At 42.3% G+C, this 447,628-nt stretch overlaps 119 protein-coding genes and 2 non-coding genes across 121 annotated transcripts; 65 read left to right on the top strand and 56 right to left on the bottom strand.

Annotated features, from left to right (window-relative positions):
• The first annotated feature begins 6,858 nt into the window (after window positions 1–6,858).
• Window positions 6,859–9,019, top strand: BDB00DRAFT_807570 (uncharacterized protein). Its single transcript, XM_053122342.1, has 4 exons — window positions 6,859–7,286; window positions 7,371–7,421; window positions 7,500–7,558; window positions 7,653–9,019. The coding sequence occupies exons 1-4, from the start codon at window positions 7,031–7,033 to the stop codon at window positions 8,778–8,780; spliced, it is 1,494 nt and encodes a 497-aa protein (XP_052983127.1). The 5' UTR covers window positions 6,859–7,030; the 3' UTR covers window positions 8,781–9,019.
• On the bottom strand, window positions 9,020–12,824 carry BDB00DRAFT_807567 (LMBR1-like membrane protein-domain-containing protein). Its single transcript, XM_053122341.1, has 13 exons — window positions 12,446–12,824; window positions 12,213–12,325; window positions 11,926–12,090; window positions 11,658–11,868; window positions 11,370–11,584; window positions 11,147–11,218; window positions 10,952–11,019; window positions 10,711–10,886; window positions 10,474–10,625; window positions 10,313–10,385; window positions 9,951–10,179; window positions 9,808–9,890; window positions 9,020–9,723 (listed from the first exon to the last, which is right to left on the bottom strand). The coding sequence occupies exons 1-13, from the start codon at window positions 12,707–12,709 to the stop codon at window positions 9,115–9,117; spliced, it is 2,430 nt and encodes an 809-aa protein (XP_052983126.1). The 5' UTR covers window positions 12,710–12,824; the 3' UTR covers window positions 9,020–9,114.
• A 2,754-nt stretch (window positions 12,825–15,578) lies between these two features.
• On the top strand, window positions 15,579–17,109 carry BDB00DRAFT_807555 (uncharacterized protein). Its single transcript, XM_053122340.1, has 4 exons — window positions 15,579–16,005; window positions 16,091–16,107; window positions 16,187–16,271; window positions 16,356–17,109. Exons 1-4 carry the CDS (start codon window positions 15,681–15,683, stop codon window positions 16,985–16,987), a joined length of 1,059 nt encoding a protein of 352 aa, XP_052983125.1. The 5' UTR covers window positions 15,579–15,680; the 3' UTR covers window positions 16,988–17,109.
• Window positions 17,110–23,790: 6,681 nt separating this feature from the next.
• BDB00DRAFT_869089 (uncharacterized protein) lies at window positions 23,791–25,584 on the bottom strand (the record flags this gene model as incomplete). Its single annotated transcript, XM_053126557.1, has 5 exons — window positions 23,791–24,174; window positions 24,581–24,698; window positions 24,902–24,951; window positions 25,152–25,380; window positions 25,445–25,584. 5 exons carry the CDS (start codon window positions 25,582–25,584, stop codon window positions 23,791–23,793), a joined length of 921 nt encoding a protein of 306 aa, XP_052983124.1.
• On the bottom strand, window positions 25,538–26,686 carry BDB00DRAFT_785286 (uncharacterized protein; the record flags this gene model as incomplete). Its single annotated transcript, XM_053120530.1, has 4 exons — window positions 25,538–25,598; window positions 25,703–25,767; window positions 25,838–25,840; window positions 25,880–26,686. 4 exons carry the CDS (start codon window positions 26,684–26,686, stop codon window positions 25,538–25,540), a joined length of 936 nt encoding a protein of 311 aa, XP_052983123.1.
• Window positions 26,687–30,133: 3,447 nt separating this feature from the next.
• Window positions 30,134–32,182, bottom strand: BDB00DRAFT_869087 (acetyl-CoA hydrolase; the record flags this gene model as incomplete). The annotated part of the gene is made up of 6 exons (XM_053126556.1): window positions 30,134–30,592; window positions 30,696–30,776; window positions 30,857–31,240; window positions 31,323–31,738; window positions 31,824–31,954; window positions 32,076–32,182. 6 exons carry the CDS (start codon window positions 32,180–32,182, stop codon window positions 30,134–30,136), a joined length of 1,578 nt encoding a protein of 525 aa, XP_052983122.1.
• A 213-nt stretch (window positions 32,183–32,395) lies between these two features.
• BDB00DRAFT_807537 (kinase-like domain-containing protein) lies at window positions 32,396–34,585 on the bottom strand. Its single transcript, XM_053122339.1, has 7 exons — window positions 34,324–34,585; window positions 34,046–34,056; window positions 33,824–33,983; window positions 33,553–33,702; window positions 33,435–33,442; window positions 33,187–33,359; window positions 32,396–33,105 (listed from the first exon to the last, which is right to left on the bottom strand). Exons 1-7 carry the CDS (start codon window positions 34,409–34,411, stop codon window positions 32,616–32,618), a joined length of 1,080 nt encoding a protein of 359 aa, XP_052983121.1. The 5' UTR covers window positions 34,412–34,585; the 3' UTR covers window positions 32,396–32,615.
• Window positions 34,586–36,415: 1,830 nt separating this feature from the next.
• Window positions 36,416–37,864, bottom strand: BDB00DRAFT_807532 (uncharacterized protein). Its single transcript, XM_053122338.1, has 2 exons — window positions 37,209–37,864; window positions 36,416–37,114 (listed from the first exon to the last, which is right to left on the bottom strand). Exons 1-2 carry the CDS (start codon window positions 37,814–37,816, stop codon window positions 36,631–36,633), a joined length of 1,092 nt encoding a protein of 363 aa, XP_052983120.1. The 5' UTR covers window positions 37,817–37,864; the 3' UTR covers window positions 36,416–36,630.
• A 3,785-nt stretch (window positions 37,865–41,649) lies between these two features.
• BDB00DRAFT_757742 (uncharacterized protein) lies at window positions 41,650–41,997 on the top strand (the record flags this gene model as incomplete). Its single annotated transcript, XM_053119006.1, has 1 exon — window positions 41,650–41,997. The coding sequence occupies one exon, from the start codon at window positions 41,650–41,652 to the stop codon at window positions 41,995–41,997; it is 348 nt and encodes a 115-aa protein (XP_052983119.1).
• Window positions 41,998–43,177: 1,180 nt separating this feature from the next.
• On the top strand, window positions 43,178–44,550 carry BDB00DRAFT_807527 (uncharacterized protein). Its single transcript, XM_053122337.1, has one exon. The coding sequence runs from the start codon at window positions 43,424–43,426 to the stop codon at window positions 44,489–44,491; it is 1,068 nt and encodes a 355-aa protein (XP_052983118.1). The 5' UTR covers window positions 43,178–43,423; the 3' UTR covers window positions 44,492–44,550.
• Window positions 44,551–47,095: 2,545 nt separating this feature from the next.
• On the bottom strand, window positions 47,096–48,092 carry BDB00DRAFT_807526 (uncharacterized protein). Its single transcript, XM_053122336.1, has one exon. The coding sequence runs from the start codon at window positions 47,844–47,846 to the stop codon at window positions 47,304–47,306; it is 543 nt and encodes a 180-aa protein (XP_052983117.1). The 5' UTR covers window positions 47,847–48,092; the 3' UTR covers window positions 47,096–47,303.
• A 1,359-nt stretch (window positions 48,093–49,451) lies between these two features.
• Window positions 49,452–49,622, bottom strand: BDB00DRAFT_744720 (uncharacterized protein; the record flags this gene model as incomplete). Its single annotated transcript, XM_053118517.1, has 1 exon — window positions 49,452–49,622. A coding segment is annotated over one exon (171 nt), but the record flags the coding sequence as incomplete, so codon positions are not given.
• A 184-nt stretch (window positions 49,623–49,806) lies between these two features.
• BDB00DRAFT_807520 (uncharacterized protein) lies at window positions 49,807–52,227 on the top strand. The gene is made up of 10 exons (XM_053122335.1): window positions 49,807–49,964; window positions 50,044–50,106; window positions 50,198–50,270; window positions 50,385–50,464; window positions 50,571–50,820; window positions 50,890–51,171; window positions 51,240–51,538; window positions 51,667–51,699; window positions 51,770–51,836; window positions 51,922–52,227. Exons 1-10 carry the CDS (start codon window positions 49,953–49,955, stop codon window positions 51,969–51,971), a joined length of 1,209 nt encoding a protein of 402 aa, XP_052983115.1. The 5' UTR covers window positions 49,807–49,952; the 3' UTR covers window positions 51,972–52,227.
• A 422-nt stretch (window positions 52,228–52,649) lies between these two features.
• BDB00DRAFT_757610 (uncharacterized protein) lies at window positions 52,650–54,253 on the top strand (the record flags this gene model as incomplete). Its single annotated transcript, XM_053119001.1, has 4 exons — window positions 52,650–52,795; window positions 52,989–53,680; window positions 53,784–53,936; window positions 54,033–54,253. Coding segments are annotated over 4 exons (1,212 nt in total), but the record flags the coding sequence as incomplete, so codon positions are not given.
• Window positions 54,254–54,489: 236 nt separating this feature from the next.
• BDB00DRAFT_807515 (uncharacterized protein) lies at window positions 54,490–57,775 on the bottom strand. The gene is made up of 3 exons (XM_053122334.1): window positions 57,152–57,775; window positions 56,982–57,017; window positions 54,490–56,876 (listed from the first exon to the last, which is right to left on the bottom strand). The coding sequence occupies exons 1-3, from the start codon at window positions 57,654–57,656 to the stop codon at window positions 54,973–54,975; spliced, it is 2,445 nt and encodes an 814-aa protein (XP_052983113.1). The 5' UTR covers window positions 57,657–57,775; the 3' UTR covers window positions 54,490–54,972.
• A 2,069-nt stretch (window positions 57,776–59,844) lies between these two features.
• On the bottom strand, window positions 59,845–60,911 carry BDB00DRAFT_869077 (uncharacterized protein; the record flags this gene model as incomplete). The annotated part of the gene is made up of 2 exons (XM_053126555.1): window positions 59,845–60,651; window positions 60,783–60,911. 2 exons carry the CDS (start codon window positions 60,909–60,911, stop codon window positions 59,845–59,847), a joined length of 936 nt encoding a protein of 311 aa, XP_052983112.1.
• Window positions 60,912–63,510: 2,599 nt separating this feature from the next.
• On the bottom strand, window positions 63,511–65,535 carry BDB00DRAFT_881899 (alkaline-phosphatase-like protein; the record flags this gene model as incomplete). Its single annotated transcript, XM_053128110.1, has 7 exons — window positions 63,511–63,628; window positions 63,702–63,859; window positions 63,923–64,328; window positions 64,463–64,589; window positions 64,792–65,094; window positions 65,217–65,328; window positions 65,431–65,535. 7 exons carry the CDS (start codon window positions 65,533–65,535, stop codon window positions 63,511–63,513), a joined length of 1,329 nt encoding a protein of 442 aa, XP_052983111.1.
• Window positions 65,536–70,781: 5,246 nt separating this feature from the next.
• BDB00DRAFT_869075 (uncharacterized protein) lies at window positions 70,782–71,192 on the bottom strand (the record flags this gene model as incomplete). The annotated part of the gene is made up of 1 exon (XM_053126554.1): window positions 70,782–71,192. One exon carries the CDS (start codon window positions 71,190–71,192, stop codon window positions 70,782–70,784), a length of 411 nt encoding a protein of 136 aa, XP_052983110.1.
• A 1,829-nt stretch (window positions 71,193–73,021) lies between these two features.
• BDB00DRAFT_735266 (uncharacterized protein) lies at window positions 73,022–73,723 on the top strand (the record flags this gene model as incomplete). The annotated part of the gene is made up of 1 exon (XM_053118376.1): window positions 73,022–73,723. A coding segment is annotated over one exon (702 nt), but the record flags the coding sequence as incomplete, so codon positions are not given.
• A 782-nt stretch (window positions 73,724–74,505) lies between these two features.
• Window positions 74,506–75,340, top strand: BDB00DRAFT_889729 (uncharacterized protein). Its single transcript, XM_053128463.1, has one exon. The coding sequence runs from the start codon at window positions 74,757–74,759 to the stop codon at window positions 75,279–75,281; it is 525 nt and encodes a 174-aa protein (XP_052983108.1). The 5' UTR covers window positions 74,506–74,756; the 3' UTR covers window positions 75,282–75,340.
• A 1,528-nt stretch (window positions 75,341–76,868) lies between these two features.
• On the bottom strand, window positions 76,869–77,216 carry BDB00DRAFT_869072 (uncharacterized protein; the record flags this gene model as incomplete). The annotated part of the gene is made up of 1 exon (XM_053126553.1): window positions 76,869–77,216. One exon carries the CDS (start codon window positions 77,214–77,216, stop codon window positions 76,869–76,871), a length of 348 nt encoding a protein of 115 aa, XP_052983107.1.
• A 9,194-nt stretch (window positions 77,217–86,410) lies between these two features.
• Window positions 86,411–87,291, top strand: BDB00DRAFT_869069 (uncharacterized protein; the record flags this gene model as incomplete). Its single annotated transcript, XM_053126552.1, has 2 exons — window positions 86,411–86,667; window positions 86,874–87,291. 2 exons carry the CDS (start codon window positions 86,411–86,413, stop codon window positions 87,289–87,291), a joined length of 675 nt encoding a protein of 224 aa, XP_052983106.1.
• Window positions 87,292–88,487: 1,196 nt separating this feature from the next.
• BDB00DRAFT_807484 (uncharacterized protein) lies at window positions 88,488–89,330 on the bottom strand. The gene is made up of 2 exons (XM_053122333.1): window positions 88,805–89,330; window positions 88,488–88,672 (listed from the first exon to the last, which is right to left on the bottom strand). Exon 1 carries the CDS (start codon window positions 89,123–89,125, stop codon window positions 88,838–88,840), a length of 288 nt encoding a protein of 95 aa, XP_052983105.1. The 5' UTR covers window positions 89,126–89,330; the 3' UTR covers window positions 88,488–88,672; window positions 88,805–88,837.
• On the top strand, window positions 89,164–90,988 carry BDB00DRAFT_807481 (uncharacterized protein). The gene is made up of 4 exons (XM_053122332.1): window positions 89,164–90,061; window positions 90,161–90,300; window positions 90,377–90,691; window positions 90,778–90,988. Exons 1-4 carry the CDS (start codon window positions 89,300–89,302, stop codon window positions 90,962–90,964), a joined length of 1,404 nt encoding a protein of 467 aa, XP_052983104.1. The 5' UTR covers window positions 89,164–89,299; the 3' UTR covers window positions 90,965–90,988.
• Window positions 90,989–91,227: 239 nt separating this feature from the next.
• Window positions 91,228–93,812, bottom strand: BDB00DRAFT_785275 (acyltransferase ChoActase/COT/CPT; the record flags this gene model as incomplete). The annotated part of the gene is made up of 6 exons (XM_053120529.1): window positions 91,228–91,968; window positions 92,079–92,431; window positions 92,531–92,579; window positions 92,673–93,354; window positions 93,468–93,592; window positions 93,678–93,812. The coding sequence occupies 6 exons, from the start codon at window positions 93,810–93,812 to the stop codon at window positions 91,228–91,230; spliced, it is 2,085 nt and encodes a 694-aa protein (XP_052983103.1).
• A 728-nt stretch (window positions 93,813–94,540) lies between these two features.
• BDB00DRAFT_881897 (Septin-domain-containing protein) lies at window positions 94,541–96,725 on the bottom strand (the record flags this gene model as incomplete). The annotated part of the gene is made up of 10 exons (XM_053128109.1): window positions 94,541–94,666; window positions 94,753–94,834; window positions 94,935–95,085; window positions 95,182–95,380; window positions 95,444–95,699; window positions 95,795–95,854; window positions 96,166–96,187; window positions 96,285–96,416; window positions 96,545–96,605; window positions 96,717–96,725. 10 exons carry the CDS (start codon window positions 96,723–96,725, stop codon window positions 94,541–94,543), a joined length of 1,098 nt encoding a protein of 365 aa, XP_052983102.1.
• A 2,214-nt stretch (window positions 96,726–98,939) lies between these two features.
• On the top strand, window positions 98,940–102,085 carry BDB00DRAFT_757829 (Golgi vesicle transport-related protein; the record flags this gene model as incomplete). The annotated part of the gene is made up of 12 exons (XM_053119012.1): window positions 98,940–99,096; window positions 99,196–99,252; window positions 99,333–99,454; window positions 99,551–99,709; window positions 99,795–99,883; window positions 99,993–100,102; window positions 100,217–100,382; window positions 100,465–100,609; window positions 100,709–100,792; window positions 100,862–101,513; window positions 101,648–101,748; window positions 101,825–102,085. The coding sequence occupies 12 exons, from the start codon at window positions 98,940–98,942 to the stop codon at window positions 102,083–102,085; spliced, it is 2,103 nt and encodes a 700-aa protein (XP_052983101.1).
• Window positions 102,086–103,492: 1,407 nt separating this feature from the next.
• Window positions 103,493–103,784, bottom strand: BDB00DRAFT_807460 (uncharacterized protein; the record flags this gene model as incomplete). Its single annotated transcript, XM_053122331.1, has 1 exon — window positions 103,493–103,784. A coding segment is annotated over one exon (268 nt), but the record flags the coding sequence as incomplete, so codon positions are not given.
• BDB00DRAFT_869064 (uncharacterized protein) lies at window positions 103,782–105,763 on the top strand (the record flags this gene model as incomplete). The annotated part of the gene is made up of 6 exons (XM_053126551.1): window positions 103,782–103,825; window positions 103,932–104,076; window positions 104,165–104,227; window positions 104,313–104,610; window positions 104,744–105,287; window positions 105,409–105,763. The coding sequence occupies 6 exons, from the start codon at window positions 103,782–103,784 to the stop codon at window positions 105,761–105,763; spliced, it is 1,449 nt and encodes a 482-aa protein (XP_052983099.1).
• Window positions 105,764–106,069: 306 nt separating this feature from the next.
• Window positions 106,070–106,672, top strand: BDB00DRAFT_807455 (uncharacterized protein). The gene is made up of 2 exons (XM_053122330.1): window positions 106,070–106,322; window positions 106,410–106,672. The coding sequence occupies exons 1-2, from the start codon at window positions 106,146–106,148 to the stop codon at window positions 106,587–106,589; spliced, it is 357 nt and encodes a 118-aa protein (XP_052983098.1). The 5' UTR covers window positions 106,070–106,145; the 3' UTR covers window positions 106,590–106,672.
• Window positions 106,673–107,071: 399 nt separating this feature from the next.
• Window positions 107,072–108,166, top strand: BDB00DRAFT_807453 (uncharacterized protein). The gene is made up of 2 exons (XM_053122329.1): window positions 107,072–107,866; window positions 107,943–108,166. The coding sequence occupies exons 1-2, from the start codon at window positions 107,421–107,423 to the stop codon at window positions 108,001–108,003; spliced, it is 507 nt and encodes a 168-aa protein (XP_052983097.1). The 5' UTR covers window positions 107,072–107,420; the 3' UTR covers window positions 108,004–108,166.
• A 1,543-nt stretch (window positions 108,167–109,709) lies between these two features.
• Window positions 109,710–111,549, top strand: BDB00DRAFT_785271 (uncharacterized protein; the record flags this gene model as incomplete). The annotated part of the gene is made up of 4 exons (XM_053120528.1): window positions 109,710–109,881; window positions 109,950–110,350; window positions 110,454–110,727; window positions 110,771–111,549. The coding sequence occupies 4 exons, from the start codon at window positions 109,710–109,712 to the stop codon at window positions 111,547–111,549; spliced, it is 1,626 nt and encodes a 541-aa protein (XP_052983096.1).
• Window positions 111,550–114,549: 3,000 nt separating this feature from the next.
• Window positions 114,550–116,047, top strand: BDB00DRAFT_807444 (uncharacterized protein). Its single transcript, XM_053122328.1, has 2 exons — window positions 114,550–115,269; window positions 115,525–116,047. Exons 1-2 carry the CDS (start codon window positions 114,593–114,595, stop codon window positions 115,562–115,564), a joined length of 717 nt encoding a protein of 238 aa, XP_052983095.1. The 5' UTR covers window positions 114,550–114,592; the 3' UTR covers window positions 115,565–116,047.
• A 491-nt stretch (window positions 116,048–116,538) lies between these two features.
• On the top strand, window positions 116,539–120,532 carry BDB00DRAFT_807438 (alpha glucosidase). Its single transcript, XM_053122327.1, has 14 exons — window positions 116,539–116,746; window positions 116,834–117,006; window positions 117,161–117,454; window positions 117,529–117,566; window positions 117,669–117,904; window positions 117,979–118,077; window positions 118,142–118,165; window positions 118,246–118,440; window positions 118,539–119,008; window positions 119,072–119,133; window positions 119,198–119,226; window positions 119,310–119,492; window positions 119,565–120,269; window positions 120,349–120,532. The coding sequence occupies exons 1-14, from the start codon at window positions 116,581–116,583 to the stop codon at window positions 120,408–120,410; spliced, it is 2,736 nt and encodes a 911-aa protein (XP_052983094.1). The 5' UTR covers window positions 116,539–116,580; the 3' UTR covers window positions 120,411–120,532.
• A 970-nt stretch (window positions 120,533–121,502) lies between these two features.
• BDB00DRAFT_869058 (uncharacterized protein) lies at window positions 121,503–127,776 on the top strand (the record flags this gene model as incomplete). Its single annotated transcript, XM_053126550.1, has 32 exons — window positions 121,503–121,533; window positions 121,640–121,789; window positions 121,897–121,971; window positions 122,099–122,164; window positions 122,264–122,314; window positions 122,411–122,460; window positions 122,560–122,682; window positions 122,795–122,849; window positions 123,430–123,533; window positions 123,655–123,763; window positions 123,871–123,928; window positions 124,003–124,041; window positions 124,115–124,368; window positions 124,458–124,513; window positions 124,642–124,674; window positions 124,791–124,819; window positions 125,009–125,232; window positions 125,346–125,428; window positions 125,514–125,647; window positions 125,736–125,798; window positions 125,878–125,927; window positions 125,998–126,084; window positions 126,160–126,236; window positions 126,308–126,409; window positions 126,498–126,653; window positions 126,739–126,780; window positions 126,845–126,880; window positions 126,975–127,007; window positions 127,097–127,312; window positions 127,391–127,458; window positions 127,541–127,640; window positions 127,720–127,776. The coding sequence occupies 32 exons, from the start codon at window positions 121,503–121,505 to the stop codon at window positions 127,774–127,776; spliced, it is 2,811 nt and encodes a 936-aa protein (XP_052983093.1).
• Window positions 127,777–128,865: 1,089 nt separating this feature from the next.
• BDB00DRAFT_757669 (kinase-like domain-containing protein) lies at window positions 128,866–130,832 on the top strand (the record flags this gene model as incomplete). The annotated part of the gene is made up of 5 exons (XM_053119002.1): window positions 128,866–128,982; window positions 129,072–129,316; window positions 129,444–129,880; window positions 129,944–130,095; window positions 130,167–130,832. 5 exons carry the CDS (start codon window positions 128,866–128,868, stop codon window positions 130,830–130,832), a joined length of 1,617 nt encoding a protein of 538 aa, XP_052983092.1.
• On the top strand, window positions 130,807–131,844 carry BDB00DRAFT_926399 (uncharacterized protein; the record flags this gene model as incomplete). Its single annotated transcript, XM_053128843.1, has 1 exon — window positions 130,807–131,844. Exon 1 carries the CDS (start codon window positions 131,206–131,208, stop codon window positions 131,842–131,844), a length of 639 nt encoding a protein of 212 aa, XP_052983091.1. The 5' UTR covers window positions 130,807–131,205.
• A 46-nt stretch (window positions 131,845–131,890) lies between these two features.
• Window positions 131,891–132,863, bottom strand: BDB00DRAFT_869055 (inhibitor of apoptosis-promoting Bax1-domain-containing protein; the record flags this gene model as incomplete). The annotated part of the gene is made up of 3 exons (XM_053126549.1): window positions 131,891–132,144; window positions 132,224–132,518; window positions 132,615–132,863. 3 exons carry the CDS (start codon window positions 132,861–132,863, stop codon window positions 131,891–131,893), a joined length of 798 nt encoding a protein of 265 aa, XP_052983090.1.
• Window positions 132,864–133,019: 156 nt separating this feature from the next.
• BDB00DRAFT_869054 (uncharacterized protein) lies at window positions 133,020–134,333 on the bottom strand (the record flags this gene model as incomplete). Its single annotated transcript, XM_053126548.1, has 1 exon — window positions 133,020–134,333. One exon carries the CDS (start codon window positions 134,331–134,333, stop codon window positions 133,020–133,022), a length of 1,314 nt encoding a protein of 437 aa, XP_052983089.1.
• Window positions 134,334–146,229: 11,896 nt separating this feature from the next.
• BDB00DRAFT_74529 (uncharacterized protein) lies at window positions 146,230–146,849 on the top strand. Its single transcript, XM_053118525.1, has 3 exons — window positions 146,230–146,343; window positions 146,404–146,512; window positions 146,586–146,849. Exons 1-3 carry the CDS (start codon window positions 146,318–146,320, stop codon window positions 146,763–146,765), a joined length of 315 nt encoding a protein of 104 aa, XP_052983088.1. The 5' UTR covers window positions 146,230–146,317; the 3' UTR covers window positions 146,766–146,849.
• Window positions 146,850–148,875: 2,026 nt separating this feature from the next.
• Window positions 148,876–149,151, bottom strand: BDB00DRAFT_757759 (uncharacterized protein; the record flags this gene model as incomplete). The annotated part of the gene is made up of 1 exon (XM_053119007.1): window positions 148,876–149,151. A coding segment is annotated over one exon (276 nt), but the record flags the coding sequence as incomplete, so codon positions are not given.
• A 3,768-nt stretch (window positions 149,152–152,919) lies between these two features.
• On the bottom strand, window positions 152,920–154,808 carry BDB00DRAFT_807335 (uncharacterized protein). Its single transcript, XM_053122326.1, has 4 exons — window positions 154,167–154,808; window positions 153,853–153,931; window positions 153,551–153,811; window positions 152,920–153,472 (listed from the first exon to the last, which is right to left on the bottom strand). The coding sequence occupies exons 1-4, from the start codon at window positions 154,715–154,717 to the stop codon at window positions 153,155–153,157; spliced, it is 1,209 nt and encodes a 402-aa protein (XP_052983086.1). The 5' UTR covers window positions 154,718–154,808; the 3' UTR covers window positions 152,920–153,154.
• Window positions 154,809–163,304: 8,496 nt separating this feature from the next.
• Window positions 163,305–165,184, bottom strand: BDB00DRAFT_926393 (uncharacterized protein; the record flags this gene model as incomplete). The annotated part of the gene is made up of 2 exons (XM_053128842.1): window positions 165,088–165,184; window positions 163,305–164,999 (listed from the first exon to the last, which is right to left on the bottom strand). The coding sequence occupies exon 2, from the start codon at window positions 164,982–164,984 to the stop codon at window positions 163,305–163,307; it is 1,680 nt and encodes a 559-aa protein (XP_052983085.1). The 5' UTR covers window positions 164,985–164,999; window positions 165,088–165,184.
• Window positions 165,185–169,365: 4,181 nt separating this feature from the next.
• Window positions 169,366–170,233, top strand: BDB00DRAFT_926392 (uncharacterized protein; the record flags this gene model as incomplete). Its single annotated transcript, XM_053128841.1, has 1 exon — window positions 169,366–170,233. The coding sequence occupies exon 1, from the start codon at window positions 169,415–169,417 to the stop codon at window positions 170,231–170,233; it is 819 nt and encodes a 272-aa protein (XP_052983084.1). The 5' UTR covers window positions 169,366–169,414.
• Window positions 170,234–170,562: 329 nt separating this feature from the next.
• BDB00DRAFT_807325 (uncharacterized protein) lies at window positions 170,563–173,084 on the top strand. The gene is made up of 2 exons (XM_053122325.1): window positions 170,563–171,315; window positions 171,408–173,084. Exons 1-2 carry the CDS (start codon window positions 170,604–170,606, stop codon window positions 172,667–172,669), a joined length of 1,974 nt encoding a protein of 657 aa, XP_052983083.1. The 5' UTR covers window positions 170,563–170,603; the 3' UTR covers window positions 172,670–173,084.
• Window positions 173,085–174,372: 1,288 nt separating this feature from the next.
• On the top strand, window positions 174,373–176,666 carry BDB00DRAFT_889666 (major facilitator superfamily domain-containing protein; the record flags this gene model as incomplete). The annotated part of the gene is made up of 10 exons (XM_053128462.1): window positions 174,373–174,461; window positions 174,553–174,766; window positions 174,860–174,922; window positions 174,993–175,132; window positions 175,233–175,309; window positions 175,346–175,483; window positions 175,570–175,663; window positions 175,741–175,901; window positions 176,005–176,087; window positions 176,155–176,666. 10 exons carry the CDS (start codon window positions 174,373–174,375, stop codon window positions 176,311–176,313), a joined length of 1,218 nt encoding a protein of 405 aa, XP_052983082.1. The 3' UTR covers window positions 176,314–176,666.
• A 1,514-nt stretch (window positions 176,667–178,180) lies between these two features.
• On the top strand, window positions 178,181–179,016 carry BDB00DRAFT_785259 (uncharacterized protein; the record flags this gene model as incomplete). The annotated part of the gene is made up of 5 exons (XM_053120527.1): window positions 178,181–178,207; window positions 178,321–178,421; window positions 178,569–178,671; window positions 178,741–178,803; window positions 178,900–179,016. 5 exons carry the CDS (start codon window positions 178,181–178,183, stop codon window positions 179,014–179,016), a joined length of 411 nt encoding a protein of 136 aa, XP_052983081.1.
• A 2,684-nt stretch (window positions 179,017–181,700) lies between these two features.
• BDB00DRAFT_74287 (major facilitator superfamily domain-containing protein) lies at window positions 181,701–184,025 on the top strand. Its single transcript, XM_053118483.1, has 9 exons — window positions 181,701–181,978; window positions 182,079–182,208; window positions 182,283–182,497; window positions 182,592–182,654; window positions 182,746–182,885; window positions 182,982–183,232; window positions 183,314–183,407; window positions 183,478–183,638; window positions 183,745–184,025. Exons 2-9 carry the CDS (start codon window positions 182,106–182,108, stop codon window positions 183,984–183,986), a joined length of 1,269 nt encoding a protein of 422 aa, XP_052983080.1. The 5' UTR covers window positions 181,701–181,978; window positions 182,079–182,105; the 3' UTR covers window positions 183,987–184,025.
• A 558-nt stretch (window positions 184,026–184,583) lies between these two features.
• Window positions 184,584–186,903, bottom strand: BDB00DRAFT_807289 (HAD-like domain-containing protein). Its single transcript, XM_053122324.1, has 8 exons — window positions 186,486–186,903; window positions 186,357–186,388; window positions 186,210–186,278; window positions 186,002–186,118; window positions 185,793–185,897; window positions 185,443–185,698; window positions 184,964–185,346; window positions 184,584–184,847 (listed from the first exon to the last, which is right to left on the bottom strand). Exons 1-8 carry the CDS (start codon window positions 186,757–186,759, stop codon window positions 184,785–184,787), a joined length of 1,299 nt encoding a protein of 432 aa, XP_052983079.1. The 5' UTR covers window positions 186,760–186,903; the 3' UTR covers window positions 184,584–184,784.
• Window positions 186,904–192,544: 5,641 nt separating this feature from the next.
• BDB00DRAFT_807287 (general substrate transporter) lies at window positions 192,545–195,001 on the top strand. Its single transcript, XM_053122323.1, has 5 exons — window positions 192,545–192,712; window positions 192,792–192,832; window positions 192,953–193,032; window positions 193,141–193,354; window positions 193,459–195,001. Exons 1-5 carry the CDS (start codon window positions 192,636–192,638, stop codon window positions 194,661–194,663), a joined length of 1,617 nt encoding a protein of 538 aa, XP_052983078.1. The 5' UTR covers window positions 192,545–192,635; the 3' UTR covers window positions 194,664–195,001.
• A 3,352-nt stretch (window positions 195,002–198,353) lies between these two features.
• Window positions 198,354–198,824, top strand: BDB00DRAFT_757786 (uncharacterized protein; the record flags this gene model as incomplete). Its single annotated transcript, XM_053119009.1, has 1 exon — window positions 198,354–198,824. A coding segment is annotated over one exon (471 nt), but the record flags the coding sequence as incomplete, so codon positions are not given.
• A 760-nt stretch (window positions 198,825–199,584) lies between these two features.
• On the bottom strand, window positions 199,585–200,493 carry BDB00DRAFT_970980 (40S ribosomal protein S20). Its single transcript, XM_053129847.1, has 5 exons — window positions 200,471–200,493; window positions 200,319–200,368; window positions 200,129–200,184; window positions 199,816–200,045; window positions 199,585–199,729 (listed from the first exon to the last, which is right to left on the bottom strand). The coding sequence occupies exons 1-5, from the start codon at window positions 200,480–200,482 to the stop codon at window positions 199,709–199,711; spliced, it is 369 nt and encodes a 122-aa protein (XP_052983076.1). The 5' UTR covers window positions 200,483–200,493; the 3' UTR covers window positions 199,585–199,708.
• Window positions 200,494–200,569: 76 nt separating this feature from the next.
• Window positions 200,570–202,558, top strand: BDB00DRAFT_807246 (ribosomal protein S5 domain 2-type protein). The gene is made up of 6 exons (XM_053122321.1): window positions 200,570–200,780; window positions 200,862–201,012; window positions 201,120–201,506; window positions 201,671–201,918; window positions 202,011–202,164; window positions 202,271–202,558. The coding sequence occupies exons 1-6, from the start codon at window positions 200,697–200,699 to the stop codon at window positions 202,444–202,446; spliced, it is 1,200 nt and encodes a 399-aa protein (XP_052983075.1). The 5' UTR covers window positions 200,570–200,696; the 3' UTR covers window positions 202,447–202,558.
• Window positions 202,559–202,621: 63 nt separating this feature from the next.
• Window positions 202,622–207,267, bottom strand: BDB00DRAFT_807244 (uncharacterized protein). The gene is made up of 14 exons (XM_053122320.1): window positions 206,940–207,267; window positions 206,409–206,825; window positions 205,720–206,314; window positions 205,503–205,640; window positions 205,349–205,436; window positions 205,165–205,266; window positions 204,704–205,083; window positions 204,366–204,614; window positions 204,159–204,285; window positions 203,953–204,067; window positions 203,499–203,851; window positions 203,285–203,409; window positions 203,115–203,202; window positions 202,622–203,025 (listed from the first exon to the last, which is right to left on the bottom strand). Exons 1-14 carry the CDS (start codon window positions 207,233–207,235, stop codon window positions 202,757–202,759), a joined length of 3,342 nt encoding a protein of 1,113 aa, XP_052983074.1. The 5' UTR covers window positions 207,236–207,267; the 3' UTR covers window positions 202,622–202,756.
• A 1,149-nt stretch (window positions 207,268–208,416) lies between these two features.
• BDB00DRAFT_869033 (uncharacterized protein) lies at window positions 208,417–214,071 on the top strand (the record flags this gene model as incomplete). The annotated part of the gene is made up of 14 exons (XM_053126547.1): window positions 208,417–208,465; window positions 208,584–209,566; window positions 209,659–209,721; window positions 209,859–210,734; window positions 210,818–210,874; window positions 210,943–211,104; window positions 211,176–211,256; window positions 211,356–211,424; window positions 211,498–212,651; window positions 212,749–212,877; window positions 212,971–213,097; window positions 213,178–213,597; window positions 213,722–213,912; window positions 214,035–214,071. 14 exons carry the CDS (start codon window positions 208,417–208,419, stop codon window positions 214,069–214,071), a joined length of 4,398 nt encoding a protein of 1,465 aa, XP_052983073.1.
• A 252-nt stretch (window positions 214,072–214,323) lies between these two features.
• BDB00DRAFT_869032 (uncharacterized protein) lies at window positions 214,324–216,654 on the top strand (the record flags this gene model as incomplete). The annotated part of the gene is made up of 2 exons (XM_053126546.1): window positions 214,324–215,128; window positions 215,306–216,654. The coding sequence occupies 2 exons, from the start codon at window positions 214,324–214,326 to the stop codon at window positions 216,652–216,654; spliced, it is 2,154 nt and encodes a 717-aa protein (XP_052983072.1).
• Window positions 216,655–217,440: 786 nt separating this feature from the next.
• Window positions 217,441–218,768, top strand: BDB00DRAFT_869031 (nucleoside diphosphate kinase; the record flags this gene model as incomplete). Its single annotated transcript, XM_053126545.1, has 8 exons — window positions 217,441–217,468; window positions 217,540–217,566; window positions 217,687–217,800; window positions 217,922–217,970; window positions 218,042–218,258; window positions 218,351–218,384; window positions 218,472–218,522; window positions 218,596–218,768. The coding sequence occupies 8 exons, from the start codon at window positions 217,441–217,443 to the stop codon at window positions 218,766–218,768; spliced, it is 693 nt and encodes a 230-aa protein (XP_052983071.1).
• A 2,228-nt stretch (window positions 218,769–220,996) lies between these two features.
• BDB00DRAFT_869030 (cytochrome P450) lies at window positions 220,997–223,290 on the bottom strand (the record flags this gene model as incomplete). The annotated part of the gene is made up of 9 exons (XM_053126544.1): window positions 220,997–221,115; window positions 221,197–221,614; window positions 221,716–221,774; window positions 221,841–221,868; window positions 221,955–222,283; window positions 222,369–222,528; window positions 222,603–222,724; window positions 222,849–222,921; window positions 223,036–223,290. The coding sequence occupies 9 exons, from the start codon at window positions 223,288–223,290 to the stop codon at window positions 220,997–220,999; spliced, it is 1,563 nt and encodes a 520-aa protein (XP_052983070.1).
• A 547-nt stretch (window positions 223,291–223,837) lies between these two features.
• On the bottom strand, window positions 223,838–226,367 carry BDB00DRAFT_952380 (cytochrome P450). Its single transcript, XM_053129601.1, has 9 exons — window positions 226,069–226,367; window positions 225,881–225,953; window positions 225,652–225,773; window positions 225,361–225,544; window positions 224,946–225,274; window positions 224,805–224,832; window positions 224,654–224,712; window positions 224,156–224,573; window positions 223,838–224,066 (listed from the first exon to the last, which is right to left on the bottom strand). Exons 1-9 carry the CDS (start codon window positions 226,315–226,317, stop codon window positions 223,948–223,950), a joined length of 1,581 nt encoding a protein of 526 aa, XP_052983069.1. The 5' UTR covers window positions 226,318–226,367; the 3' UTR covers window positions 223,838–223,947.
• Window positions 226,368–232,680: 6,313 nt separating this feature from the next.
• On the bottom strand, window positions 232,681–233,834 carry BDB00DRAFT_807206 (uncharacterized protein). Its single transcript, XM_053122319.1, has 3 exons — window positions 233,558–233,834; window positions 233,179–233,493; window positions 232,681–233,068 (listed from the first exon to the last, which is right to left on the bottom strand). Exons 1-3 carry the CDS (start codon window positions 233,670–233,672, stop codon window positions 233,025–233,027), a joined length of 474 nt encoding a protein of 157 aa, XP_052983068.1. The 5' UTR covers window positions 233,673–233,834; the 3' UTR covers window positions 232,681–233,024.
• Window positions 233,835–234,342: 508 nt separating this feature from the next.
• Window positions 234,343–237,100, bottom strand: BDB00DRAFT_869025 (uncharacterized protein; the record flags this gene model as incomplete). Its single annotated transcript, XM_053126543.1, has 5 exons — window positions 234,343–234,381; window positions 234,462–234,667; window positions 234,738–236,619; window positions 236,785–236,910; window positions 237,035–237,100. 5 exons carry the CDS (start codon window positions 237,098–237,100, stop codon window positions 234,343–234,345), a joined length of 2,319 nt encoding a protein of 772 aa, XP_052983067.1.
• Window positions 237,101–244,007: 6,907 nt separating this feature from the next.
• On the bottom strand, window positions 244,008–244,277 carry BDB00DRAFT_807186 (uncharacterized protein; the record flags this gene model as incomplete). The annotated part of the gene is given in 2 exon segments (XM_053122318.1): window positions 244,008–244,063; window positions 244,075–244,277. A coding segment is annotated over 1 exon segment (151 nt), but the record flags the coding sequence as incomplete, so codon positions are not given.
• A 540-nt stretch (window positions 244,278–244,817) lies between these two features.
• Window positions 244,818–245,543, top strand: BDB00DRAFT_757833 (uncharacterized protein; the record flags this gene model as incomplete). Its single annotated transcript, XM_053119013.1, has 3 exons — window positions 244,818–244,927; window positions 244,993–245,101; window positions 245,175–245,543. Coding segments are annotated over 3 exons (588 nt in total), but the record flags the coding sequence as incomplete, so codon positions are not given.
• A 1,018-nt stretch (window positions 245,544–246,561) lies between these two features.
• Window positions 246,562–249,141, bottom strand: BDB00DRAFT_785244 (ribonuclease H-like domain-containing protein; the record flags this gene model as incomplete). Its single annotated transcript, XM_053120526.1, has 5 exons — window positions 246,562–247,672; window positions 247,746–247,836; window positions 247,921–248,020; window positions 248,111–248,728; window positions 248,830–249,141. The coding sequence occupies 5 exons, from the start codon at window positions 249,139–249,141 to the stop codon at window positions 246,562–246,564; spliced, it is 2,232 nt and encodes a 743-aa protein (XP_052983064.1).
• A 407-nt stretch (window positions 249,142–249,548) lies between these two features.
• BDB00DRAFT_807168 (uncharacterized protein) lies at window positions 249,549–250,634 on the top strand. Its single transcript, XM_053122317.1, has 5 exons — window positions 249,549–249,752; window positions 249,834–249,874; window positions 249,989–250,066; window positions 250,180–250,374; window positions 250,506–250,634. Exons 1-5 carry the CDS (start codon window positions 249,726–249,728, stop codon window positions 250,528–250,530), a joined length of 366 nt encoding a protein of 121 aa, XP_052983063.1. The 5' UTR covers window positions 249,549–249,725; the 3' UTR covers window positions 250,531–250,634.
• On the top strand, window positions 250,635–251,775 carry BDB00DRAFT_807162 (uncharacterized protein). The gene is made up of 2 exons (XM_053122316.1): window positions 250,635–250,850; window positions 250,991–251,775. The coding sequence occupies exons 1-2, from the start codon at window positions 250,690–250,692 to the stop codon at window positions 251,289–251,291; spliced, it is 462 nt and encodes a 153-aa protein (XP_052983062.1). The 5' UTR covers window positions 250,635–250,689; the 3' UTR covers window positions 251,292–251,775.
• A 76-nt stretch (window positions 251,776–251,851) lies between these two features.
• BDB00DRAFT_757561 (aspartic peptidase domain-containing protein) lies at window positions 251,852–253,337 on the top strand (the record flags this gene model as incomplete). The annotated part of the gene is made up of 3 exons (XM_053118998.1): window positions 251,852–252,029; window positions 252,144–253,075; window positions 253,290–253,337. 3 exons carry the CDS (start codon window positions 251,852–251,854, stop codon window positions 253,335–253,337), a joined length of 1,158 nt encoding a protein of 385 aa, XP_052983061.1.
• Window positions 253,240–254,687, bottom strand: BDB00DRAFT_73253 (uncharacterized protein). The gene is made up of 4 exons (XM_053118340.1): window positions 254,182–254,687; window positions 253,898–254,104; window positions 253,719–253,790; window positions 253,240–253,541 (listed from the first exon to the last, which is right to left on the bottom strand). Exons 1-4 carry the CDS (start codon window positions 254,422–254,424, stop codon window positions 253,365–253,367), a joined length of 699 nt encoding a protein of 232 aa, XP_052983060.1. The 5' UTR covers window positions 254,425–254,687; the 3' UTR covers window positions 253,240–253,364.
• A 1,926-nt stretch (window positions 254,688–256,613) lies between these two features.
• Window positions 256,614–257,986, top strand: BDB00DRAFT_757720 (major facilitator superfamily domain-containing protein; the record flags this gene model as incomplete). The annotated part of the gene is made up of 3 exons (XM_053119005.1): window positions 256,614–256,777; window positions 256,877–257,036; window positions 257,150–257,986. 3 exons carry the CDS (start codon window positions 256,614–256,616, stop codon window positions 257,984–257,986), a joined length of 1,161 nt encoding a protein of 386 aa, XP_052983059.1.
• A 2,259-nt stretch (window positions 257,987–260,245) lies between these two features.
• Window positions 260,246–261,393, bottom strand: BDB00DRAFT_807151 (uncharacterized protein). Its single transcript, XM_053122315.1, has 3 exons — window positions 261,371–261,393; window positions 260,840–261,313; window positions 260,246–260,737 (listed from the first exon to the last, which is right to left on the bottom strand). The coding sequence occupies exons 2-3, from the start codon at window positions 260,951–260,953 to the stop codon at window positions 260,630–260,632; spliced, it is 222 nt and encodes a 73-aa protein (XP_052983058.1). The 5' UTR covers window positions 260,954–261,313; window positions 261,371–261,393; the 3' UTR covers window positions 260,246–260,629.
• On the bottom strand, window positions 261,320–263,307 carry BDB00DRAFT_757796 (P-loop containing nucleoside triphosphate hydrolase protein; the record flags this gene model as incomplete). The annotated part of the gene is made up of 2 exons (XM_053119011.1): window positions 261,320–262,265; window positions 262,388–263,307. 2 exons carry the CDS (start codon window positions 263,305–263,307, stop codon window positions 261,320–261,322), a joined length of 1,866 nt encoding a protein of 621 aa, XP_052983057.1.
• A 2,503-nt stretch (window positions 263,308–265,810) lies between these two features.
• Window positions 265,811–267,865, top strand: BDB00DRAFT_73127 (peptidase M24, structural domain-containing protein). Its single transcript, XM_053118319.1, has 4 exons — window positions 265,811–266,056; window positions 266,191–267,309; window positions 267,398–267,418; window positions 267,511–267,865. The coding sequence occupies exons 1-4, from the start codon at window positions 265,961–265,963 to the stop codon at window positions 267,694–267,696; spliced, it is 1,422 nt and encodes a 473-aa protein (XP_052983056.1). The 5' UTR covers window positions 265,811–265,960; the 3' UTR covers window positions 267,697–267,865.
• Window positions 267,866–268,083: 218 nt separating this feature from the next.
• On the top strand, window positions 268,084–268,614 carry BDB00DRAFT_757603 (uncharacterized protein; the record flags this gene model as incomplete). The annotated part of the gene is made up of 1 exon (XM_053119000.1): window positions 268,084–268,614. One exon carries the CDS (start codon window positions 268,084–268,086, stop codon window positions 268,612–268,614), a length of 531 nt encoding a protein of 176 aa, XP_052983055.1.
• Window positions 268,615–268,736: 122 nt separating this feature from the next.
• On the top strand, window positions 268,737–269,286 carry BDB00DRAFT_73129 (uncharacterized protein). Its single transcript, XM_053118320.1, has one exon. It carries the CDS (start codon window positions 268,859–268,861, stop codon window positions 269,249–269,251), a length of 393 nt encoding a protein of 130 aa, XP_052983054.1. The 5' UTR covers window positions 268,737–268,858; the 3' UTR covers window positions 269,252–269,286.
• A 5,629-nt stretch (window positions 269,287–274,915) lies between these two features.
• Window positions 274,916–276,022, top strand: BDB00DRAFT_869014 (uncharacterized protein; the record flags this gene model as incomplete). The annotated part of the gene is made up of 4 exons (XM_053126542.1): window positions 274,916–274,999; window positions 275,142–275,260; window positions 275,591–275,853; window positions 275,952–276,022. The coding sequence occupies 4 exons, from the start codon at window positions 274,916–274,918 to the stop codon at window positions 276,020–276,022; spliced, it is 537 nt and encodes a 178-aa protein (XP_052983053.1).
• Window positions 276,023–279,286: 3,264 nt separating this feature from the next.
• BDB00DRAFT_869013 (uncharacterized protein) lies at window positions 279,287–280,954 on the top strand (the record flags this gene model as incomplete). The annotated part of the gene is made up of 1 exon (XM_053126541.1): window positions 279,287–280,954. The coding sequence occupies one exon, from the start codon at window positions 279,287–279,289 to the stop codon at window positions 280,952–280,954; it is 1,668 nt and encodes a 555-aa protein (XP_052983052.1).
• Window positions 280,955–283,993: 3,039 nt separating this feature from the next.
• Window positions 283,994–287,281, top strand: BDB00DRAFT_952354 (uncharacterized protein; the record flags this gene model as incomplete). The annotated part of the gene is made up of 9 exons (XM_053129600.1): window positions 283,994–284,104; window positions 284,239–284,277; window positions 284,419–284,532; window positions 284,678–284,803; window positions 284,895–285,260; window positions 285,365–285,461; window positions 285,540–285,774; window positions 285,862–285,925; window positions 286,067–287,281. The coding sequence occupies 9 exons, from the start codon at window positions 283,994–283,996 to the stop codon at window positions 287,048–287,050; spliced, it is 2,136 nt and encodes a 711-aa protein (XP_052983051.1). The 3' UTR covers window positions 287,051–287,281.
• Window positions 287,282–289,229: 1,948 nt separating this feature from the next.
• On the top strand, window positions 289,230–289,625 carry BDB00DRAFT_869011 (uncharacterized protein; the record flags this gene model as incomplete). The annotated part of the gene is made up of 3 exons (XM_053126540.1): window positions 289,230–289,241; window positions 289,353–289,427; window positions 289,527–289,625. The coding sequence occupies 3 exons, from the start codon at window positions 289,230–289,232 to the stop codon at window positions 289,623–289,625; spliced, it is 186 nt and encodes a 61-aa protein (XP_052983050.1).
• Window positions 289,626–292,800: 3,175 nt separating this feature from the next.
• Window positions 292,801–294,546, top strand: BDB00DRAFT_889615 (uncharacterized protein; the record flags this gene model as incomplete). The annotated part of the gene is made up of 8 exons (XM_053128461.1): window positions 292,801–292,839; window positions 292,932–293,045; window positions 293,146–293,271; window positions 293,376–293,741; window positions 293,816–293,912; window positions 293,986–294,220; window positions 294,344–294,407; window positions 294,484–294,546. Coding segments are annotated over 8 exons (1,104 nt in total), but the record flags the coding sequence as incomplete, so codon positions are not given.
• Window positions 294,547–295,894: 1,348 nt separating this feature from the next.
• On the top strand, window positions 295,895–296,887 carry BDB00DRAFT_807140 (Plectin/S10 domain-containing protein). Its single transcript, XM_053122314.1, has 5 exons — window positions 295,895–295,950; window positions 296,108–296,290; window positions 296,382–296,456; window positions 296,551–296,658; window positions 296,745–296,887. Exons 1-5 carry the CDS (start codon window positions 295,899–295,901, stop codon window positions 296,762–296,764), a joined length of 438 nt encoding a protein of 145 aa, XP_052983048.1. The 5' UTR covers window positions 295,895–295,898; the 3' UTR covers window positions 296,765–296,887.
• A 1,010-nt stretch (window positions 296,888–297,897) lies between these two features.
• BDB00DRAFT_807135 (60S ribosomal protein L10-A) lies at window positions 297,898–299,212 on the top strand. Its single transcript, XM_053122313.1, has 5 exons — window positions 297,898–297,947; window positions 298,064–298,159; window positions 298,281–298,538; window positions 298,654–298,694; window positions 298,799–299,212. The coding sequence occupies exons 2-5, from the start codon at window positions 298,089–298,091 to the stop codon at window positions 299,077–299,079; spliced, it is 651 nt and encodes a 216-aa protein (XP_052983047.1). The 5' UTR covers window positions 297,898–297,947; window positions 298,064–298,088; the 3' UTR covers window positions 299,080–299,212.
• BDB00DRAFT_807131 (XPA protein C-terminus-domain-containing protein) lies at window positions 299,213–300,760 on the top strand. Its single transcript, XM_053122312.1, has 6 exons — window positions 299,213–299,567; window positions 299,641–299,801; window positions 299,905–299,923; window positions 300,005–300,099; window positions 300,194–300,311; window positions 300,443–300,760. Exons 1-6 carry the CDS (start codon window positions 299,249–299,251, stop codon window positions 300,598–300,600), a joined length of 870 nt encoding a protein of 289 aa, XP_052983046.1. The 5' UTR covers window positions 299,213–299,248; the 3' UTR covers window positions 300,601–300,760.
• Window positions 300,761–302,109: 1,349 nt separating this feature from the next.
• BDB00DRAFT_869006 (uncharacterized protein) lies at window positions 302,110–303,249 on the top strand (the record flags this gene model as incomplete). The annotated part of the gene is made up of 1 exon (XM_053126539.1): window positions 302,110–303,249. One exon carries the CDS (start codon window positions 302,110–302,112, stop codon window positions 303,247–303,249), a length of 1,140 nt encoding a protein of 379 aa, XP_052983045.1.
• Window positions 303,250–304,804: 1,555 nt separating this feature from the next.
• Window positions 304,805–305,143, bottom strand: BDB00DRAFT_869005 (uncharacterized protein; the record flags this gene model as incomplete). The annotated part of the gene is made up of 1 exon (XM_053126538.1): window positions 304,805–305,143. The coding sequence occupies one exon, from the start codon at window positions 305,141–305,143 to the stop codon at window positions 304,805–304,807; it is 339 nt and encodes a 112-aa protein (XP_052983044.1).
• Window positions 305,144–310,097: 4,954 nt separating this feature from the next.
• On the top strand, window positions 310,098–312,122 carry BDB00DRAFT_72776 (WD40-repeat-containing domain protein). The gene is made up of 3 exons (XM_053118268.1): window positions 310,098–311,512; window positions 311,612–311,827; window positions 311,924–312,122. Exons 1-3 carry the CDS (start codon window positions 310,153–310,155, stop codon window positions 311,935–311,937), a joined length of 1,590 nt encoding a protein of 529 aa, XP_052983043.1. The 5' UTR covers window positions 310,098–310,152; the 3' UTR covers window positions 311,938–312,122.
• BDB00DRAFT_807116 (Endonuclease/exonuclease/phosphatase) lies at window positions 311,951–313,216 on the top strand. The gene has a single exon (XM_053122311.1). It carries the CDS (start codon window positions 312,017–312,019, stop codon window positions 313,025–313,027), a length of 1,011 nt encoding a protein of 336 aa, XP_052983042.1. The 5' UTR covers window positions 311,951–312,016; the 3' UTR covers window positions 313,028–313,216.
• Window positions 313,175–314,911, top strand: BDB00DRAFT_72786 (NADP-dependent oxidoreductase domain-containing protein). Its single transcript, XM_053118269.1, has 6 exons — window positions 313,175–313,346; window positions 313,428–313,551; window positions 313,633–313,823; window positions 314,008–314,237; window positions 314,312–314,523; window positions 314,624–314,911. The coding sequence occupies exons 1-6, from the start codon at window positions 313,321–313,323 to the stop codon at window positions 314,759–314,761; spliced, it is 921 nt and encodes a 306-aa protein (XP_052983041.1). The 5' UTR covers window positions 313,175–313,320; the 3' UTR covers window positions 314,762–314,911.
• Window position 314,912: 1 nt separating this feature from the next.
• On the top strand, window positions 314,913–316,787 carry BDB00DRAFT_72626 (uncharacterized protein). Its single transcript, XM_053118246.1, has one exon. The coding sequence runs from the start codon at window positions 315,259–315,261 to the stop codon at window positions 316,420–316,422; it is 1,164 nt and encodes a 387-aa protein (XP_052983040.1). The 5' UTR covers window positions 314,913–315,258; the 3' UTR covers window positions 316,423–316,787.
• BDB00DRAFT_72814 (uncharacterized protein) lies at window positions 316,788–318,520 on the bottom strand. Its single transcript, XM_053118274.1, has one exon. It carries the CDS (start codon window positions 318,113–318,115, stop codon window positions 317,153–317,155), a length of 963 nt encoding a protein of 320 aa, XP_052983039.1. The 5' UTR covers window positions 318,116–318,520; the 3' UTR covers window positions 316,788–317,152.
• BDB00DRAFT_757696 (uncharacterized protein) lies at window positions 318,402–319,141 on the bottom strand (the record flags this gene model as incomplete). Its single annotated transcript, XM_053119004.1, has 3 exons — window positions 318,402–318,674; window positions 318,834–318,915; window positions 318,993–319,141. The coding sequence occupies 3 exons, from the start codon at window positions 319,139–319,141 to the stop codon at window positions 318,402–318,404; spliced, it is 504 nt and encodes a 167-aa protein (XP_052983038.1).
• A 2,382-nt stretch (window positions 319,142–321,523) lies between these two features.
• On the bottom strand, window positions 321,524–321,793 carry BDB00DRAFT_736758 (uncharacterized protein; the record flags this gene model as incomplete). Its single annotated transcript, XM_053118400.1, has 1 exon — window positions 321,524–321,793. A coding segment is annotated over one exon (270 nt), but the record flags the coding sequence as incomplete, so codon positions are not given.
• Window positions 321,794–325,037: 3,244 nt separating this feature from the next.
• BDB00DRAFT_807098 (uncharacterized protein) lies at window positions 325,038–327,856 on the top strand. Its single transcript, XM_053122310.1, has 5 exons — window positions 325,038–325,454; window positions 325,664–326,304; window positions 326,385–326,527; window positions 326,627–327,304; window positions 327,368–327,856. Exons 1-5 carry the CDS (start codon window positions 325,342–325,344, stop codon window positions 327,485–327,487), a joined length of 1,695 nt encoding a protein of 564 aa, XP_052983036.1. The 5' UTR covers window positions 325,038–325,341; the 3' UTR covers window positions 327,488–327,856.
• Window positions 327,857–331,771: 3,915 nt separating this feature from the next.
• BDB00DRAFT_72356 (uncharacterized protein) lies at window positions 331,772–332,868 on the bottom strand. The gene is made up of 3 exons (XM_053118214.1): window positions 332,633–332,868; window positions 332,450–332,547; window positions 331,772–332,191 (listed from the first exon to the last, which is right to left on the bottom strand). The coding sequence occupies exons 1-3, from the start codon at window positions 332,820–332,822 to the stop codon at window positions 332,030–332,032; spliced, it is 450 nt and encodes a 149-aa protein (XP_052983035.1). The 5' UTR covers window positions 332,823–332,868; the 3' UTR covers window positions 331,772–332,029.
• Window positions 332,869–333,085: 217 nt separating this feature from the next.
• On the top strand, window positions 333,086–333,842 carry BDB00DRAFT_72322 (uncharacterized protein). The gene has a single exon (XM_053118209.1). It carries the CDS (start codon window positions 333,397–333,399, stop codon window positions 333,643–333,645), a length of 249 nt encoding a protein of 82 aa, XP_052983034.1. The 5' UTR covers window positions 333,086–333,396; the 3' UTR covers window positions 333,646–333,842.
• A 1,068-nt stretch (window positions 333,843–334,910) lies between these two features.
• BDB00DRAFT_807065 (3-isopropylmalate dehydratase) lies at window positions 334,911–337,765 on the top strand. Its single transcript, XM_053122309.1, has one exon. The coding sequence runs from the start codon at window positions 335,315–335,317 to the stop codon at window positions 337,577–337,579; it is 2,265 nt and encodes a 754-aa protein (XP_052983033.1). The 5' UTR covers window positions 334,911–335,314; the 3' UTR covers window positions 337,580–337,765.
• Window positions 337,766–337,914: 149 nt separating this feature from the next.
• Window positions 337,915–339,080, bottom strand: BDB00DRAFT_807064 (C2 domain-containing protein). The gene has a single exon (XM_053122308.1). The coding sequence runs from the start codon at window positions 339,017–339,019 to the stop codon at window positions 338,051–338,053; it is 969 nt and encodes a 322-aa protein (XP_052983032.1). The 5' UTR covers window positions 339,020–339,080; the 3' UTR covers window positions 337,915–338,050.
• A 5,117-nt stretch (window positions 339,081–344,197) lies between these two features.
• Window positions 344,198–346,172, bottom strand: BDB00DRAFT_807055 (S-adenosyl-L-methionine-dependent methyltransferase). The gene is made up of 6 exons (XM_053122307.1): window positions 346,137–346,172; window positions 345,634–345,848; window positions 345,407–345,523; window positions 344,971–345,303; window positions 344,723–344,870; window positions 344,198–344,580 (listed from the first exon to the last, which is right to left on the bottom strand). The coding sequence occupies exons 1-6, from the start codon at window positions 346,157–346,159 to the stop codon at window positions 344,397–344,399; spliced, it is 1,020 nt and encodes a 339-aa protein (XP_052983031.1). The 5' UTR covers window positions 346,160–346,172; the 3' UTR covers window positions 344,198–344,396.
• A 1,852-nt stretch (window positions 346,173–348,024) lies between these two features.
• Window positions 348,025–348,636, bottom strand: BDB00DRAFT_868995 (uncharacterized protein; the record flags this gene model as incomplete). Its single annotated transcript, XM_053126537.1, has 3 exons — window positions 348,025–348,071; window positions 348,229–348,363; window positions 348,459–348,636. The coding sequence occupies 3 exons, from the start codon at window positions 348,634–348,636 to the stop codon at window positions 348,025–348,027; spliced, it is 360 nt and encodes a 119-aa protein (XP_052983030.1).
• A 973-nt stretch (window positions 348,637–349,609) lies between these two features.
• BDB00DRAFT_807037 (proteasome complex subunit Rpn13 ubiquitin receptor-domain-containing protein) lies at window positions 349,610–351,791 on the bottom strand. Its single transcript, XM_053122306.1, has 8 exons — window positions 351,572–351,791; window positions 351,419–351,437; window positions 351,279–351,341; window positions 350,822–351,128; window positions 350,654–350,714; window positions 350,359–350,546; window positions 350,024–350,281; window positions 349,610–349,903 (listed from the first exon to the last, which is right to left on the bottom strand). Exons 1-8 carry the CDS (start codon window positions 351,673–351,675, stop codon window positions 349,818–349,820), a joined length of 1,086 nt encoding a protein of 361 aa, XP_052983029.1. The 5' UTR covers window positions 351,676–351,791; the 3' UTR covers window positions 349,610–349,817.
• A 31-nt stretch (window positions 351,792–351,822) lies between these two features.
• On the top strand, window positions 351,823–354,013 carry BDB00DRAFT_807036 (soluble NSF attachment protein). Its single transcript, XM_053122305.1, has 7 exons — window positions 351,823–352,328; window positions 352,487–352,612; window positions 352,706–352,886; window positions 352,950–353,124; window positions 353,190–353,276; window positions 353,374–353,545; window positions 353,626–354,013. The coding sequence occupies exons 1-6, from the start codon at window positions 352,184–352,186 to the stop codon at window positions 353,521–353,523; spliced, it is 864 nt and encodes a 287-aa protein (XP_052983028.1). The 5' UTR covers window positions 351,823–352,183; the 3' UTR covers window positions 353,524–353,545; window positions 353,626–354,013.
• A 1,335-nt stretch (window positions 354,014–355,348) lies between these two features.
• Window positions 355,349–356,468, top strand: BDB00DRAFT_72140 (uncharacterized protein). Its single transcript, XM_053118180.1, has 5 exons — window positions 355,349–355,436; window positions 355,523–355,685; window positions 355,787–355,819; window positions 355,921–356,275; window positions 356,361–356,468. Exons 3-4 carry the CDS (start codon window positions 355,811–355,813, stop codon window positions 356,224–356,226), a joined length of 315 nt encoding a protein of 104 aa, XP_052983027.1. The 5' UTR covers window positions 355,349–355,436; window positions 355,523–355,685; window positions 355,787–355,810; the 3' UTR covers window positions 356,227–356,275; window positions 356,361–356,468.
• A 988-nt stretch (window positions 356,469–357,456) lies between these two features.
• Window positions 357,457–358,923, bottom strand: BDB00DRAFT_71978 (ubiquitin-conjugating enzyme/RWD-like protein). Its single transcript, XM_053118178.1, has 7 exons — window positions 358,727–358,923; window positions 358,577–358,624; window positions 358,451–358,482; window positions 358,318–358,392; window positions 358,094–358,207; window positions 357,881–357,989; window positions 357,457–357,793 (listed from the first exon to the last, which is right to left on the bottom strand). The coding sequence occupies exons 1-7, from the start codon at window positions 358,806–358,808 to the stop codon at window positions 357,771–357,773; spliced, it is 483 nt and encodes a 160-aa protein (XP_052983026.1). The 5' UTR covers window positions 358,809–358,923; the 3' UTR covers window positions 357,457–357,770.
• BDB00DRAFT_757548 (P-loop containing nucleoside triphosphate hydrolase protein) lies at window positions 358,866–360,508 on the bottom strand (the record flags this gene model as incomplete). The annotated part of the gene is made up of 5 exons (XM_053118996.1): window positions 358,866–359,005; window positions 359,093–359,265; window positions 359,337–360,023; window positions 360,120–360,243; window positions 360,319–360,508. The coding sequence occupies 5 exons, from the start codon at window positions 360,506–360,508 to the stop codon at window positions 358,866–358,868; spliced, it is 1,314 nt and encodes a 437-aa protein (XP_052983025.1).
• A 1,489-nt stretch (window positions 360,509–361,997) lies between these two features.
• Window positions 361,998–363,630, top strand: BDB00DRAFT_868990 (thioesterase-like superfamily-domain-containing protein; the record flags this gene model as incomplete). The annotated part of the gene is made up of 7 exons (XM_053126536.1): window positions 361,998–362,114; window positions 362,236–362,262; window positions 362,414–362,744; window positions 362,857–363,054; window positions 363,148–363,214; window positions 363,290–363,451; window positions 363,564–363,630. 7 exons carry the CDS (start codon window positions 361,998–362,000, stop codon window positions 363,628–363,630), a joined length of 969 nt encoding a protein of 322 aa, XP_052983024.1.
• A 531-nt stretch (window positions 363,631–364,161) lies between these two features.
• Window positions 364,162–367,019, bottom strand: BDB00DRAFT_881869 (uncharacterized protein; the record flags this gene model as incomplete). The annotated part of the gene is made up of 6 exons (XM_053128108.1): window positions 364,162–364,223; window positions 364,245–364,697; window positions 364,817–365,396; window positions 365,827–366,547; window positions 366,725–366,803; window positions 366,962–367,019. The coding sequence occupies 6 exons, from the start codon at window positions 367,017–367,019 to the stop codon at window positions 364,162–364,164; spliced, it is 1,953 nt and encodes a 650-aa protein (XP_052983023.1).
• Window positions 367,020–367,193: 174 nt separating this feature from the next.
• On the top strand, window positions 367,194–369,830 carry BDB00DRAFT_71816 (mitochondrial small ribosomal subunit Rsm22-domain-containing protein). The gene is made up of 10 exons (XM_053118177.1): window positions 367,194–367,404; window positions 367,476–367,624; window positions 367,718–368,051; window positions 368,123–368,211; window positions 368,299–368,360; window positions 368,424–368,534; window positions 368,673–368,774; window positions 368,895–368,996; window positions 369,088–369,280; window positions 369,448–369,830. Exons 1-10 carry the CDS (start codon window positions 367,289–367,291, stop codon window positions 369,630–369,632), a joined length of 1,443 nt encoding a protein of 480 aa, XP_052983022.1. The 5' UTR covers window positions 367,194–367,288; the 3' UTR covers window positions 369,633–369,830.
• Window positions 369,738–370,348, bottom strand: BDB00DRAFT_757791 (ubiquitin-conjugating enzyme/RWD-like protein; the record flags this gene model as incomplete). The annotated part of the gene is made up of 2 exons (XM_053119010.1): window positions 369,738–369,915; window positions 370,032–370,348. 2 exons carry the CDS (start codon window positions 370,346–370,348, stop codon window positions 369,738–369,740), a joined length of 495 nt encoding a protein of 164 aa, XP_052983021.1.
• Window positions 370,349–373,005: 2,657 nt separating this feature from the next.
• Window positions 373,006–374,775, bottom strand: BDB00DRAFT_807011 (kinase-like domain-containing protein). Its single transcript, XM_053122304.1, has 2 exons — window positions 374,509–374,775; window positions 373,006–374,431 (listed from the first exon to the last, which is right to left on the bottom strand). The coding sequence occupies exons 1-2, from the start codon at window positions 374,548–374,550 to the stop codon at window positions 373,265–373,267; spliced, it is 1,209 nt and encodes a 402-aa protein (XP_052983020.1). The 5' UTR covers window positions 374,551–374,775; the 3' UTR covers window positions 373,006–373,264.
• A 2,595-nt stretch (window positions 374,776–377,370) lies between these two features.
• BDB00DRAFT_757688 (alpha subunit of riboflavin synthase) lies at window positions 377,371–378,233 on the top strand (the record flags this gene model as incomplete). The annotated part of the gene is made up of 3 exons (XM_053119003.1): window positions 377,371–377,524; window positions 377,641–377,724; window positions 377,803–378,233. The coding sequence occupies 3 exons, from the start codon at window positions 377,371–377,373 to the stop codon at window positions 378,231–378,233; spliced, it is 669 nt and encodes a 222-aa protein (XP_052983019.1).
• A 445-nt stretch (window positions 378,234–378,678) lies between these two features.
• BDB00DRAFT_785212 (uncharacterized protein) lies at window positions 378,679–379,197 on the bottom strand (the record flags this gene model as incomplete). Its single annotated transcript, XM_053120525.1, has 1 exon — window positions 378,679–379,197. One exon carries the CDS (start codon window positions 379,195–379,197, stop codon window positions 378,679–378,681), a length of 519 nt encoding a protein of 172 aa, XP_052983018.1.
• A 623-nt stretch (window positions 379,198–379,820) lies between these two features.
• On the bottom strand, window positions 379,821–380,555 carry BDB00DRAFT_807004 (uncharacterized protein). Its single transcript, XM_053122303.1, has one exon. It carries the CDS (start codon window positions 380,166–380,168, stop codon window positions 379,902–379,904), a length of 267 nt encoding a protein of 88 aa, XP_052983017.1. The 5' UTR covers window positions 380,169–380,555; the 3' UTR covers window positions 379,821–379,901.
• Window positions 380,556–382,733: 2,178 nt separating this feature from the next.
• On the bottom strand, window positions 382,734–383,936 carry BDB00DRAFT_807001 (uncharacterized protein). The gene is made up of 6 exons (XM_053122302.1): window positions 383,826–383,936; window positions 383,630–383,740; window positions 383,433–383,557; window positions 383,269–383,296; window positions 383,102–383,165; window positions 382,734–382,983 (listed from the first exon to the last, which is right to left on the bottom strand). The coding sequence occupies exons 1-6, from the start codon at window positions 383,886–383,888 to the stop codon at window positions 382,907–382,909; spliced, it is 468 nt and encodes a 155-aa protein (XP_052983016.1). The 5' UTR covers window positions 383,889–383,936; the 3' UTR covers window positions 382,734–382,906.
• Window positions 383,937–384,168: 232 nt separating this feature from the next.
• BDB00DRAFT_71655 (uncharacterized protein) lies at window positions 384,169–388,521 on the bottom strand. Its single transcript, XM_053118176.1, has 2 exons — window positions 388,450–388,521; window positions 384,169–388,366 (listed from the first exon to the last, which is right to left on the bottom strand). The coding sequence occupies exons 1-2, from the start codon at window positions 388,454–388,456 to the stop codon at window positions 384,267–384,269; spliced, it is 4,107 nt and encodes a 1,368-aa protein (XP_052983187.1). The 5' UTR covers window positions 388,457–388,521; the 3' UTR covers window positions 384,169–384,266.
• A 1,282-nt stretch (window positions 388,522–389,803) lies between these two features.
• On the top strand, window positions 389,804–394,085 carry BDB00DRAFT_806991 (glycosyltransferase family 20-domain-containing protein). Its single transcript, XM_053122301.1, has 15 exons — window positions 389,804–390,633; window positions 390,761–390,902; window positions 391,028–391,153; window positions 391,253–391,454; window positions 391,559–391,721; window positions 391,805–392,080; window positions 392,177–392,236; window positions 392,314–392,410; window positions 392,486–392,526; window positions 392,613–392,707; window positions 392,792–393,068; window positions 393,126–393,194; window positions 393,284–393,324; window positions 393,405–393,498; window positions 393,600–394,085. Exons 1-15 carry the CDS (start codon window positions 389,914–389,916, stop codon window positions 393,852–393,854), a joined length of 2,658 nt encoding a protein of 885 aa, XP_052983015.1. The 5' UTR covers window positions 389,804–389,913; the 3' UTR covers window positions 393,855–394,085.
• Window positions 394,086–397,982: 3,897 nt separating this feature from the next.
• Window positions 397,983–399,307, top strand: BDB00DRAFT_868979 (uncharacterized protein; the record flags this gene model as incomplete). Its single annotated transcript, XM_053126535.1, has 3 exons — window positions 397,983–398,021; window positions 398,109–398,661; window positions 398,754–399,307. 3 exons carry the CDS (start codon window positions 397,983–397,985, stop codon window positions 399,305–399,307), a joined length of 1,146 nt encoding a protein of 381 aa, XP_052983014.1.
• A 202-nt stretch (window positions 399,308–399,509) lies between these two features.
• On the top strand, window positions 399,510–399,770 carry BDB00DRAFT_732740 (uncharacterized protein; the record flags this gene model as incomplete). The annotated part of the gene is made up of 1 exon (XM_053118343.1): window positions 399,510–399,770. A coding segment is annotated over one exon (261 nt), but the record flags the coding sequence as incomplete, so codon positions are not given.
• Window positions 399,771–402,265: 2,495 nt separating this feature from the next.
• Window positions 402,266–402,445, bottom strand: BDB00DRAFT_740956 (uncharacterized protein; the record flags this gene model as incomplete). Its single annotated transcript, XM_053118459.1, has 1 exon — window positions 402,266–402,445. A coding segment is annotated over one exon (180 nt), but the record flags the coding sequence as incomplete, so codon positions are not given.
• Window positions 402,446–410,179: 7,734 nt separating this feature from the next.
• BDB00DRAFT_t18 lies at window positions 410,180–410,253 on the bottom strand. The gene has a single exon. It is a non-coding gene; the product is annotated as a tRNA-Ile (tRNA).
• Window positions 410,254–413,001: 2,748 nt separating this feature from the next.
• BDB00DRAFT_757860 (uncharacterized protein) lies at window positions 413,002–414,368 on the bottom strand (the record flags this gene model as incomplete). Its single annotated transcript, XM_053119016.1, has 2 exons — window positions 413,002–413,480; window positions 413,765–414,368. Coding segments are annotated over 2 exons (1,083 nt in total), but the record flags the coding sequence as incomplete, so codon positions are not given.
• Window positions 414,369–429,872: 15,504 nt separating this feature from the next.
• Window positions 429,873–429,944, top strand: BDB00DRAFT_t19. The gene has a single exon. It is a non-coding gene; the product is annotated as a tRNA-Glu (tRNA).
• Window positions 429,945–446,770: 16,826 nt separating this feature from the next.
• On the bottom strand, window positions 446,771–447,076 carry BDB00DRAFT_868962 (uncharacterized protein; the record flags this gene model as incomplete). The annotated part of the gene is made up of 2 exons (XM_053126534.1): window positions 446,771–446,999; window positions 447,057–447,076. 2 exons carry the CDS (start codon window positions 447,074–447,076, stop codon window positions 446,771–446,773), a joined length of 249 nt encoding a protein of 82 aa, XP_052983010.1.
• Between the last annotated feature and the right edge of the window lie 552 nt (window positions 447,077–447,628).

The raw sequence follows: 447,628 nt of genomic DNA, 5'->3' as shown, positions 1-447,628 counted from the left end.
TTCATGCATGCTTTGAGCGTTTATGCATATTTCTTGCGGGCTTCGTAGAAGGCGATATGCATAGTTCATGGGAGCATCGCAAATCACGCGTTTCTTATACATGTTTTTCTCAAGGTACGTCCCAAATTCAATGACATTGTGTAATAAGAATACTGCCACCAAGAAGAACGAATGTAGGCGTTTTTGAAGTGTAAGAGCGCACTTTTATATGTAAAACTAAATATTGCGCATTAACTACTTCATGTACACAAAACGGCTTCAACAAAACCCTTATAGCTTAAACGAAAAAAACCATTAACACTCCATAAAAGCGTGATTATGTGCCTTACCGGCATTTTCGCTTTACTTTTTTGTTTACTGCATAAACATCACGTTAAAGGAACATATGGCATATACAGTAACAGAATACTTGGACATGCAGCTTCATTATGAGGTATACACATAGAAGAGCTACTAATTAAAAGTATGGTTTAAGCGAACAGCGAGTGCGGAAGCTTCGGGGTTCTCTATATGTAAAAAAGTTTTTGCTGCCTGTTACTGAATCTCAAGCTAAAGAAACTGGACGAAATATTAATAACCTGAAAGAGAAGACACCATAATTTTAATTAATGAAGTCGTGTCTGTAGAACACAATTTATACAACACTTCCGTGTAAAACACGCTTACTTCTACGGGTAAACAATATAGTATATAGTATGACTACTAAAGCTTAGTTTCATCAAAGGCTTTTTTTTATTTGATGCTTGCTGTACACTCTCAAGCAAATGGCTATCTTTACTCATATGCGCGCGATGTGCAGTATCGTTTTGGTATTGAGAAAAAGCCATACTGCATCTTTGGTATTAAGGACAGCTGCTAGAAGTATACTGAACGATGACCAAATTACTACAGTGCGTATTCTCATAATTCGTGTATGTACAGTAGAATAAGACTTTTTATAGCTTAGAATAACTATCATTTGTAACATAATCAACACGACGATCCATTCATGTTAAAATATGGTGTGTGCTACATATGCGCTGCACAACAAGCGCACTGTTCCAATATTTGTCAGTGCAAATTGCCGCCTATGCAAGGTGTCAATATGCACACCAGATATACATTAGAAGAGGTCCTTGACATCATGCACTATTGCACAGCAACGCTTTGGCGCTAATATTCAAAACATATTGTAAATTGTAAATTACGGAATAAATGAGGTGCTACCATTATTGTATATGCTATTCGAAGATGAAAAAAAAAATTAAAATACACACCCTCCTTGATTTATTCATGCCTGCTTCCCGAGAATTATGTCGATGGATGATGATGTAAAAACGCATGACTGATTTGACTCTGATGTTTCCGACGGCAAATCATTTTCTGCTACATATGTGAAAGGGGACGCGCGAAAAGAAATTTGGCACGAGGCTTTTAATCGAACAAAGCCTGTATAACATAATCCGGACTCGTGAAATAATATGTCCGACAAAGGAAAAGCAAGTCGAACCAGGTAGCTCACCTGAATTTTATTTGGAAAAGGGGGACCCTGAAGATTGATCTATTGTAACCACCAGTAACTTCATTAAATCTATGCTATCATAGCGATACGCAGATACACATTAGAACAGGCTCTTTCTAAAACCATCGACTTCTCGATACGAAGGAAAAGGCTTCAATCAATACTCGGGTTTATTGTTTGCGAGCTGCAAAAGTCATATATAAGTAACGAATCGCTTGGCCTGGAAAACACAGCATCCCTGTGTGTGTGGATGCGTGCATGTTTCGGTAGAGCAAATATATCATATCTTCAACAGGTCCCCCTGATATCTTTGGTGAGCGATCATCACTTTCAAATAGGTAACGCATACCTTGAAAATATGTAACGAAGTAAAGTTAAATAAGAAAAGGAAGAGAGAAGTGAAGGTGTAAGGGGAGGGAAAGAGCTGTTACAAGAATCACGCTTTAAAAGCAGGCACATCGGAAAGATCAGTGCAAGCTTTTCGATCCAGGTGAAACCCAAAATGATAAGAAAATTGTGTTGTGATAAGCTACGTGCAGGAAGAGTGAGAGAGACGAACAGCTGAAAAAAAAACATTCCAATTTTTTACAGATCTGACAATTATACAGGTCTGCTGGCGTATGCTCTGGCGTTGCCTCTTATAAAATAACCGACCATATCCTCGATAACAATTTTTTTCTTGACAATTGCTTTGGCAATTTAGGCGAACACAGAAAGTGAAAAAGAGTGCCAAAGCATTGTGATCGTGTTACTTTCGGCTACGATACAGAGCCACTGTCACTGTTCCCCGCTTTGTTTAGCACGGAGCTGTGAATGGATGGAGGGGGGAGTAATTAGCTTTTTGTTCGCGAAAAAAGAAAAAGGAACTTGTCGTGCACATAAAAAAAAGGCGAGGCAAAAGCGGTAAAACGTTTATGCGGAAAGTGCGAAAAAGAAAAATATATTTTTATTTTGTTTATCATTTTCTTATTTGTGTGTAATAAATAATAAAAAAAAAGTTCGTTTTAATTATCCCAACATATACCGTTGGCATCACATGCACCCGAAGGTTCACGATCGGCTGCCGGAGTATATGACCACATTCCCACTGGTATATATTGCAAATTTTCTTCAGGGCGCGGACCACTGAATCTGCCGATCATCAGAAGAATTATGACAATAGCCAGCACAAGCAATGACCCGATCATGGCACAGAGCAGTGCATCTGTACTACAGACCAAAGCTGTACCAAAACGAACTGAAGAGAAGAGAAAAAAGAAAGGCGAAATTGCTCGCTTTATATAGACATTTTTCTCGTTCGGGACTTCAAATCCCCGTGAATTCTCATTGGCCCAGATAACGGGTTGCGTATCAACTTGTGGGTTGCCTACTATGGCATAACAAAAGATACAGCACCAAAGGAAATGAAAGGAGGAGTGGTACCTGATGGTCAAGTAGACAAGCGTGCTTCGGCGGTAGTGGTACGTGTCTCTCACCATGGGCTGCTGTACCTCCGATGCTGTCGCCGCTTGGTTGTGAGGGGGTCCGTGCACGGCACCGTGTCAAGCGAAAACAAAGACACGAATGTGAATGAGCATGTAGATTCACGGAAGAAATGCTTTTCTGTGAGCAATCAAATGGCAATACAGGAGTGATTGACAAGGCAGACAACCTAAAAGGCTCTCCGGCATCAGTTGTTTAGTAAATATCAAGGACACGATCCTCCCAGCAGCCAGTTTCCATTTCACCCAACAAGATAAACAGTATAAAGCTTAGTCCACAGACGATTCCATTTTGCTAGTATCTTTTGACTGCATGTGCGGTGTGCGGGAATAGATACAACACACACTTGACTCCAACGCTGCAGTGTATCAAAGATCGTTATCTTTTATTGTGAAGCGTGCTTGTCTACTGTTGCTTTATAATTTTCGCCATCCGCCAACAGTTCTCTGAACTACGCCGTGTAACCTCCCTCCATCCATTCCGAATTCATACTCTATCCAAGTATGTATGTGCTGCCGCAGATAAGCTGTCCGCTCATGGTAAGTATACGCTGCCGCTAGTGAAACTGACTCACCCTTCATTGATTTTCATTGCTGCTGATAAAGTTAATCGGTTCGTTTGTTTTTGTGCGGGTTCTACCTTTTTTTTAGCAGCTTTCAAGATCCATTGGGACGATCAGAAGAATAACACCATAAACGATGACTTCCTACTGTACATCTTTTGACCCTTTTGCGCGTAACTCGTTGCTCCATTGATCACCTTGTTCGCTCGCCATCCCTTTGTGCATTTTGAGTACCAAGTAAATTGGCGCTTTCACTCTACGAAGTTTTCGTTTCAAGGGAACGTTCGAGGTTTGACAGACGCACCACTTTGTCACTATCCAAAGAAGAAAGATCTGTGTTGCGCTCTTCCTGAGCTCCTCGTTCCTAGACTACCTTTGCTTCCTGCTGACTCACGTCAGTAAATGCTTGTCACAAGTGTGGGTTGATTCAGTCATGGTTGCCTTTTGCATATTACTTTTCAATAATTCGTTTGCATCTCTTTTTTTCTTTCTTTGAGAGTAAGGAAGACTGAACTAGCTTTTGCTCTCTATGTTGCTATCATAAATGTACATACATCGTTGATATATATGTAAATTGACAAGGAGTAAAAGTATGTACTACAGTTGTACCCCGGTTTTTGCAACCGAGGGTTTCCGATTTTTTTTTTTTTTGCAAAAAGTGAGGATTTGCAAGTAACGGGGTAAACAATTCTGCTTCAAATAGATGCTAGATAAGTCATCCTATAAACACTAGCCCATTGTTTATCTGTTAGAGATGATGTACGATACGTTCTGTGGGGATTTCACACAGCTCCAAATGTTACTATTTGCATATATATGCAAGTTGCAAATTTGCAAAACTACTAAGTTTTTTTGGATTTTTCAAAAAAAAAAGTTGCCCCAGGGGTTGCAAAAACCGGGGTTCAACTGTATAATGAAGAACGAATTCACCTTTATCAACCTTGATTGCTTTCCTAGTTATTTTTACGCTCATATCATGCCCCCTTACCAGTGATGGTGCCACTTTACTTTTACACAATGACGGCAGGTTTCAATTTGATGGTAGTATCACGAGAGTCGCACAGATAGTAGTCATTGCTTACATTTTAGCATAAACCCCTACAGTACTATATAGTTTCTCTAGAACGTGCTCATTCCATATTGCATATCCTCTTCTTCATTTAGTTCGACTCGATGGCGGTGTAGCAAAAGAATGCGATGATTAATTCGACACCACTGAAGCAGTATATGCACCATCATTGAATATATATGATGCGATGTTCAGCCAAGCAGAGAAAAAAAGATGTATATTGTCCTTAAGCAGCATAGGTACGGTCATCAAGAACAGTTGGTGCATGGTTGATTATACATGTCTTGATGGCTACGTTGTAACATTATATACGAGTTCAATCAAAGCATTTGGCAACATCAGAATGGTTAATCGATATTTGTACGGTCGTGTGGGCGCTGCTTACAATTATTGCTAATGCTATCAACTCGTCTTCCAGCGGCTGATGGCATAATTAATAATTATCGTGCACCGATATAGTATGTATAGCCAACGTTTCGTAGTGAATATCACCTTTGTTTATTGGTACATTTAAGTGCCTTTTAACCGTTTGTAATTCATGATCACGAGTATTATATCTGCACATGAATTTATTGACTACTGCCTTTCATATCTCGAGACGAGTTTCCAATCTTTAATCTTCGGCTGGCACTGATTCAGAATGTGTTACCATTTCGTTCCTCATTGTTTGAAAGTCCAAAGAAATAAAATATGTATAATATATATGTTATAGCTGTATCATTTGGAAGTGACTGGGGATCAACTACAAACAAAAGTGAGTGGAGGGACGGACAATGTGAGTCAGTGCTTACGCCTCGGCTATGAGGTCTAGTATTTCAATAGCGTAGTTTAGTCACTCTATTGTGCTAACAATATCAAGAAAACAAAATCAATCCATATTATGCTGCGTGACATGATAGTAAGCAGTGGGCGGATATTTGATTCTTTTGCACTTTGCATTGCATCAATTTCCATGAAATAAGTAGAGTGTTTTTGCTCCTTTTTAACTGAAAGAAATCCTAGCTATTATCTACAAGGTATGTATGGCTGTTGGTGCCGGTGTGACATGGACATCTTATCTCAATAAAAAGGCACAAAAAGATTGAATAATGTTGTGAAGCGAATGCGTCGTCGATGTTAATAGAAGAACCACAGTATGCTTGTGAATTTGATAGAGGTGGCAGGCGATATGCTGTAGCAAATGAATCTCCTTTGTGTACAGTCGAGGAAGAGTGCCTTTTAACTGCAGCAGAAGTATCTTTCCTGTTAACTCGATCTTTGGTGAAAAACGAACGAAGTTGTTTAGGAAACGGAAATAACTAAGAAGTAAAGTATAAAAAAGGCGTTGTATACGTAGTACGGCTGGAGCAAATTTTCATTCGATATGTTTCTGCAGCCAACAGTAATAGCTACGAATCAGCCACTTCAGCAGCAAGAGGAGCAGCAGATGTAACAGACAAAAAGACCAAGGAACATTACTTCTGCTGTTTAACAGACAGAACTGAGTAGTGGAGCACATTACTGTACATATTTTCGTTCTCAACAATATAATAGTTGATCTGCCTGGATGTGACGCTCATTTCTTCCTCTTTCTTTCGTACTATTTTAAAAGCACGGCGAGTTACACGCCGAGGCTGATGACACTGCGATATATAGTGAGCTTGATTATGAGTCATAATACACGCCTAATGTACATGTATACCCATTCCGTCACGATTATCTACATATTACTGACTGCTTTACTGTTTCTGCTGCTTAGCCATTGGATATGACAGCTCATCAGACGACAAGAAAGCAATCAAGGGTGGTGTTTAAGAGGAGAAAGGGGGTAGGGGAAGATACGAAAACGTTGCAGCAAGCATACGTAATCGTTTTACCAATTTTGGACGCCCTAGTTACTATTGTGAAAAATATACAGCGTATTGTAAGACCAGTATATCTCAAAAAGCAGTTATACATGCGCGCACAGCAGCAGGATTTGTATATATAGCTATCATGGACTTTGCACATACTACATAGCATCCCAGCACATTACACCAAATGATAATGATTTGTGCCGGAACCAATTAACTTGTAGTGGCTGGGATGTACAGATTGTCTATGCAAATCAAGTTGATACACAACAATACCCACGCGAACACATTTTGTTGGTGGGGTTCTTCCTCTTTTCTACATGATACACAACAAACAGTAGAACCACTAAGCTTTTTGCACCGCATAAGAAGCGGACTTTTTCGGGACTTGCGCTTTTAACGTCCGTCTCGATTTTCCTTCGTATTTTTACTTTTCTGTTCCATTTCGCTGGGTCCCACGTTTACCCTTTTCTTTTTCCCTTCGTGCTTTTTCTCAAATCTTCTGCTTATAGTTCTAGTGTCTTGTTTTTTATTATTTTGTGTATATATAAAATATAAATCTGCATACATAACAGCAAACAATCATGGTCTCGACCATTCCAGGATCATTCGAACAGCAATTGGCAGCGGCAAACGATTTCCCACAAACCACCAGCGACAGTTCACCTGATTGGAGCATTGATGACAATGCTCAAGAGCTTTTGAATGAAGCCATTGCCAGCAACTATCGTTCCCAGGATCCCAGTTCCGATGCTTCAGCAGTAGACCAACAGAAGCGAATTGGTTCAAAACGCAAGTCTGCTGCTGCTACTGCTGCTGCTAGCAAATTGTCAGACGACAGTAAGCCGCTTGTTGCTTTTTTTTTTGTTCTGTTGATAAGAAATGCAGTTTCACACAGTTTAATAATTTCTGTGAAATGTAAAGGTTCGACTACTTCCTCTTCTTCAGCCGATAACAAAAGAACAAATAATAAAGGTCAGCGAAACAACCTCATTGAGACACATATCTTTCCAACTTTCCGTAGTAGTAACCTTAAATGTTAACATCATGTAGCCAGTGCAACAGGTCCCAAGCGAGCTGGTCGTAGGCCTTTAGAAAAGACCGTACTATCGGTAAAGTTGATTACCCGACTTACCAGCCCTCCCTATTATTTTCTCATATAATACATGCACTAAATCCTTGTAATACTGTTATATACAATAACAGGACGCACCATTGGATCCAAAGCAAAAACGGAAAGAACAAAACCGAGCAGCACAACGTGCGTTCCGTGAACGTAAAGAGCGTCATGTGTCTGAGCTGCAAGATCGGATTCGGGAACTCGAAGAAGAAAATGCATCGCACAGCCACTTGGCCAAAGAAAATGCTCGTTTGAAAGAGCAGCTCCGGAAGCTGCAGGAGGAAAACTACTCGCTCAAGGGGACGCCATTTACATTTGAGTTCCCACCAAAGGCAGCAATCATTCATGAGGACGAGTACCAGTATCGGAGTAGCAACAGTACCAGCAGCAGCAGCTGCGGCAGCTTGAGCATCACAGGCGACAAAACATCATCGTCATCACCTGGTTCGAGCAATAATAGCGAACGGTCCAGTAGCGGCGAGTCTCCTTCGATGACGCTCGATCATCTTTCGAGTTTGGAAGAGGATGATGAGCAGCAGCAAGGAAACGATCTGCAGCATCAACAGCAGCATCAGCCAGCTGACATTACTATTACTACTACTACAACTACCGCCACAAATGATGACCAACAACAGCAGCAGCAGAGTGCATTGTTTGGAGAACAACCGTTTTCAACCTTCCAGAACTCTCAGGAGTTGTCGATCGATGATCTGCTTGCACCCTTTGCCAGCAACACAGGCCACCTCTTTGACACACCGACCAACAAGGATCACAATCAATTTGCATTCACTGATTATCGGGTGCCCCAGTCCGCGGACAGTTTCCTATTTCAGGCAGATTTACCGCCTCTTTTTGGTGGCGATGTGGATTTGTTTGGTTTATCTGCACCAGCGCCAAACAACGACAATATCGATCCTACTGCTCTGAACAACAACAACAACAACAACAACTACTATGCACAGCCAGATTCATCACAACAGGATACAAAGTGTCAAGTCTTGATGAAATCATTACGAGACAACAAGACAACGAACCCAAGTGCCTATGAGATTGATCGTCAGCTCAAAGACTATTGTCCTGACTTTGATTTAGACCATCTCTGTTGGGAGCTCAAGGATAAGGCCAAGTGCTCCGAAGAAAGGTTTAACGAAAAAGACATGGGAATCATCATTGACTATCTCGAAAAAAAGGATGACAAGAAATGCTCTGCATAAGCATTGCTTGTCTCTCTCTCTCTCATCATCGTCATCATTAACCACTCGCTTTGCAACTTGTCTCCTCTTCCTTGTCGAAACATCATATGCCCTCCTCTCTCTCCTCGTCGCTGTCTTTTTCTTCCTTCACAACTCAGTATATCTTTTTCTTTTCCCTCCCTCAAATTGTCATGTCATAGTTCTCTTTTCTTTTCTTTTTTTGTGTACAGAAAAATAAATAAATAAATATATATATAAGTAATATAGGGGATGGTGGTGGTATTTACTATATTATTATAGTTTGCTATTATGATAATGCTATGTGCTGTATACTATCCGCTCTTTTCCTCTAAGCTTAAATGCCATTAAACATGTTATTATTGTTGCTGTTACTCTCGTAGCGAGTGAAAGGCTTGGTGTTGCTATTTCTGTCCGCAGAGGAGACCGCAGCCAGCGAAAATCGAGTGGTATCTGGTGTCGGTGAGGGGGACCGTGATCGAGCATACTCAGGTGATGTGGGTCGTCCAAGTACCCTGCCGGCTCTGGTGCTGCTACCACCACCACCATTGCCTGGATGATGCTGATGCTGAGTCTGAGGCTGTGGATCCAATAAGGGTTGTGCATCCTGTTGCCCTTTTTTTGTTGTAAACAGTGTGTTTAGCTTTGACTTTAACGTTTCACCAAATGCTTGGAGACCCGATTCCTCATCTGAAGATGTCTCTCTGCTGCTCGTACTATCTTGTCCACTGCTGTTGTTGTTATGTACATATCGGTTGCCACTACTTGTACTGGCAATCGAGTTTGGTGTTGTCCGACCAGATAAAATCTCGTCGATCCGTCGATCTCTTTCTTGTCGGATATTGGAAGAGAGTGGCGAACGGTGGTTGGCAAAGGTGTTCAAGGATCTAGAACTATGTGTGCTGTGGACAGAGGATGCGCGATTATTATACTTGGATGTGTATGCCTACATATATTCCAGGGCCAACAGAGGGTTATGTAAGCAAAATACTTCTGTTATACAAACATATATACCACTATAGATATGTACCTCCAAAGCGTTTCGTGCCCGATTTAGAATACCCCGTTGATTAGATAAATCTGGGTTTATGTTCCGTTCCATGATCATGCGTTCTATCATTGTCAAGGTTCTGGTTAGCATAATGCATAGTAATGAGAAGAATCATCTCATACCTTCATCGATGAGCGCTTTGCCATCCGCAATATCTGCACTCAGAGCGACAGGACCCTCTGAATCCGGATTTTCTTCGTCATTCTCATAAGGATCCTTGACGCCACAAATACTCAAACATCGACCACCCACATTGAAATAGGCCGAAACAGCAGGGATGAGGATGACCACGGGGAACCAGTCGATGAACGTAGTTCCCAGAAAAGGTATCAGATCAGCGTGACCCATAAACTAGCACCCAATCCAACAAATACCAAAAAAGATATACAAAGCCTGTTAGGTTTATGGAATCGAGAAGTCATATGGGACGACCAAAGATGTGATGTATAACACAAAGAGCGAGTCCATGTGTGTTTCTTCTTACCTGATTAAACACTGATTTTTCTGCACCACTTGAGTTTCCTGCCAAGTTTATATAGTTGTAGCATAAGGGGGCCCTAGATCAATCAGGCAAAAGTAATCATTTGATATCAGCCCACTGCACTCCTCTATCGTATTAGCATTCCCCAATAAAAAAATACTAACATCATTTTACATAGATATCCAGTGAACCACAGTAAACTGTTTTCATCCGTATGATGGTTCGGGATGAGTAGATATAGGTTAAAGAAGCGAACTTTAAACAATGAAGTATATACGCAAAGGCACATGAACGTCAAGGTGAAGAATGCCATGAGCTAGAGCAAGAAAAAATGAGTCTTACTTGTATGCGCGCAACATCTGTTCACCTCTCTTTATACAGAATCATTATGTAGTTTTTACCTCTACAGCAGCATAGTTAAATCCACATCCTTTCAATCCGAGTGCTACCAAAGAAATGACAGGGTTCTTGATATTAAACACGAGCTCTGACCAGAGGATGCAGATGCTGACAAGTGCACACAAAATGGCTACGCCACGATGGAATACTGGCTCAAGTCGTAAAACCCACCACCATTCTATCATACATTTTGAAAATTAAAACATTTTCTTTACGGCACTAAATACGAGCCTGACCATTTACCTAAGCATGCCTTAAAGTCATTCCACTTGGTGTTCTCTGAAAGCGGTCTTAGTGTCGAGTGAAAGCGGCTACGATTGGATAAATATTTATATGTTTACTGTGATAAGTATCTGCTTCCTTCTTTTAATCGAGCCAATTCCTTTCCAAATCACCCGAAACAAAACTCTTCAATTTCAGAAATATGTATGTGCTTACTGGTCAGTGTTGCTTCTATTGGAGATGACATCTTGGAGATAAAACGCCTCGTGTAGCAAGTTTCTCCATAATCTAATATAAAGCAGGGTATCAATAACTACTTTCAATCCGTTTCGGCTTGTATCCATCCAGTATCCTCTATTCCCGTCCCTACATCTCCTTCCTTCCCTGCTCCCGCCCATATACTCTGGGTTGAGGATGTTCTCCAATAATCGATACTTACGCTAGTTTTCTATCACGCATTCTCGAAGCAATAATCATATCCTTGCATAATTTGACCAGATACTCTTCGGTAATTGTTCGCGGCAGACGAATTGAGTTTTCTCGGTCACTATAGTCATTGTCAAGTACAAATGGAAATCGACGGATCATTTGATCCACGCGGTTACGGACAAAGGGATCGCTTGGAGTGATTCTTTGTGCAATAGCGTGCATAGTCTAGTATATACACAGATACACATGAGTTCTTGAAATTTATGCATAGTTAGAGACGCTTTATGGGATAGAGTACCTTTGCCAGTTCGATAAACTCCAACTCACTATCCATGGATTCCTCCTTTCCCTTGGATGCATTTGCATAAAGTTGACGGAGATGCCGCTTTGTGTTTCCGGTGATCCACAACCTTCTAGGAACCGCCACCAGACCATATCCTAAAAAGACAATGACTAGGAACAAGCCCCAGCTATTGGCCATTGCCATTACGAAACCTTGAATCTTTTCCCTAATAACATACATCCGTTAGTATCAACGAAATACTCCGATATTATGAACTCATTACTTTGTTGTATATCCACTGCCAAAAATGAGATACAATAATCCAAAAAATCCAACAACGACATAGATGGAGTAAAAGCGGAGGTTGACTTGCACGGCCGCCTTGACTCTTTGGGTAAAGCCAAAGTCGCCGGTATTGACATATGCCTGCATCATTGGTATCATCACCCTGGAATATCCGAATAAAAAATAACCATGGTTTGAATATCTACATATCTCATCTTTCTTTTTTTCTTTTTTCGGTATAAAACAGACAAGGGTTCCTCAACCCCTCTTTTCTTGTTCTTTTACCAGGTCAAACAAAAAGATGTCCAATAGAGTGTCCGCCAAGCTACATATAGGAATGATTGTGACACGTGCGCAAATGGTGTCTGGCACTCGCCTTCACAGTTATCGTACATTGTCTAAATAACAATTGAAAGGATTGTCGTTCCCCAACCCCGCCATTAATTGTTAATAAAATAGTGTCGATATATTAATTTGGGGGTGCGGGTATAGTAAAAAATAGTAATTGGATTTATTACCGAAGCAATGTCGAGTGGCAACAAGAGAACAATCCAGAACGGAAAACACCAGCCAATGATGCAGACAACGGAAACGTACCAGGGCTGCTCTTTTACATTGCCATAGCGTGAAACGGTAGCTACTGCGATCATGAAAAGTGCAATAGTGCCGAGAATGAGAGGAGCGTAGTTGTTGGCAGGGTCATTATTATCGTCGATGGGTGGGAGTGACGGGGACGGTGACGGTAATGGCGAGGTGTCTGTAGGTGGTGGATCGTCGTCCATTTTATATTTTTTTTCCAAGCTGCGTATGTGGTACTACAACCGAAGACAAAATAAAAGAGAGAGAGAAAGAGAGTGGGATGGGATGATGCCAAGTTCAGAGCGTATTTCAGAAAAGGCAGGTGTGTGGCAACAGCCTGCATAAGCCGATCTGAGTTTTTTTACTTGCACCCACCATTCTTGGCGGCAGCAGTGGCGCTACCTTTGACACGGGGTAAAGATCACAGTTAGAGCATTTGCACCTGTAGCTGTAGTGGTTGAAGAAAACCCGTAATTGAAGCATTCTATCGCTCCGGTAAACTATAAGCATGTCTTATGCATTTTCACACGCGCACATATACATAGTACAGTATTCATCGCAAGAGAGAGAGAGAAATCATTATTTAAAAGATGCATTCCCAACGGTTATTTTACGCCGACCTAATATCAGCGCACTCCGATCATAGAGTTTATGTAACTAGCTTTGAATTAGCTTTATTGATAACAAATGGTGTTGTGTTGCGCGTGGTCAGCGAGCACCCCTTCCAACAATGACTGACGCAACGAGCTATCTTGGAATTTTTTGATCGACGAAGAAGAATACAAAGAGCAGCACCGCCGTATTCAATACAAGCGTCGATTGCAACAGGTCAACGGAGGGGATGATGGACATATCAGTAAAGAGCGGTCGGCTCCTGGCTGGACAGGACTACCATCGATTGTCGTCGCATCGCTGGACATGATCGACTTTCCAATGATTATTTTGCTCGTATCTCGACATACAATACAAAGATATTCACTCGTCGCTTCTGCAAGCATTGTTGAAAAACGTTACACAACATGATTCAATAGTACCTTCGCGCTCTTAACATAAATGACATCGACGAATGACCACGTACCATTTGATGAGAAACGTGGGTTTCCTGGAATGCTCGGCTCTTTGGACTGTACGCATTGGCAGTGGGAAAAAAATTGTCCAACTGCATGGTACGGAATGTCGGCAAGGAGAAGGATTAGTGCTCGAAGCGGCCGAATTCTATGACATATTTTTCGGGTTACCCTGGTAGTTTGACCGACATCAACGTGCCCGACCAATCGTAGTTGTTTTTGAAAATGTCACTTCAGGACAAGCACCATCAGCTGATTGCAGCATCAACGGCCATCAGTACAGAGATGAGTTATTATCTGGCTGACGCACGGCATTTATATTCCCCAAGTGGGCAACCTTGATGCAGTCTATTCTCCTGCTCCAAAGTCACCAAAGAAAGAAGGTATATGGGCCAGTCAGAGAATTGAGATTGTCGCTGCATCACAAATATCTTGATTCTTTGCTGGCTCTGTAGTTGTTTGCCAAAGTTGAAAGAGGACAGCGCGCAAGGGTCTTGTGGTGTCTAATGAGGGACATTTTTTTTTTTCATCATCATTCGCCAACCTGCAAGATACTAGAAGATCCACGATGTGAACAAGGTCATTAGGACATGTATTATTATAGACATAGAAACATCGGTGATCGCTCTACTTAATATCAGATAAAGGTGATCTTATTGAATATTTGTGGTCTCGTCACGGCGATAATAAACAATAATGAACTTGTAATTCATACCCTTCTCTTCTATTAAGTAGAGTTCTAGAGTGCATCTATGACATCTCTATTATATATTGCCATTTTCATTATGGTCCAAAATGTTAATCTTTACTAATACTTGTACTACTATATCTCCATTTTCTTCTTCAAGTTTTTACAGAATTTGTATTTTTCGGGCTATGTACCACGCACGATAAAGGTCATCCATCATGAATATATCTTTCGACATGAAGGTTTCTTCTGCCATTAATTCTAGTGCTGTTTGTCGCTTGCAAGCGATCGCTAGCTGCTCGTGTCCAAACTGTTCGAAGACTTGATGGCCAGTACGCTACTTCTCTTTCTTCCTTCCTTCTGAATGTTCCTCGCGTTCTCCTCCTCCTTCTTCTCCAGCAGATTGAATTGTCGTCGACTCACTTTTCCTTCCCCTTGGCAACCCCGTTGCTTCTCTTCTTTTTTTCCCTTCTGTCTTCCACTTTGATACGCTCTAGCGAGTCTTTCAACATTGCTCAAAGCTAAAGCTATGGCCATGGAGCGCCTCGTACATCTCAGTTACAGTACTTCGTCAAACTATGAATGGACAATACACATGTGCTTAAGCAATTGATGCTTACCAGCAGCAACTACTGTAACGATGTTACCGAAATATTATAATGCTACCAGTTACTAAATTCGAATAGCTCCCAGGTTTTCGTCTGCCTTGTTGCCACTATGAATCAACCCCTCAATCTTTGCGAAAACCCCACAAAACTTCGACACCTTTGGGTGGATCTGCTCCCGACGTCCGGCCAATGCCCTAACCCAGCGATCCAGCACCTCAACACGCTTGGCTGTTATTTTTATCGGAAAGTTCGTCCAATTTATGGGGCATCTCGTCCATGTAACGAGAACGGATCCGTTTCCAAAGAGTAGCGGCCCTCTGATCTGCACCTGCTACAGCATCCATGCAAGTTTCCAACTATGACATACATATTTAATCATCCTCAACAGTGATAAAGTTAGGGCTACAACCCCTTCCCTCGCTAGATGGCGGTGCATCCGAGAAGGTGCCAGCGGGAGACAAAGTGTTGCGCGACAAAGGCATTTAAATCAAGGGACTTTACGGCGCCCGAAACTCATCTTTATCTTTAGCTAACGTTGTCTCAAATTTTAAGATAGTGTCGCCCCTGGGGTAGAACATCTCTCCTAAATCTAGCGAATCGGTAGGTTTACAGTCGCCCCTGGGAATGCTCGTAGTACAGTTGAAATAATATATCTTAATTCGCTTTGATATATAAGCGGCAGCTACGCGTCACTATTGCTTGTTTCGTATCCGCTCCGACCCAAATTCAAGATATATAAACGACAGCTGTGCTTTTGTAACACGACCATAACCTTTTGTTTTTTCTACCACCAACAATAAAAAAGTCCGAAATGACAGATTCAAAACACATTCCCGAGACAATGCACGCATTGCAAACTGTCAAGACTGGCTCTGCCGAAGAGTCGCTCAAATATGTCCAAGTCGAGACACCGAAAGTGACCCGTCCCACTGATATCTTGATACAGGTCAAGGCCGCAGGCGTCAATCCTGTGGAAGCCAAAGCCCGACAAGGCAACGTTATTCCTTTTATGTCAACTCCTCGTATCTTAGGTGGCGATTATGCCGGCATCGTGGTTGACAAGGGTAATCAAGTGACGGAATTCGAGATTGGCGATGCTGTGTATGGAACGCTCAGTATGCCTGTCGGTCCAAATGGTAAATAGTCTTTCTTTTCTTCTCCCAGCGATTTATGATATTTGCAAGTTATTAATTTATCAAGTCGTGTGATAAAAAAAAATAGGATCTTATGCAGAATTTGTAACGTGTTTATTGATAAACCCTCCCACACTCTGAGAAACAAGGAGCTAACTTCACTTTGATAAATACATATTTTTAGGTTCTCGCATCAAAAGGTTCCGGCTGCATCGTGAAGAAGCCTGACAACATATCATTTGAAGAAGCTGCTGGCTGTGGGGTCGCTTGTAAGGCTCTTGCTTAATATTCTGCATCTTTTTAATGTGATTCACGTGAAATTATAAACTCACGTTACGCAAACTCTTATCCAGTAATGACCGCATACCAAGCGATCACACGCCTAGGCAACTTGCCCAAGGAAGGCCCCAAAAAGGTGCTGGTGATCGGTGCTTCTGGCGGTGTAGGCACCTACGCAGTTCAATACGCAAAGGCACTCCCTGAGACCCAAGTTGTTGGCATCTGCAGTAGCAAAAATATCGAGTTAGTACGCGGTCTAGGTGCTGATCGAGTCATTGACTATACGTCCAAGGAAGCCATGGATGCGTTAGTAAAAGATGAATTCGAGACGTATGATCTGATCGTGGACTGTGTGGGCGGTGACGACTACTACAACCAACTCGTCAATCTGTTAAAAAAGAAAGGCACGTTTTCCACAGCCGTGGGTCCAGCCATCCATGTTGGATCAGAAAAAGTGGGTCTCTTTGGTGGTGCCAAGATAGTCGCAACCGTTTTGGGTCGCAAATTGTTTGGCTCTCGCTCTTACCAGGTGGTTACCTACCTTCCATGGAGCCATCTGGCTACTGATGTTGCTCCGCTTCTTGCTGATGGCAAGATCAAGACGGTGTTAAAGGACGACCAGGTGTTTGATTTAAAGGATGGCGCTCAGGCCCACAAAATGATTGAGTCGCATCGTACCGTTGGTAAAATTGTCCTCCGTGTCTAAGCCGACCAATGTTTCTGCTTTCGCATCATTGTTTTTTGCTGCTATATACTATATCACATCATTGCTACTGTCTATCTTCTTTGTTTGCTGCTAATTCATAATATATCTCCACTTGTATCCAATTTGGATTGCATAATTTGTTTTGTAAAACTACTTTTTTCGACTCTTTTACGCTCTTGATGTTTTCATCAAAACTTAAAGGAGGGCTTTTGATATGTACGAAATAATATCACAATCGTACACGCTTCTAGTAGAACAAAATATATCGGCCCTTACCTACTTACAGTATACCCAGCTCATCGTACGGAAACATCAAACTGCACAAATAGGGCTGTTCATACGATGATTTCATACCGTAGACAATACGATATGGTTCATACACTCCAGCAAAACATAATACACGATACATCATCCCTATCCGTGCTATGTCATAGACGATAGGATCCTCCTTCTACTAGAGTTTTGGGGATGAAGTTTAAATTGAGAGCACAAGAGCACAATCAAACATTATTAACGACATCGTACCACAACATCGCTTTTCCGCGAAAAGAATCAACAACTGGCACATCAGCAGGCTTCGGGAACTGGATTGAATAAAAATTGTGTCAACCGTTTTTGTTCCTTCTTCCTCTTTCTTACTTTTCCGTTGCTACCCCACCATGACCTTGCACTCCGAGATAGTCACCAAGCCATTGATGCCGCGCAAAACGACAATGCGTCGTACTTTGCCGCAATTTTGGCGATTGACTGCTCACAGCTTTCACAACAGGACGTATGCAGTGCCATGGTGACATACCAGTAAGGAACAGCAGCACTTTTACCATCGATCCTTGCTCATGATCGAATGTTCAAAAGCATGACCTTGTCTTGGCAACCAATGGATGGCACAAGTAGCATCAGAGGAAATCCCATCTTCTATCCTGCTGCAATTATCTACCAGATATCTTATGATGTTGCATACGCATTACGCTTCTGACACGACTACAGTTCGCGTAGGTGATACGCCTTAAGGAAATCGATAAATATGGCACGACATGTGGAGTCACGTAGTGTCTAGTCTGATTTCTCATGGCGCTTTGGCGAATTATTGCAGATCATTACGACTGAAAGCAACATAGAAGTGATTCTTGGTGCTAGCGATAATGAAAAAGTTAGGGAGCTTCTATTGATCGCTCAGCTGCTGTGCTGACTGTTTTTAAATAAACAGAGGTGTATTCAAAGTGTGTCACTAGGTAAAATAAGGTTTCTTTTATCCTGCTTTTTTCAACTGTTGTGTCTTTCTTGCACATGCCATGACAATTGGCGGCTACGAAGGCGACAGATTACTTGTGCAAAACATCCTGCGTCGCAAAAGCAAAAACTCTAAAACGACTCGTCTGGTACACCATTTACAGGTCGTGTCAACCGCATTTCTCTCAAATAATAGCTTTTGCAGCACGCACATGCTTGAACTTGCAGTCTCCTGAACATTATAGCGAATTCTTCATGCATCACACCAGAAGTTTTAAAAGTATTGTCATCATCCAACCTGCACCTCTCAGCACTCAGAGCTGCATTTACAATTACCAACGAGGCCTCAAGCCAGATTTTACAAGCATCACCAACGTAATTGACATTGCTCACGATCCAATCGTAGTCTGTATACAAATTATAGTGCTAACCTAATGAAGCACTCCGCGGAAGATCTTCCAGCACTTAAAGAATTCCAGTTTGCGCCGGTACAAGGAGACTACAAGTTCGATAACGATATTAACAAGGTCATCAAATATGATATCGACAACACCAAAAACTTGTGCTTCGAACGATCAACCTTTCAAACCATGTTATTGATCGAAACCTTTGCTCTATTTTTCGCAAGTATCACTACATTATCGAAATTCTAGTGATTGACGTTGATACACCAGTTATTCACATCGCCAGCAGAAGTAACAGTATCTACGATTCACTGAATACTCTGCCTCGATTGGGTGCAACCCGCGTGGATACTCTCGCTTTCTTTTCCAAGAGACTTGGAAAGTGTCATCTCTGCCACCGTTTCGAACCTATTTACGGTTTGTCTATCCCTCCATTATGTGCACATTAAAGGATCTGAGCTTCGGAACAAACAAGTCTATGATGCACTCGCGAACTTGACCCAGAAAAGAACTAGTAATTTCGTATTGAGCTTATCTAATAAAAGACGACGACGAGCATGACAGAGCCGACGAGATGCCGAACTAGAATTTTGACGAATCTTATCGTCAGCGAAAACTACGTAAACCTGACGATCAAAGAATAATGGCAAAAGCAATAGCAGCGACAGTAGCCGAGTTAGCGATGACGACAGATGAATCTATTGGTTCTGGATCGTTTTAGCTAGATAACAGATCAAATACTGCACCATAATTATTATTCAAACGACCTGCTGCACAACTGGCTGTACGATGGAAAGCGCCTTCTTGTTGACTTTGCGCAATTAATCTCTCGAGACCCAAATATCCGTATACTGGATCTCTACGATGTTTTTATTTCCAACCATATCTTGGTAGATGTCTTGAAGCTTTTAAACAGATTACCCAACCTGCGATGATTAGCTATTGCTGTATATATGATAGTGGGACGATAAGTGCAAATTTTACGATGAGTCTCTTTCACGATACCTTGGCTGCCATCACCACCTTGGCAAGTTTCTCGATCAGACGTTTTAACAAGCACACTACAAATAGAATGTCATCTCCTGCCAATTATAAGATCATAACTAGAATTAACAGTTTGATCAAAAGATGGCACAGTGATCCTTTTATCTCCATCCGTTCTTGCGAGACACCAGCTGTAACTTTGTATAAATAATGGGCTCTGACTACTCTTCAATCCTTGATATTCTTACAGTATATAGAATTTGCGTTTACCACCAAGTTGATCACACTACATAGTATTTGTAAATATGGCTTGATTGTGTCGTACTTTAGCCCGTTGATATGGATACACTAAGCTTAGAGTATGAGAATCATCGTCGAATATTGTTTAACGAAGCCAAGAAGTAGGTTGTAATTATAATAGATGTTTGATCCAAGCTTCACGATTTCCACTACTAGTTGATTATTGCAAAATCTTCAAATGCGTTCCTTAATGACTGACATGCTTTGTCCCACCTTGTTCCCTTACTACTATACCACACCATGAACATTATGTTAAGTCTCTTCAAAAATGTCCTGTAGCATGAGAAGTTGCCTCGCTACCTTTTTTCGTAATGATAGATGAGTTATATACAGCGACACACATACCCGAGTCTTCGTCTTCGACTTCAGTGTACCTGTTCCTGTTACTTTAACCATTATATATTCGATTGAAAAAAAAACTTGCACCTGCAGTGATGACAGACCACCTTTTTTTTAAATTGGCAACGTATCCCAAACGTATCGGATACTCAAGCATCCACTTGGAATGAGCTGCTGTGCGCCTTCCTGCTCCGGCCGGCTACACGCTTGCTATAAAAAATTGAGTCAGGTACAGTATAGGCACCTTTGAGGTCAATTTTTATCGTAAAATTCTCACGTCATAACAAACCTTTTAAGGTGGGTGCTATTTTCCAGTATAATGTACGAACAGTACACAAAGTTTAAGCTTTCTGGACAATCCAGAAGAGTGCAATTTACTTGTGTGTACGGTGATCGTTCTGTCATTCCCTCCTTCAGAGAGATAATTTGACTGCCTGATTTAGTTAGTTCTTTGTCATCCTTTCATGTTGCTTTATTCTTTTTATCTTCAAAGAGCGCGGACTTGGCTAGACATCAAAGCTGAGAGTCATCTCGTAACACCGTCCAACTAAGCCCAAGTGTTTTCTCTTTATTACTCACTACCCTACAGTGAAGTTGAGAGTCATCTCGTATCACCGCCCAACTAAGCCCAAGTGCTCCCCGCTGTACAAATGACATCCTGGTAGTATCTGTTCCTCTAGATCAGGTCATTTTCTGCTGACGATGACTGTCCTAAGGCACAGTCATTGGTCAAAAGTCACTTTATGGGATATGTAACCAGGGATGATAGCCCATTAGCTCCACAGGATTACAAAATAGTATAACATGGTGTGAGTATCTCTCTCACATAGTTTTATAAGTCATCTGATCTGGTCTTTCACTCAATAGTTAAAAGCAAAGGACCCGCCCAGCAATTCGCTTTCTTTCACAGCTTTCTTTCAGTAACTGAAAGGTAAGTAATCTCAAATCTTTGCGCGGAAGCCTTGTACCTAATTTTTTTTTTATATCTTTAGAACATTTTTATCGTGACAAATTATTTGAAACAATGAAGGCAGACAAAACAGGAGAATACGCATGCCAGGATTGCACCTTGACTTTCAGTGGTTCTACAGCCGCCAATCAGCATGCAAAGTCAGCAAGTCACAGAGTTTATCCCACCGGAAACTAAATCCAATGTATACTGTATTATGAATTATGATGCAGCATGTGTATGAGACCTTTGACACTTATGCTATGTGTAATAATCCAATAAATATATTGTGCAGAAACCTGAGATCGCTGTTATTGAATTGGTGAATTTGTTGCTAGAAATATATTTGCTGTTGTTATTGTTGTTGCTTTGCGTTGCGTTGTTGCCGAATTATCTGTCCAGTCGTTAATGTATAGCTTGAAAGTATAAAAGAGGAATAAGATAGATCAACGCAAGATTATTGTCGACCTTAGAATAAAAGTATGGTAGCATAACAATAACAATTTCTTGTTGGACACTAATAGAAAATGTATGGATTCAACAGTAAAAAGATGTTTCCGCATTATGTATGTACAACGTTGTGTTGATGATGTAGAAATAAGGATGGTACGTAAAGAGCTAACAGCAGCAATTACGGAATCTTTCCAGTTTCTGTCAAACCGAGTTTGTTTGCTGTCATGAGTCGCTACAACTACGCTTTGATATGATGATTATATACAAATCTTTTGCTAAAATAAAATAAGACTTGACCGTATTTTATACTTATTAAAGCAGACTTTCCAGTATAAAGATCTGGCAGTTATACATGTCTGTTGGCGTATGCGAATGATGTTGCCTCTCATAAAACAACCCCTTTTCACAAGGAGGGTCGCACCATATCCGCGGTAACAAGCACTTTATGCGAACACAGAAAGTGAAAACGCGTGTCAAAGTGTGATAAAGCGCGTTGTGATCGTGTTACCGTCGTCTGTCATTGTTCCCCGCTTTGTTTAGCACGGAGCTGTGGGTGGGCAAAAAAAAATAAGGAACTTGTCAAGCACATGAAAAAAAAGGCAAAGCAAAAAATAAAATAAAGCGGCAAAACGTTTATGAGAAGAGTGCGAAAAGAAAAAGATTGTTTTATTTTGTTTATCATTTTTTTTATTTGTGTTTAATAAATAATAAAAAGTTCGTTTTAATTATCCCACCACATACCCGAAGGTACGTGTCCACATTCCCACTGGTACATTGCAAAAGATTTCCTCCGAGCGGACCACTGATTCCAGCCAATCCTCAGAATCCTCTTGACAATCGCCAGCACAAGCATATGACCCGATCATGGCACAGAGCAGTGCATCTGTACTACAGACCAAAGCTGTACCAAAACGAACTAAAGAGAAGAAGAAAAAAAAGAAAGGCGAAATTGCTCGCTTTATATAGACGTTTTTTGACTGTCACGCTCGGGACTTCAAAAAGTTCCACCAGGCTCCATGGATTTTCATTGGCTTTTGCTTAATAGTATGGCTTTCAGCATATGGCTCAAAGGGACTATCACAAAAGGAAAGGAAAGGGGGTGTGCTTGGTGGTCATCTAAACAAATGTGCTGCGGCGGTAGTGGTACGTGTCTCTCACCATGCGGAGCTGTACCCTCCGATGATATCGGCGCTTGTTTGTGAGTGGGGCCGTGCACGGCACCGTGTCAAGCGAAAACAAAGACACGAATGCGAATGAGCATGTACATTCACGGAAGAAATGCTTTTCTATGAGCAGTCAATGATGGGAATAGGAGTGACTGACATAGTAGACAATTCACCACCAGTGAATGTTGAAAACACCATCCACCAAGCAGCCAGTTTACATTCCTTCACCCAACAAGACAAACAGCGTGTGTATATAGCGTAGTTCACAGACAAATTATTGTGACATAACAGCCTTTGTATATAGCTATAACAAAGCAACACAAACCCGCTAATTATCGCATCACATTGCATAAAATAAACCACATACAAAAATTAACTGAAAGCAAGGATTCTGTTTATGAAAGTGCGTATTGCAAAAGTATCCCGTCCGTTTACCCTATCTGTGTGCCCCTAAGCGTCCTGATGCCAGCTTAAACATAGAGGGACATGTATAAATGCGTCCTTTCTTTAAGGCAAGCAGCGCAATCCTCAACGATGCATGCAAATGATGCTTGACTGTCGCAACGGACAATCTGTAGGATGATATATGTCTACATAAGAGTCAGGGACATGTGGTTTTTGTCTGTAGAGTATTATAAAGCTTTGGGGCAGTATACGCGAGTTCGGCTTTTGTGCTCGCATTCAATGTCTCTATCTCGGTGTCGCATAAGCCGCTGATAATTGGAAGTAAAACCGTGCATCCCGCTCCCCGCATTATTCGTTTCTGTCCTAGTATCGATTTTATCTTTTTCTTACTACTCTTCTACTTTTATCTGCATCATGTTTTTAGATATCGGCGCAAAGGCATTTGAGAGCTTTATTTAATCACCAAGCAATGGAAAAACTAGAGAGAATGTGATGGTTTCTAAATCTGACAATGACAGTCCATGGGCTGAACTTCTTGCTCTTCTTGGAAGCACTTAAGGTCAAACAACTGCCTCAGTATTTGATGTAACTCGTGAAAGTTTCAAATGTGAGCAACATTGCGTTCCTTGAGTGCTGCCAAAGAGCCTCTTCAAAGCAGGTAATCGTTCCAACATAATCTTGATTTCGTACGCGGCTGAAAAATGGGACAGAAATGTAGCACGAAAGTTGGTACGCAGGGTACCATAGTGATTGATGATGATGATGCAGTAGTTCGTCGGTCTTGTTTGGCAGGAGTAGTGGTCGAGACAAACTAACTTTCAGCTCTACTGTGTCGATGATAGGGCAGCGGTTGAGCATGTCGACACTTGCGGAAGTCTTGTCGCTGCTGGTGTGGTTAGTGGTGGTGTTGATGGTACATGCTCGTCTTACTTTGATCCGTGTGCATCGTATCCGAGCCTGTTTTATATAAGTCAATCGATTACTCCCTTATTCCCTTTTCATTAAGCTTATCATGCAAGCTTTAAAGTTCAATGGCGAGCTGGCCGTGAACAGGAATGGTGAAGAACAAAAATAAAAGTAGATATCGTCAGTTTACACCAAATTATAACAGTTGGGGACAAAATAGGATTAATCCATAAGTACCTATGTTTTCCGGTATGGTTTTCGATTCGGACGATGCTTGAGGACTTTGCGGCTTGCTGTTGTTGCAGTACGAGCATTCAGGATGATTCCTGACTCAGTGATCTAGTTTCAGTGCTGCTCCATTCCATTGTTCAACCAGTCCCGACACTAGTATAAATGCCCAGGCGCAGTGATGTTCCACTAATTGATAAGCAATACTTTTCTGAAGAGGTCTTTTCACTTGTTGCATCGTATCATCACTATTCGCTGTTGTTGTTGTTGTTGTGCTGCTGCTGCTTGCATGCTTGGATCGTACTCGAGGACACGGGATGATAATGCCACCACTGCTAGGAAGTGCTCTGTGACGGAAGACCCGCTAGGTTTTTGTCAGTATTGCCGTAAATAGTCTGCTCTTCGCTGCTCGTCCTACTGCTTCTGCTGGGCCCAAACTGATATTTTTTTTTTGCGAAAAGGGGATACGGGTGGAGTACAATTGCGTTGGATCATTAGTGATTGTTGGACTTTCTTCGCGTATTATGGATGTACTACACTCAACCTTTACGGGAGAGACGAAGGTAGTGGCGTTGCTGCGGCCGAGCTGCCAGATTGAATCTAGTAAACCATAATCATCCCATTAAGTAAAATGTTCATATAGAGAAAGATATCAATAATCTATGTAATACCTAGAATGGGTCGACGTGCGGTTGTATCGCATGTAGTATGTTTCCTAGCAGGAGAGGCTGTAACCATAGGATTCTTCTCAGAGGCGATACAGCACTTGTGTTCTTTGCATATCATAATGTGATCTATACGAATCTTGCAGTATGAACAGATTCATCAATGATAGATCTGTTGCTCTCATCCGCCTTTGTAGGTATCATCGCCGTCAAACCACGAGCCCCGACTAGCTTGACGACGCAGTTTTTTCCTTGTTGTTGAGCTTGTTGCGTATTGTCCATCCGGTTGATCTTCCTCCAAACATTGCTGGCGTTGCGGACTTGACTACTTCTGCTGCTGCTGCTACTGCTGCTGGTGCCGTCGCTTTGTTGTTGTTATAATCATATTTGTAAAAGATTCTGCTCGATTATGCGTTTGACAGTGTTACTATTTGCGCCGAGGTGGCCTTTGTTGTTGTTGATGATGATTCTGTGCGAAAGGAGACAATGTGAGGGAGTCTGGAAAGAGCGGGGGCGGTTCTTCAGTTGATATCGTTGATGGTGGCAGTGGCGCGACCGGTTGTAACATAATCTTGTAGCGCTCTGCAGAAAAGAAATTTATAGACGTAAACGCGTTATTGCTAATGTTCGTTCCTCTTTACTGTTTGACAGCATTTTCTTTCAGTTTAAAACCATAAAGGACTTACTTTAAATATTTCTGATGTGATTTCTGACGTGCTTTTTGGTATCTTTGTGTTTTTCTTCTTAATGTCTAAAAAGTATAAAAGAATCATTTCGTTATAATTTTCCCTTTAGCTATATAAATGACAATAGATACTTACTTTCTATGAAAAGAAACGCTTATATAAGTTGTAGACAAGAACTTCGCGACGGAGGCACTCGCGACGTTCCGTGCAGAATCTTTCAATGTGTGAGTTTGTCGCGGCCAAGACTTGTGCGTGGTCGTCCGCCACGTCGAGATTACCGAACAAATCAGCGAGTTCTTCGACAGCATCTTTCTTTATGGTAACTGAAGGCGAATCAGCAAAGGCAAGTGGAGACAGATCAGCAAAGGTAGGCGGAGACAGATCGGCAATGGTAGGCGGAGACAAATCGGCAATGGTAGGCGGAGACAGATCAGCAATGGTAGGAGACCAATCGGCAATGATAGGCGGAAACAGATCGGCAATGGCAGGCGGAGACAGATCAGCAGTGGTAGGCGGAAACAGATCGACAATGGCAGGAGACAAATCGGCATTGCTATGAGGAGGCAAATCAGCAATGGCAGTAGACAAATCGGCAATGCTATGAGGAGACAAATCGGCAGTGGCATGAGGAGACAAATCGGCAGTGGTATGAGGATACAAATCAGGAACGACGGGAGAAGACAAATCAGCAACGGCGGGAGGAGACAAACCAGCAACGGCGGGAGAAGACAAACCAGCTACGGTACGAGGTGATGAAATGTTTTGAGAGTAAGATGATCTGGGGGTAGGCGGATCGATAGGATCGCACAATGGTGGAAAATATGGGGCAAGAGGAGAAATAATCAAAGCATAATAAAATGGGCTTGATAACAATGCAATAATGACGGTTGCAATGATGAGCTCCAAACATATAGTAATATTTTGTGCCATGAAACGTATGGCAGCAAGCAAGGTGAATAACGCAAAGATGATTTCAAAGAACATGTTTGAAAGTTGCAGGGTGTAAAAAAAAGTAGCAAAGTTGCTGCGGCCACGCGTTAAATTTATGTACGCGCACACAGCACAAGAAACTCCGGCTGTTTGTTGCTCACGTTAGCTAGTTGTTAACAGTAACAAATTATTCTCCCATAAGATTATTCTCCCATTTGATTTTCATGAAAGCTATTTGTCTAATTCTGCGTCATACTGACACGCTATACATATCGCAATTTCTGTCTCTTTTTTTTTCAGGTACGTCTAAAGTTATTCAGTCGCACCTGGACTGTACCGGATAAAAAGAGAAGGACCCTTGAAGATTATGTAAGCTGATGCAACCAGAGAACATACCCGCCGACGATGAGATCAAGACCCAGTCTTTTCCACACGTAACAGCAGATCGTCATGTGAGATCTTTAGAAGCATTGTGCCTAACAATGTTGGATGATGTGAATGAGACGATAATGAGATTGAGTGAGCGCTAATTTTTGCGTTAATTTTACTTCAGGTATATATGACAACATTGCAGAGCTTAAGTGAAATGAACTTTTTCAGTACTTGATAGAAATATTACCAGAGCAGCACTAAATAGACATCTGCAAGGATCTCGCACTATTAAAATTCAATCTAGTCTTTTTCTTTTAGCTAAACAAGCCCAAGTGGAACTGTGACGGAGTATAGTACGAAATTCATCTATCAACTTATATAATATAGTTGCTGTGCTTTCTACCCACTGATGACACTATACGCACAGACCCTAGGCCTATACAACAAAAAGGCGGAGAGGACAGATTCACAAATACTTGACCTAGCTCAATGGATCGCTAAGCACAATTACGCGCTGCTGCAGCTGAACGACATCGTCACCTGCGTGTTAAGGAACGGCGGAACAATGAGCGGCTTCCAGTTCGTGCGGATCCCGTGTATCGAGAGCAAGAAAAAGTTCATGATTTACTTGCGAATGCCATTACTATTATTTCCTACTCAATATGATTTCATATATCCTCATTGCACTATCTCAAGCAAGAGATACTGCGGCTGTACGCCGTCTAATGCGTCAAGATCCGGAGTACCTTAAACTTGAGCAGATAAATCTATCATTTTCGCTCTACTGCAACAATAATTTAAATGTGGTGGTTGCCGGATATTTAATTCGCAGGCACGTAAAAGACAGCTGCACGTCGCGCAGCTCGACAGAATCCAAGCTACCATGAACGCGAGAAAGGTACACTCATTCTCTGCTGTTCAACGGCAAACAACATATGACATGGTTTGCTGATAAATGTCTTACCGTTTTCAGGCACGAAATACGGAGATCCACAATATCGTGAAATCACACAGGTACATTTTTATTGCTTTCCTTTAAAGTATATACTATGATATTCATAGGACCTTGTTGACATTGCGTAAACGAGACTCACTAGAAACTTTTGGTGTCTACTTTCCCGCCTAACACAACACTACGCACTACAACTCGTGCGAATACATGCATTGATGGTTTTTTACTAGCTTTTTCCACCACTGTTAGCACTGCTAGCATATATACCACAACTTCCACTTCGCGCCACTCTCATTTATTATAGCACGATATATACTTTATTTTATCGCTAATCGTATGTAATGAACATTGCTAGAGATATACTGAATTTGGCTCATGCCCCAATACAAAGTGATATAGAACCCCTTTTAAAGCACGCTGCAGACCCAATTATTCATTGGAGCTTATCCTATGATAGAACAAGTCCCTACCTCACCCTTCCTTCTTTTTTGTTTGCTGGCTGCATAAATACTCTACATGATTTGGGTTGTGTGCCATTAGACCCGTGCCCGCAACTTTTTCTTACTCAAGCAATTGTTGGATGGATGGTCTTGTCTAAGCAAATGCGACACATGTATTAACCCGCCAAAACAAAAAGCAGAAGGGGCGGCAGTCATGTCTAAATCGTCGCTATTGAGTAGGCGATGTATATATGCTATGCACTATTGCCAATTAGAATGTGAAACTAACTGTTTTGCTAAAGGATGTACTTTTTGAGCCTCAAGGCATGAAGTAGGAGCGAGATGCTAGGGGCAACAACAGCTGGTGGGTTGAACTTATCAAAAGGCCCATGGTGGAAAAAATAGATAGGCAGGATAATTCCGCTCGGACATAGTAGTAATATGTCGGACGACAAGGAAGGGAAAGACAATAAAAAAACGTAACGTAGCAGTAGATTTTGTCATCTGAAAGACGCAAATAGTACTTTAACTGCAAACGAAAGAGATAGGGAAAGAGGCGTCATGGTCTTTTCTTTGCTCGGACGATAGCTAAGATAAGTAATGATTCCATAATCCAGAAACGACTTTAAGCAAATATAGATCATTTAAACGGTAGCTTATTATTATACGGATCTGATGCAGTCGTCTGGGTGGAACAACTAGTGCCGTTAAACTGATCGATTGAAAGGACAAACAATAGGTGCCTGTAGACGTACTTGCAGAGGGGCATACAATAAATTATCATACACAAGATATCTCTGCTTTGCAAAATACCCGGTTTCAAGATGGATGCACTCGTCGACGCGTCAAAATTAAGAATGGCTATTTGTTCTCCCTGCTAGTGGTGCCGGACCCGTTCGTTGTTGATAGCATGTGTAAAGAGATCAAAGTAGTCATACCTTCCGAGAAATGTCATGAAAGAGAGGGTTGTTGAGGAACGGGGATAAACGATTACCACTTTTTTTGTTCCAGCTTCAAATGCGAGTGATGACAAAATGCGTAAAGACATTTACCTCAAGGATGTCTGGTGAGAAAAAGAAAGGAAGATTATTCCTCCGGTGACTGGCATTTGCAGACCACACATTGGGAACAATTGGGACCAAAGATACGTCTTGTATGCTGGCACGGTTTACCTGATTATCGGATGGGTTTTTTACAAATAGGGTTTTCTGATCTAGTTCTTTTTTCTCACACGACCGATGGGATCTACGATCAAAATGCTGTGTGTGTTACATCAGCCAACGAGAAATTATACCAGAAAACGAGAATCTATGTATCCGACATGACAGCTTCCCCCCATTTTTTATACGTAATCAATCTTCCGAAGATTTTAGCCATAGCCCGAGTGAGCGTATTACACGAGCCCGCATAAACAACGTGTCAATATTTTCCCGCGCGTCTTACACATTTACCCAGCACCCAACAACTGTGTGTAAGATATACCTCGGCGCAGAAGAACAGATAGCGGACTCAGCCTCCTTATACATGTAGCATCAGAGGTATCTAAACAGCCCAACTAGATCAATGATGGCATCAAGATTTGCTGTGTCATGAAGATGATGATCTTGTAGAAAAGCGAAACACAGGTGTTTTATTATAAAGGGGGGGGGTGGGAAGATGAAAGCAAAAGAATATGGTACATGGAAGAATAGATTGGAAAAAAGGAGCAAGGGTTGTTTTGGGTCTATGAATGCCGTTCTACCAAGAGTCAATCTTCATGGTACCGTTTTCGATCAAGTTAGTGTGCATCTTGAACACCTTGTCCAGCATATGGGGCTCATGACCACGACCGGCCGCCAGACACTTTTTCAAGGCGAGATCATAATAGTCCTTGAGCAGTGGCTTATAATCAGGATGAGCACACTTGTCAATCACGACGAGCGCGCGATCGCGTGGACACAGACCGCGCAAGTCGGCCAAGCCTTGTTCAGTGACAATCACATCCAGATCGTGTTCTGTCTGATCAACGTGCGTGACAAAGGGGACAACGCACGAAATACCGGTTGGATCACTCTTGGTGGGGCGTGAAGAGGGTGTGTGCATGATACTCAATTTGCCGTTGCGCAAAAAGTCGGCAGAACCGCCAAGACCATTAAGCATACCGGAACCGCAGACCATGGTCGAGTTGGCGTGTGCGTACATGTCGACTTCGACAGGCTGTGTAATAAAAAAGAGTGGCTCGGCATAAGTTGCATGGCTCATTCTTAACAAGTGACGATTTGCAAGCAATCATTGGTTTTTTTTTTCTGTGGCACTTTACCGTGTTCATGGCGATACAGCCCAGACGACGAATGACTTCGGGCGAATTACTGACTTGTTGTGCTCTCAACACGAGCATTGTCTATCAAAAGGAAATCTCGGAGTATTTAGATCTACATAAAAAAAAAAAGGGACTGTCTGCGGGATGTCATCTAAACGTACCCGATAATACTCCCAGTTATCATAGAACCGCTTAAAGCCTTCGGGAGAGAAACGAATTGAGGTAGCACTGGCATATTTGAGTTTTTCAGACTCAAAGAAATCCAAAAAGGTGTCCTGAAGCACCTCGGTAAACACCGACACGTCCTCGAACGGACCGTTTGCCAGACCACCAACGACGGCATTGGCAATGTTGCCGATACCTGACTGGATAGGCAACAAGTTCTTTGGCAAGCGGCCATGGCTGACTTCATGCGATAAGAATTCGATCAAATGGTTTGCAATAGCTTCAGATGTGGCATCGGCTGGTGCGTTGGGTCCAGTGTTGTCTGGTTTGTCGCTCTCGACAATGGCAATGACCTTTTCAGGGTCGATGGGCACTGCAGACTTGTTTTTTGATAGAAATCAACCACACATTTAGCCTCGAAGCTCTTTGTTTTGGGACAAGAACTCAACTTTTTTTACTTACCGTGCCAATGCGATCTTCAGGACCAAGAAGCAAGTAAGGCAATCGGCTGGGAGGTTGTCTACACATGGTGATATCGTGCAAGCCTTCAAAGGATGGAATGCTCGTGTTGACCTCAATGATGATCTTGTCAGCCATCTGCAAGAGTTCTGGTGAAGCACCGACCGAGGCGCCCAAGACAATGCTGCCGTCTTCTTGGATGGCCGTGGCCTCGACAACCACGACATCGAGGTTCTTGCTTCCTTCCTTGTCCTTGGTGTAATAGCCATACACCAAGTCTTGGGGGAACATGGACAAGTGCTTATCGGCGAAGCGGATCCGACCGGCATTGATGCCTTTTTTGATATTCTTGCCGACTTGATGGGGATAGCGGCGGTCAATCATGTCCAAACTAGCCCAGCGATCTTCGGTCTCAGCACCTTATTGGAAAAAAAAAAAGAGCGGTTTTAATTGTCATACCTAATTTCTACACAAAAAAAAAAAAGAAAGAGTATTACTACTGACCAGTGGATGCGCCAACAAAGAGGTTGAACTTCATTTTGCCTTGGAGATTGTTGGATTCGACGTGATCTGCCAAGGCAGTAGGGATCATTTTGGGATAGCCAACGCCTGTGAAACCGGACCAGCCCATATACCTAATTTTTTATCGACGAGAGATGGTTTATTTGTTTGTTTGTTTGTTCTGATCTTGACAGACACGCCATCCATTTTTATGTTTTTGCGCTATCAACAAACACTGCCAATAAGAAAACATACTGGCCAGGTTTGAAGAAATGAAGCGTGTCTTCCGCCTTCATGACTTTGTCCAAGAATTGCGGACGACGGACGCGTGATTTCAAGGCTGCACTGACGGTAGATGCCATATGGAGTGTTGTAAAGTGGAAAGGAAGCCGGTTTTCCTTTTGACAGAATATGCTCTCGTGTGCCAAAAAGGACAGAAAGGGATGGGTTTTTATATGTAGTTTCCACCCCCCCCGACTTTTCCCAACAAAAAAAAAAAAAAAGATGAGCAGGGGAATTCTGTGGTAATTTTCTGATCTCTCTCACATTTCGTGAAAAAGTACAACCGAATCGCTTTGGCTTGTCCCGGGGCGGGGCGTTCCGAACCATCCAATAAGAAAAACCTCTTTTTTTTTGAGCTGCATTTCCTCTCCCACACACGCGGCACGAGAGGAAAACATTATATACACACACACACACACACGCGCCGGGGAGAGATTTTTCTTTATATGGATACATAGGCAAGATACAAAGTAGTAGTATTTATAGGTTGAGTTGGTTAGGTTGGTTTATTGACTATTCGTCATCGTGCTTGAGAACTTGGTCAATGCCCTCATTGACTGGCTTGACGTCGTCTTCGTCCGGGGTCTTGTCCGAGCCACTGCTACCACCACCACCCATGGATGCCGAGTGCTTGTGGCCCAGATGATACGACAGACGCACCATATCGACTGCACGCTTGAATGTACGGCGCGCATTAAAGTTGCCGCGCACAGAAGGCAGCAGATCCTGCTGGTCGTCCACGGGCGATGTGGGCTGCGTGCGCTCAGAGGTGAGCCATGGATGTTCCAACGCCTCGTGTGCGGTGATGCGCTTGGCTGGATCGATCGTCAGACAGCGACGCACAAAGTCCTTGGCTTCTTCGCTGATGCCAGACCAGAACTGTTCGTCAAAGCTGTAGTCGGCATGCATGATCGCGTTCATTTCGTCAATGTTGTTTTCGCGTTCAAAGGGCGTGTAGCCGCACAACAAAAAGAAGGTGATCACACCAATGGCCCACATGTCACTAGTACGTTTTTGTTGTTGTTGTGAGCCCAGATGTGTCTTCGTACACACACACACGCACGTGTCTCTCCAAAATGCTTACACTGGCTTGCCATGGCCTGTCTTTTTGAATATCTCGGGGGCCATGTATCCAGGAGTACCGCAGGTGGTGGTGAGCACATGAAACTTGTCAGTGTCAATAATGCGGGAGAGACCAAAATCGGCAATCAGCAAATCAGAGTCTTCGTCAGGTGTTCGGAACAACAAGTTTTCGGGCTGTGCATTTCCACCAGCATTTTTCAGTATAACGTGTTACACTACTGTACTACTTGAATCGTTAAGTCCCCTTACCTTGAGATCTAACAGTAACAAACGATTGTGGTTGGCAAGAAGCAACAGGATGCGTCAATGACAGGCTTAATGAAATATTGAGAGGTTGTTCCCCTTCTTTTTTTTTTGTCCTTTTTACCTCGGTGGACAATGCCATTGTCGTGGAGATAGGCCACGGCATCACAGACCGTTCGAACGATATGTGCTGCATCGCGTTCGAAATAGCTGCCCTTTTGCCATATTCGATCAAACAGTTCGCCACCCATGGCGAGATCCGTTACGAGGTATACTATACACATATATATATACACGGTCCACGAAGAACATGTAATTTTAACATTCCCCCCTCTTTTTTTTTTTTTTCTTTGACCATCACCAACCCGACCCTCTCGATCCCAAATCATGCATACAGTTGTTGAGCGTTTCAAAGTAGTCGACCAAACTCAGGATATTCGTGTGGCCCTGTGATATCTTGCGAAGGATGTTGATTTCGTTACGGATCATATGCTCGCGTCCTTCCATCAGCTTCTTGTTGATGATTTTGCACGCGTAGAACTTGTTGGTTTCAATCTATTGAACTTGGTGTGTTAATATCTTTCATATATACATATAATTCATTTGTGTATACATACGTGAAGGGCCTCTGTTGTTGGGGAGGGGGGTTTTGAGCGTAATTGTGAAAAGCATTCCCAACCATGAGTTGTCTTACATTCACCTCTGTTTTTCTTTTCTCTCTCTCTCTCTCTCTCTCTCTCTTAACTCTCGGGCCCGTTCCCTCATTTTTCCCGTGTCCGAGCTTTTTCTTGGCAATTCCCAGCAGCGAGCGGACGAGTGAAGCCAAGCCCTTAGCCCAGCAAAGGAACAAAAAAAAAACTAGGGAACCCAAACTGGGCTCCAAGGACAAACATACCTTTGACAGTCGCATAAGTACCGTTACCAAGCACTTTGCCGGTCTTGTATTTGCAAGGAACAGTGACTGGAGTACGTTGTGCACACATGCTGTGTTAATTGGGAGGGGGGTGTGGAGAAGAAGGGAAAAAAAAAGGTAGTAAGTGTGGATTTAAAAAAAAAAAACGTAGTATAGAAGAAACAGAAAGAAAAAAAAAGAAAAAGCGTAGTCAGTCAGGTTCAGGCGCCAGATCATCATCATCATCGTCGTCGTCGTCGTCGTCGTCCCTAAGCAAAAAGCGGGGTTTTTTGCCAATGTCGTACACAACTGCACACAACAACACATTGCACTGAGCAAACAATTCCCGGGTGTGGGTGTGCGTATAACAACAAATGCTCTACATGAATGTTCTTATTCCTCCACATCCCAAGCCCCAAGGTTCTTTCCAATTCGGATGCAGCTCGTATGTAGAACAGCAGTGGATGAAAGAAATAAGGTATAGCTTTTTCTTTTCCATCTACAATGCGCTATCTCTCTCTCTTTTTTCGCGCACTGCTGCTTCTGCTGCTGCATTTTATGAACCCCACTCTTGGCAATGATGTAAAAGGCGGTCGGGTATTCGGACAAAAAGTGCAGAAAGTTTTTCATAGATTCTAAAAAGAACACCGGATGAGCTGTTCTTCGCTTTTAGAAGCACGCTTTTTTGTGACATGTATGTGCTTTTACCGGTTAACGACAATGATAAAAACAGCTGCGTACTATTTCCCGGACATCTTTGAAAAGGTGTGTTGGGTCCAAAACAACCCGGGATCGGGCAGCAGTGAAGAACAAAAAAGGTGGGAGGTCAAAGCTTTGTTCTGGATCTTTAAGTGCTTTCCGGTGCCTTCACTCAAGGGCCCATCCAGTGAGCATTCGACGTGTTACAGCCATCACTATGGGTTATGCACGATGCTTGCATAGCTGTCTACTAAGTAGAGTAACGTCGCTGTACTTTTTGCTTGTAGACAATGCTTTACCAACTAATTAGAGTTGCGAGCATTTGACTACTTGGAAAGATAAAACATACTCAATCGTATTAAGCCCTTTCGATAGGGTCCGACTTTTTTTGTGCATTTTATCGCGACCATAGCCAAGAGAACGCCGCTTACCACCCTTTTGCCTTCTGGGTTGGAGACACCAGTCCCTAGTGGGACTATGAGTATAGACGTTGCCTATAAATGACACGACTACAATGAGTTTACCGATACTTTGTAATCGGAAAAAGGATTCAAAGACCTTGGAAAAGTGGGGACTAGATACCGACGACCCAATTCTCAAACTCGACTTTTTGACGTGACTCTTTCAGCAAATGTAAGAAGGTTGAATTGCATGTTGCATGCTCTACCTCCCCCAAAAGCAGCTCTGCTGAGCTACATAGAAAGATGCATTCACTTGCACCACAGTTGTGGCATGTATAGCTTCTGCCTCGTATGCAGCTGCAAAACGGGGAACTGAGGATGTCCCTCGGGGCGACCCCATTTAAAAAAAGAGTCCGCTTGCATATACCATGCCATAAGTATGATCTGATCGGATTTAGTTAATGGTAACCATTTTCCAAAGGACTAGTTAAACAAGACATATTGACAATACAACATGGCAGAACTATATTACATAGAGTTAACCTATGTGGTGATTTTCAGCTGTTCGTTGCCATCCTCAAGTTCTTTTATTGTCTTGAAGAGGTGAGAATTGACGCTGCCATTAATCAATATAAAGCAGCTACTACTGTAGTATATCATGATCTTTTTATCTTTAAAGAGTTATAATGATAGATATATCTACCAGTGCCCTATTTTTATACTGGTGGTATGTACTAGTCAGAGATTCATGAAAGCTTCATGGACACGATAGTAGTGATTCTCTGAGTTTGCTTATTTATCATTATAATAATGGATAAATCAACTCCAAGAAAAGACGATTTGAGTTCATTTGCTTAAGCGTCTCCCGTATACGTTGCAAGTAATTTTTTACAAAGGCCCACTATTGCAAATTCCCAAGGGGCGATGCTCTGTAAAGGAGCGTTACATAATGTGGGCAATTCATGTGCCTGCTTCAAATCCAAAAGGGTGATTTGCGAGATCATTCTTTTTCTTTCCTAACTGCAAGTACAATGATGTACAGTGACGATACTAAGGCTTTTTTTTTTCAAACAAGTGATAAAAGAGGCTGAGCAATGTTTCTCTCTCTTTAAAAGATAAAATGGCGCAATTCGATATATAAGCAGCCAAGGTTTTTACACTATAACGATTCATACACTAGATACACACTCTATCACTAGGCGAGGAGGATCTACATCGACAGTTCCAGATATTCCATCACAAAGCCACGAAACAAGGTTGCCAAATTACGCACGACTGCTGGATCGATGCAGTCTTGATTGTCCGCCTGATTATGCCAGACGGATGGGAAGGGCGAAGGAATGATGTGCAAAATGTTGACCCCGCGACGCAAAAAGGGAACATGGTCGTCACCCATCATGCGTCCTTGGAACGTCATGGCTGACTGTGGGTTGAAGATGGACCTGAGTGCTTGGCCCTCATCTTTGAGCGAGTGCGTTTCCAAAAGACCTTGCTTGGCAAGTCGTTCTTCGAGTCGCACGAGGTTATAGTACATTGAGTTCGTTTCACGATAGTAGTTTGGAATTGTCGGATTGGGAGTGCCTAGAAGATCGAGTAGGACCAGCACGTCGATCCGGCTGAGTTCGTTTTCGCTTTTGATCGTATGCATCGGTGGATCGACGACATAGGTCGTTTCCCATTTCTCTGCCAGGTGTCTACAACCCATGATGATGATTATTATAACCCATCAACCATCCCCTCTCTTTTTTTGTGTTTTTTTTTTTTTTCAAAGAAGTTTAAGCATTTTACCTTGCACCATAGATCGAATCCGTATCGGTCCACCTGACAAACGCCTCTTCACCATCAAAAAACACCATCTGCAGAGTGACATTATTATCATCTGCTGCTGCTGCTGCTGAAAAGATCGGGTTCAATGTTTCTGCAATATCCATCAGCACCGCACATGGCACAGCCGAGTCGGTTGCTCCGATAAATTCAAATTCCTCGTAATACTTTGAATCAAAATGCGCCGCCAGGACCAGCCGTCGTTTCGCATCAGGGTTAAATGTGGCAATTACATTGGTAAACGATGTGGTGCCAAGCGGTGTTTCGTCATTGAATGGATCCAGCTCGACATGCCAGCCCAATGTTTGGAAATGGTCGACAATGGACTGTCGCACTCGTGCGTTTTCGGGTGTCCCTGCTACACGTGGCACGAGTAAAGGCTTTAGGCGTTCGCCATTGGGTTGGAACTCGTCCACGGATGCACTGAGGCCAGCCATGTGTGTGAGGGCGTCGTCGGAGAGTTGTTTGTACGCATGGGTGGTTGTGAAGGCAGCAGCAAGTGTAAGGAGGAGGAGGAAAAGAAGCGGAAAACACCGTGTTGCTGCTGCTGCTGCTGCTGCTGCTGGGTTCATTATGTGACAAAAAGGAATTCAGTAATAAAAAAAATGCGGGATATTTCTCTTTTTTTTAAAAATAATTTCCACTCAGCTCCTTCTTCAATAATGCAGCCCTTTATCGTGTAGTTTGCCAACCCTTGGTTGTTGTTGTATATATATATATATATATATACCCTTGGGTGTGGTGGTGGCGAAAGTGATAAATCATGGAACACCCTTACGCCGGTTGTTGCTTGTAGTTCCATGGCAGCACTTTTGACATGGGAAGAAATGAAACACTTTTTTTTTGGTTTCCCCCCGCCCTTAGATTCTTTCGTTCATTTAGTAGTACTGCACACACTTTGCAGGAATGTAGTTTCTTTTTAATGAGACAGGGTAGAATGCTTTTCATCAATGAGAATTAGAGGGTTATTTACAACAAAAACTGCATGGGGGGGGTAACAAGGGAGGTGTATTAATAGAATGATGACTTGTACTGCTAATATGCCATGAAGACAAAGATAGAGAGATGATGTTCATGATGATGATGATAATGATGATGAAGTGATGGATGCTGCTGCTGATGATGACAAGGACGACTATGGATGATTTAATGTCGGTATAATTGATGATGGTTCATGAGGTTTCCTTGGGAGTGAAATCGTCGTTTACACGTTGCGCATCGGATTCCGCTTGGCTTTGCGATCGGCATGTCCAATGAACTTGACGACGATGAAGACGATGAGGAGGAAGGTGTTGGCGATGGTTTCTCCTTATTTGACGACGATGATGATGATGATGATAGCAAGGACGATGAGGAGGACGAGTGGTTCAGGAACCATTCTTCAGCCGTTGGATTCATTGGCCAGGCTTTTTGTTCTTTGTTTCGTGGTACTGACCATGGTAGTGCCAAAGATGATAAGGATGGGGAAATTTGTTCGTCGCAAGGCTGATGATAGTACATGGCGAAAGATAAAGGGTGGGTTGAGGAGGAGTAGTAGTAGTAATAGTAGTAAAAAAAAGAAAGGGAGATAAAGGCGCCTTTTATATTTTATTTTTTTGTTGTAAAAAGGCGGGGCGACCGGTTTAACCCGAACCTTCTTTCCCTCCCTTCTCCACACTTTCCTTTTTCCTTGCAGGGTGCCTCAAAAAAGGGCTTGTGGTTGTACACATACTGTACATGACCCACCACCGCCCGCTCGCATATCAGTCTTTGCCCAAAATAGCAGGGAGACCACCCTCACTCACTCACTCACTCACTCACTTACTCACTCACTCACTTACTCGTACACACTTGTTTTCCTTTTACTTCATACAGGCTGTTGGATGATGATCACAGTCCAACGGTTACCATCCTACTACTAGCAGGTCCTTTTGCCGTGATCTCATCTGGGCTCGGTTACTCTGAGACTCTCTGTCTGTGCGGGCTCTATGTCGATCAAGGCCCATATCGAAACACACAAAAGTGTTGTTGTTGTTGTTGTCGGCTGCTTAACCACCCATGTAAATATTTTCTGTTGTTTTGCGTTTCGGCCAAGTGTCAAAAATGTAATAGTTTTCCCATGAGCCCACGGTTTATCTTTTATGAGTGCCCACTTTCTTTCCACACTCTCTATCGTGTATTGATCATTCGCTATCTGCTAATACATATGAGTGGCAGCGAATGACGATTACAGATCAATATGAGGTGGTTTACATGTTTTATTAGGATCGCCGCTTAAGGCAAAGTAGTTATGTAGAAGAAAGAATGGAATATGTGGCTGCTGGTGAGTTTCCATTTGGAGCACTCGTTGACGGATTTCTCGCTGGGTCGTGGACTTCATCCCCTTTCTGGTGTGGGAACCTGAAAAGCTTTTGCAGTTGCTGCAGCAGCAGCAGCAGCAGCAGCAGTTGCCGCTAATCAGCGTGTGTGTGTGTGTGTGTGTTATAGAGAAAGAGTCACTTGATGTTGGTGCGTGTTTGTGTGTTTCACTCCTCGTTGTTTTGCCAACTGACAACGGTAACACCACCACCCTCCTCCTGAGTGGCGGCTAGGCTGGGAGCATGGGCCATGACCTTCAATCTCCCAAAGAGAAGATTTCGCCCATGAACAACCTTTCATGCATATCTCTTATGCAAGCCTGGAAGCATAATGCCCGCCTATTTCGGCTATCTTCTCTTCTTTTGCTCTTCTCGATCTCCGTGAACATACTACATGCATATCATACCACTTCTCCACACACAACACACACACACACACACATTATCCTTGTCAGTTTTTCCGAATCATTTAGAACCCCAAATGAGAGAACACGTGTGCATCGTTTTTGGGGTTAATTGATTTCTAACACGGCACCGCCCTACACGGGTCAAAGAACCATGACTTTGCTTTTTACTGGCACGCCATAGGATGCGTTCTTTTCAGGTCAGACTTTCTTTCCATAGAAAAACCCCTTTGTTATTTGTCAAAATGAAGAAAACGTCCCCGTTCCCCCATGGCACATAACCGAACTTGGAACAATTTGTAATATTTGACAATGATATTGTATGCTTTGGGCAAACACAATGGATGTGTGCATGTGTAACCAGTACAACGTATATAGCAGCAAACGTTTTTTGTTTCTGCTGAGCCGTTTTTTTCATTGTTTTTTTTCTTCAACACATGATTCTGCGAGCGAGCAAACAAGATTTATTGTGACATGCATCTACTACTTGCACCAGGCTATTGGCGGGTTTTTCTTTTTCTTCTATCTGCGTATAAGAAACTGTTGTCACTGCCATTGTCTCGCAATTCACCGACCCTTCTCATCATCTGGCTATTGCTGCGGGAGGGGGGGGGTAATCATCACTCACTCCCATCGTGTTCACATTTATGAATGACAACAAGCTGGGTGCAGTGGTAAATAAGAACTAAAAGTATTAATGTGATGGAAAGGAAGGAGGAGGGGGGGGGAATGACCTTCTTCTCGTCATGCGGTCCATTCGTCAAAAGAAAAAGAATGCTGCTTGGTATAATGCTGATCTAATAATCATGGTGTAACACTTTTTTTTGTCAACGAAAACGAATTCCAACCCGGTGACAACAGGGACAAAATATCAGGGGGGGGGGAGGGGTGGAAAAGAGAGCCACAATCATAACAATATTCCTATCCTCTCTCTTATCAAAGAAAGCAATGTTGCCGATGCATTTGGCGGCTTGATTTTTAATGATACGATCACGCCTTTTGTCTAAATGATGCTGGTCGCCATGGTTCTAATATTGTTCTTGACTGTGTAGTATGCACCCTACAATTATTTTCATGCCTATAAAGCTCCCCACTCGAAGCAAGCTTCACAAGTAATGGGGAATGTAGAGAAGCTTTTTCTTGGCAAACAACTCCAACATCTCATCAAATCGCATCATACCTTTGAATATTTCTTATTAGGCTGGACCACCTTCTTCTTCTTCTCACGATATTACGTTTTTGACCATGTTCGCCACCCGCCATATGCTTTAAAACGCCCAGTGGCGTTGTTGAATTAAATTGTCACCGGTTTCGTAGCTACCAGGATGTAGTTTAGTGGTGGCGGTGACTCGTGGTAGTCATGGCGACGCTCCTCACTACAGTACTAATGCTTGCCAATCTGCCTTAAATACTTACTTTGCCACTACTAGTACTGTATGATACTATTACTGCTATAATGATTAGAATTACACTTTTTTTCAAAACAATTTGGACACTCCCCCCAAAATGAGCTGTACACAATGCGGTATTTGAATTAGAACAAATCCGCAAATTAAGTTCGGACGGATTTTCAAAACCAAATTGGACACTTTCTCAAAACCATTTGGCTCTCTTTCTCAAAATAAATTGGAACATTTTACCTTAACTGTTTTTTTGCATAACTTCATGGAGTTTGTTTATGAGGACGGGCATGGAAACGCCATAGACGAGGCAGGTCATCATGTTTTAGAGATGGAAGTTGACGAAAACGAGTATCCTTTGGACAACATAACGGATTTCGACGTGTACATGACCCAAAAGCCGCCTGAGCGACAGAAAAAAAAGGGGCAGAATGAGGCAGCACGCAGCGCGACAACGACCAGCAGTTCCAACACAAATAAGAGGACATATAACTCGTACTCAGATAAGCAGAAGGAGCAGTTCTTTTTTTTTTTTACCATGAAAAGCAGCTCTCGGCTGGCAAAGCTGGTGCCAAGCTTGGCATACCGCGCTCAACAGCTTATAGTTGGCTAAAAAAGGATGAAAACGACCCAAGCGACGAGATCCAGCCGCGCAAAGCGCCAGAGGCAGGTGGCGGCAGACCAAGACTGTTGAATGAAACGCATCGGCAACACTTGACGGCTTTCATTGACGACAACGCGTCCGTCACCTTGGATCAAATGATGACAAGCCTCACGGAACAATTTGATGGTCTCAAGGTCTCTGAGTCCACCCTGTACAGATTTGTACACAATCACTGCAACATCACGTTCAAGAAGGCACATTTGCACTCTAAAGAAAGAAATAGTCTCGAAAAAATACAAGGACGATACGACTGGGCAGCTGAAATGAGACAAACCGACATGAATTTTACGAGCAACTGTGTCTTTATTGACGAATCTGCTTTTCATATCAACCTCAAGCGAACCGGAGCCTGGTCAAAGAAAGGAACACGTGCTGAAGTGACCGTGCCGCAGACAAGGTAAGAAAAGGTACGCGAAAAAGCAAGAAGAGATGCGTGAAGTAAATAACGCGTCTGGTTAATGGTTACTTTTAGGGCAAAGACGACGACTATCCTTGGCGCTATATCTGCTTTTGGTGTGATCAACGTCAAGGTGCGACGGCCCTATCAACCGTCAAAGAAGCGCAAGGCAGTTGGATCAACAACCACGAAACGACCTGGCACCGTAACGGGTCATTATTTCAATTTTATCGCCCACACGTTAGACGTCCTCGATCGCCATCCACAGATGAAAGGCAGCTACATCATCATGGACAACGCCCCGATACATACGGCAATGGATATTCACAAGGCAATTGAGAATCGTGGCTATAAATGCGTGTATCTCCCGTCGTATTCTCCCGAGCTAAACCCCATCGAACAATTCTGGATGGTTTGCAAGAGCAAGCTTAAGCGTGAAAGGTTCCTTGATGAGGAAACTCTGTCGTCGCGTATTGCAGATGCTTGCAATCAAGTGTTCATTGCGGATATTCAGGGATTTTGTCGCTACTCTGCTGCTAAAATTGAAGATTGCCTGAACAAGATACCTCTTTAAAAAAGTGTCCCAAATAAAAATGTACCAAGGTGATTGGTCAAAATGAAGGTAGCTGGAGGTAGCAAACAGTTCAACAAAGATTGAGGAGCGGTGGTAAGAGGTGGTTAGCCCCAAAAAGGCAAAGCAGTCCTCTAACCACCTCAGGTAGTTAGAGGTGGTTAGAGGTAGTTAGAGGTAGTAAGACTTTTCTTTTTGCCTTGCCCCTTTTTTTTTATGAAACCAGGACAACAACAGAACCAACAATAGAGCAGCCTACATCAGCAGAGGTCACAACAACAGAACCCAAACTTGCCATTTTGAAGTTTAGTTGTTATGTTTGTCGAAAAACATTGACCCGGAGACAGCATTTACGATCGCACCTGTTATCGCACCAAATCAGTTTGAAGGCACCACCGCAAGGAAGAATGCGCTTTGACGATGACCAGTATACTTTTGTGACACAAATGAACAACACTTCACACCATTCAATCCTGGCACGTTATGCCTGTCCGTCTTGCCCTGGACACTTTTCAAGCCTGACTGAATTGAAGATCCACATTGAAAATGCAGAACACTCACAGCCGTCCCAACCAAACAGTAGTGCCGACACCCAAGAAAACGAACAAGCACGACCAGAGAAACGACAGCGTGCTTCAACATCAGCAAGTGTACAGATAGCAACAAGCAACAAAGGGATTATCACGTTTTCAGCAACATCGTACTCGTATGAAGCAAACTTGCCAAAGTTTCCACAACAAGTCCTTGATATGCTTGAGCCCATCGTATCCATCAATACATCCGTTACTCAACAATCGACTTTGGAGGTGCTCAAAACACTACCACCCGTGCACAAACTCCTCCTCGATGCCCTCGATCAGAACTTGGAAGGTCTACCCCGGTGGCTCTGGATGCAGTCTAGAGATGAGAGAATGACAACGCAAGAGACTAAGCTTTGGAATACGGCTAGGTTTGTCTTGACAAACTTTGCAAGCGACTGCACACCGACTATCGCAACACCATCTTCGAAGGATTACGAACGCTCATGGTGGGTACGGCGCGTGGTACCAATTTTTCAAGCATTCGGGAACCAAACCAATCTTTTAGCATTTGACTGGTGCGAATGCGAAACCCGACACTCTGCACTATCAGAAATGGATCCAGCACTTTGGCAGAAAGGCCGACCCCGTTACGCTGACGGATTGGGTTACGACTGGAGTGGCGAAGAGCGACTGATTATGGAAGCATCGAGTGGACAACACAAGGAACGCATACCAAAGACGATGGATGACAGTGTGAAACAGATCAGTAGCATGATGGCAATGCTCCGAGGAATTGCCAACGCTTACCCCAATGCCAGCTTCAACACCTTGCAGCAGACAAAAATCTTCGCCATTCAGTCAATTCGAACATGCCTCGTCCTGTCAGAAATTCAATTTGACAATCGCAAAAAATTCGCGTACAGACAAGTTCAAACCGCCCACATAGAGAATTAATCCTTATCCTAGGAATTAATAACAAAATTATGAAACCTGCAACATTTAATGATTTAAACATAAATATTAGAAACATTATAATAATAATTTTATATAAATTTAGTTGATTTAATACTTAATATTTTTATTTTTAAAATAATCTTTTAATAATTGTTTTTCATTAAAATCTTTCTCATTAACCTAAGAATTATCTTTTTCATCATAATCTTTCCATTTAACAAGAAATTCATATTCATTATTTTTATTTAATTTATGTTCTATAATTGTTTCAATTTCATAAAAATTATTATTTTTATTAATTTCTCTAATTAAGTTTAAATTGATTTTTCTTTCACTTTTACCTTTTTTCCTTTTTTTTCTATTTATATTTTTATATTCAGGAAAATCTACATCTTCATTATTTTCAATTATATTATTATTATCACATTCTTCATTATTATTATCATCAATAATCATATTATCACTTTCTAATAGTAAATCTGAAAAATCTTTTTGTAATTCAGTCATTATTTTAATTTTATCCATTTGCTTTATTTCATTATTTAATACTATATCTATTAATTTTTCATCTGTAGGAAATTCAAAATTTTTTTCAGCCCAAAGTTTATGATGTTCTTGTGTAATGATATTAAATGTATCTGTAAATAATTGTATATTTTTTAATAAGAATGCTACTTTTATTTGCAAGTTAACATATTTATAATCATCTGTTTTTAATGTAGAATTGTTATTAGAAAATCGTTTAAATTTATTTCCTAATTCACAAAATTGATTTTCTATAGCTGACCTAAAGCTACCAAATATATCATTAAAGTGTCTTTCTTGTTTATTTAATTCTTCCTTAGGGTCTTTTCTAATAGGATAAAAGAAATTATTATCATTTAATGGTATACCTTTCTTTTGACATAAATTTTCAAACTGTTTAACAAATAATGTATATCCTCCATCAATAGCTAAAACATCTCTTTTATCTATTTTAGTATATAATTTCATGTTTAAAAACATACCACCATCTGAACTTTTACCACATAACTCACTATCAGAAATTGCAATTACAAAATTATTAATATCTGTTAATACTTGTGTTCTTAAACCTGATGTTTTTAATTTATATGACCATCTTTTTTGTAATGAAATATCTGGTTTATCATATTCTATAGTACTATCATGTCCATCAAGCATTAAAGTAATATTTTTAAAATTATTAGGGTTTTTTATTAATGCAGAATAAACTCTTATTTTAATATTAGAAAATATATTCTTTAGACATAAATCTACATATTTATTCAAACTATCATAATTTGTAATCCAAAATTCTTTATAAAACTTATAAAATGATGTATATGGTATATTCCGTTTCATATCTTTACTAGTAATACCTGATACAAGATGATATATTAAGTATAAACCTTTTTCAATTTCAAAATAAGGTGTAGGATAATCTTTATGTGTATATAATTTAGTTAAAAAGAAAAATACTGAAGTATATCCTAATTTATTTAATAATTCTTTTTTAATTTCATCTATTTCTTTAATATACTTTAATTCTGTTCGATGTTTATAATTATTTTGTTTTTTTTTCCAATTTTCATTTATAAATCCCCATTCATTTATAATCAATTTATCTATCTCTTCCTGTAATAATGTCTTATATTTTAAAATATCATCTTTATTTAGTGAGCTATTATATTCATCAAATACCATTTTGAAATTTGTAAAAAACCGTTCTTTTAACTTATTTATTAAGCAATCAGGGAAAACTTATAACCTTAGGTAAATACCAAAATTAAATATCTATAATTATTATTTATCCTATATTTTGATATTTAATTCATATATTAAATCAAAATTCAATTTTTAAAAAAAAAGTATGTAAGTTTAAAATTAAATAAATAGGTTCTATAGTGATTTATTAAAACATCATTTCTATAAAAATTAAGTAAAAATATAATAGTAAAATCCTAACGATAATTTTTTTTAATTTTCTCCCTACCAACAAGGAAAATTACTATATAAAGTAATAAAAATAAAGATTCCACAATTATATTTGCTTTTGCAAATTATATTATGGATAATCTTAATTTTTAAAAAAATAATGTTTATTACCTTTTTTAGAATTTTTTTTATTTTTTTTTTTGTTGCTAGGTAATAAATATAATAATTTAGTATATAAAAATATATATTATTATTAAAAAAAACACATTTATATAAAATTATTTTTGAACCATTAATCAATATTAAACTATTAAATATGTTATGTTTAATAATTGTAGGTTTAAACCCCATACCCACAAATTTCGCTCAACGGAACAATTGGCTGCAAATCTTCGAACTTTTGGCCTTGCTTTTGAAGTCTTTGGAATAACAAGTTGCCAATTTAGAGTCATTGAATGATGAAGAGACCAGCAAAGTAGAAGTGCTTGGCCCCGACATGATTCGCAACTGCCTCTGATAGTCTCGAATTTACTCCGTTTGCCACTGATGAGGCGGATGTACTAAATCTTCTATTAGTCCAATATTTATTTTGGAAGATTGAAATTTTTTTCGGATAAAGTTATATTGATTAAAATCAAAAAATTATAAATAAAATGTTGATTCTTCATACAAAAATAAAATGTTGCTTTCTTTATTTAAAGTTTCTCTTTTATATTCAAAATTATCTATTCAATTTCAATATAAACTTATGCTCATATTTTAAATTTAAAAGTTTCGATCATCCGCCTGACCTCTCTTGCTTTACTCTATTTTCTCTGATATACTCTCCAATTACCTTTCTTCATTCATTTCCCTTTGTGTTGTTATTAGCCTCCCTTTACCCTTGTGTTGTTGTTGAACTCCGTTCCCCGCCAAAATGAGTTACAAATAAAAAAAAGAATGCAGCATCTCCTTTATCTTCCAAGTTCTGATCGAGGGCATCGAGGAGGAGTTTGTGCACGGGTGGTAGTGTTTTGAGCACCTCCAAAGTCGATTGTTGAGTAACGGATGTATTGATGGATACGATGGGCTCAAGCATATCAAGGACTTGTTGTGGAAACTTTGGCAAGTTTGCTTCATACGAGTACGATGTTGCTGAAAACGTAATAATCCCTTTGTTGCTTGTTGCTATCTGTACACTTGCTGATGTTGAAGCACGCTGTCGTTTCTCTGGTCGTGCTTGTTCGTTTTCTTGGGTGTCGGCACTACTGTTTGGTTGGGACGGCTGTGAGTGTTCTGCATTTTCAATGTGGATCTTCAATTCAGTCAGGCTTGAAAAGTGTCCAGGGCAAGACGGACAGGCATAACGTGCCAGGATTGAATGGTGTGAAGTGTTGTTCATTTGTGTCACAAAAGTATACTGGTCATCGTCAAAGCGCATTCTTCCTTGCGGTGGTGCCTTCAAACTGATTTGGTGCGATAACAGGTGCGATCGTAAATGCTGTCTCCGGGTCAATGTTTTTCGACAAACATAACAACTAAACTTCAAAATGGCAAGTTTGGGTTCTGTTGTTGTGACCTCTGCTGATGTAGGCTGCTCTATTGTTGGTTCTGTTGTTGTCCTGGTTTCATAAAAAAAAAGGGGCAAGGCAAAAAGAAAAGTCTTACTACCTCTAACTACCTCTAACCACCTCTAACTACCTGAGGTGGTTAGAGGACTGCTTTGCCTTTTTGGGGCTAACCACCTCTTACCACCGCTCCTCAATCTTTGTTGAACTGTTTGCTACCTCCAGCTACCTTCATTTTGACCAATCACCTTGGTACATTTTTATTTGGGACACTTTTTTAAAGAGGTATCTTGTTCAGGCAATCTTCAATTTTAGCAGCAGAGTAGCGACAAAATCCCTGAATATCCGCAATGAACACTTGATTGCAAGCATCTGCAATACGCGACGACAGAGTTTCCTCATCAAGGAACCTTTCACGCTTAAGCTTGCTCTTGCAAACCATCCAGAATTGTTCGATGGGGTTTAGCTCGGGAGAATACGACGGGAGATACACGCATTTATAGCCACGATTCTCAATTGCCTTGTGAATATCCATTGTCGTATGTATCGGGGCGTTGTCCATGATGACGTAGCTGCCTTTCATCTGTGGATGGCGATCGAGGACGTCTAACGTGTGGGCGATAAAATTGAAATAATGACCCGTTACGGTGCCAGGTCGTTTCGTGGTTGTTGATCCAACTGCCTTGCGCTTCTTTGACGGTTGATAGGGCCGTCGCACCTTGACGTTGATCACACCAAAAGCAGATATAGCGCCAAGGATAGTCGTCGTCTTTGCCCTAAAAGTAACCATTAACCAGACGCGTTATTTACTTCACGCATCTCTTCTTGCTTTTTCGCGTACCTTTTCTTACCTTGTCTGCGGCACGGTCACTTCAGCACGTGTTCCTTTCTTTGACCAGGCTCCGGTTCGCTTGAGGTTGATATGAAAAGCAGATTCGTCAATAAAGACACAGTTGCTCGTAAAATTCATGTCGGTTTGTCTCATTTCAGCTGCCCAGTCGTATCGTCCTTGTATTTTTTCAAGACTATTTCTTTCTTTAGAGTGCAAATGTGCCTTCTTGAACGTGATGTTGCAGTGATTGTGTACAAATCTGTACAGGGTGGACTCAGAGACCTTGAGACCATCAAATTGTTCCGTGAGGCTTGTCATCATTTGATCCAAGGTGACGGACGCGTTGTCGTCAATGAAAGCCGTCAAGTGTTGCCGATGCGTTTCATTCAACAGTCTTGGTCTGCCGCCACCTGCCTCTGGCGCTTTGCGCGGCTGGATCTCGTCGCTTGGGTCGTTTTCATCCTTTTTTAGCCAACTATAAGCTGTTGAGCGCGGTATGCCAAGCTTGGCACCAGCTTTGCCAGCCGAGAGCTGCTTTTCATGGTAAAAAAAAAAAAAAGAACTGCTCCTTCTGCTTATCTGAGTACGAGTTATATGTCCTCTTATTTGTGTTGGAACTGCTGGTCGTTGTCGCGCTGCGTGCTGCCTCATTCTGCCCCTTTTTTTTCTGTCGCTCAGGCGGCTTTTGGGTCATGTACACGTCGAAATCCGTTATGTTGTCCAAAGGATACTCGTTTTCGTCAACTTCCATCTCTAAAACATGATGACCTGCCTCGTCTATGGCGTTTCCATGCCCGTCCTCATAAACAAACTCCATGAAGTTATGCAAAAAAACAGTTAAGGTAAAATGTTCCAATTTATTTTGAGAAAGAGAGCCAAATGGTTTTGAGAAAGTGTCCGAAAATCCGTCCGAACTTAATTCGCGGTGTACAGTTCATTTTGGGGGGAGTGTCCAAATTGTTTTGAAAAAAAGTGTAGTTGCGACGCGTTGCTGTCGGTACTTGAAAACTCTCTGACGTAATTTTTCTTGATGAATAACGAAACTGCGGTGTAATGCGTCGCCCTTTTTTCCCTCTCACCTGTTCGGACCGTGGCTTTTCTATATATTCTTACCACACACACACGCACACACACACACACGTAGACCATGGTAGCCATGGTAAGACAACTTCTCAAATCAACGAAAAAAAAAAGGAGCAAGTTTGCTAAAAAAAAACCGCACTATGATTATGGAATAGCAATTGAACATCAAGACGCTTCAACAGAAGCAATTCAAGTTGGACGTCGAAAGCAGCGATACGGTAACGTGTTCTTAACTATAGTCCTTTACGCAACCCCCCATAAAAAAGCACTTTGCTCATTTTCGTTTGTCTGCCAACGGAAACATTTTAGATTCTTTCAGTAAAACAAAAAATTCAGGAATCGGAAGGTCATGACGTTGCTCAACAGAAACTCATTTACTCTGGTAAAGTTTACAATTTCACACACTTTCCTCTCAAAGAGAGAAAAAGAAACGATAAAAATATAGAGAGAGAACTGAATGTGGGGGAGGAATTATGGGTTTTTTTTGTATGAATAGGCAAGATCTTGACCGACGATAAAAAGGTTGAAGACTGCGGTATCAACGAGAAGGGTTTCTTGGTATTGATGGTTTCCAAGGTACGGTACCTGGTTGTTTTTTATTGATTAAGAGAAAACGAAGGGAAAGGTTCTTTCATTTTTGTTAATGAGGATGTGTTTATATTACGTGTATCAATTTGGGTAGCCTAAGGCTGGATCCGCATCGTCATCGTCTGCTGCTACTGCTGCTGCGACACCCAAGAAAGAAGCCGTGCTCGAAGCAATGACGGCCCCCACACCAGCTGCACCTGCTGCCGCACCTGCTACGGCAACTCCAGCCACTTCTACGACCCGTACTACAACTGCTGCACCTGCTGCAAACACAACAGACAGCACAGCGACCGCTGCTGCCGCTGCTGGTGGTGATGGGGAACGCAATACGGTTAACCAGCTTGGTAAAGTGATTTAAACTGTGGATAACATACACCATGCACTAAGAACGTACGCGTTTTATCTCCATACAGTGACAGGAGATCAATACGAAAGTGCGATCCAAAACATGATGGAAATGGGATTTGAGAGAGAACAGATCAAACGCGCTTTAAGAGCGAGTTTCAACAACCCGGATAGAGCTGTGGAATATCTGTTTAATGGTATTCCTGACCATTTGCTTGCTGAAGAGCAACAGCAAGATACGCCATCTGGCCAACAACAAGAACAACAACAAGAACAACAGTCATCACCACAGCAGTCTCAGCAACGCGAACAAAGTGCAACGCCTGCTTCACCTAGTGCAGGTGCTACTGGTAAGTTGGAAATGGTATTTAAAAGAGTCTTGGGCATGATCAGTTATTAAATATTCGATGGAATATAGGCCAACCTCAAAACCTTTTCGCAGCTGCTCAACAAGCTCAGCAGCAAGCCCAACAACAACCCGCGAGTGGTGGCGTGGACTTTTCACAGTTGCGCAATACGCCTCACTTTCAGCAACTGAGACAACTGGTGCAAAGCAATCCGGCCATGTTACAGCCGTTGCTTCAACAGTTGGGAGCTGCCAACCCCGAGCTGCTCCGACAGATTAATGCCGACCCACAGAGCTTTTTCCAAATGTTGATGGAAGGTGTTGATGATGCAGAAGGTGGCGGTGTTCCACAAGGATCGCAAGTTATTCAGGTACTCTTTGTTTGCATTAAAGCAGTGCTACTATCAAAGCAGGAGCAGTTTTTTTAGAAAAGGGGAAAAGAAACAAAAAAGTCAGAAGAAATGGATACTGAGAAAGAAGACATATCACAAATTGATAGGTGACTCAAGAGGAAAAGGAAGCCATTGACCGAGTAAGTTGTTGAGATATTAAGTGGGTAAAGTTGGGACTTGACTCTCTGACACACAGACGAAATGAAATAGCTGGAAGGTCTGGGCTTTGATCGGGCGCAAGCTATCGAAGCATACTTTGCATGCGATAAGAATGAAGGTAAAAAAAGCAAAGGGTGTTTTTTTTTAATTGGCTCGGGATATACAAAATAAGCATAACTTATACGAAATGTTACTTTGTAAAGAATTGGCCGCGAACTATCTGTTTGATCATGGAACCGACGACTTTGAGTAGCGTGTTTTGAATTTTCTTGGGGATAGTTTATCGTGTCCCCCAATATTTGGCCCGCAAAATACAATATGCCAATCTCAATCAGACACACACACACACACACACACACACACGAAAAAAGAGAGATCAAGGGCGTTAAGAAGGAAAAAAAACCCTAGCATCCCACATTATCTCGCTCTTTTCTATCAACCTCCCTGAAGGAAAAAGAAAAAGAACAGTAATAATAATAATAATAACAATAACAACAACAACTTTCTTCTCCAAGTTTCTGTTTTTTTTTGACCTTTTGACTTACTACTTGCGTGAGGGTATATCAATTTTTTTTTTTTATAATCCCACCAAAGAAATCTAACGGTTGGGGAACATGTAGTCACGAAAAAAAAAATTCGGTGCCCGCCCAGCCAGCCAACACTCTCGCTCGCTCGCTCGCACTCTCTCTCGCGCTTGGCACGCTCTTCCAACTTTCCTCTCTCTCTCAGCCCCAAGCGACTCTGTTAAATTTTTTTTTTCTTTGGTCGCTTATCCCCGTCTTTTTTTTTCTCCTCTTCCTCTTCTTATGGATCAGCAATCAGGTAATGATTTATAAAATCAGTATCACAAACTCAATTTCAACTGGGATTCCACTCACTCAATTCTTTTGCAAAACCTCAACCTTTTTTTTTATATCGAGTAGCTTCCAACGTTGATATAAAGAACTCTAAATCGGAGCAATCCACAGCACCCACACCTCAGAACACACCCATCAACCCAGCACCTATTACTTCCACTTATCGCCCCAACATTTCTAGCATTTCCGAAGACATGGAGACTATCACTACACCTGGTAAGTTGGGGCACTTTTTTTATTTTGTATACGTTTTCTTTGATAGTGTAATCTGGGCACGGGACTCGTTTTTAGTAAATAGTTTCCTTTTGTTTGCTCTATACCCCAAATAAATATATGGAAAAAAAATATTGATGGATATACTGTTCATTAGGCGCCTCTGGCAAGTCGAACGCTTTGGCTGGTGCATTCACCAGCAACCCGGCCCTGATCAGCATGTTGCAAGGCAAGCTTGGCTCGCTCGTCGGCCAATCGTCCGGATACATTGAATCACTTCCCGAACCCGTCAAGCGCCGCATCAACGGCTTGAAATACTTGCAGTCGCAGCACGCCGAGCTTGAGGGCAAGTTCCAAGAAGAAGTGTTGGCTTTGGAAAAGAAATACTTGGAGCTGTACAAGCCATTGTATGCCAAGCGTGCCGAGGTTGTCTCTGGCAAGTACGAGCCTACGGAGGCAGAGGTTGAGGCTGGCAAGAAGGTTGATGAGGAGGAGCAAGCCGATGAAGAACAACAGGCACAACAACAACAACCAGCAGCAGCAAAGGAAGACGATGATGAAAAGGATGTGACCGGTATTCCCGAATTCTGGTTGACTGCCTTGAAAAACCATCCTCAAATTGGCGAGTCCATCACCGATACGGATGAGGATGCTTTGAAGCATTTGGTCGATGTCCGCATGTCTTACATGGAAAAGCCCGGCTTCAAGCTCGAGTTTGAGTTTAGTGAAAACGAATACTTTACCGACAAGACCCTCACCAAGACTTACTACTACCAAGAACATGCCCAGGGTGGTGACTTTGTCTATGACCACGCAGAAGGTGCCAAGATCACCTGGAAGGAGGGAAAGGACTTGACTGTCACTGTCGAGACCAAGAAGCAACGTCACAAGGGTAAGTCGTTTGTTTGTGTCTCTGAGTTTTTTTTTGCAGTGGGTGTCGAAAAGCCCTTTATCCGTTCTAACATGGATGCTTCCATCATTTTCTTAAAATAAAGGTACCAACAAGACCCGTGTTGTCAAGCGCACCGTTCCAGCAGATACCTTCTTCACTTTCTTCAGCCCACCTGTCTTCCCTGGTGAGAACGAAGAACTTGATGAAGAAGAGGCAGAAGGTTTGGATGCCAAGTTAGAGGCTGATTACGAGATGGGTAAGTTTTTTTGTTCATTCTTTGTTTTTGCATGAAAAAATACAGCAGGAGTGGACATAAGAAGGGCTAATTTCTCACTTTTCGCGAAAACAATAGGTGAGGAATTCAAGGACAAGATCATCCCTCATGCCGTTGACTACTTTACTGGCAAGGCTCTGGAATACGAAGACTTTGAAGGTGACGATGACTTTGAAGATGATTTCTATGATGAGGAGGACTCTGAAGAAGATGACGATGATGAGGACGAGAGCGACGATGACGATGACACTGCTCCCGCCGCCAAGGGTGAAAATGCTCCCGAGTGCAAGCAGTCTTAAAAGAAAAAAGATTGCATATACACACTCTCACACATATATTAAAAAGCTCTTTATCTCATAATATCTTTTATATACTTACAACTTCTTTTTTCCCCATCTTTTTCCTCTTTTTGCATATTCTGTAAAACGCCCCCACATTCTCCTTCTCCTTCTCTTTCTCTCTCTCTCTCTCTCTCTCTCTCTTCCAATTTACTCTCTTTTCCAAATCGGATTGTATCATGTTGTTTGCTACAAACAAGAAAAAAAAAAAGATAACGCAACCTTTTGCTGTAGAGAACAGTTTCCTCCCATTTAGCTCTTTGTATTTTCTTTTTTTTTTTCCAACAAATGTCGGATATGCACTCCACACATACACATACAACACCTCCATCATTTTTTTTTCTCTTGTCTTCATATAAAAATTTGGGCTTATCTTTTTTATAAACCACACCCTTCAAATTTGCAAACGAACTCTTTCACTTTTTAATGTATGTAGGTACCGTAACAACGCCTCGGTGCTATGGCTGTGTTTTGTTACTATGTCAACGGGGGTTGTCACCATCACAGCGGTTGCTTGGCATATTTTTCTAGGTGGTTTGGCTGATGATGAAGCAAAGTGTCTAGGTATCACAGAGTATTGTTCCGAATCGAAGCGAATGGATTCTTTTTGTATGCAGGTCATGTATGTACACAATGATGCACAATTCTAGCGTTCTGTGGTACCTTCTTTCTTCTCTCTCTTACCTAAATTCAACCCTTGTGCTGAAGGGAGATAATCCAGCGAGTGCTAAAAGCTCTTCACATTGGAGGCTGAGCTGGGAGGATGTGGCATAATGGGCCGGCAGTGCTGACCGTGACCGGATATCCATCGATGGACCCCCGCGGCCAATGTCGGTGATGGTTCTCGCCATAGTATGCCGAAATGGCGGATTGGATTTGAAAAAGGCGTTGCCCCTTTTCAGCCCAGAATTATTGTTGGATAGCGATGACTTGTTGTTGTTGTTGATGGATGGTTTTGCATCACTTTTAGGACTGCGATTGCCTTTGTCATTATTGCTTTTTGCCACTGGTGACGATGATGTTTGGCTGAAGCTGCTCGATATGAGACGCGACGAAGATGCTAACGACGACGACGACGACGACGACGACGATGCCACAGCGGCACTATTGGTACTGAAAGGGTTCAGAGTCGACACCTCATACCGATGCTTCCGGAACTGTGCGATTATGTAAAGCTTGGAATGGCTGGATGGTTGATGTAAGTCTGCACCAAGACCTCCACCCATACAGACAACCATTTCGTACAACTCCTCCTCTCCAGACCGCTTTTTGACATGCAGAGTATCCGAAAAGGTGCTTGATCCAGAAGCAACCGCCGTTAGTTGGTCTTGATCCATTTTGTGGAACAATTCGGAAGTAGTACGCTCAGTCTGCGGCGGCGGTTCGGTGCTTTTGGCCACATCAACAACATTGTCCAGCAATAGCCGATGCAACCTGGCTAATCTGTCGGTATCGTTGGGAGAGATAAAGTCGTACAGTGACCGATGCGCAAATTCCTGCGGGTAGTAGCCCCACATCCCGGTGACTTCTTCGGACACGCGCGCACAGCATACCTCCATTGACAAGATGACTGTCACCGCACTGTTATCGCCCCCCTCTTTATCTTTGCTGTTGCTGCTGGCGCTGTTACTCAACCGGCAATCCGGGACAGACTGGGGTTCTTCTGGCTTGACCGTGTTGCTTTCTTTTGTCCGTTGTTGGTCCGCCTGTCTTTCAGTATGTTCGATTTGAACGACATCGTTTTGCTTTTTAGTCGGTTGTTGGTTGTGAACCTGATACTGTTGTGGCTGCTGCTGCTGCTGCTGTTGTTGTTGCTGAGGTTGATGATGTTGAACTTGTTGGTGCTGGTGAGAAGGAAAAACTGTTGGAGGAGCAGGAGGAGGAGGCGTTGCTAGCGGTAAACTAGTCGGTCTTTGCGCAAATGCATTGCCCATCTTCATCTGGAGACTCATGGTCTCAGGAGCATGCTGCTGTTGTTCAGGCTGGCTGAAATTCTGATGCTGCAAAGGCATTGTCATGTACGGCGGAACCATGTATTGCTGCATCATGGTGTTGCTGTCGCGGAGTAGCTCGTCAAAGGGGATATGGGAAATCAACTGCACCGGCTGTTGTAAGAAGCTTCCATCACTGTGGGGTGGACTTGGAGTTTCTTGCTGTTGCTGTTGCTGAACAACAGGAGAGTGGTGCGGTTCGTGAGAAAGTTGCTGAAAAGATTCTATAGGTTCATGAATGAATGAGATCGTACTGGTTTGTTGCCGCTGCTGCTGTTGCTGTTGTTGTTGTTGTTGTTGTTGGACGTCCTGTGCGGTTCTAAGAGGAACAACAGGGCGTGGCTGCTGTGGTGCAGGCTGTTGATGCGTAAAAGTTGTCGAAGATGATGCTGGTGTGGGCGGCCGCTGTGGTTGGGCAGTAAAGCTCGGCGTCTGAATAGTCCCGTACATCACCTCGTATCCACTGTCATTCCCCCGTCCATCGCCCGACGCTTGCTTATCCCGTAATCGTGGCCTTCCTCGCTTTTTGTGTTTAATGTCTTGACATGTGTCGGTCTTGCCAAGCGCAACACAACGTTTGCACGGTCGTGACACTGTAGCGTAGAGAAATAATTAAAGTCCAATTGGAACGGGTTTATGTGTACCACCCATATGCCCCATCATCAAAACAGTAATTAAAGAGAACCCTTGATACTTACCATCACAAGCCAAGTGTGCCTTTTTACAGTTGATGCCTGGTGTTTTTTTTATACAGGGTAAATGAGAAGATCAGCTCAGGCCCGAATCAGGGGGTGTTGTGTGCGCGAGTGGCTTTTAAAGGCATAGCTCCATGCAAGCTTAATTATAAACGAAAAAAAAGAAAACTTACATGCACTAGGTACATGCGACTTGTAGCCTCGCTTTGCAGGTACCATCATCGAAGGAGGAGGAGGAGGAGGAAGAGGGCGGGCAGCAGCAGCAGCAGCAGCAGCAGCAGTAACAGCGGCAGCATCCTCTTCTTTCCGGGGGGACTCTCTTGGTGTCAGGACCGGCGTTACCTTGGGTGGCGGAACAACATTTTCAAGAGACATTTGAAATGACGGAGAAAAGGGTAAGGGCGAAGACGGTGTGGTTGGAAAAATAGACGCAGCAATGTCAATGTCCATGGCATTCGGGTTCGAATCAGCAAATAAAGTTGACAGAGGTGAAGGTGCAGGTGCCAGTGACGCCAGAAAGTTATTTGCTGCTACTGCCGCTGCTGCTGCCGCTGCTGCTGCCGCTGTTGTCGTTGTGGTTGTGGTGGTAGCAGAAGAAGCAGCAGCAGCAGCAGTGGCGGTGACAGTGTTTGTAGTTGGAATGGGCGGTGAAGACGACGGTACGGTTGATCCCTCCATCGCCTTCGTAACGTTTTAGTTTTTACAGCGGTGTGGAGGAGAGGAAGGAAGAGGAAAAAGGCCTAAAAACGGAGACAGAAAAAAAAAGTCAAAAAAGAAATATAAGGAATCAAATGCGGGGGAGGACCAAACACCAAAAAAAACATTTACTCCACACAAAAAATGCTATTCAGAATTAAAAAAGACACGTTACAAAAATGCTTATTATAGCAACATTGCAGGACGACACTTTTGTGACCCATATCCTGCGAAACGATGCTCTGCGCGATGGGTGACAGTCTCTTTCGCTTGCTCATGCACTGTGCATGTATAAACACTAATAGGAATGACGGTGCTGGAGATGAGGATGTTCCACCGATCAGCCTATTTCCTCTCTTTGTTGCGGGGTGCATATCTCCATTTGCACGACCTCGGGACACATCGTAAAAAAAGTGGTGGGCCTGGTGTCACCAACCTATTTTGCTTCGTCCTCATTTTTCCGATTGGCTGGATGCTGGGGGGGGGAAGAGAAAGCCAGCAAGAGTGTTCCTCTTTCTCGGCCTTGTGACAATAACATAGGTCCTTCCTTCTTGATGGGATGGTGTATGTACGGAAAATATTCGCTCGGCCAATATCTCATAGTGGCGTGAAACTGTTTTTGTAGTGTGAGTGGGAAAGTTTTTTTTGGGCTATTCATCCCAGAACACACGTAACGTTGAGCAACATCGGGGCCATGGGAAAGTGCCCACAGCTTTGGTCGAGTCGATCACAAAACTTGCAATCTTATTGGAGCGCCGATTTGCCATTCTTAAACCTGCGGTTATACCCTTAGCCCGAGCGCACCGAGCGTTTTGATCGAATATACAGATCATAATCAATCACTGCAGCTTACATGGGAAGCAATATGAAAGGTTACTGGCATTTCATACTGAATGTAGTACTTGGCTTTTGCTATTCAATGAAATGTTCTTGAATGGTCATATGAGGTTGGGTGTACCTGGTGTTTTAATAACGTGGGAGTCTGAATGCCCATGTAGAAACTCAGCGACTTCTGGGAGCATCCGGAGACCGGAGATACAATGTACTTCTTGTCTTGGTTACCTTCATTGTGCTCCTATTACAACGACTATCATAGATGAGTATATAGTCAGGTTCTGTCCTAACTTTTAAGATTCTTCTCGAACGTGTAAGCGTGCGCCGCTGATACATCATCTGCAATAATGCAGCAAACGGCTCCATCGTATGGTTTGTCAGCCCCGGAAACTACCTCTAACGTTTACTAAAGCAACTCAATCACTTTATTATGTTAGACCCACATCTATATGGTTTACGCGCTAAAGTTAACAGCCTATATACTAAAAGCAACACACCCCATTTATACGAGCAGATCTCCTCCTGTTCCTCGTAAAGAGATGTCAAAAACTTTGTAGTCGACGGTATAAGTATGGAAACATTTGTAGAACGAATTTCCGACGACCACATGTTCGCTCGTAGTAGCTGTCAAATTACAATATAAAAATTACGACAATAGAATGGATAAACAGCTGTAATCAGATTCTGTAAGTTATATGACCCATGACACTTCTACTGAGGACTCCGTTAAATCCTAAGCCTTTGATATCACTTTGACAAATCTTCGATATCATAATTAGCCAAACCTTGTTAATTTCTTCTAGTTTTCTCTTCTTTCTTTCGGGCAAGTGTAATGTGTATAACCATAATGTCTTATGTCATCAGCAGGTGAACCAGCTTCACCGCCGCTAGGACATAACCAGTTAGTACTCAAACTGCAAGAAGCCAAATGCAATATAAATGGTAGTTACTGGTACTACTCTGCTTCCTCTTGGTTAGTGTATTAGCAGCTTCATATTGTACAAAGATATCCAGCCATGCAACTCAATTTCACGCGCATGCACAGATAATAGCCGCTGTATGCAATGCAAAAACAAACATGCATGTAGTAACAGGTCAATGTTCGCACTATACTGCTTTACTTGATTGCCAGATTCAGAAACATAGTTATTAACGCTTTATTTTTAATACATTTTACGGAGGGACAAATAATGTTATAAGCAATGGTGTTGTGATGAGCAGCTAGTATATAGAACGCTGGTAGTCTCCAAGGTGGTCTTATTGTACTGTAGTAGGAGGAAAACATTGTGGGGATTGAGGATATACAAAGCACGGGATGAGAAGAGGAGGGGTAAATTTAGCAAAGGTGAAATCTTTCCTTGTACAAAAGAAACGTGGGTGACGTTTCACCGTCATCTTTGCGCTTTTGGAAAATGGCCGGTGCGGACAAACTTCTTCCACGGTCGATGATTTCTCCTTCTTCTTGCTCCTCTTTACTAGGATCAACGCAGTTCGATGGTAAATGCGGAGGTGGTGTGGGAAACAGCATCAGTTCATCTGTCGAAGAGGAGGCGGTTGATGAAGACGTAAAAGACGAAAGCGCATGTACGAAAAAGTCGCTATCGGTGTCGTTTTTGTTGTTGGTATTGCTAAACGGTGATGATTCAATCACGAGTGGTGCGAGATAGATGCCTCGACGCCGGGAAAGTGATGGAGGAGGCTGTTTACGTATACGTGGTAGAACAGTGATGTTGTGCGATGAAGTGATGGCGTGGTAAAACTCTTTGTTCTGTTGGCCTTGTTGGGTCGTTTCGTTACTGTCGTCGGTGGGGCCATCATGGCTATGCAAAGACGAGGAAGATGGTTGGCTGAACCAAGAGTTGGTCGGACGTTTCTTTTTCTGGCTTTTATGATTTCCCACAGATACTTCTTGCTCAGCAGGCGATGAAGGACAAGAAGATCTTGTCAGTCGCTTTTGTAACGCCCTGATCCACGTCTCAAGATCTACCTGAGACGAGCATGCTAGAGTCCAAGGCTTGGTTTTTGTCGTTACAGTGGGCGAGCAGGGCTGTAGCCTTATACAGAAAGAGTGGTTTGGCAAAGCTATCTGGACGACATCCCGGACGTGTCGCAAATTGAGGACGTGAGTTGCCGAATCGGCGTGCTATAAGTTGCCACACACACACACACATAAGGACGCGTTAGAAGAAAGTTGGTTTATATATATATATATATATACACGCCAGCAAACAATGAGCGTGTAAAAGAAACAGAGATATGTGGATGTATGCATACCTCATCTTTGTAGAAACGAAGCTCCGAGTCCAGCAGGACAAAGAAACGGTGTTGCCATCGAGTCCGGCCCAACGGTAACGTCGTCAGCTTGGCTAGCCAGCCTGCCAAGGGGGCGTTTGTCACGGTCATTGTGCTGTTGGTATAGTTGTTCATCATATCAAACGACGAAAAGGAAGAATTAAGATGTAAGAAAAAAAAGAAGTAAGAAAAGGAAAGTGCAAGCGTAGGAGAAGTATGTACAGCAAAAAGGAAAGTGAGAGTGAATAAAGAATTCTAGAGCAACCCAAATGGCCGTGCCTTTATATATAAAATATATAAGGTGGTCAGTTTCCTTTCCCCCTCCCCCCTGGCTGCTGTCCTTCATCCTTCGAGCGCGCCCTGTATCCAACAACAACAGAAGCCCCCTTGGAAAGAAGAAATCAAGGGATAATCGCACCTCTATAAAAAGAAAGAGCAACACTTTAATATCATTACTGCGTATACATGCCAGTAATAACCGTGACAATATAACTGCTTTGACACTTATTTACGCCAAACATCATCTCGTACAACCAAAGCAGCAGATCCACACAACTCACACATTCATGCTGGACTCACTGCAGCAAACTCTGTACTGATCATTACTGTATTTGAACAATCAGTCAGACAGTTCATTAGTATGCTCTTGTTGTTGTCCCCATCTCCGGTACTTATATCCTGTAAACATGCCGCTTGGGCTGCGAGGATGTTTGAATGCAGTATTATCACGTTTGATATTCTATGCAGACACGCACCAACAGCTACGAAAATTCGTTCGCCACAGCAGATCCGGAAAAAGCAATTCCTGCTAATAAGCGCATACATGCAGCACCATCCATCCTTTCCTGCTATTTTTTTTTTCTTAAAAAGAATTTATAAGCGAAGTGTCGCAGTAATGTATGCTCTATTGAGAATGTTTTCTCTATTTCTTTTTTCTATCGTGACCAAATGGACCGATTTTGGTTCAAGGCCCGTGCACCCCATAAAAGTTACGGTAATGTACAGGAACACCCCGCCCCTGACGCCCAGGTATCCCTTGGTGCTAGCGTGCGATCGATTTCTTTATTTATTTGCTATCACTTGACAACATCAAGAGCAACAACTGAATTAAACTGTTGTCGCTCATCATCGACCTTTTTCTTTTTTTTTTACCATCACCGAAAACATAACGTCGATCGATCCGTGTGTATGTTTTTGTTTTCTTTAAAAAGTGTATAAAGAATGTTTATCAGTACGATGATTGGTTACACCAGAGCATCTTTATGCGGAAATGATGAGCAAGTTGCCAAAAATATAGGAGTAGCGAAAGAGCAGTAGTAGGCAGTGCTTTTAACTATTCACGTTGTAGTGGTCTATTAGTGGATAAACCCGGTTCCTTCAGAATGATTTGGGCGTTTTCTTTCTTTTCGGGTCAAGGACAAGAACAAACTACAAATTGATTAACATGCAGGTACATGGAGAACGTTTCACCAATCGCATCTTAACAATGCAGCAGTCATAATAGTACATAAAGTGGATGGAGTGCTTATTTCTATCTGTTACAACCGAACTATATCAACACTGTCATTTAACATGAATGACATCCTATCAGCTTAGTCGTCGCATAGAATTAATTTAAAAAACGTGGCCCTTCTTCTTTGAGCTCACAGATAATAGATATTGGAAGCAGATGTATAATAAGGAGAAATTGGGCGCTCTTTTTTTTTTTTTTTTTGTCTCTTGCATGAGCTCGTTTATCGTTTATGCTTGTGCTGTGGATGCGTAATGTCGTCAGTGGTGATATATGAGCACTGATGGACGGGCGTCTTCTCCTTTTTGCAAGAGCAGGTGTTGCATTACATGTGAGCTGTGTGCGTGCGACCATGCAGTGTACGAATCAGCAGGTGGTGTTTGAATAACAGTGAGCAACTCTTCATGGCCGCGGTGATAATGTTGATGAGGTACCATTAGCAGCTTTAATCTAATTGGCTGTGCAGCTTCCTCGATAGGCAAATCGATCATCTATCATCCATCAAGAAGAGGAACGTCTGCTGTAATCATTCTAAATGAAATAAAAGATTGTGTTCAACTATGTTGGAAAAAGTAATTCTAGTACTAGTTTCGTATGATTTTTTATCTAGTGAGTAGTAGGTGAGTTATACGATAGCTATCAAAGACAGAAGGTTTCTGGGCTGAAGTAAATAACGTATGTAGCACTAATATCCACGTCAAATTGTTAATGAGCTGCTGCATAAGATGATGCGCGCGCGCCTTCTGAAAGCACAGTCTAAATAAGATGCTGCAGGTAATACATGATTATAGTTGGGGATGGGGGGCGCGTTGATATAATATATGTTGCTGTTATACGCACTAGCAGTGGAGCGATAGTGGTAGGCATAATAAAGCTTCCTCACCCACCCACTACAATCTATTACATTCATTGCATACAATGCGTAATGGGATAATATGTTTTACTTGTACGGTTGCTGTGTGAGGAGGGGAAAGAGAAGGGGGTCGAGGGGCTGGTTCTTTACATAATAGCCGAGCAAAGACCCTTTCAGGTCATTCCGAGACGAGATGGAAACTTGTTCGCCGTAAGTGTTTTTTTAACGCGGATGGAGTAGAGTAGCAGATATGTGTTGAAAACGTTATAGAATTTACAGGAAGGAGCAAAATGTACAAAAAGATATGAAGGATTGCATTGGAATTGAAAAATAAAACAGAAGAGCTCTTAATCATAGGATAGGTGATGAAGAAGACCAGGATTTGAATGATACCGATCTAAATGGTTTGTATATTCAATTTTGTCGTCATCCGACAAAGCTACCACATGGAATCCGTCGTTGTTTCTGCAAAAAGAATTACACCCGACGATTAGATAGATGCGCTTACAACGAATCCGCTAGTATATGAAAAACTCACTTGTTCAGATTTTGCGTTGTCTCAGTAAGATTCAAGTCCAGCATCCTCGAGATAAAATCACCAATAAACACGTTTTCATGGCTACCACGCAACTCGTCGGCATGGGGACCGTAAGCATACAGATTGACATCCACGGCGCTATGCCCATGTGTTGCCCACTACATGGACATGTTTGGAATTATTAATTGCGTCTCAATATCTATACGGGTTCAGCTACTTACGCCCAGCTGTGCCCGGATAGAAAGCATATCGGCCAGATACTTGTCCAACTGCTTAATCGATGGTGTCGTCTTCAGACATTGCAGTTCTTTTGATGTAGTATCCGTTATTCCTAGTCCTTTCTGGAGGATCGTCTCTATGATATAGCGATCCTCCACGGGTCGCGGCTGGTCGTGTAACATGTCGGCGAGGAACACTGTGGAGTGAGAAGCGTTCGCAACAACGTCCGGATACCATAGATATTCAGGATAGGCTGTGCTGACTTGGCGAGCGAGTGACAAACCGCCGGTTTCGTGGTCGCTCGTGGAGATCATGACCGTGTCTGGATTCTGATCGACAAAATCTTTGACAAGTGCAATGGTGTTTTGATATTCCAAAATATCATGCAAATGGCCTGCAGGGTCGTTCCTAAAATTAACCCACAGGGACGATCAGGTTTATCTCTCACTCAATCACTCACTCACTGTGTACAAGTTATAAATAAGCTCATACGCCACAAATTTGTATAGGTGAAACCAAAACACAAACAGTTGGATACTTACGAGTGGGCGGCCATATCAATCCGACTTCCTTCAATCATCAAAAAGAAGCCTTCATCGGATCCAGACAAAAGTTGAAGCGCCTTGCCGGCCATTTCGGTTAGACTGGGTTGGGTAGTTGGATCGCGATCTATTTCATAATTCATGTGCTAAGTAGTAGTTGTATTTAAGAAAAAAGCAGGTAATTCAATCAGTTCATGCAAGTTGCTTTAGCTTAAAAAGGGCACCTGTTTACTTTAGGCTTACATCGTCAGCAAACAAGGCAATGGCTGGTAATTCAATCTTTTCTGTATCAAATTTGGTGCGATTGTTGTAGAATACGGACCGCCAACCATGCTTATCCCGAGCTTCTTGAAACAAGTCGCGATCATCCTTCCGACAACTTTGTTCTGTGCCGTTGGGCAAGAAATGACAAAATCCACCACCAAACATCAAGTCAAGTGTCCGACCCAATGGAGTGTTGCCAATTTGTTGCACTGCGATCTGGTTTTCACGATCGCGGTCGCCGATGTGTGCTGAGAACGAGGCAGGCGTTGCATGGGTGATGCGCGAAGTCGCGACCAGGCCTGTCCGCATACCACGTTGTAGTTTGGCTGCTTCTAGTACTGTACCACAGGGGTCACCCATGGGGTCCACTATTTCAAACACATGCTAAACGATTAAGGCTACATATCCCTGACACCCCCTCTTCACGCGCATCTGTTTTTCGTGACTCTAAATGGGTTCCCGAAACGGTGACAAGATGATGTTTACATACCTCCAACGGCACCATTATAGGTTTTTAACCCACAGCTAAATGCAGTTGCACCTGCAGCACTGTCTGTTACCAGTGTGGATGAGCTGCGAGTTCGGGATTGACCGACGTGTATCTGCAACAGCAGTAATTTCAGGGTTGAATCAAAGAGTCAGTTTTATCCCTATTAGATGGAGTGGAGCTCGCAAGCCGTTGTGAAAGAAAATAGATACTGTACAGTGTCGAGAGGCATTTCATGATCGTATGGAAGCTTGTTGAGGTGCTGAAAGTATGATCGAGCATATGAAACGGATGCAGGGCCAAGGCCGTCGCTAACCATCATAACAACATTACGTGGTTTCGGTTGAAGCCGTTGCTGCTCATGTTGCTGATGTGCTATTGGCTCGTTTCCTTGGATGAGTACAAAAAGACAGTAAAGCACAGGCGAGAAAGACTAAGAAGAAATGCGCTAGGCTTCAAACAGTTAAATTCACCTGTTTCAGTCGTCGCTGTTGCTTCTGTTCTGCTACTGCCGCTGCTCGAAGAAAGAATGGACGGGGTGGCCCATGCCCCTATGATCATGCCAAGAATAACCAAAAGACACACAAGACAGAATATTGCACAGGTTCTGCAAATGCTCTGCTGCAAAACGATGGGTCACAAAAGATTATTACGGTACGATGTTGGTGAGTTTAAAATGGTTATCTCTTCGGCGAAAGGCTGGCGTTACTGTTGTGTGCACTCTTGCATATATCTTACAGCAGGTGTTTTCGTCGTCATCGATCGTCGTCCGTGTTCGGTAGAAATATCAGTGTCGATCCATAGTCGATCCTCGGCTTGGATAAGCTCCACACGATCTTCCTCGGAGCTTTTATTGTTGCCCAGCATGGGTATTTTTTGGTGAGTGTAGTTGAATGTGAGCAGCAGGAAGAAGAAGAAGTAGTTTGAAGAAAGCACTGAGCGAGGAGAAAGACGGCGACGGGAGGAAAAGAGGAAGAGAGTGAGGGAAGAGGGAAGAGAAAGCGGGAGTGGAGTATTCCATTTGTGTTATTTTGCACTCTTTTAGGAAACTGGCAATGGGAGTTGGGGGGGGGGGTTGGGCGTAGTGGGAAAGGCAGTCTAGAGCTTAAATGGGCCCTTCTCACGTAGATCATTTTTCTTTTGCGCCACATGAAAGTACCTGAGACTTCTTTTCCAACCAATCAATTCGACATGCTGTACCGTACTATATCCCAAAGATCTGGACTTGCCAATTGACCTGTCCCCGCAAAGTATACCGCCATTTACCATGAAATGTAGCCACGCATAAAACATTAGAATATTCTGCACTGTGCGTGTGTGTGTCTCCTTTCTGACCATTTATCTTGAAAAGGCACATGTAAAAAAATGGCATACACTGACTCTATAGCTTCTCTTTTTATGTTACTTGTTCCGATGCTAATGCTTTCGTTTCTTTAATCTTGTGATGACTATTGCTTCAATTCGATCTGTGATTGAGGAATGTGGATGAAGTGGTGTGCACGAAATGGCTCGGTGGAGTTGGGGGGGGGGGAAGCGAAATAAAAGTCCGGGGCCGGGCAGAGACTGGGTGCAAACAGATCTGCGCAAAAAAAAAAGAAACTCGTCGCGACATTATGATACTTTGCTGACTGTTCTGAGGACATCTAGCACGATAGTTTGCTACTACATTCGGATGATTTGCACGTTTTACAACGCCATTTGGCACACCTTGGCGGGAAGACCATCAAGGATGCTTCTTGGTGGGTGCTTCTGATGGTGCCGGTTCTGTTTCTGGCTCCTGCAGCTGTGATCTATCTGTATTGATGATTGTTTGTTGCTGCCATTGGATTAGATAACACTGGCAAAGTCAAACGTGGCTGTTCGAAGAAGCATAGGGTCGTTGCTAGGATGTTTTGCTGATGCTGGTGATGGATGTTGGAAGCCATTTGCAAGCGAGGAACTATTAGCAGAGAGGGTGTTTGGGCATCTGGTATGTGTTGCTTTCTGTCCGCCGATCAGTATGGCGTTTTTAAGGACTGGAGTAAGGTTTCTGTAGCTGCTCTTTGTGCTTTATTGTTTTCGTATTCTTTCCATGCATTGTAGTAGCATTTGGGGTATTCAAGTGTTTTATAGAAACTAGTGATACCGTTGACTAGCACATTTCATTAACCCATATTTCGTGACATGGCCCGTGAAACGATCTTTGAAATATCAAAATACCATTTAAGCCTTCGAAGGTCGTTTTAGGTGTCCGAAAGGCTACAAACGACAACAAACAGTAATTTTTGGACGTTTGGGATTCCAACCCGGATATGGCACAATGCATAATTCTAATGGCATAGCCTACAATGGTTAATATCTTGGTGGACTTTTAAGTGAATTAAAGTGGTGACAACGAGATTATGATTTTTACGTTATCTTTTTGGTATGTGGTGGCTCGTGCGTGAAGAAGCGCACAAAATGTGGGCTCGATAAACGGTAGTTGCTGCAACGGCGACCATTACTAGAAGTAGTACTACAGTGGTTCCCCGTTTAATTTCAACCTTGAAGGGGGTTTATAAAGTGCTGTAAATTACTGAGGGTTGACACAAAACGAGCGTAATTCAAGCAGTGTTCTATGCTTAAAGCGGGTATAGAAAAACTCTTATTGAGAAAGTGAAATTAAACGGGGAACCACTGTACGTATGCTCATTTTACCTGTGAACTGTACTACGAAAACAGATGATATTATATAAATCGTTATTATGGGTAATTCTCGAGCTTCTCCTAGATACATACATATTATTGCTATATATACAAACGTTAGTAGTAGTACTAGTAGCGAAAACGAACAACTGAAGCAGATAATAGCAAGGCACGCACTCTCTTCGACTGAAAAAAAAAAAAACAGTTTCACAAATACCTCAAGGCAGGCTCACAGCAAGAGGCGCGCACAAGGAGACAGCCGACCACAAAGGTAAGGGACCATCAAGGAATGTTAAAGATGAGTATCTGCGTCGTGTTAATCCAACATGGCTTCGCTTAATAAGGCTTAATAAGGCTTAATAAGGCAGGACAAAGAGCCGGAGCATTTGCACAGGTAAAGTATCAACGTGAGTAAGAAGTTCCAATTTAGGTCAGAATTTTGCGCAAACGAACCCCCTCGTGGTGCTTTCCGGGCAACGTTTAGCCAATACAATCGGCTGACGCGTTTGTAGTTCCTTTACTCTTTGCACTTTTCTTGATAAAATCAAAACAGTACTTGGTCTAATTGATATTTCAAGTTATCATGGGCGGGTCTACTTTATCAGTAGTAGCATAAAAATGGTGGATGATGGTACTTTACTAGCAGCCAGCATCAACTCATCATGAGCGGGTCTGCATTAGCAGTAACAGTATACACTCAGGATGGAGGATTCTACTTTACCAGCAGCAACGCAAACTCATCATGGGCTGGTCCACTCTAGAAGCAACATCAACATACACTTGGGATGAGCTGGTTTGTAATGATAAGGTAAGCCGTCAGAGTCTCTTCTGTGTCGGGAGAAATCTGTAAATAAGAGCTTCTTTTTCTATTGATGTCGATGTAAAAAGAACGGCGACTCGTTTCAACATGACGGATCCTCAGAGAAAGGTCGACTTGATGCTTGATTGTATGGGTCTTGGTCAGATGGATAGGAGAAAACTGGAGAGAAAGCTTTTTCTATAACTCAGTCATATACAAACGAGCAATCATCCACTGCACACGGTGCAGTTCGGAGAACTGTTAACGGATAGCGAAAATGGTAAAGCAACAGTTGACGAGCACGGTTCAAAATAAAAGATGCGATGGGATTAAGTGTATTTTAACGATGCCCGTACACGCACAACGTTATGCACCACACATACAGTCAAAAGGTACTAATAGACTGAAATTGTCTGTAAACTACGCTATATATCTTGTCAGTCATTCCTATTTCCGCCATTTTATTGCTCACAGAAGAGCTTTTCTTCCGTGAATCTACATGCTCATTCGCATCGTGTCTTTGTTCTTTGCCTGACACGGTGCCGTGCACGGCCCACTCACAAACAAGCGGCGACAGCATCGGAGGGTACAGCTCCGCATGGTGAGAGACACGTACCACTACCGCCGCAGCACGCTTGTCTACTTGACCACCAAGCACACCCCCTTTCCTTTCCTTTTGTGATAGTCCCTTTGAGCCATATGCTAAAATTCATACCATTAAGCAAAAGCCAATGAAAATCCATGGAACTTGGTGGAACTTTTTGAAGTCCCGAGCGTGACAGTCAAAAAAACGTCTATATAAAGCGAGCAGTTTCGCTTTTCTTTTACTTCTTTTTTTTTCTTCACTTTAGTTCGTTTTGGAAAGGCGTTGGGCTGTATGCGCGGGAGTCACTGTCCGTGCTATGATCAGTTCCGTGCCAGTGCTGGCGATTGTTCAGAGTTTTCTGATGATTGGATGGGCTCAGTGGTCCGCCATGAAGAGACGACTGCAATGTACCAGTGCGGGTCAGTGGAGGGTGAGGAACGAACAGATTATTATTACTATTATTTATTACACACATTATTACACACAAATAAGAAAATGATAAACACTATAAACAAATCTTTATTCTTTCTCGCACTCTTCTCATAAACGCTTTACCGTTTTTTGCTTTTTTTGCTTTGCCCTTTTTATGTGCTTGACAAGTTCAGAGCTCTTTTTTTATTTTTTTTTATTTTTTTTCGCGACCATCCTTGTTTTTCTCATGTATCATACATCACCCGCACATACGCCGAAGGAATAACACAACGTCCGATTGGCTTTGTGTTGTTGTTACTGCTGAGGGAGGTGGTTAATAAATTGAGCAAGCCAAACAACAAGGTCAACTTCAAGAAGCAGCTTGTATAATTTAATAGTAGTTCTAGGATGACGCGCTTACTATGTTAAAAACAGCCATGCTGCTCTAGAGTTTGCTTCTTGGCAAGCTGGCCACATCCATCATTGCGGGCTTGGGGGTGGTGGTGGATCGGCAATCGATGATTGCCGTGGCTATATACTTGTATAAGGGAGCTTTCTTTATATCTTTGTTACACAATCCACCACATCACACCACAGTCGATGCAACAACGGCCGAGACTTTCTACAATATCTCACTGGTTTCATGAATATCGACGCAGTACAACTTCCAAACAAACATCTTTTTCAATATGAGCAACATTGACCTGAACCCTGTAGAGAGACCCTTTGATCATCGGCTTGAGCTTTGCATTAACCGAATCTTATACACTCCTAGTCATCCTGGTAATAAGCTATTGATTATGCTGTTCTTCTTCCACTACTGCTTCGAGCACTTCTATAACACTATCCGCCATCATCCCCCGACCCCTCGTTTTTACCTGCCTCTGCCAGGTACTTTTCTTTTTGGATTTGAATTTACCACTATAACTTGTGACAAGACATCCATTCTTAAGTGCATCATCAGCCGCCTTTGTAAATATTCGTATAAGAGATCAAGAGATCGCAAACGAAATCATATCGCGTAAGCCCATATCGGGCTACTGCTTACATAAACTGGATCATACGAGTGTATTGTTGTCGTGCTTTACATAATTCGGATGGATTGCTTCTATGCTATCATTAAAGTATCGATGCAAAGCGGGCTGTGTTGACTCGTACACAAGAGAAAGATATTAGAAAAGGCCAACAGCTCGTGCACAGATGGATCGATAAAGAGCAATTGGCTGGTTGTGATTGTGGCGATGGCTTGCTTGAAACTTGTAAATCGTTCAGTCACGTTTGTGCCTCGATACATCCATGGCTGCAATGGATTTGGGTTTCGCATATCATCCAATATGGTTTCTGGAGTAGAGACGAAAATATCCTGATCGTGATCTGTTGGTGTAGTATCGGTAGTGGCAATTAGGGCGTGTAATGTGGGTGTCGTGCGGTGCAGGATGCTGTTGCGGCTTGCTGTAGCATCATCTGTGAGAAACAAATCAGACGTATCTGGTGCTGCTGATACTTTCCGGGGTTGCATATTGAGCAAGTCTGCTTCTTGATCAACGACATCTTGGATAAATACGCATCATGAACGTCTAGATTGATTTGTTTGCGTGTGCATTCCAACCAAAAGCGCTTAAAGTCCTGCGTTTGCTTGTAGATGTTCAGCTCTTTATCTAAGCGCGTCTTGTCCAAGGCGAGCAGTGGTGAATTGATGATACAGGATTTTGCATTTGATACCGGCCACGAACCGCCAGGTTTTCCGCTTACGAAGAATAACTCTGTTCGCTTATGAAGCACAAACTTCTCCGCTTATGAAGGGCAAGACTGTTCGCTTGTGAAATATCAATTGTCCGCTTGCAAAGCGTAAGGTTGTTCGTATACAAATTGTAAGATTGTTCGCTTGTGAATCGTAACTTTGTCCGCATCTGAAGAAGAGATTTGTTCATTTTATGAAGGCAAAAATGTTCGCATGTAAAGGCTATTAAATTTCGCATTAGAAGGGGAGCCATTTTCGTAAGCAAAGGGTAATAATTTTCTCAACTGAAGGATTAGGTTGTTCCCAAGTGAAGGTTGCTGTTGTTCACTTCTGACGAAGAAGAAATCCGCGTTCGAAAAGCACGGTTCTACACAAGCGAAGGTGAGGTTTTTTACATCTGGAGTTGGAATATCGCAACCATTACACCTATTCTTACACAACCAAGTAAGTCTTTTTTTCATCACTGAAGACACTTTGTTCACCAGTGGGAAAACATGTTATTCGCATATAAGCCATCTGAATATTCGCTTCCAACTTGTAAGGCGTCTCATTCGCGAAATGATTGTTTCCCTTGTCTTTGTTTCTGTTAGTTTTTACTGCAAAGTAGTGTCATACATTTCACAGACTTTCAGACGAAAAGCTTCCAATTTACATATAATCATCCTCAGCGGCAAGCGAGTTCTCTAAACTTTTTCTCTTACTTCTGCTTCGCGAAAATGCGAGAACACGAAAAGCGCAACCGCTCCCCGTCCCCACCTAACGACTATGTGCAAAAGCGCCAACGCTACGCCGATTAGACACACTCGGCTGAAGGTGTCGGTGCTACTGGTGCTCTTTTGCGTATGTCTGGTACGCCAAACTCAGCTGCCGAGTCGAACGTTCCCCAAGTGCTTTGAGCATTGAAGGCCAAGGCAATGTTGGTGAAGGTAATTTGATGTTGATGGCAGAAAAAGAGCAGACGTTTTGGCAACGTTGGAATCAAAAACGTCAGAGAATTTGAACGAAACGATGCAATGTCAATTGTTGCAAAAATTGCTAGGATCCGACCGCACTAGCCACCGACGCCATGGCCCTCAATTGGTCACAGTTTCGCCAGGTCTATCTGTGCCCCCTTGGAACCTGATTCCGGCAGTTCTCCGCAAACTTCAACAGGAGCCGGTCAATGCGACACTGATCACACCGTGGTAGCCGACAGCGATTTGGTTCCCGACCCTCAAGCAAGTAGCACGACCACGCCCCTGGCGCATACCCCGCAAAGCAGTTCTCCCGGCTCCGGGGCAAGAAGAAAGCGTGCTATCCAAGAACCCCCATTGGTCTCTCACAGCCTAGCAAATAAGATGCGCCGATTGGAAGAAGCTGGAGCCACTGAGGCCGTCGCAGCAGTGATTCTACACCCTGACCACCAACATGCCAGTCAGCAATACCAGCATATTCAGCAACACTTTTTATCTTGGTGTCAATCTCGTCGCCTCGAGGCCCTGGATCCAACGGGAGACCATTTGGTCAACTTCCAAGGATATGGCAAAGACAAACTACACTGGTCAACAAATACGATTAAGGTCTATCGTTCGGCCCTCCTAAATTTATTCGACGATCGAGACAAGATTCTCTCTTCATGGCTTTATACCTCTTTCATGAAGGCATTAGACGGTACTACCTTGCGACGGGCTCCTCCTGCAAACTTAGATATTACACCGGTTCTACATCACTTTCGCCGCCTTGGCCCCAATGTTCATCTTTCACCAGCTCAATTAACTGCCAAGATTTGTTGGCTGTTGGCCGTTTGTGGTTTCATGCGCCCTTCGGACATCGAACGCACGGATTTGGACGGTTGTCTCATCGACGAAGCTTCCGGTAAACTCACGCTCACCGTTGTGTGTCCCAAAGAACGTCGCCAAGGCCAGCGCATCACCAAAACCATCAGCATCGATTCGCACGAGGAGCCTCTTTTCTGCCTAGTGGCCGCTTTTGCAGTATACAAGACACGCTTTGCGTCACAGCCATGTCATGCTCCCCATCCTGTCTTATCCGCACACAACATCAACTTCTTTATCCGTGATCTGCGCAATACTTCTCAACACATCGGTTCACAACGAATTGGCAAGCACATCAATTTCATTATGGCTCTTATCCCAGTCCCCCCTGGCGGACGGCGTACACGGGCTCGGGTCCTTGGCTCTACACGAGCCGCACGGGCGGGCGCTGCAGTAGACGATATAGTCGCCCATAGTTCTTGGTCGTCACATCAGATGTTCGATTTGATTTACTGGGTTTCACGCGAGACGCGTTCCAATTTCTCGTCCTTGGCCCCTGGTTCCTCGGCCCCTGGTTCCTCGGCCCCGGTCTGGAATACTCTGGAGTCACAATCACTGGATCCACCACTCGAAGAATAATGTATCTTTCAGCCGAGGCTATAGGCCGAAGGCTTTATCTCATTATTCGAGTATGGTGGATCCTATGATTGTCCACACCCCCCACCCCTTTTTCTCTGTCGCTTGTTCTCTCTTTCCCGATGATACTGTTCATTTGTAGCACTCCACTTGTATTTATTTATTTCTCTCGAATAAAAACGGAAAAGATGGTAACACAATCACAGGATCCACCATACTCGAATAATGAGATAAAGCCTTCGGCCTATAGCCTCGGCTGAAAGATACAATGTTATATCACATAAAACCACAAGGTGATATAACACCACAATGTTATATCGCATAAAACCACAAGGTGATATAACAACACAATGTTATATCGCATAAAACCATAATGTGATATAACACCACATTGTTATATCGCATAAAACCTTAAGGTGATATAACACCACAATGTTATATCACACAGAACCATAATGTGATATAACACCACATTATCTATCGCTATAGCTCCAGATAATTGAGGGAGTCCATCGGACTTCCCGAGCCTGAACTGCAGAGTGCAGAGTGCTGTGATCATCTTTTCCGCTTTATTGGTCGAATATATCAGAGAAACATTACACATGAAATTTGAGTAAAAGAAAAAATTTTGTCTATAAAGTGCCAAGAGTGTCAACTATCGAATCCTTAACCATTTTTCCTTCGCTTCGCCGGGCAATACCGCTTGCCCCTTCATTTTGATCATGGAAGATTCTACTACTCCCAATTCGCAACCACTGACGCCATTGACGCAGCAGCTTATGGAACAGCTTGCGCAGCAACAGTAATTAATTGAGGAGCTCTTTCGCTTACGCACGGACGCTGCTTCATCGGCTCCCGGGCAACCATCGCAATCCTCCTCTCCTTTTCCCCCCATGACTTGCCTGTATGGCCGTCTTTTGATTGGCAACCGGATGCCACGCTTACGACCTTGATGCTGACTTTGGATCAGGCCATCTTCACCAGTACGCTTGCCGACGAGGAGCGAAAAACAATTATTGAACGCTATCCGCCTATCCGCACACTGAAATACTCACCACCTGCTGCGGTGCCGCAGGCTGACCGCCTATTCAAGCCTGGCCAAAAAGCCGAAGACGCTATGCTACGCCAGCTGCAATACACGCTTTCTGCGGTTCTGCGACCTCTTGATGTGTTAGGTCATACTCTTTTACCGATTCTCCCAAACGAACACATAAACCGCGTTTTTGCCACCATAAACGACGTCCACACTTTGGTTCTTCATACCGCTAGCACTATAAACAATCAACGTAATCAGCTTGCTCTTCGCGCTATTCATCCATCCTTAAAAGCACCATCACAAGACAAGCAATACACTATGTCCGCCGATACGTTCAAAGACACTGTTACTGAATTCACAGCAATGCAAAAATCGATTCGAGATGCTCGTCGTGGGGGTAATTGTTTTAAACCATCGTCGTCTAATTCGTCATTTTTTTGATCGGGCCCGTCAAAGGATAGCGGGCATCCTGGTTTCACTTTTCAGCAGCAGCAGCACCAACGATCTAACAATCCGTTCCACAGCTCCTACAACAAAAACAATACCAATCAGTCTCACAGCAACAACCCCAACAACAACAGCAACGGTCACATCAGCACAGCAACAGCTGCTCCCGCCAGTAGGGCTAGGGGGGCGTCTCCAGCAGTTCCTACAGGCCTGGGAACGTTTGACCGACAGTCAGTGGGTCCATGGGATAGTCTAGGAAGGGTTCAAGCTCCATTTCGCTCGTCATCTGCCACTGTCTCGTCACAGTCATCTGGTCCAGGTTCAATCGCCACAGCAAAAGGCGTTGCTGAGGCAGGAAATTGCAGAGCTCTTGTGGAAACGTGCCATCGAGCCGGCACCACCCACAGCTGGCTTCCACAGTCCAATGTTTGTGATTCCCAAGCACAACGGTGGTTATCGTCCCATCTTCAACCTTGACATTTGAACAAAGCTTACCTTCAACCACCGCCAAGATTCAAGATGGAAATGTTACAACAAATCGTGCAGATGGTTCGCAAGAACGACTACGTCTGCTCGATCGCATTACCGACACTTTCCTACATATTCTGTTACATCAGCACTCCCGTCGTTATCATCGTTTCCGTTGGGAAAACAACACCTTTCAGTTCTAGACAATGGCGTTCGGTCTAGCCTCGGTCCCATTTGTTCTTACAAAACTCTGCCATCCGATCTTGACTTAGGCACGGAGGACTAATCGAATTAGCACTATCTAAGTTACTAACAGAACTTTTTTAAAGATCACCAGAATTTTAATTATCAGAAAAATAAAAAAAATAACATTCTGTGTACAAATTAAAAAAAACCTGATAGATTTATACCAGGAAACAAAAATATTTTTTGATTTTTTTAATATACTATTTACAAAAGCTACTATTGGTTCAAATAATGATATTGTTATTATAGTATACTTTTATTATTTATCTCGGAATAAATAGCTGCCACTATATTCGTTTCATGTAAAGCATACCATACTCTACAAGTGATAGTCTACCTAGTTGATTGCGCAATCATTTTAAGAGTTGTTTCAAATTAAGCTCCTAATTCCATAGGCGGTAAAGTAAACAAGCATAACATTAGGAATTCCTTTATATATGCACTGTAATAACTACTATATGATAGTAAGGACATCATTCAATGAATGGGCATTTCGAAATTTTACGTAATGTTGAATTAATGTAATTAACAATTTTCTGCCTTATTTGGTCTAACGATATAATAATTATCACTATAAATTTATCCTAAATATACAATATATTGAAACTTATTCATATAGTTTTACAATATACCATATATATAAAATAAAAATTCAATTTTTATTTTTGATTCATACATGAATTAAATTAAAAAGTTTAATTTTTATTTCTAACAAAATAGATTTTCATTTTTGTAATATTTTTTAAAATCAACAAAATTTATTATATTTGAAATAGTAGATATAATAATTACAAATAATGTTATATATCTGTATTTACAATGTAATATATCAAAAATTCTATTTATTTTATAAATACCTCTTCCATTTCAAACAAAATAATGTGAATGTTTTACAATGTTAAGGTCGAAATTGACATAGCAATCAAGAGTAGTGTTGGTTGTTAATGGCAAGAAAAGGTGCGATTGTGCGGTATAGATAACGATTGGCGTTCCAAACGTGTCAGTGGCATGTCGACTGCATTCAGGCGAGACAAACCATTCACTTGAATAAGGATTGAATACTTTTAGTAAAGGACCCTTGCCATAGCATGGGTAAAACATACTGATGTTGGAGAGGTACTGAACGAGCATCTTGATCTTGACATCGACGTATCGCTCCTTCGTGTTATACAGCTCAACAGCAAAGGCCCGAAAGCCACAGTTACCGTCTGGCATAGGATTGTGCACCATTTCAACAGCTGATGATGGAATTCATTTGCAAACAAGGTTGAGGTTAGGTACAAAGCGAATTTTTGGAGGAGGAGGGATGGTAAGTGTCATGTTGTTTGAGGATGTGATAGTTGGTATTGTGTTGCTTGCTTCATGCTTCATTTGCTGTTGTTGGCTCCATCTTTCCGTTCATATAAATATTAATTAAATAAAGAGGTGGCTACACATCTTAGTGCATTAAACTTTACCATATTGCTGCAGCATCACAGCCAATGCCGGTGTTTGCTTCCTTTCGGCTCTGAGAGTCTTGATGCTTTAAAGCGATCAGCTCAGGCTTGTTGCTGCTGCTTGGCGTTTTTTGGGTGCTTTTGGGGGTTGATTTGGGTTGCTTAAGCTGCTCAACGTCGATGAACTTATCATCATTGATAGACTGTATGTGCGCGAGGATAGTCGCACTTTTTTGATTATTTGGAACGCGGTGTAAAAGACTGTTGAGGCGTGTGAGCTCTGCTTCGATTTGCGATTCCAGGCTTCTTGGAGCTGTAAATGGACCAGTCATCGCCCAAACGTTGGTTCTCCTGATAACCACAAGAATCAGCTATGTTACAAATATAAGCAGCTTTTACATAACAGCGCATGACTACCTTGAGGTGTGATGTGGGTAGACTTTAAATATCACAAGCTATTGGCTAAAGTTTATTATTGTCAGCAAGGTGATAAATGGACTACTATGAGAGATATAGAGCAGAGAGAAAGAAAGATGGGGAAATTGGAACAGAATACATGTATAGTGAAGGCTCGGGTTTAGCAATAAGTGAGACTAGCTATTTTTCAAAAGTCAGGTACCGTTTTCTCAGGATAAAGGTGCCAACATCTGGGGAAATAAACCTCCCCAAAAGATGGCGTGTCCCCTTAAGGTTTTTATTGAAGAGTGGATATCGAATACGCTCATCATTACTGGACCCTTGTTCGATCTGCTTCTATTAAGATATTTGCGGATTAGCTGATGATGATAACCAATAAACATATTTGTCATAAGAGAGAGGACGATACACACTATCAACAAATCTCTAGGCCATATATCCATGTGCATAAACTAAACGCAGCCAAAGCACACACATGTGCAAGCTAGCAATTGGGTTTCTCATGGTAGAACGAAGATAACATGCGCTACTACAGAAAAAAAGAAATAAAAAAAACAGTGAGTATCTGGAATGGTTTTACCATGTAGTATTGTGAAGTCGGCAAGAGAACCCTTGCCATGAACAAGACAGACGAAGCGTCAAGCTGCAATGGAAAAGTATCTTGGACGGTCATCCTAAAAGAACTACAGGTCTCAAGCATCTTGATTATTGACTTGGGTTAGGAAAGACATAAGGGCAAGTCCAGCAGACTTGCTAGCGATATTTGGTGATTTAGCGAATCCCAGCTGGACTTGATTTTCATTGGATGCATGTCCAGCCACATTTTTTCTAGGCCTTATAAGAGGCAGGGTAAAAAGGCGGGGCTTCTATCTTCAGCTTCCAACACCTGTCATGTCTTCAGCAAGTAAAAAGCAACAGTCACCACAAGGATGTGGTGATCAAAGGGAGACGATCATAAAACGCCAGCGCCAACCACCTTCTGATGCATTATGGTGTTTGGGAAATCTGGCCACCCTGAATTTTAAATCTTTTGCTCTGTACCTTGGCTTGACAGACAAAGTCAAGACATTGACAATATACTGAAATATACTGAACAAATGGGTCAATGATGACGTTGTCAAAAACAATTTACTTGATGATTTGAATAGATGGACAGGTACCATCGACTTTATCGCTTTTTGGCAAGAGCGAGCTAGAATGGCAACTGTAGTACAATCGCGTGCAGCCTGCTCTTCTTTTGTCGATAACTTGATCATGGAAGTGACACCCAAAAGTCAGGTAGCTTATGGTGAGGTTTTTCCAGACAATGTTGATCAAAACATAAATGTCGTGGAATAAGAAAATGATGGTGAAGCATTGGAATCAAGCAGCAGCGCAACAATGGGCTAATGAGCAATATAGGTACCCCCCCTCTGATTATAGCAGTGTTGACATTTCCGATGGCCCCTTTTTCCGACAGTGTCGGAAATGGGTCGTAAATGATTTCCGACGTTGGTAATGTCGGAAATTCATAAGGGTGATTTTCGAACTATGAATAAAGAGTAATTTTATATTTTAGGACACACATTGACGTTAAATAGGTAATGTTATTTGTATGATATCTGTATAGAAATCGTTAAAAACAGTCAGCAATTCATGCATAGTGTATCTTGGCTGCAGCCTATATTGACCACAGCATGAAGTCCATATACCATATCGATAATCTCTCAAACATGGATCACAATCGAGAATAACTCAGGACCAACCATTGTCAGTACTTCGTTTCAGTCCAATATCGATAATCTCTCAAACACGGATCACAATTGAGTCAGCTTCGTTTCAATCTAGTTTATCTGAGTTGAGCGCATTGTACCTGTCAAAGAGCGGATACCAATCCCAGCACTGACAAAGGTGAGACTTCGCCAAACAAGGAACACACTGATCAAGGCATAATGACTCTTTACAATCAGAAGGCAACGTCCATTATCTTGACCGCCAAACTCAACCTTCCCATCCTTCTTCATCTTCGCAACATCCGAAATCCTGCATGTCCGCGATCCATTCATCAGTTCATCCCAACGGAAGTCTAGACAGCATCTTCAACAGTATATAAAGGGTTGTGAATTCATTCAATAAAAATCATCTCATATTTGACTCTCACTGTATTTCATATTGTCTTTTATTTTTACCTCTTTTCTTTTATTATCTATCCACAACCCACGTTTATCACAACAATTCATCATCAACTACGTACACCACATTTCCATCTTTAACTTCATATTTTTACAAGAACCTACTACATTCCGACATGTCCAACAACGCCGAACGTACTGGCTTTAACTCTTCATCGCAAACTGCTTCTCGAGCTCCATTGGCCGGCCGTAGGGCTAATACCCTTACATCAAGATTTTTTGATACCTTTGATCAATTCAAGAATGGAAAGCGGATGTCGGACAAAAGTGCAAAATGCAAGGCTTGTCTTGAACGTAATCCACAAGGAGCAAAAGAATTTAGCAACACAAAAAAGAAGACGTTGGAAAAGCATCTAAGGGTATGTTTTATTTTGTTGTCCAATAATCAAGTGCTGCTTTAAAAACGACAATCAGTGGGCACTAGAAGGTTGTTATTGTACAAATATATACATGTAGGAATGCCCTTATCTTTCGGATAAAGACAAGGCGGATCTTTGTCAAATGGAAGATATCGATCTAGGCGATGATGTTTTTCCAGATGATTCGATAAGTCAAGCATCAAGTTACTCAGAGACATCGGTTCAAAGAAGAAGACTCAACCAAACCTCCATTGCCAAGTACGGTTCCTTTGAGAACCCAGATTGGTTGGCATTGTTCCATAGGAAACTTTTACTTGCCACCGTTTCTGCCAATTTGCCCTTCCGTTGGATTGAGAATCCCAGAGTTCGTGATGTGTTTGTTCATTTGAATAGTCGTATCCAGGTAATGCTTTAACTTTTTATACTCACTGAACGACTAAGCTTGAAAAAATTTTAACCTAACAGGAGTTTTTTTATCATCTTGATTCAAACCTAATGGATTGCCATCTCGTAAATATCTCGGAAACGAAATCTTGAGCGCCGTTGCCATAGAAGCAAATGCATCCATCATCGAGGAAGCCCAAATGTCTCAAGGTGTGACCCTTACTTGCGATGGTTGGAAAAACGTATCCAAGGAGTCAATCCTAGGTGTGGTGCTTAACACGGCTAAGGGAAGCAGCGTGGTCTGGGATGCCAAGGATATATCTGGTGAGATCTCAGGAACTTTAGAGGTCAAGAGTAAGCTTGAAAGCTTGCTGTTTGATGCCGCCGAAAAGATCCCTGAAAACAATATCCAGGTGATCGCAGTCGTTACAGATTCGGCAAGTGCATATACTGCTGCTCGTTCACAATTGCGCCGCGTCCACCAACATATCGTTTGGCTTCCGTGTTTTACCCATCAAATGAATCTTTGTATCGCAGACATGTTCAAGGCCTTTACTTCGCTGAAGGACTACGTAGCCCAAGCCGTCAAAGTTATTGAAGCGTTCAACCGTTCCCCATATTTGACGCGAAAACTTAAAGATCATCAGACCGGTGCACCGCAACGACGTAGGGTTACCTTGCGACAACCTGCAAGTACCCGATGGAACAGCCATTTTGACGCTTTCAGAAGCTTGTGTAATACGCAGGTTGCATTGAAGGTACCCATTTTAATTCGTAGTAATCCACGGTCAACTCGAACTTAATGCAACAAGTTACTAATTCATAAATATCTTTAAACAGCATACCGTCTTGTCCTTGGAAGAAACGATGGATACTCGTTTGCCACCTGAAGTAGCAAACATTATCAAGGATGAAACTTTCTGGGTACATGTACAAGGATTGCAATCAATGGTCCAGCCTTTTGCCACCAGCCTCGATTGTTTGCAAAGCGACTAAGCAAGGCTGTATCATATTGTTCATCAGTTTGCAAATATCATCCCACACATCGTTGCAAACGACTTTGTTAAGACGTTACCGCAAGAACAGTTGGGTGCCTTTATCAGTCAATTGGAACGACGCTGGTATCAGTGGGAGCAGCCACTTTTGCTTCTGGCATTGTACCTAAACCCGAATTATCGTCTCAACAATATTAACACTTTCCTGGATCCTTTTCACGGAGACACCGAAAACCGAGGCGTATCTGTTCTCGAGCTTGGCTTGTGGGCTGCGCGATACTTTTCCATGTGGACCGGACAAGAATCTCAGAGTATGATGGCGCAAATACAAAGGTACCATGAGCAAGATTACCCATTCAGTGCAAATATGGCCAAGCAATTCCCGTCAATGGAGCGATATTGGGCTATGATGGAGCAAGCCAACGATGAGTGCAAGGATCTGGTGTTCGTGGCTCGCCGCGTGCATTCAATTGGCGTTAACTCAGCTTCCTGTGAACGCCTGTTTAGCGATATGGGATTCATCCACAGCAATCGACGAAACAGACTTGGGTGGGAGAAGGTGCTGAAAATTGCACAAGTCCGAGCCATGCTATGAAAAGAAGATGCGCACATGCGACGGATGCGCACTGAAACACCCACGCCCACTGCTCGACCCATGTTACAGCGGATGGAAAGTAGTCAAAGTTTGTATATGGAGGGCAGCATGGACAACATGGACGAACAGGAGCCTGACGACGAAGACATGCATGAAGAAACCATGAGTGGACATGTCGACGAGGAAAGTGCCGCTGTTTTGGCGTCCAGATAGAACGTTTTGGTGAACGAATGGTTCGAAATGTTGGATGGAGAGGGTTAAGATTCTTGCCAAGACCAAGCGAGTGATGAAGTTCATCCAGCCGGAAATAAGAGATACAAGTGGAAGCTGGAATCGCTGTTTCTGCCTGGTTTGCCTCCACTAGAAAGCTTCGAATAATGTTTTGTTATAGTTCTTTTGATAAATATATATTCTTTATACCGTATTTCCGACATTTCCGATATTTGCGATTTCCGATCTCCGACATTTACGACGGTTGGAAACTACGCTGTCGATTACCGACGTCGGAAACCCAACGCTGGATTATAGATAGAGTCACGCATCGGACCGCAAATTTTACCTATATATAGTTCAGTATCTGAATTTCTATATCTCCAATTTTCTAAGCCACAGCGCAGAAACTGCAAGAGAACCAGCCATTTGAAGCTAAGAGGTCACATTCTTAAAATTTTGAAGTTTTATATAACTAGGTATAATAGCTACAGAAACATACTACTAAAAGCTATATTGTAGCGAGATGTGTTGAGTTCAGAGAAATACTAGAAGATAAGTAATCGTTACTATGATATCTAAGGGATAAGGGTATATTTGATCGAAATTTCAATTAGAGAAAGATATAAAGCTCAAGAGTTATAAGTAGTAAGTACATTAAAAGTAATTAATAATGATTGCATTTTATAAAAGAACCTTGTTACATGGGAAAAAGAAACCTTGTTATATGGGAAAACGGATGACATATACGGGAATGTAGATGACAAATATAAATCTGTGTGAGAAGAATGACATAATACTGATTACTAAATAATTTTGCTGTGGGAATAAAAAGAACACTCCTAGAATATAAAAAGGGCTAAGTATAATTTTTCCAACCAGTATCTCATCTTCCTCAACTTTATCCATTTTTATTTTACTATGTCTTTTACCCACCCTAATAACCAATTCCCTTCTACAAGGAGATTTGCCGAGTTGATTGCAAAGCCTAGTGATGCTATCTCATAAGGGTTTCACTTTATTTTTATTTATAAGTAATATACGATAAATAGTTTTACTTATTATGAAAATTTACTTGAGATAGTTTTCTGATCGAAAATGGTGCCTTCAATGAAACAATGTACTGTGATAATGGCTCTGAGATGCATATTACCTGGCCTCCAAGTCAAAAACGTCCTAGATGGCGCTGCACAAAAAGCTGTTGTAATAGGACTACAAAATCTGTTAGCAAGGGGTCATATTTCTATAGTAGGAAGGCAGACTTACGTGATATCCTATGGGCCCTACATGGTTTTATTGCTGGTAATTCGGTAAAGGCTTTGACAAAGATGATGGAACTTGACCGCCATACAGTTGCACAGATCATCTTTGATGTTTACCAGATCATGGATAATGATATTACAGATGATGATATTACTTTGGGTAAGTTTATATTTTTCTTTTCTTCCTTAATTTAAAAGAAACTAAAAGTTTTTATTAGGTGGACCTGGTGTAACCGAGGTACAGATTGATGAGAGCAAGTTTGGCAAGAACAAGTACCATCGTGGCCATCCAGTTCTAGGTGTTTGGGTCTTTGGGATGGTAGAAAACCGGTCTGGTCAAGCAGGAAAGGCCTTTCTTTGTATTGTTCCAGATAGATAGAACAGCTGATGCATTGATTCCATTAATCCAATAATATGTCGGGCCTGGTACAAGAATCATTTCAGACTGCCATCGTCCTTATATGAGGTTGCGCCAGTTAGGATATGATCATGTAGCAGTAAATCATGATGTTGGTTTTGCCACAGTAAACTACAGCAGAGGGAATACAGATGGTGATCAGCTTTTCAACTCCAATATGATTGAAGGTATACTATTCACTTTATTGATTTTTGCTTTCTTATCTTCTTAGACTTATTTTTTCTGTAATAGGATTTTGGACAGCTGTAAAACGTACTGTTGATGCTTATCCTTGGAAACTCTTAGAGTTCTTATGGCGCCGTAAGCATCAGAACCAGTGGCAATCCCTCTTACAAGGCTTGAGTGATATTTAGTTTGAAGAGGGTAGTACTTCTACTACTTCTGTTAACTATGAGGATATTGCTACTGATTTGCCTACAAGAGCGCCTGGTGATAACTCAAGATATCATCGTTCTAACTCAGAGGAAAACAGTGGTCAAGATAGCATGAGTTTTGTTGATCTTGCTGATTACAGAGATCATGGGTTACTTGATCATATTGATTATGACTCTGATTACTCTGAATCTGATATTAGGTAATTTTTCTACTTCATTTCTACTATTATATATAGTACTAACAACTACTTACATTAGCGAGCATCTACCGCCCCATTCAAGAAGACTTATCCAGCTGTGATAATGATTTCCGTTTTCTATTTATTATCTTTTCCCTTTCTCTTACTAGTATTTTATCCTCTTTTATTTATCCTTACTATCTTAATCATTTTCTTATATTATCAGTGATTAAACTACTATACTTATATCTATACAGCTTCTTTCTGTTATTTTTATGCAATGATATTAGTTAATAACCAATATATGATGATAGCTTTAGCTAAATAGCATTTTTGAGGTTTACTTTTTTTTTCAGATTTCAAAGACATAAAAAGGTTGCGAGTCCCTGTTTTGAGATGCTGATTTCTCATTGGTTATGCATCATTGAGCTACACAATTTGGACTACCATAACTTCGGATGCTGCATTTTTATTGGTTAACATTAGAACTCCGTACGATTACGTGGACACAAGATAAAGGGGGGGTACCTATATTGTACAAGATCCCAACAATGACTCCTTTCATTGACAACAATGCCTCATCTCCAACCCTTGACACTGTACTATGGACAATAAAATACCAACTACGCCCTGGATCATAGGAAGTACAGATTCATAATTAAATATATAGCATAAATTAATTTTCTAAGTTCTTTTTCAGGAATAAGATAACTTATAAGGATAAACTTAAAAGATAAATGAATAAGATAGAAAAAGAGAAGAATATTTATTGTTTGTAAAATAGAAAATAAAAATAGATTTGTAAGAATAAAAAATATAACATAAAATATATTTATTAATAATAGAAATAACCGTCAAAATAATTCAGATTTCATTAAAAATTTGTTTTTGACATTATTTCTAAAATATTTTAGAAAAACTATATATATAAAATGAATTAATTTTTTTAAAAGATCTTAATCTGTCTTTTTTTATATATTCTATCTTATTATATATTATCTTATTTGTTAAAAACAATTATTGTAATAATCTACTTTGAACTTAATTGTAAAAATAGAAAAATAACTATTAGTGATGGAAACAATTGTCAAAATAATTAATACTAATATTTATCTGTTGAAGAAAAGTTTTTGTATTACTCAAGAAGCTTAAGAAACGCTAATTTAAGTACTTCTATATATTTTTATCTGTTTCTATTATAATATAAGTTTTTTTATTTTATTTCATTATTTTATATTTATTTAGATTATATTTCATTTTTTATAAATATATATTTCATTTTTCATTTATAGTTTTGTAACAGAAGTAATATATCTTTCTCTATGTTTTAAGAAGTCTATTTCAAAATATATAACCAATTAAACATCATGAGATGGATATTTATATATTTATAAATTATTTTTATGTTTATTTTTTTATTTATATAAAAATTCAATTTTAATTTTAAAGTTTAATATGTCGCACATTTTATAATCTACCTAGAAATGCTAACATCAATGGCTTGTTTCAACAATACTATCCACATGTTAATACTCTTGTCCCCCCCTTTCATCTTGAAACATTGTTGAAGGAATCGCTGGCTGTTACCGACATCCTTTTTCATGCACCAATGGATCACAGCCCCACTATGATGAAGATAATATTTGGTCAATGTGCCTTGAACAATGTGTGCAATCAAGTGCTGGGTGAATTGATGGCTGCGAACACTGCCAAGATCAGTGATAGCAATTTTATCAAGGTGATCAATACAATTAACGCTATGGATAGTAAGAAGATAAGTGTGCGCGAGGGCAAGCGTGATCTGTTGACCTTGGCTGCGACAATGAACAATACAATGGGCAATGTCATTGAAGGACTAGCAAACTTGTAGGGTCATTTTTTCTTCATCTTTGATGAATTAATTTTTTTGGCCAACTCATATACCCTTTTATTAATCTAGGTTAACGAAATTGCCATGCCTGCCCATCATAGATATGTCCAAAATTAGTGAAGTGGAACTGCAATCCACATATTTTGACGTGCTCTTATCTGAGATAATTGTGGACCAAGATCAATAAGTGGCCCTACGATAGGCAAACAAATCTGTGCACCAAGAACTTACTGACATTCGGCCAGACGCCATCAGTTCAACGCTCGTGCAGCATGACTTTGGGTGTCCTCTTGGATTCGGTGAAGCCAAGGCTGGCAACGTATCCACCACAAAAACAAGCAGTCAATTTGGACATTTTCCGACTTGGTATCACTTGCAAGCGCGCCATCGAACGGCATGATCTACTGGTTTGTTTGGCCTTTATCATCAAAGGATATTCCATTTCCTTTTTTATTGTATCCAAACGCCACGACTGTCTTTACACTATGATGGAAATTGCCTCGTTGGACTTTGCTTCTTCCTTATCCAATTTACACACTTTTGCAATTCGCAAAATTTTGGATCTCCTTGCTGCGGTAAGCTATTGTTTCTGGTCGACCTGTGTCCCGGATCTACCATAAGCTTCCACCGTTACCACTCTTTAAGATGGACTTGATGACCTTGTCCCAATATCAGATTATATGTCACTCATGGCTAAATTATGCAATGAAACCCTTGGTCACTGTCGTATCGATATTGATTTTCATTCTCTTCATATCCTTTCTGGCATTGTTGAAGCTACTATTATACCTTAAATTCATAAATTCTCTATCCCGCGTCTCTCTGTTTATAACCCCCACTTTCGGTACATCTTAGGTTTGAATAAAAAAAGATCCATGTAAATGACATAAAAACATAGTATCTTATAGAACGTTTGGTAGGATTAAAGAAAGTTCTAAGGAATACGGTATGTGTGATCTTGGTACGGCGATGTAAATGATTGACAAAGCATCGTATGAAGACGCATTTGGCTTGTACTCAACTACTACAGTTAATGAATTCAACATGATATCCACAACTCAGGCGAAGCGTGTAGTTCTTTACAGAACGGATAAGGACTTTCTTAAATCAGTTCCAATCAAGAACACGGTAGCAGGCGCGCTGAAAATGGTAATACAATTGGAAAGAAAATTGCAGTGCTGTCAAATCATTATGATTGTCCCTTGATTGATGTTATACTGTAATAAAGACTTTGTCGTCTGTAAAGTCTTTTCTGCACGTAGTATGTTTTCCCTCATACTGTACATATAAAACCGTCTTTCTATTTGCTATATAATAAACTATACAACCCTACAATATCGCATTCTCGCATAGCATATATATAAGGAATAAATATAACGTATTGTTTTGAATGAAAGTGCAATACGGACCAGAAGAATGGATCATGTAGCACCATTATTGATCCAACTACAAGTATGATTTTTCTGTGTTACCATAAACATGTTGCATGACAGGCGTCGGCTCTTTTTCTCCGTCGTCCACCCGAAAACACAGCCTTTATACGAGCAAGTGTGTACCGTTGCAAATGAATTAACAAAACACACATGTGGATCCAATACGGTCGGTCCCCTGAACACGCTTACTTGATTAGTAGGTAGGGTCCAGAGCTATGTAGTAGCATAAAACAGTAGTACCAAATGGAGACAAAAGAATAACAACAATTGTTATCCAAACATGGTAAACGGTGTCCAAAACAATCAAAACAATTTTTTTACTTGCACAACTTCCTTTCAACCATTTATGTTGTCTCTCTCTCCCTTCCTTTTGTCTTCTTCCTTTGGTATACGAGCCTTTTATTGAACATGACCGAGTACATGCCTCAGATGTATTATGTCCATCAGCAGCAACAGCAGCAGCAGCAACGACGAGCAAAGCCGTTGCCACAAATTCCTGCATCGTTCGACCCTGTGTTTCCTCCGACAGCAGCACCCTATTGTGGATCCATCTCAGGCTTTCCACCACCTTCAACCATAGTGCCAATACAAGTACCGGGATCAAAAGGTATAGTAAAGTAAACAAATGCATCGATTTAGAGGAAATGCAAACTCAGTAAAATGGGTTTATGTACTTGAAAAAGGACCCTCGTCTCCTTACTCGAGTCTCATCATGGTTCCTGCTGCTGTCCAATCAAGGCGACACAGCTTTTGCGAAACGGGCAACGAGGGGATGTACATGGCAACGACGCACGATTCTAGTAACCAAGACAACCACACGATGAAACGCCCTTTTTCGGTAGACTGCGGTCGTCACGGTGAAAGTACCAAAATCGAACAAATAGAAGAAGACCAACAAGGAGAAAAAGAAACCAACCAAGAGCCAGAATCCAAGATGGTGATGATGCAAAAGCCATTTGATCCATCCTATGAGCCCTGCAATCATAGCACCACCAGTACTACTACAAATACAAACAATCATAATAATGTTTACCAAACACCCAATACCCCCGACGATCTCGTCGTTTCAACAACTCCTTCAAACAGCTGCCTGTCACCGTCGACTGCATCGCCAGCAACACCCACATGTCAGCAGCAGCAGCAGCAGCAGCAGCAGCAACCGACACCTTCCAAGATTCCGTCACCCTGGGGATCCATGGTCTCGCTTTGTCTCCGGGACAGTGACGAAGAACAGGCACTGCCGTCACCATCGTCACCCGTAGCATCACATCAGACAGCAATGTCAGAGAAGCCCATTGTAATGGAGGAACAACAACAACAACAACAACAGCCGGCACCTCAATCGGAATTGCCATCACCCGTTGAAATGGCAGCCGCCATGATTGAAAAGATCGGTTCGCCGCCTCCTATACCAGCAGCAACAGCAACACACAAAGGGCGAACAACCTTATCCAGCGGGAATCATTTAAGAACAACGCCAGAGCAACAGGAACCAAAAATAGAAGGAAAAGGACGCAGCAGCAGCAAAGCACGGTTCACATGCATTGTCGCAAGCTACAGCTTGACACACCAAAAGGACGCCATCAAGACATACCGTCGCATGGCTATCAAAACCAAGAACAGACACGTCCAAATGGCCTATGCAAAGTATTTATTGGACGTGGCGCGGCTGTATGATGAAAACGCGAGCACGCGTCAACGGCTGTTGGACGAAGGCAGGTACTGGATCAGTCGGCTGGCCAAAAAGAAAATGTGGGAGGCTGTGTTTCTGCAGGGCCAGCATTATCTTGAATCGCACCAGCCAGCCAAGGCCACGCGATGTTTTGAAAAGGCTGCCAAGCATGGTTACTTGGCTGCGTATTTGGCGTTGGCGGATCAGGCTGAAGAGCAAGGCGATTGGACCAAGGCGTTGGCGTGTTATCGATCCGCGGCTGATGGTCATCCAGAAGCGAATTATGTACGTTTGTTGTGATACTGTGTGTGTAATTTACGAGGGAGACATGTACTACTACAAATGTGAGTATTTCTAATTGACGGACTGACACGTGAAAATTAGAAAATGGCGATGGTCCTGCTACGACAAAATATGAGTGCTATCCAGGTACTCGAAAAGGCGGCCAAAAGTGGTAAAGCAGCAGAGAGTGGCAAGGCAGCCTTGGTTTTAAGCAAGATCTATGCGCACACTTTGCAAACACGGTAATATATATATATATATTTTGGAGGAAAAAAAAAGGTGGCGAGTCTTTTTACTTACACGACTTTTACTTTAAAGTGAACAAGTCGAAAAGAATGAGTCAAGGGCATTCCGATACCTCAAACAAGCGTTTCAACTCGATTTGGTCGAAGCCGTTTACCAGATGGGTCAAGTCCATACGTATGGTCTACTAGGACAGCCAGGTGATGCTTGGCAAGGGTACCAGTGTTTTATGAAAGCGGCTGAGGAAGGATATGACTTGGCGATGCTCGAGCTGGCAAAAGTGTATGCGATCGGAATACAAGGGTTCCTTGCACAACAGCCGGATGCGGCATTTCGATGGTGTCAACGTGCTGCTGAGCGAGGACTAAAAGAGGCAGAATACACATTAGGGTAAATTATTGAAGTTTTTTTTTTTTTTTTAATTGAGAGCATGAAAAAAAAGAAAACATCAGCTAACCAATCCATCTGATATGTAGGACCTATTATGAACTAGGCGTGGGAATAAGTGTGGATTATCCACGCGCTTTGGAATATTTTGGGAAGGCGGCATCCAAAGGTCATGTCGAAGCGGCTGAAAAGCTTAATCGTCCAGTCGTCGTGCCAACACCGCCTGCGGTCAAAGCACAAGATTCATCACCACGGCAACGTTGTCATATCATGTAGAAAAGTAATGGTAATAAAGAAGGGATTGTTTATTTTTGTTATATAACAATTTGTTTATCTTTTTAGTTTATATATATATAAATGTATATGTGATAAGTGTATACAGAAGTTTATGAAGGTGATATGACATAAATACACAAAAGAGTACTCTTTTCCTTTATATAGTGTGCGTGGGAGAAAAGGGTCTTTTTCAAGAAATGGAAGGATGGAAATATGAGAACCGTATGGAAGTACCGGGAGGGATAGGAATGAGATGTGAGAAATTAGTGGGATTCACGAAGCACAAGACGTTTGCCGACTTTGCGAGTAATCGAAGCGCTCGAGTTGCTTCCTTGCGAAGAAGTGTCCGAAGCATGTTCGCCATTATCAAAGTAGCTGTAACCGTTGGTCATCTCGTGCGCTTCTTCCATGGCCAGCAATCGTTGGCGCTGAGACAATCCACCGGGGTACTTTTCCTTTGTCAGCATGACTTGGACATCCAATAAATAGGATTCCAATGTAGCCAACAGACGTTCGGTCTGACGATGCTTGGAGGAAGCGACAAAGGCGATGCCATCTTCCTTGATAATGTAGCCAATGCCAAAACCGTCCGAGACAACAGGACCAAAGCCAAATAGACGGAGTGCCGGGTTGCCACAGTTGGATGTGCTGATGACAGTGTGGTTCATGGTCTTGTAGCCAGGGTCGGTGAAAAGCAATGGCTTCTTTTCATCCTTGTGTGTACGGTCCCAGAGACACTCCATCGCGTACAGATGACGGTCGTGGCCTTGGCCCTTGGCACAGTCGCGCGTCAGTGCAGTGTGGGCCTTGAGTGCCTTACGTAAGGTATCAAGCTTGTCGTTGTCAGAAGCATCGGAATAGTAGGTCTCGACAAAGTTCAATGAGGCGTCAGTGACACTGCGGATGGCTTCAGTACGGCCATGCAAGAAAGTCTTGGTCATGGCAGGCTCGTAGGTGCTTTCGCACTTGCCATAGAGACCGTAGTAAGCAGCTTGGAATGCCATCTATTGAAATAATGTGGGGGTTAAAAGCCATGTGTTCCACGTTGATTAGGTAATCAAAACAAACAAACAACAGCAGCAATAAAAAATGATATAGCTTGAGTCTGTCTTACCTGAACAAAGGCATCGGGACTCATCTTCATGTCGGTGATAAAGTATTTGCCGTAGTTGTTGAACTCGAGCACCTTGACCTCGTTCTGCAAGATAAGATCAGAGAGACGCGTCTCGGCAAAGCGGACGCCCAAGGTCAACTTCTGGGTCATCTTCCATTCGAGACGGCGTGGGTTGCTGTCGAAGCCTTGAGACGTTGCCGAGGCAGCACTGCCACGACGCATGGCAGCGTTGTCCTGTGCAGCCTGCGAGTGGAAGATGGATTTTGTCTGGCTGTTGATAGTCTTTGCGAAGCGCAAAATGGTGTCCGTGTAAATGTCCGAGACGTAGCGTAGTACGGTGTGACCATCGACGCCTATTTATTAACCCAAAAGGAAATTGATGAGTTTTACCAAAGCAGAAGGGGCGGGGGGGTGGGGGACCATGTCGCACGAGGCCCTTGATAATAATTCACCTGTGTGCTCGAAATTGATGCCCGCACTACCGTTTTTGCAGACGATAATCTAAAAGAGAGAGAGGAAACAAAGTTTTTTGTGTCATTTTCCCACCCCACACCTTTTTTTTTTATAATGCGCTAGAAGGTCGAGTGAATTTACCTGAAGCTTATCGTACCATCGGTTCGTGCATGTCCCGACCTGCAGGCCATGATCCAATTTGTACGTGCCACAGAGCATGTTGGTGGAAAGATCCGCAATGGTGGACGGCGTGACATGATCCAGACACACCACGAACAAGGCCGTATCAACGACCTGCAACGCATCCTTGTTCACAGGATCGTTCTGAAGTTCCGTTCTGAGACGAGCCCAATTGCGTCTGTTTTCAGTCGTCAGGACACCAATCGCATTTTTGGCAATTTCGGTCACTGGGATCTGGGCAGCGTCGCGGATGATGGCTCGCAAGTTGGAGGCGATTTCTTTTTCAGTCAGTGCGACCTCGCCATGCTCGTCAAAGACCTCGAAATGGTAGCATTGCGAGTGGACCATGACGACAATATGGCGTGATTCCTCAGCAGGTGCAATGTAGCAACCGTTGTCTGTGGGCACACGTGAGGTGGCAAAGAGGCGGGTGAACTGAGACATGCACAAGGGCGTGCCGCGAAACACATCGGGTTCCAATGTTTTAGCGCGCAGGGCTTCGATGAAGGTCAAGGTGGAGCAGATCAGCGAGGCGGCACGGACGACTTGGTCGTTGCGTTGTGGCGTAGGATCATCTTCGAGTAAGAAGAATGGGTTCAGGTTCAGTACCACAGGGTCCGTGGTCTGCAGGTACGAATCATACCTAATCAATTCGTATCAATTTTTTTTTTTTCAAAAAAGAAAAAAAGAAGCTCGTGTCAGCACTTGTATCTGTGACCCCGTGGGAAAAAAAGGATCGATGGTTCCAAGACGTACCAGAACTCTTCGATATACGACATCTTATCAGCAGCGTATTTCTTGAGTTCTTCATTCAGTTCAAGTCCCTCGTCGTTCAGGAACAAGTCGGCGGCAGCCTTGGTCTTTTCAAACTCTTGAGGGGTCTAAAAACGAAAGAGTGGATATGAGTTGTTGCTATGCTCCCCTCATTTACTTGGGGTAACGTTTAGAGAGCCAAGGTTACTCTACCTGGAGCGGTTTTACGGAAGCGAGATAGCGTTTGATAGTGCCTTGAAGGTCGGGAATAGGCAGCTTGGATAGCTTGGATTGGTACTGGAAGGTCTTGCCTCCACTCGCGTTGACATTGTTTGCTGCTTCAATCATGGGATAACAGTGTGCGTGTCGTTATGAAAAAAAAAACGAGAGAAAAAAAGAGAGAGAGGGAGAAAAAAAAAAGATAATCTGTCTCACCTTTTTTATATGGGGAGACGAGGAAAAGGGGAGCCCTTTTTTACCCCGCATGTATGTTTCTAATATAGACCCGCATAAATGTAAAAACGTCATGGTGGGGGACCAGATTGAGTAAGCTGATTGGTCCCACACTAGGATTTCCGATTGTTCTCGGTTCAGGTCAGACCGATACGTTTAACCGGCTCTGCTTACATTATCAGAGCGAATCGCTGTGTGTCCTTTTTCCAAAGAGCTTATTAGGTCGGAGGAGGGGAACAACGTTGAGGCGTTATGGCCATGCAAGGCAGCCACGGAATATTGATTAGGCCCCCTTGGGAAGGACTCGAGAAAGCATCATGTGAAGATATCATGGTGCAGGCAGTATATATATATATATATACAACACGCGACATGATGATAGTGGCAGGCGTGGTCAAGAGATCGTATAAGAAAATGGGAAATTTATATAAGAAGATTATATCAAAACATTAGACTGTTCCAATGGTATAACATTTTTAAGGAAAAAAAGAAAGAATAAAGTATGGGCTGTCTGTGTAGAGTTGGAGAGAGAGAGAAAGAGAGGGTTACTGACGTTGGGAAATGAGGTGCGAAGATGGCTGGAGAAAGTGTAAAGGGGAGGGGGGGAGGGAGTAATCGATATCCTAAGCATCGGAAATCTGTGCCTGTGCCAATCTCGCCTCCAGGTTGCGCAGCGCTTCTTCTTTGCTCAAGAGCTCGGCTCTCTTTTCCTGGATCTCGCGCTGGACCTTGAGTTCAATCTCGCGGAGCTATGATTATAAATTAAAAAGGGTTGTCGAGGCAAAAAAAAAAAAAAAAAAGACGTCTTTGTTCTTCTTCTTTTCACTCTGCTTACCTTTTCCTCTTCCTTCTTCAGCTGTTCTTCCTTTAGTCGCACACTCTGACTTGCCATATCCTCAGCATTGAGCGAGGCATCCCTGTTTTTGTTATCGAAGAATTAGGTTTCTCTCTCTCTCTCTCTCTTGACTCCAAGTTCCCTCCCACTGTCGCAACATACAAGACAAAAAAGTTACTTACTCGGCATCACCACCATTGACTGTGCGGCTAAGCTTCTCGGTACGATAGTTCTCGTACAAAAAGTCGTGAGTGATTTCCTTGAGGTCCTGCAAGTGGGAGCTCAACAAGGCCGATCTCAGTCGTGCAAAATCAGAGTGCTGTGGATTATCCACTGCAATAAAAACCAAGAAACGGATCGGTCAGCTTTTTTTTTTTTTTTTGGGATACGACAGCACGCAAAATGCTTCAATGTTGCACGTTTTTTTACCTTCTACAGCACCCCATGGGTAATGACGACCACGAACAGTACGGCCATTCACGACAATCTCTTCGTCACTGCCAATGATGGCGAAAGGCAAGAGTGCTCGCAACTCGCTGTTTTCTTCAATGGTGTCTTCGTCGTCTTCCTCAACGTCGTAAGGGAAGTTGTAGATGGGGATGTTGTAGTGCTCGATATCCTCCATGATCTAGTGTAGGGGGGTTAGCTGCTTTTATTTTCATTGATGCGGATTTTTACAAAGACAGCTTACTCTTCTCTTAAAGTCCTTCATTTCCTGAGGCGTGAGCGAGTCAGCTCGACCGACGACGGGGATGACGTTGACACGAGGGCTCAGACGGCGCATCAGCTCAATGTCGATTTCACGAAGAGCGTGGCCGGTAGGCGAGATAAAGTACAAAAGAGCGTGGACACGATTGTCACGGAAGCGTGGGTTACGTTTGATTCGCGACTCTTCTGCAAGAATGTCGTCGTACTGTCTTTCCAAATAACCGACGATCTCTTGGAAGCTAAAGCGAATAAAGTGAGATTTGTGCTACACATCACACACACACACACACAAAGACAGACAAACAAACGCAGCTGTAAAGTTTATTTCACTTACCATCGCTCATTGTCAATGTTGTCACCGAAGCCAGGCGTGTCGACGATGGTCAATGAAATTCTTTAGTAGGACAATACAAGCAGATCACCCAAACATTCAGTCAGTCAGTCAGTCAGTCAGTCAGTCACTTATTCATTCATGTAAGGAGCTTGCTGCATTAATCCAGCCCTCTCTCTCTCTTTAAACTCTCCACACTAACCCCCTTGTTTTTGTCGTGCAGCAGCACCCCCTTACATCTCACATCCAGGCCCTCCCTCACCATACTATATATGTATACACACACACACACTCTCTCTCTCTCTCTCTCTCTTTCTCTCTTCACTGCGCCGTTGCTTCTTATGATGACGATAATAATGGTAAAAATACGCTACCTGACACCGTCTTCGTCCAATTCTATAGTGTGATTGTGTGGAGCAAGGCGGGATCAGCATTTGAATTACCAGGGGGGAGGGGGAGAGAAACGAGATCAAATTCAAGAAAATTCTCTTACCAACAGAGACAGGCTTGATTGTGATACCCTCTTCATTATGGGCCTCCTCAGGGTTGTCACAGACCTTCTTTGCCAGAACGCTGGAGCTGCAAAGAGTGTTGACAAAAGTGGTGCGGCCCGTACCAGAAGCACCTACAACGAAACAGCATATATATATATTTCAGCCTTTTTTCTTTTTTTTCCTTTCTTTTTTTTTCCTTTCTTTTCTTTGTGCTGCCGCTGATGAACTTTTTATACACAAGAATGAAATAAATGCATACCGACAACCATCAAGGTGAATTGGAATCCTTTCTTCACGTTCTTTCTACGTCCGCCAAGTCTCTACAAATTGCCCATCAGAGTTTAGATGATTTATTAGTTTTCCTAGAGTACTTCATCTAGAAAAAAAAGAAATTCGGAATTTGGGCTGATGGTGAATATAGAGTGCCTTACATGTGCCATTGTAATATGTGTTCAAAAAGAGAGAGAGAGAAAGAGAAAGAATAAAGAAGGAGGGAGAGTAGATTGCCTGAGTGTGTTGCTGTAAGGAAAGATGGAAAAAGTAAAATGAAAAAAGGAAGTGGAAGGGGGGGGGAGAGAGTATATGAACTGCTTTGTTCTTTAAAAAAAAAAGAGCAAAAGGGAGAGCAAAAACGCGAGAGCGGAAAACCTAGACACACACACACTTATCAAGCACAAGCCAATGCCTGGACAGTTTCGGTTGCACAAACACGCGATTTGGAAATGAGGCATTCAACTCGGTAACCTCTTGTATATATTTTTTAGTACGTTAATTTATTCGACACTCTATACACAACCATGGCTGCTAGGGAGTACTCGTTTCTATCACAACAGCACGAATCTCTCTCTCTATCCCCACATTGCCTCTCTCAAACACATAGCATCTGTCTTTTTTAAAGGTTGCCTAACGATCGCCTCAGTATGAATCGAAAGGTACCGTCCCAAATAACTTTGGAATGAGCAAATAAAAAATAAAATAAATTCAGGTACCGCGCTTTGCTTGAATTAAGCACCACCATCCTACTAATCAATATCCGAAAAGACCATCCATTTAGCAAGCTATGTGAACAGTGCTCTGCTTTGTTATCAATGACGCGTAAGCAGACGGCGGGCAGTGTAAAAAAAAAAGACTTATTCTTCCTTCGTCTATTATTTTGATGGCCTTGTCGGTGTTTTACAATGGGTCTCCTCCCGGACTGTACATACTGGTTGGTATCATCAGTACCCCCACGAGCTTAAACAATGGATGACACTCTTGTGTATAAACAAACATCTCGAAAGCATAACAAGGATGTTTATTTCTCAGAGGACAGCGGACGGACGCTTAAAGACAAGTGCGTCAATGTAAAAATGTACTTGAGCAAGAAAAACTTAGTACTGAAAGTCTTTGATAGTGATGGAATGCACAGACATCATACTAAAAGCCAGCATGAACAATCACATATAAATGGGTAACTCAGCGCACTTCTTCTCCTCTTTGCCCCCTCCTTTTCATTTCTTCTTTCAACGAATGGCAGGTTTGGCCGTCCAGCAGTTCGTCGGGTACCATAAACAGTTTCTCGGCGTCGACATTTTCCAGAAACAATACGATAAGCGTTTGAGGTACTACCAACAAACACAAAGCGAGCTTGGTGTTGTTTCTAGCAAGCAAGCAATAACAACGCACTTTTTTTTTTTTAATTTGATACTGCCGTGTTCAATTCTAAACTGAATTGCGTACATTGTTCAACATGGACGACTCTCTCTCTCTCTATCGTCGGTACCTTTCAGTCATCAGTAACCCGCCGTGGGTGAGCATAAAGCCCTGACAACAGTAACTATCATAGCAAAATGTAATGATAATTTAAAAGTCAAATATGACAAGTGTAGGATCTTTTTCTCCTTGTGTACGACGATAATACACTGACGACGACCCCCGCTCCGACAGTAGCAACGGCTATAGTATTTTGTGACAAAGTAGCCTGCTAATGATAATGGTATCTCCTCTCTGCTGCGGAAAAAAACATTATTATGGCACTACGGCTAGGACTGGGTATGGACAAAAGGTTTGCCAGTCGTCGCTGTAACTCACCTAATTTCATTGTTTGTTGGATATATTAGCATTGGACATATTAGTAATGATCTTATGAAAATAAGCTCGACTTACAACATACTTGTAGAGCATGACTAGCTGTGTCATATAGCAAGCGGTTCGGTTGTTTTTACATGTCATGCTCAAACAGACAGGAACCTGGAACTTCGTGTCTAGTGCTTCTTTGGCTATGTTTTTCGCCGATATCTTGAGAAAATCGAGAGTACGAGTGACGAGACTATTTCTTTGGGTTGTAATAGAAAAGCTTATATATGATCAAGTGTTTCATGTCTTTTTATCTACTCTTATAGCACTGATTACGCACTGTTAGAGATCTCGAAGAGCATGGTTAATAATAAGAGTGTTTCGCAAAATTCAAAAAGACTTTTAATGCAGGACAAGCATGTGCCTGGTCCAAAACAGGGAAGACATTGCGGCATCCGAAAATACCAAAGTGCACCACTTGGCACTTGAACTATTCTTTTCAAAGCACTCTTTACACTGCCATCACTATCAAAACTACACCACGTAAAAGCATATTCAACAAACGAGTGAGCAACAAACACAACGCATCATTTTAATAAATGGAGGAGCAAAGCAATTTCTCAAGCGCCATTGAATTCTGGCGTGGAGTTGGTTTGCCCACACTCCAACGTCAGTTGGACCAACAAGGTCTCGCCATTGTCGAAAACCAAAAAGATGGTTTAATGTCACGTAAAAAGCTAGCTGAACAAACAAGAGGTATGCCTCTTTTCGAATGAGCAAGACATGTCCTTTTTCCCAAAAATGATATCGTTGAAAGTTTTTATCCACAACGTATCAAGTTTAAACTTTACGCAGAATTCAAAAAGATGCCTGATGAAGACAAGCTTCAACAGTTCAAATCATTACTGAAAGGTAAAGTTATACACAAAGCTTTTATGCGTAGAAACCACAACAAAAAAACAACGTACGGTACTAAAGTAAGTTGCTTATAGGTTATCAGGCAGAAATTGATAATATTACACGACGCACGAAATATTCAGAAAGCTCGTTCTTGGCACTTTATAAGGTGCTTGCTGACGCACCTGATCCGGCCCCATTATTTGAAGCTGCTGTCGTAAGTGTCACATCATTGCTTGTATGACGGGGGGGTTCCAAGGGAAGAGGGGAATAAGAAAAAAAAAAGAGATATGTAACTCTGGCGATTGCATAGGATCAAAGCGTCAACAATGTGGAACTTGAAACCGCAAAAAGTGAAAATGCAAAGCTACGATCCGAACTTGAAGAAGCGCAACGTCAGGCACAGCACGTGCAATCACTCGAGAAAGCCAACCAAGAACTACAACAAAAGTTGAGCAAATTGGAATCTTTGGTAAGTCGGCTCGCTATAAGATAATCCTGGGTTTCGAGTCATCAAGTTTTATCTCTGAGCGTACTTTTTTTTTTTATATCTGTAGGCCGATGAGAAACGGGTTGAGGAGCTTGGACAGCGAGAAGAACAAATGAAGCAGCAATACAATGAAAAGATCCGATCGTATAAAGAACGGTGCGCTTTAAGGAGGGGGATTTACTTTCGAATGTATTAAGAAAAAAGACCTTGGCTAAAAAATGGATTTACTGATATCGACGGACTGTCTTGTTTAACACACACACAGGGAGCATGATTTACAACGACAATTGAATCAGGCACTCGACCAGCTTACACAGCTTCGCCATACGCATGACGATACACAAGCGCAGCTTTTAAATCACAATCAAAAATACGGTATGCCTATATACTCGATCAAACATATAGTTTTCGCAAGGTAAAACCTATATTATCCCGGATTATAAGAACTGATGTGGACATACCATTTCTGCACGAAAACAAAAATAATAGATGAAGAGGTGGTAGGCAAACTTGCCGAGCTGGATATCGTCATGATGGATCTCGAGCGTGCCAATGCCAAAATTGTTGAACTGGAACGAAAAAATGATGATTTACGAGAAGAGGTTGAGGCCACTCGTTCAGAATCAAAAGAAAAGTATGTGATTCGGGATGAAGGGTGTAGGTGTCTGTGACTAGGCCCAGGAAAAGACTGGGCGGAAAATAGTATGTCTCGTATTGACTGTTCACTTTCAACTTAGGCCTGATACTGCCGAGAGTCAACAACAAGATGCTGCTATTTCCAAACTTTTTAAAGACATTGATACTTACAAGGAATTATTGCAAAGTACCGAAACTCGATTAAGCAAGCGCATTAAAGAACTTTCTAACGAAGTTAAATCATTGGTGAGAGAGAGAGAGAGAGAGAGAGAGAGAGAGACATGTCTGTGTATAGCAAGTATCTAATAGCACGCTCAACTTATTTAACTGGGAAATAATATGTAGACTGAAGAAAAGGAGAAATTAAGCAAGAAATTACAAGGTTTTGACGACTATGATGAAATTAAACGGGAGCTGGAGATCATGAAGGTAAAGTGGTAGTTTTTTGGGGACAAGATGGATATGGACAAGTCATTAAATATCGAGTAAAACTTTTAGTACGTTGAATTTTCGACCGGTGACGACGAGGACCGTTTCGATGCTCAAAATGTATTGAAGAAGGATGAAGGAGTTCGCCAGAGTCTAGAAGTCAGCTTGATCGAGAAGAACAAGCGTTTGGAGAACGAGTTTACGCAACTAAAGGTGTCCTATGCCAATATTGAAAAAGAGCTTGCGACAAAGGAAAGCACCTACAAAGAGCTCAAGGCAAAGAATACAACGTTGGCCAATCTTGTACAGCGACTGGAAGAGGATTTGCTGCGACTGGGCCAAAAGCCATCGTCAAGCGACTCATTAATGGACGAGTTGACGCGCACGCCCTCAAACACCAATATAGCACAGCAGCAACAACAACAACAATCTTCAGGTCCACGCACGCCTGATTATGGATCACCACGCGTTAGTTATGACGCCAACAGTGTTCCTGGTAAAGACGGCGGTAACGACAAGAGTATATTGCCTATTGTCATTGGTCAGCGTGATCGGTTCCGGCAACGTAACACCGAGCTTGAGTCACAGACGAGAAGCTTGGAGTTGAAGCTGCAAGATGTACAAGGAGAAGTGGAGACCTTGAAAGCGGATAACCTTAAGCTATATGAACGGTTACGATTTGTGCACGTCTGGAAGGAAGAAAACAAAAGCGCAGCAGTAAGTTACCACACTTTTTTTTTTTTGTGTGGTATTTACTAACGTGCAATGGGGAGTTTAATATTCAACTTGTTCTTTCTGTTTCCGAATAGAATCGCTCAACGGCTGTGCATATGGGTGGTGGCAGCGATTATAGAGATGTGAGAAGAGGGTCTGTCAAAACAAAAGATGATCCAACAGACAAATATGGTCAGCTTTATGAAGAAAGTATGAACCCGTTTGTCCAGTTCCATCGCAAGGTAAAAATAATCATTCTGACGGTATCGCCCGTAAAAATAGCCAACAAAGAATTCTAATATACAACCTTTTTGTTAGGAGGAAACGCGTCGGTACAATGCCTTAAATCCAGCGGAAAAATTAACTTTCAACCTCACACGCATGTTGTTTTCGCACAAGTGGTCTCGATACTTTCTTGTCATCTATTCGTTACTGTTGCACTTGTTAGTTGTGGTAACGCTGTACCAATTAAGTTTATGGGAGTGTCGTCACGATCATGAAGCCATCAATCTTCCTACTTTGAATGATGATCCGGCAGCAGTCGCAGCAGCAGCAGGCATGGGTCAAGGCCCTTTGTAAAATATTAATAAAAAATACGCGCTTTTTTTTCTTTATTACTTCTTACTAGTACCACACACTGTGTGTGGGTGCGTGCATGTTAGGGTAGAGCAAATTTATCATATCTTTTAACAGATCCTCCTGATATCTTTGGTGAGCGATCATCACTTTCAAATAGGTGACGCCTACCTTAAAAATATGTAATGAAGTAAAGCTAAATAAGAAAAGGAAGAGAGAGAAGTGAAGGTGTAGGTGGGGGGAGAGGGAAAAAAGAGCTGTCTATAGAACGCTATGAGTGTAGTGAGAGATGTGGGGATGAGTACTTGGGTGGTAGTCAGTGTTCGAGTGGCTTAACTTGTCGATTTCACGCAGCACGCAAAGTAATGCCGGCTAGGTCGATTTCCACTTACCGCGAGACGATCCTATATCGCAACGTGGTAGTTTGTTCCTGATAGGGTCGATGTGGTATGTAGCTCGTTGTCTTGATCTGCTGGTGTAGTGCCGAAGGCCGTGTACAACTGCTGGAGTAGTGGTGTCAGGGATGGGCAGCTGCCGTAGTGCTCCCATTTCGCGCGTGGTGCTCCGCAACGACACTCCTTGAGTGGACAGGTGTCAATGTTATTGCGCAAGCTTTATCGCCTTCTTGTCGCCTCTTGAAAGTGACGTTAGGTCCAAGAATCACGCTTTGAAAGCAGGCGCAGCACAAATGGTCAGTGCAGGGTTTTCGATCCAGGTGATAAGAAAATCGTGTTGTGATAAGCTATGTGCAGGAAGAGTGTGAGAGACGCACAGCTGAAAAAAAAAAAACATTCCCAATTTACAGATCTGGGCAATTATACATGTCTGCTGGCGTATGCTCTGGCGTTGTCTCTTATAAAATAACCTCTTTCTAAAGGAGGATCCTAGGTAACAATTTATTTTTCTTGACAATTGCTTTGGCAATTTAGGCGAACACAGAAGGTGAAAAAGAGTGCCAAAGCGTGATAAAGCGCGTTGTGATCGTGTTACTGAGCCACTGTCATTGTTCCCCGCTTTGGTTTAGCACGGAGCTGTGAATGGATGGAGAGGGGAGTAATTAGCTTTTTGTTCGCGAAAAAAGAAAAAGGAACTTGTCGTGCACATAAAAAAAAGGCGAGGCAAAAGCGGTAAAACGTTTATGCGGAAAGTGCGAAAAAGAAAAATATATTTTTTATTTTGTTTATCATTTTCTTATTTGTGTGTAATAAATAATAAAAGAAAAGTTCGTTTTAATTATCCCAACATATACCGTTGGCATCACATGCACCCGAAGGTTCACGATCGGCTGCCGGAGTATATGACCACATTCCCACTGGTATATATTGCAAATTTTCTTCAGGGCGCGGACCACTGAATCTGCCGATCATCAGAAGAATTATGACAATAGCCAGCACAAGCAATGACCCGATCATGGCACAGAGCAGTGCATCTGTACTACAGACCAAAGCTGTACCAAAACGAACTGAAGAGAAGAGAAAAAAGAAAGGCGAAATTGCTCGCTTTATATAGACATTTTTTCTCGTTCGGGACTTCAAATCCCCGTGAATTCTCATTGGCCCGGATAACGGATTGCGAGTCAACTTGTGGGTTGCCTACTATGGCATAGCAAACGATGCAGCACCAAAGGAAATGAAAGGAGTGGTACTTGATGGTCAAGTAGACAAGCGTGCTTCGGCGGTACTGGTACGTGTCTCTCACTATGGCAGCTGTACCTCCGATGCTGTCGCCGCTTGGTTGTGAGGGGTCCGTGCACGGCACCGTGTCAAGCGAAAACAAAGACACGAATGCGAATGAGCACGTAGATTCACGGAAAAAGCGCTTCTCTGCGAGCAATAAAATGGCAATATAGGAGCCAAAATTGTGGAGCCGCAGCAGAACGTCAGCGTCGTTTACGAGCACAAAGAAATGAGCGAGAGCGCCAGGCTGCACTAGAAGCAGATCGACTTCGACATCGTCGGAGCCGTGAAGATCTTGAGTACCGGCGCAATGAACAAGTAGAATGAACGGGGATCAACGATCGCACTTATAGGAGATGATTGTTCTTTTCTTTTGACATTACCTTGCTTCCAATACCGTTTAAAGACCAGGAACACAGAAGCTAGGCGCGAGGCACGCCAAGATCCTGAATACCGTGCTAATGAGCAGGTTTGTATAGTATTGTAATAGTTACTGCTTTCCAAATTGTTACCGTTATTCTGAAACATTAACGGACTAGCTATTTTAAATATAGGCACGGGGCACGGCTACAAGAAGAACGAACAGAAACTCATGGCAATCCATTTCCACGACATATAACAGACGTATCCAAAATGGTTCAACGCATGTATGCAACTGTTGTGCAGGTTTATGGTTCGCTACTTCTGTTCAAACAGTATCAAGACAGCAGTTTATCGACGCGGGCATCAATGATGAAGCTGTCAACGCTGTTTTCGCCATTAATCCTGATGCGACGTCTGGTCCCTTTTGTTCGACGTGTCAACGGCACATTATGAGCAAAAAGACTAGGCCAACGCTTTGTCTGGAAAATGGTCTGCGTTTTCCCATCGTCCCAGAGTCAGTCCTCGGGCTAACACGCCTTGAGGAGCGCCTCGTGTGCCCCCGCCACGTATTTCAAACAATTTGACCTGTGTTGGGGGTAAAATGGTCTGTACCGAACGAAAGGATCGATTGTCAATATACCAATATCGGTACAATCCACTGTTACTGCGTTGCCACGAACCTACGACAATACCAATATATCTCATGTCGAACATATCCGCGTCCAGCTTGCCAGAAGACTAATCTATCGCCACAATTATACCGACGGTAATGTCCGGCCACAATCATTTTGGCAAGCTCTAAACGATTTGATACCGTCTCCATTATATCAAGAACTTGGTATCACAGTCGTGAACGATTGGCGCGATAATCCTGGGGGAACAGCCGCTGAACAGGTCACAGGGGCGCAGGATGAATTACAAGACGAAGACAATTCCCATGCAGCACTTGACATAGAACAGCATGATGTTCAAGAGGGAGACGATGACAACTCCCATGCAACACTTGGCGCAGACCTGCAAAACGAAGAAAGTGATGATACAACGGAATCACTCATTTTGGGACAAGGACATGAAGACGATATCAATGATGAAGAACCGGCCAATGTTGGTGAGGCGGAAACAGTGCTGAATGGTGATGAAGGGCTTCGTTTTGGCTCCTGGCGAAGGTCAGCATCCGCTACCGCTTTTTCTTGATAGAGACAGTGAGTTTCTCGCTTTTCCTCGATTTTTTGCTGGCACACGAATGCGTCCCGGAAGCACTGAAACTCACCGCCCGCTAACGTGCAGCCAAATATGCAAATCCTTTGCACGACGCAATGATCGTCGAGCAGTAACGAGATCAGATTATCTTCTCTACATGGACCGAAAGCGTCAACTCAGTCAGCTTGCAAGCAATGTTCAAGTTTGTTTGAGAAATCGATCCGGGACGCACACGACTGGTGGTCGGCACTTCACTGTCGCAGACACTTTGAACGGAGAGCTGATTGAATCTATGGTGAACCGTGATGCAGCATATATAAAGTGTTCAGTGGCATCAGAAGCTCACCAGAGCATTGGCCTCAACAAAAAATCAAAGTGCTATGATATCAATGATCCGGCAATTCGGTTTGCCAACGTTGTTTGTGACACTTTTAGCAGCTGAAACTCAATGGGTCGAACTATTGAAGATACTGGGATCTGTAGTAGATGGTACTGATTACACCGACGAAGATATATCTGAAATGGATTATGCAACAAAAGCCCGATTGATACAAGCTGATGCTGTATCTTGCGCCCGGTATTTCGATATGAGGCTGAAAGAGCTCATGAAAACGTGGAAGGGACCTGAAGGGCCATTTGGGGATCGCGAAATAATTCATCGTTATCACCGTATCGACTTCCAACAGCGGGGCTCGCCTCACGCACACATGCTGCTATGATTATCGGATAGCCCAAGATACAATGTCGACGACTATGATACTGTCACGGAATTTATTAATTCAGTCATTACAAGCGATACATCACAGCACCAAAACGATCCTGTAATGGTATCGACCTTGGCTCGCCAAAATCACTGCCACACAAAGATCTGTAAAAAAAGAAACAGACCTCACATCAAATGCCGATTCGGAATCCCTTTCATGCCTATGGAGCGAACCCGCATATTGCGCACTATTGAACCTGATGAGTTTTCTGCCGACGAGATCAGAAGATTTAAAGTGGTATTTTACACTTTGATAATTGTCGTTTCTTGGTTCGCAGTGTTTATGTTGCTTACACTAAAGTACTTTTTGTTGCTATTGTTATAGCTGTATCTACGTATCCGAAGACATTTTGAAGGCTTTAACGCTAATACTGCACCGGATATGACGTTTGACCAATTTTGGAAGTTAACGACACCGACCTTGACGATTACATCATTGCCATTGGAACATCTTCGGATAAGGAGAAAGTCCATCTTCGACGAAGGGTTCGCGACGTTTTGGTAAACCCGTACAACGAAAAATATTTCGCTTACATCAGGCTAATATGGATATTCAATATGTCCTGGATCCATACGCGTGTTGTACATACAGTACATAATAGATTATATCAACAAAAGTGACCGAGGGCTAAGTGATACAATCGAACAAATTTATCAACAGCATCTTTCGAACAACGCGTCTCTGTCGCAGATGTCACGCTCACTTTCAAACGCGTATTAAAACACCCGTGAGGTGTCTGCTCAAGAGGCAGCTTATACAACATCCTCCAGCTGCCTATGTCAGTATGCAGCGACGCTGTGACGTTTATACCGACATCGCCACCTGAAGAACGTCGCCGTATCTAACGACCTGAAAGAGAGTTGCGTGCTGTTGATCAGGAATCGACAGAGTGCTTTGAACGTAATGTTTTGGATCATTATGCTGCACGGCCTCCCATTTTGAATGGTTATCTGCTTAGCTACATTCTGTGCCTGGTACGCGTACAGCAAAAGGAATCCGATCCGTGCCAATCGAAAAGAAGGCAATGAAGACGACAATGACGAGATCAACAGCGTCACTAGCGAAGAGTTTGCTGAATATGATGCGGTCAGTGATGAGGAGAATGATGTTGACAATGCTACTGCTGCCACTGCTGCTAGCATCAATGGTGATGACGATGATAGTGGGAGCAACGCTGACGGTAGCGACGATGACCCAGAGGATGACCTTCCTGGTGGTGTGCTCGAACTTCAGGACAATGACGGTTACATCCGCAAAAGACGATCGCCAAGAGTCATCCGCTATCGTGGCTACCGAGTTGTACAGGATCCAGCAAATTATTATCGAGAGTTGCTCATGCTTTATTTACCTTGGCGTGATGAAGAATTCGACAATTTGCTAGTCAATCGCGAGGAGGAGTTTCGTCTACATCAAGAGCAGATACTGCGAAACAGCAGAAAATATTGTTCATTTGATGATGCGCAGCTTATGGCAGCACTAGACCATGTAGCGGCAAGATCCGAAGATAATGAAGAAGAAGAGGATCCACAGCGAAGAATCGCTAACCCTCTTGACGAATTCGAATTGGAAGGAGAGCAACATGTTGACGTGATGGCGCAGACAGGAGCATATGAGCGAGTACCATATCAGGAAACATTTGCCCAACCAGATCGTTTGCCAAATGATCAATATGAGAACATGATTGCAGCGTTGAATACTGAACAAAGATTTCGCTCATCATGTAAAGCATCACGTCCAGAGCAACGATCAACCATTATATTACTTTTTGACTGGTGGAGCAGGTATGATGTGTTAGGACTTGGTAATTAGCGGCCATAGTCTCAAAAACTGACAAATGACTGACAAATATATTTCTAGACACTGGGAAAAGCACGGTAATAAAAGCTTTGTATCAGACTCTTATCCGAGTCATCGATGAAAACGTACAAGACCGCGACCGAGACAAACCCTCTTTCAAATTATGTGCGCCGACCGGTATGGCCGCTTTTCATATCACGGGCAAGACGATACAATAGTTACTTCGTTGGCGGTTCTGCCAAGTTTGATTGCCGATGTGTTGGCAACAGTCCGGAAAAGGAATGGTTAGTATAGTAGAGAGTATGACATTATGTGTACTGACTGGTTTGATGAAAATTAACAACAAACAGATGGGGGAGGCCATGTGTATCACCGTTTATTTTGATTATTGGCGCCTTCCGACCTACTCAAGTGAGCGAGATACTCGATGACTTTCTGAATAGGGGTAAAACATCTGAAAGGTATACAGCATCACGATGAATGATATAACTGACCTTGCTAATGATAGGAAAATGCGTAAAGTCATGTTTCTCGAATAAGCCGGCCGAAGATCTCAAATTAATGGAGCCTAACTCCATGTGGGGTCATCGCGTCCAGTTTTTGCATGGTTCCGTTTTTAAATGACAAAACGCTGTTGAGAGCGGTATGAACATAATTTTTCTAGGTCTTTCAAACATTGCGACAGAAAAGAAACTTACGGTATTATATGTTTATCGATGTAGAGAGCGCGTCATCCAACGATATCAAAATTCACGTACATATGTGCAGTGTTGCCTGATTTGACGTTAGTTTGCCCCCCTGCTGCCAAATTCGTAAATATACCACTGTGATGGAGAAATTGAAGCATCAACAGGATTCTGATCATGTCAACATTTCGTACTATGGATTGGAGGCAACACATGTTTTTATCTTTACGCTTCGATAAGAAGAAGAGAAACAACGGTTTTGCACTGTAACAATACGTTATCATTCCTAACGGTATGTAGTTGGCAAATGTTTAACCTCTTCCCTGGGGTTACATACAGTCTCGACAATCATCAGCATATTGCAATGCCTGTAGTTGCAAAGGAAAAAGGATGACCACTTGAGTCGATGAGTGCATGTTATTATACCAACGAAGCCAGGTCATCTCTAGATACACGCTTCTGAACGACCAGAAGATGCCAAAACCTCTCGATCCCCGTGTCTGTCGAGAACCCTTGTCATAATATCGGGATCTCCTTCCTGTTTTTTTTTTTTGAAAAAAAGGGTAAAAAAAAACTTCTTCATCCACTGAGAGCAAATATATTATTTTTTATACGCTAGCATAAATTTTAGATCCATCTCTACCGTCTAAATGATTCCACCAATAGCCTCAAAAACGCTACCTTCTCCCTTGCTGACAAATAGACAAATTTACAGCTACTGTACGTGGATTAGCTTAAAAGATGACATACGAGCATAGCATTATATTATCATTGACACTTTGCTTACAGTAGCTTGAGCCTACACTGTACATACATATAGCAGTGAGGTTTTCTGATACACACCGACCGCCAACCAAATACTCTTTTCAATTTCCTCAGTCACTTGCTGCTACGCTCTTCTTTATCACGTAAGAACATTTTGGGTATCGTAGTTACCGACGTTTTAATCCTCCATTGTGGATGACGCACGTGTAAAATTGTGATACCGCCAAAAAAGGCAAGCCCCAGAATTTTCACATGAAAAAAATTATATTAGCAACCTTGCTTTGTGTTCAAACCAAAAGAGCGTATATTTTCATTATTTTCTATTTTTCCCTTTTTTCTTTCTTTTTTCTCCACACTTTTTTTTTTTTTGTACATAATGGATTTCCAACAGAAGCGATTGAGCGACCTCAACGCACTATACATAGAACACGCAGGACATATTGACAGTGTTCAAGCTGGTTTGCGCAGAGAACTCCCTTTGCTCGTCCAAGAGTTTGAACTGTCCTTGGACCAAACAGCAGCACAAGACGCATATATAGAGGATCGAGGTAATAAAGTTACGAAAAGGAGTGGCAAAAAAAAAAAAAAAGAAGGCTGCTGATACTCAAAGTGATAGTCACGATTTTCCGATTCCTACGCAAAAACAACTACTCGTTGCCACACACGTTGTCGTTACTCGTGGATACCATCAAATGGCGAATACGCGAATCGGTGGACAGCTTAACGTTATCCAACATCGACTCACTCTTTTTCGACGAACCGTTTTGTTTCTTTCGGGGCCACGACCGATGCGGCCGTCCCATCCTTGTCGTTCAACTCAGCCATCTTCCCGCCACCTTGAATAACGAAAACGACAAGATTGCATTTTTGTTTCCTTTCACAACGTTTGTCCTGGAAACAGTGCGAAAAATCACATGGGAGACTACGCTAGAGCGTATGAAAGAAGGCATGGAGAATCCTGTCTTGACCGACATTATTGTGCTTGTTGATTTCAAGAACGCACGGTCATTGCCTCGGGTAATTTTTTTTTATATTCACAAGACGACGGAGAAGAAGAAAGCCCTTTTATTCGGATCTGTTTCGGTTATGCTAAAAACTTTTAAAAAAATTGGCGGAATAGGATGCCAAGTTGATGCAAGCGTTTATCCAATTGTTGAGACGCTACCCACTGTCTGCAGGGACAGTGTGCCTGCTCAACTTTGGCTGGATGTACCAGGGGCTGTGGCAAATGGTGAAGCTGCTGTTGACAGAGGAAGCCAAGAACCGTGTATGCTTTCCCAGAGTCAAGGAGCTCTGTGAATGGATCGACCAAGAAGAACTACTGTCAGGTAATGATGCAGCATACCTAAAATGGGATTTCAAAGAGCTGGGTGTTTTGCTTATCGATGACGACAGTAAGCGCTAATGCAGGAACTATTTTTTTGTTTTCTTTCTCAGAACTCGAATCCAAAAAGCCAGTGTCATGGGATCTCAGCCAAGACACAGTGTACAACTGCCACACAACGACACCAATGCCACCATTATCTCCTGCCATCCTCAGCCGACGCAACTCCACCTCCACCATCTACTACGACACACATGACTCGCTTTCACGCTCAGCTTCAAGCACCCATCTCGCCCATCGTTTCCCATACCAACGACGACTTTCAACTGCCAGCAGCTGCTACGCCACGCCTGTGGGTGGCATGACGCCTATACCCAGCCATAGCAACCTGGTTGCCCTGGCTACAAAACCACCTCGGATGCGTTCTGCATTCAAGTCCTTGTTGGATCCCAACGACGGTGTATCCTCTTGGCTTCTGAGCGAAAAGTTAACTGCGCTACAAGAACAGCAAAACGAGGGACAGTCATCGCTGACACCCAGTGAACGTCGCAACAGTAGCAGTAGTAGTAGTGGGCGTCTTCATGACCGTCAACGGCGGCGGGACGTGGCTGTGGAAGTTGTGCTCAGTGTGTTGGTCAGGGCAGAGCGTCTGGTGAGGATGATGGTAATACGCATGCTGAAAAAGGCAGTGCGGTACCGCAACACAGTCTACTGGATTGCAGCGTGCGTATTGTTACGAGACGGTGTACAGGAATTTATGCAGCAATTCTTGTCATTGATGGGTGAGCTCCTCGTGGATCGACTCTCGCTCGGAATCTCGGATGCAAGTACAGCTGGCATCCGTAGTATTTTCAGCCTGACAACAGGTCATCGCGGCCAGTTGACACTCTAGTATAACTGGTGGGTAGTGTGGTGGTGTGTATGCGCGTATGTATGTTTTGGTTGAAACTGAAATTATGCTAAAATCAGCAGGGTCATCATCACCTTCACGTCGTCATAGCATCATCGGCTCGGATTGGACCAATTTCCCCCCATATGTCATATGAAAAAAACACACACCAAATGTAATGGAAAAAAAAAAATACCTTTCTCTCCTCATACCATCTCATTTACACATCCATGTAACCATAATTTCCCGAGCCCATTCGTTTTTCTATATGTTCCGGACCATCCTCCCTCCTGTACATTATACACTCACAGTATATCGCACGCACACTCCCCTCAGATATACATAGTCTATATATGCCAAAAAACAAAAAAACAATGTAGTTATTAAAAATAATCTAATGTTATTGGATCTTGTTCCATCCTTGCAACCAGGATGTCTCTATCTGACAGTGAAGCCAGTAACATGTTTGGGTAAAGGGTGAGGGGCTCGTTGAAATGGGAATCTTTCAGAACGATTGAGATGCAATTGTGTTTGAATTGTAAAAGGTCGTATGCTGAAGGGTCCTCTTCTTCCGGGTCAATGGGTTCGATCGCCGCCAGCGGTAGTTTGCGTTTGGCTTTTACGGGTTCTTGTTTGAAATGATGTGCTAGTGCTTCGTGATGTCTATAGGCGAATTCGAGTCGCTTTTGGTTGATGGTATCGAAAGGCACCCATGCATCGGTAAAGTGTTGGTTCTCAAACATCCATATGATGGCCATGCTATTTTGCCTTCTGTCTATGTTTTCACGTAGTATACTAATAGATGTGTCGATGTGTCGTCGATTGGGTAATGAAGTACGAAAAGAGGCAGGAGAGAAGGGGGGGGGTATATATCAACAATTAGAGACTGGGAAGCACACCAAGTAGCAATATATATATATATATGTAGTAGATGTTGTACTATGTATTTATGACAAAGTGAAAAAGAGGAAAAAAAGAAAAATGTACGCTGCTGATGTTTGGTTTGAATAAATAAGAAGAGCAGAAAAAAAAAAAAGAAGGGGAGAAGGGGGAAGCACTATAAGTTCACCACGCTGCCGTTCTTTGCTTTCTGTGTACGGCCCCCTTCTCTCCCTTGTCATATTATTTGTTGAAAAAAAAAAGCCTTTTGATATACCTCATGTGATCCCATCATACACCGGCTCCTAAAGCGGATGGATCAGAAAATATGAAAAGCGCACTAGTAGCACATTCGTCATTGTTTTTTTTTATTTTCTCGGGCGATGGGCTGTGTGTGTGTATACCGTCTTGTCATAAGCTGTCAATAGCCACATGTCAACTTTTCTTTTATTTGTCACGATGGCCTATTAATTTAATAATTTACGGTTGTAATAACTTTTGCGTATCCGTACACGTTAGGTGCTGGGCAGTACATGCGTACCTTTACAATGTACGTCGTTGCTGGCGTTGTCGTTGTCGTTGTCGTTGTTGTACGACGGGTGCATTATTACAGCCACATTACGTATGCATGCATAAAATACCTTTCTTTTTGAAAGTCGGCTCCGTTTCCTTTTATTTTTCTACCAAGTCTCTATTGAAAGAAAATACTTTGATTCGTTCTGATATCAGTGCACGCAACCACGTTTGACTTTTTTTTTTTTTTCATTTTGATCACCTGGGTTATGTAGCTCTGTCCCTAATGTCGTTTGGGTCTTGTGAAATGGAAGCAGAGGGGGAGATTTTATATACGCCAACCTGACCTACTTTGTGCACATCAGCAGTATACTGGATACAGCATTGTGCATATCTTTTGGATGGCAAAAAGAAAAAGGCAAGCATGAGTGTTCCTTGCTTACATAAGGCCATATTAGGCAAAAGATTAGCTTAATTGAAAATAAACGGTTTTACATGGCTGATGGGTGGTGATGCTGAGGGTGCCGCCTCCTACGTGGTATGTTGTACAAAATCATATTTCTACAGTGAGCGAGAGTATCTACCTAGTTAATTTACGTGGCATATTATTGAGCTAAGAATGGCAGTTACTAGTACCTTATTTACGATGATTGATGATAGTCAGTATCCAATCAATGCTGAAAGGGATGATTATATCAGATCCAAGGCCGTTGTCGCACTACAATGCTCTTGCTGTGTCCGCAAACATATCGGTGAAGAAGTTACAAAAGCAACCCTCCTCAAATGGCTAGCAAATAACTACTGCATTTTGCAACTGTCCCTGAGGAGGAAACTGGTCTTTTAACGACATCTAACGGTAAGATTCGCATCGCTCCTTTATATTATTGCGTTTATATAGAGACTCGTATCATACCTTCATCCACTACTATAAACACACGAGATTTGCCTGTTCCCCTCTAAATGCGTATAAACTTCTCAGCCATCATAGAACGAGAACCGTGCAGGATTGCCATTGTGAAAACTAGTAGGACGGCCCGACGCTGTGGAATGATACCACGCGCGATAAATATTATGAATCACAAATCAGACAAACAATCTGTGAGCCTGTCAGCTGGTGGTATGCACAAAGCTTAAATAACGATACTTTTCTTAAATAAACAACCGTGGTATTTCCACTTTCTCGTCCAGAGTATAACGCCCTCTCTTTAGTCATCGCATATGATGTACTGTGCTATTATTGACTCTTTCCACCCAGTGCGCCTCTCAACTGCTGTATAATTGCTGACAACAAGCCAAAAGCCATCTGGATGCAGGAAAGAAAGAAAAAGAGAGCTACACCAGTATTTTCAGACTAAGGGAACTCACACTTTATTCTTTAGAATCTTTCAACTGAGTTAGTGGGTCTCAAACGAGTACAAGAGCGATCCTGAGCATTCTGGTTACGCAGTCAAGTCGACTCAGCCTGTTACTCTCAGCAAGCTTAAAAATGTATGTGCGTCAATGCAAGCCGAAAAAGGAAATTCGCTCTTTTTCGCAAGGCTACGTACACGTTCCAATAAAACCCCGCGCTTCACCTCCCGTTGGCAGTGGTCTTACACAGCCTTTCTCGCAACAACAACAACAACAACAACAACACCTCCCCCAATTCGATACAATGGACAATAACCCATTTCGTTCACAAAACACAAACATGTACTCTAGCCCAACGTCAGGGCAATCGCAATATCCACAAACCAATGCAATGCCACAATCCACAATGGGTGGATTCAATCCCACTTACACGACGCAACCTCAACAACAGCCGTACCAGCAGCAACCTTCTTATAGCACGCCTGGCTTCTCGAACCCATCGTATCCGCAACAGCAACAGCCAAACAGCAACCTTCAATCCTCGTTTCCACAGCAGCAATCTTCTTTCTATGGCCAACAACAGCAACCATCGCTTCAATTGTATCCACAGCAACAGCAACAACAACAACAGCCATACCAACAACAGTCGTTTCAACAGCAACCCTACCAGCAACAACAACAACAACAGCCATTTCAGCAGCCAGCGCAGCCATTCTACTGGCAAGCACCCCAACAGCAGCAGCCACAATCGTATGATCCTTCCAATACGTTCATTCCACCCGATTTTGGCTTATCATCCACGCATCAACCACAGCAACAGCAACAGTTTCCACGGCAGCCTCAACATGCTCCAGTTGATGCAAGTGCCTACTTGAAAGGAAACTCAGTGCGTAAGATGGAATGTCCGGTCTGTCATAAAACCATCGAAGGAGACAACATGGCGCTGAACCACCATGTGAATGAGCATTTGGAATATGACATGTAAATAATTAAACACACACACATGGTTTCTTTCTTGGTGCCAAGAAAAGCCCTTTTTTCTTCTAATTCTCCCACATGACCACCTCGATTTTAATACTTTATGGAATAAACTTCCTCCCCCCCTATTATGCTGTGTTCGGGGTGCGCACACGCGCTTTGGGTGTAGACATCTATCATGTATTCTCTCCATGAATGCAGGCATTTGATGCTGTTTCCAGTTTTTTTAGAGACTCATTGTCTTTTTGTCTGATTTAGGCATAGTAAATGGGAGGGGCCATTGGCCACGAAACCATAATCAGTCATCGTTTACTACCAAGCAACAAGCACTGGCACCGCAAAGTACAGGGACCAGTAGGTCAAACATTTAGAGATCCATCTCATGATGTAACATTGATACACATACCAATCGTTTATCCTTTCCCCAAACATGAGCTTCTTGTTTTGTAGGTAAGGTGCATGGGTTCTAAGAAGGTTACGTTTTTTAATTCATAGGATGATAAGCAGGTGTCAAGTAGTAGTAATGATGTAAGGACAGAGAGAAGGTTTCTGACGAATATCGCTCGAAGCAGCCTTTGTTTATTGTCTTCCATCGTTTTTCATCAAAAAAAAAAGTGGGACTACAGGGTGCTCCCTCGATTAAAACCAATGCCAGTTGCCATACTTCCAAATATTATGTACCACTCAACTTTTGTGCTGCATTCTTCCAACGCTTGTGCGCCCAGGTCGATTTGTTTTTTTTTGCTAGGCATATCATATTGAACCCTATGATGGCATAAATATATATATATTGAAGACATTTATCACAAAGATTTACTGTTTTGCCATCCTGCATAAAGGAATAGAAGAGCGAAAGCGGGTCCCTGTGTAACCCTTCTCGCGTCTCTACAGCGTGGGAGTTCATGAGGGGAAGAAGAAAAGTTTCCAGGTGAACTATCGCTGCCTTATAAAGATAGCTGTTTCAAGGTAAACATGCTCATCATGGCACAACGCACTAAACAGCAGCGATGATAAATGGGAAAATTGATAAGTTTGAGACGGTATAGCGCGTTTCGTTGTTGTTGTTGTTGTTGTTGCTGTCATGAGATGCAGCCGTACAATGCTATAGGGTTCATGGGCGTTCCGAGGTCTGTGTGTGGCTACCTTCTCGAGCAAGAACCTATTGTTTACATGTACACGTAGACGGAAAAATGCGGGAACGGAATTGCAGGCGTGGGCTGCATAATATAAATAACGAGACCCACCCGAGAAAAAAATATCCCTTTTTTCTGCTCTCTGGCATTGAAAAGTAAAGACAAGCAGCAAGTCGAGAATATGACACGGCTACTGCTTTTACTTTTAACGACCACGCTTGTGGGACTTTGTCAGTTCTCTCCTCGCATCTCAGTCGTATATGGTCAGCAACAACCACAACACGAAAAATATGACGTATTTCACATGGTGCCAGCAAATCACTCTTCACAAGTGAGACCCGATTATGGTACTATCCCGAGGGGGGTAGAGCGACAAGAAAAAAGAAAGTGTTCATGGCGCATGATTGTAATTGTGTGAGTACCGCAAAAATTAGACGTGTCGTACACAGCACCTGGTTACAACGTTGCTGGAGAAGCTGTGAGCACGACATCCGGGTTTCAAATTCCTTTGACTGCAAGACCCGGCCCGACTGACTTTTACGGCAAAACCATCAAAGAGCTGGTAGTCCAAGTAGACTACGAAACTGAGGATCGACTCCATGTCACAGTAAGTTCTGGTTTACATATACCAGGTTGACCCCACCGGGTGCGCCTTTCTGATGTGGGGCGGGGGGGGGGGGAGAAGCTTGTGGATCCTATTATGAAATAGCTGACATTACTTATGCATATATACTGTTTCTGATATGACCTATCATACATAGATCAGCGATAAGGGTCAAAACCAAATACCAGTACCCGATTCACCACTTGGTTTACCACGACCCAAACTGAACACACCTTTTGAAAATCCCAATTATCGTTTTAAATACACACGCGAGCCTTTCACTTTCCAGGTCATCCGAACAAGCGACAATGCTGTGGTATTTGACACGACGGATTATCCGCTGGTGTTTGAGGACCAGTACCTCGAGCTGACAACAAAAGTACCTAAAGATGCCAATCTTTATGGATTTGGCGAGACACCGTTACCATCGTTTCGAAGGAATAACCAGCTGGTACATTATCACTATCACAGCCTTTGAGCAATAAAGGAGGGGTTGTTAAAGAAATATGCTAACACATCGATTAGAACGCCACAACCGTTTTTGCTCGCGATGCCGCTTGCCCGTAAGTATCACTTACAGTGTCCATACTGTATACACCCAAGAAAGCAAGAAATATGGAAATCCTTTTTTTCAACCCATGTTGTTTTTCTTGTCGTAAAAATAGTTTTTATGAAAATATTTATGGCTCGCATCCAATGGCAATGGAAATCCGCAATGGCAAGGCACACGGCATGTTTTTATTGACCGCGCATGGCATGGACGTGCTCACTGTGGAAGGCCGTATCACTTTCAAGATCATCGGCGGTGTGCTCGAGTTTTATTTTTTCACGCCAACAGATAATAAGCCAAATTCAGTTGTGCGCTCATACACGGATTTGGTGGGCAAGCCAATGATGATATGTAAGGGTGCCACTGAACTTTCTCTTTTCTCAGGGCAGTTGTATGTATGTATATTTACCATGCTACTCTCATAGCTCACTGGTTCCTTGGCTTCCAGCATTGTCGGTGGGGATATCATGATATTGATGAGGTTGAAGAGGTTGTCCGGAAATACAGAGAACATGAAATTCCATGTACGTACGCTTGTCTTTACATGACAGTAGAATACGTGTACTCAACGCTATATAATTTGATCAGTGGAAGTCAACTGGGTGGATATTGGTATGAACAAGAACGCTATCACCCTACAGATACCGACGGGAACTCACGATGTAACCAAAACATAATTTTTCTTTGGACAGATTATATGGATACTTACAAGGACTTTACTTTCGATCCCGTTCATTTTCCCGAAGAGCGGATGAAAAGAATGAGTGACAATCTCCATGCCAACAAGCAACGATTCGTTCTCATGGTGGATGCAGGCAAAGCATACCGAAGCGACTATGGGCCGTTCATTCGCGGACAAGAGCTCGATGTGTTTATGAAAAATCCAGGTACAACAACAACAACACCCTGCCTTATTTTTTAATGTTACTCTCTAAAACACATACGCCGCATGAATTTATGTTGCACACACACACACACATAATAGATGGATCATACTATGTTGGCGAGGTTTGGCCGGGATACACCGTCTTTCCAGACTGGTTCCACAAAAACGCAGCGCAATACTGGGACTATGAAATAGCTTCGTTTATGAGCCGCATGGATTTGGATGGATTATGGATCGACATGGATGAACCCTCGTCGTTTTGTCTAGGATCGTGTGGATCGGGTAAAATGGATGTACTGCCGCCTAGTTTTGAGCCATGGACATTGCCTCAGGAACAACAAGACATGATGCACATATCCGAGGAACAGGCGTTGTTGGAGCTGGCCAAGACAGTCGATCTAGAAAAAGAAACACGCAATCTGCTGTATCCAAACTATGCAATCCATAATATGGCAGGCAACTTGTCCGAGAAAACGGCGCCCATGATTGCCTATCATGCAGACGGTACCATTCCGCATTATGATTTGCATAATCTGTATGGTCATGCAGAGTGCAGTACAACACGAAATGTAAGAATCATGTCCATTACCCACAACACTGTACATTATACTAATGATATTTTCCTAATACAGGCTATCTTGAAATACAAACCTAATGAGCGTCCGTTCATCATTAGTCGATCCACATTTTCAGGGTAAAGAACGAGAGATTTTGTAATTTTTGGAAAAGAAAAGACGCACTCATGCGGAATATATTAGGTCAGGTCATTATGCTGGTCATTGGATGGGTAAGGAAAACTAGTGAAATGCTGATGCAGTCCGGGTGGCAAAAATAATTCACTCTCGCTCTTTCTTTGTTGTTTCTCCTTAGGTGACAATTGGGCTACCTGGGAGTACCTGAAAGCTTCCATTGTTGAAGTATTCAACGTCCAAATGTTTGGCATATCTTACAGCGGATCCGACATTTGTGGATTTAACGGCAACACCACAGAAGAATTATGCACGCGCTGGATGCAACTTGGCGCTTTTTATCCGTTTGCACGGAATCACAATGGTAAACAACAAACATTGGATTGTATCAATTCAGGTATCATGTACTTAAATAAAGCATGTCTGGTTGTTACAGTGATAAACGGCATAGCACAGGAACCCTACCAGTGGGAGTCGACAGCAGAGGCCAGTCGAAAAGCGCTCAGCATCCGTTACTCTTTGCTACCCTACTTGTACACGCTTCATGAAGAATCACATCGTCTAGGCACTGGGGTGTGGCGACCCCTTGTTTTTGAATATCCCGAGATCGAAGCCTATCTCACCAACGATGAACAGGTCCTGATTGGTACCGATATACTCTTGACACCTGTGGTGACTGAAAATGCCCTCTCAGTCAAGGGACAATTTCCACTTGGTACCTGGTACGACTGGTATACATACGAACCTGTCATCTCAGAGACCGCTGACAGATGGGTTACTCTCGATGCCCCATTGACGCATATGCCGATCCATGTTCGTGGTGGTGCCATTGTGCCACTCAAAGAGCCCAAGCGTGTGGTGGAGGACGCGTATGCGACGCCATATACCTTGCTCATTGCTCTGGATCACCAAGGTAGTGCTGAGGGTCGCTTGTATATAGATGACGGCCATTCGGTGGAGCAACCGGAAACATCGGATATTGTTTTCAAAATGGAGGATCAGGTGCTTCATATACAAGGCTCGTTTGGTTATTCGCAAGCAGAAAAACTGGAAACCATCAAGATCATTTCTGCACCACCGGCATCATCCCTTGTCTGGACTCTGGCTAGATATGACAATGGAGAGGAGCATAGCCTTGTTTCTGTCAATAATAACAGTGGTGCTACATTAGTTGTCGTGCTGGAAAATTCTGGCATTGATCTAACTACAGGGCCACTTACCATCAGGTTTATGTAAACGAAACAAAACCAGGAAGCTTTTCGATTCTGCTGATGTACTTTAACTTTTTGTATGATTCGTTGAATACACAATAAAATGTTAGTATAATGTAGACGAACAAGTCTTTAGTACATAGTGAAGTTGACACTTCACTATCCCGCCACCCCTCTCTTAAAAGACTCCTCATCCCGCATTTTTTGTGTCTGTGTTCAGAAGCTGTGTGTCTATTCAAACGCACCTCAAAATAGCGATTTAGTTCTCACAGTAGTTACCTGTGTGAATTCTCTGTTGCGATTAACTTTATTGTTTGCGATATGTTTGGATAGCAGCATCATGTTGCGTTTATTAGAAAAAGAATGATTATGCGCTGTAGAATATTAGGAGGTTAATTATACAGTAAATGGGTGAATGTAGCCTTGGATGCATAAATAGGATTATTGTGCTTAGCGTTACTTTAAAGCCAAGTGATGATTTCTAAAGCTAAATATTCTTACAACTTGAGCTCTCTAATTCATACATCGTTGATACAGGATACTAAAATTTCTAGCCACCATAGATATTTTTTTCTTGAATGTTCTCTTGGCTATTGAGTTACAGATTTCCATAAAGTTGAAAGCGCCGATGATGATGATTGATGCTGCTAATACTGCTGCTTGCCGGGTGCTTTTACAGATACTATTTTTATAGTCTTGTTTGTAAACCTTGTTCAATACTTTGATGTCTTTGATACCAGCTTTTGAGTTTTTGGCGATATCCAGCATCATTCTCTGGAATTGATGATATCTTTTCAATCCTTTGCGCTGTTGCTCGACCAGGTTTGCCATTTTGGGTAGGGGTGTTTCCAATTGGAAAAAGAAGAAGATAACAATCATTTCGATATGATGATGATGATGCCGATCAGGTTCTTATGTTCTATTAGGGGAGAGATATGGGGCTTTCCTTGTACAATGTTGCCAGCGTATTTACATAGGCAGCTGCATATGCTCCGGCTTAATGCTCTACCATAGCATTGTTGTTGGATTAGTTTAGCGGATGCATCGATTTGGCTCCCACTATCAGGTTTCCAAAAAGATAAGGGCGGAGAGCTTCAATTTCCCCCGACGACGTCTTTCTTCTTTTTCTTTTCCATTTCTCACTTTTTTAGCGTATGATAAAGATGCTGACATTACCATTAAACGAGCTTTGGAGTATGTTCCATTTACTTTTCTATATTGAATATCTATACTCGTTTTGGTGATCGACGATTGCTTACCTTTTTTTACTTCTGTTCCGATGACATCAAAAACTACACAGCCCTTGGGAAGGAAGCGGCTGCGCTTGTTGATGCCCAAGAACAGCCATCACACATTCTACCCATGCTTAAACGAATATTGACAAAGGCAGATGCGATTCGTGATTTTCTCGAGATTTCAGCCACGGATATTGATATGCTGGAACAGTGTGGTATGTGTATTGTTCGTTTTGCTTTATATAATATAGTCTTTTTATTGTCGTCTCCCATCATCAATGAACTCAACCATGTGATACGAACTATGCATCATCAAATTTAGGTACCGATCTGTGGAACAAAGCAGTCAACACACATTTCACGCCATCGGCTGCAGCCTATGAAGTGATCGCCACTTGTGAGTTAGTTTTGTCTCTACTGGCAGTATAGAGACGATAGTGGGCTTGAGCAGAAAAGTGGGAGGAGGAACGAAGGTTGGATTAGAAGCCCCATTTACCCACTGCTCATTGAACTGATGTACATAGTGCGTGAAATTGGTTATCGTATGACGCGACCGGCTGTGGAGACCTTTACTTCTGCATCAAGCGAATGTAAATGCAACCCTCTCTCTCATTCCTTTTTATCTGTGAGAGTTCATTGTATTACTATTTCTCCCTCTTACTAAACGAACGGCAAATGTGTAAACTTAGTCTGGACTTGTCAACTAGAAATGGCTAGTGCCCTTGGAAAAGCGTGGACGGGTAATTCCTTTTTTTTTTTACCAATGATAGAACTTACCTTTTTTTCCCTTCGCCAACAATAACTTATCTAATTGTTTTTGGCTTTTCTTAAAACAGATTGCGGAAACCATGAACGCGCTGATGTAGCCTTTCAAGATGCTGAGAATGTTCGTATATAACTTTATAGTGGTTAAAAGATATAGGGAAGAACAAAAAGAAACCTACAACCTTTGCTATTATTGTTTTTTGTCTATGGGTGTATATAGTACGACAATCAACTCGAATCAACCATCTCATCCAATACCAAGCCCCCAGGCGAGAGTGATCTGGAAAAAGTAATGTATCAAGCAAGCTGTCGTTTGAAACTCTATATGTTTCGAGCAGAATGGGTATGTACTTTCTATATCTTTCTTTTTGTATTACAGTCGTTTGATGCTACTACTAACGCTGTACCGATTTTTCGTCGGCTTGCTCTGTCATATAAACATGCTTGCACTTTAGGAAATTGTGCGTAATGAATGGCTACAAGCAAAAGAGCGACTTTCAAAAGCTGTGGGTGAGTTTTTCCTATGCGTCACAAAGAAAGATGGAAAAGCTGTCAAAACTACTACTTCTTACAGCAACTAACCCCCCCCCCACACTTTCAATTTCCCACTTGAGACTACTGTGTCAGCAGCCGACAAATCATTGATGATGACAATCACATCAAGGTAGACCCAGTCATTATAAAAAAAGAAACGATGAGTAGCTCCTGATCTTCTTAACCCTATATAAACTATTCATCTAAACAGAACGAGTTTCTTTGTCGAATCACAATGTCACTGAGTCAAAAAGTGTTGAAGGATGCAAAATACAAAGCTTGTCTGGAATTGATCGCTCACGTCCTTCCAAAGCTGCAATATGTTTATTGTAACGAGCAATTCATGGTGTGTGTAAATTTAATTTTCATTACAGCGGATCAGGATGTAATAGTTTTTCTCACGCATTTTTACTCTTATCTTTCCCCCCCCCTCCCACAAAAGAAAACAGTTCTGGAAACAATGGGTGAGTGATTAGAAAAGAGACATCAAAATGCAAATTCACGAACTGATGCGCTTGCTGATTTCTCTCTTTTGCACTTTTTTTATACACTATAGCTCGTGCTGCATTGAATATTACTACTGCCACCGAATCATCGTTAAGTTCGTCACTGCAGACTACGCTTATCGAGATAGTCCAAAGTACCGTCTCTACTTTTCCAGTATGTAAACCAGAAATTGACCATCACTTATATCTTTCTCTCTTTTTTTTTTACTACGTTCATTGTTTTTATGCTAATGAGAATGGATGGCGTTCCTTTGTTTGCCGAATATATAATATAGAAACTTCGAGAGACCAAGGAGTACCATATGGCAAAATTGGCAATTTTAACAAAAGGCGAATTGTTTCAGCAACAACAAGACAGCACGTCTACTATTATGCCGGAAATAGGTAAACACTGTCATTTTTTTCAATAATATCAATACACACGCCTTTTGAGAAGAATGGTATGTCATGTATTTCGCTCAATCTAACGGGTCTTTGGTCCACGCAACTAGCATACTTTGAAGCAATGGAGAATTTCCCTCTCCAAGCAGAACCATCACGGCTTTCCTAGTAAGTAACTTCTTAACCAGACTAAACTTGTGTTATTGTTTTATGGAGCCAACATGATGACCTTGAATGTATAGCCTCGTCGCCGTGTCTCGGCTGGTGATTCGTTTCCTTACGTAAGTACCGACCATTCATATAAGTCTGGAACCATGTGTGTCGTTTTTACGTGCGAGTTTGCTTGTTGTATAGTGTAGAAACCATCGGCGATGGACTTGATGTGGTGCTGCAACGACGACGCGCCACCACACTCGATGAAGAAGAACAAAATGATTACGATGGCAGTGATGAACAGAGCACCATGCCGCCGACGAGACATTTGTTCACTATGGGAACGCTTTATATGACAAAACTTTATCTACTCTCGGAAGCAGTGCATCACAACCCTTCTACTTTGGATGGTTGTGTTTCCATCATTGAACGACCGTTGAAAAAGACAATCAATGGTAAAGCGCGCCAACGTTTTGACCTGTTCAACATGGTCTCTCACAATAACATATCTTACACAACAAACGAATCTGAACGAATTCTATAGATCTTTTCATGGACAGACAGGCAATCACACCGGCTGATCTTACAGCATGTCAAATGGTAAAAAGCATGGTTTCTTTTTCTTTCATGTTGTAGGGAGAAGCAGCAGCAGCAGCACTATACAGTTTTTGTTTTTCAGTAGAAAAAAAAAACATTGCAAACATTTTCGCTAACATAGCGCCGAGTAGATCCTATGGCGTACCGGTGATGCGTTCTATGAGGTAATTCTTAAACATGTAGTGAGCCAATCAAGCTTCCCTACTTTAAAAATATACGTTATATCATGAGCTATATTAATGTTGTTGTCATGCTGGCCCATCTCCCTTTCCATTTGTAGAATCGAGATTATATCAGCGCTTTACAATGGTACAAGCATACCCGTGCGCTATCAATGACTGCATTTAAAGGAAGCAAGAATGGTCTCATCCTTGCTAGGAAAGTCTTTACTCTCTTTCTCACAGTGAAAAAGAAAAGAAAAGTGGCATACTTGACATGGATAATTAACGATCACTACGTTTGTATATACCGTTACATCAATGACAACAACAACAACAGGCAGCTGGCTCGGTGCTATCTCAAGATGGACGACAACAAAGCAGGAAACAATCACTTACAAGATGCGCTTGAATGCCTCTCCGAAGCCATGGAAGATTGTTCGGAGCACTGCACGGCTGTTGACTACCTGCTCAAAGCTGATATATTTCTTAGAACAGTACTACTACCACCACCACAAAACGACGACCAGCAAAAACAACAGCAGGATCATGCTCTGACACAAGGTATTTTTGATAGCGACTTCTTGTTTTTTTTTTGTGTGTGCAAAGGGCGTTAAAAAGTATCTATTAGTCACATACTAATAATAATGCGGGGGACCCCATTTATAAAAAAAAAGTGAAATTGTGTTTGGACAAGTTACAGAAATCGAATGGATTCACGATGGATATGCTTTTGGCGCTAGCATCCACGGCTTTCAAGGTTTTAAAGCTTGGACATTTGTTCTTGTTCTCCCCCAATCACTGATAATTGTATTTTAAACGTTTCTTTTTTTTATATCCAATAGTCATCAAAAAGAAACAAGTTGATATTGCAGCAAATTGCTCAAGAGTTGGCGACGGTATTGATGAAAGAAGCCCGTAGTGATTTTTCTACAAAGAACCGTTCTCAAGTTGTGACACAGGTGCTCCAGATTTTACGGTAAAAAAGCTAATGTGGGGCAAATGAACAAAGCATCCATTGACTAGATAATAAATAATGTTTATTGTGTGTGCCCCTTTTCTTTTAGGTGGATTGTGTGCAACAGTAACTCCTTTGAACAATTGGCCGTGCTTCAGAATCGGAATTTAGGGTAAGAATTTCCAAACTTGACGTAATGCCGTTATATTGGAATTAGCAAGGGGTGGCCTAACATTTGATGCTGTCTATAGACACGAGGTGGCGGATAACATTCAAGAGATTGGCGAGACCATCCATCAGGGTACAGCAAGGAAGGTGGGGGAGGGAAACAAATTGGACTGCCATTGATTGCTTTTTAATAAATATCATAGCATGCGATTTAATTTGCAAGACGTTGACATCCGCAGATAGTCTTTCGCCTGAGCTGCAACCATTGTCCGAATGGTTCATTAGTGCCGGTAAGAATATAAAGGGCTTGTACATCAAAAGAGTGGGGAAAAAAAAGCTAACAAGTATATATATATTATGTGTAGCATGGAATTTGGGACTACAATGTTGTGAACATGCAATGGATTATCGTGGTCGTCAATTTTTACTGACAGCATGCAAGGTAAAAAACCACCGACGATTGCTTTGCTTTTGTTGCAATACTACCCTTAACACTGTCAATTGATTCTCAAGCTTATCCAAGTTACCGCAAGTGCTTCGACGACCCTTGATGAGCGACAACGCGTCAGTTTGTTCATGTGTATCGTGGCAAGACAACTGTCGGGCAATGGCCAAGTGAGTTTTAACTAAAAGATATCACAAGAACGGACCCTCCTACGGTTGGCGCATAACATTATATGATACATATGCATCTAATATATAGGTCACGGATCACCAAGAAATACTGTCGATCGCACAAACGTTGGTCGCAGACAGAAGTGATACGGCGTCCACCGGTGAGAGACAACAACAACAACCACTACTGCTATCAAGCCAGCAACGTCGGCAGCAAAAGGAAGAAACAGCATTTCAAGCATTGGTTGAAATCTTCAAAGTGGAAGCCTATGTGTCCCTGAGTAGGTTCGGAGAAGCGATCAAGGCTATTGACAATTGTTGCAAAACAGTCTCAAGCGTATCGCAACTTGGTCTTTGTGAACGGCTGGTCGGTAAGCGGGTTTGCCTTTGGAGTTGTACATAGATTGCAGCGTGGGTGACATTATTTTTATTTAGAGTCTGTTCTTCAAAGCTCACACTGCTCGAAACAAGGTAAAGTAGTCAAGGTGTCTTTTTCTCTCTCTCTCTCTCTCTCCCATAGATGCGTAAAGTAGATAATACCTAATTGTTCATCATTGTTTGTTAGACGCGTTACAGGTGCTGCAGGCAAGTCAAGGCAGTAAAGCATGCTCTTCTCAGTTCTATGATTCTGATATATGCTTGAGTGTCCATGATAAAATGGTATAGAGTATCACTTTGTTGTATCAGACACTGTTGGAGAAAGAATCAAATAGCGGTGGTAGTAACAACAACACGTCATCAGCTTGGACATGGTCACGGTCGTTCGTGGAACGGTTCAGCAAATGGACACGGCTGATGGTATCGACGGCCATGGTGGTAGGCAAAGAGACGGGATTCCAATGCCTCGAAGAAACGTGCAGGCGTCTGAAACATCAGCAGCAACAGCAGCGCGGGAACTCCATGGTAATAATTAAGCAGCTTTCCCCCCCAAAACAAATAGGTGAATTAATTGTGTGTGTTGCTATTTTACAACAACGGAAGAGCTATCCCGAAAGTGAGCTGTACTACTTGGTGGTCGTGTGCTGGAACGAGGGCATCACATGGTTCAAGTATATACACCACATTTTTTTTATGTGTTGCTGCTTGTTGGGTCTGATGATGATGTTTCTTTTTTTTTTTTTTTTTGACCAGCGCCAATGATAGTCACCGCGGCCGCGCGTGGTGCAAGCTGGCATTTGATTTGCTGCCCTTTTTCAGCAGCGCAAGTCAAAGGGATATGCTAAAAAGCAAGGTTTGTTCCTCCACTATTACTTGGGGGTCATCAGTGTAGTAGTACTTGACGATAAAGATGGGTTTTTCTTTTTAAATAGTTGGCCCAAGCCTATGCCAAGTTGACAGGAGCAGCAAGAGCAGGAGGAGTTGCATGAAACAGTGCAGTGATGTCACGATGAGCGAGCCAAAAGCAAGGGTTTCAGCCTTCACTCACAGACACACACTCGTATATAAATAAAGCACGGTCAAAATTATTCTTCCTTACTACTTACTCAACCTAAAAAAATCATGGTTCTCGTCGGACGTCTTTTAAATCGTAAAACATTGCCAAAGGAGGTGTTACCTCTGGTGACCTTTGTGGGCACTGCTGTCTCAGGCAAGTGTTGTTCTCATCTTGGAGAGAGAGAGAGAGAGAGAGAGAGAGCTGTCAGACCTAATAATAATGTACGCATCATTTATAGTTGGCATGATTGCAGGCTTCAGAAAACTTACGCACGATCCTGACATCCGAAGAAAGGGTCACCAGCAATGGCATCCTTCCAAATAGCAGTCTATTTACTGTACCTAATGTGATTTATGAATTGTATATAGGTGAACGTTTGTACATAACATAATAAACTTTAAGCATTTGACTCATGCAGAAGTCTACCTGAAACGTCATTGGTGCAGAATGAGCGGGGAGTTAAAGGGGTGGAGCCACACCTTTTCTTTGTAACATTGCCTGTTGAACAAAAAGTAATAAAGATCATTCCATCTCCAGCTACCTTGTAATGATCATCATTTTTAAGTCACAAAAGAGAGAGAGAGAGAGAGAGAGCATGAGTCAATGAAAGGGAACGATGGGCAAAGTTAAAGAAGAGGATGATGATTAGTAAAGCAGAAAATCGGGTGCTTTTTTTCTATTTCCTTTTGGCACATGTGTGTTCTGAATAAGGGAAACCCCCCGCATTTAGAGCTTCCAAGTTGTGCCATGCCACGGTGTGCCGCGTACAAGGTTTTCCCCATTCAGAGCAAAGAAAGATGATGATGATGATGATGATGTGCCCTCCCTTTCTTTATTTGGGCATGAGGGGTGGAAGAAGAAGAAGAGGGGGGGGGAGTATGAAAAAAAAACACCATTGTCGTTGGCTCTTTTGCTCCCTGTCTCTCTGTGAAAAAAAAAAGATCCGTTTCCCTTTCTTTTCTTTTCTTTTCTTCCCTTCACTTTTTCTTCTCTCTTCTTAACCCACTCCACACATCAAAGCATGCCTATTGAAGGTTCATCAAAGACCCAATATGTGTTTCTGGACAAAATAGGTGATGGCGCGTTCGGTCAAGTCTTCCGAGCCAGGGACAAGGCCACTCGACAAATTGCAAGTCTTGTTGTTGTTTCTTTTTTCATGCACATTTGCACTACTTTGATAGACTACTTTTTTATTAACACCAACAACAACAACAACAACAACAACAGGTCGCTATAAAGACAGTCAGGCACAAATCCCTTAAAGTCCAAGACACATCCGACTACAGCCTTCGTGAATACAGATCACTCTCTCGCCTCGATCGCCATCCCAACATTGTCCAACTCTACAAGACATTTGTAGCAACCGCTGACGAACTCCATCTTGTCATGGAGTATATTAACGGTGGCAACCTGTACCAACTCATCCATAAACGATCCACACCGTTTGAGCATGTCGACATTCGACGTATATTGTGAGTTTTACCCAACAGGACTTTTCTCTTCTTGACGCACAACTTGACAACAGACACACACACACACACACACACACACACACACACACGTTTTTTTCATTGTTACTAAAGACCATTGGGTGAACAGCCGCCAAATATTACAGGCACTTGAACACATCCACGGACAGGGTCTCTTTCATCGCGACCTTAAGCCAGAAAACATTCTCGTTTCCAACCTACCGTCCGGCGAAAGCGTCATCAAACTGGCCGACTTTGGACTCGCACGACCGATCGGCAGTCAAGGGCCGTACACGGACTATATTTGCACACGTTGGTATCGAGCACCAGAGATCCTCTTGCGCGCACGCACGTACTCGTATCCAGTCGACCTGTGGGCAGCCGGCACCTTGTTTGCTGAACTCATCACATTAAACCCGCTCTTTCCCGGCAATACCGAGATTGACCAATTATACCGCATTTGTGCCGTTCTGGGAAGTCCCGGAAAATCCAACGCCATCCTCACTCGGCGGACTAACAATACCAAACGACCGCAAGAAAAACTTAGCCCTGGCTTTGCTCGCCAGCGTCGACGTTCTTCTTCTATCACTATCAATCACGCGTCGTCTCCCCTTGCTGCATCTCCACCAGCGAACAATGCATCGTCACTTCTTTCGTCATCCATGCCATCCACTCTGAATGGACACGTATCAGCTCCTCAAGTAGTAGCAGACTACAATAACGATAACGAGTGGCGTGAGGGCGCCAAACTAGCCAATCGCATGGGCTTTGCGTTTCCTCAGGTATAAAAGTAATAAGCTTTTCTCCCTTTACGGAGAGTTTACTCATATAAATCTTCTTTTTTTTTCTTCAGACGACCGGCACGCCATTACAAAGCATATTTCCAACAGCATCTCCATCCATGATTGATTTACTACGCAAACTCTTATATTACGATCCTCAACGACGTATTGCCGCCTCCGAGGCACTTGAACATTCTTTCTTTCACGAAGATAAACGACCGCGTGTTATTGTCGAAGAAGAAGAAGAAGACGACAACGACGCGTTATTACGACGACCCAACAAAAAAATCACAAAACGACCGAGAATGGATGAGATTGAGGCAGTGGATCTGCTGACAGTACCTTCTGTACCTCTTCAAGTGTGTCCAGACTGGGATATGTATCACCACAACAATCACAACCACAACAATAGCAATTATTACCATCCTCCTCATCCAACCACCGCTGTAGCGCCAGTAGCAACAACTGCTGCCATGGTTCCTATCCAGCATCATCATCATTATTTGGACACTGTTGCACATTACGGTAAGCAACTGACGACGTGGCAGCAACACAAACTCGCGTCGTATACGAATGGTGCTACTAGCAGCAGCAGCAACAACAACAAACATGCATCGGATACCTTGTATACTATTTCATCCCCTTATCCTACGGTCACAACCACCACCACTGCTATTACACCAGCCCACGCGCTGGCAGAATGCCCATCCTCCTCTTCATCCACAGACGAAAGGTAAAATTACATCTTATCTTACATGTGTGTTTCGATTCAAGATTAGCTAACCAAAAGGTGTATGTTTTTTCTAGTGACTATAACCGGGTCAATGGCTGGCCATGGTTGAAGGTCTTGTAAATAGTCTCATCATTAAATAGCATTTGTATCATAAGTGAACACCCCTCTCTTTCCTTCTCCTATATCCCCTTCTTCTTCTTTTGCTTGTCATCATCATAGTCAACACAAGAAACAACAAGAAAAAGAACCGGTTGTTGGTGCTTTTTATAATAATTTACACATACACACACACACACACATTATACCCCACACACTATTTTCTTTCTTCTATCTGATTATCCCCGTGCAGAACAACAACAACAACAATAATAATAACCATGCTTTTATTGCAACAACAACAAGAAATTACATGCCGTCAGGCGCGTGTGCGAAAACTAGAACAACAGCTACAGTATTCCCAATATGAACTTTACGCGGTGGAGTACGAGCACCGAGAAACGGAGCGGCAATTACGACTGATCCAGACACAAGATATCTGGGTGTCTGCAGACGAACATCATACCATTACACATTATCGTCAGCTGATTTCTAACCAGTTCTACCGGAAACGATGCCAGGTGCAACAGCTCCAGGATAAAATCACGCAGGAAGCTACGAGTATTAGACACAAGTGCCATCTTTGGTTATTGCATGCGTCGTCGTCCAACAAGAAAGCCATCGATGAAAAGAAAAACACGACCGTGACATTTCCCCCTAAAACGATGACAAACAATAGCAACAGAAATAGCAGCACCAGTACTGGTAGTAGCTCTCTACAAGAAGCTGCTACTGTACAATATCCTTCCTTTGTTATATATTTGGGCAATCAATCGATGCGTTGGCAAGACTATCTCGACCACATTGTCCAACTACGCTCTTCCAATCAAAAAAAATTTGCCGACATGTTTCTATGGTCATCTACTTTGCCTTCTAAGAATCATCGAATCAGACGCCACTCACCACCACACCATCCATAAATAAACTTTTGTAATGTTTGCAATCTCTTTTTGAGTTGTTTTTATTTTAAAATCGACTACGTCTACTTGACGAGGGTCGCCACCGTCGGCTGTAATTCCTACTGTCATCATCATCATCATCATCATCCCGTCGTCGTCCTCGTCGTCGTCCTCTTTGGTTTTGTGATTCGCGTTCCAATAATATGACGGCAAGCCGAACAAACAAGGCAAATAGATCCATGAATAAATCCATGGCGTGGCCGGGAATATCCATGATACCCGCACTTGCTCGTTCCACAATCATTTGCGTATCATACACCACTGCATAAAATAAATGTGTGATTTCTTCAATGAATGAACCGCATTTTATGATCTCTTTTAAAAAGGTGGTATGTATTACCATAACCGCTGAATGCAATGAGACCAAGATACAGCTCGGCAGAAAACAATGCAGGTGAACGTAACAAGAAAAGATTCGCCAGTCCTGTCCAAGCCAACAAGGCAAGCAAAGATCCAACCATACCACCGACATAGAGCATGCTACGTCGATTCGCCAGAGTAGCCGACGCGGATAGTCCCAAAAAGATAAACATGGCTGCTGACAATACGCCGAGCAGTAGCGTTCCTGATGGGTCCAAGTATAGAAACTGTGTCACCAGTGCTGATAATGACATGCCACTAAACAACGAATACGTCTGTAATGTATATATAATAGATATTAGTACTATTTTCTTCAAAATTCTCTTTTGCGTAAACCCGAGCACACGAAGTTTTAACGAAAGGGACTTTACCGCCAGTAATGCCCAACGAAGCATATTGCCGCGTCGAAGCGTCATGACGCCCATGGCACTGCCAATGGTCACGCCTGTTTCAAGTACACCATTGCCACCGAATGGCTGTCCTGTTGTTGAGCCAAATGCTGCCAGGCCCAGCATGGCGGCAAGTACCAAGTATACATTGATGAGATGACGTTGAACGGGTCGACTGATTTGATTGGACGATGATGATGAAGTTTGTTTGCCAGGTGGTGTTCCGGACATTACTTTTGTTTATATGGCTTTTTCTTTTTTGAAAAGCTCGGAGGCGATGGAAAAAAAAAAGTAAAAGTAAAAGAGAGAAAGGTAACGAAAGAACTATGGTAGCAAAGAGAGGGGGGGGGAAATAATTATTAATGTGTGTGTACAACAAAATTCATGCTATGTACTACTACTGGTAGTTGTTATGCGCAGTTGTTGTTGACGTCGGTGTTGATGAATCGATTCAGCCATTTCTTGTCCACCATTGAAATCCCGTCCACACATGGCCACGCCCAACCATTGCAAATGGAGCAAATCACGTTTCCAATCAATGGTACCGATCGACGTCAGATCAAGCCATCCATGGTATCCGATATCCCATCGTCGCAATTGTTTCATACGCCGTGCCAACACGTTGGCCAACCCGGGATCCGTGGCAAAACAGCCGGCTACGGATAAATTAGTCAGCTGGGGCAATGTCGCAGCAATCAAATGCGCAGCACAGGCCGGTAATGGAATAAATGACACATCAAGGGTGATCAGTTTCATGGAGAGCGGCGTCGTGAGGATGTGGTCTTGGTCCACCGGTTGTTTGAGTAATTGAATGATGGGTTCCAAGGCCCAGTCCAAAGACGGATCGTATGTGTAGCGTACAACATCCCCAACATCGCCATCCAAATTGTCCCGTCTTTCTTCTTGCTCCTCCCAATCTTCGGCCAGATCTTCTTTGGCCTCTCCCATCGCGTCGTCGTCATGACCTTGGATAGCTTCTGCTGGAGACAATGGCTCGATACGCCAAAAACAACGCACAAAGGCCGAAAACGAAATGGGCGCACTGTGCAAAAACAATTGACTATAATGCTCGTCTCGAAAATACGGCAAGATCGCGTCCGTCAATCGTAATCCAAGCCGGTTCAAAACAAGCTGTTTGGTCGCCATCGATAATGTAGAGACAACGCTTGGTTGTTGCAATACAATATCTGTGGCAAGGTATGCACATTGCTCACGTAAACTACTACTACTACTACTACTAGCGGCAGCGGCGGACGTAGTCGTCGTTTCGGAAAAAGGGCGATTGGCTGCGGGAGGGCGACGTACGACAGCTCTTCTTGTCCATGATGGTGGTGGCGCTGGTCCTGCTACCCGTGGAGAATAATAGTGTGAGGATCCTGACAAAGAACTTGTCGACCTTGACGGTGTTGTTGTACTTGATGGAATGCAACTTGTTATCGCTTCATCTTGATCATTCTGACCTAATAATACTTGTCCTAGAATTCCTTGCTGTTGCTGCTGCTGTAGTAGTCGCTGTTGTCTGTTTTTTTCAGCTCGTAATTGTTCGATGCGTAATTGAGCTAGTCGTTCGGTCACCAAAGAAGTATCAGTACTCGTTGTTGAGGAAGAATCTCCTGTTCGTCGGTTATGGGTGTGTTGTTGTTGTGGTGAGTTATGAGAATAATGTTTTAATTTGCTTTTTAAATCACGCCCTTTTGGCATTCGGGGATGAGATTAAAAAAAAAAGAGAGAGAGAGAGATCCGGAAGGAGAGGTTTCTTTTTTTTTTTTTTGGTGTTGTGAAACGAATCCAGTTTTTTTTTTATCATTTTATTATTTCTGAATGAACCCCAATGAAGGGGTTGCCAAAAAATTGACCAGCATTCTATGAAAGAACACTGATCTGAATAATATTTGTTATTTGGGGTATGGCAGTTGTCCATCGGTAGGTCCCTCACTTGAACAAGCATTCCCCCTTGATAAGGACAAAGAAAACAGCACAAATTTCCGCCTTTACTGTGGTCAATTTATACCTTTTTGATTGGGGAAAGGAGGGTGACTGTAGTAGCAGGATAAACGATATTCCGCTGGCCCTTTCCATTTTGCTGCTTAACGAAAAATGTGAAAAAACGCAAACGAACCTTTGGAGTAGTCCACAAGTATGGGACGAAAAAGCTTACACACACGACCACCTTAGTTGGACGTAATGCTTCCGATTCGCAAGCTCAGATTGAACCATCACGCACCACAGACAATGATTGGGTCGATGTTAGTGAAGATCCTCTCGTCATGCGTAAAAGGAAGAGAACAGTTGAACGTGCCAAAAAAGGGTATTACTAGGGACACTCCAAAAAAATGACTCGACACTCCATTTTTCCTCAAATAAACTGGTCCCTCCGCTTCGCTTCCGGATGATGTGAGCCCCTCCGCTTCGCTGCGTGTCAGCATCTGTCCTCCAGGGACCAGTTTACTGGGGCTCTGCCCCAGACCCCGGGTGGGGGGCAAAGCCCCCCTACCGCCCCCCAAGTGTTCTTCAAACAATGCTGAAAATATGTTCTCATAGTATTCTGCTTAAAAGTGATGTCGAAAACAGTTGTGGAAATTGTTTTTATTGTTTGGTTAAAAAAAGGATGCCGTCACTGCTTTAAAAATTGCCCAAAGTTAATACTTCATACACAGTAAGATTATTTGTATGATTTTACCGTGTCAACGCTAATTACCCGAGTTAATGCATTCCGTACTCTCAGATGATTCATGCCCAACACATCGGCAATCCTCGCAAATAATGAGGTGGTCGTGCAATTCGATGTACACCTCGCAACTGAACAGATCGTGTTCAGTTTCTTCGCAAAATTTACACGTTAGAATTTTCAAAGGTGGAATTCTCTTGCTCTTGAAATGGGTCTTGGACATTTTGTTGAGATGGAAAACTTTGGACATTATGAAAGATGCGATGGTTACACGCTCAATCAAGCTCGCTCTACTTACTAAAGCAAAGACCGAAACCCAATTCATTGTTACGGTCTGGAGATGCTTTTGCTAATATGACATTGATGATCATATTTGCGTCCCCCCAACACCCCCTCTAAACCCGATCCCCGACCTAATTATATTGTATTTTAGAATCAAAAAACAGGGCGACAGATGATGCTTGACAGTGGAATAGAAAGAAATAGATGGATAATAATAATAATGGAAATAACAGAAAAAAAAGAAATCTATATTGTGATGATGGGTAGAGCAGCGTAAAGCTTTACTCGTCGGTGCTAGTGGGTTGTGTGTGTTGTGATGGTTGTGATGGTTGTGTTTGCGGTTGTGGAGGAGGATTTAAAAGCACCTCATGGTAGACAATGTTGATAGTGGAAGCTGTATTGAGGTCGGTAATGTTTTGAAGGTCGATGGCAATGCGGATGTTATTTGGGTTGGTGGCGCGGGAAAGTGCAACATACAGTTGACCATGCGCAAACACAGGTTCTTGAAGGCGAATGCCAACATATTCTAATGTTTGGCCTTGCGCTTTGTGAATGGTCATTGCGAAGGCCGGGCGGACAGGGAATTGACGGCGCGAAAGGATGAAAGGATAATCACCCTCAGCAGTACACATATGGATGCGAGGGAGATAATGCACTTGCCCTGCATGGCCTTGATCGATTCGCTTAACAGCAATCGAATGGTCGAGAAGACGGGTGACAAAAACTTTTGTGCCGTTGCACAGACCTGCATCAGGATTGATGTTGCGCAAAAGCACCAATGGCATACCCACTTTGAGCTGCAGAATGTGGGATGGAAGTCCACTGGCACTCAAACTGTTGAGGAATTCAACGGGATAGTTGGCTCGAGCATAGTCAGGGTCATCCGCATCGACAATTCGATCAGTAGAGTTATACTCTCTGCCTTCGCCAGGGAAAAGCGTGTACGCTGTTACATTAATGTCGTCAACGTCAACGTTTTTAGCGGCTAAAATAGCGCGGCCATGGTAGTGCTCTGGTTGCGGATCAAAAGCTCGAATGGATGGATACACGACATCAATAAGTGACATAGTGTCACTTGCATCCATACGCCATTCTGCAGGAATCTGAACAGCTTCAGTATAAGGTGGCTGCCCATCACCGATTGCAAGGAGGGTATCAGCAAATGCAGCGGCATCAGGGCCAGCCTGACGCACGCGCATATTGACAGTGAGGTGCAAGACCTGGACATGATTCTCCCAAAAGGTAGCTGAACGGATGGTCTCGCCTACTATCTCTGAACGTGTACCCCTCTTGACAACAGGAAGCACTTGACGGAAATCGCCACCAAACACCACGACCTTGCCACCAAAAGGAATCTGTCCATATACTGGATCAATGGCGCCCATGATGTCACGCAATGACCGGTCGACAGCCTCAAAATTGTGCTTACTGCACATAACAGCCTCATCCCAAATAATGAGAGAGGCTTGTTGTACCAGATATGCATGTGGCCCACCAAGACGAAGGTTACATGTCGTATCAGCATCAGCGTTTATAGGAATCTTAAAACGACTGTGCGCGGTACGGCCACCAGGAAGCAGAATTGCAGCAATACCCGATGTAGCAACAGGCAGTGCTATTTCACCACGCGATCGGACACAGCTCAACAGCGTTTTAAACAACTGCGATTTGCCAGTACCACCGGCTCCATTCACAAAGAAAACGCGAGAGAAGTAGTGTGGAGCGAAAACATCCATTGCATTGGTGATAGCATCATATGCAGCTCGCTGTTCGTCGTTGAGAGTAGGTAGCAGCGTTTGCAGGATGCGATTCTGCTCATTCACCTCATATTCACGACCTTCAAGGAGTGCCAGACCTTCAAGGCGTGGTAGCAGATCCAGCTCGGTCACAAAGGTCTGCGGTAACGACGGAAACTCGGAGAGATGATGACCGGTGACCTGCAACCGGGTCTCAATGTCACCAAGGGTGCGCTGGTAGATCTGTTCGAGTTGTTGCTCAGACAATTCGGCTTCATTGGGAATAGAGAGCGTCCTGCGCATCTCAAAGAAGTAGTCGTCTGCCATACGCTCGCGATAGGTGGTCCACAGCGATGCTGGGTCAGCAGGAGAGCAGTTCGTCAGAATATAGACAAAAAGCTGTCTAATTGCTGCAGCTGATGGGGCAACCTGGACAACCTCAGCCATACAGCGATCCCATTCCTCGTCGGACTCCAGAAGGCCACGGGCAACAGCAGCTTCCTGGAACGTCGCATATGTTGTTCCCTCATACTGCCTCAGAGAAACAAAACCAGTGGGAGCACGGACAGACAGCAGAAGGAGGCGAAGGCAATATAATTCCATATTCGAGAGGGAAGCATGGAATATACGCGTAACAACATTTTGGACGGGAGGGTTGGTGCGAGGATTCCAACGGCGATTTCTGTTGTCCCAGGTGTAGTGGCATGGGATCTCTGAGTAAAGATACTCTTCTGTTGCACGATTTTCGCTGTAAAGGCGGAAAAAGGCAAGAAGCTTGGTGCCGGATTCTGCCGCGTCACGCGCTGCACGAACTTCCTGTGGTGTCATATCGTCACGTAGATTGACAATATGTTCGCCAGGTAAGTGAAGGTCCAAACGTACGACTGTTGGATAGTGCATATGCACATCAAACTCGAACGTACGATGGATAGCCTCGCACGGACCAATGTATCGAGCGTTTTGAAACTGCTCTACTTCATTGACCGGCTCGGCAGCGGCATTATCGGTATTGGTGGTGGTTGTGGTGGCGGTTGCGGTGGTTTGTATTTGTGCTCGGTCGGTGCCCTTGGTGATGTATTTGCACAAATACTTGATGGCGCGGTTGGATGTGCAAATTTCAACGTTAATGTGTGCATCGTACTTGTGGCTAAGGTAGGGGTTGTACGGCACAACATGTCGGTTGTCGGCGAGAAAGTTGGAAGTAGGGAAGAGGTGGCGGTTTTGTTGATTTTCACGGCGTCGGTAGATGGGATATCCATCTCGGTTGACGCGTGTCTCGTTGGTAAATGGTTTTGGATAGCCTTGTGAGCACCGGTTATCCTTCATGCACACAGCATTGGTGCCTGGACCACATGGGCCGTGTATCATGCACGCTGTCACCGTGCGATACAACTGTGGTTGTGTGACGGGATTCGGCAACTCAGCAGATACAAATTGGTCGTAGTCGGTGGGGTTGCGTGGACGGTCTTCTTGCTCCAAAATGACTAGGATATGGACGTGCGGCAAACCACGCTTCTAGAACTCGACAGTTGCCAAGTATCCAGCGACTTGACCAAAGCATTTCGACTCCTTGATATCCTTGAGCAACTGGGTGAGTTTGAGGTGAAACACCCGAGTTGCAATATCTGGTCGGTCGTATGCTTGCTGGCTAGGAAGAAGCTCCGCAACGATTTCAGGCCATCTTGGATTGCAAGTAAACGTAACGAAAAGCGTTGGGTTACCCCGCTGGCGAACGATTGCTAACCCATCCTGTAGCATCTGCTTCATGTAGCGAGGGCCACCTGTAAACGACGCTGGCAAAATGACTGCACGACCAATTTGCCTGGGATCGACGTTATCACCAACACCACTATACAACTCAGCACGTATCGTTCGTTGGTGGGTGAGGATGAAGTTAAGGCGGGAAAATTCGATACGTGCGTAGTTGTCAACCACCATCTGCTGGAAGAGACGCCCATAGTAGTGCAGGAACGATTCGCGGTCGCCATTACGGATCATGAGCAAGTACGTGCAGTGCTCACGCAGCGTTACTTGAATCGTGTCGTGCGACACCGACTCGCAAGTCAAACCTTGGAACCATCCATTATCGCCAAATGGGAACATCAGGACGTAATGGAGCGGCATATACGATGCGTGCAAGGAGCTGATACGACGAAGACCTTCTGCACGATCGTGAATGACGAAGTCATGCTCCCGTGCAGTGCCATCCACAGTACGTTCTACCACCATTGCTGCTACTTCAGGGTAACCCTGTTGATCGTAGCGACGGCCCAAGTCGCTTTGACGAATTACAGCCTGAAGTGTTCCAAGTGGCTGATCACCGTGGGTTTCGACAGCAGAAACGAATGTGCGCGCCAAAGGATTGTGCGTCTCCATTACACCTTGCAGCATTTCGATCGTCTCGCGGAGGAGCCCAGAATACAAAGTCGTACGTCTTGCCAATTGCTCCTGTGTATCTGCGAAATAGATCTGCGAATAGTTCGCTTGCGCCTGGTTATCAGGTCTTAGCGCACCAACAGCATGATACAATGTACCATTGATACGGTAAGTGGGTACGCCGCCTGCACCACTTGCTAAGACAGGATCGACGTTGCCACCAAGAATGGATGCAAATGCAAACATACTGTTATATGCCCTGATGTTGGTATGGAAGTTGACACTAACGGGATCATTACTGTTACGATTCGTTAGGAGGTCACGGAGAGGAACAGGAGGAGCGCGAGGAATTGGCAGCTGGATCTTTCCGGAAAGGCAGCAGAGACCAAAGCGAGGATTGCGTATGGATGATATCGTGAGCTTTTCATCCAACCACATTAGTGCACCACAATACGGACAAACAGTATCCATACGTGGCAACACATGACGATGGAAGGAGTCGCCGGCAGTATAGCATACGTTTGGCCCAAAAACGTCTTCTGGATCGAAGGGGACTACACGCGCAATGCGGTATTGCGCCCCATGCTCATGCTCGACATTGCTTGGGTTAAATGGACAGAGGCGGTGGGTGCGGCGCGTGTGCGTTGGTGCCCAGCAACTGGAGCAACGCGTAACTGGTGGGGTGGCAGTAACAGCAGCAGGCGTTGCTGGAGGAGGATTGGCGGCAGGTGTAGGTGGAGGAGACGGAGAGTTGGTAGCCACGACAGGAGGCGGCTGAGCGTTGATAGTGGTAGGTGGTGCTGGTAGAGGAGGAGCGGATGGTTGAGCATTGACGGCAACAACGGTGGCAGCTGGTGGAGAAGGAGAAGTAGGAAGTACAGCAACTGTAGTTCTATCAGCAAAAATATTATTATACCAAACTGATCAATTCAGGTAAATACCTTGGTTGCGAGGGTTAAGAGGGCAAAGCCTAGAGGAACGTCTTTGGTGGGTGGTCGAGCCACAGACGCAAGTTCTCGAAGTAGCAGGAGCGGTGGGGTCTTCAAAAACAATCTACATACCGATTTCTCAAAGTAAACAGACTGCAGTAATACAAATATAAATATATATAGACTCGCAAAACATACATTGCCTATTCTACGACGAACATTGCGAGAATGAGCTGGGCATGGTCCATTGTCGACATTTGAACCACAGTTACAGTTTTGATGAGTAGTAGATTGCTTCAACACCCCAACAAAAAAAATTAGTTTATCATAGTGATTTAAGCTTTTTGCAACGAATTTCAAGAAATGCCTCAAATATTGTTGGCGGTTGATTAAGTCAAGTAACACACCTCTTGCGAACTCATTGTACTATTGAATACTTGAAAGCACAGTAATAATTGTTTTGAAAGACAACAACGGAATATGCACACGTTCCTGACAATGGAAAAACACAAACAAAAAACATGTTGCTATTTCCAAATCTGGATTTTAGCTGGGATTGAAATCGTAAGGACCATGCTCTATTTAATAGAAGATAAACCAAATAGTTACACAAAAATAAACAGTTGCTCTATAAATATATCGCTTGATGGACCTTTAGATGTTGGAGTGCAGGATGTAGACAATAGAGTGCAAAATGGAGTGCAAAATGGAGTGCTAAGAGCGAAATAAAGCTTGAGCTGATATTTACTGATTTTATCATAAATATGTATATTAAATGTTAATATTAATATAAAAGGAACAGTAGAAAATTGATAATGATATGTGATAGCATCACACAGATGCATAAGAAAAAACTATTTATAAAAATTGTTTCTTTCTAAACATTTTCCTCAATGTTGACCTTTTTGATGTCCAAATATCTCCAAACTTTTTTGCGCAAATCATGCGTGTGACCCATCTTTTCACAAGCTGTTACAAACGATCGTTTGATAAAAGGCCATTGTAGTTTCTTTGCAGTTTTCATTTCTAATGTCGCCCAATGACATCCTGAAACGAACTGCATGATAAGAGATAACGGTCGAGCATTCGTTCCTGGTCCTTCAAATGGTACAAACAACAATGGCGCAGTACAGTACATTCCATTTTCGTTTTTGTCATCTCTGTCCGGATACACAGCAATAGGTGGTCTGTATGTATCAGCAGCAAGTTGAGCACAACTGGGAGTGTAGAACCAATGCTTGCTGGGGCACCTTGGATATTTGCCTTCAGTGTTGCAGGTGTAGTCAAGGCCAGAAGCGATCGTCTCCTCGAGGCGAGCAAGTTCATACATGCTGTTGAAATACTTCGAATATATGTCCTTGTTTTAGTGCAGGCACTCTAGCATTTCCCTTTTGACCGTCATGAATTGTTCTTGGTCTCCTTTAACGCAATGCGCGATGGTGCGGAAGCCACACCAGCCGTCAGAAGCAATATTAACTGTCCCATGAATGCAATCCCTCGGAATATCTGGGTGAACTAAAAAGGAGAAAGACTCTGGTTTAGGTTCGGTACGAATCCTATATGTACAATCATATATACATTTATTAATATAAAATGGGAATAGTACATATGACGAAGAATTGTTCTGAATACAAAAAGACTGACCTTTTACGAGCACGTTCCAAATACACAGTTTCTTGATCCCTTTTCGATGTTGAAAGGACATAGTCGTCGTGTTGTACTTCGCTGGTTTGAAGGGCCTTTTTAGGCTTATCGTTACCAGCAGCATTAAGCAGCTCTTCTTTCTTTTCGGTCTCAAAAGAAGATGGGATCCTTTTGTCCTTCGTATTCTTGGGCCTTCCTTTCGTAGCAACTGGCTCAGGAAACGTGACTCCAGCGAAATCAACAGTCTCAACGTCTTCCTCAAGGATCTCCTCAAAACGGGATAAGAGATTGACTTTCTCTTGTTCGGTTTCCAGGGAAATGATTTTGTTCATTAAGTTTGTAACGAGTTTCTCCATCTGGTGGTCAACTAATACCGCTGGGTCTTTAATTTCAAATAGAGCTATATAATACACAGGAAGCACATTCATATGAGAGGGTATCGATCAACATGCTATTGTTAGTAGATGAAGCTGTATAATAGTACATACCTGAATCATACTGTAGAAGCCAACGTTTAGCAATCTCATTCGAATCAACAGCAGGACCGTTTAGGTTGATCATATGCTGGCATGGTAAACCAAATTTGATTCTACTCGTGCAAATACAATCGAACGTGTCGCAATTGATTTGATTGCCTACGTTTTTCCACGCACGGTCAAGCTCCTTTCGAATTCGGATCAAAGCAAAGAAACTGACATGGCCGAAAAGGTTTCTTAAAGCTGCACTCTCACGCTTTGTGAAAAGTGGAGTGTTGCGAAGCTCGTTTATGAAGTCCATCTTTTCTGTTTCAAACTTTTAAGCATCAAAGTTAGCTTATTTACATGTCGCTACATATAAATTGAATAGCAAACACCGGAGGTGAGTGAGAATATAGAATGCTTACTGTCTTCTTCATGACTTCGTTAATAGCTTTAAACGTGCGATAGAGGCTGCCCGTCGTTTGCATAGTATCTTTGATGCTTAAATGAGTCCCTTCTGTTCGTGATGTGGTTCGCACATTAAGGTTGAATTGCTTTCCAGCCTGCGGTGCAGCCCATTTATCCTTGTAGGTGAGCACACTAGACGTAAGATAACGCGAGGGTACAGTGAGTTAACTAATAAACCCTTATCACATACTTTAATTTACATAATTTCAAGCAAACCGTTACAAAGTAAGAGATACACACATACCTTTCGAGATACTTGATGATTTTTGTCTTACGGGCAACTGCGATTTTGTTTCTTTTTTACATTTCCTTGTCTTCCCTTTTTTTGTTTCGCAGTTCCTCTTTTTTTGTCGGCTTCTTTTCTTGTTCTTCATCTTTTTCTTCTTTTTCTTTCAGTTTCTTATCTTTTGCTTCAGCCTTTTTGATGTCTTGTTTTTCTGCCTGTTCGATCATTGCTGCTGCTGCATCCTCCGCTAGTTGGCGATATTCCTTGATTGCTTCTTCGAATTTCTCTTCGTCTTTGTACTTGTAAATCAAGCAATTCACAACGCTCTTGACTTGCTTGTACTTCTCGCTTTTCTTCGGAAAGCAGCCACCGAACTGAAAGATCAAATGCTGCGCCATGTGCCAACATGCATAAAAGATGAATCGATTTCGAAAAGATAGTATCGATAGCAGTGATGAGCGCCTTCTCGTTATCAGTAATGAAGATACCGACATCACCTTCAGGCCAAATAGTATCACGCATGGTCCTCATAACCCACAGATAGGAGTCGGTTTTTTCATTGACGACGACTGCTGATGCAATTAACATATTGTGTAGCGACGTCGTACCAAGGTTACTGATCCCAACAACGTTGATTAGCGGCATCTTGCTGTTGTTCGTTCCATACGTCGCATCGAGACTGATGACTTCTTTAAATCGCCTTGCTTTTTCCAAGCCAACTTGATGCGTAACGAACAATGCTTCCAATGTTTCCGTTTTCCTATCTATGCGATATCTTACGATATATTGATTGCTGACCAAGAAGCTGAATAGTTTGCTGAATGCACCAGATTTGTCGTCCTTGAATATTTTTTGTAGATATCCTTGATCGTCACGATTGTGCCTTCGTCGTTGTTTTGTAACTCTTGACAAATCTTGGCTGGTTTGATAGAAGTCTCTGTCATTGACAAGATGCGACTGGCAATATCAGCTGTTGGGTTTCGATGTTGATGGTAAGATGCTGCTGCGTTACTGTCAAATAAATGATTGTGGCTGTCGGCGCTGCTGACACGTTTAATTACCCATTTTTTGATTTTCTGTATGTATGTGAGCCAAAGAGCTCTCAAGCACAACCGGTCTTCTGTGTCGATACCAGTCTTTCACGTTCATCATCGTCGATGTCATGACAGTTCCTGTAGACACCCCCATGGATACAGTGGATGTAGATATTTCGACTGTTGCTGCGCTTGGTGGATGTTGCAAACTGATTCTTTAGGGCCATCTCTTGAACCTTTGCTCGGAGCTGATTTTTCGAATCATATTTGGTGCCAATAAGATCGACCATGGTATCTGTTCTTGTTGTAGCGTTCATTTTGATAGAAAAGGGAGAGAGGAAGAAAAGGGGATTTATCCTTTTTCTTTTATAAACTTGTCAACTTATATAATAGACATCTCGTAGCTTTATCAGTCATCGTAGTAGTAAAAAATTTCATAAGCTCAACGCCTACGACGCAATCATGGCAATTGCAACACTCCAAACACCCCAAACGCCTGCAACGCCATCATGGCGATTGCAACACTTTAAACATTCCAGACACTCCAAACGCCTAAACGCCATCATGGCGATTGCAACACTTTAAACACTCCAAAAAACACTCCAAACACTCCAAACGCCTACAACGCCATCGTGGCGATTGCAACACTCCAAATACTCCTCTTCCTTTAATAGTCCTTTGTTAGTATATTTATAGAGCAACTGTTTATTTTTGTGCAACTATTTGGTTTATTTGAGGAAAAATGGAGTGTCGAGTCACTTTTTTGGAGTGTCCCTATTAATACCCGCCAAAAAATGGGCTGACATCTTGCCTCCTCTTACTGAGGCATACATCCAAGGCTATGGTGTTCAGGTCCCAGTACCTCAGTCACTTAAGGCTACGGACGACGTTTTGTTGACCTGCGCGTGCAAAGAGAAGAAGACGACCTATGTCACGACTGTTTACAAGTGTGGTATGAAGAGAAGCAGTTCCCCAATTTTACGAATAAGAAAAGGAAAAACAGTTGAAAAAGTAGACCATCACTTAATCAACAAATGTGCCCGGACAAGATCACTTACCGCAAAAAATGCCCCAAACATTCGTTGCCAGTTGTCATGATGCGTCGTCATCTTTTTCCTTTGACACCATCTGATCCACAGCACGCCATCCATATCGAACAAATGCGCAGTTTTCATAACATGCATTACATTTGCCGTGTCTCGATCCATGCAATCGCTGAATGGGCTCGAGCAGAGTATCACTTCAAGGTATAATTAGTTTAATAGATGGAAAGATAAGTAAATAGGATGCACTTAATGTGATTACACACTTTCTATTAGCTTCCGATACCTGCATCGTTCAAGCAATGACTGACGGAAGCTCTCCCAATTTATGGGAGATTAATGCTCAATCTTGAGAAGAAGCATCGAGATCTGTGTGACCTGGATGACGCATGTCCTACATGCAGATATGCGGTATGTTTCTAATTTATGTGCTGTGAAACAATTATCTATATTAAGGAGTTAAACATGTCCAGCGTTTGTTTTTAGTCTGGTCCCAATATCATAGCTGGAGATGGAAACCAGTCACTACGTCGTTTTGCCAAGACAAAGGACCCGAAGGAAGTCGCCTTTGAAGGCCAAGAGGAAGTCGATCGCCTGTGGTGGGTCCAGCCGGAGCAGGTAATACACTATGAAAGCTCGGTATGAATATTTAGGACATACATGGAGCGTGCATTTATATTGAATAACCTTAATTCCCAGGCAACTGACGGATGTGAGACTTGGCAAAAGCTCTCAACTCGAAGAAGAGAGTAAAAACAAGCCATCTGGACCAGACAGGAGCATTCGCGTGTACGTGTGGTCATGGTCATCCGGTGGCCATCATGGATATGAATACACCAGGCGAACAGTGAGTTTCTTGAAGTATACATTAAATGTATCAGATCTTATCTAACCAATGCTGAATGAGATACACGTACATGCTCAGCTGCTTGTATAAAGTGATTGACACACCTCTGTACGGATCAAATATCCGAATCATGTACGATGTCGGTTGCAAGCTTCGTACTGCTCTGCAGGTAATCGACAATCCTTGAAAACCATTTTGCAAAGCTATGTGGGGGATGCCAACTGTTCTTTTCTATTACCCAGAAAACGCCTCGTCTACACAGCATCAAGGATGTTGATATTGCTGTCGGCATTTTCCATATAACTGGGCATAATCCCGAATGCCAGGTTCATTTCCACCCTCGTTTGAAAATGGGATTTGGATTACAAGACGGCGAACATCTGGAAAGACTCTGGTCATTCCTCAACGGATTGTATCAATGACACGACATATGTCGTCTCCCAACAGACAACTCACACTGACGATTGCTCTGAACTTTTACGCCTAACAAAAAGATGACAATCTAGGTATATCAATCGCACCAATATGGCAAATTGCAGCAAATCCACTGAACGTTTGCTCTTATAGGCCAATACATCTGCCGCAGAGACGTCCGCACAATCAAGCTTAAAGAAGACGCATTAGAAGCTCTAAGAAAGGCTGACATTGATGTCAATGATGAGAAGCGATGAAAGAGATGGAAGAAAAGTGGTATAGATACGTCGCTGAATCGAAAAGGGAAAACGCCGAAAAAGCAGCAGCAGGTTTGCTCAAACATGCAGAGCTATAGAGAATTTGTGTGTTGCTATTGCTATATATGATATCATTAATCAAACTTTTAAACACCAAGGCAATGGTAACATCTTTGATCAGCTCGATCGAGTAAAGACAAACGCATCTGAAATACTGTCTTTGATGAATAAATAATTACAATAAAATATTATATTAAATTATATATAGAAAATATTATGTAGTTTATTATTTGAAATAGATATTTTATATATTTATATTTATATATTAAAATTGTTGATAAAAAAAATACTTAGAAAAAAATATTATAATTTATTTATTATTTATCTTCATTTTTAATTTTCTTTTAGATTTTAAAAAATAAGTTTTTTGTTTTATAATTTTAATTTTGTTTTGTAAAATAATATTAAATTGGTAAAAAATAAAACACAATATATTAATTAGTGGTGGCGGAATGGTAATGAGCATCCCCTCCTTTACATGAGGAACTTGTGACGAAATGTAACTTGTCAATGAGATTTAGAGATGGAAGGTTGCAGGGGGAGGCAAGCCTTCCATGGGGTAATTAAAATAACAAGAACTTTCCTTAAATATAATACATTATTTATTTTGTTGTAGTTGTATATTCATCTTTGTAGGCCACAACCAGACGCAGAATCTTGCAGGCCAAAGACAAGCAGCACATAATCATAACCTTATTCCATCAGTAGTACCCTTTTAGCCCAATTTTGGGCCTTGATGTCTTTATTTCATATATATATGAGAAATTTGCAGTCTTGTTAACCTGAATGCAAAACACCAAAAGCAAGAAGGGGAAGAAGAGAGCTGCTTTTTTATTGTTCTAAAATCACACTAACTATCTTATGAGGATTAACTCTTATTAATTATTTATGACATAAACTATTAGATGTTATACATCAATAATTTATATTTAATTTGTATGAAACATTTATGTTTCTAGCAGAAATATTACTACTAGGATTTTCAATCTAATTTAAGAAGGGTTCATGAGAGTTTCTTTTTTAATGAAAATAAATTCTATAACTACTAGAACATAAATGTTCATAGATATATGCACATTTTTATAAATATTTGTATATCAAATTTACTTTTAAATTTTTAATTATATCACATGCTATTTATTTATGATTATGTAATCAAAATTTAATTAATACGTGAATATTATAAGTTAATTAAAATATATTATTTTTAAAGTTCATATAAAAACATAAAAATCATTGATTTTAAATGTTTTTCTATATATATAATTAAGAAAACAAAAGAATTATCTCAATAACTGTTATTGTTGTAGTAGAGGAGGAGAAAAAACACTTTTGAAAAGAGAAAAAAGAAAAACAATTTGTTTTTATTTTTCTTAGCATTTATAAAATATTTAAGAAGATTAAAAAATTGAAAAATTTATTTTCTTTATATATAAAATTTTGATTTAAAATAAATCTATACTTATCGATCTAGAATTAAAGAATTGTTATTGTTTAGTTCCCTATCAAGAGGTATGTAGACTCCGTCTCCTTTTGCATAGGCACTTATGGACTACATCTCCTTCACAATACATCTCTGCAGATTTTAGGGTAATAAAAGCATGTTTATTTATTTTTATTAATCACACAATAATATGCAGCTTGAACACTCTTCAACGATGTATATTTGCTGAATAGGTCAGTACTTTCTCCAGCTTCATAGCAAGCTCACTAGTCCATTTTGGTTCTGTGTTCTTTTCTGTAATTGTCTACAAATTGCCAATCACTGAGGTAGATAGCAGTGGTGGTACAGGATGCTCTTCTATTGCCGAAGTGCTTGTAGATGATATAGTGGTATATATATAGTACATAACTCTTCTATTAGCTTCAAACCATCTTGGAGACAGTCTTTTGTTCGTTTGTGAGCTTGAAGTTCAGAAACGTCCTTAACTAGTACTGATAGGACCTGAATAGATTGCGACACTGCCTTACTGCAGATGATGTCATTGGCATCCTCTCGTACATCTTCCTTGGCTGCTTCGTCTTTAAATATTTGTTTGGCAACCCTGTACAACAGTTTTATTGTAGGATTGTCCCTTTTTGCAATACTTAAGACAGTCAGTTTCTATTCAAAGAATAAATAATATTTATATACAAGCTTAAATTATAAAATAATCCAATTATTACAGTATAGATAGTTTTTATTTGTATTAAAAGATATATATATATTATTTTTTTTATTTAATATTATATTATATAATATATAGCAAATAAATTAATTTACAAAAAATATTTTTTTCTTTTGTTTTCTAAGTTATCATAGAGTCAAATATATATTATTACTGTAATTATAGATTGGAAAAACTAAGAAAAATTTATTATAAAAGTATTGAATATTTTGTATCAGAATTTTAATTCATATATAATTAATTTAAAAATTGAATTTTACATTATATTATAAATAATATGTAAATATAGCTTATAAACTTTTTTTATATATTGTATATTTAGATTAAACTTGTATCCATACTTATTTTAGTGCTTAGACTAAATAAGGGGAACTATTGTTTATTGTAAATAATCAATATATTTGCAAAAATTCGAAATGGCTTATTTGTAAAATATACCTTACCATGAAATGATAGTTGTTGTGTATAGGGATCGCAATCTGACCCGCAGGTCAAAACCAACCCGCGGGTTGAGGACGGGTCAACGGGTCAGGTTGATGCTTTTCTGACCCACGGGTCGACCCGTCTAACCCTTGACCCGACCCGTTGACCCGTCGTGACCCGTGTATACGTATAATATGTATGAGGTACTTATATTTAAGTAGTCAATCTTCTTGTTGGGAAACATCATTAGTTGTCAATATGTCTGCTATAGAACTATAGCATAAAACGTACTTAATTCTTTTTATTGTGGGATTATACTTTATATTCAACAGTATGGGATAAGTAAGCTATAAGCAATATATATGATAGGAGTAAAGAAGTAGCAATAGTGCAATAAGAATATACAATAGAGGGTGGCAGTAAGAGACGCGATTTAACAAAAGACAGAAAAGGAATTGAGAAAAGAAAATCGAAGGAAGAAGAAAGAAGTGAAAAGAAAAGGGAAAAGGGAAAAGGATAAGGGGCATAATAGGGAAGTCGATTTTCAACCACACTTTAAATATTATGCTTTCTTTAAAGCATGTGAGCTCAAGCGATTTCTTTTGTGATGGCACAGAACCCTTTACCTTTAAGAATAATCACTCAAAACGTAGATGTTGCTAGCACTGCTAGGAATTTGCGTGCCATCATCTTAGAGAGCTATATATATATGGAGTTTTGTACTTCCAGCGCTCAAGTTCAGGCTGATCGACACTTCCTTCATCACTACATTGAAATCAGTCTTGACCCGTCAACCCGAGTTTTGACCCGTTGGGTTGAACGCATCGGGTCGGGTCAGTGTTTTCTTGACCCGTAGGTCAACGGGTCAGACCCTTGACCCGACCCGACCCGTCCAATTGCGACCCCTAGTTGTGTATACGTATAAGGGAACATCTAACGTTAGGCTTACTTCTTCTTACTATCCATAGAGTTAGAAACATAAAAATAGGATATTTTTTCAAAACATTGCATAATCGAAGGGGTACTGTATTATGTAGTATCGGATGTATCGATATTATAAAAAACATATAGTAGTAGTAGTGTATATTGAGATATAGAAAATAATATAAAATGATATTCCTTATAAAAAATGCTCATATTGAAGTAGTATAATAACCTTTGTTTGAACCATCAAATGGTTTTTAGGTAAAAACATTTTTTAAATAAAAAAACCAAAAAATAATAATTTTCGTTTCTAGTAAAGACCTGCTAGGTTTTTTTTCCTTATTTATCATTCCATCCCTTTTACAATTCTTTAATTCATCATATTAAATAAATTAAATAAGTAAAAATAAATATTCTTATTTATAAAAAATGAAAATATTATATAATGAACATATAATGTAAGGGTTAATAATAATATATAGAAATTTCAAAGTTAAATTAGTTATTTTAATATTAGTCAGAACATAATCTTTAGTAATTATGGAAGATGTAGACATTTATACTCAAAAGTATTGAGTTTTATAATAAACTTAAAAAAACTATCATTTAACTATTAAAAATGTTTATTTATATATAATAAAATGAAAAGGTATATATATTAAATATCTGTAAGGTATTATTTTTTTAACTCAAATATATTTCTATAGAAACAATTATATGTTAAATTAATTGACCTTTTTTTTTAATAATTGTATTTATATTATTATTACATATGTATTTATATAAAATTTAATTATAGTTTTTTAAATATTCTATTATTATGGTTTATTCTGCTTCGGTAAAGAATGGCTAAGTGCTACTAAAGGATGGAGGGGTTGATAGTCCAAATACCCAGAAATGGTTGCTCCACTGATGAAATAGCACTCTTGTGCCTAGCATTGACAATGTACACGCTTGCAAAATGGCAGTGCCTCGCAATTGTATGTGAGATTCTTAAATTCCTGGTTTGTGTGATGAATACAGAAGACAATTGCAATCGGCAACAATGGTTGTTGCTTTCAGATCATTAGACAATACTTGTTGAGACGATGGGGAAAAGCACTATTGGCTGCATATTAGACTTCGATGAGTATAGGTGGTAAGCTTCTAGCTTGTTGGGCAATATAACACATCCAACCTTATATAGTTTGTCCACTCTGTAGGTTTTGTGTTGTATTCATTGTCAGCTTGTTTATCTGTATGAAAAAATGATCAAGTATATTATAAGAATAGCTCCTAGGTTTCAAAAATACATAAAATATATTATTTTGAATTTTGAATTTATTTTTAAAATTGAATTTATAGATATATATAAAATGAGTGAGATGGATTTTGAAAACATAATAAATAATGATTTGTTTTTAAAAAATATTAAAAAATTGTTTATAACAAAGCAAATAGAGATTCATAATATAAAATTATTTAATATTATTTTTGATAACAATATTAAAAAGTTCAATTTTGAAATAGTAAAAGATAAGAAAATAAAATTTCAATATAGATATAAAATTAAAAGAAATAAAAAGAGAATAGATGAAAATAAGAATCAAAATAAAAATATTAAAATAAATCATTATAATATTGAATATATGAAAAAGATGATAATCCCTCAACATCCGATTCTATAAATAAAATAAATGCTTCTTCCTATAACATTTTTCAAAATAATCTAAATAATAATAAAAAATAGGAAGTAATCGATATAAAAGATAATAATAAAAGTATTAATAAAAGAGAAGTGCTACGCGTACGAGTTTTTTTTCTTACGCGTACGAGTTTTTCTGAGCGGGTTTTTAAAGTGGTTGTGTTGTGAAACCTTGTATAGCCAATCCAATTGCCGGTCTTACACGTACGAGTTTTTTGCTAAAGGAACTGAACAGCATATGCGTACGAGTTTTTGTCTATCCATCAATCTTCCGTTTTTTTGGATGGCCTTGTCAAAATAAATAGCTATTGTCATACTTCTTGATATACAAACTGCTCATTAAATGGGCGCAATGGATTTATTTACGCTGTTCTTTTCGAGATCTTACACGTCCGTTCTGCCACCATACAGTAATGGCATATATAAGTTTGCATTCGCTTCTTTTCTTTAAGTTCTTGGCCTTTTCCCCAATATTTGATGCCACACCAAGCGATATCAGGATTCTAATCAATCAAGCAATTCACTTGTTCATGTGGAGGAGTTTTCTACCGAGTCCATATAGTTAGCAATCATTTATAAAAAAAGAACTTCGGGCAGCGCTCTTTTACGCGTACGAGTTTTTTTCTATAGTGGTTCCACGCGTAAAACAGCCCTTTAACATAAGCTACTGTGATAAGAAGTCGGTGTTTATGTATAAAAAGGTAAAATCCAAGAGAAAATATAAGAGAATTAAAACGCTAATTCATGTGAGAGTTAATATAAGGTGGATAACAGTAATTGTGTCTGACAGAGAAAAATAGAAATGAAATGGAGGAGAGATAAACAAATGGGTTGTTGCAACAAGAAAAAATCGGAAAAAAGGTAATGAAAGCTGTCAGATACTATTTATACGTTTCTGGAAATACAATGGAACCAAACTGTGCACTTTTCCACATGCGAAGTCGTGCATAAGATGTGAGATCTTCAACGCCTTCTATCTGCATTAGATCCCATTCATTTAAATTTTTGCTCCTTCTACCTTCTTCCAGATCTTCAGCTATAAGTAAAATGGCTGTTTCCGGCGCAAGGATCATTTGGATGTAAGACATGTATGTAAGGCGCAATCTTTCAATGTTGTGGTCTTGGTCAAGTTTTTCCATAAACATATCAGCAAGTGTTTCTGTAATGACAACACTTCCACGAGATCCGTAGTATCCAGGCTATAATTATGTTGCTTGTATGTTAGATTTTATCCACAAGTGATATACACAGCAAAATGATTGGGAAAGTAAACGTACCCGTAGTTCGGAGACGCGACCCAACATGACGCCAATATTTTGTGCATTTTGAGCACCATTCTTCTTGATTGATTTTATGGTGAGGTCTTTGTAAAAGCTTGGTCGTCTACCGTAGAGGATGTCTTCGAGCTGGCTTTTGAAATTATGAATGCGCTTTGGGAGTGCGACAAAGTCGATGGATAACGGATAGAATTCCTCAGTAGCAATGGCTCTATAAACATATTCTATACGATGCGTATAGCAGAATAGCTGTTGTTCTTGCTTTTTAAGACCCAACGTAGAAAAGAACTGTAATTGTCTACGTTCTGCTGCTGATAGGAACCCAGTGGTCTTGACCCGCCATTTGCGTGTTTCCTCAAAATTCGCAGATATTTGTAATTTCTTGTCAAGCTTCGCGACTGCGCGTGGGTATGGAGTTGCCAACATTTCCTTGCAAAAAAAGCATTCTATCACTATATTGACATGCTCCGTTAGTATCGATATTTATATTCAATACCATATAAAGATAAAAACGTATAGAAAAGGACACATACTGCTTCCAACGCGTCCGCATATAGTAGGCTCGAGTACTGCTTGTAGTTCATTCAGCTCGTCAATGTCTAACCGAGCCTTGTACCTGTCATTGACGCTAGCCAACTTGTAGCATGCTACGACTGTTTTGTCTGAATGACAAAGGTCTTCAGGCGGGAACTCGCTTGTAACTTTGTCTTGAACTATTTGTACTTGTTTCTGCAGGTTGTCGATCTGTGCAAGAAAATAGGAATCGTTGTGTTCAACGGTGGCAACAGTGTAAAAGTGAGCGCCCGAATCTGCAGTACTGAATATTTTTGCTTGTAGAACGTAATGGGCATCATCGAACCGGAGGTTGTACGGAAAGTGGGTGTAGGACAGTCCTCCTTTGCCTGCCGGATCCTGGGTCTGTGTTGCACCCAATACAAGAAATGGCGAATATTTTGTTATGGCGTTGTGTTGATCAGCATCTTCGTTACACAATTCATGTGCGCATTTTGATGTCGTTGGTGCCAGGATATGGTGAGCGTAAAACTGGTCCGAGAATTGAACAGGATCTCTTGTTGTTATGCATTCATGGATACAATCGATGTCTAACAAGAGGTTCTTTGATACGGATTCGTGGCCAGCAGGGCACCGCTTGACCTTTGTATACATTGGGAAAAAGTTCTCTCGAAGACGATTGGAAAGATTCCCCAGGATAAAATGCTTTAAAAATTTATGCGGGCTGTCCATGCTCTGGGAGGAGTATTCCGGGCTGCACCAAGCAAAGTTGCGTGCAGTAAGTGCTGCGTTGGACCTTCCAATCTCGTGATTTTCTTGATGATGGTGATGTGTACAAAGCAGTAGAATATCGGTCGGGTTATACACACCACAGCGTATAGGCGAGACAGGAGTAAGGTCAATATACGGCAGCACAGAGTTCCATAGCATCTCCATCGGTGCATCAATGAAGCATGAGTTGTGTGAATTTGGCTCTAAGTATGTTACGTAAGGCACTGCGTTGTACATGTATACATGCAAATATTTGTTTAATAAAGTTGCATATGTATGTACAAAATTTCTTTTTAATGAGTCAGCCATTTACCTTCTTTTAGAGAAAACCTGTTTCGAGGCGCATTTTTGTGTTGATTGGGTGGAACAGTAATTGAAGGAATGATAGCATCAACGGTTGAATTTGAGCTCAATGGTCTGTAGAAAAGAAGCAAGTATTATGTATTAGCTATATGAGCATCGACTTTACAGATGACACGTAAACAAACCAAGCATGCGAGATATACTTACTTTTTACGATGGTATGTAGCAGAGGTACCAGCATCCAAAGGTCGTTTCCTGCTAGACAGTTTCTCTTCGTTCTTTTCGTTCGACTTGTTTACTTTCTTGATTATAGACATGCGTGTCTTCTTCGCTCGATCCTTTGGTCGACCTCTTGCTTTGACATTTTTGGGGAGGTAGACCTTGTCGATACCAGGTTCCACTTTTGCGGTTGATATCGCCTTTTCGATGGTTCCCATGAAAGCATTTAACCGCTGATGATCTTGGATGGAAGTGAGCTTTTCTTGCAAACTATGTATCAGATTGGTCGCTCTGTTTGATAATTCAGCGCCAATAAGCTCCACAGAGTCGAATACTGCAAAAATGTAATATAGTGTTACTATCAGTGCTGTAACGTATTTAAACATATTGATGAATAAAATTTATCTTTGAGATTACTATACCTTCTTCATCAAGGTGCCAAAAGGGATGAATGCTTCCAATTGTTAATTTAGTATTAGCTTGTATGGTATGGCGGCATGGGAGCTTGTAGTTCTGCTTGACCATACAGCAGCAATCAGCGTCCATATCGAGAGAGTTGATGTTCGCATATTCGTTTCGAAGAAGGATTAAACCACAATGAGATATTCTTCTTGCCACTTTTTCGAAGTAGCCGTTAGTGGCAGCGTCACCAGCAATGATTACTGGTCTGTTGATCATTTCTTTGTAAAAAGTACCGGCTTCAGCATCCATCTATAATGTATAATTTATACAATCATATACAGTATCTTATATTAGCTCTTATCATAGGCAGCATATATGTGATATATGCAGAAAGATAACAGAAGTCAATATCGTACTTACAGATGCGCTGCGATTTTCATGTAATTTCTCAAACAAATAAAGCAGAGATCCTGGCTTGCCTAGTCTGCTTTTTAGACTTCTATGGGCACTTTCCACTCTCTGAGTAGTACGATTCCCAAAATGCGCGTACTTCTCGCACCAGGGGCCAGCCCAACGTTCTTTGTTAACCAAAGTCCTATATTATGTAAATCATTTGCATATGAGTTTGTGTCTTAAAGGCAGTGGTCATGATACAAGGAGTGTTGAGAAAAGGCAAAACAACTTACTCGTCTAAATATTGCCCAAGCATTTCACACGCTAATGACTTTCTTACGTGGGTGCGATACTCAGTAACTGCTGCATCAAACTCTTCTTCGCTTCTGCTCCAGAGTAAGTTCTTTATAATCACATCCATGTAGGCTTGATCCGACAGCTTTTTTCCTTGCTTTTTGCTTGAGAATTTGCCCGTATATCTGTCCATAAAGTTCTTCTGAACGTGCCACGCGCAAAGGATCGTGTCGCTCTCCAGAAATACCATTGTAATGCTGTTGATGAGTTGGTTATCTTGGTCGGTTACAAAAAGCTTCGGCTCGCTAGCAATTAATGTGGGCCATACAACTTCACGCAGCTTTTGGGCCATCCAAAGGTACGACGGTTCCTTCTCGTTTGCCATCAACACCGAAGCAACAACAAATGTGCGGAGTCGAGTAGTTCCCAGGTTACTGACACCAACAATGTGGACAAACGGCATGTTGTGAAGATTGGTCTTGTATGTGGAGTCAATAAGCACCACTTCTGAAAATCGCCTTGCCATTACAATCGAGTCCGGGTGCACTACAAAAAGTGCCTTGAGAGTGCCTGTTGACGCCGTCACATCATAATGAATGATATAATTTTCGGCTTTCAGAAAGTCCAGCAACGGAGTAAATTCGCTAGATGCTCCTAAAGTACCAGTGGTCTTGTAATAAAAGTTTTGCACATCCTTGGTCGTCATTACAAATCCATCATGCTTTTTATCAATGATATGCACAACTTCAGGTGCTGGGACGTTACGGCTCATAGATGATAGGGTTCGGACTACGGGTTCGGTGGGTTTACGATGCTGATGATACACCTTGGACAGAGCCTTGACGTCTTGGACAAGTGGATGGTTGTGGTGCACCACGTCACTGGAGTCTTCAGTTGGGACAGTGGTCTTGCCTTTCTTGATACTGTATTTCTTTCCAGAGTGGATACGTACATATCGAACTTCCCATTGTGGTTCTTGACCCAGGACTTGGGACTTCTTTGGCAGCGAGACGGTTACACGCCAACAACAGCCTGTCTTCTTGGTACTCTTGTTGCGCTGACGTTGATCGCCTCGTTCATCGATATACTCCCCTTTACACGTGCACTGACAGTAAACCGTATCTCTAAGACCGTTGATGCTGAAATTGACAGCAAAACCATGTGTCTTGGCGTACATTTGAACGTCCACCTGGATTTTCTCGTAGCTGAAATATCTTCTGCCGATAAGCTCACTCATTCGGATTTGATAGTATTTTGGAAGTATAAAGAAGTGATAGAATAAAAGAAAAGAAAGAAGAGGGCAATGTAAATATTCGAACGACTCGACAGTATATATAACGTCTATTCCCCACGGCCCGGCGGAGAGAAACTTTTAACATTTTTTTAAAACACATGCTTCTGAATATAATATCAAGTAGCAAACCATGTGACATTTATTAGTCATATAGTAAAGTGTCACGGTGCGTTAAATATATGATTCAGCAAACAACATAAAGTAAGTTATGTAGTGTGCTATTCTATAATATTGTTACTGTAATGAAGTAGTAAAGGAGTACTTAAACTTACTATTACTTCCACTAAATATGTTAGATCAAAATCTTTTTACATTTGAAGAGCATATAGTACTCGAAAGTACAGTAAGCAACTATCCTATGAGACTTCCACTTCCTGTGGAGCTGTTGAACGGTTTTCAAATAACAAATAACCCACTGTAACCAGAATAGAGAAAACTCGTACGCGTAAGCAGATAACTGTCAAAACATATCCCAGCTACTTATGATTCACGTGGAACCAGAATAGAAAAAACTCGTACGCGTAAGCAGACAGCTGTCAAAACATATCCCAGCTACTTGTGATCCACGTGGAACCAGAATAGGAAAAACTCGTACGCGTAAGCAGATAACTGTCAAAACATATCCCAGCTACTTATGATCCACGTGGAACCAGGATAGAAAAAACTCGTACGCGTAAGCAGAAAGCTGTCAAAACATATCCCAGCTTCTTATGATCCACGTGGAACCAGGATAGGAAAAACTCGTACGTGTAAGCAAATTACTGTCAAAACTTGTCCCCGCTACTTATGATTTACGTGGAAACAGGTTAAAAAAACTCGTACGCGTAAGCAGAAAGCTGTCAAAACATATCCCAGCTTCTTATGATCCACGTGGAACCAGGATAGAAGAAACTCGTACGTGTAAGCAGATTACTGTCAAAACTTGTCCCCGCTACTTATGATTTACGTGGAAACAGGTTAAAAAAACTCGTAAGCGTAAAAGAGCGCTGCCCAAAGTTTTTTTTATAAATGATTGCTAACTATATGGACTCGGTAGAAAACTCCTCCACATGAACAAGTGAATTGCTTGATTGATTAGAATCCTGATATCGCTTGGTGTGGCATCAAATATTGGGGAAAAGGCCAAGAACTTAAAGAAAAGAAGCGAATGCAAACTTATATATGCCATTACTGTATGGTGGCAGAACGGACGTGTAAGATCTCGAAAAGAACAGCGTAAATAAATCCATTGCGCCCATTTAATGAGCAGTTTGTATATCAAGAAGTATGACAATAGCTATTTATTTTGACAAGGCCATCCAAAAAAACGGAAGATTGATGGATAGACAAAAACTCGTACGCATATGCTGTTCAGTTCCTTTAGCAAAAAACTCGTACGTGTAAGACCGGCAATTGGATTGGCTATACAAGGTTTCACAACACAACCACTTTAAAAACCCGCTCAGAAAAACTCGTACGCGTAAGAAAAAAAACTCGTATGCGTAGCACTTCTCTTAATAAAAATAGTATAATATCTAAAGAACATTATAATACTAGATATAATAATAAAGAGGATAGCTTAAATGAAAAATTTGATAAAATGAATATTATAAACAAAAATTCATTATTAAAAAATGATCCATTATGTAAGAAATTATATAAAAATATAATTCAATTTATTAATGAAAATAAAATTAAGGAAGTTCAAAATAATCAAAATGTGAAAATAATTTTATTAGAGATTAAAAAAGTGCTTAAAACATATGGTTTTTAACATATGAGACTTATTATGATATTCAAATAAATAAATAAATAATATGACTCTTGATGAATAAGTGTTATACATACTGATAACACTTTTTACAATAAGACTTACAACAAGTAGTCTATTGTTCAAAATCTGTTTGCTCATTAAGTCTGTTCCTAATGCATATTTTGGTGACAATTAGAAAGAAAGATTTTCAGTATTGCAGTGGCTTGACATGATATATATTTATGTCACCATAGTTACTTGTAGAGAACAGAGATATATGCATATACACTTTAAAACACCCAAGCATATATACTACCTGGTATATTGAAGAAACATGATAAGTATGTGTTATGCTACTCAACACACAAAGTTTCAATGATCTCTCCCTTAATTGGTGCATAAAGAAGGCTTATGTTTGAACAAGACTTCAAACTCATTGATTTGCATGGATTGCTTGTGATACTCTATTATCCATAGCCTTAAGACGATCAGTCACCTCTTGATTGAAAAAGCATACAGTAGTTTTCAAAGTGAAAACTGTAGACTCAGAGTAAGTAACTACAGTTTTCAGACTGAAAAAATATGGACTCCAGATCGAATAGCTATGGTTTTCATATTGAAAAACTATGATCTCCAAATTGAAATACCATGGTCTTTATATTGAAATACTATAGTCTCCAAATTAAAAATCATAGACTTCAGATTGAAAAACTATAACTTCCATATTGAAATACAATGGTCCTTGAGATTAGAAACTATGGTTTCTAGAATGAAAAACTATGATCTCTGCAATTAAAAAAATTATTGCTTCCAAAATTTAAAACTCTGGCTTCATCTTCATCTATGACTATGACCCAACTCCCCAACATCTGTGTATCCAAAATCGCTCAGATCAACATCTGTACAAGACTCTACTGAAGCGTTTTTGGCAGGACCTAGCGGCACATCGCCTCATGTTTCAGCCGTTTTTTGCACGCCTATGCCTTCCCCCTGACCGCCGCAAAGGGGGGCACTCTAGCACTTCCCATGACACTCTACAACAATTAAACCAACTGATTCTTGCACACCCAGCTATTACCAAGGACAGCACCAAACAATATCGACATTACAATCTTAAACAACGACACCTGGAACCTCCACTTCAATACATCGATTGGAATGGATTCTGGAATACACCTATGGATCATACAACCCACAACATTCTCCTCCGACTATCTCATAACAAGGTCCCATCTTCTGACCTCTTGTACCAAATCACCCCTGACTTCATCAACACACCAATATGCCGCATTTGTCAACAATATCCAAAAACAACTGCATATTCCTTTGTATGGTGCCTGCACAAGAAATCCATCTGGACCTATGTGTGGCAACACTTTATGCACACAGATCCCGATCTACATTCCCCAACAACATTTTTCTTCACTGGACATAAGCCCTACCATTATCTAACCAAAACCACACCCCTACAATTTGACTCTTTAATCATTTTATGTATATGGCGGGCCCACTGGGCAACCATCTTTCATGACATCCCCTTTCACCACCACACAATCGCTACTAAAGCGATTGATCTTATACACAATCGACTAAATATGTTAAAAGTAAAACAGAATACAAGAAAAAAACAAAAAACAAAAACAATGAAAAACAGTAGGAAAACTAGTAACATACATTTATATTTTCTTTTCCTTGATCAAGGACAAGCAATCGCACCTACAGTGCCCACGCGATAACTCGATAACCTCGGTGACGCCCAAATGTGATCGAGTTATCAAAATATCGAGTTATAGTCTTGTGTAACACTAGTATTTACCCTTCAACAAATTTGCTTAATCGGAAACATTTGACCGAGAGTTAAGAGAATATAAGAAGAGAAGATTTTACCAGAGTTATTGGTGCGCGCTTACTTTTCGTTATGACTAAACCTCCTCCAGTCCAACTTTCCCACCAACAAAAATTCAAAATATGTGTACAGAAAGGCGTAGAACCGGATTTGTCTTAACGCGCGCTGGCAGACATAGGAAAGGACAATGGTGAGTATATATTTGAGCCGGTATTGGCAGTGTGGATAACAATAAACTAACCACTGTAATATCTATAGGAAAAGGAGTTTTGCAACAAGCTTCCAGCAGCTCATCTGATGTCGATCACGCTGATGAAAACAACATATATAGCGATAAACTTGACGAGCAAGTATCGCCTTTGCTCTCCATCAGCCATTGAAAATGCTATTGTCAAAGATTTTATTGACGGTCTAGTAGTTGTAGATGAGCAAGATGCTGTAATACAGTCGACCCCCGTTAACGTCAACCATCAGGGTACCAGCAAAAGTGTTGACCATATCGAGGGTTGACGACCACTGGGGGTAGAGAATAGGCAAAATCTCTAACTGCTAAATTTGAAAGGGTACCAGCGAATCGGTTGACGTTATCGGGGGTTGACGTTATCGGGGTTGACGTTAACGGGGGTATACTGTACTCGGGTGCACTAAAGGCGCATCAGAATGCTCACTACAGAATAAGTAGAAAACACACGATGAGCTCCAATTACCGATTTCGTTTAGCCAATTAAGTTTTCAGTTATAGTTTTCGCAGTACTTGATAACTCAATATAGATATGAAAGAGTGATCACGTATCAAGTTATCGAGTTATCGAGATTTACTGCACACCAGAACGGTGACATGAAAAGTCGATTAAATTATTGAATCATCAAGTTATAAAGTATCAAGTTATCGCGTGGGCACTGTATAATTCATTGAACATACTACCAAACCGCTCTCAATATCACTACTCTCCTATCAACCACCAAGTACATATATACTTCCAGTATCTCCCCAACTACCTTATATCCCCGCCCAACTTTGAATCGCTGATCACTATCAAACCTAATCGTTATACCATCTCCTTCTTTGAGCTACCTGTAGCTGTGGGAACTTCCCTTCCAATGAACAAGTCCTCGTAAATAAACTAATTGGAGGTCCGCCTCTTTTACAAAAAAAAACTCTGGCTTCCTTCCCCATCTCCAACGCAAAATCCTGTATATCATCCCCTTATTTCACCTGGTTGAGTAGGAAAAAGTGATGCCCTGGAAAATCGTGTAGTCCGCCATCATTAGGCCTGGTCAAAGGCCGCTGAAGCTTCAAATCTGAAGGTCGTGTAATAAAAACATTTTAGCCAATCATCACATTGAAGAATACGTATCACTTTAAAAGGTAGCTTCAGCTATGATCATTTATGATAGGCACACAAAATCAAGAAATCCACACAAAAAAACTCCCCACTCAAAGCGAAGGAGGTTCTCTGCGCTACAGTTACACTGAGCGTACACGCAATGCCGCGTTCATGTGATGCTTAAGCATAGCATTCACGGATGCGGAGCAAAAGTTCAATGGATATTATGTAATGCGGAGGTGAGGAACATGTAGTAAATGCTGCCAAGTTCAGGAGAAAAAACACAATATATTTAGAATAACTTGCCCAAATCAACTTGAAGGAATAAGGGGTTAGAGAGCGCACATCATTGTGGTAGCGCTTGTGCGAAAAGCAGCAGATTGTGCGAAACTCACCGACAAGCTAGCTGCCCTTTGTGCACCGAATTAGCGGGCAAGAAAACGACAGGACAACAATGGGATCTTCGGCACAAGAAATGTCTTATAAACCAACGCACAACAACTGTGATTAACGAGCTCGGTCTATCTCGGTCGCTGCTGATTGATCAGGAACGGGTCCTCCATCCTGCACTCAATAGTCCTACATAAAACGAGCTGCAATACCATGTGTTGTTGATAGGTGAAAAGTTTATAAGGTTGTTTGTATACTCTTAAAGCTTTTTATTCGATGACAAACTCTTGTACGTCGTTAGACATTGATGATATGACAAACTGATCTAAGTATACATGTGGATCGAATTTTTCGCCGACTGGGGAGTAGTTTTCCAAAAAGATGCCAATTGCTCTATACCTTCCGGTACTTTGACACTTTTTGAAGACAGGAAACAAGTATTGGTGCTGATACTGGCCTAGGGTATAAGTGCGCAACTTTGCATCGTGTAATTCATGGTCTGCAGCGGAGCAACCAAAGAGAATAGGCAAGATGATACATTCTTCGCAGTTTTCAGTCAAGGAAAGTGGTTTAGGTCGCTGTGTACCAGTAATTTGTCGGCATTGATGATAATGTGTGGCATTGCAGAAGGAATGGTGGAGCATATCTGCGCGTGTTTCCATCAAAAGCGCGTCGTTGTTGTCCGTCGCAGCGTTGGTTAAATGATCTGATTGTCCGGCCCTCCTACGAGCTAAAACTTTGTCGATAGTCAATAAAAGCTCTGAGCTGGCTTCATTGGTACGGGGGACCTCGTATTGTATGACAGGGATCTTCAAGTATTTGGAAACTATATGCAATTGCATACTATCGGTGATACGATGCGGTGACTGCAAGGATGTAGCAACGACAACATTGTCGATTGTATGGAGTCCATGAACACCAGTCCATGAAGGTAAATTATGAGCGTCCATGGCACTTGGAACACTGTTTCTACCATCGATTTCCAAGGGTGAGCCAAAACACAGCGTCGAAAGATCATTTGTCGCAATAGTTTGGTAGAATGTGTTGAACATGGTTTTCTTCTCGATACTGTAACTGATCTCCATATGATTGAACATGTCCGGAAAAACGTTGGCCAAGGCAAAGATTTTGTCATGCTGCTTTGAGCTCGTTCGAAAATGCGCCTCCCTGAGAGCCTGGTTGACACTTTTTCTTTTATCGCCGTGTCGACCGCCAAGATCAAGCATCCAAAGCGATAGATTGTCGATTGTAGTCGGAATTTCACTATTGAGGCTATGTTGCCAAAAGTTTAAATTCGTGCCGACCACCAAGATCCGTTTTGATGTCAGTACTTCTTCGAGTGTCCAGCTTCGCTTCCACCATGCGGTGGACACCATGATGGCCAAAGCCAGGTGTCTAGCTTTGATTCCAAATAATGGGTCATATCGTTTGAAATCATTGGCGTGTCGAGCCTTGATTTCGGGTACTAGCGCTACAGTGTAGCATGCATCACCGTACACACGATACATTTGCCTTATTTCACGCAGTCTGGCTTGTTTGTCCTCCTGGGGGATACATACTTTGTCGTACCAAAGATATTCGATTTGAAAGTCATTGCATAGCTTCTGCAGGAGTTTTTCGAATGTAACGTGCTTCACTACTGCTGGCTTTCTGCGATATCTTCTTTTGCCCCTTCTACGCTTCACTAGTTCGGTGATTCGATGACGACCCTTGTCAATGCATTTGTATTCGTCCCCGTTCTCTTCGTCTCGTATTATTTCGCCTGATTGCTCCCAGCAATACGAGAGTGCGCAGTAGCCATTTACAGCTTCTTTGCCAGGAACAGTTTTCCAATCGGACGATCGGATAAGCCAAGTGGGTCGGTACTTGCCAGCAACAGCATTGAGACGATAGTCTGTTGTGTTCTCGACATCTGCTGCTTTTTGATCTCGACAGTATTCTATGTACATTTCTGGCTTATATACCTGATACGAATATATAGCACTTCATTTAGTTGATTGTACAATCTTGTGTAATTGAGCCTTTTTAAAGATCGCAAGTACTACTACTTGCCTTAAAAGTTATGTAACGGGATGTATACAGTGAAAGTTGCTAGTATGTACACTCTCGTAGTTGTGTCTGTATGCTTTGTAAAATGTGTAGATTGTATGGTTAAATGTGAAGGAGAAAAAAAGAAGGGAAATGACTCGTGCTATATAGTTGTTGAAAAGGGAAAAGATGATCTTACTGACGGCGCGCCACTAAGGAATAATGTACGACCTTGAGGTGTCATCCCGTGGTTTGGGATTAAAACACCAAGTGTTCGGCTTAGCATCAAGAAATCTTGGATAATACCTTTCAGCTGAGCGGTCTTTAGCTGAGCAGTTGGGAGAAGGAATCACCAAAAATAGTCCCTTCAACAAAGAAGACGTACCAGTAGCACCAATAGCTGCTTTCATGTGCACTAATGTTTACCAATAACGAAGCGATGAACATGCTTTTTGTAGTACATAGCTCAAAAAGGCTTAAAAGATGCTACATGTGCGGTATCTCCCTTATTTTTCAACCCGGGTTTTAAATGATCGCCACCCCTGTACTACATACGGGGCCAATCTTCTCGGCACATCTGACATACGACTTTTGTTATGCTAAGCAATTTTATGTGGGCATTTTTTATAATGGTGTATCCTTTTTGGTTACTGGGCCTTAAAGAATTAAAAGTACATCAACCAAATGAGAAGATCGATATTTTGATGCTAGGCACATTAAGGGTTTCTTCATAAGAGCAACATGATAAAAGAAGTTGCGAACTCGATTTGTTAAAGGTAAAGGCATAAGCTGTATATAACGTGGTCCATGCAAAAAGTGAACCCGGTCGAACCCTTACACCTACTCATGCACCTGACCCATTGAAAGGTGCTCATCATGCCAATTTTTTTTCTTGTAGCTAGGTTAGAAAGCGCTAAAGCTCTATTGCCGACGCTGATCGTTGACAAATTAAACAGCTTGTCAACAACAACTATATTCAGTAATTCAAAAATTCTTTTTAAAACATGCAATGATACAAATCGTGGCTGACATACATACCTGTAAAGAGCAACTGTGACTAATCTGCCAAAGACTGTGTATGTAGCCTGAGAAGTGTAAGGCACTTACCTCAACCGCATCATCTAATTGATATGTCAACATATAGCTTTCTGAGATACTAATATGGATAAATAAACGAGCTTGGGAACCACTGCTGTAGTACTCAAGTGCTTCATAGTAATAATTAATAAAAGAAACAAGCTCAAGATGGAAACTTGTAATCAATAAAGGAGAATTTACCAATTACGGTCACAACAATGAAATGATTACGGCGTTGATCTTCTTTTATTCTGACTTTAAAAACCATCTTTCTTCTTTTTCGCTTCTTCTGCTTATTATAAAATACAGTGCTGCTCATCGATGACAATTCCGTCGCTTCTTCCTTTCACTGACCTTACTTTTCGCATCCAGTTGACGGTCAGCCACGACTCTATACTGGATGGAGAAATGTTTTTCAAGTCCCACATGAAAGTATCGCTGGTTATTTTATAAATCCCCCATGAACCCGCCCACTTGGCAGCACTAGACGGCAACTTTTGTCGTCACTTCTTTAACACCGCCTCTCATTAAAGATTGCAAAGGCCGTGATCCAAAGAATACGGATCTTGTTGACGATGGTGGTAACACTAAACTATCGACGAGACAATGACTGGCGGGCTACATCGGCGCCACCTTCCAATAGCAATAGGGATCTTTTTCACACAAGTAAGCACTATGTTTAAATTGAAAAGGAACATCACTCGAGCGATATGTACGTACTTCTTGTTGACTGATCACTACAATTTCAATTCTATATTGTAGAGTCCCAAGCTCGGCGGTGATGGTTCTTGTACGGCAAGCAAGTACCTGCACGCCAAAGAACCAGACCGCCGCCGCAAAGAAAATACTTGCTTGGAAGCGGTCCCCGTCCACCACACAACATACCATTCTCCCTTCACTAGCATAAACTTTTCCCACAGAGGTTTTTACGTTATTGCACCCCCCCCTATTACATATATTTCTCACATCACATCCTGTACCGCAAGGAAGCGACCACATGCCCTATCGGCGCCGGTCCATTCAGTCTTCCAGAATAAAAACATCCATTCTAACCTACTTTACAGTCTGACCAAGATAACGCTTGGATGAACCTCAACAATATGGCGCATACTGTAATCGATAAAGCATTATAAACTATAAACGGCCTCTGAAAGATCTGTCGGAAGAGCAGAGGCGAGATGAAGCCGGTGGTTGGGACAATGCTGCTCTCCACAGACCCCATTACACCAGGTAAAAGAATAACTTGAAATTAATATATTTTCTCCAATCAAGCTCTATTTTCGTTTCTACAGCAGACAGTGGCTTACAGACATGAGCAATTGCAGCTCCATGTCTTTTGGTCCTCTTCTTAACGCACTATCAGCCTTCAAAACGACCACTTTTGACCATTACGGAGGGGAACTGTTTTGCGAGCAGGTATTGCATTAACAGGGATGGTATGTCCCAGCGCTATGGCTGAAACCAATACTGATTCCGGCTCATGCTTGACATAATGAAGACATTACCATTCAATGAACCTCCCAAGGAAATCGAACAAAACCGTTTCGACGTGTGCCATGCCCTCCATATAAGACTGTTCTTTACACATGACAATATAATATTTGCTTGTTCCACATGGCATCATTTATTTGAGGACCAAGAGGAAACTGACGACAGTGGCGAGTCAGCAAGGTGGGTATCATGGCAGCTTCAATGTCTGAGTATATATTTTAATGTGTGAGGAACCCACCCACATGCTCACTCTTTTTACTTTCAACTGTTTTAGGAGGTTGAACTTGATCAGCCAACGACGGATCTGAGGCTTTTTTTGTCGCAACCAAAAGCTAACGGCTCTCGTGCAGTATGCTTTAACGATGACCATTCATAAGTTGGATGTCACTACATACAAGATACGCTGCCGGTCGCTACCTCCTCTGGCCTGTGGCGCTGCCTTGTTAATTTGCTGCTTCATTTTCAGAAATATGTATGTAATAAAACAAAACATGTTACCCTTTATATACCACACCAGCTCTCTTAACGTTTTTTAGACAGCCTCCCTCTCAAAGAAGGACAATGGTACCACCATAACAGCAGTATTGACCTGATAAGTCTAACATTTGTCAACAATTACAATCGACGTATACTTTGCACTCTGCACCGCGTGTAATGACGCGGAAAAATCTCAAACATGTGTAGGGTCTGATCCTCCTTCTTCAGCACTTCAGTAACGTTCTTTTAATGTCGCTTTAAATTGTATCTATAAAGAAACCCCAAAAGCCTACATTTTATTGTCAAAGTTTTATACAGACACCCTAACTATGTATGAGGATCAACCGTATCAAAATTATCTTTAAGAAACAAGCCAAAGAGACGGTGCAAATTGAAAAGAGAATGCGAGCCTTTTAAGTAAGAGTGATAAAAACGCTGTGTAAATGGTACTACTGTATTATTACAATTATATGAATAGAGTGCTAATAGAATCGTGTTAGTTAATTGCACCGAACTGCCATATCATGAAAAAGTTGTTCCTCTCTCGCTCTGCTCTCACTGTCAGCTTTATTTTTGTTCGCCATGTCCATCAACAATGCCTTTGTCTTCGACGTTGTTAAGCCTGATTAATCTGAAACGTGAGAAATATCGATTCTTTGTAGTCTAGTTACAATAAATCTTTGATGTTAAAGTCTTCGTGTTTGTTGTTTCTCGGTTGTTCTAGTATAGCGCTACCCAAAGCTCACAGTTAGATTATGCTCCTATGGCATTTAAAAACGGAGATGGCACCGTACTCAACGAAGGTACACTGCCCTAAATGGCAAAGCTTTTCTGGGGCAGAGTGCTTAATCGAATACATGTGTGAAGTGTGTGGCAAATGGAGCAGAGAATGAAGCGGCGCCTCAACCCATTTACTGGACCTGAATGAATCGGTAGAGAACAAAAGTTGGCTGTTGCGATCTATGAAGGGTTCTCCAATGCTTATCCTTTCTTTCTACTTTGTACAGCAGTAACAGGGTCTGTAATAAACATTCATTGACCTAATAAGGAAAGCTCAGTATATGTACATTTGGAACCATAATCGAAGGGACTACAAGGGGGTTCTTAAACATAAACTCAAGAAGTTATGTCTGTCTCGCACCTATCGCAGGCCGCGCAGGGGTCACAATGCTGAGCGTTTAAATGGTTACACCAGCCAAAAGTTTAAATCAGGGATTGAGGAGGTCGTCTAGTCTTTCTGTTTCTTCTTCTTTATGCCCATCTTCGTCTTTTTGCATACACTCCCTTTTTCTTCTTTGCAGTACTCATGTCTCTCCACTACCATACATTATCCCTGGCGATCAGGGCAATTGTCACTTTAATAATCGCAGGAAAACTGCAATTGAACCACAAATACTTCTTCCCTATCCTCCTTGCTGCAATTGCATCGACGTTTGCCCTTGACGGCATGATAATTTTTCAAGGATACGACGGCCGAAACATCCTGTTCAACAAACGACACCCATTCCATCATAGCCAGTCTCTGCCACTCGCATTGCAATTGCTGACAATACTCCAAGCAAACCTTGTGTGGTTGGCAGCTGCTGTCAATTTGTTGCTAAGCAGAGAAGGAATATTATGGATCAAGGCACATCTTCGTCAATTTAAAGCAACAGTCATTGGAATTGCCGTTTCTGCCGTTGGATCCTATTATCTGCGTTACCAGGTCGACTTTTACTACATGCAGTGCTTCCAACAATGCATTACGGTTGCTTACGCTGGTGCGTGGGCATATGCATTGCTAGTGCATTGGCGTCATCACGAGCAAAAACAACATTTGTCCGCAGTCCTCTTGGCTTACGGAATCGTCACGTTATTACAACCTGTTCAGGGCACGCTCGATTCTATCACTATCCTTTTCTCGTATCGGGCGCAAGATGCTTTGTTAGCATATGAACCGCTTATCCAGAAACCACTTCCCGTTCTGTCATTCTCGGTCTACTTTTTTGAGATTCAGACACCTCTCATCGTTCTTTTGCTGACCCTGCGCAGCGGTCCTGATTGGGCTACTCGACAAGTGCAGCAGCCGCCAAGCGACATAGAAAAGGGTGCTGTAGCAACCACTGGAATGTCATCAAAACAGTAGACCCTATACCATCCTTTTAATACTCCACCGATATGTATCGTACCCGTACTTTATAATCCTCACTTCCTTTCTTACCTTCCCGCTATGCACTGTATGTAATTTAAATACGTAATATTGAGCCTGCTCACTAATAAAAGTTTTGTTCCTATCGATTTAAAACTTTCACTTTTTTGACTTCTGGGTTGGTCCCTTCAATTTACAAGCTGCATGACATATTCAACAGTAGATTTAAGCATTTACTGAATACTAGACCCTCGAAATAGCATGGTAAAGTCCATATAAGGTTAGATTCACGCGCCATTTTTTATATTTCTTCGCAACACCTTCCTTTTTTCCATTCTTCAGTAACTACTTTTACAAACGTCTGGCAATGCGGCATGACGTTCCTAATCAGTGGGAAGAACTTTTCTGCAACAGCCAACAATCACTCGTCAACGCTTCTTACGAGGATGCCCTTGCGCAGTGTTCAATTGCACTAGACGAATTAACACAAAAGACGGTCGCAACACTCGACATTCGCGCGGCAGCACTTGGACAGAGTGCCAATTATGACCAAGGCTTGCGCGATGCGTTTGAAATGGTCCAACTTGCGCCGAGTTCGTCCAAGGGGTATCTACGAATTGGCGAATTGTACGCAATGCAAGGCAAGCAAGGATTAGCAATTGATATTTACAACAAGGGCATACGAACGGTGCCTGAAACGGATCCGGGTTATGCTCGACTGTCCATACAACGACAACTGTCTCTGGATCAACAAAACTATAAAATCGACTTTATCACGGAACTTCCTTTCGATATTCTTCCAAAAATCATGTATTATCTACCAATGCACATGTGCGTGCTATGCGTGAACGTGTCGCAGTCGTGGCGTGCCCGGATACGGCAATGCTCAGCTGTGTGGCGTAAGATGATCATCGACAATAGTGACGATGACGACGCCAGAGTTTACAACAACCTCTCGTATGTCAGTGACCAAGTACGCGAATTGTCACTGAGAGGATTCGATGAATATGTTCCATCCCAGTTTTTGAAAACGTTGGAATTGGGCCGCTTCACAAGATTACAGTCGCTTGCTCTACGTCGTAAGTTATATACTTTTGTTTTTTGTATTGTACCGTAAAAGAGGAAGAGGGATAGTTATGAGCTCGGCAATGTTTAATCGTGAAAAAACAAGGTATCAGAATCACAAGCGCGAATAATCTACTCCAGGGCTTAGAGCACATTAATGGAACGCTCAAAAACCTGGCACTCATTTCCATTCGAAACGATCCAGTAACATTGGACGCTGTCTTATCAATCTGTACCAATCTTTTGACCTTCAAATACAAAGGGATGGGTCTCCAAATCAGCCGACCCTCCAAATTACCGGCCGCAACACGGATCGTTTCACTAGAGCTCGAAACGACCAGTATTATTCGGGCGGCACAACTAGAGCCACTTTTACGATGCTGTCCAGCAGTCCAGAATTTATATGTATACCGAAGCGAACCATCCGCCATCCGACTGATCGACCAATACTCGACGGCCGGATTGCGATCGCTGGCCTTTAATTTATACCGCATCATGGATGATATCACACATATCGATTCGCATGATTCGAACATGTCCATGATACCCAAAGGGTTACGGAGCCTTCATGTTAGCCGTGTGGAGGCCGTTGCCGCAGTCAACTTGGCCCCGCTCTTGATGAAGAGCAACGATACATTGGAAGAGCTGGTGCTCTATATGGATGATGATGTTGGACCCGTACAGCTATGGAATCCATTGACAACATTTACGCTTCCGCGATTGCAAAAGCTCCAATGCGAGGTACGACCCATGATGCAGCATGTCATTGCAACACTCGTTCGCCAATGCCCGGAGCTCGAGGATGTGACGTTCGAGCATTGTGAATATATCGGCAACGAGATTTTTGGAGCATTGGCAGGTTTGACTCAGTTACGACGGATTGCGACGTATTCAGTGAGCGAGATTAATGAAGTAGGCTTGGTCCAGCTGCTCGAACGACATGTTGCTTTGCAACACCATTCGCCCTTGCGTGTGTTTGAAACGGACGACTATTCCAACATTACAGATGAAGCGCTGGCGTGCCTGGCGGATATACCGACATTGGAAAGGATACGACTCGATGCATGCAATCAAGTTAGTGCGGACGGCATTGAGCTATTCGTGCAAAAGCTGAAACCCGACTGCGCGCTGCAAATTTTGCTGCTGTATAATATGGAGGCTGTTCCGGATACGGCGATCCAAGGATTATGCAAGTTGGAGCATTTGCGTCATGTGGAATTGGTGCGGTTGAAAAGTATCACGGATCAAAGCATAGCAGACCTCGTCTCCTCCAGCTTGTCCCTTCAATCCATGTGGATATATGATTGTGCGTTGGTTACAAAGTACATGATCAAACAAGCAAAACTAATTTTGGAAGGAAAGTTTTGATGAAAAAATAATATCATTTACTACATTACTTTTTATTTGCTTCTCTGCTTTTTAAATATATGTAACTTCGTGGAGATCTGGAAATGAAGAATTGTCTTTGGTAACACATAAAACAAATTGCACTTTTGTTATTTGTATGGTGACCGGATAATTTAAGCCACGAATGAATGTGGGGTTAACATAGCAGTAACAACCCCGCAACAAGAATGAACAGACAGAAAAAACAGATTTTATGGTGGCGAATGTCGGGGCATAGGATAACCATGATCCTTGTGGTGGCCAAGTCTGATATGTACATCAAAATTATTATTGCAAGATCAACCAGATTTAGCTACAATCAATATTATATAAACAAGCAGAAGATCACCTAGTAAACGTCATTGTATGATGTGAACTAACAACAACTATATCAATACACTAGCTAAGAAGCATTGAATATGTAGCATGTATAAAAAAATATACCCTGAGCTATTGTGCGTGGTTTATGGTTACACGGGGCACCCACTTTTGGGTCCCAATCCAAGATTGTGTTCAGATCGCGTAAAGGAACTACCGAGAAAACGACTGTTTAAGGTTTAGCACGGGAAAGGGTTGAGACAGTGGGACTGATACACGAAACTTTGGATCAGCCAGCGCCATTCGCTTAAAATAGAAATATACAGGAACGCGATGCATGAAGGAATGTGGTCCCTTCTTTTTCGAGTCTTTGTGTGTTTTAAGCCATTGTAAAGAGCGCAGTGAATTCATTTTTCCCAAAGAATTTTTGGGTTGCCCCTGGCGCACGGATGATGGTAAAATTAGTCGGGACAGAGTTAAAAACCGTTACACGGGAGTCTCTCCGAAATCCCAACAGTTTGGCGGCGACCGATTTGTTTTTCCAACTGTTTGAATCGAATTAAGCAGAGCATATATCAAAGCAGCACGTATATACTCTCCGAATTGTGAATGTAACGAGTGCGGTCATGCCAATTAAGTACGAATTATTTGTACGAAAAGAAGAGAGCAAGTAAATGTTTGTTGAACAGGAACTTGTCGTTTTTTGATCTAGAGGAAATTTTCCAAATCCTGGCCCGATCTTCGCCTCTTTCTATGTAGAGAAGTTTACATTACCCTATCTCTTTGTTCCACGCTAGTGTTATAAAATAAGTATAGTGTTTCGGGTGCATTCGATAAATCCCGGATTACCTTGTGGTCCCGCTCTCCGTCTCTCGTCTTCGTCGCTTAAGCCCCCGCGCGCTTGCGCTCATCACAGCCATAACGGGAAAGAGCTTAGCGAACCAATGAGTGCCGAACTGCTTGTCCACATTTAAAAGGATCGACTGAAGGCCCATCGTTGCTTCTCTTTTTTCTGTCCTTCATTTTCTTTTCGATCTATCTCCTCTTCTCTATTCTTCTTGGATGTCCACCACAGCGACTGAAAGTATATCTGCTCGCACAGCAGCTACTGCTGCTCCGGATGAACAACCAACAACAGACACACGTCGACCTTCATACACCTCTACCCCTACAGCTGCTTCACTTGGCTCCTCTGTTACGACTGCTGCTGAGATCAGCGTCGGTTAGTGCTTCCGCCTGAAATTTTTTCTTACTGCTATGTGTAGCTCTCTCCGACAAAAATTTTTTTGAAACTCACACCTATAACGCATAATGTCACTTCCTAGTTGACGAAAAACCAAAGTGGGGCAAAAACGATGCTTATGACAATGGCCCTGACGGTGGCTATGGCTGGTTTGTCCTCTTGGGTGCCTTCTTTGCACAGTTTACTGCGTTCGGTCCTGCCCTTGGATGGTAAGTTTACTATGCCCCCTTTTTTATTATTCCTTCGAATATCATTGATTTTGCATGAATTCTTTTTCTAACAATGGATATAATCATATCTAAAGGGGTGTTATGCAAAATCACTATGAAGAGGTTTTTCGAAATGTCCCCAATGCACAGCTTCAGCTTAGTTTCGCTGGTACTTTGATGGAGTTATTCGTCGACCTCATGGGTCCTGTATTCCAAGTTTTATCCTCCCGTTACGGCATTCGACCCGTTTTAGTGCTAGGCTCGTTGGTCAGTGTACTTGGCTTAGAATTGGCTGGTTTTACTACACAGGTTGGTTATTGACCTTTGTCGATTGAATGTGCATATCATTCTTGCTAGACATTAGTAGGAGTAATAGAAAAACTAAACTGGCTTCAAACATAGATTTGGCATCTATATCTTACGCAAGGTGTTTTGTTTGGCGCTGGCGCCTCACTTCTCTATGTTGTAAGTTGTTGCTTTTGCACTTATAAAACCTTTTCTTTTCGCATATACTAACCCACTGGTTGTATATCAGGCCGCTATGTCTGTACCAGCTCAATGGTTTAATAAACGGCGAGGTTTGGGTCTAAGCATGGTATCGAGCGGTGCCGGTGTTGGCGGCGTAGTTTTACCCTTTCTTGTAACAGAAATGAACAAGAAGCTTGATTCTGGATGGTGTGTTGCTTTTTATCAAGTCGTTGTATGTGAATATACATAATTTAAAACAACTAAGGAAAAAAAATAACCTATAATTTTTTTCTATTTGAATTTATAGGACGTATCGCATTCTTGGATTTGTCTGTCTTGCAGTAAATGTAATTACTTGTTTGCTGATCAAAGAGAAATATCCACGTAACAAAAAGCTCAAAACTGCTGAAGATGGTGAAGAGCAACCTGCAGCTGCCCAACAGAATCTTCGTGAGATTTTTGATTTCGGAATTCTCAAGGATACAAACTTTCTCATCTGGGTAATCAGCACCATGATTTCTGTTATGGGCTATTTTGTACCATTCTTTTTCTTGCCATGTAAGTAACAGTATCGTATATGTCTTTCACGGCGGACGATTTACAGCATGTTGACCATTGACATTTTTATTAAACATCTTATATAGCGTACGCAACACATTTAGGCTTGTCGAACTCGGACGGCACCAGTCTTACTGCTGTCATGGCTGCTTGTACTTGTGTTGGTCGCATCGGCATTGGGTAAATAAATATTTCTTCTTTTGTGTAAGTTGCGTAAGAGAGAAAAAACTAAGGCCTATATTTCATATTCACTATAGATACATCAGCGATACGATCGGTCGAATCAATGCATTGATTCTTGGCCATATCGTGGCCAGTTTAGCTGCATTCTTGATCTGGGTGTTTGCCGATAACTTTGGAGTGTTGATGGCGTTCGCTGTTGTTTTTGGTTTGGTGTGCAGCTCTTATTTTGCCCTGAGTAAGTTGCACATAGACACAAAATGCAAACAATGCTCCTTCTTCTACGTCTGTAGTACTATAAATTTAGATATACTAATATTTTTGGAACTGATCTATTATAGTGTCGCCTATCACTGCAACCATTGTTGGAATCGACCGGTTCCCTACTGGTCTTTCTGTTCTTTTGCTCACAAATATGATCCCAGTAAGTGATTACTCGAGTATGGGATTAGTATTATTCCGGAAATAACTAATATGTTTACCATCAATAGGTTTTTGGTCCAACCATTGCTAGTGCAATTGAAACCCGTGTCAGCTCTGAACCATACTTCAGCTACAAAATGTTTACTGGGGTTACATTTATGCTTGGTGCTATCATTCTGATTTTTTTGAAGCTCAAGATGACCAAAGCCGTCCTTTCAAAGATCTAATTAGAACATGTTTTTGCAAGCACCATCTGCCTATCAAACTATCCACCCACATAACGTACTTTTGTCCACGTCTCTCCTATATAATCCTATAAGCTCCACAATCTTTTTATATCGCCCATTTCATCCGTATCATCTTTTGCTGCTTCTCTGCGCTATCTTATTTTACCACCTGTATTCTACTGTCATCTTGTTCTTTTTTTTTGTTACTTTCGTCCCTTTTCCATCCCTTAATTTGTTCCAATTATGTCCTAATCTCTCGTCATTTTATCAATGTACCATATGTTATCAAATGAAATAACAAGCGCTGCAGTGCGGAAACGTACTCTTTTTCCGAACTTCAACTTTGTTGTGGAGAAGCAATAATTTCACGAGATGCTTTACTATAACTCTTTAGTATGTGATTTTCCTTTAACTACCCTGCACCCTACGATTTGCTGCTATATACACGCATGGATAGATAGTGTATATGGAAGAATAAATGGCACCGAACCCGATGTTGACGAAAAAGAACAACAAAAAGCCGAACCAAAAAAAAAAACTCGAGACTACAAGAATAAATGGACTGTATTACAAATCACTGTAAACAACGCGCCCGAAAGCGGCCGATCTTCTCCTCAGCACCCGCGCCCGTGTAATGTCACACAGAACTGCAACTATGAAACACTAGGTTGCACACGATATCTTTAGACTGGACCTGTGCAAAACGTGGCCCGCATGAATTTTTTTTGGTATTGTAATTCGGGTTGAAGCTAAACCTTAAACACTATGTACCACAGTTGTTACAGCGAACTGACGCCAAAAGGTCCTGTTGACATCCTTTTTTTACAAATCCTTATTTCCATGTTAAAAATTTCAACCCGCTTTTGCGCGGATTTACAGGCACGCGAACCCAATGCATGATATCACTGGCCAGGATCATTACGCATGCTACTATGATCTACTTAGTGCCATGTACCACTAGTTTCCGTAGCAGCACTGTTCACGACGACAACACTACAAAATACGTAGTAATGTTGGCCTTTTACAGCTCCGGAGGCCAACGAGAAAATATAAACAGATCGGTTTGCACTTGATCACTAGATATTAGATAAGATCAAGCAGACGCCACCATGATAAAGAGCCTGGGAAAAAATTTTCTTCAAATCTCTCTTCCTCTCTCTCTCGTAGTACTTTTTGGCTTTAACAAATTGGTATCTCCTCCCGAAAAAAGTTCTCGTTCCCTCCTCGTTCTTCTCATATACTGTCATGTACCGCAGGCATCATGAGTCACCCAAATAATACCATATTCGGAGTAGCGTGTAGTGTGTTAAAGTTTTAAACAAGAGGAAGAGGTGACATTGCTGTTAAGATGTGTCGCAAAAATGGCTGTTCCGAGTGTTTGATTAGTTGCGAACATTCCACAAAAATATAAGAGCTGATGCATGAAAATCGACACATGGACGGGCCACATTGTTCTTTCTCGCCTTTGCCTCTTACGTGTACTTGTGTTACAGCCACCGACTATTAAAGGAAGCATGAACAAACACAAACGAGAGAGGTACGATCATTCTTTGTATCTATAAAAAGCAGCTTGCTATGTCTACATATAAATCTGACTCAGTAGTCGAAACAAGGTAGAAAAATGAAAAAGTAACGATACCATTTCGTATGGGATATCTGATCTTTTGAACGATATTGTCAGCCTTCTTTCTACATCTCTTAATGGCAATTGCGACGGCGTCTACTAGATATAGCGAGCATCCTGACAGCAGAGTGAATCACAACACTGGAAACATACAATTTACGACAGAAAGATAAGAACTTTCCGTCCATTCTTGATCCACGGTATAGGCTGACACGATAGTAACTGAAGGAGATGTGATTAGTAATGCTGCTGCTGCTGTTACTGTTGATGGTAAGTCCTAGCATTAAAACTTAAATGAACTCCATACTACCCGGAACGAGTGCTCGAATGATCCCATTTTTTTCGGAGCAGATACCGTGAAAATATGGGAAGCAAATGATCAGTATGATTCCGGACCTGATGGTGGCTATGGCTGGGCAGTAGTCGCTGGTGCATTTTTTGGCTACTTTACTTCATTTGGAACGGAAACGGCCTGGTTCTTTTGGTATGATATGTGTTACTTACTTGAAAATCCACATTTTAGGTGTTCTACAGGCATATTTCGAAGAAAATATGTTTAAAGACGTCGCAGATGCCCAGTTCCAACTTAGTTTTGCTGGTACTCTTATCGGCATTATCGTTAATATCACAGGACCTTTATTTCAGATCCTCAGTGCACACTTTGGCGTTCGACCTGTGATCGTGATGGGCGTTATCATATTTTAGGACTGGAATTAGCGGGTTTCACAAGTCAAGTAAGTAGAGTATACCATCGTTGCTTATAACTGATACATTACACTAGGGCTAATTGATTATAAAATCAGATCTGGCATTTGTACCTTACGCAAGGTGTTCTTTTTGGTTTGGGATCAGCATTCCTATATGTGGTACGTATAGCATTAATGAAAACAAACTACTGTATTTTAAGTGAGAGAACGAATACTTATTTTACAATATCATATGCGGATGTGACGTGTACATAGTCTGCATTGAGCGTCCCATCGCAATGGTTCAACAAACGACGAGGACTGGGATTGGGCATAGTTACCTATGGTGCTGGTGTCGGAGGCGTCGTTTTGCCTTTTGTGATAATGAGTTGATTAATAAAACGGGGATTGCATGGTAGTGTATGAACAAAAGATGGCATTAGCGATACCATATATACAAACGTTATCAAGCTTTACATATCACAAAGTTTGTGCTTACATCTAATTCTTTTTTTTTGCTCCATATGCTATGCTACAGGACATACCGTATACTAGGCTTCACATATCTCGGCATGAACGCAATCACGTGCATTCTAGTGAAAGAAAAATATCCACGAAACAAAAAGATCAAAGCAGTAGACGATGGAGAGCAACCAGCAGTGGCGGCACCCACTCTGAAAGAAATATTCGACTTTAGTATTTTGAAGGATACGACATTCCTCTGGTGGATGGTATCTTCAATGATTGCGTCGTAGGGTGTTTTCATCCCTTATTTCTTCCTTCCATGTAAGAGTGACAGAGCGATATTATCGAATAACCATATTCTTTTAAGCAGCTTATAATAACTTTTTTTTTTCTAGCGTATGCTATATACAACGGTTTGAGTAGCGCAGATGGAACCGTCTTTTCTGCCGTTCTCGCTGGATCCAACTGCGTTGCTCGTATCGTCTTAGGGTATTTGTTTTTTGTAACCATCAACCGTGCAAGAGAAAACCAATTGACGTAATATGTTTTTTTTCCTTCTTAGATTTGTTGCTGATCGTATTGGAAGGCCAAATACGTACATCATTAGTTGCTTGATTTCAACTATCGCGGTATTCGGCATCTGGATGTTGCTCACGATTACAATATGGTCATTGGATTTGCGATAGTTTACGGTGCATTTGCATCTGCTTATTACATGCTCGGTAAGATTTTCAACGTATCTGTCCTTACTCGAATCATTCAACCGAGGCAAACTTATTCCTCAGATGATATATACATTGATTACATATAAATACTTGTTTGACTGACACGATTTGCTCGTTTTTTCTATATCAATATGCAGTGGCACCCTTACAGCAACTATTGTTGGCATTGGAAGATTTCCGACGGCGTTGTCTGTCATGATGCTTTCTAACATCATTGCAATTTTGGGTCCAAACATTGCGAGTGCTATCGAAAACAACGTAAATGCAGAACCGTACCTGAGCTACAAATTGTTTACAGGCACCTCCTTCGGTCTTGGTGCCATTTTGCTTATCGCACTGAAACTCAAGATGACCCGTGGTATTTTTACGAAAATTTTTAAAAAAAGAACTTTTGATTAATTCGTTTTGTAATTCCCCTTCATATATATGCATAAACATTTTGTATTCCTGTTTCAAATTCATTCATTGCATATACTCCTCCGTATATTTCTCCTGTTTAGTAAAATCAATACGACTTAGAATTCTTCAATATGGACTTGGGTATTATGTCGTCGGTCAAGGAGATGACTATAACATCGTAGTATGGAAAAATCTTACTTCGATATATAAGCGCACGGACATGCACGAACTAGCACACCTCAGTTTTGTCGTGCACACCGTCGTTTTAATTGTCTTCTTTTTTTACATCATCTTCGACGACTCATTTTATTCTTTTCATATTGAAAGTGGCGACATGAAAAAACAACGGTAGTGCATCATGAGGAAGCATTTGTTTAGTCTGTAAAGACTGTAGATTATACATCACCTAGCAGTTAACACCTTTAAATTTTTTACTTATATGTTTGTAAATACATGCAACAGAGCGGAAAAAAGTACGCTGCAAAAAAAACAGTATGCCGCTATCTCGGATATATTTAAAGGAGCACAATTGTGTACAAAGTGACAATTCTGGTTCGTGGAGCGTGCCCGGATGAGTGGCAAATCTAAATTTTTGGTTGCTCGTCTACATTAGTTTACTAGGTGTTTCTTCATCTTCTTCCACATACATTTCGATTACCTTCGTTTGTCACAGTCTTCGATTTCTGTTACTCATAGCGATAGTGGTAAATCAAATTGCCGTAGATGACGATTGGTGTAATGCTCGATATACACTAAGAAAACGAAACGCTAAATTGATAATCGATCGAAACTCGCTATATTAGCAATAATTGCTGCGTACTATTTCGATTACGTGATTTTCCGGTGGTTTTCGAACATGGATTTTGCATATTTGTTGTGAAATATAATCTTACAATAAGAAGGTTAATTCATGATATCAATGATACGTCTCTCACATCGCTTCTCCCCCCGTGGGGGGAGGGGCCACGACCTATTGTTATCGATAAAAGCAAGGACCTAGCAGTAAGAGAGACTCAGTAAGTTGTTTGAAACATTGTAACTCCTAACAAAAATTACACTCCTAGAGCCAATGGCTCACTAAAAGAATTCCGTTTTTTCGGAATGAAATTATTTTTGGTCTGAAATTTCGTCGTTTTTTAGGTCTAGACATTTTACCGAGTGAAACATAACAGTAGAAACCACTGAAGCAGAAGGTATTCGCTAGGATCCATTATACATTCCATTTGCTCCTTATTTCAAAGCAAAAAGTAATGGTGTCGAATCCAATCTCATAAGTTAAGTAAAGAAAACGAACTGTGAATTATGATGCGATTATGGCATAAAAAATTTTTGATTCTCCTCATGCACCAGGATTTGTATTACAGCTCACGCTAATGTACAAAAACAGAAGGAACAAAAAGAAAAGAGGACCAATCACAAAACTTTGAGTTTTGGCAAATGTATAAAAGCAGCCAGCATTTGATTGCAAAAAATTATATTCAGTTCAGTTTCTAGTTTGTTAGAGGTATTAAAGATACGATGCACTACACGAGTCATCAATTATCGCGGCAGGATCGTAGTTTTTAACGCTGTCGTTGCGAATCAGCTTTTTCCATCCAATTTAATGGCAGCTGTTGGGACCTCCACCGTAATCGATTATCCTGATAACCGGTCAAATCAAGACGCCAGAACACTTCATCTTTCAACGGAATATGATCCCTCGATCTCTTCTTGCTCCACTAGCGCCGAAACCGTAATTGAACCGGAAGGAGAAACCACAGTTAATCGTAAGTTCTTTTTCGCGTAATAGTTTCATTGCTATTGATAGATGACTATGTAGACAAACTTTATAATTGCCGCTTTTTGATTTACTATCATATCCACTAGGTGGCAAGAAAAAGTGGGAAACAAACGATGCATATGACACTGATCCAGACGGAGGCTATGGCTGGGCCGTGGTTGTCGGTGCGTTTTTCGGCTATTTCACTTCGTTCGGAACAGAGACAGCATGGGGTACGTATGTATTAGATCGATCTATTTATCGCTTTGTATACTAACAAATAACAATAACCTGATTGTATAATACCACAGGTGTGTTCCAAGCCTACTTTGAAAAAGATGTGTTCCACGATGTCCCTGATGCTCAATTCCAGCTTAGTTTCGCGGGTACATTGATCGGAATTATGGTCAACATTGCAGGCCCTTTTTTCCAAATTCTTTCGGCACGATTTGATATCCGCTTGATCATCGCGTTGGGTGTCATCGTCATGGTTCTAGGATTGGAACTAGCCGCATTCACTACTCAGGTACGGGCACACATAGTTGGATTTTCGCTATTATGTACGACAACCACGCCTTCTTCCTTTCCTAATTTGCTCGTCAATGCTTCTTCGTAATAAGATCTGGCACTTGTATCTCACACAAGGAGTTATGTTTGGTATCGGTGCGGCTTTCTTATATGTGGTAAGTATCACCATATTCATTCAAATACTTCCTCTCTAAGCAGCAGTGTTCAACAAACGCAATAGCAACTAAATTCTCAAACGTACAATAGACTGCGGTAAGTGTCCCACCACAATGGTTTAATCGCAGACGTGGACTGGGCCTAGGTATTGTTACCAGCGGAAGTGGTGTTGGTGGTGTCGTCTTGCCATTCATCATTTCCAGTTTGACAAACCGCGTGGGAATCGCATGGTATGTTATATAACTAGAATATAAGCAAAATTGTATATAGTTACTACTGCACATCGCTTGAGAGTAGATATCGCTGACAATAAATACTTACTATAGGGCCTACCGCATCTTGGGTTTTATCTACCTCGGCATGAATGCAATTACATGTATCCTGGTAAAGGAAAAGTATCCACGACATAAAAAAGTCAAAGCAGCAGATGATGGAGAAGAACAGCCTGCAGTAACGCCACCCAAGCTCAATGAGATTTTCGATTTCAGTATCCTCAAGGATAAAATTTTCCTGTGGTGGGTGATTGCGTCGGTGGTTGCCACCATGGGCTGCTTCACTCCGTTCTTTTTCCTTCCATGTAAGTCTTCGAGCATAAAACCATATGATGCTATATGGAAAATGTATACTAATTAATCTTCAATTCGATTTCGTCTTACAGCGTATGCTTCTTATCACGGGCTGAGTAGCGATGACGGTACAGCATTTTCTGCAGTATTAGCTGGATCGAACTGCCTTGGCCGTATCAGTGCAGGGTACGTTATTAGTTTTCGATACCCATCAGTAACAGAAATCTAAATGAAACTTTGCCTATGATGCTATCAGATACATCGGTGATCGTATTGGCAGATTGAACACTCTAATTCTTGCATCCTTTCTTTCGGCTATTGCTGCTTTCGGCATCTGGACGGTAGCCACTGACTACAACACAATAATGGCATTCGCTGTTGTCTATGGTGCGTTCAGCACTGCATACTATACCCTGGGTAAGTTCCAACAGCGCCAAAGAACTAATCTTGTAGAAGCAGGAGGCAAACACATTAGCTTAAGACGTGTATATCTAACGATTTGGTCTTTTGATACAACAAATAGTTTCCCCAATTACTGCCACAATTGTCGGTATTGAAAAATTCCCAACAGCATTATCAGTGATGATGCTTTCCAACACAATTTCCATTGTGGGACCCAACATTGCAAGTGCCATCGAGAACGCTTTGGATGCCGAGCCATACTTTAGCTACAAAATGTACACAGGTGCTTGTTTCATAGTCGGCGCTTTACTGCTTCTTTCATTGAAGATCAAAATGACCCACGGCGTTTTCACCAAAATTTAAATCTTTCTCATCCTTATCCATTCTCCTATCATTTACATACTTGACATCTTATATATACGCATACTTATTGTTCGCTACTCATTCTCTGGTTTTAATCCCTTTTTTCTTTTTCTCTGCAAACATATCATTACTGTTCCCGTCTTGTTCCCTTCTTGTATCATTTATTATCCCAACAATCATTTCTCGTTGCCATGCGTTCGAAACATTATAAAGACATTTATAAACAACAACTGTTATGAGACTCTTAAGATAAAATATTTTCTGTGTATCGTTGTACATAGATTTTCAACATGGATGATCGCTTCTATGATTTTCCAGGTGTGGTAATTTTGTTCCATTCTTCTTTCTTCCAACTACAACAGTCGGCCTTTTTGATCTTGCATCCTTTGTCCAAGCATATTATTAGATTCGTGCATCAATGGATACTACAGTTATCAAACTTGAAATTCAGGTACCAATAAACGTCGAATCGTCTAAAAAGTTGTACATAGATCGGAATCAAATATAGTAGCTTTGAGATTATTGTTAGGAAGAAAAGTACTGCATCCTATGGGACATGTTCGCCGTGCATGCAGCCTTTTTCCAAAGTATATGGGTAATTCATCGTGTACTCTTTCCTTCATAGAAAACTGTAGCTTTAAATTACTTTCTTTCCCCTCACTGCTTAAACTGACGACACCCACAAGCTTCCAATTTGCAATTCATCATACAACTTATTAGATGATAGACATAGACCTGTTACAGGATTAAAGGGAAATATTCTATTTTCAAAAGTATTAAACAATTTCTACAAAGTTTTTATTGCTGGGAAGGCTGTTGCTGTTGTTGGCCTTCACCGCCGGGTGGAACAATAGGTTGGCCCTAATAAATGAAAACCGTTTTAAAAGAAATAGACAAATTAGATACAGTATGCCACCCTTTCTCTCCATGCAGCTCAAAATAAATCCTAATGGCCCAGGATGTAAATCCAAACTTACCGAAGATACTTGTGTCATCAAGTCCCATACAGTCATCTTCATATCCTTCATCTTTTCCTTTTGTGCTTCCATTTCCTTCTTCATCATTTCATCCTGCTGCTGTCTCATTTGACCATGCTCGGCGGAGAAACCTTCACGCATCTGTTTTCGCAATTGTTCAAGTTGGGTAGGAGGAGGACCTTGTTCTTGTTCTTGGCCGGCAGCACCTCCACCAGTTAACAAGGAACCAAGGTTACGAGGTTTCGATGTCTTTTCCTGTTCCCACTGTAACCGGTGTTGATCATTGTATTTCTTTTCCCATTCGGCCCATTTTTCAGGAAGATGACCACCCTCCATAGCCTTCAAGACAGGTCGGACATCAGGAACATTGAACAAAGCAACACCTATCGTGGTTCATATAATCATTAAGTATGTTAACTGTTTATATACCGATATACACATTTGCATAATGTTATTTTCTCTCATTCCACCAGTCTTACCTTCCAAGAAAGGAATGTATTCCAAAAGACCCTGATCGTTAGGCTTGCCAGTGAATGGTCGCAGAGGAACACCGTTTTCTGGCTGCATCGCGAACGAGTCTGGGTTGGAGTCCATGATGATAACTTTGCTCAAATCACGATTCAAGTGAGATAGATCCTTGACATATTTTCCGTCAACATAGCGCGTCGCTTCACGATAAAGTCTGTACATGGCGTATTGGTAGGGATCAAGCGAGTCGAGGATAGGTTGAGCGTTCTGGTTTTGTCGTTTACTGGTGAATTAGCATCCCAAAGAATCAAAAACACAAACGCAGTTTTTTTTCTTTTTTGCAAAAGTATTATGTGTTTACCATGGATGTTTGGGAAGTAAAGATGACAATTTCGTAAAATTGGGAAAGATACGCCAAAAAGTAATCGACACCAGGTCGCTTAGCATGACGCCATCCGTGTTTGCTCTATATCAAGTTGCCAACCGCCACATCAGATCCTTTGCGTTCCCCTCATTTTTTTAGAGCAACAATGTTTTTGGAATTATGAACTAAAAGCAACAGTTTCTTACATCCCACGTTGAGTGCACCAAGGTATCGTCTAAATTGATAACCAAGGTATACGGACGCTGATAGGGTTCTGGAAGAGGATCAGGAAGAAGCTTCTCCCACATGGGTTCGTGCATTTTCTAAGTATCGATTCATCACAACAACGTTTAGTATAGTTCCTTGGTACAAACTTCGTCCGGACATATGTCAAACACAGTAACACCACGATACCTTTTGGAACTCATTGTAGCGATCGAAGCATCGGTTGTAAGCTGCTGAGAAGGGATCGTTATTGACATACTAATGTAACGCTCATTGTGTCAATTACAGTTCAAATTTAATTGTCTCCTTATGCGTGTGTATGTCGTAATAAGTTACCTTGTCTTCGCGACCATCGTTAAACGGACGACCTAGTGGAAATAAGTCGAATACAAAGAAAACGCCTTAATTTCCCTCTTTTTCCTCTAATTTTCATTTTTTTTTCTGCTGTCTCAATGAAACACGTACCGTAGTAGAAGAGTAAACCAAGACCAGTGCCAACTACGGCACCAGCCCCCAAAGCATAAGCTTTCCAATGGCCGTCCTTTTCACTAGCAGCCTTGGCGGGCTTCTTGTCACCCTTGGGTAATGTTGCCTTGCGATTGCCGCCGCCGGTCTTTTGTGCTAATGCCTCTTGTGCAAGCTTATGTGCAGCTGAAGAAGCTTTTTCGGTTGGCTCCTGGCTGGAGTAGCTGCGTCTTGCTGCCCGCTGGATAAATCGTGTAGCTGTGGTGCGAAACATGCTTTAACACCTAAATAGTCGCGGTAAACGGGCCTGGCACTTTTGTGCTGTGTGGAAATGGAATAGAACGACTGTGGCTTATAGACCGTTGTGATTGGCTGCATAATCGGCGCCAGCAATATGCTAGGTCTTGTAAATTTGTACTATCCATCCGAAAGATACAAATTGCTGTTTGCTACCGTTTGTAGCCGTTTGCAGCCTTTAAAATGTCCAAACGGTCAACTGAGACTTCGGGTGAGCCATAGCTATCTCGCCAATCGTAAACTGTGAGTTTGCCAGTTAGTGCGAGACGTGTCGGATGGCTACAATAACCGTTTGCTTATATAATAATTTAACAGGTGACTAACATTAAAAAGGTCCTTTCCATTAAATAAAAACAGTAGCAGCATACAGATGATAACAGTAGTGTAGCATATTTTACATACTGCTCATCGTCTATATACGTCATACGAACAACTAGTGTCAAAATAATGAATTCTACTCATTATCCAGAATAAATAATACTCGAGTCTATTTCCATACTCCACGCACTTACTACTCTGATAACGCGATTACTGTACATGGCGTGAAAGCGACATTGCAAGCAACAGTGCTCCGCTATATGGACAGTCTATACGTACATGCTTGTTGCAATCTATGACGATATACACTTATATGACTAGTGCTATTATGCCATCAGGGATAAGTGGGCTCCCTCAACATCAAGAAGTATACTTTTCTTCTGTTAATTTGTAAAAATACTCTTATAGAGTGAGGTTTTTTTTTTCGTCACTACCTTGAGCTCAAATTATCCCCATCAAGTGCTTGGTAACTTCTCATATGAGCTAAAGCTTTGCTTAACATATATCAACGGATTAATTCTTCTCAAGTAGCATCACTGGTAAACATTACAAAGAGAGCATCCTACTTTAGGGTATTTATAGGTAGCGAGCCATGGATTCATTGATCAGAATAATCTAAAAAGTAATGCTCGACTCTACAACAAACCAAAGAATTGAAAGCATGCACAAAGACCTTATTGCATACGAAGAAAACACGCTTATGCAAGACCAAGACGCACGCAATACAAAGGAACTAAGCAACGAACTTCCATTTGCAGAATGATATGAAGAACTCCCATCGCCACCATCATCATCACCACTACAACTATGTCAACGACGAACACGCCGCCATTATACCAAGGAGGATGCTGTTATGGTTTTACACACGTATTTCTACGAAGGGCTTCCTTTGAACAAGTTGGTGCAAGATTGGACATGCCAAAATCAACAGCCGCAAATTTGATCCGAAAATGCCAGCACCACCCCACGGCCACGATCTCTTGCCCCACAGATCAGTATGATTAGCCAAGTCAAAGTGACGTCTTGGCTTTGAGCTTTACAAAGGCTATTAAAAACAGTTTTTACTGCTGACTTTATTCCAGACACTGTCTTTGCTTAACGAAATATACAGTAATGGTTATGTTGTATATAGGTTTAATCGCATAAACATGTGTGATATTATCTAGCGGACACTTGTTGTGTAAAACCCAACTAATACATTATGTGATGGATGCACAAAGAAAATGGGAAGAATAAAGGCAGAACAGTACTTCTATCCCATCATTGTTCAACTTCTCATTCATTTCTTATATGTTATCTATTCGAAACCTTCTATTGCCGTATGACAATGACGTTTGATATGTGTGAAGACGAAATCGAAATGAACGACGTATATCAAAGTATATTCGACGAGTGCCACGGATTTACTGGTGATGTGCAATCTCTTGTATCGATTACAAACATAAAAAATACATCACAAGTACTTAAAGCCATTTTACCAACTGATGGTCGTGATTATAGCAGGCAAATTCCATATCCAAGCTAATGGGTCCTCCGACTTCGACCTCGAACGTCACCGTAGCTACTCAAAATGCGACAGACAAACCAGTGGAAAAAGGGCAGAGGAAAACCTCGCAAAATCCCTTAGCGAAAAACCATTGTCGCAAAAAGTATATTATCTTATATTCTGGGGACGCTCATTTACTTTTCATACTAACCCAAAGCTCTTTAATACTACAGGGGCTCATCGAGTGTATCGAGACGCAGAAATTAATCCAACTGATTGACAGAATTCTCAAAACGTTACCTAGAACGCAGCAGAAGCTGGATGCGACCTTCTGATCCCAGAAAAAACTGCTCAACGCTACTGGAAACGCTTTGTTGATGGCAAACCATACCTCCTGACGACAATGAGCAAGTCCTCCACCAATCTTAACACCAAAGAAGCACAGGAATCGCTTTTTGCTCTATTTGTTATAGCCATTACTCAAAGTGGACTTGAAACACCATGTCAAGACAAATGTGGTCTTACGATTATAAAGAAAGAAAGGCTGGAATGAAGCACCGAGTACCGTAACTCTGGCGAGACCACCGCCTTCGGATTAGTTCGGGGGCTACGATGGCAAAATCAGTGGCATTGACTACAAAGCGTGTTTATATTGATGAGGCTGGTTTCAACATGCACATCATGCAATATTCCGGTCGTTCGCAGCGAGAGGTGCTCCTGCAAAAGCATCGGTTACAAGGTCCCGCGGGTGTCAATAGTACAATCTTGGGTGGCACTGCTGGTGACGGTGTAAGTAAACCTGCGTCTCAGAAGACCACAAGCAGTTGTGGCATCTAAATCATCGAGCTTATGAAGGTGCTTAAGGAAAACGGAATGAGCGGAAGATACTTGGTTATGGATGATGCTGCTATCCACAAGACACAAAACGTTCAACAAGGCGGTCGCAAACCAAGGCCTTCAAATATTGCACCTTCCGCCATACTCGCCCAACCCATCGAAGAAGAATTTTGATCGTGTTGAAAGCCGGTGTCACGTCCGATAGTACATTGTTGTCAAGAAAAACCAATTCTGCTCATTTAGTCACCGCCAAAAACTGTCAAAGATGGATCAACCATTCCCTTTCGCTGTCTGGAAGGGGAGAAGATGGCATAGTTGTTTTTTGTTTCATGTTGCTATATACATCGTCTTGCATAAAGTAGGACTAAAATCACAGCTGCCAACTGCCATATGAACTTTTAGTAATTTTCACATTCTGTCACATCCTGCCCGATCACAAAAAACTCAGCGTTAACCAAAACCACCCCTTCTCCGCCATGATGGCAGGTACAGCCCCGCCAATTCGTTTACTTGAATGCGACATGTAGATATCTTGCAAAAACAGGACATTAACAAAGTCGTGTTAGTCGACAGGAGCATATGTAGTAGCGCAAGTGGTAGTCTTTTTGCACTAAAAAAACTCTAAAATTTTTGAAAAGAGAGCTTCTTGAAATTATCGTGATCGGCAATGGATAAAAGGGTTATTTCCCCAGAATGTTTCAAATCATTTACTACGGTATTGAACCGCCGATCAGAAAACGAGTGTGAGCAGTGTACCAGCGGAGCTGGCCAAGACAACGAACACAGTATATGTAGAAGAAACAATGTAAGGCACGAAAGGCGAGAAGGCCAAGAAAGAGTAGGCAGATCTACTTTGCTATTACGCATTTAGACATTTTGTCCGATTCGTCCACCAAGAAAAACGTTGCTGCAAAGCCATAAACCAATAACCATGGTAGACATTTTAAAGTTCGTCGAATCCGTGAGGTTGCTTTTCCCCTGCTGTCATCGTGTCAATTGATTTCTGACACTAGATATTAAATTCCCACAGTGTGTAGATGTGCAAACCCTAAGGAAATAATTCTGGCACTGGAGAACAACATTTATGTCGTATGCGCCATGATGTGCGTACATTTGTAATATTACTACTTTTCTTTTTCCAAAGTGGGTGGGTGGGTGGGTGGTCGTAGATATTTTGGCGTCAAGAACACCTCAGCAGCAAGAAAGCTGAGAAAAAGAAGAAGATGTGACAAAGGTGGAACGATCTCCGGCTATACGTTAGACACCGTTCACTTTGCCCGGAAACAAGTAAATGAACTTTATTGATGATGTAATAGGAGATTTTGTATTTGTATAGTAACTATGTCTCGCTCGATTTTGTGGTTCATCTTTCGGTCGCCACTAGCTGCTGCTCTACTAATAATCTGTGTGCCCATGTTCCTCAATAAACTTCCTGTAATACCTATTGTTCTTTGTCTTTCCATTTGCAATGTTCTCAAAAATCACCAGCGAACAAGCTCGGACGCTTATCAAGATGCGGTTTAGCTGGAAAACTCTATAAACGCACACACAAACATGGGTGCGTGGATCGTAGGTTACTAGCGTTTCTTTTTGTTAGATTTGTCACAAGTAAAAAGCTGACTATTTGTTACACAAAGCATCTTACCTAATCGCTTGTTGCTTCTCTTATGAGGACACGGGCGTTGTGATTCCCTAAGTCAAGTGAAGTAAGCCCGTATTTTAGAGAAACGGGGTCACCCGGTCCCCCGAATGTGTTATATTTTCTCTATTTCAGGCTCAGTTACTGCTGCTTGGTGACCATATACCGCATGTTACCAGAGAGAAGAGAATAAGAGATTATGTGTGACCTATTTAGTGAATCATGTCATTTGGGCGTTATTTCCATCAAAGAAACCCATCAAAAAGATTACAAATCACAACTCTAACCCTGCTCGGTATCAGCCGATGAGTACATAAGCTCAATATTCTTTTTGTTTGTTTCTGTCTGGGGAGGGGAATAAGTATTGGTAGAACAAAGCGATGTTATAGCGTCATTAAAACCCTCATGATTTATGCCCAGCACGCATGAAAAAAAACGGCGCCAAGTATTTGTGTGTCTGTGTGTGTGTGCTGTGTGTGTGTCTCTCTCTCTGTGTGTGATTTTCACTTTTTCTCGTGTCTGATCCGCTCACTTAAAACTTGCTCACAGTGGAAAAGGGCAACTGTCCCCCGGAAAATTGCATCCAATCGAAGCTTTTCTCGTTCCCAATTTGTATGACCACAGAGACGGGGAATAACCCTATCGAGGAATTTCGCCTCAGCCAACTTTTAGCCGTCCTTTGGACCTGGATCACCGCGGGTGGCTCTGAAGGCAGTTCCACAATAAGATGAATCGACGAGCAACGGCGTCGCGGCATACGTTTTCGGGATGCTATATTTCACCATACATCTTGTTGCAAGAATAGTAGTGATCAAATGTAGATATTGAAGCGAGCGGACCAATGCGAGGATATGCTACAGCAAAGAAAAGAGGGCAAAATCCAAAAGGAGAATATTGCCCACTTAGTGCTACCCTTTCTCTCTTCCTCTTTCTCTCTACAAAAGTAAAATAATTCCGCGTGACGCTCTCACTAGCTCTAGCGCCAGTCAGAATCATGTGGTGTGAGAGAGAAGAAGCTTGGTGGGAGTATTTGTGGTTCGTGGTTTTCAAAATGATCCGCGGTGCTGCTCAATGCAATCAAATTCAATGCCAGCGAAACTTTACAACCTGGAGCCCTCTTTGCCCACTCTCTCTCTCTCTCTCTATATCTCCATCTACTCACTATGTCTCTCCCCCACGCAATTCCATGATCTCAGCGGCTGGTTATTGGTCAGCCTTTTTAGTCCAGTTGCAAGAGTTTTTGCGGAGAGAAAAACAATGTGGGGCAAGCCGCTCGGAGTTCCTAGCACAACATAGTGAGCGGGGAGAGAGAGAAAGACAAGGGCAACACAAAGGTAAAAGAAAAAGGTGGAGGAGGGGGGGGGATGTAATAAGTTGGTACGGATTTTCCCCACACAAATTCTCCATTCCGAAGAAGGCTTTCCATACGGGGGAAAATAGATCCCAGACGGCCCATTCTCGAGTATATATAAAACGGCCCTTCTCCAACCTCTTGTCTGATTTTCTGTCAACGGCGTTTTCCATTTTTTAATTTGTATATTTTTCTACCAACAGCACTTAATCATAATTCACAATGGCTCCCATTATCGCTGTTAAAGACGCGAAGGGTGACCCCAATATCAAATCTGATGCCGCAGCACTCCTTTACGTGTAATGCTTCTTCCTTTATTATTATCATTTACGTTTTCTGTTCATTCAACTGACTTGAACAATTTCTATCCAATAACAGTAATACTGCATTCGCCGCTCTTGGTGGTTTCCTTTTCGGCTGTAAGTGTTCTGGATTATTCAACCCGATCTATTTCCTTTTCTTCTTTTCATGCCCCTGCTGCTCCTCCAGCTTGGTTGCATAGCAAACCCAACTAAATCATTATGTTCCCTATGCAACAGATGACTTTGGTGTCACTAGTAGTGTCATGGTTATGGAACCTTTCCAAGTATACTTTGCGCCTCTGACGCCCGGTCTTCGAGTAAGTCTTTTTATTATTAAACGAGTTGGACAACATGCATGACAGCACTGTACATCAAAAAGATACTAATCCAGCAACAACTTTTCTTTTTTTTATAAAAAAAACTAGGGTGCCTTAAACTCTCTCATGGGTACCGGTGCCGTCATTGGCTGTATTATTGCTGGTTGGATGTCTGATCGATGGGGTCGTCGTGACAGTATTGCCATCTCCTCGTTTGTCTTTATCATCGGTGGTGTTCTTCAAACCGCCTCTGTACATATTTCTATGCAACTTATTGGTCGTTTCATCGCGGGTCTTGCTGTCGGTGCATGCTCTGTGCTGTGTAAGTTAATATACATCCAACAACTGCAACTTCTTAGTCCGACAAATATCTTCAAGGGCGTGGAAGAGATTACAAAATCTTACACAAAAGCAAACCTTATTTAGCACCGATGTACAACGCTGAATTGGCGCCCAAAGAAATTCGTGGTCGTCTTGTCGGCTTCCAACAGCTTATGATTGACATTGGTATGCTTTTGTCTGGCTGGATCGGTTTCGGCACCAACTACATGACCAACGACTGGTCATGGCGTATCCCGTACCTTGTCCAGGTCTTCCCTGCCATTGTCCTCTGCTTGGCTCCCTTTGTCTTGCCCCGTTCTCCCCGTTGGTTAGTCGAAAAGGGCCGCGTCGAAGAAGCCCACCGTGTGCTCGCCAAGATCCACGGCCGCAACAACATGGAGCACCCTTACGTCTTGATGGAATTGCAGGAAATTAAGGATAACGTTGAGTTGGAAAACAACATTGCTGTCACCAGCTACTATGCGATGCTTAAAGACAAAGCCAACAGCCGTGTCCTCTGGGTCGGATGTTCCATTGCCCTCTTCCAACAGCTTACTGGCGCCAACGTCATCATGTACTATGCCCCACTTATGTTCCAACAGGCCGGTCTTGAAGGCAACATGTCGCTTATGGCTAACGGCGTCAACTACGTTGTCATGACTATCTTCTGTATCCCCGGCATGTGGCTCGTCGACAAGCTCGGTCGTGTCAAGCTCATGATGATAGGTTCTGTGGGTATGTGCGTCGGCTTTATTTTGATGGCTGGTTTGTACGGTGGTTGCGGTGAAACTGTATACAGCGAGGCCGAGCTCATGAACGTCGTTGACATGAGCGACTACCCTGAGGCTGCCAACGCCGTCATTGCTTTCATTTTCATCTTTGTCGCCTTTTATGGTACCACCTGGGCTCCCGTCGCCTGGATTTACATTGCCGAAATCTTCCCTCTTCGTATCCGTTCCAAGGGTTTCGCCTTTGCCTCGGCCTTGCTCTGGTGCGCCAACATCCTTGTTGGTCAAGTCACTCCTGTGTTGATGGACGCCATTACCTGGGGCACCTATCTCATCTATGCCGTCGTTGGTGTTATCATGTTGGTCTGGATCATTATGTTTGCTCCCGAGCCCAAGGGCTTGTCTCTGGAAGAGATGGAAGTCGTCTTCCATGGCCCCATCATTGTCACCAAGCTCGACTACAGTGGCTACTTGGAAGCTCACAAGGAAGAAATCGAACGCAAGCGTGCCGAAGTCGCTGCAGCAGCAGCTGGCGTCAAGGTCAACGAAAGCTACAATGCCAACTCTGAGGAGAAGGCATAAAGCCTCGATTCTGTATTTCTCTCATCACATCATTTAATACTACTTTACCATCTCCTCTTTTCCCCTCCCCCCACCACCAAACCAAACCTTTTTCTTCCGCACTGTAATACTTTCTCTCTCCTCTCGTACTGGTTACGAAAATTCCTTCTTCGCCTTTCTCCCTTATATTCTGTATTATTTTATTTTCTTTTAAATATCTGTAGTAATTCTTTTACTTGAGATTATTCCATATTATGAAATCAAACTATACACACTCACCACATGTTATTCTTATTATTTAAAAAAAGGATCTCTCTCTCACGGCAAAAATATAATAAAAACATGCTGCTATATCATCAACATCAACTGTTGTTTTTGTCTATTATAACAGTATTATTAGTGTGAAATCCATATCCTTTCTCATGAACAGTAGAAAAGGTCACGAGGGACATTAACATGACAAGTGCAGCTTATGTAAGAATTTTAGGGCCTGTCACATATTGATTTTGATGTCGTATCCAACTATGATCCGGTAATTAAGTCGTGTTCGCCAAGTGACGAATTTCGTACCTTTTTTTACTTCTTTTTTCCTATTTACAATTTAATTTATAGACATATACAATTTTTTTAGGCGAAGATCGACAAGGAAATGTTGTTGATGAGTACGAAAGTACTCTGATAAGCACTTTTGTTGAGCACTTTGTTAAGCATTATTTTTAAGCATAAGCATCCTCACGAGAACCGAGAACCGAGGAACCGAATATCGATTCGTAGTGTCATTGCAAGTGAAAACATTGACTGTGAAAGAATAACTGTGGTTTGAGAAACGAGTGAAGTTGCTTTTTTTTTATTTCTTCTATAAGAATTGAAATTATCAGTGTTGGCAATACTCACGTTGATCATTTTTCACGGACAGTGAGAATGTACATATTCACGCGTGAATAAACCTTCATATACTTATAAATGGACTCTGGAGCCTTTGCTTTCTCTCTCTCTTGCTCTCCCTTAAGCATTTCCAATTGATGAAGGTTTATTCACGCTGGAATATTCACGTACATTTTTCACTTTTTCACGGCGTGATTATTAACTCTCCGAATATTCACGGTGAATAATCCAACACTGGAAATTATCCAAGTCAGAGCTGTCGACCTCGATCACAAGGGCTTATTAGGGTCAGGTGGCACCAAAACCGGAGCGGTCCTTGATTTTTTTTGGTGTGCGCAGCCCAAGACATGGTAAGCAAATTCGTTATTAAAGAAACGGGTGGAGAACCAGGAACTCAGAAGCATTAACTTTTTTATGGTTACCTCGGACATAACGATTGCAAGTTTAGGGTAGTAAATGTCGAAAGAACGCTCAGAAGGATTCGAAGTTGCTCAAGTTCGGTCAAATCGGTGACTGGAACTCCCAGAAGACTAGCGCTGTGTGCTTTGCCCGCTTCCACCATTGGCAACATCGGTTGTTCGCCCATATCGTCTTGGCTTCGGTCGATCCAGTTCAAACTACACTTCTTGTAGCTGCTCGCTCACTTCATGTCAACATCAGCGCGATTCTTGAACGTCGACCAGGTATCCCGGACACTTTGCAGGCTATACTCCTGCCATTCCTAAATAAAACTATATATTTGACGCTGTATTCTTATCTTTTTACAAGGCGCCTTTTCTCTTATTGGACCAACAGCCACTTCCCCTCTTTCTGTTCAATTTATACAAGTTCGATCGAGATGGAAGATCATCGCGTTCCATCCTTCATTCAATTTCCTAACTTTTTCCCAGCCGCTTATAGCCCACCAAACAAACATTGGGCTAGGATCCAACACAGTGGCGCACGCATAAACGTTCGACGTGTCAGTCTTCTTTCGCAGCTTAACAAGACCGATGTTGCCTGGAGGGAAGGTCTACGATTTGTAGGCCTGCCATTACCCTCAAGCGTTGACTCCGACATCGGAGAGGGGTGAGTGAAGCTGTAGCAACGATTTTCTACTGTCATTTGCTATTCTGGCTGTTTCCATCACTGACAATCTTACTTGCGTTGATATAGAGCAATCGGTCTACAGTTACCTCGAGGCATTAGTTTATGTCTTGTTGCATCTCACAACAGGAGCGCTGCCGTGATGTAGCTTGTCGTTAGAAAAGATGAAGGAAAAGAAGGAGCAACTAGGGCGACGGTGTCGACATTATGTGCAAGGTGCTCCTGCTGCCCTTGCTGAATACCTTGCACATGTGTTTGACCTTGACATTGGTCAAAAGCCAGTTTACACAAAACTTTTTCAGACTTCCGCAGCTTCGCATAGGTCGATGGGTGTGGATAGGCTGGCCTTATAATCTTCAAGCCTGTCCATCAGATGGTTGTAGCAAATGATTGTGAGGTTGATGGGTGGCATGCGGTTTGCTAACAGATAATCTCTTGATCACTTTTTCAATGGCTCAAGGGAGAGCACAGATCTGCTTCGGGCGCTCCGTTCTTGTGCAGTCAACCTATACGGTGCCAGTACCTCGGTGCACATTGCGTTGTTGCCAGCCTCGACCGCGCTAGCCAGCGTAATCATTACGAATGTCGAGTTTTAACGAGTACGGACATCATAAATGAGCCTGAGTTTGGGACAGCCTTGGTTGCTCAAGGTACGCATGAACTTCTGTAAGCGTTGCAGTGACGATATAAGGTAATAGATCAACCCCATTAATCACTTGAAAAACAGTGTGATGTTGAAGTACTGATCACTATCTTATCTTGGTAACGCCTCTTCGTAATTTGACCAGCACATTAGAGTTGGTGGGCACTTGTTCTTCATCGTCGTCAACGATTTCTTCTTTTGGTTCCTGTACTGATAGACTAATTCGCAGGATATCCTGAACTGCCAAGTTGAGGATGTGTCCAACACAGGGGATATGATGTATGTCTTTCCGAAACGGCCTTTGATTTATAAGTTGTAGGTGAGCACATAGTTTTTAAAAGTATCATAGCAAAGCAGCATAATCTCAGTAACTTACCGATCTTCCTCTTTCGCGTATTGTTCGCTTACGGTCATCATCTTGGTCATTTTCGATGCGTTGTCACTTGTAATTGTAAAAGAACCTGGAACAAAGATCGAACTCAGGCAAGACCTTTAAAAAGGCGTCGGCACGGTTTCCTCCAGTATGGGGACCTTCCAAAGGCTGGAATCCCAGGCGAATTTCTTGCAGAGTCCACGTCGATCTGCACATCCAGTGTGCTGTCACATTAAGAAATTCTTGCCGGAATAGACTGGTCCAGCTGTCGACAGTGCAGGAAAATTTTTGGGCACGCTCTTGAGCAAGGCGGCGGTTTGTTCTATGGCTTTGGCGTATTCTTCGTCCGACTATTTCGGTAATGATGAATAACCTATGTTAAGGCTATCAACTCACACGATTACATTGAAAAGCACTTTGCCTGCCCTGCATGTATCGCTCATTATATGGAGATCGACGAGTTGAAAACCCATCATTATGCCAACCATTTAGAAACCTTGCCAGAACAATCACAGACGACATCGCAAGAAGAACCAGCGACAGGGAAACAACAAAACTACAACAGCCAAGACCAGCCTAACAAACGTCGCTTAGGCAATATCCTTGGAACTGAGTTGTTGGATCCATCATGCCTATCGTTTCCGCCTCTTGATTACGACGAGATAAAGGGATTGTACATCTTTTGGATTTGGACCTCCCCAAACGAAAGAAATTCAAAAAATGCATAATCGATTTGATGCGGAAGCTTCCTCCCGTACCTATAGCAGAAGACACCAACGAATTCGAACTTAGCACTCGTTACGTTGACCATTTGTTTACTGGTTTATTTGACGATCCGGACGAGGACATATTACCAAAAACGTCCCGATATGTGTACAAGTCGTTTACATGGGATGACCTCCACATGGCGTCGAATCATGGCTATGGGGAAGCTAAGTCGGCTGCTCAAGATGGTAACAATCATTCGATTTGTCGGGATCTATTCTGCAAGAATGCTCTCGATGCACAAAACATGAAAGGTGTATTGGGTCTGCAGATTTTGGGAAGAATGGTTACGTTTCATGTCTTGATTCTGCCATCAACAGGACTTTATGTCATGTGCAAGCTGGTAAAAATGAAGATATCTAGCTGCTTGGATGATTTAAACTTATTGTGGATATGCCTCACGTTTCCGGCAAAGCCTACCTTTCCGTAGAAAGAACCAAGCACATGTAGGTGTTCAAGACCATAAGGCCTTTATTTGTACCATTCTGGCGTTCTTGACACTTTCAATCGCATCTGCAAACCATCAGTCCATCAAGCAATGCGTAGCCGAAAGCGCCCAACGATCACAACGTCTGCCTTCAATGGCGTTTTTTCATCATCCAAGAACGCAAACGATCGTGTCATTTAACATATCAACATAATTAAAAATTGTCTCAAAAATAAAAGGAATTATTCAATCTACGTGTGGGCTTTGCCGTACTTTACTATTGTGCTTAACCAAGTGCTTTACAAACTTTCCGTAGGTTTATTCATTAGGAATTGAGTATGAGAACTTATTGTTTCAATATCAAATAGCTCCTCGTCAACAAGATCCATCGACTTAACTCCGTGCTCACCATGTCCTTGTGCATCTTCGTTGAGAAACTGCATAATCATTCCATATGTCTATAAAATAGATTGTAAATAACACCTGTCACTTGGCGAACACGTTGAACACAACTCAAAATTAGCGACTTTGCTATTTGACAACAATCAGAGATAGCCCCCAATAGCCCTTCCATGGAAATGTGCCCTGGAAACGACTTCATTTGCCAAATCCATCAACGAAATACGTATAACTCATGCTAAGCATATTTTGACATATCGATCACAAAGGATGCTGTTCCTACCATTGGGCGATAACGCAATTAGCGGTCCAGCTACTAGTACAGATAGCAACAATGTCCGTCCGCTACTCAAACGTCGCCAATCATTGTACAGATAAGCATTTCAAGATCATGCGAGCACACCGAGATATAGCATGACGTTATTTTTTGAATGCTGTTTTTATTAATATGCTTTAGTACAGTAGTAAATTTAAAGTACATGTCGCATTTAAGCAATGGTAACTTCGACCTAATCGTATGCAAACAAAGGCAATTAATAAACAGATATCCTCCCAACGGTTCCAAACAAAGAAAAACATTGATTGCGATATTTACCTCAACTCCGGGTTCGATGGAGATGGAGGTGATCTGCTTGACAACCTCAGAGGGCGAGTGCAAGTCGATCAAGCGCTTGTGGATTCTCATCTCGAACTTGTCGAAGGTCTCGGAACCGTTACCGCAAGGGGACTTACGGGTGGTGATGCGGAGGACCTTGGTGGGAAGGCGGACGGGACCCTTAACCTTGAGTTGCTTGTCCTTGGCGCGCTGGATAAGATCAGCAGAGACTAAAAATGGTAGCAGCATGTTAATATCATCACACCCTCGCTTTTCTTTAAAGTTATCAGCCACAACCAGAAACTGAACCTACCCTTCTCGAGGTTCTTGACGTTGCGGGAGGTCAAGGTGATGCGGATACGGTGGATCCTAATGAGCAGACGAGAAAACAAACACGCGTTATATTAATAAAATTGTTTCTTTTTTATCGATCTTTATCTTGGACAGCCCTCACACCAACCCAGGATAAAAAAAAAAGCCACCCAATTTTTCGTTATACGTACTTGACCTGGGCCTGTTCTTCCAAACCGGGCTTCTGAGCAGAGGACTTAGCCTATACATCCGTTTCCATATATTGTCATGAGTTACTTTTGCCATGAGGAGGACATCGCGTATATTTGTTCCTTTATGAAATGTTGACAGAAAATGTACGTACGACAGCAGACATGGTGAATGCGAGAAAAAAGAGGAGGATCACACATTTGCACGTCGAAAAAAAATTTAAACCGGTGTGACGACCCAAAGAATAGTACTCCGCCCAGGAACGGGCAATGGCTCTCCTTCCCCCGCTGCTTGGTTTGAGTTACTTTTTACTGCTTTGACTCTATTACCCTTTCTCTTTTTCGTTCGTACTCTCCCCACTACACTTTTACTAACAAACTATGACGCAAGGAATTAAACGAGCCCTCATTTCTGCTCCCGGAAAAGTTATTCTCTTTGGTGAACATGCCGTTGTACATAAAAAGGTAATAAAACAAACCCGCGCAAACTGTTCCCAACACTTCTTTTTCCCCGGAGCTTTTCACTCACGTCGGAAGGGATGACAGCTTGCCGTTGCCGCTTCACTAGGTCTTCGAACTTATCTGCATCTCGAAGAAAATGACACGGGCAAATGTCGATTGCACCTTCCTGATGTCGACATTGACTTGACTTGGGCTCTATCTGATCTGACACTTGACGTTGATCGCGTCACTTTAGGTAACGAACTTGACCTTTAGTTCTAAAGGACCCAATCATCTTTTATCTTTTTTTAAGAGAACACGCCTTTTGCTAAAGCAAGAGTGGTTATGGTTTGATCAATCTAGAAACTGGCCATCCAATGGATATTCCCGAGGAAATCAAAAAACAGTTTGAGAAATGGATGGGCGTAACTCAAAGAGAAGCACAGCGACAAGCCGTACTTGCATTCCTGTATCTTTTCTTTGTCCTCAAGACCGATAAGCCTACCTCCTTTGGTTTTACAATCAGTACCCGGTCCACGCTTCCTGTCGGTGCAGGTCTCGGTAGCTCGGCCAGTTTTGCCACCTGCATTAGCACTGCATTGCTTGTCCTCTTTCATCATATCCCAGTCGGCTTTGCTCAGTCTGAAAAGAGAGAAAGTCATCTCGACACCGTGAATCGTTATGCGTACAAGGCAGAGCAGGTCATTCATGGTAATCCGAGTGGTCTCGATAACTCTGTTTGCACTTTTGGTAAGTGACGCGTCAGTTTAGGTGGGGCTATAGTCGGCAACCGGGGGGGGGTTTCCACCAGAGATGGAGGATTGAAGCTGCCCTTTTTGCCCGGACGTAATATTACGAGAACAATCGTTTGCAGAGTAGCTAATATATATCTTTTCTTATCTTTGATGAAAAAGGCGGTGCTTTGTCATTCAGAAGAGGCGAACGATTCGTGCCGCTCGAAGGTTTTCAATCATTGCAATTGCTCTTGACAAATACCAAGGTCCCTCGTTCTACGAGTGCCTTGGTGGCAGGTGTTACTGCCAAGAAAGAAAAATACCCACAAGTGATTGATCCCATCTTGGAATCAATCGACAATATCTCGCTGCGTTGCTGTGAAGCATTTAAGCGTAGTAACAAGGATAGTCTTGCCGAAGAATTGGAGGTAGGAAAAAAAAGGATGGATTATGCTCAAAGAAGTCGTGTGGTTTTTGCTTATATCAACCAATTGATTTTTGAATCTGTATGTGTGTATAGGATCTTGTTGATATGAACCACTGTCTTTTACACGCTCTTGGTGTGAGCCATGGCAGTTTGGAAAAGGTCCGGTCTGTAACCGGCGAGTATGGTGTAAAGACCAAGCTTACTGGCGCAGGAGGCGGTGGCTGTGCGCTGTCAATCATTCGCGATGGTAAAGTGTTGGCTTTTTCTTGGTTTCGCTTGTTGCTGTTGTTAAGGAGACATTATGCATTGTTTTGAAAAAAGAGATCGGCTAACTTACCCCCTTAATACTATAGATGTAAATGTGGAAACAACCAACTTGGTTGCTCAAAAGTTGGCTGCAGAAGGATTTGATTGTTATCGAACGTCGCTTGGCGGTTCAGGTGTCAATGCAGTCGTTTTAGACAACAGTTTAGATCAAGCATGGTTGATGAGCGCCGATCGTGAAACTTTGGAAATGCATGCTACTTAGGGATTCTATGTGGTTCTTATCTCATTAGCTATTGAATCCCGTTCTGCTGTTACTCTTTCCACCCTCACACATATTTATATTATTAACATCACACAAGCAACAACAATAACAACAACACTTACATAATGCTAGCTAATACTATTTAATTCTCAAAATACACACAATATAATCATGCAAAAAAAAAGGTTTGAATTGTATTCATGGAAAACAACAGTATAACGATGTGATTGATATTATAGTTATTACAGTGACAGGGATGATTTAGTAAAAAAAATGTGATGATGCTGCTGTGTGTGTAGGATATAGCTCTCTATACCCAGCAGTACTTTGCGAGTAACAACCTTGCTAAATGAGGTGAACCGCTTGTCACATAGATCAATTGAAGATTGTATGCAGCTTCCCGCCGAAGATCGCTTCCCTCATCGTCTTCGTCAACATCCACTTCCATACTATCCTCTTCCGCGTCATCATCAAACTCGTATATGGAATCAAGGCTTTTTTCTGGGACCTTGCCTTGTTTTGATGATGGTGGCATGACCAACACACGCTCATAGTGTGGTACTGCCAAATGTGTCAAGCCTGTGAAAGAGGAGACACCAAAAATGAAAGGTATTAACATTAGAACGGAAAAATCCATTATATATATAATTAGTTTCTTTTAAACTTACCAAGAAGATGGAACGCACGGCCAAAATTGAACTCGGTTTCTTGACATTTACCACGCAATCTACGATATTTGTCCAAAAAGTAGAATCCCTATTTTTTTTTTGTTTTGGAAGATAGTGAATCAATATCGCCATCATTTCAAGAATGCCAATAAATAAAGCACACAGCGTACCTGTAGAATTTGGAAATGACGATTCGATGTTTTTCTGCTCATTGCCCGATTAAATATATTCACTGCCAGAGAAAGCAAAGTGATTGGATCGTTTGATTCAAGTGCGTTTGCGCGCATCATCAACACTGGTTACATATTCGGCAGCAGCCAGCAGGTCATTGTTAGATATGAGAAGCCTACATCCAGGCAAATGTAAGGGAAGAAGAAAACTTACAGCACGCTCCACTAAAACTTCTACCAACAGTCAACTGCATGCCAAACATGTAGAGAATGATTGGACTTGGTTCGTCGGGTATATGCACTTTATGTGAACGTAGACTGCGGATGGTATTGATATCTTGCTCATTTGGGATTGCAAAGAGCTCACCAAAGTTAATAGTGGATGGATCAACCTCCATGGCATCCGCTGCTTCATCAATTTGTTGTTGTATTGTGGCATCACTGTCCTTTGCATTTGCTGCCGCTGCTTTGCTTTCCTCTATCTTTACCGTATCAATCAAACGAACAGTTCTCATGACATGCTTCATATGCACTGGGTTAGCATATTGTTGTAAACCGTTTAGTCCGCTATATTTTTATTACATCATACCGCAAAGGAGAGTGTGTAAGTACATGTCCGGTTTTTTTTCTCCCCCTGTCCCCAACCCCCCCTCTATTGCTACTCTCACCTAGTGAGTGTGGCAAACATCAGGTGATATGGTGATGGTTGGAATCTGTTGTTAGTGATGAACCAGCGTTGTGTTTCATATCTGATGGCATCATTATCATTGATGAGCGCGCATCCTAGGTTCAAATTCCAAGCAAAAGATTGTCAATTTTATATGCTACTTTCTCCGTCCTCCTCGTCCTTTTCAGGATGGTGAATAATCCTTACCGAGCAGAGCTAATTTCAGAGACTTGATTTTATTTGAATCGTGGTAGAATACGTTGGCTTCGCTTACTCTTTTCAGCATATCATATGAAGCTTCAGCTTGCCGCGTTACAGCAAGCATGTAGCCAAACTAAATATATAAATCTGTCTTTTAGAAATTCGTGTGATCACGTTTGACAGTGGTAAAGTAGCAAATGAGAAAATATTTACCTTGATAAACAAATCGCACCATACATCGAAAGAAGCGCCACGGTACATACTTGCAGCACGTAATTGTTCATCACGTTCTTCTTCGTCCTTGATACGCTCTTCTTCTTCATCAGATTCACCATCCTCATTTTGATGTGCCGGTTTATCAACTAGAGTACGCAGACGTCTAGCCATTTGATGAGCTTCACGATCCAAAGATCGCTTGTCTGTCTTATTCTTTCGATTGAAAAATCCAGTGAAACGGCGAGACTAAACAGAGTGTATCATTGAGCACACGTTGAAGAAAAACAGTACAATCACCACATCATCTCCCTCATATCCTCTCTCGCTTGACTTACCCGATCACTAGGATAAAATGCCGTGGTTTGAGAGAATTCGCGATAAAGCTCCTGAGCAACATGGATGTATTCACGCATGACAGCCTTTTCCGTATCGACGACATTCGGTGGGATGGACTTATCCAGCTCTGCAACCTTTGCAAATAATGCGAGCGCGTTTCGATTCCTTTCTTCCTCTTGTCGTGCAAACTCGATACGCCTTCGTTTGTAACGTTCGAAACGGCTAATAGGCTTATTCGCTTCATCAAAGATGGATGCTTTCCCCTTTTTAGAGCCGCCTTTCTTCGTGTCTGTTTTAGCTGCTTCTTTTTCTTCCTCAGCTTTTCTCGCCTGTTCTTCCTGTTTTTTCTTGCGTCGCGTATCTCTGTTTCTCTGCATCACTATTTATACGAAAGAAAATGTGTAGTTTTTAGTATGAAATCTACCCATTGGATAAAAGAAACATAGTTATTTAGTCTTACCATAATCGACGAGCTCTAACGCAGCCTCTTCTTTTTGCTGTTCTTCGTATACAGATGCCAAGGACAACATAACATCAAGATTATCGGGATGTTCTTCCAGAACTATACGAGTATTAGTTTGCCCTCTTTCAGTACAGAGATTGCATATCATATCCTATTCACAGCGAGTGGGGGTCTTTTTTACCATTAGCATAGAATAAAGCAGCTGTTTCAAGTTCGCCAACTTGATGATAACAATCGGCAGTTCGAATCAATAAATCAACGTCGACTTCCTAATATCTTTCATTTAAGTAATTCATCACTATTTAACGCTTAAGATGTTTTGGTATTCTTATTACCTCTGAAACATCGATGATCTTTTGGAAAACGCTAAGAGCCGGGTCGTAATGTCGCTTATCCATGTAAGCATAGGCGATATCTTGATGCAAATCCGGATAAGTCGTTGCTGGGTATTTCAGCAGATACTGAAAATGTCTCTAAAGACGATTATATATAAGATGGGGTACAAATCAGTATATTTAAGATTCGTTAACCAAGACTATAAATGATACTTACGCCGGCTGTCCTGACATCACCAAGATAGACACGACATACACCCATGCGAACGCGTAACTCAATAGGGAAATCAGACCGTTCCTCATGTTCGGAATCCTCGAAATATTCTTCGTCATTATCACCATAGGCATCCCAGTAAGTTTCATATTGTCGATGCTGTACGTAGCGGATACCCGACTTGATTGTTTCGAGGGCACGTCGATAATCGTTGTGCATCAGGTATAATTCACTCAACATGTTGACTTCAGTGTATCCAAGTCGATCGTTGAAATCGTCGTCGTCTTCTTGTTCCTGTTGTCGCTGTCGTTCTTCTTCATCTGTATCGTGTTCCATGTGATACTTGACTGCGTTTTCATATAACTCGATCGACTCTTTGATCATGCCTTTGTTTCGATACAATGGCACCAGTTCGTTAATCACCTTGAAATGATGCGGCGTGATCTTGAGGATTTGCTCAAAGCCATCGATCGCTTCTTCGACATGGTCTGTTTTTCTGTAAAGAAAACTGCGGTCCCAAAGTGCGTCGACGTCCGTTGGATCAACAACCAAAGCTTTAGAAAAACAGTAGATGGCCTGTTGAGTGGCACCGGCTTCACTATTTTTTTATGGCATGTCAGTTATTGCTAAATTCCCATATCCTTCCGCGTTCCTGTATTGACATGCTCATCAAGGAAAAAAGGATGCTTTACATGGATTTTACACCGAGTTCCTTCCATAGGATCGCGTCGTTTTGATTCATATGTGCTGCCACCATTCGCAATTGCAGTGACTTGTCGCGATGGCCCATTTCTTCATGCACGAGACCCAGCGTGTTCCATGCTTGATAGACATTCGGATGCTTTGTGATAAGGTTTTGCAAAAAGTCGATAGCTTTGCCAAAATCCTGAGAGATATACAGCTGATTCGCCTGACCAAGCATTTCTTTGACTTCTGGTGGTAAGCGCGCTTCGCCGCTCGTGATTCGACGCTTATTACCGTGTCGTGTTTTGCCGATACCCGTCGTCGTAATGAGGTTGTCTTCAAACTCTTCAAAGTCTCGTGCGATTTCGTCTAGACCACCCGTTTTTAATTCCGTACGTTTCGTTTTTGTACTGTCCAGCAGTTGACTATATATAATTATAACCATAAAACGTACACGCGCGTAGACAGAAGAACGTTAAGTATCCAATGGGTGCAAAAAGCAAGAGTGATTCAAGTAGAATACAAAGTAAAACACTTGCGTAATTTCAGTATCTTCTTCGACATTTTCTGCCCAGTCTTCTTCTTCCTCGTCTTCTTCTGGTATATATACATTGTCGTCTTCATTGTCGTCGTCGACACCGCCAACCCCTTTGCCTTTGCCTTCATGGTCTTTGAATGCTTCCTCGAGATCGTCTAGATCCATCATACCCACGCCTGGACCGTACAGCATTTGCTCAAGAAAGCGATCAGTATCGCGACCGGCACCGCGCGATCGCGTCGATTTTGCTGTAGAACTTGCCGCTTTGGAGCTTTCTGCTTGGGAACTTTCAGGCATAAATGTAGTTTATTTTGTGAGTCGTGTCGCCCTTCAAGAAAAAGAGAAAAAAAAAAGACCACTATCTGGTAGTACAAAATTTTGGCACTCATACGAATTTTGGGGGAGGAGGGGGAGCGCGCAACAAACAGGTCCAGGAGATAAAAAACATGGAAGCAAACAAGCACACCATGTCTAAAGTTACTATGACAAGATGGATGTTGCAGAAAGTCAGGTAAAAACGTATAATATGCTGAGCGTTGGGATGGTACGGTTGTAGTGGAAAGGGAGTGACTTGGTAGGAGAGAATACTTGGGTAACAGGAGCGATGGTCACGACAGCACTACTCGAAAGAGAATCACGACTAACGGCAGTGGCACCGCGGGACAATTGGGTTTGACGCAAACAATGATATTGACGGATAAACCTAGTACGACCCATTTCTGCACTCCTCAGAACGTTTGTTTCTTTCATTATGGCTTTTGGTACGATCGACGTGCTCTTCTACAATACTGCCAGCACGGGCTGTTGGCTGTTTCCGCTGCATTAATATCGTCAATTGCAGCTGCGATATCGCAACCCGATGGTTCGCCATCGTCAAAGGCGTCAGAACACGCACTTTCTGTTTGTACTCGTAGTACCACTATGTAGCAATACCTGCTCATTCGAGTTTGTTCATCTTTGGAGTTGGCGATCTTGAGATCTATTATTTACTGATTCTACAGGTGGAAGAAACGACAACCGTTCTGCCCGATCCAGTTGGCACTTTGAGGAATAACAGCTTTGTTTGATTTCTAAGCTGCTGTGTACCAACTTTCTTTTTAGCCAATTTCTATTTGCTTTGAGGGTTATATCCAACTTTTATTGAGCTTAGATCGAAAAAGGTTTAAGAAGGAAAAAGAGTTAAATGTAAAAGGAACGGGCATGCGAACAGATAACAGAGAAGGCCCAGCCATTGGCTTATTTACCGTGTAATTATGTAAATGCAAAGCCTGATTCGCTGAAATACACACCCCCGCAAAGACCCAAAGCGGGCCAAAATCTTTGGGTTGCCCTGTACATCCGCTTATCCTGCCCTGAACAGCTCACTTTAAACATTTTCCGCTTTTATTAAACCGCATTGAAAAACAGCAAAGCCCGTATATATATATATATACCGTCCGTGCGTTGAACAGCTTTAAGAGAAAGGTGTACCGTTTTTCATGTTTCTGGATTGGATAGCGCAGCTTCGTCTGCTGCAACATGACCCTCGTATGTTCAATTCCCATTCAAACCATAAGACTCTCTTTTTTGAATGGTTATAATGTTGCGCTTTAACGACGGATTCTATTGTCATCGTGTTTTAATTTCATTGTGCATGCGTGTGTAGAGACAAACATTCTTGGATCGCTTCCTTTATCCATACGGCGAGCGCTTATATCGGAAATCACCAATTACCTTCAACCAATCCCTGGAAAACATGTACCGGATCCGAGCATCTTTGCATCACCAGCACACGTCAAATGGTTCATGGAAGTCCTTGGCCAAGGGTTTAGTCTACCGCTCGAAGACATGGAGATTACCAGCAACGACGTGAGCATATATGCGCAATGGCTGTTTGAACCGCACATGAGACCATCTGCTGTTGTCAGCGAAGGGCTTGAACAAGAGTTCTACCAGATCATATTCCATCAATACTCGCTGTTATTTCAACCACGGATCACACAAACCCCTTCTGCTGCTGCTGCTGCTGCTACGACAACTGCCGCTGCTACCTCCTCTTCTTCAAATCATAGAAGCAATAGTACAATCAATTATAACCCTCAACAACATCAGCATCAGTCTTCTTCACAACAACAGCATTCACAACAAAATCAACACCAACAGCAGCAACATCCACCTCACAATCAAACACACCAACAGCATCATAGTAATAATGGTAGTAGTAGCAGTAGTAGCAATATACACGCGCATGGAAGCAGTAGTGGACGTCCCAATAGCTTTTATCTCAATATGATGCCAATCAACCCACATGCCAACCTCGTTCCAGTCACTTTACCATCTCCAACCAATGCAGCCTCGCCCCATATTGGATCTGGTGCGCCCAGTGCTGCAGCGGCCAACGCTTCAGCTGCGTCTGCACTCAAGGAAACTTTATCTCAAATGGTCCATCGACATATTGAGCTCTGTAAAAAGACGCTGACGGTGCTGGCCATGGCAGGCAGAACTTTGGAAATGACAGCCGAGACATGGACTGTTCTCTTAAAGGTGGTCTTGGGTATTTCGGATTCTCTCTTGAAGGAACCAGTAGCGGATGCTACAATTAGTGGCGTTGCCAATATGGGCGATGAATTATGCGAACATTTATTACGGGTAAGAAGGAAAAACAACTGTATCTAAGTTAGTGAGAATGATGGTTAGTAAAGAGGTGTTAGGGTCGAATGCATTTATTAATCAAAGCTTAGGTATTGTTTGAGCTTTGGTTACGATCACGGATACGAGAAGTAGAAATGTGGGATATACTCAAGGTAATGTTCGTTGATTAATTTTAGTTTTCAAATTCAATAAATGCGTAATAAATCCTAGCAACGGGCTATATACAAAAAAAGTTTGACACCACTTAAAATATATTCATCCTGCTGGCTATATTATTTTTTTTATCCAGGATTGCTTTATGCGATGGTCTCACCGGCCCAAAGTTATCCAGCATTGGAGCTCGACCTCACTTTCGTTGACGAACCGCGTACTTAATTTATTATATGGTTCGGATGAAGGAACCGATGTTGTTATACTATCCGCTAACGGCATCATTGTCAAGCTCGACCTATCGCCCGAATTTGTCTATTACTCATGGCATCGTATCCTCTACCTCGCACCGCATCCACTCCACCTCCCACCATCCAACTTCACCTTGATGATGCTCGGCATTGGCCACTTGGTCGACTTATTTAATAAAGTCGGAGAACGCCATGTCTCAGTAGCAGCAACGAGTATCGATGATAACAACAACAGCAACACACCTGACGGCAACACCATTTTGCACATATTCGGGACTTGGCTATTTGATGCCAGCTCCACCGCTCCTTCCGCCGACGTCAATTCTCAACGTGGATGTGCTGCTGCTTTTGCATCTTTATGCAAAGTGTTTTGTCGACCGCAGCGATCCACGCCCTTCTTGCGAACCTATATTGAAAGATTCTATGCTGCCTTATGCGTAGGACTTAAATCGGACGCTTGTCTGCCTACCATCTTGCTACATTGTACAGAGCTTTTTGCGACGGATTTAGACGGAGTCAGGATGCTGGCACCAGAATTTATCGCGGCTATCAAGATGGTGTTGCCCAAGTTACAGATTGATTGTAAAGGATTTGTTGGCGTGGACGACTTGAGACTTGCAGCAATCAAAGTGGTGAGCACCATCATGTGTTTGCCAAACCACTTTGATAAGGTCGAGCTCAAGCCCGGATGGGACTGGGATATGCAATGTGCTTCAGATAATGCATCTGTTTTGGGTGAACAAGAACAAATTGTGACGCAATTGGTAAGTTGTTCTACACTTCAGAAGCTGGGAAATATTTGATTTTGAAGGATGGTAAAAGAATTTGTTTCCACTTTTTACAACAGATACGCGTTTTGTATGCGGATCAGCATCATGGTAGTGTTGAACGACCGTTCACAGGCGTAAGTAAAAGCACTGTATCCGCATGAGAGTATATCCAGTTCTGAAAATTTAACGATTTTTTCAATAGCTCAAATTCTACATATTGGAACTACTGCTCATGTCTTTACGCACAGAGACGTCTTCATATAACATGAGATACTTGTTGCATCTTATAAACGTCTATGTAATCGAAGATGTCCCGTTCTGCCCAGGGCTTGTTGGAACTGTAGTCAAATTGATCGAAGAGAAGGTAAAGAGAGCATATATATAGTTTGCATATAATATTTGTAGCTGCTGCAATGCTAACCAAACTGCACTTAGATCCTGACTATGCAAATGCCGTCCGATGTAACTTTGGTCGCTTTTGACGTTTTGATCGACTTCGTGGACCTATATGATTACGTAAAAAGGGACAGTAAGGTCAGACAATCCTCTCTTGATATTTTGTCTTTGCTTACAGGACCTTCATGCATGCTGATTTTGACAATATTGAAAATATAGAACGTTGCACGAGAATTGGTTTTGGCACTAAGTCGATATGTTGATGCATTGATTAATGCTGGCAAACTGGTAAAAATCTATGGTTACGCAAAAAAGGATCCTTACTGGATTATAACCATACATTTCTCGTGATACATATTAGATCCATTCGTACCCTTTGATCGTTCAAGCCTATGATTGTATGATTAAATGGATATTGGTGAGCCAATGGATCATGGATGACCAAGATTGCTACAAAGCAGTGATTGCGACCTTGAGCAAAGGCATTACCATCTTTGACCGAGAAACCGACACCACCAATACCGTTGAATCCCAGCATCCCGAAAAAAAGAAACGACGCGATACGACATTTCCACCAACAAAACAATTGTTCCAATTACCACCGAGAGCAAACAAGCCAACAACCACATCATCAAACACAGCAAGTAATCCACTTCAACAATCATCCAGTGGTAGTGGAGGCAGAAGCAACTCGACGGTGTATAAAAAGGAGGAAGTGGCCGTACGGATGGCTGCAGAATACTGCATGTCTCAATTTGTCAACCAGCTGGGCAAGTTTCCTATGTGGAACGAACAACGGTTCTCGAATCGAAAGGCAATGATTATGAGTGATCTACAGCAGGTCAAGTATCGTCGCTGGAAGCAACATCAACAAGGCAAAACGGATAATAAGAGCAACACAACGATAAACGATAGTAATAATTCAACATGGGAATCGCGCGATTCGATTCGATACTTTTTGTTCGACAAGAGGATGATTCTAGCAGTGTATGACGTTGAAAGCACGTTTGGGCCCAAGGAAACACCTGCTGTTGTTGCCATTATACGTGATACTACGGGCAAGTATGTATGGTCAGTCGAAACTCGATACAAGGATCCTCGAAAAGTTGCCAATGGTTCACCAACAACAGCTTCACCAACTACATCGCCTTCTGGGACCACCTCTCCGCCTGCATTGTTGGAAAATAACGGCGACTCGCCTTTGACAGACGGTAGCGGACCAACCATTACTGGCAACAACAATAGCAACAATGCAAGAAGACAGCAGCAACAGCAACAACAGCAAAATAATAACGTCCTGCAAGTACCTGTTGCACAAGCAGTCAACGAAGATGCAATTCCAAATATTGACAATTTGTTCGACAAGAGTTCGGATAATTGGAAACAGTGGGCATCGATCCAATCACTCGCGGAACGTGAACAAAGTGCTGAAACGGCTGCAGTTGAAAAGTCAAAGAAGAAACCGCTGGATCGGTACAGTGCACTACCAACGGGTGAAAACATCAACACAGACAGGTAAAAGAATTCATTGCTCCAGACAAGACAGAAATTAAGCTTCAACTAACATTGTCACATGCTGCTCATGTTGGTCGTGATATATATATGCCACTAGTGCACGAGGTTTTCGACTCTTACTCTCCGAACTTGGATTATTATTGCCTCAGAACCGTGCACATATTACCCCGTTACGAATTACTGATACCCTAATCACTGAAATAGAAACTTTGGATATGCTAAACGAGTATGTAGCTGGCAGAAAGGAAAGAAAAAGAGTGCTTTTTATACGACAAGAATTGTCTCTTACACATATATGTACAATGTATTGTTCCTATAGACGCGACTGTATATCAGTCACTGCCTATTACGCACAATCCGGAAACACATCTTGGTCCGAGCTCGTAGAATCACCAGCTGCTATCAGCGAACAGTTTCTACAATATCTCAATTGCTTGGGCTGGCCGGTAATTATTCTCTTACGCATAGTGAACTGATAATGCCTGTATATAAGGTAACAAAAACTGACAATATACATGAATTCTAGGTAGAGATTGCCGAACATCAAGGTTTTCGAGGAAAATTGGATCCAGCGATTTGCGACACAATGCCTTATTATGCCGACCGAACCATAGAGTTTTTGGTCAATGTGCCTTACTTGCTCAAGACGCCACCTGCAGACAATGGTGTATGGGGCACCACACAGACACTATCAAAAATCCATCAACAAGTATCATCGGATGATCATGTTTGTATAGTATGGATCGAGGATTTGACAAACTATACCGAGCTGGCTCGGCGTATCAAAATGTCAAGTTCGAATAATGCCAAATCGATGGTCTTTATCTTCATTAATCCCTTAAAAAACAGTGGCAATGGGCTGTACTGGATCCGAATCTTAATACCGTCTATCGGTAATAACGCTACTTCGGTTATGGCAAGCCAGCGACTGAATGAAAATGCATTGGTAAGTAGTAGCGAAATAAAGAGAGAGAGAGAGAAGGGGAGGTTGACCCCCCCCTCCTCGAGGAGTAGGGTTTGTTCTTGTATATCATAAACGAGTACTTATCAGGCCTTTACACTTTATATAGATATTCGGCCCACTTGTGGACGGAATCATTGTGAGTCGACATGCACTCGGCGCGATGGTGAGAAACACAGCAATTTCTGCACACCAAGCATGCCGGGTTGTTACAGAAACGTATACCCGTCCCTATGTCATGCGGAAACAATTTATTGAAGAAATGGCACATCGCCACCGTAGCAAACAGCAATTTTCAGAGTAAGTTTCATCGGTAGCTAGCAAACAACAAATATATCCGAGGGGAATATAGCGGAAAAAGGAGAGTGACGATAGTCAGTAGGAGAAGTACAAAATAGCTGACATGCCAACAAAATTGATAGATTTTACTCTGAAGTTTTCATCGGAAAAGACAATTAATCTGCATTATTTATCAACCCTGCATAACAAGAACAACAATAATAATAATAGTCACTTATTGCACTGCTGCTATAGAGTGTCATTTAATAATATAACATTCGCACACTCACCATTTCACACATCCATAACCCATACCACAAACTGCAGATAAACACAACTGCACAAACACTTTTGCTGCTCTCTCTCTCTCTCTCTCTCTCTCTCTCTCTCTGTGACAAACCAGAAAACTCCCCTTTTCCATTGTGTCCCCAAATGCAGCAATGCACAATAGCGCCTATTACGTCGGATCCTGAATCATCAATACGAGAAGCAGCTGCTGCATGGCAACCATTTCACGCAACTCCTGTTTCCAGTCCTCTCACGACTCTTGCTGATGAAATGCAGCAGCTTAGCAGCGCATTAGAAGACTACGCCTGGAGAGATTTATCGCAAAACAGTCGAGCCGCATTCCACCATGCCAAATACGATCAGGCCATTGACGCATCTACAATGGCTCTCGAAAACTTGACTCGAGCACTTGTGGCCATTCTCGACATTCGAGCCGCAGCCCATGGCAAAAAAGCCGAGTTCACTCAGGGTTTGCGAGATGCTTTCAAAATGATTGAGCATGTGCCAACACTGTCTGCGGGATATCTGCGAGCCGGCAATCTGTATGCGATTCGCGGTAAACCAGGTCAAGCGATCGACATATACGAACAAGGTCTACGAGCTGTGTCACCCATTCAAGATTCCGCCGGCTATACGTTATTGTCTGAACACAAGGAGGCGGCCAAAGCGCAGCAGGAACGACGCATCAACTTTGTGGCCACACTGCCGTATGATGTGCAAGCCAATATCTTCTCGTACCTTTCCATGGACATGTTATTTGGATGCATGTCTGTCTCGAAGCTGTGGCGCGACAGGATCTTGCAATGTGCATCGGCGTGGTATCAAATCGAACTGAGCGCTTCATCGAAATATGCGGCAAGCATGTACCATCATTTTGGATCGCTCAGCAGACACGTACGAAGCATGTCACTGGACTTGTCCTGGAGTAGCCCGCCCAATCGGATCCCCAGTCAGCTGGTAAATGGAGGATTCACCAATCTTCGAACCCTGAAACTACAGGGCAAGGATCACAACAACTTTTCTCTTATCTCTCTCTCTCTCTCTCTACCCTTAAGAAGGATGTTTCCACATTGCTCTTAGTATCTGAAAGACTAATGCTCTTTTTCTGGACACGTTGTGTTCATAGGCTACAAGGTCAGCTCGGAAGAACTATCCATGGCCTTGCAACAGGTTGGAGGAACCTTGACCTCGCTCCTTCTCGAGTATGCACTGTATACACCCGTTTCTCTTGGCTCAATCTTATCCATGTGTCCAAAGCTAACAGAGCTAAAGTTTTGTGGGTCACGGTTCCCCGACGTGCACGATGGATCATCCTTTCCAGACGCCAGCGGACTGACGTCTCTGTACTTGAATGCGCACGACATTACTGATTCGGACCTCGAAGCAGTGCTACGCTGCTGTCCGAGACTACGGAACCTTGCAGTCTATGGATGCGAACCAGAAGGCATGCGAGTCATCAACCGATACTGCACTGAACTCGAGCGACTGCGATTCAACTCGTTGCACGGACGTGGAGGTGGCACCACGAGTATTAGTAGCAGCAGCAACACACTGACAACATACACACCAACACCAACACCAACAATTCGAAAAGACGCACCTCCTCCTGCCGGCCTTCGCGTCGTTGACATTGGCGATGTGGAAGGAAGCACAGCACAATACCTCGCAGACGTTTTAAGAAAAGGCGACAAGAACACGTTGGAAGAACTATACATGGCAATGCACGATCAGCCAGGCCCAAGTCGACAGTGGCGCGATCTGCTCTGCAATTTCGATACGAAACGACTACGAAAGTTCGGTTGTAAGGTGAAACGTAGCATGCACTCAGTTGTTGCAGGCTTAATACGACAATCCACCACGCTGCAGGACATCTCTTTTTGGGACTCTGAGCTGATTAGCATTGATATTTTCGACGCCATGATCACCTTACCCGAGCTCCATCGTCTACACCTTGCCACGATTGACGAAATCAGCGATACAGGCATACGGCACTTCTTTAACAGTCATATAGCCTTTGGCAACGCTTCACCCCTGCGCGTCTTTGAGTTGGAATACGTCGTCGACCTCACGAATCCAGCCCTATGCATGCTGGCAGACATCAAGACCTTACGGTATATCCGACTTTGCGATTGTGACGAAATCACCACGGCCGGCATGGCACGCTTCTCGGAAAAGCTGAGTTTCTCCAACTCGCTCAAGAACCTCGAACTGTGCAAGATGGATTGTGTCAACGACAAGGCGGTCCGAGCGCTAAGCGGCATCAGCAGTCTACAGCACATGAAAATGATGTGTCTCGACAACGTCACGGATCAGGGCGTCTGGGATATTCTGGACCGCTCGACATCTATACGCACAATCGACATTTCCTGTTGCTTTGCCGTGTCTGCATTTGTTGTCGACCGTGTCAAGCAGAAACTGGAGGTGCGCAAGGACCTACGAAGTACCTGCAAATGCACCGACACGCGAATACAATGATGACGATAATGTGTTAGTTAGTACCACACTAGTAGTGCCATCGTCATCGTTTTCCTGATGGATGGATCCTGATTGTTTCTTTTTTAGAGTCACATCACTTATATATCTTCTCTTGTCTGTTCCCCCCCCCCTCCCGTCAATACTTCAAAAACGAGCATCTGCATATATCCCTATTACACACCATACGCCACAACACATACACACACATGACATACATTTTGGACACACACAAAGTTGTATACTTACTCTTAACATACCTTGAACCAAAAAGAGCAGGTTTCTCCGTGGTTCTTCTTTTCTTCTCACTGCTGTCTCCATTATATATACTCTACCACATGGGTGCATCAGCTGCACGCCATGTCCTCTTGCTGTGAAGTGCGGTGTGTGTTACGGCTGCTGTGTCACCTTGGCAACGCCAAATGGTGTACATAATATAACGCAGCCACTACTGCGTCGTGTATCACTAACAAAACTGTCATGGTTAACATCAAGCGACATACCATGGGCTTGTTGCGAAGGTAGTGTACCATCTTCCACTTGTCAACATGTATTAGCCATAACATACACGCGGTAACCCCCTTTTCAATGGCGAGCGGGATTCACCGATTATCGGCATGGGCCCGTCAACGAGCGTTTGTTTGTCGGAATGCTTTCGGAGTAAACGGGAGCCATCCTCGCGCACCGTGGCAACACAAGTCACTATTCCCCTGCTCATCAAACGTAAAAAATTGTGCATCCGCCTTTTTTCCATCCAGTTCCTTTCTCACTCTTCTTATCCTAAAAAACATGTTCGCTCGCTCCTTTGCTCGTATCGGTACGTATTAAACAACAGCTTAAAGTACCTACCTATCTGCCGTGATTGATTTACTTACAAATGATCTACAGCTAGACCCGCTGCTTCCTCCATGAAGGGTAAAAATAAACACGCTTATTGACGAACGACAATGACAGCAGTAGCAACAAAATCAACAACGCGCACACACGCGCGCCCTCATTTTTGGAGTAACTAACTAACGTGAACCCGTTCTCTAGCTCGCGCCTTCTCGACTGGTGCCCGTGCCTCTGCTGCCGCAGGTTCCCGCATGGCTACCTTCGCCACTGCTGGTGCCATCGCCACTGGTGCTGCCTCGTATGCTTACTTCCAGAGTAAGGTTTTCTTTTCCCTCTAATTGCACCCATCCCTCCCACCTCCCCCACCACGTGAAGTCCAATTTCCGATATTTATAACGATATCTTAAAATATATAAATTTCACCACCTCCCAATAGACGCCCAGTCTCCCGTCCAGGCTGATTCTAAGCCCATTGCTGGTGTCAAGTAAAGTATTGCTCATGCGTATACAACAAATATATACTGGAGGCTGACTGACTGATATGCGTTACTTATAGGGGAACTTTCAGCGAGCGTACCTTCATCGCCGTCAAGCCCGATGGTGTTCAGCGCGGTTTGGTCGCCAAGATCATTGCTCGTTTCGAAGACCGTGGCTACAAGCTTGTTGGTTTGAAGGCCGTCGTCCCCTCCAAGGACTTGGCCGAGGAGCACTATGCTGATCTTAAAAGCCGTCCCTTTTTCGGTGGTCTCGTTGACTACATGACCAACGGCAAGGTAATGTTCGAAAGGGAGAACGGGTGTGAACTATTCTATTTTGATATGCTGATCTTAAAACTGACTATTGCATGTTGGGATACTACTTTTAGGCTCCTGTCGTTGCCATGGTCTGGGAAGGCAAGGGTAAGTATTTCAAAAGGGAAGAGTCTATTATATCGTGTGTATATATCATAATGATCCGGTAAATTAACACGTTTGCGTGCATGATAGATGTTATCAAGCAGGGTCGCGTTATGATCGGTGCCACCAACCCTCTTGATGGTAAAAATATAACCAATCACAACTCTTAAAATGATGACGATTATAATTCTAAACAACCTCCCTATTATTGTAGCTGCACCTGGTACTATCCGTAACACCTACTGCCAGGTCGTCGGTCGTAACATTGTCCACGGCTCTGACTCGTACGAATCTGCTGAGAAGGAGATCGGTTTGTGGTTCGGCAAGGCTGGTGAGCTTGTTGAGTGGTCCCAGGCTAACTCCGAATGGATCCAATCTGACAACTAAGTTCAATGCTTAGCATTATTTTGCATCAATAAATCATTTATTTGTTTTTGAAACATAAGTTCTTTTTTAGGCTGCTTATATTTTTTTTCTCACTTGATCTTCCTTTGGTTTTGGGTGATCTGCTATGCTGCTATTATTAAGGACTTTAAGCTACTGGTGTACTAAATTAACTTTTTAAAATGAATCGATTACAAGCATGTGTGTCTTTTTCTTGCCGTGATCAGTCTTACAAACCGTAAAATACGTACTAACTTGACATATTGTAATTGTCGATTCTTTAAAAAGATTTATCTCTGTTGGAACCTGTCATCATCGCGTCATGTCACAGGACCATATTTTTTTACTCCAGGTACATATATGAAACGTTTAAACATTACATTACAGATCGATACATAACACCATGTTTTATTGGCAGCTTGTTATACACGATTCCTCCCACTCTTTCAGCCAGAACATAGGAAGTGGTAAACTAAAGTATGGCACACCTTGATATTCCTTCCTGATTGTTTCTCGGAGACACTACGCTATTTGGCCAGTTGGCCGAGAAGAACCGCTACTTTTGTAGGTAAAAGTCGGATATGAGAGTATCGTGTACAGTAAAAAAGGAAGTACGGTTCTCAGTGCTGAAGCAAGCGTATTTCCATATAGCTATGCTAAGATCCAAGATAGCACATTTGACGACCTGAGCAAATAGTGCTGGGAGATCTGCGAGCTTGTTAAGTTATGGTTACCAGCACCCTATGGAAGTCGAGGTGGCGATATTTGCAGCATGTAGTCTATGTGGAGGTATACCACCCTTCACCATGCCACTCATACCATGCTACTTGACTCGGTACTTTGAAACACTTTCATGCGAGGTATCATATACTAGCGCGCGAAGCGGCATCTTCCACATATTGATGGGTACTGTAAATTTTTACGTACTTCACCTTCCTTTTTTGGATTTTTACGTACTTAGCCTCCAAGTTTTTATGTACTTAGCCACTCAAGTACGTAAATCGGTTCTGACGCTGTATATTTGTACTATAAAATTTTACGTACTTCCTATTTGGGAATTTTACGTACTTCTTGTCTTTTTTGTGCCTCGTTTGAGTAGATCATACAAATAGCTACCATTGATGTAGCCTATCATACTTTGACTCTGTTTAACCGTGCAGCTACGATGGCTACTGTAAATTTTTTACGTACTTCACCTTACTTTTTATGCAAAAATTTACGTACTTGGCCACCGAAGTACATAAATGTTATAAACATTCTTCGACCTCTAGTAAGTGATCATCCTCAACCTCGTTGATGACATATTAAATCCCCATCTATCATCATCATCCGAATTATCGACCTTATTACCAATCTTTCCGTTTATTCACATCATTGAATTCTATAGTAAAGACATATATATATATATATCATAGTCTTTGAACGATAAAGCATCAGTCAGTTATCTTGTTTCCTCCCTATACCTTGTTCTTGTTTCTTTCCTCACTATCTGGTTTCCTACCTTCTGGCTTCCTTCTTGTCTTGTCCTGTTCTTGCCGAAAGCACCTAGCACATTCTCTTCCGGTGTTTCTGGCCTTGTGTTGTCTTGTCCCTGTTCGCACCTTACAGTAAATCAGTTCTCGCGCTGTATATTTAACCTATAAAATTTTACGTACTTCTCATTTTGGACTTACATACTTCCGATTTTACGTACCTGCTGTATATGATTTTTAAGTACCTTGAGCGCTAAAAGGACCATACATGTTGTTGTTATTACTTTGAAGATTTTGTATATATAATCAAATTTCACGGAAGGGCAAGAAAGCCCACACTATGTTTTAAAGGTACGTAAAGGTTGATGTACGTAAAAATTGGTGTTAGTATGATTGTATGACTAGTGAGTGTAAGTAGTCAAGGAACGCGCTCAGAAAAAAGAGACCGGTTTTCCTGCCAGAGCGACTGCTTTACCTGCAATCGCCGAAAATGGAAGTACGTAAAAATTCGCGCACCCCATATTGATGGTTTTTTGTTGGGATTCCCTTAAAGGCGTAATTGTTACTACTATGTTACCCTCTACATATTTAAGAGCATCTACAGAACACTTATCTACTGGGTTTGACGCATACTGTATATTATATGTCTCACGTACATAATTCGCTTTCTGTATAATCTAAACCGACACTTGAATTGTCATTTCTGCAGTGCATAAACTTGCCGTGTAACCTGCATAAGTTATGTAGTGTGTTATTTATTTAATATCGCTTCACAAAATGTATTTCTAATGATTCAGGTGCAAAATTAATTGGCAAATCAAGGATAACGCCACTCTTATGTTTCGAATTTTCAGGGAGCATCAAAGTGTATTTTCTCACTACAGAATTTTAGTAGACAAGATCAATTGAAGAAAAATACTGTACATATTTTAAGAAATGGTATGAAGAGAATGACTTACATAGCATTGACAACGCTATACGCTGTTCCATCATACTAAAGTTGATGCCGATGCATTGGCGGGAACCGCCTGAAAATGGGGCCCATGTGATGCCTTCTTGCGAATAATGCTCGCCACCTTCAGCAAACCGTTCTGGATCAAATCTTTCTGGATTTTTCCACAAGTCAGGACGATAATGCAGTGCCTCAATATCAATATTCACCATGGTCCCTTTGGGAATCAGTGTTCCGCCAAGCTCTAGGTCTTCTTCGGCGATTCGTGGATTGATTTCGTTGAACGGTGGGTGCATTCGTAGAGTCTCCTTAATGATTTGGTCAATGTATGGAAGCTTCTTGCAATCCTCAAGAGTTGGAGAGACATCAATAAGCTCGTCCCCGAAAACGGCAAATGATTCTTGTCGTGCTTTCTCTTGAACGTCCTATGACGAGGTAGAAGAAAATCATACATGAGTTTAGTAGTAAATACCTAGTAGTCACGGGAAGAACAGTAATGTTTTAAAAAAAATAGCAGTGGTCATACTTGGTTAGCAGCGAGCTCATATAAGCAAAATGCCAAAGAGTGACTGGTAGTATCGTGTCCTATACAGTGGCACAGGTAAGCGATATATATATCTCCATATGTGTATACAAAAAAGAATTACATACCTGCCGAGAAAAAGAGTGCCATGTTGTGCTATTTTTTTATAAATACGAGAAACCAAATCAGTGATTACTGACATCATCTCAGTGTTTACATAAAATAAGATAGAACCAACATACCCGCAAGTCTTGTCTGGTCCAGGAGCCTTCTCCATTCAATTCTGCCTCCAGCATTAATGTAAGCAAATCCTTTTCGCTTTGTGGAGCGTCAACCTTGTTGTTGGACGCTTCAGTCAATAATTTACGCTTTTGGTTGGCGAGATCATCAAGCAAATCAATCAGTTCGAATGCAGCATTGTAACAGTCCCTGCGTGTCTTGCTTATGGCCCGGTAGATGCGATCGAGTCTGGGGTAAATAATAGGAATTGGATCCATAAATCCTTTGAAGGCTTGGTTGTACTTTTGAACCCAAACAGAGTTTTCATCTTTAAGCGCTTCGAAATCGAAATCTATATAGTGTACACGTTAGGTATTAGTGAGAGAAGACGGGCTTGGACAATAACAAGCAGGAATAAGAGACAAATTAGTTATCACCGAATGCAGCTTTTCCAATTGCATCAAGTGTCAACCGCTTTGTAAGCTTGATAGCACAAGTTGCGTTGCCATCATTTTCTTCAATGACTTGAAATACGAGTGGCATCAGGTTACTGAACACGGCAACTGGCATTGAGCGATGAAATGCCGGGTTCATAATCTGGTAAACATAAGCTTTAGGTTATGGGTGTCTGTGAGCTTCTTAAATGTAGTTAACGAAATCTATGTATCAACCTTTCTCTGTTCCTTCCACTGCTTGCCATTCGCTATACTGAGATTATCCTTGCCGAATAATTGAGCTTGAGCACTTTCATCCGGAAAATAGTCCATGACAGCTTGTGCCTTGGATGCGAGTTCTAAAAAAGAAGCATTTGAGTTATTGTAGAGCAAAATATATAAAGAGCAAGCAAAAATGAAAATTTCCTCGGTTGCGCATAAATGACGAAGAGTCAGTCTCGTTATTTACTTTCACTTATTTACCTGGCTTGAAAAGAACGGTTTTGGCCAATATAGGATTGGCGACATAAAGCGTCCAATCAAACGGGAACTTGTTCTATAAATCGAAAAGAGAGAGGAAGATTTGAATTTGTAGGCCAGCACATGCATGTGGCTGTTCGTGTATCGATTACACTATTCAAGTGAATTGCGACTCAGAAAAAATAGCTACCATATAGATACCGTTTCCTTTTTCAAGTAGAGGAAAGACAAGTCTCTTCGTCCGGTCAGTCAATTGCTCCTTGGTTGCTAATGATCGCCAAATATCCCAAAAGGTGATGGCAGGAATATGTTGAAATTTCTTTGGAATTGTAAAGAATCCTCTGTAGATTCTGCGACAAACATAGGTGACAGCGCCTGCCAGCACTAGGTAGTAGCGATAAGAGTATATTTGCTTTCCAATCAGCTCCTGGCGAGTAGTGCTCATGATGGTTTTTTTGCTGGTAAAGAGTTTAAAAAGATCAAGAGGTATAAAAAAACTCTTCAGAGAAAAGACAATGCTTATATATTAATGAGGATCCGTTTGTATGAGTCAAACTCGGATTATGGAGTTGTTTGAGAGATTCTTTCCGAGTACAACCGCAAGTGAAGGCCGGGAAAGTTTGAATCACCACACCATCCTCCTCGTCGAGCGTTTGAAAAACGGAGACGACGCCGGGGCGGTAAATTGTAATACCGAACAACTGATGTATAATGATGTACTGCTTGGTGAGCTACAGTAATAATTTGAAGGAAAGGTATGCAATAACAGGAAGGTTGGCCACAGCAATCATGGTAAAAATAACTCGGGATCATGGAATGTGCGCTATGACGCATATTATTTCATTCATTTGTATTGTGTATGGCAGCGGAAATAGCAAGAAACCTTATGCTTTGATGGCTTCCGACTGGTAGAATCATAGCTTTATAATGTAATTGCGCAAGTATGTGTCTTCACATTATTTTATAAGACATAAGACTAAGAAAGTGCATTTCTTTACATCCATAAGCTGTTTTATTTACCCATATTTATATTTCCATAATATACACATAATTATAATTAACATGTACTGCAAAGCTCAATGCTTGATTGCACTCCTCCTAGTTAATATCGCTTCTTGAACTTTATCTTAAGGGATTCCGGTGCCAAATTAAATGTCTGATCCATTACGAGACCGCTTCGATGGATTGAGTTAGCGGGGAGCTGCCACTCGTATTTTCTCACTAAGTATACACACAGGCTTATACATGAGTACAATAATTGTCCAAATGACAAAGTAAAATAACATTAGATGATAAGCACATTGACTTACATAACATTGATAAGATCACTCGCTGTTCCATCATACTAAAGTTAATGCCAATGCATTGTCTTGATCCGCCGGAAAAGGGAGCGTACGTCATTCCTTCGTGGGAATCATGTTCACCACCTTCAGCAAATCGTTCAGGAATAAATTTCTCGGGATCATGCCATAGATCTGGGCGGTAGTGCAGTGCTTGGATGTCTACGTTCAGCATGCTTCCCTTGGGAATCAGTATTCCTCCCAGGTCTAAATCCTTGGATACAACGCGTGCAGTAATTTCGTTCGCAGGCGGTTGCAGTCGTAATCCTTCCTTAATACACATGTCGAGATACGAAAACTTTTTGCAGTCGTCCAATGTTGGAAAAATATCCATTGGCTCTTTCCCCAGAACTTGTAGAGTTTCCTCCCGCGCTTTTGTTTGAATATCCTGTGCGTTTCATAGATGAGGATGAAAGAGCGTTTTAAGCAATCAGATTGCATTGTCATTGTAGTACATAGAAGGCTTACTTGATTGACAGCAAGGTAATACAAACAGAAGGCTAGCGAATTACTTGTCGTATCGTGGCCTAATTTTTAGTATTTGATTCGTTATCATGCAAATGAGAGATCTTTAGTGGCAAATCAACATAAATGATTGAGTTAGTGATTGAAGTTGTACCTGCAAGAAAGAAAATTGCCATGTTATGCTTGCGTTTACCCGAAGTGACAGCAGAGCATAGTAGTTAGTATACATGCAGCTGTATAGAAGCTCGTGTATGAACCCCACTACATAAAAATTATGTTTGATGTAAACACATACCCGTAGTTCTTCTTTTGTCCATGCTCCTTCACCACGCATTTCAGCTTCCAGCATCAGTGTAAGTAGGTCTTTTTCACTTTGAGGAATCTCATCCAACTTGGACTTTTGGCTTTCTAAAGTTTGACGCTTTTTGTCCGCCAAATCATCTAGCAACGCAACCAGTCTAAACGCGGCACTGTATCGCTCCCGTCTCTTTGGACTCAAATATCGATAGATACGATCTACATTTGGAAAAAAGGTAGGGATGACTTCCAAAAAGGATTCCAATACTTGATTGTATGTTTTGACCCATACAGAATTTTCATCGATGAGTGCACAAAAATCGAAATCTACGACTATTATATTAGCTATCGCACTTTTGTGATTACCATCGCCATCGTAAAGCCAATGGAATCTAAGAGAAAAATATACATACCGAATGCAGCTTTTCCCAAGGCATCAAGAGTCAAACGACGCGTCAACTTGATGACTGACACTCCCTCCTCAGCGCCGGTGGCGTTGCTTGATGTTTGCATCTTTTCAATCAAATCGAATACGCTGGGCATCAGACTTCCAAATACACCCACAGGCATCGAGCGATGAAAGGCAGGGTTCATAATCTTAAATTCCGATTAGGGAACGACTGATTAGCGCTCATGTATTTATGATTCGCTATAGTCCCAACAAGCTAAGGAGTACGTGTATAACATCCGACTGTTTCATTTACCTTTCGCTGCTCTTTCCATTGTTCACCATTGACTATAGCGATGTTATCTTTTCCTGAAAAATGCATAATCGGGCTGTCCTCCGCAAAATAATCCATGAGAAACGTTGTCTTGGTAGCGTATTCTAAAAATCCAAAGAAAAGGTTGTTGGCATGGTGATTGAGCGCAAACAAATGTAATGTGTCAGCAGACCAGTCAGTTCCGCATATAGTAATTAGACCAAAATAATACCTGGCTTGAACAAAACAGTTTTGGCCAAGAGCGGATTTGCGACATAAATTGTCCAGTCAAAGGGCATTTTGTTCTGATTTCAAGAGAATAGAGGGGAAAAATAATAGTAAGCAAGCGAAATACGATGGATCATATTCTATCATCGATCAGGCTCGTCGAAGAAGGAAAAATAAACTTATTCCACGCACGAGATAAAGGCCGTTAGCTTTTGGAAGTAGCGGAAAAACAAGTCGCTGTGTCCGAGGTACCATAGGCTCTTTCTTCACCAAGGAATATATGTGTTTCCAATAACTTATGGCCGGTATGTGTCTGAGCTGTTTTGGCACAGCGAAATAACGTCGGTAAACTTGGCCGCAAATGATAGTCGCTGCTGTGACCAGTCCTACGTAATAGCGGTACACATACAAGCTTTCACGAATCAAGCTCGTCTTTTCCATGTCGATAAAAGTCTCGGGATGACGGGGAAGGGAAAAAAGGCGAAAGAAAAAAGATTTCTAGTTCAGTAAGAACATATGAAGTGTGTGATCTGTTAGATCCACGTGAGAAACTGGTTCTTACCAGATCATTGCCACTGCGCGTGCCCAAGTTTTCCGTACATGTAACCAGCGAGGAGACCTTTTCTTTTCTTTATCTCAGATATAAATGCCTCCAAGAAGTAATATTCGATAATCACTTTACGGATGTAGTATTATCACAATGTTCGGTGGTCACTGGAAGTTGCCGACAAGGGGGTGAGGTTTCATGATCTGGCGGGCACATCGTTAACCGGCCGGCGTCGGTTCCGGTGCGACGATGTACCTGTGCGACCTCAAATGAAGCTTCGTGCAGCCGGCGTCAAGCCCGCCGACAGGGTTCTTTTCAAAACAGTTACTTATCATGCAATGAGATCAGCCAAAGCAGGTTGAAAATCCAAGATGTATGAGCAACGACAGTAGTGTTGATTTTCGTGCAAAGATAATGTTATGACTCATGTTACATTCTACCCACAAACACCTGATGCGAATCACCAGTGTCGTTTTGTCCTACACATCACTCTTCATCTGCGCTCGTGTCTATTTTTTCCTGCCGATGATACTATACTTCAGGTGCTGTACGCACACAGATATTCTCTTCGCTTTTTTTTGGATCTACGACACAATACCACATAATGATTAAGGTTCTTTGAATTGAAAAAATACGTGGAAAGGTGCTATGCGCTCTACGCTGTTAGTCCTTCAACTCAGTTATACGAGCCAGTCAGTGATCTGTTGTGATATACAGCTGTCAAATTCGGCTTAGTCTACTGAACAGCTTCCCGGTCAACCTCAAAGTGTCTCATAAAGTACTAGTTGACCCTATTCTAAAGAAGAAGGGTTGGCAATAATTGCCGAGAGTACAGTAGTAAAAATCCAAGGCAATACAGTACTTGCCATAATTATCGATACTACACGAAAACCATCAGCTTGTCAAGAGACCTAAAGTAGTTGTAATTATGAGTATGCATCGATAGCAATATTAAAATTGGTAAAGTTTTGATAACACAGCGAAGAGTTGACGATAATGGTAGCGTGTATCAAACTTGTACAGATGGTAGCCTTAGCGTAAGAGACTGGGAAAATTGGCGATGGATGTGATAAGGTCTTAGGAATTCGAGTACATCAACAGATTGTTACATTATGGACAACCAGTCTGTATTGTTTATAGCGCACACAGTGGTCCCGCTTTAGTTTCAAACTTATCTCTTTGGATTGTGAAAGTCAACAAATACTAGGACAAACTACCATACACGGATATTCTTTTATTTAGACACATCTCGATGTTACATATATTACCAACGCTCATGATGTTATCACTGTAATGATCACGTAATTCACATAGCCTGCTATGCAATACATTTACCTGGCCAAAATGACCTTTTAGCTACATACATAATAAATTAAAATACACACCAAATGTTGTAGAGACGATGGACGACCAAGATGCACCCAGTGAAACAGAGGCTGCTTGCCGCCCAGCAGTACCATTGAAGACAAGAGAAAAACTTGTCACGGTAATACTGTTTTAAATTAACGAGAATTCAAGCTTCAAGAATTCTGTTCGCGAGACAAAGTTATTAAATTAATAAAAGATTAAGGATTTTTTATAATCATAGATGAAAGAAAGAAAAAAAAAGAAAAAGTAATAAGTGTATATGTCAAGAAAAAATGTGGAAATAATGTTGGAATTTGCGATAATAATAGTAATTAAACACTGGAGTAATTTGTTGACAATAGTAATGTGCTGTAACAAATAAGTATGTGTGATGTATATGTGCAGATGTGAACGCTTTTTTTTCTCGCGGGATGCATACGAAGCAAGAACTGTAAAAGAATCTGTGAGAGAAAGAACCGGTGAGTATTATATATGTCGTGTATGTTGGTTTGTCTCGCGGAATGTAGTTGGTATAGTGCGTCTACGTCGATCTTGAATATTCTCTGACAAATAGTCATCAACAGTGCTATTTTGAACTGCTGCACGAAAAACATCGAATTGTGTAGTCGATACAACTTGTTGATATTCATCTGCAGCATCGCGAAACGACTCTAGGTTTGCTTGTATCATAGTTGTTCAATCAATGCACGTCGCTCTGCTCGATTCGCCTGCATGTGAAGCTCCCAGCGCAAACGGTCCTGTTCCTGATGGACATCAACTACGTCATCGTCACTGGTTAGGTCGATCAATGTTGGAGCCGTTGGATTGCTAGTTGCAGCAGAACAGTGATGGCGGTAGTAGTAGTACTGGTAGTAGGACGAGGAGAAGGAGAAGGAGAGAAGCGGGGATGAATGCCGGTAGTAGTAGTAACAAGAGGTGCGATATCCCAGTTGACATCATCAAAAAGTCCAACTTCAACATCATCATCGTTGTCAGTGGCATTGCCGCCACCATGGGTAGTGTCTAAAATGTTCCGGAAAACATACAGTACTCACTGATCTAAGTGTACAATGGCACATATTTAATCCTAGGCAGAATTCGTAGACATAGTAGTTTTATTTATCAATTTTACTTCTGGTTGTATACGCACAAACGGAGCAATGCTTTGGCGTTGAATAAAATGTTGTTTAGCGACAATGCGGCCATAACCAGAACGGCGAGCAAGGTGTTCACAGATCATAAATCGACTTCGCAAAAAAGCCGGACAACCGCAGGTCTATCTTTCAACTGATGGTTAAAAACTGGGTGACTGCATCCGGGCTTTCTGCCATCAGGACATCCTTGTTCCATTGACGGACGAACATTTGTTTCCATCGTGTGTTACGACGAGACCGAACAACATCACGCCGAAATTTATGCCGTAACTCGCGACAATGACGCGTAATGATAACATACACCAATAGATCCAAACGTGCACGGTTAAACTGGTATTAGTGAATGCGCTTTTAAAACCTTCCAGTGCGCTTCGATCAGCATTGTTGTTCTCCCAGCTGGAATGCGATCACGGATGCTGCTACGCGCCCATAGCTTCCATGCTGCTGGCTTGTACCATCGCTCGTACAAATAAATCCAGGCGTCGATATACCCTTTTGCATATTACGGCAAATTGGTGAATTTCTTCGGCCGTACGTGTTGTAGTACCTATTCAGAGTATTCTCGCATTAGCATACTTTAGTTATAACATATAGCATAGCAAGTCACATTTAAGTTATTGCTGTAAGTACAAGTAATGTTACCATCGGGAGGGTGCTGATGGCAGTGCTTTGTCATTAATTCGATTATATGTTTGCGGTCTGCTTTTTGGCAAATAACGCCACTACGTCCACCAGTAGACGGTGTACAGTCCGGATTAACAGAAGGAAAACCGCGATGAGCTTGTGCACTACCATATGGTGGTGGATAGGCGCTTCTCTGCTTGGACAGCTTGCGCTCAACCGATCTTTGCATGTGCCAAAGACAAAGACGCAATCGCGATTCGCCCCACACATATTTGATAGTCTTCATCTGCCCTTGATCCTTGTCCGAGAACATAAACAGATGATCGAAATGATCACCCTTTAGCACCTCAAAGAACTCGATAAGGGTATCTGTTTTTGTATTGGGGCCAGCTTCATCAGATGCAAGATCTAAAAGATATCCGATCGGAAATCCCACACCATTTACATTTGCAAAGATTCCATATAATTCAGAGCCGACACGATTGGTTTTGTAAGTGGAATCAATGCAGTACTCTTCCACATGATCACTTGTCACGAGCAGAGGTAAAAAGGGGGTAATGAAACCATAAGCAACAGCAATGCCTCTTTCACGTTTCCAGAAAACCTAGGATTTATTGTAACTGCATAAGATTATAATAATTCTATTTTTTTACAAAGAGAAGACTGAATTCATTGTTAGCAATTTATATTGTACACACCTCTCGGAAAATTTGATCATTGTATCTACGAACAAGCATGCGCGTCGAGATCATCTGATCTTCATGCAAGCGATACTCGTGTTTAAAAGTCTCGCTCCACCAGTAATACACCTGTTCTGGCGTGATATCCGAGAGTGGAAACTCCTGGATCACTTCATGGTACAGGATGGTCGGGCTGATAGTCGTGGACTGCCGAGTTCTTCTTGCAATGTACTCGCGTATATCGTCTGGAACCAGGTTTCTTTCCACAGGTTCAATTCCGAAGCGTGCATGCTGGCGATGGGTTATAATCAGCTCCACGTAACCGAGATCTTCTCTGACCTTTCCTTGAATACGGCCACCACAATCGTATGTTTCCATACGATCTGTCACCCGTCTGCGTTGAGCATCTTCAATCTGAATTTGATACGTTCTCGAACGCGAGCAATACGCGGTAAAAGATATATCAGACGAAAGCTGAGGATCACCAGTATTTTTCCTGATGTATCGGAATCCATTAAGCGCTGGACACCTTCAATAACAGCGTTGATGATCGCATCCTCGCCTCTCATATAGGGTTCGATGCAGATATAGCCCATAGATTGATAGTGCTGCATAGTAAACATATGAGTATGGGCAAACGAATGAATATCAAGTTAACTGAATATTTTTATAGCATATCAAACGTACAGTTCCGTTATCCTCAACAAAAGGGTACTGATCGGCCAAATAATCCAAAAAAATTCATTCGATCAAGAGGAACGCAATCCTGGGGATTTGCGTGTTCACGACAGTCGAGACAAGTTTCGAACGTCCCAACGCGACCAACAAAAGAGATACCAGGTCTTGTCTTCCGGCAATCAGTACGTTTGTACTCTCATGCTTGGTAAAAACACCGGCATCAAGAGCATTGCGAACTGTCACGATCTCGGGCGAAGCAACAGTGCCACTGGCGAAGGCATTAATAGTAGTAGTAGTGGTGGTGGCTTGAGTAGTGTCCGTGGTGGAAATGAAAAAGAAACAGAAAAACGCGAACCTCTTTTGCCAGGGCAAGCAAAACTAAAACTTAAACTCCATATCTTGTTTTCTTTTTTAGAATAGCGATGAAAACATCGAAAAATGGTTATTCTTAGTATACATTGCCTATTAAAAGACCTCAAATAATGGCGCGTATTGATATATAGATCGTCTATATGGAAAAACCTAAGAAAATTGGCGAGTATTGATATGCATTGTCTATATGAAAAGCCGCAGAAAAGCGGTGCCTGATGGTATATGTGTTAACGGTAAAACTATTTGCCCGGACCTTAATGTGGGGTTTCTTATCGGGAAACTATTGGCCGGATTTGGTTTACGCGAAATTTCAGTGGCTCCCAGGATTCCTCACTTTTTTGCTAGGGCGCGTGTCGCGTTATTAAGATTTTACTCATTGTTTATTATTATTCAAGTATGCCTCCACCTAATAAAAGACAAAAACGCGCAAAAGAGCAAGCAAGATCTTCCAATAATGGCCGTTTCCAACAATTAGTTCCAACAATTTAGCAACCAGTTGTCGAGATTCCGATCGTAGAAGTCATGGTTGAAACCGAACCTAACGACTCTGAGATTCTTGTCTCTTTGCAAACAGAAACTGTAGCAGTGCACCCCCTTCCCAGCTATCCTATCAAAAGGAATAAGGGATCGAAGCGCGGAAGCGGAAGATACTGGGGTCCTGGTAGAACTGATGTACCAGTGAATTATTTTATCAATCTCAGAGATTTGGTGAAACTATAGAGGGTTGAAAGTTGACGGATGTGAAATAAAGGGGAAGTTACTGTAATTGTCATATAAAAATGTAAATGCTAAGCTGTGCAAAGTCTGTTATATTTTATAGTGGTATATTCCTTTGTTGATGCGAAGACTAAATATGATATACGTTGTTAATATTTATTATGAGCTTATTTGCAATCATATTAGTGGTGTTTCATTATGTTCACCATCTCTGCTTCCTTGGATACATTAAGCTCTTCAATGCTACGGGCTGTGTATATAATACTTGAGAGCAATGTGATAGTATTTGAAGAAAGTCGTCGTACATGTTCTCGAAGTATAATGGTTCTATGCATAGTTGAAAGCGTGTCAAGCAGCGCTCAGCTTCTTCTCTCAGTCACGGCAAAGTGTAGCAGTAGCGATGCTTTCTTTTTGTACACCTTTGCTTTTGAGAAAATATGCTGCAGCGAATGAATAAATAATGACGGCAACATATACAGTACAGGTTTCTGTGAATCCACAGGGTTTCATTGAGTTCTCTCAAATGGATGGACTCGACTTAGGATATATATGATAGTAGCGACCCATTTTTCCAAACATACTCAGGTATGACCCAGCCCAACTTCCTATACGCTGTACTGCATTATATCGTCTCACATAATTGTGCGTAGTGCATCATACCCTTCAAGAAAATATAAAGCGGCCATGGTACAATAGTGTAAGAAAGAGCTGTCCTTCTATTCTGCTACCTTGTAAGCCTAGTCGGACGAACTCACACCGGATGTAATATATATACGATGTATTTCCATAGAAATAACAATTTAGATTCACTCTCACAGCGTTGTTTACTATTGTTGAATGATGGTGCCGTACTCTTTACGTTTACTGTATAAAAAAAGCAAAGCATGGTTGTAGGAAATGCATATTGTAAATTGGGGTTTTAGGGACCAATGAATGAGCTGTTTCTATAAATGGAGAGTGTACTATACACGCGAAACAAAAAGAATATAGAAGGGTGTAGTGCAAGGGGTGCACAGTCTTTGGCAACTTTTAAACACTGTCACCGTTGTACATTACCATCTTGCCTTGCCATCCTGTGTGTTTCATGGGTAACATCCCACGATTGAAATGGAGAATAAATTGTTGGTCATTTCGAATTGCAACTTCAAACTCTTTTTTTTTGCCACCACTCATCCGTCCTTACCATGAAAGACCTTGAACAAGAGCTCCTTGATATGCTTCTCCTGTAACCCATCCGTACCAAAATCATGAGGAACCGCTAAGCGCCACACGCCCAATTGTTCTGTTGCTTTGCGCAACTGTACCAGACATGCTTCAAAGTCTGCATAATTGGTGCGATTGTATACTTTTGCACGCGATATCAGATAAAACACGTGGCGTTTCACAGGTGAAGAAGCCCCGGCGACGGTGATATGAACGACTTGTCCTACAACACGTTTTTGTGTCTGTAGTTGATGCTGATGATTTCCGAACCGTTGCTTGAATGCAGATGCCACGCCTGTTATATCATCCATTATTAGCTATTTGCTTTGTTACATCCTAAGTAATATACAGCAACGTACCTTTGCCAAAACGAAGGTCTTCTCCTAGGCAAACTGCTAGTCCTTCTTGTGACGATGCTGATGTGCTGCTGCTGTCAAATAAACTGTCGTGCTGTTCCTCAAAATCAAACGTCATTTTTTTTGTATGCGATATTCAATAAGAGAGAAAAAGAGTTAAAGAAGAGGAGTAGGGAAAGAGTGAAAAGAAGAAAGAGAGAGAGAGCAAGGAGAGACACGCAGTGTTTTGATGTCTGGCTTGCTGTTGTAATAAGGGGGTGCTGGCAACTGGGGGGTTGTTTATATCGAACGCATGAAAAGCACACTCCTCTCTTGTCTGGGTAACTGACCTCTATTCTCCAAAAATAGACTTAGTACCTGGCTACCTGACTGACTTCACTTACCCTGCGCAAATAGGACGCAGCACACGCAATCTGCCACCAAGTCATTTCAAAAGGACATCTTAACATTATTATCCATCAAAGAGTATAAGTAACAACTCTTATTTTTTTATTGATTAACGTACTACAATAGAACAGAAACAGCTAAAAGGAACTAATAAGCGCTGCAAGAAGGTTGTGGTGGGGAGGGGATGTTGTGCTTTCTCGTATAAACTTTTTTTTGCTAGTTTTCATTTTCCTTTGGGATGGAAGCATACGGGTTATGTTTGGGATGAGATTTTTACATACATTGCACAAGTCGAAGAGAAAATAAAAGTAAAAGAAAATTGGTCATAGTCAAAAAAAAGGGTAGTAGTAATTGTAGAAAAACACAGAAAGAAGTATATGCTGGTATGATCAAGAGCTTTCTCACCAATACGAGCCATTACCAGTGCCATAACAAGGAATCTAGTATTATTCGTAATAATCGTTATGATAAGTAATCGCTAAAGTAAAAAGTCAATCTTATGTGCATTTCTTCAATTTACCTGTTGATCAGGTCTTGGTGTCCCATGTTCTGGAACAGTTGGTACCATCATTGAATGTTGCTGTTGTTGTTGCTGATGTGGTGGTGTTGCTGCTGTTGGCATTGGCATTGAGGGGGAAACTCTTTGATATTGATGGTGATGGTGCCTATTATCATGAGGTCGACCTGCTCCTCCTCCTCCTCCCATAGCAGCAGGTATTCCAACTACTACCAGTGGATGAGAAAAAGAAAAACATTAGTAACAGTGCCACATCATTGAGAATGAGATGTTCATTACCTTGCTGTTGTTGTTGTTGTTGTTGTTGCTGCTTTTGATGATACATTGCTTGCCCTGACATCATGGGATACTGATGAAAAGGTGGGTGGACATTATTGTAGGAATGGCGTCGGTGTGATTTTTTCGTCCGATGGTGTTGTTGATGCATTGGCATAAACGGGCTGTCTATGCTATGATTGTTGTTGTTATTACTGCTGGTTGCTGTCGTCATCGTGGTAGTAGTAGCTGCTGTTACTGGGTTACCGAACGGGATAACCGAAGCTGTAACTGCAGGAGGTGTACCTGTTGAAACTGGCGAAGGTGTGCTCGCTACTGTGGAACTTGATGTATCCAATGGTGGGAATGCAATATTTGCATCTTCCTGTGTTGTCGTCGTCGTTGTTGTCGCCGACAAGTCGTTACAATCATGATGGTGTTGATGTGGTGGAGCTTGTCGAGAAGGAGGTGGTGCCATGGTGTATGGAAGTGCTTCTTGTTGAATATAGGCAGTCGTAGTAGTAGGTGGGAGGGACATGGTGTTATGATCGTAGGTTGTAGTCGTGTTATTGGAAGGATGTGGTTGTGGAGGCGGCGGTGGCGGATAGACCATAGAGTGATGGTGATGTTGATGCGGGTATTGTTGTGGTATTGGTGGTTGCATCTGTTGTTGTTGTTGTGGCGGTGGTGGCGGTGGCATCATAGAGCGATGAGGGGAAGGTGGAGGAGGCATGGTGCTGTTCATTGACATCACATGCTGTTGTTGCTGTTGCTGTTGTTGTTGTTGTTGTTGATGGTGATGATGGTTGTTGAATTTAGTATGCTTTCGCATATGTGCATCGGCAATATCATCTCCGGGTCCAATTGATCGTGAACGACGATGTGTGCGTTGAATTTGCATTTCGTTCAATGACCGTTGGTTGTGGACCTTGACAAGGTAAGCGTGCTTTGGTATTACGACCATTGTGAAATTCTTGGGCACTTCTTGCTGTTGCTGTTGTTGCGACTGGGATGCTGATTTTGTAGATAGCGAGTTATTGGTGCTGTCGGTGATAGTAGGAGTGGAAGGAATGTCGGCACCGGCCTGCCAAGAACCTTGGCGAGAAGGCGGCTTCATCATGTCTACATCTGGCTCTGATACTGACAACGAATAACGGCGCATGTCATTGTTATTGTTGTTGTAGAGCTCTTCATCGTGTTCGTTAGTGATAAGAGGGCCGCCACCGGCGACAGTGGTATTGGTGGAAGGTAAAGCACCAGGAACTGCAGCAGGCGAAGCGGAGGACGACAATGGCGATGACGAGGCAGACAAGAGATTTGGCTCTTCCGGGATCGAATCAGGGATAAGCACAGGAACATTTTTCTCAAGAGTATCTATTGAAATCTGCGCCATGTCGCAAATTGTATGCAGCAGCTCAAGTACATGGGTCTGCGCATACTCTGTGAGCTCATCACAGCCGGCAGCAGCCATGCATATTTTAGTCCAGGTCGCCGTCAAACGATGCGCGCGTTCCACCGTCTCTTGCTGGCGAATCTTTTGTCGTTCTTCCGATAAGCGGTTGTAGAAGCGCCGTTCGTTCCATGTAATGCTAGAGAACTGTGCTTGCACCTGCTGTCGGATTTCTTGTGTAGTCATGCGTTCGCGAGCCAGTCGGCAAATCACGTCATGCACTTCTTTAGGCCAGCCGCGCTCGATTTCTTCGGGCCGCATCAGCGAATGGTTGTGGATCATGGCATCGGGGTTGTTGGACTTGCGGAATCGCCATGTGTGCGTTTCTTTGTTTTCGTTCAACACGACGCGCCATTTGCAGTCGCAGCGTTTAGATGGCCTCTTGCGTTTGGGACTTCGCTTTGGGTTGCGGACAGAGTCGGGAAGTCCTTCGCGGGAGCAGTAGACGTAAATGTTCTGTAGTTAAAAAAAACAAAGGCGGGGATAATATAAATATGCCATATATACTGATGTGAGCGTCATCGGGAAAGGATAATGGGGGGTGGTGGAGGCACACTATGTTTTAGAATTATGGGGCGGTCTGTGCGCCCATTTTGTTAGTTTTTTGGGACAAAATCTTACACGATGGGTGCTCGATTCTTGCTTTACTGTAAAGCCGTATTGGGCACACAAGTCTCGACAGAATTCAATGGCTTCTTGGCTGGTTGCAAATGAGCTTTCCAGCAGATCAGTATAGAATGGTTCGAGCTGGTTGTGATCATCCAAAGATCAGTCAGTGATATTCCCCAAATTACAATGCATAAACAAGATCTGGAAAGAAAAACAGGGACGAAAGTGTAAGGATTTCTCTCTCTCCTTCTGTAATATTTACCAGAGTATTTGATGGCTGCTGTTGATTCGCATTGCTGGAAGCAGCAGCAGTAGCTTGTGATGCCATTGTGGGTTAAAGGGAAATATAAATAAAAATCACCTGGTGTGTGTGTGACAAAAAATGGATGAGGGGGACAAAACGATTCGTTAGCGGTTTTTTTTTTACTCTTTTGTTAGTTGCTTGACAGCTTGTACGAGTGAACTGGACCCGCAATGTCAAATGGCAAGGGGATGACAATGACTTACGCAATGAGGCAACGAGAGTGGCACGAGTCGTATAAAGAACTGGATTTATGATATATGGATCACGTGTGTTGAGTTTTCACCTGTTTGGATGTGTAAGGTTCTTGCTTATTACCTTTGACTCTGTTATTGCGCTTCAAAATGTTACTATCAAAAATATGAAAAGAGAACTGCTTGAGGGATGACGATTAAGCCAAAAGACTATCAGCTAGAGTCTACGACAAGAAGAAGAATGAGGTCTTATTTACCCTTTGTTTCTAAAAGGTCTTTTTTTTTACAAAAGGGTGTTCAAGAGGCTCGAGCGGGATATGGTAGCGTAACAGCAGGGAAACAGAAAAAGAGAGAAAGAAAGAAAGAAAAAAAGAAGAGAAAGAGAAACAAAAAAAGGGGGCGACTATTCTTATTTGTGGGTCCTTTCTCTCTTTCTTTCGCGGAATAGTCGTGCCGTCGAATGTGGTAGTAATAGCAGTAGTGATAGTAAGGGAACCTGCACCAGTACATAACTCTCACACATCTGCGCATCTTGTTTTCCGTGGGTCGAACCTTGACGTATGAAACATTGCCAATCGCTGTCATTCCAACAAGATACAAGTGGGCTTGGTGTTACGCCGGAGCCTAACCTGACCCCTAATGGTTGGGAATAATTTGCCAAGCGATCAATCATATAATTTTACGGTGTCGAGGGTGGATGGGTGGACGGGTGGACGGACGGACGAGGGATCAAGATTTGTTAGAGCCGAGTGCTCGCTATCCTTGGTGCGCGAAAAGAAGTGTACAAGCAACTGTGATGTGTGATGTGTGGTGCATGTTTGTGTGCTGGGAAGGAGACGGAGAGAGAAATGACGTTGTAACAGTGGCATTTGGTAGCAGCGGCATAGTAACAGCAAGCGAGAGAAAAATAAAAGCAAGTCTGCACTTTTGAAAGGGCATGGTGGGTAGGTGAATTTCTGCAGGTGCTCGATCTTTGCCGCCAAAAAAATTCAATCAAGCAGCTTCAATCAAAGAGCAGCAGCAGCAGCCAGTATAAAGTCTCGGCGATGCCGAATGCATAAGATCTAGTTGTCATCATATCGCGCGCCAAAAATATGTATGCATATTTTTTGCCTGCTCTGATTGCCTTATTATTATTAGGGAGCCAACCTGTCACTTGACTGAAAGGAAGGGGGGAGGATCCCTCAAACATTCTTTGCACTATACGTACATTGTCACCTGAAATAGTACTTTGAGGCGGTAATAAAGGTAAACCAGAAGAGTGCTTTTTCAAAGAAAAGGAGGAGGGTATTGGTGGCAGATGGTGGTGAATGACGATCATATCCTATTTCATTGTTTTGCTTCTATTCGCGGCGTTGAGTAGCTGTACTCCATCCTTGGACGGATGAGTGAGCGAAATATAAGGGTGACAAGTTAGAAAAGGAGAATTTTAGCGGGCGAGGGGACGAAGGGGGGTGTTACTCCAGCGGAACCGTCGATCTGTCCGAACGTATGGGAAAGGGGGAAACACACTCCTTTTCTCCCCTCCCCTCCTGACCCAAATACAATATGGGTTCTTCAAAGGGTGGATCGAAGGAGTGGCACACACAGCCAAAAAAAAACTACTATACTTTGGGCCCTGTTCAGTGTTGTTATTTGTTGCTAGCCCGGAGCATCCCATTGTCATGGAAACAAATGCTGTTGTTGCCATGGTGAAATAGCTTTAATTGACACACACTCTCTGTCTGTCTGATACTGTACGTACGTAATACGAACATTCAAGTCGGAAGCTGACCGTTCACCATCTCCGAATTATCTTGTCGTTGTCGTCGTGAGAGAAAGTGACGAAAAATGATGATGAATTGTTCTATGAGTCAATAACACATGCAAAGAGCGTCTCATTGTTTTTTGTCTTTGCTGAGGGTAACGTGAGAAATGGGCGTTCGGCCAAACGCCATCAAAATGGGATTTCTGCACTTAATGTCATGGGCCCAAGTAATCGAGTAGTTTATCATGGCTAATAATATTAATCACACTCCTCCCCCAAACGTGCTGCTTATTTTGAAAATAAGCTGAACACAGCAGCAAGCGAGAAGGCGGAGTACATATCAACTTTGACTCCGAGTAGTCGAAATCAAAGTGATAGCAGCTATTCGTTTGCGGAATACGATACCAATGTTGCCGTAAGTAGCATCCGATGCCAAAAAAAATATATCATTATATGCGTCTCTCTCTCCCCCCACATCCTCTTGCATGTACCATTTGAGCGTGTGTACAACCTTGGAGTGAAGAAACAGTTGTCCACGTTGAGTTCACGTTGGACGCACCAAATATGAGAATAGACAAGCTAACGATCTTTTTTTTCGGATACGAAGTGCTGTTGTTTACCAGATCACCAGTTCTCCTCTTCTTCTCTTTTTGTTTTGTTTCTGTATCAAAGGTCTGGAGCTAATCCAGATGCATCTGTCTAGCTTCTACCTCTTATAAGAACATACACTGTGAATATATGACATGGATATAAAAAACTCTATCATTGATGATGAAAAGCTTCGATATTACTCGGCGGGCTGATGATATCATTGTGGCGCGTAAAATAACCCTCCTCGAAATTTACGCTGCCGAGAAGGTATGAAGAAACATCATGTATGGTAAACACGTGGCGGTGTCTTGCTTGTTCTGTTCTGTTAACCGACAATCAGTCACTGCTCAACTACAAAAGTAGTTAAGTAGTCGGTTTGTTACGAACGATCTAAAAAAGATCGCCCGTTTTATTTAGATGATACTGCAAACTAGTGTAGTGTTTTTTGGTCATGAGCTTATACCCGGTTGATCAGTTTTATATACCTGCCATGTAATGAATAGCTCATTGTAGTAACCAAGATACTTTAAGCTTTATCAATATTAGCAGCGCATATGTACTTCCTCTAAGCTTCTTACGCTCCGATAGTACTAGGTGGTGATGATTGACGACGACGATGATGATGATGACGCTGTTATACATGTGCGGTCGGATAATATACGTGGTCTTTTCTCTCTCGATAGAAAGAACGGTTGTCCTTATGACAACAACAAACAACACAGCGGATGTAAAATACGCCCGATCGATCAGCTTCTTCTCTTGTCCATAGACCGAGTGGAGCGTATGTTGTACTCACCACACTAGTTCGTATTAGGGATAATGTTGCTGCGGTTTAACGCTCTTTAATAAAGTGGATACTTTCTCATAAGTCGCTAATGCTGCAGGGCCATGCTTCTTCATGCTGCTGCATCGTAGTTTGCATATGAGACCAATTTTTTCTTTTACAAGACTTTCTTTGTGATTTCTTGTCCTAACGCTTATCAAGATGTATTGAGTCATTTGCAATCGACACAAGTGTGTGGCAGGAAATAAAGAAGGAGAGAAAGAAGGAAAGTGAAAGCCACTGTTATTCCTCTATCATTTTACAGTAAGCGTTTATATTTTTGAATCTGTTCGGGCACATTTTTAGTGGCTGCCTTGCATTCATGTGCTTCGGACCCTTTCGGACCTTTCAAGGACCTGAACGTGATGGACAGTTTAAAGTTACCTAGATATGCTGCGGTGGGAGCTATTCACATCAATGTACTATAGCATGCGTCTTTTCTTTTTCAAATGAGTAGATTAGAGTTTATAGTTCAGGTAGCACAAGCAAAGATGTGCTTTTTTTCGTCGTCGTCGTCGTCAGCCCCAACTCATTATCTCCTTTTACGAGGGCAAATAGATCTCTCGGGAAACTCGGATGTCAACCCTTTTTCGTTTCTCGTTTTATGCAAGCGTGGTCCATGACCCCATGGCTTCTTCTTTTACCACTTACTACTATGTAACCTACCCGAAAGAGCGCCTCCTAACATGTCCACATGACGTTTTTCCAGCAATGTTAGATGTGTCATCCAACAACTATGAATGCGCATGGAAGCACACTATTGCTTCCTCTTATTTTTTGCATCTCGCTCTAAACTGTTTATCATAATGTAATGCGAGAGTAAGAGAGAGAAATACAGCTGCAAAGAGCATTTGTAAATATAAACATGAAAGGAATGTTCTTTTACAGTATGAGACTTGTTGCCCTCTTTAATAAACTCACCTTCCCTTTTAATTCAGCATCATTGTTATCATAGTAGTCTAATTGCCTCGTCTCGCACATCCGAGCGATCGGCTCGTAGCAGAGTTTGCCTCACTGTACAACGGAGCACATATCTTCGTACATCCTCTAGTTGTGCAGCAAAAGAAAGCAAGAGTGAGGGATGTGGTTACAATAATAAATACGTAATATTATCAAGAATAGTAATAACAATGTGCGTACGAGTGCTCGTGTATATGTTGATTGGATTATCATCATGTGTGTAATTTTTAACTGCCCATATGTGCGTGTTATGCATGCGCATATGGAGTTTTTTTCACACCTCACCACCATCCCGAAGTGTATGACAACTTGCCCAAACAATTCTATATGTGTGTCTTGCACATCGACGTTATATGCAAGCCATCATCCTAATAAGCAGGGTTGAGGTGTTTTCCTTGTTTCTTTTTCACGGAGGAAAGGGGGGGGGTGAGGCATATAATAATGTATAACAATGATGCTGGGGCTTGCTATATAGAGTAAACCGCTTTCTTTCGTGCATTGTGGCGAGCAGGATGAGCTAAGAACTGCAATACCTGGTACTGTACGATGACGATACTCGGAGTCACGTAATTACTGCGTTTAAGTGTATAATAAGCCGCCACCCACTAATGCTGTGACAACAATTCCATTGATAATTATAATATCACTGCACCTAGTTTTATATACACTCACATACAGTATTGTCTCCCCCTGCTTCCTTTTTATGCAATCCCTTCGGATATAAATGTTTCTTTCAAAGCTTGTTGATTCTGGTCTTTACCTCAGTTGACTTTTAACTTGAGTCAATAAAGTAGGCAAGATGATAAATATATTAGCATCCTTTTTGCTCACTGAGAAGTAACATACTTTCGAGAATCTTGCTCAAAAATCTATATGTAGCAGTTACTGTTGTGTTGTACATGTTTTACTACTGTGTAGTAGCAGTGTATATTTCTAAAAAATTATGACATGGCCGATAACCACCTCCAGTACATTACGTGTATGCAGTGCTTTTTTGTAACATATTCGGATAAAAAAAGATTCAAAAGGTGGGAGAATCATGAACTGTATTTTTTCGGTATCATAATGTTTTCAGATAGGATAATAATGCACTGACAGCGGCGGCAATTGTCCATGCACTGTTACTTCATTATCACATACACTACTTTTCTTCTCACGGCTAGAAAACAATTTCTTGTCATTACTACTCCACTACGGTACATTACATGCTGGATGATGTAATCGTTTAAAATACCTCTGCATTATAAAAAAAGCTTTTGAAGGTGCTATTCCACTGTTTACATACTATCCATGGTTTTTTATATGATATATCTCCTTCTCGTTTTGATACGCAGGCTGACCGTGCGAAAAAAGGTAATATGTTGTGTACTGCTATGTAACCTTGATCGATGATTTGCTATTGGTTAGGTCATTTACAATACCACTTAGCGTTATGCGACGTACCATTACAAAACACATTATGAGGTGCCAGTGAAATTGGATCATTTAATGCATCTTTTCATCACATCATTATCATATGATTATGATGATCGTAGTGTTATATGTTGTTTTGCGCTCCAAGGCAATGCGCTGAAAGCGTTAAAAAATGCATGGCTGTAAGATTGATAGTGACCTGTAAATCTTTTCACTCGCACAATCAGAAATTGTGAGATAAGTATATGAAGGTTTCTGTTGTATTTTTCATTACGGTACAAAATAATATCCTCGCTAATTCCAACGTTAGCACGCTTTTTACAAAAAAAAGGTACGGAAAAAAGCGAAACGCAATTTCTTCGCAGAACCGATAAAGGCAATCTCACGGGCTACTGGAAGTTGCCTAATGTGATGCAGTAGCTTTGCGTGTTCCGGCCTTTCCCTGTTTACGCACTCACCAATATTCCTCAAGTAATGATTCAGGATATCCAATTGTTGACAAACATAAACATGTACGCATCCAATCATTTATGAATTGGGGTAAGATACACGAAGAAAACGGTAAGGAATTGAGTGGAAATTGCCGTCCAGCGGAAAGCGTAAGCAGAATAAGGCGTAGGCACAATTAAAAACGAGCTGTTAGTATTGCTTCTCATACCCAGCTGCCGACTTGTATAGTCGGCGGTATTATCGAGGAAGAGCTCGACAACCGCAACCGCAACTGCGGGGTCTACATGACACTTGCCATTTATAGCAGTTACCGCCAGTAGTTTATTACCCCTCTCCTCTTATCAAACAATAGATGTCTGAACTTGGTGAAAAACGCAAAAGAACTTTTGGAGTAGTTCACAAGTATGGACGAAGAAGCTTACACACACGACCTCTTTGATCGGACGTAATGCTTCCAATTCGCGAGCTCAGATTACACCATCTGACACCAACGAAAATGATTGGGTCAACGTCATTGAAAATCCTTTCGTCATGCGTAAAAGGAAGAGAACAGACGAACGTGCCAAGAAATGGGCCGAGCTCTTACCTTTTCTCACTGAGGCGTATATTCAAGGCTATGGTGTTCAGGTCCCAGTACCTCAGTCACTTAAGGCCACCGACGACGTTTTCTTGACGTGCGCGTGCAAAGAGAAGAAGTCGACCTACGTCATGACTGTTTACAAGTGTGGTATGAATAGAAGCAGTTCCTCAACTTTACGAATAAAAAAAGGAAAAACAGTTAGAAAGTAGACCATCAATTGATCAATATATGTATTAGGAATTCGCCCTGACAAGATCACTTACTGCAAAAAAATGCCCCAAACATTCGTTGCCAGTTGTCATGATGCGTCGTCATCTCTTTCCATTGACACCATCCGATCCGCAGCACGCCATTCACAATGAACAAATGCGCAGGTTCCATAATACGCATTACATTTGCCGTGTCTCGATCCATGCAATCGCTGAATGGGCTCGAGCAGAGTATCACTTCAAGGTATAATTAGTTTAATAGATGGAAAGATAAGTAAATAGGATGCACTTCATGTGATTACACACTTTCTATTAGCTTCCGATACCTGCATCGTTCAAGCAATGACTGACGGAAGCTCTCCCAATTTATGGGAGATTAATGCTCAATCTTGAGAAGAAGCATCGTAATCTGTGTGACCTGGATGACGCATGTCCTACATGCAGATATGCGGTATGTTTCTAATTTATGTGCTGTGAAACAATTATCTATATTAAGGAGTTAAACATGTCCAGCGTTTGTTTTTAGTCTGGTCCCAAGATCATAGCTGGAGATGGAAACCAGTCACTACGTCGTTTTGCCAAGACAAAGGACCCGAAGGAAGTCGCCTTTGAAGGCCAAGAGGAAGTCGATCGCCTGTGGTGGGTCCAGCCGGAGCAGGTAATACACTATGAAAGCTCGGTATGAATATTTAGGACATACATGGAGCGTGCATTTATATTGAATAACCTTAATTCCCAGGCAACTGACGGATGTGAGACTTGGCAAAAGCTCTCAACTCGAAGAAGAGAGTAAAAACAAGCCATCTGGACCAGACAGGAGCATTCGCGTGTACGTGTGGTCATGGTCATCCGGTGGCCATCATGGATATGAATACGCCAGGCGAACAGTGAGTTTCTTGAAGTATACATTAAATGTATCAGATCTTATCTAAACGATGCTGAATGATGTTAGATACACGTACATGCTCAGCTGCTTGTATAAAGTGATTGACACACCTCTGTACGGATCAAATATCCGAATCATGTACGATGTCGGTTGCAAGCTTCGTACTACTCTGCAGGTAATCGACAATCCTTGAAAACCATTTTGCAAAGCTATGTGGGGGATGCCAACTGTTCTTTTCTATTACCCAGAAAACGCCTCGTCTACACAGCATCAAGGATGTTGATATTGCTATCGGCATTTTCCATATAACTGGGCATAATCCCGAATGCCAGGTTCATTTTCACCCTCGTTTAAAGACGGGATTTGGATTACAAGACGGCGAACATCTGGAAAGACTCTGGTCATTCCTCAACGGATTTGTATCGATGACACGACATATGTCGTCCCTCAACAGACGACTCGCGCTGACGATTGCTCTGAACTTTTACGCCCAACAAAAAGATGACAATTTAGGTGTATCAATCGCACCAACATGGCAAATTGCAGCAAATCCACTGAACGTTTGCTCTTATAGGCCAATACATCCACCGCAGATACGTACGCACACTCAAGCTTGAAGAAGATGCGCTGAAAGCTCTAAGACAGTCGGGCGTTAATGTCAATGATGAAGAAGCAATGAAAGAGATGGAAGAGAATTGGGATAGACACGTCGCTGAATCGAAAAAAAGAAACGTCGAAAAAGATGGCAGCAGCAGATTTGCGCAAAAATGCAGAGCTATAGAGAATTTGCGTGTTGCTATTGCTATATCTGATATCATTAATCAAGTTTTTAAACACCAAGGCAATGGTAATATCTTTCATTAGTGCGCTGCCAGTAGAGATAAACTCATTACAAACATCGTCTCTTTAGGCCACAATCAAACACAGAATCTCGCAGACCAGAGACAAGCAGCACGTAATCAGACTTAGAAATGTCTCAGGTCCTACAACACGAAGACCAATGCTGGACCTGTTTTTGGTATGTGTAGTATCCTCTCATCGTATAGCATGACTGACATACACAAATAATTAACGTTATATGCAGGCTTCGAAGATTACAGTAACGACGTCAATAAAGTACTTCGAAAAGACAGTCGTTTCCGTTTTCGTATGAATATCATTTGCCCCATAGTAGATAACGCACCATATGACGCTTTCCACGGTTTGCAAAGAGCAGAAGAAGAAATCGCTTGTTGAAGGTATGAAAAATTTGCTTGACTTAATTTGCCGGTAATGTTAATGCATATATTTTTGGACTATCAAGAGCAGTTCCACCGACCACATGGCCATAGGCGCCGGTCCATTTAGTCTTCCAGAATAAACATAATTTTTTTAACCCATATACCATTTCCCCCTCCACTCATGTATGGTATTTATCCGTAACCACATCGTCTCTTTTGACGATGGTGACGTTCTCCGTTGGACAATTATGCAACCAAGTTGCTGCATATGTACTGGATGACATTACCGCCTAAAGACTGTCATGTTCAACAAGAGTAGAAACCACTCCACTACAATTTATTTTGCTATGTTACTTATATCTACAAGAACGCGGGTGTGTTGCTGGTGCTTTTGTGGCTTTATGTTGATTATGTATTACTCTTGAGGAGGAGTCTTGCTCTTCTTTTTCTTGCTACCTTTCTTCTTTTTCGTCTTGCGCATGGTATCTTTTAGCACGATAGCATCTTGCTCTTCTTGTACAGCGTGTTCTTGTTGTGTTGTTGTTGTTGTTGATGATGATGCTTCTACCGCCTTTCGCTTCTTTGTTTCGCGTTTTTCAGGCGCCACATACAAAAGTTCGGCTGGCTGCTGTTGGTTGCTGGATGATTGTTCGGCCTGGGCTGTTGCTGCGGATGGCGACGACAATGGTTCTTCCTTTACTTTCTGCTTGAACTTCAATCCTTCGAAAGGTAAGGTCAATCTCAAGTTGGATCGAATTTCATCTACTAAGGCACGCGTAGATTCGTTTAAAGCATCATCAATTGCGTCATCCATAGCTTCACCAAACAAACTCGACACGGCCTTGCCAACCATTTCTGCATGTTCTCGTCGTAAGTGATCCACCTTTGACAAATCGAATGCCGAAGGATCAACTTCCATTTTTGCAACTTTGATTTTCTTGATTGGTATACTTGTAATTGACGTTGCTGGTTTCTTTTCAGTAAGTGTTTCGGTCTTTATCGGCTGTTGTTGTGTTGCTGCTGATGATTGTGCTGATGATGGTAATACTGCATCCATGCGCGTCTTTTGTATCAGAATACCAATCGATTGTGCGTTCATTCGAACCAGTGGTGGACACGGATTGCAGCATCCCATCACGCCGGCAGAATCAGATGGCATGCGTTCAACGAGTGAAAACAACATATGATTAGGTAAGACAAAGCGTACAGATTCGTCTTGCTCGCGTGCTGTCACATCGCGCCATTGATGTAATGCTTTAAAGACTGCCATTTGCTGAGTAGTCATCGGGTGTTGCCATTTTCGTAACAGACCCTTCCAACCATTAGGTCCTTCGCCAGTTTCCAAATCATAGACTTCTTTTTCGTGCTTTTGTGCTGCGACACCGGCGGACCGTTGAAGTGCTGCTCGTAATAAGTTGTCGTTGGCGGCCGATCGTTCTATCAGTTCGTTCCGTACGCAGTCGTAAATGTATAAAAGGTAGTGCGTATCTGCCCGGGCGTATTTGAGCATTTCCTCAGGCAAAGGTCTGTACCAAATAGATATTCACCAGATCAGTACCCGCTTTATCATCCAAGAGCATTACTCAGTTTTACCCTTACCTAATTCTCCAATCGGCAAGCTGATATTTTTTGTCGGCCTCAACATTGCAGTATGTTCTCAGCAAATAGGCCAAGCTTTTTTGTGGGAATTCTATAATGAATGAGAAAAGCCGATATTGAATTAGAGAACAAAAGTACGCCATCAAGAGAAACACATCCTGTACAAAATACTTACCCAACAATTGAGAAGCAAAGTACGTATCAAAGAGATTGACAATGTACAATCCAAAATCGCGTTGCAGCCAAATGATATCACTATCCGCACCGTGTAACACCTGTAATACAAGATAAAAAAAGACATTGATTACCAAACGAGTAGTTACTTATTATCTAACCGCATGGCTATACATCAGAACACAATATACCTTGACGACGTTGGGATCAGCAAAGTATTCGTTCAACTGCCAAAGACGGTCGCGCAACTGCAAAGTATCCACAATAAAGTCATGCTCGCGGGTACTGATTTGCATCAAACACGTAAAGCCCTGGTAACTTCTGTAGTTGTGATGTTCCAAATCGATAGCGATTTCGTGTGCCTTTGCTAGCTCGTCCATCATTTTTTCCAACGATGCATCGTCGTCTACCCAAGCTGCAGTGGTCGTATCAAAAGGCTCGTACATGATGCGTTCCTTTGCTTGAAACATAAAGTCAGGGTACTTGATGTGCTGAATCTCGTATTCGTATGGATGAGGCAATGAGTGTGTCAGTTTGCCTCCTTCGATTCCTTCAACCATGTCGGGAGTGACACCATATTCCAAAGGCACTTGGGCATGGGGCTTGTGCTTGATTTTGCGAATAAACGGAGTGCTGTTTGAGTTATCGACAGCATCCTTGAATTTCATCTGAGGACGGACGATATTGCTTGCGTGCAACAGCTTGTATTCCAATTTGCCCTTGGACACCTGTGCTACTTCGGCCGCTTGTTGCTTTATTTGATCATTGCCTTTGCCAGTACGGCCTAACATTTCATCCAAGCAGACATCCTATATAATCATTTTTTAGATGAGTGTTTTTCCCCCAATGGAAATATATACAGAAGGATAAAATAAAAGTGTGAGAGGGCAGAAGTGTGGCCAAGACTTACAGCTTTTTCAAGCAAACCGTCAACAACGTCAACAACACCGCCATAACGTTCATTCACATCGTCCACGTCTTCGTATGTGCTGGCTTCGACACCTGTGTCAGCGCTGCAATGTTGAAGTAACTGGTTCGACGTTTTCAAAAGTCGAGATCCACACGTGTCGAGATCTTTGGCGAACTGGCGATCGAGCGATCTCAAATAACCGACGTCATTGACTGGAATCGCATTGCTGGCTGCAGTGGCAGAGACAAGAGCTTTGAAAAATGACTGTTGAAATTCTTTGAATTGCCTTTTGGGATCGGGAATCGATGCCATTTTTTTTGGTAATATAATTCAATGGAAGAGAAAAAGAACCTTTTTTCTTGCGCGGGAGAAAAGGGCAGAGTTGCAAAAATTCGGAAATAGTGACTGTTGCCGCAAGGCTTCTTCCTTGTCACGTCCTTGCTGTCCTCTTGTTTGACAGGTTCACTTTATGTTACTCTGGCTAGTAAAGATGCTATATGATAGTTGCAAAGAGTGTTAATAAGCAAATATGCAGAGTCAAACATTCGGATAATCTGTCAAGGATGGATAACCTTAGAATTGTATTAAAAACGAGGCGATGCAGTAGTAGCAGTAGTAGCGGCGGGTAATGATGGACCAGTGCTTCCACTTGATACTAAAGCGCGTCAAATCAAACATTTATTCATATACTTTCGTCTTTACCCCAGCTCAAATAGCTGCATGACTAGCAGCATGCTCGCGAATTCACTCATATCAAAAGTGATTATTGCCATATGCTCTTTGCTTTCAAAAAAGGTCGCTGCGGCATAGACTTCAATCTTCAAATTCTGTTCGGACAGTCGAATTCAAAGTCCTTCACACTTCTCTCACGTACACTTTATACATAACATACATAAATGAGTGCACCAACGGGTCCACGATCGGTAAAGATCCTACTTTGTAAACCCATTGATTGTTGCAGATTACAAGATAATATGAAAGCTTAACAATCTCTTTTATTATAGGCACGATTACCGCCGGAAGTCAATCGAGCACTATTAGTAAGGTAATTGTTTAATGTCAAAGACGACGAAGCGACTCCGTTTACGAAATATAGATCTATATGAAACGAGATCCGAGACTAAACAAAGCTCTCTTATTACGTTACGATTACAAACAGGAATTTACCATTTAAAATTACAGCCGAGGAACTGTACGATGTGTTTGGCAAATATGGTGCTATACGTCAGATCCGAGTGTACGTGTTTCTCTTTTCCTTGTAAATGCTAACACGCCCACACCATTCGAATATAAACGCTTATTCCAATATAATATACTCACATGTACATGTACAATGTATAATGAATGTAGTGGCAACGCACCAGATACACGAGGAACAGCATTTGTAGTATACGAAGACATTTACGACGCCAAAAATGCCTGCGAACACTTGCAAGGTTTTAACATTCTCGGACGATACCTGATTGTGCTTTACTACCAACAAAATAAGGTTACGAAAAAAATGAATCTTCAAAAGAAGGAAGAGGAGCTCAAAGAACTGAAAACGTACGTATCCCCAATTTTTTTCGTTGTCGTATCTGGAGGAGGAGAAGGAGGAGGGATGTGGTTCTTTCTTTGTCGTGGAGATAATGAAAAGTTGAATATCTGATCATACTCATTCTTTCTTCTACATTTAGTCGATATGGTGTTGGCGACGATTGATCGTATAGTGGCAGAGATCCAAAAAAAGAAGGAGGGGATCGCCTCGTGTAAAGAAAAAAAGTGGTGTAACCATTCAATTCTTTCTTTTTTTAATTCTTTTCTTGTCTTTTTCCTTTCTTTTATTTTTCAATTTAAAACAATAACGAAATTGTACAAAGCATGTTACCACAATCCATCTTGTCTTTACTTGCAATGATTGCCTTGGCAACAACCTCCTGCGTTGTCAATGCCTATATGAATGAACCATACCCACCCTTTGTTATAACATCGCCAAAGCATGGCCAAATCGTAAAACAAGGTGACGCTGTCAAAATCACCTGGTAAAGTGGTATAACAATAAGGAAAGCAGTAGGAACAAGAAGAAAGCCCTATTATTCTTTCTTGGACACCTCTGTTAGGTTATTCTTATTTTCTGCTATCAAGTGTAAATCTAAATACTTTTTTCTTTTCCTGTGAAAAGGGAACTATCTCCGGATACCAAATACCCTCTGTACGGTTACGCTGCTTCTCGAACATCCCGGACCGTTGGTAAAGGAGAACATGCTTTCATTCTACATTCGATTATGTTTTATTTTGGAAGAGGGATCAAGTTGGATAGAGGGATTTGGGGTTTGTGGCAGAGTAGTGAGAAGAAAGGTGAGTATACTAAATATAAATACCGTTTTCTATATGTGTATAGCCGGATTGTTACCGCCGAATGCACCGAAAACGGAACGATATATTCGGAATATCGAGACGCATTTGCTATTCACCGAGTTTGAATACGACTGGACAGTGGATGATTCGATAGAACCAGGGACATATCAGATGGGCATCGGCTTCTACTACCACCAGGCATCCCCGGTGTTCCACGTAGTTGAAAAGGAACAAGACGACCCATCGTTGTTATAACAACAGCAGCAACAACAACAACAATAGTCTAAACGTTGTTGATCCTCTCCCCCCGCATTTCAAGTAAACAAACGGCGAATTTTCGAGAGATGTCAACAATAGCAGACTCTCTCCCCAGCTCAACTAAGAATTTTTTTCTTCAACTTTGTCCAAGTCGAACTTTGTTGCCTCGGGCTCTAATTGTGTATAAGCCCAGGGACATTACATGCAGACAAATCCGAACAATGATTGTGGCATATATGCCGCCAAATCAAAGGTGTTGTTTGTAGAATGTATAAATATCATGGGAGATTTGTATCATATATAAAAACTTACGATTCTTACCCTCTTCTTTTTTTTTACTTTTCGCAATAAAGTCTTTCTTCTTTTCTTTCTTTTGTTCTCTTGTGGTATATACGACTGGTACGACAACGACTTTGGAGAGGAAGCAATGAAATCGACATATCTATCAGCAGCATCGGCATTACTGTTCTGGATATCCTACGTGACAGCAGCACCCTACCCGGCAAAGCACAAGGTCCGTTTGCGTCGGTTCGGAAACGGGACACTTCCATCTTCGTTCATTGTATCAGGCAAAGAAAAGCAAGTGGGATACCAAAATGGCAGTGGTAATTGTCGATAACATAAGCAGTCAACGAAGAATACCAAAGAAAGTAGTGATAAGCAAAGGGTTAGGCAAGATCAAAAGAAAATAAACAATGTAATATGGATTACTATTTTAGGTTACTATGGCGCCATCTCACTAGGTAACCCGCCCCAGGAATTCAACGTGGTCTTTGATACAGGCAGTGCCGACCTCTGGGTAGTATCATCGAAGTGCACAACGGTCGACATATGTTACAACCACCGCAAGTACATTACAGCTGACTCAACGACATACAGCGACAACGACGACGAAGACCCTATCAATGTATGGTACGGCACTGGCCACATTAGCGCAGGACTTGGTCACGACACCGTCAGTTTAGCCGACGGTGCATTACAAATCACAGACCAGATCGTTGCAGACGCGACAGTATTGTCGCGCGACTTTATCGGCTCGCCCTTTGACGGGATCTTTGGGCTGGGATTAGAAGACTTGTCTTCCTCACCTTCGTATACGCCACCGTTCTATTCCATGATGGAGCAAGGTGTGTTGGATGAGCCTGTGTTTGCCTTTTACACACAAGCAAACACGGGCGAGATCGATTTTGGCGGGATTGATCCGTCGCGGTACAAGGGCTCGATCCAATATGTGGACGTGATCGATACCAAGTTCTGGATGGTGGAGATGAGCGAATTCGCTTTAGGATCGGATGGTGTCAAGGGCGGGTCCCGCAACGTGATCATTGACAGTGGCACGACGCTTATTATCACGACACCAGACGACGCTGCGGCTATTCACAGTGTCATCCCGGGCGCGCTCAACAATGGGGATGCAACGTGGTCTATCCCTTGTCGTCATGTGGACTCGCTTCCAGAACTGCTGTTGACCCTCGGCGGCAAGACCCTCGCTATTTCCCCACACAATTATGTTCTCCGGCCCACAGGTCACACGAGCTCCATGTGTTTATCAGGCATTTCTGGCCAGTCCTTGGGTTCAGATGAAGACGACGAGGACAGTGAAGACGAGACTTGGATCTTGGGAGATGTGTTTATGAAACAGTTCTATACGGTAATGTGTTTCTTTTATTTATTATTGTATGATATGTGATATGTTTGTGTGTCTTTATTGCTTGATAAATGGTGGTGGTGCTGATGATGAAAATGATGATTGGATGTTGAGGATAGGAAGAAAGGAGAAGGATGAGTACATTGTAGAAAGAGTGTACATGATACAGTTGGATGCTAACTGGATGTCTTGTCGCAATTTGGTTTTGTTGCATTAGGTGTTTGATGTCGGCAACAACCGTATCGGATTTGCAGAAGCCAATTAAGTTATTCTGTTAGAGACCATGTTATTGTTATTGTTCTTCTTGTTCTTCTCCTTCTGCAGAAATTTTCTTGAAAATAGCGTCTAGCTCACTCGTCTGGGTATCCGAAACAAATTTTATGGACACTGGTCTTTGCAGGCCTGCATGTACTCGTATCAATTGCTCAAGACAACTAGCATGTGTCTGTAGTGCACGATGGACGTGGCCCTAGAGAAATTTCAACATAATATAAATATTTCATTTTACACATGTTTGCATGTACATTACAAATTAGTCTCTTTCTTCGCCATCCCCTGCCAAATATAGAAACAACGGTTTCTTTTCATCGTTCCGATAGTGTGGGTGTATGGCGGCGAGATTCTACTGATCCTCGCGTCTCCTTACCCTTTCATGTTTCTTTTCAGTAGCTGGTTCGTACAAAATTTGGCATTTCCGTAGATTGCGTGATGCTTTAACCTATGTATGATCATTTTTCTTTTAATATCATGCAATATCATGTGTGTGTGTGTGTGTAATACGTGTAGAGATAATGTGTGTAGGGCTCTAGTTCATCGTTCTCTTACCGTGTGAATTGAAACATAGGAAGGAGTCACCCATCGTGTGGGCAATGGTTCAATCGCAAACACTTTGGTGAGTCCACGCTGGATGCGCTGAGCCAGTCTTTGTTGTGCAACTGTGGGTGCCGAGTCAGTCTCGTCCATGTTGATAGATCGTGCACTCTTTTTATGCACATGATCCAACCCTGCACTTATACTTGCTGCCGCTGTAGACTATATACAGTAAAATTATTTTTTGTCAATTCAAAGTACTACATGGAATAGAAGAGAAAAAGTTGGTTTCCCCTAACTGTATCAGTACTAGCTGTTGCTAGTGATTTTTGTAGTTTTTTCTGCGCCTTGAAATATCTGAGGAATTTGCCGGGTATCATGTATTCGTCTAGTATTTGCTTTTCCATCGTCGCAAATTGTTCTTGTGTCGTAGTGTTCGTAATTTTGTTGTAGTTGTTGTTCGTGATTCCAACACTATTGTTTTTCAATGCAGATCGTGTTGCAAATGATCGTACTGGATTCCATAATCGATTCATTGACATTGTTGACAAACAAGTTAAAAATTATTGTATTGTCTGAGATTTCCTACACTTTTTTCTCCGGAGTCGTACAGAAAAATGATTTACAATAGGTTATACCATGGAATTTACCCTGAAATTAAGTGAGAGAAAAATGTGGGGGCGGCGGTGGCTGTTGCAGTGGGTAACTTAGGTGAGTACGTGTCCGTTGTTATGGATTTCAAACCAGGATACCATGATTCTTGTACTATAATGGAACGACGGTAACTATGGCGACATACATGGTTGCCATGGCTTTTACATGCGCACACACACCATTCCCGCTATTTCATTGCATACCAGGTAATCCGGGCACGGAAGAAAAAAAAAGTTCTTGGTGAAACAAAGATGCACCTCTCAAATCGCTTAAAAGTAGAAGGTACCACGTTACCTTCCTAACAGCACACGGCAGAAGACTCGCTGGTTCGAATATCATAACCACCAGATACAATAAAGAAGAAGGGGGATCATCTTCATTTATCTTCCACCGCATAGCCCTCCTGCAAGTATATGCGAAATAAAAATAAAGAACCATATGATGATGTGTGACCTGCAACAACAACAACATTGGCTGAAGATAAAACAAGATAATTTTTACGTTGTTTATGTACGCGCATCATTGTTATAGTAGTTGCTTATAGACTGTAGTATGGAGGAGTAGTAGTAGTTTAAGTCGTCCTCGGCTTACGATAAAAAGAAAAAGCAGATTGATATCTCGTCGATTGATGATGCAATTTTATCTTCCATAAAAGATTATACAAACTGACATGATCGCATCAACATCATCATCCATCTTTCCTTCAGTAAAAAGAAAAGGAGAGAGCAGCAGTAGAAGAAAGCCCAAATCGGGTAACCAAACAAGAAAATACATAGGGAGATCTTATGGTTGTCATCAGCGTATGCTATTTGCATGTCGCAAATGGAATCGAAGGGAAAGGTACAATGGCTGTCAAGAAGCTACGCACAGCACATCACTCATTTGTTGCTCACGCACATTCACTTTCATTCCCCACCCATCACCCCCAAAAAAGTAAACCCTCCATCTCCACTTAGCACCCACCCCCAAAACCCCGCACGCACGCTCGCGTATACTATCCGTCCAACCATTCTTTTCCTTATCCCGTACCCCTTATGTTTCTTTTTGCCCTGCTGATGATGTATATATATTCTCTCCTGTGCCATCTGGGGTATTACAAGAGACCATGGATGGCGGGGTCAGATCACGAATTATGTATCATCAATGTAGCGCAAGCATGATGATGAGCTGGTGGCGGTAGACCGACTCACCGGCCGACCAGACGGACGGACTGACAAACGATGTCTGTACGTTCCATGCTGTTTTTTCTTCCCTTATTTGCCGATGGACCAGTCATATAGCAGCTCACACCTCGTGAGTAAGAAAAAAAATGCATGTAGTTCTTTATTAAGAGGCAATTTCGTTGTTGTCGTTGTTTAACGAGCGAAAATTGCGCATTGTACTATTAGGCCCAACTACTACTTTTTTTTTGAAAGAATCTCAAGACCTACAGTAAATATGAGCAAAATAAATCAAGGGATGTGTGCTGGTGGCTATATGGTGTGGGGGAAGATTGCTGAGAGGAGACTGTGTTAGTTGGGGGAAAGGAACTCGCATTACACGTGTGTAGTAGGTGCTGCCTCTAGACAAGCATAGCCAAGAAGAAAAAGTCTTTCCCCTTTCTGAGCATCTAACCCTTTCCCGGGTAATCTTTTTCGAAGGTGAGAGCGGGCCTTTGATATTTTCTGCTTGCTTCCTTTATTAGGCTTTTTGTTGGTCGTTAATTGACTAATTGACTGACTGACTGACTGACTGACTGAATGGCGTAGGCTGTGGGGTTCAATGCCCTTGTGATGGATGGAAGACAAGCGAGATTCTTTTTTTCCAGATCAGCGTGCAACATGAAAATGATATATAAGGGTAGACCTATATCTTCGTTCTATTTCACCACTTTCCTTCTTTTCCCTTTCCCTACGCCTTTCTTTCATCCTTCTCACCCTTCTATTCCTCGCATCATAGCCAGACCACTCTTCTATACAACTACTGCAAGTAGAACGAAGGACTACACAGAGCCATTAACAACAAGAATAAGATGCTGCACCGACCGACACAATTCGCATTAACAGTGTCGTTTCTCACGGCAATTTTGGTGGCCAATATGGCTGGCCCTCAATATGTCTATCCAGCATTCGGCACTTCATTGACAACCAAGTTCAACTGGTCTGCTCTGGAAAACAGTCTTGTCAGCACTGCCAGCTTCGTCGGTGTCTCCTTCTCAGGCCCATTGTGTGCATGGATGGTCGAACACTTGGGCATTCGAGGGTAAGATAATAAAAATGCAAAACCATCCGTCATTATTATCGTCATCATTACACATCATTATTACTATCTGACTCACACAACATGCCCACATTTCAATAGAACATTGCGTGTGTCGGGACTTTTGGCATTTACTGGTCCATTCCTGTTGGCACAAACTTATGCGGGTCGGCTCCCTAGTCACTTTGTTCTTTGTGCGATTTATCTCGCTTGTCTAGGCATTGCCGGCGCTGCTGCTTATCTATGCGCACTTGATTCTCAAGTAAGTAGCTTAGTAAATAGAAAAGAGAGTTCTTGCCGTTGTAGTACATGGCTATGATGTAGTAGTTTATTATCCCAGTGGCACAAAACATTGATATGCCGCTTTCTTTATAGTCGCACAATTTCAAGGCACACCGAGGCATGAGTATGGGCCTCACCAGCGCCAGCCTGGGCCTCTGTGGAGTTGTCTTTTCTCAGGTCAACGATAACATTTTCTCCACCCCGGATGATGGCGACGACGCCTATGGTTTACTCATATTCATGGCGTTCGCCATGTCGGGCGGCATGGCGATCGGCGCCTTTGTTTTGGGCCCGCTCGTTGCGAGTGATATTCCGCCCGTTAAGAATACTACTAAGAATGATGAAGAACACCAGCCATTACTTCAAGATCATCAACAACAACAGCGTTATAACAACAATAACAACGACTCACTTGCTACCATTACTGTCGGTGATGATACTGATCAAAACAGTATCGCAGCAAGCGATACCAGCGGCCGTGAATTATCCAGTATGGAATTCTTTTGCCATCCTGCCGGTTTTGCATTGTTTGTCGCCCTCTTTGTCGTTCTCGGTCTGGGTTATGTGTACCTCGCCAGCGTCGGTCAAATCTTATTGGCATTGCCTGCAGTCGGCAGCGCCTCACCACAACATTTACGAAACGTTCATGTGTCGGTGTTTAGTTTGGCCAATTGTTCAGCCCGTGCGGCGTTCGGTACGTTGAGCGATGTGCTCAAGAGTCGTTGGGGTGTTCATCGTCTGTGGGTGTTTGTCGGTGCGACTGTTGGATTATTGGCTAGCATGGTCTATCTCATCACCTGCGTGTCGACAGCTGAGGCCCTTCTGCCGTGTACTGTAGCCATGGCTGTCATGTATGGCACTGTATTTGGAGTTGCCCCGGCGGCAACCACTGAATTCGGCACTCAGGTAAGGCGCGCGCGTGTAGCTTGATATTAACACACTATCTCTTTCTTTCTCTTATCATCATCACCATTTGTCCTTATCTTATTCTTGCTCCTTATATACTAATAATTGTACGATATCATTACTACTGTATAGGCATTTGCTCGTAATTGGGGTTGGCTTCTCTATGCTCCAGCGTTCGGTAGTCAAATTTTCAACATTCTGTTTGGCGCGTTGTACGATCGTGAAGCCCAACGGCAAGGTGCTCATCTATGCCAGGGTACCGTATGTTTCAGAGAAACATACATTGTGGGCATCGGCTGCACCCTGTTGTGCCTTGTTGTCTTGACATGGGCCATTGTCAAGTTACGGTTGTATAAGCTGCGGTAGATTCTTCTGCTATTACACACAAGAGAATCAGCAAAACCAAGTAGCAACACTTCCACTTCTAATTCAGATACTTTATGTATACCTTATATACCTCATCTTTTTACTTCCTCTTATCATTACTCTTCTCTTTTTTGTAAAATAGCAGCCCTTTTAATATTCACTTACACACACACACACATATACACACACGCATACGCTACCGACAACATATAGCACAACAGCACACACCGATAAATGCACCCATATATAAACCTCACAAAAAACGATATACGTATCATCATAATATTGCAATTTTTTCTTTCAGGAGCACCTGGACCTAGAATGGTCTATATGGACCATTCTAACTACAGCTATTCTCTTGGCAGGAGAAAGAATTCAGGTCAACTTTGTACCTGCTGATCGAGGGCGGAGTTATAGTGTTATTCCATAGTATAATATGCGTATGCATAATACATACAAAGTACATATGCAAATACACATAAAGGAGTGCGGGGGTGTTGAAGATGGGGGACAAAAAAGAAAGCGAAGGGGCTTGAAATACATCGGAGAAGTTGTACGTATGTATAGGTGTCAGGCACAGATCAGTAAAAATTACTATGCTTAAGAAATCGTTGCGAACGATTGGTTCAACTTTGTCAATATCAAAAAAAACTTCCGATCTTTCGAATTGTAACTCGTGCACACACACACACACCACAGCAATCACTTCAAGTAGAATCGTTGTCAAACATACTATCTTTTTCCCGTTTCAATGAAGTATATGTAATAACCGTCAAAGAATCTGCTGATATAATATCCACGAGATGTGTGATTGTAGGGCCCATCATTATGTTCCACGGTTGCAGTGTGTCGTCGTTCATTGATTACAGAGAAAAGTAAAGATATATATGCTAGGTCATCATTATGATATGAATGCCTCAATAAGAAATGCCTAATTTGAGCCAGCGATAGTGATACAAACAAGGAATCGGGATCGGCAGTTTGCCTGCTTGATGCATTAATGGGGTTTTAATACCGGATGATGGATCATCAACATCGTCATCTGTCTTTACTTTATCGTCATGCTAATACATAATATTCTTGTATTATATTTAGTAATAAACATAATTCACAACAACGAGAGGCATTAATGCCTGGTTTTTCACACTTTTATCAAATTACCTCCCATTTTCTCAGGTTTATTTATATTTTACGTCAATCACGGGTCATTATCTCAGCCATGGTCATACAGAAAATATCACACCCCTTCATGTTCAATTGTTTGTTACCCTTCAATGTCTCATCAATAGTAGATAAAGCAAACGGATTATTTGAGTACACATGTATGTAGCATGATCATCATTATCATGGTGATGATGATTACAAACATAGACAAATTATTAGTGAAATTTTGCTTCCTACAACACCCGAAGAAAAAGCACATGGCAGATGTCTGTGCCATGTGCTACTCTTATACTATGTATCAGACCGCCTTTCCTGCTGCTCGTTTTTTATTCTATTATAGAGTCCCTCACAAATAGAATTGAAGGAATCTTTTGTATATGGCGAGTGTCAGTGTGCAAAGGAAAAAAGCATAAAATACTCACTTACCTAGAGTGCACACGAATACATAATACTGATGCTCGAAGCGTAGTGTCCAATTGTATACATGTGCGCTTTTAATGTTTGAGGCAAAGTTAGTTGTAGCTACGATTTCATTGACGCGATAGTAGTGGTTTTGAATCAACAATATCATCCGTAAATAAAGCATACTGTAGTGTATATAAACACACTATGATCATCTTGATCAACAATATGTACATTAAGTACAGTACTGTATGATCCGGATACTATCATACATAATGCAATCATCGGTATCTCTTTCCCTCTTCTTCTGATCGTTCTCCGATTGAGTAGTAAATATTATAATCCCATATATCTGTGTGATTGATGCTTCATTAATTATTTATTTCCATACGAAAAATAACGTATGCTATATGTACACATGACATGTTGAATATCAAAGAAAAGTTATTAAGGCATTACAGGTAGTTGGAGAAGGTAGTAGGAACATAGGGATGTATTATACAAAGAGGTGTATATTATTTACAATGCTGGTCGGGTTCAGTTTGTTGTGTCCGTAGTAGTGCCAGCCAGAGCCTCATACTGTCTCGCATACTTTGCAACAATTTGTCTGAATTTGCTTCCATATCGGTCATACTTTTCTTCGGTCATGCTTCTTACGTTCATGAAGTCCGTGATCTTTGTTGGTAATCTTTCGGCCTAGAACATTGGAAGAATATTGGTCATTGATATATGTGGCTAGAGAGGAAGAGGAAAAAAAAGAAAAGAGATACAAACAAAGATCTTGAGATCGGTATCTGAGAAAATCGTGGTTGCCGGTTGTTCTATGCCTTGGTGAGCAGCGATCTAAAGAAAAAGGTAGAGAAAGAGGGAGAGAGTGAGTGAGTGAGTGAATAAACAAACAATTAGTTCCTTTTTCAGCTTCTCATTGTGTGATCCCTTTCTTACCCTTTTGCGCTCCTCCTGCATCTCTTGAAAGCAGGCCATTACAATTTGTTTTCGACGAGGATCATCCGTTTCAGGTTTGCGATTGACTTGCTTGTTTCTGGAAGAAGAGGACATGCTGTTGCCACGGGATGAAGCATCTGGCTTTTGTAGTCGATCACTACCATTATAACTATAGCCGGATAATGATGATGCAGTCGGGTGTGTCGTGGTCGACCTTGCGGAAGCACTTGGTGTATAAGGGGATGACGATGATCCACTTGTGTTTCTACTAGTAGAAGCACTCTAAACGTATTGTGTGTGTGTTTAAAGGTCTATGAACTAGTATATAATAAGAAAGAAGAAATAACTCTTCTTATCTTGCACTTACTCTAACACTACTACTTGCAGGCCGGGGAACATCCAGTGTGACTCTCAGACTACCATCAAAAACTTTCAATGATTTGTTTGTTCTCTATACATATTAACGAAATTGTTCTTGTATTAGCTAAGCTTTCTCCTCTTCACCCAAGGGTACGTTGTTACAAACGTTACCTCAACAAATGCCGTTGTAAACCCTGCCAGATTGGTTTCAGTACGCTCTTTAAGTATACCACTTAACAACATATGCTTCAATAATCGATCGACGTCAGTTTTGGTCACCGTTTTAAGCGCGCCAAAGCCATCAATCTCGTGGTATCCACGGTCAATGTAGCGTTTTGACTTCGAGCCACGTAGAATGTCGATCAGTTGTATCAGAGTCACCTTTTCCTCTTCTAATACTTCCAATAATGTAAGTGCCGTTCCGGCTTCTTTGGTATAATCTATGGTCTCGATCGTTGTGTCTTTGTTGACATGGCAATTGTCACATGTGCCGCGACACAGACGAGGATCAAACACCTCACCGAAATAGCCAAGCAGCTGTTTACGACGACAATCCGACTTGTTCTCGCAAAATCGCACCATTTTGTTGAGGTTTTCGATCAATCGTTGTTTTTGTTGCCAGCTACCCTCGCCCTTGTCAATCAGGACTCGATGCAGGCGCGTATCCGCAAAAGAGTAATAAAGTCGACAGACAGCCAACAATCCGTCTCGTCCCGCACGACCCGACTCTTGATAATAGCCCTCAACAGATGAAGGGAGCGAGTGATGGATCACGAAGCGGACGTCCGGCTTGTCGATGCCCATACCAAACGCAATCGTTGCCACAATTACTTGAACGCGTCCTTCTTGCCATGCTCTTTGGACATCCGTCCGTTCGTTTGGGTCCAATGCGGCGTGATAATGCGTGGCACTAATGCTAAAGTCGTTCCGCAACACATCGGCAACGTCTTCACATTGTTTTCGAGAGATACAGTAGATGATTCCTGATTTGTTAGGGTATTGTCGAATAAACCGGTCCATGTCGCTGTATAGATTGCTTCTGGATCCCTTGGCAACCACCTCATATCTAGTAAGAGAATTACGCTATTTAGTAAAAAAAAGTGTGTGTGTGTGTGTGTGCCATCCTCTTCGAGGAAAATAGCAAAGCCCACACCATCGAGAAAAAAAATCAAAAGGCAGAGCACTTACTGGATATTTTCACGGTTAAAGCTTTGCTTTAACACTTTACAACCATCAATATGCAAGTTATGTATCACATCCTTTTGCACCATTTCATTTGCCGTCGCCGTGAGTGCCATGATGGGTACGTTCGGATACGAGATCTTGAGATCGCCAAGCATTTTGTAATCAGGACGGAAATCATGACCCCATTGGGATACGCAGTGCGCTTCATCAATAACGAATCGTGCAATCATGTTGCGTCTGTTTAAATTATCCATTGCATTCCGAAAGGCGGGTGATTTTTGAATCATTTCTGGCGTCACATACAAGAGACACGTCTGGAAAGTCAAGCTTTTGAGCTCGCGATAAATATCCTGACGCTGAGACACTGTAGTTTGGCCGTTGAGCAAGTAGCTTGGCACACCCTTTTTCACAAGTGCATCGACTTGGTCGCTCATTAGTGATAGGAGGGGCGAAACAACAATGGAGAGACCTTTGCGTTTGTGGTTTCGGACAACGGCGGGGAGTTGATAACATAGGGATTTGCCGCCGCCTGTGGGCATCAGTACAAAGACGTTGTCCCCGTTCAGTGTTGTGTTGATCGCTTCTAGTTGGTTGGTGCGGAATTGCTTGAGTTTAAAGACTTGTCGCATAGCCTTGGTCACATCTTTGGACCATGGGTAGCCTTCAGCGATGGGCTTTGGCGGCGAAGCATTGCGGGTGGATGAGGATGAAGACGCAGTCGGATTAATGTTGTTGTTGTTGAAAGCAGTTGCGGATGATGGTTTAGGTGTGGGTGGAGGATTTGGAGGTGATGCGCTAGCATCGAAATAACGTGAACGAACGACGGGGGTGGTGTGTTTTTTGCTGGTTTCGACGTTCGATACGGAGGATTTGGCACTGGTTTGGAATATGTCGTCATCATCGTCATCAACAATGTCATCCATATCATCCAGGATAATGGCATCGCCAAAGTTATCTCTTGTAGTAGTAGTAGTAGTAGTAGGGCCGTGTTTGGTTCTACTGTTGCTAGGAGACTCGGATTTGGATCGTTCGAGTGTAATTGCAAGCTCTAGTTCTTCTTTCTGACGTTTGAGCTCCTCTCTATCCAAAGTATAAAGTAAGTTTTATCAGTATTGGTTTTTTCCCCTTCTTTTACTAATCCATAGAAAGCTTCAGCTTACATTTCCTTTTTGATTTGGTTCCTTTTGCTTTGATCCACCCGGTCATCCAGCAAAATAGTGACGAATTTAGAGTTCATTACATTTTCCTGCTGCATGAGACTTTTGAGTTGTTTTTCCATCTCAGGGAGCGATGCTGATGGTGCTGACGGCGCTTGTGCTGACATTGTTGTTGTTGATGGTGTCGTAGTCTGGGCGCGCATAGTATAATCCGTCTCGACTTCTTCCATCATCCGCGTGATATCGTCATCCATCATCAAATCCGAGAATTCCATGTCTTCTTCTTCGCGAAGTAAATTGTTTTCGAGGGCCGTTGGATCCATCTACACAAAGCACATCATTTTTTTTAAATTACAATTCCCCGTTTGTGCCCGTCTAAATAAACAAATTACATACGCCATCAAAGAAATCATCATCCAGTCCAAAGTCGTCGTCAAGTTTTGCTGCCGTTGTGGTTGCAGCGTTATCTGTCCATCCATAGGGCGTTTGTTGTTGTCTCTGCTGACGATTATTGTTTTGCACTGCTGTAGTTGAAGATGATAAAGGCGACGGAAAATCAGAATGTGTGGAGGTGGTGTATGTGTCTTTTCTTGCTGCGGACGATGTGGATTGTGCTGCTGATTTTGGTCGTTTGAGGCTGAGACGGCCATGAGAAGTAGCACCGCCATTTCTTCTCGGTGACGCTGTCAAGTCGATTATATCGTCATCATTATCGTCGTGATCGTCATTATTATATATAGTATTGCTTCTGTTATTATTAGTGGTAGTAGTTGTAGGTTCCCCTACTCGCTGTCGTTTGCGTGGTAAGCTATTCCCAGTTGACGATGGTGTTGCTAAAGTTGCTGGAAACGATCGTATTGCAGCCGTGGTTATAACAATGCCAACAAAAAAAAATTCAGTTGTCGTTTAGGTTACAGCACAGTGTGAAAAACGAGAAGAGATGCACGAACTGAATTAATTGAGCACGTACCTATCGTACTGTAAGAAGCATTTTGACCATTGGCTCCTGCTTTATCATTTGGATGGAGGGTATAACTGGGGTCGTACGGTCGACGAATATTTGGACGGTAAGCATGTTGAAATCGAGCCAGGTGCTCAGAGTAATTTGTTTTCATTACGGTTCTGAACTGGCAAATGCGGGTGTGTGTGTGTGCCTGAATGGAAGTAAAAGGCGCCAAAAGTACGCAAAAAAAAAAGAAGGGACGCGTTCGCGGGGGGAAAACGCGAAACGCGGTTTTTTTTTACTCGTTCGGCGTTCGGATTAAGATAGAAATAAAGGACGCGTTGTGCCACCTATTTTTTTAGGCAGCTTGTTTCAGAATCGTGTTTGCTCGCATAATTTTTAAAAATGAGCAGTAACACATGTACCATTGATTACTATGACAACAAGCCGGTATAAAACATGTTTGAGCTTTTTCTAGAACTGCCACTGATGTGTTAACCTTTTTGTTGCAAATTGCAATCGTGTGTCGGTCCCTGCTGCTACATGTACACACATTGTTGTACTGACATGTATTGATCATTATTGGCAATGTAATAAGCTATTATATTAAAACTTTATTCTGTTTGTTGTTCTTTACATCAATGTTTGATAAATCTGGCGTTTTTTAAGCTTAAAAGACAAGGGACAATAACATACACAGACCTACATCATTTCGCATGGCGGTGATTATTGACGGTTTTACTGGAACATTTGATTGTTGGTTTCGTTGATGAAGTTTTTTAAACCATCTACAATTACGATAATAGGAGCCAGATCTTAGTAAACCTACTAGCCAGTAGTCATTGTTAAAAAGATGTGACTCGTGCCAGAAACACTTATTGTTGAAGGTATAATCAGCGCCCCAAAGCAAATAAACAAAATAGTTTATGACTCTTCTTCTTCTCGAAGCGCCAAGTCTTATGAGTAGATTTCCAGGGTACATACGTAGATAGCGGGTATGTGATTTCGGTGTTTGTCGTCAAGTACATAGCATCCAGATAGCGAAGATTTGATGGTTCAGCATCTACTGATCGTTGGAATGGCGTGTATGGTAATACTTTATAGCGCACATCAATCACCGTCATGCATGATTTTCGATTATCGACTACATGACCCATAAGCAGAAAATCGTATGCTTGACAGTACAACCGGTTTCATAGAGTATGTACATCTGCACATAGTGCGCTACTGTCTATATCTATTAAGGCATGCATAATGTGCCAGCTGGTGGAATGGATAAACTAGTATCTTTTTTTTGACGAAACATTTTGCATCGTGAGAATAGTCCGGATAGTTCCGCTTTGTTGGTGTCACGGTCTACAGGTGACCGATCTATTATTTTTCTTCACGTCTTTTATATTTCTTCTCTCACTTTTCTGCTTTTTTCTGTGCTTTTTATCGATCCGTACTTACACACTTCTCTCACGGAAAAATACAATGGCATCGCAAGAGGAAATCACTCCCCTTGTTGGACAGCATCAGCAGTATGCCAGCCAAAACCGCCATTGGGGCAAGGTGAAGAAAAAGACAATGGTGAGAGGACAATTACTTGAATGACCAGGAATCACTTCCGGGAGACTCTCCCTCTCTTTAAAAAGTGTTTTCTTCCGCAACTGCTACTCCTTTTTAGCAAGAAGATAACAATAATTTTATCCATGAATATTTAGTTGATGCGTTCGATGTTGGCACTGTCGTTACTATTTGCTTTAGCCGGCGGCGTATGGGCTTTACAACACTTGTTCCATCAAAGTCCCATCACCAAGAAACCCTTGCCGGACTTTTCTTCATTACGCGGCTATTGTGCGCACACACAAGCGATCCAACCCAATGAATATATCAAGCGTCAAAAGAAACTCGCCGCAACATTACCTGAATCATCGGCCTACGTGATGGAAGGGGGACCGACCATGCTGTACTACACAAACATTGCATGGGGACTCAGCGAACGGCCATTCTTGGTCGTGCTTGTTGCAGATGCTTCACAACCGGGAGGCATCAAAACAACCGTGGTAACACCCATGTTTGAAGCAACGCGCGCTGTTGAAGCTGTCAAGGACGCCAACTTGCCTGATGAAATCCAGCCCGATATCGTTGAATGGATCGAACATGGATCGCCTTACACAGTGACGGCCGATCAAGTGCTTGCCAATATCTCAACAGTCTTTGTGGAGCCGACAACTCGCTTATTCATCTTTGATGGACTTTCTCAGGTATTGGAGAACGGCGTGAACGGACAAGGAAAAGGGGTTCAGGTCGCGTCCCGGGCATTGCAAACCTTAAGAATGGTCAAGTCACCTGCTGAACTTAATATTCTGCGCTGCGTCAATCATGCCACGGAGGAAGCCATCAGACAGGTCCGCCCTCATGTCAATGTGGGCATGACCGAAAGTGATATTGCCACCTTGATGACACGTGCACTTACGACAGCTGGATTGACCAATACGTGGGTGCTTGCTCTGGTCGACGAAAATGCTGCTTTCCCTCACGGCGAACCGGGCACTACGAAAAAAGTTGGCAAGGATTCAACGGTGCTTATCGATACCGGAGGCGAGTTGTTGGGTTATCAGTCGGATACGACCCGCACGTTCTTCCTAGGTAATCGAGAGGATCACAACCAGACGATTGTGGATGCTTGGTACCTTGTGAAACGTGCCCAAAAAAACGTCCTCGATCTCGGTCATGCTGGATCTTCTTGTGCTGAAATCGATTTGAGTGCTCGACGTATCATTACTACCGCTGGCTACGGTCGTTATTTCACTCATCGTCTTGGACACGGCTTGGGAATGGTATGTTTAAAAAAAAGATATCTTAGCACATAAAGAAAAGTACGGCTGTTTTGTACTAACTTGGCGAACAATTGATATGCGAATATAGGAAATGCATGAGGAACCCTATGTAAGTTCTGCTTTAGCTCTAAGCTGTTTTGGGAAATTGATCTGCTGAAAGCAAATACTGATGTACGTGAGAACAAAAATGTGTAAATGTAGATGAACCAAGGCAACACGGATCAGGCTCTGGAAGTGGGAATGACGTTTAGCGTGGAACCGGGTATCTACGTGCCCCGTGAATTCGGTATCCGGTTGGAGGATATTGTGGTCGTGAACGAAGAGGGTCAATTAGAAGTATTGACATCTGGCCTCGCCGATAATCCATGGACACTCAGAGATGAATAAATGTCGCTTCTTATACCTTCTTACTGTAAATTGGTAATGGCAGCTTATTATTGTACAGTGTTGTTTATGAGGAGCAATTTGATCCAATAGAGAGGCTGTCATTGCTTCTTTGACAGAAACTCTTGGTCTCATTGATACATGACTGTCCTGCATTGTTTGTGTTTTAACATAGTACACAAACAAAAATTGGAAGCAACGAAAATTCACCGAGATTGATGCACATTCGCTTTATTGATTCTATCAGTACGATAAATGCCAATTTTCCTTGATTCACAGACGATTCAAACATTACACAGAATCATCTTCTTCTTTCTCTCGCGCGCGATGCTGTTCCATTTATTCTTATCTTTGTTCGTCTACATCTCTTCTTGCCATATGCAAACAACCATGGCCGAGCTCGCATCGGTCCGCTGGCCCGAAAAATACTTGCCTGGACTAACCGACAATTTTGCATCCAATGAAATTGTCGTACAGGGATTGACAGACCAAGACGTCTGGCCACTGATCACGGATACTTCGAAATGGGCTGAGTATTATGACAATGTGGGCAATATCACTTTCCCTGATGGTGACAACGGTCCGCACCTACGAGCAAACATGAATTTCAAGTTTGGCACGTTTGGATTCCCGTCTATAGACGCACGCGTGATCGATTTTCAACCGCCTACCGAAAACAGAGGTGGAAGCAGTGATGTGGGCCGTATCTCTTGGACCGCCAAACAATTGCCAGAGCTGGATGTCATGCATGCTTGGCTCTTTGAGAACTTGCCTCAAGATCGTGTTCGTATTCTGACGCAGGAGTCACAGCTCGGTTCAGCTGCTGTCAAGTTGGCAAAACAAAAGCCGAATCCCATGATCAATGGTCATCAAGATTGGCTGGAAGGATTGAGGGACTATGCTTTACAGAAGAAGGAATAATAAAACTTCTGTTGTGCAATGTGGAATCGCTATACGAAAAGATCACTTGGTGGCTTTCTTTCCCCATATTTCTTGTTCTTCTACATACATCGCAAGAAGCTTATGTAATAAACTCCAGGGTCCTTCCTATAAAATATGCAGCAGCATAAGCTGGGTCTATTTCGTCGACTAATAACTGAAGTCAAGCACTACCAGCGAGCACTTGCAGGGAATAGACTTGCATCATGCTTACAACTGCCCTGGAATGCTGCTTAGTACTCATTCTGCAGCGTTCAGTCGACCGCTGGAATCTAATCCCAATAATGTAGGTGTCCAGCGCACGCCGCGACAGCTCCTCTACATTGGTTACTTACTCATTTTACTGACAATATTCACAGCCGCTGCTCCTCTGCTTTGCGCATTACTCACACTTCTTCTCGGCTTCAGCTCTTCACTTTCCCTTTTCCATTCCTTTTATTCCCTGCCCTCCAGAATCGATATCCTCCTGTTCCCCTTCACTTGCTTCTGTTGCTTCTTTCTCTCCTGCTGCTTGTGCACTACCGTACTCTCAACATTTCCTCCACATCACACTCCTCTATCTTTGTTGAAAAAGAGTTTCCCCTCGTTGGAAAAAGACCCTCTGCTCACCTACTCTTGAAACAATGTGTAGGACATTGTGTGGACACTTTTAGCCCAATTATCCTTAAGTAGCAACGAGACCATGTTTGCTACTTACGACCGTTTTCCAGTAATGCAATGGCGTCTTCAAGATCTTTAAAGACCCACGCTATATAAAACGAAAATATTTTTATACCAGATGACACAACTACGTCTATAGCGGAAGACTATAATGTATCGCCAAATAACATGCTGACATTTGGTTCCTTCTTGTCAAAACTTCTACTTTCGTCGAAAGGAGTTAATAATGGAGGACGTATAGCAAACGCAGGTGTGATAGAGAACTGGTAAAGGGAAGATAAACAGCATCCATCGAGGACGACGACGATCGAAGGACACGTAATCGATGGCGGGAAACAAGGTTGAACAACACATCATCAATCAGTGTATAATGCTACAATACGGGCTGGTATTGTCGGCAGCAAACTTGAGGTATAATAATCCATGGTGCTACTATTAGTAAAAAGTAGGTCGCTGCGCGTCAACATGCAGAGCCATTGCAGTGTCAGTGGCCAAAGTTCTTCTCAGCGCATGGTGGGAGTATGCAGTGAAAATGGTATGTAAAATCAAATTCATACAGAAAATTAAATGCGTCGACAATAAAGATATCAAGGAAGCAGCCTTATGTCTACGTACAAAATATTTATGTACAGTAACATTTGTCAATGAATTCAGACACGGCTAAATGATATGCGATAAAAAATATTGTTTTGTCCTGTAAAAATCTGTAGGAAAGGTCGTGCAGGCCACTCAATTGTCCCAACCAAGATTTGTGTCATAAAAATGAGCAGGCTATAGAGGCGCGATAACTGAGAGATTGCAAAATACGAATGTCTTCTATAAAGAAAAGAAGGATCGATGACTTTTGGACCAAAGGCAGATGTAACTTCCGAAGAATTCATTTGAAATTGTCTGTATATGTTGTCCTCTCTCTTCTATGGACATTTTTTAGAGGTATTTTTCTAGTGAAATGACATTGATGACATCTATAATTAGACATTTTGGCTCTACATGTTGCTAAGCATATGGCAGGGCGACCTTTTATGATCACTCTGCATGAATAGCAGTTTCGTTGGCTAACAACATATTATCGTCGCCGCTCGAAAATGCCTCCTCGAATCCAAGTTGTAAAAGAGTTAGGGCAAGTTGAGAACACTATTGTTCTCTCATAGTCGTGACAGGTTATTTAAACATTAACAAAATATGGGCGTAAGAAAAAGCACATGATCGAATGGGTAATAAAATTTTTTGCTTTTGATTTCGCGTTTGCCTTCGTTCTTCTTGATTTCTTTCTACTGCATACTTTGGCGACCTTTGACTTCATTACTCAAGCTAGAAGACAACCATGAACAACGCTCAACCTGCTTCAAGCACAAACCCCTTTGCCTCTGGTAAGTAAAGAGTAGTGGAGTCAGTGGAGCGCATTCATGTTATTTCTTTGCAAATGTTTCGCATAAATTCTTTCCACATGCCCTTGGCGTCCTGCTATTAGTTGTCTAGCTGTTAGTTGTTTATTGATTTTGTTATAGTTAATAAGCCTGTCCTAACCGGTATAGCCATTAATGGCCGATATAATTTTAATCAGAATCATTACTATCTTCATCTTCACTTCCATTTTCATCTGTATATATCTGACTATATTCAATGATTAACTTCTGCATTTGCTCTTGACACATTTGCATAATATCATCCCTATTTATTTCTTTTGCTTTTATTAAATCAATATAATATCTAAAGTATGAATTAAAGAACCTTTTATACTTATATTTTTCCTTTTTAAGTTTTAAAATAAGTTCTTCAATAAAATTACAATTATAAGTATCACTTAATTTATCCATACAGGGCTTACATGCAATCATACACATATATTCACCCTCACCTGATTCACATTCATCGTTATCGGAATCACCCTGTGAGGCATCTGCACCAGAGGTGTTTTCTAACATTGCATCAGAAATATGAGGAATTGAGGATTGCTGAGAATTTGATTTTTCAGCATATGTTTCTTTTATTTGGGTATTTGAAATAGGAGGAATTTCAATTTGCTGAGAATTTAAAATTTTCAGCAACTATTTCTTTTGGAGGTAATGTATCGGGATCTTCATAGTTTTTCTCATATTTATGTAATTTTTCCTTTAGTTTTACATTCTCCTTTAATGTTTTCTCTTTACTTTTTTTAACAGAAATAATATCTCTTTCATTATTCGCTTCAACTTAAATTATTTTTAGATGGCTCTTTTTGTTCTCTTTACTTTTTTTAACAGAAATAATATCTCTTTCATTATTCGCTTTACTTAAATTATTTTTAGATGACTCTTTTTGTTTTTTTGATGCTTTACGTTTTATTAATAATTTATTCTTTTTAATATTATAATTTATATCATATTTTTCATAAATCGTTTTTTCAGCAAATTCTTGGATGTTTATATTATTATTATTTAAAAATATACTTAATTTATTTGTATCAAGGACAATTTTGTCATTGTTGAATGTGATTGTGTTGTTCATGTTTAATATTATGAGGTGTTATTTTTATATAAGAAAAAAAATTCAGTTTTTATATTTTCAAAATTTTTAAATGTACATATGCATGCCAAGACATACATACATAATTTAATTTTATAAAAGTTATTTTAGTTACACCAACTTATTATGGCTATTCATCCAATTAGTACCAGTAAACCAGAGCATAATCATTATAACCTCGACCGGTCCCGCTTACTCATTCGTCATTGCATTTTGACTGCGGATGTCATGATTCTAGCGAGCTCTTTCACTGCAAGTTGGCAAGCAATAAAGCTGGTCTTGGAAAATAAAACTACAAATGAGAACGAGCAACAAGAGCAAAAGCTTCAATAGTTAAAGCTCTTGGTACATCAGAAAGAAGAAGAGCTTCATCAGCTCAAACTTGAGGATCGTGCGTTCAAGAAACCAGTTCGCCGCATCCGTCGCCCAGAAGCCACTACCACTAGTGTTACCACTGCTTTTCCCGTTGCTCAATAGCAACAACAACAACAACAACAAAATTAACAGCCCGCGGTTGATGACCATGAATTCAAGAAGCCAGTGGGTCGCAAAGGAGCCTAAGTCACCAACATCGGTCCTTGTGCGGCTTCCACTGAAACTGAATCTGTAATTCAAGATTCTCTTGGAACTGAACCTGTAATTCAAGAGAATGATGTTTCTTTAACTAATATTAAGGAAGCATCATTAGAATCAGGATTTAGAACTTGGTATGATAATAATGTAGAAAGATCTAATAATTCCTCTACTCGATTAGGAAAGAAAGATACCACTTCAGATAAGACTCTGTTTGGAATTTACTTGCAATATTGTAAAGATCAAAATATTAATGTATATAAATTTAGTGATTTTACTCATAATTTATTTAAGTCCTGAAGTTATACAAAGATCTTACACACGAAGAGATTAGAATGGGTAGAAGCCCTGCTATTACTAATCTAAAATAAAAAAAATAGTATAGCTTATACTATTCTAATAATTTAAAATAAATCTATGGCATCTTTTAGGCCTTATACAAATTGATTATGTTATTTATTTATTTATCTTTATTGTTCGAGAATTTGAAAAAGTATCAACCAACTTCAAATTCTGAAACTATTGTTAATCCTATTTTCTCTGTATTCGAGGATAACTTTAGCAATTTCTTTTTTTAAGAGATATTTCTCAATCAGCTGTATTTAATTCATTTATTGATGATTTTAATCCATTTTCTATTGAATTACCTTCAATTCAATTACCAAGTATTCAATTTCCTAAGTCTGAATATCCTGAGATTAAATTACTAGATAATACACTAAGTAGTAATGGTATTTTTGAATCAACTATGTAAGAATAAAGTTAGTAATATTGATTGGAGTTCAATCCCACAGATTCTTTCAGAAATTGAAGAATGGAATCATTACTTGAATGTTATTTATGTTTCAGGATCTTTAATGATTACTGGTTTCATTTTGTATAAGACTTATACAACTTGTCTGCAATTTATATTTATGCATATGCTAGAACTCCTTATGATTATCTTAATAGATGGATTGATTCACGGGTAGAAGGATCTAATTCAAGTATTGAATGGATTAATTCTACTACAACTAGTGTTTATTCTTCTATCACTGCTCCATTTAGCTCTAGTATTGAATGGAATAACAATACTACTAGTATTATTAATAATACAGTAAGTACTTCATTATTAAAGAATGAGTTAATTAATTCAGGTATTGATGGATTTAATTCATTAGTAGAATGGTATGATTCATTTTAAGATTCAGATGATGATTTAGAATCTGATTCTGAATCTGAGGATTCAATTATTAATATTGAACCAGAATTGAATACTAATTCAAGAGCAAGTTTCCTTAGATTCGCTCAATATTATATGGCTAGGGTTAGACCTGATATTAATATTAAAAATATTAGTATTCTTAATTTATTAACTTATTTTATGAATAGAGATAGAGATAGTGATTTTGATCGAATTAGATATTCATCAATGAGGATTGAAGATAATTCATCTCTTCCAATTTCAGAATCATTCGGTGTAAGAATCTATAGAACTATTAGAAATTTAAGATTAAAGTATAATTTTCTAACTTATCTCAGAGTTAATAATATTGATCTAAATAATGATAATATTAGTAACACTAATATTGATGAAATGATTATTTCTAATTCAAATATTGGAGGAATCATTTCTTCTGATTCATTTAATCCATGAGAAGAATTTAATAGATTATCTTCTCAAACATTAGAGAATTTAATTCAAGAAGAACCAATTGATGATTCAATTAGGTTATTTCAAAATATCAATATTTTAACTATGGATCCTCTTACAAGAGATGCTACTAGTTTTACACATGTAGATATTAATTACTGTTTACAAAATCATATTGTTAATTTCCAGAATTTAAGGATTGAACCTGAATTAGGAATTATTGGTAATATCAGATTATATATGAACCATATCAATAATGAGTCTTCTCTTAGATACTACATTCATAGGCTAATGAATGAATACTTTAATTACCTAGAAAACAATTGGATTATTAGAGAATCGTCTAGAGGAGTAGATTTTAGATTAAGAGATGACTATGTATTAAACTATATTGATCATTTATCTAATAATCTATCTAATAACGAATTTGGTAATAATGATTTATCAGTTCCTCTAAGAACAATAGAATTTATGGATGGAGTAATTACTCCATTAGATTCTATTGTTTCAGTCACTTCTACAGATTTAATTATTACAGTATTACAATTTTAGCAAATACTCTTCCCCTACCCCCCGGCTTATCAGGTCGGGGGTTAGTTTATTTTATTAAATCAATAATCACAGGACTTCATCTACAGCAACAAAACAACAAAGCAACAACAGCAGCAGCATCAGCAGCAAAAACGCCCTATCTCGACAGCTCATATCGGATGAAACGCTACAATCTATTTTACCAACCGTCTTCGAAGTCAAGGATGAATCGATTTATGCCAGACAATGCTCATTTGAAGAGAAACCGATTGTCATACATCCAAAAGGCGGTCCTCGCGCACAGCCATCATCATGTTACGCCCACATATATATGACTCATATCCGCAATGAGCGCCAAGACATCGATTCACCGGCATTCCTATGACCTACGAGCTTGCATTGAAGAACGGTGCACAAACATTTAAAAACTCCACTTACACTCATGCAACAACAACAATCGCAACGGTAATAACAAGAATAGCAGCAGAAACCAGCTTATATTGGCCAACCGACTCTACCTTCTCTTCTATAATCATTGAGGATTGGCTCATTGATTCCCAACACAACAACAATAATAATCTGTGGAGATGGTCGGTTTGTGGTACAGCCATTGACGATTGGAAAGTACGACCTTATCAACGACCATACTTCAAGAACAATAGCCTCGTTTCGACACTTTGGAGCTGCCATTCCTCGAGACATATCGCTCGAACTGTTATTTCAGCCGTGATTCAACACTACACCGACTAATACCGTAACACACAAGCCCGCAGATCCAATGTGCAAAGGTTACTATCGGTAATAAGCCAAGGAGTTTGACATATCTTTGAGATTTAGTTCTTTAGGATCAACTAACGTAAGTGTCCTGTTGTATCGCTAAATCATTGATATTTTTCCCAGTTGACACGATAATTAACCGATTGATTGATGATCGTATATAGCCCAACTGATCTATTTCAAACTAATTTGCTATCGCAACGATTATGTCTTTTCTGTCTGTAAGTTATATGAGCCACAACAAAGTATACAAACACTCTATTACGTGGCTAATCACAGGCAACAAAGCCAGGACTCCCAAGTATTGACACCTGTTCTTGCTACTGCATTTGTGACACGTACAAGCAGAATCATGAACAACAACAACAACAACAACAGAAACGGCATTCAAAACAACATAAAAAGCTGCTCAATCTCCAACTCAATAGCATCAGCGAGCATCAACAGTATCATCTTGGCATTACGATTGATGCTATCACTCGCTCCTCCACTTCGATTGTATTTCTTGCAGGCAGGCACCAAATCCAACAGTGTGAACAGACGTACATGATGTATGACATCTACGATGAATGCCAAAAAAAACATGCGTTTAGCCCACCATCTATCAACTTTACCGCTGTCTCAATAATGCCAATAACAGCCAACCAGCAGCATAAACGGATCATTGGTGGTTTTGACCAAGCCAAACTTACCAATGACTCCTTGCAATGATAGATACGCCTGAAGGCCTAGCTACTGGTACTGTGTTGTCTGAGCAGATATCATGACAGGTGCTTCACTACAAACTAAACCGGAGTAAATCTTGATGGCATTCTTGACTACATCAAGTGGTGATCCAGACTTCCAGTTGCTATTTAAGCATGAAGAGAGTGCAGTCGAAATTAACTACTGGCCAACACCCCAGAGACTTACGGTAATGATACTTTTCAGGTTGTTTTTGAAGTGTGTGCCAACATTCCCGATATAGTGCTTTTGTCTTTGTGTACATTTCTAACGACGCTATGGACTTTAATAGCTTTACCGTCTTCTGTTCTACTTGCCTTTGGGTTGGGGCTAACATTACTGTAGTCTCAACCAAGCTAATCATTCACACTGGTGACAATCTGGCAAGTATCAATCTGTAGAGCGCGTTGTCGGTTATCCACAAGCAAGATAACGCATATGCTTTCGTTAATGTCTCCGGTAGCTTTAATTGAACCCGATCAGTAAGAACAGCAGCCCTACCAGGCTAAAAAAATTGTAATATCATCAGTAGCTTATATAGAGACAGTAAGTTGTAGAGACAGTAAGTTGTAGAGACAGTAAGTTGTAAATAAAAGTACGTTCCAGCTATTTTAAATGTGATTGTCAAATAAAGATGTTCCGTTAGCTTACGTGAGCGTGTCTGTGGTTCGTTATCTGATTTGTATGGTTGGTAGTACATATTCGATTTAAGTAGTAGATCTGTAGTGTAACAGACACAGGCTTGTATTTGTAGACTTCTGCCATCGCTTGCGCGGCAGTTTTATTGAAACATACGCAAAGCCTAGTATTTCTATAGCATAAATTTGTGATACGATACTACAATGTTGCTGCCTGCAAAAGGATACGAAGTGGGCTCGATACTTGTGCTGATGCAAGCGGTAGGCCCTGGTAGCACCTCAGGTCTAAAAACATCAAAAAGTGAGCCGCTTTTGTTGGTTTGTCTGGCACTTGTTTCTCTTTTTCCCTACAAAGGGCTTTGCAGTATGCATCAGCAGCATTTGTTAAGCTACATAATTTTTTTTGCTGTACATGCATAAGAACAGATCCTAATACATGTAAGTTTAATTTGCCTTCTTCACATGATATGTGCGTCCTTATACATTTATCACTTTTCTCGCCCCTTGCCTTTTTTTATGCAGTTGAAGTACTGATTTTTTTTTACCATCGATGTAGATGAATTAATGCGAAGCCCGTAGCAAGCAGTTTGCTTGAACCCGGGGAAACAAAGATATTGTTTTATGTGTGCTAATGTGTGGAAAAGATTAGGCTTGTACCCACATATGATACTATTGTATATGGTCTGCAAAATATATATAGCGTCTGCTGTACATATATATGCTTATATAGTTATGCACGAAAAATACATGGATCGTTTTCTATATAATGAAGGCTACTGTCATGGATTTGTAACTGACAGTACGCAAGGTGCTGTGTAATAATTCTAGGTACAATACTGAGTAGCACACGGCAATAAATCTATAGAGAGAGGCTATTTTAGATCGTGATGATGATATCTGCGATCCCTGGTGCATTATTGATTCGATAATTAATGTCATTTCCCAAACCGGATCGCCGATCTTTGCAGCATGGGCTCTTCTTGACAAACCCTTGATGGAATCGATAGCAAAACAACGATGGTTGGGCTACATAAAATGACATCTGTCATGTAGAGTGAATGATGGTCGCGGAAGAACAAAGAGAACGCTTCTTGGTGAATCTCCTTTTACCTTCTTCGTTCTTTTCGATACTGCATAGAAAGCTTTTCGATATCACAATGTGCAATAGTGATTATGCATACTATATTATCCCCCTACCATTATCAGCAGCAGTAACATTTATGCATGCAATGATTGCAATGATGGATAGAAGAGAGGACAAGCAGGAGTGTGGTGCTTAGGAAGGATGCTATATGAGCTCCACAAAATACGTCTCTTTGTGAACCTGGGGGGCAATCTGGTGCTGCTGTATAATGTACTCTTTAAACTATAAGCTTTCATTGGGCCAGGGCAACCACATGATAAGAGTGTGTACAGATCTGCAAGAAGAACACTGGGACGTATGTGCCTCTCCAGCACCGGATACCACCGCAAGTATTTTGCTGTGTCCATCTGGAATACTGGGCGGCTGGTTGAAAACTCTCAGTAGAATCACACACCCCTTTTCTTTTATTCCTGCCATCATAATAATTGTGCAACCTACTGATTCATCGTGCCTACAAGCCATGGTTTGCCCCTCGTTTGCGTTCGTTTTCGTCTCGAAATATCGCGATTTCATATGAAGCTTTGCTATCATTGTCGTACGCGGCAGTAATATCGGGTGTGTATTATAACAATGAAAATGTAGTTACTTTTAGTATTTCTCTGTATACTAAAGAAGACTAGATCAAGCGCAACAATGATGCAATAAGTATACAATGACAATGAGACCCGCATGAGAGAACCTGTCTTTATTGTTGTCCCGCTAATCGATTCCCATGTATTTAGAGAACACATACAGAGAGAGGGAATGTGTGTACATCTGCTGCGTGGCGAAGATCAAGGGGATATCATTTCTATTCTTGTATCTCAAAAGGCATGTGCGTTAAGAGAGTGATTGAATGTACGTGCTTGTTAATGAGCTACGTACCATATAGAGTTAACAGCGCACATCCCCGCGCCCAAGCAGGAACAAGCCCCTTTGTTTTTTGTTATTTTCCTTTGTGACCGTACCAACTCCCCTTTTTTCCTAGATACACTGATGATACTCTTGGAATTGTTGCCGCTGCCGCTGAAACCACAACCACAACCACCACCTTCATCGCTACTACTACTATAATTACTAGAAAAAGTCCTACACATGCTATATTTTCCGTCATTTTCCTCCTCCCACAATCACCCCTCGTTTTCCCTTTCCTTTGTTACCCCTCGAGTTATTGAAGACCTTCTTCTTTGTCGTTGTTCATCCTTTGCCCTCTATTTTTCTTCTATGTACTACTATTCACCCCTGAAAGCACACCTTAAAATTGCTAGACATTCTCTTTTGCTTTCTTCTCTTTCCATTCCTTTGCTTGACCCGAGCACAAGACATAAAAAAGTACATACATTTTTTTTCTCTCCTCCTCTCTCTCACCCTCATCCTCCTACTTTCTCCCCTCCTTTCAGAAACTTTTTTTTTCACGCTAATCTCACAACATAACAGCACTGACGATAGCCTTCAAAAGCCCAATACATACATACACTATACATTACTATCATGGCCACGACAGCAGCAGCAAACAGACAATCACGATCAGCATCGGCGGCAGCTGCATCGTCGTCACCTGTGACACTTCCTTCGTCGTTGTCGCCAAACCGCGTCTTTCTCTCGCCCATTCCAACAACAGCTAAATATAGCTCCAGCACAGCACCACAGCAAGTTGAACACAACAATAATAGCATATACGAAGCAAGAGGTTTTTCATCATTTGCAACAGCACATAATCAGCGTAAGACTAGCACCACCAATGCTGCTGGTAGCGGTGTTATAATCAATACCACGCCTCGACAAACGGAAGACACAGAAGAAGAATTTTTGCTGTATTATTATTCCAGAATCTCTTCTACTGTCGACGAAGAAGATGATGAAGATGACAGCAGCACGATCTTGACAGAGGAAGCCAAGGATGATGACTATGACAGATATACCGCATTTTCGATGTCGCCGCCAAGATCTCTGGATACAGCCCTGTCACCTACTACTACTACTACTACTACTACGACAAAGAGCATCACATCGGAAGAAAAATTGCTACCGGCATCGCCGCCCTTATCACCACCACTTTCACCTACAATGACAGGAAACAACAACAACAACAGCAATACGTCGAGTGGTCGTCCACGCTTTCCTCGATGGATCAAGCAAATCAGTACACCCAATATTATAACAACAACAAATGCAATGTCGCATCATGATAACAGTGGTAACGGTATTTGGTCACCGCCATCAACGCGAGAACCATCCATGACATCCAAATCCAGTTCATCAACGTTGTTACCCAAGAAACCTCATTCGCTTATGCGCCGCATGCTGATGCCTCCAACAACACCTCCGCTACAAATTTCTCATCCAGCTGTCACTGCACATTATTACGGGTCCATGCATGTGCGCAAATATTTGCATGAAGCTATGAAACCTAATCGATTCGATGAAATGCTTCTCAGTGGATTCTCTGCCATGTGTCCACTGCATAGCCGGAAAAACAGCAGCAACAACCCTGCTTCCACTGCAGCAGATGATGTCTTTGACGATAGTCAATACCTGCAGCACGCTTACCACCGAAACAACAACAGCAATGACGATTACTCGACCATGACATCAATTACTGACGATGTAACAGAGGAAAGCTGCGACGACGAGGACGAAGAAGACAACGAAATTATAATCAGTCATCCTTGCTTATGCAACCATCGTCAAATGACCATTCGTATTACATTGACGCCTGCTCACTGTCGTGCTACAGAAACCGAGATTTACGGCCAAAGTAGACCATCACATCATCAGCAGCGATCACCAATACAACAATTGCAGCAGCACTGTAGCAGTAAGAAGAGACTTATGGGAACAAGCATTAGTACACCAACTCGAGCAGCAACAATGGCCACAAAGAGCAGACATCATCCAAAGGAGCCTATACCAACGCTTTCATTGCCCCCTTTGCCTCGTCATTACAGTAGTGATAGTGGCAGTTGTTTTCAACCACAACAACGTACATCACCACCAATCTACGCTGTAACATCTTCTCAGCCGCCTCATATCGTCCACCAATCGCCTGTGGTTGTTTCAACAAACAACAAATCCACCTTCCGTTGTAATAACAGTTATCACCAAACTCCCATTGTAGTGCTACCCAACGGCACACGACGCCATTATCTGCAAAAGTAGTAGTAGTAGCAACAGTAACAATCGCGTTTCCGCCTCCAGAAGCTCCCTTCCAGCCTATCAGTCGCTCGTCACATACTATACACACGTATAGTTATACATATTTCCCATTACATTACTTTTCTGTTTTTTGTTGTTAAGTATAATTTGTTGTTGTATGAAAATCATATGTTCCTTTTACATAAATATATTTTTCCTTGTCATTCTATAATTTACATTGTACTATATTTTTTAAGGGGACTCTACTCCACCTGCGTGTAAGTTCTAAGGTACACTGCACCAGCACCCAAAACACAATGACGCCTTCTTTGTGCTTCGTTCCTGGATACTATATTTGAAATCATCTCCTTTTAGTACGCAAAATCTGTAGCTCTAAGAGCGTGCTAGCTGTCTTCTTCCTTATTACCGCCTGACTTTCGAGGAGAAAGGTTTGTTTTTTTTATATTGGTGCACAAAGTATACTCTAAACCATCGGAGGAGGATGTTTGTATGTACTGAAGTGCTTTTCCTATTATCCTCAACTGTTGCATTTAGAGTATATTATGTCTAGCTGCTGTTGTCTTGGTAGTTTCTGGCGTCATTGTTCCGGGAAATAAATAAAGAAAAAAAGAGAGAGACCTGATAATTACGCCATCGCTACAGTACTACGCAACATGTGTTTTCAAGAACATATATCAAATATAAGCAAGTTTATACAATGTGACGTAAGGAAGCACCAGTATTATGACTTATGTTGTATACACAATGTGACCAATGGCCAGGTCCATGCTAGCAATCAAGTGCTTGTCGTCAAGCGGGTTTTTCTTTCAGAAATGTATATGACGATATAGGATAAGCAAAGGCGCGCAATTGTGATCCCACAGCACTTCTGTCCATCATAAAGTGAACGCCAGTGTACTCCACACTGTTGTCCGCGCATTCATTCATATTTTGTTGATGGGCGGTCCACGTGTGATATACACAAAAGCTATTTCTTTCCCGACGCAACGCGCATCATTTTTGAGTGACTCGATATATCTTTGTGGTCATCTTTTCGTCCATTGTTTATATAATTCGCTTGTGCGATTGCAGGCGACGACGTACACGTGTATGTGGTGTTCAAAGCACACAGTTTTTATTGTTACCTGAAAAGGTAAAGTTCCAAATACAGTAAAGCAAATAGGTCTGAATTTTAATAAAGGATCGGGAACAACAACAGCAACAACAAACAATCCAGTGACCTTGTTCTTCAAAATGTGCTATGGTCGTGTTCTTATTCCGCAGGTATCATAGATGCACTGCAGTCACTATCGCATCAAAATAAGCATGGCCCCAGGGGTCCCGAGCAGCTCAATTCTAGTTTTCTGTGGTTGTGATGGTTTTTTCAGAACGATCTTTTAGTTTCATCGTCATCAGCAACACCTATCTGATCAATCAGAACGAGCTATATAGACAATCACTATTCTAGACTAGTTCCTTTGATTCACGGTGATTCCAATAAAGATTAAGAGTCTAATGCGCTGTGTGTTGCTGCTAGTCATATAAGATAAGTTATAGGCGTCTTGCCGGTTGGTGTGCGTTCGTTTTTCGGATTGGTTTTGCCGCCGCCTACAGGGGAAGGACGGGTGTTTTCTCCCTAATAAGCTCACAGGGTACACCACAATTCATTTTAAAAAAAAAGCAATAAACAAACAATGGTTTTTTGCGTTTATGCACTTGGTTTAATCAAGTCACAGGCCTTCACCATAATAACGATGATCCGAACGATTTGGCATCTTGTGCAACCGTAACGCATACCAGCTTGCTCCTATCAACTCTACTGCTAAAGTAACTCTTTTCGAGTTATGTTTTCATTTTTTGAGTATCATATCTCGATACTTCAGCTATTGATACTGGCTTTTGCAATCCCGGGTTTTACAAATCCTCGTATATCTGCAATTTTACAAGTTCCAAATGGATTATCGCGGTAGAAATAGCTTCAATTGTGCAATATCATTTAACAGAAACATGCTTTGCGTCTTAATCGAGGAATGACATGGTAGTTACTGCAAGATAAGGATATAAAAAAACGCATATTGTTCAAATTAAGAATTAGAAGTGGTAGCTGAATGAGGTCACCCTAAGACCTATGTAGTAGATAATATATCCACGGAACGTATCGTACATCGTCTTTGGCAGATAAACAACGAGGTAGTGTAGATAGAAGGATGACTGATCTAATACTTATTTCAAGCAGAATGGTTAACCCCGTAATTTGCAATCTTCACTTTTTGCAAGAAAAAGACGGAGGAACCTCGGTTGCCCATGGGTTATAGCATGATCCAGAACACAAATATTACCACAAGCTATGTTTTCGCGCCGAAAGGAAAAGCAATATCGTCCTCAGCGCGAGTCGCACACATGCTCGCTTCATTGCATACACTTCAGTTGTCGTTCTGAACCGTAAACAAGGTGCTCATCAACGCCGAGAAGAGTTACTTTATTTGTTCTGATCACATTAAAGAGCAAGAATCATGAACAAATACAATTCTTATCGAACCTACCAGTATGTAACCATCAACGAGAGCGAGAGATAACTTTGCGTACACAATAAACAAATAAGCACACTACTCGCTTGCGCCGAAAAAAGCTGCCATACCCTAATTTTCTTTTGTTGATCCATACTTTATGTAATACAGCTGTCGCCCCGTTTTTATCATGGTGGCTCTTGGTCCTAATCTTGCTTGAGCACGTACGCCACTATATATCAAGATAAAGAAATAAAGAAAGAATAATAAGCGACGGCGGATGATCGGAATGCACGTTCCCTTTTTACCGCTAGGCTTAAATTTGATGGGAATACCGCACGCACCGCCAATCTTTTCTAATTTCTGTTACCATAAAAGGTTCTATTTACCATTTTCGAAACTGCGATATTAGGATGATCGGCTACTCTTGCATGACGTATAAAAAGGCAGCACAAGAAATAAAGACTGCCCACAACTTCACCACCTTTTTCTCTCTTTCTTAGCTGCGCACATTGCTTGGGTCACTCCTCTCTATTCAGACCGAAAGATAAAAACCATGCCAAGCAAAGGAATTAATACATTTGGAGCCATCGCCTTGCTAGTGTCATCCATGACGGTAAGTTTCGTTGATACCATTATTACCTGTTTAGTTCTTCCCCCTCCTAATGTTCCGGCAATAGCAAACTATATACGCTCTCAGCGGTTAGGATGCATTGCCTGCGCTGCTTTGTAATTCGGCATTCTGGGTCATCTTTGTGCGTAGTAGTACGTCTTTTTAACTCATCACCAATATCTCATTAGGGTCCAGGTCTCTCTACTATTCCGCCAATGTTCCAACAGGTAAGCCTTCCATACCCGTGAGGATGCAACCTCTCTCTCTCTTTCTCTTTTTGCACGACACCGATTAGCCGCTTATATCCTCTGGTGATCCCGCCCTCCTTTGAATTTTGAAATGGATAAGACTAATTTAAAATGAATTAGTCTGGTTGGCTGGCCCCCATGTTCGTCTTTGTCGCTGTTGCAGTTCTGTCGGGTTTCTCTGCACTGTTCATCTGTGAAGTTTTATCCAGTATCAAAGGCAATGAAAAGTTTCAGGTAACTCATTAACACCGACGCTATGTTGCGCGTCAATCCTTCTCCAAAGAAAGATTCCTCCAGAATCAGAGCTAAAAGCAAGTTTCCATCATGATCCTCACGGTCACCACCTCTCGTGTTTTTCTTTCTTACTGCGCAACTATAGGCCAATGTCGAGTTCACAACGGTTGCCCAACTTATTCTCGGTAAAAAGTACCATTACTTCTTCCAGATCGTCCTTTATCTTGCTTTACAAGCTGTCAACGTAGCAAGCATCATTCTGTCAGCTCAGGTAAATGTGGAAATAATTACATAGTAATAAATATCAGCTCTACTTGATCCATTGTTTGCATAAAAGTTTACGCGCAGCCATTCTATATTAGACTCTCGACAGTATGTTTCTCACTCTTTTCGATGGAACTTGCGGGCTCGGAGTATCTCCAGGACGGTGGTTCTGCATCTCTGAACGTTCTGTTCTCGGAAACTCTCCCTTTTCTGCGGATGATTACTACATTTTTACCTTTGGTTATCTTGTCACTGCGGCAATGGTGATGCCTTTGGGCTTCTTCAGTCTGGTCGAGAATATCTACGTGCAAATGATTTCATTCATCGTGCTATGTGGCGTCCTCATCCAATGGATTGTCGCTTTTTGCCAGGTAGGTCTTGATACCTCGCTCTTGCCTGCATCTGGCCCTGATTCGTCTACGGTACTGGGTATCGTCATCTTCAATTACGCTTATATTACAACGGTAAAGTATTGTATAACTGTCGAACTATTACACCTATATGACTGCCTATTGTATGTAAAAGGTTCACTCTAACAATGTGTTTACCGCTTATCAAACTATCAAAGATTCCTACGATGGTGAACGACCTTCGACCTGATGTATCAATTCACAAGTCTCTTTGGATCTCTGTGGTCATTTCGACGATCATGTATATTCTACTGGGTAAAATAACTAGAGCGACACTTGTCTTTGTGTATCACCCCATAGTATTAGACTGACTATAAAAATGCACATGTACAGGTGTTTTTGGCGCAATGGCGTATCGCATGGAACCTACCGCCGACATTCTTGCCATATTGAGTTCTCAAGGCTCAACTGCATCTTTGGTGACCACCTATATATTCCCTATCTGTGCACTAGTCACATCCATTCCAGTATTCACCATTGTCATCCGTCAAAACTTGATGCGTGGTAATATCTGTGGTAGACCATGGGCAGTATTTTGGTCCAACATACTTCCATGGTTTGTCTGCATGTAAGCTTTTTGCAACCTTTCTTTCCACATTAACGTATGAAAAGTGCTGACGTATTATCGGTGTGCCTAATGCTTCTCAATACATAGCCCATTGCAAACTAAGGATTATGTCGGCACGATTCAAAACTGGAGTAGCTTATTCTTCCAATCGGTAAGTAGCAGTTTTATGAAACACAAGAGGAAAGGGGGGGGTTGAAGGATTCTTTTTCTTCTCTATTGTGGTACGGTAGCACAACAGGGATGAGGCGAAATTTCTAACCTAAACATTTACGTTTCGATACAACAACAACAGACCATCAACTTTATACTTCCTTTTATCCTATACTTTGCTTCGAGAAAATACCAAGCATCTGTTCTTGAAGAAACTAAAGAAACGTCTGCTCCCCACACTTCTAACTCAGAAAAGCATCCGCCTGAAGCTGAAAACGTAGAGCATGACGAAGATCAAGAAGAAGAAAAACAGAACGAGGTGGAGATGCATTATCCAGACGAAAACAGATCAGTCTCGATTCGAAGATTGGGTCGTACTTCGCATCTCAGCAGACTCGAAGTGGGAGGATCACCATCGCTTAAATCGCCACGGTCACCAAAATCACCTCGCACGTTCCGATCGCCGCTCTCTCCAAGATCGCCTAAATCACCTGGTGCAACCCCAGTGATTATGTTTGATGAGACAGGTGTTTCTCCTGCATCACGTCTACAAGTACATGAACAACAACCCACTAGTAACAGCGCACCCGGATCACCGAATATACTCAAGGTCCCTCCTCCGGAAAGCTCACCTCGAGCCAGTACAACCAGCGCTGGATCAGGTCTTGGTATCACACCATCCACAACAGCAAATGAACTTAGCAGCAACACCGAAGAAGAAGGCATCAGTCACAACGATATTAATGGGAACGGTGCCACCACCACGAATAAAAAGCCAGAAAGAACATCCTGGATTTCGAGCAACTTTTCCTTCCGCAACAATACCCATCATGGTGCTGTTGCACCCACGTCACCTGCTATCCGGTTGAACAACAAGAGCGACGCTTGTCTCGATGACGACGACGACGACTGCACCGACAAGAAAAATATTTCAATGACGGTCCATGATCAGCAACCTGTTCAAGATGATAATGCTCCTGTACACTTTTTGGCGTTCAAGCCACGATCATGGCTTAATCCTTTCTATGTGGCCATTGTATCCAGTGGATTGCTTGGCGTTGCCATTGTCTTTATGATCATCTATAATCTTACGATGCTTGGTCTCGGCAACAACGTCTTTGACTAAAAAACAAAGGGCCACTTTCTTCCTCCTTCGTCAGCGTTTTCCCTCATATCTTTCCTCTCTTATTTGTATCTGTAATACTTTTACTTTTGTATGTAAGAACACATTGTCCGTTGTATTTAGCTGACCTTTTTCTTTCGTGTGATTGTTTTTGTATGTATGTTTAATATTTTTTTTTGGAATATTTGCTTATCTTTTTTTCTTTTCCAATAAAGTTTTTGTACTTATCCGATAATGGAAATATCGATCTACTTTCTTGCTCGCATGTTTCATGTTGGTGCTACACGATCTCGTGGATTTGGTGCTATAGTAGAAGATGAGATTTTTGTGTGTGGGGGGAGGGGTGTTGATGATAGCGTCCTCTGCTACTACAAATTTTATGCTGCTTTGAATCTTCTTTTAGCTCAAATTTGCGTAGCTACCCAGTTGCCGCTCTAGAGATAACAGTACCAGTGCTTGGAAAATGATGCCAATTTTGTAGACTACATATGCGAATATGCTGTGGTAATATTTGACCGCGACAACAGCATCCTGTCTCTCTCTTTTTTTTTCCAATTGTAAACCCCGAACTCTGGCGATGATAGTGTCGTATGATAACAAATATTTGGATACCGACCGATGGCACTAATGTCTCTTTCAAAAGGGTGTGGGTATGAACACCATTTGGTACATACACATCTTGTTTTGATGCCGCGCAAAACTCTTCGATCGAAGGTTCGTAGAGATCATATGTCTTTCGATGATAGTTACTGTGTTCGTGTAAGTCTTTATCTGTGTTGTGTCCAGTAAACAAATACACTGAGTGAGGAAAGGGGGGAAAAGGAAAAGGATTTCCCAATACTGCTATGCGAAGACCTTACAACAAGGATGGATAACATGCTAAATGTCAATGTACATCTCTCCTGTCATTATTTAAGGCATTGTATGATACCAGGTCCTATTGTGCAGGAAAGTTCTTTAACAACAGCAATGCTTATAAGAACTTTTATGATATCCCATTGAAGACGCCATTAAGAAGTGAAGCACGTGTACAAAACGACGACGATATCAAATCGTGTAGTTTGTTTGGTTTTCTTTTTCAATGGCACCCTATTCTTCCAGCGACGGTTATGTGATATATGGAGGGTATTTCATAGGTCGTATGATAGTGGCTGGCAGATGATATCGCAAATGAACGTACACATATATTTGTGACATGTTCAAATCGCTACAATATATATTATTTAATATACGTTTAGCGTTGAACGTTTACAACATATATGCTAGCAAGCATGACTCTGGTTGTGCCAGGAATAACGTACGACCACTCACTTCCATAATTTCTAGCGTTAATTTGAAGAGCACCTAAATCGTACTATAGAAGAACAAGTACAATACATAAAGTCGATAAAGGGAGCAGAAGCAAAATTTGGAAGCACATACATTTGTCTTCTTGTTTCGACAACATCTGAGAGATGTGCTATTATACTCTATAGATAGAAAGATCGTCAACCAATTATCATATAAATACGAAACAATTTACATTTTTTCTCTTCATTTTACACATAACGTTTGCTTTATACAGTAATTACATGACGAAAGAGGGACAAAAGGCGAAAAAAATCGAAACGCTTGGAAGCGTGGCGTTATCATCCTCGTACTATTCATGACTGTAAACTATATAAAAGACAACCACATTTCATCTGTGAAATTAACTACTACATTAGTGTACAACTAGAAAAATTTGTATGATGTTAGTATACATAGGACCAGATCTCAACAGGTGACGCTTACTACAGTTCTCGAAAGTATTTTCATTTTTCTGTTTCTGACCGTATTTTCTCATCGAGATACTTTTGTGAGGGAAAAGATGGCTATCCAAAATCCTACCATAGGCTGGATGAATTGTGCCGACCCTTGTTCTTTTCGTTGCTTTATCATACATCTCTCAACAATTGCTTCGTGAGGTTCTTTCTAGTGTTCGCGGGAATAAAATGTTTCAGATACGAAAAAACATACTTGGAATGGTGGAATGACATGATGAAAACAAACTAATTATTAAGGATTCCGTAAATACTGTAAAAAGGCCAAGCTTCAATTGGCAACTTTAGCAAAGATATGTAATCCTCGGTGAAAAGTGTCATTATTTTATTCAAATGGTATTATATCTCGCACTCCAAGCCGTTGATGTTGGTTCATTGTCATGTCAGCACAGGTATATATATATCAATTTATGAAAGTAAAATCATGCATGAATCTGTTATACGCAAGGCAACAACAAATAGCGCCAATAAATTCAGATAAATTATCTATCTCACTATTGTAGACCATGGATAACTTGATGGTCGCTTTATACAAGGGAACATGCGGAGTCAAGATACCAGGAGGATGCGTCTGCGACGTACAGCTCTAAGTGGCTCTCCATTTGATAAAAATGGCTACTATCTTTTCACTGCTGGTTGATCCTTACGATGCTTTGCTTATGCCGCTAAAATTTTAGGACTTGGCCGACAACATGGTAGTCCTTGTTGCGTCATTTTTTGTGCTACTTGTCGTATCGATTCAATGGGTGGTTGCATTCTGTCAGGAAAAGGCCTGACACCAGAGTTGGTACCTGCTACAGGTTCAAGTGCAAAAATGGTGCTACGGATAATCATCTTTAATTCCAGCTATGTTATTACGGTTAGCTAAACGAAACTTCATCTATCATAATGTTATATATTAAACGCCAAATTGCGATCATGCGCCACCAACCTTGCTTCTTGTGCATAGGTGTCTACATGGGTCAATTATTTTAAACCATGTATGTCCGTTCACAAGTGTTTAACTTATGCACTCGCGCTGAACACGCTAATTTATCTTGTTCTTGGTACGCAGTATATAAGTTAATCAATATTGAGTTTAATTAGGTACGAGATTCTACCGTCATTTAATCATACCAAAAATAAACCTCTCGTATATAGGCATTTTTGATGCACTAGCTTATCCAATGCAGCCATCCGACAATTATTCTTTCAATTCTTAGCACTAGAAGCACGGCGGTAACATAGGTCACTAGCTACCTTTTTCCAGTAGCAGCTCTTAAAACCTCAATTCCGGTTATGGTGATTGTCACTCGGTCTAATCTTATACGAGGTGATTTATGTAAGCGACGATAAGCAACTTTTTGGGCTAACATTATTCTATGGCTGGTAATCATGTATGTAGTAGTAGTGAATCAATTGCTATGGTATAATACTAGTAATTAAGCTTTTGAGCACATAAAAAAATCATTTATATGAACGTATCCATCGATTCTCTTGTTGAAATTGAATAGACCCCTCTTGCGAACAAGAACTCAGTGAACGACATGCAATTTTATTTTATCAGTCAGTCAGTAAGTAAACACTATACAACAATGTGCAAACTCAGCGACGGACAATAGAGACAATGAAACGAGAGATGAAAGTTAAGTATGTTGTAGTAAGATGGATGGACCGTCAACTACATTATACCATTTGTTCTGTATTTTGTCTCGCGAAGGCGCTCAAGCAACCATAATGAGGGATAGAAAAGACGTGGAGTAGTCTCGAGAACTATTAACAACAGCAACAACGCCAATCAATGATGACGTTGTTGGCCACCATCGTCGTCGTGGTTATTTAGATGATAATTATAATCATATCATAAACAACGGCAAAGTCGCTATCCAGTAGAACAGTCCTTACGACCCGACATTTCCTCCTTTGCACTATCTTCAAATCCGGAAAACAAGAGCACCAGTGCGGAGCGCATGACACCATAAGAGATGCAATTCTTAACAGACCGACAACTTGTACCGAAAACGCTTATAAGAACAAAGTTACTCCTAATATCAACAACAATAAACTTCCGTTATCTGCTGCTTCACAAACAACATGCGCCAATATGACACCTGCTACAGCCACTATTAGAAGTTGGCCCTCTGAGTTCAGCGTGCCTCTGTCAATATCAACGGATAGAAGCAAAGACCCACACATTAACAACAGCAACGAGCACCGACAAGGGAGCAGAAGAAGAGGAGAGTGTCGCCTTGCGGCGTTTCAACCACAGACTTGGCTAAATCGCTATAATTTCAAGCAGTGTGCTCGGAATAGTCATTGTATTTATGATTATATACGATGTTGCTATGGCCGCTCTTGGTAATGATGTATTAAGAAGACAAAAGTATTAGTCGTCTTTTGCAATTATAACAACATCTTTTAGCTAGTAGAGTTGCGTTACGGTAAGTATCAAAATATGATGTAGTACATGGCACGAAGGATGGCGTTTTTGCTCTCTAGACGCTACGTTACTTATATATGTTATTTTGGTAGTAGCGGCGGCGTGTTTTGTTGTTATATGTTTGTTGTTGTTGTCTCGGAGTGGTTATTTCTTGCTCGGATCTTTCTTTCGTTCCTCTTTATTTGTATTACTGCTCTGTTGTAAGTATGCTCTTAAGAGTATGACTATTCAAGTTATTAATCTTTATGGCCGTGCCACATGATATGCACTGACCTTTCTTTTTATTCTTTTGAGATATGTATATCTCTTGAATATGTTCGTAAAAGTCCGTCATTGTTTGGATGCGTGCATGCAAGTGTAGTGCGTGTTTAAAAGCCTATCGCTATTTTATTCTGTTTTTTGATGATGTGATGCATGTCTCCACATTACAATAGGAGCATAAACGTCGGAGAAAGGGGATAATATGCACTGACCGGTTTTTCGTGTGTGGATTGTTTCAAGTTTTCAGTTAAGGTGTGCCCGTACACACAAAACATCCTAGTTGGGTTTATTATTTTGTGTACCACGTGTGCCTTTTATTCCTTTAACAGATGCGCGCTAATCGCACAAAAGGAAAGAATCTGCCCCCTTTTCTTCTCCAAACCTGCCGATCCACCCCCACATTTTACAACTACTAGTACCACTACCACTACTATTACTGCTGCTGCTAGTAGTTGGAAAAGGTTGTCTTCTCAAAATGAATATTTAAGATTTGGCTTGTTTCGAAAAAGATTTCTTGCCGTTCCTTACTTGCTACCCATCAATGCTAAATATTTGGAGCGGTGCCACGATAGCTACTACATACTAACTCTTGGCCGCCTTGCTTCTTCTTTCTTTTTTTATTGCTTGGTCAAAAGAAATCTCAATTTGTGTAAAAGGGGTGAACGAAGAAGACAACCGTAGTAGCTCGTTAGTATTACTTCTAGTAGCAGTAGTAACTAGCATTACTCCCGTAATATTAGAAAGTACTAAAAAGATTTTTCTTTTTGAAGAAAGAAAAATAAAAATGCTCATGCACAATTTTAAATCGCCACAATATTCACAATCAAGAATGCACACTATAGTAGCAAATTTTTGTTTGAAACAGTAATGTGGCTTCCCCCAAGTATATATATATTGCAATGGTGATCATTCTCTACTCTTATTTATTGCTGTGTAGCCTTTCGTATAAAAGGAATCAAACACTGATCAAAGCAGATGGCACAGCGTCTTTTCTTTCCGTTTCCTCTTTTTCACATTACCTCTTCTTGCTCTACGTAAATTTTCCTTTTTTACGCTACACATCATCCACCATCATGTCCGGAGGAGGAGAGAATCCTAAAGGAGTTGGCACAGTCGGTAGTGTAGCCTTACTAGTAATGTCCATGACGGTATGTATACACGCACAATCAAATCAGTAACGAGTTTGATGATCAGTAAAAGTGCTGATATAACACAGAAACATGTCATGCCACAACATTAATACGTATCATTTTATTCCAAAAAAAACTTAGGGACCAGGTTTGCCAATGATCCCGCCTTTGTATCAACAGGTACGTTTTTCAAAGTGTTTAAAAGCATCGTGATGATTTGCCATTATTATGTGATCTCTGATAACAGAAACTCCACCGTCAATTATCATTAGGCAGGATGGCTTGCACCTACAATTGTCATTATCGCCGTTGCATTTCTCTCGGGAGTAGCTTCACTCTTCATATGTGAAGTTCTTGCCAGTATTCGAGGAAACGAGAAATTTCAGGTGGGGAAAGGAAACTTTAAAAGAGCTTATGTCGAGAGGAGCGATGGGAGACTCTATGACCATCTTCAAACTTACCAACAAACAAAATAACCTCTTAAAGGCACAAGTCGAAATCACTACCGTGGCACAACTTTTACTGGGCAAGAAATATCATTATTTTTTCCAAGTTATCTTATACATAGCGCTTCAAGCCGTCAATATCGCATCTATTGTCATATCATCACAAGTAAGTTTTCAATATACAAAGTTACCTTCTTCCCTGACTTTCCAATCCAATCAAGCCTTTATCTCAGCAACTAACTATCCCACGACACTAATATCTTATCGTAGACGATGGATAACCTCATCATCACTCTATTCAAGGGCACATGCGGTCTCAATATCTATCCAGGAGGATGGATTTGCGTTGATCAAGGCACTTCACAGAGCGGCTCTCCATTCAGTGAGAGTGATTATTTTATCTTTACAATGGGATATCTCCTCACGATGGTTATGGTGATGCCTCTCGGATTCTTTGACTTGGTCGACAATATGGGCGTCATGATTGCTTCGCTAATCACGATGGCAGTTGTTACAATCCAATGGGTCGTTGCTTTCTGCCAAGAAGGGTTAAAGACGGAATTAATGCCAGCGACAGGACCAAGCGCCGGTATGGTGTTGGGTATTATAATTTTTAACTTTAGTTATGTGACTACAGTAAGTTGAACATTTCAATTTTTACATGATTTGTAAAAAGAAGACATGGAGTTTTTATGGAAAATTTATACTAGGTGCCGACATGGGTGAACAGTATCAATCCCGACGTATCAATTCACAAATGCATTACTTGGTCCATCATCATTACTACCGCCATTTATATTGTTCTGGGTAAGCAATACAAAAGGCTACGTTTCTGTAGTTGTTGTACTGATAGAGATTCTGGGATATACATACACATTAGGCGTCTTTGGCGGTATGGCATATCCAATGTCAGTCTCCGACAATATCCTCACCCTTCTCAGTAATGAAAGTACAGTGGCGTCTAAAGTCACTACGTACCTTTTCCCGATCTGTGCTTTGGTTACTTCGATCCCTGTGTATGTGATTGTCATTCGATGCAACTTGTTGCGTGGCGGTCTGTGCGGTAGACGCTGGGCCGTTTTTTGGTCCAATCTTCTTCCATGGATTATCTCAATGTAAGTTAACAAAAACAGTAGCGGTAGGGTTATTGCAATGTATAGCGCTTGCTAGTGGCGAAGTAGGTAGATCAACAATTATACTTACCTCATCTTCATTTTTACATCTATAATTCTCGACAGCCCTTTGATGAACAAGAATTGGATGAATGCCATACAAAATTGGATCAGCCTCTTTTTCCAATCGGTATGATAGTTTCCTGAAAGAAAATTAGTAATGTATCCATTTGATGACTAATCTATTATTCTTTTTATCTACTTAGAGCACCAACTATATTCTGCCATTTGTACTCTACTTTGTCTCACGCAAATTCCAAGCGAGTGTCATTGAAGAGAATACAACGGAAAAGATTCCTGAAGAGCCCACCGATGTGACAATGCATCATCCCGAAGAATCTGCTGTGCGAGGCCGATCCCCAGCTACCCGCGTATCGCGTATTAGTCGACAATCTGCAATTCTTAGCGGGACTCCACAATCCATAATGCGATCCCCGCTATCACCGCGATCTCAATTGTCACCACGCTCACCACGGTCCAAATACGAAGCTTCTCCAGCTCCACCCATTATTTTGGAGGAACCACCACCATCGTCGCTCCTCGTAGTCAACGGTTCACCATTACCAGGAACAACACTTGAGGCCAGTCATAGCCCGCCTGGGACATTAGGCGCGCAGAATAATAATGACACCAATAACAACAAGGCCCGTTCAACACACAATTCGCCCAACGCACTCAAAGTGCCTCCACCTGTTGAATCCTCCCCCAGAAGCACAGTGGCCACATCCACAGCTGTTGGATCTGCTCAAGGATTGGGTATTACGCCTTCTTCACAACAGCTACAACACTCGTCAGGAGGACTAAGCGAGTCACCACGAGGATCCATGTGGATTAACAGTAACCTCTCGAATCCACCCAACAATTCGTCAGTTCTTGTGGGTGAAGAATTGGGCTTACATCGGGAACAACAGCTAGGGCCAGACAAACAAGACATGGAACCCTTCATGGCATTCCGGCCACGACCATGGTTGAATCCATTCTTTTTTGCTGTCGTTGTTAGCACTGTGCTTAGTATTGCAGTTGTATTTATGATCATATACAATATCACCATGGCTGCCTTGGGTAACGATCTACTATCATGAGAGAAAGAAAAGCACCTTCTCTCACCACTCAAAAAGAAACCATCCCTTTTTTTATATTAGAGAAAACAACCTGCTTATCACATTTCTGTAATCCTTTATTTTCTTTTGCTGTACAATAAATATACACTTCTTATCACCTTTATAAGCAAAAGTTAGTAGAAATGTTTGGAAACAATTTTTTACCCAAAGCATCGCTAGTGTTGGGCAACAGGTCCGGTTGTCATGAAAAAAGCGGAACATCAACTGATTACCAAATTTGGAACATCCTCGCCCGAGAGCGGGCGGATAACCAGGCAAGTATCACGAAGTGTAAATCCTCCTCTTTCCACGCGCGTTGTAAGTACCACGACGGTGGTGAAAGGGGGAAAATGGAAAAGGAGTGATAGACAGATGACAGAAGAACGATATATGAAGACGGATTGAATGAGAAAAATGGATGGATGAAGAAGATGGATGGTTGGATGGATGGATGGATTTGAAAGGAAATATGATATACTGATTTTTCTTCATAATCAAATTGTTAAACCTCAATTAGCACCATGCTTGTTCAGAAGCAAAACAGAAAGCTCATCTACGAGTCGCTCTTCAAGGGTAAATTTACAGCTCCAACAAACCTCTGCCCACATGCACACAAACAATTCAACCATTACATACACACACCAACACCACAACCAAACAAATTTTACGACAATTTCTTAATGACTCGAACCACATATATACTTATTATATATATAACACTCATTAATAGACGGTGCTTTGGTCGCTGCCAAGGACTTCAACCTTGCCAAGCATCCCGATATCGATGTCTCCAACCTTGAGGTCATCAAGATGATGCAGTCCTTGAACTCCAAGGGCTACGTCAAGACCCAGTTCTCGTGGCAGTACTACTACTACACCCTCACCGACGAGGGTATCGACTATCTCCGTGAATGTAAGAACGACTTGGCTTTTTTTTCCAAGTTGTTATAAAAGAAAGAACATTGAATAATTAACGCACGAGATAATCGTACTCTCTTTTTTAGACCTTCACTTGCCCCAGGAGATCGTCCCTGCCACCATGAAGAAGACTGCTCGTCCCGCTGCTCCCCGTCGTGCCTGTAAGTATAATACATGTTTGTCCGCTTGTCTGTGTGTGGCCTGTTAAGATGAAACGTATATGGGATTTAACGCGTGAATACTACTTTTAATTAGTTGGTGAGGGCCGTGAGGGTGGCCGTGGTCCCCGTGGTGATCGTGATGACTACCGTCGCAAGGAAGGTGCTGGCGGTGACTTCAAGCCTGAATTCCGTGGTGGTTTCGGTAAGCTTCTTTTTGCCTGTGAGGAAAGAAAGGTGTAAGATGGACCATCATTTATTGATTTTCTCATTGAATTGAATAATGTATAGGTCGTGGCCGCCGCGAGTAAACTTTTTTTTATGATTTGCCGTACAAGAAAGCGAAAAATAAAAAAAGGGCTTCTCTTGTTCCTTTGAACAGAAATTTTATTAATAATGCGGTTGAGGGTTTTTTTTTCTTTTTGGCTTGTATTACCTGGACGATGTGAGTGTGAATTCTGCTATACCCTATATAGCACGATGGTTGTTCTTCCAAAGTGGTTTGTACTTGAGCACACATTCTGACCGACTGTTTGTTTTGGCTCGGTTCCCGTTCCATATTTCGATGACCATGAGAATAGAGAGGGAGAGAGGGAGAGAGAGCTCAACATTATACTCACTAGTGTCAGTGACAATTTGGATGAGATTTGATCATGGGATGGCTGGCATACTAGGCGTTGATAGTTGTCTTTCTTTTCTTCTCCATTTTCTATTACGACTGTCATTTACTGATGTATCCAAATGCTAGTCTTCTCTTAAACGAAGTTTGCGATTGAAAATTAAAGGTTACTAGATGGATCATGCTATAAAGAGAGAGGCATGACACGGACTCACGTGTTATCGAATCCCTATGCTTCTATTCGGTGAATGATGTAATCCGCACTTGCGGGTTAGAACAAGAAATTGCACTCATTGAATATATTTATTTCTAGCCGTCGCATACATAAACTAAGGCGGAATACGATAAATATTTTGAGAGTTGTCAATGTATGATAATAGCTCCATCTTTCTACTGGTATGTTTCTTCGTGCAGAGACAGAGCAAAAGAAAATTCTGGCATAAAATACCTTAACGTATTAAGCCTGCTGCCTCCAGGTATTAATCCATACGCATGAATAAAAGTGTCTTACAGTCCATCACTCTTCATCTTATACATGTATAATGACCCCATATTATTACTTTGGCGTAGTAAAAGAACACATGTGTTACATTGAACCTATTATCCATTCGGTCACATTTTATCGCCTCCATTGCTCCATAAGGTTATAAAGGTCATCACTCGTCCAACGTTTGCAGAAAAAAAATTATTAGACGGGTATTGAGTAGTCGTAGTAGTAGTGATACCAGTATAATCGTCACGCGACATGGGACTAATCGAATTCTTTTTTGCAAAGGTATAAAAAGCGAGGACAGCACTGACCAGAACAGTTCTCGGCAATCATCTGTTTCTTTTTACTCACTCAATTTTTCTGTACTTAACCTTCTTTAAAATAAGTAAGTATTATATTCTGTAGTGTCATGTTGGATGAATCCTCTTGTAAGTTCGTGAGCCAAGGAAGTATTAGTAAGTCCATTAACTCGTCGATCGTGGGGTGACTGAATTTTACCAGATACGAAGAATCCTTGTTAGTCAATATGGGACGACGACCTGCACGCTGCTACCGGTACTGTAAAAACAAGCCCTATCCCAAAAGTCGATTCAACCGGTAAAGTATACACCAAAGGCTTTCCCTTCTAACTACCTATACATTTACATTGAACAGAAACATCTCACGATGTACACCAACAAGCTGACTAATACTACGTATTACCAACTATATTCCACAGTGGTGTGCCTGACCCAAAGTTGAGAATTTACGATTTGGGACGCAAGAAGGCACATGTGGACGAATTCCCTCTTTGCATCCATCTCGTCTCTAACGAATACGAACAACTTTCAGCCGAAGCGCTTGAAGCGGGTCGTATTTGCTGCAACAAGCATATCGTCAGGAGCGCTGGCAAGGAGTCTTTCCACATGCGAGTGAGAGTGCATCCATATCATGTCGTTCGCATCAACAAGATGCTTTCTTGTGCTGGTGCAGACAGGTAATCTTTCTTTCCACTCGGAAGACATATTTATTTTAACTCTATTGAGAAGCAGCACATTTCTATACAGAAATCAATGTTTTCACACTTCATTACACAACACCGTTCTTCTTAGGTTGCAAACTGGAATGAGACACGCATTTGGAAAGCCTGCTGGTAATTTATAGAAAGAAGAAGGCGTCTCTATACTACTACTACTATTATACCATTTATAATGCTGGTTCGTTACACATTAAACCGTCATGCGTTTACAATAATAGGACTGGTTGCTCGTGTGAAAATTGGCCAAATCATCTTTTCTGTTCGCACCAGGGACCACAACAAGGCCACGGTGATTGAGGCTTTACGTCGCAGCAAGTACAAGTTCCCGGGCAAGCAGAAGATTGTCATTTCCAACAAGTGGGGATTTACGTCATTGACTCGTGAAGAGTATGTCCAAGCTCGTCGCGAAAACAAGGTCTTGCGTGATGGAAGCTATGTCAAGTTTATCCCCAGCAAAGGTCCTTTGGAAGATTATTTTCAATCCGTGCGCAAAGTTTAATACAAGAAAGATTGTTGTAGGAGTAGCATACAGTTAGTTGTAGCAGCTCAGTATGTGTTTTCGGGAGCCGACTTGCTGCTGCGGCGGTTTGCTGAATACAAATTCTAATTCATGCTGTGCACTGGAGAAAAGAAAATAAACTCTTACTTTTTCTACTACATAATACAATATGGCCACACCCAGTAGTACCAGCGACACTGCTTCTTCACTGACAGCAGAACAGAAGAAACGAATTGAAGAGAACAAGGCTAAAGCACTTGAACGATTACGATCGAAACGACCTCATGATGATGCCGCAGCTGCAGGATCCAGTTCAAGTAATGAACAACAACGGCCATTACCAAAACGAGCACGGTGGACAAAGTACTATGATTATGATTTGAGCAACATGGTCGATTCCAAAGGCGGTTTTATAGTCGAAGAAACAAAACAAGACAAGCTGATTCAACAACGAAAAGATCAAGCAACTAAACTTTCGCCATTTATACGTAAGTTTCGATCAATCACTTAACTTGTACTTGATTTGCGTAAAAAATGTATTGAGTTCTATATTTTTATTAGCAATGTCGGCCGATCCTGCTGAAAATCCAAAATGCCGAGACTGCGGATCAATGGATATCGACCCAATCTTTTACCAAGTGTTTAAACTGTCTGTATGTGTTGCGTGCAAGGAAAAGTTTCCGGAAAGGTATAGTTTAATTACCAAGACTGAGGCAAAGGAGGTAAGCTTTTTCGCGCGACAACGCTATCAATACGTTGGTTTAAAAGAAAAGCAGACTCACTTTTTGTTTTTCCTTTTTGTGTGCTGAATACCCGATTATGCAGGATTACTTACTGACAGATCGTAAGTATTATTATGCTTCTTATATGCTTGATAACCGGCAAATCATAGATATGCGCTAATCCCCACCCAAATTTATATTAGCTGAATTAAGGGATCCCGATCTGCTCCCTCACTGGTCAAAGCCCAATCCACGAAAATCGACATGGAACAACATGATGCTATATGTTCGTGAAATGGTATGTGTGTTGGTCATGGGAAAAAGTGAGATGGAGATAGCTCGATATTAAGGTTTATAATGCATGTGAAGCTTACACTTAACTACTGAGATAGGTAGAAGAATATGCGTTCAAGAAATGGGGAAGCGAAGAAGGATTAGATGCTGAATACGAGCGACGTGAATCACAAAAGAATGATAAAAAGGATAAAAAGTTCAAGGAAAAATTAGCTGGTAAGTTGAAGAATGAAAACAAGGAAATGCAGCGTGAGCGTGTATATGTATTAGGTGTAATAGTCCACAAAGAAAAAGGAGGAAGAGAGTGAACTATAATACAAACTCAAAAATGTTCAATGGGCACTTAGATCTTAGGAGGAGAACGATGACTAGTACTTGGGAAAGAAAAAGACAACAAGGTCCACACAAGCATGTGTTTGGCACACCTAAAGAAGACCCAGAGACGGGCCTGACGACAGAAACTTGCCAAGAATGTGGATTGTCGGTTGAATCCGAGGAGCTGTAATATAATGACAATTCATGATGTAAATATATATTCTATGTACAATGACTTATTGTCATCTATTGCTTTCATATTAAGAAGCAGGAGTTGTTTTAGACACACACACATACGTAAAATTTGGAATAAATAAAACCGTTGTACATAATTTTGAAGTGTATGTGATAATATATGTAATCAATATCACAACAAACAACAAAGATAACATCATGAGCTAAAAGCTAGGTGGAGGGAGGAAGTGGAAGGAGTTTCATTTCTGCAGTCGTCGTATATGTATGAGATCTATCTAAAGTGCGTGGTAAAGCGAAAGGAGGTGTACACATACACATACTCTGTTTCTGTACAGATGCCCCTTTACGCAATCTTGGTATGTAGATACACCGTCTGCCAACTGTCTCTTTTGACTCTCTCTCTCCCTAAACTTCGCATATACGGATCATCACCACTACACAACATCAATCTGTTTTCTTTTTCTTCTTTCTTTCCTCGTTCGCGCCCGTTTGCTATTTTTTATACCACTGTCTGATCTATTTTTTTCCTGCCATTTATATGTTTTAATATTAAACAAACGAATTTACAGTTCTTATTATTTGATTACAAGAAGCGATATGCGAACCGTCCTCTTTATTAATATCGTGCGTTTTCTGGTGCTCGTTGTCAGTATACTTGCGCTTATATCCCACGTCATACAATGTCTATTACTATCAGTATATAAAGACAAGGTACATACACTCACGTGCACATTCTCGACTATATTTGATTTATGAGAGACGTTTGTACTAACAATAATCTCTATATTACCAGACAAATATACCCGGCTGGACCAGCGCAGGTCATTGGCAGGTAAATTAAAGGCATCTTGCGGCCCATAATAATGATTACGACATTTATGCAGCGATAATGATATTATCATAAAGAAGCTCTTTTTTCTAACGCCCAGTCATCTTTACTGCTATCCCAAAAAAAAAACAGTATCTGTCGTGGTACATAGCCCTCTCAATCTCGACTATAAGCGGAGCTGCCGTGTGCGTTCATGCGTGTTGCTGCAAACGAGCGCATATATTCCGAGGCGACAGATTCCTCAGCATATTGAGCGTTCTCCCACTGTTGACATCGCTCGTGACAGATGTGTTTGTTGGCGGGCCGGAGCCGTGGACGGCGGGTACCGTCAAATTTGATCGGCCACACACTAGCTTTTTCCAATCCTGTTCAGTATTGGACTCTCAATCAGTAGATCAACAGCATCCCATACTCTACCAAAGGTTTGTATCATTAATTTTCCTCTTTAGAAATAAACAAACAGAATAATAGAAAATCAAGGGATATCGTGGTTGAGTGCTTTGAGCGTGTGTATGCGTTATCTGCCACCAACATTAGATATACCTTTTTTTTCATATTACTTTCAGGAAACTTAACAATATGAATTGATTTTTTTATAGATGTATTTTGTCAGATGGAACATGGCTTGGAGCTGCTTTTGTGTGTGTATTATGGATCTTATTGCTGTGTCTTACCATGTGGGCTAGGCCAGTCGTCAAGTCTAATTCAGTGGCCGTTGCTCCGGCTAAGGAGCCAAAATGGGGTCGCTACATCCCAGAACCTCCACCATCACTCCGCTCTGCTACTCTGCCGGTCGTTCCCCTTCCTCCACGACATGGCTCTGTAGTATCCCATCAAAACCCTTATTATGATCCGCAATCCGACGTTTCCTTCGACAGCCAAACGTCATCCACATCTTACGGCGGCGGTGGTACTGGCCCCGGCAAACGACTTTCTATGAACTATTACGATGGACCCCCAGACCTTCCTTATCATTATTACAACAATGCCAGCATCACTTCTAATAATAATTATCCACAGCTGACCATGTTACCCATGGTGCCACTCATGGATAGAATCGACTTGTTTAATACAGTCAATCCGTCATCTAATGCTACTACTACACATCCTACAACAACAACGACTACAGATAATCATCGCTATTCGGACTTGTTCTCTTACACTGCGACGTCCCCACAGCCACCAGCAGCGTCACAACTATCACCATTGATGCATCACCATCAATCTCCACTGTCATCCCCATTATTTCCACCTCCACACTTTACAGCAACTTCGTATCAGGATAAACACACGTCATGGGATTATGATCATTATCCACCACCAAGTCATTCAATGTCACCCTTATCTCCGTCTCCATTGTCGCCATCGCCTCTATCACCTATTACACCAGTAGTACCGCTGCATCACCATCATCACTCGTCGTCCCCAGGAGCCAACATGCTTATGCCTCAACGACACCCGTCGCACCGCTATTCAATGGCCTCAGATACACAGTCGTCGGTCGGCTACTCATCATCATCTAATACAGCTTATCATACTCAAACACCCTCAGCAACAGTGATTAGCGGAGGGGGTGGAAGAGATATTTACCCGATCGACCATCCCTATAACACCAGCAATAGTAACAGTAGCAGCAAACGCTACTCCCCTCCTATGATGCCAGAATTTAGCATGTCACCACCGCCGTTTACTGGTGCTACTGTTATTGGAAGTGGTGGACCAGTGATGGACGAGAGACGTCGTCCATCCGTTGTTACAGTGGATTCAATATCAGTTCAAAAACCCCAGCAATATGATTTACATCGCTCATCATAAAATATCGTTGTATCATTTCTCTCACACAGCACAATCTAATCCCCAATCCTTTATACAACATACACCACGCACACACAGTTACTCGTTTCCACTTTTGCTTGACGTATTTCACGACAGAGATAATAAACACACACGCACCACTCGCACACATCTTGCAGCCGTATCAAGGTGTTCAGCAGTAGTCTCGTGACTTATTCTTTTCTTTCCTTTTTTCTGCATACATCACACTTTTATCGGTCAATTGAGCCCTTCTTCATAGCACTTCTGATGTACATTATCACTTCACTAAAAACCAGCAAGCCCCTTATTTTCTTCTCAGCATTCGTTCCTTGTAGGACTCTGGTATGTACAGTCTGTACTAGTAGATCGACTTCTACAATAGTACCCTTCAAATTTTTCCCTTCTCCTACTCTTTTAGCTCCTCCTCTTTTATTCGCCAATCAACTAAAAAATTCTTTTTTCGTTCTGCACGATGACCTTTTAATGTAAAAAAAAAGCAGGGAGTAAGTAGCAGAAAAATAAAATTTATTAATTCTATTTGTGGTGATAATCACAAACACATTCATCCTTGTAACATCCGGTGAATTTTTCTCCCAATTCGTTGCAGAATACAATGCAGGCTTTGTTCTTATCTGCTGAACAGTCGCCGTCACCAACAGACGCACAGATACATTTTTGGTTGATACACAAAGGTTGCAATGCCACTTTTTCACAATTTGCGCGACACTGCTCTTGTTCCTTTGGATTGCGACATGTTCTTGTGCTGTTGGTGATAAGATCATTGTCGGCGGTAGTAGTATCTCGACCTGATAATGATGCAGCGGATGTTGTTGCCGGTGTGAATATTATCATGATTGTTATAGCAGCAACCGCAAGCCATAGGGGTACGGCGACGACGAGCGGGGTGGTAGTATAAGAGAAGGGAGAGCGGAAGATACGCATTTTTCTTTTGAGATGTAGAGAAGAAGACTTTGGGATTGAACGAGATTTTGGAAAAGCTAGATTCAAGACAGTGAAAGGAGACGGCGGGAAAGAAAGAGAGAAATAAAGACGTCTGAACCAAACGTTCGATATATAAAAGACCCGTGTCATTACTACTAATATGAGGTACAGCGACCCCTTAAAAACAAACCACTCTTCATGTGCTTTCTTGGATATATATTGGTCTGCCCGCAAATGGAGAAAAGAAAAGAGGCAGATATCACAATGCAGCAAGACTAATTCAAGTGCATACAACTTGCTGAAAGCCAAAAGCACTGTTTTTTTGGCATCCGTCATTTAATTACATAACTCGCATATACATCAGCTGGTTGTTCAGTGCGTAAGAAGGAGAAGAGATTATTTGATTAAGAGGACTATTACTACTATGTACATTTTGTGAGAAAGAGTGATTGTATGTATGTAGTGAATGATGGAATAGGACGGGTAGGTACCAAGATTCAAAGAGCTTTTGTTGTTTTACGAAGAGTACGGATTGATGATGAAGGAGAAAAATCAACAACGATAAAGCGAGCAAGTATGTGATTCCCCACTGTTATGTGGTGCGTACTATTGTTTAATCTAGACAGCTGCATTGGCCATCCATGCAGAAGCCAATAAGGTTATTGGATCCCATATCTTGACAAACGGAATCACAAACTTCGTGGTCCTCTTCATTGTTGCAACTAGACAAATCGACATCGGTACAGTAACAGTTGTCGTAGACGCAGATACCATTATTGCCTTGTTCAAGCATCGAGCAAGCCTCCGCACAGCCGGTCGAATCGCCTTCAACTTCGCACAGTCCTGTCCCAGACAACTCATATGCATGCAGCAGTAGCGGCGAATTGATCATTAGCAAAATAAAGCAGCAGAGAAACGGGATAAGCGTCGTCGTGGTCGTTTTGTTGGTCATTATCGCTACTATTGTTTGTTTGTCTGTTTGTTCACTTCAACAAACAATTGCTTTCTACTGTCTGTTTTTTAAAATATGAGAGAGAAAGGGATGTATTGGTAGTTTGGATATACCAAAGTAAGTGCAAATGAGAGGAACAGAGTCAAAAAGAGAAGAAACTTAAAAAGAGCACGGGAGTGTAATATATATCTTGTACGTTCGCTCATCATTCTAGATAGACTACCATTACACCGTTGTACAAGAGTGGAGAAAGAAAAACAGACCTCGTTCTAGCAAGCTGTGTGAGTATATCCAAGTTCTTTCTTTTCTTTCCCCTTCATTCATCTCAAAATCTCCTATCACACTACCATCTAGGATTATGTTGGTATTATCCTCTGTTGTGCTGGCAAATGAGCAGTCGAGATCTTCCTCTCCGACCACTCCCTTCTTATTGCGCATATCTCCCTATCCTTATTTTGTCGCTTTGTGAAAAGACACGTACGTTGAAAAGTTCCAGTTGTTAGGTTTTCTACCTCAAACAACAAACAGTGCTATTTTGTGCTATGTATGGGCAAAATGGCCATTTTAAGTTCAATTTTTCTTTCTTGCGTTTCTATTGTACACTGCTTGGCTTGCAGCTCCGTTTTACCTGTAATAAAAAAAAAGACAATGCTGCTTGCCATAATGACAACAGCTCTGACAACGAATGTCACATGTATTTAGGACCTAGTTTTTAGCCGCTTGAGTTGCGATAAAGTTATGGGGATTACACGAACTGATTGTCGTTTTTACCATTGGTTACATACGCTCTGTATAGACTTTCCGTAGAGACGTATTCGCATATGCAACAAACTATGCTTGTCATCAGTTTTACTCTTTTTGTGAAATTTAAGGTTTTAAATAATGCGCTGCCTCAGTAGGAACATTTAGAGTTGGATATAAAGTCTTATTGCCCAGGATTCATACGCACCAAGAGAACTTCTTCCGCGACTGAAAACAGACGAAAAGAACTGACCCTAAATAGTTTAGTGGAATAGGGTGGTATGCGGCTGCAGTACCTGTTGGTAGATTTATTGTTCACATTGAAGCTGGATCATTCGAGTAGAATGCTTCCATGACAACAGTTGTATTTTCTCAACAAGGCTGGTATTTATAATTGCTGGGTGCAAGCTCTTCTCTGTAATAGTATCGTTTTAACACAGGCTATTATATATGCTCTTAAACATCCATCTGAAGAAAAGCTGCGATCCTACCTTTTCTTCCTGGTACGTTCTGGCACCGACACCCTCATAACTGTTGTCTTATATACTGGAAAGAATGGGAGCGACGATGACTATGTGAAATAAAGGCGCTGAAGTTCACAGATCACTCCCTAAATTGCTGACAACCCCTTTGGCGTTTTGCCACCTCTGTGACTGGCTATGGAAGGTAATGTAGAAACGTCTCCGTGTAAGCGCAATTTTTGCAAACCAGAGCTTGGTTTTCTGCACCAACGTTGCATCTGCTGCACTCTTAGTACAGTCCCTTAAATCATAAACATCTAATAGGAAAGCCATTGTCGTTAAAAGAGACGAGATGGATATCAGATTGCTCTACAAGAAGCAGTTATTCAACGCCAACAAGTCACTGTCGTGCTGTCAAAGAAAACGAAGAAGGATGTGTAATTTCCGTAGAATATGATCATAGCAATAAATAAAACTGGAGATAATAGATGAAACCTTTGAAATACTTGTCTAGTCAAAATCCAGATGTCTTTCTATGCTATGTAAATACTACATTTTCTTATACTGTTTTCTTTATCCTAATTATGTTCGGTATGATTCACTGGTATAATAATGTTATATTACGATCCAAGATATTTCAGGTTTCATACGTTGTTGTCATTTCGTTGCTAAGAATGGCCTTATCTAAACTTGGACTGTAGTCCACTCATTTCATTATGAACTTACCAATGTTAGACACGACAAGATGGACCTACTACATTGCCCCCTGAGGTGAAGCACTACAAAAACGTTGTTGTCCTTCGGCATATGCTCCAGTACGAACCCCAGATGGAGAAATTATAGTATTATATATAATGTATAGCTTATGTCATGGAATTAACTGTTTTAATCACAAACTATTGTATGAATCAACCTCAGATGATGAAGCTTAAATTGCATAAGCATTCATAGTGTATGCACCTCACCGCATTGTTATTAAAGCAGCCTTTCTTTCTTTTGCCACTATCTTTTATTAAGTTTTCAAAAAACCTCTTCACGATATCACAATAAGTAATGGCTGGTATAGCTACTATATCGTGCACTTAGCTAACGTCTATAACCGCAGAAGAAAGAAGTTTACTCATCCTGTCTCTTGACTCATCTGTAAAAGTGACATAAAGATACCTCGAATACACAGCTCCTATACCCATTGTCACTGGTCTCCAATTTTCTACTATGATACCCCATATCACCTTTTTCCCTCTACGTCCGTACACCAGAGGTTTTTATGCAGCTAGCTGTGACACTACCATTGTTCTTTCGTTTCGGCTAGCATGTCGAGTACTTAACGCGGCTCATCATTGCCCTTTAATAAAAACACTTTTAACTATACCCATTGTCAAACTTTATATGCATACTCCAATTCTCGTGGTTGTGGCAAGGCAATAATTACACTAGCAGGTAGGAAAATTCCGGTCAGCTTATCTTTCCATGTGCCAATCAGCTCCGTAATAGCAGTTTCGTTTGGTAAACACACACACTTACCTATATCATTGAAATCTCTTTCAATTTGCTTCCCCTATCCGCCCCACTCCTTCCCCATTCAACCTCAAATAACAATGAGCAACCCCGATCAATCTCAAAGAATAACGACCCCCTTGGTACAGCAGTTTTTTCAAAAGGTAAATTCCTCCTAGCTCTCTTTAAACTCTCAGTTCTCTTTTTTTCTGAGGACGCCAAGAACAACTCGCTACAATAGAAGATGCGACTGCAGTTATATTAGTTATGAGCAAGAAAAAAAAGTAGTATTACCCAGACCATTGCTGTCGCGACCGAAAGAAGAGCATCCTTCGATCTAACTGTAACGAGATTCCTGTCTTACTGTTACCGTAGCGATTGGTACTTTTCTTCTTCTTCTTCCTTCTCCTTCCTCACAAGAAAGCAAGCCTGAAGGTAAGCAAGGATTCAACAATTACTGTAGTGTGTTGCACAAGAAAAACCTTAGGCGTAAATAATAGAGAGAGAGATAAGTAATTTACTATTATGTTATAGATCCAGATCCAGCAATAAGAATACCATCATCAACTGTCGCAAGTACTACTACAGCACCAACGGAAACCGCACAGAACCGAGCACCAAACATCACCAACAAACAACAAGATGGAAAGCGAAAGTCTCTGCCAGATGGAACTGATAGTGGACATTATCATGTCGTTAAAAAGACACACAGAGGTAAAAGATATTAAAGGCTCTTTTTATTGTATGTGCAAGTGTCAAATGGTAGCTTTTTTGTTTCTGTTTTTGACAAGGCAACAGAGTCAGCGACATTACGTCGAGCCATTACTACTGGTGACCCAACAACAGCAAGAGGTAGACAAACGTTCATGGAATATGAAAAAAATCATCTATAGTCCATATTTAATTGGCATTTGGTACTATTCACCCTATCCGTTGGGTACTTTTCGAAGGTATACATTTTATATGTATGCCACCCGAAATAGCAACATACCACAGTTCTTTGAGCAGCAAACCCAAAAGGAAAAATTATCTTATGATAACTTTAATTTGGTGTGCATGATGGTATTACTGTCACAGGCAACGAAAGGGTCATATGGTCGCCTATCAATAGAATAATAAAAATTGTATCTTCTTTTATATTTAAAAATGGGGAGGGTCAGAAAAGGAATGACATTTAGAATAAAAGCCACTAGGCTACGAGTTTTCAAAACATCAAGGCGTTATTTATTCACTCGATAAAAACATTGTCATCCTTAGGTGCATTTGAATATCGCTCGTATCGGGAATCTACGCTTGTTGATGCCATTTCCTTGGCCACCTCACAATCCTAGAGCTGGGTAAACGAACACAGCTCGCCATATCGACGATGTGATCTGACACTTTGGCATGGATGTAAATGATAAAACTTCGCAAGAAGAATGTAATACAAGATGAAAAGGAAAAAAGGCTTTGATGGTGGTGCTGCTGCTAACACAGTGCAGTACTGTGGTTCTTCTTCTAGTACATATGCACAAGATGCATAAAGAGCGAAATGCTAGAAAATGTCATAGCAGAGCATCATCTGAGACTCACCAAGAGGATTGTTCCGAGCTGGCTCTTCCTTGAAGGTTATTTCTCTGGTTGGCAGGAAACCAGCAGGATATACTCGACTATTGTTCTGTGTTTGGACTCTGCATAATCAAAGCTATAAGAAGCCTTTGAACGTATATTTGAAACAGAGTAACAATAAATAGTTATATATGCAAACGGGGAAATCCTTCATTTTGGTTTGTGCCACGTGCCACGCAAAAACAGGAACCGGCCCGGTCCAACCGACACTCTCTGCTGGTCCATTCCCATTTTACCGGGCGATGGTGGTCATGGAGGTTGCTCAGGAGCTTGCCGGTGAGGGGAAGAGTATTACACAAAGCGAAGCTTCTTTTTTCCTTTATACGTTTTATACGTACACTCAACGCCATTCAAAACAGCCCTTTCTTTCTTTTTTTTGTTTAATTGTATACACCCCCCCCCCACCCACCATTTGACTACGCTAGGTGACCATGGCCGCAGCAAAAATTTCCAACAATAAAACCAATCGCATTAGTCTGCCTGACAATCGGTCCTTGCATTCGCATTCCCATGGTAGTGCTAGTAGCCATGAACTGTTGCTCAAACAGCATCAACAATACCCACAGTTAATAACCCCGCCAGAGGAACCGCTGCCAACAACAACAGCAGTGGGTTCAGATAAACAGCATGAAACAAATGGTACGTGCTTCTGAATGAAAATTTTATTAGAGTTGGTGGAAGAATACTGATAAGCTTTGCTGCATGAAAATTGTGAGAAACCCAGGTGTTACTACGGTCCCTCGGCTTCCAACGACGACGACGACGACGACGACGCCCAACATAGTATCACAGCGACCTACAACACCGCCACCATTGCCACAACGACCTCGAGCACGCACAATTAATATTGTTCCTGGCTTCAAAGAAGAAGAACTTGCTATGCCACCACTACCATCCATGCCAGTCCGTAGCGTATCCAAAGGCACCGCATCCGCCATCAGCAGCATGTTATCGTCACGTCTACACAACAACGGCCATACCACAGCTGCTACTCCCACCAACACTTGCCAATACCCCGACATGCAACACTTTGACCGTTTACCACCTCACATCAAAACATACCCGACACACCATCGACGAACCCTACGGGCGATCGCAGCCTGTCAAGGCAGACTTGCCACGGCGTCTTATACCATTAAAGCATGGGACGATCACCGCAACAACAAAAATGCATCGATTACATTAACGCCGAGCACAGACAGCACCGGAAACGACCGTGTGAGCTCACTTGCATACACATGTACGGGCAACTACTTGTTTGCAGGTCTCGACGATGGATGTACCGTTGTGATGGATACGCAAAAGGCCAAGATCTTGGCTGAGCTGCAACATCACGAATATGCCGTCAAACATATCCTAAGAGTAGCAAATACTGAGTTGTGGACGATTGATGAGGGTGGGCAGCTTTTGCGGTATCCGATGCATGACTATGACGACAGTATGCCAGAAACGATCATGTATGATGGGTATCATCATCGTGTGACGCCCAAAGCCATATCGGCTGTTGTCTTGCGCGCCACCCAAGGACAGGGACAGCATCATGTGCTGGCCATGACTACAGGCGATACCATCGATGCATATCGCTTTGTTCCATTCTATTCATCCGCCATGCCGCAAATTCAAGTACAGCTACCTTACCACGTTGTACGTATTCCCAGCGATTTGGGCCAGATAACGCAGTTGGTGGCATTACCCCAAGGTAAACTGGCATGTGCTCACGTCAATGGTCGGATCAGTGTATGGGACGCCAACAACGACACATGGGAGCAGACATTGCAAGTCGCTGTTCCCACGTATGGTATTACGGCCATGGCATTGTCTCTTGATCGATTCTTATGGACCGGATATCGTACTGGCATGATTTACATTTACGATATTTCGTCGGATGAACAATGGTCTCTCGTGAAAATGTGGGAAGCACATCATGGGCCCATCACCATGTTTACCGTGGATGAACTCGGCTTGCTTTGTGATGACAAAAAGCCACTGATGCAGGTCGTCAGTGCGGATCAACAAGGCAATGTTACTGTATGGGATGGATTATTGGCGGAATATCAAAGAGGTACGTATGCTTTGAGAGAAAAGAAAGCAAAAAGGCTCGACTTTTTTTTTTTTTTTTTTTTTTGTATCCTTATTTTCAGTACGTGTTTTGGGTATCTAGATCAACACATGAAACAACTTGAGGAAACGTATTGTGATTATCGCCCGACACGAATACAGATTTCATCATGGAATATCGATGCGCTCAGTCCCGAGTCCATCACGGGTCAAGATAAAGCTCTGCTCGATGAATGGCTATCGAGCATGCGTGACGCTGATATCATTGTTGTGGGTCTACAAGAAATTGTTGATCTTGAATCCAAGCGACAGACAGCACGTAAGTTGTAGTATTTCGCGGGTAAAGGAAATGTGTGTTGATCCTGACTGTTAAAAAATGACTGCTCCAGGATCGCTGTTTATACCACGGAAAAAGCAAAACAAGCTTGACTCGACCAGCACTAGCAGCAACAGCAGCAGCAGCAGCAGCAGCAATAACAATAATAACAACAGCAACAACTACGGCGGTATGATGGATGCCGAAACACTTGCAGCCGCTACCCCTCAATACAGTGCCTGGCGCAACTATATCACAGGGGTGCTACAAGACAAATACATGCTTCTCAAGACCGAGCATCTGGTGGGCCTATTTAGCCTTGTATTCATCAAACACGAGCAACAGATGCGCGCCAAAGACTGCCACTCGACCGTTGTGAAAACCGGACTTAAGGTGATGAACAAATGCTGGCACGGCAACAAGGGGGCCACAGCGATCCGACTCTCGCTCGACGACTCGAGTCTATGTTTTGTCAACTGTCATTTAGCAGCAGGCCAATCCCGGATCGAGCAACGCAACGCAGACGCAGACGGAATCTTCAAAACGGCCAAATTCGTCTACAACAACAAGAGCCATTATGACGATGATGTCATTATCCTGGATCATGAGCATTGTTTTGTCAGCGGCGATTTGAACTACCGACTCGACACATGGACGCGTCAGGATGTGTTGGACTGGCTCAAGGAAGACAATCGCCGCAGTATGGCGTACCGTGAACTCCAGCTGCATGATCAGCTTTACAAACAGCGACAGCAGAATCCATTGTTGAAACTGGCCCTGTTTCGTGAAGCAGCACCAATCCGATTTGATCCCACGTACAAGTATGATCCAGGCACGGACCAGTATGACACTTCGGACAAGCAGCGTGTGCCTGCGTGGTGTGACAGGATCTTGTACCGCAGCAGCACAACATCTTGTGAATATTATCGTCGTCATGAGGTAAAAGCCTCGGACCATCGGCCGATCAGTGCTGGTTTCGAGGTGGCTGTCAAGACCGTGCGTCGTGGGGACTGTGAAAAGACGGCCAAGGTGGTTGCTCAAGCGTGGGATAGCAAGCTGGCGTTGATCGTACAAGAATGCAAAGCCCGCTATGTTGCTGATATAAGCAACAGCAGCAGCAGTACTAGTCTGGAGGAGGCACGACGTCAGCTAAAGATGAAAGGATGGAATGTGCAACGTGTCATCGATGAGCACTCCGGGTAAAACCAACGACGGTAGTAGCTACTTGTTAGAGACAGTGATTTGGAAAAAATTCTGCGCTGTATTTAATTTATAGTGTGGGTTTTCTGTATGTGTCTTGTATGAGAAAGATTAGAGTTAAAGAAAAGGAGAATATAAAATTTACGGCAAAGTCCTGAAAATTTCCGTGGCGCCGAAAAAAAAAAAAAAAAAGATGGATATAACGCGAGTTCCGTGAGAGATCTTTTCCCTTTTCTTTTCTCTTTCTAACACATCTTTTCTTTCTATCGTTCTCTTGAAACCTATATCCCAAAAACATGGCCTTGAACAAAGTCTATAAGCTGTAAGTGTTGGCTTTTATGTGAGTGTGTTGTATACCTTGGCAGGCCAACTTATGCTCCCTCTGTCGCTACGTATGTAATAGCAACACGGGTGCTTCGATTCCCGCAATCGGTCTCGGTACCTGGCAAGCTCCTGGCGAAGAAGTCTACAAGGCTGTCAAGACCGCTATTGCTGCTGGCTATCGTCATATCGATACCGCGTTTGGTGTAAAGTACCCTCCCCATCCCAACTGTTTATACTTCTTGGGTTTTGTTTCTGACATGTGTGTTTACGTGTCGATACATTAGTATGGCAACGAAGCCGAAGTAGGCAAGGCCATCCGTGATGCTTTGGCCGAAAACAACTTGGAGCGCAAGGATGTTTTCGTAACCACTAAGCTCTGGCCCACCTTCTTCCGTCCCGAGAAGGTCGCTGAAGGTTTCCAGATCTCGTTCGATCGTCTCGATATTGAGTACATTGACTTGTTCTTGTTGCACTGGTAAGAAGAGGAAAAAGACGCGTGTAGTACAATAGAGTATTTTGGGTGCTTTTGGTGTGTGTGTGTGTGTGTGTGTGTGTGTGTGTGTGTGTGTGTGTGTGGATATACGTTTACTGGGAAAACTTTATCTTTGTAATGTACACCTCATCTAACCCAATTTTACATTTTAAAAAAAAATGTAAAGGCCCTGTGCATTGAACCCTGAGCAAGGCGTTGCCATTCCTCGTAAGCCCGATGGTACGCGTGATATCGACACCACTGTGACACCATCCATCACCTGGGCTGCTGCCGAAAAGCTCTTGGACACTGGCAAGGTCAAAGCTGTTGGCGTGTCCAACTATTCCATCCCCATCTTGGAAGACTTGCTCAAGACAGCCAAGGTTGTTCCTGCCGTCAACCAAATCGAACTTCACCGTAAGTAAAATTATTTCAGGGAAACCCCCCCCCAAATCCCAGAGAATCTAAAGTGAAAAGTTTGGTAAATATAGCCTATAACCCACAACAAAAGTTGTTGGATTACTGTGCTTCCAAGGGCATCCACTGCACTGCTTACTCACCCTTGGGCTCAACCAACTCGACACTGTTGAGCGATGAGACGATTAACAAAATTGCAACTGCACACAACAAGTCGCCAGCACAAGTCATCTTGTCGTGGGGCTGGGCTCGCTCCAGCATTCTTCCCAAGAGTGTCAACCCTGAGGTACGTTAGGGTTAGGGTTTGGGATTAGTGGGGAAAGGGGGTGTCTCAAAAAGAAAGACTAAAATAATAACCCTCGGCTGCATATATAACTTTAATCTAGCGAGTCAAGGCCAACACCGACCTGGTTGAACTGTCGGCACAAGAAATTGAGCAGATCAATGAGCTTCACAAGACTCACGGCAAGCGCTTCATCAAGCCAGACTGGGGCGTGCGCGTCTTTGATGAAGACTTTGAGTAAAATTTAACCAAACCACACACACCTTTGTATCGAGTCATCATCCTTCCCCCACCTTTTCGTTTAAAACCATTGTCATAATAAAGCTAGCTATATCAACTGTTGCCAATATAAATAGTAACCTTGTTTTATTTTTATTCGGCATGGGCAGCAGCAGTAAAGAAAAAAGGAGTCGAAGAACTGGATTCACACACGACTTGGGGCAATGGACGACCATGTTGTCAATGGGCAAAAGAAAAAAAAAAAGGAAAATCCTTATTATAGAATGTCGTCAGTGGGGTTGGGTCTCTCCCCGAAGACGGGTGCTCTTCTCCCTTTCTTTTTCTCACACAACTTGTATATGCCAACATAAGCTTTTCTTCTTCTCATCTGCCCCCCCCCCCTTTTTTTTTACGAAAACGCTTTTCTTTTTTTTTCTAACTTTTTGGGCTCTCTTTCAACATTTATAAAAACCCCATCTCTCTTTTTCCCTCTCTCTCCTCTTTTTCTTTTTTGACTTGATGGACACATCTGCTTCTTTAGCCAGAGTTCATTTAAGAGGCGTCATTTCTAACGTTCGCGATAAGGAGTTTTGTCGTTGCAATATGCCTCCTGTTGTAAAGCCCGTCGCACGACGACCCGTTGTTGCCACAAGCAATAAACCACCACTACGACCACTTTCGCCCTCTCCGTCCTTGTCGCCTCCTCCTCCTCCTCCTCCTCCTACTACTACTACCCCACCTTCACAACAACAACAACCATCTTTGTCACCACCACTGAGTAATACTACTACTACTATCACTACGGATAATGATACCACCACCACCACCACCACCACGCCTTCGTCCAGTCAAGTAGTACAACGACAACAACGTAAAGTAGTACAGGAAGAGGAGCAGCAAGTCCCACAGTATCAGCAGCAGCAGCAGCAGCAGCAAGAACAAGACGAACTAATGATGACGGATGATGAAGACGAAGAAGATGACGACGACGATGAAGACATGGATCATCTGAGTATCAGTGACCAAGAAGATCGCAACAACAGACACAGACACCATTGTCAACCTTTTCGAAAAAAGATGTCATCCTCATCACCTGTTATGGCAACGACAACAAGTCCATGTTCGTCCTCGACCACATCCACCTCATCCTGCTCTGTGTTTACCACCACCAGCAGCAACAACACCAGTAAGAAACGAGCGACGCGAAGGCGGACAGAGACATCGTACGACGAAAAGACGACGCATTATCTAAAGACCATGTTCTTTGAGGTGTACGGCAACGGCCGGAAGCTCAGCAAACCGGAACGGCGCCGCATTGAAAAGCAGACAGGACTCAAATCGCGCAAGATCACCTACTGGTTCTCGAACCAGAAGCGTCGGTTCCGTCCAGAATTGAAAGCGTTTCAGCGTCTGGTGGCTCAGGGTCATGTCCATTCGTATGTAGACTTTTTGGATTGGTGTCAACATCATGACATGATCCAATTGAGTAACCACAATGATGATGAGGGTGGTTGTTGTAGCAGCAGTAGTAGCAGTAGTATCAGTAGCAGCAGTACTACTACTACTACTATTGCTAAAAGTGATGGCATGAACAAGGCAAAGGTGGATAATAATAGTAATAAGAATGATGAAGATGATGACGGTGGTGGTGGTGGTAGTGATAGCAATGCTATCATAGCATGAATCAATTGAATGATGACGATGACGATATCCCCCCCCCCACCCCTATTCTTTACCCTTCATTTCTCGTCAACCAATGCACCATCATCATCATCATCGCCTTGTTCTCTTTATCTCCACACCATTCCCCTCCTCCTTATTTCTCGTTTCTGTACGTGTACGTGTGTTTTCTTCCTTTCTCCGTTACTCGACCTCCTCGGTATTACTTTCCTTGACCCCCAATCCCCAACCTCTCCTCCTCCTCCTCCTCGCCCCTATAATCTACACGCCAACGATCCGTCATCCAACCACTTATATAGCAACAACGACAACATTATCATACATGCATATCTCTCGTCTCTCTTTCTAACCAACCAAAGTTGATCAACAGCGCACTCCTGTTATTGCATACCTTTTTTCTTATTACCAACCCCATTGTATCGCACTCTTTTCTTTCCTAAGCTTGATTATAAAAAAAAAAAAGGAAACCTTGCGAATTAACAACTTTCTCTGAATTTTGTGTGTGTAGATAAAGGGTTGTTTTTTAAGGGATATACAAAGATTTCTTTTTCTTTTTAATGTGTCTTTTGAGCATTTTTGGAAGAAAGTAGAAAACGTTAGAAAGAGAAAGGGAATTTTGTTGTTGCTGTTGTTGTTGTGTGTGTGTGTGTGGCAGACAGTGGGGGTGAAGGGATAAAAAAAAAGAGGGTTGTTCTAGAAGGATTAATAAAGAAAAAGAGATTATATATATAATTTAGCCCAAGAGATCATCAAAAGGCGACTGTTGTTGCTGTTGCTTGTGGGCGCCAGACGTAGGTGTAGCAGGCTGGTTCGAGGATGCCCATGCTTGCCAGCCAGCATTGGCACTCGACGTCTTCATAGAGTTCATCGAAGGACCGACCGAAGGCTTGGCGGGTCCGCTGGCCTTGCCGAGCGAATCCAACGACACAAATGCTGATGCTTGTGACCACATACCGCTAGGCAATTGCGACGACGTGTTAGCCGTACCCGTGGGTGTTGACGTTCCTGATGTATTGTTGTTGTTGTTGTTTGTAGTGGTCGTCGTAGTAGAAATGGGGGTGACAGGGGCAAAGCTTTGCATCGATGCAGGTCGGCTGTTGTTGTTGTTGCTGGAAGGTGAAAGTGGACGCGACATGGACGTGGGCGAAGGCACAGCAGCAGCAACAGCAAGAGGAGGAGGAGGGGCTGTTGCTGATGGCGTCGATGCTGGCGAGCCGAATACATCGTTGCCTAAGAGATCAAATAAGTCATTGGTAGTCTTTGGCTTATGGGTCGATGTCGTCGTCGTTGTTGTTGTTGTTGTTGTTGCTGGTGGTGCTGACTGAAAGTCGTCAAAGTCATCTAGGAATAAAAGCGTGTGTATTAGCTTCTTCTTCTTTCTTAATCCCAAATTTCCCCCATATAGATTCTCGTTTACCATTTGCACTTGTGGTGGCTGCAGCACTTCCCGAAGCAAAATCTCCCCAATCATCTTCCTTTGCTCCTGCACCCGAAGAAGAAGAAGAAGCCTTGGGCTCATCATCAAAATCAAACAAATTGACTTCCTTTTTAGCCGCTGCCGACGATGTAGCCTTAGCAGCTGCTGCCGAAGGCGACGAACGACTTGTGCTGCTCGCTCCACTACCGGATGGAAGGTCATCAAAGTCATCATACTTGCTACTCTCGTATCGGTTGCTGGATCGTTCATCCTCATCATAATATCCACTGCTGGCACTGGCACTGATACCACCAATGCCACTGGTGCTGCTGAATCCAAAGCTGCCACTGCCAACAACGCTATCACTACCGAATCCACCGAAACGCGAACCGCCACCCATGCTACCGCCGCCGCCACCACCACCACCCATCATCACGGTCTCTGAGCCAACGCCTTGGTACTTGTTACGGTTGACGCGTGCCTTTTTCCGTTCCGTACGGATTTTGTCGGTATCATTGAGTAATTCGCCAATCTCTTTGGCTCGGTTTCGAACTATATATGAGGGTTAAATAGATGCATACGCTATTTCTGATAGTGTCGTCCAACCACTACTAACTACTACCCACACCATCCGTTGACCCATAGTAATTGACGTAAGAAATGAAAAAGAGCCCGCTTTGCATATATATATATACTTACTGTTGATGCCCTGGTCCTTGCCTTTTTCATCAATATAATGAAAGTTTCGCATGATCTTGATCATCGAAAGATGGGCACGCGCATCATCAATAACACGTTCCGAACCGTTCTTGACGAGATACTCAAGAAGCACCAATGCCTGTATGAAAGAGGTACGTTAAAAAAGAAAAAGCCGACAGAATTTTCGGGGAGAAATAAAGAGAGAGAGAGAGAGAGCGGAGGAAAGGCTGTGCATATATACACATGTGTGTGTGTGTGTGGATTGTTGCAAAGTCGAGTTGAGGGAACAACAACAAACCTTGTAAATTTGGCGCCATTGTCGTGCTTCCTTTTCAGTAAACCGCTTGTAGAGCGCTGGCATGATTTCATTGAAATATTGGCTATAAAACAAACAGTTTATTCGATTCTCTCTTTCTCTCTCACGCTTCTTCCATCTATAGTAGTCCTGTTGACTTACTAGTTGTAAGTGCCTTGAGCAATTTCTTGCATCAGTGTGCTCGATGCACCCCATGCTTCGTTATTAGTAGCCTCATGCACTTTGGCTTCCATCTCTGTGTAGTTAAGCACCACATTTTTCCTGTTTAACAAAACACAAATGTCGTTCATCAGTTCTCCACTTTTTTCCCCTAAAAGAAAACGACCGCTTGGCAATGGAAGAGAAAGGGGAATCGCTTACACTTTGTTTATAACGTCCTAAGCATAGTAACAATAGAAGGTGTTGTGGACACACACACACACACACACACACATTGGTTGGTTAGGTTCTTACACTCCATAGCAACAAAGCAGGGACCCCTCATCCTACGCGCACATACCCTTCCTCTCTCTTCCTCTTTCTCATCCCTCCTCTAACATCCCCTCGGAAACAGTTTTGGTTTTTTTTAATTTACCTTGACTTCCCATAAATCTGGGATTTGCAAGTTAGAAAAGGAATTCATAGCTGCCCAGGCGAGTTTTTTTGACGGTAAAAGGAAAAAAAAAAAAAAAAAGAGAGAGCAAGTTTCCCTCTCTCGGATTATTACATCCCGGAAACACAAAAATATTCGGCGGGGATGAAGACCCCCTTGGACGGGGTGTGAGCATGCATTAGACACGTAGAAAAAAAAAAGTTGTGAGAGAGAGAGAGAGAGGTTCACACACACACACACATGCATGGCGACTGATTTACTACCTCTAGTGATATATTGGGTCTAAAGGGGGAGGGGATAGAGTTGCTCCTTTGTGTTGAGCAGCTGTGATAGATGTTGCTACCTATCAGTCTATTAGCTAGTTTACAAATTGTAACATGCAAGGTTTTTTTTTTGATAGTGTGCAACCAATGTGTTACTCTGGGCAATGAATATATATATGTATATATATATAATGAAGCAATTGTACGAAGTAATGAATCGAGAGGACTCCTTCTATTGCTCAAGCATACATTGCTTGAAGAACAATGTAACAGCGTGTCGTGAGACGAGACACAAATAGCATCATAAAGTTGGCTGTGGTGAAGATACCATTCATTTTGATTACAAGGGGAAGGCCTCAAGACGGAGAGGGGCGAGAGTTACAGAGTTGCATCCTTCTTTACTGGGGTCTTTTTGTACAGCAACCTATTCATTCATTCATTCATTCACGCACTTTAAAGATATTCATTACACACAGTTACGGTAAGCGATCCAGACTTTGGGAGTACTACGGGCAACGACCTCTCTTGGAAATCAATACAGACTATATGTATCATTCAATTTATCCAATAGCCCTTTCAAGACGACAACCTAATTCATGCATTGTTTATCAACCCCCAATAATAGAACGCACAAAGTGCAGCAACTCATGTAGCCACAGCGAGCTCTTGCCAGTAATCACATGTGTATGAGCGGTTGTATGAAAACAGCAACGGTTCATGTGTCTTTTCTTATGTAGTGTGTATGTGCTGCGTTTAATTTAGAGTGATATACATATTAATATGAGAGAAGAGAGAGAACGCGGGATTGTTATTACAAATAAAAAGAAAAAAGAGAGACAGGTTGTTGTTCGGTTTACTAGACGCGCGTGTGAGGTGTCTGTTCAGGAATGACGATGGGTGTGTGTTGTGTGTGAAGGGGAGATGTTAATGTAAAAAGAGTAATAGTTTAGGGCCATTGCTGGAGGGAGGAGAGAAAAAACGGAAGGGACAGTAAGTTTTTTACTGTGGCGGTGATGGATGATTGCCGTCCTGACGCTCCAAAACAACCGCTTTACTTTCCAAAGCTTCTGGCGGTGCCACGGTCATTGGACGTCGATCGGTATGTTTGACAGCTGCACCCTCTTCTTCCAGTTCGCGTTGAAGCAGCGCTTCGCCCAACCGCCGTCGTCGTAACTCTTCTTCCTCGTCATGTTGCTCTTCGCCATCATTATTATTGCTGCTGCTACTGGCTGGCTGATGCGTCGGCATGCCGCGATTTTTCCATTCGGTGTACATGAGGTTGCGAAAGGTGTCTGCCGGTGGCGAACCACGGTGTTGTGCTGTGGATGTCGAAGCGTCCGTGGTAGCCGAGTCCCGTGATTGACTGCCGACGGCAGCGACCATGGGTGTGTTGGAATAAATCGACATGCCATCGGATTTGGTCGTTCCTCCTCCTCCTGGTGGTTGTTGTTGTTGTTGTTTGTTGTGTCGTGCTGCGGCAATCGCTGCTGCTTCAGTCATGGTCATGGGTTGTTGTTGTCGTTGTTGCTTTTGACGTCGTCGCATCAACATGACAGCTGCAAGCGCACCCAGTGCTGCTATGAATGCAACACAGGCAATCACAATCACGGCAATGGCCCAGTCTGGAAGGCCTCCGTCACCATCGCTCGAACTGCTAGCGTCGTTTGCATCGCTGTTGTTGTTGTTGTTGTTGGTGCTGCTGCTGCCGTCAGGGTTTTCGTTGGTATAATTAGGATCGTAGGCCTCTACATTTGAGAGAGTGGTAATACATTCAATATGTGTGGCGTACTCGTAAATTTTAACTTTGAAAAAAAGAACTTACGGACAACCGTCCAATTGAATGGACGTGGATATGTGCTTTGCGTTTCAACAAGCATTTGAGTCGCGTTGTTGCCAGACGGTATGAACCAGCCAAACATGGTCCATGTTTGGTTTTGACCCTCTGGGGCTGCTGTCGGGAACCACGAGTTGTTGACAGTGACTGAAAGAGAGCCGGTCAGGAGGGAGAGATTGTTCCAGGCTCTAATGTGCTGGTAGGCGTAATTTTTCTGATAATACAAGTAAAAGTCGAGCTGGTTGTCTTCTACGGGCTTTATATATTATATAGAACGCCATTTCCGTTAGTTTTTTTTTTCTTTGTGGTCACACACTCTATGATAAAAGGCTGCTCGTACATTGTTGATGATATAGTAAGGATAACTGCCATACAAAGAAAACCAGTGATTTTTTTTAAAGGTTTAGCAAAAACCCTGCATATTTGCATCAACCCATCGACCCATCATCATCGGCTTACTTGTAATTCCAAATAAGTTTGTACTCTGATCCTTGATACCACGTTTCGCCATGTGTCGGTGCACATACGGGATACTGGTTGCCCATGTTGGCACATTCGTATTCTGGATAATACACTCGTTTTAATACTTTTTCTTTTCTCCCTCTCTTCTTTTCGCTTTTTTGTTCGTGTTTCTTTTTTTGTAGTACCAGCGGTATTTTGACGTTTGTTGGTGATCATGATTTCGAGTCAAGAGGTAATTCAAAAAAATAAAAACGAGTGGAATGGTCGGGATCGCGTTAAATTGGATGGCGAAATAGAGTAAAAGAGCGTGTGGTCGAGTTGTTGTTGTTAGGTGTCGCTGTGATTTATCAAAGATCGATCGAGTATGAAATGTACAGCCATATGGGCTGGACAAAATATAGGATTAAAGAAGAAGAAGAAGAAAAGAAAAAAAAACAGTGAAGAGAAAGGAAGTAGAAGAAAGAGTACAAAGGGAGAGAAAGAGAGTGGGTGGTACCTCTCGTACTCTCTCTCTCTCTCTCTCTTTGGCTGGCTGGCTGGCTAGGGCGGCTGGTACCACTCACTGGCTACCATACTTGGAGATGGTAATAATGAAGTCGGTTTTTGCTGATGAAAAACGAGAAACCTTTGTGCCACCATCCCTCATGGCAAGCAAACCCAATCAGGCATCTCACGGAGTGTGGGAGGGGTACAATGTACATAACGCAAAAGTTACGCGTGTGGTACAAGGACCGTTTCGATTGAAAAGCCGCGTTTGTTGGTAAGCTTTTGGTTTCTACCATGTCCAGCTCCGCCCTTCCACTTTATTTGCGTCCTTGGATCCGACCTGATGTCGAAGGGCAAATCGTTACTGACCGCAGCGTAATGAACATCCTTACATCACAAGTAAGAAAAACTGAAAAATGACTAATCTCTATCCCAAGCACGATGAAGCTTCAAAAGTTTACCTCAGACCTATCGGCTAAAGGTTATAAATTCGCTGCCTTCGTCAGTGTAGCGCGCGTGCGGCCAAGAACATCTAAGGGCATCACAGACCTGTGGGAAATGTCGAATGGCCAGTTGGAACCCGATCTGACATGGTCTTGGAGCCCAAAAACCCGGAACGTGATTTACCGCCCATCATGATTATAATTTCAACACACTGTCAACAAAAAGTTTCTCAAAAAGAGCTGTCAAGCTTCCAACCGCTATGATCGAGACTCATTTTCTGTGTCGACACCTTACCGTCAGACGTTTCAGAACTCATGCAACCCAGTCGTATTGCAGCTTGTTACAGCCTTATTAGTCAAGTTTGGGCTTCGAATGTAATACTATGGACCTTGTTCAGGTGCTTGATCAATCCGGACGTATTGCTTTGCTCGGCTGAGAAAGTTTTGGTGCAATTTCCCACCACCTCTCTTTTGCAGTGAGGACTCAATCATGCATGGAGTGTACTCCGTGGCTTTAGAACATTACGAAAGCATTGTCGGCAATCGAACGCATCTTTAGATATTCTGGCTTGGAGTTCGTACAGCGTTTCATACAACAGCGAAACACGCTTGGTCTTAAGCAAATGGATTGGGTTCTATACCTACCAGAAGGCCAAAAAAAGGGGGTCTTCTCAAATACAAACCCTTCGTGCTTCAGTTCAGATAAAATACGTAAATGAATAGTCTCTTTTCTAGGCAAAGCTGAAATGATGCGCGTCGGGATTTGCCTCGCATTAAAAAAAAGAAAGAGGAGATTCCGAAAATAAGTTTCTGTGATCAAAATAGTTCTCTTTGGCTTTTGAGCCCATCTTTATTTATTTTTTTAGGCCAAAGTCCCAACCACTACTCCTTTTCCATCTCACCTCTCTCATTCCTATTCGAAAATATCTCCAAGTTAGTAGTTGTAAGTAATGGAAATAGTGTACGAGTAGCCACTGAATAACAAAGTGGGCCGTGCTTAGTGTTCAGCCATGCGGAATTTGACTAAAAATAATTCTATGTGCAGCAGCAAAGGGGGGAACCAAACAACAACAAAAGAAAAATTCCCGTGTTTGGCAGTAATAAGTACCAGCTAGTTCAGCTGATTCTACAGACTCCACTCTGCGCAGCCCGTTTCTTTATGTAATTTCTAGATGGACCGAATCATCACTATGGAGCTGATATACAATCCCCACCTGCTCGTGTGCCCCATTCTTGAGAGGAACGCAGCAGTGCTCTGACAAAACATCTTGCTAGTACCGTATTCAGTGCTTGTTATCTTGCGGATATGTAATTCCAATGTCTTTCGACAAAGCAAACACTTTGTTTGGCTTGTATAGGTACTCGCTAAATCAGGGGCAGGGGAAGGGGCAGGGGAAGGGACAGCATCTCATAAAACTCACGCGTGGTAGAATATAGCCATTTTATATATTATCTTTGATTGCACAGAAAGTTCCCAGTTTCTAGGTATGTAGTAGTAACATAAGATGGGCTTAGAGAAGGGCGTTTTATCGTTATTAGCACTTGTAGATCCTGCAAAACTTTAATAATTGATAATTGATGACCGCTGTCGGCGTGTGTTTCATGTGCTGTGGTCGGCGGTCCGGTAATGGACGGGGGACAGACCCGATTTCTCCAAGTTGCAGTGAAAAGGAGACATACTAAATTGTGTGGGGCATTGGAAAAAGAAGCTCTGATTGTGAAACAATGAACGCGTGTTTATTATGATGTGTGCCTGACTGGCTGGTAGCGGGGATCGGGCACAAACATTATGCCGGCTCACTCCAAAACCGTAACTGTTTAGAAAGAATGGCTCTTCTGGAGTGCAGTCATGGTCGTCGTAGCAGTACGTGGTAGCAGTAGCAAAAGTAACTGTTAGCAAGTCAAAAGATAAAAGTACTACACTTTACAAAAGAAAAAACCATCTCTTAATTTACTGCCGAACCTGACCTCTTCCTAATATTTTCACCGAACCAGGCCGTAAAAAGCCCGAGCAAAGTTGGGCCATGACAAGAAAACAACATGTCAATCACTTGATTCTCTCCGTATTTATCCGACTTGGCTAGTGGAAAAACATCCCATCCCAGCTCCTCTCTTTCTTCTCTCTCTCTTCCCTCTCTCCCATCTTCCTTATTCTTCCCCCCCCCTCCTCCTCTCGCTATCATCTCTCATTGAATATGACAACAACTGCTGCCATAAACACACGACGTCAAATCATTCAGGTATAAGTTTGGAACACGGCGGGGCCGGCTGTCGAGCGGAGAGGAAATTCTTAAGCATTTTTTGAAATGGCTGAGCTAAAAAAAAAGGTCACCTTTACTTGTTGGATGATGAAAAGCACTCTACGATCTATCAAACAAGTCGTCCGTTCAGTTCTTTGGCGGCAACGCGGATGCCCATGGCGACCGCATCAGCAACGTCAGACCCACCCATTTCGGCTGGACAACAAAGTAGTCGTTTTCTAGCACATTATGACAAACTCATCTACAACGTGCAAAAAAGGCGGTATGACACGCGTTTTTTTTTTCATTGTTATTGAGAGATTATATAATACAGATAACAGTGGCAGCAAGACAAGCGGACGATCGAGAGAAAAAAAAAAGAGAGATAGTGACACTGCAGACAAAAAGAGAAAATGAGAGATAACATAAGCTTTTCTAATTTTCCCACCATGCATTTTGCACGTTTTGTTTTGTCATCCCCCCTCCCGCCAGGTCAAACAACAATGAGCGAAGAAACTTATCGTTGACGGAAAAGATTCTGTATGGACATGGATTGGATAAGGACACATGTTTCATAAGCAGCAACGACCACTACTCCTCCTCTTCTTTCTCCTCTGCTCCTGCTGTCAACCTGTCGTCGTGGCCTGTGTCGAGTGGTGCGTCATTTGCTGATAACGGCAGCGGGAGTTGTGGTGACACAAGAAGCAAAAAAGATAATTCCGTGCATGATTTAGCTGGTCTTGTATCATCACATGACAAAAGGAGTGGTTTAGAGTTTTTCCCAACCACTGCTGCCGCTGCTGCTGCTACAGCAACACCACCACCATCGCCAACCATGATGGAAACCTATGCCTTTCCAGGAGGACTCTTGATCACAAACAACACGAGCCAAAGATCGATGGACGCGTTGTTACCGGCTAGTGGTAGCACCCATACGACGACGTCTCGTAACGCCGGTGTCTTGAGCACACTTTGTGTCAACCATCGAGATCCCATCTCAGCAGCAACGACCCATCGTCAACAACAACAGCAGGTAGCATTCACAGAACTAAACCAAGAAACTTCTTATTTGCCCCCCCGAATCATTGGTGTGCGATTACAAGGAACTTTGTCTGGATGGGCTACACCCAAAGGTAAATTCGAGGGAGGATCAAGAATTTTGCAATAGGTACATATAGACAAAAGACTAACCCAGTTTCTTCTTGTCCATTAGATATTTGTTTGCATATCTCTCAAGAACTTAAAAAGAGAAATCAAGATAACAAAGGCCATCCTATTATTCTGGAGTACCATGGACCAGGCACAGACAGCGTCTCCTATAACGACAGGACAGAAATATGCACAATGACATCCGAGGTAATACTTTAACCGGGGGGGGCTATACTAGCCTTTGAAATGCGATAGAGTGGTTTATGGAAACAGACTTGCTAAGGATGCTTATCACATGTGGTATAGCTTCTCGGTGGTGGTGGTGGTGGTGGCACCAACAGCAATGCAGCAACAGCATTATTTCCATTCACGAACAAAACATTCGATTACCTATGTACGACCGGTCAACGCTCGTTGGCCTATGCAGCAAGCGCCATTGCCGATGTCTACCTCCAACCGGATCAAGACGCCGTGTACGATGATCTCATTGAGCTACAACTCGATCGTCTGCAACCCCATGTGCACGGTCCGTTCACTCTGGATCGAGTGACCCCATTGTCTGAGTTCAAGCATACTGTCATTGAAGAGGAATGGCCTGAACAAGTGAGTGGCGTGACTATTATCGCCAGCACTTGCAAGAAGAAGGATGGTCATACGCTTTCGCGTGTCGCCCGTGTTGTCAACCAAGCCCGACGCAAAGGCCTTCGCGTGAAGCTTCCATTGCGGGTTGTGTTGTTACGTGATGACGATGATGGTCAGAAAACTGAGAACGAGTTGCTTGTTCCTCTTTTCGAAAGTATTGGCGCAACCGTGGTTTCGCAGCATCGATCTTGGGTGGGTGGCATTGCCGCTTTACAACATAAAAGTAGCATCGCGGGCGACGCCGAATGGAACTCGGTATTGTCGACTTGTACGAGTGCTTTGGATGAGGAACTGCGGTTCATTGGTAACCCGAACACGCATGCCTTTGTAGCATCTCCAGAGGTAAAAAGGGAAAGAACTAGTTAATAGCAACCTGTCTTTCTAAACGTTTCGTTGCTTTATTAGATTGTCATTGCCATGGCGTTTGCTGGAAAACTTACTTTCAATCCCGTGTGCGACCGTATCATTGGTCGTGACGGCGCACCATTCCAATTCACGCCATCTACAAAGCCTTTATTTTTATAATTGCTCCATATCAAAACACTTCTCCCTTCTCACGCCACCCAAGCCGTTATAAATACCTTCTAACATCATCTTGTATATAGTCGTTCTTCTGTGTTCCCTTTGGTAATGTCTCGCATATCCTCTAATTTACCGATATACCCTCTTCCTCTACTTATGAATGCACGAATATGTAAATTTCTATACTACTTTTGTATAAACCCCACCCTTCTAAGCTGTCATCATCTATTTATTCCATACTTGACAGCACACTTTTCTTTTGGAATCTCTCCATTCATTGCATGATGATAAAATAGATAATATCCTCAAATTGTACAGCGTCCAGTTCATTATGTGTTACGCGATGTGATAAGTGGCTTCCTTTGTATTGACAACCCTCACGTACACCTTGAGGGAGGGTGGTTTAAGTGGCTGGATCTAATAAGAAGGTCTGCCAACAATCAGCATCAAAGATAGTTCTCAAAGCAGCCTATGAAATATCGATTAAGTAATCTACAATTTCCGAGGAGAAGTGATGCAACATCTACTTTACAAAAAAAAACAGCTATACACCTTCAGAAGGCGATCAGAAACTACAAAGTTCTAAAAAAGACCATACAAATGTACAATCTCTTCTTTGTGCGTGACATTAGCTATCCTGCTGTGAATATAGCATGGCGTTTTGGTTCAAGACCGTAGTTTATAGCAATGTATTATGGTGGCCCGGCCCTTTTGCTAAATGGCCTGGCTTCAGCAATAGCAAATGAACAGGTCGTGTTAGCTTTGTAAATGTAGCCTTGTGTAGACGATGATGAGTGTCGCCCATTTTACACGCTGCTTTCCGAAAGCAACGGTTGCTGTGGCCGATCATATAAGAAAGCTCCTGGTTGTTATAATAACACAAGTTCTCACTATTCATAAGAGATGGCTTATCCTAGGTAACTGCCACAGTGTGTGCATTGAGCGGGGTGTGGATATAAAATGATTGTCCACGAGTATTGAGCAATATAGAATATGTAAGTAAAAGGTCCATCCGGACAAGTGCCTCGGATGAGTCGATGATTATCCATCAGTGACAACTTCTTTTTAAGCATAGGTAATCCGTGTATCATAACACCGAGACGTGTCTGGGTGGGGTAAAATGTCCACACATACAAGGTAATGAGTAATCATCGATGACGGAACAAAGAGTTAAAGTGTTATACATATGAAATACAACGTGTTGAATCCGATCGTCACGTGTTGGCGAGGTGTACACTGTGCTAAACAAGACAATGTGTTGGACTTTTGGTTTTTTCAAGGCATCTGATACTCGTTATGCCGAGTATGCTAACCGCACACACGTAGCTACTGGTCGTTTTACATCAATGCTTGTGCATAGACCGCTATCCATATACATATATTATTCTTTTGGTGAAAATGAGATAAGAGAGACAAAAAAAACGTGTAGTTTCACAAAAGGTGACTCCCGCTTGTTCATGCCCGTAATAGCGCTGTTGAAACTTTATAAAAGTGAATAGGCGCGTGCGTTAACATTGTAAAGGGAGTATGCTTTTCTAATCGCTGAAAAATGTGAATTTCCTCTTTTTACAGATACTTTGTAAGCCTGTAGTAGTATGCATAACCCTATGTCGATACTTTGATGCATGATGCATAGAAATCCGCGTAGCGAAAAATTAATGTTACCCGTGCTAGCATATACTACGTAGTGTACTGTATTTCTGTCATGCTGTTGCAACATCGATAACGAAGTTTTTCACACCGCTGTATGCTTGCATACAATACATCATCTAATGAAAAGGCTGCCGCATGATGAGCATTAGCTCGTGACGAAATAAGAGCAGACATACTGAATGAGCAAGCAACGACTCGACTTATATGCCCGAGATGTTGGGCACATGTGTCTAATTTTCCCAAACATACATATACATCTCAAAGTGCAGTCAAAGGAAATGATGGAATGCGGGGTCCGATTTAGCAACTTATATGTGTCTGAGAGAAGAGGTGAAGGGAGAATTGTCCAGGGTTCAATGCTGGACACACCTTGGAAAAGCTCAGGGACTCTTTTTTCAAACGCGTCGTGTGAGCAACGCGTGTAGTACAGACATCGTGTGTCCAACATGTGGATATGTACAACAGATTGTGGAGGCGAGTTGGATGGACTGTTTTGATTGCGCATACTTTATGTTGTTCCACACACATTTGATAATCATGAAGAAGAGTTATCATGGGGGATCCAAGCTTATAGCGAATGAAAAAAAAACTGACGGAGGAATGGTCAACACTACAAGGGGGAACACCAGCATTGTCATTCTAGTAGTTATCACACTGTCATAGCGTCATGCTCCAGCTGCTGCTGTTGCCTCTGTGGTTTCCCTTTCTTCACTGTCGTACCCGCGAAAGAAGCTCTTCCAAACCAGACCTTAACGGGACCCACCCGAACTAATTGCCATGTATGTAATGTATTAGGTGTGAAGAATGGGAAACAGCACGTGTTCGGTGATCACCCATCGGCGACGACACGAAGAGAGGCCATGATAAGTCAAAGATTAACTTCTTATTTAGGGCGGATTAGGTTAGTTCATGCGTATACTTGCAACAAAACACAACCGCGAAACGCACTAGTACTTTGGGAGCCCTACTGTAATTTTTTTTCCCTTTGTGCCACTACCCCAAAAAGACCATGCAACACACGAACAGCGTATAATTACAGAGTGTTGGTTGGGATTTCTTTCGTGTTTGGCAACAAAAGGAAAGAAGAGCTCACTATGGCTGCCATATTATTACATCTACTAGAAGAAGAATTTGTGTCATCCAAGTAGCTATACGTGGAGAGTAGAAGAAGAAGAAGGAAAGAATGAAAAAGAATAAAGAGTGAGAAGCATATAGAAAGTTAAAAGATAAACGTCATTCATGGTCATGGTCGTCTTTTTTTTTGTTTTGAGGTCGTGCCGCCTTTTCTCATCACGAGATGAGCCCTTAAAAAAAAGGAGAGAAAGAGACTCATTGACAATGATTGCCGATCCTGGTGATCGCGCCAACTAACAACCGATGATTCTATCTCTTTTTTTTTTGCGTTGAGTGACGGAGGTAAAGAGAAAGAGAACATCATGCTTTCTATCTTTCCCATTGCATAATGAAAGTTATTTCGGAAAAAACCGCCAAAATTTTTGATGTTGTACGCGTCTCAATTGTCACGGGGCGGCCCCCAATGATGGATTTTTTTTTCCTCATGAACACAACACTGTCTGTGTGTGAATGTACTACCGCTGCTAGAACGTAGGTTAGTAGTAGTAGTAGTACATGTAAGCAACAACGGAACAGAGACGGCGACCAGTGACTCCAGCATTAAACCCCTCTTTCCTAAACATCGAAGGTGGCACATACATAGTAATTTCTATTGAGATATGAAAACGTTGAAAAGCATGTGAGAGTAAGAAACGCTTGTGGGATATCAGTAAACAGAAAAACACACGCACGCTCCTAGGAAGAGAGCGTGATCTTGTTGTTGTTGTTGTTGGCGCTGATAATGATGGATGAAATGCATGTAATGCAACAATAAAGAACAAGTCAGTAAGAAGAAAAAGACGTTGGGGTGGGACAATAACAACTGGTTTGATCATGGGGATCAAGAATAAAAACGGTAGTGTAATACATAGCATAGTAAGCAGGGGTTTGGATGTAAGCCTATCGTCGTTCGTTGGTGGTAACGAGCAAGACAGGTACATATAGCATCATAGAGCTATTATGATAGCAAGCAGGTGATACATGCAAAAAAGAAAGTATTCTACCGCCGCCGCGGGGCTCGCAATTATCCTTATGATTTCTCGGGAATACAAGTAAGAACATGTCGTGGTTCTACATAATACTACGTGAAAAAAACATTATGGGTTGTCATGGGAACAGAAGGACGTAATGACAAACATCATTTAGCGATAGGAGGACGCGGTGAGCAAAAAGAGGAAAGGATGTGCTAGTTAGATATGGGGGAGAGAGGAGAACAAGATCGCCTTTTCTTTGTAATCTATCAATCAATCAATCAATCCAGAGTACTATCCACTATTACGTATATACTTTCCCCACCCCCTCCCCCCACACCAGCTTATTACCAAAATGACGGGTAATCGTCATTGAAAGTTTGGTCGGGGTGCACGGTCATGGGAGACACGAGAAAAGTGTGTGTGTGTGTGTGTGTATGTCTTGGGGTTTGGATGTGCGGGTATAAAGAAGATGTATGTGTAACCCGGTTACAATGCATTGTTCAAGAATAATCAGAGGTGTGTAACTATCGCTTTACGGAACGTTGGCCGAGAATGCTTTATTTTGGGGGGGGAGGGAGGGGGAATAGGTTGGCAGGCATGGGTGTTGTCATGGTTATAGAGACAGCATGACAACATGAGTATCTAGGATACATATTACGCTTAGTAGATGATGGGAATGACTCTCTAAGTGTATGTATGTAGTAGCTTATAGGAGTGATTGCCACTTTAAGTAAGTATAAGAAAGACGCGCCTGTATACTTTATCTTTTTTTTTTTTTTCGTTTCTTTAGTGGATCTTCCCAATTCTAACTTTTGACGCAATTATACAAGAAACTGAGCGTAAACAAAAGACGCTCGGACCAGGCATAAATATTGTATTTATTGTTGTTGCATTGCTGGTACGACAGCATGAAAAAAACGATGTGTCTATTATACGCAATCGCCCTTTCTACATACTCACTTCTTCCCTATGTTTTGCCTTGACTTAGTACGCAGCACACTGCGGGGTTTCATATTATTCGAACAACCTCTTTTTGAAGCTTTTTCTTATTTCTAAAAGAGAGCTACACACACCAACTTAAAATAAGCAACATAGCCCCCGATGTAACATCAGGTCACGGGGGCCTTGGTAGACGTACCACAATCAAACGATGCTCTTTCGATCATAGCGTTGCGTTTTTTCAGCATCCGCACGCAAAGAAAAAAAAAGTCTCTCCCGTCCTTACCCGGAGAAAAAAAGGGATTGATAGAACGATACAGAAGAACGTCGACAAAGGATGGTAGTCCGAACCTTGCAGTAATAAAAAGATGTTGACATTGGTAGCTGATCGATCGACCCTGTAAATAAAATCGTTAGGCCCAGACGTTGCAATAACCCGAGTTCCTGGTTCATTCTGCTGTTCCCTAACTGTTGTTGCTGCTGTTGCTGTTGCTGCTACTGCTATTACTGCTCGTTATCACACCCCCCTCTCCTTTCATCCTTTTTTTTTTTTTTTTGGATGACCAGTCTCTTTGTTCTGATGAGTTTCTTTGGGGGTAAAAAATAAGTTTTATACAAAAGAGAGCAAGGGAAAAAAAAAGCAAAAGGAAAGCTCCCATGACTAGAACGAAAACTTTGTTTTTTTTTTTTGGGTTCCAACGGGGGTTGACGACTCGTGATATCTCCAGAGGGTGATACTTGAGAGATAGAGAGAGTAACAGCGCGGGTACGCTGCCCGCAAAGAAAAAAAAACTCCCCGTTCGCGTTCTTTTTTCTCTTGCAGGTGATGAAGCACAGTCTGTGGATCCGTTCTCATGAAAAAAAAAAAGAAATGTGTACTTGTGAAAGGTAGGTAGCAGCGGCTGGTGGTGGTGGTGGTAGTGGGTAGTGGCACCCCATCTTTTAAGCCACTAACCTGGGTATAGTCTGTTCACCCCCCCTTGTTATTCTGTCTTTCTCTTTTTCCACTTTTTTGTCTCTCTTTCTTAGATTATATAAAAAGGGCCCCCTTTTTATTCTAAGGAAAAAAGCCAAGGTCAAGATCAACTTCTTCCTCTTTTCTCTCTCTCTCTCTCTCTTATTTCTACTCCAGCTTATTACTGTCTACTACTACTCGTACGGGTGCCTACACACACACACACACACACAGAGCATACACATTAACAACAACATCAACAACAACAACAACAAACAATGCAATCAACATTCAAGTGCCTCCCGCTGCGTAATGCCACTGCCGCCAATGTGATCGATATATCCAAAGTGTGCAGTGGTCGTGGCAGGAGCTACTGCTTGATCCATCGACGCTACTTTGAAACAAGCTGGTGTCCTGACTGTAGTCGCTCAAGTAAATGTCCCTCTGTCTTCCATCTTCACCTAGTATACACATACCCTAATGTCGTCTCACACCTATCACATTTTGCAATAGGTCATCGTTTCTAATCAGCATCCAACAAAACAGCAAAATTACCCACAACAACAACAACAACAAAAAGAAAAAGCATCATTCTTCTTTATAATATCTCCTCTTCTTCTACTTCTTCTGTTCATCCAAAACCTTCACGTTCACACATAGCCAAAAACAACACTTCTTCTTCTTATCGTGTCGACTCGTCCTGTATCTTCTTTATCGACAACGACACAACCCGTATTATTTACCCCCTCCTTCTTCCCTCATTTGTTATGTAAAAAAAACACACACACACACTCAAAGAGACCGAACTCAAGAAACAGAAGCAAAAAAAAAATTCATGCACACAACTACTATTACTACTACTACCACCATGCTAGCTACAAAATTATTCTCCCCCCCCCCTTTTTCAACACACACAAAAAGATGTATTATCTAACTCCTCCTTCTTTATATCAACCACTACTATTTACTACAGACCTCTCTCATCATATCTACATCCACCGCATCACCATCATCCATCATTATCGTAATTTAACAGGGTTGGCCAGCCACCAACTTAACTATCAACGTCTATTATTTGTATGTTCAATTTCAAAAAAAAACAAAAATATCCCCCACTTCTTCACACACACACACACAAAAACAAAAACAAACAAACAAACCAAAAATTTGCCATCTATTTCTATTTTTCCTACGATATATTACTAGATCGAAAGGTATCCTCAAAGCCATCTTCATTTTAATAACAGCAACAACAGTAATAATAAACCCACTTCACGCAAAACCCTCCTTGCTCTCAAAATAAACACGTTTTTTGCAAGTCTTTTGTCATACCATGGAGGAGACTGAAGATGAGAAAACCACTGGCGATCTGGCCACGTTCTGTTCTCATCGCTCCATCAGTATGTATGTATGTATGTTGTGTGAAACTGAGCGACGGGTACTTGACCCTGTGATCTCATGATATTATATACAATACCACATACGACGACGGCATTGCATTCCGGCTGTGCAAGTATACAGTGTGTGTGTGCAAAAAAAAGCTTATCGACTTTCACTCTTTTCGGCACGTTCACTCACTTCCATTCCACAACAGAAAATCATCACGGTACCATGCACAAAAGATAACTGATGGCGTCCGTTTCTTCCACTGTTGTAGACACGATACCCTGTGCTGCTGCTGCTGCTGCAAGAACACGCGGTCTTTAAGGGAAAATCAGGAATGATCCCCCTCTTGTCTTTGTTGGAGAGAAGATCATGGGCCAAAGAGGTTATCGTCATATCGTCACGCACTGGCCAATTAAAGGTGGGTGGGGGGGGTGAGCAAAGGAAAAACATTTTTCCCTCCCTCCAACAAAAAAGCTTCGACCCCACAGACCTACTATACTACTAATACTACTGCTTTGAACTCTGTGTGTGTGTGTATGTGTTTGAATGACGGTAGAAAATTCAGCCAATGTTGCCTGATTTGCTACTGGCTATGAGTCTCCTTGTAAAATAGTGAATAAGATCAAACCTCAACCAATAAGATTCGAAAACTCAGTTTGAGTCACGGCATACAACTTCATTCGTTCAAGCCAGCTTTAACCGATCCGACAACCTGCCCCCTTTTCCCTTTTCCTTCTTTCTTCCTTTGTTTGAAAGAAAAAACACTACTACTACCCACCCCCCCCACTCTTCTCTATCATCAAATACAATATGGGCCGCACACTCTATGACAAAGTATGGGACGACCACGTCGTTGACAAGCAAGAAGACGGCACCTGTCTGATTTATATTGATCGCCACCTGGTCCACGAAGTCACCAGTCCTCAGGCATTTGAAGGTCTGCGTAACGCAGGCCGTAAGGTGCGCCGTCCTGACTGCACCTTGGTCACGGTCGACCACAACATTCCCACGACCTCGCGTAAAACGTTCAAGAACGTTTCTTCCTTCATCGACGAAGCCGATTCGCGTACACAGTGTGAGACGCTCGAACAAAATGTTAAAGAGTTTGACCTGACCTATTTCGGCATGGAAGACGACCGTCAAGGTATTGTGCATGTCATTGGCCCCGAGCAAGGCTTCACTCTGCCCGGCTGCACTGTCAACTGCGGTGATTCCCACACTTCCACACATGGTGCCTTTGGTGCCTTGGCCTTTGGTATCGGTACCTCCGAAGTCGAGCACGTCTTGGCTACCCAGACCCTGCTGCAAAAGAAGAGCAAGAACATGCGTGTCAAGGTCGACGGTAAGGTCGCGCCCGGTGTGACCAGCAAGGATATTGTGTTGCATATCATTGGCGTTATTGGCACCGCTGGAGGTACAGGATGTGTTATTGAATTCGCTGGATCGGCTTTTGAGGAAATGTCCATGGAGGCTCGCATGTCCGTCTGCAACATGTCCATTGAGGCCGGTGCACGTTCCGGTATGATTGCGCCCGACGAGACCACTTTTGAATACATTCGCAACCGTCCCTTGGCTCCCAGCGAAGCCGAGTGGGACCGTGCGGTCAAGTACTGGAAGTCGCTTTGCCCCGATCCCGACGCCAAATACGACGTTGACGTATTCATTGATGCCGCCGATATTGCGCCTACGCTGACGTGGGGCACCAGTCCTCAAGACGTCGTTGCCATCACCGGCGCCACGCCTGATCCCGCCAAAATCGAGGACCCAGCACGCCGTCTTGCCACTGAACGTGCTTTGGAATACATTGGCCTCAAGCCCAACACGCCAATGGAGGAGGTCAAGATCGACAAGGTGTTTATCGGCAGCTGCACCAACTCGCGTATCGAGGATCTCCGCAATGCAGCAAAGATCGCAAAGGGCCGTCACGTTGCCGAATGGGTCTATGCCATGGTCGTGCCTGGATCGGGATTGGTCAAGAAGCAGGCTGAGCGGGAAGGATTGGACAAGATTCTCAAGGAAGCTGGATTCGACTGGCGTGAGGCTGGCTGTTCCATGTGTCTGGGCATGAACCCTGATCAGTTGAGCCCTGGTGAGCGATGTGCAAGTACTTCGAACCGTAACTTTGAAGGCCGTCAAGGCGCAGGCGGTCGTACTCATTTGGTCAGCCCTGCCATGGCTGCTGCCGCTGCCGTCAATGGTTATTTCACCGATGTCCGCAAGCTCTTGCCCGCCGAGGAAAAAACCAAGGATGCTCCTACGCTTGAGCAACAACAACAACACACTGTGGAATTGGAACCTCCGGTCGAAGACCATGCCAAGGCTGCCGACCAGGCTGACATTGTGACCGATGCACCTCCGCAGCCACCCAGCCCTGCTCCCTCTGAAGCCTCGGGCATGCCCAAGTTCACGACATTGGAAGGCTATGCTGCACCGATGGACATTGCCAATGTCGACACGGACATGATTATTCCCAAGCAATTCCTAAAGACCATCAAGCGTACCGGACTGGGCGTTGCGCTGTTCTACAACTTGCGTTACGACTCCGCGACCGACAAGGAAAGGCCCGAATTCGTGCTGAATCAAGCACCTTACCGCGACGCCAAGATCTTGGTGTGCACTGGCCCTAACTTTGGCTGTGGCAGTTCGCGTGAACACGCTCCCTGGGCTTTCAATGACTTTGGCATCCGCTCCATCATTGCTACCAGTTTTGCCGATATCTTTTACAACAACTGTTTCAAGAACGGCATGTTGCCGATCGCTCTGCCCCAGGAACAAGTCGACCTGCTGGCCGGACATGCAAAGAAGAGTGAAAAGTTGGAGGTGGATTTGGTCAACCAGGTCATTCGTTACCCTGGTGGTGAGGTGCCGTTTGAAGTGGAAGAGTTCCGCAAGCACTGCTTGGTCAATGGTTTGGATGACATTGGTCTGACCATGCAAAAGGATCAGCTCATCGAAACGTTCGAGGCTAAGCGAACGAGCAGCTGGCCTTGGTTGGATGGCAAGGAGTATTCTGGCAAGGCTACAAAGATTACGGCTGTACCAGTAGGAAACAAGAAGCAAAAGCTGGATTGGTAGATTTGTTGGAGGGTTATTGTTTTCTTATTTTTTTGTATATTTTTTTATTCGTTCTAAGCGCAAAATGTTTCTTTGTTCACACTATTCACTAAAGAAGAATGATTCCATATTCCATTGATTCCACTATCATTGCCATTGACTTATTAAACTGATGATTGGTGAGGAGGTATTTTTGATGGTTTGACGATCCGCATTTCATCAAATATAGACAGTTTGTGTCACATTAAAGAGACTTACTGAGTGGCCCATCTGTTGTTCTCAAAGTGTTAAACAAGCAGACGAGGTAAAGACGTCATAACCTATCTTTCCCGAAATAGATGTCTGTTTATATATAACTGTCTCCTCCGTCAAAACAGATGCGTGAGAGAATAATCTTACTTTTGCGTAGACAAAACCAATTTATTCACAAAAAGGCATAAAACAACTTGGGGGTTTTTTTTGGGAAGAAGGAAAAAAGAAGGGATTATGTATTTAAGCGGGTTGCCAGAGGGAAACAGCAGCGCCTGGCTGCCAAGTAGGATTTGAGGTATGGCCCTGGAGACAGATATAATCGCGACCATGGTACTGGACACGGTCACCAGCGGCGTAAGTGCCAACAGGATCCCAATCACCGGCACCACCCCCAGACGAATGATGATGTTCGTGGTGGTGGTGATGGCCACTGCAACTATGATCATGATGCTCACCTTCTCCTTCATCCTCATGTTGCTCCTGTTGGTGACGACGCTCGAACTCGGCCCGCTGCTTTGCTTCTTCTTCTTGACGACGTCGCTGTGCTTCAGCCTCTGCCTGTTCGCGTTCGAGTTTTTCCTGTTCTTGTTCCTTTTGTTCTTGTTCTTCTTGTTCTTTCTTTTCATGATCCTTGTAGAACTTGTTACCAAGGAATCCTGCTCCCACAGCTAGTGCGCCGCCTAGTACAGCAGTACCAATGTCACCCGCAAATGCCTTGTGACGCATGGTCTTGACGCGTTTGAGATGTTCCTCACTGATATGTGAGCGACCTTGAACCGGCTGCTGTTGTTGTTGGTTGCCGCCAGGTGGACTGTTGAATCCACGGGCTGTCAAGATCATGTGGATACTACCAGCACTCTTGCCATTGACAAGAAAAAGACCAAACAGGCCATTGAAATAGCCACCAGGAGCTTGGACAACCTGGTTGATGGGGATCGCGCAAAAGCCAATGACTTCATCGACTCCTTTTTCCTCATCCATGACTTCGACATAAAGTTCGGGCTCGCCCGTCAAGGCGAACTCAAAGTTTTGGTTCCAGTAAGCGTTCTTGCCCGCATCCTTTTGGACTCCTGTCTTTTGCCACGACTCCTTGTTATCCAGATGTAATGTGAGCTGGGTATAAGGATCTTGTTTGCCCATTCTTTCGACATCCGGCATGTCGTTCGCCGAGACCACAGTCAGTGCTAGACTTCCTTCGTTGTGGAGCATTGTAGTTTGCGTGATTTGAAAGTTGCTATTCAAGTAAGAAAAAAAGACAGATAGACTCGGTGAAAGAAGCTTTGGAACAAGACAGGAAAAAAGTTTGGTGCTTTTTATATTGAGTCTCTCTCTTTCGGATTAAATGACCGATTTGGGTCGATGGTATTTGATGAATCTAGTGAGAGAGAAAACGCGTTTATTATGAACTGTATATACAGTGACATCATGATTGTCGATGGTTTTGGGGGAGGGCAGGAAGGAAGGGAAGCCGAGAAGAACTTGGCAAAACAATCAATCATGCGCTATTAGCAGTTAGAATTCTGCTCGTGTAACCTGTAGCTTCTGTTTTATTTCTTTCTTTTGTTCGATGGATGGATGCGCCACGGCTTATTTGTTGTTTGTACATATATAATCGACATCGAGCAGTGAGTGCATGGGCGAGGCGGAGCAGCTCCGAATTTACGCTATAACTTATATAATTGAATCAGCATACTTCTAACCGATCGATCGGTTGGCATCTGCTCAAACGCAGCACTATTAGCATGGCCTATGTGTAACAGAGAATGCATGATTAATGACATAGCGTTACAGGACATTGCTTTTTGACAAGCACGCTTTATGTTATACCCATGCATTGCAAAAAGCAAAGCCTGCGTTACATTGTTTTATGTAGTATTATGCAGGTAAACAGACAATACACATTGTATGCCAGATCGGTCCAAATTACAACTCTTACATGAACACCTGGATCACGCACATTGTATTTTTGGTATAGGTGAGCCGATAAGTGATACGTTTTTTTTATATTGTGTTATACCATAATAACACGTAACTTTTTACATTGTTTTCTTGTTCAAAAGAATACGAATATGTATGAATTAAACGGTCACTTGCTAATGCGCAAAGAGAGAATATAGAAGAAATAATGGGGATTTAGCAAAACAGCATCACACTCAAAAACGATCCCTGTTTTCTTTAACTTATAAAAGCCATCCGTATGCAGTCGTGTGTTATGCACTACTGCATGTATCTTCTTTTTCTTTGGTTATGACAACAGCACGACAACGTTTTTGTGACAACCATCATCTTTAGCGAACGTACCGCAGCAAAAAGAACTACAAAGAAAAATCCGAAACCAACTCTAGCTAATAACGTTTTACGATTAATGTAGTGTTAATAATCACGTTTTTGTTGACGTGTAAAGTGACAATTTTGCTGTATGCGACAACGGATCACGATCATCAAACAGTTTGAAACGGACAAAGGCGGTTTCTGATTATATCAATAACAGATGTCTCTATACAATCATTTTCACGTATTATAAACGTGTTTCAACGAATTTTTTAGTTCCTGTTAATTTGTACATATTAACACCATCCTACATCAGACATTACGTACACATACTGTAATAGTTGGCGATGTGCTTTCTGACAACGCGGATCACCATTTTCTTCGTTCATTTGTTTAAATAAATCTATACTATTTTGGTTAAGCAGCTGGCGTTGAAAATGACTTAACTACTGTAGTATTTGACCAATATAAGCAATTTGAGTACAGTATCGCTACTTTGTTCCATCATTCAGACACACACGAAGATATTCCAGTTATTTACAAAAGGCTATATACTTGGTAGCAAAATTTCCGACTTAGGATGTAAGCAATGATATTAGGAAGCATAGCATAGCACTTTACGAGTCTTGACAGGTCATAATAACCAAACTGCTTGATAAACAGTGTACCTTTTAATTTTGGTTTTCAAAGATAACATCATTGCCTTGCTGTGATCATCAAGATCGGTATGATAGCAGCGTTTTAGGTAAAAAAAGGAACGTTTTCAAATAAAATCATTTTTCTGAGCGCACAATACGTACACACTTTTACAATCAAGAAGCCACAAGATCTCGACCTACATTTTACGATACACCCAAAGGCGCTCTTTGTATGGCAAGGCTTCCTCCTGATCTTTTCGGTCCCGAAGGTCAATCTGACTCCATCCTCTCACGATCCCCCTTCCCATCCCGCAATTATGATGCTGATGTATTTGGTTGGGCAAAGTGGAACATCTGTAATACAATATTTATACTCAGGAAACGGTCGACCGTCATCCATTTACTGATGTTACCAATGAGCTTTTATGCTCTGCATAATTATCCAACTTTTCTTTCAGTTCAATAAACTCTTCCCTCCGCTTCGCTGCGTGTCACATCTGTCCTTCAGGAGCGAGTTTACTGGGGCTCTACCCAGTGTTCCTGAAACAATGCTTCAAAAAATAAGACCTTTCGAAAGTGCTGTGTGAACAGTTCTTCTCATATTCTTATTTTTTTATTTCGTAAAAAGGATGTGGCAGCAGCTTCCTGGAACGTCGCATATGTTGTGCTCTCATATTGACGCAGGGAAAGAAAACCAGTGGGAGCGCAGACAGGGAGGAGAAGAAGACGAAGGCAATATACGTGTGACAACATTTTGGACAGGAGGGTTGGTGCGAGGGTTCCAACAGCGTTTTTTGTTGCTCCAGGTGTAGTGGCGAGGGATTCCGAGTAAAGATACTCTTCTATTGCACGATCTTCGCTGTAAAGGCGGAAAAAGGCAAGAAGCTTGGTGCCGGATTCTTCAAAAAATTTATAAATTGATCTGCTGTGTATATAGAATACTTTGATTGATTTTCTGGAATATAACTATATCTGGGTCACGGGCTGCTCGAACCTCTTCTGGAGTCATATCATCACGGAGATTGACGATCTGTTCGCCTGGCAGATGAAGGTCCAGACGCACGACGGTTGGATAGTGCATATGCACATCAAACTCGAACGTACGATGGATAGCTTCGCACGGACCAATGTATCGAGCGTTTTGAAACTGCTCTACTTCATTGACCGGCTCGGCAGCGGCATTATCGGAATTGGTGGTAGCGGTTGCGGTGGTTTGGATTTGTGCTCGGTCGTTGCCCTTGGTGATGTATTTGCACAAATACTTGATGGCGCGGTTGGATGTGCAGATTTCAACGTTAATGTGTGCATCGTACTTGTGGCTAAGGTAGGGGTTGTACGGCACAACATGTCGGTTGTCGGCGAGAAAGTCGGAAGTAGGGAAGAGGTGGCGGTTTTGGTGATTTTCACGGCGTCGGCAGATGGGATATCCATCTCGGTTGACGCGTGTCTCGTTGTTGAATGGCTTTGGATAGCCTTGTGAGCACCGGTTATCCTTCATGCACACAGCATTGATGCCTGGACTACATGGGCCGTGTATCATGCACGCTGTCACCGTGCGACACACTGTGGTTGTGTGAGTGGATCTAGGTGTAGTAGCAGGAGTAGGAGCAGTAGGATTCTCAACGACATTCTACCCGCCATTCCATATTTTTTTTTCAATTAAACAAACTGTAACAATAAACTTCAAAAGTGGCCTTAAACATACATTGCCTATTTTACGGCGAACGTTGCGAGAATGAAGTGGGCATAACCCATCATTGTCATTCGAACCACAGTGACAGTCTTGGTTAATATCAGATTGCTTCAATACAAGGAAGAAAAGTTAATTAGTACAATTAAGTCTTTTAGAGCAGTCTGTCAGAATCTCAGGCACGAATCTCGGGCAAGGCTCGAAGATGCTCAACGATTTTCATGAATAGACCTTTCAATTGTCGTTTAAGAAAGATTGAAGCAGTAACATATCTCTTGCGAACTCATAGTAAAATTACAATAGTAGTAGAAGTGTAAACGTTCCTGAGAAACACGCGTGTGCGGGCATAAATAATATACTGGAAGGGCAACAGGATGCTAATTTCCAACTATGGACTTACGCTGGGAATGAATCGTAACGACCTCTCTCTCTTTCAGAGTAGACGATACGCACAGAATTTTATTGCCAACAATAACCGTCTTTATGGACATGTAAGACAATGATACGACATGATGGCAAGTAACAAAAATAATCATACCGAGGCTACTATCTGACGGTAGGTACAGATCGATCGAAAGCAATAGTACAGTATAAGAAATAAAAAAGAGAAAAATACTATGTGGAGATAGTAACAGAAAGGGCTTCATTCGTCAGCAAACAGGCCCTTCTTCACATAAAAATGTGCTCATGTTGAGATGAAATGTAAAATCATTTCTTGAGAACTTCACTTTGACCACTGATTTGCTCAAGCAGGAGAAGTCAGGCTGACGAAGAAAGCAAATGGTAGATTTAATATGCATGAAAACAAAATAACATTGGTTCACGGTTCAAACAATCTTCGAATCTTTACAGCTGAGTTTTTACAGAATCACTGACGACAGTGGTTCTTCCTGCAAAAGCTCTTCCCTTTTAAGCTTGCTATGACATACTGACCAGATTTGTTCAATTGGGTTGAGTTCAGGAGAGTAAGCTGGAAGATAAACACAACCGTAGCTGCGCTGTTCAACGTAACTTCTGATATAAGTATTCTTGCGAATATGATAGGAGCATTATCCATAACAATGTAGTTGCCCTTGAATTGCTCTTGCTGATCCGAAATATCAAGAAGGTAGATATATAATATTAATCCAGTTTCACTGGTGTAGCCCAATTTCATATACTGGTTGATACTCATATTTGTATGATCTACGCTGTACTGCACATTCATTACAAATACTAGTATTCTGCAGCCGCCGAACAATAGAAGGGAAGAGGGAAAGAAGGAAATGGGAATAGAGGGAAGATGACTTTAAATATAGGTTGTGCTATGGAAAGTGCCGATTTTCCTTCATGTCGCAGCTTCGTATATTACGAGGGAATCGTAGTAAGTGACACTAAAGATGACACATAGTGTAACTGAGTTTTATCAGTAAGCGAACTTCTGAGATTTTATAATGCCTCTCTCAACTGCCGGATAAAGATATAACACATCGCACCATGGCGGCCAAGTAATCGTTGGTAAGTACACTTCGAATAAGGCGACAAAGTATCAAAAGGGTTTGACTAAATGCCGCTCTTGAGACAACAACAACGGTAACGACGGGGAACGAGCCTGGCACGTTACTGATAGCCAAGTTTACCCTTGTCGTAACGGCTGTCGTTGACTTGGGCGTTGTATTACAATCGATGTCTAAAGGTCTTTCTCATTGTGTACAACAAAAGTTCTGCGGTGTACACAGTCTAGATTGATGGGCCGTTCCCAAGGCAATGGACTGTAGTTTTTCCGACAACAAAACAACAAGTGCATGATAGCGAACTATGGTTTTGTTTATAGTGTAATTATCAGTATCAGCTATCTACAGTTGTGAGCAATATTATACACAGCAGAGAGGTGGTTTTACATATAGTGGATAGTATAATTTAGGTATCGTCGTCGTCGTCAACATCATATACATATAGTAGCGGAAAGGGTGCGTCACTACCAGGTGGGTCAAAACATTCCCTTTCTTTAAGTGCTTGTAGTAGGCTTTTGACCGAAGGCACGATAAAATATGATATAGTTTTGGTATTCTTCGCATTCTTTTCCGGCATCTTCAACAAACTTTAAATAAACGGCGTCGTCTTCGAGCTCGGGATGCTTTTTGGTCACAAAAGGCTTGATCAAGCCACGGAAAGCTGTCACAAAGTCCTCCCTGTACAGACATTGATGTGAACACAAAAAAAAAAAAAGGAAAATTGGTTATTTTTTTTCTCACACATTATCGTCACCGGCACATCGTCTCGAGAAAGGACCCTTGTCAATAAGTACAACAGCAGAGGGAGAGATAGACGTACCATAACAGTGAGCCGAGTTTACCATCGTGATGCATGGGCACCTCGATTCTCCTGCAGTGGATGTTGATAGCGCCGGCTTTTTTCAATTTTTTCCCGAGTTCAGAGGAGACGCCCGGCTGGAGGCCCTTTTGAGCAGCGACTTCACCCACTAAAATATCCACCATTAACAAATTTACAAAGATAAATATAGAAAAGCCCATGATTCTGAGATAAATTCAAAATAAAAGGGATAAGATAACGACACTTACGGGTCTCCATCAAAATGGTCAATTTGGGACCTGCATTGACGCTATCAGGGATATTGACCTCTGTCAATTCTAACCAACCTCCTGGTTTCAATACCTCCATATAGTTGCTCAAGACTGTATCCCATTCTTCACGCATGATGCCAAGGACCAACATGCGTTGGAAGACATAGTCGAAATAACTGGGAGCAAATGGTAGAGGTTGACTGACATTGTGTACTTGGAAATCACAGTTGGCGGGTTTGATCTCGGAAGGAAACACTCCAGAAATGTCAACGCCATAGAATTTGGATCTGGGGAAGTTCTCAGCCATTTCCAATGACCACGTTCCGGGACCTAGAACAGCAATAGTTTAGTTTATAAATGGAGTCGCTTTATATTGGGCAGCGAAGATTTATGGAGAGAGCACATATAAATATTATGCAAATACAATATTTACCGCAGCCACCGTCAAGGACAACGATACCGTCTTCGAGTTGTTGTTCAACGGGCGCGTGGAAGTTGCCTTGGAAGGCGATTTTGATGACCCAGTGTTGCATATGGACGCGATCGATTTCTACAAATAATACGTTTAGCAATGGCCGATCGGTCTGTCAAAGCAAGAAAGATATGATTGCCGTAGTCGTAGTGATGGTGATGGTGGTGATGTCGATTATGATGATGTACCTTCGTCGTCGTTAGGGAGCATGTAAGCGGCGTCAGGACGATTATGATATCGTCGTCCTTGTTCGTCAAAACGGTGTCGTGCGGAAGCGTCTGTACCCCCACTTTTCACCTGGCTGTCTTGGTCCGAGTTGCTCATTCTACTTTTAGCGTCGCTGCTATTATTGCTGCTGCTGCTCCGGGAACCTTTTCTGGAGAAGATACGGGAGAAAGAGAAGCTAGGCATATCCCGCGACAATAAAAGTGGACAGATATTATATGTAAGAAAGGAGTGTTTTTTTATGACGAGGTGTTTGTCAAAGTAAGGTTAATAAATAGGGCCGAGGAGATTGTGTATCGCGTTCAGCAATCACAAGAAATTTAAAAAATTGGCGGTCAAAAGAGTTAAAGAAGGGAGAAAGAAAGCAAGGTTGAAAAAAATGGACCAGGCGGAGGGTGGAGGAGGTAAAGGAGACGAGTAAAGAAACACTGGAAAAGCAGCATATATACAATTTAAACTACAGTACCACAGAAATCCATGCATTTTCATGATGACATTTGCCCCGAAACTTGATAAACGAAAAAAAACCGTACTTTCTCGGTTTTAGCATTGTTTAAATACACATTCCAGAAGAAATGAACTGAGTAGCAAAAGCCATCAAGTAGACCAAACATATAAGGTGATGATGGTTACAACAACCTGTGCGTGGTGGTTATTAAGAATAACCCCATCCATCTTCTAAATCACTGCACAACCATCTTCTAATTGCTGATCGTACAACAGGTTCCAAGGAACTGGGCTTCTGCGCAGAACATATGGCTTCATGCCGTAAGCAGATATGAGGTGACACATGAACTGTATTTTTTTTTTGTCGGCCTCCGCTCCTAGCGGGCCCGCAAAAATAACTATATGCGACTCGTGTATTGGTTCAAGTGGGTCAAAGAGCCGGGGGAGGGTGGGAGCTCATACCCAGTAACTTCCTTTCTATCTACTCCCATACTGGACTTCATATTGGTCCAACTTTAAGTTCTTCATTCGCGGTCTCACACTAGAACGTTTTCTGTTTTAGTTACCCACGACGGTGCTACAAAGGAAGAACATCAAGGGTTTAACCATTTTTATGATGGTTAAAGGACAAGAAGGCATGTACTACTATTGCTGCTGCTGCTGCTACATGATATGTTGAATTGAGTGGCACCTCAATACGCAACAACGAATTAGAGAATAGCATACACCGTACTGCTGGAATTAATGACCATACATAATTGCTCATGACTTATAGAAATGTTTAACAACAGCTTCGTATGTTCTCCTCTGCGTGTGATTTGGTTATTGTATATTTCTATTGGTAGTTCAATAAGCTATTCCATAGGTTATTTTAGGTTTTCGCTTTTTTCTGTGCACAGACACATAGCAGATATAATCGTATGACATTTTTGAGTCCAACCAACATAGACTTGCGCCAGCAACTCCTTTACGCCGTCACTCCGATGCCTTTGTCTCTCTCTCTCACTCTCTTGTAATTTTTGCGATTAATCATTGTTTATTGTGTGGCTAAGCTTGAAGAAAGATATTAATCAGATTTTCAGTCAGCATATTATTCTGATTGTACGTACAAAGCGAGACCCATATATCGACATCAATTGGATATATTTTTTTATAATAGGTGCATATAAAAATGTATATCATGAAACACATACACAAGATTTAAAAACCAATACCCGCTACCCGCTAGAGAATTGAAAGCAGTAAAGATCGACATCATCATTATTAGTGTTTACGTAGTAGGTGATGATGAACGAGCTATATGTTACAAAGCTTGCATGTGGATAATACAAATATGAACAGCTTATAAATTGCTCACTTGATAATCGTATATGCGAACAGTATGACACTTCTACTAATATTACTACTTTGCTATGTTGCTGATGTGTTAGGACAGAGTTCTGTATCGAGTTAGTAATGCACCGTATAATCATGTTTGCTACATGCTGAGCCTTATAAGCACCTTTGCACGCGGGTATTTACAGTGGTCTCTGAACAGGCACGACGTAAGGACCAGAGATGAGAGCGCTGTATAAAGATGGTTCCATGACTGTTGTGGTTAAGTCGGACGCGTGATTTTTCTTTTCGCTGGCTGTGTGGCCGGCACCATGTTGTATGAATCATGCAACGAGTGCAAATTATCTTGATGTATCAATGCATTTCGTTCACTGCTTTCATTTGAGCTGATCAACGATATTGGACGAAGATAAAAAGATTCGATGATTGTCAAAAATCGCCGTTGCTCTCCAGGTCGCAAAACAGGCATGCAGCACGGCCTGATCGTAATCTCGTTTTGTTTCTTGTATCGCAGATCAATCGGTATTGGTATTTTTTTCACGATCATAATTGGGCTTCGTCATAGGTTTCTGCTAAAATTCGAGTTCCTCATCACTGATCTCGTCATCAGATCGCCGATCTAGATATAAAAAAAAGGATCAGTTTACATCAGAGTAGCAGCAGACAGAAATTACCAATATCATTTGGCTCCGGGATATCATTATCTCTGTGTAAGAAAAATCAGACATTTAGTAACCATGCATTGAACATAAGATTTTGGACATGACTAGGCATACAAGAATCAATTGTTTCCAACGGTGAACAGGCTTTGCTGTGTTCAACATGTTTTTTGAATCCAGGAATCGACTTGACAACTTTGTTTTCTTTACAGATACAACGGAAATATCCATCTTGTAAGCAAAGTTCGGTGCCTAGAAAAAAGCGGGTGAGCCATTGTACTGTTTTCCTTGTTGTTGCGAGGTTACTGACTGCTTTTTATAAACTTACCATCTTTCAAAGTAGCAACAATCGCGTGCGTTGTAGATAAGCATGAATGGTAGTTTGAAATGCTTCAAAGCGTCATTGGGTGTGTTGTAGCTCTCGGTAATACGAGCAAGGCGTTCCTGGTACTCCTTCTGCATAGCCTTGTGCAAAGCGCGAACTTCACCCATAATCGCCGGCTTCTCTACCACCGTCGGTGACATCAGAAGTAGAAGCAGCGGCCGCAGAAGAAACAATGGGGCAAGGCGTGTCAATCAGATGAAAGGCCTTCAATCGATCAATTTTGTTTAAAAGCGCTATAAGTTGAACAACCACCTCATCTTGCTCACAAATGATAAGTTGTATGTTTCCGTCTTCCGCACTTCACTTTGCTACTTTGTCACTTCTCGCTCCTTCTTTTTGCATAAGAGTTTTTGTAGCTTTCTCATATTTTTTCAATGAGTGTTGATCGTTGCGATGTATCATAGCACGGAGAACTAGAGGATCTGGGATTCGATTGTGAGCTGAGAAATATGAGTAGTGATACCTCGAATATTCAACTCGAAGCTTCCGGTTACCTTGCGGTTTTAGTTACGAGCTGAAGCTCGGCAACAGGAACACCCAATTTTCGGCTGCTGAGGACGGCGGGAGTGGTATTCTTAGCTGGCGTCTAATAACGCCACTCAATGCATTATTTCAGTCATGCATGACAGTCAGTGTATTGATAGGAACAGAACGGCGTTTTACCGATCATATCAAGGTACCTTTATCTATCATGTATCAAATGAACTATCCCTCGTTCTGTTTTCGCGTCGTTGTAATAAGCACGGTATGTCAAAGCAAACAATTTGAAACCTTCATAATATGCAAACAGTCTCTATCTTGACATGTCGCATATCCATTTAATTCCAGGTCCTAAAACTTTTACATATATGATACATATGAATGGCAAACACAAACGCGCTTCTTCCGTGAGTTGCGTAACGTTTCAAAGCTCACGGTTAACCGAAATCAGTGAGCACCGCCATTGGTACGTTACTGTGGCCAAGACTGGTTAAGTGACATATACATATGTGCGTAATAATACACTGACCGATGAGCTTAATATACTTTGGAGAGAATACTGCGTATAATTTCTTAAGCTTCACATGACCGACATACAGTTTGGTTCCCTTAGACTCTTTCAGCGATGAAAGGGTTTCCAGAACTACATATATCAGTATACGGTAAGAATACTGTATGACATACATGTACATACAAGAGAGAGGCGAGCGAAGTTCAGAAGAAGAAATGCTCCAGAATGTGTGCAATCGATTTATTTTTATAGAGAAAACAGGAATGATTGACAAAAGGGGATAAGACACATCGAAAAGAGAAAGAAGCCAGCAACAACAATAGTAGTACTTTAATCCTCATCCATTGCATCGTCATTTCGATCCTGGTCTCTACGTCGAGCTTGTTGCTCAATTGCTCGAAGGAACGACTCGACACCTTTTTTTTTAGAATCAAAACAGTTAGCAGCATTTGTCAGTACCTTGACACAAATCCAAAGGGAACATACATCGCAATTATCTTTCACTCCACCACAATGATGTAAGAACTTATACGTACTGTTTCCAGCAGAAGCATCCAAGCCGAGCTGCGTTAACAAAGGACCAAGTTCACCACTCTCCAAAGCAAAGCTTAGCGTTGCTAATGCCTGCTGGAATTGAGGGCTCTGCACAACCTGTCTTACTTCTTCTGGTGACCGTTCACTATCCTCCGGTAAGAATGGGAACAATGCTGCGCATATATCACGATCGTTAAGCAATGGCGTGATGGTTTGCGTAGTCAACACGTCAGTAAGGGATAACGGGGCTTGGTGGTTCTCTTTTCGTTTAAATAGAAAAGTTAGCATCGCTTCACATAGCGTAATACGGAGAACATGTATAACCAATTCATCCTACCTGGAGCTTGAACACCACTCAGAATATTCCGCAGCTGTTCTAACTGTTCCGAGTTTACCGCTGACGATTGCTGTTGGCTATTGTTGCTGTTATTGTCACCGCTGCTTTGTTCATGGCGTTCCTCTCCACCTTGTGGTTGATCCACAGGTCCATCACCTCCTGCGGGCACAGAAGAAGGAATCGTTCCTCTAATAAGACCCAGTATTAAAAAGGGCACATTCTATTAGTCACCGTTTATTCCTGTTTCTCAGAAACACATCCTTTTTCACATATTTACGCCAAAAAAAGTACATACCCAAGTCCACCAGCTGTTTGGAGGAATTGTATAATATTTTCACGAGAAACACGATCTATACCTTTTTGCAGAGATTTGTAAGCTTTTTTTCGATCACTCATTCAAATCTCTCTCTCTCTCTCTCTCGCCCTTTATTGTCCAATGGTAATATCTGGAATCTAAGCTCACCAGGCGAATTTCCCAAAAGCTGCATCATATCTGGAGGAGCACCATCGCCAAAATCGACATCAATACCAGGCATTCTTGTGTGAGCACTTGATCCACCACTTCCACTTTGCTCCAATACGGCGCTTTGTGGATCGTTAATCAGCCGGTTGACGCGCGAAACGTATTCTTCGTCCTTTTCATCGCTTTTGTTTTGCATCCAAAAGAAGAGCTTTTCGCCAGAAGACTTGTAGTTCAAACTGTATACTCGACCAGTCGTGCATTGCGTGACGCGAACGAATTCAGCTTCATCGGGAAAGATGATTCGTTCCTGAATGACAAAAAAACGCAACTGCTTTAATAACTCTGCGCGGAATACATATACATACACATAACGCCTCTTTCGAGAGTAGAATAAAACCAGTGTGGTTGAGTCTTCTTCCACCACATAGAAACAACGCATTTAGAGAACTGACATTACCTCTTCCGGTTCGGTTGAGCTCTTGCGTTCTTTCCAGTAGAAATACATGAGCTGTTCATCGGTCTATTCGCCGTTGTTTTAATACCCTTTTGTTAGAAAAGAAAGACATGCTTTTCGACCCTAGCCTAGTTTATATTTACCTGATCCATGTAGATCATACTACATTGTTGTATATATTATTCGGATTATTAATATAACATTGTAAGGTGGAATTTACAGAAATGTAACGTATATGGAATGCTGACGCGTCCCTCTTTTTCAACGAAAACCAAGTAAATGTTTAAGAAGCTTACCCCTTGCGTAAATCGGGCTTTATCGTGTTGCCTTCCCGGATGCATTTTCCGGCATTAAATTGAACAAGATACTTGGGTCGCTGTGCTGTAGGAAAGAAACTCATGACTGTAGTAAAAGCAGCAAAGAGTGAAGAAAAGAAATAAAAGAGAGAGAAAAGGGGGGATATTGGTGATACTGTATCGCCAACAACTTTCCGTTTCCGCAGGAGAAAGCGACAGGCGTGACGTTATGCAAAAGCAAGCGCGAAAGTATCTTTTTTTATAATTTCTTGCCGCGACCAACGTCAAGTGGCAACAGATTGCTCATTTCCACTCGTTATCTTTTCTTCCACTTCTTCTCTTCCGAATCTTATTCCTTTATTTGTTCCTGTTGCATTCCCATTTTTATTTTCTATTATCTATAACTTACTAAAGAGAAAAAGGCTACTACAGGGGTTTCTCCTTCCATTGAATTTCTTTTCCTTCTCCACCGGGTCCCATCGCCTCTAAACGCATCAGAAGGTTTTCCTTAGCTTCGCCGGAACCTAGTTCTCCTCTACCGCATTACTACTATAATACATTATAAAAAGAGAGAAAAACATAAATTTGTGGATCCATCTTTTTGAATTCATCATGTCAGAACGCCAAGCTCAAGAACTATTACAAGCGGCCGATAAACGCCTCAATGGCTGGTCCTTTTTCGGTGGAGGCAATAAGCAGGAAGACGCTGCTGAACTATACGAGAAGGCCGGGAACACGTTCAAGCTAGCACAGCGCTGTAAGTGTGGTCCCTGCTACTTTTTTTCTGTCTAGGCTGAAACTCTCTACATGTGCCCTTCCTGTGTGGACAGAGCATGTCATGTCAACGACCTACACGCACACGCAATGCATTATTATTTACAACGGCCAACACGTTACGTACATATATATATATAGGGTCTGAGGCTGGCGAGGCATTTATCAAAGCTGCCGGTTTATATAATAAGATACCCGATACCCAATACGAAGCAAGCAAATCATACGAGAACGCAGCCAAGTGTTATAAAAAGAATGATCCTGAGGGTAAACATCTATAAATTGACCGTGTTCTTTATTTAGGATTTCGATCTCGATCGATTTCGTTTCATGGTATCTGACTTTTTATTTTTCTGTTAGCGGCGGTCCGTGCTCTTGAAAGTGCCATTATGGTTGATAAGGATGGTGCGCACTTCCGAAACGCTGCAAAACATCACCAGGAGATAGCAGAAATATACGAGTCCGACGTTATAGACTTACAAGGTGCAATGAGGAATTGGGACGAAGCTGCCAATCTTTACATGGCCGATGACTCACAAGCGTAAGTGGTCGCTGGAAAGCCGTTGTAAGACAGTTGTTCTAATAATGGGTCAATTGTATTTAGAATGGTCAACAAATGCCTTTTGAAAGTGGCACATTTTGCAGCACAACTAGAACAATACGATGTCGCTATCGAGAAATTGGAAACGGTTGCCACAGCTTCGATGGATAACCAACTGACCAAGTGGTCGCTCAAAGAATACTTTTTGAAAGCCGGCTTATGTCATTTATGCACTGGTGTAAGTAAAGAGGATGCTAGTTATACACAAAATACTGACGTGAATACACAAATATGCAAACATAGGATCTGGTACGTACTCGGCAAGCTCTAGACAAATATTGTACCATGGACATCACATTTGAAAGTACTCGCGAATATCAATTCCTGCAGGCATGTGTTCTTTTTTTCTCCTCTCTCTCAAGCACATGTTGCATAAATCATGACAGTCTCGATGCCAACACACACCTATTCCCCCTGCGCAAAACAGAGTATACTCGACTGCGTCGAAAACGGTGAGATCGAACTGTTTACACAAAAAGTATACGAGTTTGACCAAATGACAAAGCTGGACCATTGGAAGACAACCATCCTGTTGAGAATCAAAAAGACCATGGATGAAGAACCATCATTACTCTAACAAAGAGTTGCTCACATCTAAAGTAAGTTGGTTCTTGCTAAGTATACATGGGGCGAACAAAGGAAGAAACGGGTAACTCATGCTTTGCTGTGTCTCTGTTAGATTTTTGTATCTTCTCCTACTTTTTCCCCTTCTCCGCCTCTCCACACACACAAACATGACATATTCATCCTAAACTTTACTTTACCCGCAGTCCCTCCAAAAGAGAACTTCTCTAATAGCAAACATTCCACTACCACACACACACAAACACAACATGTCACGCATATCAATCGGCTCTGTCCAAAATCTAGGCCCACAAAGAAACAAGTAATCCTTTGCCCCAGCATAACACATGATAACGTCCCTCCCCTGATTATCCAAAAAGAAGAACGGTGTTTAGGAAATGAGCAATATATACCTGGTCCTCTTTTTATCGCGTCTAAGCATGCGCGGATTCTTATACTTCTTTACAGCTATGTTATGCTTTGACTACAACTTGGTTCGTGTCAGGTGGAAAGACTGTAAGTATTTAATATGAATATACTTGGGAATCATCCTTCCAGTTCATATTGGGAATCATTAGGTTGATCTTCCAAGCCTGGTGCTATCGTCAAATCTGCAACACAATAAGCGAACAGCTAAATCATTCCTCAAATAACAGTCGCAACCGCCCTATTACAGCTGAAACTTATATCATATAATTGATAATGATGTCGATATTGAGCAAAAATAGGACCGTGAGTCCTAGCAACGTTGAACTGAGTTGAGATTCGACGAAATTGGTATGTATGTACTGTACCACTTAAGAAATGATTGGCATAGCCAAAAGAATGCCTGTGCTATATGTAAACATCATGATATATGCTTGAAGTGTTAAGCCATCTAAAGAATATACAACTTAGTTGTACAAACAACTTAAGTCATATGTACTAGGAAACGGGTGGGTGCGAGAGCGGGGCACAACACAGTTTTCTTAATACTAAGGCACACCGTTGCCACCATGTTCTTTGATTTGGTCGTCCCCCTTTGCGAAGCGTCGTGTCCATTCTCGAGCCACTTTGACGAGTTCTTCGTGGTCATCAATATAATGTCTTGCGGCAACAGCATCCTGACAGAGCAAGGCTAGTTCATTGATGAACAATACACTCACAAGAGCAGCGCTGATATAATACACAGCAGCGAAAACAAGTTCCTTCCTTGAATTAACTTACATTAGGATCATCTGGTACAGGCTTATTGAGAAATCCTAGCAGAGAGTGTACAAGGCACGTAGCCGAATTGCGGGAGACCAATCGTCTACCAGATTGTTTACGCAAATCGCGCCCTGATTGGTATAGGATTATATGGTAAAGATGTTGTTGCTTGTCTTTCCAATTATCCCTTGTCCTCATATATGAAACTTATCGTTTGAGAGCTGATGTTGAGATGGTATACTTTTAAAAAAACTGGCCCTTGATTGGCTTGAAGGGATAATCAAGTGTAGTAATACAGTACTCGTTTTAGATGGAGGGGAAGGCGCACATGACAAGCGATATAGATTTCTCAAAATTGCATGGCAGTAAAGCTAATTATCTATAGTTTGCTCTGGATCCAAATAAACCTCGTACCAGTCCAATGACTATGGCAGCTATTAATACTGAGCGAATAGGAGACTGAGTGACACAAGATGCGAGCAAACGACTCGGATAACGTTTTTCTTTGGCTCAGCTACACTCACTGGTGTAAGCTCTAATCCCGTGAAATTCAAATGGGGTGGGCTGCTGAAGAAACGTCTTCAAAATTAAAATCTGTGAATTGTTTCTTAGGTTTTTCGCGGTGTTCTCACTTCTACTATCATGCACGTGGAGGGTATATATAAGAGGTTTGCGCGGATGGCAGTGAAATTCTATTATTGAAGCTCTTCCGCCTTTGTTTTTGCCGTTCGTTACATGGTATGTCATATCAGACTCGCCTAGCAAAGCACGATGTAGTAAACATACAAACAGAAAAGAAGCTCGGATTATTCACATGAACTTAGCACACACAATAGAAAGAGAGTGAGATTATGGCTGTTGAAGGGAATTATTAGTCTTGACCAAGTGTGAACGCGAAGCCGCCGACTCTCATTTCCAGATCGATGCCGGACCAGCTGTTGAATCTAGCTACTCGAGGAATCAATGCAAACAAGGCTTTTATGATTGGTAATGTTTGATAATGAACTTTCTGGGATTGACTCCTATGTTTTCGTTGAGCACGTTTATGGCGTCCATAGTCAAGGATATGGAATGCGGTTCTTTTATAGCCCAGGCACTGACGTTTCCTCCTTATGCTGTGTGTAAGTTACTTATATGGGGTGAGATGTTTACTGATATTGAGCACGTACTCAGAAAATAACGTATATTCATTTGTTGCATAACGACAACAACTCCTTTGTAGTCACGAAGTGCCATGAATGCGGATCGAACTGTGGAACGCGGATACCATTCCTCATTTGCTTCGTTTACAGGCGTTATCGGATACATGCTATTGGTTGTTTTTGCCTATAAAGCGAGCGGTATAGCTGGCCTCTACGTGGCTACTATCTTCGCGACGGTCGGTTCGTTCGCCCAAGTTCCTCCAAGAGCAGCCTGCTCGACATGTAATATAGCAGGCCACTCCAAGCGAGCAGTGGGTGTACATAGCTATGGTTTCATACCTAGGTCATATCTGAGGCGCATTATCTGGCCAAGTGTATACCAATGAGCAGGCTCAGCATTATGTTCGCGGACATGCGGTTTGTCTATATACCGAGGTAATTATCCTTTGCGTACCCACATGCTCATAAGTAAGAAAGAAGATCCATTCGGTCTTAATCTCAAAGATCAATTTTTTCGCAGTGTTGAGGGTGTAATATCAGTACTAGCGGTAGCTTTCTGCTTACATTACTCATGCGTATCTTGAAAAGCATCTTATCTCATAGTTTGGATTATGGAATGGTTAACACTAATGATTTTAACGCTGTCATTAACCCATGCAACTATTTTGGCTTGCTTCACAACGTAATACAATGTTTGACGCGTTCGAGGTGTGTGCTAATTCCTTATGTTCTATAATGGTACTACGTGTATTGTGGTTAAATCTAAGGCACTAGTACCACATAGTTAATCAAGGAAGAGTATAAGCAATATATGGAACATGACTGTAGCTAAGGCTAATGGGAGCATGATCTGAAGGTGCAGGTGACGTATCGGCAAGGCGCCCATCACAGTTCATCGTAACTACCAGAAGATCAGGTCCAGTGTTCTCTCGGATACATACAGTATGAGGCATAGTTTATTTTTAAGATCTACACAGTTCCGTACATTGTTAGTTCCAGAACTTTACATATCACTTCTCGGCCTTACATACTGCCGCTCAAAATGATGCGATGACACAATAGCAACTATGTAGTTAGATTGTCGCGATGTACATTTTATTTTGCTTTCATTTGATTAGTGACCTTGCTTATCCCCTAACAGCCAGGTGACATGCAACAGTGATATACTTATTAGTTTCGAGCAGCATAAAGCAACAACATCACTGACTGGAGCAGATTGCGACGACTCAATGTACATTATGGGGTGAAATGTGACATGGGAGCTTTTGCACAAGCTCTGTGGTCCCCCACCTTCCACAAAATGTTACTTCACATTTATCTACACATAATTCTCTCAAAATATGCGATTCTTCAATGTGCAAGAGGTAGAAAAGCCTGTCATGTGAAAACAGAGATGGGGCCGGGCCAGCGACCAAACCGGAAGAACAGAACGCGGGTATTCTTCGTAGCTAGCAAATAGACATAAAGTAAGAGTTGGTGTGATGTAAAAGTAGCTACTGGAAGACATGTTTTATGAGGTACACAACGATTTGAAGAAGACGCCGTTCCCACCTTTATGATACATGGCCAAATTTTAATGATAATGAAGATCTGCATTTGGCCAACTGCTTGAGCTGGTAAAAGGTCTTAAAAGTGATCAAAATTGTTTGAATTTAAATGCACATCCGCGCATATCATACACGTAGGCACCTAACCACATCCTGATTACACGCATAGAAATGCGATTGTACATATCTCGCAGTTTCAGATGTTGTAAAATAGACATGCTAGCAGACTATGTACGCATTCATCAAAGTCACCATTCTTCCTACAAAGTTTAAAATTTTTTTATTATAATGCTGATGTCATTTTTTTATAGTTACAATTCATAACCTATTAGAAGGCTAAATATATATATTATATGCTTGAAGATCCAAGCCATTTACAAAGTTTAATATTTAATTCGACAAACGACTTAAGTCATTGTCATACCAGGAAAAGGGTGAGTGCGAGAGCGAGACACAACATAGTTCTCTTAGCACCAAGGCTCACCGTTATTACCATATTCTTTAATTTGCTCATCCCCCTTCGCGAAGCGTCGAGTCCATTCTTGAGCCGTTTCAACAAATCCTGCATGGTCATCACGATAATGCTTTGCGACAACAGCATCCTAGCACAAGCAAGCCAACCTCATTAAACCACCATACACCATAAGAGCAGACCTCATAAAATCCACAGCAGGTAAAGACAACTTTTTTCCCTCAATTAACTTACAATAGGATCATCTGGTCCAGGCTTATCAAGAAGTGCTTGCAGTGAGTGTAGAGCGATACGTAGCGTAATTGCGGGAGACCACATGTCTGCCAGAATGTCCAAGCAAATTGCGCCCTAATTGATATAGATTATATGACAAGAGATGTTGTGGCTTGCTTTATCAGGTATTCCTTATCCCTCAAAGATATATTGCAAGAGAAGCAAGTGGGTCATATGAGACTTACCGTTTGGGAGCTGATGTTAGGATGGTATACTTTGGAAATAAACTGGGCCTTTATTGGCTTGAACGGATAATCATCCTACATATCGCCACAAATAAGAAATGACGCGTCACTTGATGAATGCATTATTACTTACCGGAAACTCTATACGAAGAAGGAATACCCCACCTACACATATACATTTGGATAAAGAGATGTATTTTTTTAAATGCTACAGTAATAGACCTATATGTTGCTGCGGTTATACAATTCTTTTGCATACCAGAATAGGGTGTGTCTGCTGGACCTTTAATAGTTGCGTAGTAAAGGGCTGTGTGTAGATTAATCAAGTATCGATGAGCATTCGCCACTTGTTTTCCTTTTTAACGTGCAGGCAATCCAAACAAGCAAACTTGGGAAAAAGATCACTTGCCAGGATTATCGGTTACTTTTAATCCGAAACAGCCGTCTTCGTACACGGCCTCGACATCTCGTTGAATTCTTTGGAGGTACATGATTTCAGAGGAGAAAGGATAGCGAAGAAAAACATGGAACAGAATTTTCTGAGTTTATTATTTTCTGATTTTGCGCTGCTTTGCCTTATTCTCAGCATCGTGCATAAACATGCTTGCTTTCCGTTTTGCAGTAGTGACCTCGGACAGCTCTTTAAGCACATCGTTTTCATCCACTTTATATTCTTCAAGCTTCTTGTCTATAGTTTAAAAGTTGAATTGTGAGTCTCAACATCATTGCACACGCCGTACCTTTCTTATCCAACAACCGGGCAACAATGACTTACTTATCCGTGCTTCAATGTTTTGGATCAACTGGATATCACGTTCCGAAATGATGGAAAGCGCCATACCGCCTCGTCCAGCTCTGGCAGTACGACCCACACGATGGATATAGTCGGTAGGATCTCGAGGAATGTGGTAATTGATGACTGCTTGTACCGCGGGGATATCTAGACCACTATGTATACAATAGCATTAGTGTACCTGCACACAAACCAGCCGCCATTCAACACCAAAGATACAACTTACCGACTGCCAACATCTGTTGAAATAAGAACCTTGACAATCTCTGTTCTGAATTTGCCAATCGAAGCCAATCGGTCCTGCTGTGACATGTGCGAATGTAGTTCTGTGCATCGTACACCGAGCTGACGGAGAATATTGGCTGTCAACTGGGCATTTTCGCATTTCCCACAAAAGATCATGATAGATTTATCCTTGAATTCCTCTGAACGTAAGATGTGTGCAAGATAGACCGTTCGGACATTCGATGGTACAAACATATAGTATTGATCCAAGGTCGAAACGGTCGATGTGCTCATATCGCACAGATGTACGAAAGGTTTCTTTCTGGGATCTTCTTTAGCGTCTCGGATCGCCAGGATCGAGTCGGTCATGGTGGCTGTGAACAACAACGTCTGGCGTTTTTCGGGAAGCATCGGCAGAATATCGGAGAGTGCTGGAGCAAAGGAAGGTGTCAGTAACATATCGGCTTCATCCATGACCAGGAATTTACACCGTGATAAGTGGACGGCGCCTGTGCTGTGTAGAATGTGATCGTGCAAACGGCCTGGCGTGGCAATAATGACATGGGGTCGTTTGGCTAGTGCTACGGCCTGATCGGTCATGTCCATGCCACCCACAACAATACAGTCTTTTAATCCAATGCCTTTACCCAATACCCGGAACTGCTCCGCAATTTGAAAGGCCAGTTCCCTAACAATAAACTGACATGTAAGCAACGAAACGGATACCGATAAACCTACTTCTCTCTCCCTCTACCACCAATCGTCAAATGTATGTGAGTTTTACCTAGTAGGTGTCAAAACCAGTGCAAACACACCGTAGGGATCTTCGGACAACTTTTGCAAGATCGGTAAGGCGAATGCTGCTGTTTTACCGGAACCTGTTTTGGCACCACCAATAATGTCCTTGCCTACAACGATCTTTTTGTCAATTGAGATTGAAAATACTTTTCCATTAAAAAGAAAAGAGTCAGTTATGCACTCACCGGCTAAAGCAGGAGGTATACAGGCCCGTTGAATCTCGGAAGGTCGTTTGATCTGCATTGCTTTCAAAGTGTCACATAGCCAACCGTCTACACCAAGATCCTGAAAACTTGCTGTAGGTGGTGCAATTTTCTGTGTATCTTTTGCTGCTTTTTTCTCGGCTGTTGCTGCAGCTACTCGACCGACGGGCATTTCAAAGGTAATTGAACGTGAAAGGAGAAGAGAGAAAAAAGTGGTGACCAAAAAAAAAAAATTGTAGCAGCTGGGTGGCGGATTTCTTAAAACGGTAATGCGATTGGTGTAACTACTTTGGCATACCCAAAAATTCTTGTGGCAGCCATGCAGATTGACTGGCCCTGGTGACTGACATAGAGGAAAAAACCAGCATCGATTTAAAAAAGTCTTTCAGTAGAGTTGAGTATGTGAGAGCTATGTGTATCAACTGGTACTCTAATGGAGTTGGAAAAAAACCGCTGTAGTATGGTATAGTCCTGATGAATCGTTCACAGAAAAAGGTTCAATCACCCAAACATCTTAATGTCTACAAAAACCGTCAAGCAAATAGTTGTGGACAGAAATCAGGGAAATTGCACGCAGATACAGTTGCACCCCGGTTTTTGCAACCCCTGGGTTTGCAATTCCTCGTATATCTGCAACTTTTTTTTTGAAAAATCCAAAAAAACTTAGTAGTTTCGCAAATTTGCAACTTGCAAATGAGTTTATACGATTTGCATGTTATCGGGGTAAAAACAGCTTCAATTTTTGCAATATCAACTGAAAGAAGCATCTGTTGCGGATTATGAGGAATAAAATGATACGGTTACTGCACTAGACAGCTTCAATAAAAGAACGGTTTTATATATGCAAGTAGTAACATTTAGAGCTGTGTGAAATCCCCACAGAACGTATCGTACATCATCTCTAACAGATAAACAATGGGCTAGTGTTTATAGGATGCCTTATCCAGTGTCTATTTGAAGCAGAATTGTTTACCCCGTTACTTGCAAATCCTCACTTTTTGCAAAAAAAAAAAAAAATCGGAAAACCCTCGGTTGCAAATCCCGGGGTACAACTGTATGTGCCGTTGTAATCCTTTTTATTACAAGGAAAAGTGTTTATAGCCTGGACTTCTTCTATTCTGACTTCACCTGTATCTTTGTAGGATTCGAGTCGTAAAATCATCCTTATATCAACCGTTCATTAACTTAAAGACTTTATATTCAAAAAGGTGGTCTCTACCTCTTCTGACGCATTTAGCTAGATGATGATAGAGAGTAATGAAGTGGCCAGCAGCAAATACTTATGATTATGATGGTGTTTAACGAACTTGATGTTAAAAATCCTGAAGCATTGTCCAGTATTGGGTAATTTTTAGGGAGTACTACTAGTACCTCTCCAGATGTCAGCCTTTTCAACATGCTTATACACATGTACATTTTTAGTGGAAACTTAAGATAAATAAACCAAATCTTGAGCTGCTGATTTTTTCGTCCCCACAGATGAGAATTCGCCATTTTCGCATAATCATAATCCCAGAAATTAAGTGTGACAAATCCGAGAAGCGTGGGGATCCGCTGACAAAACAGAGGGAACTCCGTAATATAAACATAGGTTAGCATTACATAACCACATTTTTCTTTTCCTTGTCAATTTTACCACGTTTTACAACTGTTTACAAAGCATGAGCACTGCTGAAGCAACCCAAGGTACAGTATCTGCCTTTGATGAAGGCACGAACACTGTCTGTATCGGAACTACAGAGTCGGGTGCCACTCTGTACGTAGGCAATGCAAGCAAGGTACAATTCGTCATAAACCTATAACTCGTATAGCTTCTTGTACCAATCGACATATAATTGATATTCATAATACACGTTTCTTTTCGATTCTTCCACTTTAACTTTTGCTTGTCTCTTTCAGAAATGGGCTATTGGTGATGTTCCTCATGTAAGTTACTCTTATTGACTACCATACCGTCGCTCTCGAATAGAATAACGGGTATCTCTAACCATTTTGCTATATACTATTAGGGCGGTAAGAAGAATAAAGGATGGAAGCGGGAGTAGACCGAGGTATATGTGACAAAACTTTGCACAAGACGTTAAAAGAAAATCCGGCATTTTCTTTATCGTATAAAAAAGGTTATGTCATTGCACTCGTTACGGATGCGGCACTTCGCCATTTTGAAAACAAGCATCAGCATGACCCAGTGGCATTGAATTGTTTCTACATGCACAAGACCAGCCTTGGCCCATTTGTTGTGTCCATCAAGAACTTAAAGACGAGCAAGAAAGGCTATTGTCTGGTGCAAGCCAGCCTTTTGCAGGCCGAAGGTGCGCCGCTTTTGACCAGGGCAGATCAATTCCAACCTGACAGATACAAGGAAAAGGTCCACGTCGTTTTCACAATGGGCAATTTGGATAGCGAAGGTACAAACCATAGACCCAAGATGCGAAAGAAGCAAGCAGGATGATACCATTAGATATAATGATGGGTTTCAAACCACATAATATCAATAACTAACGGGTCGATTTCATGTAGAGGGCATCAACTTCATGCACGAGCCATACCAAGCGCCTAATCGAGCCGCCATGACACCTTTCAAACATATTTATATGGGTGAATATTTAGAATGTCTCGCAGATCGATCAACTTTCGGCAAGGATCATTTGTCTATGGGCAAACCAGAGTTCCATCAGTCACTTCAATTTAAGGACGGTCGAGATATCGATTTCAAAAGTAATGCTTACTTTTGAAGCTTTTTCCAGAGTACTGTTTTTCTGTTCTATGCTAACATGATCACATTCCTCAAATTATTTGTGTATTCTACAGGTATACCCTATTTCTGCGACCTGTTCGTAACACCACCCATGCTTCTCGGCTGGGATTATCTTGGAGGGTAAGTTTCTTGAAAAGGACAATACATTTGGCTACGACATACTAACAGATATTACGTGGTTTGGGGGGAAAAAAGACCTGTTTGGTGTCCAACGATGCAGCTGGAAGTACTATTTAAACGACGACCCTCGGGTAAAGAAATTTTAAGCAGCATTGTTGCTCCACACATCATCAACGGACGCTTTGATTGCAGCGGTGGTATCTGGGATCCCCAAGGCAATTTGATTGCACTGACAAGGTATTGCTATCTAACAAATTTTTTTAAATGACAATGGTGGTCGATGGTGCGTGTATCGTCATTGAAGCACAAAATTATTGATAAGCTTTTTTATCTACTATAAAATGCATAGACATCAATGTCTTGTGGTGCCATGGTCACGCAATTCCAAGGGTGAAAAGCCCCGTCCACGCTTTTAGATCATTAGAAGGACCAAGAAGAACAGTTAGAAATAATAAATATTAATGATAATAACAATAATAATAATAATAATAATAATTTAATGATGTTATTATTATAATGAATGTTGTTGCGTTCTGTAATAAAATGATATGTGACGTTCTCGGAGCAGAAGAAGAAAGGAAGAGGTTACGAAGGAAATTACATTCATGAATACAAAAAAAAAAAGATAAAAAAAATTGGTTGTGGGAAGGAGAATGAAGGCCACCATAGTCAGGGTGTGTCGGACGTAGAAACATTCGAGGAAGGTGATGAGTGAGAGAATATGCCGGAAGGGTGGTCAAGTGGTAGGTGTTTGCGGCTGCATGAATATGTGGGGATGTTGCTGATGAGATGTTAGTTGTAGTAGTAGTGGTGGTAGTATGTTAATAATAAAAAAAGGTAGGGGTTGCTGATGTATTAAAGAAGTATTTCTTTCCACTTATGAGATGGTCTTTTCTTGTTATTCTTTTAGAAGTGTGGGTTTGCGTGCCTTTACTCTATCCACTACTCTACTTGTTCCGTCTACCGATCTTGAAAGGACCAAGTAATTTTTTGGCGGTGCCATGCAGACCTGTGGAATGCCGGGAATCACCGTCATAGAACGATCCATCATCATCATCACCCCTGAAGCTGCGAGGGTACCGCGACATGGGCGGTGGGTATACATACGGATCCTGATTGTTACCCAGGGAAGGAGGGCGCGATGTGGTGTTGGGGCTTGATAAGTTGGACGTGGATCCGCTGCTAAACAGGCTGTTTCCAGGTGGCGTATGTGGCACATCCAAGTTAAGGCCTGCCATTGCTCCGTTCAGTCCGCGCTCTAATGTCTCAAAAGCAGACGTGAATGTAAACACACGGTCGCGGATATGCACCTCGATTTTGATTTCGGTTTGGCCAAAGAACATCTTGATGGTCATAAAGATTGGCTCGCCCTTTTGCACACCGCTGAATTTGGGCATTTTGATCGGGAAGCGCGCTACCTTGAACACTTGTGGATGGGTCGTCAGACGGGGCACTGCGCCGTCTCCATCATATGCAAACAAATCTATCAACGAGAGACACACAGACACATTAGCGCATGAACACATCCAGATCTAATCATCCTCCTTCAGAGGACGATACCGCATTAAAGATAAACAAACAAAATCGAAGCGTGCAACTTACCGGTATCGGTGTCGTTTGGATAGGCAATCATAAAGTTTTTGGAAACACACTCATCCACTTTGACCCGCTGGCCCTTTTGAACATAAACACTGAAGCGCTGCTTACAGAACAAACGGCCGCCATCACCCTGGATGCAGTTCTCCTGCGGGTCCTGTCGCGCGTCAAACACCATACGCGTCTCCACACCATAGGTTCTACGTGACACACGCTCAGTGACCATGCGTGGGTTCAAACCGAAATAGACGGCGCCTCTGACGACAGCCAATTCACCTCGGGGAGGCACACCAATGAAGCCTACGCGGCGCGAAAACTCGTCAATCACGCGTCGACGAAGGTATTCAGACTGACCAAAACCGCCTACTAAGAAGACGGCATCCAAGGGCACATGTGATTGGCGAACCTGCGCGTCAATCAAGTCCAAGACCTTTTGTACGACCGGCTCAAATACATGTTCGCATAGATCTTCGGCAGTGATACGCAAATTGCCGTCCTCGATCCCGTTGGCGGGATCGTCCATACTCGCCAGACCTAATGTGGCAGGAAGAAGGAGGAATTGATCCTCATCACCCTCAAATTGGGGCTGTATATATGGCAGATATTATAGCGAAAGGAGAGGGAGAGGGAGGGAGGTAGTCGCAGTACATAGATCGGATGTATATATGTGTTGTACGTGTGTATGGTTCGAGTTATAAACGGGTAGCAGGGTATAGTTAATAACAGTAGTATGCGAATGTATGTAGGTAAGTGTCGAAAGAGGGGGTGAGGTTTTTTTTTCAAAGAGGTAAAGAAGGAGAGAGAAAGTAAAGAAAGGGGCAGAGAGAGAGAAGGTGAAAGAGAAGAAGCAGGTTGATTTTGGGGGTTAGCAACAACAGTAGCAGCAATACCAACAATAATATCAAGTGATAACACCCGCACACCACCCACATATCAAGACCCTAACAAGAACTACAGCTGGTAGAAATACCCCCAGCTTGCCATAGTCTCATCTTCCGCCAAGCGTCTGTTCATACCTTGATGCCTTCAATAAAGTTCTCCATCATCGACTCCATAGCAGTATCGCTCACTCTCCCCAGGCCGTAGAAGCGGTCTTTGAGGTATTCACGCATCCGGGCATCTAAAAAGGTCGAGCCGCACGAGTCCCCCTGACCCTTCGTCACTTCTCTCAGCGACCTCCTTCCCGACGAGTCGTCGATTTCAAACACAATCAGGTCCACAGTACCACCGCCGGCATCGCAAATCATGAACCGTTGTCCATGGCCCAAGTTGAACTGGTCGCATTTCTTTTCACAATACAGTGCTGCAGCTTCGGGCTCGCTGATCAGCATCAATCGGTCCGGGTGGTCGTATCGGTTGATGATGCCTGCACGGATCGCAGCCTCACGCATCGTTGCTTTGGCTTGATCGCTCCACATTGCAGGCACTGTCAAACAGTAGCGAAACTTGGATTGGTCGTAGTTTGATGCAAAGCTACGCTGCAGCTCGGCGCAGATGTGTGCATGGAACGCCTCGAGATAGTGTGAAATTGTGTCCAAGGCGGTTAGGCCATTGGGAAGTGGTGGGAGATCGAAAAGATTCTCGTCGAGATGGAGCTTGAACCGTGACAATAAATGGTCGTTGTTGCGTCGCTGTGCCATTCGTCGAGCTTCTTGGCCCCAGGCCGTCATCTTTGTCGATCCCTGCGGATACAGTGATATCGTTGGTGTTTTTGGATATGGATTTGTCTGCCGTGGCCTTATATGTTTGTTGCATTTGGTTAAAGTAGTTGTTGTCGTTGTTGTTGTTGTTGGTGTGCATTTATAAAGGTTTGTTATCATCTCGGTTGCTCCTTCTTCAAACGTTCACTCGTCCACCGCTGTACTTCTTCTATGCTTTCCACTTTCCCTTTTCCATTCTTTTCCTGATCCTTACCATCGTATGATATCGAATATTTCTTCGCTGTTATCTCTAGTGAAGGCGTAGCAGCACCCTGAGAAAGTGGTGCCGAAATCTAAGCCCAAGAAGTAGTAGGTTTAGCCCATTCGTCTCGGCGCAAGAGTTCGGTGCAAGAGAGGCGGGGAGAGCAGTATTGGTGTGCAGAAGAGAATGAAACAGAGTCGCGTCATGGTCATCTTGAATAATAAACAACCATAGCAACAAGGAACTTACCAATGCCAATCACGTACGAATAGTCAGAAATGTCAAAGGTCGGCGAGTCAAAGGACATGAGGGTGTGTGTGTAGGGAAAAGAGTAAAAGGTGCGAAAAAGAAAGAAACAAGTTGTATAAAAATAGGGAATTAGCACACTACTCCTAAAATTGCTTGTTGTGTAACGTGCCTGACCCGCAAAAGTCAGCGAACTAGGAATCATCATCACCATTCTATTACTACGCTCACACACATCTGCACTACACTAGTAGTGGCTTATATATAAGTTCCGCGTTTGTGTGGCACCCCACCCCCACCCCGCTTGTGTGTTTCTGTCTCGCATAATAAATGTTTTCTTTGTCCAAGCACTGTCTACGACGATCAGGACAATGGATCCGATCTTACTCGACTGAGAAGGCTGTCTTCTTAGATCAAAAGCAACTGGAAGCTTTAGAAGAGCTGCAGTACGTCATTGTCTTTATTCTAGAATTATTACATATTTTTTCTGTGTCACTCATGTCAAACAACTTCCCAGATCTATTGCAATGACCGAGATCCCAGTGCCGTCTTCTGTTGCTGAACCCGTGGTTCGAAGTTCACCAGAAGCGGCCTTTGGACGAAAAAGGATCGGGGCTGTGAGTTTGCCAAGACCCTTAATTCAAGGCATTGCGGAACTCATTGAAGGTTTGGCTAAAATAAAAAAGTAGCAATATTAGAGCACAGCGTAAAATAGTCTTAGCCCGTGTTACTAAAAATAATCCGACCGTTCTATTACAGAAAATGACAAACGACTGATCCGCACAGATGCCTTGCGTCTTTACGAGTCGCTCCGATCCACTTCCAGGATACCTACACATCTCCCAGACTACGACAACGGTAGTAGCAGTAGTAGTAGTAGTAGCCATGGCAAAAGCAAAAAGCGCCAAGCAGCTTACCAGGAGCCCCATACCTTGGCTTATGGTCCGCGTGAATCCATTGCTTATGCAGCTGGTGTGCTACCATCTACTTATGCGGCGACCATGAATGTCCTGGCCGAAATATCCCATCGAATAGCCGATTTTGCTCCAAAGTCCATCCTCGATTTTGGCACGGGCCCAGGCACGGCTTTATGGTAAAGCACTCGGTATCATCTGTTTTGAATGGCCATGTGTGCGCTCGATCTCACATGTTAAGTTTTTGTAGGGCTGCACAAGAGGTGTTCTCAGATCTACAATCATATGTCGGTGTCGATCTTTCTGAGGATATGCTCAATATTGCTGAACGACTACAAGGTAAAAAAAATTAGAAGAAGCTAATTTTTAGAAATGAAACAAGGAGTATGCGAATTACGATACTAAATATTTGGTTTACATATTTAGCCAATCTCTCACCCTACGCAAATATGGAGTTTAAGCGATACCTTGGTGCTGTGGTTCCAAATGTAAAATATCGCATAATTTAGCAGAAATATTTTCTAGTATAACTGTTAGTAATAAGTTTTCAGGCACCGAAACCTGATTTGGTAGTAAGCGCGTTTACCATCGGTGACCTCCCCTCTCAAGCTTTACAGCGCTCTATTGTGGATCAACTCTGGGAACATGCAGGCGATATTCTAGTAAGTCTACTATAGTCCCTGATGAGAGAGATTCTTGGGAAACCCTGGTGATAGGAGCGTGCAACAGGAATAGGAAAAAGGGTAAGGCAACAACTGCTTATGGTAAACAGAAATTAACTTTTTTTCTGCTTGATGCAGGTGCTCGTTGATCGAGGTACGCCTATTGGCTTTTCAAATATTGCTCGCGCTCGACAATGGATTTTGGATCAGCATAAAGATGATGTGCATGTGGTGGCACCGGCAAGTTATATCTCTCTTTCACGCAAAAACGCAGAAGGGAGGGGGGTGTTATGATATTGACGGAGGGTGTAAATTACGGTAGCACTTTCCAAAGACTCCTCAACTAACCATATAATACAGTGCCCCCACGATAGACCCTGTCCCTTACTGTATTCACCTGATGCCAGACCGGATGCATTCTGGTGTCACTTTTCACAAAGAGTTCAACGACCGCCTTTTCTGGTAAATTCAATGTTCACTCAACACACCAAATGGTCTCCCTCTGTGATGAACTGAAATGGTCTAAATATCTGTATTATTCTTTTTTTCATAGATGAAAACAAAGCATTCCAAGTTCAATCTAGAAGACTCAAAGTATGCCTATGTTGTTTTAAGGCGAGGATCAAGGTCAAAGGCAGAATCAAGTCATGATGATCTCCCTGAAGCTGCATACACATGGCCTCGTTTAATACAGCCTCCTCTCAAGAAGCATGGACACGTTGTGATGGATGTGTGTGCCAAAGAAGGTATGTACCAATTAGATAATCATCACTTTATCACTTTTCATGTCATTTTTGTTTGGCTATTGGCTACTATTCCTCTATTGTTGTGTTTACTGTAGTTGAGGAACGAGAGAAAAAAGGAGATAAACAAGTAGCTCACAACACATTGTTTCTTTTCAATAATGTTATAGGAGAAATTCAACGAATGGTGATTCCCAAATCACAAGGCAAAATCCCGTATAGGGATGCACGTAAAGCGGCGTGGGGTGATTTATTTCCTCATCCTTCGAAGAACAAGGTCGTAACACGCGTATCGAAGGGTGTATCAGATAATGACCGTGTTGTTAATAGTGATGGAGTCGTCAAAGTCGAGTAAAAAGTCAAAAAAAGGAAAGATTGGGCTGCTGTTTGTTACCATTTACATGTATAAAGAAGATGCATTCTGCATTGTGTAAAGACAAGGTATATTTCACTGTACTACTTATTCCAAGTTACTACTTAATATTTGCGCTTTGAGCTCGTCGAATTTGGCTTCACTGAGTGGAGAAAATGTGATAAGGTTGTTATCCGGGACAAGATCGAAAAGGTACGATTCGGTGATGGAGAGTTGTGCGCATTGTTGTGCTAATCTGCCAAATACTGTCAAATCTGTTCGGTATCTTTTGCATACAGCATGAATCAAGATTTTTGATTAATTACCGGTAGAATCACACTTGGGAAAGATTACAACAGAAGGTATTCCTCTGTTTTCTCTCTCTCTCTCTTTTAAACTTACAATCGATACGCTTCTTTGTTCAGACAATGTTTATCCACCAAGCCATCCAGAACCACCTTTTTGAATATATTCTTCATGTAATGCAACACATGGAATATATAATCTTGATAAGGTCGCCAACTGGGAAATTGTTGTGAGATCGACAGGTTACCCTGCACATCGACCAAGGGGTGGAACATGTCTGTGGTAAACGTCACCGATGGTGGATGATTCGGATAGCTTTCGGGGATGGTCATCCGGAATTTGAAGACACCTGAGCGATAGTAGCCCTTGTGAACAAACAATACGCCATACCAAACTATGAAGTATGTGTGCATACAGTTCGGTTTAGAACCTTCACTTAATCACGTAGTATGTAAGTTGAGGAGACTTTGAGCCTTCACTTACCATTGAGGTTATCCGTTGAAGGCATCACGTAGACGCCCAAGGGGCAATGACTCGGATTTCGTAGATTGATGCTATTAAGCGAAACCCAGCATTTTCGATACAGTCGTTAATACATGTTGCTTCTTTTTTATTATAACTAATCAGGGGAAATTCTTACAATTCGGTCATAAGCTCGTAACGCTTAAAGTATTCGTATGTCAGTCGTGGCGATTTGACTTCAGATTCAGCATTCTCATCTTGTTCAAGAAAATTGTCGGCAGCAGCAGTTGTAGTCGCAGGTGGCCCTGTTCGTTTACCGAGTCGTGCAACGCTACGTGTTCGACTAAACAGTGAAGTAACGCTCGATTTACGATTGCTTGGGCTGTTAGGATTACTAGTAGTCGTTGCATTATTGGCACCGGAACTGCTGTTGTTGCTGTTGTTGTTACTGGCACTAGCGTTTATTAGACTGCTGGAGCGACGAGGTAATGGCGACGTATTCGAATTGCTGGCAGTACTGTAACGGCGTAGCTAGATAAATTAAGGAAGAAAATATAACAAAGCTTGTTGTTAAGCCGAAAGCTTCGTTTAGCCCAGAAACTTTAATCGTAAGTTTACATTGTCCATAGCTTTTCTTTTCGAGATGCAGGATTATTCAAGTTGAGTAAAAAAGAGAACACAAAAAGGTACGAAAAGAAAAGCACAGCCCATCAACGCGTGAAAGACTATCAGACTCCGAAAGCAATCGTTGCATGCAGCATCCATCAACTTGCATGCTTCTTCCGATGGACTGTCACTTTCTAGCACCACTTTCTACCGCTCGCCCTCCTTTTCTAAAACCTCCCCTTGAGTATATGTTGGTGGTATATAGTACAGACTTGTTACAATCACTATATCTGGTTGAAAGGACTTTGCGCAAAGGATTTAGTAGCTGCAGTGGCAAATCAATGTCCAAACCACTTATCCTCGGCGTATGTGGTGAAAAGGATTTATGTGTTCCATGAATGGGAGTAGTATGAGATCATTTTAATACTAATTTCAGACGAGTTAGTGAAGCTGAAAGCAGACAAGTTTATCTGTGCTGCTACATACAACTATATGCGCTCATTAAAGTTCAAACTGCTATATGTCATGGTGCGGTACTTGCATGCGTGGAACTGGGGTTCCAGGCTCTCTCTCTTCCAATCATACACCTGCAGTGCCTCCTCACTGTTATATTATATTTATTAAGCATACCGAAAAATGTTGCACAGTGATAGACTACAGCATCGATGACATTCAGAGTATGCAACTATTTTTTTGAGATTGAAGAAGCTATCATCACCAGTATACATACACTTTTGCATATTGTCTGTACAAAGTTTCAATAGATATATGAGAGACCGGTGATGCTAGTTGCTCATTGAGCGTGCTTAAAAAGTTCAAGGGAAGAGATAATTCATCTACTGTATCTTTTATCTTATCCTCCAACCATGCTGGACTGATAGTAGAATAAAAACACAATCGTGTAAGTATCTGTTCAATATAGATAGGAGCGGCATCTGCTGGCTGTAGTTTTTTTATATTGATATGGAATACTAATTGACCTGCATCATGAAATTGCGGTCGCTTCCTTGCGGTGCTATTTTGTTTAGGGATATGAAAAACGGCGAATACAGTGCCATCGCTGTACTGTTGGCTATAGATTACTAACCAAAATATTTTCAGTGCTAAGCGCAGGTTTGGTTATTTTATGTACATTATAGTAATATTAACGTACTGACGACTTGCAGTGACAGTGTCGCCATTAATATGTCGTTGTTGGCTGCTGCCATTTACGTCTTCTTCATCACTGCTTTCGGATATCACTACTGAATCTTTTAATGATGTAATAATGAAAACGGTACTTTCTGTCTGTGATTATAATGTTGTGGCTGATGGTACAGTAGCTCTTGTCTGGTTTGTTCTCGCTTTCTATTTTGACGTGCGCCAACACACAATTAGGGTCGTCGTCGACACTAATGCCGTTACCATTATTGCTTTTCATGTAGTTGTGATTGCTTTCGAATAGCTGCTCGTTGACTATCCGGCGCTGTCAAGCATGCTAGGGGTGCATTAATACCTTATTTTGGGACTTGCAATCGTTTATGCTATGGCAGTTGCAAGTTCGACACATGTTGCAGTAGAGATAGCATTAAAGACCAAGATCTTCATGGGCGGGTATCTGGGGTCGGTGGTAAAAGTCACCATTGAGGTTTTGTAGCTAGCGGTTAATGCATGATCACAAACATCAAGTAAGATGTTGTCGAATCCGTCGTATACGGCAGAAGCACTATCATCAAATTGTATTTATTGCGTTCACATATGCAATATAGCCATCTTGCAGTTACGGTTTTACGTCCGAAAATGGAGCAAAGCGCTCTCAGATATGTGTAGACTGTAAGCTGATTTTTGTCTGTGCAGATCGTTATTAACAGTATTGCTTGTTGCTGCTGTTAGTGGTTCTCATTAGGAGTTGAGCTGTGATATGGAATTGAAAAAAGTACCTCGATCGCCATTAATGTTTTTGTCAATGAATTTTTAGCCATTGCTGGCTACACTCTACATAGTGGAAATAGATATTAGTCTTATAAATTTATTTTACAAACCGAGCACTTCTACAGCACTCACATTTCCGGCCGGGATTAGGCGTTCATATTTTTAAAATGTACATACGGACATTATTATTAGATAATAATAGCATCAACAGTAATAGGGAATGTATATAAAAAAAGGTGGTGGTGAGAAGGGGAAAAGTAGAATGAGTTATGTATCAGTACAAGTATAATAAAATAACAGAAAAAAAAGTATATAATGTATAAAGTAGGACAAGGTTGGATTGTAGGTTTTTAAGGTGTAACCACACTTTCTTCGGCCTCGTTATTCTCCTCTTCATCATCATCGTAAAGACCGTTGGCCTCCTTCCAATAAGCTGCCAAGTTAGCAGCTGTGCTTCGTCTAGCTGGATCTGGTTGTAGCATGCCTTCGAGCAATGTGCGATAGCTCTCGTTCACTGCACCCGCTTCGTTACAAGCACTTGTTACATGAATAAAAAGCTGGTCACGGTCGCGTCGGCTTAGCTGAGCAGTCTGATTGTGATCTATGGTAAGGCTCCGACCTGTTGCTAGAGTATAGATGATGCATCCCAAAGACCAAATATCGGACGCTGGCTGTGCTGTTTGCCGGAAACAGCGACGATTATCACTCGATGCCGTAGCGAAAAGCTCGGGTGCGCTCCATTGATTTAATCGTGCCTCAGCGATTCGTTCGCCAGCACAATGTGTCTGGTCAAAGCCGGTTATTTGCCAATCAGAGATCGCTTCGGGATCTGCATAGTAGAAACTCCATGAGGTCAACCCAAGATGAACATAGTTTGCAGCATGAACGTCCTTGAGTGCATCGAGCATGGCGTAGGTAGACCAGGCTTTGAACGGGTAATCGCTGACATCAATGCTCTTGTCGCTGCCACTAAGGACATAGTGGAGGGATTGCTGTGGGACACATGGTTCTGTAATCCAGAGATATTGGTGTCCGCTGCGGCGAGTGCTGTGATCCATGGCTATCGCATCGCGGTGCTGGATAACGCGATTTGAAGCGGAGCCAATGGCGCATGTCGTTGTAACATTTCGAATAAATGCACTTTTGGCCTGCTTAACAAAATAGTGTAGCGTGTAGTTTTTGCTATTACCAGCTGGAGTGTGTACGATACTGCGCATAGCATATTTCGGAACTCTGCTTTGTTCCTCGTCAAGGAACATGGGAGGGTCGCGGGTGAATTGGTACAGTCCGCCAAGAACAACGGCACCATCTGCAAGTGGCGATGTTGGTTCCAATGCTTCGAGCTCGGCGGATGAAACATCCATCTGTCGTATCTGAGCCACGTTTCGGATATCTCCGTACTGCTTGATCGATGACGATCCGCTGGTCGTGCCAATGAACGGCCATGCTGCTGCAGTCGACGCCAGGCTTTTTTCACCAATCGATTCGAATTCCGTTGAACGGGATTTGCGCCGTTTCTTTAAAATAAACCAGAGCAAGCAGACTATAAGCGCAAGACCCACTACACCGCCAACTACTCCTCCGACGATGGCACCTGTGTTATTCGAGGAACGGTCGCTGTTGGTGACAGCGCCATCCGTCGTATTGTCTCCAGTGTCGTTATTACCGTCGATGTTCAAAGGTACTTCTTGTAGCTCGCTTATAGATGCTATTCGAGCCACTGGGTCAGAGCTGCCAGGAGGCGTGCCAACCATATAGATGGTTTGAGTTCCTGAAGGATCAACAGCCATTTGAGCATTCTCGAGGCCAGCAGCGTCCGGTAATGACAGGTTCCGCAAATTGATCTGAGTGCCACTGGTCTATTGTTCAATATACGATTTCCGTTTCGGTATTTTGAGTATATATTTTATCCTTATGTCTATCCGTAGGTTGCTCTGATAAACAATACTCAACAATGTGTCTCTGATAGAATACCTGCAGACGAAGTACGTATCCTTGGCCACTGTCAGGAATCAACAAAGCATCAACTCCTCCTGTTGTGGTTTCTGTAGCACCAGTAGAGCTACTACCAACAGGTACGAGTTTTCCTGACAGTTGAATTGCTTTATCCGAGAACGTGTAAGTTGTTGTAACATTGGTCAGTGGTGATTTAGCGTCGGATGATGGATCGACCGAACTAAATTGATAGTCCCGTCCTTCACCAGTTTTCATGAGGACAAATAGCTGCGTTTGATCAGGATGGCTTATAAAGGAGAGCTGGTCACCATTCGCTGAAGCTGTGGGTTCCGCTCCTACAGGAATGGTTGTGCCTGTGCCACTGACGATGCAACTAATTTGGAATCGAGCGCCGTATCCCAGAGCATAACACGTCTGAGCGTTGCTGGTTCCGACACGTATCGGGGCAACCGTATTGAAATCCATATAAACGTCGGTCGTACTGCTTTCAGTTGATTGCATATTATAAAGATCGTATGAGAAGTCAGAAGATGTCGTATTGATGTTGGACAAATTGATGCGGGCGAGTGCCATCAACGTCGAGTTTCCACCTGGTGTGTGCGTTTGCTTATTGTGTGAGGATGGAGTATAACGGATATATACGAGACAATAGCCTGAGAGGAAAAGCAAAAAACATACCGCCGGTCCCCCTTCCGGTCATATACAAGTACGGATAGTAGAATCCACATCCTCCACTTGGGTCAAAGCTGCTCCAGCTTCTGTTAATCAAGGTGCCTGGCAGTGATGCAAGGCTCGGCATCGTGTTGTTGTTATATGCATACTGTACATCGAGTGTTGTTGTACCGTCTCCGGCTCCACGAACCACAAATACGACCCCATCATTGAATCCGACACAAGCCATGCCAGCAGAAGAGAAAATATATAAAACAAATATATACAAGTAAGGCCAAAAAGAAAAAGTGGAGGAAAAGAAACGAAAAAATAAACGATGGAGTTTCTTTTTCCTTTTTCTGATGTGTGTATTGTGAGTCTCCGGGGCTTAGCGAAAGAGCAGTGCTTTGTTTAGGACTGGCCGTAACTCCTGTGTTACTGCAGTATTGCACACTTGGACATTCAGAGCAACAGCACAAGAAGATGCCACTTGTTGTTGATGGTTGATGTAACACACGCACATTTACTGCTGCGAGTGATGATGATGGGTGGGCTCAGCCCAACCTTAATGCAGATGCTACATTAGTGGACACCCATTACCCAAAATAGGTAGGTTCTGACCTAATTTTAACACCACTTTTGAGTTTTCTATATACAGAGCAGCACCATGGTTGCAAGTAGACGGATGACGAGGGCACTGGCGACGTTGTACTTGCATGTATAGCAAAGAAATTCTTTGCGACGTGCAGCCAAGACTTGTTTATAAACGATTGCAAAGGTAATTTTCCCGCTTGGCCTTGCTGTTGCCGCACGTTGTTTCATCATTTCTCTTTGTTTCTCCTTGAAACATACGCAGACCCAACCCATCGTTAGCAGTATAAAAGAACGCGGGTGACGCTATGTTCAGTTAATACTGCTTTGGCATCATCAAAAGAGGATTCTATTATGCCGTGGTTCTCCGTTATGTCTTCTTTCTGACTTGACGAATCTAGTAAAGATCAGAACAGACAATTGTTCTATGCATTTGAAAAGATAGAGTGTTTACAAAAACATTTCAGTAGGTGAAGCATATAAGACAAACAAAGAAAACATAGCATTAATGACAATCATCACAAGGTCTGTTTGACATTTCATGTAAGCTTGTTACTCTAAAATGCATAAACCCTATTTTATTCAGATACATCACTTCAAAAATACCAAAAGGAACGCATCGTCTCCTCAGAATACATTTTTGTTTTCCATCGCAGTTTCCGCACCACTCATAAGTTCACGCAGTCTCGCGTAACAGTTCATATTTACTCATGAAAATGTACTGAATCGAGCTGGAGAAGTTATGTTTTATAGACAGCGTCAGAATACATTCGCTTGTGGAGAGGATGGCGAAATCCACAGAGAGAAAGAGAGCATTATTGTATTCTAGAGATCTCTATCTGACATACGTTCTAGCTGATACCATGTACTTGCTTTCTCTAGAGAGCTATCGCAGCCTCTGCAGAAAAGCATGATCATATGTTGCTGAGGACTCGTAACTGTGGTAATGACATGTTACTTACACACTTTGTGTACCTCCTGGTGTCTACCGTGAGCTCAATCAGAAGCAAATTTACATGTCTGATATCGCCTTTGCAGCGCTAGCATAATCTGCTAATTGAATAATGACTGTTTCTATATTCTAAAAGAAAAAGTCGTGTATAGGGTATCTCAATAAGCATTTGGGGGAAATTACCCGGGCGGATGCGGTTAAATGGGCGGCGTTTCACGGATGAGCACCTGAACTTTTGATTAAACTTGCCCTCGCTCGGCCCTTTCTCGACAACCCTATTTTCTTCACTCGGGAATTACGCTAAAAATGTTTACTGGTCTGGTCGAGAAAATTGGTACTGTAACAGCAGTTGTTGAACAAGATTCGAGTCAATCAGGAGGCAATGGCTGGACCATTACCATTGGTGACGCAGCTGACATTTTGGACGATTGTCACATTGGTGACAGTATTGCTGTCAACGGTAATAACAAGCAGGATACACTCTCCATGTCATGAAAAAGACAAGGCCTTTTTCTCCAAGTGTACAGGAACTAGCTCATATAGACTAACCTGTTTCCATATGTATGATATAACCAGGAACTTGTCTTACCGTGACCGAATTCGATCGTGATACGTTCAAAGTGGGCGTTGCTCCTGAAAGTTTACGCCGAACCAACTTGGGTATTATACTCTACGTCCTCTTCTTTAGCCCAAGGTGTTTTTTTTCGCTAATATATTACAATTCACATGCATAATAAGGTGACCTCAAGGTCGGCAGCAAGGTCAATATGGAACGTGCGATGGACAGCAAAAAGCGATTTGGTGGACACATGGTGCAGGGTCATGTGGATGCAGCCGTCACTGTTGTTTCGGTCACTCCAGAAGAAAATTCGTTGTGGTTCAAGTTTCATACGGATGACAAGGACATGATGCGTTTCATTATACCCAAGGGGTTCATTACACTGGATGGTACATCGTTGACTGTTTGCGATGTGGATGATGCTGCACAGACATTTACAATCATGATGATCGCTCACACTCAGCAGCATGTTGTCATGCCGCTGCGGAAGATCGGCGACAAAGTCAACGTGGAGGTGGATATGCTGGCCAAATATGCGTTGAAGAGTCTTCAGGGCGCTATTATGGAAAGTGATGGGCTCCAAGCATTGGTCAAGCGCGCCATTGCTTAAAAAAGAAGGATGAATAGATGATCCGTATTTGTTTGCTTGTGTCTATATCCGTCTGTTTGCATGCATTGTGTTTATAATTTGTTATCCTATATTACATATGTCATCACTGTCATCATTGTGTATCCATTGGCGCTTTATGGCTCTAGTAGAGTTGTTTTACTTGTATATTTATGCAGCAGTAAGAATGAGAATGCGAGCTGGGATGACAAAAATAACTTTTATATGTATGTACATTGCGAGAAACAAGGGAATGAGATGCGAGAAGAAAGGGCGAAAGCAAGGAGACAAAAAGAACAACACGAGAGAGTAAGAAAGAGAGAGAGAGAGAGAGAGAGAGAGGGTAATATAAAAGAACCCTTTTATGTATGTACTGAGGGATTTATCTACAAAGGAGTAATATGTATAGAGTAGTATATTGCGGTTGGATTTGGTATTTTCTGTTCCTTCACTCGTTGCTGATGTGCTTCTTCCGCAGGAGGTCGTCGTCATTGTCTTCTTGATGATCGATGGGTGTCATGGGCGGAATCATCAATGACTTTTTCTGGTGGTTCGTTGTCATGCTGGTGAAGAACAAAGGTCCGTGGATGTTGCTGGTATCTATCGACAAGCGTGGTGGTTTCTGTTGCTTGGTCCGCTTGAGAGGGGGCATGGGGGTGGTTTGTTTTTGGGATAGCGCTTTTGTGGTTGTGGTTGTGGTTGTGGTTGTGTTGGTAGTGATCATGTTGAAGGACACGGCAAGAATGACTGGGCTATTGTAGATGTTTTCAATGTCTTGGGGCGTCACTGTTGGAAAGAGGCCGCTTCGATCGTAGTCGGATTGTGAGTAAGTGTATTCGACTTGAGGAGCTTCGGAGCAGAAGCGGACGTGCAGCGACGCCGATCGTTTTCGCTTGGTGCCAGGGGCGGATGGTGAAGAGATGGATGGCGTGAGTGTAACGGGTGGGTAAGCAGTGAGGACAGACATGTGTGTGTAGTAGTAGTAGTAGTAGTAGTAGAATATGTGGTATGTTAAAGTGCTATGTACTGTGAGCGTATGTGGTATGTGAACTGATGATTTCCAGAAAAAAAGGAAAAGTCAAGGACCAGGGCTTGTATTTATATATATTCTCTCCAAAACCTCCGCACTCTTTTTTTTTTCAAGTCCCAAGTGTGGTGTTCCTAAAAATAAATTCAATATTGGGATCGACGGTTGCACACCATGTCTTTTTTTGGCGGGTCCACAAAGTCCCTTTACTCTAAAAATAAAATAGGATATTTGTGGTCATTATTATTATCATTTCACATATTACTATTAACAAAGAAAAATAGGAGGTCGCGTGATTGCATCATTGCCTTGCGCGTAAGCTTAGCCCAAAGAGAGCGAGCGCCCCACATTATGCGTTGTCGTGTATGTCCCATGCGAGAGCCGAGATTTTGCTTTCCGCTGCCAAGCAGCAACCGCATTCCTGGTCGCTTAACACTCTCCTCAACTGCCAAGACAACAACAACTTCAGCATATTCCTCTATCCCCGTGACTTTTTTCTTTCCAGCTTTAAATTTCATTCACCGCACTGCGAAAATACACTTTCCAACAGCAAACGCACGGACCTCATATTAAGCATCACGTACACTAACCTTTTTGTCGCATTTCTACCGAACACGCAATGCATTTTAACTTGATCATGGCCGTTATGCTCCGTTCGTCCGCTCTTTGTTTATTTTACTTTTATTTTTAGTACGATGTATGATAAGAAGAAGCAACGAGAACAACAAGAAAGTCTTTTTTTTCTCTCTCTCAGGGTAAGTGGGAGAAAAAGGGCGCCCTGGTGCCGTATTAAGGGTGAGTGAAAAGGGTATAAGGCTTAGGAGGTAATGCGATGACCCATTTACCAAAATCTGCAAAACAACAACAACAGCAACAACAACAGAAGCCTGCTTTTGAGTACTGTATGCCATAAAATGATATATGCAGTGTAGATGGACATGAAAGCAGGATCGCCTAAAATAAGCCTCTTTGCATACATATAATCAATCCGCTAGTATAAGATAATTAATGAACTGACTCTCTCTTTATCTACCACTAAATTGCTCATATCATACCCCTGACAAGAATTAATTTGTAAACCTTATTATGCCTATGCATACAGCTATTAAAATATATAGCAAATAAATTAGCTGGATCCTGCTCCATTGTTTCCTCTTCGCTCGTCAGTACAGCGATACGATATGCCTCTTTATCTTGTCCTGTCTCGTCTCTTGTCTCGATAAAGTTCCTTGAACCGGCGCTGTGGTGTCCAATTGAACAAACCGGAGTTTCTCTTGGCTACTCACTCTCTCCGCGAGCCGGTTTCTATTTTCGACATGGATTACCGAAATTTATACGCCACTTCGCCTCACTTTCCATATTAATCTTTTTGTGGAATACTTCAAAACAAGTAGCCACAATTAGTTTTTTACCATAAAAGGGATTCCATCAATTCCTGTGCGTATAACCTAAAAGAAAACTGGTTTTACATCATCGAAATAAGAAGAAAGCCCGAAAAAATCACAGTGCTTATGAAATTCCTTACTGTGACACTTGCATTGAAACGTATCTGGGTGCATCAGCATGTGCTTTTACTTAACTGACAATTCTGTCTGAACAGCATGAAAAAGTTCCGAGCGCTGTGGCCCCTTGAATGGGTTGAGCTTCTTCTTTTAGATGCTGCAGGAAGGTGCCATTTACTCTGATGTCGAATGATGGTTTTACTGTGCAGGCCATGTTGGACACAAGCAAGCAAGCGAATCTCCGAAAGGTTAATAATATAATGTGCAGCAACTGCAATTGTTGTTTTCTGGTATAAAGTACAAGACTGGGCATAACACCATATGCAATACCGATAAGAATGTGTTTCACAGCTGAAAATCTGAAGTCTTTTAAATAACGGTCGATGAGTTATTACTATATGAAAATAGTGCCATATCTTGGTGTATATATCAGCTTTTCTGCCATGGATAAGGAAGGCGACTTTTTGTTCTTTTACGGGTTATCACCAGGGTTGATCTTTATTTTTGAAGAAATCCATTTTTCACCCGTCTAAGGCACTGCATTCTACTACTATCAACGAGATTGTGATTATTTACTACGCAATGAGAGTGAGGAAGAGGAACCGCAACAACAACAAAAAAAATGACAAAAAAACTTCTTGCTTCGGGTTGGTCACCGATGAGTAAATTTCAGACAGTGAAGATGTTCCATTGACATATGCTTTTACTAACATCGTTGTGGAAGAAGAGATCTTATTTGAGCTCCTTCGAATTATAAACCCAAGGAGAATACGAGTTTCATCACGTTGATACTTGCACATAAATGCTAAGGAATGGGAAGGAACGGTAGAACTCAAATGTGAAAGTATAAAACAATTGAAGAACACTCACTATATATTATCGAAGTTTACGGTGCGGATATTAGACATGCATTGCTATCATAAAGTACAACAGCGTCTCTTTGCGAGCAATTCCACACTCAAAAATCAATCAACGGCTTCAATCCTACCTTCAGGGAATAGCAACTCTTCACTCTAACTTATACTTAAGCAAGGGTAGGGAGATGTAATTGTGAAGATAAGCCACGCAGACATTTGTTCATTACATTTTGGAAACAGATATCGACTATACTGACACCTCTATATAATTATATTCTCAATGACAGGTAGTCATGCGGCATACTCTTTGGTTTGGCACTATTTATATCCCATTAATGTTATACAAGTTAGTCCAGTTTTTACGCAGTGCAAAGCTATAACGCTGGAGCGAAAGACGATTCGTGGGTGCGACGTATATTGGACTTACCCAGGTAGGTACAGTAGCTAGATTTTAGACTTTGCTCTATCAAATCTTCATTTTCTTTTGCTGAAACTAGTGCTCAATGTGAGGAAGGGTTTATACGTTCCAGGTACTCATTTACATCGATCGCTCAAAATTTAGATGGTTCATTATTACATCCTTCGTGGGGCTCTTGTGCCTAAACGTGGAGGCACTATTAGGTATATCAATTAGAAAGTCTACGATCCATAATTAAGCACACCTATGTTTATAGCTTTATCCAAGTGAATCCATCTACGAACTTCAAGTACAAAGAGAGCAATAGCGGGAGAATAGTTAATATCTATTCTGCAAGCGAACTCATGGGATCGTTTCAAAAGACAAGGAAAATCTGTATCCGCCGTTGTGAGCTAACCTAAACACGCATGACGTTTTTTTTTTTTTTGCAACCTGCACATGGTCAGCTTGCGCGGCAGCCGTTGGAGATGCTCCGCCTTATGAAGCTAGCCAAGCGGCCATTGCTAGTCTGTTACCGGACAACTAGCGAATATATACGATGCGAACAGTACTGCTAACTTGCCTATGCTCTTAAATCCAGTTCGCATTGGCCACAGCAACACGTGGCTCATGGGAGAAGTTTTCAACTTTGTATTTCTAATCCATATATCCCATCCATTCCATACGCCAATTTTCGCTGACAAAAAACTTTGTCTTTTTACGGTCTTTCATATTTCGTGTATATTGTGGTAAATGCATGCAGTAATAGAAAGCGTAAAAGGAGAAAACATTTGCAAGCTAGGAGAGAAATAAGAAAATGTATATATAAATATAGGCTTTATATCACACAGAGGGAAGCAGGAATGAAAGTAATAAAGTGGAGCGGGGCATGTTTATGCAAACTCGTCATTGTTGCCATCTCGCACAGTTTGATATGCGCCAGGAAATGCACCAGGTGCATCTGACCAGCCTATTATAGAGCACGTAATATCAGCAAATGCTAGAGGATGTGTGGTAGTTCCATTTCCCTTGTTCTTCTCCTCAAGATTTCCAAATCCCATGCTCAAAACTATAATAAGTACTACTACCTCCAACTTGGAACGAGTCACCACGGCTTTGGATCGTATTAATACCGGCAAACACAGTGATAGGCTATGTAGTTTTTACCAAATAAATAAGCTTTCAAGACCTTTCCTCTCCTCCTTTTATAATACCAGGTGTGAGCCAACTTTCAAAGGTGATAAGATCGTTTTACCTTGCCAATCAAGCTGATAATATTCATCCTATATAGGAAAAGAGAGGGATGCATAAGCCATGTTTGCTTCAGTGAATTTGTTGTCCCTATCTAACTGGATACGATTCTTCCTTCACAAGTTCAAAAAAAAGAGAAATATGTGGGAGAAAGGATCGAAAACTTACACCATGCAAAAAACGAATCCGCTCTCACGGTCAATGGGATTTCGGGCAGAGTCAGTGGGTGGGCTGCCATGGAGGATGAACCAAAGGACATCAAGCACTATGCTGAGTGCAAGTACTCCTGTAAACTACATTACAAATGACGTCTTAACTTTTTCAATTCCTCCACTCCTTTCTTATTCTCTAGGCCTGTTTCTTACAGTTTTGATGGGCGCGTTCGACTCGTGGTAATTATAGGCCCAAATGCCAAAAAAGTAGATGGGTAAGTTGTAGACCGGGCAGGTCGATAAACTACCAAACAGTGATAAACCCTATATGCCAGGAAAGAGGATAGGAAGAAAAAAAGGCATAGTGAGCAGAACCACGTAAGCATACGGTAAGTCAGTTTATATATACCAGATGAAGACCTAGTAAAGTGGCGAGATTCGTTTGTTGCGCGATCGAGTGTATAGTCTCCATTCTTGTTCGAAAAGAAATAACAATAAGTCGGTGGGTCACAATGCGAACTAAGCTGGTTTTGCGCATGACCGCGTTTCGAATGCCGCGTACATCACACTTCACTGGCCCAAAGATCGTCCTCACCAAAGTTTATCATGTTACCATACTGCCATACTTTCAGAAAATGCATCACATCCATAATATACTGCTTTGATGCATGGAGGGTGTTTACATTTCAGCTAAAGAATACATCGCGCTTGCAATAAATATACGAGATAGTCCCGTAAACTACAATCCACCCATATGTATGAAAGCGAGAGCGAACTTTGCTGCTCCTGCTAATGATATTTTGTCAACAGCAAATGTGAACAAATGATTAAATTGTACATTATCATTATTCTATGATTTAAAGATGGATGGTTTGAATACAGGAGCTTTGAGATTCAACTTGGCGCTATTAGATCGACTAGGAGACTCGGACGCGGACACGAACGATGTTGATGACGTTGAAGATGAGAATGATGTGGTCGATAGTGGTTGCTGTTGCTTGCGAAGATACACCGTTCCCTCTTTGGTATATGTGGCGTAACTCTGCGAGTCTACACCAGTAGATTTGATGCTGCTATTGTTACTGCCCTGAGAACTAGTTGACATCCTCTTGCCGGCAGCGACAGCGGCAGGTAATGGAAAGGCGGTTGCTGACGACGATGATTCGGGACAAGTGATTGTGACTGGTTTACTGACGGGAAATTGATGAAGGTTTGCGGATCCACTGACATAGTGTGAAGAGGCGACGGCGGTGTGTTCATCGAATTCGAAATATTTGGGAGGTACAAACAACGAAGACGACGAGGATGGCAATTCTTCAAAATATTTTGGTGGTGTAAACAGCGAAGATGATGGGTACGACGGTACGGAGGATAGCTTGCTGTTGTTGTTATGGTTGGATGCGGTTGACAGAGGTGAATTGATAGCGGTAGCACCTTGACTTATTGCAACACCAGTGTCACTTCCAGTAGGACACTCTGCACTTATGTAGCGAAATTCTTCTTGCTCTTGATCGCTATCATCATCGGTGCCATTTGCTATTTGCTCTTCTTCTATCTGTATTAAGGTCTCCTCATTCTTGCCATGGTCAATTTTGCGGCCGTCGTCGTTATTGGCTGACGCGGATGGCGAAGAAACAAATGGTGGGTTGAACGTTGGAGCGAACGCGCTTAGTTTCAACTCGCTGTTGCTTTCAGCCGGTCCCTTTGCCTTTTCTACTACCACGGACGACTTACGGGTACCGTTGGAAGGTGGTAATTGATCCTTTCCCTCTTTCGGCCTCTCCTGTTCATGCTGTCCTTGCAGCGAAGACTGACGTTCCAGCCTATTGTCGTGTTGCTTCTGGCTCATGCCATTTGTTTGCTGAGTCGATCGATTGATATCAGACACGCCCTTGTCAATTTGTTTTTGCTCGAACGGTAGTGATGATGGTGACATATTTTCGTCGTAATTGGCTTTAGCGTTCAGAATGGAGACGTCCGTGTTGCTGTCAGTTTGTTCATTGCCGTTGGCATCGGCAGGAGCCTGAGGCTTTTCGCCACGCAATTCGGCAAGGATATTTCGAATCTTTTCACTTTTTGTACCCAAAATCAAATCCGTCAATGTGCAATGAACAACAGGAATCTCTTGTCTTTTCTTGTTTTCCTCCTCCTCTCTTTTGGATCGTATCAACGATGCTAGGCTGACTGTAATCTGTTCGACTGATTCTTCGTCGTCTTCGTCTGAGTCCGTCTCGTACTCGGACTCGCTTCCATCAGAATCGTCGTCGTCGTCGTCTTCGTCTCGGTCGTTGTCACCTTCCTCCTTTTCCCTCTTCTTCGTCGCTTCCATCACCTTGTTATTGTAGCTCGCCTGTTGCTGCTGATGAATGCCTTCCATTCCAAAATCAAAGTCATGCATCGTGCCCGTACCAAGAACAAAATTATTTGTAGTGTTCGTTTCTGTCCGGGATACTGCAGGACTTGTCGACCACCCATGCTGCTCCTGCTCTTGTTTCCCATGATGTTGTGTCGTACGTGCAATTATAGACGATGAATCTGTTGGAGCTTGGTGTGTTGTATTTGTAAACGAAACTGGTTTTACTGAATTCCATGATAATACGTTTCCAGGTGTAACAGGATGCGTTGTTGTCGATGACTGATCTGACGATCTTGCCGGATATTCTGAGACTGGCTGTGCTGCTTTTGCTGCTGCTGGGGCCCAAATGGATGCTGCACTTGACAACCAATCAGGAACTGTTGTTGTTAGAGGATCTGTCGATTGATGTTGCTGTTGCTGTTGATGTCGATGCGTTACAGGCCTTTGTTGCTCTGTGATTGGTTGATCATTGAACGGTGGGCTCACAGATGCTGTCATTGCTGTTGCTTGTTCTGCGACATTCGCTGCCACCACTGGATCTGCAATAGATAATACTTTTTTTTTCACTGTTGATCCTTCCATTGACGATGACTGGTCCATTGCCAATAGTGGTTTTGCAGTCGATGATCGTGGCTGCTGTGTTGTTGCTGTTGCTGTTGCAGTTGCTTCTACGTCAACTGCAATTGTCTTGTCCGCAAACCACTGCTGTTCTGCTGCTTTTATCGTCACATCAGCCACTGAAAACGACCTGTCCACAGACCATTGCTTGTCTGCTGCTGTAGGTGACGTCTCTACAGCTAATGGCTGGTCGCCAGTAGACCACTGTTGTTCTGCTACTGTAGGTTTCACATTAGCTATTGATGGTTTGCCCGCAAACCACCGTTGCTCTGTTGATGTGGTCGCCAAGTTAACAGTAGGTGAAGCATCTTGATGGCCTTGCAGTATTTTTGGTTCAGCTGTAGTCTCGTCGTTCGATGACTCCTCCACTGCTTTTGTTGCCTGTGCCACTGATTCTTTGCTTATTGACAATGACGTAGTGGAAGCATCTTCTTGCTGCTGCTTTGCTGTCGCATCAATTGAAAAAACTGTTGTTTCTTTATTATCATCATGTTGTGATGTTTGCATAATTAAGCAGGGTTGTTGGTCCATAGATGATTTTAGCTCTTGCTGCTGCATTCCAGGATGTTGCGTGTTGACGATTACCGACTGTTCAAAGTCGCCTTGCGATCGCATTGTTTCAAAAGTCGATTCTTGAATGTCAGCTGCAGATTCAAAATCGATCGTCGTCTTTGGCTTCTCCATTTTACAATCCGGATTCGAAAGAACATGTAGTGGTTCTGCTTCTTCCGATACTCGTGTCAATGAAGGCACAAGGCAGACTGATGACTCGGACTTGTTTCCCTCTTTAACTTGTTGAACGTCTTGTTGAGCTGATAAAGATATCGAGATCTTTTCGACTTCTTCACTGTCTTCATCCTCTTCATCTTCTTCCTCCTCACTCTCGTCGTTTTCGTCTTTGTCATCTTCTTCTTCCTCACTCTCGTCGTCTTCGTCATCTTCTTCTGCTTCCTGGGTGGCCTGGGTTGATTGTGGTGGTGGGGAATTGGCTGCCCGTAAAATCTTGGTTATTGATTCCAATGACCAAACTTCTTCCTCCAGATCCGGCTCGATTTGATCATCATTGCCATCGCTATTTTTTTCGTTTTCTCCATCTATGCCTTTGGCATCAGCAGCTTCCGATTGTTTTTCTCCTTCGGATGCCGTAGTGGATAGTTTTACCGGCGAAACTTCGAGAAATAACTCCCCAAACGATGGTGATCCTTCCTTCATAGCTACGTTCATTGCCTTGGATGGATGGTGTTCAACAGGTACTTGCTTTAAATCTGATGCAGACTCGATCTGTGTATCGTTATCCTGATGATCGTCATTGACTTTAGATATGACAAAGTTTGCTGCCGTTGTAGTAGTTGAGATAGTAGATTCCATGACAGGGACCATAGTAGTCGACGGCAAACTTTTAGGTGTAATGGGTGTCGGCATCAGTGCTGGGGCTAGTTTTGTTATTGCTGGTTCAAAATCCACGAGCGATGTTGAAGAAAGCGGATCTAGTGACCATCCATTGAACGATGAAAGCGAATCGTATTTGGTTGGGACTGAAGATTGCGGCGGTGGTAAACCAATTGATTGTTCCTTTTCAGATGTTACTGAAGACGTTGAAAGACCGCGTGACGTCGAGGATAATGATGAAATAGGCCGCACAAACGTGCCCTCGTCCTCGTCGTCAAAAAGCACGCGTGGTTCCTGCTGCGTGTTTGGGTTTTTCGTGTTCTTCTTGTTGTCGTTGTCGTCGTCGTCAGAAAGTGACCAATCAATATGGATTTTATCAAAATCCACGGATTCTTTTTTGCCTTGGTCGGTATCATTATCCCTTCTTCCGTCGGAATAGTCGTCGTGATCAGTACCACTGGTTTGCGGTGCTTCCTGAATGGGGGGCGTATTCCAACATTCCGATTTTAACGCATGATCGCTAGAGAGATTTGACAACTCCTCGAGCCAAAAATCCGAATTCCAAGACTTCTTGCCATCACCTTTGCCTGTTTTTGCATGAAGATACGATTATATACAAGAATGAGTTTTGGAAGAGCCGTGGGAGTGATAATTCATGGCTTCTCTTTACCTTTCATTCAGGAAATATGTGCGGGTCACCAACTGTCAAACGTTCTTTTTGGAAGAGAATGAAGACTGCGCGGCTCTGACCGGACAATGAAATAGATCTAAAGAAACAGTTGGGAGCTAAAATTTGACCATCCATCCAACTGACCAATCTTCTTCCTAGCTTTGACAGCTGTGTATATCGCAAGCTTTGTTGCTTTGTTAAGGTAGAGCGAGAGTAAAAATTATCAATAAAAAAGGAAGAGGGTGTGCCAATACCACAAACTTTCACAAATCAAGACACGTTTCCACCAAGGCAGATGCTTCGTCACCCATGCCCATTTCGAACATCAACACCATCCATTTTTTCGTGTTCAAGAGTACGTCTGGATCAAATACTTTCGGCACTTGAGATAAACTTTTGGCATTTTGAAACAATAAACTGAATTATGATAATTCAGGTATCATCGATAATACTCGTAGATCGTTGCTGCTGCTACAGATAGTACTGAGAAGATTACACGGATTAAAGATGAAGCTAAAAAGGAAGGGATCTTTGGTGATTGTTTACAGATCAAAGTTTTGGCAGGGCTCAACTGTGAGGTCGTTGGTTCCTGGGACAACTAGCTTACCTATGGCTACAGAATCTGAGAAATTGCCACAACGACTTGATGCTTCTCACTAACAACTTCTTACTGGGTACCTGCGTCTATTCAGTATAGTATGCAATGATAATCTGTCTGCCTACTACGGCTTCTACCACCGATCCTAACGATTAATGAATACGACTGAAATGCAATCGTGTGCTTTATTGCTGCCGAACCAGACGATCATTTCTGGGCTGTCCCTTTCTTCTCCTGGCCTTTTTTTCACTTCAAAATAAGCTTTAATCGGACACGTACATAATGATGCGTAGTTTGCTGGGTGCACGGGCGGATCCATGCACAGGCGGAAGCGTCTTCTCCCTCACGATTCTCGCAGCTGATAAAGATGTCAGGAGTCACATTTTGTTTGTCCAGTAAACTGAAGGCATGGCAAAGAAACTGATGATAAACAGCCGTGGGCAGATCTCTCTTCCTGCGGGGTATCTTGAATACTTAATACCCGGTAAACAACGGGAAGGAAGATTATCGGCAAAAGATTATAGCGCAGATCACAAGCAAGATTCGAACCTAGTCGGATCATACGTCTTATATCAACTCATCTGAAAAGTGTCTGACAACCAACAACTTGGACAGGCTAGTCTACCCACTTCAGCCAATACTTTTACTCCAAATGAAAGAAGCTCTCTATCATGATTTTGATACTTTGGCTAGCACCATAGACAGATCGGAAGGCGCAGGAACTGCTCGCCGTCGGCGTTCGGAGAACTCGATGATTTCCTAATCTCCCAACAAGTTCAAACCAATTGATTTATAAAGTAACCCCCTTTTCTTTCTCTTTTCCCTTCACCTACATAACTACTCGTTCACCAAAAACATACAAAAACATGACCGGCGGTCGCGTCTTGTGTACGTCTTTGTTTCTGCCTTACACTGTAGACTTTCAAATTGCAAAGGACAAGAAATCTCGGTACACTGCGGCATTAACAGCAGCCTCAGCCAACAACAACCAACCACCAATCATTGGAGCAACAGGAGCCCCAGGCGCAGCAACTACATGCGAACCTAATACTTTAATTGACAGTTTAGCTGCACAACAGCATCAGCAGCAACCATCTCTTGGAGCAGCACTAACAACAACGGAAACGACTTTAGAAGCAACGTCAGTATCAACTACAACCCCGCTGTCAGCAGACGAAGAGACTGATCAAGAAGGCGTCGTATTCGATTTCAAAAAACCAGAACAGTTAATTCAACCAAAAAGTAAAGCACAACGAGAAGAAGATTTGAAACGACTGCCTGCCTTACAAGCATTGCATCATCGTCGACAGAACTCCATTGATAGTCCGAGTGTGTTTGACGAAGCGCCATGGACGGTCAAGCCGGGCATTGCAGGCAATATTGGTTTACACAATGCTATGGTCTCGATCCGCGATCAAATCGATAAAAAATGCATGTGGGTTGGTACGCTCGGCATGTCAACGGATCCTTTATCGCAACAGACGCGCGGCAAAATCCAATCCACTATGATTATGGAACACGACTCATATCCGGTCATGCCATCGGATGCAGAGTTTGAGTGTCATTATAATCGATATTGTAAACAGGTGAAGTGATTGATAGTACACAACAGGCGTGCGAATTACAACAAAACAAATGAAGGATAGAGGACATGCAAGCGAGAAACAAGACTGACATTGGGGTACTATTGGGATGTGTCTTGTCACATATTAGGTGTTATGGCCGTATTTCCATTACGTGGTGCAAGACGATCTTCAAAACATGATGTATCAGGACGATGCATGGGACGCCTATGTGTCACTTAACCAGAGATTTGCAGATGTAATTGTGGAAAACTATCAGGATGGTGATATCTGTAAGTTATATATCCAGATTCCGGTTATAATTGATCAGATAAATAGAGGACAAAGTCGGGTAATCCGAGAAACGAATAGGAAGGGGTGTAAAAACACGCAACAAATAACTGACGAAGGATAATAGTGTGGGTTAATGATTATCATCTGATGCTATTGCCGGGCATGTTGCGAAAAAGAATACCCAACGCTATTATTGGCTTCTTCTTACATATTCCTTTCCCAAGCTCTGAACTGTTTCGATGCTTGCCTAGTAAGTATCCTACCTGAAGAATAGCAGCAGCCATATAAGTGAATAGGGATCAGTCATGAAGAGCGAAAACTGAAGCTGAGGTCAACTTAAATTTTGTAGCACGAAAGCAGCTTTTGGAAGGCATGCTAGAAGCGGATCTAATTGGATTCCAAACATATTCTTTCGCCCGCCACTTTCTACAAACGTGTTCTCGTATTCTTTCGCTCGATGCAACTCCATCAGGCATACAGATGGATACTCACTATGTAACGGTCGGAATATACCCCATCGGCATTGATATTAATGCGCTAAACAAAAAGAGGTTAGACTCAGCTGCATTATTGACAATAACTCGACTATCTCTTCTTCTTTTGCTCCTTGCTGGTCACACTATTTAACACTGCCTATCTACATTGTATATTATAGATCGGCTCCAGAGGTCCTTCGATCGATCGACATGTTACGAGACAAATATGCTGGAAAGAAACTCATTGTCGCTCGTGACAAGCTGGATTACATTAAAGGTGTCCGACAAAAGCTCCTTGCTTTCGAGCAATTTCTCGTACGGCATCCTGAATGGCGTGGAAAGGTAATAGGGACTATGGGTCTACACGTATATGATATGCTATCGTATAAAGGCATTGTGGACCAAGACATTAAGCATGTATTTAGGTTGTTCTGATCCAAATCGCGCTATCCACTGCCGAAAAAAACGAACTCCGTGCCCATATTACGGATGTCGTATCGCGCGTCAACTCCAAGTTCAGTAACATCTCTTATCAACCGATCGTTTTCCTTCATCAAGACATTTCATTTTCGCAGTACCTGGCTTTGCTCACTGCAGCAGACGCTTCTTTGATTACGCCACTGAGAGATGGCATGAATCTGACCTCACACGAATATATTGTCTGTCAAGAAAATAACCACGGACCGCTAATTTTAAGTGAGGTAATAAAGCTTGAAAGTCCTTGTAGTTTAAATTAGTAGTAATGGCTCCTTTTATTGCTGTGGATACTGAATTCGAGATACTGCTATTCTAAACAGTTTACTGGAACGTACGGAAGTTTTGGTGCTTGTCTCCGAGTCAACCCATGGGATTATCGAGTATGTTCGTCTTGTGTTTTTTTTTCTAAACGACAAATCAAAGGTACTGGTTAAATTAACCGGACTGTTTCAAATAGCAAGTTGGAAATGCCATCCATGAAGCTTTGTCTATGAGTGAGGAAGAAAAAACTGGACGGTGGAAGGAATTATATAAGAGTATAGTGACGAACTCTGGTAAGTCCATTTGAAGTCACATCGATAAAGACCTGTAACATGAAAGGCTAAACAAGCGTAATATCTGTGCAATAGCACAAAACTATGCGAGCACCATTATATCAGAATTATCCAAGGTGAATATAACACTTTCAATACGCGAGCTGCCAATAAAAATATCGGGCAGTATACATGCTGACCTCCCTCGATATATCATCCACAGATTCGTAGCGATGAAATGCATCGAATGTCAGCACAGATTCCACCTTTAGATGTTGAGCACGTCAAACAGCTCTTCAAAGCAAGCAAAAACCCGCTGTAAGGAAGAGCGATGAGAGAGAGAAAGAGAGAGATAGCTGTATAACACTATAGGCCGATAAAGAATTCATGGTTACTATTTAGATTTCTCTTCGATTATGGTGGAACGCTTGTGCCACATGGAAAAGATGTTGGCGCAAACGATTTGGATCGACTGACTGAATTATTGACCAAGCTTACGAAGAAGAGTGCAGTCTACGTGATCTCAGGACGGACGCGGCCCAACATCGATCGTGATCTGGGAGGCATACCGAATCTTGGTTTGAGCGCTGAAAATGGATATCATATTAGACCGCGCGGTGAAGATTGGCAACAAATGCATGCTAATGTGGATCTTTCCTGGATGCCTGCTGTCAAGGAGGTGAGCCCCTTCTTTTTTTTCATATCTGAAATTTTTTTTATTAACTGGTAATGATAGATTTTCCGATACTATACGGAACGAACACCCGGTGCATCTCTGGAAACCAAGGATATCTCCATTGTCTGGGTGAGTATTGTTACCGTTCTGGCAAGAGCAGTTCTGTATTGGATGCTTTGGAAAGAGGTTAAAATTGACGCATCTTTATATCTGTGCAGCATTATCGCAAAACCACTGTGGGTCAAGATGCACAATTCGCGTAAGTACCGAAAAAAAAAACACTTCTATCGTCAGGAATACGCCTCGTGCCTTTCCTTAACTGATGTGGTCTGGATATAGTAAATGGCAAGCTGGCGAGTGTCAAAACCACATTGCAGACTCTGTCAACAAAAACTTCCAAGTACACGCAGTCACCGGAAAAACCACAATCGAGGTAAGTATCTTGTTTTTAAGCGATTGAATGTAGACTTAGAAGTCTCGATAACGATCATATGAATTGTTGACGAGTCTGCCGACAATTGCTATACACAACAGGTCCTTCCTCATGATATTAACAAGAGCGCTATTGCCAATCGCATTATGCAAGATATCAACCCAGATTTTGTTTTATCCATTGGTGATGATCGGATGGACGAAGATATGTTCGCATTTCTCAACAAACAAAAAATTCCTAATGTTATCACCTGCACCGTCGGATCGCGTAGTACAGAGGCCAAATACTTTGTGCCAAATGTGCAAAGCGTGCATAACACGCTGGAAGCGTTCACAACTGCTACTTCTACAAAATAGAATAAAAAAATACGCATCTTCTCTCTCAAGAGCGTGTATACAGATACAGCGACGACCGAAGGTCGGAGTGTGGAACGCCCTACTAGAACGATCGTATCCCTCTGTCTGTGAGGTCTACACTTGTTGTTGTGGCAAGAGTCACTGCTTAGCTGTATGTGTGGGCTGGAGGAACCACCATAGATGCGGCATATACACAAAGCTTGGGCATCTTGCAGCAGCTTCACCTGTTTTCTGAGTGGCTTTTTGATGGCAAGACCATAATCCATCTGTGGCCAGATGAACCGGCGTAGAAGCATGCTGACAAGAGATGAGTGAAGCCCTAGGCACTTAGACCAAGGGAGTTAAAGACGTTTAACGAGCTGGCCACTTTCTTGGTGTTGAGTTCGACTAGTAGCTAGACGTCCATTCGAGTTAATGGTTGAAGGGGATGCCGAGATACTTGAACGAGCTGGTAGTCGGCAAGGTGGTGTTGATACAGGCGATAATTGTCAGTCGAGGACACCGCACTTGGTGGGGTTCTACCGATAGCCAAGATGCCTACTATGGTCTTTACAGATGGCTAATAATGTGGGCATAATGGGTGACTCGGCAATCAAGACAACGTCGTGCACATAAAGTAAACAGTTGATGCACATATCGTGCAGGGTGAGACCAGCTGGTGCAACTGGCAAATTGACTGAGGGAGGAGCTTGATTAAAATATGCAGATTCTGCGTCACGGAAAAATTGGGGTATGGTGCAACTGCACCCAATTTGCGGCTCGGTGGCTATATCCGTAGTGTAATGCTGACATGGGTGGACGTGCAAAGGAATACAAATCAGATTGGCTGTAAACTTGTTGTTGCTGTTGCATTGGCCGTGGAGCAAGCGGTTGGTAGACAGAGGATCTAAATTGCAGTCGTCTGGATGTACTACGCTGTATTGAGGATGGCAGTGTCGGTGCTGGCGGATTCGATCGAGGCTCCAAGACTTCAGCAGTACGATCAGAGTTATCACGTATTTGGGATTGTGGGCGAACTGCACCTTCCAAGCTATTCCTTATCACCGCGTTCTGGCTCCATTTGTTGAAATATGTGCGTAGATACTGTGGGTACTTATGAAAAATATTGCCCCTGTCAGTGTGTGTCAAGTTCCATGACTTGGCGAAAACGGTCCACCTCGTCGAGTTCGGTTGCTGACTGTTGTAGAATTGAGATATCTGTCGGTTGAACAAAGCTACTCTTCTTTAGTATGTACAGGTAGTATTGGATACTGGGTGCCTTGACGAGATGCTAAATATGCTGCTCTCACAGCTGCACTATCTCGTTTGTTGGCCTGTTCAATTGATGGTCTGTAATGCTGCATGCCATATGTATCTAAGCTTTCGTCGCTCGTCTTGCAAATGTCAAACTTTTCTTCAGTCGAGGCCAACAGATCCGTGTTCTGCCAACCAAGCCAATGTTTTGGTAGCTGCAATTCGCGTCGCAAGTATGCAAGCTGGATTTTGTTCTTCATCCAAATATTGTGATTTCCCTTGTATTGTTTGCCTGTGCGATTCAGCGTACCAACCTGCCACATAAAAAAATGTTCGATTGTTCAGTAAATTGGTCACTTTTTTCAGGCTATGAGATACACTTACATGTAAATTATGTTGTGTTCGATATTCGGCAAGCAAATTAACCACAAATCTCGGACTTGCATTGAAAGCTCCAAATGCCTCTTTAAATTCTGGTGCATACCGCCCTCAAGAGAGTTTGCTCCCCTTAGACATTGATATACTGCCAAACTATTTTCATCCCGTCGTCGAAACAAGTACAATGATGTCCCAGGTGCATCGCTCGTTAATCCAAGATTTGCGACGCCAACGAACTAAAATAAAATGGTTTTGGTATATCAAATTAAGCTTGCTGTCGCCCACAATAAAAGATATTCATATAGATATATACCCAATTCAAATCTCTCTCCATTTTCATGCAGAACCCGGGTAACAGCTGCAACATCTCCAGAATCCATCCACAAAATTGCGTCGGTTAATTTACGTTGGAATTCTATGCGTAACCCATGTTTCTTTGGTATTGAGATTCTCTTGAGCGCATGCCAAGCATCTTGGACGATTCTGGTGTGGATGGCGTTATCTTGTTCCAAGCGTTGTGGTCGATACTTTTGTAAAATAGGATCGAGGAGGCGACTGCCATAAATCTTGGAGCTCTCGCCCATAGCTAAAGTGTTTGGCGTTGGTACCGGCATATCATCGTCACTGTCGTCTTCCGAGTCAGTTTCATAAATATCCCATGATTGCACGTCATTATCGCTGCTATGATCAGTTTGACCAGCTTGCGATTCCGGATGATCCATGCTCTGCGATATGTTTAGTGTTTCCCCATTGTGCACAGTGGTGAAAGGCTCAATAAGTTGATAACAAGGACGCAGTGACAACAAACGCACTAATGCACAAAACGGAGCAGCAAGAAATGACAAAAGTGGCTGGCTATCACATAATTGCAACTTTGCCCCAGGAACCAAGACATTAGTAACTTCAACCAGTGCACGATATTCCGTTATCGTCCGCTTATTAAAGATTCTGGAAAAAAGTCAGGGTTAGCATAATATTAGTAATATGATTTGACTTATTGTGTTATTCCTACTACGAATTGGTGCAAGCAAGGAGTAAGTAAGGGAGAGAGTATGTACATACCCACTTTGTCTAGCATCGCTGATTTTCCCGCGCGCCACCTCCACAGTACCATCGTCGCTTAGCACTGTTACATGTACACCAGCTCGTCGATTTATGATGTCGTTTCTAGGCGATGTCACTTGGAGATACATTTGCCGACTACACCAGGCATCCAAAGCTGCATCGTGTACTTGCTCGTCAGTAAGTCGACCTTCCCAGTTGCCTTGCTATAAATCCTTGGATAGACGATACTGTAGAATTGTTGCACACATATCTGCCAGACTTGATCCAGTGACTGGTTTGCATTTGTACTCGTTGCAAATTGTCAACAGGTCCACGACATTGGATGCTTAAAGGTTATTAAATTGTTGGGTAAAAGATTGTGAGAGCCGAGTAATATCATTTGCGATGTTACGCCCAACCTTGATGATATCTTTGCGATAAAGCAGCGTCCAGATAGCATGTGGCAATGATGATAACTTCTCCAGCTTTGATATTGATACTCGGTCGTCATATGCAACTTGTATTATTGATACTGGATGCCACGTTGGATCATTTTCATGAAATGTCCACTCTGCGTCAAGACCTACGACGATCGGTTGCTGTTCAGTGCCATTTTGTTCGAGTAGTGGTGTCAAAGCAGCTTCGATTTGCAAAGGTGAGCTGTGAATTGTTACTGAAATTGTTGATGGTAGCTGTAGCTGTGGCAGATGATAATATGGATCAGCGACTATACGTGGATGAACTTCAGTACGAAGAGATTCGATTTGTGTTTCAAAAATCTGTTTATCGGCCTCGACTTTGTCAGTAAAAAGGATTTCTGGGTGACGATGACCATGGGCAGTAAGACTTTGTAGCATGGCTAATCGCAAAAATTAGTTTCGGTTACTGTAATGCAATCAGGAAATTGTAAGAAAGAAAGTACAGTATACCTTGTATTCCTTGTTCTATGTGATCCATGGATGTAGTAGGCACAAAAGCTTGATACCGGGTCTCTCCGTATTCGTTTGTCATTGATACCAACACCTTCAAAAATTTTGCACGAATCCAGTTTGGAAAGATGCTTTGTCACCTATTATCAAAAACAAACAAAGCACTTGTCAGAATATATATACACAAAAGCAAATAAATTAAGCTCACCTTATGGCTGTGGTCAATGTTGATTATGGTGGCTGGTAGAGAACTCATGTGGTTGTAGTGGTCGTTTATATGCATTTCAACAAATTCATTGTACATTTTTGTGAGATACTTAGGACCAGGTGTCGAACCACCATATCCATTTCGATCATCGAATGATGGGAAATTCTTGAACTGCCTTGATGCCGAGTGTACTGGTTTATAGAACGAATTGATTGCCGATTGTCTAGTGGGTGATGGATTTTGCTGTTGGTAAGAATGTTCTTGCCGCTCTGGTCTTCCTTCCGCATGCTGCCATTCAATTTTGTCGTGTAGCAGGTGGTGTCTAGTACTCAATGCATGGCTCTTCCCGATAAAGACCCCGATTCACCCTCAGTGGTGAATTAAACCAAACAAACCACAGATCAACCAACCCAATCTCCTTCCTCTACAACCCCACTCTCATCCTCTCCAACGGCACCAAAGGGCAAAAGTTCTACACTTTATTTTCGTTCGTATGCACAAGTGACCAAAGGTCAACGGTTCACTACACTCGGCCAGACGAAAGGTCTCAACTATTCTTCTGCGGTCTCACCGACTGCATCTTTGCCTGATCAAGAATCAACCACCTCTTCGACGTCTCAACCAGTGTTTCGCCGTGGATCTGAAGAATTTAGTGTGTTCTACGATGTAACTGGCAATAAGCTTCAACCCAAAGCTTTCTTTGACGCAGCTCGTCAACGTTTCCCTGTTGGAATCGGCCTTGGTTCTCTCACTCATCGTGAAAATGGTCGCACTCTTGTTGAGCTCATTCTTGACTCCGAGGACTCTTGCTCTGAAGCCTGCGATCTCCCACTTCAAGTGTCAGCCGACGTCTCACTCACTGCCTCTCGATCCATGCCTCCTGATCATGAAGTCTTCCAGGTGAAATTAGAAAAGTTACCAATCCTCCCTATGCATGTCCTCGAAAAGGGGTTAAAATCATGCCTATCCCAATATGGTCGTATCTTATATCTTGGTCTCTACGAGGGGCCCAATGGTGGATGGGCGGCCGTGGTTTTGCAGTTCTATGTAAACTACCAAAGGACATCTTTGCACCTTTGATACATCGCCTGTCCTGTTGTTTTTCAGCCAATGGTAATGCACGTAGCTTCTTTGCCACCTGGGCAGAGATGGGTGACTACTGCCGGTACTGCCACAAAACATCTCACAGCATCAATGCTTGCCCTGCTCGACCACCTCGTGTATGCTTCAATTGTGAACGGCCAGGCCATTTGCAGCGAAATTGCCCTGAGCCAGCGAACCCATATAAGCATACCAAGAAGGCTAACACTGGTCCAGATGTCCCTTCAATGCCGTTCAAGTTTACCGCCACTAGAGAGGCAAAAGCTCCCGACGCCAATGCTCGTGATCCCAAATCACGACGTTCCAAACGCCAGCGTACGTCGAGCAAAGTGATACAACCTTTGTCGAAGGACCTTCTGGTCACCACCATCTCGGATGTTCCCGCGCCAACGTCCGCAACACCTCCAGCTGCTACTAAGCAAGCTGAAACACCCACCTCGAGTGATAAAATGACTATTCAACCACCGTCTACCACCGGGTCACCAGCTGCCGCCAATGAGCAGGATACCAGTAATTCGCCCGAATCTCTACAATCTCCCATCAAACAAGGGAGCCGATGAAGACGATGATATGCTCCTCGATGACGCGATCAAATCCTCAACCGCTGAACCTGGTGGATCCGAAGATCCAACAGGGCCAGGACGCTCTTAATTAGAGTGTCGACCCGAACATTTAACAATTAATAATATGATTAAGTTCGCTACACTTAATTGCCGCTGACTAACAAAGGTAGGTGGCTCTAAACAAAAACAACAAAAGAAACAACAACATTATATTCGTTACCTTCGCTCTATGCATTTTGATCTACTGGCACTCCAGGACACAAAGTTTCCTAGCGAGTCAGCCGAACAACGTATTACTAACCAATTTCAAGCTCATCAATGCTACTGGTCCTCCTTTTGTGGTCTGGTATCCTATTCTCCCCAACTCGTTCTCACCCCTATTTTCTCGACCAGGGATGGTCGTGCCCTTTGGGTCACGATATCTCATGTAAACTCTTCTTTTGAACCCTTCCATATCCTTAACATCTATGTTCCTGCTGAGGTTCACGCTCGCCACACATTCTTTCAAAATCTTCTACCTCTTATTACTCTTGATCTCTATAACTCTTTCACCCACCGGTGTGTTATTGTTGGAGACTTCAATTGTTCATATTCCCGTACCGATTCCTCTTATTCCAGTGCCCTTACTGACTAGCTGTCATTTATTTCTTCTACCTTCTACAATCTCATGCAATCCCCCTTTGAAAATTCTTCCCCTCCTATCACTTTCAAGTCCTCCCCAGGGCAATCGTCTATTGATTATATTTTCTCATCTCCTGATCTATATTCCCTTTTCTCCCCGCCTGCTACTGAGTTTCTTGACTATAATGGACAGATCATGCAATAGTATATAGTAATATCCGTTTAGCTATTTCCTCCACCGGTAAAGGTATTAGGCGCGCGAATTTTTTACTATGCCGTTCTGAGGATTTCAAACAAACTTTATACCAAGACATTGACGCTTGAAAAGCGTCATTTACCGCGGATATTTCGCCTCAGTACCAATGGGATCAGGTAAAACATCAGGTCAAGAAAACTTGTCAGAAATTTGGTAGGAAACAAGCATCACGCCAGCGCCAAGAGATACGCCATCTGCAAAGGCTTCGTACCAATTTGCTTCGCAGATCTGGTCGGTCTGGGAGCTTGGACGAACGAGTATGTTGCATTGAGGCCGAGAACACTCAGCATCAGCAAGCCGCAATGGATATTTTTGCCTTGCGCGTGTCCACTCCGTGGCGTGAAGCGGGCGAGAAATCGGCAGGTTATTTAAAGCACACAATCCAGACACGCTCAGCTCAGCGAGCTATTCCCCCCCTTCAACATCCCGTTACTGGCATCATTGACTCTTCCCTTTCACACCAACATGCATCCGTTTGTTCCTTTTATCAGCACTTATATACTCCCTCTCCTGTTTCTAGCGTAGCAGTTGATGACTTGTTAAACCATCTTCCCCATCCTTGTCGGCTCTCCACTACTGAACGGAATAGTCTCGTTACTCCAATCACCATGACTGATCTACTAACACAAGCTGCAAGGTGTCCAAAACAGAGTAGCCCAGGTCTGGATGGCATACCATACCAGGTCCTACGGCTTGTCTTTCAACATCCTAGTCTTCATGACCTCATTGGTAAAGTATATAACGAGGCTCTAAATGAAGGTCATTTCCCGCCTTCTTGGAGCCAAACGTGTATCTGTCTACTCCCAAAAAAAGGAGATCTATCGTCTTTGAAAAATTGGCGTCCTATCTCTCTGATTAACGCGGATGCCAAAATCTTTACTCGTATTCTCAATAGTCGTATGATACCAATTGCTACTAACCTCGTCAATCCCTTTCAAACAGGATTTGTTAAGAATAGATATATCGCGGATAATGGCATGTTAGTGCGACTTATAATGGACCACGCACAAAAACATGGCATAGACGCCGTAGGTTTGCTTATAGATGAAGAAAAAGCTTATGATCGAGTACATCCGGAGTACCTTCGCCGAGTGCTATTCCACTGGGAATTCCTGGAGAGCCTGATTAATTGTATAATGAATCTGTTTTTTGGTACCGAACTCTGTGTTTACGTTAATGGTCATCTCTCCCCTACTGTTTTACAACAACGCGGTGTCCGTCAAGGAGACCCCTTGTCACCGTTACTGTTTAACCTCGCATTTGAACCCCTGTTGCAGCGCATTTTGCATGACCCGGCAATACAAGGATTTTCGATCCCAAGCTCCATTCCCGATGTTCCAGGCCCACCAGCTGCCAAGGTGCTCGCATATGCTGACGATGTCCTAGTTTTCCTTCAGAACGAAGACGATTTGAATCACTGTCTACATCACCTCCGCACATACGCGGCGGCATCAAATGCTCGAGTCAACTATCATAAAACCCATGCTATCTCTTTATCCAGTTGTGCTTCCTCCTCCTGGGTGTCCACCTTGGACCGATATGGTATCAGCTCTTGGCACGACAAGAATTCACCCAATGCCCTGATCTACCTCGGATATCCGCTATATACTTCAGTTCAACAACGTGACTCCTTTGCTGGTCAGCTCCTGGCAAAAATCAAGGCAGGCTGTGCCATGCAATCGCAGCGGAACCTCTCGGTCCGTGGTCGTGCTACCGTGCTGTAAAAGTATGAGTGAAACCAACTGCTTGTAACTTTATTCAAGATAGGGATGTAGATATTCATGTGTGACTAGGTTATATTTGGGGGTAAGGATTTGGGGTTACTACTAGACTGTTACATTACTCCCCTCCAATAAAGCTGCTGTATTGTGGAAAGGGTAAAGCTGGTCTTGGTTGGCAGTTGTTGGCTTTGTATGCTTTTTCGTCGTATGCTTTAACGTATAGCTTGTTTTTGCTTCGTTGTTGTATTTGGTTATTTGCCAAGGACCAGAGAACTTAGGTTGCGGGAATTTCCATGTATCCTTGGGCTTAAGCCGTAAAACTAAATCGCCAATATTGAATGTTGGTCTTTTATGTCGTTTTTTGTCGTAATTCCGTTTCTGCCTCTCTTGCGCTTTTTGGATGTTGGATCGAATTTGGCCTTGGATTACCGGAATGTAATGGTTTAGGTATGTCACCCATGTTTCCGTGTTGTGTGATCGCATCACTGGTGGTCTGATGTCGCTAACTGGTGGCAGGATTGCTGTTCTGCCAAACATGGCATGGAACGGTGTTGTGCTTGTCGATGCTTGTTGGCTGGTGTTTATTCCGAATGTCACAAATGGTAGGTAATCATCCCACTGTTCTGGTTTGTCCTCGACATATGTTGCAAGAGATGTTTAGATTGTTCGGTTTTGTCGCTCTACGAGTCCGTCGCTTTGCGGATGTTCTACGCTGGTGGTTGTTCGTGATATTCCCAGGCGTGCGCAGACTGCATTCATTGCTTCCGAAATGAAATTTGTACCATTGTCAGTGATAAGCTTTTTCATGCCGCCATATTTCAGGATTATTTCGAACAAGAGGACGTTGGCTATGAGATTGGAGTCGAATCCTGGAAGCGCTGCTGTTACAACCCATTTCGTAAGGTACTCCATGAATACTAGTAGGTATCTATTGCCGCGGGTTGACGTAGGGAGTACTGCGATATCGGCCGCCCATACTTCTCCTGGCTAGCCAACTGGAATGCTGGTTAACTCGCCGTATTTCCGAACTGGTGTCTTGTGCCTCTGACATTCACCGCATTCTTTTGTTGCCTTGATTATGTCTTCCCGCATAGTTGGCCACCAGGCTACTTCCTTTGCTCTTGCTATTGTTTTGTCTCTCCCAAAGTGCCCTGCTGTTGGATGGCTGTGGATTGCATTGAATATGGCGGGTCGTAGTGTTTTGGGAATGACGGCTACTGGTCTTATTCGATCGTAGTATAGAATGTCGTCTTGAAGCTTAACAAATTTTGGATCGTTTAGTCTTGTGTAGTACTTGACGTCCTCGTCATTTTGTTGTTCTTGCCAGAGTGTTGCGCCGGTAATGCTGTTTTGTTCTGCTGTCAGTATCTTGTGTGTTGTTTGGTTTGTTGCTATGATTATGTTTCATGCTCTGCTGAGGGCGTCTGCATCTTTGTTATCAACGCCGCGTCTATGCACAACTGTGAACTGATATTGCTGTAACGCCAATATCCATCGTACTAATCGTCCTTTTCCCGGATTTTTTGTCAATAGTGCCTTCAGTGCTGCATGGTCTGTGTATATCGTCAACGTTGCTCCGTGTACATAACAATGAAAGTATTCTAAGCTCCAAACGATAGCGTAGCATTCTTTTTCTGTGACTGAGAAATTTTGTTCGGCCGGTGATAGTGTTTTGCTAGCGAAGGCGACTGGTCGATGTAGTTGGCAAAGTACTGCACCTATGCCTACATTTGATGCATCTGTATGCAGATCGTACGGCAAATTGGGGTCGGGGTATGCTAAAGTTGGTAGTGCAGCGAGTTTCGTCTTCAGAGCATTGAAAGCTTTTCGTGCTTGTTGATCCCAATTCCAAGGTTGATTTTTTCGCAGGAGCTTGTATAGTGGTGCAGCCGTATCTGATAGGTTCGACAAGAACCGGTGGTAAAAGTTGCACATGCCGAGAAATCGTTGTAAAGACGTGACATCTATTGGTTCTGGCATTTTTGTGATTGCTTCCACTTTGGCAGGATCAGTCTTGATGCCCTCTTTGGAAACGATGTACCCGAGAAATGGTAATGATGAGACCATGAAGTGACATTTTCGCAGATTGATCTTGAGATGCCATCGATGTAGAGTTTGGAGTACTTGCTCGACATGCTGGATATGCAGTTCCTTTGTTGTAGAATAGACTAGAATGTCATCGACATAGCAAACTGCGAACGAGGATAGATGACCAAGGATTTTGCGCATAAAACGATTCATGGTCGATCCGGAATTGACCAATCCGAAGGGCATAACGTTGAAATGAAAAAGTCCTAAGTCGCATGCGAAGGCGGTCTTGGGAGCGTCCTTGGTTGCCATTGGTATCTGCCAGTATGAACTTGCTAGGTCGATAGACGTGAAAACTTGAACGTCTAATAGGCTGTCAATGATTTCTGCGATGTGTGGCATGGGATACTTGTCCACGGTGGTGAAAGAGTTCAATCGCTTATAATTGATGCAAACTCGTAGTGACCTATCCGGTTTGGTTACAAGTACTGGCGCGGAACACCAAGGGCTGTTGCTTTCTTGAATGACTCCTCGTTTGAGCATCTCCTTGACTTCTTGTTCAAGTGCGGCTTTTTCAGCTGGTGATCTTCGTGGCATGCGGCATTGTATCGGCTTCATGTCACCAGTATCGATTTCGTGGCATACTGGTGCATTTGTTATGGTTTGTTTGGGGCTTTGGTCGTATATTTGTGGCATTTTCTGGAGAATTGGTTGAATTTCTGCTGGAACATTGGCAAGCAAATCTGTACTGGTGGTGCTGTTGATCTTTGCCATGACTGCTGGTTTGGATAGTATGCGTCGATTATCCACGTCAAGTAGGAGTGCCTTCCCTACCATCCAGTCCATGCCGATGATCACTGGTGTATTTTGCTGTGGGACAACTCTGAGTGTTGCTGGCCATGTTTCTTGATTGATTTGTAAGGTAGTGGTTACCTCGCTATCTGAAATTTCTTCAGATGAATTACCATACTGTAGCCGCATAGGCTGTGCTGGTTGTTTGTTCAAGGTGGCCGCTGCAACTGTTGCTTCGTCCATTGATGTGATCTCGGCCCCTGAATCTATGAGGACTTTGGTTCTTAAGTTGCCGATTGTTGCCCAAATCGCAAATCTTGTTGGTGATTCGTCATCATATGAGAGAGCTTGTGATGATTGTTTAGCTGGAATTTGTATGATGCGCTGTGTGTTTTGTTGCTGCATTAGGTTGTCGAAAAGTGTCGCTGGTTGATAATCCGTCGTCGTCTGGCTGCCGGTGGTTGTCTCGCTGTTGATCTTTTGCTGGTTTACGCTGCTGCTGCCGTTCTTTGCGAACCAACAATCTTTGACTAGGTGGTTGGTACGGCCGCAGTGGTAGCAGCCTTTTTTGTCGTTGCTGTTTGGGCGTCTGCTGCTATTGTTGTATTTGTTGTTGTTGCTGCTTTGTTTTTTGGTGAATGATCGTCCTTTTCCTTTGTATCCGTTTGAGCGTCCATGTTTGTGTTTTTGGTAGTTGGTTGCTTGGACGTCTTCCATTGGGCGTACATCGCTTGTGAGTTCCTTTGGCTCAAGCGGTGCTGTTGGTGCTTGAGGCACGTTTTTCAGCATTGCTTTCGTTTTGTTGTGTAGCAATGTGTAATGGTTTGCTGTGTTGCGATCATGACGTTCGAGTTTGATAGCATACGTGATTGCCTCGTTCAGATTTGCAGGATTTCTTCTTGAGACTTCTCTAGTGACTTCTGCTCGGGCGTGTGACGCGAAGAAGAAGAGTTTGAGTGACTCATTCATTGCTGGGTCTATTTTGGATAGGGTGACTTTAAGTCTGGCCCCAAAGGAAACCATGCTTTCTTGTCCTTGATGCATGTCTGCTAATTCTGTGAGCGCTGCTGCTGCAGTGTCTTCGCCGGCACCGAAATATGCTTTGAATGCTGCTTTGACTGCGTTGTAGCTTTCTCGAGTATCGGCGTTCAACGCATCCCACCAATATATTGCTGCTCCGTGTAGAGACACCATGAATTCACTTGCAGCTTCTTGATCTGACCACGCATAATAGTGCATGATTTTTTCGAACGCCAATAGCCATGCATGTGGGTCTTCCGTTGCTGTTCCCTTGAAGGGGGGTACGACCAATCTTCGTTTCCCTTTGGTTGATTCTTGGCCGACGTTTTGCCGCCCTACTGGCATACTGGCTCGACTGTTACCATCATCTGATCTTACTACTGCGGGTACATGTAGGACCTCTGCTTCATCGTCGGTGGAATCTGCTCTGGGTTGTCGAAGCCACCAACGACGAAGTGATCCTGCGGTTGTTGCATTTTCAGCATTAGGTGTATCGACTGTGGTTGGCGCTGCTCTAGGGGGCTGACTCGAGGAGGCTGCAGGTGTATCTCGTTTCAACTCCCTAATGGCTTCGAGCAGCTGCTGTTGAACCTCGTGTGTTGTGGTTTTTGGTTCCTGAACTGAACCACTGCGCATTCCTTTGATTGCTTCAAGCAATTGTTGCATCGTTTCATCTCGAGCTTGGTACCGACTATCAATGTTTGTGAGAACACTTTGAAGGTCTGAAGCCTGTGCTGATGGTCCTGCCTCAAATGCTGCGAGTTGCTGATTAAATGACTCGTGCATGTTATGGAAGTTTTGGTGAATTTGGTTGATTGCTTGCTCATGTTCGAGGTCTCGTGCTGCCAGTTTCTGCTTCCAGTGTTCTTCTTGTTCTTGTGCCCAACGTTCTAATTCGGCACGCTGTTCTTCAAGTTGACGATTAAATTCGTTTTGGCGTTGGTCCAATTCGAGTTGGAATTGGTTTACCATGTGCTGTTGCTGACCGTCGATGTGTTGAAGTTGTGCTTGTTGCTGTTCTTGCAGGTTTTGCTGATATTGTTGTTGAAGCTGATGCCATTGTTGCTGGTGCTGAAATTGTTGTAGCTGGTTGAGTTGGTTTGGTGTCAGTTCGACTGTACCGCCGGTAGGCCACTCGCTGTTACCCTGTTGTTGCAGGATTTGCTGGTTGTACGACTGTTGCTGATCGTATGCGATTTGTTGCTGGATTATTCTTTGCTGCTCATGCCATTGTGATTCAGCTTCGTCGTTTTGTTGCGGTTGCTGATACAGGCCTTGCTGGTGCTCTGTTGCCCATGGATTTGCGAAAGGATTGTTCTGTTGATTGTGAAATGGATCCATTATTCGAAGTTTTGCTTCTCCACCAATGTAAAAGTATGAGTGAAACCAACTGCTTGTAACTTTATTCAAGATAGGGATGTAGATATTCATGTGTGACTAGGTTATATTTGGGGGTAAGGATTTGGGGGTTACTACTAGACTGTTACACGTGCTAAATGTCCTGTTACTTTCTTCATTATGGCATGTCTTACGTTTAATCCCCTTTCCTAAATCATTTTTCAACTCGTTACGATCTTTATGTTATAATTTCGTTAATCACCGTATGTTCCCCAAAATCTCATATGATACCTTTCTCTTACCATGCACACAGGGTGGATTAGCAATCTTAGATCCAACGATTCAGCAGCTTAGTCTGCAGTTTCGCTGGGGTTTGCCTTTATTATACCCTAACCACCTATATTCTTCGTTTGTTCATCCCTGGCTTCTACATTCTCTCAATTCATTGTGCCAACCACACGATGGCTTGCTATGTCTTTTCTTCCCATCACTGCGCCCTTATTCCTTTTCGTTATCTACGTCCTTATGGGGTCTACTATGTCGTGCACTTGATGCATGCCCTAAAAACCTAGCGCTATACTGCCCTTCTCTAGGTTTACTTTTGTCCTTCCCCATAGATAGTATTGTCTCATTTTCTTCATCCACTCCTCCTCCAGTAATCAGTCGATTGGCTAAACACAAAGTGACAGTGGGAGATGCATTTGAAATTAACCCTCACTCTAGCACGCTCACCTGCAAACCTAACCATCTTTTGTCACATCGTAATATTCTTCTACAATTTTTTTATCATATTGCTACCCAAAATCTTTTCTTCTATTCTTTCTTTGATATATTTTACCATCCTCCACAAAACTTCGCCTCTAACCCCACTTCCTCCATTAACGCCCTCCTCCGTAGTTTTACTCTTCCACAGCCCTTACAGCACTTATCTACCCGTGCTTTCCGTAAAGTAGTAACCCCCACCGTTATCACTAACGCCAATACGTCCTTCGTAGAGCCTCTCCAGTCACGCCAATGGAAGAGGTTTTGGTTGGAACTAGGGTTCCATATGGTTCGGTTCAGTTCGGTTCTTGAAGGGAACCGAACCAAACTGTCCAAAGCAAGAACCGAACCGACTAGAACCGACGAGAACCGTAGAACCGAGAATCGAACCGAAGAACCAAACCCATCATATATATAAAAAAGGCGAAATTTGGTATCTTTCAATGAAAGCTGATGTGTGTGTTCAAATATCGCGGTATACTTGAATACTGCAGTAGAAAAGAATAGTTTATTATTGTACATTGAACAGCGATCTCAGAATGAATAAGAGAAACAGAATGTAAACATTTTTTATACGATGTGGGTCATTGCATCGTTAGAAGATTAAAGCATAGTTTTTACAAAAAAAGTGGTGCTTATAGTAGTTAGAGCGACGTAGTATTACTAGTTTCATACAATATGTAGAGCATATTAAACTGGTTCCCTGTGCGTCCCAGACTCGAGTCATCAGCCACAAGCGGACTTGAATCTCTTATACGAATTCCCAAATTTGGTTCGTAAACTGCACGCCAGCATGGAAGCTCTTGATAGATTATTCTCATTGAAACAAAAGTCCATAATAAAACCCTTAATGTTAGTTCAAAAAGAAGGCATATACAATTACAAAAAATACAATATTTTTTGATTGCTACAAAATAGATTAAGTATTTAATTGAAAAAAAAACAATACATATAAAGAATAATATTGAGTAAAGGCTGAGTAAGGTGCTGAGTAGAGGCGCAAGCATTATGCAAGTTGCAGAAGTATAGTATATAGACACTTCTTGAAATGAATGGAGCAATTAACATGCGTATTCATACATAGAAAGTACTTTGTTCTTGCTGAGCCATCTGAGCAAAAGTGGTTTGCTAGCATGCTCAGCCTTGTATCTTTGGAAAGGTATATAAGGAGATCTTTACAAGAGGAATCGACAGTGAAAACTGCCTTTCAATCTAACCTTCTGTACCCTCTATATTTACAATGCCTCAACAACACCACAACCAGGGGTCACAATTGGACGGGTCGGGCCGGGTCAAGGGTCTGACCCATTGACCTATGGGTCAAGAAAGCACTGACCCGACCCGACCCATTCAACCCGATGGGTCAAAACTCGGGTTGACGGGTCACTACTGATTTTGATTTGGTGACAAAGGAGGTGTCAATCAACCTGAGCTTGAGCACTGGAAGTGCAAAACTACATGTATACACAGCTCTTTAAGATGATGGCACGCAAATTCCTAGCAGTGCTAGCAATATCTACGTTTTGTGTGATTATTCTTAAAGGTAAAGGGGTTTGTGCCATAACAAAAGAAATCATTTGCGCTCACATGCATTAAAGAAAGCATAATGGTTAAAGTGTGGTTAAAAATCGACTTCCTTTAAATGCCCCTAATCCTTTTCCCTTTTCCCTTTTCTTTTCATTTCTTCATTCTTCTTTCATTTTTCTTTTCTTAATTCCTTCTACGTCTTTTGTCAAATCTCGTCTCTCACTGCCACTCTCTATTGTCTATTCTCATTGTACTATTGCTACTTCTTTACTTTGCTACTTCTTTACTACTATTACATATACTGCTTATAGCTTACTTATCTTACACTTTTGAATATAAAATATGATCCCACAATGAAAAAGAATATAAGTACGTTTTATGTTACAGTTCTATAGCAGACATATTGACAACTACATCTTTAATATAATGATGCTTCCCAATAAGAAGATTGACTACTTGATTACAAGTACCTCATAGATATCATATGTATACACGGGTCACAATGGGTCAATGGGTCGGGTCAAGGGTTAGACAGGTTGACCCACGGGTCAGAAAAGCATTAAACTGACCCGTTGACCCGTCCTCAACCTGCCCCTAATCGCGATTGGTGTGGTAACTTCTTGTAAGCATAAAGGATAAAAGAGGAACATGGACAATACATAAGATTGTTCCATAGATCTCATTGGTTCATGTTTCGGGCCGAGAAACATGCTGTGACACCTGTGCCCAAAAGGACTCGACAATGACACAACTCAACAACAATAATATATAAAAAATAATAATTATTTTTTAAAGATACCAGAGTGCTCACTAGAGGGATCGAACCTCTGACCTTGGCGTTATTAGCACCACGCTCTAACCAGCTGAGCTAAGCGAGCTGGAGACATCTGACACGAAGTGTGTGAGGCTTTGCAGCCTCATTCTTTTCCGACGAACGAGTTCTGGCTTCGGCTAATCATGAGCTATCCGATCCACAGGTTTCCCCCAACTCCCCACAATTCTTCTCGCACCCCCCATCCGGGGATTATTATACTTCTTTTTCCCTTTCTGTTAGTTCCCTTATTTTTCTTATTTCCCTTAGCTCTTTTTCTGTAAATAATTCTGTCATTTCCTCTCGCATCATTTTACGTTCCTTCAACTCTAAATCGTACCGGCCATAGGCACCAGATATTATTTCTTCTTTATGCTTCTTTTAACGGGACCTGTCCCTTATATTTGTATCCGTCCTTATTTTCCATATTATACTCTCTTACGTACTCATGCTACCTGCCCTGCGCAGTTTATATTATTCTCCGTTGTCCTTTTCCTTGTTACCCTCACCTTGTTACCATGACCCTGTAATTTCATGGCCCCTCTTATTTTCCATCGTACTCCCTCTCTTATGTTTCCATCCGTTGTATAGACATTGCTATATCCATTTCCCTATTTTTCCATCTTCTACTCCGTCCAAACTACCCAATAGAGATCGTTGTCCTCTGTGCCTGGTGTCGTTCTTGGCCGAGTGCGCCTAGTTAGGGAATTAAACTATAACAATTAAATATAAGAGATAATTATTAATTATCCTTATATTATTGTTTATAGTTAATTCCTTAGGGTATAAGAATATAAAAATATTAAAATAGTTTAAAAAAATCAAGAATTTTAATTCTTAGATTTTTTAATTATTATAAATGTTTTTAATTCTTAAGAATTAATAAAGTTTTGTAAAAACTTTATTGAATCATAGGCGACGTAACAGTAGTGAGCATTTCCCTCCTCTAGCTGAGGAACACTTAGACGAAGGCTAGCTTGACTGTGAAATCCTGAACTAAAATTAATTTACTGTATATAGTAAAATTAATTGTTATGGATTGAGCCTCTTGACAAGGTGTATAAAAGGGGATTAACCCAATGATTTTCAGACATATATTCATGGATTGACAATTGACACTAGAAGTAGAACTTGCTGTTATTGTAATCATGTTTCTGTATATTTGTATTTCGCATTCATCGTATCCCTGATTCCTTTTATTTTCTGAATTCTGTTTATTTGTATTCTACTACATATCAACCCTATTCTTCTGAACCCTTTTTACCTTTTCCCTTTTTTTTATATACTACCTTTTATCCTTTTCCAAACACCACATGTGTCAGTTGAGCCATCAACTTCACATCATTATGTACCTCAAATCTACTAATTCTATATGAGACTCGGGGTTCTCCGATTGGCTCAAAACTGCGACTAGGCATAGTCACTATGCATGGAAGCAGTATATCAAAACCCTAGTACTGATTATTATGCCTGATTTGGTGAAAAAAATTATTTTCTCTCATTTTTCTATTTTTTTACACATTTATTCCTTATTTCTCCATGATGTGACAACGTCGGAGCTTCGGAGTTGATGAAATCAAAATTTACGCATCTGATTTACTATATGAACGTTTCAACCCTGTTACTATATTAGGAAGTTACACGGATATCATAAGTTAAAAATAAAGGGTACTGAGGCGGCTATGGGAGTTAATCCATATCACTTAAACGTTAGATCTTCCACCATTTCCATATTGATATGAAAAAAGAATAACATCTAAAAATCTTAAGTTCAAGAGACGATGCCCTTTTTAATCCCAAAAAGACATAGTGTTTAATCCATATGGTATGTATTTAACATAAACCTTTTTAAAACTTAGCTTATTTTTAGATTAATTTTAATTAGTGTTGCCTATAATTAATAACAAAAATAAACTGTATAACTAGGTTAAATAAATATTTCTTATAGGTTTTATTATAGTAGTGGTACCTTGTGTAGCAAGCGGACTATTTTCAAGCATGCGGACATAGTGGGGTGATGGTATGACCTCATAGCTGTTGATGACTACCATCCCTTCTATATTGTTGTTGGGTTTGTGTGGTGGTGTTTCGTTTTTCGTGGCTAGGAGGCGTTTTTGCCATTTTTGCTGTGAATTCCCTTCTATGGGTAAAGGGGATTTGTTGATAGGGTTGGGGATGCATGTAGCACGCTCTGAGGCACGCCGCTTTGCAGTAATGGGTGGTGCTAGATCGAGGCGTACTGCGGATTCTTGTACTATTGGTGATGGGTGCCCTACTGTTGTGTGCAGTGATGTAGGGATGCTCGGTTGTTCGGGTGTCACAGGCGAAATTTTCGATGTCGTGTTTTTTTGGGGGAGGGTGGGAAAAAAAGACAAGTTTTTGGGGGTGCAAGCGAAGAAAAAGTTATAAAAAGGCTTCAAATTCGCCGCGTGCAATGCTCGACAGATGTCTCTCCTCTATAGTCCAGTTCAAAGCGTATTTTTATTAAAGGGTGGAAGAGACTCTCGAGGGCAACATCTATTAGGCAATTTGCTGGTCTCATTGTTTCAAAAGGGAGGGTGTGACAAGAATATAAAATGCAGGGTAAAGGTGGTGGAACGAGTGCGGGAAAACCCTTAAAGGGGAAGAAAAACCCGGCTGTAAGCTAAGAGAAGTGACTGGGGGGAGGTGATACTGATAGAGATAAAGTTTCTAACGACACAAAAGAAAATAAAAGATATAAAATATAGAATGAACTACCTAGGGCACAAAGTAATAAGAGAAGTGGTGTTGTTGTTGATGGTGTGCTAGGGGAAAGAAAAGGCACTAGCAATGATTATGTAGGTGGTGGTAATGGTGGTGAAAAGAACCCATCAAGGACCTGCCTTGGATGAGGTTCGGGATTAAAGGTGGCATCTGGATGACTGCAAATGTCGATATCACGGAGCGTAAGCAGAAGCACGAGCCATATAGATCGCCAATGGCCATTCTTGAGTGCTGTTGCTTTGTTTGGCAAGCTGTTGAAGACTGCATCCAGCAGATGTTGGTCGTCTTGCACAGGCCCAGGGAAACTGTTGCGTAATTGCTTGACCATTGGCGCCAAAAGAGGACAACCATTGGTGTAGTGGCGTCGGTTGGCTCCCACTTTGCCGCAGCAGCAATCCTTTAATGGATATGATGGCAGCCAATGCATGCGCCATTTGACAAGGCGGTGGCGAGCCAAATTGGTGGCGGGCAGAAACAGGATTGGATCCCATCTCTGTTCCGGCAAAGCACATCGCACAGTGGAGAACCAGTTGCGGCGGCTTTGCAATTCTTGTTGGTGAAGTATAAACAATATCAATAATATTGTTATAAATAACAATATTATGATATCTTATTATACTGTCAAGCTCTGTTCATTTCATTCACTCCGGGGGCGTCGTCGTTCCTCCTAGCCTGATTTTTCCTAAACTTAATGATTGAGAATAATCATAAGGGTTGAGAAATTATTTTTTTAACAAAAAATTAATTTCATGATTTATTAAATTTATTTAAAAATTATATTACTTATAACTTTTTAGCTAATAATCATTTTGCTAAAATCATAATGCTAAGACTTACCCCCCAGTGGTGACTGTCGATTACGTGCTGCATGGGGTCGCGTGGCAGTGGTGCTTGGCGAGTTACTTCTTTTTCGTCTACCCATAACTTATTTGTTGTCATGACGCACCAATAGTCGGGTGGGTGATGGCGACGAAGAAATGAAGAAACGACACATGCGAGCAAGGTTGACGGTGGCAAACGGAACGCACGACACAAAAACTTGAACAGCAAGATACGCACTCGAAGTTTGATTGACGGCAAGTCAGCAAGGTGGAGGGGGACGATTGTTGGTGTGGTGGCAGCAGGGCCGGTAACGTTCAATGCTAACCGAATGCAACGAATCTGCACCTTTTCGAGGGCGGTATATTGTGTGGCGGTTGGGGTGAAGATTGCTAGGCCGTACTCCAGCACAGGACGAACAAAGCTGCGATATAGGCGCAGGGCGAGACCGAGGCCAAAGTTGTATTGATGAGCGCCGATATTGCAAAGCAAAACTATGGCGCTAATGGTTTTGGTAGCGTTTGTCTGGATCAAACGGTTGGTGTCGATGCCCTCTGCCGTAAACGGGATACCAAGGTACTTGAACCAGGGCACTTGTTCAATAGCTTCACCGTAGAGTCGATATTGGACACCAGGCTGGCCATTAACGATCTGGCATTTGGTAGGGCTCTATCGATACCCATACCGTTCCGAGTGCAACTGTGCCATAGTAAGCAGCTGGCGTACATCATCGGAAGAACCGAAAATAGCCACGTCGTCAGCATACAGCAGCGAGTTAATGACAGAGATATCCGTGTCTTGGCGACGACGATCACGCAGGGTGCGGCGTTCCAGCAACTGAGCAGATGCTTCAGTGTAATCAGCAAGTGGTACAGTGCGGATGAGCAGTGGTTGGCGGCTGCCAAGTCGTAGCACCTTGGGCAGCGAGTCGATGAACACGGCATACAAGATCGGGCTAAGGATCGAGCCTTGTAGTACACCGTGACGAGGACGGATGGCACGCGATTGGTAGTTGCTGAGGATGACGCTGATCGACACCTCGTTGAACATATGCCTGAGCAACTCAAGCAATGCTGGCTGCAGATGGTCAGTGAGCACTCCCCAAATAACGTTACGGTCGACAGAATCGTACGCCGCTTTGATATCTAGGAACGCGACAACGGGTGGCTGATCGTGTTGGCGTTGGAATTGGCGCATCAACACTTGTAAATTGAACGCCTGGTCGAGAGCACCGCGACGAGCCCGAAACCCACCTTGGGCTACATCGAGCGCAGGCATCTGTTGTAGCAGCACTGGCAACAAGCACCGCTCGACGATCTTACGAAACATGCTTGTTAGACTGATCGGCCGATAATTGGACGCAAGGGATGGATTGCCTTTCTTGTGGATCGGTACTACCTGTGCAGTGCGCCAAGCAGCAGGCAAATACGACCAGCACCAACAAAGACGAAGAAAAGGGGAGAGCACTGATGTGAGTGGACGAGCAATCGGCTTTAGCATCTCACCATGAATATGATCTGATCCAGGTGCTTTAAGACCTAGCAGCTCCTTGTGGATCACCATGACAATACGCTCTAGTGAGAACGGATCGTCACCAACATCATCCAGCTGATCGTAGCACTGTTGCAGCGGGTCAGAGACCTCACCGCCAAAGACACTAGCTAGATGAGTGATCATTGTTTCGGCAGCATGGGCGGGACCTTGAGGATGCGAGAACGTGGCACCTTTCTGGCAGTTTCGTCTCATGCTCTTGATGACGCTGTTGGCCTCGGATGGGTCGTTGTGTTGCATCTTGGTACAGAATTCACGCCATTGGCGAGTGCGAGCACGGCGGATGGCGATACGCAGCTCGTCTCGGGCATCGGTGAACTCCTTCCACAGGGTGACTCGTGCAAGGGTGGCAGGTGCATGTCGCCAGCGACTGTAACGTTGCTGCCGTTCGTCAGCAAGCTTCTGTAGCTCTGCGGTCCAGAACCACTTCCACTGCTTCGGTCGGGCTTGCCCTCTAGTGACACTTGCATCTAGCGCTTCGTATACGGCTTGAGTGATACGCTGGCCAAGCTGTTCGATAGCCGCCAAGTCCAGCTCATTGCGATCAAGACACTGCTGTATCTCGTCACTAATCGGTGCGACATTGCGAGTAAACTCATCAATGTAGACCGTCTGGACATCTTCTTCATGCAAACGCTGTAGCTTCCAATGTTGGCGCGGCGCGTTGGGAGCTGGCAACCGGTCAATTGGTGTGTGGAGGAAGAAGTCGAATTGGCAGAGGTGATGATCGGATCCAAACGTCAAATCATCTCTTACTACGAGCGAAGGTGATATCACTGCAGTAGGTGAGGAGATGAAGAAGTCGATGATGCTGGATCCAACGTTCGGTTTGTGGAAGGTGTGTTTGCCGAACGCGAGTGTTTCGTTCTATACAACAATGCCATGGTCAACAAGCCATTGCTGCAGGAATCCTGCTCGAGGATAAGTGCTGTCGTTATCGCCGAGCTGTGCACCAAGACGAGTGTTGATGTCGCCGAGGATTATGGTGCTGTTGTCTATGGTGAGGCGTTGGATGGTGGCGGTGTAGTCGGGAAAGGAGAGAGAAGGAGGTAAGTAGAGACAGTGGATGGTGTAGGGTCCGATCGTACAGGTGATGGTGTAGCGATTCGATGGTCGTGAGGGTGAACATGGTAAGGAAAATCAGGGCGCACAAGCAGCGTTAGCCCGCCAAAGCCGACTCGTGCGTTGCCTGAAGTCCACGCATAATTATGAAATTGCGTCCATGGTGTTGTAAGTCGTCCAGCGAGTAGTTTAGTTTCCGTTAGCAATAAAATATCAATGTTATTTTCATACAATAATTAATTAACACATCTGGCGATCTTTCGATACCATTTGCATTAAGTTGAGCGATCTTGATGGTGTCACTCATTAATTATTGTCTTTTGCTGCGGCTTCGATGTTTTTTGAGGTGGTGGTGGTGGTAGAGTTATTGGCAGAGATGTTGCCCATGTCAACATCCTCTCCCTCTCCCATGTTGTTGTTGCTGCTTTTGGCGCTGTTGTCTTGCGGCCGTCGTCGTCCTTATTGCTTGTTGCTGGTGCTAGGAATGCTGACGCTGCTTCTACTGGTGTCAATTCCCTACGACGACGGAATTGTGGTGCTGGGCGCAGCTTCTGGAACTCAATCAGCATTTCCATAGGTAGCTTATGGGGCCCGTCATAGCTGTCGGCACAGAAATAACGCATGATTGCGTTACCAAGATAGGTGTGCGGCATTTGAAGGCATGTGTGGTAAATGCGTCTCTGATGGATATCGATTGCCTTTGTTGTTTTTTCCGTTGCTGTCATGGTTTCGAGATTTTGATCCTTAATGACAGTAGGTGACAATGGATCAAAGTCGACAAATTTGATGCTACCTGGCACCAGTAGCTGCTCAAGCTCATTCTTGAACGATTGATGGATCAATAGGCCTACAATACCAGTAGTAGGGAAGTGGACGTCAAGAATGCGGGCCTGTGGCACCTTGAGGATAGCAAGGCGTTTATGTACTTCACTATGGCGCATGCGGTGGGGGCTGTTGAGGTACACAAATGTATACCCTTGTGCGGCAGTAGGATCTATTGGGGCAAATCCACGACTGGCCCATGCCACCATTGCTGCTGTTAGTGTTTTCACAACACGACGGTCTTTTGCTTGTTGTTGTTGCTGCTAACGTTTTTGCTGGCTGCTGCTGCATACGTCTTTTTGCTGCTGTTGTTGTTAGGTGCAGGTGTTGTTGCTTTTGTTGTTTTTGTGCTTTTGCTGTTGCTGCTGGTCCATGCGATCCATCAGCTTGAGCTGGCGTGTGAGACGCTTCTCCCATCTTGCTCTTAGTGTGCTTCACGGGCACGCTTTTGCTGCTGGTACACAGCTCGAGATTCTGGTGTACCCGCGTGTACGGACTCAATAGTGCCTGTAAGACATTCATCATCTTCGTACTCAGGGTGCTATCCATAACAGTCATTGTTGCTGCTGGTGGCACAGGGGGATGTTCTCCCTCGAGCTCGGCAATACGCTGATAAGCGAGTGCTAATTCTGACCAGAGTTGCTTGTTTTCTTTAATTAGAGCGGCCATTTGCTCTAATTACTCATCGTGGGCTGCAATTTTCTGCTGGAACGCGAGGAACCAGGGAGGGATTGCTGTTGTTGTTGTTGTTGTTGTTACAATGTGCATCCTCCTGCTCCTGTGTATCTGGGAGTGATGTATGCAGAGAGCTATACAAGAGCTCTTGCTCTTGCTGGTTGTTGTTGTTGTTGTTGGTTTGCTGTTGCTGTTGTTGCTGAAGGGCGGCGGTGCCGCGTTCGGCGAGGGGGCTGTTGCTGCGGGTGCGTTCGGGCTGGGGGTATAGTGATACCTCTTGGCCGTTGATAAACATATCCGTGGAATTGATGATGTTGGGGGTGGCAATTTCTGTTGTAGTAGGTGAAGGGGTGGTGCGGCGTTTTTGCCGTTTTTGCTGTGAATTTCCTTCTATGGGGGAAGGGGTCTTCTTGATAGGGGAGGGGATATGGGTTGCCCGCTGTGAAGCACGCCGTTTTGCTCTAATAGGCAAAGCCGATGTGAGGCGTATGGCCGATTCTGGTGCTGTAGGTGATGCAGGTACGGCTGTTGTACGTGGTGAGGTGGGAATATTGGCGGTTGCCTCGGGTGTTATGCGAGGCGAGTTCGAGGTCGTAATTTTTGGGGGGTGATCGGAAAAAAGGACGAGTTTTTGGGGGTGCAGAGTGAAGAAAAGTATAAAAAGAGGTGGTTTTTGCCGCGCGCGATGCTCGACAGATGTCTCTCCTCTATGGTCCAGTTCAAAGAGTATTTTTTATTAAAGGGTGGAAGTAGCACTCAAGGGCAACATCCTTAAGGCAATTTGCCGGCTACTGTGAAGCACGGCGATCGGGAGTTACACAGATTTAAGATTAAAAATGTGGGGAAAGGGACTGTGTAACAAGCGCGGGAAAACCCTCAAAAGGGGAAGAAAAACCCGGCTGTTGGGATATGAGACTGGAGGGGTGGTGGTACGAATGAAGAGATAATACATACAAGATTTCTAGCTACACGACAAAGGAAATAAAGATAGAATATATAAAGAATTGCCAGTGGCAAGAAGAACAGGGGGAACTATGATGATGATGATGTTGTTGTTTTGTAATGCTAGGCATGATGAGCACTAGCCAGTGTTGTTGTTGTTGGTGGTGGATGGTTGTTGTTGTGGCTGTGATGATGATGGTGGTGGTGGTAAAAGTACCTCGTCCAGGACCAGCCAGGATCGGGTTCGGGATCAAAATCGCCATCTGGATGGCTACAGATGTCGATGTCGCGAAGTGTGTGTAAGAGCAATGGCCATGTGCGACGCCAGTGACCATGCTTGAGTGCCTTGCTTTTCTTGGTAGAGCGTTGAGGAGCACGTCAATTAGAAGACAGTCCTCAGGCACAGGTGTGTTGTAGCTGCTGCGTAGTTGTTGGATCATTGGTGCAAGCAGCGGGCAGTCGGACTCGTAGTGGCGGCGGTTGGCTTCTTTCTTGCCACAACGGCAATCCTTAAGAGGAAAGGAAGGGAGCCAGTGCATACGCCATTTTACCAAGCGGTGGCGAGCCAGATTTGTTGCTGGCAGGAACAAGATCGGATCCCAGCGCCGTTCCGGCAAAGCACGAGCCACTGTGGGAAAACGGCGTTGCCGTGATGCCAGCTCGTGACCCAAGTGACTGTCAATGGCTTTTTGCATTGGGTGGCGTGGCGGCGGTTGTTGACGTTGCAACTCTTGTACTCTTTCCACAACTTATTGCCTGTCATTATTCTCCACACATCGTCAGGGTGGTATTGACGAAGCAAGGAATCAACGACACTGGCCAGAAATGTTGAGGGTGGTAATGCATGTGCACGGCACAGAAACTTGAATTGCAAGATACTGGCGCGAAGAGTGATGTCGGGGAGGTCGGCGAGGTGAAGAGGAATTATAGTTGGTGTGGTGGCGGTTGGCTCAGTGACATTCAGCGTTAAGCGAATGCACCTTTTTTGAGCTTGTTCTAACACTTTTTTATGATCGGCATGTAGGTGAACAATTGACAAACCATACTCGAGCACAGGGCGAACGAACGTACGATATAACCGCAGCGAGAGACCGAGACCAAAGTCGTACTGGTGTGCGCCAATACTACGCAGTGTTGTCATGGCAGTGGTGGTTTTGGTGCGTTGTGCTGAAGCAGTCGTGTTTGTCGATGCCATTGCTGTTGAATGGCACGCCGAGGTACTTGAACCAAGCGACTTTTTCGATTTCCTCACCATACAACGTATAGCGAGCGTTACCACCATTAATCACTTGACACTTGGCCGGCTTCTAACGATATCTGAGGTGATCCGAGTGCATTTGTGCCATGATGAGCAGCTGTCGAACTTCTTGGGCCGAACCAAAGATAGCTACATCATCGGTATACAACAACGTGTTGATGGCGGTCGTTGCTGTATCTTGGCGGTTGGTGTTGCGGTGGTGAAGGATGCGGGGGAGACGTTGGGCTGATGCTTCGGTGTGGTTATCCAGAGGGACGCTGTTAACCGACACCGTTTGAGGCGCGCAATTTGTACGTAGTATTTTTGGCAGCGAATCGATAAATACTGCGTACAAAATCGGGCTTAAGATCGAGCCTTGCAAAACACCACAACGAGGACGAATTGCACGCGACTCGAAATTCTGCTGGATGACTGTGATTGAGACGTCGTTGAACATGTGCTTGAGCAAGTCAAGCAGTGCTGGCTGCAGATGGTCTTCGAGTGCGCCCCATATCACCTCACGGCGAACAGAATCGTACGCACCGGCGATATCCAAGAAGGCCACGACAGGTTTGATACCGAATTCGCGCTCGTAATTGCGCATCAACATATGCAGGTTGAAAGCCTGATCGAGAGCACCGCGGCGAGCACGAAACCCACCTTAGGCTATGTCGAGTGCAGGCATTTGGCGCAGTAGTTCGGGTAACAGGCAACGTTCGGTGATCTTTCGAAACGTGCTGGTGAGGCTGATTGGCCGGTAGTTTGATGCTAATGTTGGATCGTCCTTTTTGTAAATAGGTACGACTTGTGCTGTACGCCAAGCACAAGGCACGTAAGTCCAGCTCCAACATAGACGAAGAAATGGTGAGAGCACCGACGCGAGGGGACGAGCAATCGGCTTGAGCATCTCACCAGTGATATGATCGGATCCGGGTGCTTTTCGAGCAGGCAACTCCTTTTGGATCACTTGTACGACACGTTCGACATCAAAGGGATCGTCACCGACATCGACAAGCTGATCATATCGTGGGCGTGGTGGCTCAGTGTTTTCACCGCCAAAAACACTAGCTAGGTGCGTGATCATCGTTTCAACGGCTTGGGCAGGACCGGCAGGATGCGAGTACGTCGTTGGTCGTTGACGGTTTCTGCGCATCCTCTTGATGATCATGTTAGTTTCGGCATCATTGTTTCGTTGCATCGTCGTACAGAATTCGCGCTATTGACGGGTACGTGCACGACGGATTGCAAGACGCATTGCTTCACGAGCATCAGTATACTCTTTCCACAATGCGGATCGTTCGAGGTTGCGAGGTGCATGTCGCCAGCGACTATACTTTTGTTGCCGTTCATCAGCAAGCTTCTGTAGTTCTTCAGTCCAGAACCACTTCCACTGCTTCGGTCGGGCGATGCCTCGGGTGACGCTGCGATCTAGTGCATCGTAGATGGCGTTGGTGATACTTTGGCCGATCTGTTCGAGTGCGTCCGTGTCTATGTCATTGCGATCGAGATGGTATTGGATCTCGTCACTAATCGGTTCAATGTGCGAGTAAACTCATCAACATAGACCGCATAGACGTCGTCCTCCTTGAGACGCTGCAGTTTCCAGTGTTGACGCGGCGCATTGGGAGCTGGCAGCGGTCAAGTGGTGCATGCGTGTAGAAGTCGAATTGGCAAAGGTGGTGGTCGGATCCAAACGTTACCTCACGTTCTATTGTCATGGCGGGTCCAACAATAGCGTTTGGCGGTGAGAGGAAATAGTCAATGAGACTAGATCCAATGTTCGGTCGATAGTGCGTCATGATGCCGTATGCCAATGTTTCATTCCAAATAACGAGCCCGTGGTCTTGGACCCATTGCTGGAATGATGGTGCGCGAGCATTGGTGCCGTGATCGCCAACTTGTTGCCCAAGACGTACGTTGAGATCGCCGAGCACGATGGTGGTGTCGTTGATGTCGAGTTGGTTAAGGAGAGAGGTGAATCGGAGGTTGGGAGTGTAAGTGGTGGTAGGTAGAGACAATGGAGGGTGTATGGTCCAATGCTGCAGGTGAGTGTATAACATTTGGATGTGGATGAGGATGAACATGGAAAGGAAAATCAGGACGGATCAGGAGCGATAGCCCGCCAAAGCCCCCTCTCGCGTTGCCTGATCTCCACGCATAATTGTGTATTTGCGTCCATGGTGTGTTGAGTTGTCCAGATAGAAGATGTGTTTCGGTCAGCAATAAAATATCGATATTTTTGTCAGTACAATAATTAATCAATACATCCGGCGATTTGTTGATGCCACATGCATTGAGTTGAGCAATCTTGATGTGATCACTCATTAATTATTGTTTGACGCGGAGGCTTCGTTGTTGTTGGAGGGATGCTGGATGACTCTGCCATATCATCATCCTCATCCACGGCCTCTTGTTGTTGTTGTTGTTGTTGTTGTTGCTTGGCGCTGTCGTCCTTGCGGCCGTCGTCATCCTTGCGGCCGTCGTCGTCCATGTTGCTCCTTGATGTTGCTGCTGTGCCAATGCTGCTGCTGCTTCTGCTGCTGTCAATTGGCGACGGCGGATTGTTGGTGGTGGCCTGAGCTTTTGAAACTCGGCAAAGAGTGTGGCGGGCACCTTATGGGGGCCAGTGTAACTGTCGTCCGCAAAGTAACGCACAATGGCATAGCCAAGGTGTTTTTGGGGCAATTGCAAACACGTGCGGAAAATGCGGCGTTGGTGGATGTCCTTTGCCTTTGCTTCTTTTTCTGTTGCTATGAGGGTTTCGAGCTTAGATCCTTTAAAACAGCAGGGGCAATTGGATCGAAATCCACCGTTTTAATGTCACCTTTGCGGATAGCTTGGCCTTGAGCTCTGCTTCAAAGGATTGATGGATCAATAATCCAACAATGCCTTTGGTAGGGAAGTGAATGTCGAGTACACGCGTTTGGGGGATCGACATGGCTGTGAGACGTTTGCGCACTTCGCTGTGTGGCATGCGGTGATGACTATTAAGGTACACAAAAGTGTAACCTTGTGGTGCTGTTGCGTCTATAGGTCTAAATCCGCGGCTGGCCCAGGCCACCATTGCTGCTGTGGGTACTTTTACCACATGACGGTTCTTTTGTTTGTTGCTGCTGCTGACGTTTTTGCTAGCTGCCGCTGCATACGTTTTTTTGTTGTTGCTGGTTGTTGCGGGTTTTTGTTGTTTTTGTTGCTTTTGTTGGTGCTGCTGATCCATACGATCCATCAGCTTCAGCTGGCGTTCTAACCGCTTCTCACTATCCTGCTGCTGTTGGGCTTCACGAGCACGCTTTTCTTGCTGGTACAAGGCTCGCGACTCTTGTGTGCCCGCGTGAATGGATTCAATAGCGCCGGTGAGACATTCGTCTTCATACTCAGGGGCACTATCCATAATAGGTGTTGTTGTTGCTGGTAGTACCGAAGAACGTTCTGTTTCGAGCTCGGCAATACGCATGAGCGCTGAATCTAGCTCAGAGCGGAGGCTGTTGTTTTCTTCCACTAGTTTTTTATTTTCCTCAAGCAGAGCTTCCATGCGCTCTACTTTTTGTTGGAGGGCAAGCCCCCAAGCAGGAATTTCAGGTGTGGCAGATGGTGGTGGGGTCTGGGTATCAGGGAGTGTTGTATGTAGAGCACTAAACAATGAGGACTGCTGCTCTTGCTGGTTGCTGTTGTTTTGTGGTTGCTGCTGTTGTTGCCTTTGCTGCTCGATAGTGGCGGTACCCTGTGCAGCAAGTGGGCTATTTTCAGGTGTACGGCCATATTGGGATGATGGTGTGACCTCATGGCCATTGATGACTACCATCTCTGTTTTGTTGTTGTTGGGGTTGTGTGGTGGTGTATCTATTTTTGTGGCTATGAGGCGTTTTTGCCGTTTTTGCTGGGAATTCCCTTCTGTAGGTGGAGGGGATTTGTTGATGGGGTTGGGGATGCGTGTAGCACGCTCTGAGGCACGCCGCTTTGCACTAATGGGTGGTGCTAGGGCGAGGCGTATGCGATTCTGGTGCTGTAGGGATGCAGGCACAGCTGTTGTGCTGGTGGTGGGAATATTGGGTTTTTGGGTGTTACGCGGCGAGTTCGAGTCGTATTTTTGGGGGGATCGGGAAAAAGGGACAGGTTTTTGGGGGTGCAGATGAAGAAAAGTATAAAAAAGGGATTCGCCCGCGCGCGATGCTCGACAGATGTCTCTCCTCTATGGTCCAGTTCAAAGCGTATTTTTATTAAAGGGTGGAAGAGACTCTCGAGGGCAACATCCATTAGGCAATTTGCCGGTCTCATTGTTTCAAAAGGGAGGGTGTGACAAGAATATAAAATGCGGGGTAAAGGTGGTGGAACGAGCGCGGGAAAACCCTCAAAGGGGAAGAAAAACCCGGCTGTAAGCTAAGAGAGGTGACTGGGGGAGGTGATACTGATAGATATAAAGTTTCTAACGACACAAAAGAAAATAAAAGATATAAAATATAGAATGAACTGCCTAGGGCACAAAGTAATAAGAGAAGCAGTGTTGTTGTTGATGGTGTGCTAGGGGAAAGAAAAGGGCACTAGCAATGATTATGTGGGTGGTGGTGATGGTGGTGAAAAGAACCCATCAAGGACCTGCCTTGGATGAGGTTCAGGATCAAAGGTGGCATCCGGATGACTGCAAATGTCGATATCGCGGAGCGTAAGCAGAAGCACAGGCCATGTAGATCGCCAATGGCCATTCTTGAGTGCTGTTGCTTTGTTTGGCAAGCTGTTGAAGACCGCATCCAGCAGATGTTGGTCGTCTTGCACAGGCCCAGGGAAACTGTTGCGTAATTGCTCGACCATTGGTGCCAAAAGAGGACAATCGTTGGTGTAGTGGCGTCGGTTGGCTCCCACTTTGCTGCAGCGGCAATCCTTTAACGGATATGATGGCAGCCAATGCATGCGCCATTTGACAAGGCGGTGGCGAGCCAAATTGGTGGCGGGCAGAAACAGGATCGGATCCTATCTCCGTTCCGGCAAAGCACGTCGCACAGTGGAGAACCGGTTGCGGCGGCTTTGCAATTCTTGTTGGTGGTGACTGTCGATTACGTGCTGCATGGGGTCGCGTGGCAGTGGTGCTTGGCGAGTTACTTCTTTTTCGTCTACCCATAGCTTATTTGTTGTCATGACGCGCCAATAGTCGGGTGGGTGATGGCGACGAAGAAATGAAGAAACGACACATGCGAGCAAGGTTGACGGTGGCAAACGGAACGCACGACACAAAAACTTGAACAGCAAGATACGCACTCGAAGTTTGATTGACGGCAAGTCAGCAAGGTGGAGGGGGACGATTGTTGGTGTGGTGGCAGCAGGGCCGGTAACGTTCAATGCTAACCGAATGCAACGAATCTGCACCTTTTCGAGGGCGGTATATTGTGTGGCGGTTGGGGTGAAGATTGCTAGGCCGTACTCCAGCACAGGACGAACAAAGCTGCGATACAGGCGCAGGGCGAGACCGAGGCCAAAGTTGTATTGATGAGCGCCGATATTGCAAAGCAAAACTATGGCGCTAATGGTTTTGGTAGCGTTTGTCTGGATCAAACGGTTGGTGTCGATGCCCTCTGCCGTAAACGGGATACCAAGGTACTTGAACCAGGGCACTTGTTCAATGGCTTCACCGTAGAGTCGATATTGGACACCAGGCTGGCCATTAACGATCTGGCATTTGGTAGGGCTCTATCGATACCCATACCGTTCCGAGTGCAACTGTGCCATAGTAAGCAGCTGGCGTACATCATCGGAAGAACCGAAAATAGCCACGTCGTCAGCATACAGCAGCGAGTTAATGACGGAGATATCCGTGTCTTGGCGACGACGATCACGTAGGGTGCGGCGTTCCAGCAACTGAGCAGATGCTTCAGTGTAATCAGCAAGTGGTACAGTGCGGATGAGCAGTGGTTGGCGGCTGCCAAGTCGTAGCACCTTGGGCAGCGAGTCGATGAACACGGCATACAAGATCGGGCTAAGGATCGAGCCTTGTAGTACACCGCGACGAGGACGGATGGCACGCGATTGGTAGTTGCTGAGGATGACGCTGATCGACACCTCGTTGAACATATGCCTGAGCAACTCAAGCAATGCTGGCTGCAGATGGTCAGTGAGCGCTCCCCAAATAACGTTACGGTCGACAGAATCGTACGCCGCTTTGATATCTAGGAACGCGACAACGGGTGGCTGATCGTGTTGGCGTTGGAATTGGCGCATCAACACTTGTAAATTGAACGCCTGGTCGAGAGCACCGCGACGAGCCCGAAACCCACCTTGGGCTACATCGAGTGCAGGCATCTGTTGTAGCAGCACTGGCAACAAGCACCGCTCGACGATCTTACGAAACGTGCTTGTTAGACTGATCGGCCGATAATTGGACGCAAGGGATGGATTGCCTTTCTTGTGGATCGGTACTACCTGTGCAGTGCGCCAAGCAGCAGGCAAATACGACCAGCACCAACAAAGACGAAGAAAAGGGGAGAGCACTGATGTGAGTGGACGAGCAATCGGCTTTAGCATCTCACCATGAATATGATCTGATCCAGGTGCTTTAAGACCTAGCAGCTCCTTGTGGATCACCATGACAATACGCTCTAGTGAGAACGGATCGTCACCAACATCATCCAGCTGATCGTAGCACTGTTGCAGCGGGTCAGAGACCTCACCGCCAAAGACACTAGCTAGATGAGTGATCATTGTTTCGGCAGCATGGGCGGGACCTTGAGGATGCGAGAACGTGGCACCTTTCTGGCAGTTTCGTCTCATGCTCTTGATGACGCTGTTGGCCTCGGATGGGTCGTTGTGTTGCATCTTGGTACAGAATTCACGCCATTGGCGAGTGCGAGCACGGCGGATGGCGATACGCAGCTCGTCTCGGGCATCGGTGAACTCCTTCCACAGGGTGACTCGTGCAAGGGTGGCAGGTGCATGTCGCCAGCGACTGTAACGTTGCTGCCGTTCGTCAGCAAGCTTCTGTAGCTCTGCGGTCCAGAACCACTTCCACTGCTTCGGTCGGGCTTGCCCTCTAGTGACACTTGCATCTAGCGCTTCGTATACGGCTTGAGTGATACGCTGGCCAAGCTGTTCGATAGCCGCCAAGTCCAGCTCATTGCGATCAAGACACTGCTGTATCTCGTCACTAATCGGTGCGACATTGCGAGTAAACTCATCAATGTAGACCGTCTGGACATCTTCTTCATGCAAACGCTGTAGCTTCCAATGTTGGCGCGGCGCGTTGGGAGCTGGCAACCGGTCAATTGGTGTGTGGAGGAAGAAGTCGAATTGGCAGAGGTGATGATCGGATCCAAACGTCAAATCATCTCTTACTACGAGCGAAGGTGATATCACTGCAGTAGGTGAGGAGATGAAGAAGTCGATGATGCTGGATCCAACGTTCGGTTTGTGGAAGGTGTGTTTGCCGAACGCGAGTGTTTCGTTCTATACAACAATGCCATGGTCAACAAGCCATTGCTGCAGGAATCCTGCTCGAGGATAAGTGCTGTCGTTATCGCCGAGCTGTGCACCAAGACGAGTGTTGATGTCGCCGAGGATTATGGTGCTGTTGTCTATGGTGAGGCGTTGGATGGTGGCGGTGTAGTCGGGAAAGGAGAGAGAAGGAGGTAAGTAGAGACAGTGGATGGTGTAGGGTCCGATCGTACAGGTGATGGTGTAGCGATTCGGATGGTCGTGAGGGTGAACATGGTAAGGAAAATCAGGGCGCACAAGCAGCGTTAGCCCGCCAAAGCCGACTCGTGCGTTGCCTGAAGTCCACGCATAATTATGAAATTGCGTCCATGGTGTTGTAAGTCGTCCAGCGAGTAGTTTAGTTTCCGTTAGCAATAAAATATCAATGTTATTTTCAATACAATAATTAATTAACACATCTGGCGATCTTTCGATACCATTTGCATTAAGTTGAGCGATCTTGATGGTGTCACTCATTAATTATTGTCTTTTGCTGCGGCTTCGATGTTTTTTGAGGTGGTGGTGGTGGTAGAGTTATTGGCAGAGATGTTGCCCATGTCAACATCCTCTCCCTCTCCCATGTTGTTGTTGCTGCTTTTGGCGCTGTTGTTCTTGCGGCCGTCGTCGTCCTTGTTGCTTGTTGCTGGTGCTAGGAATGCTGACGCTGCTTCTACTGGTGTCAATTCCCTACGACGACGGAATTGTGGTGCTGGGCGCAGCTTCTGGAACTCAATCAGCATTTCCGTAGGTAGCTTATGGGGCCCGTCATAGCTGTCGGCACAGAAATAACGCATGATTGCGTTACCAAGATAGGTGTGCGGCATTTGAAGGCATGTGTGGTAAATGCGTCTCTGATGGATATCGATTGCCTTTGTTGTCTTTTCCGTTGCTGTCATGGTTTCGAGATTTTGATCCTTAATGACAGTAGGTGACAATGGATCAAAGTCGACAAATTTGATGCTACCTGGCACCAGTAGCTGCTCAAGCTCATTCTTGAACGATTGATGGATCAATAGGCCTACAATACCAGTAGTAGGGAAGTGGACGTCAAGAATGCGGGCCTGTGGCACCTTGAGGATAGCAAGGCGTTTATGTACTTCACTATGGCGCATGCGGTGGGGGCTGTTGAGGTACACAAATGTATACCCTTGTGCGGCAGTAGGATCTATTGGGGCAAATCCACGACTGGCCCATGCCACCATTGCTGCTGTTAGTGTTTTCACAACACGACGGGTCTTTTGCTTGTTGTTGTTGCTGCTAACGTTTTTGCTGGCTGCTGCTGCATACGTCTTTTTGCTGCTGTTGTTGTTAGGTGCAGGTTGTTGTTGCTTTTGTTGTTTTTGTTGCTTTTGCTGTTGCTGCTGGTCCATGCGATCCATCAGCTTGAGCTGGCGTGTGAGACGCTTCTCCCAATCTTGCTCTTAGTGTGCTTCACGGGCACGCTTTTGCTGCTGGTACACAGCTCGAGATTCTGGTGTACCCGCGTGTACAGACTCAATAGTGCCTGTAAGACATTCATCATCTTCGTACTCAGGGGTGCTATCCATAACGGTCATTGTTGCTGCTGGTGGCATAGGGGGATGTTCTCCCTCGAGCTCGGCAATACGCTGATAAGCGAGTGCTAATTCTGACCGGAGTTGCTTGTTTTCTTTAATTAGAGCGGCCATTTGCTCTAATTGCTCATCGTGGGCTGCAATTTTCTACTGGAACACGAGGAACCAGGGAGGGATTGCTGTTGTAGTTGTTGTTGTTGTTACCAATGCTGCATCCTCCTGCTCCTGTGTATCTGGGAGTGATGTATGCAGAGAGCTATACAAGAGCTCTTGCTCTTGCTGGTTGTTGTTGTTGTTGTTGGTTTGCTGTTGCTGTTGTTGCTGAAGGGCGGCGGTGCCGCGTTCGGTGAGGGGGCTGTTGCTGCAGGTGCGTTCGGACTGGGGGTATGGTGATACCTCTTGGCCGTTGATAAACATATCTGCGGAATGGATGGTGTTGGGGGTGGCAATTTCTGTTGTAGTAGGTGAAGGGGTGGTGCGGTGTTTTTGCCGTTTTTGCTGTGAATTTCCTTCTATGGGGGAAGGGGTCTTCTTGATAGGGGAGGGGATATGGGTTGCCCGCTGTGAAGCACGCTGTTTTGCTCTAATAGGCAAAGCTAATGTGAGGCGTATGGCCGATTCTGGTGCTGTAGGTGATGCAGGCATGGCTGTTGTACGTGGTGAGGTGGGAATATTGGCGGTTGCCTCGGGTGTTACGCGAGGCGAGTTCGAGGTCGTAATTTTTGGGGGGTGATCGGAAAAAAGGACGAGTTTTTGGGGGTGCAGAGTGAAGAAAAGTATAAAAAGAGGTGGTTTTCGCCGCGCGCAATGCTCGACAGATGTCTCTCCTCTATGGTCCAGTGGTCAGGATCCCTGTCTTTCACACAGGTGGCCCGGGTTCGATTCCCGGTGGGGGAATGAGCACTCAATTTTTTAGTGTTTATTAATTTTCTTATTGTATTAATGTCGTGTCACTTTTTGGCAGATCAGTCTATAGCCAATGAGAAGAGAGAGGAACAAAAGGGTTGAATTATAGTTTACCGTACATATTTTAAACTCCGATTTTTTTCTTGCATAATTTAAAAAATTGAATTTGAATTTCTAAAATAAATAATTATTTATTTTCTATGGAGGAAAGTGTTTGTGTAACAAATAATAATAACATAATAACAAAAATAATGATATTAGTGAAATTGACGAAAATATAAAAACTGGTAATGAAGATAAAGATAATAATATTTCTATTAATTATAAACAAGAATATTATATAGTTAAAAACTATAATGATATGATAATTAAAAGGTTACTGTACGTTATAAGAACCAATCCAGTTTTCTATGATCACGTGTACCATCGGAGTCCCAAATTAAGATGAAGAACTGTTGACTCGTGCTCTATCTGATGGTGTTTATATTGTGATTTAGCGTCTAGTAGAAAGCGAGAACGAAGCATTTGAAGTTTGGTACATCAAGATTAGTTTCATATTAGCTTTTTCCTATAAAATATGAAGTTTTCAAAATTTGATTTTTATATGTAACTATTAATATATGAGATCGTGCCTTTTATTTAATAAAAATGCTAATAATAGCTGATAAGTGAGAGTAAAAATATAAGAAAGAGAAGAAGAACAAGTAAAATAAGGATAATAGTAATTATATGTATATTATAAAGTATATATAGGATTTTTCATCTCATAGTAGACATTTGAGCTTTTAATTTGGTAGAAGGAATTTAATCTTAGGCAGAGTAGACATAAATATTAGTCTGATTAGACATGAATAGAAGACAAAGGGGACATAAATAAAAGATGAAGTAGATATAAATAAAAGACAAACTAGACATAAATAAAAGTTAGTAATGACTTCGATAAAACTTTATTCGCATAAATATTCTTGGTCATTAGACTAGCATATCACTCTCTATAAATTTTATATAAGTCTCTACTGACTTTCATTTATGTCTAGTTAGATGATTAATTATGTCTAGTATGTCTTTTATTACATCAACTTCATCTTTTATTTATGTCCTATTAATCTTTTATTCATATCTAGTCAGACTAATATTTATATTCACTCTGCCTAAGATTAAATCCCTTCTGTCTAATTAAAAGCTCAAATGTCTACTATGAGATGAGAAATCTTATATCGCCAGATTTCCTTGATTACTAGCTACATACTGGTATCTGTTTCATAATTTTAGCATTATTTTATAAAGAGATCTAAGACTTTAAAGTATTAGTCAACTTCAGACGATAATAGCGTTGCACAGAGCTTCTATAACAGAGAAAAAAGTTTACCATTCAGTCTGCAAACCTCTAAGATTAAAGATTCATAATTTGCATATGTTTAATGCTAATATTGGCAGAGTAATTGCAATTACAGGATTTTTCATCTCCTAGTAGACGTTTGAACTTTTATTTAGGCAGAAGGGATTTAATTTTAGGCAGAGTGGACATGAATGTTAATCTGAGTGGACATGAATGAAAGTTAATCTGGACATGAATAATAATTGATCTGGACATGAATAAAAATCGAGCTGGACATGAATGAAAATCGATCTAGACATGATTGAAAATCGAGCTGGACATGATTGAAAATCGAGCTGGACATGAATGAAAATCGAGCTAGACATGAATGAAAATCGAGCTGGACATGAATGAAAATCGAGCTGGACATGAATGAAAATCGATCTGGACATGAATATAAAATGATCTGGACATGAATATACATCGACCTGGACATGAATATAAATCGATCTGGACATGAGTAAAATCAATCTGGACAAAATAAAAATCAATCTGTACATGAATGAAAATCATTCTGACAAGAATAATAATCAATCTAAACATGAATAATAGACAACCTGGACATAATAATAGTCAACCTAGACATAGTTTTAGTCAACTAAGACATAATAAAAGTTGAAGTAGATAATATATTAAGTGTAGCAGAGCAGAATATATGAGTACTTAAGATTTTCAATTCAAGTCAAGACATAATAGAAGTTAAGCAGTACAAAGCTAATGTCAAGATATAGTAGTATGGCTGTTTCACTCGTGACAAGAAGCTTGTAGGCTAATGTACAGGAAATGGCAAGGGTGCGTCAGAGACTCACTGTGCGCATAAGCCTATTTTGCTGCTGTGGGAACAGGGCCTGAGCGTTTCCCCTCATTTCACTTTACCTGGGTTGAGTTTGAAACAAATTGGAGGCTGGTGGCAGAGGTAGGTGGAAAGTGTGGGGTTTGTTAGCAGCAGCAGGGAGGAAAAAAACAACAACCAAAGATCCTTTTTTTTCTCATTACCATTCGCCATGGCAAATCAACAGCTTCGACGCACACTTGTAAATGGCTCCTACTCTCTTCACGATGAATAAAAAACAAAGAAAACAAAACGGCACAATCTACGGATTTATTGAAAAACGAAATGAAGATAACTGTTTTCTTAAAAAAAGCATGTGCTCAAGATTTATAAAGGAGTAGACCGCCGTTACTGCTGCTTAAAAAAACGCTGGATAAGTGAACAAGGGAAGGAAAAGGTTATTGGTTGTGCTTGAGGTATAGCTTTAGTGGAGATATGCCCATTCAGAATTACTGCTTCTTTGTCATTTTCTCTGTATATACTTGATGCACCATCTTGTACTAATCCAACGTCAAACTTACGTGTGTAATACAACATCGTCCTCTACCTGCACAAACCATTCGTACTCACAATAAGAACAATGCAACAATCTTCTTCTCCATTACTCATACACAATTATATACAACATGACGCTGATCCACCATTGACTTGCAAAATATACAGCCTGACGCGATTACTTTTTACCTTTTGCATATACTAACGTTAATATCGCCGGTCTTTATGGAAAATGAGCTGTAGATAGCAGGAAGGATAACTGACAGGTTTCTTTCCTTTTGTGTTGCTGTGGATTGGATGAAAATAAAGTATGTTGACCGTTATATAAGAAAGACAACGAAGAAGGTTCTATAAGAGTTATACAGGTGCGAAGGATGTTGTTTCGTGGTGAAGGATGGTTAGTGTAATTATTGATATTGCGTGGCAGAGCGTCTGGTGCCATACACAGTCTCGCGTTTGTGAACCCATTTGTAGCCACACAATTCTGAGATGCGATCCTTGAAGATCTGCCATTGAGCAGTAGGAACGCACACGATTTCATTAGGAATGAGTGCAAGAACTCCACGTACAGTCGAGTGAGAGAGAGCGTAGCGAGTCGTCAAGGGTAGTAACTTGTCGGTTGTTCATAGTTGTTGTTATTAACAACAAATAAAGTTGCTGTTGTAATAGCAAAGAAACTTCCTCCTTCATAACAACAAACGCCTTTTCTTCTTTGTCCCTGCCATATTATCATCACCGCTCAGAGCTATATCTATAGTTTTTATAGAAGCACTTGTAATAACATGCAATCCCATCTCACACCCGTTTATGCAGACAACTGAAACATAATGACTACATAATGTATGATCTTTTACTTTTATTTTTTTCATCCCAACCATAACATCACAGTAACAATAATAAAACACTACATACCACCCATCAGCATATATAACTACCTTAACCATCAAGACCGGCAATGTTTGTGTTGGCATATGCAAAAAGAAAAAGGTAATCGTTGTTGCCATCGTGTGTGTGCGAGTACAGCGAATTGCAGAGGAATATTATAGTTGTGGTAGTGTGTATGCATCATAAGAATATAATTATCATCGCATTGATGTGTATACATACAGCATAGAAAGTGATGACCGTCAATATGATGATGATGTGCTTGTACGTACAAGTGTTAAAACAAAAGACCGGCGTTATAGTCGTCATCATGTAATATGGGCGTACATGATAGTGAAAAATAAATGCGTCAGGCTGTATATTTTGCAAGTCAATGGCGGATCAGTGTCATGTTGTATATAATTGTGTATGAGTAATGGAGAAGAAGATTGTTGCATTGTTCTTATTGTAAGTACGAATGGTTTGTGCAGGTAGAGGACGATGTTGTATTACACACGTAAGTTTGACGTTGGATTAGTACAAGATGGTGCATCAAGTATATACAGAGAAAATGACAAAGAAGCAGTAATTCTGAATGGGCATATCTCCACTAAAGCTATACCTCAAGCACAACCAATAACCTTTTCCTTCCCTTGTTCACTTATCCAGCGTTTTTTTAAGCAGCAGTAACGGCGGTCTACTCCTTTATAAATCTTGAGCACATGCTTTTTTTAAGAAAACAGTTATCTTCATTTCGTTTTTCAATAAATCCGTAGATTGTGCCGTTTTGTTTTCTTTGTTTTTTATTCATCGTGAAGAGAGTAGGAGCCATTTACAAGTGTGCGTCGAAGCTGTTGATTTGCCATGGCGAATGGTAATGAGAAAAAAAAGGATCTTTGGTTATTGTTTTTTTCCTCCCTGCTGCTGCTAACAAACCCCACACTTTCCACCTACCTCTGCCACTAGCCTCCAATTTGTTTCAAACTCAACCCAGGTAAAGTGAAATGAGGGGAAACGCTCAGGCCCTGTTCCCACAGCAGCAAAATAGGCTTATGCGCACAGTGAGTCTCTGACGCACCCTTGCCATTTCCTGTACATTAGCCTACAAGCTTCTTGTCACGAGTGAAACAGCCATACTACTATATCTTGACATTGGCTTTGTACTGCTTAACTTCTATTATGTCTTGACTTGAATTGAAAATCTTAAGTACTCATATATTCTGCTCTGCTACACTTAATATATTATCTACTTCAACTTTTATTATGTCTTAGTTGACTAAAACTATGTCCAGGTTGACTATTATTATGTCCAGGTTGTCTATTATTCATGTTTAGATTGATTATTATTCTTGTCAGAATGATTTTCATTCATGTACAGATTGATTTTTATTTTGTCCAGATTGATTTTACTCATGTCCAGATCGATTTATATTCATGTCCAGGTCGATGTATATTCATGTCCAGATCATTTTATGTTCATGTCCAGATCGATCTTTATTTATGTCCAGCTCGATTTTCATTCATGTCCAGCTCGATTTTTATTCATATCTAGATCGATTTTCATTCATGTCCAGCTCGATTTTCATTCATGTCTAGATCAATTATTATTCATGTCCAGATTAACTTTCATTCATGTCCACTCAGATTAACATTCATGTCCACTCTGCCTAAAATTAAATCCCTTCTGCCCAAATAAAAGTTCAAACATCTGCTAGGAGATGAAAAATCCTGTATAAATCAGTATGGTCATAATAGGAATTAATTATTTTTTTTTAATTTTATAAACATACTGTATATCCCTTTTTAAAACTGCAATTTCTCATGAACTAAATATAGTAGAGAGAAACTGGTTTTTGTAGTTAATAGCTAGGAGGCATCGCTATGTGTGACCTAAATGTGAGGTTTGTACTACGTTGGGAACCCTATAAACTAGATTGGTTTTTATATTGCTTATTAGCTAAATAAAATATTTGAAAATTATAATATAGCAAGTATTCCTGAATTAAAATTTGCATTAAATTATTATAATTTTTATTTTCTTGACGAAAATAAAAACATTAAATATCCTAATAAATAAGATTATCTATTACTAAATTATATTATATTAGAAAATAAAATAAAATGTAGAAAAATAAAAAATATTAAAAAGTAATATAATGATTATAGAAATAAGATAAAAAATATTGATAAAGAATTAAAACAATTAGAAAATGAATTTAATATTTATTATAACCAACATCTACCTGCCTCGCTTTGGTCGGCTGAATGAGCCCCTTCACTGTGCTCTAGGTCATTCAATAGATTGGATGTTTCCTAGGGGTTCCCCCCAGACCCCCAAGGTGGGGGTCCCCCGTACACCCCCCTCCTAAACCCGAAACTGCTAGCTTCGTGAGCTTATTTATTGCTATGACTATATATAACCCTAAACGTTATTATTATTGCTCTAACACGAAACCCTACTTCATATTGGTTTGTTAAATTTAAAAGGGATGACAGAGGAACTTTTGCCTGGTATTTTCACTGTTAATGCAAGGAAAACTTATTTATTGCTATCGACAGCTCTTATATATTTTTGGATGTTCATCAATGTGTCCACTTTTATATGAACATCGTGGAAGCAGGGATAATTTTACTATAAGCGAACGAATGAGTGACAAAAAATTGCGGAAGTAAAGGGAAAGCTCGGAGTTATTATTTTCTTTTATTATAGTTGCCATTGCCTGTGGCTATAATGTCTTGAACAATTCTGGACTAAGTAAGTGGAAGAGTGGACAATTTGCTGACACGACCCTTTCTAAGCAGCTGTAGAATAAAATAAAATAAAGCAGCACTATAAGCTGTATAGCAGAAGAGATAGAGGAAAGTGCGGCTTTTACTCGCTTGGCTTTTTGTATACAGAACAACTGATAAAAGTGCTATGTCGTTTCCACGGAGATTGCAAAAGCATTGACAAACACAGTGTTGGGAACATGGAAGGGTACACCTGTTAAACGCGACGGCATTAATAAAGCGAAAGGAAAAGGTAAAAACAAGCAGTTTACTATGTACCTTCAGAGTATAGTATGTTTAAATCTCAAGGATGCCTATAGAGTACAATGCCACTGCTGGCACCGCTCTATTTACTATGACTAATGCATGAGGGCAATGACGATTCGTGTTTTATTTCTTCATATGAAGAGCACAGCAAATGGAAATAGGAATATCAACTATCAGCAAGTATTGAGTGTCTATCCTATTGAGTAAGTGAATGCACACAATTTCATACTATATAATATATGTATGTGTTTGTATGTGTCTTTGTGCGTGTATAGTATTGCCTTCATTTTGGTAAGTAGTGTGCAATGTATCGAAACGAGGCAGTTACAAGCAGCTACTTCCTTTTCTTCCCTATCCCTCGGTAATAGCACCGCACGAAAAACCAAATATTCAGTAGTTTAAAAAAAGCTTTATAGTTGGATGTCAAGCTTTGGGGGTATGAGTTGGAAAAAACATCAGGGTGCATATACTAAATGTAGTAGATATGCACCAGGTAGCTCATGTGCATCTACGATTGTACTCTCTACCAGTGTACTGATGCAGAGGGCATTCAACGAGTTGCTTTATGATTTTACAAACGTTACTCCTATGAAAATAGACAGCACCAGAGGTAGGGGGCTGTACCCTTACCCACTTTTCTTTACTTTCTCATCTTGCTCTTTTATGAGCGCCCTTATATCCTAGGTTTACAGGAATCGAATTTATGCATTATGATGCAGCACACCTACTTGTCTCTCTAACAACAATAAAGACCCATATACTTAAATACTCTATATATGCGTTTTCTCTATTCCGCTCCTTGTGTTGTGTAGCTTGTACTAGAGCAATGCATGAATGTGTTTGATGCAGAAACATACATCGTTCGTTTTTATTTTGTGTAATAAGAGGAAGAGATATAGGGATGCAGGAATAATTTAGAAGAAAGGACACGTGCACTCTTACAAAAGAAAAGAAAAGAGAGAGCGATCGTCTTGATCATTGTTCTTTTTCTAATTCCCATCTCGTCATAGAGAATAATCCAGAGCTAGTCGCATGCTTTTGCCCAGAATGTAGTAGAAGCACTGTTCTTGGCTTCCATGAGGTCACCCGTTTGCAAAGAGAACAGCATACTCAACGTTCTGTGAATGCTGCAAGATCTAGAATGTCGCACAATGGTATAGCTGCTGATGTAGGATATCAAGTGTTGGTACTGTATTAATAATATATTTCGTACTACAGTGAGTGCAATTATAGCTACATTTGAAGGCGAGCAGCCTTCACCCTCCCAACCGTCACTGTCGGCATCAGCGAATAATATGGATATCGATGCTATAGATATTGACGATGGCGTTTTGAATGAGCCTTCTCCCTCCCCTTCTCCTAGTATGCTGAGATAAGCGATCAAAAAGTAGTAAAGAGTAAAAAATAATTATAGTTGAATGTATATAGCTGTTGCTGCCGTTTACCAGTTATCATTCTCTGCTGAGGACACTGTCTTTGGGGTTGAGGAAGAAGAGGAATCAATAGCAAGCGACGATCGTTTGCTTGATGCAGACGATGTCGAATGGGAGATCGATGGTGACAATGGCAATGTAATTGAGACAGCCAGCATTGACGAGGAAGGAGGTGTGTATATGCTAATATGTGTCCAAGGCAACCCATTTTATTACAATCGTTTAATATTTCTCATACCTTCCAAAAGATGCTACTACAAGTTCTCCTGCACGCACATCATTGCTTTCGGGATATTCGCATCCCTATGTCCTTGTCATTGTTTTCCTTGTCCTCTTCCAGCTGCACCTTATGTCTGAGCATATGTCAACGGCGCTTATTGAGTTTTGTGGACTCCTCCTCGAAGATCTTCCGCTCCCGTCCACCGACCGCCTTTCTCTCTCTCTTGCTACCTTGCGTCGAATCACTGGCATCTCTGCCCAGATCGATTCCCTGCGTCGTTATGTATCTTGCCCAAAATGCCATAGCATTTACCTTTTGACTCCAGATTGCCCGCGCACATGCACGAATGACGATATCCGTTACAACCGCCTCTGTGGTCAAGCACTGTTTCGATCCACGGGTAATAGCCTGTTACCAATTAAAGAATCTGCTTACCAGCCCTTGTCTGCGAGTATTGAGCGACTGTTCAAGCGACCGGGATTCGAAGCAATGATCGAAGCATGGCGCGATCGCAGAAGTGTGGCAAATGCTTTTTTTGACGTTTATGATGGTGACATGTGGCGAGATCTTGTTGATCGTGCTGGTCGTCGATTCGTTGAAGAGATTCGATCGCTTTTGCTTACGCTCAACGTTGACTGGTTTGGCCCGTTCATAAATTCGACTTACTCCTGTGGTGCAATTTACCTAACTGTCAACAATCTCCCCCGATCTGAGCGCTACAAAACCGAAAACGTTATACTCGTTGGAGTAATGCCAGGTCCTCGAGAACCCAGCACTTCTGACATGAATCATTACCTGCGCCCAATGGTTGATGATTTGCTTCAGTGGTATGACTGGAAAACGATCGGGACGAATGAGTGTCCAGACGGAGCGCAAGTACGTTTGGCACTCCTACTCAATGCTTGTGATATACCTGCCGCCAGAAAAACAAGTGGATTCACCTCGCATGCAAGTACTTGTGCTTGCCATAAGTGCGCTCGCCAATTTCCCGTTTTCCCTGGCACATCAGACATCGACTACTCGGGATTCAATTTGGACGAATGGGAATTGCGGACACGCGAAGACAATCGAGAGAACGCCCAGCATTGGCGACAAGCCGAGACACTTGCTGCTTACTGACAGATCGAACGTGACACCAGAACACGATGGTCTGAATTGCAACGCCTTGAATACTTCGATCCTGTTCGCTGCACGATCATCGATCCAATGCACAACTTGTTTCTTGGCACGGCAAAACATATAACTAAGATGTGGATCGAAAACGGCGACCTTACCAGGCAGGACCTTTGTGAAATGCAGGTTTTGGCAGACAGCATCGTGCTCCCTCCTGCCTACATTTCCTTGAAGCGGAAGATCGGAGCTGGCTTCTCTTTTATGACCGTTGATGATTAGAAATCGTGGTGTATCGTATACTCGCCCTTCGTCTTGCAAAACCATCTGCCCCTCCATCTTCTCGCTCACTGGCTGAGCTTCGTAAACGCCTATCGATTGCTGGTCAAGCCTTCCGTCACCATGAACGAGATAGAAGGAGCCAACACGTTTTTGCTGGACTTTTGTCATGGTGTCGAACGCATATATGGCAGAGAGCAAATCACGCCAAATATGCATCTGCATATGCACTTGGACGTAACGATCGAGGATTTTGGACCTTTATATGCTTTCTGGCTCTTTAGTTTTGAGAGATATAATAGATATTTAAAGGAGATTAATACGAACCAGAAGGATTCATTCAAGATGACGTTCATGAAGAAGTTCTTGCAAAAGACAGGTGCTCGCGACTTTGTCCGGTCGTTTGAGGACCGCTTCATGGACAAGCTAAGCCATTTCGCCTTCTTGAATTGCTTTTTGGACATCGTGCAGCCGATGAAGCAAACTAGTGACACTATGAGTGGTGTGTTCGATCCACACAGATTTTTTGCGCTGCCGACCGGTACTGAATAGGCCACTGGAGGCGAGCCACTACCACCAGATGCATACCTATTAGAATTTGCACCAGCAACGTTTATGCCTGACCCAGTGTATAATTTCCTTCTTGCCTTTTATCGATGCGTTTATGGCACCCATCTGGACCATTACAGAGATTCGCAGGGTAGCCAGGTATTTGTGAACAATCGTTATAACAAGATGAAGACAATCACCATTGTGGGTCAGCTCTTTAGGAGCAAAGAAGCAAGATCGCGGCGTGGTACGCACGCTCAGGTGCTGTATGAAGCAGAAGATCGAGGCGAACTGATCGCTTGGCCGTGCGAAATCCAGTACTTCTTCCGCCACGAGTTAAAGGTCGACGCCCAGCTCAAAGAACATGTTCTTGCCTTTGTTCGCTGGCATAGCATTTACAGCAGTAATGAGTCGTTGTTCGTGGGTGAATATCTGGAGACATGGCGTAGCCACTTCCTTGCTGAGGACATGCACTGCATCGTGCCCATTCATCGTCTGTATAGTCAAGTGGCAGTTGTAAAATACGGCGATCAAACGCACACAAGTGGTAGAACAGTCGTTATTCCGTTGCCTAAAAAGATGTTGGCGTAAAACAAAGAGAAGCAATTACTTCTCCTCCCCCTTCTCAAAACTATCTTTCTCTTATTTCTTTCTCCCCCTACCAACTACTCAACACGAGCGGCCTCTTGCTTCTTCCTCCCCCCACCAAATAAATAGCACACTCACACACGCATCTTATACAGACGTTTTTTTGCCCACCCCTAACCTACACAGCATCAGCCGGCAACTGCTTTATTTACTTTAAGCAAACATCCAGTCTTGCAGCTGCTCGTGCACAGCCGAGCGCAAGGTAACTGCCTTTCGTGCTACTGATCGTTCAAGCACGTTTGGCTGCGAGTCAACGTCCACAGCCAGTCTGAAATCGTCAAGTCTTTTCAGAAAGACGTTTGCCTACAAACAACATCTCTGTCAAGATTCACGCGTAAAGAAATCTACTTTGAGAAAGTAATTACCCGCTTACTACGCCATTCGGGCATGAAGACCGAGACACGCTTGCCACTGCGCAGGACACTAGTGATACTGCTTTCGTTGTCAGTCTCCTCTTCCGACATACATCCGTCCTAGAGCAACGACTTTCCACTGGGGTACTGTTCCTCCAGTTCGATCGCATGTTGCTGGAAAACATTGAGTCGTCGTACTAATTTCTGTTTCAGATGTTAAGACAATACTCTTACAAAACCTCCTATTACTTTACTTACGCTATGTCTGCGCTAATAGCGTCTTCTCATCACTTTTTTGCGCGCTTTCGTCTCAGGCGACTCGTTCCCCTTCGTCCTTAAATTATCAAAATCGGTGTAGACCATTTTTTTGATCTGCTTCTTGTCCAAGTTGAAGCAGCCTTGGCCTTCGATGTAGTCGACAAGGCGCTTCACGGCATCCTTGTTGGCCTGGTTTGTGAAGGGGAGGTCGAGCCTGAGACCAGTGTCGCCCAGTCGCTCATTCTGTGTACGTATACAATCCTTCAACACATTTATTGTAATAATAGAATTCTTTCTTAGCAATCATCACTGTTCTAATATTCACCACTTTCTTTTTTTTACAATTGTCTCTCTGTTCTCTAGTATGGCACTTACAGACACAAGTGGAACACGACGACCACGCGCTTCAGCTTGACGGCCAACGCCAACGCCACCACCTTGACCTTCACCGAGGGCCCTACTACCAACTGTGGCAGTACGATATGCCATATTGGCAACTGTTTGGCCAATTCTATCGACCTTTTCATGCAGTGCCTGGTTCTCGGCCTGCAAATTACAGACAGTATCCAAGAGCGCGTTATGCTGTTGTTGTTGCTGCTGCCGATCTAGGATACTGTTCTGCTGTTGGGCATCATTTTCACGCTGCGCCATGCGCCGTTGTCGCTGGGCTTGGAGATTGCTAACAGTAGGCATCTATACAGTATTATACAACCTCAATCTCCCGACATGTCACAGCAGGTCACCAGCAAAATTTGGGACCCGCAAGAAATAACACTTGTTTTCTGCCATCTACATGAGAAATAACTGGAGTTATTGCCGTGCGGGTCACAAAATAATAATATTACTCTCTGTCCTTTTGTTTCTGACACCGTTGCTATGCTACTACCTGTCATTGTCATGTGTTCCATTTTCAAATTCATCTATATTATACTTGCGATTTCGCCATTACAACAGTAAATCTAAAACATATGACGGAAAGATATTTTACAACAAACAAAATATGTTTCATTTATTTCAAGTAAATAGTTTAAGTGGGTCTGCTGAACAAGTAGCAAAGGGAGAAAAGAGCTATCATAAACACCTAAATATTTTGGAAAATCGTTGTCGCCTGTTTGTTAAGCTCGTTTAAGCTAAGTCCAAGAGCATTGCGCCTTTCTTCACCCATTGCTGCTGCTGTCGTTTCCGAAATCCCTTTGGCAGAGGCAAATCGCTCGACCTCCTTAATGATCTTGATTCTGCGACTGAAGAACTTGCGATCGCCGTTTCTCCATTTTGCACCCCAACGTTGTTCCAGTGTTTTCACTGCATAGCCTCCAGCAAGCCCAACCGACCACTCTGCCCAAAGGTCAGTGACGGTCTTGATTCCCCGGCTCATCATGTAAAACGGTGGCTCACTCGTTGCATCAAGACCCAATGATTCGGAAGGTGCTGAACTCGGGATGGATGTAACTGTTGCTGTTGTTGGCTGCTGCTCTGGATGGTGCTGCTGTGTTGGCATTGGTGCTGCTGCTGCTGATGATGATGATGGCCAATTGATGCTTAGGTTTACCGTCGCACGGCCGGATACGAGGTCAGAAAGGTTCTTCGTCATATTTTCCATCTGCATTTGCATTGCATCTAACCGCGAAACCATTTCATTGTTCATCGTGCTCATGCGTTGCTCAAGGTGAGGTACGGCACGTTGCAAGAGCAGATCTTGAGGGGTGGCATCTTCTTGGATGGATCGTTGAAGATCTCTAATAGTCAAAATAGTAACAACAATAAGTACCATATTGATGATCATCTTGTGCATTTTTTAAAATCAATACTTACTCTTTGAACTGGATGTATAACGGCTCTCTGAATATATGATTGAGAAAAATTGGATGATGCGGATACTTTTCTTGCATAAGCACAGCGTCTTGAAGAAACGTAACGCGCAGAACACCTAAGAGACGCAGAAACCCGGCGGCAGCCACTTGATCAGGTCGAATTGTTTCCAGCCAGTATTCGACACGAGGAAAAATCTTTTTGCATAATTCTTGAGGAGGGTTAACGGCAGCACGAGGCAGAAAGAAGTGACCCTGTTGAGCAGGAAAGCCGGCCAAGACGCGCATGACTTCACGAGGAAGACTTGTCAAGTAAGCACCATTCATCGTAGTGTTGTTCCATCTGCCTAATCTTCTTATCTGCGCCTCGTCGGCACCATCCAAATCTGCCATCTTGCATGAGGATCCACGGGCGGCATGTGTCTTCTTAGAGGAGACAATGTTACATTTGGCAAACGCCTCGTCGATCGCTCGAAGTTGCTGCTGATATGAGATTTCGGTGGTGTTGGTGGCGGAAGGAGAGGTGCTCTTGAGCAAGCGGATATCATACCAATCTTGGTTATGAGTGAAGACGGGGAATGGTTCGTTTTCGACATGCCAACGCCAGAAAAAATAAAAAGAAAGAGCCATGAAGGGGCATATCTCGACGCGAGTGTTCCGGATGCAGGCGACAAGTTCCAGACGACCGTGCTTGTTTGTCTTTCCTTGCTTGATAATCATCATGAGGGAATGGCATTCGGACGGGCCTTCACGCTCCAATTCGACACTGTGCATATCGGGTAAGGTAGCCTTCCGTGCTGACTCGCTTCGCAACAAACAATAGTGAGAAAGCAAAAATGCGAGAGCATTGCGCAAGTGAGACCCTTCGTTCTTGGCCATGTAGTAATCGACAACGTCGGCAATCTGATCGGTGGTTGTATATCCATCGATCAATGTTCCAAGTGCACGTTCGTCGTAATTTTCACGTCGTTGGCTTTCTTCGCGGATTTGGACGAGGTCGATAAGTTCCTTGACAGCGCTACGTGGATGAGGATGACTATTGGCAAACGAACGAACTTGTTGCTGATATAAATCGACGATGGCGGCAACGTAGCTCATGAAAGTGGAAGCTTTGATTTTCTTGAGCTGGGTCGATCCTTTGCCCTTGCGACGAGCATCACGGTTCATGACCTGTTAATTGAGATTGTATAAGCTAAGAAGCAGTACAGCAAAACTATGATTTTGAAGTCGCACATTTCATAATTATTGTACATACCTCTTCTTTGAGAAACAAATGGAGCTTGTCGCCATAAACAATATAACGAGTTTCTGCAGGCAAATGCGGCATCATTCTATCGCACCATTGACGGTATTCCGTTTGCTTGTTGACATAGGTTTTCTTCGTGTTGGCTGGGCGTGCTTCAAGTGCTTCATGGTGCGTTTCATTCATAGATTCACGCATAGCCATTTGCGAGGCCTGATACGTAGAGGAGCTGGCAGTGGTGTTGAGAGACATAATTGACAAAGATGTGTTAGAAAAAAGTGTAGAGCTTGAAAAGTTGGAAATATATTGCAACTAAATAAAGGCAACATTTTTGAGAATAGTAAATGGTCTTTTATTTATATCATTTGTGATAGCAAAGAAAACACTGATGCTAATCTAATTGAGAATGAGTCAATGTACGTGTTATTGCATTGTTACTGCTACGCTCGTTGAGTCTAAGGATGTGTGTCATGTCAAAGGCATATGCAAGATGTGTCATAAATGATTCATAGCGGTGACCTAGCGGGTACTCAAATTTTTTCTACAATGCGATTATTGTGTGTAAGGTCACAATTTGGCTGGTGACTCAGTTTTGTGACCCAAGCCAATCCCCGAAGATAACTCCTTATTATTTTGTTATATAGGGTAGAGTGTCAAATTAATTTAAAGTAATAACTAATTGGTTTTGATTAGCATACTTTTTTAACATATCTTTTTGATTAAATTCATTAATAGAAATCCAACTATTATCATTGTCAGAATAATCTTTCCATTTAATCAAAAACTGATATTCATTATCAATAACTTTATGACCAACAATGCATTCAATTTCATATACCTTTTTATCATTATTTCTAAATTTATTTATATCAGTAACTTTATTTTTACCTTTATTTCTTTTTCTTTTATTTCTATTATATTCCTTTGGAACATCTAATTCAGAATCAGAACTATTATTATCAACATCCATTTCATTTTCACTAATTATAATATCAATATCATCATTTAATTCTATTGATAGTAATTTTTGTTGTAGTTCTTCAATTCGTTTGGTTTTTTCTTTAACTTTAATTTCATTTGATATAACAATATCTATCATTTTTCCTTCAATAGAGAAATTAAAACCTTTTGTTTCCCATAATTTATGATGAGATTGAATATTAATACCAAAGTCATCTACAAATTTATGTAAATTTTTAAATAAGCAAGCTACTTTAAATTGTAAATTATAATGCTTTATATCATGCATTTTTGTAGCCTTATGATTATTATTAAACCTATTAAATTTACTACCCAATACTGAAAATTCATTTTCGATAATAGATGTAAAACTTCCAAAAATATCATTATAATGTGTTTCATGATAAGTTAAATCAACTCCAATATCTTTTCTAATAGGATAAATAAAATTATCATCTGAGTATGACTTTCCTTTTTCTTCTGAAATTTGATAAAATTGATTTAAAAATAATGGATAACCTCCATCCATAGCTAAACAATCTGTAATATACAATTTATTATATAACTTCATATTTAAAAACATATTACCATCAGAACTTTCACTACAAAATTCACTTTTAGATACCCACAAAATCATTTCATTTATATCACAAATAATTTGAGTTCTACATCCAGGTTTTTTTAGCTTGTAGGAATATAATTTTTCCCTTTTAATATTTGTATTAACATAGTTGATTTTAGAATCATGTCCATCTATAATCAGTGTCACATGTTTAAATTGTTTAGGATTTCTTTTTAATGCACTATAAATTCTTAATTTTGGAGATGAAAACATTTTGGATAAAAATTCATCAACTTTTTTATTTAAAACTTTATAATTATCTATCCAAAACTTTTGATATATAGCATAAAAGGAAGAATATTTCATATATCTATTCATATATTGACCTGTTTCACCACATACTAAATGATATAATATTACTAATCCTTTTTCTAATTCACTATATGGTCCAGGATATTCACAAACACCATACAGCATAGTAAGGAAAAAAAATACTGCCACATAACCAATTTTATTTTTTAGTTCTATTTTAATATCATCAATAAAGTCTACATCTTTAATCTCTGTTCTATGCTTATATTTATTATGCATAATAGGCCAATTATTATTCAAAAATTGCCATTCATTTATAATAATTTCATTAACTTCATGATTAATATTATCATCAAATTTTTTATCCATCTTGTTTTTTTATTAGAAAAAAATTCAGTTTTTTTGATTTTTTTAATTATATTTAGTTGATAAGATATAATGGATTCTATCAATTCAACTGAGTACTATCTTTAACAACTAGTTGCCTATATCTTTGTCATCACAGCCATCCTCCACCATCTTGTCGATCGACGCCTTCATCTCGTTGGCGAGCTTCACCAGATCTGGTCTGCTTCCAGTCCTTATCTTGTGAGGTGGTTTGATTTCCGTGATCAACAAGCCCTGTTCGCGTAAACCACTGTATGCGAAATTTATTGACAGATCAGAAAATCGCAAGTCGGCTGAACCTTGGGCTTGTCCATCGGTTCTTTGCAATGAGAATATCAGTAGAATTACTTTTATACATTTTCTTTCCTGTGCTTACCCTTTTTTGTTGGTCTTCATGGTCCCCTTTGTAAATGGGAGCACGACAGGATAGTGGGTACTACATTACCTTGTTGGTTACAAAAACATAATTATTTTTATTAAAAAATAATTGTTTTTCAATGTTTAAATAAAAAGAAATATAATTGTTAGTAAACATAAATGTTTACAAAATTATTTATCTATTACTTCTAGAAATAATTAATGCCAAGGTATTTGTGTAACCACAAATATTTTTTTGGTACATTATTTCAAAACAATTAAAAAATCCAATAATTAATTATTGGTTTTTTATATTTTCTAAAAGTTTTAAAAAAGAAATGGGTTAATCCCATTTCTACTAGTAGAAATAAATAAAATTTATTTCTTAATTTATATTTTAATATTTGACCAATAAAAAAATGAAATTAAAAATTTCATTGGTAAAATAAAATGATCATATGATCATTTATTTTGGATATGATTTTAACAATGATAACTTTGTTTATCCAATACGTAAAAATATAAATGAAAATCTAACTATTACTGAAGAACATTTTAATAATACATTTGGAAGCTTTAGAAGTAAAATTG

Source organism: Zychaea mexicana (genome assembly GCF_025766255.1).
Source record: "Zychaea mexicana strain RSA 1403 chromosome Unknown BDB00scaffold_12, whole genome shotgun sequence".
Lineage (NCBI taxonomy): Eukaryota > Fungi > Mucoromycota > Mucoromycetes > Mucorales > Lichtheimiaceae > Zychaea > Zychaea mexicana.
This window is presented reverse-complemented; position numbering and strand designations above follow the sequence as displayed.

Coding starts and splice junctions, on each gene's coding strand:
- BDB00DRAFT_807570 (XM_053122342.1), top strand. CDS start 7,031: ATGGTCTCGACCATTCCAGGATCATTCGAACAGCAATTGGCAGCGGCA. Junction 7,287..7,370: donor TAGCAAATTGTCAGACGACA/GTAAGCCGCTTG, acceptor TGAAATGTAAAG/GTTCGACTACTTCCTCTTCT. Junction 7,559..7,652: donor TAGAAAAGACCGTACTATCG/GTAAAGTTGATT, acceptor ATACAATAACAG/GACGCACCATTGGATCCAAA.
- BDB00DRAFT_807567 (XM_053122341.1), bottom strand. CDS start 12,709: ATGGACGACGATCCACCACCTACAGACACCTCGCCATTACCGTCACCG. Junction 11,585..11,657: donor AGTTTATCGAACTGGCAAAG/GTACTCTATCCC, acceptor TGTATATACTAG/ACTATGCACGCTATTGCACA. Junction 11,020..11,146: donor AATAGAAGCAACACTGACCA/GTAAGCACATAC, acceptor ATCCAATCGTAG/CCGCTTTCACTCGACACTAA.
- BDB00DRAFT_807555 (XM_053122340.1), top strand. CDS start 15,681: ATGACAGATTCAAAACACATTCCCGAGACAATGCACGCATTGCAAACT. Junction 16,272..16,355: donor TGCTGGCTGTGGGGTCGCTT/GTAAGGCTCTTG, acceptor ACTCTTATCCAG/TAATGACCGCATACCAAGCG.
- BDB00DRAFT_807537 (XM_053122339.1), bottom strand. CDS start 34,411: ATGTGTGCACAACGTACTCCAGTCACTGTTCCTTGCAAATACAAGACC. Junction 33,703..33,823: donor CTTTGAAACGCTCAACAACT/GTATGCATGATT, acceptor ATATGTGTATAG/TATACCTCGTAACGGATCTC. Junction 33,106..33,186: donor ACAGGCCATGGCAAGCCAGT/GTAAGCATTTTG, acceptor AAAACGTACTAG/TGACATGTGGGCCATTGGTG.
- BDB00DRAFT_807532 (XM_053122338.1), bottom strand. CDS start 37,816: ATGAACCCAGCAGCAGCAGCAGCAGCAGCAGCAACACGGTGTTTTCCG. Junction 37,115..37,208: donor GATTCGATCTATGGTGCAAG/GTAAAATGCTTA, acceptor CATGGGTTGTAG/ACACCTGGCAGAGAAATGGG.
- BDB00DRAFT_807527 (XM_053122337.1), top strand. CDS start 43,424: ATGCGCTTTGACGATGACCAGTATACTTTTGTGACACAAATGAACAAC.
- BDB00DRAFT_807526 (XM_053122336.1), bottom strand. CDS start 47,846: ATGCGCTTTGACGATGACCAGTATACTTTTGTGACACAAATGAACAAC.
- BDB00DRAFT_807520 (XM_053122335.1), top strand. Junction 51,172..51,239: donor ACCTAGTGCAGGTGCTACTG/GTAAGTTGGAAA, acceptor GATGGAATATAG/GCCAACCTCAAAACCTTTTC. Junction 51,837..51,921: donor TGCATGCGATAAGAATGAAG/GTAAAAAAAGCA, acceptor TACTTTGTAAAG/AATTGGCCGCGAACTATCTG.
- BDB00DRAFT_807515 (XM_053122334.1), bottom strand. CDS start 57,656: ATGGAGGGATCAACCGTACCGTCGTCTTCACCGCCCATTCCAACTACA. Junction 57,018..57,151: donor GTCGCATGTACCTAGTGCAT/GTAAGTTTTCTT, acceptor AAAAAACACCAG/GCATCAACTGTAAAAAGGCA. Junction 56,877..56,981: donor GGCACACTTGGCTTGTGATG/GTAAGTATCAAG, acceptor TCTACGCTACAG/TGTCACGACCGTGCAAACGT.
- BDB00DRAFT_889729 (XM_053128463.1), top strand. CDS start 74,757: ATGCTGACTTTGGATCAGGCCATCTTCACCAGTACGCTTGCCGACGAG.
- BDB00DRAFT_807484 (XM_053122333.1), bottom strand. CDS start 89,125: ATGATTGTTTGTATTTGTAGTAGTACTGGTGGTGCTATGATTGCAGGG.
- BDB00DRAFT_807481 (XM_053122332.1), top strand. CDS start 89,300: ATGGTCTCGCTTTGTCTCCGGGACAGTGACGAAGAACAGGCACTGCCG. Junction 90,062..90,160: donor GTCATCCAGAAGCGAATTAT/GTACGTTTGTTG, acceptor CGTGAAAATTAG/AAAATGGCGATGGTCCTGCT. Junction 90,301..90,376: donor GCGCACACTTTGCAAACACG/GTAATATATATA, acceptor TTTACTTTAAAG/TGAACAAGTCGAAAAGAATG.
- BDB00DRAFT_807455 (XM_053122330.1), top strand. CDS start 106,146: ATGGTATCGACCTTGGCTCGCCAAAATCACTGCCACACAAAGATCTGT. Junction 106,323..106,409: donor AGATCAGAAGATTTAAAGTG/GTATTTTACACT, acceptor CTATTGTTATAG/CTGTATCTACGTATCCGAAG.
- BDB00DRAFT_807453 (XM_053122329.1), top strand. CDS start 107,421: ATGCTTTATTTACCTTGGCGTGATGAAGAATTCGACAATTTGCTAGTC. Junction 107,867..107,942: donor CTTTTTGACTGGTGGAGCAG/GTATGATGTGTT, acceptor ATATATTTCTAG/ACACTGGGAAAAGCACGGTA.
- BDB00DRAFT_807444 (XM_053122328.1), top strand. CDS start 114,593: ATGGACAATAACCCATTTCGTTCACAAAACACAAACATGTACTCTAGC. Junction 115,270..115,524: donor GAGCATTTGGAATATGACAT/GTAAATAATTAA, acceptor TGTCTGATTTAG/GCATAGTAAATGGGAGGGGC.
- BDB00DRAFT_807438 (XM_053122327.1), top strand. CDS start 116,581: ATGACACGGCTACTGCTTTTACTTTTAACGACCACGCTTGTGGGACTT. Junction 117,905..117,978: donor GGGCAAGCCAATGATGATAT/GTAAGGGTGCCA, acceptor CTACTCTCATAG/CTCACTGGTTCCTTGGCTTC. Junction 118,441..118,538: donor TGTGTTTATGAAAAATCCAG/GTACAACAACAA, acceptor CACACATAATAG/ATGGATCATACTATGTTGGC.
- BDB00DRAFT_74529 (XM_053118525.1), top strand. CDS start 146,318: ATGGATATGAATACACCAGGCGAACA. Junction 146,344..146,403: donor ATGAATACACCAGGCGAACA/GTGAGTTTCTTG, acceptor ATGCTGAATGAG/ATACACGTACATGCTCAGCT. Junction 146,513..146,585: donor AGCTTCGTACTGCTCTGCAG/GTAATCGACAAT, acceptor TCTATTACCCAG/AAAACGCCTCGTCTACACAG.
- BDB00DRAFT_807335 (XM_053122326.1), bottom strand. CDS start 154,717: ATGTATACAAAGGTCAAGCGGTGCCCTGCTGGCCACGAATCCGTATCA. Junction 153,812..153,852: donor GTTCCTATCAGCAGCAGAAC/GTAGACAATTAC, acceptor GGTCTTAAAAAG/CAAGAACAACAGCTATTCTG. Junction 153,473..153,550: donor GTCGCGTCTCCGAACTACGG/GTACGTTTACTT, acceptor ACATAATTATAG/CCTGGATACTACGGATCTCG.
- BDB00DRAFT_807325 (XM_053122325.1), top strand. CDS start 170,604: ATGCGGCATGACGTTCCTAATCAGTGGGAAGAACTTTTCTGCAACAGC. Junction 171,316..171,407: donor ACAGTCGCTTGCTCTACGTC/GTAAGTTATATA, acceptor TGAAAAAACAAG/GTATCAGAATCACAAGCGCG.
- BDB00DRAFT_74287 (XM_053118483.1), top strand. CDS start 182,106: ATGCATATGACACTGATCCAGACGGAGGCTATGGCTGGGCCGTGGTTG. Junction 182,498..182,591: donor TAGCCGCATTCACTACTCAG/GTACGGGCACAC, acceptor CTTCGTAATAAG/ATCTGGCACTTGTATCTCAC. Junction 183,639..183,744: donor CACTGCATACTATACCCTGG/GTAAGTTCCAAC, acceptor TACAACAAATAG/TTTCCCCAATTACTGCCACA.
- BDB00DRAFT_807289 (XM_053122324.1), bottom strand. CDS start 186,759: ATGTTTCGCACCACAGCTACACGATTTATCCAGCGGGCAGCAAGACGC. Junction 186,279..186,356: donor ACGATGGTCGCGAAGACAAG/GTAACTTATTAC, acceptor GCGTTACATTAG/TATGTCAATAACGATCCCTT. Junction 186,119..186,209: donor GCTACAATGAGTTCCAAAAG/GTATCGTGGTGT, acceptor ATCGATACTTAG/AAAATGCACGAACCCATGTG.
- BDB00DRAFT_807287 (XM_053122323.1), top strand. CDS start 192,636: ATGGCTCCCATTATCGCTGTTAAAGACGCGAAGGGTGACCCCAATATC. Junction 192,833..192,952: donor TGGTGGTTTCCTTTTCGGCT/GTAAGTGTTCTG, acceptor CCTATGCAACAG/ATGACTTTGGTGTCACTAGT. Junction 193,355..193,458: donor CGGTGCATGCTCTGTGCTGT/GTAAGTTAATAT, acceptor AACCTTATTTAG/CACCGATGTACAACGCTGAA.
- BDB00DRAFT_970980 (XM_053129847.1), bottom strand. Junction 200,046..200,128: donor CGTCAAGAACCTCGAGAAGG/GTAGGTTCAGTT, acceptor TACCATTTTTAG/TCTCTGCTGATCTTATCCAG. Junction 199,730..199,815: donor CCATCGAACCCGGAGTTGAG/GTAAATATCGCA, acceptor GCATACGATTAG/GTCGAAGTTACCATTGCTTA.
- BDB00DRAFT_807246 (XM_053122321.1), top strand. CDS start 200,697: ATGACGCAAGGAATTAAACGAGCCCTCATTTCTGCTCCCGGAAAAGTT. Junction 200,781..200,861: donor ATGCCGTTGTACATAAAAAG/GTAATAAAACAA, acceptor AAGGGATGACAG/CTTGCCGTTGCCGCTTCACT. Junction 202,165..202,270: donor GCTGTCAATCATTCGCGATG/GTAAAGTGTTGG, acceptor TTAATACTATAG/ATGTAAATGTGGAAACAACC.
- BDB00DRAFT_807244 (XM_053122320.1), bottom strand. CDS start 207,235: ATGCCTGAAAGTTCCCAAGCAGAAAGCTCCAAAGCGGCAAGTTCTACA. Junction 206,315..206,408: donor GAACTCGGTGTAAAATCCAT/GTAAAGCATCCT, acceptor ATAAAAAAATAG/TGAAGCCGGTGCCACTCAAC. Junction 203,852..203,952: donor ATGTTTGCCACACTCACTAG/GTGAGAGTAGCA, acceptor ATAAAAATATAG/CGGACTAAACGGTTTACAAC.
- BDB00DRAFT_952380 (XM_053129601.1), bottom strand. CDS start 226,317: ATGGAAAAGACGAGCTTGATTCGTGAAAGCTTGTATGTGTACCGCTAT. Junction 224,713..224,804: donor GGCAATTTTCTTTCTTGCAG/GTACAACTTCAA, acceptor ACTAAAAATTAG/GCCACGATACGACAAGTAAT. Junction 224,574..224,653: donor ATTACCTTGCTGTCAATCAA/GTAAGCCTTCTA, acceptor TGAAACGCACAG/GATATTCAAACAAAAGCGCG.
- BDB00DRAFT_807206 (XM_053122319.1), bottom strand. CDS start 233,672: ATGACGTTTGATTTTGAGGAACAGCACGACAGTTTATTTGACAGCAGC. Junction 233,494..233,557: donor AGACCTTCGTTTTGGCAAAG/GTACGTTGCTGT, acceptor ATGATATAACAG/GCGTGGCATCTGCATTCAAG. Junction 233,069..233,178: donor CTTGTTCAAGGTCTTTCATG/GTAAGGACGGAT, acceptor TGAAACACACAG/GATGGCAAGGCAAGATGGTA.
- BDB00DRAFT_807168 (XM_053122317.1), top strand. CDS start 249,726: ATGAGTGCACCAACGGGTCCACGATCG. Junction 249,753..249,833: donor CACCAACGGGTCCACGATCG/GTAAAGATCCTA, acceptor CTTTTATTATAG/GCACGATTACCGCCGGAAGT. Junction 249,875..249,988: donor AATCGAGCACTATTAGTAAG/GTAATTGTTTAA, acceptor GATTACAAACAG/GAATTTACCATTTAAAATTA.
- BDB00DRAFT_807162 (XM_053122316.1), top strand. CDS start 250,690: ATGTTACCACAATCCATCTTGTCTTTACTTGCAATGATTGCCTTGGCA. Junction 250,851..250,990: donor GACGCTGTCAAAATCACCTG/GTAAAGTGGTAT, acceptor TCCTGTGAAAAG/GGAACTATCTCCGGATACCA.
- BDB00DRAFT_73253 (XM_053118340.1), bottom strand. CDS start 254,424: ATGTCAATGAATCGATTATGGAATCCAGTACGATCATTTGCAACACGA. Junction 253,791..253,897: donor CCTATGTTTCAATTCACACG/GTAAGAGAACGA, acceptor GATCATACATAG/GTTAAAGCATCACGCAATCT. Junction 253,542..253,718: donor CTGAAAAGAAACATGAAAGG/GTAAGGAGACGC, acceptor AAATTTCTCTAG/GGCCACGTCCATCGTGCACT.
- BDB00DRAFT_807151 (XM_053122315.1), bottom strand. CDS start 260,953: ATGTCCTCTTCTTCCAGAAACAAGCAAGTCAATCGCAAACCTGAAACG. Junction 260,738..260,839: donor TGCAGGAGGAGCGCAAAAGG/GTAAGAAAGGGA, acceptor CTTTTTCTTTAG/ATCGCTGCTCACCAAGGCAT.
- BDB00DRAFT_73127 (XM_053118319.1), top strand. CDS start 265,961: ATGGCATCGCAAGAGGAAATCACTCCCCTTGTTGGACAGCATCAGCAG. Junction 266,057..266,190: donor AGGTGAAGAAAAAGACAATG/GTGAGAGGACAA, acceptor ATGAATATTTAG/TTGATGCGTTCGATGTTGGC. Junction 267,310..267,397: donor TTGGACACGGCTTGGGAATG/GTATGTTTAAAA, acceptor ATGCGAATATAG/GAAATGCATGAGGAACCCTA.
- BDB00DRAFT_73129 (XM_053118320.1), top strand. CDS start 268,859: ATGCTGCTTAGTACTCATTCTGCAGCGTTCAGTCGACCGCTGGAATCT.
- BDB00DRAFT_807140 (XM_053122314.1), top strand. CDS start 295,899: ATGCTTGTTCAGAAGCAAAACAGAAAGCTCATCTACGAGTCGCTCTTC. Junction 296,291..296,381: donor TATCGACTATCTCCGTGAAT/GTAAGAACGACT, acceptor TCTCTTTTTTAG/ACCTTCACTTGCCCCAGGAG. Junction 296,457..296,550: donor CGCTGCTCCCCGTCGTGCCT/GTAAGTATAATA, acceptor ACTTTTAATTAG/TTGGTGAGGGCCGTGAGGGT.
- BDB00DRAFT_807135 (XM_053122313.1), top strand. CDS start 298,089: ATGGGACGACGACCTGCACGCTGCTACCGGTACTGTAAAAACAAGCCC. Junction 298,539..298,653: donor TCTTGTGCTGGTGCAGACAG/GTAATCTTTCTT, acceptor CGTTCTTCTTAG/GTTGCAAACTGGAATGAGAC. Junction 298,695..298,798: donor CGCATTTGGAAAGCCTGCTG/GTAATTTATAGA, acceptor TTACAATAATAG/GACTGGTTGCTCGTGTGAAA.
- BDB00DRAFT_807131 (XM_053122312.1), top strand. CDS start 299,249: ATGGCCACACCCAGTAGTACCAGCGACACTGCTTCTTCACTGACAGCA. Junction 299,568..299,640: donor TAAACTTTCGCCATTTATAC/GTAAGTTTCGAT, acceptor TATTTTTATTAG/CAATGTCGGCCGATCCTGCT. Junction 300,100..300,193: donor TGCTATATGTTCGTGAAATG/GTATGTGTGTTG, acceptor CTACTGAGATAG/GTAGAAGAATATGCGTTCAA.
- BDB00DRAFT_72776 (XM_053118268.1), top strand. CDS start 310,153: ATGAAAATTGTGAGAAACCCAGGTGTTACTACGGTCCCTCGGCTTCCA. Junction 311,513..311,611: donor ATTGGCGGAATATCAAAGAG/GTACGTATGCTT, acceptor TTGGGTATCTAG/ATCAACACATGAAACAACTT.
- BDB00DRAFT_807116 (XM_053122311.1), top strand. CDS start 312,017: ATGATGGATGCCGAAACACTTGCAGCCGCTACCCCTCAATACAGTGCC.
- BDB00DRAFT_72786 (XM_053118269.1), top strand. CDS start 313,321: ATGGCCTTGAACAAAGTCTATAAGCT. Junction 313,824..314,007: donor GACTTGTTCTTGTTGCACTG/GTAAGAAGAGGA, acceptor AAAAATGTAAAG/GCCCTGTGCATTGAACCCTG. Junction 314,524..314,623: donor CCAAGAGTGTCAACCCTGAG/GTACGTTAGGGT, acceptor ACTTTAATCTAG/CGAGTCAAGGCCAACACCGA.
- BDB00DRAFT_72626 (XM_053118246.1), top strand. CDS start 315,259: ATGGACACATCTGCTTCTTTAGCCAGAGTTCATTTAAGAGGCGTCATT.
- BDB00DRAFT_72814 (XM_053118274.1), bottom strand. CDS start 318,115: ATGATGAGGATGAACGATCCAGCAACCGATACGAGAGTAGCAAGTATG.
- BDB00DRAFT_807098 (XM_053122310.1), top strand. CDS start 325,342: ATGCCCATGGCGACCGCATCAGCAACGTCAGACCCACCCATTTCGGCT. Junction 326,305..326,384: donor TGGATGGGCTACACCCAAAG/GTAAATTCGAGG, acceptor CTTGTCCATTAG/ATATTTGTTTGCATATCTCT. Junction 327,305..327,367: donor CCTTTGTAGCATCTCCAGAG/GTAAAAAGGGAA, acceptor TTGCTTTATTAG/ATTGTCATTGCCATGGCGTT.
- BDB00DRAFT_72356 (XM_053118214.1), bottom strand. CDS start 332,822: ATGGGAGCTTTCCTTTTGCTTTTTTTTTCCCTTGCTCTCTTTTGTATA. Junction 332,548..332,632: donor CAGCAACAGCAGCAACAACA/GTTAGGGAACAG, acceptor TCGATCGATCAG/CTACCAATGTCAACATCTTT. Junction 332,192..332,449: donor CAATCCCTTTTTTTCTCCGG/GTAAGGACGGGA, acceptor GGCAAAACATAG/GGAAGAAGTGAGTATGTAGA.
- BDB00DRAFT_72322 (XM_053118209.1), top strand. CDS start 333,397: ATGCAATCAACATTCAAGTGCCTCCCGCTGCGTAATGCCACTGCCGCC.
- BDB00DRAFT_807065 (XM_053122309.1), top strand. CDS start 335,315: ATGGGCCGCACACTCTATGACAAAGTATGGGACGACCACGTCGTTGAC.
- BDB00DRAFT_807064 (XM_053122308.1), bottom strand. CDS start 339,019: ATGCTCCACAACGAAGGAAGTCTAGCACTGACTGTGGTCTCGGCGAAC.
- BDB00DRAFT_807055 (XM_053122307.1), bottom strand. CDS start 346,159: ATGAAAATGCATGGATTTCTGTG. Junction 345,849..346,136: donor AAAATGCATGGATTTCTGTG/GTACTGTAGTTT, acceptor GGATATGCCTAG/CTTCTCTTTCTCCCGTATCT. Junction 344,581..344,722: donor AAACTCGGCTCACTGTTATG/GTACGTCTATCT, acceptor ATGTCTGTACAG/GGAGGACTTTGTGACAGCTT.
- BDB00DRAFT_807037 (XM_053122306.1), bottom strand. CDS start 351,675: ATGAGTTTCTTTCCTACAGCACAGCGACCCAAGTATCTTGTTCAATTT. Junction 350,715..350,821: donor GCTTTTGGGAAATTCGCCTG/GTGAGCTTAGAT, acceptor CTCTGCAAAAAG/GTATAGATCGTGTTTCTCGT. Junction 350,547..350,653: donor CAAACAGCTGGTGGACTTGG/GTATGTACTTTT, acceptor GGGTCTTATTAG/AGGAACGATTCCTTCTTCTG.
- BDB00DRAFT_807036 (XM_053122305.1), top strand. CDS start 352,184: ATGTCAGAACGCCAAGCTCAAGAACTATTACAAGCGGCCGATAAACGC. Junction 352,887..352,949: donor ATGGCCGATGACTCACAAGC/GTAAGTGGTCGC, acceptor AATTGTATTTAG/AATGGTCAACAAATGCCTTT. Junction 353,125..353,189: donor TATGTCATTTATGCACTGGT/GTAAGTAAAGAG, acceptor ATGCAAACATAG/GATCTGGTACGTACTCGGCA.
- BDB00DRAFT_71978 (XM_053118178.1), bottom strand. CDS start 358,808: ATGTACCTCCAAAGAATTCAACGAGATGTCGAGGCCGTGTACGAAGAC. Junction 358,208..358,317: donor CTAACATCAGCTCCCAAACG/GTAAGTCTCATA, acceptor TATATCAATTAG/GGCGCAATTTGCTTGGACAT. Junction 357,990..358,093: donor CTGGACCAGATGATCCTATT/GTAAGTTAATTG, acceptor TGCTTGTGCTAG/GATGCTGTTGTCGCAAAGCA.
- BDB00DRAFT_71816 (XM_053118177.1), top strand. CDS start 367,289: ATGTTTTCTTTGTCCAAGCACTGTCTACGACGATCAGGACAATGGATC. Junction 367,405..367,475: donor GAAGCTTTAGAAGAGCTGCA/GTACGTCATTGT, acceptor ACAACTTCCCAG/ATCTATTGCAATGACCGAGA. Junction 368,535..368,672: donor AACATGCAGGCGATATTCTA/GTAAGTCTACTA, acceptor TGCTTGATGCAG/GTGCTCGTTGATCGAGGTAC.
- BDB00DRAFT_807011 (XM_053122304.1), bottom strand. CDS start 374,550: ATGGCGCTGTCACCAACAGCGACCGTTCCTCGAATAACACAG. Junction 374,432..374,508: donor CCGTTCCTCGAATAACACAG/GTGCCATCGTCG, acceptor TTTATTTTAAAG/AAACGGCGCAAATCCCGTTC.
- BDB00DRAFT_807004 (XM_053122303.1), bottom strand. CDS start 380,168: ATGGCATACAGTACTCAAAAGCAGGCTTCTGTTGTTGTTGCTGTTGTT.
- BDB00DRAFT_807001 (XM_053122302.1), bottom strand. CDS start 383,888: ATGGAGACTATACACTCGATCGCGCAACAAACGAATCTCGCCACTTTA. Junction 383,558..383,629: donor CGAACGCGCCCATCAAAACT/GTAAGAAACAGG, acceptor TTTGTAATGTAG/TTTACAGGAGTACTTGCACT. Junction 382,984..383,101: donor TGACTCGTTCCAAGTTGGAG/GTAGTAGTACTT, acceptor GCTCTATAATAG/GCTGGTCAGATGCACCTGGT.
- BDB00DRAFT_806991 (XM_053122301.1), top strand. CDS start 389,914: ATGACCGGCGGTCGCGTCTTGTGTACGTCTTTGTTTCTGCCTTACACT. Junction 391,455..391,558: donor AATGCGCTAAACAAAAAGAG/GTTAGACTCAGC, acceptor TGTATATTATAG/ATCGGCTCCAGAGGTCCTTC. Junction 392,527..392,612: donor TTATATCAGAATTATCCAAG/GTGAATATAACA, acceptor TATCATCCACAG/ATTCGTAGCGATGAAATGCA.